Source organism: Podarcis erhardii (assembly GCF_964252035.2).
Source record: "Podarcis erhardii genome assembly, chromosome: 17".
Lineage (NCBI taxonomy): Eukaryota > Metazoa > Chordata > Lepidosauria > Squamata > Lacertidae > Podarcis > Podarcis erhardii.
Window position 1 is genome coordinate 6512263 of NC_138515.1, and position 566693 is coordinate 7078955.

The 566693-nt window shown below is 45.8% G+C and overlaps 9 protein-coding genes and 4 long non-coding RNA genes across 25 annotated transcripts; 7 read left to right on the top strand and 6 right to left on the bottom strand.

Moving 5' to 3' along the window:
* Positions 1-10306: 10306 nt before the first annotated feature.
* On the bottom strand, positions 10307-43995 carry LOC309332351 (phospholipid phosphatase 3-like). Its single transcript, XM_081845509.1, has 6 exons — positions 43222-43995; positions 28412-28569; positions 26381-26661; positions 21318-21375; positions 14088-14264; positions 10307-11239 (listed from the first exon to the last, which is right to left on the bottom strand). The coding sequence occupies exons 1-6, from the start codon at positions 43418-43420 to the stop codon at positions 11138-11140; spliced, it is 975 nt and encodes a 324-aa protein (XP_081701635.1). The 5' UTR covers positions 43421-43995; the 3' UTR covers positions 10307-11137.
* TNFSF14 (TNF superfamily member 14) lies at positions 32364-167322 on the bottom strand. Of its 2 annotated transcripts, XR_014152076.1 has the most exons (5): positions 167060-167322; positions 164733-164769; positions 154978-155022; positions 151499-153858; positions 32364-32756 (listed from the first exon to the last, which is right to left on the bottom strand). XR_014152076.1 is itself a non-coding variant. In XM_081845625.1 (4 exons), the coding sequence occupies exons 1-4, from the start codon at positions 167270-167272 to the stop codon at positions 153437-153439; spliced, it is 717 nt and encodes a 238-aa protein (XP_081701751.1). In that variant the 5' UTR covers positions 167273-167322; the 3' UTR covers positions 150658-153436. The 2 variants fall into 2 exon arrangements, 1 of the variants encoding a protein (XP_081701751.1); XM_081845625.1 differs by lacking the exon at positions 32364-32756 and having other exon boundaries at positions 150658-153858.
* Positions 58140-72827, top strand: LOC309332523. 3 transcript variants are annotated; one of them, XR_014152102.1, is made up of 4 exons: positions 58140-59620; positions 71119-71418; positions 71982-72044; positions 72655-72827. It is a non-coding gene; the product is annotated as an uncharacterized lncRNA (long non-coding RNA). The 3 variants fall into 3 exon arrangements; XR_014152103.1 differs by lacking the exon at positions 72655-72827 and having other exon boundaries at positions 58141-59647; positions 71146-71418; positions 71982-72163; XR_014152104.1 differs by lacking the exon at positions 72655-72827 and having other exon boundaries at positions 58141-59620; positions 71982-72163.
* LOC309332774 lies at positions 109790-113999 on the top strand. The gene is made up of 3 exons (XR_014152328.1): positions 109790-109873; positions 109983-110022; positions 111180-113999. It is a non-coding gene; the product is annotated as an uncharacterized lncRNA (long non-coding RNA).
* A 9283-nt stretch (positions 167323-176605) lies between the features above and the next one.
* On the top strand, positions 176606-251239 carry LOC309332529. The gene is made up of 2 exons (XR_014152119.1): positions 176606-176902; positions 251163-251239. It is a non-coding gene; the product is annotated as an uncharacterized lncRNA (long non-coding RNA).
* C3 (complement C3) lies at positions 176813-240192 on the bottom strand. The gene is made up of 40 exons (XM_081845744.1): positions 240107-240192; positions 235975-236167; positions 232928-233090; positions 232003-232073; positions 230656-230741; positions 228623-228705; positions 228149-228239; positions 225495-225597; positions 225287-225407; positions 224226-224341; positions 223897-224043; positions 222194-222406; positions 220715-220909; positions 217134-217295; positions 216885-217014; positions 215937-216008; positions 214711-214911; positions 213604-213715; positions 211030-211115; positions 210751-210890; positions 209278-209490; positions 206757-206823; positions 205349-205435; positions 204730-204933; positions 203415-203490; positions 201865-202027; positions 200961-201056; positions 196372-196522; positions 195865-196028; positions 194500-194658; positions 194158-194308; positions 190894-190948; positions 189321-189408; positions 188180-188269; positions 187143-187248; positions 185460-185549; positions 183371-183457; positions 181772-181855; positions 179340-179475; positions 176813-177111 (listed from the first exon to the last, which is right to left on the bottom strand). The coding sequence occupies exons 1-40, from the start codon at positions 240175-240177 to the stop codon at positions 176970-176972; spliced, it is 4965 nt and encodes a 1654-aa protein (XP_081701870.1). The 5' UTR covers positions 240178-240192; the 3' UTR covers positions 176813-176969.
* LOC309332577 lies at positions 241769-247622 on the bottom strand. The gene is made up of 3 exons (XR_014152195.1): positions 247478-247622; positions 246491-246648; positions 241769-243734 (listed from the first exon to the last, which is right to left on the bottom strand). It is a non-coding gene; the product is annotated as an uncharacterized lncRNA (long non-coding RNA).
* Positions 251065-315795, bottom strand: LOC309332512 (A.superbus venom factor 1-like). Its single transcript, XM_081845745.1, has 40 exons — positions 315667-315795; positions 314824-315016; positions 310047-310209; positions 307297-307367; positions 306525-306610; positions 305417-305499; positions 304795-304885; positions 304061-304163; positions 303846-303966; positions 302754-302869; positions 297465-297611; positions 296381-296593; positions 295446-295640; positions 292695-292856; positions 292298-292427; positions 291622-291693; positions 290127-290327; positions 287586-287697; positions 283131-283216; positions 282851-282990; positions 278054-278263; positions 276064-276130; positions 274781-274867; positions 272861-273064; positions 270836-270911; positions 267970-268132; positions 266701-266796; positions 266073-266223; positions 265007-265170; positions 262325-262483; positions 260843-260993; positions 260307-260361; positions 256926-257013; positions 256037-256126; positions 255243-255348; positions 254018-254107; positions 253476-253562; positions 252927-253010; positions 251900-252035; positions 251065-251362 (listed from the first exon to the last, which is right to left on the bottom strand). The coding sequence occupies exons 1-40, from the start codon at positions 315735-315737 to the stop codon at positions 251221-251223; spliced, it is 4962 nt and encodes a 1653-aa protein (XP_081701871.1). The 5' UTR covers positions 315738-315795; the 3' UTR covers positions 251065-251220.
* Positions 310300-314349, top strand: LOC309332677 (myb/SANT-like DNA-binding domain-containing protein 4; the record flags this gene model as incomplete). Its single annotated transcript, XM_081845795.1, is given in 4 exon segments — positions 310300-310309; positions 313720-313886; positions 313890-314180; positions 314182-314349. Coding segments are annotated over 4 exon segments (636 nt in total).
* Positions 315796-321513: 5718 nt separating the features above from the next.
* On the top strand, positions 321514-349477 carry LOC309332357 (retinol dehydrogenase 8-like). 2 transcript variants are annotated; one of them, XM_081845520.1, is made up of 8 exons: positions 321514-321805; positions 326379-326483; positions 327733-327894; positions 330918-331097; positions 335082-335175; positions 341979-342162; positions 347218-349300; positions 349445-349477. In XM_081845520.1, the coding sequence occupies exons 2-7, from the start codon at positions 326387-326389 to the stop codon at positions 347446-347448; spliced, it is 948 nt and encodes a 315-aa protein (XP_081701646.1). In that variant the 5' UTR covers positions 321514-321805; positions 326379-326386; the 3' UTR covers positions 347449-349300; positions 349445-349477. The 2 variants fall into 2 exon arrangements, with proteins under 2 accessions (XP_081701646.1, XP_081701645.1); XM_081845519.1 differs by having other exon boundaries at positions 321515-321718.
* A 9533-nt stretch (positions 349478-359010) lies between these two features.
* TRIP10 (thyroid hormone receptor interactor 10) lies at positions 359011-443835 on the top strand. Of its 2 annotated transcripts, XM_081845166.1 has the most exons (15): positions 359011-359326; positions 408992-409107; positions 413380-413436; positions 414272-414419; positions 416243-416305; positions 418349-418453; positions 419644-419772; positions 423271-423417; positions 425029-425232; positions 429333-429515; positions 432679-432788; positions 435401-435533; positions 437433-437557; positions 439688-439818; positions 442237-443835. In XM_081845166.1, the coding sequence occupies exons 1-15, from the start codon at positions 359303-359305 to the stop codon at positions 442383-442385; spliced, it is 1824 nt and encodes a 607-aa protein (XP_081701292.1). In that variant the 5' UTR covers positions 359011-359302; the 3' UTR covers positions 442386-443835. The 2 variants fall into 2 exon arrangements, with proteins under 2 accessions (XP_081701292.1, XP_081701293.1); XM_081845167.1 differs by lacking the exon at positions 429333-429515 and having other exon boundaries at positions 359015-359326.
* Positions 443545-476068, bottom strand: SH2D3A (SH2 domain containing 3A). 2 transcript variants are annotated; one of them, XM_081845137.1, is made up of 11 exons: positions 475700-475828; positions 468185-468352; positions 465133-465246; positions 463251-463666; positions 461612-461709; positions 456517-457079; positions 452130-452245; positions 449713-449884; positions 448302-448413; positions 446641-446832; positions 443545-444977 (listed from the first exon to the last, which is right to left on the bottom strand). In XM_081845137.1, the coding sequence occupies exons 2-11, from the start codon at positions 468188-468190 to the stop codon at positions 444826-444828; spliced, it is 1941 nt and encodes a 646-aa protein (XP_081701263.1). In that variant the 5' UTR covers positions 468191-468352; positions 475700-475828; the 3' UTR covers positions 443545-444825. The 2 variants fall into 2 exon arrangements, with proteins under 2 accessions (XP_081701263.1, XP_081701264.1); XM_081845138.1 differs by lacking the exon at positions 468185-468352 and having other exon boundaries at positions 475700-476068.
* Positions 476069-484472: 8404 nt separating this feature from the next.
* On the top strand, positions 484473-558407 carry VAV1 (vav guanine nucleotide exchange factor 1). 7 transcript variants are annotated; one of them, XM_081844979.1, is made up of 28 exons: positions 484473-484777; positions 505242-505358; positions 511073-511131; positions 514097-514162; positions 514558-514666; positions 515786-515881; positions 517158-517226; positions 528340-528443; positions 529133-529232; positions 531837-531932; positions 532456-532524; positions 533277-533363; positions 534491-534576; positions 536715-536847; positions 537070-537179; positions 537577-537678; positions 539861-539964; positions 540661-540683; positions 542191-542236; positions 543087-543223; positions 544345-544410; positions 545682-545780; positions 547684-547715; positions 548810-548926; positions 550928-551015; positions 552603-552717; positions 555887-556038; positions 558098-558407. In XM_081844979.1, the coding sequence occupies exons 1-28, from the start codon at positions 484745-484747 to the stop codon at positions 558149-558151; spliced, it is 2469 nt and encodes an 822-aa protein (XP_081701105.1). In that variant the 5' UTR covers positions 484473-484744; the 3' UTR covers positions 558152-558407. The 7 variants fall into 7 exon arrangements, with proteins under 7 accessions (XP_081701105.1, XP_081701106.1, XP_081701102.1 ...); XM_081844976.1 differs by lacking the exon at positions 484473-484777 and adding an exon at positions 485754-486086 and having other exon boundaries at positions 539861-539958; XM_081844975.1 differs by lacking the exon at positions 484473-484777 and adding an exon at positions 485755-486086.
* Positions 558408-566693: the final 8286 nt, after the last annotated feature.

Sequence of the window (566693 nt, forward strand, 5' to 3'; positions counted from 1 at the left end):
TGGAGGACTGAGTTTGAGGAAGCTGCTATAGGGTGTAAAGTAAATCTCAGGAGGGCATTTTAAAGTGAGGTGCAAAACAGGGCTGCATAATAAAAGAGAGATGTGGCTTCAAAAATATGGTTGGGAAGTGAGCAGTAGCAGTTGCCTGGGGTGGGAAGGGGAAACTGCAGGGGGCAGGAGTGCTAGCTTGGCCATTCGACTGTGGGTGCCAGGGGTCTTGGGTGCCATGCAGCGTGCATTGCCCTGGCACTGAAATTTGTGGTTGCCCAGCCCCTTCATGGGGAATTTTGTGGGTGCTCAGGCCCCCAGGCCCCCAGGCCCCCAGGGAGTTGGCACCTATGGCAGGGGATCGATATGGGGGTGGGGTGGAATTGGTGAGTGGAGCATGCAGGTGGTCTGATATACACAAACCCCCGCTTTGTTTTTTAAAAAAACAAATTGAAGATGATAGGCTTGAAAACCATATGTCAGGAGTGCTCTGATGGTGTTTCCTGCTTGGCAGGGGGTTGGACTCGATGGCCCTTGTGGTCTCTTCCAACTCTAGGATTCTATGATTCTATGATCTGACAGAGTCTGTGCCCATTGTAGCATGTACCCTCAGCCCACTGCTCATATCTGGCCCCACAGTATGGCAAGTTTTTGAATCACTACCACCAGCTCTCTATAAAAGCTGTACAAACTGTGTGTACCTCAAAGCTTGCCTGTATATCATGCTTCAATCACCTGGGATTCATTTTTGTATATATATATATAATGGAAGATTTCCACATTCTTTATTGGAATAACTCAGGTGAATCATCAGGGCTGTTAACCATCAGGGCTGTGTGATATTGAGGAAAACACAGGAAAACCTCAGAATATGTTTGTCTTGTTAGAATTCACCTTTAAGGAATTCTAACACCTTTCCTGGTAATTTGTGGCGCTGTGGGTTAAACCACAGAGCCTAGGACTTGCCAATCAGAAGGTCAGTGGTTCACAGTTCACAACGGTTCATGGTTCACGACGGAGTGAGCTCCCGTTGCTCGGTCCCTGCTCCTGCCAACCTAGCAGTTTGAAAGCACATCAAAAGTGCAAGTAGATAAATAGGTACCGCTTTGGCGGGAAGGTAAACGGCATTTCCGTGCACTGCTCTGGTTTGCCAGAAGCGGCTTAGTCATGCTGGCCACATGACCCGGAAGCTGTACGCCGGCTCCCTTGGCCAATAAAGTGCTGCAACCCCAGAGTCGGTTGGACCTAATGGTCAGGGGTCCCTTTACCTTTACCTTTTTAACTAAGCTACTTTCTACCTCTTGTGGTTTCACAATTCTGTTATGAGGTTCTAAACAACTTCAGCCTCTGAACGTTGTTACCTGGGATTCATATTTGAACTTCCTGTGAATTCTGGCATCAGGGAGCCACAGTTTAGTCAAATCCCTCCTGCCCCAACTTGCTGCGACTGTTGGCACTCGCACAACATCTGTTGGCCATGAGTTCCACTTGCTTGCCCTGCGTGGAAAAAGAAACGAGGAGAAAAAAGGGATGCAGACTCTGTCCAAGCCCAGTTAGAAAGATCTCCCCCCTCTCCCCCAGATCCTTTCCCCTCATACATTGGCAACCTCAGCCAAGCTCTGCTGACTGACTGGGAAGACACTCCCCTCTCTGCCCTGGAGCTGGAGGCAAAAGTGAGGGTGGTGTCAGGAAGAACTCAAAGCATCAATTGTTCCTGCAGTATCACCTGAAACTCATTCTGAGAAGGGGGGGGGGGGGAGAGATCCAGCACAAATCAAGGCGGAAAAGAGGAATTCACCAGGCTGCCAAAATCCCACCCGCCCCTCTGGTGACATCTCTTGAAAGCTTAGATGAGTAGGGCTAAGATATGAATATGTGAGTAATGTTCCCACAGTACAGTTCTGTAAGGCAGGCTCCAATGGATCTGCCCAATACCTTTCCCTGGAAGCGTTACGTTCAGATACAATGTCAAGGTGGCAGTGGCGTAGCGTGGGTTGTCAGCACCCGGGGCAAGGCAAGTAATTTGCGCCCCCTAACCCATGGATTTGCGTCCCCTAACCCGTGGATTTGCGCCCCCTAACCCTAACCCCCAGATGTTGCGCCCGGTGCGGCCGGTCCCCCCTGCACCCCCCACGCTACGCCACTGCAAGGTGGATGTTTATGCGGAAAAGAAGTTGTCTTGGATGTTGCATGGACTTGTTTCAAGGTGAAAGGAAACCACACATTTCCACCAGCTTTTAAGTTCATATTTGTAATAAAAAATTTTAAGGTCTCATATGTATAATAAATGTTCATAAATGTACCAAGCAAACACGTACATAAATATATAAACCACATGTCTGGAGCAGCACGGGAAGACAGTCCTGACACCATTTTGACTCCTCAAACTGACCAAATGTTTCTCTGCAAGAAGGGAGGGGGTGGGGGAACCTTCCTATTGTTTCAGGTATTAAGTGATTACCATCTCAAAGGAATGGCCAGACTACCAGGAAAGGCAATCAGATAAGGCATTATCAGATTACCTGGCAGACAGGAAAAACAACAACATTCAAATTTCTGTTGTAGACCACCTTTTCTGTGATGTAGGTATGATGTATCCGGGGGGTGGTCTTGGGCTACACCCCTTCTGTGATGTATGTATGAGGTTTCTGGGGGTGGTCTTGGACTCCAGGGTGGGCAATGGTTCCTTTACCTTTATATAAGGGCGGACACACCTTTGTTCTGGGTCCTCCTCCTTTCTCCCGTGTGTGAGGGGAGCACCCTGTTGCAACAGTTCAATAAAGATCAGGCTTACTAGCTGCTTTGCTTCTCAATATTCTCAGGTTGGCCTCTATTATTTTCTCCTACCGATGGAGACTACAAAGGACTCTATAAGGGCTCTTGTGTCCGCCATACGGGAATAAGGGCAGATTTTGTTTACAACAATATTCCTCAGTGGTGGATACCACTAAAGTAAACCCATGCACCCTACTTGTTCATGTCATGTCTTGTAAAGAAAGTGCATTTACCCCTGATAAAAACAGAGCATATGCAAGTTGGTGCTAGTGCATTGGATGTGCGTGGCACTGTGGTCTAAACCACTGAGCCTTTTGGGCTTGCTGATCAGGAGGTTGGCGGTTCAAATCCGCACAACGGGGTGAGCTCCCGTTGCTCTGTCCCAGATCCTGCCAACCTAGCAGTTCGAAAGCATGGCAGTGCAAGTAGATAAATAAGTACTGCAGCAGTGGGAAGGTAAACAGCTTTCTGTACACTCTGGCTTCCGTCATGGTGTCCCATTGTGCCAGAAGTGGTTTAGTCCTGCTGTCCATAAGACCCAGAAAGCTGTCTGCGGACAAACGCCGGCTCCCTCAGCCTGAAAGCGAGATGAGCGCCACAACCCTAGTCGCCTTTGACGGACTTAACTGTCCAGGGATCCTTTACCTTTTACCTTTTTAGTGCACTTGGCACGGAGGGGTGTCTGTAATCATTTTCAAAACAAATAAACAATCCTAAAATTCTGCACCCAGGTAACCCAAATTCTGTGACAAAAAGAGCTGAATACTGCAGCCAGTATAATTTATGCAAATTCAACATATTTACATGATTTTGCATAATTCCTTGTGCTGTTTTATGGCTTGCACATTGTACTTTTTTCTGCTTCTGCCACTTAAGGGGATGGGTAAATACAGTACCCGGAAGCCCTGCTCCAACCAGTGACACTGGAGATCTTATTCAGCACCTGCTCCAGCTTCTGGGATTTCAACAGGCTTCTCCCATATGCTTTGAAGTATGTCTTCACCACAATCAGGCTCTGAACTTTGCTTCTTTGAGAAGCGGAGATTCTTAGGAAATCAAACCCTGTAACTTGAGACCGTATTCTGAATATGGCATATTCAGCAACTCTCATAGCACATAGTTTGGGAATCACTGCTTTACGATAATGTGAGAAAAGAGGCTAACTGAAGTATGAAATAAAAGCTGCTTCACCTCTCCATCACACCACATTTGTAGGCATCTGCTTTGGGAGCATTGAATGCTTGTGTACTTCCTGTTGTGTCTCCTCCCCAGAAATAGCACACAAACATTTCTTGTGAGATTAGTGCTCCTTGTACATGCAATCTTTTTCACAGCATCTACACAACGTCACTGACATCGAAATGCCACTCCATATTCTCTCCCCCCATTTAATCCAGATTTAATCCCCTCTCTGGAGAAAAATGCAATAAAGTGGTACCTTGGCTTGCATACGTCTTGGTTTGCATATGCTTTGGATTACAAACACGTCAAACCTGGAAGTGTGTGTCCCGGTTTGCAACCTTTTTTTGGATTACAACCCATTTATTTTGGATTATGAACAAAAAAATTTGGGAGGCCCCATTGGCGAAAGCACACCTTGGGTTATAACCTGTTTTGGTTTACAAACGGACCCCCAGAACATATTATGGTTGCAATTGTAACCACCAGTGGCGTAGTGCGGGGGGTGCAGCGGGGGCCCGGCCGCACCGGGCGCAACATCTGGGGGGGGCACGCTCGCACTCGCAGTGCTAAAATCAGTGCTAAAATCCACGGGTTAGGGGGCGCAAATTACTTGCCTTGCCCCGGGTGCTAACAACCCACGCTACGCCACTGGTAACCACAGTAATTAAAACCACAGTAATTCTTTTTTTAAATGGTTACCAATGACTTGTTGCTTCAATGACCCATTTGCAAATTAAACCACCATCTATAATCATCTTTGGTCTAGCGCAGTGACTCCCTCACCACAAGTGGAAAATAAGCTCCTGTCTGAAAGTTCCTCAAGGGGAGCTTGCAGCCAGGACACCTGGGTCGCATGTATTTTTTTAAAAAAAGTTTTTATTTATACTTTTCAAATTTACACATTCCATTATTTTTACAATCATTTTAACATTTCAAAGCCTGACTTCCTTTCCCCTCTTTCTGTGGTTCCTTAACTTTATTTCTTAACATCTTCTGCATATCCAAATTCATTTAATTTGCTCATTTGATTATCTACATTAAATATAAACTCTTATGAAACTGCAGGTTACTACAATAATCCTACCAATGTTTTTCACCTGTTTGCAATTTATCTGTAAATATTCAATAAACCATTAACCTGGGTTGCATGTCTTTTGGTTTTAAGCAGAGTGAGGGATCCAGTGATTTACGACAGCGAGTCTTAGGGACTGCAGGATTTTCAGGTGAATTCCAGACTTGTAATTCTATACTCAAGTCCTGTTTGTGACTTTGTAGAATCCCCTGGCAAGCTGCTTCTGCTCTGTGTGCTGCTGGACACAGGCCAACTATGCGAGCGGGTGTTGGACTTTGCTTTGGGGCCGTTAAGTGCTTTACGCAATTGTGTACTTCCTTCTGCGTGTCCAGAATTTACTGTCAACCCACTTCACTGGACAGCCTCCCAGAGCTCCAGCTCTAGCTCTGTAGCGTCTATTTCAGCTCCAATTCTCCCGCTGTAAAAAAGGGAATTACATTGACCTGGCAGGAATGCTGTGAGACTCAGATAACTATTAAAAGTCACATTGCCAAGGCCAACCCAAGATATTTTGGTGCCCGAGGTGGAAAATCCACATTCCATTCCCTCCCCCCTTTTACAGAGGGCACAAGCCTTATCAAAAGGGATGAGGCCTGCACATGATGGGCTGGTGCAGGAGAGCTAACTAGTGGGTGTTGCCTGCTTCCTATTCTGGCTAAAGAAAGGCAACTGATTTAAATCAGAGTTTCAAAATGTCTGAGATAAGCATTACACCCCATATTATACACATAGATGCACACACATGTCTCTCCCCCCCCCCCCGCCTGCCACTGGTCAAGCAAGTTTTGCAGGTTGCTGAAACCATACAAAAACCCCACCCTCAGAAGCTGTTGACTAGAGGTGAAAGTGAGACGTACGCTGCAAGCAGCAAGCCCCTTTTCAAAGAGCCTCCATTGCTCTGCCTCCAGATTCTGCTGCCCTTCAGCATGCCACCCCCCTTGCGCTTTGCACATGAAGTAAAAGAGTAAAGGGACCCCTGACCATTAGGTCCAGTTGACTCTGGGGTTGCGGCGCTCATCTCGCTTTATTGGCTGAGGGAGCCGGCGTACAGCTTCCGGGTCATGTAGCCAGCATGACTAAGCCACTTCTGGTGAACCAGAGCAGCGCACGGAAACGCCGTTTACCTTCCCGCCGGAGCGGTACCTATTTATCTACTTGCACTTTGACGTGCTTTCAAACTGCTAGGTGGGCAGGAGCAGGGACCGAGCAACGGGAGCTCACCCTGTCGGGGGAATTCAAATCGCTGACCTTCTGATCGGCAAGTCCTAGGCTCTGTGGTTTAACCCACAGCGCCACCCGTGTCCCTGTTGCACATGAAGAGACCTGTGCAAATGACCAGCAAGAAAATGTTAAGAAAATGTTTGTCCCTGCCTCGAACAGAGGCTGTGCAGGATGCCAGGAAGGACTCGGTGGTGCCAGCTTGGGACTATTCCCACCCCCAGTCTTGGCCCTGGAAGTCACATGCCTCCAGCAAACCCCGGACACTGCATAAAGGAGCCATTGAGAATGGCCTTGAATGGATTCAGCAGCCCTCCTGGGAGAGGCTGTTGTGAAGAACAGACTGGGGGATGGTGCAGCCAATTGAGTGGGAGAGAAGGGCTGGGAAACCTCACTCTGTGTTGCTGAAAGTTGATATCAGATTGTCTTCTGATGAAAGCACAGGTGGCTGTGCCCTGCTTGGAAATGCAGCCTCTTCTGGGCCTGCTGTGCGTTGATCTGGCAATCTGGAGCCGTAGCTGGCCAGGAAAGTGCCTGAGGTACAGAAGGGGGGAGAAGAAGCAGAAGAGTTTGTATTTGATATACCGCTTTATCACTACCCAAAGGAGTCTCAAAGCGGCTAACTCCTTTCCCCTTTCTCCCCCACAACAAACACTCTGTGAGGTGAGTGGGGCTGAGAGACTTCAGAGAAGTATGACTAGCCCAAGGTCACCCAGCAGCTGCATGTGGAGGAGCAGAGAAGAGAACCTGGTTCACCAGATTACGAGTCCACTGCTCTTAACCACTACACCACACTGGCTCACTGGGAGGAGAACACTTGCTAATAAACAGCTGAGTTGCAGAGGGCCAGAACACACACTCCTTCCTTCTGGCGGACGCATATACAGTTGTTTACCACAGCCGCTTTACATGTTTAAGTAGCTAGCAAAATGCCTGACCTCACGGCCAAGCGTGCTAAGTCCGGGGGGGTGGCAGTTTTGGCTGCCCAGATGCTGAACTACAGCTGCCGTAATCCCTGGCCATTGGCCATGCATGCTGGGGCTGATGGGGGTTGTAGTTCAGCGACATTTGGATGGTGGGCCAAAGCTTCCCCACCCCTTCGCTAGGTGATAGACCTGCTCCAGGGTGGCAGCACTTCAGATTGCAGCCTGGCATCTCTCTGAATGCTACTTCCCAAACAGGCTCCCCACCTCCTCCTTTGGATGAGGGATGAGTTGAGAATGAACGTGAAGCTCAGCGGCAGGAATGCCAAAGTTGGGTTCTGGTCACATGGAGCCAGAGTGCTCCTGGCTGCTCTGAGAAAAAGAAAACAAGCTCATTTCCCCTCTGTTTGTGGAACAATCCTGATAGTTACGGTTGCCCAGTGTCTCTCGTTTTTTTTATTTCCCTCCTCACCTTTAGGGCTGAACATTATTTGCAGTTGGCACAGGACTGCTGAGAAATGGCAGCACTGCCGCTCTTTCAGACCGGCCAACTTTACTAAGCCTCTGAGCAAGCTGCTGTCTCAAAGACTTAAGGTCCATAAATAGCAACACCCTAGAGATCCCGGGCTCTATGGAAGTCAGATTAGCCTCAACCAGAGTCAGGGCCTTCTCAACACTGGCTCCGACCTGGTGGAACGCTCTGTCTCATGAGACCAGGGCCCTGCGGGATCTGATTTCTTTCCGCAGGGCGTGTAAGACAGAGTTGTTCCACCTGGCCTTTGGCTTGGAATCAACTTGATCCCCTCCCGCTCTTTCCTTTTTCCTTCTGTTATGGAACTCCTATTTGGGGACTCCCCTGGCTTTTTTCTAGCCCACGTAGGACCAGTCTGGATAGTTGGCCTTGGTGAAGATTTGACGTTTTCATCCCCAAAAAGTTTTTGATTTGAGTTTCTATTGAAATGAGGCTGCATTTTAATACTGTATTTTAATATTGTTTTTAAGTTGTATTTTAATCAATTGTTTTTATACGTGGTGTTAGCCGCCCTGGTGTTAGTCTTGGCTGGGGAATAAATAAAATGTATTATTATTATTAATTATTATTATTATTATTATTATTATTATTATTATTATTATTAAATGAGCCTACTTGCATCCCTTACTCTACCCAGTTTTGTCTCTGGCTCCTGCCCTCCACTGGCATTTTACCCTCAGGAGCCTCCTCAGATGGAATGGGGCCCTTGGACCAGGAACATTCCCTACCCATGATTTACGATGAATTTGTCAGTCCCAAATGAGCAGCAGAAAAGAGGCCCATCTACTCCCACCAACCCATGAGCTGCATTTGGCTTTGATAGGCCTCAACCCTTTGGAGCACTCCCCACCACAGCCATCCAGAACAGCTGCTTCACTTGGCTCCCAAGAGATCTTTCCTCTGTTCTGCACTAGGTTTACAGAAGACCAAGGCAAGACAAAGGACTCACATCCCAGGTCCACAACAGTGTCTCCTGCTTTTCTCTTCTATAGTCATTGAGGGGTCAGGGTTCCAGAAACAAGGCTCTACTAGGTCAGGTTTCCAAAAGTCATGATTTGAGGACTTCCTGCCCCCAAACACCTTGCACCATGTGACTTTGACAATGGTGCCTGGGCCAGTTGCTGCCTCTCAGCCTAGCTTACACCGCAGGATTGTTTTGGAAAATTTAATGGGGGATGGATGGAGAACCCATGTACACCACCTTGAGCTCCTTCAGGGGTGGATTTTGATCTTTCAGATTTCAACAGTATCCTAGGCAGGCTCAAAATTTGGCTCCCTCGGCCTTTTGCCTTCTATTCTGTTCAATTCACTGAATCGGTGGTTCCCAATTGGTGGGCTGCGGACCCCAGGGGTCCCAGCAGTGGGATCTGTGGCACCATTCACATAAGGAAAACTCCCAGAGTGATATCAAAATGATCAAAAGTAGGGGGTCCATGGCTTGGCTTTTGAAAAACAGGCGGGCCACAGTATTTAGCTAATTAGGAACCACTGAACTAGACCAGCGGCAAGTCAGCCTTTGAGAGAAGTTTGCCTGAAGCAAAGTCCAAAAATCTGAAGCAGTGGACACACACAAATGGCGCTTCAGTACAAGCAGGCAAACATTGGTAATGGTGGACAAACGGTCTTCGAGGGAAACTGATCTGCCATTTTCCTTCTCACTCGGGAACCCCAGACAAATTGCTGAAGAGTCCTGGGGATCCCCCAGAACACATGAGAGGCAACAGCAACCCAGTGACCCATTCCACTTTTTCCAACAATGCATGTGAACAGAAGCAAACCAGTTGAGCTTGAACTGTATCCAGCACTTAAAAGATTGCTACAATCCTGTGTCTGGTTATGCAAGTTTCAGGCTGCTGATTTCAGTGGAACCAAGCCTCTAAAACTGAGTTCAACATCACAGCCTATAAGAGGTAGCTGCAAACTTTTTTTGTTTAGCATCACAGTGATCCCCCATTATACAATTCTATGTGTAAGGTTTCACTGCTTGCCTTAGCAGCAAGGAAGATCATGCACAGATACTGCTCTGTTTCCTCCTTATTTCTCAGCCCTTTTTAAACCATGTCTCCCGCTTTCAGCTAACATATAAACCCCACAGAACCCTTCAAACCTGACTCCTGTAATTCTTTCATTTGAAATTTCACAAATTTTAGTTTTTTACTCACATTGTAACATATATATTTTTGGAAACACTCACCCCCCCCCCATCATAGCCCCTCAGGAGGGGATGCCTCGCTGGTTGAGAAACACACTTATTTCCTCATCGCTCTTTAGGACCCAATCCGGTTTTATACTGTAATCCTGCCTATAGCATTTATCCTCAAAACAATTGCATTATTGGCATGATGTCAAAGAAAGGTGTGACTGGATAGGAAAGAACATCTGGAGGGAAAGGGTTTGACTCTTCACAACCATGAGGACTAGATGACCACTTTTTGTTTTGAGTGAAAGGTAAGTATCTCAGGGACTCATTCTGTATCAGGTACCAAGTCCTGTGCCAGCGGAATCGCAGGACCCAAACGGCGCCGCCAGTGCTTTTGGAACCTCGTGCTCAGCTATGAGGGATGTTCTGAGGTCCATATGCAGTCTACCCTCCCGTAAGTCAGTTATTAATCTAGGTGATTGTCAGTACCATTTATTACAAAAAAACACAACACATTTCACATTATGGGGAGCGGAAGCGTTGGGTGGGGTGGAGGGTGGGAGGTATCTGGCAGCACCAGGGTGCCCTGGTATGAACTTGCAGGTCCTCCACGATTTTCCAGACACTTTCCTCCCAACTCCACCTCCCAAGCCTGTGGTTCATTCCTTCATGAATATGCTTCTGCAAGACACATCGCTTGGCCTTTCCAGCAGCTGAGAGACATCACTAGCACAGCAGAGACTGGATTCTCAAGGAGCCACCAGCCTTTCTCCTAGCAACGCAGCCCGAGTGCATAATGTTTCAAGGGTGAGATCATCCCAGTACTACTGAGGAGGAAGGGCAGAACTTCCTGCGTCGAAAAAAATAAGATGATGGGGGATTTCCTTCTCTTGAGAATATCATCTAAAAGGAAACCCAAAGTGGCAGCGATGATGTGACCACTGGATTCTTTGATAGAGGGAAAGCTCATAAAGGAGTGGTCTCATGTGTACAAACCCAAAGGGAAAACAAGAGTGCCCTGTCCATCATTGTGAAGACAGAGGGATCTCTGGCACAGAGGTGCCCTAACAGCCAGGAGAACACTGCTCCCTTTTCCCTCTTCTTGGTGCTTCCAGCAGCTGGTGCAGCAGTGGATGTTGGCATGGCAGTGAGCAAAAGCTCCCTTGTGGCCCCTAGCAGGTGGCAAGGCAGTGGCTGCCCCGACTGGCGCCGATGTGGGCAGTGAGTGCCAAGCAACTGGCGCAACAGTTCAAGGCTCCTGTAGTCAGCCAGACAAGAGTGTGTCTCTGACCCCCAGCGAACATGCCCTAGCAATCGGTGTGGCAGTCTGAGCTGGGAGTGTCCAAGGCGACTGGCGGCAGGTGGCGAGGCTGGTGCTTGCAGTGAAACATGCTGGATACATGGAAGGCCTGAAAATGGAGAGAAGAGAAAGAGGACGTCAGACATAGCCAGGCCCACCCAATACCCTCTCAAGAGGCAGCAGCTCAGGTAGCTGCAGAAGGAGCAGGCACAGCACACAACTTTGCCAGTCCTGACTGAACACAGAATCTCATGAAGGCAGCCTCCCCCAACCTGGTGAGCTGGAGATAATTTTGACTTCCGTCCCGCTTGACCAAAGGCCATGCTGGCTGGGGCTGTTGGAAGTTGTGGCCAGGGCCAGTTTTAGGTTTTATGAGGCCCTCAGCTACTGAAGGTAATGGGGCCCTTTATATGTCCAGATGTCCTTTGTCAACAACAAATTGTCTCTGTTTTTTTGTGTTGAATATGTGCTATATGGTCATTTATGGATCAACTAGGTATCTAAAGCCATTTGCACATGTTGTCATGCAACCTGTCCATGCAGAATGCAGGCACCCTAAATTTAGAAGACATATGAAGGCAGCCCTGTTCAGGGAAGTTTTTAATGTGTGACATTTTAATGCATTTTTAATCTTTGTTGGAAGCCGCCCAGAGTGGCTGGAGAAACCCAGACAGATGGGCAGGGTACAAATAATAATAATAATAATAATAATAATTATTATTATTATTATTATTATTATTATTGAAATGAGTGATATTGTAAGTTGCAGGCAGGACCCATTACTTACATCGTAGGAGCCAACACAACACAAAACACTGTTGCTGTATGTAGTTTTATTTTATTTGTTTTTTATCTTATATTTTGGAAATGAACATCCAGGTTCCCCCCCCCCTTAAATATTTTGGGGGCCCCCAAGAGAGTGGGGCCCTAAGCTATAGGTTGTTTAGCTTATACATAAAGCTGGCACTGGTCACAGACCACTTCACTACAGAACCTGGTTGTTTTTCAAAGGATATCCTCACTGCTGAGCTCATGGAAGACCTGGCTAGGAGTCTTCAATGAAGTGATCATAATAATGAACTGTTTTACAGGCCTGTCCACAACACACATGGCGTTAAGGAACTGGGCGTCCTTCCACGGCTCTCTACTTTTCCTTTTCAAAATTAAACATTGCCCCTACATTGCCCCTCCCTTGACATCAGTTTAGGCACAAAAAACATTTCAAAGGTTTATGTCATCAATCCCATCACACTAATGAGCCTTGTACATGTACAGTGGTGCCCCGCAAGACGAACGCCTCGCAAGACGGAAAACCCGCTAGACGAAAGGGTTTTCTGTTTTGGAGGCGCTTCGCTAAACGAATTTCTCTATGGGGTTGCTTCGCAAGACGAAAAAATCTTGCGAGTTCCCGCGGGTTTTTTCCACTCCCCCTCCTTTCCTAAGCCGCTAAGCCGCTTATCAGCTGTTCCGCTGATAAGCCGCTTAACAGCTGATCGCTAAAAGCCGCTAGACCGCTAATAGCGCTAATCCGCTAAGCTGTCAATGGGCTTGCTTCGCAAGATGAAAAAACCGCTAGACAAAGAGAATCGCGGAACGGATTCTTTTCGTCTTGCAAGGCACCACTGTACTGTGTGCATAATTCTTCGCTGCTCACTATCAACATTAAGAACCCATTCCTCCTTCACAGCGAGGGATAAGATTACTAAGCTAAGATTCCTTGATTCTATTCCCAGCTCCTAGGAATCTCAACTCCAGGGTTCAACATACTTCCTTGACTGGAGGCTGATGGGTGGAGCTGGGATCCCAATAGCCAGGGTAGGAAATTGAAGGATTTCCTCCCGGCCGCCTGCACACAATGCTAGCAAGGGTGTGCCCATCCTTAGTTATTTCCTGGCGGCTCACACCAAACCCCTGCTCCCTTCATCCAAGTGGATTTTTCTGCATCACTTAGTACAACACGCAACACAACCTGCCAAGCATTGCAACCACAGAGCTTCTTGCAACTTTATAGAAAAAGGGGGAAAGCAAAGGAAAGCCAGAATAATCAGAGATTAAGGGCATTTTCCCTGCAAGAAAAAAGGCTAATGTGTTTGGGGCACTATAGTTTAGAAAAAAGCAGAAGACAGAAGGTGACAGCATATTGAAATTTATGAAATGATGGATTAGAGCTTCTCTCTTCTCAATACTAGAACTCATTCAGGGTCACTCAAAGAAGCTAGCAGGTTAGCAGCAAGGAAGCTTCATTCCTGGGTTGTGCATAAACATTTCGGCACAAGCCATATCTGACTCAATTTGCTGCCACAAGATGTGGACATGGCTCCTGGCTTGTCCAGCTTTAAAAAGGGAATAAACAAATCCCTCTTGGTCATGTCTGTTGCTGGCTATCTGCCATCATAGCTAAATCAACCCTCCATGTTCAGAGGCAGTCTATCCCTGAATATGAGTTTCTGGTGGACAAATCGAGGAGAGGCCTTGTTGCCTTCAGGCTTTTATTGTGGGGTTCCTGGAGGTATGTGGTTGCCCTTTCCACTCCTGTAAACAGGCGGCTTTTTCTTAACGTTTCCTAACAGAAATGCAACGTAAGTGTTCTTAATGCATAAACAAATACAGTTTGCGAGAAACACCGACCCCACAGCGAGAACTAGAAGCAGGCTTGGTTAGGAATGCTTTGCCTTCCTACAGTCACACAGAACTGAACTTCGGTTGCAGAATTTCACTCCCAAAGAACCTCAGCTCGCTTGCTTGAAACTGTTTTCTCCCCTCTGATGAGCTTGGAAGAGGAGGAGCTGCTAAGTAAGATTTGCAGAGCAGTCAAAAGGTTGGAATTCTGCATCCAGATCTCTCTCTCTCTCTCTCTCTCTCTCTCTCTCTCTCTCTCTCACCTCAACAGGGAGCGACACTCTCCTCCCCCCAAAAGACAAGAGAAAGGGTCAACTAAGGGCAGAATCAGAACTCACCACCCAGCAAGCCACAAGTGCCCCCTGCAGCAGCCCCACAACCACATCTGACGGATGGTGCCGGTAGTCAGAGATGCGGGTCAGTCCGGTGTACAATGCAAGCATCAGCAGCACAAACTGGACCAATGGACGCAGCAGTCGAGCTCCCCGCCAAGTGAAGCGGGCCTGCAAGTAAAACTGGGGGAAGAAGAGGCAGAAAAAGGCTGTTAGCACAGAGAACGTCTGAGGGAAGTTTTGCCAATCTGTTTAGATCAGGGGTCAGCAAACTTTTTCAGCAGGGGGCCGGTCCACTGTCCCTCAGAACTTGCGGGGAGGCCAGAATATATTTTGGAAAAAACACACACAAACGAATTCCTATGCCCCACAAATAATCCAGAGATGCATTTTAAATAAAAGTACACATTCTACTCATGTAAAAACACCAGGCAGGCTCCACAAATAACCCAGAGATTCATTTTAAATAAAAGGACACATTCTACTCATGTAAGAACACGCTGATTCCTGGACCGTCCGTGGGCTGGATTTAGAAGGCAATTGGGCCGGATCTGGCACCCGGGCCTTAGTTTGCCTACCCATGGTTTAGACACATCTTGAACCTTGAGACATCAGCCAGGGATCTACAAGGACCACAGTCTATTGGAAACAACAGGCCAAGTAAATTGGGGAAAATGTATAAATCTAAATCAAAAAAGTGCTGGAAATGTATAGAGAAAGAAGGTTCTTTTTATCATATGTGGTGGTCTTCTAGAAAGGTTAAAGCTTACTGGGAAATGATATATCATGAATTGAAAAGGATGTTCAAAGTAACATTTGTAAAAAAAACCCCAGCAGCTTTTATTTTGGGAATTATAGGGACAGAACTACCTAAACTGTATAGAAACCTACTCATGTATGCTCCTACAGTGGCAAGAATGTTACTCGCCCCAAAATGGAAAGAAGCAGAAGTCCCAGCAAAGGAATAATGGATACAAAAACTTATGGAATATGCAGAAATTGTGGAACTTACTGGAAGAATAAGAAATCAAGATAACAAACTTTTTATAAAAGAATGGAAGTGGTTTATTGAATATTTACAGATAAATTATAAACAGAAAAGAACATTGGCAGAATTATTGTAACAACCTACAGTTTTATAAGAGTATATATTTAAAGTAGATTAATAACTGAGCAAATTAAGTTAATTAGGATATGCAGAAGATATTAAAAAGAAATTTAAGGAACCGCAGAAAGAGGGGGAAGGAAGTCAAGTTCTGAAATGTTAAAATGATTGTGAATTAAGTGAAATGTATAAACCTGAAAAGCATTTTTTTTAAAAGGAAAACAACAGAAGCATGCAAAGGGAAGGATCAGACTCCCAAATACAGAAGGGGAATGGGACATTAGGGGGTTTAGAAAGGGAAGGTGGAGATATTCAACCTACAATGTATGGGTAAATTACAGAGCAGCAGCCCCACTAAGTCTGCTGCAGCAAAGCCAGCAAAGAATTTGGTGGCCCCTTGAAGGATAACAAGCTTATGGTGGCTTAAGCTTCCCTAGGTAAAGAGAGCAAAAGGCACGGAGGGAGCGCTGCAACGTAGGGAGAGTGTAGATTTGGACTGGGGAGGCCCCAGTTCAGATCCCCACTCAGCCATGAATCTCACTGGATGACCTTGGGCTGGTCAGTACCTCTCTGCCAAACCTAGCTCCCAGGGCTGCAGCACAGATAAATAGAGGCAGCCCACGCATATGCTGTCCTGAGCTGTCAGAAGGAAGGCAAGAGAGACAACTGCCTGCTTCGTTGTTTTCCTGGTGTGTTCCTTTGACTCTCACCTTGCAAAACTGATCTCCTACTCAACTTTGTGTGCACACATGTATAGATGTGCATATATTCCGGTATACAATGGAACCTTGATTTTCAAGCGTCTCAGAAGCTGAACAATTCAGAAGATTAACACTGAAAACCTGGAAGTACAGTGGTACCTGGGGTTAAGAACTTAATTCGTTCCTTAACCTGAAACTGTTCTTAACCTGAGGTACCACTTTAGCTAATGGAGCCTCATCCTGAAGCAAAGTTCTTAACCCGAAGTACTATTTCTGGGTTAGCAGAGTCTGTAAACTAAAGTGTCTGTAAACTGAAGCGTCTGTAACCTGAGGTACTACTGTAATTGCTTCTGTTTTCAAACGCGCCTCGGAAGTCAAATGGCTTCCACTGCGTGTTTTTCCATTTTTTAAATGGATTTTGCCGATCGCCCACTGAACCTCGGTTTTCTGACGTTTCGGAAGACAAATGGTCTTCCGGAACGGATTACATTCGAAAACCGAGCTTCCACTGTACTAGAATAGTTAAGAGACACTGAGCAGTGAACCAGGAGGCCCCACCCCAAGTCTTGCCTTTGCTATGAGCTGCCTAGTTAAGCTGCTCAGAGAAAGCTCTCCTGGAGACCCTCTGCTTTCCCCCCAGGATCTGTTTCACAAACATGGGTGGCTGGAGATATTTCATCGGACAGGGGAGGGATACCTATAGCTCTTCAGATTTTGCTGAACTACAGTTCCCTTTATCTCTGATAACTAGCTATTAAGGCTGGGGCTGTTGTGAGTTATAGTCCAACAAGATTTGTTTCTCTTTTGTTATTATATATATTTTGGGGTTTTTATATTGTAAACCACCCTGTGATTGTCAGATGAAGGGCAGTATAGAAATAGAATACCGTACTTTTCCGTCTATAAGACGCCCCCTATTTTTGGGCTATTGTTGAGCTTTTTTTAGGGGGGAATGCCAAAAATCGCTCACCTACACAAATTGCTAAATCTGCCTCCTGTCTGTCCCCTCACTGGCAGAAGCTACCATTCGCCTGCCCAATTACCGCCACATCGGCCAATCAACACCACCCATTGACAAAGCAACCAATAACACACATAATAACCACTGACAGACATGGCAGCAAGCAATCTAACATCCACCCTATGCACTACCCATGTATAAGACGACTCCTACTTTTCAGCATGATTTTTAAGGGGGAAAACCTAGTCTTATACACCGAAAGGGGACGCGGGTGGCACTGTGGGTTAAACCACAGAGCCTAGGACTTGCCGATCAGAAGGTTGGCGGTTCAAATCCCCGTGACGGGGTGAGCTCCCGTTGCTTGGTCCCTGCTCCTGCCAACCTAGCAGTTCGAAAGCACGTCAAAGTGCAAGTAGATAAATAGGTACCGCTCTGGCGGGAAGGTAAATGGTGTTCGCCAGAAGCGGCTTAGTCATGCTGCCCACATGACCTGGAAGTTGTACGCCGGCTGCCTCAACCAATAAAACGAGATGAGAGCCGCAACCCCAGAGTCGGCCATGACTGGACCTAATGGTCAGGGGTCCCTTTACCTTTTATACACCGAAAAGTACGGTAAGTTTTTGCACCCTGTCATAGGGCAGCAATTTTGTTTTTTCTGTTGAGGACTGCATTCCCTTGCAGGTAATCTTGTCCTAGCTGCATGCTGGTGAGGAGCATGGTCAGAATCAAAGTTGTGCAGGACCATTTCTTCCCCGCTCCTCTTCCCCTCTAACAACACCTACATGAAAACAGGCCACGGGCTAGATTAAATTAGGCCAAAGACCACGCGTGGCCCAGGAGCCGCAGGCTGCCCCCATCTGTTTCAGGGAAACCAGACAGCCAGACAGGTCCTGTGTCTCCATCTCCATCTCGCTTCCTCCTCTCAGCCACTCCCTGTTTCCAGACTGATCTCTCACAGGGGAAGAGTCCCTGTTAGGTTGCCAGGCAAATCCCTCTTCTAAATATAGGAGAGTAAAGCATGACAGATTCTCAGAAGCCACAATAACAACAAAAATAATAATAAACAAACAAAATAAAAATAGCCAAACTGGGAGTAGGAGGCACAAACCAAAGCCCCAAAGACTCTGGAGTCCCATTTTGGTCTTGCGTGGTCTTTCTGAAGCCCTATTGGCAGTTTCTCACAAGTCACTGAGGCTGCATTGTGCCCTCTTTTACTTTGCAACCGACAAGCTCACAGGAGCCTGCAAATCCACATCTGCTAAGCCTTTAAGCCCAAGCCCTCAAGGAGGAGATAATAATCTACGTCTTCCGCATTTCATAACAGGAAATGGCCGTAGAGAAAGGTATGTCTGCTGACTCCAATAACTTCACCTGGAGCCAAAATTCCTGGTTCCCATCCACTTCCATCTAAATCCTGCACATTCCACTTTCTTCCCAGGGCCTAGTATAAATGTGCACATCCTCCAGCATTTCACAGAAGAAAAGAGGGATCCAATTGTGTTTGTGTAAGATAATTTATACAAGGTCTACTCTCAAACACCACTGCATGAGCCCTCCCCCTGCCTGGTGCAAACGAAACCATAGACATCCCTGGAGGCTCTCTCCCATTGCTGTACTAATTTACTCTCTGGTAGACAGCCCTGTACCAATTCAAAAGCAAAGAGGGTGCTTGGTTTTTTAATTAAGGATATGCCAGACTAACATCATTTTAAGGCAATTAGGTTTTCAACAGCTCAAATTGAACCAGGCACATGTAATGGCATGGTATAACAGTGCTTTGGTGTTAACATGCACATGGATTTCCTTATTCAAGCACTAGAAACGACTCCAGTATCAATTAGTTTATTTATATGCAAAGAACAACCAAAGACTGCACATACCCTTTCCATGGCTCCCAGTACGTTTCCGAGCACAATTCAAAATGTTGGTGCTGACTTTTAAAGCTCTAAACAGCCTCGGCCCAGTATACCTGAAGGAGCGCCTCCACCCCCATTGTTCTGCCCGGACACTGAGGTCCAGTGCCGAGGGCCTTCTGGCGGTTCCCTCTCTGTGAGAAGCCAATTACAGGGAACAAGGCAGAGGGCCTTTTCGGTAGTGGCACCCACCCTGTCAAAGCGCCCTCCCACCATATGTCAAAGAGAAAAACAACTACCAGACTTTTAGAAGACATCTGAAGGCAGCCCTGTTTAGGGAAGTTTTAAATGTTTGATGTTTTATCGCTTTTTAATTATTACAGTAATACCTCTGCGAATGTCCACTTCGTCTAGCGTCCATTCCAGCGAGCGTTTGCAGCAAACCTGGAAGTACCGGAATGGGTTACTTCCGGGTTTGCTGCTCGCGCATGCGAAGCACAAACCATTCTGCGCAGGTGCGCAGACGTAGCACTTTGCCCTGTGTCCTTTTCGGATAGTGGCTGGGGCTCCTGAATAGATCCTGGTCGCAAAACAAGGCACCACTGAAACCCAGTTAGATGGCTATGTATGTATGTATGTATGTATGTATGTATGTATAAATAAATAGTACTTCACAGATTGAAAACAGTTCAAAAGCCTAAGTGGATAAAAAGGTGCTGAAAAGACCATAGAGAAGACGCCTTGAAAGTCTCTTGGTTTTCCCTTCTCTATGGAGCCGCTACAGAAAACCCACCTCACTTCCCTTGATGGAGTCACGCAGAGCAAGATCTGAAGGTTTGGGCAGGTAAAAGCAGGTTTTAGAAACCCAAGAGACAGGTCTAAAACCGAACAAACCTAACATCAGCCACTAATACGTAATTGAAGAGGTATCTCCAAAATACCCTCAAAAGGGGCAGTGACTCACCAGGACCAGCCAGGTACCAGATTTGGGGGGTGGGGGCAGTCCCTGGTCAACAAGTGGAACGTGTTAGTATAAAATGTTTCTATTTTCACTTCCAACCTCTTTATCTGCTTACAAGCCCTCTCATTCCATCTAATCAATATGAAGACCGTTTCATTATAATTTCAATAGCAGCAGACCCCCCCCCGGGCAATATTTAGGAACAAAACACAGCTGTAATGTAAGAAAACATGGCTGTTAAAAGCAACACTTCTCCTGTTCAACTTGGGGGGCGGGGCGGACCTGTGACCCTCCAGCTGTTGTGGGAAAACAACTCCCATCATCCCTAAAGCACCAGTCAGGCTGGCAGGGGATGGTGGGAACCCAAATCCGTCTGGAGGTCCACAGTTTCCCCATTTCTGTCTTAATGCTTCTACTTCTTTAACATTCAATTTTAGATTGGTCAGCCGTGGAAATTAACCGCCCCAGCCAGACACCTTTTCCTTCCTCAGTGGAAAAGCTCTAGAGTTCCTGGCTTGGTGCCAGACTCTTCCATCCATGGATTTTTCTCATCCCAACTATATTTACCCTGCAAACTTAATCAGAGTTTTATATCAGTTTTTGCTGGAATGGTCTCCCTGTAGCACCTTAGGAGTTGTAGCTTGGTGAGGATGCAAAGTTTTGTGTTCGAGATCCCCCTTCAAACTATAATTCCTGATGTTGTCTGGGTGGAGGGAATAACTCTTAAACCAATTTAAGTTTGGGGTTGGGAGGTGCCCCATAAACCAAGGATAATTGGGTATACTTGAAGAGCACCCTCCTTCTGCTCCTCCTCTGGGAAGGAGTGGAAAGCCCCTGCAAGATATCTAGGCAATGTAAGTCCAGGAGCAAAGTTAAATTTATTTCTTTTTATATTGATGTGACCACATTGGTAGCTTCTTACTTAAAGACGGTATATAAACAATTTTAATAAACAAATACAAATAACATGTAAATTCACAGTTAAGGGAATGCAGAAAAGGGCCTTCAAAAAGATGCTTTGGAGAACGAAGACTTCTCCAAGAGTCTATTTCCAAATTATTTCCTCACCAGTCTGTGGAATTTTCTGGTACAGTGGTACCTTGGTTCTTGAACGGCTTAGTTGTCGAACAAACAAACCCAGAAGTACGTAAGTGTTCTGGGGTGCGAACATTTTTCAGAAGCCAAACGTCCAAGTGCAGGAAGCTCTTGCAGCTAATCGGAAGCTGCGCCCTGGTTTTTGAACAGTTTTGGGAGTTGAACAGACTCCCGGAACAGATTAAGTTTGCAAACCAAGGTACCACTGTGCCCAGAATGGGTTGCTAGGTAGAGCTCTCAGGTCTCATTCGCTCACCTGTGAGCATCCGAAACAAAACTTGGCGGAGGCTGCTCCACATGACAAACTATCCACACGAAGCAGCTCCTCATATGCATCACCTATTTTCACCACACCGTGTAAATATTTCCTGGAATTATGCAGGAAGCAGCTCAGACCTATGGCACGAAGCTGCTGCTCTGAACAGCTGTATTTCCAGTGGACAGCGACGCAGCTGCTTGCAAGGTGAATCAGGCCCCCTTTTACCCTGTGGCTCACAAGGTGGCCCGCAACACAACCACCCGAAGACCTTCCCCACGTAAAACTGCGCATAGGGACTTACCACCAGGTACATCATGGTATACATGGCAAAGGAGGCATGGCCGGAGTAGAATGACTTCCTGGAAGAGAAAATGATTGCTTTGTTAGATAAGAACAGAGCATGCAGTCTGCTAGATTATTACGGCAGAGGATTTCTGCTCACAGATCATGACAATGCAGTCTCTGTAACCTATTTACAACACTGTTCCTTCAGACACTTCTCACACCACCTATGCAAAGCAGCTTCCCTCTGTTCGATTCCTACTTCCTAGCAGTAGGGTTCAACTGAGAAAATGTTGGGCAACAGCTTGGGTAAGTCCCACTGAGTTAAATGCAATCTAACCCATTCATTTCAACAAGACCAAGATATCCCGGATATTAACTGTGTGGTGACCCAGGTTCAATGAAGTGGTTAAAGTGTTGGACAAGGGAAGGAGAGCCCCTCCCCCCTTCCAAATCTGTACTCAGCCATGATGCTCACTGCATGAGTTTGGGCCAGGGGCTCTCCTTTTTGCAAGGAAGACCACCTTGAGCTCCTTGGCGGAAAGGCGCGATATACAGTAGTACCTTGGTTCTCAAACGCCTTGGCAGCTAAATAACTTGGAACCCAAACACTGCAAACCCAGAAGTAAGTGTTCCAGTTTGCAAACCTTTTTCAGATGCCAAACGTGATCCGTTTTGAGAGCCACACTTCCATTTAGAGTGTTATGTTGAGGTCTGTCTGTTTTTACTATTTATTTTGCGTTTTTGTTTTTGTGGCTCTTTTTGTGTGTGTGACTGTGTGGAACCCAGTTCAGCTCCTGATTGATTGATTGATTGTGTGACTGCAGTACATTGTTTAATGCTTTCATTTTATGGTCTCGTTAGATAGTAAAATTCATGTTAAATTGCTGTTTTAGGGGTTATTTTTAAAAGTCTGGAACAGATTAATCCATTTTGCATTATTTTCTATGGGAAAGCGCGCCGTGGTTTTGGAATGCTTTGGTTTAGGAACAGACTTCCAGAATGGATTACATTTGAGAACCAAAGTACTACTGTACTTGTAACAAAATAAAATAAAATAAAATAGTCTTTGGTTAAGGTGTGAAAGCTAGACACCTAGGTCTTTGGGTTTTAGATCAATGATGACTAGCGACAAGATTCTATGTTACAATGTGCACATTGTTCTTTTAAGGGATGCCGAACTTTGACCCAGCTTCTCTTCCCAACATGTCTCTGTTCCTTTGAGGGTGAATGACCTCAGCCAGCTGATAACAAACCACATAAAATCTCTATTGGAGCCTTGGCAGGGAGAAAAGGGGCTGGGAAGGAGGTGAGTTGCAGGCGAGGGAGGGTTTTACACTCCCAACTGCTTGTGTCTCTTTAGCTTTTAAAATCAAAACCCTCATCTCACCTTCTAAGCATTCAAGGCAGCCCAGGCTTCAACACACACAGGCCTGCTCCCATCAAGTCTACTCTGGACTGGATAAGCTCTCCCTATCCCACTTGTACCTGTTGCCTCTTCAGCCAAGATGCATCCATCTCACTTGAGTCCCTCCAGAACTAAGAGAATAAACGTACACACCGGGCCTTGCCATTTCGGGGGGGGGGGGGGGTTCAGTTGCTTCAGCTCTATCCAAAGCAGGCCAGTGTTGTTCAGTGATGGCTCAAACCCCTTTCCACAGAAGAAATGTCAAATATACTACAGGATGGCCTGAGCCCACCTGTCCCTAGAAGTAAGCCTACATTAGGAAGGAGCCACTGTCTAGTTATATTTTATTGACAACACTCTGAATACTAGAATCCACGTCATCCAGTGAAGTTGAACAGTGAGAGATTCAGGAATCAATGGAAATGTTTTTTTCCACAGTGTTAAAAGTACAGCTGTACCCTGGAAGTCGAATGGAATCTGTTCCGGAAGTCCTTTCGACTTTCAAAACATTTGGAAACCAAAGCGGAGCTTCCTGCAGCCAACCAGAAGCCCTGTAAGCCCCGTCAGACGTTCGGCATCCAAAAAATAGTTCGTAAACTGGAACAGTCACTTCTGGGTTTGCGGCGTTTGGGAGCCAAAATGTTCAGGAACTAAGCTGTTCGAAAACCAAGGTACAGTCATACCTTGGGTTACGAACGCTGCGGGTTGCGCGTTTTTGGGTTGCGGACCACGCCGATCCTGGAAGTACCAGAATGGGTTACTTCTGGGTTTCGGCACTCGCGCATGTGCAGAAACACAAAATGACATCACACGCATGTGCAGAAGCGCTGAATCACATCACGCGTGTGCAGACGCGGCGCTTCAGGCTGCGAACGCTGCGGGTTGCGAACATGCCTCCCACACGGATCACGTTTGCAACCCGAGGTATGACTGTATATGACTGTATATGATTTTGCTACCACAAATGGCAATGATGGCTGCCAACCTGGACAACTTTGAAAGGGGATTAGACAAATCCTTGGAGGAAAGAGCTATAAATGTTGGCTATATACCTGTCTACAGGATGAGAGTAGCGGGGATCAGTGCCAGTGGAAATGACAGGGAGCGAATTGTGTGATCCGAGATTTCCCTACCCCTTTGGTTCAAAATGACTGCATGAGGCATACCTGCCAGAGTTCACCTGCTACTTCACAGCACTTCTGATGCACCCCAAAATCTTGCTGCCCCCGTGACTGCTTGGATTACATGCACTGCCAGGCTGGCTCTGGTCCCAGGAGAGCATGAGAGCAGCACAGGTAGGTCAAAGTCAAGGCCCAACTTGTTCAGCTTCCAAACTCAGTTTCCAAACACCGACTTAGATATCTCCGAGTAGATAACAAATAGGGCATGAAAGTGACAGCCCTTCTCTCACATTTGTCTCCTGCACCTGGCACTCAGAGGTGATAGTTTCTGCACGTAGCTGCCAGGTTTCCTATTTCTCATTGTCCAGATTATCCTGTCTAATGCAACAGAATCTTTCCCAGATCTTGAGATGGTAGCCAGATATTCTGGCACCAAGTGTCCCTGTGTGCCAAATCTCATGACCTCAACTCCCCCCCCCCCTTAACTGAGACCTGCAAAGGATAACTTGTGCTAAATTCCATTGAGTTCCTCAGTAACTTCCCCTAGGTTGGAATTGACATTTAAAATCCTCAATTGACTTTTAAAATCCAGGTAGTTTGAAAAGACACCTATATGAAGCTGCCTGGATCAGCTTCGGAGGCCCTTCTCACGGGCCCACCATATGACTCAATTAGATTGGGAGGCAGTAGAGACAGGGCCTTTTCAGTGGTTGCCCCATTTCTGTGGAACTCTTTCTCATGGGATACACACTTGACTCAATCATCACTGGCTTTTCAGTGGGCCTTGAAAATCTACTTATTTTAATCTGCTTTTAACTAAGATGCTGGGCCATTAAAAAAACAATAATAATTGTTGAAGCCACTGCTGATTTCACTTCATTTTAAACTGGCTTCATTAGATAGCTACTGTGCTATATAATATTTCAGACTGCTGTTTTAAGTTTATTAACAGAATATATTTTTTATCTTTTGTTTTTTCTATAGGAGCCGCCTTTGGAGGGCCCTGCCCTGGAAGAAGGCACAGAAATATTTGAAATAAATAAATAGAACTAGCTGTCTCAGCTGTAGCAGAGAGGTCATGATGAACATATCCCAGTCCCTGGAATGTATGCTATAGACTTATGCTAGCTTCTAGACATCTCCTTGAAAGTCCCAACCTTGCTCCTCCCATCTCCTTTGCCTTTCAGAATCTGGTAACCTCTTACTTAGATTACTGTTATGTGTTATACATGGGGCTGCCCATCAAGTTGGTTCAGAAATTTCAGCTGGTGCAGAATTCAGCAGTCCGGATAAGACAATTTGAGCATATTACACCAATCCTGGCCCAACTGCCCTGTCTGCAAATTAGTTTCTGCGCCCAATTCAAAGAAATAGCAGGCTTTCAGCTTTCAATTTTTTGTGGCGCCAAAATCTGGCACCCCCACCTTTTGCCTTCTGTTCTAAGTCACTGTTGCAGGGGGCCCTGTGGCACCCAGTGTGGGTGAACCGGTTGCGCTCCCCTAAATCCGCCTCTGATTCAAAGTGCTGGCTTTAACCTACAAAGCCTTAAATGGCTGAGGAGGTGCTGTGGTTTAAGCCAGTGTTCCCCAACCTTGGGCCTCCAGCTGTTTTTGGACTACAACTCCCATCATCCTTGACCACTGGTCTTGCTAGCGAGGGATGATGGGAGTTGTAGTCCAAAAACAGCTGGAGGCCCAAGGTTGGGGAACACTGGTTTAAACCACTGAGACTCTGGGGCTTGTTGATCAGAAGGTCGGCAGTTTGAATCCCTGTGACGGGGTGAGCTCCTGTTGCTCTGTCCCAGTTCCTGCCAACCTAGCAGATCGAAAGCATGGCAGTGAAAGTAGATAAATAGGTGCTGCTGCTGCAGGAAGGTAAACGGTGTTTCCGTGCACTCCGATTTCCGTCACGGTGTCCCGTTGCGCCAGAAGTGGTTTAGTCATGCTGGCCACATGACCTGGAAAGCGGTCTGTGGGCAAATGCCGGCTCCCTTGGCCTGAAAGCCAAATGACTGGACTTAACCATCCAGGGGTCCTTTACCTTTACTGCCTCTTCCCAGCTGAACTGACCCAGACCCTACAATCATCATCAGAAGGACATCCCTCTTTGAGAGAGAGGAGACGTCACCATACACACTGTCAGGGAACTGACATCTGAGCGAGAGGTGGAGGCTAGGCTCCAAAGCGATGCAGGAGAGGGGACCAGCAGGGGGGAAGGAATTCAGCGTAACACCAGTAGAGAAGGGAGGAAGATGGAGGATTCAGAGAGAGGGCTCCAAGACTCTTCACCTGAGACCAGTGGAGAGAGCATGGGCACGCCTCTGCCCACTCCTTCATTGCGCAGAAGAGTCCCGCGCAGGGAGAGTAGGCGGAGACTTGGCGTCAAACAGCTTCTATGTTGGAAGCGGTTCAAGAAACGCCCACTGACGGATTCTGCAAGCGACTGAACGGCCACGGAGTGAAGGCTGTCAGCCAAGGCATGGTTAGCCAGGCGATCTAGCCAAAAGTAACAGCAACTTACTTACAAGTAACCCTTTATAACCATTACACACACCTAGCTTCTTTCTCCTCTGAGGGGCCACCAGTGCAGATGTAGTCCTCCAGGTATCCAGCAGAGCAGTTGATGTGAGCAAAGTCAGGCCTGCAGGCGGCCAGGAAGTGTGGACGGAGGCGGCCCACAGCAACCTTGGCCATGTTGGTTAGTGACTGGCCCACGGTGCAGCCAAAGAGGAAGGCCCCAATCTCCTTGTAGAGGGCAGCCACGTAACGGTTGGAGACTATGGAGCGTGAGCTGTGGGGCAGGCTGTACACACGGCAGCTTTCGCCCAGGGTGATCTGCGTTGGAAAGAATGAAAGAAAAAGAAGAGTTTGGATTTGATATCCCGCTTTATCACTACCCGAAGGAGTCTCAAAGCAGCTAACATTCTCCTTTCCCTTCCTCCCCCACAACAAACACTCTGTGAGGTGAGTGGGGCTGAGAGACTTCAGAGAAGTATGACTAGCCCAAGGTCACCCAGCAGCTGCATGTGGAGGAGCGGGGAAGCGAACCCGGTTCACCAGATTACGAGACTACCGCTCTTAACCACTACACCACACTGGCTCAGAACAGAGAAGGTGGTCCGGCTACAATTCCAGCGCTGGCAGCGGGGCACATTTCTTAATGGCAAGCAGCGATTCGCACTGTCCCAGCCATCAAGAAGCTGCCCTTGGGCTAGCCAATCAGAACCAAAGGAAAGGAAATTTTTTTTACTGAACCTAGCAAACGGGTTACATGGGCGTCCACAGAGAACAGCTTCCACACTAGCCAAATCAACAATGAATATGGCTGGAAAGAAACTTTCCTCTTTGAACTAAGTTTGGCTACAGCACTGGAGAAAAGGGTGCATGTGTCAGGTTTCAGGGGCTCAGCTTCCTGTCCCCCCCCTTTGGCAGTAGATAAGCAGAACACAGTAAAAGGAGTCTCTTACCAGTTAGAAATTTTAATGATCATAAAGGTAAAGGGACCCCTGACCATTAGGTCCAGTCGTGGCCGACTCTGGGGTTGCGGCGCTCATCTCGCTTTATTGGCCAAGGGAGCCAGAGTACAGCTTCCGGTTTGTGTGGCCAGCATGACTAAGCCGCTTCTGGCAAATCAGAGCAGTGCACGGAAATGCTGTTTACCTTCCTGCCAGAGTGGTACCTATTTATCTACTTGCACTTTGACGTGCTTTTGAACTGCTAGGTTGGCAGGAGCAGGGACCGAGCAACGGGAGCTCACCCCATCGTGGGGATTCGAACCGCCAACCTTCTGATCAGCAAGTCCTAGGCTCTGTGGTTTAACCCACAGCACCACCCGCATCTTTTTAATGATCATAGCGAGAGAACAAATAATCCATTTCCTAGGAATGAAGGTGCTCCCAATTAAGGGTTACACCCACTTTCTCCCTAGTCACCCACGTCACTACCACACCTTGTAACCTGATCTCGCAACCACTGCGCTTCCTGAGCAGCCGCCTTATCTGCTCTCCTTGACCTTGGGCTGAGTGGACGGACGCTTTCCAGAAAAGTGAGTCTGTTAACTCTCTCTCTCCCAGTGCTGCTTCTCCTAGCTGTTCCCCATCCAGTACTTCCCAGCTTCTGCCTTCTGAACTATCCCTCTGCCAACCACTGTTCCAAATCTATACTGTCCCACTGCTGCTGGGAAGATTCAGGATACATTCCTCCTCAAGTGCAGCCTCCTCAGCATGGCCCCTGACAGCATGCTGCATGAAATGGAGATGGAGAGTCATCTGTGCTGGAGGAAAACAGAAGAAGGGCTCCTGCAAGGAACCGTAAGGGAATATTGTGTGGCATCAGGATACAGGTGATGTGATGTTCTAGAAGGGGGTCTGGTGGGGAGAGGGGAGAGGGGAGAGGGTCTTGTATACCCTGAGCTCTTCAGAGGAACCTGGGGTGGAAAGGCATGCAATAAATGCATGCAAGAAGACAAATAAGCAGAATACTATGGTCGGGTGGGTGGTGTTTTGCTGCCAGGAACAAGGCACGGCACAGGATGTTAAAGGACAAAAGGGCACGGTTCCCTCCCTCATTCCCCTGAAAGACTCACCACTAGACAGGCAATGAGGATTCCCACGGAGATGAGCACAGAGTCGCTGACGGTCTCAGCACGCTGCAGGGGGTACCTGATGCTGCTGTCATTGCAGAAGAAGCCGCGGCGCATAGGGGAAACGAGGCCAACCTCGCAGATGAAGAACGGAATGGATGCTGCAGCCAAGGAAGCGGGCAAGAGAAAGAGCAAGTCAGGGAGAAGGAAGGGTTCTGAGATCCACAGCTGTGGTGGCCAAGGCTGGAGGCTGAGGGCTGAGCTGGGACCGCAAAGCCCAGCGTTTTGTAGATTACAGATCTCCCTACCTACCTATGTAATGCTAGTCCCCAGCATCCCATCTGTCTTGCCAGAGCAGTTATCTCCTGCTTGGACTCTGCAATGCGCTCTACGTGGGGCTACCTTTGAAGGTGACCCGGAAACTACAACTGATCCAGAATGCGGCAGCTAGACTGGTGACTGGGAGTGGCCGCCGAGACCACATAACACCAGTCTTGAAAGACCTACATTGGCTCCCAGTACGTTTCCGAGCACAATTCCAAGTGTTGGTGCTGACCTTTAAAGCCCTAAATGACCTCGGCCCAGTATACCTGAAGGAGAATCTTCAACCCCATCATTCAGCTCAAACACTGAGGTCCAGCTCTGAGGGCCTTCTTGGTATTGGCGCCCTCCCTTCAGATGTCAAGGAAATAAACAACTATCTGACTTGTAGAAGACATCTGAAGGCAGCTCTGTTTAGGGAAGTTTATAATGTTTGATTTTTATTGATTTTTATTATTATTATTATTATTATGATGATGTTGGGAGCTGCCCAGATGGGCGGGGTATAAATAATAAATTATTATAACATTATTATTATCCTACTGTAAAGGTAAAGGGACCCTAGACCATTAGGTCCAGACGCGGACGACTCTGGGGTTATGGCACTCATCTCGCTTTACTGGCCGAGGGAGCCGGCGTTTGTCGACAGCTTCCGGGTAATGTGGCAAGCATGACTAAGCTGCTTCTGGCAAACCAGAGCAGCGCACGGAAATGCCGTTTACCTTACTGCCAGAGTGGTACCTATTTATCTACTTGCATGTTGACATGCTTTCGAACTGCTAGGTTGGCAGGAGCAGGGACCGAGCAACGGGAGCTCACCCCGTCATGGGGATTTGAACTGCCGACCTTCTGATCAGCAAGCCCAAGAGGCTCAGTGGTTTAGACCATAGCGCCACCCGCATTCCACGATTATCCTACTGTAGTATGAGCAAAAAAAACAACAAAACAGAACCCAGGATGGAGCTATGCAAACCGGGGACTTGCTTGATTCTCAGTGGCTGGGGTCTCCAGGGAATCACAGAGTTGAAGCAGACCACAAGGATCATCTAGTGGCTTCTAGCCCAACCATCTGCAATGCAGGGATCTCTTTTAACCCACAACCCTGAGATAAAGGGTCTCATGCTCTTCCAACAAAGCAGATTTAGCCCCAGTGGTTTGCAACTAGGAAGACTTCTGGGAGACAGCTGTGGGAAGGAAGCAGATTTGACTGACAGGAGAGAAATGGTCCACAAAAATAGGTTCTTCCATCCATTCCATCAAATCCCCTGGTAAGAAACAACTGATGTCTGCCACACACTGGGGACTGGAATGTGAAACCAGGCATGTTAGAAGCCCTGGGGCAAACATGGAACAAGGTGTTTCAGCCGCAGCTCTTTCTGCCCAAGAGCTTGGCCCATGGGACACAATGTGTGTCATTTGTCCTAATTAACACTAGGGCTTTGGCATAACGAACTCCCCACTGCACCCTGAGGGATCACCAGTTACCACACCCAGGGCTAGTATTGGTGCAACACTTAAGAACCCAGGAAGAACTGTTAGAAATGACCCCATTGGCTCATATACATGGCAAAAGCTTTCTCAATGCCAAACACCTACTTGACGTTTCCACATACACTGAAGATGACAGGCAACATTTGCTAGGACTTTCCAATCAGAAGGTCAGTGGTTCGAATCCCCGCAACGGGGTAAGCTCCCGTTGCTCGGTCCCTGCTCCTGCCAACCTAGCAGTAGATAAATAGGTACCACTCCGATGGGAAGGTAAACGGCGTTTGCCAAAAGCGGCTTAGTCATGCTGGCCACATGACCCAGAAGCTGTACGCCAGCTCCCTCAGCCAATAAAGCGAGATGAGCGCCGCAACCCCAGAGTCGGTCACGAGTGGACCTAATGGTCAGGGGTCCCTTTACCTCCCTCATCTGGGATTCAGGGGTATACTGCCTATACTGTGGAGGTTCCATGCTGCTTTCATGGCAACAGACTCCTCCATGGATCTGCCTGGTGTAATGCTTGGTTTTCATAAGGCAACATTTGCAAGGGGAGCCCAAGTCTGCTTCTCTGCGGCACTTTCCATATCCCTCTGCAGTCTTGTGAATAAGCACACAAAATAACTAGCCTGCACAAAATATTTACAAGCCTTTTAAGAGGTTAGCAGCCAGCAGGGAACAGCAGAAGCCCCCTTCCCTCCATGGTCGGCAAGGAATCAAGAGGCCGGAAGTGGGAAATGCCTTTCAACAAGACGGAGATGGGGAGATGGTGGAAGAGCAATCTGTTTCTCCTCCATCAGCTTCCTTGATTATCATGCTAGCTGTGGGGGAAGAGGTTTTGCTTCCTCTGCAACTAGCATGGAAACCAAATGGACTGGCAGAGCAGGGACCTGCCCCACCTGCGGGAACACACTCCCACCCTGCCATCAGTTGTCTGTCGCTGGAACTGTTAATTGGAAGTATAACCTCTGCTTGTGCATTTCAGTGGGTTATTGTAAAAAGAAGAAGAAGAGGAGTTTGGATTTGATATCCCGCTTTATCACTACCCGAAGGAGTCTCAAAGCGGCTAATATTCTCCTTTCCCTTCCTCCCCCACAACAAACACTCTGTGAGGTGAGGCTGAGAGACTTCAGAGAAGTGTGACTGGCCCAAGGTCACCCAGCAGCTGAAGGTGGAGGAGCGGAGATGCGAACCTGGTTCTCCAGATTACGAGTCTAACGCTCTTTCAGTCTGACTGGATTCAGGATTCTTTTCTGAGAAAAAAGGAAGGAAGGAAGGAAGGAAGGAAGGAAGGAAGGAAGGAAGGAAGGTGCAGCCCAACACATTTTGGGTCAAACCGTTCTTTGGGGACAATTCACATTCTTTATTCCTGTCACCAAGTAATGCTACTTTTTTTTTGGTTTCCTACGTGGGGGACTTGGTAGCCCTTCAAGCTATTGTTGGGCCTGAACTCCCATCAGCCTCAGCCCATGCTCAAGGACATGGGTAGGCAAACTAAGGCCCAGGGGCCAAATTCGGCCCAATCGCCTTCTAAATCCAGCCCGCGGATGGTCCAGGAATCAGCGTGTTTTTACATGAGTAGAATGTGTCCTTTTATTTAAAATGCATCTCTGGGTTATTTGTGGGACATAGGAATTCGTTCTTTTTTTTTTCTCCTTTCCAAAATATAGTCCGGCCCCCCACAAGGTCTGAGGGACAGTGAACCGGCCCCCTGCTGAAAAAGTTTGCTGACCCCTGCTCAAGGATGATGGCAGTTGTAGTCCAGCTACATCTGGAAGGCCCAAAGGCTCCCCAGCCATGCCCTAGTAACTGACTCTGGCTCCACCTGCCAGATGGGTGGGAGAGGATCAGCATGGGTGGAAAGGACTTGCTTGGACCCCCCACCTTCCAACATACAAGGCATGCAGACCCAACTCCCTTCTCAGCTACTGCATGGATGCTACAGATGAAAGAACAACACAACAGGAAGCAGTCATGAAACTGAGTCACTAGAGCAGTGGTTTTCAACCAGCGTGCCATGACACACTGGGGTGCCTTGAATGATGGTCAAGGGTGCCGCGGGCAACACTGGCCTCTGTCCCTCTTTTCTTCCCTCCCTCTCTCCTTTGATGTCCTCTTGCATCTCTGCATCCCAAAGGCTGGGTTGGCTGTTTGTTGATATAAACTCTCCAGTGTGATGTAGTGGTTAAGAGCGGTGGACTCGTAATCTAGTGAGCCAGGTTCACTTCCCTGCTCCTCCACATGCATGGAGGAGCGGGGAAGTGAACCATTCATCACATGCATGGTGAATGGTGCCTCTGGGGCTGGCCAGGGGGTGCTTCCCAGGCCCCTGTGGAGCAGTGTGAGGAGGCACCTCTCTTTGGGGTGTGGGGGGTGGCAGCAGCTGCCCTGAGGACTCCCAAGGAGAGGGGAGAGGAGTGGAGGCTGAGGGAACTCTCCACAAGGAAGGGTGTTTGAAAAAGGGTGAGAGGCTGCTAGCTCTGTAGGCAAGGGGTGACAGAACTGGGCTCCTGAGCCCCACAGGGGTGCTGCAGAAAGAATGGAGCTGGTCAAGGGAGCTGTGGACTCAGAAAGGTTGAAAACCTTTGCACTAGAGTATGGGAGTGGGAAACGTTGGCCAAATTCCCATGTGTGATCAAGAAGTTGAGTGGATGGGCCTTGAGCAAGTTGCTCTCTCTACTTTAGCCTCCCTAGAAGTGCTCCCTGGAAGAGGAGGAGACAAACGAAAGGTTTTTAAAAAGCAAGAAGGTCCCTGTAGGGTGTGAGTGGTCCAGCAAGGGTCAAGTTGCACAGACAGCTGTGCCGCAGGAGACACCAAGGCGAAGACACCCATAGCCCAAAACAATCAGGGTTCTCTGTCAAACAGCCAAGCCTTTTGGCATCTGCTGAGCTCGGCACATGCAAAGAGCTCTTTGAGAAGGCTCTGGTTTTCCAGCGGAATCCGTTGGACTCCTGCCATTCTGTCCTTCTCAGGGGCAGTGAGATGGATGTGAAGGTTTGCAGCGGGGAGAAGGAAGAGGGCTAAATTTAGTTGGGCAAAGCAACCAACACAAAGAGCTCAAGGACCTGAGCCACAGATCTGGGGTGGATCAGTGTCTGCTCCAGCCAGAGACACCAGAGAAACATGGGCCTTGCCTCCTTGGAGTAGTCCGCTTACCAGAGCACGTCTCTTCAGATAAAGCCATGGAGTGAATGAGCTCTCAACCCAGATGGAACTACCGTATTTTTCGCTCCATAAGACGCACTTTTCCCCTCCTAAAAATAAGGGGAAATGTGTGTGCATCTTACGGAGCAAATGAAAGCGGGAAGCAGGCGGGAAAAGCCCCCAAGAGCCACACATACGCTCCGCGCGGCTCTTGGGGACTATTCCCCGAGGAGGGAGAAGGGACTGACTGGCTTTTAGAGGGAGAAAGCAGAGGGGGGGGAGTTTTTAAAGGGAGCGCTGAGCAGAGCCTGGGATGCATACAGGCTCTGCTCAGTGCTCCCTTAAAATATATATTTTTTCTTGCATTCTCCCTCTAAAAACTAGGTGTGTCTTATGGTCAGGTGCGTCATGGAGCGAAAAATATGGTATATTTATGGCAGGGCCAGCAATGGCCATTTGGCTGCTAGTGGCCAAACAGAAAATGCCCTTATCTCCTCTGCTGTATACCATACCTCTGCACCCACCTTTGCGCACCTGCCCACTGCCACCCAGCAGCAACGGTGGGCACACAAGGGGGGTGGGCACAGTGGAAGATGCAGCAGAAGAATGGCACCAGTGGGCATGAGGAGGAGGCAGCGGCGGCCAATAAGCTCACGAGACAAATCTGCCACCTCTTCCAGGTATTGAGAGCCTGCTGCCCTAATGCAACTGCCTCACTTTGCCTGGTGGGCAGATCAGCCCTGGAGGGACAAGAGAACCACATCCATTTGCTTATGAGCTTGCAGCTGGGAGATCTGTGGACTGACTAAAGATCACCACACTTTCTTTTAGAATGGAGGGGGGAGTACCTGTGGCTCTCCAGATGTAGCTTAGACGAGAAATCTGAAAAAACGTTAAAGAAGGATACAAATTTTTTTATGTACGCAACAGCAGCAGCAAGAATTCTTATAGCAAAGCATTGGAAGACACAAGATGTACCCACTCTGGAAGACTGGCAGATGCAAGTAATGGAATATATGGAGATGGCGGAAATGACTGGCAGAATCCGAGACCAGGGAGAAGAGTTGGTGGAAGAAGACTGGAAGAAATTTAAAATCTATTTACAGAAACACTGCAAAATTTTTGAATGTTAATGACGTTGGAATGAAACGAAGTGGTTCTAGCAATATGGTTAGAAGTTATAATATGTGAGGATAAATAATTAAGGGTAAATTAAGAGGGTATGAATTTGCTGAACAAATTTTTAAATGGAATACAAAAAAGGGAGGTGCAAGGAAGTCATGAAAATAAGTAAATGAGTGGTACGATAGTTGAGATTTTTATTTTTTCCTTTTAAATTTTGGTTTTTGTCTTTTTGTTGGTGTGTGTGTTTTTGTTTTGTAAATTTCTTTTTGTAAAACTTAATAAATATTATTTTTTTAAAAAAGAGAGAAATCTGAAAAAACGTATCTCAGCGCAAGACCCAAGAATGCAAGTACAGTGGTACCTCGGGTTAAGAACTTAATTTGTTCCGGAGGTTCATTCTTAACCTGAAACTGTTCTTAACCTGAGGTACCACTTTAGCTAATGAGGCCCCCCACTGCCGCCATGCCGCGATTTTTATTCTCATCCTGAAGCAAAGTTCTTAACCCAAGGTACTATTTCTGGGTTAGCGGAGTCTGTAACCTGAAGCATCTACCTGAAGCATCTGTAACCTGTACAATCATACCTTGGATCCGGAATGCCTTGGTACTCATGATGTTTTGGCTCCCAAACGCCGCAACCCCAGAAGTAACTGTTGCGGTTTGCAAATGTTCTTTGGAATCCGAAAGTCCGACACAGCTTCCGATTGGCTGCAGGAGTTTCCTGCAGCCAATCGGAAGCCGCGCTTTGGTTTCTGAATGATTTGGAAGTACAATGGACTTCCGGAACGGCTTCCGTTCGACTTCCAAGGTACGACTGTAGGCTGTACTCGTCTTCCATTTATTTATTATGATTAATTCTTACAAATATATCTCCCCCGCCCTTATAAAAATAAAAAAGGCCTTGCTCGTCATCTCACAATAAACTTTCCAGCTTCCCACAATAGCCCTCTTGCTTGAAATAATCACTACCCATCTCACCTTATATGGTGCCTCGGCCCTCTCAATGCATGCAGAGATTCCCTGGCACTAGGAGAGGGCTATTAATATACAGGGCTCTTGGCTGCACTGAGACAGTCACACTGCCTTGCTTGGTCAGCTGCCCAGAGCAAAGGGCTCAGGTGTTGCGGTCCAGAGAGGGAGAGGCCCAGTGACTGGGTGCCAGGGCTCCCGGAGGATATATCTAAAGAGAGAGAGGACTTTCTTGCGACCACAAGGCACGAAGCACCCAGTTGGCCCTGCGAGCTGCGGATCTGGAACTGCCGTCCTTTGACTTCTTTCACTGTTGCTCTGCGTGACTGCAAACCTTCACGCTAGAGTTCCAATTCCCTGTTATGCAGCTGCCCGTTACACCTCAGTCTCCTAGATGGAGCTGCTTCGTGCCAAAGGGACCTGCTCTGTGCCCTCGGCGACATTCCTCTGGCGTTCTTCTGCTGGGTGTTGCTCCGGATCTGTTGGGAACAAGTGGCAGCCTGCCTGGCCCCCTCCCACAGCAACGCCCAGGCGAGCAAGACGCAACCTGTGGTGCTTCCTCAGTGCAAGGGGGGGGGATAGAAAAAGAGGGCTGGGCCTGGAAGGAGGCGAGGGGACACCCGCAGGGGTTGGGAACACTGCCAGGCAGGGGGCAAAGCAGGTGTGCTGGACCACCAGGACTAAAAAACCAGGAGCCTCTTATTCTGTGACCCATTGGGGAGAGACACTTGATGGAAACTTTGTTTGTCCAACAGTCTACTTCCCACCAACCAAAATTCCAGCTCCACCATGGCTTTATTCCCCAGTGGCCCACTCTCAGAACGAGGAGGAAGTACTGGATACCAGCCTCGCTTGGCTAGCACTCTACAGTGGTACCTTGGCTCCCGAACAAATCGGCTCCCAAACGCCGCAAACCCAGAAGTGTTCTGGTTTGCGAATGGTTTTTGGAAGCCGAACGTCCGTTTTGGCGTTCAGCATTGTTTCTGGGGCCAATCAGAAGCTGAGCCTTGGTTTGCAAATGTTTTGGAAGCCAAACGGACCTCCAGAGCAGATTGAGTTCGGGAACCAAGGTACCACTGCACTCTCTTCCTCAAGTGGGGAAAGGGGGCAAATGAGGACAAGATTAACAGCAATGTGAAAACGCAATCCATGCTTTGGAACTCCCTGCCTGGTTCACTGTACTCATTTCCGGCACATGCTAAAAACATTCCTGTTTAGGCAAGCCTGCCTAGATGTTTAGAAATGCTGGTGTGGATTTTAAACTCTTTTACCATTTTAACTTTTTGTATTTTTTAAAAAAAGTATTGCTGTCATTTTTTCCTGGATTTTCTAGTTTTGTATACTGCTTTGAAGTTTTGTTTTGTTTGTTTTCAAACAATCGAACAGTATATAAATTTCATGTAATCAATAAATAAATTACTTTTCTACAGTATCACACATTTCAACTCTCAAAATGTCAAGGCCTACTCCCCAATTCGTACTAGTCTGATTTCCCCATTACTTCATACGTACAGGACAATTTTACACCTCTCTGCTGCTCTCGGATACCAATCTTGCTGCAACGTACAGTGGTGCCTCGCAAGACGAAATTAATTCGTTCCGCGAGTTTTTTTGTCTTGCGATTTTTTCGTCTTGCGAAGCACAGACTTTGGAAAAGCTTCAAAAATACCAAAGTCTTCAAAAACCTCAAAAAAGGCTACCACACTGCGTGCTATGAGTTGCTCCTCGAAGTGAATGCACGGTTTTAAGAAAAAGGAAACAAACTTGCAAGACAAAGGAAACAAACTTGCAAGACGTTTTCATCTTGCGAAGCAAGCCCATAGGGAAATCCGTCTTGTGAAGCAACTCAAAAAATGAATAACTCTTTCGTTTTGCGAGTTTTTCATCTTACGAGGCATTCGTCTTGCGAGGTACCACTGTATAGTGTTGCTAGGGACGCAGATGGTGCTGTGGGTTAAACCACAGAGCCTAGGACTTGCCGATCAGAAGGTCGGTGGTTCGAATCTCTGCGACGGGGTGAGCTCCCGTTGCTCGGTCCCAGCTCCTGCCAACCTAGCAGTTCGAAAGCACGTTAAAGTGCAAGTAGATAAATAGGTACCGCTCCAGCGGGAAGGTAAACGGCGTTTCTGTGCGCTGCTCCGGTTCGCCAGAAGCGGCTTAGTCATGCTGGCCACATGACCCGGAAGCTGTACCCCGGCTCCCTCGGCCAATAAAGCGAGATGAGTGCCGCAACCCCAGCGTCGGTCACGACTGGACCTAATGGTCAGCAGTGCTCGAGATTCATAGGATGTCCTGGGCCACAAATCACTTTTTTTAACATGAATTGTTAATACATGTTTAATTTGGTGTTTACAATAAAAATATTGGTACCATACTTCAGTTTTCAAAACACTCTACCCTTTATTGTTAAACTCCTTAACATATTGCTTATCCTTAGAATGTACTTTGAGGCTTCAAAGTACATACATTTCAATAATCCTTGTGTGTCAACCGGATACAAAAAATGGCACCCAGACTTGCAAATGGAGAATCTTTAAGCGCAAAATGCACCTGCTAATTTCAAACCCTGGTTAACAACACTTGTACTATTGTTATGGCACTAGAATGAGGTGAACCCTCTGCCCATAAACATCTACAGCCAGCAATTAAGGATCTTACTTCCTCCGCCATGAACTAATAGGATACCCTTAGGCAATCTACTCTCTCAGCCTCAGTTGCCATATCTGCAAATTGGGTATAACACAGCTGATCTAATTTACAGGTTTGTTAAAAGTTTTTTTTTTAAAAAAAAAATCTAGTGGACGTTAAGCCATTTGAACACCCTAAAGCACTATATAAATACTTGCCTTTATAGACAGAAGCCCACTGAGACACAGGCTTCCTTGAACTTTATGGAAACAGATAACCTTACCATGGCAGTGATGGTATAAGCAGTTCCTCTCCTTTCTTCCCTTCTCTCCCTTTCCCTCTGCTACAACTACAGCTTACAATGCAACAGACCAACTGTTTTTTCAGGTGTTTTTACCTCAAAATAATGTGTTTTTAAACACAAAAACAAACAACAAAAAACCATCAAATGCATTCTATGCCTTGCTCATGATCTTCTCTTAGGCCTCTGGTTGGCCACTGTGGAAAACAGGATGCTGGGCTGGAGAGGATGTCCTTTTGAGATATCCAGTAAAGGGACATTTTTCCACATGTGGTGGGACTGTAAAATCATAAAGAAATACTGGGAAATGATTTATAATCAAATGAAGATGTTTAAAATAAACTTTGTTTAAAAAAACCAGAAGCCTTCCTATTAGGTATTATAGGAGTGGATCTACCAAAATCACAAAAGAATTTATTTATGTATGCAACTACGGCTGCACGGACATTATTAGCACAATGCTGGAAAGAAGAAGGAGTCCCAGCTAAAGAAGATTGGCAAGTTAAATTAATGGAATATGCTGAAATGGCAGAATTGACAATGAAACTAAGAGGAAGAGATGACAATGAACTTAAGGAAGAGTGGAAGGTGTTTATTGCATATATACAGAAGCATTGTGCACAGGTTAATACATTAGCAGGGTTTTAAAGTTACTTGTAATTTTGTTATGAATGGATAATAAGTAATTTAAATAAGGTCTCAAACTGAACAATGGACATGCAGTATATTGATAAATTATGGAACCAAGGAAGGGACTAGAGGGAAGTCAATTTGCTTTGTTTGCTTTGTTTTTGTACAGTCATATCTTGGGTTGACGTAGCTTCAGGATAAGTATTTTTGGATTGCGCGCTGCAGTGACTCAGAAGTAATGGAGCGCGTTACTCCCGGGTTTCGCCGCTCGCACATGCGCAGATGGTCAAAATGACGTCACACACACGCGCAGAAGCGATGAATTGCGACCCGCGCAGACGTGGATTGCGTTTGCTTCTGGATGCGAACGGGGCTACGGAATGGATCCCGTTCGCATCCAGAGGTACCACTGTATTGTTTTTTGTTAAATCAATAAATTGTTATATAAAAAAAGGAGAGATATCCAGTAAATATTTCAGGTGACTCACGTTTCCCTCTTTTGGGGCCCATGGGCCCATTTGCAAACTGCAAAAACTGCTATGGGTACCACACCAAACACCTCACACCCAACCTATTGCATTAGCCCCTGAAAGGCCTGATTTCATCAGAGGGAAGGGCAAGGAACCCTATGGACAATGGGGAAGGCCTCTGTAGGCACACGCAGAGTGGCATATTGGTGACATCCGGGCCAGAATAACCAGGGAAGCATGAAAGAAGACAGACGTTGGTTCTTGCACGACACACTGCCTCAGCTTTCTTTGTTCTACAGCGGAAGACTCTTGCCCTTGCTGCAGCAGAGAGGTGGGGATTGAACGGGGCCACCCTGTCCCCTGTCCCGCTAGCAGCTAGAGCAGCGATAGGCAACCTACTGCCCGGGGGCCAGATCCAGCCCAATCGCCTTCTAAATCTGACCTGCTGACAGTCCGGGAATCTGCATGTTTTTACATGAGTAGACTGTGTCCTTTTATTTAAAATGTGGGGCCTGCCTGGTGTTTTTACATGAGCAGAATGTGTGCTTTAATTTAAAATGCATCTCTGGGTTATTTGTGGGGCATAGGAATTTGTTCATTCCCCCCTACAAAATGTAGTCCGGCCCCCCACAAGGTCTGAGGGACAGTGGACCGGCCCCCTGCTGAAAAAGTATGCTGACCCCTGTGCTAGAGCTATGGTTTCCAAACCCCAGTGGCTTCCACTTCCCATCAGTCTCAATTCTCAAATGCTTCTCTCCTGACACCTCCTCCCTCCTCTACTTCCAAGCTACTTCCAGTTGGGAAGCTGGCCAGAAAACAATTTAAAGAGACGGGAGCAAGAGTTCTCTGGCTGAGCTGGGATTCGAACTTGCGTTTCCTGCTTCTGAGCCCAGCCCCTTGATCAAGGTGCCTTCCCAAGTTTCCCCTCAACTCCCTTATGTATTCATCAACACCATCCAGCAGGTAATAAAGGGGTTGTGTAAACCCCAAATCTGGTATTGGGGGACAGAATTGAGTTCTCTGGGAAAATCAGTATTAATTAAACTGCAACCAAGTAAGTTTCTAGCCCTGAGGTTTTGGAGCAATGCTTTGGGAGCAAATGGGCTGTGCCTGGGGGAATGGCATAAGCCAGAAGTGTTGCTGGATTAGGTTTCTAGGGGTTGAGTTTTGAACCCCCAAAGCTTCTTGCCTTTCTCCATACTTTGCTGAATCAGAAACCAACATTTGCATTAAACCACGCAGAGCAAGCTAAAAGTAAGATAGGGTGGCTGGGTGCCCTAGGGCAATCACTCCACCATGACATTTCATTAAACTCTGACCATAGGTTTATTACCTGCCCGCAGACTGTCTCGCCAGAGTGGTGCACGCTCTAGTTATCTCCTGCTTGGACTACTACAATGTTCTCTATGTGGGGCTACCTTTGAAGGTGACCCAGAAACTACAATTAATCCAGAATGCAGCAGCTAGACTGGTGACTTGGAGTGGCTGAGACCATATAACACCGGTCCTGAAAGACCTACATTGGCTCCCAGTACGTTTCCAAGCACAATTCCAAGTGTTGGTGCTGACCTTTAAAGCCCTAAATGGCCTCGGCCCAGTATACCTGAAGGAGAGTCTCCACCCCCATCGTTCAGCCCGGACACTGAGGTCCAGCGCCGAGGGCCTTCTGGCAGTTCCCTCACTGGGAGAAGTGAGGTTACAGGGAACCAGACAGAGGGCCTTCTCGGTAGTGGCACCTGCCCTGTGGAACGCCCTCCCATCAGATGTCAAGGAAATAAACAACTACCTGACTTTTAGAAGACATCTGAAGGCAGCTCTGTTTAGGGAAACTTTTAATGTTTGATGTTTTATCGTGTTTTTAATATTCTGTTCGGAGCTGCCTTGAGTAGCTGGGGAGGACCATCCAGATAGGCGGGGTATAAGTAATGCATTATTTATTATTATTATTACTGATTACACCAGGGCTTAATCGAGCAACTGTGCCCCATGGGCCAGGCATCTGAAAATCTAACACCTAAGGGAGAAACTAGATGTTATCACAACCCTGTGATTCCTTACAAAAGCACAGATTTCAGGGGTAATTAACCCTTCTCCACTCACCAGTTCTCCCCCATGACCCATGACCAGAAATATGCCTGACTGGGGAAAGAAGGGGAGGGGTGGTTTGGGAAAAGCCCTGCCCTTCCACCCACCAGATCTCCTCTGAAGATGACCCCTCCTCTGTATTATCATTAACCAGGAAAGCTGTATGGGCTCCTTCTCATGCGTAGTTCTGCCCTGAAGGCAGCCTCCTCACCTTGACTCAAGGCAAGGTCACCTCTGATCACAAACCGGGTGCCTTGGGTACTTCCATGTGCACACCTTTGCAATGTGTTGCTAAAAGTCGTCCAGGGAGGAACAGGGCCAAAAGTCAGGAATAAAAGCTGAAGTACTTCCAATACAAAGATGTGTGTGTGTGTGTGTGTGTATCAGGATGTTTTAATCATAGCAGTTGCCCATCAGGAATCATGCAATGGCATCTGGAACTAAAGAGCCAGACAAGAAATGCCACTGCTACAATACCTCAAATCCTCCACATGGCTTCCAGGTATCCAGCATGGTCCCTGAGTGGCTGGAGGAAACACAGCCAGATGGGCGGGGTATAATATATTATTATTATTATTATTATTATTATTATTATTATTATTACTACTACTACTACTTCTTAGCTGGGATCTCAACAGCAGCCTCTGGCCCAACAACTCAAAGCACTGGTCAAAAGGGTAAAGAAAGAACTATGCTTCTGTTAGTGTCTTAAACTTGATTCTCAGTGGGAAAGAGATTAAGGTATTCCTGTACTAGCTGGGCTGAATATATGGAGGCTTAATGTCCCTTGCAGGTGGCGCTGTGGGTTAAACCACAGAGCCTAGGACTTGCCGATCAGAAGGTCAGTGGTTCGAATCCCCGTGACGGGGTGAGCTCCTGTTGCTCAGTCCCTGCTCCTGCCCACCAAAGCACATCAAAGTACAAGTAGATAAATAGGTACCGCTCCAGCGGGAAGGTAAACAGTGTTTCCGTGCGCTGCTCTGGTTTGCCAGAAGTGGCTTAGTCATGCTGGCCACACGACCCAGAAGCTGTACGCCAGCTCCCTCGGCCAACAAAGCGAGATGAGCGTCGCAACCCCAGAGTCGGCCACGACTGGACCTAATGGTCAGGGGTCCCTTTACCTTTACCTAATGTCCCTTGCAGTGGTTGCCAAGGATCAAAGCAAAGTGCTCCATTAACTACAATAATATTTGGGCAGAGTGTTGGGCTGCACATGTTCCGATTTAGATAGACCCTTCTAGCTTGCAGAATTGGCATCAGTCAGACTCTTAATATCAGGGTTGTAGGTTCGAGTCCCAGGTTGGGCAAAAGATTCCTGCATTGGAGGGGGTTGGACTAAATAACCTTCAGGGTGCCTTCTAGCTCTATGATTCTGTGAAAAGCTGGAGAAATGAGCACTGGCTGCCTGGTGATCTTAATACTGTACCAAGCTCCATGCTGCATTACCAGATGTGCAAATAACCAGAAGGTGAAATGAGCTACACGCCATAAGACGCCAACACAAACAGAAAAATTAAGCAATTGCAAATCACTAATTAGGGGGATTAAGAGAAACCTTTGCCTGGATTCAGGATTCATCTCGAGAAAGCTAATTGGCAAATTCCCACTTTCCTGGTTACCTGGCCAGTAAAATCCCAGCCCCTCCGCGCCCCACTCACCCACGAGCAGGCACACGACATCCACAGCCACCAAGGTCTTCCTCAGCGCAGCTCTGGGAGCAGCGAAGTCCCCAGCTCGGGATCTGGGCCTCCGCACCGTCACCTGGACGTCGCCCTGGTGGCGAGGCCAAGCCAGAGGCTCCGCGCTGAGCGGCTGCCGGGACAGGGCGTGGAGGAGCGCGTCGGGATCTTTTTGCATGATCTTTGCAGAGCAACCTGCCGCTGCGGGATCGGGCGGGATCCAGCTCCTTAGTCCATGCGGTTCAAACCCAGTCCGGAGCCTCGGGTCCCTGGGGGAGGAGAGCAGAGCCGCGCTGGGGTTCAGTCACCGGGGAGGAAGACGCCAAGTCTTCTAGTCCCTGGTGAGAGCGGCTGGAGAGGGCAGAAAGCAGGACTTGGAGCGCCAGGGTGGGGCAGGGGCTCCCGTCGGCTCCTGGAAGTCCTCTGCAATCCGGATCTTCTCAGAGATCGAGGGAGGGGGGGAGGGGAGGGCCGCCTGGCAAGGAGCGCAAACAAACAAACAAACAAAGTTTCCTCGCCTCTGCATCAGCCCTGGAACAAAGAGCAGCTCCGGTGGCGCTCAGGGCGCACGAGAGCGCACGAGAGCGCAGCAGCCTCGGGCCGGGGCCACTTGGGAAGGACCCCTGGCGCCTCTCCCCACGAGGCGGGGCCAAGGAGCGGGGCCAAAGTCCGGCACGACGGGGCGGACGGGCGGCGGAGGGAGAGCCAACCCCGCGCTCGCCGGCCCCGAAGGCGCTGGGCGAAGCTTTCCTCCGGGTCCCCCCGCCCCCGAAATGCTCGGGCAACCCGATGGGGCGGAGCGAGCGCGTCCCGTCGAGGGGCGGAGCGTGTTCGGGGGCGGTGGCTGCAGCGGCAGCAGCTGCCTCGGGGCAGAGACCCACCTGGGCGTCGCTCCTCCAGGCCCGGAGCGAGAAGCGAAGCGGGTCTCGCCCACCGCCCCTTTTCCAGCTTGGCCTGGTCCACTCTGGTCGCTCCTCCCGGCGCAGCCCCGCTCCGTCCAGGGAAAAGGAAGCCGGATGGGATCCAAGCCGCATCGACTTGGAAGCGAGCTCCCCGGGTTCAATCGGAGCTGCTCCCGACGAAAGCCAGCCGAGCCGTTGGCTCTCAGTTGTGCTGCCACGTCCGAGGCCGGAGGGAGAAGGCGCTGCGTAAAAGCCAGGGGAATCCCAGCCATTTCTCGCTGCCTTGGGAAAACTGTGTTGGTAGGGTAGAAGGGAGAAGTTGCAACTGGCGAAGTTCTCCCCCCGTCCCCCCCCAAGGACAAAAGTGCTGTCCTAGTCTGGGCCTCCGCACAGTCCATCCTGTGGACATGAGGTGTAGCGCGCTAAACCTCATCAGTGGGTCCCAAAAGTGGGTTACAAGTTAAAATTCAGTATTAAGAACAGTTAAAACAAATTGCAGTCATGAGATTTGTGTGTGTGTGTGTGTGTGTGTGTGTGTGTCCTGAGAGCACATGTCTCATGTGTCAAAGGCCGGGGGAAAGAGGCGGGAATTCTGGACTTTTTGACTCTGGTGCATATTTCTGTTGCCATGGGTATTAGAAAAAGGCACTAAATTTTAAAAGCGCCCAGTTTAAGCGACAGCTGTAACGAAAGAATAAAGAATGCACTCTTTGGATTTAGAAGGGGGTCCTGGAGCTTTCCCACATGTGACATGTTTGAAGTCAGTTGGCGTTAACCTGTGGCCCCGATTTGATGTGTCAATTGCTTGATTTGGGGTGGTGGTGGCACAAAACGGGTTTGTGGCACAAAACTAGCACCAAACTTTGGTATCAGTTGGGTGGGGTCCGGAATTTTGGGGTCACACATTAATGAAGCTACATCAGCTGAATTCCAGCTTGAGAAAGGTGAATGTTTTTTTACCAAAAATGGCCAAATACGGAGGCTGGTAGTAAGACCAAATGATGGCAGTTCATCACCAGTATGATGATAGTATGAAGCCCCTTTCCTTCCCCAGCTTTCTTCATTCTGGCGGCTTAATTTTGTGTGTGTGTGTGTTGCTGCTGTTTAACAAGAGGATAGAAATCCTTGCCAATCTACCGCAAGCTGCAGAGTTCTGAAAGTAATTCCAAGCTACGTACCTTCTGCCTATCACTGTTCTAGAGCAGGGTGCATCCTGTGTAAGGATCTCGTTCCCACTTTGGGGTGCTTGTTGATCTAGTCCTGTCGTTACAGGACCAAGTGGCCTTTGTAGATCAGAGCACCTTTTATCACCTTAGGCTTATACTGTATACCAGGGGTCAGCAAACTTTTTCCACTGTCCCTCGGACCTTGTGGGGGCCGGACTATATTTTTTCTTGGGGGGATGAACGAATTCCTATGCCCCACAAGTAACCCAGAGATGCATTTTAAATAAAAGCACACATTCTACTCATGTAAATACACCAGGCAGGCCCCACAAGTAACCCAGAGATGCTTTTTAAATAAAAGGACACATTCTACTCATGTAAAAACACGCTGATTCCCAGACCGTCCACGGGCCAGATGGAGAAGGCAATTGGGCCGGATTCGGCCCCCGGGCCTTAGTTTGGCTACCGATGCTGTATACCATTGATTGAGTTTACTTATATGTCACTTTCCCAAACTGGCTCACAGCAAACCTTCCAAAAATGCAAATATATGAAATACAGAGCAAATTATATATATATATATGGCCAGAAACCAACAATTTCTAAATAGGGAAGCTTTTTAATGTGTAATGTTCTATTATGGTTTTGTATATGTTGGAAGGAATCCAGAGCGGCTGGAGCAACCCAGTCAGGTGGGCAGGGTTCAAATAATAAAATTATATTATAAATAATATAATTATTTTTAAGAAAACTGGTCTAGGTTTATGTACGTAAATGCAAAGCAAAATACAAGTTAACTGACAATAAAGTTTCTGGTACTGGTCTTCCTACATTCCAAGGAGCCTGACTTGAATGCAGTCCATTTAAAAAAAACCACATTTTAATTGACTCTTAAAAAAAATTATTTTATTTTAACAAAGTAATAATCAAATAAATAAGAATAAAAATGTACACCCCACCACTGACACCATTCCTTTGTAACTATCCAACCTCCCAAAATTTCAATACCTCTTGCAATGGTCTGACCCCTTTCCGTTTTAACAGTACAAATTCTACAAACACCCTCCATATCTCCTCAAAATCATTTCTCCTGCATATTCCTCATCTTACCTTAATGGCACATGTTAATTTATCATTAATAGCTATATCCCACACCTCCCCACACCACTGAATGCAGTTTAGAGGGGAGAGGTCCTCTCATCAGGCTAGATGATGTACAGCTGGCTGCTACATCCTTACTCCAGAGTAGAACGCAGGTGGAACTGTGGTCTAAACTACTGAGCCTCTTGGGCTTGCCGATCAGAAGGTCAGCGGTTCGAATCCCTGTGACTGGGTGAGCTCCCGTTGCTCTGTTCCAGCTCCTGCCAACCTAGCAGTTCGAAAACACGCCAGTGCGAGTAGATAAATAGGTACCACTGCGGTGGGAAGGTAAACGTGCCAGAGAGATGGCCTTCTAAGTGATGGCACCACTGTGGAATAGCCTCCCTGCAGAGGCTTGCCTGGTGCTCTCTTTATGGTCATTCCTGCACCAAGGCTTCATTAAAAACAGTCCCAGTTAGTAACATTTTACTTTTTATTGTTTCCTGTGGCTGTACATTTATTTATTTATTTACTTTGATCTTATTCTCTCTACTGGAGTTTCTTTGCTGCAAGTTTTTATCTTAGGATACCGGGGTACCTTGGTTCTCGAACGACTTAGTTGAACAAATCAGCTCCCGAACACCAAAAACCCGGAAGTAAGTGTTCCGGTTTTCAAATGTTTTTCAGAAGCCGAATGTCTGACGCGGCTTCCGCTTGTGTGCAGGAAGCTCCTGCAGCCAATCGGAAGCCACACCTTAGTTTTCAAACAGTTTGGGGAGTCGAACGGACTTCCAGAACGGATTAAGTTCGAGAACCAAAGTACCACTGTATTGTTATTTTAATTGCATGTTAGCATTTTATGCATGTGAGCTGCATAGAAAACAAACTATGTATGTAAGTATAGTTTAACAACAAAAATGACAACACTTTTATGTTACCTGGGAGGGTAATTTGAATTTGCTAATGATACCCAAATGCCTTTTGCTCTGTAGCATTCTGTTTCTTTAGAGATGGATCAGGAGAGAGAGCACAACTTCACGAGTAATGATTTTATGGTTGTTATCTCTACAACATGGGAGAATTCTGATCCACATGATTTACTTTAACGTGAATTTTCCAGGAGGAAGGTCTGATAGCTATTTGGCAGACCAGTGTTTCTGCATTGAGGAAGAAATCACATATCCATGTTGCTTCCCTGGTAGGTAGAATTACAAATGAATTTGAAAACTGATTTTGGGTATTTTTGTCGGCATAGAATAATGACTGAGATCGCCCAGATGGGCTCAAAAGGCTGACTCAGGACACTTAATTCACTTAATTCTATGGAATTCAAAATGAAATGCAACAATATACAGTGGTACCTTGGTTTACAAACAATCTGTTCTGGAAGTCCGTTCTTAAACCAAGGTGCGCTTTCCCTAATGAGTCCTCCCACCGCCAGTGCCCTTCCACCATTCGGCTTCCGTTCTTAGACCAAGGTAAAGTTCACAAACCAGGACACTATTTCCGGTTTTGTGGAGTTTGTAAACTGAATACCGTAGTTCATAAACAGGGCTGTTCTTAAACCGAGGTACCACTGTATAAGAAATGAAAGAAGAAATAAAAAACCCACACAGCATTTAGCATGCATTACAATTATAACAGGTGGGGAAATCATTAAGCGAGTCACCAAGACTCTCAGTTTTCAGGTGGTCCATAGAATCATAGAATCAATTGTAGAATTGGGACCCTTATATTAAATAACTAACAGTTACTGCCCAAAATCTGCAGCCTGGTGCAGCTGTCTCATTCTGCCCTGTTGGGGGTGATGTTGAGTCAGGCTGAGGAAAGGACTGGAATTCTACATCCAGCCATCCACCCTCCTTCCTGCACAGAGAATCAAACAGGATGCAAAACAGTGCCAGCTTGTGGACAGAGAAGAAACTCGTGCATTTTGCAGGAATTTCAAAGGAATGTTTTGGCAGTATGTGCAACGAGGAAGAAATTGAAGCAGAATATTTTTATTTTGGAAAATGTGCCATTGTAATATGTTGCCCTATCCTCCTGCTTGTTGTTGTTGTTGTTTAGTCGCTTAGTCATGTCCGACTCTTTGTGACCCCCTGGACCAGAGCACGCCAGGCACTTCTGTCTTCCACTGCCTCCCGCAGTTTGGTCAAACTCATGCTGGTAACCTCGAGAACACTATCCAACCATCTCATCCTCTGTCGTCCCCTTCTCCTTGTGCCCTCCATCTTTCCCAACATCAGGGTCTTTTCCAGGGAGTCTTCTCTTCTCATGAGGTGGCCAAAGTATTAGAGCCTCAGCTTCAGGATCTGTTCTTCCAGTGAGCACTCAGGGCTAATTTCCTTAAGAATGGATAGGTTTGATCTACTTGCAGTCCATGGGACTCTCAAGAGTCTCCTCCAGCACCATAATTCAAAAGTATCAATTCTTTGGCAATCAGCTTCTTTATGGTCCAGCTCTCACTTCCATACATCACTACTGGGAAAACCATAACTTTTACTATACGGACCTTTGTTGGAAGGTGATGTCTCTACTTTTTAAGATGCTGTCTAGGTTTGTCATCGCTTTTCTCCCAAGAAGCAGGCGTCTTTTAATTTCGTGACTGCTGTCACCATCTGCAGTGATCATGGAGCCCAAGAAAGTAAAATCTCTCACTGCCTCCATTTCTTCCCCTTCTATTTGCCAGGAGGTGATGGGACCAGTGGCCATGATCTTCGTTTTTTTGATGTTGAGCTTCAAACCATATTTTGCGCTCTCCTCTTGCTGTACGCAACCAAAAACAGTGCTTGTAGGGTTTGTGGGCAACCCCTACAATAACAGTCTGGTTTGTGCGGATGGTGTAGTAGTGGAACAATTCTTCCCAAGGGAACCAAGTTGAGCTGGAACTTCCAAACCACAGGACAACTATTATACAGTAGCAGAAACAGATTGAAAATAAACACAAGGGCACCCAGTGGTTTCCTGAATGAATGAGTTTCATTGCTGCCAAAGGAGAAAACTTTGGCTATTCAGATCAACAGCAGAGGTGCAGCTCATTTTGGAAAAGTTCAGACTTGGAACTTAGACAGTTTGATGCCTGAGGCATGAAATATGAAAGATACATATTCTACCTAATAATAATAATATTTCATTTATACCCAGTCATCTGGCTGGGTTGCCCAAGCCACTCTGTTGTTGTTTTTTTATATATAAATATTTATTGGGTTTTTCCAAATTAATACAAAAAAAACAGACAAAAAACAAAAATGCACAAAAAATAACAAAAATACAAAAAAACCCCCAAGACAATTGTAATTTTCATTACTTATTTCCATTAACTTATTTCCCAGACCTCCTCTCACCTCCCCCTTTTGTATTCCAGTTCGGGTTCTTAACTCAGCAAATCCTTATTGTAACTTGTTATGACTTATTTTAACTTATTACTCAACCTTTACATTACAGCTGGTAACCACTTAATTTCTGTCCAACATCAATCTAACATTCATTAATTTTACAATATTTCTGCAGATAGTCTTTAAATTTCTGCCCAAGCCACTCTGAGCAGCTTCCAAGACATAAAAACATAATAAAACATCAAACATTAATAGTAACAATCTGATCCAATATAAAAGTCACAATAACTTTAGAATAAACAACTTATATCAAATTTACATCACTTTCACTACTTGGGCCGACCTTGATGCCGAAATCTAGCATCGCCTGAGCTCTGCAAGTGCAGCTTTCTGCCAATTGAAGTGCAGAGTGTTTGAGGACCGGGACATTCGCAGGGAAACCAAAATACTTGTTTACAAAGCTATTGTACTACCAACCTTACTGTATGCTTGTAAAGCATGGACCACTTATAAACACCATCTCCAACTCCTTGAAAGATTCCATCAAAGGTGTCTCTGAAAATTTTTACACATCACTTGGGAAGACAGACGAACTAACGCCAGTGTACTGAAAGAAGCAAAGATAACCTGTGTCAAAGCAATGGTTCTTCAACATCTACTTCGTTGGACTGGTCATGTTGTGCGGATGCCTGATTGTCATCTTCCAAAGCAACTACTCTATTCCGAACTTAAAAATGGAAAGCGGAATGTTGGTGGTCAACAAAAGAGGTTTAAAGACTCTCTCAAGGCAAATCTAAAGAAATGTAGTATAAACACCGGCAACTGGGAAACACTGGCCTGCGAGCGCTCCAGCTGAAGAACAGCCTTTACCAAAGGTGTCATGGGCTTTGAAGACACTCAAACTCAGGACACAAGGGAGAAATGTGCTAAGAGGAAGGCACGCTTGGCAAACCCTCAATGCGATTAACTCCCACCCGGAAACCTAGGTCCCGCTGCGGAAGGACATGTGGATTCAGAATTGGTCTCCACAGTCACTTATGGACTCACTGCTAAAACCCCGTTTTGGAAGACAATATTACTTGGCTATGAGTGATCGCCAAAGAAGAAGATACTTGAAAAGCTGTGGGTAATGCCTGGGAGAACCCCAGATGCAAGGGATGTAACTAAGTAAGTTTTCCAGTGGCTAGCCTGGTGGTGGTGGGAGCTCTGGTGCCCTGAATCGCTCCTTTCCTCTTCCTGGAAGAAATGGAGGCAGAATAAACCATGCAGACAATAAACAATGCAAGTTATGCAAAACTGGAAAACATGCTCGATGTGTACAATACAGTGGTACCTCAGGTTACATACGCTTCAGGTTACAGACTCTGCTAACCCAGAAATAGTGCTTCAGGTTAAGAACTTTGCTTCAGGATGAAAACAGAAATTGTGTTCTGGCGCCGCGGCAGCAGCAGGAGGCCCCATTAGCTAAAGTGGTGCTTCAGGTTAAGAACAGTTTCAGGTTAAGTACGGACCTCCGGAATGAATTAAATACTTAACCCGAGGTACCACTGTATATGCCGGATGCAGAATTCAGTATTTCCTGATGCAGAATTTGGGTTACCTTGGCACAGAATTTGTCCTTTTGAGCACAGAGTGCTCCCAGTCCTGTAGGAAGCTCCTGGCTGCATTAAGTTATTTCATTTCAGTGGTTTTAATCACAATCAACTCCTACCTTGCAATCTCCTGTGAGTTGTATTTTTGCCGCATCATGGGTCACCTTTGATCTGGAGACTGTGCCGCCCTCTGTCCCCCCCCCCCGAAAAAGCTTTGCCTCAGGCAGTAGTTAATTTTAAATGGATACATTTAAAATAGTTAACATCAGTTAACAATAATTGAGTATAATTAACAGCAATTGAAAACTTTCCTGTTCCAGCAGAGTTTTATGGGATTTAATTACCTGGCTGGGGTTTGCCTGCTCCCGATGTATTTAATTGCTGTGATTTATTTAATCTCCTCCTCTTACTTGCATTCTGCATTGCTGATGGTCCTTTTCTGGTTTTGAAGTTTTATTGGCTCCCTTTGTGGCCGAAGGGTTTCAAATAAGCAAACAAAGCGTTATGGAGTTTGGCATCTCTGCCTGTTAGAAAAAGTCCTGGGGCACCTTTAACAGAAGAATATTTCTTGTGGCATTTGTAGACTTTGTAAGTGACGGGCATTGCAGTCTTGCCCAAAACAACATGTGAAAGAAGCCATTGCCTCGTCCCATCAACCTTAAGCAGCGAAAACAGCTGCTTCAGAGTCTTTCTCGATGTTGGAGTTGAGCTCACCTTGCTTCAACTTAGGGCCAGATTTAGGTTTGATGAGGCCCTAAGCTACTGAAGTTAATGGGGCGCTTTATATGTCCAGCTGTCCTTTGTCAACAACAAATCATCGCTGATTTTTTGTGTTGAATATATGCTGTTATGTTAAAACTATGGTTTTCCCAGTAGTGATGTATGGAAGTGAGAGCTGGACCATAAAGAAGGCTGATCGCCGAAGAATGGATGCTTTTGAATTAGGTGCTGGAGGAGACTCTTGAGAGTCCCATGGACTGCAAGAAGATCAAACCTCTCCATTCTGAAGGAAATCCGCTCTGAGTGCTCACTGGAAGGACAGATCCTGAAGCTGAGGCTCCAATACTTTGGCCACCTCATGAGAAGAGAAGACTCCCTGGAAAAGACCCTGATGTTGGGAAAGATGGAGGGCACAAGGAGAAGGGGATGACAGAGGACGAGATGGTTGGACAGTGTTCTCGAAGCTACCAGCATGAGTTTGACCAAACTGCAGGAGGCAGTGGAAGACAGGAGTGCCTGGCGTGCTCTGGTCCATGGGGTCACGAAGAGTCAGACACGACTAAACGACTAAATGACTAAACATATGCTGTTATGGTAATTTATGAACCTAATAGGTATCTAAAGTCATTTGCACATAACAAAATAGGATAGGCACTCTATATATAGGAATGAGCAAACCAGTGATATTTTAGGGAGCAGGCTAGCAGGTGGGGCCCATTACTTACATCATAGGAGCCTATGCAACACAAAACACTGTTGTTGTATGTAGGTTTTATTTTATTTGTTTTTTATCTTATATTTCGGAAATGTACATTAAGGTTTTTTTCCCTTTAATTTTTTTTGGGGGGCCCAAGAGAGCTATAGCTTGTTTAAAGGTAAAGGGACCCCTGACCATTAGGTGCAGTCGTGTCTGACTCTGGGGTTGCAGCGCTCATCTCGCTTTATTGGCCTAGGGAGCCGGCGTACAGCTTCCAGGTCATGTGGCCAGCATGACTAAGCCGCTTTTGGCAAACGCCGTTTACCTTCCCATCGGAGTGGTACCTATTTATCTACTTGCACTTTGACGTGCTTTCGAACTGCTAGGTTGGCAGGAGCTGGAACCGAACCCCCGTCGCAGGGATTCGAACCGCCGACCTTCTGATCAGCAAGTCCTAGGCTCTGTGGTTTAACCCACAGAGCCACCCATGTCCCCATAGCTTGTTTAGTTTATGTGTAAATCTGGCACTGCTTCAACTAATAATACCTTAAAACTCTGACAATCCAGCTACTGGGGAAAAGATTTTCCTTAAGGAAGGCATGAGCCTTCTGATCACTTCAGAACTTAACATGAGTCTAGCCCATCTTCATGTTCTCTTCCAGACTCTTGCCTGCCGGTACGTTTCAATTGCTGCACAGGTGCTCAATGTACCACTTTTTGCCCTCTGTTGCCTGATGTGACTACTTAATTCCATTTTTGAAGCTCGTGGGAAATTCTCCAGACTGGCCAACCTAAAAGCAGAGAGCATTTTACATGGGGCAAAAAGGAATGTTGTCTTACTTATTTTTCTTTGCCAAACCTTTATTAGGCATTACAAATATAGGCCATCATAAAAACGTCCATGTATAAAATTTTAAAATATTTACAAATAACCAGCCATGTAAAAATATGTAATAACAAGGATTTTCATTGGGGTTTCCTCCCACTAAATAGTGCCATTCACCACTCTAAGAGATGCTATTGATAAAAACTCTTGCAAGCCACCCTTGCAGTTACTTCTGGGTTAATGTCAGACAGATAGAAACTGATATTTTCATTATGCCATGATGTTAGACTACCCAGAAAAGGGGATAGCACGTGTTTGTGTAGCTGGTTGTACAATGGACAGTAGAAAAGAATATGTTCTACTGTGCCTGGCACATTCAAAAAACATCTGCAATGTCTATCATTTCTGGGGATGCTTAAATATCTGCCCTTGACAAAAGCTGAGGGGGGAAATATTCAGTTGGGCTAATGTAAAGGCCCTGCATTGGACTGCAATTATTAATTTTGAAATATAAGTGACCCTGTTATCTATCGGATTTAAACCATAAAATTTGGGGCAGCAAATTTTATTTACAGTTGACTGAATGTTTTGTTTTTCAATGTCCCTTAATCTGATTTGAGTATTATAATAAATATACTGAACACTTGAATTATACAAGAGTTCCAAGTCAATACCAATAGTTCTGATTTTGCTAGGTAAGCATTGGAACTATCTGGATTTATAAGAGTTTGACATTATAAAATGTCAGAAATAAAGTCCATGCTTGTGTGCTCTGCACCCAGGATGAACCTGTGACCAATCTCACTAAATTAAATCATACCTGACTTTAAGGATTTAAAAAATAGACCAGGTGGACGCTGAGTGCCCTCTGCTGCCTGTTTGTTTAACATGCCTTTCTCTTAGCTTATAAACTGGAGCAGGCTGTAATTCCGCTGTCTCTTATCTATGTTAAATGTAGTGTTATAAGAAAAAATAACCCCTCTATCTCCCTTATGGGGTTTCTAGAGCCCCATATAGACTCCCTCAGGAAAGTCTCTATTGGTTGGAGAGAAGAAACAGAGGCCAAGAAGAGTATCTGGAAGCTAGGCAGCTAATAAGCCTAATCTTTATTAATAGAAAATAAAAGGTAAATGGTAAAGGACCCCTGGACGGTTAAGTCCAGTCAAAGGCAACTATGGGGTTGTGGCGCTCATCTCGCTTTCAGGCCGAGAGAGCTGGTGTTTGTCCATAGACAGCTTTCTGGGTCATGTGGCCAGCAGGATTAAACCGCTACTGGTGCACAGAGGACTGTGACAAGTGCCAGAGCGCACAAAAATGCCATTTACCTTCCTGCTGCAGCAGTACCTATTTATCTACTTGCACTGGTGTGCTTTCAAACTGCTAGGTTGGTAGGAGCTGGGACAGAGCAACGGGAGCTCACCCTGTCGTGGGGACTTGAACCACCAACCTTCCAATCGGCAAGCCCAGTAGGCTCAGTGGTTTAGACCACAGCGCCACCCGCATCCTAACAGAAAATAAGCTGTTGCAACAGGGTCCCCACACACAGAAGGGAGAACCCAGAACAAAAGGAAACCAGAATTTTTATACCTTTTGAGTCGGATCTCCCCGCAGCCTGGCTTGTAAGAACATCAGTCATACATCAGAAATACATCATAGAAAGGAGGGACATTGGATAGAGTTACAGGTAAGTTTTACAGGTAAGTCATTGACACCTCAGGTGTCTCTGGGTTTTTATTTAGCATTTATACAACCCTTAAAATGGAGAGATGGGCATGGATGGGTTTCAGTCTGTTGCCTCAAAAATGTCTTCCACCCAGTTCCTGGTTTTTTTTTGCTTACATCCTAATATCGATAACATGCTAACAATTACTTGTTATTGTCTTTTGCAGGAACAAACAGTGGGGAACACATCCTTAGGAATGTGAAATGGAAGTATCAAAGGAGCATCTCAAGAGAGTCCAAGACTTGGGGGGGGTTGTAGCTTAACAACGTATAAAATATATAGACTTAAATCATCACCTTATTCCTTATCTAAATAATAAACTTTATTGTTTTATCTACAGTGGGTTCTTTGGTTTATAGACATACAGTGGTACCTTGGTTCTCAAACGCCTTGGTACTCAAACAACTTGGAACCCAAACACTGCAAATTCAGAAGTAAGTGTTCCAATTTGTGAACGTGCTCTGTTTTGAGTGTTATGCTTCCAATTTGAGGTCTGTCAGTTTTTGCGGCTTTTTTTTTGTTTTTGTGACTGTGTGGAAACCAGTTCAGCTACTGATTGTGTGACTGCAGTACGTTGTTCACTGCTTTCATTTTATGGATCAACGGTCTTGTTAGATAGCAAAATTCATGTTAAATTGCTGTTTTAGGGGTTGTTTTTAAAAGTCTGGAACGGATGAATCCATTTTGAATTACTTTCTATGGGAAAGTGCGCCTTGGTTTTGGAACGTTTTGGTTTTGGAATGGACTTCTAGAATGGATTAAGTTTGAGAACCAAGGTACCACTGTACTATGTAGAGATGATGCAAGGGCATCATTCAATGTGTGTGTGGGAACACCACTTGACAGCTTATGAATGGAGTGGATTGACATTGTGAATTGGTGTTATTCATTATCGACACAGTAGATGGTGCTGTGGAGCTGATCAGAGCTTTCATCTCTTGTAAAAGGAAAAAAAACCGTTACCTTTTGAGTGACACCAGTTCACGTCAATCCACTCCCTTCAGTGGATGGCGAGGGCTCATTCATGAGCCGTCAAGTGGTGTTTCCCCACACACATTGCATGAGGCCCTTCCGTGATTTACATAATATGTATATATTAGTGTGTTTGAGCATATAAACTATGCAGACTGGGGTGCTTGTCTTGAGAAGAGCTTGGAATAATTTTTTTTGGGGGGGGAGCATATTTGCCTCAATCTTCAAGCCCCCCCCCCATGCTCTGAGTGGCTTACAAAGGTCAAAAGCAAGACAGCCCTTGTCTTCAGGTTTGCACTCTAAAAAGCATGGCACAAAAGGAAAAGGGGTTGGGAGGGGTGAGGGGGAGAGCAGTGCACCAGCTAAAGTTGGCAATGGACACTGAGCCACTGAGATCACGGAGAATGGCTGCTGTTAGATGACTGTTGATAGGAGAGAGGACTCTGATGGAGCTGGTTTCTTGGAAAAGCGGATGGGAGCCCAGCTTCCCTTCGTTCCCTCTGCTGCAGCTATATGTGGCTATATTTGGAAAGATCATCTCAGTAAGTGATGAGGCAATGGTAGTTAACCACTAAAGGGAAAACACACAATTAACCTTGGTCAAATGTCAAACAATGAGTGAAAAATCTTATCATCTTATCTGTGCCAGTTCTGCCTTCTCTTAAGGCAAGCTTAGGGGAGCAAGAACACCTCTTTCAAATTGCCATTGTGGTCATTAAGAACCAGAGAAAAGCTGCTGGCTGGTGAGCATAGATGTGCTGCTTTAAGTCTGAGCCATACCTTTTATTTTCAGATGCCAAGGAGCTGCTTCAAGGGCAGATTTAAGCTGGTTGATCCATGCTGGAGCAAAGGCTTCATCCCTTCCAGGACCAGCAAAATAAGGTGAAGGCCTCTCGTGACATGTGCTGGGGCAGTGCCTCCTAAACCCCTGGCTGTTCCCCTCTAAGAAAACGCCATTGCATAGATTTGGCCTGTTCTTCTGTCTCTTCCACATAACAAAAATGGTGCATTGCTGTTGATCGTGGGGAAATGTGTATTTTGAAATGGAATATCTTCAGGCAGGGGAGAAGAAGTTGATAGGGTGTGTATTTATTTTATTTGAAATATTGTCATTTTAGCTTTCTGCCTGATGACAAACCTTCAAGGTGCCTGACAGTAACGTGTTGGGGGGGAGCACAAGGAACATAATAAAGGCAGTAGAGGCTACAATGCACAATGTCTTCATTTGTTGGCCTATTAAAGAATTTATTCTGTGGTTACAATTTGAAATCTCAGCTAAGTAAACACATGTCTATTGGGAGCTGCGGGTCAAAAAGACACTGGGATGGGGAAATAGTGGCCGTACAGATGTTGTTGGCAGTTGCTCAACAGTCCCAGCCAGAGTGCCCGAAGGTCAGAAGAGGAGGGGAAGATCACTTAAACTGGCCAATTTTGTTTTGAAAAATAAACATCCATAAACCTAATATATCCGCAGACTGGTGAAAAATCACCCCTCCATGGCTGCTGTATTCTACAAAAGAAAAATGTTTCGTCTATGCACACTTCTTTTTTAAAGTATGTGAATAACATACTATGTAAGGTAAAGGGACCCCTGACCATTAGGTCCAGTCATGGCCAACTCTGGGGTTGTGGCGCTCATCTCGCTTCCGGGTCATGTGGCCAGCATGACTAAGCCGCTTCTGGCGAACCAGAGCATGAAATAATGAGGGGGACCATTATACCACTTGTGCAGAAAATTATGCAAAATATGGGAAATGGACCTCAAAAGGTAATGATGCAAACAGGGCAGGCAAAACTATCACCAGTACACAATGTGGCTGTGACTGAAATAACTCAATAACTCTCATTACAGCCTACAGTTTCACTGAAAAATTCATACGCTGCAACCATGTTTTTGGATTTTAAAAATTGTTTTATTTTTGCTAAGCAACTTCTAGGAAAAGCTATTTAGTTCATAGCTCACACAGCATTGACTCTATAATATGAAACCTTGGATCATCTCCAGTACTTGTTTTCAAGGTGATACTTTTAAAATAACGATTTAAAAACTAGATCTAACTAATTGCTTGTTTTGCCTTTAACATCTCACTTGTTGAAGGAAGGTAACTATCAAATACTCTTGACTTTTCAGAGGTGGCAACACACACAAATACCTAACAAGTGATGTCTCAATGCTAGATCATAATGATAGTAACAATACAGATGCATTCTGAATTAATGGCATCTAGGCGAGCATCTCTTGCTTCCCTGAAAAGAAAGTTTATATTGTGTTCCATCTGCAGCTCTTTCTGCTAAGGCTCTTTTTGGTCACGATACAACCATCACACCACCTTCAGCTCATTGGATGAAAGGTAGGATATAAATGTAGTAACATATAAAATACAAATGAAGGTTCCCAAGGGGCCTGTACTGAGCAATCCTGTTCATTCAATCTTTTTTTTTTCAGAAGAGAACTTGAAAAACCAATGTGGTCATCATCTGTGCTTCCAATCGAAGGAACTTCTGCCATCAGGGTGCCACTACAGAGTAGGTCCCATTCTGTGTGACCACAATGAGGTTCACCTGCTGGTAGGACAAACTAGTGTTTCTGGATCTCAGGCTAGAGAGGAAATCTCTATTGTGTTCCATCTGCAACTCTTTGTGCTAAGACTCTTTCAGGTTGCGGTGACTGAATCGTCAGAAGAAGCCCTATTCTGTGTCACCACGAGGCTCACCTGCAGGTAGAACACTCCTTTTGCTCCAGCTCCTCTTTCCTTCACACTTCCCAGAGTTCACTGTACCTGAAGTGAGAGTCACCTGCATTTGGGCTGTGCTGCTTTAGGTAAGTTCACATTCTACCACTCAGTGGCCTTTTCTCAAGACAATTTTTTCTGTATCGGTCTCTCCTTTTCCCCATTTTTGTTTGTGGTGGTGTCTTCAAAGGTCTCTCCAAATAGCTCGCAACCCTCAAATGAAGCCAGCTCCTCCAGCAGAGTCCCAGAAGTCATGGTGGTAAGAAAAGTTATTTGTTTTTTGAAATTCATTTTCTGTAGGATTGGTGGAAGGTGGCTGGGGAGAAACTAGCGACTCTAGATCGCAGACCACAAATGGGATCCGCAGGACACAATGTCACCCTCAGATGGACAAACAAAAGGGTGAACAGTCTTCCTTCTTTCATACCAATCTTAATGGCAGAGATTTAAGTCTGAATCTCATCTCTCTGTTGTGCCCCTCTAGATCAAAGGCTCATCCAGCTTCAAACAAAAATGGCAGTCAAAATGGCATTCCATGACTGAAGGACATTTAGGTGAGTATGCCTTCCTAGGCTAGGCAGAAAGTCTCTGATTGTGTTCTGTCTGCAACACATTGTGCAAAGACTCTTTCAGGTTGCGGTGACCGAGTTTTCAGAAGAAGCCCTTCTTTTGTTCCATCTCTTCTTTCCTTCAGGCTTCCCAGAGTTCACTGTACCTGAAGGGAGAGCCACCTGCATTTGGACTCTTCTGCTTTAGGTAAGTTCACATTCCACCACTCAGTGGCCTTTTCCCCCAAGAACATGTTTTTATATTGGGCTCTCCTTTTCCCCGTTTTCTTTTCTGGTGGTCTCTTCACAGGTATCTCCAAAGAGCTCCCAACCCTCAAATGAAGCCAGCTCTTCCAGCTGCATCCCAAAAGTCATGGTGGTAAGAAAAGGATCACCTGCAGGTAGGAGAACACTTCTTCTATTGTTCCATCTCTTCTTTCCTTGAGGCTTCCCAGAGTATGCCTTTCTTGGCTAGGGAGAAAATCTCTACTGTGTTCTGTCTGCAACTCATTGTGCCAAAACTCTTATCGGGTTGTGGTGACTGAGTTGTCAGAAGAGGCCCTATTCCATGTTACCACAAGGAGGCTCACCTGCAGGTGAGAGAACACTTCTTTTGTTCCAGCTCCTCTTTCCTTCAAGTTTTCAAGAGTTTACTGTACCTGAAGTGAGAGTCACCTGCATTTGGGCTGTGCTGCTTTAAGTAAGTTCACATTCCACCACTCAGTGGTCTTTTTTCAAGACAATGTTTTTTTGTATTGGTGTCTCCTTTTTGCCATTTTCTTTTCTGTTGCTCTCTCCACAGTTCTCTCCAAAGAGCTCTTCTTAACATTTTAAGGTTTTCTTTTTCCCTGTGAATGTTCTCTCAGGTTTTGCTTTTCCCCTCGTTGCATTGCTCAAAAAAAGCAAGACACTGGTGGTTGGTACTCCTGGTTCCCAGGACGGAGTTCAAGCCCCTGCGGTGTCCATGCTTTCTTCCAATGCAACTGCTATCCCTCTCTGTCTCGCTATCCCTCTCTATCCCACATTGCCCAAATAACGACTGGCTCCCTTTTTCTTAAGCCAAAGTATTAGCATGGGAGGGGGGTGACTTCAGTGACTGAGCTTGAATTTTAACTCCACCATTGCACCAAAGGACCATTTCAAGCACCACGGCAACGTGCTGTTGCTGGGAAGATGCTCACTTGATGCATCACTGGTGTGTGTCTAAGTCGGCTGGATTCAGTACCTACTTCCCCTCCTAGCGTTCCGACTCACTGGTGTGAGAAGTCTCTCTATGCATCTTGTCTGCCTGCATTCCAGACACTACTGGAGGAGCAATTCTTCCTGCAAAGGTAACCTTATGGGGGAAACATGCTGTGGAGCTTGCAATGTAGGGTGGTGTTTATGTTTTTTAACAATTCATGATCAATTGCTTACCAATCTTCTGTCAGCAAATGGTGGATCATGAGGCAAGGAGAATTGGGGAGAGACCTTGGCAGATGCAACTTTGTTGACAACTTTGTGTGATGCAGGTGCAGATGCAACTTTGATGACAGATGTTCTGGCAACTTAGAAAGTTCAGTGTCTATGTTTGCTTGCTTTCAGATTGGCAGGTACAACCAAACTATTGTGCAAGGAGGCCTCTGTTTCAAGGCTAGATTTGATGTGCTTTCTCATAACGGTGAGTCTGTTTTTGGAGGTCACGTGGCAAGCCTGCAAATTAAAAAAATATTTTTGAAACAAAAAGTGTCAACAGAGGGATTTCCAGTGCAACTCTATGCTTATCTACTCTGGAGTAAACCCAAATTGGTTCAAAGGGACCTATTCCCAGCTAAGTGTGTGTAGGATGGTAGCCTTTATGATGCATCAGACTTGGTCTACATCTGCTGAAGGGGACTTAAAAATTCTTGAGTAGATATAGGATGCAAAGATTTTTAATAAACTTGAGGCACGAGCCACAAGTTAAGTGCAGTCATACCTCGGGTTGAAGTTGCTTCAGGCTGAGTGCTTTTGGGTTGCGCTCTGCGGCGACACAGAAATAACGAAATGTTCGCCGCGGGCAGCACCCCCTTGGGACGCTAACTGCTCACTTCTGGCAGTGCCCTCGCAGGCGGCTAGCCCCACCCCCTGGTGCACAGCACCTCTGGAAACACGATAAATAGGTATTCCTATTTTTCTGTAGGGTGAGCCCAGTCCTGGACTTCGTACAAGGTCCACACCCCCGGATTCCTTTAACAGAATACCCTTAAGATTGGAGGGGCAGGTGATGGCCACACCTCCCCTCCTCCATCATAATATCAACCAGTGCCTAACCGTCAAACCTTACAAAGTTGTGACAATTACTACAAGGTAGGCGAAAACCAAATGGCCCAATGTCAATTTGCCAAGTGGAAAAATTCCTACCAGGCCCCTCAAAGGCGACCAGCCGAGGTCCATAGCAAGGCCAAATTTGAAATCTGAAAATAGGGAGGGAAAGAGATTGAGGAAATGAGTCAAGAGTGATGTTAAAGAGGGTTGCCGTCCAGAGGACGATTGGGAAGGAGGAGAAGCCGTCTTGTCTGCGGATCAGGTGACCCTAGCACCTGTGCGTCATGACTACGCTGCCGCCCCCTAAGCATTGGAAGACACTCTCGTGCAACGCGGGCGCGATGTAGTGGAGGGCCTGTTGCTCCAGGGCTTGGGTGCAGAAGACGTAGGCCAAGATGCCGAGCTGGAAAGCTGCACATCACTAAATGGAGAGAGCCTGGGATGTACCAGGCAGCTCCTCAGACTCATCATGGGTCTGAGACCCACTGGAAGCAGTGGCTGCAGTGTCAGGAATAAAATCAGGGGTAGACTCAGGGTCTGCATCTTGGCTCACGTCCTCAGGCCTAAACTGCTGCATCAAGGTATCCAATTCAGCAAAAAAACTGGCGCATCGCCCATGGGTCTTTTGCCATATCTGCCAATGCTGACTCCAGTGGCCCTACTGCCTGCCCTGCAAGTGAGGAACCCCTTCCTTACTGGGCTGACTGGGACCGGGTCCTGGTAGCTGGAGCACATTTCGAACCAGTGCCGGCAGCAGTGGATGCCTGGTTCTTCTTGGGAGCCATGAGACAACCCCAATCACAGTTCTAGAACTACCACAGAAAAAACCTGTTGCCCTTATTGGTTCAGAACCAGATGCGCAGGCAAGCTCGGCTCAGAATTATAGACCAGGCAGTTACAATATGAACTGAAGCAATCTTCAAATGATTCGACTGCCAAATATCCTGAGTGCCTGTAACAGTGATTAGTGCTAGACCAAATTAAGCAATACAAATTCTAAGTGATTTAACTAAGCTGAGGCGTTTTGATCCACTAAACTCTTCTTAAACACACCGCAGCCTGATAAAGTGAACCCACCCAAGGAACTCAAGTGATAAAATGAACCAGCTGTTGTATAGTTAACCTTCAATTAAGGTAAAGGTAAATGGACCCCTGACCATTAGGTCCAGTCATGACCAACTGTGGGGTTGTGGTGCTCATCTCGCTCTATAGGCCATGGGAACCTTCAATTACATCCTCTAAATCAGGTCTGAAGACCAAATGTGGTGCCCCATCCAACTTGAAACCATCCAGGGCGCTGCTTAGCTTTGCTAGTGTGCCAGCAGTTTTCTTGCTGCACCACTAAAAAGGATTCCTCTGTACTGAATGCAAAACACCCAAACAAAACAGCAACCCACAACGTGATTGGTGCTAATCACATAAGCAAAGTAACCAGATTCAAATAGAGGGACAATGCAGTGAAGCGCAGACTTACCGGTACATGTATTTGTTTCTTTTATTTTTATTTCAAATTTATTATTTATATTATTATTAATTATGCTTTAAAGCTTCACTTAGCCACAACAGCAGCAAGAATACTCATCACAAAGTATTGGAAGACACAAGATCTACCCACCGGGGAAGAATGGCAGATGAAGGTGACGGAGTACATGGAACTGGCGGAAATGACTGGCAGAATCCGAGACCTGGGAGAAGAGTCGGTAGAAGATTGGAAGAAATTTAAAGACTATTTACAGAAATATTGTAAAATTAAGGAATGTTAGAAGGATGTTGGAATGAAGTTATGTGGTTTTAGCAGTAATGTTATAAAGGAGTATTTAAAGATGGATTGTTAACAGGTTAGAATGTAAAGTTATAATATATTAAGATAAATTATTAAGATAAAAGCAAAAATGGAAAGGATTTGCTGAAATAACTAATTGAACTAGAATACAAAAAAAGGGGTGAGGAGGTCAGGGAAACAAGCAAATGAAAGTCAGGATATGGAAAGGTTGATTTGCTTTTAACTGTTTTTTGTGTTTTGTATTTTTTTCTTCTTTTTCTTCTTGTAACTTTTTTGAAATTTTAATAAATATCATTTTTTTAAAAAATAAAGCTTCTGGAAATCAATTTTAAATGTGTAAAAATAAAAAAACAAGTGATATTTAATCAAAAATAAGGAAATAAATCAACTTCAGCACACATTTACTTATAATGGAGGCGGCTCACTAGGGGCCAATGCAGCGAGAAGACCTGAGAACCCCGCACAGCGGCGCAAAATTTACCCGGAGCCATTTACCCCAAAGCCTTGAGCACAAGAAAACCGAGCCAAAAGGCAGTTTTAACACGCCTGCTACTATTGCTGCAGCTAAATGCGACTACGTGTATAACATTCTGATGGGTCGCCCTCGAATCAGGAGTGCGACCAAATGGCGGCCCACAGCCAAGCTTCGCAGAACTGTAGAATATAGGTGGTTTGCCCACTTCAAAAATGGCCGCCGTAACCGTTAACCGTCAACGGTAAACCGTAAACAGAACTTGGTGGCCAAAAACAACACGGACGCCTCAGGGGAGCAAAAGCAGGTGGGCGAATAATAATAGTAATAATAATAATTAAAAAAATTATGCCTCACCCAGAGCGGCTAACACCAATGGGTTAACTGCCAGGAAAGGAAGGGAAGCTCGCTATGAGGAAGCCCCGCAGCCGGCTGCACAACACCGCAAGAGCCGGTGGGCGAAGAAAGGGTTAACTGTCAGGAAAAGAAATCAACTCCCCCCCCCCCCCAAAAAAAAGAAAGCTCCGTGAAATTAACCCACTTCGCTCTCCCAAAGCAAGCAAAGACCGACCGGCGCCCAGCAGGCAAAGCGAGCTCCGTGGAGGGAGGAGGAAATGGAGCAAAGGGACTGGATGGGATGCAGGGGAGGCGGGACACACACACACACACACACACACACACACACACACACACACCAGCCCCTTCCTCACTCACCCACACAGCTGCTGGGCAACCTAAGAGTAGGGCGAGGTGTAATGGGCGCCCCCAGATCTGCTCTCCGCTGCAGCTCGGGGGTTGGGGCAGCAGCTCTCCCCGCAGCGGCCGAGGGAGCCAAGCCCCCGCGAGGGAGACCGAGGAAGGCAGAAGCCGGCAGTTGGAGGAAGCTCTCCGCCTCGCGCCTCGGTTTAAATGGGGCCCGGCCACGCCCCCCAGCCAGCGGATTGGCTGGCAGGCGAAGGAGGGGGGCCGGGAAGCGGAGTTCAGGTTCAGAGCTGCCAAGAGAAAAGAAGAAACTCTTTAGGTTTGCCACGACTACGGCTCGGATGTTACCTGCTCAAAGGTGGAAAAGGGAAGAAATACCAGCTGAGGAAGAAGGGCTACAAAAAAGGAAGGAATATGCTGAAAAGGCGAAATTAACAGAAAAACTATGAGACAAAGACAAAAGAGAATTAAAAAAAAGAAAGACTGGGAACCATTTCAGAAACAATGTAAAGAAAAGGACTCGGGAGTAGGGTTTGAGAAAACACTTGCAGTTAACAGAAATAAATATAAAAACTATAAAGATGATGTTAAAACGATAATATACAGAATCCATATGATGACAGAAGCAAATAGGGGAAGTCAATATGGGGGAAAAACCAGAAGAAAATAAATATAAAAACTATATATACTATCAAAAACTATGAAAATAAATATAAAAACTATAAAGATAACAATAACCTGTGAGAATCCATACGAAGATAGAAGCAAGCAAGCAGGGGAAGTCAATATGGGGGGAAAACAGAAGAGAGGTTGAGGGAAGTCGGGGGGAGGGGGGAAACTGGGGAAATGTACGCCTTTTATTATGATGATTTGATATGTTGTAATATGATAAAAATGTAAAACTCAATAAAAACTTTTTTTAAAAAAGGAATGCCTAGAATCATTCACCGCTTGGAGATTGCAGTGGCATGCAACAACATGCTCCAACAGACACGGTCCTTTTCTGGCACTTGTTCTGGCAAAGATACAGTAGTATCTTGGGTTACAGACGCTTCTGGTTACAGACTCCGATAACCCAGCAATAGTCCCTCGGGTTAAGAACTTTGCTGCAGGATGAGGCCCCATTAGCTAAAGTGCTACCACAGGTTAAGAACAGTTTCAGGTTAAGAACGGACCTCCATAACAAATCACCGTATTTTTCGCTCTATAGGATGCACCCGACCATAGGACGCACCTTGTTTTAGAGGGGGAGAACAAGAAAAAAAAAATCCTCCCTCTCTGCGCAGTGCCCCTTCAGCGAAGCAGCAGGAGAAATGGAGCCCCTTCCATTTCTCCTCCCGCTTCGCTGAAGGGGTTATGCGCAGAGAGGGAAAGCTGCGCAGCGCCTCTCCAGCGAAGCAAACCAGCGGTGCGCACCGACCCCTCTTGCTCTCCAGGCTTCAGCGAAAGCAACGCAAAGCCTCCAGAGCGCGGCCGGAGTGCTCCCACTGCGCTTCGGAGGCTTTGCATTTCAATCGCTGAAGCCATGGAGCCTGCATTCGCTCCATAAGACGCACACACATTTCCCCTTAATTTTTTTTGGGGGGGGGAGTTGAGGAGATTTCACCCCTCCCATATCCAAGAATCTCCTGAGGAGCCTGCTGATTCTACAGAGAGGAGGAGCAATGTTCTGCTTTCTACTTATTGAGTCAGCCAGCGAGTGAGTCAATCAGTGTATCGGAGAGAGAGAGAGTGTTAGAGATCGTGTCTAGAGATAAGGTTGCTGCTAAGAGCAGCTGCAGACTCTCAGTGTAGCATTGATTTATGCTTAGATCTTTTAGCTCTGTATATAGTTTTGTATCATAGTTGTAGTTATAGAATAAAAGGAAGATATTCTACAGAGCTGCTCTCCGAGTGGTTTATACTCTGCAAGACTCTGCAAAACTCTGCTGCGCAACGACTGTATTATTGCGCAAGTGAATCCGGTGCTCTCAGCTCTAAGCTGTGAGTCCACAGCACGGTGACCTGTCCCTGTGAGAAAGGTGGTCGCTGGCAGTGCTACCCAGCTCGCCTAGCCCAGTCGGGGTTGAAGTGCATGAGTCCAGTTGGTGCACTGGCTCAAGGGCGATGCTGACAAAAGTGTGTCTTATAGAGCAGAAAATACGGTAAGTTATTAACCCGAGGTACCCCGAGGGCTTCTGGATAGATGTTAGGGGGGTTCCTTTTTCATGTCCCCTCAGTGTGCACACACATATCATACATGAACTAGAGTCCTTCAGGTTCAGTCCCCTCTCTGGTCTTCAGAAGTTAAATCTACATTCAACTAACACACCCCATCTGCAGAAGGGCTTCAGTGAAACAGGTCCCTCATGTTTTTGGAGGGGCAGCCTTCTCTATGCTTGTCAGTGATGGGAAAAGTCCATCTTCCTTGGCAGCAAGGCGCCGCAGGTCGCTGTGGAGCAGGACTGAGGGAACAGCTCCCTGCCTGCAGGACTGATTTCTGAGTAAACACACATCTCTTTGAAGGCCCCCGGGGATCGTCCTCACCCCCAAGTGCATGGCATGGGTGCCGCTCCGGGTACCAGAGTACCCAGCTCTGCCACTGCTGCCACCTTAGCTAGGCCCAAGGTCCCAAGCCAGCCCCTCTTCCCATAGCTTTTCCCTTAGCCCTTTTTCACGGTGGTCACGCAAGAGTGTGATGGGTTAATAAGTGGCAAGAAGTAATGAGAATTCACTCCCCAATCCAACATCTGCAATCCTAAAAACATGAAGGGGTAAGGCCAATAGAATATACCAGCACCAACATCTGTTTGAAGGTTTATTCCAGTGTGGGTCAAGATGAAATGGTGAGGGAGTCACCTTAAGATGATGAAAGGAGCAGTGTGAAGCACACTTCTTTATTTCCAGAATGTATTAATGTGGGAAGAAAATACTAATTCTTCACCCAAGCCCTGCAATGATTGCATGCTGAAAATGAAGACATTTGCACCCACTGGATTAATGCTGCAAGGGACTTTTTTATGTGTCATTATGACCAACAGGTGGTGGAGGGAGCGAGTCACAGTCCAGTGAGTGAGCCTGTCCCTGGCTATGCTACTGGTGTCGGCCCTCTCACTGGTCAAAGCTGAAGGAGTTAAGGGGCAGAGGGATTAGGAAAGAGACCCAGCTGGGGAAAGTGAAACAGGTTTGTAAACAGGACTGACACCAGTTTAGGTTAGATTTATAAAGTAAACAAAGGGATTTTACTCTTCTGAAAAAGTACTGTTTATAACTTTAAAAGGAGGTACAATTAAATTTCACCTGTGAGCTTATACACACACACACACACACACACACACACACACACACACACGGTATCTGTCTAAAAAGTATTAGGAGAGGCAATAATTTTTAAATCAAAGGGAAACGGAAAGGAAATAGAAGACCAAAAAATTAATCCTAATCAAAGAGGGATAGTCAATTGTGGAGCAGTGGCGAGCAAGGTCAGGTGGTAGCCGGTGTGGACTTTTTTTGTCTCAACCCCCCCCCCCCCATTTGAAATTGAAATCTGTCAAAGAGAGCCATCCAGGTGATCTTGATCTTGGGTGCAGATCCTGCCTTCTCGCCCTCCCTCCCTCCACCCCCCTCTGCCAGAGAGAGAGCTGGAAGATCTGGAGGGTGGCAATGTGAGAATGGACCTTTTAGTGGTGACTCCCTGTTTGTGGAATGTTCTGGCACCATCATTATATAAAAATAATTTTTAAGCAGGCCTTTGCCTCTCAGTTATCTTTGGCCTTGAGTGGGTGGAATGTTTTAATCCTGCCTTTTAGAAATAGGATTTCCCTTTATTTTTTCTTTTATGCTGCTTTCAATGTATGTGTTTGTAGGTACATATATTGAAAGTTGCTTTGAATTACCATAGTAAAAAAGACCAATAAATTTAAATAATAATAATAATTCACTATGTCCTTTTGAACAGAATGCTACAGAGCACACTTAAATACTGTGCTAAGCTAACTGTCCCAGAACCATGCACTCCCTCAAACTGGGTTGTATGAAAATAAACTCTGAACATAACCTCATATAGGCCCTGTTCTAAGAGCTGCATTGACTGCCAGTTCATTTCTGGGTCCAATTTCTCGTACTCACTTGAGTGTTTTAAGCCCTAAATAACTTAGGCCCCACGTTTAGCTGAAAGACCTCCTCCTTCCCTGCAGAACCTCACAGGTGTTAAGATCAGCAGAGGGGAAGCTCTTGGGAGTTTCACAGCCCTTGCGATTCGGGGGTGGGGGTGGCCCAGAAGATGGTATTCTCTGTGGAATCCCCTAAATTGTGGAATTCCATCCTCACAGATATGCGTGTGGCTTTGGGCAAAAGATGGAGATGAACCTTGGGGATGTGGGTTTTCAGGGCCCACTCTGTTCCGTTGATTGTTAACTGTTTTAACTGTTTAAAAATTTGAATTTTAAATTGCAACCAACCCTGGGACCTGTTGGTAAAGGCTGTGTAATTAATGACGATGAGTATAACAACAGCAATGTGAAATAGTAGAAATTGCTTTAGGAATGTGCTTTTTTGGGTCACAAACACTAGTAATCAAGAGGAAAGGAGAGCAAAATTTTCAGGTTCAGAAGTCATCATGATTTCCAGCACTTATTCAGCTCTGATACCTATAGTTGTTGGTTTAGGTGGGGGGGAGAAGGCGGGTGGTAGTTTATTCCCATGAAAGTAGACTTGCTTCAAGAGTTAAACAGCAAACTGCTGACATATTTCTTTTCATTTCCACCATACTTTTCTGCCAGAAAGGCTCTCAAAGCAGTTTACAACAAAAACGCAATCCATACAAACAGTGGATTATTTTGATTAAGCTGGTTATTTGGATATTGTGTTCTTAGAACCAATTCCTTGTTGGTGGCCAAGCTCCCCTCCTGCAATTTCCAGCATCTGACCTTCAGAAGCATAATACCAAGAAATAGCACTCCAGGGAGGGTGACTTTACCCTATATAAGAGTGCAAAGTTTTATGAAACAATTCGGTATTCTTTCTTTCCTTCTCTCTTTTTTTAAAAAGTACTCTTTGGGTCAGACATATTTTATCAAATAAAAACAAAGGAACAAAATTTTAGGGGAGTTAAAGGGTTAAAACAGGCTAGAAATCCAATTGGTTGGGAAGTTGTTTTGGTCTCCTTCTCCCTACCCCAGCCCTCCATTCATCCTATTAGTGACTGGATTAACTTTAAAGTATTCCATTCTAGATTAAAAATGTGCATGTTCATTCAAACATCCTTAAGAATAATACTTGTGAGTTTCTGCTTGGCATTCCTACTTATGCTGCTGAGTAAGATTTACTAAAACCTAGTTAGCAATTATATAGTTAAATCAATAGGCATCTATGATGAAATACTACGTTTTCTCCCCCACACACACACACACATTGCAGGAGGCTGGGCTAGATGACCCTCAGGATTCCTCCCAACTCTACCATTCTATGATTCTATAGGACAAGATACTATCCTACATATGCTTGTTTGAGTTTATTTATTTTATCAAATTACACACCGCTTGATGGTAAAAACTCCCAAAGTGGTTTACAAGAGATAAGCCAGTAAAAGCAAGCAAAAATTACCATCGTACTTTAAAACACACAAAAGTTAAAATAATAAAACAGATTAAAATGAACGCAACTTTCTAAGCATCTGGGTAGGTTTGTCTAAATAAGGAAGGTTTTTTTAACAGGTTCAGAAAAGAGAACTGTGAATGTGTGCTTGTGTGCACGCGCGCTTGCGCTTATACAGATGGTGTGCCTTTCTCAAACTCGAATCTCCAGTTGTTGTTGCACTACAACTTCCATCATTCCATCATCATGGGAGTTGTAGCTCAACAACACCTGAAGGCTGAAGTGTGGGGCTGGTGTGTATATATATATACACACTCACCCACCCCAGGTTTCTGTGCCCCTTTTAGCCACTGGGAGCCAGCTAAGAGTGTCCATCTCTCACACACTCAGACACTCAAGTAGAGGAAATCCTTCCCTATAAAGGACCAATATTTGAAGTGGGGCAGAATGGTGGGTGCTCCTAGCTGGCTCCCAGTGGCTCAAAGAGGCAGGGGGTAAACCCCTCTGTCGATGGAACCCAGTGGCAAGAAGCAGGGGGTGGGGGTGGGGGGTTGGCTAGAGCTTTAAAATAAAGAGGCATGTCTTCTCCATCCAAGATGAGGGTCCCTATTCCACACAGAGGTGGTTTTGGGGGTGTTACAATCTGAAGGTGGGGGTGGGGGGAGTGGCGGAAGGAGAGGAATCCAATGCAAGCATGAAAATGATGGCCTTGGAGTGACCTGTGTGTTTGTGTGTTTAGAGGAGGCATGGGCTAAGACTCTTTCAGGTTGCAGTGACTGAGTTGTCAGAAGAGGCCCTATTCTGTGTCACCATAATGAGGCTCACCTGCAGGTAGGAGAACACTTCTTTTATTCCAGCTTTTCTTTTCTTCAAATTTCCAAGAGTTCAGTGTACAGTGAAGGGAGAGTCACCTGCATTTGGGCTGTGCTGCTTTAGGTAAGTTCACATTCCACCACTCAGAGTCTTTTTTTCCAAGACCATGTGTTTTGTATTGGTCTCTCTTTTTTCCTATTTTCTTTTCTGGTGGTGTCTCCACAGGTATCTCCAAAGAGTTCCCAACGCTCAGGTGAAGCCAGCTCTTCCAGCAGAGTCCCAGAGGTCATGGAAAGAAAAGGCTCACCTGCAGGTAGGAGAACACTTCTTTTCTTCCAGCCCTCCTTTCCTTTTGTTCCAGCTCTTCTTCCCTTCAGGTTTCCCAGAGTTCACTGTACCTAACGTGAGAGTCACCTGCATTTGGACTGTTCTGCTTTAGGTAAGTTCACATTCCGCCACTCAGTGGTCTTTTTTCAAGACCATGTTTTTGTATTGGTTCCGTCTGCAACTCATTGTGCTAAGTCTCTTTCAGGTTGCGGTGACTTGAGTTGTCAGAAGAGGCCCTATTCTGCGTCACCACAATGAGGCTCACCTGCAGGTAGGAGAAGACTTCTTCTTTTGTCGCAGCTCTTCAAGTTTTCAAGAGTTCACTGTACCTGAAGTGAGAGTCACCTACATTTGGGCTGTGCTGCTTTAGGTAAGTTCACATTCCACCACTCAGTGGTCTTTTTTTTCAAGACCATGTTTTTTGTATTGGTCTCTCCTTTTTCCCATTTTCTTTTCTGCTGGTCTCTCCACAGGTCTCCCATCACTCAGATGAAGCCAGCTCTTCCAGCAGCGTCCCAGAAGTCATGGTGGTAAGAAAAGGCTCACCTGCAGGTATGACAACACTTCTTCTTTTGTTCCAGCTCTTCTTCTGATCAGGTTTCCCAGAGCATGCCTTGCTTGGCTAGGGAGAAAATCTCCATTCTGTTTTCCCATTTTCTTTTCTGCTCTCTCCACAGGTCTCTCCACAGAGCTCTACTTAACATCTTAAGGTTTTCTTTTTCCCTGAGAGAACATTCTGTGAAGGTTTGCTTTTCCCCTCGTTGCATTGCTCAAAAAAAAGCAAAAGACACTGGTGGTTGGTACTCCTGGTTCCCAGGACGGGGTTCAAGCCCCTGCGGTGTATATGCTTACTTCCAATGCAACTGCTATCCCTCTCTATCCCTCTCTGTCTCTCTATCCCACACTGCCCAAATAACAACTGGCTCCCTTTTTTATCCCTGAGGGAGGGTGACATAGCTACACCGTGCCCCCCCCCGGGCCGCTCACTGCTCGCCGTGGGCAGCACCCCCGGAACAATTGCCGCTTGCTGCGGGCGGCACCCCCTGGGACGCTCACGGCAGGGGGCTCCCCTCTGGGATGCGCCCCGCGGTCGGCTAGCCCCACCCCTGGGTGCACACCACCTCTGGAAACATGGATAAATGGGTCTTCCCCATTTCTGTAGGGTGGGATGTGAACTTTGAAGCCTGCTCATCACTTCGCTGCCCTGTGTATCAGCAGGAATTGCAGCCTGCTGAATTGAGGAAATGGAAAAAAGCTGAGGGGATCCTTGGTGGGCCCAGCCCGGGCCCGGTACACACCTTCGACAGCTGGAGGAACTACGCCAAGCGCATTGACCGGCTGCACCAGCAGCCCCAAAAGAAGAAGCGCCCCGCTTGGGAGGGGGGGAAGGCAGGCATGGCCAGGCTGCAGCAGAGCTACTCCCAGATCATTGCAAATGAGGTGGTTGATGAGCGCAATCATAGAAAACCTTTCTCAGATGCGCCAGACTCTGTTTTTCTCAGCCACGCAAACAAAATCAGTGAAGGACCTGGCCCGGCTGAGCTTGAAGGATCCAGAATATATCTGCGTACACGAGAAGGCTAAGTTCAGTACTCCAGCAACTTTGGAACAGAACTACGTTGTTTGTGAACTGCATTGGGTCATTTAGTTTGACTGTCTGGAAGATGCAAATACTTGGCCAAATTGGCACATGGCCAATTTGGTTGCCAATAAATAAATTTTGCTGCATATTTCTGAGATTGTGGTCTTTCCAGCTAATGGCTCTCGTGCAGGTTTGTTAATTGTCTTACTTTAAATGTTGTGTGGATCTTAGGGCCTTTTCAAATGTGTTTTTTTGGGTGGGGGGTTATTGGGTTGTTTTTATTCTGATTATGTATTTTGTGGTTTTATATTTTGGTTTTATTCTGTGAACCACCCTGATACCTCCAGTTGTAGGGCAGTATATAAATTCAATTAATAATAATCATCATCATCTCAGCATATTGGGGAGACTGTGACCAGGTGATATGGCCCATCAACAGTTAGCAGACTGAATAAGCTGTATCTTTAAGAAGACTGGAATGCTAAGAGCAATTTGAATACAGTCAAACTTTCCCTTTTTAAACAGTGTCCCTCCTTTTACTCAACAGAAATTTGAGTAGAGCAGGGGTGGAAACACTGAGATGAAAATTGTGGTTGTAAACAATGGCAGAGGGTTGGAGGAAAAAGAAAAAGAAAAAAGGATAAACCAAAGCACTTTTAACAAGGAGATGAGTTCAACACAGCAGTTCTTTAGAAGCCCAGAGTACAAAAAATGGCATCACTATTTCAGCAAAATAACTTTAAAAAAAATACCTGGATTTCACTGATGATGACAGTTTATGATAAAAATTGCTCATGCAGTTTTTAAGGTCCTCAGCTACAAAATTGTTTTGAAAAACAATGTCACAACAACTCCATAATAACATTTGAATGAATTAGCTGGAGGAATTCCCCGAAGTTTATTTCTGGAGAAGGGGTAAATCGGTTTTTATAGTGTCTCTCACTCTCCTCTTTCTGACTGGCGAGTCATGTGTGTGTATTTGTGTGTGCGCGCAAAAATTATTATGAAATTTTTCCATCCCTCGATGCTTTGAAAGGAGCAGTGCACCTACTATATCCGTTACTGCGCTTAGTTGTACAGTATTTGGCAAGTCCCTTTAGTTTCTGAGCAGGTGGATGAAAACCCCTGATTCAGAATTTGGTAGCTCCTGCGGTTGGCAAGTCTGGACAAATTCCTCACCCATACATAGATTCTACTTTGAGGTAACTGGAGCAGACCAGAAGTGAAGAAAGTGGAGATTTAGGTGCTCTTTTCACCGTTGTCAGAAGGAAACTCCATCCTGTGTGACTCAGAGGAATTTCTGCTTTCTTTGAAAATGCCCATGAAATTTCTTTGCTTTCTGGTTCCTCTTTTCCACCTGCTGCTCTGTGTTCACTACCAAAAATGCCAGAAAAGCTTGCAATCACATTCAGGGAGGGATATAGATTTTATCTGGCATACTGTAATTGCTTTTATTATTCAAAGTAGAAAAGACTGCTTGATGTAGCTTGACTTAGAGTATTTTCCCTGCTCTGGAGGGAAAGAGTCGGAGGGGAGAGGGTTGGGTGGAGCGGTTCTTGCCCAGCCCCTGGGACAGGGCCCAAACCGTTGGCATTTTTGCCATCCCTCCTCTGAAATTGAGGTAAAGGGGCGGGGGGAGGGAGTTTTATTTTTCTTCTGTCGCAAAACTCGGGTGAGAAAAATTCATGCAGGGCCCAGTGTTTCTCCTTTGCAGAGATGGATGTGAGAAAAAAGTGGACATTTGCTTGCGTAAGGAACCTACTTTTCTGACGAGGCGAGAGAGCTCTGGAGGCTTCTGTCGAAACTGTTGGATTAAACATATGGAAAAAACTTTCTGACAATAGGAGCTGACAGTGGAACAGACTCCCTCAAGAGGTTGTGGACCCTCCTTCCTTGGAGCTTTTAAAGCAGAGGTTGGGTGGCCATCTGTCAGAAGAAGAGTTTGGATTTGATATCCCGCTTTATCACTACTCAAAGGAGTCTCAAAGCAGCTAACATTCTCCTTTCCCTTCCTCCCCCACAACAAACACTCTGTGAGGTGAGTGGGGCTGCGAGACTTCAAAGAAGTGTGACTAGCCCAAGGTCGCTGCATGTGGAGGAGCAGGGACGCGAACCTGGTTCACCAGATTACGAGTCTACTGCTCTTAACCACCACACCACACTGGCTCCTTTAGCTTTAGCTGAGATTCCTAAATTGCAGGGGATTGGACAAGAGGAGCCTCGGCGGCCCCTTCCCTTCCAACTCTAAAATTCTAAGATTCTGCTTCTATGAAACTGCAAGCTTATCCTATGCCGTTTTCCTTACCATTTTTTGAGCATTTCATTTAGGTTTGGATTATTTAACTTAGTATTCAACTAAGGCCCTCTCAGAGAAAACCCACTGAAATTAATGAACTTAAGTGGATCATGTATAATAACTTCAGTGGATCTGAACAGAACTAGCACTGAAAACCACCCATTTATGCCAGAAGACATGTGTGTTGATAGGGGGTGAGGGTGGGGAATAATTTCTGTTGAAAGGAAATTCCAGGCACTTGGAGGGAGATGACAATAACAACAACACCTGTGAGATTGGCGGATTTTGCTGAAATTTGAGTGAGGAGTGCCAGCACAATGCTATATAATTTATACTAGCAGCGGTGTAGCGTGGGTTGTCAGCACCCGGGGCAAGGCAAGTAATTTGCGCCCCCTAACCCGGGGCAAGGCAAGTAATTTGCGCCCTTAACCCCTAATCTGCCGCCGCTGCCAGCTTCTTCTTGCTGCTGCCTGGGCTGGTCGGGTGTTGTTCTCTCCCGCGCTGAGCGCTGCGCTGGGCGGCCACTGCACTGTCCCTCCCCCAGATAGTCCCTCCCTCGCTCTCTCTCCGCTCCGCACCGCAACGCATACCTGGCACCCTCCCCCTCCACAGTGGGTGACGACCCGGCAGCTCGGATCGATTCGCACAGCCAGCACTGCAGTGAGAGAGAGTGAGTGAGCCAGGTAGGGGCAGAGAGCTGCGAGTGCGAGCGCCCCCCCCCAAATGTTGCGCCCGGTGCGGCTGGCCCCCCCTGCACCCCCCACGCTACGCCACTGTATACTAGATGTAATCCCTGTAGGGTTTAATGGGACTTACTCCTAGATAGAACTATATAACTAAAGCTCCAACCATACTAAATATTTTATATATGAAAATATTTGAGGGGATGTCCTATTTGGCAATGTTTTGAAGAGCCTTACCTGTCACCATGGTTTTATTCTTACTATGTAAAAAGGTAAAGGTAAAGGACCCCTGGATGGTTAAGTCCAGTCAAAGGTGACTATGGGGTTGTGGTGCTCATCTCGCTTTCAAGCCAAGGGAGGCGGCGTTTATCCACAGACAGCTTTCCGGGTCATGTGGCCAGCATGACTAAACCCTTTCTGGCGCAATAGAACACTGTGACGGAAACCAGAGTGCATGGAAACGCCAGTTACCTTCCCAATGCAGTGGTACCTATTTATCTACTTGCACTGGTATGCTTTTGAACTGCTAGGTTGGCAGGAGCTGGGACAGAGCAACGGGAGCTCACTCACTGAGAGGCAGTGTGGTGTAGTGGTTAAGAGCGGTGGACTTGTAATCTGGGGAACCGGGTTCGTGTCTCCGCTCCTCCACATGCAGCTGCTGGGTGACCTTGGGCTAGTCACACTTCTGTGAAGTCTCTCAGCCCCACTCACCTCACAGAGTGTTTGTTGTGGGGGAGGAAGGGAAAGGAGATTGTCAGCCGCTTTGAGACTCCTTCGGGTAGTGATAAAGCGGGATACCAAATCCAAACACTTCTTCTTCTTCTTCCATCGCCGGGATTCGAACCGCTGACCTTCTGAACGGCAAGCCCAAGAGGCTCAGTGGCTTAGACCACAGTGCTACCTACGTCCTATCCACTTATTCTTATTACAACAACCTTGGCAGAAGGTAGATTTGAATCTATTGGCATATCTCTTGATGATGTGTAATCATTTTGCAAGAGTTTCTGACTTCCAGTTATCGAACAATAGCAAAATGAAGCACATCTGTTGGAAATTTGGCAACTGAAACAAAGAGAACTTGAGGAAACCATGAACAGCTCAATGTGTCGAAAGACCGTGAGTTCATCTAAGTTCTGATGCTGTAAAACACAACAACCAACCCTGGGCTCAGGAATTCTTCAGAGAATCATGTTCTTTCATACTAAATCAGTTTCACAGAATTGTAGCATTGGAAGGGATTCCAAGCATCATCTAGCCCAACCCCTTGCAATGCAGGAATCATAGCTTACGAATCCCTGACTGATGACCACCCAACCTCTGCTTAAAAACCTCCAGTGAACGAGTACAAGACCTTCCGAGGGGGCCTGTCCCACTGTCCAGAAGCTCTTACCATCAGAAAGAGCTTCCTAATGTTTACTCAGAATCTCATTTCGTGAAATTTGAATCCATTGGCTCGGCTTGCTCCTTCTTCCATGTGACAGCTCTTTAGAAATTTGAAGATGGGTCTCATATGCCTCTTATCCAGGTTAAACATATCAAACTCCCTCAATCATTCCTCGTAAGGCTTGGTTACCTTACCCTTATCATCTTGGTTGCCCTCTTCTGAGAATGATGGTGAGCCATTAATGAGCACTCTTTGGGTTCAGTTAGTCAACCAGCTACAAATCCATCTAACTGTTACCTCATCCAGCCCACATTATCCAGCTTCTCCATAAGAATAAAAGGTAAAGGGACCCCTGACCCTTAGGTCCAGTCGTGGCCGACTCTGGGGTTGCGGGGCTCATCTTGCTTTATTGGCCGAGGGAGCTGGCAAACAGCTTCCGGGTCATGTGGCCAGCATGACTAAGCCGCTTTTGGCGAACCAGAGCAGTGCACGGAAACGCCGTTTACCTTCCCGCCGGAGCAGTACCTATTTATCTATTTGCACTTTGATGTGCTTTCAAACTGCTAGGTTGGCAGGAGCAGGGACCGAGCAACAGGAGCTCACCCCGTCGCGGGGATTCGAACTGCCAACCTTCTGATCGGCGAGTCCTAGGCTCTGTGGTTTAACCCACAGCGCCACCCGCGTCCCCTCCATAAGAATACCAAGGGGTAATTCTTCAAAAGCCTTACTGAAATTAAGATACACTACATCCATAGCAGCCCCCTGATCCACCAAACTTGTAACTATGTTTTGTGTTTTTTTAAAGGAATGAGATTCATCTGACACAACTTGTTTTTGAGAAACCCATGCTGGGTCTTAGTAATCACAACATCCTTTTCTAAGTTCTAACTCATTTTAGTCTATTCTATTGTAGTTTTAACTTTCTGTATACTTTAAAAGATATATTTTTTTTGTAAAGGTACATATTTTTGTAAACACTTTGGGGTTTTTTAGACAATCAAGTGGTACCGGTGTGTGTGTGTGTACACACACACACAAACACACACAAACATTTATATTAGTGTTTTCTGTTTTGTCCCATGGTTTTCCAAACCCAGTTTTTACTTTCCCCCACAATAAAATTCAGTCGCTGAACCAACAGGTGCAGTGTGGGGTTGAAGGTTTGGGAGTTTTTATTGATTCCTGCACTTTTACTCAAAAGCTTTCTATTTTCATGTCCTGTCCAATATTTTCTTTTTCTTTTCCTATTGAATAATGCAGGATTAGAATTTCCCCATAATTGCATCCCATATGCAATCTATGTAAATGTAAATGTCTAGAATAAATTTAACTGATAATAATGGTAAGATGGAAGTAACTGTAGATTTTCCCATTTTTTATGTATCTCTGCAATTCCATCCACTGATACATTGAGGGAGAAAAGTAATGGGATTAGTTTCTCTAGATGTCATATTCTTCACTGATCTTTTAATCTATCCTAATTCCATATATATATATGGGGGCAGCTTGTGAATTCTGCACATGCTCAAAGGCATTCTAAGATGCAGGAATATTTATTAGCTTCAGGAAATTATAAAGCAAACCATAATGCAAGCAGAATGACACTTCCCCCTTCATCATCTGTCTCTACACATACACTCCCCACTCTACTAGAGAAGACAGGACTTTATTTGAGTTTAAAATGTTCTTTCGTTATGAGTGCCAGAAAATCAGTCTCTCATAAGTAGAAATAACAGTGTGTATTTGTCTGGTCCACCCATGATCTCACTGAAAATCTAAGCAAACAGCTGATCTTTGTAAAAAAAAGAATTCCTTGCCAGATGAAAGGCAAAATGAAAGAAACTAAGAACTATTTTATAAATGCCCTGGGGTAGGGAGATATTTGGCACCTACAGTTAGACGCCTTCACTTCTTTTGCCTGTCCTGACTTTCCCACAATTCAGCTTCATTGGATAGCTCCTGTTTCTAGTAGAGTCATACCTTGGTTTTCAAACAGCTTAGTTCTCAAACATTTTGGCTCCCGAACGCCGCAAACCCAGAAGTGACTGTTCTGGTTTGCAAGCTATTTTTGGAAGCCGAATGTCTGACGGGGCTTCCTGCAGCCAATCAGAAGCCGTGCTTTCATTTTTGAATATTATGGAAGTCGAAAGGACTTCCGGAATGGATTCTGTTAGACTTCCAAGGTATGGCTTTACTATGAAGGAGGGAGAAAAACTCCTGAACAAAGAACTGCATACAGTTTGTAGATTGCAGAAGAGTAAGCAAGGCAGCTATTATGATCAGTCTAGGTGTATCCAGACTCTGCTTCAACAAATTTAAGGGCAAATGGAAGGACTTTATTGCATATATACAGAAGCAATGTACACAGCTTAATACTCTGGCAGGGTTTTAAGAATACTTGTAATTTTATTATGAATGGACAATAAGTAATTCAAATGGTTAAAACTTTATAATGGACATGTAGCACATTGATATACAATGGAACCAAGGAAGGGAATAGGAGGAAGTCAATCTATTTTGTTTTGTTTTTGTTTTTATTGTTTGTTTTGTTTTTGTTATTGCTGAAATTAATAAAATGTTATGGGGGGAAATTCTCTTTTAAATCACAACACAATGTGTATTTTAACTCTTTAGCCCACATATGTTCCATCTGTATATTATATTATATTGCCCATTTAATCATGCATTCTTTAACACGTTCCTCTTCCATTTCAAATTTCAACAAAACTTTATAATTTTTTTGATATAACGTGTTCACCATTACACAATTTTATTTCGAAATCCATCTTACTTTATTCCGTGCCCCCAATGCTTTTTATACAACTTGAATTTATCTACTGATTGTAAATGAGAAAACCGCTGGAAGTTATAACTTTCCATTATTAGCTATTCCCTTATTTTAATTTTACAGTCTCCTTGGTTCCACTCTAACAACTCTTGATAGGTTAGCAAATTTTCTTTATCTGTCACCTCTCTTCTAGAAAAAGCTTCTTGTGGTGAACCAATAATGGTGCCTTTGTGCATAACCTAAGTTAATATCTATTCCACATTCATAATATAGCACACCTAATAAAGTCCACATTGCTGTGCCTTCTGAACAAAGCACGCTGAAAGCTGCAGGTGGCAAGGGGTCGTACCAAGCAGGTGTGGTACTTGGTAGTGTCTCTGCACAAAAGTTGCTGTCTCAGGTCCTGGAGCTGAGCCTTCAACAACTTCATGGAGAGACATGGCTGTTTGTCTTCTCCCTTGGTTCTAAGACAGATAGAGGGAGGGGAGTTAAAGGGAAAGAGCAAAGACTAACATGGAGATTGGGCCCACAGCAAGACAGGTAAGAGGATGACTCCACAGAATGTAAGGAAGAGCAACTCAAAGCCAAAAGTGTTGTGGACAACCTACCAAGAATCCCTCCTTTCCAGACCAAGGGGCCATCCGTCCTCTTCTGAAGTGCTCCTTTGTTTTTATAAAGCCAAGCATTAATAATAATAATAAATTTTATTTATACCCCACCCTCCCCAGCCAAGACCGGGCTCAGGGCAGCTAACACCAGATATAAAAACAATTGATTAAAATACAACTTAAAAACAAGATTAAAATACAACATTAAAATGCAGCCTCATTTCAGTAGAAACTCAAATCAAAAACTTATAAAGCCAAACATCCTTTATCCAGTTCTGCTTTGAAGAGGGCATTACAAGGGGAAGCTGCCTTGAGGGCAACATTAATGCATGCCAATGGAGGAGAGGAGAGATGCTTTCTTGCACTAGGAGGCATGGAGTGGCCAGCTGGCACCATTTGCATGCTGTGGGCTGGAGCCTCTGGCTCTGTGCAAGTGACATGGCTAAGCAACCTGTTTCCTCATAAATGTTAACAGTGTTATACATGATCAGGGTGGATAAAAATCAATGCTTCTTTTATTTAAATCAGATTTTTGGGGGTTTAAATCGGATTTTTTTTTTACAGTGGTACCTCGGGTTACATACACTTCAGGTTACATATACTTCAGCATCTTCCTTGAAGGATATATGCTTCAGAGTCATAGTCAGACACCTGGTTAGGTAAGCATGAAGGAAAATATAACGTTTCAGTGCTACCTGCCCTCTCTTCATTTCCTGCCAAATAACTTCAGCATCTGTCAAAATATATTAAAAAAATTAAAAATTTGTCCAGTAGCACCTTAGAGACCAACTAAGTTTGTTCTTGGTATAAGCTTTCAGCATCTGTATGAAGGATCAGAGGAAACATACCAAAGGTTTTGATTCAGGATTACCAAATAATAAACATTTATTTGCTGCCATTATTTGCATGATCCCTAACAAAAGATTTTGCAATAAATAAAACAATTTGGATTAAAAATAAGATATAAAACTGTAAAATCAAGGCAGGTGTCAAACGCTGATGGCATTCTCCTCTGACTGCCGGAAACCATGGCCAATTGACGCCCATTTTGGCCTAAAGTTGCCTGCTATTTTATTCCTTCTGCTTCCATAATTTCTTGCACCCAGGTCCCACACTTAAATTTGAAACACAGTGATATGGAAAGATACTTTAGTTTGGCAGGCACTAGTAAAAAGCGAAACAGGGAAATTCCTACTCGCGCACTATCAGAACATGTGTTCCACTTGCTGTGATGGCCTGGGAATCCGATTCAGAGGCTGAACCGGAGGAACCCCAGCCTGCACAGGAGTCCCCGCCTCCAGGGCTGGCTGAGCTGGGGCAGGGCCTTGCATATGAAGCGCCTGCACCTGTGCCGGATCCTCAGGAGCAGACACCAGGTGAATCCACTCTGGCTCCGGAGGTCATTGAGGACCCATTGCCTACAGGTGCGCCTCTCCCAGCCCTGTCAGGGGAAGGTGAGCCTCCCCCTGGGTCCAGTAACCCTCCAGCCTCTCCTGAGCTGCAGAGGCTCAGGGCAGAGAGGCGGAGGGAACTGGTTTCTCCCAGGAGGAGTGCTCGCCTTAAGGCCAGGAGAGGCGGGTCTCCTGGGGGCCAGGACCACCCCTGGCCTCAGAGAAGATAAAGGCCAGTCAGCCCAGTCCCAGGTTGCGGGAGCAATGTCGTTGAAGACCTGTTTCGGCCAGCACCCAGACCTGTTCTTCCAGAGTTCCCGTCCTTGCCCGGCTCCTCGCTTTGGACCTCGCTTCGCCCTTGGAGGACAGTCTACAGACCCTCGACCCAGGCCCCTGACCACGCCTCACGGTAACCTTCCCCCCGGGACCAGCCCAGCACACTTGCACACATACTGAAAACCTGGGTGGGGATGGAATTAGGCAATACGGGGGGAGTCCCCACTTACATGCATGCTGGTGATGCACATGGTCACCTGGAAGGGAATCCCCACGTAAGTATCCCACGGGGGGGGGGGGCACAGAAAGAATGTGGTTGGTCAAGGGAGCCAAGGATTCAGAAAGGTTGAAAACCTCTGCTCTAACTAGCTGCCTCTTTGGGAAGGAATTTCAAATCCACATAGCAGCTGTGCCACACCTGTTCTTCCCCTTGCCGGTCCTGGTGGCTACCCTGTTCTAGGAGCTTTATATTATCTTTCTCGTCAACATCAATCGCAGCACCAGCATCAGAGCAAGTGGCACACATGGACCTTTCTAATTTCTTTTCTTCTTTGGCAGTCACTCATAGCCGAGTAAGATTGTCTTCCATGAGTATGGTCTTAACAGTGTGTCCATAGGTGTCTGTGGAGGCCGAGGATACCTTTCCTGAATCCCAAAATGGTTTCCGACCTTCTAGTGGGACAGTGGACATGATTTTCACTGCTCAACAGCTTCAAGAAAAAAGCAGAGAGTAAAACCAACCCCTGTATACGGCATTTATTGATCTGACCAAGGCCTTCAACACGAAATCGTACTGCCCTGCGGACTGTCCTTCTAAAAATCAGCTGCCCAGATAAATTTGTGAACATCCTTTGGCTCCTCCACGAGAATATGAAGGCAACAATGGCGGATAACCATGGCTCTCAAAGTGGGCCTTTCAGTAGCACTGCCTTCATGCCTTGCGGGCCTTTTGTCACGACCAGGACTGGAAGACTCCTAGCCTTTTTTTACCTCAGCAGAGGCCACTTTCCCACTCTTTTTAAAATAATTTTTATTAAATTTTCTGTGGTACATTTTAGAATATCCGTTTAAACAACCTTAAGATATCAGTGACTTCCCTTCTTCTCTTTCCGTGGTTCATTTTGCATAACATAAATCCCTGCATATTTTACATAACTAAACCATTCAGTATTCCATTGTTACTTCCATCAAAACTTATTTACACTATTGAGTTTATCTTAATGCTGCCAATGTTTTCAAGTGTACACAATCCCCCCCCATATATTCAATAAACATTTTCCAATCTTCTCTAAACACATGTTCTTCTTGTTCTCTTATTCTATATGTTAGGTCTGCAAGCTGCACATATTCCATCAGTTTAAGTTGCCATTCTTCTTTATAGTTGGGACCTCGCTCGTTTTCCATTTTTGGGCTAACAAAACATGGGCCGCAGTAGTGGCATACATAAATAAACTTTTTTGACACCTGGGAATTTCCATCTGAATTATCCCTGACAAAAAGGACTCGGGGTTGTTATTTTTCGAAAAGTGCTTTTAAACACTTTTTCAATTCATTATGAATTATTTCCCAATATTCTTTTACCCTTTTACAGGTCCACCACGTATGAAAGAATGTACACTCTTTCCCACTCTCTCTGGGATGAGAAGGAGAAGCAGCACCAGCAGAAGATTGCCTCTCCCCAGGAATGGTTTCCTTAGGGTTTAGTATGGCCTGAGATGACATCTCTCTCCCGCAGCTGAAATAAGCCCCTGATGTAGAATTCCAACAGGAGTCTCAGGCAATAGCTCAGATGAGAGCAATGCCAGTAACTGGCTGGGAACGGAAGGCAAACCCTCTTTCCCCTAATGTCATTCTTCCTAGAAAGTACTTCTCAGAATTAAATCCTTTCTCGCACTGGAATCCCAGGAGAATGGAGGGTACATTGTGATTCTTAGAGTAATATTACTACTACTACTACTGCTGCTACTAATACACCCCACCCATCTGGCTGGGCTTCCCCAGCCACTCTGGGTGGCTTCCAACAAAATATTAAAAGACAGTAATGCATCTGTAGTAATGTTCACCCCCAACCACTTGCCCCTCCCTTCTCCTGCCTCTGCTCTCCGGCCAGGCTAGGACGCCCAGGGCAAGGTTGGCAGGCTAATTACTTTTTGCAAAACAGAACAAACACGACCCGGTAGGGCTGCCACCACTCCCTCTTGTCCAGTGGACCCAGAATCACAACCCAGGGAGAAGGCTGTGACCCGTTTAACCTGGCTGTCCCCCTATTCCACAAGCTGCATCCACAGACTTGCAGGCAGAAGTTCTACGGTAGAGCGTAACCAAGCGTAAGGCTAGGACTTAGCTATTCCCTCCGGAAAGGCACACAAACTAAAACAGTTTAATTCTTAAAAGGTTTATTTTAAAATAACATAAGAAACATGCTAGAATAGCAGGCACTCTTTTGAACGTTACAGATAAAAAAAATAACAAAGGTACATAGTGTAACTAACTGTACATACTCACAAGCTCTAACACACAATAGGATAGCTGAGGTTTTTAGGACTCTGCAAGTTGAAGGCTTTTGAAGATCTCCATTTCAAAAGACGAAACGACGGCTATTAGGATGGAACAATAGAGCCGGGCATCTTTGCGGATTGCAGAGCAATGGCATAGAGCAAAAGCAAAGAGCAAAGCAAAGAGCAGGACAATTCCCCGATCTTTTATTCACAATTCGCACTTGGCGTCGTAACTTTCAAGCCAATCATAAGACTCAAATTATTCTTGAATACACCAATGACCGGCTTGCTGGTCAATCAATTTACTTCTTGACAGCTGGGCCAATTTGGCATCCAAACTTTAAATCAAAGGGTTCAATAAAGCTTTCACGCCAAGGAGCCAGCTAGTCTGGGTTTTAAAGATACACAACTTCTTTCCCAGGGTCCTTGTGGCTGATGAAACTCCCACAAGGCCTCACTCCCCTTACTTGACCAAAGAATAATTTTCTAAATAATACTAACTTTACTACAGCATCAAACATTAAAAGCTTCCCTAAACTATTGCAATAGACCAGGGGTCGGAAAAGTTTTTGTGGCTTGTGCCGGTTCATGGTCCTGCAGATGCTGCAGTGGGCTGGAGTGTGTGTGTGTGCGCGCGCATGCATGTGCAAACGCTATTTCCAGCACTCCTTCCAGCGCAAAGGAGGCATGCGCAGCTTCCCATGGGCTTCAGGAGCTTCCTGCAGCCTATGGGAAGCCAGCCAGCATCACAGAAGGTGGTCCCTACTCTGCTCCGCGCCGGTTTAGTGCAGCACACGGGAGCCGACTGAGTGGGCAGCGGGGGTCCATGGGCCTTAGGTTGCCCACCCCTGCAATACACGGAGCTCGTGTGTGAAGGCAATCCCACTCCCTGCTGCTTTCAACTACTAGATAGAGCATGGGTAGGCAACCTAAGGCCCGGGGCCAGATCCGGCCCAATTGCCTTCTAAATCCGGCCCACAGACGTTCCAGGAATCAGTGTGTTTTCACATGAGTAGAATGTGTCCTTTTATTAAAAATGCATCTCTGGGTTATTTGTGGGACATAGGAATTTGTTCATTTCCCCCACAAAATATAGTCCGGCCCCCCACAAGGTCTGAGGGACAGTGGACCAGCCCCCTGCTGAAAAAGTTTGCTGACCCCTGAGATAGAGGGAGCCAGCGCACCAAGTCCCACTAGCACAACAGAACATTCCCTTCTTCTCACCCTACCTCCAAAATCAGCTGTGCCGGGGGGTTCGGATCTGCAGAACACCCAGAACAGAACACAGGGGAAGGAGTCGCAAGCCATTCCATCACACAAACTGAAACGCTTACATTGACAGAACTATTGCGATATTGAATTTGACATAAGAATGCAGCTTTCCCCAGAGAGGATAAAAACAAAGAAGGCGGCTGGAACGCAAAGCAATTGCGCAATGAAACCTTTGCGTTTATGCATACGGGATATCCACTGACCACAAGCGATGATAGTGGGAATGAACTTATCAGAAAGACAAAACCGCATTCATCGTGGGATGCAAGTTTACGAAAGCCTTTTCTCAAATCTCGTTCTTAGACAGGGGACTGAGCCAAATCTGGATCTTGCAACGGGTTACATCAGTTTGCATCACCCTTCTGGGTGGGTTTGTGACTTAAATACAGCAGTAAAATATGAATGGCGTTCATAGCAATGGCAGTCCTCCACATGTTTTTCTCAAAAGCAAGTCCCGTTCAGTTTAATGAGAATTGCTATCCTGAAACCAAAATAAATTGTGTGTGTAACAAACTTTGCTAAATTCACTTGCTCAGCCACATAGTATAAAATATTTAAAATTACTTGAATTGTTAAAAAATTTAATACTGTTGGTTAGGTGATAATTTATTAATTACCGGTACCTTATTACCAAGATAGTAGTAGACAAGGGTACAGACAATTTCCAGAGGTGAAGCCATGTTAGCCTTTTGCAGCAAAAAAATAAATTGCATTTATTGCCATAAGATTTAATTCAACATTGTCAATCACACTACACTTTCTTGTAAGTCCGCTCATCTTTTCCTGGCAGGCAGCGTTGCGGCTGGGCAGCCGGGTCTCAACAGTTTACCAGCCAAAGGGACGGAGCCTCTCCCCTGCATCACGCCGGCTGCATCGTCATCCATCATCGCTGGGGTTCTGCCCTCTGTAGGAAAGTCCCAGCCAATCAGCGGTCAGGGTGGGTGTGGCCACGGGCAATTTAACTGTGGCACGGCCAGCCGTTACCCTCTCTCTCACCCCATTGCCAGATCACCCAACCCACCCACCCTCTTTCCATACTTTGCTCTGATATGGCCTTGCAATGGACACTTGTTGGTCGCCATATTGTTGAGGCCGGGTAGAAATTGGCACCTGCCATTTGGTTTTCGCCTACCTTGTGCAATCGTCATAACTTTTGTGAGGTTAGGTCTTTGTTTGGATGGAGGGGAGGTTGTAGCCTTCGCCTGCCCCTCCTCAGTAAGGGTATCCTGTTAAAGCTGTGATGGCCAAACCTGGCCCTCCACCTGTTTTGGGACTACAACTCCCATCACCCCGACCACTGGTAAGCTAGGGATGATGGGAGTTGTAGTCCCAAAACAGCTGGAGGGCCAAGTTTGGCCATCACTGTGTTAAAGGGTTCCGGGGTGTGACTCCTGTCCGAAGCCTGGACGTGGGCTACGGCCATGTCACAGCCCCTACGGGGACCTCTTGGGGTGCCCCTATTTGATGTATGTCATAGGGCAACCCCTATTGGTGGTTTACCCTTAGGTGGACTCCCTGAAGACAAGAAGGAGTCAAGATACAGTGGTACCTCGGGTTACATGCACTTCATGTTACATACGCTTCAGGTTAGAGACTCCGCTAACCCAGAAATAGTGCTTCAGGTTAATAACTTTGCTTGAGGATGAGAACAGAAATCGTGCTCTGGCGGCGCAGCAACAGTAGAAGGCCCCATTAGCTAAAGTGGTGCTTCAGGTTAAGAACAGTTTCAGGTTAAGTACAGTACGGACCTCCAGAACGAATTAAGTACTTAACCTGAGGTACCACTGTATAGCCTGGCTTCACCCCAATGCCTAAGCCAAACCGCTCACATCTGTAACCAATAAAGTTGTGGCCTATTTGAACCCATAAACCAAAATACTTTGAGTCAGTGTGTTTCGTTGTTCTGCTTGACACTTTGTGGCTCGGGTGCCCTGGCATGCAATAGTTTTTCCATTTTTTATGCTTAAAATGGCAAGCAGAAACACAGGTGGTTTCAGATTGGAGGAGCTCTTTTCTGCCTGTGTTTCTCTGCTCAAAATCTCCCACCATTTTGCTTCCCCACTGATGAGGGAAACTGGTTTGGGATCTCTGTATCTCTTTCCCATGAGAGAGAAAAACAGCTTGAGCGGGGCAACTCTAAGCAGGGAAATAGTTGTCAATATCCCCTTCCTTTTTGAATTATGGTGCTGGAGGAGACTCTTGAGAGTCCCATGGACTGCAAGAAGAACAAACCTCTCCATTCTTAAGGAAATCAGCCCTGAGTGCTCACTGGAAGGACAGATCGTGAAGCTGAGGCTGCAATACTTTGGCCACCTCATGAGAAGAGAAGACTCCCTGGATAAGACCCTGATGTTGAGAAAGATGGAGGGCACAAGGAGAAGGGGACGACAGAGGACGAGATGGTTGGATGGTGTTCTCGAAGCTACCAGCATGAGTTTGACCAAACTGTGGGAGGCAGTGGAGGACAGAAATGCCTGGTGTGCTCTGGTCCATGGGGTCACGAAGAGTCGGACATGACTAAACAACTAAACAACAATCCCCTTCCTTCCCTTCTCCTTCCACTGTTTCTCTGCACCGCCTGAAATCACCCACAGCTGCTTTGCATCAAAATAAATGATCAGTCATCAATCTTATCGGAATACGTAGTCCCGAGACAGCAACTTTTCTGTCATTACAGCTGTGATAGATGACAATGTAAGCGGCGTTAGCAAAGGCAGTTCTGGAACAGAAAAAACAGAGGAGGGGCAGAGACACCTCCAAACTTGATTCATAAGAATCAAGGCCAGAGTGTGGCTCACCACTCTTAATTACTGGCTGAGACTAGCCTTCCTTCCGAGCAGCCTTGCTTCCCTGACAACTGAAGACGAATTTCAGTTGACATGGAAACGAGCAGTGGAAATATAATAACAACTCTAGGATTCAGTCCACAGATCTTACTTAGCATCGGGCACCAACAAGCAAAAAACAACAACATTAAACAGCATGCGGTAGATACAGAGCGACATGCAGACCTAGCCAAAAAATTTTAATTAGCGAAACTAGAAGATACCTGACTTCCCAAATGCCATACACAGCTAACCTCAAAATACCAAAACAACGAAGGGCTTCCACTTTGGCCCGTTGTCAGGCCCTCCCTTCAGCCATTCAGGAAGCCAATATGGCAAGATACCTTAAGACGAGAGGAAATGCCCTTGTGGCTCTGGGCACCAGGAAACAACGGAGCATGCCCTTCTTCACTGCAAGTATTATATAGACATTCGAACTAGGTTTATCCAACGCATCTTATATATCGTATTTTTCGCTCTATAAGACGCACCAGTCCATAAGACGCGCCTAGTTTTTGGAGGAGGAAAACAAGAAGAAAAATATTCTGAATCCCAGAAGCCAGAACAGCAAGAGGGATCTGGCTTCTGGGATAGCTTCTTGCTGTTCTGGCTCCTGAGATAGCCATCTGAAGCCTCTCTCGGGCAGCGGGATGAAGGCTCCCTCTGCCCGGAAGAGGCTGCGTGCGGCTAAGCTGCCCTCTGTCCCTTCCCCTACCTCCCGTAAAAGCCAGACAAGAGCCACGCTCCCTTTAAAGAGCGCGCGGAGCGTGTTTGTGGCTCTTGGGGGCTTTTCCCCCAGGAGGGAGAAGGGACTGACGGGCCGCTATCCACAAAAGCCAGCCAAGAGCCATGCGCTCTTTAAAGGGAGCGCAGCTCTCAGGGGCTTTTCTGGGAGGGTGGGGAAGGGACAGAGCTGTGTGCTCTGTCCCTTCCTCCATCTCCCGCAAAAGCCAGGGATAGCGGTGCGAAGCCTCCGCAGGGCAGTGGGATGAAGGCTCCCCACTGCCCTGCGGAGGCTTTGAGTGGCTAAGCCAGAAGCTAGAACAGCGAGAGGGTGCACTGTGCACTGGCTTCTGGCTTAGCCACGCAGCCTGCATTCGCGCCATAAGAAGCACACACATTTCCCCTTACTTTTTAGGAGGGGAAAAGTGCGTCTTATAGAGCGAAAAATACACATTCAGAACAACACAACATCTCCCTGTTACTACAGGACGAAAGCTAGAAGTCACATATTCAGTCGCCAGATTTTGCGTTGCCATGATTGATATTTGTCGAAGGATGGTCTATGCTACAATTCAGTCCTAAACTGAAGGCCGATATTGTTAGATCCACACCCCATATAGCTGTTTTAACTGATGTTTTTAAATTTTCTTATCAGTTTTTATCCATCCTTTATTTATGCTTAATTAAGTATTCTATGTATATGCTTTTAGCTACGTTTGGTTCTTGCTCCCATTTATTTAGTAATTATTCGCTTAGACTCATACTGTTATGCTATTTATTTAGATGCTTTGCTTATGCTGGTCCGTGACCGTAATAAAGTAAATTCATTCATTCATTCATTCACTAGATATGAAGACACGTGCAGAGACACAAGAGGGAGGAAAGGGGGTCCGTTGGAAATTACCAACCACCATTCACTGCACCCAAAGCATTAGGGAAGAAATGGCAGCCTTGCTTGTCTTTTAAAAAAATGTAACACTTTTTTTATATAATGTCCATTGCCTCCCCACATGTCACCCATATTCTGAAATAATTCCCCCAGCAACCTTTCATCTACATGAAGCTCATTAGATGGGGGCTCCAGGATTCATTTTCCCTCCATTGATGCCTTCTGTAGATTTCAACACCGTCGGCTAAGCCCATTTTGCAGTCTCTGTAAAGAAAGTCCTCTACCTGCATGGAGTTGGGGAGCAGAAAGAAAGGCACCACTGGTTAGATATTTATAAGTTAGGAATGCAGGAGCGGGAGATGTGAGGGAGTCCAAAGAAGTTAAGAAAATATGTTACGATATGTGTTACTTTGTTTCTTTATTTGTATGGTAATTAAAAAAAAACTTTCAATAAATATTTATAAAAAAGAAAAGAAAAGAAAGAAAGGCACCACGAGGACAATACTGTACAGGCAGCTCTGGGTATGCAATTTGCAGTATTAATTCCGCTGTGTTTTACTCCTAGAAGGCAAACATTTTGGGAGAGATTGTTTCAATTTGGACAAAAGTATGGAAGGATTCTTGACAGTGAGCACTGTCATTATTGCTAAGTACAGTAATACCTCATGTTTGCTTCGTGTTATGTTTTTTCAGGTTGCGTCGCATGGCGACCCGGAAGTACCAGAAAGGGTTACTTCTGGGTTTCGCCGCTTGCGCATGCGCAGTAGCACTAGATCACACATGCGTAGAAACACCGAATCACACCGCGCACCTGTGCAGATACGGTGCTTCAGGTTGCAGAACGGATCCCGTTCGCAACCAGAGGTACAACTGTATAATTGTTTAATCAACACTGAAATGAAAAATCCCTAAATGTGTACTGCTGAGAGGGTTTAACTGGAAGATTCCATTGAAGCTTTAGAAAACCAAGAAGAGCCTTCTGAGCTCTAGCGGAGTTGAAATTATCGATTGTTATTCTCTGGTAGCTCTGATGTGAGTGAATCACTTAATCACCTTAGATTAGGTGATTAAAGCAATGAATTGCAAATCGCCATTTTGAAGGCAGTTGCCTTTGAGTCTTTGTTCTCAGGCTCTATGAGAAATATATTGTGAAATCCCATAAAATGCCCATTTGCCATTCATCCATCTAAACAGCATAAGACATCAGAATACCAGGACATAATAAGCAGAAGACTAAATACCCTACCTCACAAATTAGGGGGAAGAAACCTGAACAGGCAATGAGAAATAGGTGCCCTTATTCGCTTCACACACACAAAGGGGGGTTGGGGCTTTACCTTGGGGGGGGGGGGAGAGAATGAGCTATGCTGACTGAAGCCCCAAACACAGATGCTTAGCGCAGTCTCTCCAAACCTGACCTTCATGCTCAGTAAGATCCTTTTGATCCAGCCTGCTCTGGCTGCAAGCGGAAGGACGGAGGAAGAAGCCTGCAAGCCTTTGTGCCCCCTTATACTGGCTCACAAGAACTTGGTCTTCCACTATGTTACACCATATAGATAAGTGTGGGTGAGCCCATAGATACGTTAAAGTCAGGAAAATTGGCACCTGCCTCTTGCATATTGTCTTGTTTGGCCCTCTGAGTCACATCCATGTCAAGAAATTAATTGTTTGGCTGCAACCCACATAAATCAGGGAACAGAGAGCACATTTCTTAGAGATAGTTGGATATTGGTTTGTGAGCAGTTTCTTATTTATTTATTTACTTGGCCTGTAGTCTGAGGAAAGTCTTGGCTGCCTTCTTGTTACTCTTTTTGCCCTCTTTCTGCTACCTCAAAAGCTGCTTCTGCTGGATGCTCAGCCCTGGGAAACTGGCAGGATTTTCCCAATCCCTCCTCACTGTCTCTTTGATTCCTCTTGCCTGAAAGCCTTGCATCCTAATTCATGAGGTCTATCGATTGTTTGTTATTCGCCATCACAGGAAAGACAAACTGCATCTTCCATAATGCAACCTTCCTTTTAGTGGCTGCTTTGAATTCCCTGACATCGAAGAAAAATGTCCTTGCCAGAAAACCCAAAACGCCATTGTTTTTACCCCGGGCTTCCAGCATTGTAGGGTAGCCAAGGTGATTACACCCCCCCCCGCCTACCCATACCATTTGTAGCAACGGAAAGGTGCCCCTGCTGCCCCACTCAGCCAAAGCCTTGTTTACTGGGTGGCAGCAGCTTCAGTGAGATATCGCAAAATTTCCAGAAGACCTCACTGGAATCTGCTGCCATTACTGCTTCCCACTTCTCCAGCAGGGACGGGGTGGGGAGTGGTTAGGGGTGTAGCGTGGGGGGTGGGACTGCCAGGTCTATGACCCAGGGCACATTTTTCTGGGAGCCACTGGCAAGGTGCCAGTCAGGAGGATGCAACAGGTATGAGTACTTTGATCTCCCAGCCTTGCTGGGAGGAAAAGGCTGGGATTGTGGCTATTGCGTGTCATAGAATCATAGAATCATAGAATCATATAGTTGGAAGAGACCACAAGGGCCATCGAGCCCAACCCCCTGCCAAGCAGGAAACACCATCAGAGCACTCCTGACATATGGTTGTCAAGCCTCTGCTTAAAGACCTCCAAAGAAGGAGACTCCACCACACCCCTTGGCAGCAAATTCCACTGTCGAGGGCCCCCAGGACACCCCCAAATAAAGACAGAGTTTACACAACATTTTTGTTTTGGTTTTTGGCATAATTTTGGCCACAACTTTATTGAATTATAGTATGTGAGTGGTTAGGCACTGGTTAGCGACTATCTGTTCCCACATAGAGGTAGGAACAGAACTGACAACCGCAAGCCTGCGGAAGTCAGTAAGTGTAAACATTTTTGGGGAGAGAATTGAGCTGGGCGCCAGGCTCTCACCGCTCCCCAAATGCTCCCAGAGGCTCTTGCGTGGCCCTAGCCCCTTGTCAAGGGTTTGGACAAGAGCATGGCGAGCCCCTGGATTCCTTTACTGGAATACCCTTGCAACAGCAGCATTGGAGGGGCAGGCACAGCCAACCACATCCCCTCCACCAAACAAAATTGACCAATGTGGGTTAAACCAAAGAGCCTAGGGCTTGCCGATCAGAAGGTCGGCGGTTTGAATCCCCGTGATGGGGTGAGCTCCCGTTGTTCGGTCCCAGCTCCTGCCAACCTAGCAGTTCGAAAGCACACCAGTGCAAGTAGATAAATAGGTACCGCTCCGGCGGGAAGGTAAACGGTGTTTCCGTGTGCTGCTCTGGTTTGCCAGAAGCGGCTTAGTCATGCTGGCCACATGACTTGGAAGCTGTACGCGGGCTCCCCCGGCCAATAAAGCGAGATGAGCGCCGCAACCCCAGAGTAGGTCACGACTGGACCTAATGGTCAGGGGTCCCTTTACCTTTACCTTTAACTGCAACCTTACAAGTTGTGACGATTTGTTACGTAGTAGGCAAAAACCAAATGGCACCAGCCAATCAGCCAAATGGTAAAAATTTCTACCAGGCCCCTGCTCCAAAGCAGATGACCCCATGACAGGCATAGCAAAGTCAGCACAAACAAACCCTAAATATAGGGTGGGCGGGTAATCCGATGTGTGCAGTGAAAAGAGGAAGTTCAACACAGGGAATAAATAGCACCCCATCAATCAAAAAATTTTGCAACATTAAATTCTCCCCAGCAATAATTGGAGGTGCCCTACCAAATTTGTGGCCATCCATACTAACCCATCCAACAACAGGGGGTGTCATGGTTGCCCCCACCACAACACGTGCTCTCCATGAAGGAGAACCCGCTTTGCTTCCTTCTCACGCCACCTGCCCCAAGCTGCTCTGCAAGGCTGGGATCATTGCAGCATCACAAAGTGGCGTCACATGAAGACACGCTCCACTGCTGGGTAGGGGAATTCACCCCACTGAATTCCACTGCCTCAATCCACCTCAGGGTGGGCTGCTCCTGTTTGTGAGTAGACTGAAATCTTGTTACATACTCAGCATTTTAGATCATGAGTAATAAGCTGGAGTGTTTTGACTTGAATACAGGAAGCAGCACAGTTCATATAAACAAAACTTAATCTTTGATTTCCATCTAGGGAGGCTCTGCCCCGCCCCCGGCCCCCAATCATAGCTGTCAATGTTTCCCTTTTTTAAAGGGAAATTCCCTTATTCCGAATAGGATTCCTTGCAAGAAAAGGGAAATGTTGACAGCTATGCCCCCATTTGCTCTGCTAACCAACCTGCCTACTGTCACTGATAATTCTCTCGTTGCCATGTTAGTTGCTTTAAAGCACTTTGAAAACTCACAGTGAGACAGATTAGCATGCACTTAACTTCACCGAAGAAAGGGACGAGGGTGGCGCTGTGGGTTAAACCACAAAGTCTAGGACTTGTCGATCAGAAGGTCAGCAGTTCGAATCCCCACGACGGGGTGAGCTCCCGTTGCTCAGTCCCTGCTCCTGCCAACCTAGCAGTTCGAAAGTACATCAAAGTGCAAGTAGATAAATAGGTACCGCTCCGGCGGGAAGGTAAACGGCGTTTCTGTGAGCTGGTCTGGTTCTCCAGAAGCGGCTTAGTCATGCTGGCCACATGACTTGGAAACTGTACGCCGGCTCCCTCGGCCAATAAAGCGAGATGAGCGCCGCAACCCCACAGTCGGTAACGACTGGACTTAATGGTCAGGGGTCCCTTTACCTTTACTAACTTCACCGAAACCAACAAAACTTCAAAGCAGAGGTGGCCTGTCCATGGCCCTGATGTCAAAGTTGGGGTTTAGCTTTTGCTGCCCAACTCCCCATGGGACTCTGAGTCCCCCTAAGTCCATGATCAGTCAGAGAAGAATGGATGGAGGCAAAATAAATAGCAAAAACAGGCAGACCTCAATGTAACACTCAAAACAGAAGTGTAGCATTCAAACCGGAAGCGTAACAGTCGAAACGGAGCACATTTGGCTTCCAAAAAAAGTTTGCAAATCGGAACACTTACTTCTGGGTTTGCAGTATTTGGGTTCCAAGTTGTTTGAGAATCAAAGTATCACTGTACATCCATTCCATACTATAATAGGATTCCTCGCTTGCTGCCTCTCCTCTGTTTTCTGTGCATCTTCAGAAATCTGTTGTGGTGAGATCTTAGGAGATTCAGAGACAACATGACTCTAAAAAGGAAGCCCCAAAAGGAAGTTAGTTCCCAGCAAAGATTAGGAGGGTAGAAGATACAGAAAAAGTCTCTATATCAGTGATTCCCAAACTGTGCTGCTGAGGCGTCCTTTGAAAAATTAGCAAGAAAAGGAAGGCTGTCTTGTCATCCACAAGTACTGGGATGGCTGTGCAAGAGCTGCAGTGATAGCACAGTAATATAGCCTAAAGGGGGTAAAAGACTGAACTATAAATCAGGAAGTTCCTGGTAGAAATCTCACCACTAACAGGAATTCAATAGGTGGCCTTAATCACTGAATTATTATTCCTTATTCTCAGTTCATCTCACATTGGAAATAGTAATACTGAGCTGCCTTGCAGGATTGATGCAAGGACTGCAAGGTAGTGGGTGCGAAACACTGTGAACGCCCTAAAAGTTCAAAGGCTAAGTATTACGATTATTTATTACTATAATACTTTATGGTGAAACCAGGTGCAGTTTGCATGTTGAGCTCAGGCTCTTGGTGACAATAAAATACAAGTGCAGACAGAGACGTGGGTTGCATTCAAGTTGTTTGCTAATGCTGACATTAGTGCTTTAAATTATTAAGCTATGCAGCAAGTTTTTTTAAAAAAGCTCTGTGGCTATATAAGCTTCATATTCAAAGAAACATTGGAAATATCTGAAGTGCAATATAGCAAAATGCAAAGCTCATACTTGAAAAGTATAGTAGGAGATATTATCTCTGTTGTTTGATCTATGCTTGTGGGTAGATTGAAGTTACAGTCTTACTTTGAATCGTAATTCCAACAAAGAAGGAAGTTGTTCGGCTTGAGCTTCTTGTTTTGCATACAGGAAGCAGCACAGTTCATCTAAACACAAGCTCGATCATTGATTTGTAAATCAAGCATATATATCTTTCTAACTCTGCAAACCTTGCATCAGATGGATAGTCAACATTCCCCCCCCCCAAAAAAAGTGTCACTATTTTTTTATTGCACTTTAGGCATGGCTTCATCTTTCTTGCAGATCTCCCTATAAATTATTGTCACATCCAGTGAATACAGCGGCGTAGCGTGGGTTGTCAGCACCCGGGGCAAGGCAAGTAATTTGTGCCCCCTAACCCGGAGCAAGGCAAGTAATTTGCGCCCCTAACCCCTAACCTGCCGCCGCTGCCAGCTTCTTCTTGCTGCTGCCTGGGCTGGGGTATTTACGGTAAGGTAGCCACGGCGGCGGCGGGTCCATGTCAGGTGATCTGAGGCGAGTTGCCGCTGGCGCTGCCGCCCAAACGACGCCGCTTGGCCGGAGGAGGAGGAGGAGGAGGAGGGCAGAGAGGCGAGGAAAATGCAACATGGCCCAGCAGCTGCAGCAGCAGCAGTGGCGGTGGCGGCGGGGCTGTGAGGAGGGGCTGCCTGGCGCGCCCTCCACGGCCCTGATGCGCGGGGACCGTGGCGAGCGCTGAGAGCCTCTGCCTGCCGGACGCCTTTAGCCCGGACGCACGCACAGCTCGTCGGTTCCGCGAGACGTGGGGCTCTGCTACAGCCTGCGCCCGAGGCTCTTCGGCGACTCTGGAGGCGGCGAGTGCGCCCCCCCCAGATGTTGCGCCCGGTGCGGCCGGCCCCCCTGCACCCCCCACGCTACGCCACCGAGTGAATATATGCCAAGCTGATATTACCTCCGCAAACTTTGCATGAGATGGATATAAATCAGAATGCACCTTTCCTGTGGTAGATTCATCTGAGATCAGGTATTGCTTAGAAGTTATTTTCTGCAAATACTACTACAAGGTGACTGCCAATCTGATTTTTTTGTGGTTTACTTCTGTAGTTCATGGGATAAGTAAAGCTGGAATAACTTGGAATAAAATAGAGCCCCTCAATGAACTCTCTTGACCCTGGTGCTAGCCCTGATCTTAAATATATTCTGGAAGACACGAATTAAAAACTCAGTACTTAAAGATCAGAAGAGTAATCCAATGTTATATGCAAACTTTAATTACCACACCCTGTAGAGCAGGCATAGGCAAACTCGGCCCTCCAGATGTTTTGGGACTACAGCTCCCATCATCCCTGACCACTGGTCCTGTTAGCTAGGGATGATGGGAGTTGCAGTCCCAAAAAATCTGGAGGGCCAAGTTTGCCTATGCCTGCTGTAGAGGGTCTGTATAGACAATAAAATCTTCCTCTAAAGGTAAACTCAGAACATGGGTAAACATGCAAACTGGGTAAGGTAAATAAAATAGCAAACAGATAAGAACTTGTAGAAAATAAACAATTAAATAAAGGTGCTATGCCACTTATTCATTCAAAAAGAACTTCTCCCCTTTCCCCAAGGCAAAGGGGATTCATAATATTGATTCATAACAGTTATTGAACTATTAAACCCTGTAGCTCTCAAAGCTCCAACAATGGATCTCTTTTCACTCGAATAAGAAGAAGAAGAAGAAGAAGAATAGGAAAAAGAATAAGAATAAGAATAAGAATAATTGTTACTTATTTATTTATAGCCCACCCATCTGACTGGGTTTCCCTAGCCACTCTGGGAGGCTTCCAACAAAATATTAAAAATACAATAAAACATCAGACATTAAAAACTTCCCTAAACAGGGCTGCCTTCAGATGTCTTCTAAAAGTCAGATAGTTGTTTATTTCCTTGACACTCTATACCTGCAAGGATGCTGTGTCACTGTTTGCTTCAGGACAGGTATACCAGTGCTATTTTTGTCTAGAAAAACTGGTGCCTGAACTCACCATGAACACCTCCCTTGTTCTCTTCTAATGGCAATGGTGCCCACTTGAGAGGTGCTGGAACTGAATTCGGGTGAGTTCTGACTGAAAGAAGGCCCTGGGTATACCATTCTTCCCCTCGCTCTCTCAATTGTCTTTTAGTGTGGGTCTGTGGCAAACTGTCATGCTCAACTGTCTCTTTTGGGCAAGATAGGGATCCTTTTTACTCTTTTGATCAAGGGGTGTATACTGTGTAATTTGCTGCCTGCTTGGATTATAACTTGACTGACTAAAAGCATCATCGCTATGCTCTGCCACCTTTATTTCTTGCAATAAACCAACCTTTCTTTATTCCTCTGCTGTGAGTACTTCTTGTAGGCTGAGGGTAAACCATAGCTGTCAACTTTTCCCTTTTCTTGCAAGGAATCCTATTAGGAATAAGGGAATTTCCCTTAAAAAAAGGGAAAGGTTGACAGCTATGGGGTAAACGCATATTCATAACAGACACATCTTCGAATGCAGCCAATGCTTTAGTTTAGGGTTGGCATTGGGGGAAACAGGGTACTTCTGCCATTAACAGCTGTATCCCCGCCATCAGGACTGGCAAGACACAGCCAGCTTCCCATGTTAACTTTCCCGGAAGTTGTCTCCAGGTGTGGGAAGGAGATGCAGCAATGTGAGCATTCTCTCCAATGTTGTGTTATACTATGCCGCCAGGACAGCCATTTTGTGACAGGTGCCCACAACGCTCTCTCAAAATCTGAAGTGTGTTGGTTTCTGTTTGTACCACTGTGCAGCGCTTGGAGTCACAAGACTCTGTTTTGCATTCCAGAGATTCCAGGCTGTTGGAAGTCTCACGGAAGACGGGAGACGGATGTGATGTTTTACTGGTTTCCTGTTCCTCTGTTTTCAGTTGCTCTCTGCTTTCACAGAGAGAGCACGTATATTTCTTTTCTGTCTGCGTAGTTAGAAATAAAACGTAGCAATGTAGCTCATACATTTCTCGTCCTTCCCTGATGCTGGATACTCTGTGTAATGAGGGAATGTGCCTGGAGCCTTATCAGAGGCTCAGGTCGTTAATCATCGTCGGAGGTGATGCCGAAGGACTCGACCGGAGGATGAGCTTTTCCAGCTGGGTCATAGCAGAGATTCCGACAAAGTGTGCCCACTGGTCCAAAATGGTTGGTGAAGCTTGCTATGCACCAAGGATTTCTGTCCCTCCACAATACACCTCCTTTTTCTTCAAATCTTCTGCGACAGCACCTGAAAGACCATACCGCTCTTTGAACTGCAATTCCCATCGGACCCAGCCAGCATTGCCAATGGTCAGGAGGAATGGGCACCTGTGAAGGGCCACAATCTCCCCACCCCTGCTCTGTGGTGAATTCCTTATCTGTCTGGCCAGAAAAGAGTCTCACTACTTTCCTCAGCTTCCTACGTTAAGAGATGGTGGAAACCTGGCAACGGGTCCCAAGATGTAACCTCACCTTAGCTGTGCTCTGGCTTCCCTCTGGAGAATTTGTGGCTTTCCTGTTAAGAGAAAAATGGTTGGGGGGGAGTGATGGGTGTAGGTTGCAAACCTCTTGTTCTTTTGGATAGCTTCCCCCCGTCATTATCATTTACTGACCCTTTCCAATTGAAATCTGTATGCAGAGGAGCTCCAGGTGTACACATTTTAAAGGGAGGGTTCTGGATGAGGAACTTGAAGTGAAGGTGGGTTCCCACAAGGCAAGAACCTTTACTGAACTAACAGAATTAGAAAACAGGGGCAAAACAACTGCATATATATATATATATATATATATATATATATATATATATATATGCAGGTTTTGGTGTCCTCGGGTGTCTTCCCGTGTAAAAGTTGGGGTGTCTAGGCGACGTTTCGACGAGGTCTCACTCGTCATCTTCAGGCTGGTGCTTTCGGCTTCTTGTTACTGGAACAGAGCAGGATCTCAGTGTTTGAGTTCCTATAAATACTGTAGAGGGGGTGTGGTGTATAGCCTCCAATGTTCTGGGCAGAGAGGAAGTTCCCAGGCTAGTGTGCCTTTTCTTCTTTTGTTCCTTAATTACTTGAGAGATATCTTGAGTGATTTCTTGAGTGATATCCTGAGTACCACTTAGGTGGGTCATTAGGTGTGGATTAGTTGTTAAAGTCTTTGTGTCTTGACCTCTTGAACTTTGTGAAGAGTTTTCCTGAGAAGATGGCTGTACTGTACTTAGTTGTGCTCTGGCTTGGCTTCGTGTATAGGGGCGAGCTGTGGTTTTGTGGCTTGTGTCAGCCAGGTCTGTGTAGGGATTGCAGGGGGGTGCAGCATCCGGAGGTGCCACCATGGATTGGCTACTGGATGGTGTCTGTAATTCATCTGTGGAGAGGGTCTGGGTTTGGGTCTGGTGTGGTTGATTGGTGTTGGCGTTCTGTGTGCCTCTGGATCTGGTGTCAGTTTTTGTGGGGAGGGCTAATTTCCAGATGTCTGGCAAGCGGGATGTGTCGTCACGCTTGTTCATGTTGTGAGGGTGTTTCTCTATCTCGATGGCTTCCATGATTATTCTCTTGTGGTGATGTACCCGTGAAAATCTACGAAAGCAAATATCTTACCTCTACGGGGAGGAAACCTTCCAGCTGACAAGAACCTACGAGAAACTAGAAGTCCGAAGAGCCACCATCTTATGTGATCTCTTGTTCCTACGCAACTGCCGAGACAACAACTTAATTCCCACATGCTTCCAACTTAAATTCCATTCTAAAACCCCAGCCACCGAAAGGATCCTGAAACGAACTGAACTATCCCTAATCAGAAACGAACTACACAAGAAAAGATACCTACTAGACCAAACCAACAAAGATCTACTCACTCTTCACCTCAAACTCTGTAACAAAATCCACCCTGCACTCTGGGACAAATGCAAACAACTAGCCGTCTGGAGAGCTGAAACGGAGACCTCACATAAGACAGACACACACACCAACAAACTCCACAAACTAGAGAAACGCCAGAAGCTCAGCCACCCTCCACAGCAACCCATGAAACAAACAGTACATAACATATCAGACAGGATCCTCACCACAACTGAAACCAAAGTACTCTCCAAAGGTTTCAACTTTGCAGTCGCCCCGAGACGCATCCCCACGGAAAACATCATATGCGGAGTCGAAGCTAGCCTAACCAAAATCAACCCAGATGAAGCCAATAAAATCAGACTTGAAGTCACCAACATCCTCTGCTCCAGCAAACCACCCAGAAGCAATTTACACAAAGAAGAACAGAAAGCACTCACCAACCTGAGGAAAGACAACAACATAATCATTCTCCCAGCAGACAAAGGTAATGCCACAGTGGTGATGAACACATCGGACTACCAAGCAAAACTATCAAATCTACTCCAAGATCCTGCCTACAAACCTATAAAAACAGATCCCACCACCTACCTGGAAAAAACCACCAAATCCAAAATAAAAGCCTCTCCTATCAGTGAAGAAATCCAGCTAAGAATCATCCCCAGAGAAAAATCATCCAGATGCCCCAAACTCTACGGCCTCCCCAAGATACACAAAGAAGGAACACCACTCAGACCAATAGTCAGCTCCATAGGCTCACCTCTACAAAATCTCGCTAAATTTCTCGCCAAGCAACTTCAGCCCTATGCAGAATCCATCTCTTCACACGTACCAAACTCCTTCCAGTTCATAGAAACAATCAAGAAGCAAAACCTACATCCTAATGACCTACTTGTGAGCTTCGATGTTGTATCTCTCTTCACACAAGTGCCCATTAATGAAGCCTTGACAGCTATTCAAAACAAATACAATCCCCCCGAATACATCTTGGACCTGACCAACCACTGCCTAACCAACACGTACTTCATCCACAATGGACAAAGATACAAACAGATAGAAGGAGCACCTATGGGATCACCCCTCTCACCGGTCATCGCAAACCTGTACATGGAACACTTTGAAACCAATGCTTTAGACAAGTCAGAACACAAACCCAAACTTTGGCTCAGATATGTTGACGACACCTTTGTAATTTGGCCACACGGGAAGGAAAAACTGGATAGCTTCCTCACACATCTCAACAACTTACACCCCAAAATACAATTCACTATGGAAATAGAAGCCAACAACCAACTTCCCTTCCTTGACGTCCTAATCTACAAAAAACCTGATGGCTCCCTAGGACACACTATCTACCGGAAAAAAACACACACCAACCGCTACTTACATGCACAATCACACCACCACCCTGCACAAATAAACTCCGTAGCCAAGACTCTCGTCTCCAGAACCAAACGCCTGGCTGACAAAGACCACTTGACAACTGAGTTACAGAATCTCTCAAACGTGTTAATTGCCAATGGATACCAGCAAAACAGGATTACGAAGCTAATCCAAAAGGAAACACCCCCCAAAAACCAAGACACAGAAGAAAACAATGGCATGGCCCTCCTTCCTTATATCAAGGGCACTACAGATAAAATTAGCAAAATCCTCCATAAACACAATATCAAAACAGCCTTTTGCACCAACCAAAAAATAGCCAATATCCTCAGAAACCCCAAGGATAAAATCCAGTTGGAAAACCAAGGGATCTATGAAATACCCTGCAAAGTCTGCCCAGCCACGTACATTGGACAAACAAACAGACGAATAAATGCACGTATCGCAGAACACAAGAATGCCGTCAAAAAAGAAGAAAAAACTTCCTCTCTTTTCCAACACATGAAAGAAACAGGACACGAAATTAATTTTGCAGATTCCAAATTGCTCTTTAACACGGAACATCACCACAAGAGAATAATCATGGAAGCCATCGAGATAGAGAAACACCCTCACAACATGAACAAGCGTGACGACACATCCCGCTTGCCAGACATCTGGAAATTAGCCCTCCCCACAAAAACTGACACCAGATCCAGAGGCACACAGAACGCCAACACCAATCAACCACACCAGACCCAAACCCAGACCCTCTCCACAGATGAATTACAGACACCATCCAGTAGCCAATCCATGGTGGCACCTCCGGATGCTGCACCCCCCTGCAATCCCTACACAGACCTGGCTGACACAAGCCACAAAACCACAGCTCGCCCCTATACACGAAGCCAAGCCAGAGCACAACTAAGTACAGTACAGCCATCTTCTCAGGAAAACTCTTCACAAAGTTCAAGAGGTCAAGACACAAAGACTTTAACAACTAATCCACACCTAATGACCCACCTAAGTGGTACTCAGGATATCACTCAAGAAATCACTCAAGATATCTCTCAAGTAATTAAGGAACAAAAGAAGAAAAGGCACACTAGCCTGGGAACTTCCTCTCTGCCCAGAACATTGGAGGCTATACACCACACCCCCTCTACAGTATTTATAGGAACTCAAACACTGAGATCCTGCTCTGTTCCAGTAACAAGAAGCCGAAAGCACCAGCCTGAAGATGACGAGTGAGACCTCGTCGAAACGTCGCCTAGACACCCCAACTTTTACACGGGAAGACACCCGAGGACACCAAAACCTGCATTCCTGTACCCGTGAAAATCTACGAAAGCATATATATATATATATATATATATTCCTAAAGGCCTGGGCCACTCCCACTCCCAACGTGATTGGCTGTCTAAACTTCCAAGCTGCGAATCATGACTCATAGTTTAAGGGCCAATGGCAGAGGCCCAAACCCTGAAATGTTCTGTGATTGGATATCATGTATCAGAATCCTTAGTCCAGACTCAATTTCTGGCAAACACAGACCACTGAATACATAACAAAACTCCCTGGAAGTCTGGCAACCACCCTGCCCAACAAAGCCATGGGCATGCCGCAGAACTGTTCCAAGCAAAGTTATGGGGTGGGGGGCACTATCTACCACTGCCTTTTGACATTCCCCTTCTCTCTCCTTTCCTCGGTGGCTGCCAATTCCACTTTCTCAGCAAACCAAGAGGAGGAAGGCTTAATGAGTTCCAGACCAGCATATGGTGTGCTTGCGGTGGGGAAGGCACGGAGCAGTTTTTAAGCATCAGCTTGTGCTTATGCCTGTTTCCCATGAGACCAGCTCTGCTTCATTAGCAGGGGCTTTCAGCTCTGATCCGTGGAGTGACAGCACGACTCTTTGGTCAAGACTAGATCAGTGCACAACTATTTGTGGGTGAGGTGGTTGATGTATCAACTGATCCATCACAAATAAGTTCCTGAGCATTCTCTGAGTCATTATCTTATGATAACTGAATGATAAATACATAACCTTCTGTATGATGAACCTGTATGCTGTCTAATTGTGTGTCTAGACTCCGTAAACACTCCCTCACTGAAATGAAACACACAGGATACCAATATTAGGTTAATGTTATTGGGCAAGTTTTGGCCACAGCTTTATTGATTACAGAATGTGAGCGGTATTGGCTTAGGTATTGAATGGACCCAACTATATCTGACTCGTGGCTGGTAAGGGTAAACCACCAGAAGGGGGAGCCCCGTCAATGCAGACCAACTCGAACTCCCCCAGGTGTTCCCGTTGGGATCGTGCCATGGCCCTAGCCCCGGGCTTCGGACAAGGTCCACACCCTCGGATTCCTTTAACGGAATACCCTTAAGCTTGGAGGGGCAGGTGATGGCCACACCTCCCCTCACCCATCATAAGATCAACCAATGCCTAACCGCTAAACCTTACAAAGTTGTGATGATGGCTACGAAAACCAAATGGCGAAAACCAAATGGCCCATGCCAATTTGCCAAGTGGAAAAATTCCTACCAGGCCCCTCAACGGCGAACAACCGAGGTCCATAGCAAGGCCAAATTTGAAACCTGAAAATAGGGAGGGATGGCGGAAGATCGAGGAAGTGAGCCAAGAGGAAGCTCTCTGGCTTGTGTCTCAGTTTAAATGGGGCCCAGCCACACACCCTAGCCAGCGGATTGGCTGGCAGGCAAATGACACGGCTGGGACCTCCAGGGGATGCAGAACTTTGTCCCCTGCCCCCGGAGGGGAGTGGGTAGCCACATGGTCCACCGCAACTCCTCACTACCAGGAAGTGGAGTGGATTTGCTGTGTTGTGCTCCTTACTAGAGCTAAGATGAGTGCTCCCGACTGATGGATAGATCACTGATTAATACGCTCCATGATGGCTATCAAGATTAAACCTCAACAGAGGCTTCAAGGAACGAAACCAAGGCACAAAATGAACACTCAAGCCCTTCAAGATCCTATTAAGCGGAATTGCTTCCAAACAACTCTTAAGGACCATCTGCTTCCGGAATTTCCTGATAACGTCAGAGAACACTGGACCGAGCTAAAAACATCCATTATTGCAGCCTGTGAACAAACTATTGGCTATCAAACCAAGAAATACCAGGACTGGTTTGATGAGAATGACAGTGAGACTGCATACATTATTAACAAGAAAAGGAAGGCCTTTCAGATCTGGCAAAACTGCGCCACTAAGAAAAAAACCTATGCCAACCTGAGGTTCAAAAAAGAACCAAAGAACTAAAGAACACCTGATGGATAGAAAAAAGCTCAAGATATCCAGCACTTAGCCACTGGCCACTGACACTATCCAAGGGTTTATGTCATAGTATTTATATAGTATGAGGATAAGTACCTCTGGTGGTGGCATGGACTTTGGAAATCTTTTGAGCTTTAAGTCCACAGCACAGATATAACAAAAACAATTCTGTATAAAACTGTGCCCCTCAAAGATCAGTACTGCACCCCTCTGAGGTCTGCAGCCAAGGTAGCTATCTAGTTGACCTCATGAAAGCACCAGTCCTGGTTTTACTTGGTCAGGACTGTGCTTCTGCGAACCCTGAACTGCTACAACGCCTGCCATTCTTCTTCCCGCATTAACCTCCTGCAGTTCCCCTTCCCACCCCATGCAACCACTAAGCTCACTCCTGACCTTGCCAACACTACTTCTTTCTGTTCTCCAGTCCTGCTCTGTCCCGTTTTCACTTCTGCATCCAGGCCTCCCCACTCCTTTTGTGCCACTCTCGCTCCCTCAAACCACACTCCTGATAACTTCTTGCATCTTCTCCCACACACTGCAACTAGTAAGCACCCTTTCCAGTTTCTGTGCAACTCTGAAGATGCCATTCCCTCTTCTTCAGATCCTTTCATGCCCTTGCTTTCATCTGTGCCCCACATTCCCATGCTTCCTACTCCCTCCTTTTCTGCAACCCTCTTTTCACCTTCACTCTATCCTCCTCTGAACCTTGCTCAACTCTCCCTTGCACACAGACCACCCCTGCATTTTCACGCCACCTCCTGTCCTATACTGCAGCCCCCACCCCTTTGCTTACCTTCTTCTCTGGCGATCACTCATAGACAAGTAAGAGTGTCTTTCATGAACACGGTTTTAACAGTGAGTCCATAAGTGACAGTGAAGACCAGTTCTGGATCCACACGTCCTTCCACAGTGGGGACATAGGTTTCCTGGTAGGAGTTGATCATGGTGAGGGTTTGCCAAATGTGCCTTCTTCTTAGCACGTTCTCCCTTTCATCCTGAGTTTGAGAGTCTTCAAAGTCCATGACCCCTTTGGTAAAGGCTGTTCTCCAATTGGTGTGCTCGCAGGCCAGTGTTTCCCAGTTGTCAGGGTTTATACTACATTTTTAAAGATTTGCATTGAAAGAGCCTTAAAACCTCTTTTGTTGACCACCAGCATTACACTCTCCATTTTTAAGTTCAGAATAGAGTAGTTGCTTTGGAAGGCAATAATCGGGCATCTGAACAACATGGCCAGTCCAACGAAGTTGATGTTGAAGAATCACTGCTTTGACACTGGTGATCTTTGCTTCTTCCAATACACTGGCATTAGTTTGCCTGTCTTCCCAAGTGATGTGTAATTTTTTTTCGGAGAAACCATTGATGGAATCTTTCAAGAAGTTGGAGATGGTGTTTATAAGTGATCCATGTTTCGCAAGCATACAGTAAGGTTGGTAGTACAATAGCTTTGTAAACAAGCATTTTGGTTTCCCTGTGAATGTCCCGGTCCTCAAACACTCTGTACTTCATTTGGGAGAAAACTGCACTTGCAGAGCTCAGACAATGCTGGATTTCGACATCCATGTTGGCCCTTGTGGAAAGATAATTGTCCAGGTAGGAGACGTTGTGTACATTTTCCAACGTTACACTGTTGAGTTGGATTTGTGGCACTGCAGAGGGGTTATTTTGTACTTGTTGGTGCAGCACTTTGGGGGTTTTTTGGATGTTGAGTGATAGGTCAAGTTTTTCATAAGTTTCTGTGAAGCTATTTAGGATGGTTTGGAGGTCATCCTCTGAGCGTGCACACATTACGCTGTCATCAGCATACTGAAGCTCTATGACAGAATTACGGTAACCTTACTCTTTGCTTTCAGCCTGCTCAGATTAAAGAGCTTTCCATCTGTTTGATATGTGACTTCTACTCCAGTGGGGAGCTTCCCTTCAACAAAGTGTAGGATCATGGCAATGAAAATAATGAATAGAGTTGGGGTGATAACACAGCCTTGTTTAACACCTGATCCCCCTGTGAATAGTTCATTTTGAGAGCCATTGTTATCTGCGATGGTTGCTGTCATATTATCATGGAGGATCCAAATGATGTTCACAAATTTATCTGGGCAGCCAATTTTCAGAAGAACAGTTCACAGGGCATTATGATTTACAGTGTCGAAGACCTTAGTAAATGCCATATACAGGGGTTGGTATTGCTCTCTGCATTTTTCTTGAAGCTGTCGAGCGGTGAAAATCATGTCCACTGTGCCCCAGAAGGTCTAAAACCATTTTGGAATTCAGGAAGGGTCACCTCGGATATTGTTAAGAGATGGTTTGCTAAGATTCTTACAATAATTTTGGTGGTCGTAGCTAATAGAGAGATGCCTCAATAGTTTACACAATCCATTCTGTCACCTTTTAAAAACTGAAGTTAGCGGGGGTTGGGGGGTATGTATGCAAGTAGGTAGCCATGCCTAATGCACAAACTAGACACCACAATCTCCACTGACCTTCTTTGCAAGGAAACCAAACCCCTGGGGAGTGGGCAACAATATATCCCGCTGGCTGTATCGTGCTTCAACCAGGGAAGATAAAAGTGATCCTTTGTGAATTAACAGGGTGTCCCACTCTAGCGGCAGGTGGGTTTGAATCAGGCGAGTAACCAGGGCCGGATTTAGGTTTGATGAGGCCCTAAGCTACTGAAGGTAATGAGGCCCTTTATATGTCCAGCTGTCCTTTGTCAACAACAAATTGTTGCTGTTTTCTGTGTTGAATATATGCTACATGGTAATTTATGGACCTAATAGGTATCTAAAGCCATTTGCACATAACAAATAGAAGCCTACACAATACAAAAAACTATTGCTGTATGTAAGTTTTATTTTATTTGTTTTTTATCTTATATTTTGGAAATGTACAGTCATATCTCATGTTAAGTCTGCTTCATGTTATGTTTTTTCAGGTTGCGTCCCGTGGTGACCCAGAAGTACCAGAAAGGTTTACTTCCGGGTTTCGCCGCTTGCGCATGTGCACAAGCGCCAAATCGTGCCGCACACATGCGCAGATATTGCGCTTCAGGTTGCAGACTTTTCACGTTGCGAACAGATCCCTTTCGCAACTGGAGGTATCACTGTACATCCAATTCTTTTCCCTTAATTTTTTTTTTGGGGGGCCCAAGAGAGTGGGGCCCTAAGCTATAGCTTGTTCAGCTTATATGTAAATCCGGCACGGAGAGTAACCAACATTTTACAAACAATGGGGCGAGGAGGGGGCGGAGAGAAAGAGCCAGGAAAGGAGAGAAACAAAATGCGAAAAAATCTTAGCATCCTAATCGTTGGAGGAACCCTCAGGGTTCTCTAGTCCAACCCCCGACAACTAAACTAAACTAAAAGAGTACCCCCCAAAAAATAGTACCAAAAAAAGAGCACAAAGCTCTTTCGCTCTTAATAGCTGAGGGAATTCCAGCAGGAACAGGTTTTCTCCCCGTCGCCTGCTGACAAGCTGTGCCGGCCCCTTTTCAGGGATGTCCCGTCGACGGCGCTGGGCGGAGCGGGCAGGCGGCTATACTTAAACAGAGCCCGGCCGGCGGGCGAGGGAGTTGGGCGGCGGACAGCGCGATGGATCTCCCCGGCGAGAGCGAGAGCTGTCGGCGCGGCGTGTGGCGCGCTTCGCTCGCCGTGCGGTGCGCTCTGCTGCTGGCCGGGTGCGCCCTGGTTGCCTCGCTGGCGGCGCTCGCCACGGTCCTGGCGCGTCGGGCGCAAGAGCCGCCGCGGGCGCTGCAGCCCCCGATGCCGCCGACGCCAGTGCCTTCGGGCTCTGAGAAATCGCAACATGGGAAGGTACCCATCTAGTCCAACCCCGCGCGAGGCGGCCAGCGCCAAAACATGCCTTTCCCCATTTCTGCTTCTCCGACGCCTCTAACGCCAGACTTCTCTTTTCTTTTTTCAGAATTGCACTCGCCTCGTCTTTAAGATTAGCGAAGGTACCAGTAAGTATCCCTTCCCCGAACACGTGTGCTCACTTGGAGTCCAGAAAGAAGCCCTTGTGGGATAGGGGGTCACACACTAGGACTGTGGAGAAGGTGGTTCAAAACGCAGGGGCCAGGGGTCTCTTTGGAGCGCATAGAATAACCCCTGTTTTAGAACAGCTACACTGGTTGCCAGTTTTGCTTCCAGGCCTGATTTAATGTGTCCACACGAGTGTTCGAAGCCCTTGATTATTTGGGGCTCCAAACATCTGAAAGACTGCCTCCATTCCTACCAAACTTCTTAGCTATAAAGATCTGCAGAGGGGGCTCTGCCACCCTCAGAAGTACAGAGAATGGCAGCCTGGGAGAGAGTTTTCTCTGTGGCAGCCCCTAAATGGTGGACTCCCTCCACACAGAGGTGTTCCTAGCACCTTTATTCAGGGCCGGATTTCGGTTTGATGAGGCCCTAAGCTACTGAAGATAATGGGGCCCTTTATATGTCCAGCTGTCCTTTGTCAACTACAAATTGCTGCTGTTTTTTGTGTTGAATATATGCTATATGGTCATTTATGGACCTAATTATCTAAAGTTGCACATAACAACTATATGCTATATGTTGCACATAACAACTATATGCTATATGCTAAAGTTGCACATAACAACTATATGCTATATGGTCATTTATGGACCTAATTATCTAAAGTTGCACATAACAAATCAGAGCCTACACAACACAAAACACTGTTGCTGTATGTAGGTTTTATTTTATTTGTTTTTAATCTTATATTTTGGAAGTGTAGATCCAATTTTTGGAGGGCCCCCAAGAGAGTGGGGCCCTAAGCTATAGTGTGTTTAGCTTATACGTAAATCTGGCATTGCCTTCATTGTACAGCGTTGAATGTGTACATTGTACAGCTCCATAAGGTATTTTGTGTTGAGGGAATCGCCTCTTCTGCTGAATTTATACTATTCTGGTTACTGCATTCATGTAACTTGCCCAGGAAGCTTTGTACAGGTGAAAGGTTGATAAAGAATCTTATAAATACAAGAAATAAGTCTTCTATGAGACTCCAAGGAAACTGGTGGGTGGCTCTGTTGGGTTCCTGCTGGGATGATGCAAAGGAACTGGGTTGTTGTGGTGTGACAGATGTTCCCACTTGATTCCTCTCTTTTTACAGCACACTTAAAGAACAGGCAACTGAACTGGTGGGATTGTAAAGTTGACGGAACAATATGTAGCCCAATATTTGAATATAATTCTTCAAGACTGGGAATTAAGTATGATGGCCTTTACAGCATCTATGCCCAGATGAATATTTCACACCAGTTATCTAATGTTAAAGAGAAGGTGAATATCAGCCTCATCATCCATGGCCATCGCGATGGACACTCTTTCCGTATTCTGACCCTCCCGTTGAGTTACCCTGCTACAGCGCATACAAAGGAAACTGCAGTCACAGTTTTCATGGATGTCTCATCTTATCAACTGAAAGAGAATGATAAACTTTCCGTGGAATTAATGGCAAGTAACATATACACTAGCTGGACCCTTAGTCCCAAGGGTAACTTTTTTGGTATCTCCCAGATTCCTGCAGAGCCTATTTCAGAAGTAACTGGAATCAAATGCCGTTCTTCGGTGTGTGGAATGGAGAGGGTGCTCAAGAACCTTCAGACAACGCTTGAGACAATTCCTCTGGATCAAAAATGACAGCTGTAATTGTGTGCAGGCTCATGCAGATTACAGGGTCTGGAGAGAACCAGGACCGGAACTTCTGTGGGAAACTTGACATTCAAGACTGTTCCAAGTGCTGCTGTGAAATGCATGGATCTGTGTGGCAACTGGGACAATGTGTGGATGATTGGCACGTGTCGTGCCTGTGTTTCACTGTGGGGCAATCACTTTGTGTGATTGGGAAGAAAAGGGGGCAAGCTTTGCTGCTAGCACTGGTTTTGGGAATCCGCTCCTGAGAATGGGGTTGGGCTTGCTGACCTTTGAAGATCCTTTCATTCTTATTAGATTTATATCTTAATCTACTGTACGAAGTAGGTAAAATCAAGTTGGATATGTGACAGATTTCAGTCAGGCAGCAATTCCGGAATAATATTATGCAACTCATGAGATCTACACCAGCAGATGTGTGCCTGTCCCTATCCTGACATTGCTGTCCAGAGTGACATGTCTTTAGCTGTGATTCTTGCAGGGGGTGGGACTAGATGACCTTTGGGGGACCCCTTCCAGCTCTACAGTTCTGCGATTCTTCTCCTTTGGAGGTTCCGGCAGTCCTGGTTGCCTCTGGTGCTGGTCACTCAGTCACTCAGTTTGTTGCATGCTGGCTTCCAGGAGATCCCAAACAAACCATTCCCTTTCCTTCTGCCTCAGACGGTCTGGGTGGATCTCTGACAAGTTGCTCCTGAAAACACTATCAAAACCTTTATACATCCGTTTGATTGGGTGGCTGGTTCCACTCCCTCTGCTTAGTCTATGTCGAGCTTCCAAAGAGATGCTGAGGTTCATGAAGACCCTTGCTGTCTGCATGTTAATCACTGCGCTTTCTGTTCCAGTCCATTTTGCCCATTTCTTCCCAGTTAGTGACTTAGATCTCTGCTTTCTTGAATTTTTGCATTCACCTGTGTTCTGGGCAGGGAAAGCACTGATAACAAAAGTACTAAAGGAGCACATTAGTGATTTGCTTTCTCTTCCATCCCACAAAACACCCTGAAAATATCCAGCACTAATTAATAGCCCAGATCCAGTCTAGAAAATGGGGGTGGGGGTGGGAAACATACCTAATTTATATTTTAACTTATTTATGTTTCTTGATATTGCAACAGTGTATTTTATTGACATATTTAATCTTTGTATTTTATTCTGAATTGTATTTAATATATGACAAAGTGGTTGTATACACCAGTGTCTTAAGCCTACACACCTGTAAGAGTGTATCTGGATATACCTCTGCATTCTTGAAGGCTTGCTTTCCTGCCTTTCTATTTGCTCAATACTCTTCTCTCCAAAGCATCTTTGCTTACCCGTCTCCAGAGGCCACAGGCAACTAGATGTTTCAGGTAAGCAAGTACACAGAATTCCTCTCAAGCAGCTGAGCGGGCTGTCAGGGGAGAGAGAGATCAGGGCAGCACCATGCTTTCTGTGCTAGACCATGGGAGGAGGGAGGAGAGTAGATTTCTTCATGGCCGGCTTGAAAATGCAGGATACATGCGTTTTAGCTGGCTAGTTTAGAAAGAAAAATCACAACTATTGTGTGTGTGTGTTTTCAAGGCTGCTGTGGATAAACACCCACATCTCAGTTACATGAGTCAAATGTGCTGCCAGTTGTAATTCTAAAAAAAATCCTGTTATAAAAATTTTTTAGGAAACTCTGTTGAAGGGATATAATCTGTCTGTCTTGATCCTATATTAGGATCAAGGGTTGTAGCCTTGAGCAAAATGCACCAAGAATTTGGGGTCCCATAGCGTCTAGAGGGCCATAGGTTTCTCATTTCTCATTTTATCCTGTGAATCGCCCTGAGACCTGCAGGTATAGGGTGGTATACAAATTAAATAAATAAATAAAATTAATAAATTCCTGCACTTAACAGTCAGAGCCTGGCTTATATGAGACTATTGAATGTTAACATTTCATTTCTGCTGAGGTATGTTTGATGTTGCTGCTGTATATTTTGTTTTTTTGTTTTCCTTGAGCTGGTTCAAGTGTTTTTTATTTCTGGTAGCTTTTTTTTAGGGCCAGTTGGGCAGCCTTTTCTTTTTAATAGGATTTTTTTGCCTGTTTTAGTGAATTTTTTTTTTATTTAAAAAGAGGGCTATCTTTTTCATAGAGAAGTTAGCTGTGCATTTTGTAAATACGTAAATAAATGGTGAAGTTTAGAGGTTCAAGGTGCTATTTTTAAAGCCCCTCGTTTCTTTGCATATCAAATAAACTCTGATTATTATTGTTATTGCTACCGTTCAAATGTATATTAAGGGACATAGAGAAAAAGGTTGTATTTTTAAATTTTATTTATCCCTTGGGTATGGAATAAATAAAAACTGGTTAATTTATCATTTTTGTCTTTTTCTTTACATCTTACATAGTTTTCTCAGTTTCATTGTTGTACCTATATATTTTCATTAATATGGCTAGTATTTCATTCATTAAATGACCATTTTGTGACAATACTTTTTGGACCAGCTGGTAATATTCAAAATTCCAGGTCACGGGTTTCCTGTAAAAATCGCTAACACTAGATTTTGATCTAATGCTATTTCATAGCCACCCATTTCCCTTGGTATATCTAAAATATTAATGCAAAATTTTCTTGTGCCTGAGCAGTTCCAGAATATGGCCTCACAAGTATTCTGAAAACCACTGATTTCAAGAGTGCTTAACTGCTTCTGAAGTTCATATGGTATTAACTCCAAAAGAAAAAAACACATACAATGGATCAGAGGGTGTATTCTTCTATCTCCCCAGCATACGCTGGTACTTCATGTTCCATCAGCCCCATGGCCAGCTTTGATGCAAGCCAGTTCGGCAACACCTGGAGGGCCACTGGTTCCCCATCTCTGCACTAGAGGGACTATTCATGCACACATGGGCACAGTTGTGTGCATTCAAAGGGATGTGTAATGGTTCTAAGGGGGTTGCTCGTGCGTAAGTTGCCGTCACTCCTGGCTAGGTTGCCTGGTTGAACCCTTTCTCTCTGGACAGCCTTGCACTCGTGGTTGTCTCAGTCGCTGGCAGAATCCGTCAGTGGGCGTTTCTTAAACTTCTTCCAGCAAAGAAGTTCTTTGACGCCAACTCTCCTCCTACTCTCCCTGCGCGGAAGTCTTCTGTGCAGGGAGGGTGTGGGCAGCGGAGTACCCGTGCTCTCCCCACTGGTCTCCGGTGAAGAGACCTGGAGCCTTCTCTCCGATTCCCCCATCTGCCCCCCCTTCACCCCTGGTGTTACGCTGATTTCCTTCCCCAGCAGCTGGGCTGCCTCTCTCCCTCCTGGGACCCTCTCCGGCATCGCTCTGGAGCCTTCCCTCCGCCTCTGGCTCCAATGGCAGTTCCTTGACAGGATGTAAGGCTCAACAGAGCTCTTCACCTTTCTAGGTGCAACAGGGAAGCGTATACACAAAATTTCACTGGGCCACGGCATGCTTCCTGAAGTTTCACCCAGTTTATGTCTAATAAGGTGACACCAATCTGTTGAGTTTTCACACATTACATGACTTATCCCCAAGTTGGGGAGGCCCATTTGAAAAGAGAAGAAATTTAGAAACCTGCAGAACTTAAAATCTCATTAATTTAAAATCTCTGCAACTCTGCAACGTGTAACTCATCGGGAGATGTTGACATTTTTGATTGTTACCGCTCATTTAGAAAAGGCTAAATGCTGGCATTATGCAATAGGCCTGTCCATCGATTCACGCTGTGCTCAGATGTGGTCCAAGAAATTGACACCAGAGGCAAGATGAGTCCTTCATCCTTTTACAATTCCTGGCATCCATTCATCTCCTACAGGAGACGTAACAATCAGTCAAGGCAACGTCCCCAGACCCACGGAAACATCTGGGGAGACGTGTTGGGTTCATAGCTGTCAACTTTCAGATTTGAAAATAAGGAATCAACAGCCTCGAAAATAAGGGATCAGCAGTCTCACCTGTCCCAGGAACAGTCTACAGGATATCTAACAATCCGGGATAGCAGCGGGAAACGGCGCTGGAATAAGGGAATTTCCCGCAAAAAAAGGGAAGGTTGACAGCTATGGTTGGGTTAGAGGTGTTAATAATCACCATCAGAGATAACAGCTTGCGAGGGTGATTTGGGGGCTTTGAAAATGTCCCTTGTGTGTATTTAGTTTTACTGAGTCCCTAATCTAAACCACTTTTCCCCTTACCAAGTGCTGACAATAGCATTTCCTACTCTCAACTCTTACTCAGTTTGATTACCCAAAACCATAGATCCAAACCTCAGTCTGTTTCACAATTAGTCACCCTCTTCTTTTGCTTCACATATCATCTCAATGTCAAGCTTAGAGCACTGGAAACCCTTGGACAAGATGCCCAGAATGGGCACCCTTAAACTATGAGGATACACAGGTGAACAAATGGACAGCTCCTCCTCCTCCTGTTTGACAACCTTGCCAACTACACACTCCTGGAGGAGGGAGAGTGAGGATGTGCTCACATTGCTGCCTTAGAGTGCTGGTGAATTTGTTTTTGTATATATTTCACAGTGCCCCCCATCTGCTCAAATCCGCATGGCTTCATTAGTGTCAGATTCACACCAGGGGGAACTGATGGGGTGAAATTGTCTTCACCCTTTGCAAAAGTGTCCATACCTTGGCTAGAGATGAATTAGGAATGGCTTAAGGACTCCATTTGATGTGAAGCTGGTTTAAGAAACAACACACCAAACAGTACAGTGTATGCATGCATTTTGGATAACTTCCCGGGGGGGCATGGATTAAAAACCCCACACCAGAAATGCAGTGGGTACACAATAAACGGTAGTGTGAGCTCAGCCTGAGTCGGTGGCAGTGGCAGAAGAATTACCTAGCATTATCTAACAAAAATGAAACCCTCATCTAGTATTGTTTCTCATTGCTCATCTGCTCTGTCATGTGTGGGCCGGATAAAGGATTAGACCTCAGCCTGTTTGCTGCAGCTGTAGCAGAATCTGCATCCTGCTAAGGCCTCAAATCAATACTTTGCTGCCAGTATTAAAGTCATGTTTGGCATAAACTGATTTTCTCATTGAACTTGGAAATAACAGAACAGCTAGCAGATGCATCAGCTTTACCTGAAGAAGCAAGCAATTTTAGAGCAACATCAGCACCCCTGTATTCCTGCCCTGATAGCACACGGCGGAGAAATGCTAAAATGAAAGAACCACTGCGATCGCCACAACCACAGAAGTATCAAAGATACAAGGCTGCTTCTGTTAGTACTTACCTGGCTTTCTCAAAGACTCAATGCAAAGGAACCTTTACTGATGTGCTATGAATCAAGTGTTTGGAGCCGCTTTCCTTATTTTATGATAAATTCCTAACTTTGCATGCCATCACTGCCTTTGTGTTTATAAAGCCGTCTGCTAGAAATAGCTATTTTTTATTTTAAAAATGTGTGTGAAAAGCTGCAATCTGTCACAGAAAATGGATGGTCAAGGTTGTATGTAAGAGAGGTACAGTGTGGCCAATATATTTATTCCAAGGACCACTCTATTCTCCAGAGTCCATTCAGTGGGGGCCCAAAGAATTTGGTGTCATGGGGCTACCGTTTTAGAGAACATGTGTTCAGGCAAAGTGTTACACACACACATATTATGTCAAAAATCCAATAGAGAACAAGCATTGAAGTGTGAACATTAAAGTAGAATCTCTACACTGCAAAATATTTTTGGTAGGAATGCCAGAGGCTGGATAAAATGGGTTTGGGGGCTTCCTTCAGCCTGTCAGCCACCAGGTTGCACAAATGTGCAATAATGTGCATAAATGTGCTTTTATACTGTATTTTATGCTGTTTTTTGTTGTATCATAATTAAGTGTTTTAAATTTGTTGGTTTTTTTATAATAATTTTTATTCAGTTTTTAAAACACATAATTAAAAGACAAACACATCACAAAATACAAACAAACATAAACAAATCAAACATAAATAAATTCATAATCTTATTTTCTTGTAACTTCTTTCAATCGACTTCCCCTTACCTCTCTTTCGCTGCATCCTTATTTTAAATTTTTTTAGCAACCCTTTAATCAATTTATCCATTTAGTTCCCTTCATTAAATTCCCATAAATTTGTTAATTACAGCTGTAGTTCTCTGCTTCTTACCCCTTGACATCTTAACACTCCTCAATTTTACAACAGTTTTTAAGATATATTTTAAATTTCTTCCAGTCTTCTTCCACTGCCTCTTTCCCCTGGTCACGAATTCTGCCGGTCATCTCTGCCAGTCCCATGAAGTCAATCACCTTTGTCTGCCATTCTTCAAGAGTAGGTAGTTCTTGCATCTTCCAATACTTTGCCAGAAGAATTCTTGCTGCAGTAGTAGCATACATAAAGAAAGTCCTATCCTTCTTTGGCACCAATTGGCCAACCATGCCCAGGAGAAAAGCCTCTGGTTTCTTAGTAAATGTCCATTTAAGGACTTTCTTAATTTCATTATAGATCATTTCCCAGAATGCTTTCACCCTCGGGCAGGTACACCATAGGTGATAAAAGGTACCTTCATTCTCATTACATTTCCAACATTTATTATTGGGCAAATGGTAAATTTTTGCAAGCTTGACTGGGGTCATGTACCACCTGTAGATCATTTTCATTATATTTTCTTTTAAGGCATTACATGCCGTAAACTTAACACCAGTGGTCCATAACTGTTCCCAGTCAGCAAACATAATGTCATGACCGATATCCTGTGCCCATTTAATCATAGCTGATTTCACCGTTTCCTCCTGTGTATTCCATTTAAGCAGCAAATTATACATTCTTGACAGATTCTTAGTATTGGGTTCTAACAGTCCCGTTTCTAACTTTGACCTCTCCTTCTGAAATCCTATTTTCCTGTCCTCTTTAAATGTCTCATTTATCTGATAGTAATGCAGCCAATCTCGAACTTTGGACTTTAGTTTTTCGTAACTCTGAAGCTTTACCCTTTCACCTTCATATTCTAAGATTTCACAATATTTTGGCCATTTAGAATCCATATTAAGTTTTTTCACCCCCTTGGCTTCCATTGGTGACAACCACCTGGGAGTTTTAGTTTCCAGTAGATCTTTGTATCTGCTCCAAACATTATATAATGCTTTTCTAACAGTATGGTTTTTAAAACCTTTGTACACCATTGCCTTGTTATACCATAAGTATGCATGCCAACCAAAACAATTATCATATCCTTCCAAATCTAAGATGTCTGTGTTCTCAAGAAGTAGCCAGTCTTTCAGCCAGCAGAAAGCTGCTGCTTCGTAGTATAATCTTAAGTCCGGCAGGGCAAATCCCCCTCTATCCTTTGCATCAGTTAAAATCTTAAACTTAATTCTGGGCTTTTTGCCCTGCCAGACAAATTTTGATATATCTTTCTGCCACCTCTTGAAACAATCCATCTTGTCCAGAATTTGTAAGTTCTGAAACAAAAAAAGCATTCTAGGCAATACATTCATCTTAATAGTAGCAATTCGACCTAACAAGGACAATTTCAACCTTGACCATGTTTCTAAATCTTTCTTTACTTCTGACCAACATTTTTCATAATTGTCTTTAAATAAATTCAGATTCTTAGATGTTAAATTTACCCCCAGGTATTTCACTTTTTTCGTTATTTCCAAACCTGTTTCACTCTAAAACCTCTCTCTTTCTTCCATTGTTAAATTTTTCTCCAAAACCTTTGTTTTCTGTTTATTCAATTTAAATCCTGCTACTTGACCAAATATTTCAATTAATTCCAACACACTTTTAGTACTAATGTCTGGCTGTTGTAAAGTCAAAACTAGGTCATCTGCAAATGCTCTTAGTTTATAATGTCTGGCTCCGACCTGAACTCCTTTAACCAACTGGTCCTTTCTAATCATATTTAACAAAACCTCCAGGACTGATATAAAAAGTAGAGGAGATATTGGGCAACCCTGTCGTATACCTTTTTCTATAGGTATTTCTTCCGTTACCACATTATTTACAATTAACTTTGCTTTTTGTTCCGAATATATTGCACCTATACCGTTTTCAAAACCTTGGCCTACCCCCATCCCTTGGAGATTCTTTTTCATAAAGCTCCAACAAATGTTGTCAAAGGCTTTCTCCGCATCCACAAAAATCAAAACAGCCTTTCTATTAATGTCAACTTCTAACAGCTCCAAAATATCGATAATGTTCCTCACATTGTCTGACATATGTCTCCCTGGGAGAAAGCCAGTTTGGTCCTTATGAATCTCCCCTAGTAACACTCGCTTCAATCTTTTTGCCAGAATGTCTGCAAAAATTTTATAATCCACATTGAGTAAAGATATAGGGCGGTAGTTTTTAACCTGGTTTTTTTCAGTCTCTGATTTCGGTATAAGTGAGATGAAAGCCTCTTTCCACGATTCAGGTGCCTTTTTCCCCTCCATAATTTCATTGCAAACTTCCTTTAGAGGTTGTATTAACCAATCCGTCAGCTTCTTGTAGTAATTGGCGGTCAAGCCGTCTGGTCCTGGTGATTTTCCCAGTTGCATATTCTGGATGGCACCCTCTATCTCTTGTTCTGTTATTTTCTCATTCAGGATCCTTTTATTCTGTCTGAAATTTTTGGTAATCCGTAGTTTCTAAGGAATTCTTCAATTTCCTGTTCGTTTACTGGCCCTTGTGCATATAATTTCCTAAAAAAGCTTTGAAAACAATTACTTATCTCATTGGGTTTGTAGATGGTCTTTCCCTCCATCTCTAAGCTGGTCACTGTATTCAGTTTCTGCCTCTTTTTTAATTGCCATGACAAAAGTTTCCCACATTTATCTGCAGATTCAAATGTTTTTTGTCTCATTTGCTTTATTTTCCATTCTATTTCTTGATTCATCAATTCCATGTATTGCGTCTGATAATACTTTATCTCTCTCAAGATCTCTTGGGACTTTGGTTTGGACCTCAATTTCTTTTCTCCTTCTTTCATTTTTCCTAAAAAATTTTCTTTCCTCTCATTTTGTCTTTTCCTTTTTATAGAGTTCTGTTGAATTAGGAAACCTCGCATCACGGCTTTGCTAGCGTCCCAAATTGTTCTTTTCTCCACGTCTGTTCTCAAATTTATCTCAAAATAATCTTTCAATGTTTTTTGGGCCTTTTTATAAATCTCTTCATCTTTAAATAGGGTGTCATTCATTCTCCATCTGAAGGATCCAGTTGTTGTTAATTTCATCTCCATCTTTACAGCGTTATGGTCGGAGCAGGTTTTTGGGCAGATTTCTATTTTTTTGGTTCTTGGCGCCAGGCTGCTAGTAATCCAAATTTGGTCAATTCTTGTCCATGTCATTTTTGCTTCAGAAAAGAAGGTTCCCTCTCTTTCAAGAGGGTTCCTTGTTCTCCAAATATCAATCAAGTCCATAGTTTCAGTCATTTCAAAAAAAGTCTTTGGTAGTCTCCCCTCCTTTGAAATCACTTGTCTCTGTGCTTTATCCATGTTTGTGGAGACGACTCCATTCATATGTCCCATCAATACGATTTTATAATCCAGAAAGTCCATTAAGGTCTCATGCAACTTCTTAAAAAATTCAGCCTTCCCTTCATTTGGTGCATAAACTCCGACTATCAGAATTTTTTCTCCTTGAATTTGTATTTCAATTGCCAGGTATCTTCCTTGTTCATCTTTAAATATCATTTTTGGAGCCAATTTTTCTTTTGCATAGATCACCACTCCTCTTTTCTTCACTTTGTCTGATGAGATAAATTCCTGTCCCAATCTCTTATTTATCAATAATTTCCTGTGTGTCCTGACAATATGGGTTTCTTGCAAGCATATTAAGTCTAACTGCTCTCTCTTCAAAATATGAAAGACTTGGCGTCTTTTTCGGGGAAGGTTCAAACCATTACAGTTCCAGCTAAGAAGTTGCAAAGACATTTTGTTACTAAGTACCTGTTCCTCCAACTGTTCCAAGTTTCTGTTCTTCTTCTGATGGTGGTAGCAAAAGTCCAAATGACAGATTAGCAATGTCAGTTGGTTCTTCCTCGTCTACAGTTCCTTTCTGCAAGTCTTCCCGGTATCTCCCCAAAAACTGTTCTTTATCTTGGATTGTTCTTATTTTGATCTTCTTTCCTTTGAAGTTAAAGGACAAACCCTGTGGAAATTCCCATCTAAAAGGAATGGCGTTTTTCTTGAGCAGATCAGCCAATTCTTTAAAGAGGGTTCTCACCTCCAAAATGTATTTAGGGATATCTTTAAAAATCTGTACCTGAGAATTTTGGATCACCAAGGCTTTTTGGTAGTGTAGATTCAATATTTTATCTCTCTGTTCCTTGGATCCCAATGTGATTAAACAGTCCCTTGGTTTCTTTGTCTGCCTCCTACCTAGCCGAAAGGCTGTTGTTATTTCAATCTCAACTCCTTCTCCTTCTCCCCATTCCTCATGCCAAAATTCTGCAAAGTTGTTTTTAAGGAATCCCACAAGGTTGTCGCCCTCACTCTCAGGAACCAATCTAAGTTTTAAATTCTTCTCCTTTCTCTGTAGTTCCCATAAAGAGAGGGTTGCATCATGTTCATTTACTTTTTTTCGATCAGCTCAAATCTTCCCCTTGTTTCCTCTGCAGTTTTTTTTGCACTTTCAGCAATCCTTCGTGTTTCAGAACTTTCTTGAATTAATTTATTTATAGAATCTGTATTAGATGACATGCTTGCCGTGTTCAAGTCCAATCTTGCTGTCAATTCTGTCAATTTTTTAGAATTTTCTGTGGACTGCTTTGTCAGTTCTATAGATTGCTTTGTCAGAGCTTCCAAAGATTGATTTATTTTGACCAGTGCCTGAGTCATAGATTCCATAGAAGCTGTTACTGTCTTTTCCTGTGCAGCTGGTGTTATATCTGGTATTGAGCTCCTTTTCTTCTGTGCTTGTGCTTGCGCTTGTTTTGATTTATGTCTAGTTACTATCTCATCCACAGGGCCACTCATGGCCTCAAGGTCGTTCTCACAGAGTAGACTTGCAAGTGGAAAATCCCACTGTTTCTTTTTTCAATGTACAAAGTTTCTCTTTAAACCCTCTAGAGGGAGCTTTCAATTGTGTCCAAAAGGAAATGAGTAACAAAGAAGCAAGGGAAACATAGAGCAATGAGCCAAAAGTTCAAGAGTCGATACTGTAAATCCACAAATGTTTCAGTTTAACCATAAGTTCAACAGCTTTATTAAAGTCCAACAGCTAAGTTTCCAAAAAAAACCTACTTTGTATCCAATTTAGACTGACAGTTCTCCTTTCCCGGTGCCTTGCTCAGGCAGCTCGATCTGGGGGAGTTTGGCAGTGAAAAGTCTTTTTTTGCGATTATTTCCGCGCAGGAACAATATCCAATTTTATCTTCCCCCCCTTCTCCTGCCAATTGGGGGGAATATTAAGTCCAATGTCAGGTTTGACAGTTTGCGAAAGGTTTTTCCTTCAAATACAGCTTGCTATTTTTGTTGCTTCGCTAATCATGCAGTTCGGGGGGGCAGACTTCCTTGTTTAATGCCTTCCCCGTTTTCAGCCAATTTTCAAATTTAGTGTCCCGTTCAGTCCCTCAATCTTACTCACGGGTGTTGCAGTCAAATCTTTATTTCAGGAAGGAATCGGCGCTCTCCGTTCATGGCGACGCGGCTTCACTCCACAAGCTGGGTACCGACTCTCAGCACCGCGCTCTCCCCGATGCCGCTCCGGAGCCTTTAAAAAGGTGCCCGCCGAGTCTCCTTGTTTACAGGCTTCCGCGCCTGTAATTTTAGGGGTCCCCCGCTCGCCGTAGCGGGTTGGACCCGAACTTGCGGAGCAGTCCTGCCTCGGAGCTCGAGGCTAGAACCGCCATTAAACGATGGCGCCGACCGGAAGTCTGTTTTAAATTTGTTGTTAGCTGCCCTGAGCCCAGTTTTCTGAACCGGGAAAGGCGGGATATTATTATTATTATTATTAATTATTATTATTATTATTATTATTATTATTATTATTATTTAAGGCCAAGACACTTGGCTGGTTTCATCCCTCAGTAAGATTATCCAGACACTTTGCTAATAAAGATAAAACAATGCATAGATAAAAATCATAATCAAGGCTGGATCTAGACACATCAGAAAAATGTTTCAGGAAAACGCGTTGGGAAATCACGTTGCTGAAAGACAAAACACTACAGCACCACCTGGTTTCACTTAAAGCAGTTTTTGGGTGTTTTTTTGGGTTGTTTTTTTTACTGGTGTAGCTGAGTCCCAAGACGGACACACAAAACAGATCAATGGGCATTTTAAAAAAAGAATACTACCATCATAACAATGTATGGGGGTGCATTTTAATGCCTCACATTGTGATCCTTTGTACTTACTTGATAGCAAGCCTTATTCGACTCAGAGGAATTTACTTCCAAGTAAGCATTCACAGGAATGGGCTGCCTATCTGAAAATGTGCACTCAGCAATATTTCTGAAGCATTTAACAGTAAATGTACGGCACGGTTGCTTAATTGCCTCAGTATAATTCACAATAGATGCCTTTGGAAGGTTTGCCGCGTAAGTCATTACAGCTTGTGCACCACCAAGTCTGAGATCATCGCTTGGCGATTTGTTTCTTCATTTAGTGGCAACTGTTTGGAAAAAGCCGCTGCGTTTGCTCCTCTGCAGGTGCAAACTTGCACAGAGAGGGTGGAAGGATTAGGCCAGTGCTTCCATCCACTACAGTGGAAATTGATGCTACAGTTTGCATCACTGCTGCCAACTCCCCGCTCACAAACAATAGGGAGGAAAGTCGGTGTAGCATAATGAAACTGAGAAAACCACATCGCTGCTGGGGATCATTTTGAAAAAGCATCTTGGCTACCTTATCATTCAGCAGCTGCTGTTTTTTTCTCGAGCTTAGAGGCCTATTATTATTTCCTCTGCGTTGCTGCAGCCAGCAGTGATGCTTGGAAGGTTGTTCACATGTTAAAGGCCCTGAGCTGCCACCACACAGTGCAGCTCTCTGCCTAGCCACCGACTCCATTTCCGTTCATCTCTGCATCTGTTTGGAAAGTGAATTTCATTATTTTTCCTTGCCGACCAATGTAGAAGCTTGAGTCTTATGTGTCAGTTACTTGCACGATTGAAAGCCGGAAATGAAAATTTAGAGTTTCCATTTTAAACATTCCAAGACTTACCCAGGGTGTCTTTGTGATAGATGGTTTATTTTCACATATAAAAAAGGTAAAGGACCCCTGGAAGGTTAAGTCCAGTCAAAGGCAACTATGGGGTGCAGCGCTCATCTCGCTTTTCAGGCCGAGGGAGCTGGTGTTTGTCCACAGAAAGCATTCCGGGCCATGTGGTCAGCATGACTAAATTGCTTCTGGTGCAATGGAACATCAGGACAGAAACCAGAGTGCATGGAAATCCTGTTTACGTTCCCAGAAGCTGGGACAGAGCAACAGGAGCTCACCCCGTCACAGGGATTCAAACCACTGACCTTCTGATTAGCAAGCCCAAGAGGCTCAGTGGTTTAGACCACAGCGCCACTGGGGTCCCCTTGCAAGATTGAAAACCATAAATGAAAATTCAGAGTTTCCATTTTAAACACCCCAAGACTTTCCCGGGATGTCTTTATGATACAGTGGTACCTCAGGTTAAGTACTTAATTCTTTCCGGAGGTCCGTACTTAACCTGAAACTGTTCTTAACTTGAAGCACCACTTTAGCTAATGGGGCCTCCTGTTGCTGCCGTGCTGCCGGAGCACCATCTTTGTTCTCATCCTGAAGCAAAGTTCTTAACCTGAAGCACTATTTCTGGGTTAGCAGTCTGTAACCTGAAGCGTATGTAACCTGAAGCGTATGTAACCCGAGGTACCACTGTATATGGTTTATTTTCACATATATACCACCTGAGCCTATGACGGAGGGAGGTCCCACCATTAACACCTCAAGAAGGTCTTGCTTCTTCCATAGCCACAGCCTTGGATTCCAGCAGAAATCAGGCATCACTCTGCCTCCCAGCTACCCAGCCTGCAAGCTTCTAGCTCACATAACTCAACTCTCAGCTTTGGCCTTTGTCTTTCTAACTACCAGAGAGGGAGAGGGGGCTCACCCATTTGTAGTCTGCCACAGAGCCACTTCCTTTCTTACCTTAATGGCCCAAACTTTGAGGGCCATTACTGCACTAAGAAGCTAGCCTGGCTGTTCCAGGCATTGATTCTGTGCTGTAGCCAGGAATTAGAAGGGGGCTCAGGCATGCAGGCTAACCCCCACCAAATTAGGAACAATATATTCAGCCACACACCCAATTCCTTGTCATGTCTCTGTAAATGCAGGAAAGGAAATGGAGAGAAGGGAAAAGAGAGAACCAAAAAAACCAAATATGCAATGTTTTAAGTTATCAGTTATCAAATGCCCAGTGCCACAGCATGTTATCAAATGCTGTCAGATATTAAATACAGTCCCAGAAGGCTGCTACATACCAGTTGCATATAGATCCCCAAATACTGAAGTCAAATATCAGATACTCTGCAATATTTGGGAAATGGTTATGGGGGGGAAACCCCTTGAGTATATTTGACTTCAGAATTGAGAGAAGCGAATTTGGAAGTGACTTATTGGAAGCAAATCAATTTTCAGCTCCAATTGAGGTTTACTCCCTCGAGGCCAAACCAGATGTGATGGCTGCAGACATATTGGTCCTGCTTCATGATAGGTCAATAAAGATGTCAATCTGGTGTGTGGAAGCTGTGGGGAAAGACCTATTTCATGATAGGAATCATTCGGAAAGGAAGTGAAAGTGAAACCGCTGATATCATAATGCCGTTGCACAAATCTATAATGCAACCACATACATTTCTGGTCACCTCACCTCAAAAAGGATATTGCAGAGTTGGAAAAGGTTTGGAAAAGAGGAACAAAAATGATCAAGGACTTCCCTATGAGGAAAGATTACAGCGCCTGGGGCTTTTTAGTTTAGAGAAAAAGAAAGAGGTGATGTGATAAACAGATAGGGCTTGCCGATAGGAAGGTTGGCGGTTCAAATCCCTGTGACGGGGTGAGCTCCCGTTGCTTGGTCCCTGCTCCTGCCAACCTTGCAGTTCGAAAGCATGCCAGCGCAAGTAGATAAACAGGTACCACTCCGGCGGGAAGGTAAATGGCGTTTCCGTGCACTCTGGTTTCTGTCACAGTGTCCCGTTGTGCCAGAAGCAGTTTAGTCATGCTGGCCACATGACCTGGAAAGCTGTCTGTGGACAAACGCAGGCTCCCTCAGCCTGAAAGCAAGATGAGTGCCGCAACACCATAGTCTCCTTTGACTGGACTTAACCATCCAGGGGTCCTTTACCTTTTTAGACAGAACTAGACAAAGAGAAGCTTTTCTCCCTCTCTCATAACACCAGAGCTTGGAGACACACAAGGAAGTTGAAGGTTGGAAGATTCAGGCCAGACCAAAGAAAGAGCTTCTTCACATAGTGCCTAGTGAAACTATGTGTGCTGGTCCTGGGGGTTAAACAAGAGGCAAGGTCCAAGTCCAGTCCGTGGTTGATGAAGCAATATGAAGGCAGTCCGTAAAGTCAAAGCTGGGTGCAGGGCAGAGTGCAGGCAGGAACTTACAACCACCAACGTTGCTCCCGCAACTTGGGACTGGGGCTGGCTGGCTTTTACCTGCCCCGAGGCATAGGGCGGCCCCGATCCTCAGGTGACTCACCTCTCCTGGCCTGGAGGCGAGCACTCCTTCTGCGGGAACTTAGTTCCCTCCGCCTCTCTGTCCTGAGCCTCGGCAGCTCAGGAGAGGCTGGAGGGTTACCAGACCCAGAGGCAACCTCAGCTTCCCCTGACGGGACTGAGAGTGGAGCACCTGCAGGCAATGGGTCCTCCATCACCTCAGGAGCCCGAGCAGACTCAGCTGATGCCTGCACCTGAGGATCCAGCACAGGCGAGGGCCCTTCAGGCTCATGCCCCAACCCCGGCTCAGCTGGTTCTGGAGGCGGGGGATCCTGCGCAGGCTGGGATTCCTCAGGTTCAGCATCTGAATCCGAATCCCAGGCCATCACACTATGAAACTCACTGTTGCAGGAGGCACCAACGGGCAGCAATTTGGGTGGCTTTAAAAGAAGTTTAGACAAAGCAAGAATACTTATCGCAAAGTATTGGAAGACACAAGATTTGCCCACCCTGGAAGAATGGCAGATGCAAGTGATAGACTATATGGAGATGGCAGAAATGACTGGCAGAATCCGAGACCTGGGAGAAGAGTCGGTGGAAGAGGACTGGAAGAAATTTAAAGACTACCTGCAGAAACATTGTAAAATATCTGAATGTTAAAATGATGTTTGGACTTAAAGAGAATATGGCATTACTGATCTAGTTAAAAGGAGTATGCAAAAATTCTTAAAAAGAAAAGGGGGGAAAAGATCGGAGTAATATTATGTCAAATATAAACAAAATGGCATAAGGGTTTAAGTTATTAAGAATAGTTAAAATTTGAGAATGAGAAGAGAAAGAAAATTGGAGACATAATAGGTTGAAATATATAACTATAAATGAGGTTTGAAAGAGGGTTAGAATCTGCTGAACCTGAATGTGTAAAGGGGAACACAAAGAAGGGAGATGTGAGGAAGTCAAGAAAGAAGGTTATATAGATAATAAGTTAAAAAATGGATTTTATCTTCTTTATATTTTTATTGTTTCTTGTTTCTTGTCTCTGTTTCTTTATGATGTATTCTTTCTTTTTGTTGTTTCTATTATATAAAATCTTAATAAATATCTTTTAAAAAATAAATAAAAGAAAAGAAGTTTAGACAAAATCATGGAGGACAAGGCATGGCGACTGCCTTCAGAGCCAGAGGTGCTAGATGTCTGAATTCCAGTTTCTGGAAACACAGAAGGGGAGACTGCTGTTGCCCTTGGCTCCTGCTTGCAGGCTTCCCAAGAACGTCTGACTGGTAACTGTGAGAATAAGAGGCTGCTGGACTAGATGGGCCACTGGTCTGATCCAGCAGAACTATCCTTATGCCCTTATGAAAGGTGGGAATTACAAATGGTTGTCATAAATAATATTGCTACGGGTGTGCAGCTGCCCTGACTTCCCTCGGTTGCAGGCGCCCTGCTCCTCTCTAGATTCTTGGGTGCCAGGGTTTGATAAGTGCTGTGAGCATTAAGATGACGGGCATTGGGTCCTGCAGTGTAAAGAAAGCAGGCTCACCTTTTTCTGCATCAGGGCATTGCCAGGAGATAAGCCATTAGAGATAAACCATAGTTAAAGCTATGGTTCTCCCAGTAGTGATGTATGGAAGTGAGAGCTGGGCCATAAAGAAGGCTGATCGCCAAAGAATTGATGCTTTTGAATTATGGTGCTGGTGGAGACTCTTGAGAGTCCCATGGACTGCAAGAAGATTTAACTTATCCTTTCTGAAGGAAATCAGCCCTTAGGGCTCACTGGAAGGACAGATCGTGAAGCTGAGGCTCCAATACTTTGGCCACCTCATGAGAAGAGAAGACTCCCTGGAAAAGACCCTGATGTTGGGAAAGATGGAGGGCACAAGGAGAAGGGGACAACAGAGGACAAGATGGTTGGACAGTGTTCTCGAAGCTACCAGCATGAGTTTGACCAAACTGTGGGAGGCAGTGGAAGACAGGAGTGCCTGGCGTGCTCTGGTCCGTGGGGTCACGAAGAGTTGGATGCGACTAAACAACAAGCTGTTAAGGGGAACCAAGGCTGGTGATGGCCAATCACCAACTCATCCGGGAAGCCATTCATAGGGCAAGCCTGTGCAAGACAGGGAGGGGTAAGCTTCTCCTCCAGCTCTGTGTTGGTGGGCAAGGAAAGAAAAAGTTTAGGGTTTCAGCTTGGATGACAGTGAGCCGAACCAAAAACTCTAGTTTTTGCTGGTGCTTTCTATTTGGAGCTTATCTAGGGGGAGTCCCCCTACTTTCTGGTTTCAATCTGTTATAAAACAGTGTCATTATTTTGTCCCTATTTTGCCTTGTGGGGAAATGCTGGGGATTTCACACACACACACACACACACACACACACACACACACACACACACAAACACTTTTTGCAACGTGTTAACACGCAACAGTCGTGCCCTGAAGTGTGTCAGGTTTCAGCCCCTTGTCTCTAAAAGTTAAGGCTGGCACACCTGCATAGTGGGCTGCTTCTGGACAAATAAATAGTCGTTCTTCTGCTATAAGCTGCAAGTGGAGTTGCAACGAACTTTCCACATGATCAGGGCTATTTCTGCAGGGCCACCTCGCTATATTTCGCGTGACAGAGCTGCTGTGGGTGGGGGAGGTCCCATTAATCTGAGCTACCCTTTGAAAAGAAAAGGGAGCTTGGATTAATGAGATCATTTTTTAAAAATCATTTCTTGTGTGCTATGCATTTATTCATTTAAGTGTGACTGCCAAACGCTACCCACAAAATGTGAAAAACAGGGGGGAGTCCACATGACACTGTTTAATGTTTCGCCTGTAGAAGCGTTTTGGCTTACCTGACTGTATGATCTCTTCTCCCACTGCAAACTTTTCTAGGGCTTCTCCAAGACACCCCCTGGCCCACCATTGATTAGCTGGGACTTGGGGGAAGAGAGGGAGGGAAATCTCTGGCCCCTACTGTTATGTATTCAGTGGTCTGTGTTTGCCTGAGCTTGAGTCTGGACTAAGAATTTTGAGCTCCTATGTTCTGATTCAATACATGAGATCCAATCACAGAACATTTCAGGATTTGGGCCCATGATTCACAGTTTGGAAGTTTAGACAGCCAATTACGTTGGGAGTGGGAATGGCCCAGGCTTGCAGAAATGTATATAAGCAGTTGCTTTGCCCCTGTTGTCCAGTTCTGTTAGTTCAACAAAAGTTATTGCTGTTATCACTGTGTCTTGCCTCGTGGGAACCCACTGACACTTCACCTACTAGCACAGCTCCTTAGTTAAATCCAGTCCGGAATGTTTAATGTTTGCTTTGGATCAGAATTGCAGGTTGAAACTTCTTGTAGGAGCAGGGCAAACATTGGATAGTGCCTAACAAGTGTTCTTGCTTTTGTTTTTAAAAATCAGCATTTCACTTATGTACTATTTTGTCAAAATTTTAGTATTAGAAATATGTAGCAATGTGTTTTAGCACCAATGAAAACATCATTTTTTTATTTTTTATTTTAAAAAAACAGGTGCCCACCATAAAGGTTCTAGTGAATCCGTGCTGAGCCGTGATAAGTTCATTCCCCACTTTGTTCACTGCCCATATCAAAACCATGCCTCTTCAAAAAGATGGACATGAAGAACTAAGAGTGTTTACATCTGTTGAGATTGTGCTGCTCTTTCATCTTTCTCTTACCTACAATTAAAAAAAATACAAATAAGCAGTGGCAGATCATGGGAGGGTTACAAATGGATGAAGTTATCATATGGGCCATGGTGGTGGTGAGTTTATGTGCAGGAGGTTTTTTAGTGCTTTGTGTTACTGTGGGAAAAAATCCATTTCATCAAGCCATTAGTGACAATGAATAGATGCTTATTGCAAATACAATATTAAGCAAGCTTGGCAGCTTTCTTGTCAAGAATAAACAAGCAGAATAAGCATGCTAAATTAGATCATTGTCTAGAGCACCAGAAAAATGTTCCAATGTAAACTGAAAACTTACTAGCGCATTAGTTGCATATATTTTTTTAAAAAAACTGATATTGTTTTCCAGTTCAAAATTTTCCAGAAACCCCGCCCCCCAAAGAGAATTACGGTATGTGGACTGAAAGATGCATAGCATGGCAGTTCCATAATAACTGCCTAGTTCACGTGTAAACTGACAGAAAAGATCAATGTACCACTTTTGCTCTGTCGTCCCCAAACTCAGATGGTGAATGCCAACAGGATTGTAGCCAAAATGGGGCTGCTGAAAAACAGGAGTGAGAGATGCTCAGATTGCCCAGTGCCTGTAGCACTCCCACCATAATATCCAGGCAGAGATAGCTTGCAAGGGAGGTAAGCAAATCTGGGGGAAATCCCACCTTGGTTAACACCCACCTCCCAACCATAGCTGTCAAGCGTCCCTTATTTGGCGGGACTGTCCCTTATACCAGAGCCATGTCCCGCTGCTGTCCCTTATTGATGATGTCCCTTAAATAAACTCCTGAAGGTAATGGGGCCCTTTCTATGTCCAGCTGTCCTTTGTCAACAACAAATTGTTGCTGTTTTTTTGTACCATATATGCTATATGGTAATTTATGGACCTAATAGGTATCTAAAGCCATTTGCACGCAACAAAATATGTATTTTATCCAAGTAATTGTTGATCCCTTATTCTGGCTGCTGATCCCTTATTTTCGAGGCTGCTGGTCCCTTATTTTCAAATCTGTAAGTTGACAGCTATGCTCCCAACATTCTGGAAAGGTGTTGAGAACCATTCCCTAAAACAGGCATGTCCAACAGGTCGATTGCGATCTACTGGTTGTGATCTACTGGGGGACCAGGGTTGCGATCTACTGGTTGTGATCTACTGTGGGGACTGGTTGTGATCTACTAGGGGACCCAGTCGCTCCTGGTCGATTGCGTGATCCTGATCGATCTCTCAAAAACAAACTAACAAAAAAAATACCTCAACAAGTTTGGCTTCCCCCCAAAAGCTCAATAACTTTGGTCAATCCAATGGGTAGATCACTGCCAGTTTTTTCATAGTGGGAGTAGATCACATTCTCTCAGGAACTGGACATGCCTGATCTAAAACACATGGCTTTAAACTTTAGCAACCTGTCACTCAAAAATAAAAAGTAATTATATTATTTATTTATTATTATTTATTGAATTTGTATGCCAACCTATACCCGGAGGTCTCATGATGGCTCACAGAACACAATCAAAATATAAAATCATATATAAATACATAATTAAAATGAAAACAACAACCCAATAACACCCCCCCCCAAAAAAACCCACATTTTAAAAGGGCATAGGAACCCCAGGAAACAATGGCTTCAAGTTATGCAATAAAGAAATAAAGAAAGATGAGCTCTTCATTTAACTAATTTGTTTAAATGCTTGACCATCTGTTGTAAATTGATTGTTTTTAGTACAGTACTTCACTGGAAATGGGTGGACTGAAAAATGTGAGGAATCGGCTTGGTATTTGTGGTGGGGGATCTCAGCAAAGATTTTCAATCATTCTGATGGGTTTTTCCTTCCAAGACATTTCCAGATTCATAAGTGGTCAAATGCCAACAACAACAACAACAACAGGATAAACTAATCTGGTCAAAAACAGTTGCAGAGATAGGCGTGTTCCCCCCCCCCCAGCGCATGGATTCTGTTCAGCAGCACGGCATGTGTGCATATGTGCGCTTCTCTCGTCTACTTGCATAGATGTTTGGAAAGCATTTGACAAGCAGACCATATAGCAAAACTCAAAACATCAAACACATGGAAGATCGCAAATGCAAGATTATAAATGATCCACAGAGACTTTTCCCACACCTAGAAAGCATGAGGCCAAGATGTTTTCTGCTTATCTCATGTTTCCTAGGCATGGCTCCCTGAGCGGTTCAGTCATACCTCATGTTGCGTCCGCTACAGCTTGCGTTTTTTCGGGTTGCGGACAGCCGAAACCCAGAAGTACCAGAACAGGTTACTTCTGGGTTTCGGCAGTCGTGCATGCACAGAAATGCTAAATCGCGCTATGCGCATGTGCAGAATCACGACCCGTGCATGTGCAGACGCGGGTTGCGAGCGCTGTGGGTTACGAACGTGCATCCCGCTCGGATCACGTTCGCAACCCAAGCGTCCACTGTTTTATGTTTGGCTGCTGCTTTCCCCCAGAAAACCACTGAATCAGAACAAACATCAGTCCACTGAAAACTTGACTGATATTTGCTCCAATTCAGCACATGTTTTGGATCACCGTGAGCAATATCTGAAATGCCACCTCGGGCTCAAGCAAAACAGTGGCAACGCACCACATCTGATCCAGTTTGTGGCGCTAGAATGCAATGCACCAGCATTTTGGCGCTAACAGTCAGAACCGGCCATGTGAGGAGGCTCACTGCCTCTAAATGCACACCACGGACTCTGTTATATGGCTTCAGCAGCCAATTGGATTTTCTGGGGCCATCTTATGAGGAGTGAGAATAGCTCACCTAAATCCCAGTTGCTGAGAGGTCCTGGAGCTCACTTCCCTGGTGGGCAGGGGCGAAGAAAATCACCCAGCCCAACAGCAGCAAGAATACTTATTGCAAAGTACTGGAAGACACAAGATTTACCCACCCGGGAAGAATGGCAGATGAAGGCGATGGACAATATGGAACTGGCGGAAATGACTGGCAGAATCCGAGACCAAGGAGAAGAGTTGGTGGAAGAAGATTGGAAGAAATTTAAAGTTTATCTACAGAAACATTGTAAAATTAAGGAATGTTAGAAGGATGTTGGAATGAAGTAATGTGGTTTTAGCAGAAATGATATAAAGGATTAAGTAAAAATGGATTGTTAATTGGTGAAAGAACAGAATGTAAAATTATAGTATATTAAGATAAATCATTAGGATAGAAATAAAGATGGAAAGGATTTGCTGAAATATCTAATTGAATTAGAATACAAAAAAGGGAGGTGTGAGGAGGTCAAGGAAATAAGCAAAGGAAAGAAAGTTATGTAAAGGATTGTTTTGTTTTGTTTTCTTTAATTATCTGCATCTTTTTTCTGTTTTTTCCCCTTTGTTCTTGTATTGTTTTGTATTTTTTTCTGTTTAAATATGTTTTTTATTTTTTATTTTTGTAACCTTTAAAATCACAATAAAAATCTATTGAAAAAAAGAAAGAAAGAAAATCGCCGAGCCCTTTGGTTTGCATGGATGGGGCTGTTGTGTATTGAGTCAAAGGATTTTATATCTGTATTATTATTGTCTGTATTTGCATTAGGGTAAAGTAACTGCCTTTTGGTTCCAGAGGGTACAGCTACTATTGGTTCATTTAAGCTGCTGTATTTGGATCCTCTGTCTTATTGGTTGCCTCCAAAAGGCAGGACTGTGATTACCTGATATTGTTCCCTCCAAAATGTATCCTTTCTAGCTAGTTCCCTGTCCCTATAAATGTAGCTCTCCCCTCCTCAAGTTTCAGTCTTGTTGCGTTAATAAAGAAGTGTTACTAGAGAACTGTCTCCAGCATATTATGTCAAGAGAGCTGAAATCACAAACCCCACGTCACAACAGGGGCATCATCCAGGACAAAAGAGGCTTTGCTGTTTCTCCATCTAAATCCAGGATGCACTCAAGGGTCCTCTGTTGTGCATCCGAGTTCAGTCCATCCTGCCAGAAAGCCACTTAGGGACCAAGAGGCTAAATCCTTATTCTCATTCTTAATTGAATTTATATGCCACCCTATACCCGGAGGTCTCAGGGCGGTTCACAGAAAAGATCACAATACAGTGGTACCTCGGGTAAAGTACTTAATTCGTTCCGGAGGTCCGTTCTTAACCTGAAACTGTTCTTAACCTGAAGCACCACTTTAGCTAATGGGGCCTCCTGCTGCTGCTGCGCCGCCGGAGCACAATTTCTGTTCTCATCCTGAAGCAAAGTTCTTAACCCAAGGTACTATTTCTGGGTTAGTGGAGTCTGTAACCTGAAGCGTATGTAACCCGAGGTACCACTGTATATAAAATAAAAATAAAAACAGTAACACAACACAACAACAGCTTTTGTGTTCATCATTTGGCAGTGTGTATGTGTATCAGAGTGGTCTGACTTGCCTCTTCTTTTCTGCTGCTCTGGTTTCCACCAGCAGGCAATGTATTTAGTCTCTGGTTGTGTCAAAGAATAGAAAGAGGATGTGGAGAGGCCAGCGACTTTCAGCCGGTCCCTTCTTACCATTAGACACCCACTGAGTTTAGGAAAAGAAAAAGCACTGAGGTTTTTCTTTCCCAGCACGTGGTGTGGTGCAAAATTATTATTATTGCATCACAGGTCCACAGACTGGGGGAAAGAAAAAACGCCTACTTTAATAATTATAAAGTAGTTTGGGGAGAGGGGAGAACAATAGTCTCTGAGAGAGATGAATTATTCTCCCGTAAAATTTCCTTAGCATTCAGTGACAAAGAGAACAATATGGATATCAAACATTTGGACATTTGAAAACCCTCATATATATTTTACAGAGGGCTAGCTGTGCTAGCCTCTTAAATAAACATGCATACCAGTGATGGCCAAACTTGGCCCTCCAGCTGTTTTGGGATTATAACTCCCATCATCCCTAGCCAACGGGACCCGTGGTCAGGGATGATGGGACTTGTAGTCCCAAAACAGCTGGAGGGCCAAGTTTGGCCATCACTGAGCATACACTCACAAAGACAAGCATATTTATTGTAGCATGTGCTTTTGCGAACTAGTACCCACTTCATCTGGTGCATGAACTGCTCTCCCCAGGTAGCAGACAACTCTCTCTCTCTCTCTCTCTCTCTCTCTCTCTGTGTGTGTGTGTGTGTGTGTGTGTGTGTCTTTGAAGCACCACAAGATTCTTTTATGAATATTTGTATTTCAGTATTCGGGAGGAGTGATTTGTAAAATGAAAATTTCCTGTTGTTATAACAATTCTAAGGTCTTATACAGGGGTACCTCGGGTTACATACCCTTCAGGTTACATACGCTTCAGGTTACAGACTCCACTAACCCAGAAATACTACCTTGGGTTAAGAACTTTGCTTCAGGATGAGAACAGAAATCATGCTCCAGCGGCACAGCGGCAGCAGGAGGCCCCATTAGCTAAAGTGGTGCTTCAGGTTAAGAACAGTTTCAGGTTAAGAATGGACCTCCGGAACGAATTAAGTACGTAACCCGAGGTACCAATGTATATATAAAATAAATGTTCATAAATGTACAAGGCAAACACATACAGAAGTATATAAACCACGTGTCTGAAACAGTACAGGAGAACAATCCTGAAGCCATTTTGATTCTCCCAAATTGACCTCAAATATTTCTCTGCAAGGAGGAAGGAAATGGGAAAAGCTTTCCAATTGTCTTTGGGCTGTAGGGGCTCACGCCTCCCTGTAAACAGTCTGGCAAGTATCTGTTAAGCTGAGCACACTACAGTGGTGCCTCGCAAGACGAAAATAATCCGTTCCGCGAGTCTCTTCGTCTAGCGGTTTTTTCGTCTTGCAAAGCAACCCTATTAGCGGCTTAGCGGATTAGCGCTATTAGCGGCTTAGCGGCTATTAAAGGCTTAGCGGCTTAGCGGCTAAGAGGCTATTAGCGGCTTAGCGGCTTAGAAAAGGGGGGGGGGAGCGAAAGAAATCGCAAGACGTTTTCGTCTTGCGAAGCAAGCCCATAGGGAAATTCGTCTTGCGAAGTGCATCAAAAAACGGAAAACCCTTTCGTCTAGCGGGTTTTTCATCTTGCGAGGCATTCGTCTTGCGGGGCACCACTGTATCAATATGCAGAGATTCAGGAACTATTTACCATCTCAAAGGAACGGCCAGGCTACCCAGAAAAGGCAATCAAATAAGGCGTTATCAGGTATCCTGGCAGACAGGAGAGAAGCAACACACTCAGACTTCTGCTGGGGACCACCTCTTTCTGTGATATATGTATGATATTTTGGGGGGTGGTCTTGAGCTACAAGGTAGGCAAATTCAAAAGAGCTTACACACCAATGTTCTGGGTTCCTTTCCTCCCTCCCTGCGTGGGGGGAGTGGGAGCCCTGTTGCAACAGTTTAATAAAGATCAGGCTTTTGCATGTTCAGACCCTGAAACCTCCCCCCTAAATAAATTCACACATGACTCAAAATTTTGGTTTGATTTTTGGCAGAATTTAGGCCACAACTTTATTGATTACAGAAAGTGACAGGTTGCATAGGCTCTGGTTCGACTAGCTCCCTACCATGCAGGTAGCGCTGACCAAGGGTTCCAGCATAGGTCAGCCAAGGGGGAACACCTGGAATAGTGGAACTCCGCCAACCAAATGTCCCCCTGGACTCAGGCACGGGCACAACCCCTTCTCAGGGGTTGACCAAACCACTGAGTCCCTGGATTCCTTTAACGGAATACCCTTCACAAAAGGATGGCGAGAGCGTTCTCCCATCCCTATCACCTGAACCAGAGCCTATCCACAACCTTACAAGTGATGATTTGTTACGTGGCAGGTGAAACCCAAATGGCAACAGCCAATCAGCCAAGTGAGGAAAATTCCTGCCGTGCCCCTGTCCCAATGACAGACGACGCACGATGGCATAGCAAGGTCAAGTGCAAAGCCCTAAAAGTAGGGAGAGGTGGGCGGGTGTTCTGAATGCAAGCGCCGAAAGAGGAAGTTCTGGGTCACGTGCATGGGCATAAATAGGTCCCTCGAACCATTTGGACTGCGTCCCATTGGCCAGATTGTACCCAGCGTTGAGGGACCTACCACTCAGGTGTTGTGGCTGACCAATCGTACCCACCCACAACACAGGCTGTCAGTTTGCCAGGTCTCATCGCAATACGTGCCCTCTTTAAGGGAGGACCCGATTTGTCATTTAGTTGTTTAGTCATGTCCAACTCTTTGTGACCCCATGGACCAGAGCACGCCAGGCACTCCTGTCTTCCACTGCCTCCCACAGTTTGGTCAGACTCATGTTTGTGGCTTCGAGAACACTGTCCAACCATCTCGTCCTCTGTCATCCCTTTCTTCTTGTTCCCTCAATCTTTCCCAACATCAGGGTCTTTTCCAGGGAGTCTTCTTTTCCCATGAGGTGGCCAAAGATCAAGCTTACTAGATGCTTTGCTTCTCAATATTTTCTGGTTGGCCTCTGTTGTTTCCTCCTACCAATAGCAAACCTACATAAGGAATCTATAAGGCTCTTGGATACCCCATAAGGGATAAAGGAGCAGGGGTTTTTTCTTATAACACTGTTCTCCCATAACTGTTTAGATAGGGTTTTGGACCCAGTAAATCCCATTGCAGCCCAAGGGGAGATCCATTTGCACTGGTGGAGGAAGAGGGGGGGCGGGGGAGCATACCGCCCCCGGCTGCCCCCCCCCCCGTGCTGGGTGCCACGCCCCGGGACACATGCCAGCCACACCCCTGCCTGCTCTCTGCCCCCAGTGTCAGAGCATGAAGCTCCGCCACTGTCCATTTGGAGTGGATTTCTTAGCCTTGGGTTACCTATCTGTGCCAAACTCCTATGGCTGCTGTGCAGCTAAGAGCCCCTCTAGTGTCTTGTTGCAGAATTGCACTTAAAATAAACTGCTGGTTTCATATGAATCCTACCACAAACTATAAGTGTGCACGTGGTACTTACTGCTTTTGATTTAGCACTTGGGCAAGGCATGTTAGCCACAAGGAAAGGAGGAATTGGTTCCAATAGTGATGTTCACAATACATTGCACTAAACCTGCAAACACACCTGTGCCACAACGTAAAAGTGAATCACTTTATGGCGGCTGTGCTACTTTTGTTTTGCAAATTCAATACAGTGGTACCTTGGTTCTCAAACGCCTTGATACTCAAATGCCTTGGTTTTCAAATGCCAAAAACCCGGAAGTAAGTGTTCCGGTTTTCGAATGTTTTTCAGAAGCCGAATGCCCGATGCGGCTATCATCGATTGTTTCCAGGGCGCCTGCACCAATCAGAATCTCCGCCTTGGTTTTCAAACATTTCGGAAGTCAAACAGACTTCCAGAATGGATTAAGTTTGGCGCTTTTGTTTTTGCTATTTATTTTACTTTTCTGTTTTTGAGGCTTTTTCGGTTCATTCGTTTTTGTGACTGTGTGGAACCCAGTTTAGCTACTGATTGATTGACTGTGTGACTGTGGAAATGGATAAAAGGCCCCCATCCAGACAATGACTATCATCAGCGCTGGAAAGGAAAAAAAATAATTTTAATTTTTATTATCTTCGATACTGTCTTATTTATTTTCTAGTACAGTAAACTGATTATTGCTTTCATTTTATCAATCAGTGGTCTTGTTAGATAGTAAAATTCATGTTAAATTGCTGTTTTAAGGGTTGTTTTTAAAAGTCTGGAATAGATTAATCTGTTTTGTACTTTCTATGGGAAAGCGTGCCTTGGTTCTGGAACGCTTTGGTTTTGGAACAGACTTCCGGAACAGATTAAATTTGAGAACCAAGGTATTTAGCTTCGAGTTAGAGAAAACCCGAACCCACCTGGCTCATTTTGTGGAGACCACAGTGTACCGAGCTACCACCTAAAGGGTTAAAGCCACCTATTGCCACTTTGCCCCACCCATTTCAGGGACTGAGTTTTTGTGTTTTTTGTTTTTAAAGAAATTGGGGCTCCAGAACCCGTGAACCTCTGGCATCTTTTGCTTCAGAAAACCCTAGCCTTGAATTTGGTGGGATAAGTGGCATGTCTCAGACTGGCCCTATGTGAGGGGTGGTATAATGGGGACAGGATGGGTGAGCTGACCCCATCTGCCTCAAATGCTGATGTTGACCATGGCATGCCTGAGGACACAGCCTTTGGTCATAATGTGTTAAACGTGGGGCTGCCTTTAAAAAGTGACCAGGAACTCCAGCAGGCCCTCCAAATGTCCTGATTTTCCAGGGATAGTCTCAGATTTACAGAAGCAGCCCCAGTTTCTGACTTGATCCCAGAATGCCCCGCTTTTTCTTAGGTAAAGGTAAAAGGACCCCTGACAGTTAAGTCCAGTCGTGACCGACTCTGGGGTTGCGGCGCTCATCTCGCTCTATAGGCTGAGGGAGCCGGCGTTTGTCCACAGACAGCTTCCGGGTCATGTGGCCAGCATGACTAAGCCACTTCTGGCAAACCAGAGCAGCACACGGAAACGCCGTTTACCTTCCCGCCGGAGCGGTACCTATTAATCTACTTGCACTTTGACAAGCTTTCGAACTGCTAGGTTGGCAGGAGTTGGGACCGAGTAACGGGAGCTCACCCCGTCGCGGGGATTCGAACCGCCAACCTTTTTATCGGCAAGCCCAAGGCTCAGTGGTTTAGACCACAGTGCCACCTGCATCCCTATTTTTATCAGAGAAATGTTGGAGGGTATGGAGTTATCTAACCCTCATGCCATCTGAAGGCAGCCCTGTATAGGGAAGTTTTCTAATGTTTAATATTTTATTATTTTCTTTATAATATGTTGAGATCCACCCAGAGTGGCTGGGGCAACCCAGTTAGATGAGCAGGGTATAAATAGTAAAATTATTATTATTATTATTATTATTATTATTATTGAATAGGACACCCCTATTTTCATCAGAGAAATGTTGGAGGGCATGCTCCAATACGTTCAAAATGCAATGACCAGACTGCTAAGCAATAAGGTAAAAGGTAAAAAAAAAAAAAAAAGTAAAAGCAATAACCCTGTTGGGTCAGTTCCATGTTGTTCAGCCTCCTCTTGCCCACAGTTCCCAAGCGGATGTTTCCAAGAAGTGGAGCATTAAGGCAATATAGCAGCCACCCGCAGTTACCTCTCCCCAACAGATGTTATTTAGTGGCTTACTGCCATTGATGCTGGAGATTTCATATAGCCCTCGTGACACTTAGCCATGAGTCATGGATCCACAAATCTGTCTAATCAGCTTGAAAAGACATCTAAGCTGATGACCATCACTGTATCATGCAGGAGTGAACGCCACAAGTTATCTGCTATTCGAAGAAACCCTTTTGTTTGTCTGTGGTGAGTCAGTTGCCTGTCACTGATGTCGATGGCCATGTGTTCTGCTCTCAGTACTGTAGACCTTTTTGGGGGGGTTGTTGTTCCAGGAGGCATTTCAATCAAATACAGTCATACCTTGGAAGTTAAACGTATGTGACGAGAGCAGCAAAAATGTTGTATACCCAGGGATGGAAAGAAGAAAGAACCCCATCGAAAGAAGAATGGGTATTGAAACTGATGCTGAAATGGCAAAATTGACCGGGAAGATTAAATGCCAAGAGGACAATAAATTTAAAAAAGAATGGATTAACTTTATAGAATATATGAAGGAGCACTACAAACATCTAAAAACATTAGCAGGATTGGACTGGCACTTTTAATATAATATGACAAAGGATATTCAAAAGGAAATTTAATAAACCGGGGAGACAGGTGGGGGGAAGTCCGAGGGTTGGAAGAACCCCCATAAAGATACAGTGGTACCTCGGGTTGCAGACACTTCAGGTTACAGACTCCGCAAACCCAGAATTAGTACCTCGGGTTAAGAACTTTGCTTCAGGATGAGAACAGAAATCGTGTGGTGGCGATGCAGCGGGAGGCCCCATTAGCTAAAGTGGTACCTCAGGTTAAGAACAGTTTCAGGTTAAGAACGGACCTCCAGAACGAATTAAGTTCTTAACCCGAGGTACCACTGTACTGACATTGTTTGTGGACTAATGCAAATAATAATGTATGTAAAAACTTTTAAAATAAAATTTATTTAAAAAAGAACAGAATCCCACCTGGCCAACTGCTGCCACAGGGTCTGCACTAGTAACAGTAATACTGATCATTGCTATCATTATAATACCTAATATAGCTTTCATGAATGCAAGTAAAACATTAATGTCTACACAGGGATAAACTCACCACCACTGCTGCTAGCCTGATGGAGCCTCTCAAGGCTGCTTCCTAGTATTTTAAACTTTCAAAACTGGAGGACTTTCAAAAGTCAATCTCAAGACCAGAATCACCATCGTGGCAACTGTAGATCTCTGGCTTACCTGCTGTGAACTCAGGATTAGTTCCATAATTTCTATACTATCCACACCTGCCCTGCTAGGAGACAAGAGGCCCAGCTTTGTGACAGGACCGTACCACTTCAGATTGCCGGCAGAAGCTCACATAAGGAAATGTTCCTCCAGAGACAAGAAGTTCACTGCAAGTAGAAAACCAGCTTGTCAAGAAAAAGCTTAGGCTAAAACTGCGCTATCTCTGATATGCACATTCTTTTGCAAGGGGGTGGCAGAAATATTACTTATTTTTTATTTGGAAGGAACATTTAGTTATATGAACCTGCACCTGTAGCATCAAACAATATAGCCCAGATTCAACTTTATCATCTCATTTGTTTTATTTTATTTGGTCACAGGAATTATTTGCAGGAATATTCTGGTGACAAGCCCCCCCCCCAAAAAAACCCAACAATCTCATGAGGAACGTGACTGACCCATCTTTGGTTAATGGAACTTCCCAGCTACTCTAAATCAAGAAAAGAATCCGTCTTTAGTAAATCCCATGACAAAGAAGAGGAACAAAGTTTTCTGTGCTCAAACCGCACCGTTTTCTTTTCTTTTCTTTTTCTTTCCTAAACTTAGTGGGTGTATGATGGTGAAAGGAGACGGGCTGAAAGTTAGTGGCTTTCCCCACATCCTCCTGCTCTTCTTTGCTGTGACCACTAATCTATCACCTGCTGGTGGAAACTGGAGCGGCAGCCCCCAAATTCGGAGAGGGAAACTTGTCTCGCATTGCAAAGGATTCCAGGAGGCAGTCTTGGTTTTGGTGACTAGTTTCTGCCCTGGCTTGCTGCCTGCTGCAAACTATGAGCTGTGATCGCTGAAGAGATCTTTCATGATGATTTGTTCTGCTCAGCCCAGCAGGGATGTGAGCCCCAGGACCTACTGGTGGCTTTTGTACCCTAGCTGGTCCTCCTCCAGTTTAAGCTCCAGGTGAAGAACGGACTCTTAGCATTATGATGCCCATTGTTTGGATAATAATAATAATAATAATAATAATAATAATAATAATAATAATAATAATAATTTATTTATACCCCACCCATCTGGCTGGGTTTCCCCAGCCACTCTGGGCAGCTTCCAAAAGAACACTAAAATACAATAAGTTATTAAACATTAAAAGCTTCCCTAAACAGGGCTGCCTTCAGATGTCTTCTAAAAGTTTGGTAGTTATTTTTCTCTTTGACATCTGGTGAGAGGGAATTCCACAGAGTGGGTGCCACTACCGAGAAGGCCCTTTGCCTGGTTCCCTGTAACTTGGCTTCTCGTAGCAAGGGAACCGCCAGAAGGCCCTCAGCACTGGACCTCAGTGTCCGGGCAGAACAACGGAGGTGGAGACGCTCCTCCAGCTCCAAATCCTTGGACTCAGCTGTCTCTGCCGGGAGAAGCAGTTCAGCAGCAATAGCAGAAATGTCCTCCACCTCTGCTTTCTAAGTAGAATCCATATTGGAAAGATCTATCTTTCTCTAACAGTGAACTCAGTTGCTGTGTGCTGGCAGGACTGTAATCAAACAGCAGCCTGTGAAACAAGAAGTTGTTGTTAGTAGGTTCAGAAGAAGCTCAATGTTTACAGTACAGTGGTACCTCGGGTTATGGACTTAATTCGTTCCAGAGGTCTGTTCTTAACCCGAAACCATTCTAAACCTGAAGCACACTTTCGCTAATGAGGATTCCCACTGCCGCCGTGCCACTGGCACCCGGTTTTCATTCTCATCCTGGGGCAAAGTTTGTAATCCAAGGTAATACTTCCGGGTTAGCGGAGTTTGTAACCCGAAGCATTTGTAACCTAAGGTGTTTGTAACCCAAGGTACCGCTGTGGGTTAAACCACAGAGCCTAGGACTTGCCGATCAGAAGGTCGGCGGTTCGAATCCCCGCGACAGGGTGAGCTCCTGTTGTTCGGTCCCAGTTCCTGCCAACCTAGCAGTTCGAAAGCACATCAAAGTGCAAGTAGATAAATAGGTACCGCTCCGGCGGGAAGGTAAACGGCGTTTCCATGCGCTGCTCTGGTTCGCCAGAAGCGGCTTAGTCATGCTGGCCACATGACTCGGAAGCTGTACGCCTGCTCCCTCAACCAATAAAGCGAGATGAGCGCTGCAACCCCAGAGTCGGTCACGACTGGACCTAATGGTCAAGGGTCCCTTTACCTTTACCTACCACTGTACCAAGAAATGGTTAGAAGAGGAAGAAAAACTAAGGGGAAAAACTCTCTCCCCAAAAAACACTGCTTAGGGAAGACTGAGGGTTTATCCACATTTCCTCTTTTCCCTCTGCTTTCCCCCAGAGAAAAGAGCTCTTTAGCACTCAATCGGAGCAAACAGCAATCAGTTTTTCCGCAGACTATATTGCTGTGCTATCACTGCAGCTCTTGCACAGCCATCCCAGTACTTGTGGATGCCAAGACAGCCTTCCTTTTCTTGCTAATTTTTCAAAGGATGCCTCAGCAGCACCGTTTGGGAATCACTGATATACAGACTTTTTCTGTATCTTCTACCCTCCTAATCTTTGCTGGGAATTAACTTCCTTTTGGGACGCTGGTGGTGCTGTGGGTTAAACCACAGAGCCTAGGGCCTGCCAATCAGAAGGTTGGCGGTTCGAATCCCCGCAAAGGGGTGAGCTCCTGTTGCTCGGTCCCTGCTCCTGCCCACCTAGCAGTTCAAAAGCACATCAAGTGCAAGTAGATAAATAGGTACCACTCCGGTGGAAAGGTAAACGGCGTTTCCGTGCACTGCTCTGGTTCGCCAGAAGCAGCTTAGTCATGCTGGCCACATGACCCGGAAGCTGTACACTGGCTCCCTTGGCCAATAAAGCGAGATGAGCGCCGCAACCCCAGAGTCATCCATGACTAGACCTAATGGTCAGGGGTCCCTTTACCTTTACCTTACAAGAATTTTTGAGTTTTGGAGCTCTTTTTACAGCACAATTTAGCCCCAGTTTTCGCCATTTCCGTCATTTCCGGATCCCTTCCAACTCTATGATTCTAATATTTTTAGGCCATAAGCAATCCTGTGCATGTCTAGTCAGAAGCTGGTCCTGCTGAATTCAATCGGTCTTGCTCTCATGCGTACAGGTAAGTGTGTTTAGGAATGAGGCCTTAACTTATAACTCCTAAGCAAATTTCCTTGGAAGTGGGTCACATGGAGTTAAAGGGGGTTTGCCCCAGATAAGGATTACATCCCAGGTCACTTTCCAGGATGACTGAAAATGCACATGAATAGCACCCCTTGTTTGGCTCAGCCCTGGTTGTCACTCTGAGTTAAGTTGGCCTCAGGCACTCTAATGGTTTGTGGCTGTTCCTACTGCATGCAACTCTGAGCAAACTTCATGCAAACCCTGACCTATATTGAGGTTTGCTAGTAGCACCATTTGCAGTGGGCAATGATAAAAACACACTCCTCTCTGAAATGCTCAGGTTCCCAAACCTCCAAAAGAAACAAGTGTAAACCTTTTTTGACCTTTAAAGCCCTATGTGGCCTAGGCCCCTCGTACCTACGGGACCACCTCTCCTGGTATGCCCCACAGAGGACCTTAAGGTCCATAAATAAAAATACTTTGGAGGTCCCAAGCCTCAAGGAGGTTGGATTAGTTTCAACTAGGGCCAGGGCCTTTTCAGCACTGGCCCCGAAGTGGTGGAACGCTCTGTCACACGAGACTAGGGCCTTGCAGGATTTGACATCTTTCCTCAGGGCCTGCAAGATGGAGCTGTTCCGCCTGGCCTTCAGCTTAAACTCACTTATATGGGATTTGGTGTATAAATCTTCCCTTGGCTTTTTTTGCTGGCCAATGTAGGACCAGCATGGATAGCTGGCTCGGGTGAATATCTGATGTTTCCTCCCTTTATGGTCTTGATTTATGGGCTACTGCTAAAATGAGGCTGCATTTTAAGCTGTATTTTAAGCCGTATTTTAATTAACTGTTCGTTTGTTGTTGTTGTTGTTGCTATTACGTTTTATTGTAATTTATATTTGGTGTTAGCTGCCCTGAGACCAGCCCTGGCCGTGGAGGGCGGGGATATAAATAAAATTGTTGTTGTTGTAATTGTTGTTGTTGTTGTTGTTGTTGTTGTTGTAATTCATGCAGTAAAGGGCAGTAAAGTCTCGAAGAAAACTTAATTTTGACCCAGCATAAGGGCAAATTCCATGTTAGGAACCATGCTGTATTCTGCCTTGGTCAGACCCCATCTGGGATATTGTTTCCTGCTCTGTGCACCATAGTTTAAGAAGGATATTGACAAGCTCAAACATGTGCAGAGGAGGGCGACCAAGATGACCAAAGGCTTTGAAACCAAGCCTTATGAGGAATAATTGAAGAAGGTGTGTATGTTTAGTCAGAAAAAGAGGAGATATTGTTACAAAAGTTGGGCACCCCTTCCCACAATCTGTCATACTGTGGCCAGATTCCAGGGGGTTCTAGGTGCTTACCCAAGGTCTGTGTTCCTTTGAGAATCAAGACACAGTGGAGATTGTTGTAGCTTTAAGAAATCTGAAATATTCACATAATTACACCTGAGTTTGGATTTTTTTAAAAAAATTATGATTTTCAATCTTATACATTTCAATAATTTGACAATCATCTTAACATTTCAAAACTCGACTTCCTTTCCTGCTCTTTCTGCAGTTCCTTAAATTTATTTTTTTATATTTTCTGCATATTCCAAATTAACTTAACTTAAACATTCATTCATCTACTTTAAATGTATACTCTTATAAAACTGCAGGTTATTACAGTAATCCTGCCAATGTTCTTATCTGTTTACAGTTTGCTTGTAAATATTCAACAAACCCTATCCATTCTTTTATAAAAAGTCTGTTATCTTGATTTCATATTTTTCTGGTAAGTTTCGCCATTACGGCGTATTCCATCGGGTTTTGTATCCATTCTTCTTTCGCTGGGACTTCTTCTTTCCATTTTTCGGCAAATAACATTCTTTCCATTGTAGTCGCATACATGAATAAATTTCTATACAGTTTAGGTAGTTCTGTCCCTATAATTACCAAAAGGAAAGCTTCTGGGTTGTTGTTTTTTACAAATGTTATTTTAAACATCTTTTTCAATTCATTGTATATCATTTCCCCGTAAACTCTGAGTTTGGATTAAGGGAATTGCAGCATGGTCATCTCAAGGGCTTTATTCCCCACAGCAGTGCAGTGTTGGAGTCCAAGGTGTTATGTACTGAAGTTCTCACCCAGGGCCAGCAGGGGGATACTGTAGATAGTTTTCCCTCAGGTCCGCATATGCAAATAAGGAATTGAAAGTGACATTCTGTGATTGGATAGTTACAGAAAGTTGTTACTGTTGCTTTGTAGTTGAGCTCTATATAAGCAGGTTGGCTGAACCCTTCAGTTCAGTTCTGTTCTGGCCTGTGAATAAACAAGAGCTGTCTGAAGAATTGCTGTCATCTGATATGTTCACCCACAACTTAACACAAGGCATCTTTCCCAACCTGTCTTCAGCCAGCCTGTCTTCCCCCTATTTTCTTGTCACCTCACACCCAGTTACCCTGTGTCAGGGATTATGCTCAGGATTATGCACTGAGGAGGAATGGTGGGAGCCACCCCCCCCCCCCCAATTCTGAATCTTCCCAGGAGCAGGAGGACAGTATAGATTTGGAACAGTGGTTTGCAGAGGGGCATAGTTCAGGAGGCAGAAGCTGGGAAATACTGGATGGGGAATAGCTAGCAGAAGAAACACTGGAAGAGAGAGAGTTTACAGATTCACAGCCTCTTGATAGTATTCACCCCCCCTTCTCCAAAGTCTCTGGATAGTCTTCAGCCCCGTTCTCCACTCTGGGCGGCTTCCAACATATATAAAAACATAATAAAACATTAAACATTTTTTTAAAAAACCTTCCCTATACAGGATTGCCTTTAGACAGCTCAGGGGTCAGGTAACTCCATACCTTCCAACATTTCTCCGATGAAAATAGGGATACTTAAGGAAAAGCAAGACATTTTGGGGTCAAATCAGAAACCGGGACGGCTTCTCTAAATCAGGGACATTCCTGGAAAATAGGGACACTTGGAGGATCTGTGAACTATCTAGTCTGTAGGACTATCTAATTTTGACTCAAAAGAGACAAGGTTTTGTGGGAAGTTTTCTTGGGGGGAAGGTTGTCCCCTTGCCCTTAATATGAAAAAAGATGATATGCAGCTGTTAGCGCTTCAAGAGAGCAGGCAGAGCAGCTGCTGTAGGATCGGAAAGTAAGAATAAATGAGCATGGAGGACTTATGGGGACTTTTCTCTCTAAATTACGCAAAGATTAGAAAGTTGCTTTAGAAACCTCTTTCCCCAACACATGTATGCACATGGTAGTAATTAGTGCTTCATTGCCCTAAAATACACATATTCTCATCAGGCTGATGATGTGGGGATTACTTGGCCTTACCCTGAGTAAACTTTGTGGGTTTTCTCAGAGCTCTTGGATGAGGCCTCTGACTGTGATATGATGAGGGGAGGTTGCCATTGACAAAAGGGAGTGAAAACAGCCTGTGATATGGAAGAGAATTGGGCTTTTCCAAATAAGTAAAATATATACAAAAGTGAGAAAAGCAGCTCTGTTACCACTGGAAACAAAAGTTGAGTCTTAAACAACCTAGATCTCAGACATTTCTCAGATGGCAAATGAGGCCCTAAATCAGGGCCGTCTTAGGCATATCCAGCGCCGTGGTGCAAAGATCCTTCTGGCGCCCCAACCCCCATTTCCCAGAGTTGTCGACCTTTTCCCAAGCCTCTGTGGGGATCGCTATCCTCCCGTGGAGGCTTGGGAGGCAAGCTGCATGCCCGCCAGGCATATGGTTGACGGGACGCAGCTGGTGGGGGTGCAGGAAGGAAAGGGGAGGCCACCGGCAAAGCCGCGCAGCTCCCCCACTCGCTGGGGCGCCCCTGAGAGGCCGGCGCCCTGGCGCAACGCACCACTAAGCCCAATGGGAAAGACGGCTGTGCCCTAAATGTAAGCCCAAGTGATCAGTCAGAGAGACAACTCCTGCAAATGGCAGCTGATGACCTGGAACTGAAATGGGATGAGTTTTCTGAGAATTTCCGCTTGAGAAGCCTTCTGGAGAAAGTAGAGGGAGGGACCATTGTGGTGTAGTGGTTAAGAGCGGTAGACTCGTAATCTGGTGAACCGGGTTCGCGTCTCTGCTCCTCCGCATGCAGCTGCTGGGTGACCTTGGGCCAGTCACACTTCTCTGAAGTCTCTCAGCCCCACTCACCTCCCAGAGTGTTTGTTGTGGGGGAGGAAGGGAAAGGAGACGGTTAGCCGCTTTGAGACTCCTTAGGGTAGTGATAAAGCGGGATATCAAATCCAAACACTTCTTCTTCTATGTCCCAATTCATTGCAGATTGGTTAGCCACTTTGGATATAGGCATCCCCTCACCACTGTACAGCTCATAGGGTCTTGGGTCCAAGAGCCAACATAGAAGATGCTCCCAGGGCTATAGTGCTTAAGTCTGAATGCTACCAACAAAAAGAGCTGATTTTTAAGGCACCACACAACCGGCAGGAGCTAAAATATGGCAAAACTACTCTGGATGTTTTCCAAGATATTTGCCCAGAGACTCTGGGTAAAAGGTGTCCTTTATGCCTATACAGCAGCAATGGAGGCAGTTGGATTCCCTTACTAGTGGGAATTTAAATGAATAGGACAGGATAACGGCAAATCTGAGACAGCAGGTGACAACAGGCAGCCAGATCAGCTGCCTCCGTGGATCCTGCTGCGCAAGGTGGTCGTTTCACCTTGCCTCTGCAAGACCTGCTTGGGAACCAGCACCAATATTGACTACTAAGAACTGTCAATCTCTTCTTCCAGGGATCTGTGCAGCTTCACAGGAAGTCATGCTCCAGCTGAGGTTGCCTTCTACCACATGTCTCCATGCGTCGGATGGTGCTGCTTCAGTGCTACAGGATGCCTAATTTCGGCACAGCTTCCAAGAATGCAAGCAGCTCTTCACCTACCCAGCAGCCCCCGCTTGAAGCATCTCCAGCCAAGTGTTGCTTACAGGCCACAGGAAATCCTCTTCGTGATGCTAACAAGCCCCCTCCAGTGCGGTTTGGCTGAGAGGAAGCCTGCACGAGGCACAGCAGAAGCGACATGAGCTGGGCTGTTAGCACCCAAGGTATCTAGAGCTTTCTGTGCCGCAGAGTTTCGTACAACTCCTCAAGTGACCCAAATGTTCCTTTCTGCTTTCTATACAACCCGTAGCTGTACAGATGCCCCACAAAGCCCTTACTGTTTATGGAGTGTCCATAACAATGTAATACAGAAAGCAAAATAAAAAAATTCCTTCCAGTAGCACCTTAAAGACCAACTGAGTTAGTTCTAGGTATGAGCTTTCGTGTGCATGCACACTTCTTCAGATACCAATAGATTCTTCAGTAAGCCACACTGCTTTCTGTATTACGAGAGCTGCCCGAAGGACAGAACTGAACTGAAGGGTTCAGTCAGCCTGCTTATATAGAGCTCCAGTACAATGTAACTGTAACAATTTTCTAAAACTATCCAATCACTGAACGTCACTTTCGATCCCTTATTTGCATAACTATCTACAGTATCCCCCTGCTGGCCCAGGGTGAGAACTTCAGTACATAACAGGAACGATTCCAAGAGAGGGGGGGAGGCAGGCAAAGAAGACATTGGGCTCTCTGTGTCGGCTTAAATGTCCCCCTCTGACAAAACCTGTCCTGTAGGAAGGATCCCAGTGGCTTGCTATGTTTTTGATATTGTTTATTGCTACATTATTATGGCATTTAAGCTGTGTTGGAAGCACTTGCATCTGGAGAGGTGGAACATAATGTGTAAAATTGTAGGTACCTGATTGTCGTTGTTGTCGCTGTTATATCATAGCTATTCTGATTAGGCAGAAACTTCCACACCAGAGTAGTGATACTGTGAGGCAAGGCTTTTGTACCCACACATAGAGACCTAGCTCTCAAATGCAAATGGCAGTGGAACATGTGGCAGGTATGTTCAGAGGTGGGTGAGATAACAGTACCAGGCAGACTATAATGAGGTACTCTTACTGGGAAATCCATTGTGGTATTGTGGTTAGTGTGGATCACAGGTTCAAATCTCCACTCCAGGCATGGGCAAACTCGGCCTTCCAGATGTTTTGGGACTACAACTCCCATCATCCCTAGCTAACAGGACCAGTGGTCAGGGATGATGGGGATTGTAGTCTCAAAACATCTGGAGGGCCAAGTTTGCCCATGCCTACTCTACTCAATCAGGAATCTCACCGGGTGACTTTGAGTCAGTCACTATACAGTGGTACCTCGGGTTACATACGCTTCAGGTTACATATGCTTCAGGTTACAGACTCCGCTAACCCAGAAATAGTGCTTCAGGTTAAGAACTTTGCTTCAGGATGAGAACAGAAATCGTGCTCCGGCGGTGCAGCAGCCGCAGGAGGCCCCATTAGCTAAAGTGATGCTTCAGGTTAAGAACAGTTTCAGGTTAAGTACGGACCTCCGGAATGAATTAAGTTCTTAACCCGAGGTACTACTGTATCTCAGCCTAACTTTATGAGGATAAAACTTTTTGAGGTCTCTGGAGGAAAAACAAGATATAAAACATTGAAAGTGAAGTCTTCATTGAAGTCAGTGGGAGTTGTCTTCTGAGTTAACATGCAGAGTAACCCCATTAAAATTGTTTGTGAGTTGTTCGAGGCTTATGCTTAATCTCGCTCAGAAATTCTCCAGTATCAACGTAATGATTTTTCCTCAGAAAAGAAAAACATTCTCTCCCAGTATAGCAAAGGGCATTTCCTTTGTCAATTCCCTTCCTATCCCAAACACATGGGCAAACAGACCATTTGTTGGCAAATATTTTAATTTCATTTCATATGTAGTAGGGCAGTTTTTAATGAGTATTTTTAGCCATGACACACTGCCTCCGTTTCACTAGGATTTTTCAGCACTTCCTACGAAAACAGTGACCCATTCATGAATGTTGCCTTCTCTTGCCCTCAGTGACTTCACACAGACAAATCTTGTTGTTTACTTTGTACTGTCTTGTGAGATTGCTCTTCTCACTGCTTGATTGATCCCTGATTGGCAGGAATAACTAATCTTGGAAGCAATGCCCTAAGCCTCAGTTGCCCTTACTGACACCATCCCATTGTCAAATCTCATTCTACAGTCGTGTCTTATAGGAAAAGCAGATACTTGCACATGGAGGAGAGTTCATAAAGTGATGTTTTTTTAACAAAATAATAATAATAGTAATATGCACAATCCCTTCTGGGGTACTTGGAGAAGGTGGTTGGTTGCGGGAGGAGACGCTGAAAATAAACAAGGTATAAAGGCGCAAAGCACAGAAGGGTCAGATTGTTTTTTGGTTCTCCAAGAGTTCACAATGCGGTGTCTTGATAGCTGACTACGGATCTCATGTCTTAGCAAGAAGGCTTCACTTTTTACCTCAGAGGTCAAATATGGTCTCCAGCACAGGATCTTCCTTAGCTGAGCAACAAGCTGAAATTGTAAAGCAGCGTTCTGGATTGTGCTAGGAATCCCATTTAAGACATATGCGTTCAGTGGCAAGCAAACAAAATAAAAATAAAACCATCCTATTCTGTCGCCAGTGCTGAGGCTATGTACAAAGATATCCAATTTGTAGAGACTCTGAGGTGGCACCTTACATTTTCATATTCTGTGTCCCACCATAGTTCCTGGTCAAAGTGGATTTTTGTAGAATTTTAATGTGTAACCAGGAAAAGGCAAAACTAGCCCTGGAAAAACAACCAGCACTGCTCCAACATATTTGTGGTATGGCAGTCGTGGGCACCTGTTGGCTAGTGCCTATGGTGACAAATACCACTCTTGTTTTTCTTCTTATCTTTTGGCAGTCTGGGGAAGTATGAGGGCTTATCCACAAAAGCGGATAAGTACAAAGCTACCCTCCCTCTCACAGCAGTGTCCCAGCAACCCCCCTGCCCACCACCAAAATGTTTTCAAACGTTTGGTCAGTGTGATGTTATCCAGCACAAGGGACCATCTTTTTCTATCCAAAAGGAGTGAACAGGCCTCTTCCCTTCAGCAAGGTGGACCCAGCTCCCCAGTAAGGCTCCCCTTCACCTTCATAATATTTGAGAAGTTATCAAGCTATTGAAGCAGGATTGAGGCTAATTCTGCCACAGCAGTATAAGAAGGAAGCCATCTGGTTGTTCCACAGATTCAATTGTCTGTACACAACTCTAATAGCTCTCAGATCATGAAGGCTCCAAAATATGATCTTGAATCATCCTTCACCCACACCAGCTGCTGCTGAGACACCTTGATGAACACCTCATCCTTCTCCTCCAGCTGCACCATTCCAGCGAGGAAGCTATTATGCCTCCAATCTTTGCTGTTCTTCCAGTTGCAGTAAGGAATGCTGTTGGTTAACAGCACCATGTGATCAGGATACTGAGAAGTCCTCTTGTAAACGGAGTGAGTGACAAACTGGCTGTTCTGCTGCATGTCTGGGCAGTTTGAATGCCCCAAGTAGAGCTTGGAATAGATGTAATAGTGTCCAGGCTTGCTGCAAATCAGGGAACCACCACTGTAGTTCATGTCCTGTAGGAAGGCCAAGCCATTTGTGGGTTCCCACTGCAGAGATCCATTCGGAGCCACAGTGACAGAGGAACCTGCAAAACACAACACCCTGTATCTTCATTTGTGGTGGAGGTCAGGGTAAACAAACAGATCCTGTCCCTTTCAACAGTGAAATGATAATGAAATCAAACTAGGCCTGGGGGAGAACTTCATTTGGTTCATGTTTTAGTGCAAACCTGTCAAGTCCACACTTTCCAAGCAAAGAAGCGAAGCAAACACAGCTCTCCTTCAAAATTTACCCAGATTTTGCAATGCAGCTCTCCAGAGTAAACACAAGATGCATATATTTGTGAAGAGGGCGCACAAGAATGCACATATTGTTGAAAATAATATACAACAGTGCATTCTCCAGGGAGCGGGGTGCGTGTTACTTGCAAAAATGCATATAATAGACAAAATTTCATGGAAAAATGCATACATGAAGAGAAATGCACATGAGGATGTAGCAAATTCACATGGGGACATTTATTTTAAAATTGCAGAAATTTTCTGCTATGGGGCAGACCAAATGTAAGACTAGACAAATGCAAAACCGAAAGAAACTGAAAGAGGCAGTCTCATCCACCCCTAAATCAAACCTAAAAATTATGGTTTGAATACTCATCCACCCCGCCTTCCTGGATACCTTCTAGCTTGGGGGCCAAGGTTGAAGAAAGAGTAGGCCCATGATACAGCCCAGGTTCCCTTCACCTGGCTGCCTTGCAGGCCATGAAGTCCTGAGCTGCCTTGGAATCAGGATCAATGGCATTGACACGGAAATCTCCAGGAGAATCTCAATGCCACGTCTGCCAGCTCAGGCAGGAAGACTGCTGGGCAGCGAGGTGGGCAGTACATCAACAGGATCCCTAATCTGCCCCGCTTGCCCAAAGCCAATGTCTACTCTCCCACTGCCCTGCTGGCCATTGGTTCTGATCCACCATCTTATATATCCACCTAATATGGTTCTGATCCACCATCTTATATATCCATCTTATATACCCCACAAGCCTGACTATAGGCTCCAGGTGGCCTGGCTGCAAGGTTAGCTACTCTAAACCTTTAGACCCTTCACCCCTCCAGTCAACTGGTTCTGGATCGCGCCCACAGCACTCAGCCTCTTGGAAAAGCTTGGCAAATGGTGTAATTGTAATTCACTTAGAGAGTTTTCTTACCTAGTGTCAGATGAGCAGCTGGCTTTTCAACGGTAGGTTTGTGACCTGTGGAAATGAATAAAGCAAAAATGAGTTTTGCTGGTTCCTTTTGTCTGCAGGCAGCTGTGCGCAGCAGAGGCACTTGTGAAGCAACTTATCTGAGCAGCAGGTAACTGTGATCAGGGATTTGTAAGTGCTGCAATTCTGTGGGAGTGAGGAACAAGTAAAGAAATGTACTGCTGGGTGCAAAGAATCTCAGATAATCCTTTGGTGGGGATTTATCTGGCTGGGTTTCCCCAGCCACTCTGGGCAGCTTCCAAACAAGTATTAAAATACAATAGTCTGTCAAACATTAAAAGCTTCCCTAAACAGGGCTGCCTTCAGATGTCTTCTAAAAGTCTGAGAGTTGTTTTGCTCTGACATCTGTTGGGAGGGCGTTCCACAGGATGGACGCCACTACCAAGAAGGCCCTCCGTCTGCCTGGTTCCCTGTAACTTGGCTTCTCACAGTAAGGGAACCACCAGAAGGCCCTCGGCGCCGGACTTCAGTGTCCGGGCAGAATGATGGGGGTGGAGACGCTCCTTCAGGTATACTGGGCTGAGGCCATTTAGGGCTTTAAAGGTCAGCACCAACACTTTGAATTGCGCTCGGAAATGTACTCGGAACCAATGTAGGTCTTTCAAGACCAGTGTTAGGTGGTCTTGGCGGCCGCTCCCTGTCACCAGTCTGGCTGCTGCGTTCTGGATTAGTTGTAGTTTCCGGGTCACCTTCAAAGGTAGCCCCACGTAGAGTGCTTAGGGATGCAAAGAAATGTTGGAAAGTGTGTGGGCAACGCTGGCTAAAATCTCAGAACCCTAAAAGGTTGCTGGAGGCTTCGGTATCTTGCATGACTTTTTGTTCTTCTCTCTAGCAAAGCCAGAATAAATAACACAAAAGAGTGAACATAGCAGAATAGATTCTGCAACACAAGAAAAACTATGCACATTTGCCCAGTTTACGTAACTGATACAGGCATCAGGACCCTACTTTTCTCATCACAGAAATTGGATACGTGCGCACAAAAAAATTAAAAGATTATCACATCATTAAAAAGGTAACATTTTATTCAATTATTGTCACCATCTCAAGCTGTTGGGCTTCCCTGTAGCCCACAATGGACCAGGGGTGTGTAGCGTGAGAGCAAGAACATATTTGACCTCCCTGAGAAGAAAGAGAAGGAGGAGAAAAAGAAGAGTTTGGATGTTGTTAGCCACTCTGAGCCCGGCTTTGGCTGGGGAGGGCGGGAGATAAATATATTATTATTATTATTATTATTATTATTATTATTATTATTATTATTATTATTTGATATCCCGCTTTCTGCAGCCACTCCCTTGCTGCTCACCATTTCACTTGCCCGCTTAGTTTCTCCCTCCCTCCAGTCCAGACCCAGTTCTGCCAGCAGGGACATGGGAATTTGGAGAGGGTTCTCTGCCCCTTGTGCCATGTGACATGCCCTGGGTGGCCAAATGGCAGAAAAACAAAGGCATGGTAGCTTCCGGGCATGGAGAGTCTGGAGGGGAAAGTGCTTCCTATTATATAGCAGACAAGCCTTAACTTCTATTGCCTCTTAGATGCTTGGTGAAGACGTTCCTCTTTCAACAAGCCTTTGAAGTAGAGATTGTTACCCCAATTGGTATCTGCAGGGCCGGCCCTATGATGAGGCAGTTGCCTCAGGTGGCACATGCCAAAGTTCAGGGAGGGGCCAAACTGTGAGTGCCATGTGGCCAGCCCAGTACTCTAGCCCTCAAGTGCTGTGAAGGATGCTATCCTTACACAAGTATTGAACTAAGATTCAACTACCAGTCTAGTTGGTTTCTGTATGTGCCAGGGAAACATTCTTCGCCTCAGGCAGCAAAATGCTTTGCGTCAACCCTGGGTATCTGAATTGGCTTTGAAACTGTTTTTATATTTGGAATTCCTTTTCATTCTTTTTAATTGTTTTATGTGTGATTGTTTTATATGTGCAATTGTTGTGTGTGTGTGTGTGTGTGTGGGGAGAGAGAGAGAGAGAGAGAGAGAGAGAGAGAGAGAAATTATTTGTAGAACTTCAGTGGGACATGTGCAGAAAATTTCCCAGTGGCTTGCGTTTCTTGGAATCAGACCTTGTCTGTCACATCCATTCTGCTGCTCTTAAGGGAAGTAACACACCATCTGTCATCCGAAAAGGTTCCCTCACATAGCCACATCTCAGGCCCGATCACGAGGTGAAAAAGATGGATACTCAGCACAGCTCTGTGCTATTTACAGCTGAGATTAATTGTGTGCTTTCTTGCTCTAAAGTGTTAGCTAGTGTGGTTTTCATTCTAAAAGACATTTCCTGGTTTCCATTCGATTTATAGACATCCACACGCACCTAGAGCCACTGACCCACAAGATTCCTCTGTGCCTATAGGCGATGGCGATTAATTCTACTAATGCATTGTGCAATATTTCCTTACCACACGGAAGGGTTGATGCAGCATGTAACCAGAGGAAATGATGTGTAGTCTGAGGGGGTGGGGAATGGAGGGTGGTGTGGGCGTCATTAAAAGGAACAGTCCAAGGTTTTTTGGGGGGGGTTTCTTAGAGGAACAAAACGTTGCTACTCCCTTGTGTCTAATCATAGAATTGTAGAATTGCACGGGACCCATCCAACCCGTCTAGTCCAACCCCCGGCAATGCAGAAATCTCAGCTAAAGCATCCATGACAGATGGCCACCCAACCTCTGCTTAAAAACCTCTGAGGAAGGAGAGCCCACCATCTTCTGAGGGAGTGAGAAGCATTGTAATAGCCACGTTACATCATCCAGAATTGACTAGGGCTTCTGTTATGTACTGAGAACAATAGGATTCAGAATGCAGCAGTCTGATTGGTCCTAGAACAATAGGACCCAGAATGCAGCAGTTTGATTGGTCCACAGGAGCCACCCAATCCAGCTCCAGGTGGAAGCGAATCCGCAACCTGATTGGCCTGCAGGAGAATCCTGGAATTAGCCAATCACTTAGGGCCCATTGTGTAAATAATGTATATAAAGCAGACATTCTGTGGGAACTTCCATTCCTCCTCACCACTATGAGCTGAATAAAGAGCATGAAATCCACTCTCGACTCTGAGTCTATTTCAGCGTCATACACACACCGTACATTTAAAGCACACTTAATGCATTGCCCGCCCGCCCCCCTGCAACGAATCCTGTGGTTTGTTAGGAGTGCTGGGAACGGTGGCTCTGTAAAGGGTAAACTTCAGGTCCCAGGAGTCTTTAAATGTATGTATGGTGTGTGCACAGCCAAATATGCTATTTTTTGTTATTTTCACTTGTTTACGTTCTTCCCTTGCGCAGCTGGGGCAATGGTGTAGGCAGCAGGTGGATATCGGAAGGTTCTCAGTGGAACACCCGAGGAGATGCTAAGCTAAGCTTCTCCTATGCACCTCCTCCAAAAGTGAGCCCCATGGAATTTGGAAGTCACCCACTTTGCCCCAGTTGGCTCTGGTCACCAGATGTCTTCACTCTCAAGAAGAGTTCTATATAGCCCCCTACCCAGTGGGGCTTCTGTACTCGGGGCCAACCCAAGTCAACTTGCTGCTTGAGGCAAACAACAAGATGGCACCTGCTCCGTTCCACAGACAGAGTGGCGGTTGAATCTTTCTTCTGCACTTGTGATAATATAACATCTTCCTCCACACCTTGGAGTGTCTAGAAGAGACTGTGTAGCATTTACAGTTCTATCCTCCAACACCTCGATGGATGTTGCCACACCTGCAAAGGAAGAAATGACTCTTTCCTTTGAAGTTGAGTTACCTGGCATTAAGGTGACATCTGGTAATGGATACGTCAGTGGCCCCACCCATAAACTGTCCCTACGGTGGTGGTGGGAGTTCAGGATCCAGCCCACCAGTCAGCTCCTGTTCCTCAGCCTGTGCTTGCATCTGGCTTCAGACAGGCCAGGCAAGGCCAGCAACCTTTCCTTTGCACTCAAGCCAGGCAGTAAATCATAGAATCATAGAATCATAGAATCATAGAATCATAGAATCATAGAATCATAGAATCATAGAATCATAGAATCATAGAGTTGGAAGAGACCACAAGGGCCATCGAGTCCAACCCCCTGCCAAGCAGGAAACACCATCAGAGCACTCCTGACATATGGTTGTCAAGCCTCTGCTTAAAGACCTCCAAAGAAGGAGACTCCACCACACTCCTTGGCAGCAAATTCCACTGTCGAACAGCTCTTACTGTCAGGAAGTTCTTCCTAATGTTTAGGTGGAATCTTTTTTCTTGTAGTTTGGATCCATTGCTCTGTGTCCGCTTCTCTGGAGCATCAGAAAACAACCTTTCTCCCTCCTCTATGTGACATCCTTTTATATATTTGAACATGGCTATCATATCACCCCTTAACCTCCTCTTCTCCAGGCTAAACATGCCCAGCTCCCTTAGCCGTTCTTCATAAGGCATCGTTTCCAGGCCTTTGACCATTTTGGTTGCCCTCCTCTGGACACGTTCCAGTTTGTCAGTGTCCTTCTTGAACTGTGGTGCCCAGAGCTGGACACAGTACTCCAGATGAGGTCTGACCAGAGCAGAATACAGTGGCACTATTACTTCCCTTGATCTAGATGCTATACTCCTATTGATGCAGCCCAGAATTGCATTGGCTTTTTTAGCTGCCGCGTCACATTGTGAAAGAGAGAGGCCTGCTGAAAGTGTGGCTTCCATCAGCGCTGACTAAAAGTTTCACATTCAGGAGGGAAAGGCTATACAGTACAGTGGTACCTCGGGTTACATACGCTTCAGGTTACAGACTCCGCTAACCCAGAAATATTACCTCAGGTTAAGAACGGTGCACCGTTCTGCACCGTTTCCAGACAGCGGGTCTCAAGGTAAAGCGGGAAAAATGTCTACTAGGAGTGCCCCAGGTGGACTTTCTGGGATTCATGGTGGACGCAGAAGGGGTCCACCCGACTGGGGACAAGGTACGGGCCATTTGTGATGCCCCAGCGCCCAGGAACAAGACTGAACTTCAGGCCTTCTTGGGACTATTGAACTTTTACCATTCCTTCCTTCCCCACAAGGCGGCGGTAGCGGAGCCCCTACACAGACTCCTGGACAAGCGGGCCCCTTGGGTGTGGGGCCATCGCCAGGAGGCCGCATTCCAGGCAGTCAAGGACTTGCTTGTCTCAAACTCGGTCTTGGCACACTTCGACGAGAGGCTGCCGGTGGTGCTAGCATGTGACGCCTCACCCTATGGCATTGGCGCTGTCCTGGGACACCAACTCCCAGATGGAAGAGAGGTACCGGTGGCATACTTTTCCCAGACACTCAACGCAACCGAGCGGAACTACTCACAAATCGACAAGGAGGGCCTGGCAATCGTGAAGGGAGTAAAAAAATTCCATGATTTCTTGTATGGGCGGCCCTTCACTGTGGTGACTGACCACAAACCGTTGCTTGGCTTGTTTGCCCCCGAAAAGCAGACCCCCCAAGTGCTGTCTCCTCGTGTCCTCAGGTGGTCAATTTTCCTTGCCAGCTACCAGTATGCACTGATTCACCGCCCTGGGAAGGCGATGGGCCATGCGGACGCCCTCAGCAGGCTACCACTACCAGAAACAGGCCCCGACCCGGCACCTGCACAAGAGGTTATGAGCCTGGAGCTGCTTCCCGACCGCCCCATTCAGGCACAAGAAGTTGCACACCATTCCAAGAAAGATAGGGTCATCTCCCGGGTCCTGGACTGGGTGTGGAGGGGATGGCCCAGCAGCAGCCCCGGGCCAGAATTCGCCAGCTACACAACCCGCAAACATGAACTGTCGGCCCACAAGGGGTGCCTGTTATGGGGAAGCAGGGTCGTTGTTCCCCAGCCCCTCCGCAAAAGGGTCCTCACAGCCCTACACGAGACACACCCAGGGGTAGTAAGAATGAAGGCCCTTGCCAGGAGTTATGTGTGGTGGCCGGGGATCGACGGAGAGATAGAGGCCTGGGTCAAACACTGCCAGGCCTGCCAAGAATCCTGCCCAGATCCCCCAAGGGCCCCAGTCCAGTCCTGGGAGTCTGCCCGAGCACCATGGTCACGCCTGCATGTGGACTTCGCTGGCCCCTTTCAGGGGAAAACATTCTTCATAGTGGTGGACTCCTACACCAAATGGCTGGAAGTCGCACTGGTACCATCCACTTCTACATCCGCAGCCATCCGGGTACTACGCAGGCTGTTTGCAACGCACGGACTCCCTGACACTCTCGTCTCAGACAACGGGACTGCATTTACGTCAGGAGAATTCCAAACCTTCACAGCGCAGAACGCCATCCGCCACATCCGTTCGGCGCCATTCCACCCTGCCACCAATGGCCAAGCAGAACGCATGGTGCGGACCACCAAGGACACCCTTCGCCGCATGACGCAAGGGGATTGGGAGTACCGCCTTGCCACATTCCTTCTAGCACAGCACAGCACCCCCAGCTCAACGACTGGCCGGAGCCCCGCTGAACTACTAATGGGTCGGCGCCTTGCAATCAGATTGGACCGCCTTCACCCCGATAGAGCTCAGGATGAGGTAGGGGTGGGGGAAGGCAGGAACCCCCGGACCTTCGAGGCCCAGGACCCAGTGTACGCAAAGAATTTTGGGGCAGGCCCTGCATGGGTACCCGCCACAGTCACCAGGGTCACTGGCCCCGTGTCGTACGAGGTGCTAACGGATGGGGGGCAATGCTGGCGCCGCCACTGTGACCAGATACGGCGACGATTCCCGGGAGAAAACCAGGAGGAGGAGGACAGGTCAGAGGAGTCCCAGGGGAACAGTGGGGCAGTGAGGCCCATAGAGCAGCAGGGGCCAGCAGGAGAGGCAGAACCAGTAAATACAGAGAGGTCCCGGGAGGCCGAAAGGACACCGGAACCAGAACCACGACTGAGCGAGCCGGTTGCGCCAGACCAAACAGCCCCATCACAGCCAGCATCCTTGGAACACGAGCCAGAACCAGAACCCCGGACCAGGGAACACCCCAGGCCGCAACGCACACGTAGGCCGCCAGCGTACCTTGAGGACTATGAATGCGACCTCCCGGGCAGGACTGGAACTTAGAGGGGAGGGGTGTTATGTACTGAGTCGAATAGGATCCAAACTGCAGCAGTCTGATTGGTCCTAGAACAATAGGATCCAAAAGGCAGCAGTCTGATTGGTCCTAGAACAATAGGATTCAGAATGCAGCAGTCTGATTGGTCCTAGAACAATGCAGCAGTATGATTGGTTGGCAGGAACCACCCAATCATGCTCCAGATTGAAGTGAATCCACAACCTGATTGGTTTACAGTACAATTCCGGAATTAGCCAATCATGTGCAGCCCATTGTGTAAATAATGTATATAAGGCAGATACTTTGAGGGGACTTCCATTCATTCCTCCTCACCACTATGAGCTGAATAAAGAGCATGAAATCACTTTGCGACTCCGAGTATATTTCAGTAACCAATAAAGTTGTGGCCTGTTTTAGCCCATAATTCTAAATACTGGTGTCTCTGTGTTATTAATGAATGGAGAACTGTAGGGCACGGGGCCTTAGCACGCAAGAGATTTGCAAAGCCAAACATCCATCTCAGGTGCAAAACAGTCAAGGGGAAAGACCCCCACAAATGCCCAGGAGCTTTATCGAAGGGCCCACGACCTATCACTAAGGAAGCTACCTCACACTTTTAATTTATTCAGGTTATTTATGGTTTTATTTAGGTTTGTGTACATTTTATTTATTTTAACATATGTTAGGGTCCAGATTTTTAAAGGGGAAGGTTGTGATTTGCCAGGGAAATTCAATGTTTGACATTTGTTTAAAGGTAAAGGGACCCCTGACCATTAGGTCCAGTCGTGACCGACTCTGGGGTTGCGGCACTCATCTGCTTTATTGGCCGAGGGAGCTGGCGTACAGCTTCCAGGTCATGTGGCCAGCATGACTAAGCCGCTTCTGGCAAACCAGAGCAGTGCACGGAAACGCCGTTTACCTTCCCGTCGGAGCGGTACCTATTTATCTACTTGCACTTTGACGCGCTTTCGAACTGCTAGGTTGGCAGGAGCAGGGACCGAGCAACAGGAGCTCACCCCGTCGCAGGGATTCGAACCCCTGACCTTCTGATTGTCAAGCCCTAGGCTCTGTGGTTTAGACCACAGCGCCACCCGCATCCTTGACATTTGTTTAGGTTGTATGTAATTTCATTTGGACTTGTGGCCCTCTAATGTGAGCTGGAACACTGTCAAAGTCTTACTTTATGATAGTCTGATGACCAGGTTCAAATAAACAAATCTGAATCTTACATTTCTTCATGTGAGAGAAACCTCTGCATGACCACACAACAGTTTTAAAATCCAATGCTATTTATAGCTGGAATTAAATGTGTATTGTGGTTTAAGTTAGTCGAAAGCAGGGAATGAGGTACCTGTGGACACTTCCAAGTTCCAATGTTTCCTTCATCTTTGATTTACAGACCTTGATACACACACCAACACTACATTTATCTGTGGCTATAATTAAGCTATTGTAATTAATTCCACAAATGGGTTATGCAACATTCCCTTATAGTATGGAAGGGGTAAAATCAGGGCCGGATTTAGGTTGGATGAGGCCCTAAGCTACTGAAGGTAACGGGGCCCTTTATATGTCCAGCTGTCCTTTGTCAACAACAAATTGCCGCTGTTTCTTGTGTTGAATATATGCTATATGGTCTTTTATGAACCAAATAGGTACCTAAAGCCATTTGCACATAACAAAATATGTAACTTGTTTAGCTTATATGGAAATCGGGCACTGGGTGAAATAGCATATAATCAAAGAAAGTACAGTAGTGACTGAGGGGAGAGGGAATGTTAGTAGGTACCCACAGGTTGTTGTTGTTTTGCTACCCTAGTGAACTGCTGGTGAACAAGGTCAGTTGAATCTTATTTAGTTTCTTTTTGTTGCAAAATCACACTAAAAGAGAAAGGAAGGAAGGAAATAATGGAAAGAAACTGGTAATCTGAATCTGAATCGCGCACACTGCAAATCTGAATCTGAACAAAATCAGATAAGGGACAATTCAGCATTCTTTCCTCTGCCTCACTAAGCAGAGATACAATAAAATGGGTTACACTCGCAAATTAGCATTGGAAATTAATTTTGTTGCATGGAAATTACTTGTGAGCAGGGATGAGGGAGGAGCATATTTGGTCCACTTTTCACAGCACACCATCCTGACTCAATAATGTTGCCTGTGGAATGCAACTCCCAGTTGAATTAAATACTTCCTCAGATTTTGCAATGTGGTTTCAGTTTGGAAAAGCACAAACAAGATACATGTTTTATATTTAAGTTGCATATTTTATGAACGAGTGCTTCGCAAAGCATTTGGAAGTACACATTTTGAGAGGTGTATATCTTAATTTTGAGAACTGCATGTTTTATGTTTGAGAAGTAGTGCTTTGTGTAAAAAGTGTATCGAAAAAGTGTACAATATAATTGCACACTTATTGTGCATTTTTAAAAAATCAGTTCAAAATGAGATAGAATAGACATATGTTTGAGTGCCAGTTTGACTGAAATGGGACAGAATTAGTTGCTGATCTCATATCTACTTGTGAGAAGACACTATTGTATCATTATGACCACAGGGAAGGGATTTGCTGGATAATATGCCGCTAGGTTAAAATACAGTGTTAAACTTTTAAGTCCACTTCTAGCTAACTGCAGAAAAGCAATGCCTCAGGAGCAGCAAAAGGCTCTAGATAAAGGGCAAGACAAACTTACCTTGTACAAATTTCTCAAAAGTTGCATCTGCAGATCCCTTTAAAAAAGGAAAAAATAAAATCCAGAAGTCAATTTCCAGTCAAGCTGTCTGAAAAAGCACCCCACTCACGTCTGAACAACTATAGTGCTGACAGAGGTCCCATCTCTGAAATATTTCTTACGGAATTATTTGTTTTTCATCAGTATACGGGAAACCAATGCTAGATAGACATAGTAAGCGGATGAATCACAGTTTGGACCTCACATCTTCCTACCTTCTCCCACTGCTTCTCTAACATACACCCGGAATCTATTAAAAAATAATAATTCGGGAATGGCTGTTCTTCAGTTTCTGTGAAAAGTCTGTAATATCAACAATATATGAATGTAGGGCCACTTCAGATATTGCAGACATCCTTCCTGGAAAACATATTTGGCATGAAAAAGAGCAGAAACCACAGATGGATCATCTTGAAGAAATTACGCTGCCTGAGGCTAACGACAAGATGGCTGTCATATCTCTTTGGACAGTTATGGCTTCCCTCAAATAATTCTGGGAGCTGTGATGTGTGAAGTGTGTTAAGAGTTGCTAGGAAACCCCTATTCTCTCCTGCGGCTAGAAATCCCAGAGTTCCCTGTGAAGAGGGATTGATGGTTAAAATCACAGTGGGAATTGTAGCTCTGTGATGGGAATGTGGGTCTCCTAAGAACTCTCCACACCCCTAACAAACTACAGCTCCCTGAATTCTTGGGGGTAGCCATGACTGCTCAAAGTGGTGTCATAGTGCTTTAAATGTATGGTGTGAATGTGGCCTAGCTTAGGGGGTCATACAAAGCTCTGCTCATTCCCTGTGTCTCAGTATCTACCGCCTGAGGCAGCAACCTCATTCTGCCTCATGGCAGGGACGGCCCCAGCTGCACCTATGGGAAGTTTGCTTCATATGCATCCAGTCTATATGCACTTAGAAGCTAGGAGCAAGTTGCAGCTTTCTAGGGTGGAAATAATGCTTTCTAGGATGGAAATAATGAATTAACAACGTTGTTAGTATATTTATTTTAGTGGATACAGTCCAGTCTCACTCACCCAAGGGGAAGAGAGAATTCTGGCAGTGCTCAGAGTTTTGCACCTGAGGTCTCCATGTGGGGAGCACTCTTAAAGCTCAATTTACAACATCCCTCCTTATTGCCACAGGTATTAGTTGCTTCCCTGTTTCCAGAGAATTTAGTATACCAAAATAAGCACAATAAAATCTGTGCCATTCTCTCTTGGCACAGAGCATCCAAGCACATCAGATGAAGTGTGAGAGAATTATTAGTTTCCACACTCCATGTACATCCCCACGCCTTCTAAGTTAGGAGATCCCTTTGTCTTTATGCATAAGGTATCATTAAAGGAAGGAAGGTTCATATGCTATTTAGTCTGGTAAGTTGGAAGAAAGTGAAATTCATTTTTAAGAGCAGCTGCATGTTCTTAAATGAAACCACAATCAACTTTCAACTCTAAATCCTTCAGATGAACTGGTCTGAGGTTCAGCTGGTTATTTATACTGTATCTATAGCTACCTGACATTCTGTGCAATGCAAAGCATTTCAGATCTTAAAAGCTAACTTTTGCATTGTCTCATAGAAACTGTTCCTGAAAAACCTAATTGCACCCATAGTACCTGAGCATGCATCCTTCCTCTCTCTCTCTCTCTCTCTCTCTCTCTCACACGCACACACACACAACCTGAACTGAACTCTAAGTACATAATCCACACAAACAAAAGAGCATAGGAATAGCAATACTGGATCACACCAAAGGATAATCTAGCCCCGCATCCTGATTCCTAACCATAACCCTAACACTAATCCTACATAAAACCTGGGCTGACTCTACATACACAATACCCTCACTAGAGATCTTTACATTACTCTGCTCTGTGTCAATATTTGCCATGTGTTTATTCATAAGCCTGTTCCATCTCATTTCTGGATTAATTGGCATATCTTTTAAAGATGGAATCTGAGATCCGTATCACAAAACTCAGAGAAGAGAAAAATCCAAAGCATAATTTACATTCTGATTCATATATTTCTCCAGGAGGTGGTGAATTAGGTCAGTGCTTAAAATGTCACCCAGACAAAATTCTCTACCATCTCAACCAATGAGAAACAAACAAACAAACAAACAAACAAACAAACAAACAAACAAACAAACAAAGTGCATCTAACCATCCAATGCACAAGTCCTGGCATCCTTGCAGCTTCTATTCATTCTTACTATTCAACATCCACACCCAGAGCCACCCTCCACGTTCTTCTTCCCACTCCCCATCGCCCCTTGCGCTCTGTGCACTTGATATGACCTGTGATGTGGCTTTGTCCAGTTCCTTGCGGAAGCAGAGAAGGAAATAAGCTTCTATGGCTAGACCAGCCAACACCAGCAGCACCAGGATTCCCATCAGCAGCTGGCCATACGGCCGTTTCTTCTGGGTCTTCCGCACGGGTGGCACAAAGGGGACATCCCTCTGTGGCACGTCCACGACAAAAACAGATGGGCAGCCCACTCTGTCCTCCATAACTCTTGTCTCTCAATAGATTGGCAGCAGGATGATTGTGGCACGAGGGGGATGTGTTGCCGAGCAGATAGGCTTGTTCCTTCTCTGTGGCCCGAGTTATGTACATGAGAGAGTGCAACGCCCACATCCCTGGAGAGGAAACCACAATCTTACCCAACTGGCCTCTACACACTAGGTTTCTACGCTTGCTTCGGTGGGCTGGGACTTCCTCGAGGGAAGCCACTCCCCTCCTGGTCCTTTCCTGAGTGGGTGTACACAACTTTCTGTTTGATCACCCACACATATTGCCATGGAGGGGGAAGGGGAAGGGGAAGGGTGTAGGGAGGCTGGCCCCAATTCTTCCCCCAGTCAGGAGCGTTACCTGTTCATACTGCCAGCCGTCAGTGGGAACTGAGTTCATGACCATGGACAGAGAAGCATTTTTGACTTGCAGGTAAGTGGAAGGTGGGGTCCCTATCAGACATTTTAGGGAACAAAAATCGCTCATTTTTCAAATACAGTGGTACCTCAGGTTAAGTACTTAATTCATTCTGGAGGTCCATTCTTAACCTGAAACTGTTCTTAACCTGAAGCACCACTTTAGCTAATGGGGCCTCCTGCTGCCACCGCGCTGCCAGAGCACGATTTCCGTTCTCATCCTGAAGCAAAGTTCTTAACCCGAGGTACTATTTCTGGGTTAGCGGAGTCTGCAACCTGAAGCGTCTGTAACCTGAAGCGTATGTAACCCGAGGTACCACTGTACTCCTTTTGCCCCGGAAACACTTTTGGGGTATCTGCTAACTGTGATTTTGGTTTCTGCAGAAATTATAAATATCTAGAGACTTCCTGGAAGTGGCCCTTTCTGCCTACAGTGACATTTATGTTTCTGCATCCAACTTCCCTGTCTCTCCTTATGGTCTCTCGTGGAAGAGGAAGATCAGGTTAGCTTTCAAAAATAATAATCTGGTTTTGGCTTCAGATTGAAAGACTCACTCCGTACGGGTGTGGGAGATTCCCTCTGTCCTTTTTGTGTGCTTCAGTGGGAGGTATGGGATATCCCCTTGTCCTTTTCCAGACTTCTGCATTTTTAAAAACCAAAAAAACCAAAAACCAAACCGAAAGACTGGTTCAGAAGAGCAGAATTGTGCTTGAGGGAGAATGCATTTTTGCTTGCTTGTTTGTTTAAAGGAAAAGAATAAGAAATCTGGCCAGAATAACTCTGAGAGGGATAGGAAAGGGTGGATGAAGAAGAAGGGCCCAAATCTTGCAGGATAAGGATACTCATACGACCCTGAAAGTGGCAAGGTTCCTGGTCGCTGTCCTTACCCAAAAGCGACGCCAAGGAGCACTACAAGCTAACTAAGGCGTAGTATGCCATTCTATTCTATAGTATTTTATTGTTATAGTGGTGCTTTAGTGGCTGTTTTCCCCACGTGCACAAGTTGTTATTTATGTGTCGTTTTTACCTGTATGGGCCTATGGCCGTAAATAAAATTACTTACTTAAGGGCGTCAAGACATTTTGAAAGCATAATTTGGGTTCTTTTTTAAACAAAAAAAACCATGGCACGTACATTCCCTGCATCCTCTCTCATTGGCTTTCTTATTCTCTACCATGAGAGGAACTTCCCTCACTCTCAAGAGAGCCACTCCACCCTTCAGAAATTCTAGAACAGCAAACCATTGTTTAAGTCTTGTTATAGTGCACAGTGCTGACCTTTAAAGCCCTAAACGGCCTCGGTCCTGTATACCTGGAAGGAGCATCTCCACCCCCATTGTTCAGCCCGGACACTGAGATCCAGCACCGAGGGCCTTCTGGCGGTTCCGTCATTGCGAGAAGTGAGGTTACAGGGAACCAGGCAGAGGGCCTTCTCGGTAGTGGCACCCGCCCTGTGGAACGCTCACCCATCAGAAGTCAAGGAAATAAGCAGCTATCTTATTTTTAAAAGACATCTGAAGGCAGCCCTGTTTAGGGAAGTTTTTAATATTTAATGCTGTATTGTTTTTAACGCTCGATTGGGAGCCACCCAGAGCCTGGGGAAACTCAGCCAGATGGGCAGGGTATAAATAAAATTATTATTATTATTATTATTATTATTATTATTATTATTATTATTACAGTGGTACCTCAGGTTACATATGCTTCAGGTTACATACACTTCAGGTTACAGACTCCGCTAACCCAGAAATAGTACCTCAGGTTAAGAACTTTGCTTCAGGATGAGAACAGAAATTGTGCAGTGGTGGCACGGTGGCGGCAGCAGGAGGCCCCATTAGCTAAGGTGGTGCTTCAGGTTAAGAACAGTTTCAGGTTAAGAACAGATCTCCGGAACGAATTAAGTACTTAACCCAAGGTACCACTGTATTAATCTTCCTGCATAAAATAAATATGTGGGAAGTCCTGATCAATATTAATGTGATTGGTATTCCTTTCATGGTTACGATTAGACACATGAGGGGAACCGACTGCATTCATGTGTGTCTAGAATCCTCTTCAGATATTGAAATCACTTGAATGGAGCCAGCAAGGGTAAACAGGCTAGGTCTGCTCCCCTCAATCTTCATTTTGTTACCCGCAGCTGGTGGTGTGAGAGAAACAGAGCATCTCTTGTATCTGTGGAGGCCACCCATGTTCTAAAACCTAGAAACCAGGAAAGAGGGGTATGAGGGTTTTTTGGGGTTTTCCCCCCCCCTCACATGGTCACCCTCTGCAATTTGAGGGTGGCAGAAATAAAGGTTGGTGGCAGAAAGCCCTGAAACAAACAAAAAAAGGGGGGGGGGCTCCCAGACATGGAGCTTTAAATTGCAGACCAGACTGTGCCTGGAAAGAGCAGAGGAAAGCTACCTTATTTTTCGCCCTATAAGACACACTTTTCCCCTCCTAAAAAGCAAGGGGAAATGTGTGTGCGTCTTATGGAGCGAATGCAGGCGGGAGGCTCTGGTCAGCGCTCCCTTTTAAGAGCCGCAAGGAGTGTGTGTGCGGCTCTTGGGGGCTTTTCCCTGAGGAGGGAGAAGGGCTGCCCTTTTTTCGGGGGAAAGCCCCCAAGAGCTGCACACATGCTCCGCGCACTCTTTAAAGGGAGCACGGCTCTTGGGGGAGCCTTAGCTATGCGCAGCCCCTCCCGGGCAGGGGGATGAAGGCATAGCTGTCCTGGGATTCAGAATATTTTTTTTCTTGTTTTCCTCCTCCAAAAACTATGGTCTGGTGCGTCTTATAGAGCAAAAAATACGGTGTTGATAAGCTCAAAGAGGGGCCATACCATGGAGAAAGTGACTAGAGAGAAGTTGTTCTCCCTGACTCATGAAGCAAGAACCCAATGAAGTTTAAGGTTGGAAGAAAGTACTTCTTCAGACAGGAGCACATGATTTAACTATGGAATTTGCTTCCACCAGGTGTAGCCCATGGCATGGCTTTAAAGGGGGTTAGATATATTCATGGAGGATCAATGTCAGGAGTCCAGGCTCCCAGCTGGATAACACAGTAAAGCATGGGTAATTAAAAAAGGAGGATTTGTTGCAAAAACAAACAGAGAGCTCCGGACGGCTCTAACAAAGCCTCTGGCATCATTACTCAAGATGACCCTTCTGAAGATTCCTTCCTGTGTCTACAGAGTATATTGAACGTTTGCATCTTACATCTCTTGTTTTGCGTCCTGTCTAACAGCCCTCCCATTCACCAACTATGTGGACTTATTGGATCAGCTCCTACCTCTTCCTGTTCTGAGAGGCTGTCTCTGAGTCTGTTCACTTATGTTTGTGCTTCCGGCCAGCTTTGGCTGTGTTCTAGCTTGCTCCCAGTTACTGCCTTATCAGCTTGCGCATCAAGGTCAGGAAGAGCCAAAGGCTGCAGCTGCTGGCTCTTCCCTGTCTGACTAACATCTAAGCCTCTCTGTTCCTGGCTGCTTTCTGCCGTTGGCTGCAAACTTTCACTTGGAGCTGGCTCATTCCTGACAATCAATGGCCCACTAGCCACAATGGCTGTGTATTACTTCCAGTCTCAGAGGTGGAGTAGAAGGCATTTGGTGTGATCCAGGGAGCTCTTCTTAGGTTGATAGAGAGAGAGAGAGAGAATCAGAACATAATCAAGCTCCAAAGACTGAAGGGACTCCACATGTGACATTAACAATCAATGAGCAGATGGTACCTTGTGGCAGAAGCAGACCCTCCAAGTGTCCCTGTTTTCCAGGGGCAGTCCCAGTTACAAAGTAGGCAAGTTTGCAGTTAAAAATGCATGAAATGGACAGCTACTGAAGCCCATAAGCTTCAAAATTCATTCTGCAATAGAGTGATGGGTCAGCACAGCAAGTAAATTTGGACCTGTGGGTTACCATCCCAAAAACGTTTGGCAACCATTGATATGTATTGCAGTGGTACCTCGGGTTAAGGACTTAATTCGTTCTGGAGGTCCGTTCTTAACCCGAAACTGTTCTTAACCTGAAGCACCACTTTAGCTAATGGGGCCTCCTGCTACTGCTGCGCCGCCGGAGCACGATTTCTGTTCTCATCCTGAAGCAAAGTTCTTAACACGAAGTAATATTTCTGCATTAGCGGAGTCTGTAACCTGAAGAGTATGTAACCTGAGGCACCACTGTATATTACAGCCCCCAAAGGACTGATAGGACATAGACATTCACTGGGTTTTTTTTAAAAAAATACAATCTTTATTAAACATATTTCACAAAATTATACAGCAATATACTATAGACTATACAGTCATACTTTGTTTTGCAATCAGGATCCATTCTGGAGCCCTGGCTGCTAGCCAAAAAGGACACAGGGCAAAGCGTCGCATCTGTGCATGCGCACAGAGCGGTTTGTGCTTCTGTGCATGTGCAAGTGGCAGACCCAGAAGTAACCTGTTCCTGTATTTCCGGGTTTGATGCAGATGTTCGCCGGAATGGATGCTAGACGAGGCGGACGTTAGCGGAGGTATTACTGTATTACAATTTGTATCCCATCCCATACAGCAAAACAATTTAAAATAAAAGAAATTTAAAAAGACCTAAAATAGATTTCTGATTTTTCTAAAAAATACCCAAACCCATAAATTACATTTGTTATATTTTACACAGTATCATATTATTATATTATTTTCTTAAGTCTTTTGGAAAAAGAAAAGAAAAAGAAAAAAAGAGAAATTATATAGAAGCATTAGATTTACATATATTATCTATACATTGCAAGACTCTTTCAAGATCTGCCAGGAGCCTTTTGCTGTCACAGTAATTTTTCAGATATTCCTTGAATATAATCCATTCTTGATTTACTTTTTGTGTCGAATACCCTCATGGCCTCCCTGCCGTTTTTGCCATTTGCAGATATTCTAACAGTTTAACTTGCCATTCTGATTTTGTAGGTGTAATTTCATTGCTCCAATACGTTGCAATTAAAATTCTGGCTGTGGCAGTGGCGTAGCGTGGGGGTGCAGGGGGGGCCGGCCGCACCGGGCGCAACATCTGGGGGGGCGCTCGCCGCCTCCGGAGTCGCCGAAGAGCCTCGGGTGCAGGTTGTAGCAGAGCCCCATGTCTCGCGGAACCGACGAGCTGTGCACGCGTCCGGGCTGAAGGCGTCCGGCAGGCAGCGGCTCTCAGCGCTTGCCGCGGTCCCCGCGCGTCAGGGCCGCAGAGGGCGCGCCAGGTAGCCCCTCCTCACAGCCCCACCGCTGCCGCTGCTGCAGCTGCTGGGCCATGTTGCATTTTCCTCGTCTCTCTGCCCTCCTCCTCCGGGCAAGCGGCGTCGTTTGGGCGGCAGCGCCAGCGGCAACTCGCCTCAGATCACCTGACACGGATCCGCCGCTGCCGCCGTGGCTACCTTACCGTAAATACCCCAGCCCAGGCAGCAGCAAGAAGAAGCTGGCAGCGGCGGCAGGTTAGGGGTTAGGGGCGAAAATTACTTGCCTTGCCCCGGGTTAGGGGGCGCAAATTACTTGCCTTGCCCCGGGTGCTGACAACCCACGCTACGCTGCTGGGCTGTGGACATAGACATTCACTGTTAGGTGGTTGTGCGCAGAGCATGTTAAGTTCCGGAAGGTGGGGAGACCTATTGATTGCAGTTTCCTGGAAGGAAATTTTCCATTTTATAATTAGTATTTGCTCAAATATCTCCACTGATCAACTGTTGCTTTCAGCTGGTCTTGAGGTCTGGTGGGTGAGACTTGATTCATACTGGTAGCCACAATGTGGGGGCTTTTTGGAACGGAATTACACGTGAAGCCGAGGTGTGGGTGTGGGTGAGAGGGGCCCAACACCCTCATGGATCTTCCAGACAGCTTCCCACACCCCCGCACCCCGTTATTTAGAGAGGTGGAGTGAAAAAAGCTTATTCTTATGCGTTGATGTTTTTAAACATCTTAAAAGCCACTCCAGAAGGACGACATTTCCAAAAAAGAAGTAAAAACAAATAAACTTCAGATTTAAAGTGTTGTTGTTGTTTAGTTGTGTCCGACTCTTCGTGACCCATGGACCAGAGCACACCAGGCACTCCTGTCTTGCACTGCCTCCCACAGTTTGGTCAAACTCATGCTGGTAGCTTCAAGAACACTGTCCAACCATCTCGTCCTCTGTCATCCCCTTCTCCTTGTGCCCTAATCTTCCCCAACATCAGGGTCTTTTCCAGGGAGTCTTCTCTTCTCATGAGGTGGCCAAAGTCTTGGAGCCTCAGCTTCACGATCTGTCCTTCCAGTGAGCACTCAGGGCTGATTTCCTTAAGAATGGATAGGTTTGATCTTCTTGCAGTCCATGGGACTCTCAAGAGTCTCCTCCAGCACCATAATTCAAAAGCATCAATTCTTCAGTGATCAGCCTTCTTTATGGTCCAGCTCTCACTTCCATACATCACTACTGGGAAAACCATAGCTTTTACTATACGGACCTTTGTTGGCAAGGTCCCCTTCATGGATCACTGCCTTGCCATGGTGAAGGGGCTTGAATCACTCAGAGAAGCTATGAGCTATGCCGTGCAGGGCCCCCCAAGATGGATAGGTCATAGTGGAGAGTTTTGATCAAACGTGGTCCACCTGGAGCAGGAACCGGCAAGCTACTCCAGTATCCCTGCCAAGAAAACTCCATGGACAAAGACAACAGGCATTTAAAGTATACACTCTATTTATTACTCAACTGCTGCCAAGATGCAGGCAGAAGAACCAGTATAAGTTTGTCCCAACCTCAATCCCAACCTACTCCAAAAACCTACTCCCACTGTCTCTCCAAATCAGGCATAGGCAAACTCGGCCTTCCAGATGTTTTGAGATTACAATTCCCATCATCCCTGACCACTGGTCCTTCTAGCTAGGGATGATGGGAGTTGTAGTCCCAAAACATCTGGTGGGCTGAGTTTGCCTATGCCTGCTCCAAATCCTCTCCTTTTCAACTCCCCTTCCTGGAACCCTGGCCAATCATAAGCTGCTGTTCATTAACCATTTGCTGGCAGGGAAAAATAAAATAACACACTTGGTGAACCAACCTGCCCAGCTTCAACAGGTAGGGAGCACTGCCGAGACACAACCCACAGTGGCTCCTGCCTGCTCTGGAAACTTCTGCAGTGTATCCCACACAGGATCCCTTTCCTCCCTGCAGAAGAAATGAATATTGGTACTTATCGTGATTAATTTACTTCTCTGTAGGGAGGAAAGGTGGGTATCTGCCTGAATTTTGTGGTTTACTTAGCAGTTGGTACTACTTTTTAGTTCTGAATGCGTTTAATGTTTTGCTTGAACACGTATTGAATCTGGGAGGGGGTTACCCAACCCACTTGGATAACCCTCTCAAAAGTTATCAAGTGGAAAAGTGGGAAGGAGAGACCAACTCCAAGCCTCAGCTTTCAAGATCAGTGGCTGTCTCTCTTTCAGAAAGTCAGGGCTCTGGAGATGACTTGCCCTGGAGAGGTCCTGCAAACTGTGAGGACTAAGCCCGTAAGCTCCAAATCAAGCATTTCCACTTCAAGAAAACGTTGTTCGTTTGCCCCCAAGGGCTGCGGACCTCTTGGGGGTTCCTTTGGCAGATGCTGTAGTTTTTCCGACTGTAATCCAAAGATAGAGGGACGAGGTTTCGAAACATCCAGATGATGAGGAATAGGACTTGTCACTTCCAGGTTGCCTTGTTTGTTGATCATTCATTCTGATTCGTGGCGCAGGGAGATTACATGACATTGTGTCAAGCAAGTGCTCTCCCACTCTTCCAATGCAGTTCTCCATAACCCTTATTGCAAGAAGTCTGATATTTCGAGAAACAGCTTAGATGTGCAAGAACTCCATATCAGCTTTAACTGGGCAACCTGAATTTGCCAGCATGGGATTGAAACTCATATGAAAAAGAGGACTGAAGTCCCGTCTTCCCCGCAAAAGGAGGGCCTCTCTTCCTTCCCTCTCTCCAACAAATCAGGGACTAGTGCAACAGCCTGCAATGCTCTCCCTATACATAAGTGCCTCTCACCCCTGAGCCCGCAAATATACAAACAAGAATATCAGTGGTGCTTCCAGGCCATTCACTGGTCCTTTTTAGTAGTAATAAGCTGTAACCAAGCCTAAGGATACTGAAACCATGCCATATATTCTTTCCAAGCACAATTCAAAGTGTTGGTGCTGACCTCTAAAGCCCTAAACGGCCTTGGTCCAGTATACCTAAAGGAGGATCTCCACCCCCATTGTTCTGCCCGGACACTGAGGTCCAGCGCCGAGGGCCTTCTGGTGGTTCTCTCACTGCAAGAAGCCAAGTTACAGGGAACCAGGCAGAGGTAGTGGCGCCCGCCCTGTGGAACGCCCTCCCACCAGATGTCAAAGAGAAGAACAACTACCAGACTTTTAGAAGACATCTGAAAGCAGCCCTGTTTAGGGAAGCTTTTGATGTTTAACAGACCACTGTGTTTTAATACTTTGTTGGAAGCTGCCCAGGGTGGCTGGTGAGACCCAGCCAGATGGGCGGGGTATAAATAATAAATTATTATTATTATTATTATTATTATTACAGTGATAACTCAGGTTAAGTACTTAATTCATTCCGGAGGTCCGTACTTAACCTGAAACTGTTCTTAACCTGAAGCACCACTTTAGCTAATGGGGCCTCCCGCTGCCGCCGCGCTGCCGGAGCCCGATTTCTGTTCTCATCCTGAAGCAAAGTTCTTAACCTGAAGCACTATTTCTGGGTTAGCGGTGTCTGTAACCTGAAGCGTATGTAACCTGAAGCGTATGTAACCTGAGGTACTACTGTATCATCATTATTATTATTATTATTATTATTATTATTCCTTATGCCCTGTTTTGGACCATTTGATTGCCAGATACGCATCTGGAGTCAGTATCTTTATGTCACACTTATGGATGTATCCTGTATATTTGTATTGTTAAAATGTATCTCTCAGTTTGATTGTTTTCATTTTTGATTACCCATGGGTTTTAGCAAATAATGTTTGACTGATAGATGGACTGACTCCCCTGTGCTAAATTTTAGACTGCTCTTCCCCTGCCCTCTGTGAAGGGTCACTTGCACTGATGGCACTATAGAAACAAACACCGCAACAGCCTTAACAACCTGAGGTTTGTATGAAAATAATTAACTTGACCCAGCAGTAAGAAATCGGTTCTTTATTTTCAATATAAACAATTTGAAGAGGAACTTGGAGACCAAAAAGAATAGGAAGCAGAACTTCAGGAGGGAAGGTGTCTTCGAAGTCCTGATTCAAACCCATCTCATGGGAATCATTCGCTGCTGCCGATGCCTCTGCCATTAGACCTGGCAGCCCAAAATGATCAGTGAGTTGGAAAACTCAGTGAAGTCATTGCACAAGTCCTGGAATTCTTCATCCTGGCATTCGTCCTCATTTGGCCATCTCTCTATCCAGGTGTCCTTGCTAATGAGGTAGTTGACCCTGGAAAGGAAGGAAAGCTTTGAATCTTTGCTCCACAGGAAAACCGGCTGGCCTAAGTGCTGCAGGTGAGTCTAGAGACATCGTAGATCAGCAGGTAAAGGTAAAGGGACCCCTGACCATTAGGTCCAGTCGTGGCCGACTCTGGGGTTGCGGTGTTCATCTCGCTTTATTGGCCGAGGGAGCCGGCATATAGCTTCCAGGTCATGTGGCCAGCATGACTAAGCCATTTTTGGTGAACCAGAGCAGAGCATGGAAACGCCGTTTACCTTCCCACCAGAGTGGTACCTATTTATCTACTTGCACTTTGATGTGCTTTTGAACTGCTAGGTTGGCAGGAGCTCACCCCGTCATGGGGATTCGAACCGCCAACCTTCCTAGGCTTTGTGGTTTAACCCACAGTGCCACCCACTTCTCTAGATCAGCAGGTAGAGGTGGAGAAATAGGAAGGCACTGCCTGCCTATGAAGGGCTTACCTGGGTCATGCAGCTTCAGCTTCCGGGAAGATCTCACAAGAGCCCCACAAGATTACAAGGAGGCCTCCAGAGGCCTTGCACGACCTTCCCGAGACCCCAGTAAGGAAGGAGCTCTCGACGTGAACTCGCGGGGCTCTTACAAGATCTCACTGGAACCCAGAAGCTGCCGCAGCTGCTTCTCCTCACTGCCCCTTATATTCTGCTGTCTGAAGCAGCTGCCTCAGTCTGCCTCATGGATGGACCGGCCCTGTCAGCAGGCATGCTCAATGGCCTTAACACCTCTTGCGATCTTACAAAGGTACAACACAAAAGGAAAAAAGGTACAACACAAAAGGAAAAATGGAATCATAGCCAAGATGGGCCTTGTTAGTCATGGGGACCAAATTTCAGGCTTGTTCTAACTAAGGCAACTGTAGCTTCCAACCAATAAACATTTCCATTTCCATTAGAGGGCTGAAACCCAGGAGCATTCTCCAAGAAGATGCAGGTTGAGAGAGGAAATTTTAGAATACAAACAGCTTTACGCTTGAATTTTGTATATGCAGTGGTGCTACATTGGTGCGTCCCAAAGCAAACATGTGAAGTGGCAGGTGCATGTTCTTACAGTGTACAGTACAGTACAGTATATCCAGAGAAACCTGCAACAGTCGAGCAAGTCTACCTGGTATGTAATGTAATACAAACAGCTTTACGCTTGAATTTTGTATATGCAGTGGTGCTACATTGGTGCGTCCCAAAGCAAACATGTGAAGTGGCAGGTGCATGTTCTTACAGTGTACAGTACAGTACAGTATATCCAGAGAAACCTGCAACAGTCGAGCAAGTCTACCTGGTATGTAATGTTAAGGTAGGAACAACTATTTGCAATTCACACTTCATGCTTTTGCTGTGGGAGCAAAGGTGTAAATAATAATTTAGGAGATAGGGATAAGGTAAAAGGTAAAGGTAAAGGGCCCCTGGACGAATTTGAGTAAGGGGTGCAACTCTCATCTCTGCTTTCAGGCCGAGGGAGTTGGCGTTTGTCCACAGACAGCTTTCCGGGTTATGTGGCCAGCATGACTAAACCGCTTCTGGCGCAACAGAACACTGTGACAAAAACCAGAGCGCACGGAAACGCTGCTTACCTTCCTGCCGCAGTGGTACCTATTTATATACTTGCACTGGCATGCTTTTGAACTGTTAGGTTGGCAGGAACAGGGACAGAGCAACGGAAACCTCCCCCCTTCACAGGGATTCGAACTGCCGACTTTCTAATCAGCAAGCCTAAGAGGCTCAGTGGTTTAGACCACAGCGCCACCTGTGTCCTTACTAGGAGATAAGGATATGGGACCTGAGGCCCCTGGGAGAAGACACAGCTCCTGAGTTTCATATAAGCTCTGCAATGTGGGAGCACATGAGTGAAAGCTTTCTATATTTCCAGATATCTAGCGAAATGGTGTGGAAGCAACCATGATGAGGGTGTGAATACAAGTCTGGTATATATAAAGGGTTCTTAGCAGCAGCATGGTTAAGGTGACTTTAACAATCCCATCTATGTACCAAGAAAATGTCAGTTGTGATCACAAAGTGTTTTCTATGGAAGTGGCCTCCCAAAAAACCTTTTCTTCTTTTTTCTTGCTTGTTTCATTGGCTGAATGCTGTTTTTAAAAGCTGCAGCATAACTGTTACTGAATCTTCAGTTCTTAGGCACTCTGTGGACCTGATGGTAGAGAAGCAGGCTATGGATATAATGAATAAATGAAATTAAATACATACTCAGTTTTGGTTTGCCACATGTCAGTGCTGAGACCCCAGATCAGATACTCATTGTTCACCCCCAGATGCAGAGATTCCTGGCATCTCTTGTGGCTGATAAACTTGCGGGGCTTGAGTTGTGGATTTGCATCACTCCCTGGAGGAACCAGACAGAACATGGAGAAATATTTGAATCAGGTCCATGAGCAGAAATTGGATCCAATACACATTTAAAGATGAATGCATCAAATCTATATTATTATTATTATTATTATTATTATTATTATTATTATTATTAATACCCCGCCCATCTGGCTAGGTTTCTCCAGTCACTCTGGGCGGCTTCCAGCAGAATATAAAAACATAATAAAATGTCAAACGTTAAAAACTTCCCAATGAAGTTTAAAATTTCAGATGTCTTCTAAAAGTTGTGTAGTTCTTAATCTCCTTGACATCTGATGGGAGGGTGTTTCACAGAGACGGTGCTATCACTGAGAAGGCCCTCTGCCTGGTTCCCTGTGAGGGAACTGCCAGAAGACCCTCAGAGTTGAGAAACTCATATACCATCAGCTTAATATCTGAGACACCAACTGCAATGTTAGGGTCAGGATCTGGGGGTTAGGGGTTAAAGGTTAGGGTTCAAGGGTCAGGGTTCAGGTTAGATTTAGAGGTCAGGAACAAGCTTAGGGTTTATGAGGTGGACCTCAGTGTCTGGGCTTATTGATGCGGGTGGAGACACACCTACTCAGTAGGTCATTAGCATTGCTATTCTCATATGCAAAGGATCAAGGCTCAAGGAGTGGCTTGTCTAAGGGGCCTCCCATATGTCCTTCTAATTTTTGGTTCATGATTAGTCAGAAACAATATGCAAACCACTATCCTTCAGATTCTCACATATCTGGCTTTGGGGGCAAGATCCACTGGAATGAGCAACTGGATCTCAATCAACATGAAATCCCTGGCTCAGCCAAAGATACGCTGATGTAACTTGCTATTGTTGGCTCAAGTGGGGCTCGGTCAGCTGAGCTAAAGTTGACTGAGCTGACATAGGTGTAAGTCCAAAAAGGGGGCAATCTGGAGGTGTGCCAAAGGTGGATCTCAACTCTCTTCAGCTCAGCCACGTGACCTGGCAACCTGGTGCAGAATACTATTTTAAAGTTTAAAGTTTTCCCTGTGCTGGGCTTAGGCAGAACAACTTCAACAGCCTCCCTGCTGAACAGAATTTGGATCTGGTGTAACTTTACTCCAGCTTAATTTATAGTAGCTTGCTTTATACTAGTTTCTTATGCGTAGAATTTCTCCCTTAACCCTTTATTAAATTATCAGGGAAGAAAATAGATGATGGTCTTTAAGTTGCACAAGTGGTGTTACATTGGTCACAGTAAATGTTGCATGTAAAACACATTTCAGGTAATAGCTCACTACATTTTCTTAATGCTAAGAACTTCAAAGACGGGAATAAAATTGAACACGCCTACTTTTCTTTTCATTTGTTGAGGAGGGAAAAAGGGTGTGTGTTTTTGTAACTAATGTAACATGTTTAAGCAATGTAAGTTTTCTCAACCTAAGCGCCTCTAATTTTGTTCCTAAAATTTATTGTCATTTCACCAAATGAAAAAAACCACACAAAAGCATCAGAACAATAAAGGGTCATTAATCTGTTCTCTAATCTGTCACTTGTAGAGCTAAGTGTTTAAAAATAAAAATATTTTTTTTTTTTTAAGAAATCATTTATGGAACAGCAGAATAGAGTAAATTTAGTCCCCTACTTTCCTCTTCGAAATAGAGGACCAGTGTTATTGGCAATGCCAATGATCTGATCTGAGCTACGTATGCCTAGGTTTATTTTCTGGATTGGACCTCTTTAAACCCTCAGCCCTTCATCCAGTAAGAGACATAAACAAAAACACATTTCCATCAACATTTGATCCTAGGTGAATCAAGGTGTGCATTACTAAAAATTTAATATAAAGAATAGTTGTTAGTAAGTTAGGCCCATGGTTTTCAGAGTTTCTAGCTATCAAAAACCCTTTCCTCGTGGTCTGCATGATGCAGAACATGTACCGTACATTCTGAAACAACCTGGGAAGAAAATACAAGCAGTGATGGGGAAGTGGGCACAGTTCAATGGTAGAGCACTTGCTTTGAATGTAGAAGACACCCCTTTCTCCCCCCCCCTCCGCCTGAAACCCTGCAGAGCTGTTGCCAGTCAGTGTAGACAATATTGAACTAGATGGGCCAATGGTCTCAATGGCTACTAGAAGTTTCCTTTGTTCCTAGTGCTGGGCATGGCATCTTTCAGGGAAGCTTCTGAGCAGACCCAGGGTTGCCTGTTGGACTGACTGAAAATCAATGGCCTAGAGACTTAACGTGAGATTTTTAACAGTTCTTTGAAGTAAATGTTGCTACTTTTTGATCCACGGCAAGTTTCTCTTCAGGATGCAAATTCTTACCTGATTTAATGATTTCCAGAACTTCCATGATATAGTTGTTATAATCGCCTTCCTCTTCTATTAGAATCAGCTTGGTCTTGTACACTTAAAAACGAAGACAGAGAAAGATTTTAATTAAGATGGCTGCATGTTTTCCTCATGTATGCCTTAACATTGCTAGTGAACTTGCATGATTCTGCATAATTTGTATGATTCCTCACAAAAAACCCCTTAACTCCAATTAATAATAATAATAATAATAATAATAATAATAATAATAATAATTTATTATTTATATCCCGGTCATCTGGCTGGGATTCCCAAACCACTCTGGGCAACTCCCAGCAGAATATTAAAAACATGATAAAACATCAGACATTAAAAACTTCCCTAAACAGGGCTGCCTTCAGATGTCTTCTAAAGTCTTCTTTAAGTCTAAAAGTCAGATAGTTGTTTATTTCCTTGACATCTGATGGGAGAGCTGTTCCGCAGGGGGGACGCCACCAAGAAGGCCTTCTGCCTGGTTCCCTGTAACCTCACTTCTTGCAGGGAGGGAACCCCCAGAAGGCCCTCGGAGCTGGACCTCAGTGTCCGGGCTGAACAATGGGGGTGGAGATGCTTCTTCAGGTATACTGGGCCGAGGCCACTTAGGGCTTTAAAGGTCAGCACCAACACTATGAATTGTGCTCCGATACATACTGGGATAATCTGATAATCACTGATGCTAAAGACACTGCATTTTGGCACCAGTAAATCCAGAGCCTTCTCAAATATCCAGGTCCAGTTCTTGTTGTTGTTTAGTCATTTAGTCATGTCCGACTCTTCATGACCCCATGGACCAGAGCATGCCAGGCACTCCTGTCTTCCATTGCCTCCCACAGTTTGGTCAAACTCATGCTGGTAGCTTCGAAAACACTATCCAACCATCTCGTCCTCTGTCGTCCCCTTCTCCTTGTGCCCTCAATCTTTCCCAACTTCAGGGTCTTTTCCAGGGAGTCTTCTCTTCTCATGAGACTTGCCCCTCAGTTCCCTCTACAGCACGTGCAAAAACCATCTTCTTGACTACTCTCTCTACTCTGACTACATTGCCTACTCTGAAGTAATCCCACTGAGTTCAGTAGGTTTTACTCCCAGGTAAGTGGGTACAGATTTGAAGGAGAAATTCTTGAATTTAATCTTCTCCCTTTGCTGCGCAACTCTCTATACATGGCTACACAGAAGTAATCCCTATTGAGTTCACCAAGACTAAGACTCTTACAAGTGGGTATGGGATCTGAATCTCCTCATAGTCTTTAAAAATCTTAAATAAATAATAGGGCATGATGCAGTCATAATTTCAGCACCCTTAAAGCCCACATGCTTCAATAAGAAAAACAGGTATGCTTTTAATTCTTCAGCTGAAACCTATGAGGAATTTGAAGCAGAGGGGGCTGACCTCCAGGTGTTGCTGAACTACAACTCCCATCATTTCTGAACTTTGACCATACAGGCTCATGGGAGTGATAGCTCAGTCACTTCCTTAGGCACATCACTCCACAATGTCCAGGGTTTACCAGATGCAGCTGCTATTAACATCAAAGCACAGCCATTGCTTCATCTAGCAGAGTAAACTTTAGTTACCATAATCCACTCCTGGCTTGCAGGCTTCTGCAATTCTTAGCTGCAGATCCACAGGTTTCGTAGCCGTGTTGTAAATGGTGCAAGTTTCTTTGGGAGAAAGGCAGAGAGAGAGAAAATGAATGAAGAGATGGAAGATTTCTGGGAGTATGATTAAACGGATGTGATAATTGTGGCTGCCGGGTTTTCAAATTAGGGCTGAGCTCCAGCAGCAGCCCTAACAATTATTCACCATTGTAATCATCTTTGCATAGTCATGAGTCTACCCCAGGAGATTTTAAGATACTGCAGAGAGAATTCAGTGAGGAGACATCACCTCTTTGATTGCAAATGTTGGCTCTGCTCACCTACCCACCAACCCCATTTCTAGTGCCATCAGTGCCAGATTTACGTATAAGCTAAACAAGCTATAGCTTAGGGCCCAACTCTCTTGGGGGCCCCAAAAAAAATTAATGGAAAAAAGAACTGGATGTACACTTCCAAAATATAAGATAAAAAACAAATAAAATAAAACCTACATAACAGCAACAGTGTTTTGTGTTGTGTAGGCTTCAGTGATATAAGTAATGGGCTCCCAATCATTTTAAGTTAGAGCTTAATAATTATTTCACTATTAATATACCGGTACTTCTTCTTAATTGTATTTCACTATTAATATACTTCTTCTTAATTGCATTTTAGTTCAACAATTGCTTTGATAAAATACATACTTGGTTATGTGCAAATGGCTTTAGATACCTATTAGCTCCATAAATTACCATATAGCATATATTCAACACAAAAAACAGCGACAATTTGTTGTTGACAAAGGACAGCTGGACATATAAAGGTCCCCATTACCTTCAGTAGCTCAGGGCCACATCAAACCTAAATCCAGCCCTGAGTCCAAACCTAAACCCCACCTCACCCACCTCTCCCTGCAGTGGCAGACTTCGGGCTCCCAAATTTCAGCGATGCCCTGTGCACCACTAAAATCTGGAACCCCCTGCTTGCTGTACCCCATACTATAGCATTGTTTTGGCGCCCCCTGCAGTGTGACGGACGGTGCAACCACAATGGTCACATCACTCTAAAACCGCCTCTGCTCACCCAAATATCCCTTCATGGCTCGTCCCACCCTCTCCTCTCGTAGCTTGCCCAAAACTGCCCCCTCCTTCCTCAGCCTTGTCCAAGTGTATCCCTCGTCCTTCACAGCTCATCCTACCTTTTAAAGGTGGGCATGTGCTTCTGAGAGCGGTTTTCTTAAACACCAGCCCTCCTCCGTCAAACCTTGCCGCAGTCGCATTTTACAGGCCGCGGCAGGTGTTTCTCGCCTGAGTCACCAGCCACCCATGCTTCCCACTCGCCTGACTGCCATCATACTGGAGTTGGAGCAGATGCCTGTTTTCATCCACTCAAACTGCACCCTGATGACAGCCCTACAATTTTATGTATATATATAACTGTGAGGCTAGTGACGTCTTTGCCTGTTGAAAAGAATTTTCAGCTTTGAAAAATCCCTCTTTTACATTTATCAAACGAAAGTTTAAAATGGAACTATTTGACACCTTCTTGCCACTGAGATGAAATTGTTGGGAGGGTTGTCATATTTCAGGAGATGGTATGTAGAGACTTGAAGTTAATTATAACTTCAAGTAAAAAAGAATATATTCAATATTATTGTGGCATCTGACTGTATTTTAGATTATTTTTATTGTGCATCACCTGTTAGTATTATAAATATACTATACACTGAAATATATATTTGATAAATGTAAAAGAATGGAACCTGCCGCTCCCTCGAGCTGAAAATTTTGCTATAGATAATATAGCAATATAGCATCAGATAATATAAAGTGCTAGAGCTCAAACCAAGTCCAAACCCATCATTCGTGATTTTGCCAAACCTTGTAAAGACCTGATTCTTTTAATAGCAACCCCACCCCTCGCTATGGCACCTTAGATAATAGATACACCCTAGATTAATTCCTGTAGTTCAGAAACCACAAATGTCTACAGGACCTTTGTTTCCACGCTGACCAACCTTCCCCGCATCCCCAGAGCTGTGTTTGGGTGACTGGAAGCAGCATCTCTGCTTCGCTCTGTGCCTTACCTTCTGCACACCGGCAAACATCGCCATGGCATATCTTATCGAGGAGGCCACTCCCTTTGGAGGGATGGTAGAACTTGGTGCATTGCTCATCTAAAAGGAGGAATGAAAAGAGAGGTCCTTACTTCCACACTGACATGCCTGTGTGGCTCACCGATTTGATTCCCTGGTGGGGTGTTGATTCCAAAAGATAAGCCTTAGGAAATGCACAAAGCAGGAGTGGGTGACCTGTTTTCACCCTGACTTAATGCAGGGAAACCCATCAAGAGGGTTTCTTTAAACGGTCACTTGTAAAGGAGAGAGCAGTACCCCAGCATTCCCTTCAAGTTCTGTACTCTATTCTTCAAGCAACGGTCTGAGGCTGGAAGTGTATTTTGCTGCACAAATTGATCTGGCCAGGCTCCTCAGTACAGACAGTGCTGCCACGAAGGGCCCCCGAGTTCCTGTGCTTAAGCATGGCTAGGGAACCGCGGATATAATTCACATGGAAAATGTGGTTTATTGTTCTTTCTGACAATTGCAATACAGGGGAGACTGTGGGCAAATATTTTCAGCAGATGTTGATCTGAGTTTGGTGGAGCCACCAGTGCTCAGTTAAAAGGGCTTGGCAGCCCAGGTCAAACCTGTCAGTGGCCAGCTCACCCTCCCTGGCCCTATAACACTGCAAGAGACCTTAAAGAGAGAACAGGTATCCCGTCAAGCAGGTCAGCTCTTTGGCATGGCAAAATACCTTGGGACTGCCCCGTCCTGCCCAAGAAGCCACCAAAAAACCCACTCTTGCGTGCTGCAGCAAAGCTGATTAGGACAATTACTCACGTTTCTATAGTATTCTGTCTTTCCTATGTGCCCACACACCCTGGGTGGGTTAGTGCTAGAGGAGGAAACCAGGAGCCAAGCCACCCTGGTTTTGTTCACTGCCCTTGGAAGGAAATTACCGTATTTTTCAGTCTATAAGATGCCTCCATGTATAAGACCCCCCTCTATTTGGGGGGACCCAGATTTAAGAAAATGGCCTCAGCATTATCTGCGTATAAGACACCCCCTAATTTTTGACACAATTTAGGAAGGGGGAAAACCTTGTTTTATACATGGAAAAATATGGTATACATTGGTACCTCTGGTTACGTACTTAATTCGTTCTGGAGGTCCGTTCTTAACCTGAAACCGTTCTTAACCTGAGGTACCACTTTAGCTAATGGGGCCTCTGTGCCATGCCGCCACCATACGATTTACCATCCTAAGGTAAAATTCTTATCCCGAGAGACTACTTCCAGGTTAGAAGACTCTGTAACCCGAAGTGTTTGTAACCTTAGGTACCACTGTATCTGGCTGCTTAGAGCAGGGATGTGTCTAGGGCTTAGTTGCTGAGCTAAGTGTTGCTTGTGGGTCTCTGCTCTCTAGTCATTACCATTTGATGATTTTATGTGATATATTGCTCAGTTCTGGATTCACAAAATGGGGCCAAAAAGACTTTCAGAAAAGTTATGTGCATGCACTTTGGTCAATACGCCTATTTAGCTGGGTCCAAGAGGAGAGGTGTATGTAATGTTAAGAGAATCCAGCTTGTATTTTATGTCCTCAAGTTCACCAGAGCCTAAAGTCCCAGTTTTACACAAAGTTGTAGGGATCAGGCCCTAAGATACACAACTGAGGGCAGCTTTCAACTTATGCTGAGTTTGCCATTACCTAGATTATAATAGCTGTACACCTTGACAGATCCAGGCTGAATAAGACCAGCTTCAAAATACTTGTAAGCTTTAAATTGAAAACATTCATCATCTTCATGAGAAACCTAGGATGGGAAGAGAAAAGAAAGAACAAGTCTTTGGGTGCCAGTCTTCCACCAGAGAAGAAAATCCATACAAGCTCCATACATTCATGATTCCTAAACCCTAAGACTGTGCACCTAAACTGAACCTGAGAGTGCTCCTATAATTTTAAGAGTTGTGTGTAGAAAAGAAAAAAACTACCAACTGTAGCTTCCTCCTACACTACACAGGTCTAAGACAGGAAAAGCCACATAGTGAAATTCTAAGTCCTAGGTAATGGTAAAGGGACCCCTGACCGTTAGGTCCAGTCGTGGACGACTCTGGGGTTACGGCACTCATCTCACTTTACTGGCCGAGGGAGCTGGCATACAGCTTCCGGGTCATGTGGCCAGCATGACTAAGCTGCTTCTGGCGAACCAGAGCACCACAAGGAAACACCGTTTACCTTCCTGCCGGAGCGGTACCTATTTATCTACTTGCACTTTGACATGCTTTTGAACTGCTAGGTTGGCAGGACCTGGGACTGAGAAATGGGAGCTCACCCCACTGCGGGGATTCAAAACGCCAACCTTCCAATCGGCAAGCCCTAGGCTCTGTGGTTTAGACCACAGCGCCACCCGTGTCTAAGTCCTAAGCTATTCTTAAAAGATACACAATGGCTGGGAAGACCTGTGTTTAAGGCTTGCCTGAAGCAGGAAGCATTTCAAAACAAATAATTTACCTCATGATTCAAAATACAGAAAGATAACACCTTCTCAAATTACATGGGGGACTAGAGTGTATGCCCATGAAGACAAAATGCTTCTTGTGCCAGCTCAAGAAAATAAAAGAAATCCTGTAAAATGTATACACATAACCCACCCTCTAATTCACAGATGCACACCAGTGCTAGTCTAGCTACAGTTACATTTAGTTATGCCAGTTATTCCCAGAACCTCTCCAGCAAGTATTTACCTTGTCCAGATAGATGATGAGGTTCCCTTTTTCAGACATGGCGTCGTTGATGTCAAACTTGGAGATGTATCTGTCGACTCCCTCAGAGAGCTGAACACAGAATGAGAACAATTGACATCATTGGCACCAAGGGTTGGAGTTAACCCAAGCATGCAACCCCTCAGGGGTAGAGCATTTCATCTAGAGGAAATTTGGAGGCTCAATATACCGTAATTTTCTGTCTATTAGACGCCCCCCATATATAAGACTCCCCCCTATTTTGGGGGACTCAGTTTTAAGAAAATGAGGGGAGATGGACCAAAGTTGTTGAGCCTCTCCCCCCCCCCCACAGCTGCAGGAGGGAAACACTCCCTAGATCATTTCCCATTGAGCATTTCCCATTGAGCATTGAGCATTGAGGGAAGTTGCGCTCCAGCCAGCTGGTTGGCTGGTGGGCACCTTCCCCTATGCTGCTGCGAGCGGGAAACGATCCAGGGAGTGCTTCTCGCGCACAGCGGCATTGGGGGAAGTTGCACACCGCCAACCAGTGCCCCCAGATCGCTCCCCACACGCAGCAGCATCTCCCCCCCCCCAACACCACTATCTGTGTATTGGACGACCCCAGTTCTTTGACATTTTTGTGTCAAAAAACCTCATCCAGTACACAGAAAAATACGGTATGTATCTGAGGGATTTCAAGAGAGGTAGGATGGATTTTCATAAGCTTAGAGAAATTTCTTAGGGAAATTCCACAGAACCCTCAGTCATTTCTCCCAAGGCAGGAGGAATGTTGAAATTTCTGCATGGAACAGACTCCCAGGAGAGGTGGTGGACTCTCCTTCCTTGGAGGTTTTTAAACAGATGTTGGATGGCCACCTGTCATGGATGCTCTAGCTGAGATTCCTGCATTGCAGGGGGTTGGACTAGATGGCCCTTGGGTCCCCTCCAACTCTATGATTCTATGATCCTCTGTTGCACCCAGTCTAGTAAGCTGCTGCCTCATAGCAGGAGAACTGGTGGCACATTTATGACAAACCCTAATCCATTCTTCCTGTGGATCTAATTTCAAGGTTTTTTTGCTGACCACAGTGAATTTTCTAGTGCAATATTCTCAAAGAACAACTGAAGCAGTCATCTCCAGCGCCAAGGAAAGCTCACCTACCCTCTTAAGATCTCCAGTGTCAGGTGCAAAGCCAGTAAGCATGGAGACATCAATGATTGACATTGCAGCATCTGCCTTTCCAAGATACCTAGAATGAGGGACAGGGAAAATGATGCCGGAATGGATTTCATTGCCATTAACAATAGCATTAACATCAGAATTAACAGCAACAATTTAAAACAATACGTCAACCAGCATGCTAAAGTCGATTGCAATTGCAGAACAGGCAGCAGAAAATGAAAATATAGCATCGCTGTCCATTTCATCGGGACAAAAAAGTGTGCCTCTCCCTCCCATCTAAATGAAAATAATGCAAAGGCAAGGTGTGCCTCGCAAGGCCATTCTGTGGGCTACTGTATGTGAACCTCACTCCACCAAGCAGATCTTAACAAACAGGCAGGCTGGCGTGGGAGGAGGTGTTCTTTCTGTTATTTGGGGCAAAAGTCATTGAACACTTCGTGTTTGTGCTCATTTTTTCCTTTTAAAAAATTTGGACAGCTTCAGAGCCGTCTTTCCCATTGGTGTTAGTGGTTTGTTGCACCAGGGCGCCGGCCTCTCAGGGGCACCCTAGCGAGTGGGGAAGCTGTGCGGCTCTGCTGGCGGCCTCCCCTTCCCCTGCACACCCGCCAGCTGTGCCCCGCCAACTATATGCCTGGCAGGCATGCAGCTTCCTTCCCAAGCCTCCGCAGGAGCAGATCAATCCCCGCAGAAGCTTAGCCTCTGCACCTGCTGAAGACGGCCCTGCTCCTGGTCATTGTCCTCCTCCTGCTTCCTGGTGAAAGGCGGCATGCAGCCTTCCCAGGCTGCCTTAACCAGTGCCCCGGCGCCGGAGAGCATGTCCGCCAGCACATTTTCCTGCTTGATTGCCGCCACCACCCTGGGGATCAGGGCAGTGGGGGAGGCAGAGGACACTTTCTACCGCCCCCTCCCTTGTTTTCGAGTTGCCGGGGGGAGGCACAGGAGGGATCTTTGCACCACGGTGCCAGATATACTTAAGATATGCCCTGGACAGCTTGCTTGATGCACAGTGGTTATGTAGGTGTGCAATACAAACTGCAAAACCACAATTGAGCAACCTATCGTGGCTTAAAATCTCGATTGTTTAGGTATTTCAATAGACTCTCTGGTGTTCAAAATTGGAACCATTCCTTTATCTTGTGTTCCTTTTGCAGGCTGAGGGTTTATCCATACTTTCCTTTTGCCCCACACTTTCCAGGCACAGGCCAATGCTTCAAAGCTCCGTGTCCAAGTGTTCCCCAGAGCTTTGTGGTTTTGCTCCAATTCAGTGGTAAAAGTGGGTTTTCACGGAGCAATCTCCAGGGGGGTGGGGAGAGCACTTGAATATGAAGCTATAAAGTTCAAGCCATGCCTGGGAAGCATGAAGGAAAGGTAACTGAAGATAAGCCCAGAGAGTATGGTGCAGTCAACCGCCCTACAAATCCAAATCCAAATATCTCAAACTCCTGAAACCAGAGAAGCCTTTGGTTGTTAAGCAACCATTTCTGCTTCTCCCAGTCGTTGGAATGTTCAGTGATGGTGACCCAGGTCTATCTTGAAAGCCCCAAATGCTCACCTGGTGCAGATGTTGATTTTGACTGCTCCTTTGGCTCCCTTTTCCTGCCCTTTAACTTGTAATTGGGGGGAAAGCACAAAGAATTAGTCACTTTGTGGAAATTCCTTGCTGTGTGACTCAAAAAAGAGTAACATAGGCTTGATTGTCCAACTAAGAACCATACTTGCCATTGCTGGCCTATCCAACTAATAGGCCCCTTCCCAAAGAATGTTGTGGCCATGACTGGGGATGTGTGGCTCTCCAGATGTTGTTGGACCACGGACTTCCGGGTCGGCGCCATCGCCGAATGGCGGACTCCCTCCGAGCTCCGGAGGGAGCCTGCACGGCAGGGGCTGGGTCCTACCGCACCGGCGATGCGGGGACCCTTAAAAACCACGGCCACGGGGGCCGTGGACATGGAGACTCGGCTGACACCGTTAGCGCCCTCCCGACTCGTGAAGGAGCCTTTTTAAAGGCTACGGATCGGGTGCCGGGGAGAAGCGTGGTGTTTTGAGTCCTCTGCTATCCCTGCCGTGCGAAGCCGCATGCCATTCGGCGGAGAGCGCTGGCTTTTTCCTTTGAAAATTCGGACCTAAAAGAACAACCCGTAAGTAATTGGAACTTGGATTAAAAAGAGGGACAAAAATTTTAAAAATTTCGGAGCGAGCGGGGGAGGCGCAAAAAAGGAAGTCAGCCACCCCCTCCATTGTAGAAGGGTCAAAGCAAAGGATCTGATAACTAAGATCGGAGTAACATCATTTTGGCAAGTTTTTAACCTCACGAGTGAAGAATATGAGATTGAGCTGGAGGAGGAAAGTAGAATTTGGACTTAAAAACAACCCCCCCTGGAACCCCGGGAGCGATCGATGACGGAGTTTGGAGAGGAGAAAGGCAAGTTTTGACAGCTGTCAAAGAGCTGTCAAAGCGGAAAATAAGATAGAGACTATGTTACAAAGACTTTGCTGGTTATATTTGTTATAAATTGGATACAAATTGTTTTAAATAAGGATTATAAAGTTACTAGGGCTAATGGACGTGATCTGGAAGAGAACTCAGTTTTTGCAATCCACCTAGAGGAGCCGAGGGATATTACAAGTGGTTTTAGCTGGAAATTGGAACTGAACGGTTTATCTCCTGGGAAACTGCAGAAATGGAACATTATTATGACTACAGAGGCCACTACACCGAAGAAGACAATGGAATCATCTGTTGTGGAATGAAAGGAACTTGACGTAATGTTTTGTTTCTGAATAACAAGCCTCTGTAAAGGAACTAACTTTTGGAATTAGGACATTTGTGCAGGAAAACAGGGACAGAAAGAAATAGAAGGAGGAGTGTGATCAATAAGAACAACAAAACAACAAGAATTGGACCAAGTCAAAAGTGGGGACATTTGGGACATCCAGATTTGACAAGCTTAAGGATTATAATTTGGAGTTTTTCACTCCTGGATATAAAAATCTGGATGGAAAAAATGGGCCTCTCTTTGAGACAGAATCCTTCCATGATTGGACATTCGAAACTAAAGAGGACTGGCAAAGGACTATGACTTAGAGAGACGTGGAAATATCGGACATTGAGGAACATTGGGAACGCAACCGGGAGAAGGGGGGGTGGGAAATGTGGAATCCAAAGGGCGTAAACTATGTTTTATTTAGGCTATATACATCTACATGGTATTCTAAAGTGGGGAACTCGTGGTGGGAATAAGCCGATTTTAGGGGAATGGAAAATAATGTTTCTTTTTAAAAAAAAAAATTTGGGTTAAGGATAACAAGTTTGAATTGAGGAGAAGAACTTGTTGAGATCATTTGAGAGATTTGGAATACAAGGGGGGGAGGGAAGGGGAAGTCCTGAAAGGATGTAATTGGAAAAAGATTTGAAATTGGATGTTTTATTAATTTGTAATTAATTGGAAAATTTTAATAAATATTATTCAGATGTTGTTGGACCACAACCCTTCATCCCTGACCACTTGCCATGCTGCCTGCGGCTGATGAGACTTGGAGTCCAACAACCTCTCTGGTCTAAAGCTTGCTTCCTGTATCACAACTGGACTGGGGTCAGGGAAAAGGAGGTGGGGCAAATGAGTGCAATGAGGGTAGGGGAAGGAGGGGGTCCATGCAGCTTCCTTTACCCACATGTCCCTACTTATTTTAACACCAGACCCACCCATCCCAGACACACAATTAGACAAACATTTGCTGCTGTCACATCTAACTTGGCCCTTGCAATTGCTGTTCAATTTGGACATTTTAACATCTGAAGTCTGCAGTGCTCTCTTCCCTGGAGGTGTTTTGTGATGTTGTTTGGAGGACTTGTTCAAAGTTCATTTTCTGGGATCATTACAGTGAGTGGTATTGAACAAGCCAAGCAGTGTCTCAGTTCAGACTGGCAGATTATACAGGGCACACTACGATTCATCACTGTCTGAATTCTTTTTTGTTTGTTTGTTTGTTTTGTTCTAGCTAATATTTTAAAAAGATGCAACTATTTATAGGATTGTTCTTGGGTAAATCTTGCACTATCCCTCCTTCTGGCATTGTCTCACCTTCCTTTTCCAAGCCCTTTGGCCTTTTTCTTCTCTCTGTATCCTGACCTAGTTTTCAAATGTTTTGGGGTTTTTTGCACCATTCTACCCATATTCATCTGGTTAATTTTATATGAATTTCTTTAAGCAGTAGATAAACAAGCAAGACCATTCTTTGTACAGGTACACCTGGAGTACCGTGCCCAGTTCAGGGTCCCGTAGTTTAAGAAGGATATTGACAAGCTAGAATGTGTGCAGAGGAGGGAGAACAAGATGATCAGGGGTCTGGACACCACGCCTTATGAGGAATGGTTGAAGGAGCTGGGTATGTTTAGCCTGAAGAAAAGAAGACTGAGGGATGATCTGATAGCCATCTTCAAGTATCTGAAGTGTGGCCACATGGAAGACAAAGCAAGCTTGTTTTCTCCTCCTCCAGAGGGTTTCAAATTACAATAAAGGGAATTCTAAAAATTACGAAAAACTTTCTGATGGTGATAGCTGTTTGACAGCGTAATAGACTTCCTTAGAAGGTGATGGATTCTCCTTCATTTGAGGTTTCTAAAGAGAGGTTGGTATCTGTCACAGATTCTTTAGCTGTGATTCCTGCATTCAGTTAAACTGAATGACCCTTGTTGTACCTTCCAACTCTACAATTCTATTAGTCTACTGATTTCAGAAAACAACCCCCTAGCCCATCAGTCTTCTGGGGAAGCACATGTAGTTCTAGAAAATCTAAGCCCACCACTCAAACTTACACAGTGGGACGTCTTCAACAGAAACTCGCAGAGAAAAATTCTTGCACTGCTCTGCCTCCTCCCGTATCTTTGCATTATATACCGTCACAACAGTCATAGTTGCTTTTCCTGTGCCGGTTGCTTTCACAGTGAAATCTTGATTGAGCTTGGTCTAAAGAAACAAAGAGGGTTAGTATGCCTTTGGATTGTGTTCTCTACTGACTGATGTCATTATACTGATTATTGTTACTCTTGTTCTCCCCCCTGTTGTAGTATGGCTTGAACTAGAGGTGAGATACAAATAAATAAACATTTAATGTGTATGTGTCTTAGGAGACAATGGAAGTAAATACAATGTTGTACCTCTGTTGACCGGGTAACGAGGGCATTCGCATACTCAATCCTGACAGTAAATGGATTTTGACGTTCTGGCAGTTTAATAGAAACATCCAAGTTCAGGTCCTTATGGGTAGGGACGTCGATCTCATACTGGGCAAGAGCTTGGAATACCATGATGGTTGCCTGAAATGGGAGGAAGAAGATGGGAGTTCAGTGAGTTCAGCTTGTGGTGCCCACCTAGACATAGAGGAAATGACAGTTTGCTAATGGAGGTTACCAGGAAACTGGAGCACACTCAGGGACAAATCTGTCAATTTTGGTCTCTCTCAAGTTTCTCAATTCACCAAACTTAAATTCACTTCTTCACATTTCCACAACAACTTATAAGTTGGTGAAAATTTCTCCTAATTTTGTGTGTGTTCTGAAACATTTTTACAAATAGGTTCTCCTAATATAGTGTGCTTTTGTGTATTATTTTTACTAATATATGCATTCCTGTTCACTTTCCCCTAATATATGAATTTCTGTACACAGGGTAGAATTCAATGAAGCTCTAAGTGACTACACAGAACCATTTGTACTGGTATAATGGGACTCCCCCTCACCTGTTCCCCCTAAACCTGCTCTGTGAGTTCCCCGAATCCTCTAGAAAAGCCCCACTGCACAAATAAACCTTGTTACACACATGCAGCATCTTAGATGAATCCAGGCCATATTGTTTGGCTGGAGAACCAAAATTAATAGGCATGTCTAATTTAGGGCTCCTCCACACTTTCTTATGTCCTTGTTCCTAGAAAGCATGGGTCTGAGCAATCTTTCCCTTGCCCCAGTCCTTTCCCAGGGAAAAAATGCTCTTTAGTGCTAAATCAGAGCAAATAGGCAGGGAATTGTTTTGTATTCTGCAGGTAAAGGTAAAAAGGGAAAGGACCCCTGGACGGTTAAGTCTTTGGGGTATAGCGCTCATCTTGCTTTCAGGCGTTTGTCCACAGACAGCTTTCCGGGTCGTGTGGCCAGCATGACTAAACAGCTTCTGGAGCAACAGGACACCTTGACAAGTGCCAGAGTACACAGAAACACCGTTTACCTTCCCACCACAGTGGTACCTATTTATCTACTCACACTGCTAGGTTGGCGGGAGCTGGGACAGAGCAATGGGAGCTCACCCCGTTGTGTGGATTCGAACTGCCAACCTTCTGATCAGCAAGCCCAAGAGGCTCAGTGGTTTAGACCACAGCTCCACCTGCATCCCTTTTATTCTGCAGGTAAAGCATTCTATCATAAGACCAGGCTGAGCACTAAGAACTAGGTGCAAATGCAGACTACAGTTCAGTGTTTAAGCAGTCCAACTGCTGTTGGCAGCAGTAGAAGGAGAATAAAGCAAACAATCACCTGGGTTTGTCCATATGTCCCTCCATAATATTTCTGCTCTGTCAGCCACTTGACTATGGGACCAACAGCATCAAATTTTCCCATTTTCAGCAAGGCCAGCAGAGCATAGGATGTGCCTTCGATGTTGTAGGTGCGAGCATTATATTCCTCCCAGCGATTCTTATCTATATACCAGCAATGAAACAGATCCTCATTAAACAGATCCTGATGGGCGGATGAGCTCAATGTCCTAAGGACCCACCCAATTCCCACCAGTTTCCATTCAGAGATTATCAATGTACTATATAATACATTATAAATTAAAAACTGCCTGTCACTTGCCTGCAAGCGTCCTCACCACCCACCAGCCATTGGCCAAGCTGCTGTGATGCTATGGTATGTTTATGAACAAATTTACAACAGCTATGGAAGAGGATTAATGGGTCACAGAATTTGAAAACCAGTGCAGCTCATCTTCAAAACCTGACCATGTTTTTACTTGCATTGAGTGTGCTGCCGCCAACGTACCTCTTGATGCTGCCATGAGTACCTTGTCATCATTAAGCCTTCCTGCCAGGGCTAAAGCATAAGCTGTGAGGGCCACGGTGTAAGGTCTTTGCAATGTCCCATATTGCTTTAATAAATACTCAGAAGCTTTGCTGATGCTGCTCTCTAGAATCTGGATAAAGAGAAGACAAGAGAAGTAGATACGTTAGGAGTGTTTGGGGGAGGAAACACATTGTTATGTGCTCCTGCGCTTCTGAGCAGTGAGAAGTTCCAGGGGAAGCACTACTGAGATCAGTCTCCTTTGGTTTAGAAATATACAAACAATATACAAGCAAAGCATAATGGGAACAAACGGGCACTCCTACGGCAGGCAGCAGATCCTCAGGGACCAGCTTATGCAGCTATCTCAGCCATAATCTTCCTCGCTTATAGATTAATACCCCAACTTTCCAATTTCAAAACCTATAGAAATGCCCAAGACAACTTCCATAAGCAAAAGCCAATTAAGTCACATCTAACCAGATGTAAAACACACAAATATCTGCAGCTATCATAATTGTATGGTGCTTTGGGCTTGAAGAAAGGTGAGGCCAAAATGCCCTCTCCTCTCTCGCAACCCCATTTGTGGCTGGTGAAATATGGGGCGGCCCATTGGGGAGAGAGGAGTGGCGCTTCCACTGCCTCCCAGAGACAGTGTCGGCCCCAGGCAAAGGAGGGGGAAGGGATTCATTTCTGCTGCAAAAGTGGTCATCAATGGAGATAACCATTCTTATCTGGAATGATGCTAAATTCTGAAGGGAAATGAGGAGTTCCATCACCAAAACTAAACAGAAAACCATGCTGCCACCCATCAGTTAGAAACACACATATACACTGAACCTTTTTGGTGATTTTCACCACCACCATCGGCAAGCAGCAGCCTGTGTCACTGTCACTGCAGCTTACCTGGATAGAGTTCAAGTAGGGAGGTGACAGCATCTGGGCTGCCACCAGCTCACTGGTGGAAGCACAGGATTGGCTCAAGTGGCATGCCTGAGCAACCTCAACCTCGATGCTGCCCTGACTAACCCCATCCAGCTAAACTGCAGTGATGCTGGAGTTGGAAAGACGGTTCTACCTCACCATAAAAGTAAAGGTAAAGGGACCCCTGATCATTAGGTCCAGTCGTGGCCGACTCTGGGGTTGTGGCGCTCATCTTGTTTTATTGGCCGAGGGAGCCGGCGTACAGCTTCCAGGTCATGTGGCCAGCATGACTAAGCCGCTTCTGGCGAACCAGAACAGTGCACAAAAACGCAGTTTACCTTCCCGCCGGAGTGGTACCTATGTATCTACTTGCACTTTGACATGCTTTTGAACTGCTAGGTTGGCAGGAGCAGGGACCGAGCAACGGGAGTTCACCCCATCGTGGGGATTCGAACCGCCGACCTTCTGATCGGCAAGCCCTAGGCTCTGGGGTTTAACCCACAGTGCCACCTCACCATATTGGCTGCTTATTGACCACTACATCACTGCAAGTGGTCTACAATTTCTGCTCTCCTTTCAGCTCCCCATCCCCTAAACTGTGAGCTAGTGCTACATTGGGGGGGGGGGGGAGAGCAATTATGCAACTCATTAAAAGGCACCCAAAGCCTTACTGAAATGAAGGCATGATGCAGCACAGGCGTGCTAGCTGAGTCGCTCCCTTGGGTGCCAAAGGCTTTTAAGGTTGTGCTTCTGCTTATGACTAGGTTAACAGGGAGGAAGTAGCAAAAAGGGGACAACGTGAGAAAGAACCGAGAATGTGATTATGTTGTAAAAGAGTATTGGGAAATGATATATAATAAATTGGAAAAAAAATGTTTAAAAGTACCTTTCCAAAAAACCCAGAGTCCTTTGTGTTGGGGATAATTTAGAGGGAAATTTCCATGTGTCAAAGAAGACTATTTGTGTATGCTACTACTGTGGCCCATGTTTTGTTAGCCCCAAAATGGAAAACAAGCAAGGGCCCAACTAAAGAAGAATGGCAACTTAAACTGATGGAATACGCGCAGTTTGCAGATTTAATTTATAGATTAAGAGAACAAGAAGAATGTATGTTTAAAGAAGATTGGAAAATGTTTATTAAATACCATATTTTTCGCTCTATTGGACGCACCGGACCGCAGGACGCACCTAGTTTTAAGAGGGGGAAATCAAGGGAAAAAAATTATCCCCCCCCAGCCCCAAAGAGCAATGGACAGGCTGCGTGCAGCCTGTCTGCTTCTCCCAGAGCTTCTCGGGGCTGCGGGGGAGGCCCGGGTTCCACCCCCCCCAGCCCCAAAGAGCAAAGAAGCCAAGACAGCGAGCGGGATCCATAGCTGCGCAACCTCTCCAGCCAGGAGCTAAACCTCTCCAGCGCGGCTAAAGAAGAAGACAAGGCAGCAAGCGCGATCCATCCCGCTCGCTGCCTTGGCCTCCTCTTTAGCCTTGCGCAGCATCTTTAGCCTTGCGCCACGGGATGGATCGGGGCTGGACTAGATGACTCCTGGGGTTCCCTTCCAACCCTGCAATTCTATGACCTCAGAAGGTGTTGGGGGTCTCCACCACTGGAGGCTTTTAAGCAACGGTTGGGGGACCATCTGCCTGGCGTTCTTTAGCTGTGATTCCTACATTGTGAGGGGGCTGGGCTAGATGACCCTCGGGTGGCCCTCCCAACTCTATACAGTCCTATAGTTCTGCGGCAGGAGATCCAAGCCACTTCACACAATGCCCACTCCCAATTTTCATCAGAGAGACACTGGCTTCAGTGTCTAGGTAGGTACCCCCCTACCTGCCACACTTCCCCCACCCCATTTAAGCTGAGGGAATTTCTGCCCAGAGAAGCTCCTAGGTGAGGCAAGGGTTAAGATCTACCTCTGGTGGATCACGGAGAGGCGAGCAAGGCTAAAGAGGAAACCAGGGCAGCAAACGGGATGGATCACGCTCGCTTCCCTGGCTTCCTCTTTAGCCTTTACGCAGCCTCCCCCGCCCGGCTGGAGAGGCGCGCAAGGCTAAAGAGGAAGCCAGGGCAGCGAACGGGATGGATCGCGCTCGCTCCCCCGGCTTCCTCTTTAGCCTTGCGCAGCCTCCCCCGCCCGGCTGGAGGGGCACGCAAGGCTAAAGAGGAAACCAGGGCAGCGAACGGGATGGATGGCGCTCGCTCCCCCGGCTTCCTCTTTAGCCTTGCGCAGCCTCCCCCGCCCGGCTGGAGGGGCACGCAAGGCTAAAGAGGAAACCAGGGCAGCGAACGGGATGGATCGCGCTCGCTCCCCCGGCTTCCTCTTTAGCCTTGCGCAGCCTCCCCCGCCCGGCTGGAGGGGCACGCAAGGCTAAAGAGGAAACCAGGGCAGCGAACGGGATGGATGGCGCTCGCTGCCCGGCTTCCTCTTTAGCCTTGCGCAGCCTCCCCCGCCCGGCTGGAGGGGCGCGCAAGGCTAAAGAGGAAACCAGGGCAGCGAACGGGATGGATGGCGCTCGCTGCCCGGCTTCCTCTTTAGCCTTGCGCAGCCTCCCCCGCCCGGCTGGAGAGGCGCGCAAGGCTAAAGAGGAAGCCAGGGCAGCGAATGGGATGGATCGCGCTCGCTGCCCCGGCTTCCTCTTTAGCCTTGCGCAGCCTCCCCCGCCCGGCTGGAGGGGCGCGCAAGGCTAAAGAGGAAACCAGGGCAGCGAACGGGATGGATGGCGCTCGCTGCCCGGCTTCCTCTTTAGCCTTGCGCAGCCTCCCCCGCCCGGCTGGAGAGGCGCGCAAGGCTAAAGAGGAAGCCAGGGCAGCGAATGGGATGGATCGCGCTCGCTGCCCCGGCTTCCTCTTTAGCCTTGCGCAGCCTCCCCCGCCCGGCTGGAGGGGCGCGCAAGGCTAAAGAGGAAGCCAGGGCAGCGAATGGGATGGATCGCGCTCGCTGCCCGGCTTCCTCTTTAGCCTTGCGCAGCCTCCCCCGCCCGGCTGGAGGGGCGCGCAAGGCTAAAGAGGAAACCAGGGCAGCGAACGGGATGGATGGCGCTCGCTGCCCGGCTTCCTCTTTAGCCTTGCGCAGCCTCCCCCGCCCGACTGGAGGGGCCCGCAAGGCTAAAGAGGAAACCAGGGCAGCGAACGGGATGGATCGCGCTCGCTGCCCGGCTTCCTCTTTAGCCTTGCGCAGCTTCCCCCCGGCTGCAGAGGTTGCGCAAGCCTTTTCTAGAGGAGGGAGAAGGGACTGACTGGCGGTGTCTGTCCCTTCTCCCTCCTGGGGAAAAGCGCGCAAGAGCCGCGTGAAGCTTGTGTGGGGCTCTTGGGGGCTTTTCCTGCCTGCCTCCCCCCTGCATTCGCTCCATAGGACGGACAGACTTTCCCCCTTAGTTTTTAAGACGGAAAAAGTGCGTCCTATGGTGCGAAAAGTACGGTATATGGGTGAAAACTGTGTTGATTTAAAAACGCTGGTAGCATTAAGATAAATTCAACAGTGTAAATCAGTTTTGATGGATATAACAATGGATTACCAAATTGGTTTAGTTCATGTGAAATATGCAGGGATGTATGGTATGCAAAATGAACCACGGAAAGAGAAGAAGGGAAGTCATTGCTTTTCAAGGTGACCATATCTTATAATGTCTCTTGCCACTTCAAGGATACTTACATTGACTTGATCCTTGCAGGTGTCTTTGGACTCCAGCAATGCAATCAGGACGAAAGCAGTTAATGATGCATCTGGTTCAGCACCCTTATAACCTCCCTAGAAGGAAGCAAAGGGGGGGGGGGCAAGAACAATTGAATGTGTTTGGTTCACACAAACAGATCTCCCACCAAAAACATAGCTCAGAAGTACAGGCAGTTGTGGGTGGTGTGGAGGCAGGGGAAGCAAGCCTGAACATACCAGAAATTTGACCACCTTAGAAAATTAAGAACCCAAAGTATTTTAAAAGATGCATATCCCCTGGGAAGCTATTTGCCTTTGTGGTTTCCACAACGATACCACTGCAGAAAAGTAACGCAGTGGCAGCGGTAGGTAGGGGTGTGTCTCACCACCATGTCCTCTTTGTGAACCCCTCCATAAAGTACCTGGCCTGCAGGAAACTGTCATCGGACAAAAGGCTTGAAGGACCACCTGCCTGCAAGACAGTCTATCAACTGATTCTTCTGAATGAGGAACCAGAAAATACATGGATTTACAGTGGTACCTCGCAAGACGAAAAGAATCCGTTCCGCGATTCTCTTCGTCTAGCGGTTTTTTCGTCTTGCGAAGCAAGCCCATTGACGGCTTAGCAGATTAGTGCTATTAGCGGCTTAGCGGCTTTTAGCGGCTTAGCGGATCAGCTGATAAGCGGCTTAGTGGCTTAGAAAAAGGGGGGGAGGGAAAAAAAGTCGGAAAAACTCGCAAGACATTTCGTCTTGCGAAGCAAGCCCACAGGGAAATTCGTTTTGCGAAGCGCCTCCAAAACAGAAAACCCTTTCGTCTAGCGGGTTTTCCGTCTTGCGAGGCGTTTGTCTTGCGGGGCACCACTGTATTATCAGAAAGGACAAGAGGCAGAAAGAAAGCGTACCACCATCTCTCCATGGACCACAGGGGCATCTTCATGAAAAATTCCATCTGGTTTCTGCCTCTCCAGAATTAGCCATTTCACACCTCCACAGACCACTTCATTGTTAATAGTGTTCACTATTTTGGAAGCCATGGCAAAGACCTTTACAACGTACGCTGTTAGCCTGCAAAGAATAAGATGCCTCAGCTCAACCATCTGAACATGAACAGCATAGAGCCTTTTAGCACTGTAAAGACTAGCAAATGTATTGTGGCATAAGCTTTTGTGAATTAGAGTCTACTTTGTCAGATGCTGGGTGTCCTATCCTGCAGTGTAGGTTTAAATTCACATGGTATGGGCGGGGGGGGGGGTATTGTAAACAGTGAGGTCAAAAGGAAATGAAACGCATAAAATCCAGACTGTAATAATTACATTACTATTTTAGTTTTCAAAGGATTGTTGCTAACACAGAGATCCAATCTGCTCTAGGAAAATAGAAATAGTTATTTCTTAAAACATTTCTAGACCACTTTCCAGATGACATATTGACATAATATAGAGTGATCTAGTTTTCCTGCAGTGCAGGAATCACAGCTACTAACTGCATCTAGAAGTTTAAAATAGTATACATTTTGGTGAGAACTTTGCCTAGCATGTGCTTTTTGCAAGCCATTTCCCCTGGATAGAATGCATCTTTGTAAGTAGTAAAGGTAAAGGGACCCCTGACCATTAGGTCCAGTCGTGACCGACTCTGGGGTTGCGGCGCTCATCTCGCTTTATTGGCCAAGGGAGCCGGTTTGCAGCTTCCGGGTCATGTGGCCAGCATGACTAAGCCGCTTCTGGCGAACCAGAGCAGCGCATGGAAACGCCGTTTACCTTCCCGACGGAGCAGTACCTATTTATCTACTTGCCCTGGTGTGCTTTCAAACTGCTAGGTTGGCAGGAGCAGGGACCGAGCAACAGGAGCTCACTCCGTCACAGGGATTCGAACCGCCGACCTTCTGATCGGCAAGTCCTAGGCTCTGTGGTTTAACCCACAGTGCCACCCGTGTCCCTTTTGTAAGTAGTACCCTAACCCAATTCATCGTTACATGCACTTTTCAGCAAGGTTCTTTTTTACTCATTCCTTGGTTGGGGAACAATAGCAAAACTTGGAAAAGCATGAAGAGCTTTTGTTTCAATGCATACTGGAATGGGAAGTGAAAATTTGGTAGGTTCACATTAAAATTCAAACTGGACAAATATGTCCCCTACCTCTAGCATTGGGGCAGGGCTTTGGAACACTGAGTAGCTGGAAATATGGATGCTGTATTAGGTATTTTGGTCTGAAATATTTGATTGTTCCAATGGTAGGGAGCAGCGAGACAAAAAATGGCAAAGTTGGGGGAAAGGGAATTGGCATTTTGGACAAAGCATGCCAAAAGGAGTGAAGAGAAGGAAAAGACGAAGAGTTAGCTAGTGGGAGCAAGAGAATGAAAATATTAGATGGTCAATAGTATGCAAGGGGGGAAAGCTGTTGCAAAGTCTACTGGAGATCTGAAAGTATACAGCCATACGAATACTGCCCTTACCAAGTGCTAGCCTTGCGGTCTTTAAAAGCAGCGTAGGAGTGGTCTGCTTTCTTGTACACCATCTGCTGGGCGTAACCTAGAAAGAGAGGAGAAACAGAACTCTGTAATGCTGCTCCAGCTGCTTAGAGGGGTCAGCAAACTTTTTCAGCAGGGGGCCGGTCCACTGTCCCTCAGACCTTGTAGGGGGCCGGACTATACTTTGGGGGGAAAATATATGAATGAATTCCTACGCCCCACAAATAACCCAGAGATGCATTTAAAATAAAAGGACACATTCTACTCATGTAAAAACACGCCGATTCCCAGACCATCCGCAGGCCAGATTTAGAAGGCGATTGGGCCAGATCCGTCCCCCCGGCCTTAGGTTGCCTACCCATGGTTAGACCAGTTGTGTCCAAACTTTTTTCAAAGAGAGCCAGATTTGATGAAGTGAAGGGCAGACCAAAGGGCCGACCAAAGTTGTTGACCTTTTTTTTTTTAGGATTTTTTTTAAGGATTGCAGTTGTTGAGCTTTTTCATGATTTTACCCCCAAACTTTTTTTAGGACTGAAGTTGTTGAGTTTTTTAGCCCAGGACATAAACTGCCACAGGGGCCGGATTAAACTGACTGGCGGGCCAGATTAGGCCCCCGAAATGGACTTTGGACATGCCTGGCTTAGACAAATGTATCCAGACAGGCAACTGGCACTCACCCTACACAGAAATAAAGTTTGCTCCATCCCCCTTTTACAGTGGTACCTCAGGTTAAGAACTTAATTCATTCTGGAGGTCCATTCTTAACAGAAACTGTTCTTAACCTGAAGCACCACTTTAGCTAATGGGGCCTCCTGCTGCCGCCGTGCCGCCACTGCACGATTTCTGTTCTTATCCTGAAGCAAAGTTCTTAACCCGAGGTACTATTTCAGGGTTAGCAAAGTCTGTAACCTGAAGCGTCTGTAACCTGAAGTGTCTGTAACCCGAGGTACCACTGTATTTAATTGCTGCACTGCCTCATCTGCTCTTCCTTTGCATATGCCTTTTTCCTTGTGTCCTTTTCAGCTTTCCCTAAGAACTTTTCCAAAGTTCTTAACCCGAGGTACTTGTGGTCTCTTTGTAGCTTCAGCAGAACACCAGTTGAGGAACAGAGCTGCTTTGCCCCATCAAGATCTTAACAAAGAGCAGAACAGGCATCGCCACTATGAGGCATAGGCAGTTCTGTGGCATTCTTGAGGATTCTGAACTCAGTGTTTCTATGGATGAACAACTCAAGAAGCCATGGACAGACCTTTGCACAAGCTGGAGGAAGAACAGCTCTGGAGACACCCGATTGTCTTACCTTGCATGATCTGATTGACTGCAACGGAGCGGCGATCCACCCCAAGCTTCTCCCACTGCCCTGTGGTGTCGAGGTAGTGGGTGGCAATAACCGATGGCGTCATGGTGATCATGTTCTGCTCCCCACAGCCAGAGGGCGTTACAATGAGGTGGTTCAGTTTGGTCCCATCAATTGAGTCTTCAATAATCTGAGCCACGGGGTCTCCTGGCCACAAAAAGAACAGCAGCAAATATGTGAACCCAAGCATGCAGAAAGCCAGTAGAGACCTTGTAGGGGTTGCAATCTTAGCCTAGCTGGATCCTAAGCACAGACAGCTCTTGCCTCCTTCTTCCAGCTAGTTTTCTTCTCTGTCACCCTTGTCCCTTTGCACCAGGAGCTTGGTACAGTTAGCTTCCAGGACGAATTCAAGGGTTATTCCCTTGAAAGCCTTTAAACTTGTCCACCTGCCACACTCACTGAGATCAGCAGAGGAGGCCCTGCCTGGTGTATGGTTCAATTCAGGCACCGAGGGTATTCCTCGTGCCGGTGGGCTGCTGGCAAAGGTAGAGCAGGGTGGGGTTGTGATCATTCTCAGTTCTACAAGCCTAGTCTTCTGCATGTTAAAATAACTGGTTCTTGCCTTGGAGACTAATTTTGGTCTCAGGCTCTGTGCCGGGAACGATATCACTTAAATCCTTGGCTTGGACCTGTTGTTCCTGGACTCCATCTGAAGAAAGGGAGGAAAAGAAGGAAAATTACGAGATAGAAACATTACAATCATACCTCTTGTTATGCGTTTCAGGTTGCGTCCTGCGGCGACCCGGAAGTAACGGAATGGGTTACTTCTGGGTTTCGCCGCTCGCACATGTGCATACACTCAGAATGATGTCACGCGCATGCGCAGACACAGCGAATTATGACCTGCAGATGCGTGTTGCCTTCTGCTCATGTTGCGAATGGGGCTCCGGAATGGATCCCGTTCGCAACCAGAGGTACCATTGTAGTTGCTTTTGCAGTGGGGAGCCTATTGCATCTGTGGAGGCTACCCATGTGATCAGGAATCCTCACCTTCCCATGTTCCCTCTTATTTTTTCCAAGAATTAGATTGATTGATTGATTGATTGATTGATCTGTTTGTGCATGTGCAGTTATTAACACTCAATGGTTCTACGGAGATTGACATCCTCAATGAGCATTCCTTCATCCAGAGGAATATGGGACCAGATACTGTAACCCCTAGGTTGCTATGACAGAATTCAAGCTTTTTCATTAACAAACAGCAGATATAAGGAATTTTTGGATCTAGAGTCAATTTTGTTTTCTTGTTTTAATAAATTGGGCAATTGCCCATCATAGTAATACTCATTCTGGGCCACACAGAAATAAGTCCCAGGGTGTTCAGTGTGGCTTGTATACTCTTTGGAAAAGTTACCGGTACTAGTTTTGGTTAAAGGTAAAGGGACCCCTGACCATTAGGTCGAGTCGTGACCGACTCTGGGGTTGTGGCACTCATCTCGCTTTATTGGCCAAGGGAGCCGGCGTACAGCTTCCGGTCATGTAGCCAGCATGACTAAGCCGCTTCTGGCCAACCAGAGCAGTGCATGGAAATGCCGTTCACCTTCCCGCCAGAGCAGTACCTATTTATCTACTTGCACTTTGACGTGCTTTTGAACTGCTAGGTTGGCATGAACTAGTTTTGGTTAAGCTATTACAAATATAAGTAGTCTAACTAAAAAGAAACATTTTTTGTTACTTTCATTTTAAAAGTAGTTAGACTACTTGTCTAACTATGTATAAATATTTAAGTTTTTAAAATACATTGGCACTAACTTAAAACTTTAAGAGTTGGGTTAAAATGAAAGTAAAAAAAAATGTTTAGAAATGTTAATGAATAAAGATTTATTTAAAAAGGGGGAAACAGGGGAGGAAGCAGCAGCAGAAAAATATACAATTTAAGGTAAGTCTAGGATTGACTTGGGTTCCAGTCAATCCAGTTTTCCAAGGATGAAGAAAGAGAAGGAACAGGGAAGCTGAAGAATGAGTGTTACCGCTATTCCCTTGCGTAGCAGGATCCAGCTCAATGACGCTCACAAGTTTTCTCTGCATCCCTTCAGGCTGGGGCAAGAAGAAAGAACAGAACGAGTCTCACTGCAAATATTACTTAACATAGCAGCAAAGAGCAATTCAAAAAGGCAGCAGGACAGGGCAAACATATGCATCATATCTAACTTCTGTTGCAAATGCAGTACGACTCAGCCACATGTTTGTGCCTGAATGTAACACAGGAATAGGTTCAGGTCAGCCGCATAAATCCCCTGTAGCTAAGGCACTGTAGCAATCCTGGGTTGGGGTCCATAGTCCCTCATCCATATAGGCAGCACCAACCTGTCCTTAATGGTGCTTTGCCACCACAGCTGGATAGTCACAGATTCCATTCCGTCAACTCTTAGGTCAGCCCTGATGCCCTAGGAAGCCCACCTGTGTCCTAGCAAGCTGACAGAGCCCACCGGGAGAAGGGAGAGCTCTTTTCAGTCCCTGAGGTACTTGTGAAAAGCATCCTCCTCTACAGCAGTAATCTAATTTGGGAAATCCAAATGGCATGCTCTGCAAAATACCCACCCACTCACCAATTAACAGTGCATTCAGTGCAGCAGAATTTCATCCTGAGCAAACCCCACAGAAAGTCATAGGATCTGCTTTGTTTTGCAAACATTTTCCCACCCCTAGCTATTCAAGTAGAGGTTGCAGTTATCATTAAATACCCTGAATAGCTAAAGTTGTTCCCATTTATTTTCTTAATTAAGTTTATATACCACCCCAAAGGCTCAGAGCAAGTAAAAACTGTCTTAGGTATGCACAGTGTCCAAGTACAGTGCACACATTCTGGGCTTATCCAGGTCTCAAAACGTGCCTTGTAGGTTGCCTGTTCCTGTGTTTTTAGGGTATGAACCATACTCAGTGCTATTCTTCTAGAAAAAGAGGTGCCGGAACTCGCCATGACCGCCTCCCTTGTTCTCTTAAAATGGCAATGGTGCCCACCTGAGAGAACTGTGTTCCGGTGAGTTATGGATGATAAAAAAGCCCTACATACAATGTTTGCACCATCGTTCTGCCAGGACACTGAGGTCCAGCGCCGAGGGCCTTCTGGGGGTTCCCTCGCTACGAGAAGCCAAGTTACAGGGAACCAGGCAGAGGTCCTTCTCGGTAGTGGCACCTGCCCTGTGGAACGCCCTCCCACCACATGTCAAAGAGAAAAATAACTACCAAACTTTTAGAAGACATCTGAAGACAGCCCTATTTAGGGAAGCTTTTAATGTTTAATAGGTTATTGTATTTTAGTGTTCTGTTGGAAGCCACCCAGAGTGGCTGGGGAAACCCAGCCAGATGGGTGGGGTATAAATAATAAATTCTTCTTCTTCTTCTTCTTCTTCTTCTTCTTCTTCTTCTTCTTCTTCTTCTTCCACTTTGCTACTGAAATTTCGGTTTTCCTAGAGCTACGGCCTGCCACCGATAGCAGTGCAAAAAGTCCAATTACATTCCACTGCGCCATGCAGTGTACATTTGGCATATCCTAGTTTCGGATTATATCAGGTTTCAGGGCTTTCATGCCCCCACCTCCTTGTGCCCACCACGATTCTACATAGTGCTTGCCCCATCCCATTTCATTTTTATTGTTGCTACTCTTTATTCCCAGATGGAACTCACTCTCCTCTCTGGGTAGATGTACCTGGAAGGAAGCTCCTTTGCACTTAGTGATGCCTACTTCTGAGCTATACATGGAAACAACGTTTAGTCAAAGTGCAGCAGTAATCAAATTATGCCAGGGAAATATGTGGGGGGAAAGAGAAGCAAGCGGATCACATGTGTTTTTCTTATTTTTGCTGGAAGCAGTGACAGAACAGAGTGTCCTCAGGTTTATGGGCTGATGACAAAGGTTCCATGGGCAGTGAGGTAAGTGTGTTAAATTAGGGGCATGGCACTGAAAAAAGCTAATAACAGAATGTGACAACGGTGAGGAAGCACCATTGATATGGAATTATGTAGGGCTACAAAGAACAAAAACAGGATTTCTCTCCAAAATATCCAGTTAAACTTAAACTGCCCTAGCCAGCCGTACTTCCTTGGATTAAAAAAGAAAAATGCAGATGTGCCCTCGTGTGGTCAACTGACAGACGACAGGCATTGGAAAATAGGCGATGGCTTGAATGTACTGCCTAGAACTAAAGAAGCTCATAGGCTCATGCACTATGGTGCAAACCAGAGTTCTACTGAATTTCCATGGTGTTCAGATACTTTTGTAAAGGTGCAAAAAAGTCTGTAATCACTATCTATGTTTCCCCAATTAGTTTCACATGTTTAAAGCCATTGTTTCCCATCCTACTGCCTCCCTAAGATAATCCCCGTTGGCTCAGTCCACAGGCCCATCTGGTCCCAGTAGCCAAACAGATGCATATGAAAAAAAGAAAGGAGGATATGAACACAACAGCACTCGCCCCACTTGTGATTCTCAACAGCTGGTATTCAGAAGCATAGTGCCTCTGGCTCTTTTTCCCTGGACGTATTACATACCACAACTTTCAGCTTCTTCTTCACACCATCAGACACAAACTGTCCCCTGACAGCTGCTTTGACCTCAATGTCATGCAGTCCCAGATGCAGCGGAACAACCACAAATGGCACCGCCCTGGAGGACTGGCCTTTAACAGTGACCTGATGTCGGTATCTTTCCTTGGCAGTGGAGGCGCTGCAGAAGGCTGGGTTGTGTATCAGCTCCACCCGCACCTGAGGAGAAAGAGAAAGGACGGTGATCCATTACTAGGTCCATTGCCAAGGCAGTGTTCCCTCTTGGATCAGTTCTGTGTCTCCTTTGCTTTCCCCTTAGTGAACCACATTGTTTTCATTATAGGTTCTTTTGTTGCACCATGAATCACCACGTTTGTAAAAGGTAAAGGGCCCCTGGATGGTTAAGTCCCCTGGGTGGTTAAGCCCAGTCAAAGGCAACTATGGGGTTGCCGTGCTCATCTCGCTTTCAGGCCAAGGGAGCCGGCGTTTGTCCACAGACAGCTTTCCGGGTCATGTGGCCAGCAGGACTAAACCGCTTCTGGCGCAAGGAACACCATGACGGAAGCCAGAGCACACAGAAACACCGTTTACCTTCCCGCTGCAGCGGTGCCTATTTATCTACTCGCACTGGGATGCTTTCGAACTGCTAGTTTGGCAGGATCTGGGACAGAGCAATGAGAGCCCCCATTATGGGGATTCGAACCGCCAACCTTCTGATCGGCAAGCCCAAGAGGCTCCGTGGTTTAGACCACAGTGCCACCCACATCTGCTCTACCATGTTTGTACCACCACTTCACAGCTGGTGCTACAAACACACTCGCCACCAAACTGAATGCTGGATCAGTAAGTGAGTCAGTCCTCCGAGGTCTTGCCAGGAGCGCTGCCTGATGTACAGACACACCACATAAGTGTGATTTTGCATAAGTGCTCATCTTACTTTTTGCATTTTTAACCTTCTTTAGGGATTGGCAGGAGGTGGGATAGTGTATGTACTATTAACATCCTCACCACTGGCGGAGGAAAAATGGGCTTTTCCACATTTTGTGCTTAAAGCTAGCTAGATCATTTACTTCAGTTCATATTCTATAGGATCTTAACTGAATTCCTCAAATGCTTGGGGGAATAAAGTAAAAAAAGGAGAAGTTACAGAACAGGCTCTGATTGGAAATGAATCAGTGTGACCGCCCTGAAATCTTTGCAGGCACAAACAGTACTTTTTAACATATGATTGCTGTGATAGCATCATGAACACAAATCATGAATGTACAATAAAAAAGAACATTTAGATGGGGCACTACCACAAATATCAGTAGTAGTACAAACTTACCTATTAGAGTATATCTAAGCCACTTTTCATTAAGAACCCAACAGTGTAAAAATAAACACACAATACACCACAAAACAAACTGCACAAAACAAAACAAAACAAAACATAAAATCATCACTATCAAATAACCCTGTTGAAAGGTAATCACTTACTACGATATCTTCATGCCTATAGTTGTAGAGAACAGCTCGGATCTCCACCTGTTCATTCCTCACTACTGAATAAGGTAGCCGTAGATCCATGAAGAAGTCCTTCATGACAGTTATCTCGTAAGGGTCAGCCACGCAGATCCCTGCAAGGAGAGCCAATGGGAAAGGAAGGAGGCTGAGAATCAAAAGAAGCTGAACAACACCTACCTAAGGTGTTTACTGAGGTGGACATAGCCTGCTTTCATCTCCCCAGCCTTCCACCTGCTGTCAAGAATTCCTCACCTTTTGTGTTTGAAACGCTCACAGCCACCACCTCCCAAGTCGTGATGGAATCCTTCAGGAAAAGAGACACTGTCTTGGATGAGACCCTGGATTCAGAGAGAAAGGTGCCATGTTATATTTCTGTGTAGCTGAAGACTAAGATGGAAGAAGAACACAGGAAGCTGCCTGGGCAGGGGGGCACACCACGTTGTGGGACAGGGGGCGACTGCATCCTTCTCAGGCGCCCTCCAGCTGGAAGGGACATGGTGGCTCAGGTGCCCTGTGATCCCAGGGGCTTTTAACCAGCAAGCAGAAGCTAGGGATGGGCAAATCGACCAGTTTCAGTATCTCTCAGTTGCCCACATTTCCACACCATCCTTTGTTGTTGTTGCTTTTAAGTCACCAGATAATTTATTACAATTAAAGACCAGCTCGCATAACACAATAAAAACAGTGTTCATAAAGATAAAATATATAATCAGAGCAGATTGCAGCAATAGCTCATGAGTTAAAATTGAGATATATACACACACCCGTACAACTGAGATTTGGGCTACCATAAAATTTGACCCTGAGGCACCCCAAAGGGCGACTTCAGCATTTCCCTAGTAAGCTATTTTATTCTAGAGGATGATCTGTGCCTACAAATCTGGGCGCAGAATCTGACTACCAGCCAGGTGGTCTTGTGATCTTTGCCTAAGAGGAGAGAATTAAGTTTAGACTTGTCTGAAAGATCGGCAAGCCTCTTCAGCAAAGGATCAATGGTGTCTCTAAGAATCTCAACATAAAAAGGACATCTAAAAATATATATGTTCGGGACTTCCTATTTCCCCGAATGGGCAGGCGTAAAGTCACCGTGCGTATGGGACTCTTCTATAGGAGCCTTCCAGAACCGGTGAGGGCAAGGCCGAGCTTCTAGCAAGAGTGAAAGCTCTTCTTGCGTTTCTGGATGTGAGGAAATAGAGATATGTTGCTGGAGTGGCTACGTATTTCCCGTTTTCTATGATTTTATAATCGGGGACCCTTGTACAGTCCTGTTGTTAAGTCACCATAAAAACTCACCAGTATTTTAATGCAAACTTCTCCTAATATACACATTTTTGCAACCATTTTTCCCTCGTAAAGGGATTTTTATGCATACTTCACCTAGCATGTGCATCGTGTACACATTACTTGTTTAGAGAACCGCAAGCACAATTTGGAGAAGTGTGAATCGCTAAGGAAGGCTGTTCTTTGTTTTCCATATTGTTTCAGGAAGTGTGAATTAGGGAGAGTTGTCATATACCTGGGAATTCCCAGACATGTCCTCTTGGGGGGGGGTCCTACATTCCCATTTGGGGGGAATTTTAAAGGAAATGTCCTGGTTTCAATTTCTTGCGTGTGGTTCTGGTGTGGTTCTTTTTGTGTCTGGATTAGTACCTCTTGAAATATGGCAGGTAGGTTTTAATTTGAAACTGAACCAAATTTCTTCCTCACACCTAACTGAAATCCACCCTTTCCGAAGCTTGGTGTTCAAACTAGCAGGCAAGAGCTCAGATGCAATACTTTCGGCAACTTCCCTTCCCTTTCACGTAGTCAGGGAGGAGGATCTTTCCTTTTCATTCCATTTCTAGGATGAGGAACCTGGAAGCAGAGCCATCTCTAGAGACAAGACTGATTTCCCATCCATGCTTGCATTGTGTGAGACAGGCAAATTTGCCTCAAAAGCAGAGCAATTAAGTTTTGCATCATGCTTGCTTTTGCTCTTTGATAAACTGAAAGCTAAATTTACATGATGCGTTTACATAAGCTTTATCCCATCTTAGCCCTTATGTTGTTGTTGTTGTTTAGTCGTTTAGTCGTGTCCGACTCTTCGTGACCCCATGGACCAGAGCACGCCAGGCACTCCTGTCTTCCACTGCCTCCCACAGTTTGGTCAGACTCATGCTGGTAGCTTCGAGAACACTATCCAGTCATCTCGTCCTCTGTCGTCCCCTTCTCATTGTGCCCTCCATCTTTCCCAACATCAGGGTCTTTTCTAGGGAGTCTTCTCTTCTCATGAGGTGGCCAAAGTCTTGGAGCCTCAGCTTCACGATCTGTCCTTCCAGTGAGCACTCAGGGCTGATTTCCTTCAGAATGGAGAGGTTTGATCTTCTTGCAGTCCATGGGACTCTCAAGAGTCTCCTCCAGCACCATAATTCAAAAGCATCAATTCTTCAGTGATCAGCCTTCTTTATGGTCCAGCTCTCACTTCCATACATCGCTACTGGGAAAACCATAGCTTTAACTATACGGACCTTTGTTGGCAAGGTAATGTCTCTGCTCTTTAAGATGCTGTCTAGGTTCTTAGCCCTTATAGCATTCTCTAAAGGATCCTGGGAATTGTAGTTTGGTGAAGGCACTGATGATTATTCCTTTCAAGATTCCTAGTCTTTGGGAAGAAGGAATTATTTTCAAACTAGATATACAGCACAATCCTGTACATGTCCACCCAGAAGCAATTCCCATTGTGCTAAATGGAATTTACTTCCTGTAAGGGAGTATAGGAATGCTGCCTAAGTCTATAGAGCAGACAGTGTTCTCCAAAGGAGAATGCAGCCATAAAAAACTTTATACCCATGATCGTTAGGAGGTGCAGTCAGAATTTCTGTTTGCCACAACCAGCTCTCTGGGAACTCAGTCCTAGAGACAATCTCTTCATCCGATAAGAACTCATCGTCAATGTCACCTGGGGAAACAGGAGACACAGATTTATCAATGGTAAAGGTAAAGGTAAAGGTAAAGGGAAGATGCGGGTGGCACTGTGGTCTAAACCACTGAGCCTAGGGCTTGCCGATCAGAAGGTCAGCGGTTCGAATCCCCACGATGGGGTGAGCTCTCATTGCTCGGTCCCTGCTCCTGCCAACCTAGCAGTTCAAAAGCACACCAGTGCAAGTAGATAAATAGGTACCGTTCCAGCGGGAAGGTAAACGGTGTTTAGTTAGCCAGAAGCGGCTTAGTCATGCTGGCCACATGACCTGGAAAATCTGTGTGCGGACAAACGCTGGCTCCATCAGCCAGTAAAGTGAGATGAGCTCTGCAACCCCAGAGTCATTTGCAACTGGACTTAACTGTCAGGGGTCCTTTACCTTTTTAAAGGTAAAGGTCCCCTGGACGGTTAAGCACAGTCAAAGGCGATGATGGGGTTGCAGCGCTCATCTCGCTTTCAGGCCGAGGGAGCCGGCGTTTGTCCGCAGACAGCTTTCCAGGTCATGTGGCCAGCATGACTAAACCACTTCTGGCGCAACAGAACACCGTGACAGAAACCAGAGCGCACGGAAATGCTGTTTACCTTCCTGCTGAAGCCTATTTATCTACTTGCACTGGCATGCTTTTGAACTGCTAGGTTGGCAGGAGCAGGGACAGAGCAACGGGAGCTCACTCCGTTGCAGGGATTCGAACCACTGACCTTCCAATTGGCAAGCCCAAGAGGCTCGGTGGTTTAGACCACAGTGCCACCCGTGTCCCTATGACAAGCTATGTCTCTTGAAGAGGTGACAAAAATGGACCCAGAACTTGAATTCTGGTGGGCGCAGGTGGGTCAGCTCAACATTGCCCAGGTCTCAGTTCTGCAAGCCAGATTGGCACCCTCGTAGGAAAGGATTTTGCAGCTCGCTAACCAAGTTGTCCATCTCCCCAATATTGCGCCCCTGAATTTTTATTATTCACAAAAATTCTACTTGCTTCTTGCCAACTGCAGTTCATCTTCCCGTCTGTTTGCATCCTTTATGGTTCTGATGTAGCGACAACATTCCAGGAAGACATTCTGGCACTCAGTCTGATCTACAACGTATTGTGCCCGCTTCTCACAGCTGTGGCCCATGGGGTTGTCGTGCATTCCATCTTCACAGCACTTTCTTAGCACCCGATCCTGATATTGGCCGGCTGCAACATGCAAACATCATGAAATATCAAAGAATGTCTGTTCCCCACACCAGTGTTGTTCTACTACTCATAACAGGAGCCAGAAGAAAGCTAAAATACAGATAAATGCTATGAATGAGCTCCTAATTGCCACGTCCTATTCTGGTCTGCTTCCAGGGAGATACGAAATGTGCTTCGAATTTTTGCTAGTTTGTATAGATTGCCATTTTATGATACTGCTTTATTGTTTACATCAGGGCCCTTGGCAGGCTAATTCCCTTCCCTTCTTTTCCACAAGCTCTTTCTCTCAACTCCAACAGCCTCCCAATTTCCATAAGTCCTGAATGTTACTACATATATGTCCTTAATAGGCCATCTTGCAGGTAGGAATTAAAACTTCCATTTCCATTTCAAATGCCAACTATTATACTCCTACATACCTAGGGAGTCCCCCGAGTAAGCAGAAATTACTACCACTGAGGGGTGTGGGTGTTGCCCAATTCACTTCCAAACCGATAGGCAGTGGATTGCTTAGTGTGATATTAGAGAGAATGAGAGTCAGGCCACTGGTACAGCACTGTCAACTCTGACTGGCAGCTCCTCTTCAAGGTCTTTCCCAGCCTTACTGAGATATTTTTAAACTGGGGTAAGTGGGGATTGAGCCTGATTCCTTCTGCATGCAGAGTGTGTGCTTCTTCACTACACAATGAGGTCTTCCACAATAATTTCTACAAGAGAGCTTGGCTTTTCCTCTTGTTGTTGATACTGAGGTACAATGAGATCCTTGCTTAATGGACAGTGATCTTTCTCTGTCAGACACTAGCCTGTTCCTTGAGAGAGCAGGAACTGGAAGCCACCTCAAAGGGAGAAGAAAATCTATCCACAGTGGGGACCATGCATGAGTATCAACAATCAATCCCCAGTGCTAAAGCTGAACAGGCACAATATTCTTCCACTCTTCTGCCCATTAGATGTTATCTTTTCAATCTGGCTCAAATTATTTTGATTTCCCGTGGCAAATGGAGCCTTTGCCATGCATCACATACCTTTGCTTGCTTTAGATTCAATGAGCTGTACAGAGCGGCGTCGGCGTCTTGCAGGCTGAGGGCACTTTGAATCTGGAGTAGAAAAGGGAGGAACAGGAAATAATTGTTTGGAACTGAAATAAGCGCCACTGTATTCTAATTCTTGTGGAGACTGACTTTATGCGTGTAGACGTAAAAGTGGCTCCCACCGAGTCCAACGGTGCTTACTCCCATGTAAGGCTTAACTACATGTTACACATGTGACAATGAACTCCTGATAGCTGCCATTTCTCATTAAGAAATCTTACGGGGGGTGCAATGTGTAGCATTGCCGATTGTCCTGGTTGTTGAAGCTCTTTCTTAGAAATAGCAGTCTTCTGAGATTCGTCACATGTGTTTGCATATCACACAGTGGGGAGTAGTGGGACAGTTCAGTCCAAGAACCTGCACCCCAACCCACCCCCTGCCTGGCATCCTGGGGCATAACCTGCAGACAATGCCATGCTAGTGCTTGAGCCAGAAGAGAGTCTAAGCCATAATAATAATAATAATAATAATAATAATAATAATAATAATAATTTATTTATACCCCACCCTTCCCGGTTCAAAAACCAGACTCAGGGCGGCTAACAACAAATTTAAAACACTTAATTATAAAAACAGCATAAAACACAGTATAAAAACATGAATAACAATAAAATTCAAAAATCAAAAATCAATTTAGGGGAAATAAGCTTTAGCTAATCCCCAGGGCTAGCTGGCTGAATTGGTCCTACTTGGGCCAGCGAGGAGACCAGGGGAGAATTAGCTGTGGGGTCTCAGAGCGGGTGATCTTCATAAAAGGGAAGGGGGGGGGGGAAGAGAAGGGAAATAAAAGATCAGGCTGAATTCAAATTAAAGGTGAAAGGTCTTCCTCACACTGGAACTCCATTGCCATCTCACCAGCGCCAACACCCTCCCCAATAATACCTGCTCTCTGTGGCGTGGAAAGCTTATTGCTGGTCACCAGGGCAAGTCCAGCGTCTTCAAACACACCCAGATTGTTCCTGCCACTGCCGGCTGTACATCCAATGTCACTCTTTTCCACTGAGTCCCATATCTGGTATGGAGGAGGCACAAGGTGATAGAAAAAATAAATGTATATGCCCAGCATGTTTCCAGTTGTAGGGGGAGGATCAAAATCCCACTGCTCCCACCCCAAGGAATTTCTCGCCTCACCTTCGTTTGGGTAAGTTTGTGCTTCCTGTTTAGCACATAGACGCCTTTGTCCACGGCCACAAGACCAACCCGAGCATTTGGATCGCCTTCCAGTTTGATTTTCATTTGAGTTCCTGGCTGGTGAATCCGGTTGTCTGCCTCAGTTGCACCTTTCACAACCAGCTGTTTGAACAAAGGAAACCAGGTGGTTTAGTTTCATACATATCCATTCAGATATTCATTCCCATTTCCATCTGGGATTTTCCACTCAGCTGCAATTAGTATATTTTGCACAAATCTGTGTTCTGTTTTGTATTCTGCTGATGTAGAAATATACATACTTTGAACTATTTCATATGTAGCACACAATAAACATGCATATCTCAGTCATCAACAGTTATTTACAAAACTTTATCCACACCCCTCGCATAGCTGATTACCGTTGTCCTTTACTTCTCTACGCAGATGATGCGGTACTACTCTCTTACTCCAGAGGGGGTTTAAGGAGGGCACTAAAGATTTTTGCGACATATTGCCATTCTAATCATCTGTCCATCAACCACACCAAGTCTAAAGTACTGATATTTTCAAGGAGTCGAAAACTTTATTCATGGAAGCTGGAGGGCACGAAAATCGAACAAGTACATAAATTTAAATACTTAGGAATTTATTTTCAATATAATTTAGGGTGGAAAGCGCACATTGAGTATCTTCAAAACAAGACAAAAGCCCTATCACACTCCCTCCTCCGTTTTTTCTACTCTGAGGGGGCCCTATTCATCCCTGCGGCCTTGAAAGTGTATAGCATCAAAGTGATGGCCACAATGGCCTATGCTGCACCTTTATGGGCTGCCTTTGCAAACCTCTCACCTTTAGAGACACTTCAAAGCCAATTCTTACGCCGACTTTTAAAATTACCAACATGCGTAAGTAATGCGGCTATTCGCTTAGAAATGAAGATCCCCTCAGTGGAGTTAGTTATATGGAGGAGAGTTTTGATCTATTGGATATCCCTATGGCATAAACTCCCGAACCACTATCTAATTCAATGCATGTGGCGGGATGTCTTCACAAATTTGTGGTCAGGAAAAATCCATGCCAAATTGCTGTCCTATGAGATCTCGCCCACTGAATTGCTCAAACTGGATCTAAATGTGGCAAAAAGGTGTATAAATCAAAGGCTGGATGATGCGGAGCTATACCAAAATTTCGTAGCTGGTGGTGGAGCCTGCTCACCGTTAAATTTCGGCATAACCCCTATCTACCGCGCTCCGTCCTACTTAACATCGCTTATGGCCACGTCTCACCGATATGCCTTCATTAGAGCTAGGTTCAATGTCTTTCCAACAAACGTGCTAAGACATAGATTCACTAAGGGCCAAGTCTCTTCAATGTGTGCTTGTGAAATGAAAACATCTGAATCTCTACATCATGTTATGTTTATCTGCCCTTTGTACAGTTCAGCCCGTGCTAGCATACTAAACTCCATAACCCAGCCTATGGCTGACAAACCAGTAGACCTACAGCTTGCTTGGGTTCTTCAAGATGTGGATCCTTATATTACCCTACAGGTTGCTAAATTCCTAACAGCCGTCCTCTCGTACAAGAGACGAAACGGAATGTTAGCTGATTATTGATAGTTATAAGAATTATCTATAATGACATCAGATATTGATTTTAGTGTAGTGCCAAAATTTTTTAATCTTAAACTTTTTATGAATGGCTACTATCCATCCTTGTGAGTTGCGAACTGTGTTATACTTCTTGTGGTTTGTACGAGTCCGTTGTTTTATTTGTTTTGTTTTGTTGTGTTGTGTTCCATGATGGGCGTAAAGCCGAATAAACATTTGTTTGTTTGTTTGTTTGTATTTACAAATCAACTAACATATTTTTTTGCTCTATAAGACTCACCTTTTCCCTCCTAAAAAGTAAGGGGAAATGTGTGTGCATCTTAAGGAGTGAATGCAGGCTGCGCAGCTATCCCAGAAGCCAGAACAGCAAGAGGGATTTCTGCTTTCACTGCGCCAAAATTTTCCTCCTCCAAAAACTAGGTGCGTCTTGTGGTTTGGTGCGTCTTATAGAGCGAAAAATACGGTACTTTCCCTGTACATCTCAAAATAAATGAATTCCCAAAGGAATAGCCGTTTTAGTATTTTCCCAACAACAAGAGCCTTGCACACCACAGACAAAGTTTATTTAGTGGCTATGGGCCCAATCGCAAAGCCATATATGGCGGCAAACCTAACAATGTCTACTCGGAAGTAAGTCCTATTGCATTTAGCGAGACTTACTCCAACTTAAGTGAGGCTAGGATTGCTGCCACTCTTGCTACCTGGATTCTACAGTTCAGTATGAACTTGTCATTCTACCTCATTTCCCTTACCCAGGCATTGGGGAGGGACAGTTAAGTAATAAGTCAAGAAAACTTGGGATGCTTTTTTGCTACTTCTGCCCCCGGGTCAGGCCTGACTCGGGAGTGGAACTGAGGCTGGCTGGCAGCGTTGGGCTGCCACATGAGAAAGCTGCTTCTGCAGCTCCCCTGTGTGCCAGATATTAGGATACTGATGTTCCGTTTCACCTAAACAGATGTGTGGAGCTGTCGTATGTCACATGTCTGTTTACATTCCAGCACAGCTTGCTGGGAACTTCCGTTGTGTACAGCTTTTCCTTATGCTTTTTGCTCTTAGACATGAAGGAGAGCAGACATGTTTTCTTTGTCTTGGTTATGCTGAATAAACTGCTCGTAAATATGTTTTACACATGCGTCTGTCCGCCCTTCTGTCGCAAAGAGTTAATTACTCTGCTGATTAGAGCGTGCTCCAGCTTCTGAAGAGTTTTGAAGCTGCAGGTTGCTGTTTGATGCTGTTTCAAGGACCGGAGTTCTCCCGGCTACTGGCCGGTGGGCTGGAGCCAACTAGGGGCCTGCCAAATGCCCCTGTTCCCTTGGATAAATCCCAACACCAGAGACAGGCCCTGAAGGCCCGACTTGGGCACAGCTTCCCTCCCCACAGCTCTGGCCTTGATGAAGGAGCCAGTCATGGGGGCGCCTCATTGCGCCCCCTCAAAAAAATGTGCCTGGGGCCACAGCCCCTCCAACCACCCACGCTACGCCACTGCTTCCTCTATCTCTCTTGTCTTTTTGCCCCTGGATTAATGTTTTAGTTTGGACCCAAAAAAGATATTTGACAATAATCTTTCTATTTTTCTTTATAAACTCTAATGAAAATTATGTTTCTAAAAAGAAAACTCCCTCACAAAATTCAGAGAAATGTGCATTTCCAAGGATAGCTGCATTTTGGTTCTCATATCGTATTAGGAAGTGCAAATTCAGTAAGTTTGCATTAAAATAAGAACTGAATTCATCTCCCTTCCCTAGTGTCAGGTTATTTACAAGTTATTAAAGGTGAATATATTTGCATGCATGTTGTTAGGTTCTACTCATTTTCCAACTAGAAACCAAACAGTTTTGTGGTGGAAACTCTCAAGTCATATGCTCTGAAAAGCTTTGAGTAGGGGAAGAGTTACTTTACACCTTTGATATGGCTGTAGGAAGAAGAAGGCTTGCACTGATGTTGTAGGAATCGATGAGAAGAGCGACCTACCGTTCCCATGCAGGTATCCTTTACATCCACCCAGACGGAGTCGGCCACAATCTCATTGTTCGCCACTTGGTAGTAAGCCACAATCCGGAAGGAAGGGATGAGATCCGGGGTGATGGGCATGGAAATGGTCACCAGATTTTGTCCTGGTGCTTTGGGCTGCCTTCCAACCCTGAACACCTTCCCCTTAGTCAAGATCTGATGGTTGAAGAAGCCATTATTGTTTAACATGAAGGGAGCTAAGAAGCACTGATTTGTTTAAAGACTATTTATTCAAATATGCTAAGATAAATTAAATAGAAATACTTGCGAAATAACAGATAGGCTATGGATTTAAATATGTGAAATTATAAAACAATATGTTTAAAGTTAAGATGAAAATAGATAAAGATGTTAAGAGGATTAAGTAAATTTTATGAGATAGTAGTTTGGAAAACGGTTACAATCATATACAATGAAATTCAGTCAAGGGAATTTGAGGAAGTCATTTAATCATGATATTAACATTGGACCAAGTTCAGTTATGATGTGTGTTGGTTTGTTTGTTTAAAAATGTGGAAAATTAATTTTAAAAATTGGGGGGGGGGGGAGAAACACTGATTTGTTTGAACAATGTAATGCTGTCAAGGAGAAGCTCCATTCAACAATACGGGTCATACAAATCTTTTTCTCCTCCTCATGCAGAACTGTGACATGGAAGAGTTTACTTATTTTTGTGGGCTCCGTATAAGTGCCACAATAACATGCATGAAACTGTCCTCAACCCACAAAGGGGCAGTGCTGTAGGAAAGATTGCTGAACCCTGCTTATCCTTTATTTATTTAAAATATATTTTTTTCTGTTACAGATTTTCCACATTCATACATTAACCAATACAACAATACATTGATCATTGACTTCCTTTCACCCCCTCAACATGGTTCATTTTAGTTATCAATTACTACCAAATATTCTAATTACTCCCATTTTTCTTTCTTCTCCTTATTTCTCTACTTCATTTATACTGCTGAATTTACTCTAATCCCATTAATGTCTTAACCTGCTTAACGATGATTCTTCAGATATGCTACAAACACTTTCCAATCTTCCTTAAAACTCTTTTCTTCCCGGTCTCTTATTAGTTAAAGCTTGCTAATTCTACATACTCCACAAATTTCAGCTGCCTCTTCTCCCTCGTTGGTACTGTTCCCTCCCTCCATTTCTGAGCATATATCATTCAGGCTGCCATAGTTGCATAGTTCAAAGTTCTTTTGATCTCTGGGTACATCTGACCCTATTATTCCTAAAAGAAAGGCTTCCAGTCTTTTTACAAAATACCTTTTAAATACCTCCCCTCATTTCATTATATAACACCTTCCTGCTTCTCCATGAGGACTAGGCGCATGGCTGAAGACTTCCCTCTTCCCTCTCTCACCAACACCTTCAGTATTAACAGGTGTATGGAGACTTGGCCCTAAGGCTTCCATTCTGCCCAGTACTTACCATATAGGTGAAATATTGGATCTGATTCAGTACTTGTTGGTTGTTGCTCTTCACGTTGAAATTGATAGGCAAGTTGTCTCCAGCCTTGAGCTCCGTAGCTGTGACTGCCAAATGGAGAAAGTTTCCAGATCCTCCTTGGGTCTGGTACGCTGTAGCTATCATGGTCTTGCTTGCCTGACGTTCATTTAAAAGTTGGGGATCTCTGGTTTTTACCTACAGAAAATTGGACGTGTTGATCAGATCTCAGACATGAATCCATTAGTCCTTTTACATCCAACATTGTGAGAGAGGGTCCACACGGAGCACAGTTGAGTGTTTATTTATTATTATATTCATATTTATATCCTGCCCAGGGTGGCAATGTCCTAGTGGGGAGGAATTGGATAGAATCTTGGACCTATGAAGATCTATGAAACACCTCTGTTACGTAACCTGTATCTTCAGAAATAACTCCACTTTAATATGAATATTTGAAATAACTGAAATTCAGAACACCCTTCCTCAAATATAGGATGTAGCAGTTATGGAGAAATTATATATATACAGTATATATATATATCACTGCGTTCCCAGCTACCAGGCCCCACACAAGCTCAGGTCGGGTCCTGCACTGTGCCTGGAATCAATGGGTGGGTCTTTTCAGTACCTCAGGATAAAAAGAGAACAGTGTGGTCTCTCAACCCTATTCAGACCAATGAAGATTCACATTATAGATTCCTTTAAAGCACAAGTTATCTTGGCTCTTGGGGGAAAGCCATCTTAAGTAACTTGTGAACTCCAGTCTGCAGTGTGAATGAAGGCTGAACAACACGTCAAAGGTGCAGGTGAGATGGAATTGGTGAACTGCCATCAAAAGAAAGAAGAAAATTAGAATATAGTTTATTGGGATCTAAAGTTTAAAGAGTAAACACTGCGACTGAAGTCCCAATAAACCACATGAACCAAGTCAGACTGTTGCTCTCAAGGGGAACATAAGAAGAGCCTGCTGAATCAAGTCCACCATTTAATCCACAATCCTGTTCACACAGTGGCCAATCAGATGCCTGTGGGAAGTTCACAAGCAGGTAAAGGTAAAGGACCCCTGGACAGTTAAGTCCAGTCAAAGGCGACTATGGGGTTGTGGCACTCATCTCGTTTTCAGGCTGAGGGAGCCAGCATTTGTCCACAGACAGCTTTCCAGGTCATGTGGCCAGCATGACTAAACCACTTCTGGAGCAACAGAACACCGTGACAGAAACCAGAGCACACAGAAACATCGTTTACCATCCCACCACAGCAGTACCTATTTATCTACTTGCACTGGCATGCTTTCAAACTGCTAGGATGGCAGGAACTGGGCCAGAGGAACAGGAGCTCACTCTGTTGCGGGGATTCGAACCGCCAACCTTCTGATCGGTGGTTTAGACCACAGCGCCACCCACGTAAGACTCAAACACAAGAGCACTCGCCTCTCCTGCAGTTTCCAGCAACTGGTATTCAGAAGCATATAGCATTTGACCATGGAAGCAGAGTATATCCATCAAAAATAGACTGAAACTGGGACCTCTATGCAAAGCATGCTCTCTCCCACTGAGCTACAGATCCCTACTCCCTAAAAAAAATTCAGTTGCTTTGGTTATGTGTGCAGAAGATACACACAGGAACTGCCAATAGCACAATTCATGCATTTGAAGGGAACTTGGCACGGCCTCAGGGGGACTCACTGTGATTCTGAGCTCTTGGCTGTTTGCTGGCGTGTTCAGAATCAGCTTGGCCGTCCCATCATCCTGGGTGGTTCCATCAGCTGCAATTGGCTCTGTCACCACAGGTACACGGGAAGCCGGGGAGCCATCAGGATTGGTGACAAACACCTAAGCAATTGAGAAGAGGTGAATGAGTGTGAGATGTAGCCATCTCTGCAGAGCCAACACCACTTTTCCCAAGACATCCATGGATTTAAGAGATTTCCCACAGCTCCTTATGTTTACTTCTGTGGATTTCCAAGAGCCTGGGACTGGGCCATGAAAGGAAGAGAGACTCAGGTGAACATTACCATCAGTTCAAAGGGCATCCCCGGCTTGAAGTACTTGGGGGTTTTCGTGAAGTGGATCTGATAGGGTGACGTCACAAGGCTGATGCCAGATCGCTCAGTCACCACCATGTCGCTGCCTGCAGAAAGGAGAAGAAGGGACTCAGAGAAGGAATGAAGCCAAGCGAGGAGAGAGAAATCTTCACAGTGTTTCAGAGCCAGGCTCTCAGCATTTGCTCCAAATGGAATAGCTCCAGTACACAAATGTCCTGCCCTCCAGCTGATCCTTTACACACCTGCTTGACTGCCGAAGAATCCCTGTGCATCGGATTGGCCATTGGATCCTTGCCAAAGAACAGGTCAGCCCCTCCATACACAATGCTCTATGTACTGGCAGTAGAGTTGCCACCTGTCCCGTGTAATACAGGATCATCCAGTATTTCAATACAGAATGCAACGTCCTGTGTTAATTCAATACAGGACACAGTTTGTCCTGTATTTCTATTCTGCTGCATGCTCTCTCTCTCTCTGTTTCGTTCTTGTTTGGGATTCTCTCCAAATACCTGCCCCTGCTCCTACAGGGAAGGGATTGCTAACTTGGCTGGAGAAACTGTCTCACTTCTTTCTTTTCCTTTTTCCCCTCCTTGCTCCCTTTCCTTTATTTTACATATAAGCTAAACAAGCTATAGCTTGGGGGCCCCCAAAAATGTAAAGGAAAAAAACCAGGATGCACATTTCCAAAATATAAGATAAAAAACAAATAAAATAAAACCTACATACAGCAACAGTGTTTTGTGTTGTGTAGGCTCCTGTGATCCTAGCCTGCTCCCTAAAATATCATTGGTTTGCTCATTTCTATATATAGGGTGCCTACATTCTGCATGGACTGGTTGTGTGACAACATGTGCAAATGGCTTTAGACACCTATTAGCTCCATAAATTACCATATAGCATATATTCAACACAAAAAACAGCAACAATTTGTTGTTGACAAAGGACAGCTGGACATATAAAGGGCCCCATTACCTTCAGTAGCTGAGGGCCTCATCAAACCTAAATCTGGCCCTGTTTGCATCATAGCTCACCTGAGTCAGTCATCACTGTCACAGAGACATAGAGGGAGTGCCCAACCAGCTCGTTGAGGTTCTGAAATCGCTTCTGCAGCATTGCTCTTGTCAGCACAGCTTCCCCTTCCCCGTCGGTAATCTGGAAAGAAAGGAAAGCAAGAGTGTGACCAATGTGGCACATATGCATGTGTGCACAACAGAACACACCCACAGGCACCTATCTTACTTCAATTCTCTTGAGTGAATCTGGAATACTGTGTTTGACATCATCTGTTTTCACTCCAAAGAGGACAAAGGCCACACCCTCCACATTCTTCCCATAGAGAAACCTAAAAGAACAAAAATGAATTGCAGGGGTCAATTTACAGAGGACATGGCTCTCAACAGGTACTAGCCATGAAAGCTGTGTTCTACCTCCACTTTCTGGGGGCAGCATAAGGATGACTACCAGTTTCAGAGAATCACAACTGGGGAGACTGCCCTTGGGTCATTCTGTAGTGACCAATATAACTCTTGTAAGCTTTTTTACTTAACGTTTTGTGTTTTAGCTGATATTATTTAACTTCAGTTAACATTACAGTCGTACCTTGGATCCCAAACGCCTTGGTACTCAGACGTTTTGGCTCCCGAACACAGCAAACCCGGAAGTGAGCATTCCGGTTTGCAAATATTGTTTGGAACCCGAACATCCAAAGGGCTTCCACAGCTTCCGATTGGCTGCAGGAGCTTCCTGCAGCCAATCAGAAGCTGCGCTTTGGTTTCCGAACATTTTGGAAGTTGGACAGACTTCCGGAATGGATTCCATTCGAGTTCCAGGTACAACTGTATACTGTTTTGATAACTGCCCTGATCTTCCCCTTAAAAAAAAAAAAAGAAAAAAAATTACTGACAGTTTAGATGCTTTCCTGTACAGTGGTACTTCCAGTTGCAGACGGGATCCATTCCAGAGCTCCGGTCAGATCCCGAGGTTTCCGCACCCGGGGTGCCACTTCTGCGCATGTGCGCCATGCAGAGCACTTCTGTGCATGCGTAAGCGGTGAAAACCGAAAGAATACTTCCAGGTTTGCCGTTTTCACAACCCGAAGTTTACATTATCCAAGGGTAATGTAAGCTGAGGTTCCACTGTAATTGCATTTTAAAAGCTGAGAAAAATGTAACTGTTTTGCAGACTCCAAAATTTCTCTGCAACTTGCATGTTCAGCTCAGTCACGGGATCGGGCAGCCTAGGCTTGTTTCCCCTTTTCCAGGCTATGTCGGTCGCACCCTGGTGGTGTTATATCAGTCACAATGCATGTAAAACACATTTCTGTTAATACCACATTTCCTTAATGCTCAGAACCTCAAAGCAGAGAATAAAGTTAAAACATACTGAATTTCTCTTTCATTTGTTGGGAGAGATGGAGTATGTGTTTTTTGTGACAAATGTAAGACACCCAACATATATTTTATAGTCCTAAGTTCATCTGCTTTTCTTCCTAACATAAAATTTCTGGTTAGTTCACCAAATGAGAAAGCAAAACTATCAATATCAATATCAGTGTCATTAACCTATTATCTTATTTTCTTGGGAAATTAAAGATCTGTTTTCAACGTCAAATGGGGGTAAGTGTGTGAGGGATCAGAGGACTGCAAAAAGCAGGAGACCGGTGCCAGAACCATAGGCAGATGTATGTTTAGATATATCAAAGGAACTGCAATTGCTGGTTATTATTATTTTTAGCATTATGTTGCAGTGATATTATGTGTCTTATGTGTGGTTATTCTGATACAGTGGTACCTCCGGTTGCTAACAGGATCCGTTCCAGAGCTCCGGACGTATCCCAAAGTATCTGCAACCAAGGGTGCCTGTTCTGCACATGTGCGTGGTGCCATAGAGTGCTTTTGCTCATGTGCGAGCACGTAGAGAACTTCCAGGTTTGCCATGTTCGCAGCCCGAAGTTTACGTATCCAGAGGGATACGTAAGCAGAGGTACGACTGTACTGTACTTAGAATGTTGTTTTTTGTATGTACCACTTTGAATACAGATTTACCTGTGGAAAACATAGTCTATTTATAACAGCAATGACAAGAATGACAATGAGATCAACTTGCGGAAGGGGAAGGGTTCAATTCCCTTACCTATCTGCCTCTTATGATGTTTTAATAGAATTTCCTACTTCTTCCCTTTATAAAAGAACGGGATAGATTTGTACACGAACAAATGTGTCTGTCCCTCTCGCATCTATTTTTGCCCTAAGGGCCAAACTACATGTGACACTACACACATCACTTGTAGCTGTGACCCCATGAATCTTTAAAAAATTGTAAATAGCAGTTCCTGGGCAGCCTGATCAGGACAGGCACCATGGAGGGTTTTTACTCTTAGCCTTTGTCCTGTGATCCCAGGAGATCTTTCCTCTCCCCTCTCCAGCTGTTCTAAACTCTAAGAGGGAAGTTCCTAGTGAGGTAAAAACAACTGGATGGGGCCCCCCAGTGGCTGCTATTTACAGTTTTTAAAAGGTTTACATAGCAACCCAACTACATGTGACATGTATTCTAGCAGCCAAAGCAGGAAAATTATAGGTTCCTTTTAGCCAAGCAAATCTACTGAAATATAGCTATTGATTGTTACAATCTGGAATAATAAGTTTCAGGATAGTATAAAATCGTATATTTTCTTTTCTGTAATATAATGAAAACATGATCTTATTCTCTCCCCCTTTACAATATCTTCTCTTTTGCTTCTTTGTATTTTGCATTCTAATGTTTCTAAACATTCAAAATGTTCCAAATAAACGTGTTTAAAATCATACTGTGAATTCTTGTTTTTCTGGACGTGATAATTTCATTTTATGCAGGTAATACCTCGTCTTTACCTTTCCATAGTTGCAGACACCCACCTTGCAGTGATATCCACTCTGAAATCCTTGTCGCTGTCAATGTAATAAAACTTATCTGATGGCTCCACTATTACTTCAAAGCTTGGCAGTACTAGAGGGAAAAACAGGGGAAGAACATATAAACATTCATGGAAAGATGAGAATATATAATTGTAGTGAGCTTTCAGGTCAGTGCCAGCAATTTCAATAGTATGAGCAATTCCAAGTGTCATGGTGGAAGACCAATGGGAGTATTCCCTGGGAAACAGTCAAGGGGAGCAATTCAACAATCCCTCTCAGTGCACTGTTCTGGGGGTTCTCGCGACCCCTTCACAAGCCAACTTCAGGAGCAGAGAGAGGGGGGAAGCCCAGTTGCACAAGTGGGCGGGGCTTTCACTGGGAAGATTCATCTGTTGAATCCAACCAAGGGATTAAAGAGGAAACAATGCCTGTAATGGGCCAGGGGAAATGCTAAGCAGAGGTGGTCCTCCTTACCATATTCCTTGACATCAAATTGCGTGGTGAAGGTCTCCTGTGGGGAGTCTTGATACTTTGCCACAATCTTCCAGGTCCCCAAACTAGAGAAGGGAAAGGAAGGAATGTTCACTGCTTCTGCTTAGTCAACTCATGATATTAAAGGTGAAATCAGAATGGGCTGCAGGGCCTCTTCTCCCTATGGGTGAGGTTAGAATATAGTCTATGTCCCTTAATGCTCATTCCCCCCAATGGTGGTCAGAATTAAATTGGTGCTTAGGGTCCTCTCTGGAAGACAGCAGATAAAAGCACCATGGCTGATGGAGGGGGATGATTATGATACAGTGGAGGGCTCAGCCTTGCCAAAGTGCCAATTTGCTCTACGTGGGGCTCCCTTTGAAGGTGACCTGGAAACTACAACTAATCCAGAATGCAGCAGCTAGACTGGTGACTGGGAGCGGCCACCGAGACCACATAACACCGGTCTTAAAAGACCTACATTGGCTCCCATTACATTTCCGAGAACAATTCAAAGTGTTGGTGCTGACCTTTAAAGCCCTAAACGGCCTTGGTTCAGTATACCTGAAGGAGCGTCTCTACCCTGATAGTTCAGCCCAGACACTGAGGTCCAGCTAAGAGGGCCTTCTGGCAGTTCCCTCACTACAAGAAGTGAGGTTACAGGAAACCAGGGAGAGGGCCTTTTTGGTAGTGGCGCCCGCCCTGTGGAACGCCCACCCATCAGATATCACTGATATAAACAACGATCTGACTTTTAGAAGACAACTGAAGGCAGCCCTGTTTAGGGAAGTTTTTAATGTTTGATGTTTTATCGTGTTTTTAATATTCTGTTGGAAGCCACACAGAGTGGCTGGGGAAACCCAGTAAGATGGGCAGGGTATAAATATATTATTATTATTATTATTGAATTGACTTCCCCCTTCTTGTTCCCGATATAGAGCTCTCCTCCCATGCTTGTTCCAGTCAGATGGGTGGGGTAGAAATAATAAATTATTATTATTACTGTATTATTAAAGCTGGCAGCAAGATCCCATCAGCAATTCTCTTTGCTGGCAGTACTCTGTGAAGAACCACAAAGTGCCATTTTGGGGCACGGTGGAGCAGTGATGACTTCGGGCCTATTGGACCCAGAGCCCCAAGGACCACCCAAGGGGTCCTATCCTCAAGTCTCTCAGCTGCACCTCAGCAAAATATGTGTAGAAACCCACTCCCCATCCTCCGCCCTGGCCAGGGTGAGTGACAGGCCTTTGGGTGCAGTGTTGGATCTGCCACATGACTGCTTCCTGATCAGGGTTGAGCTTACTCTGCCCAGCCACATTCCTAGTCATACACACCTGAGATAAGCCATATTGGGCTCAATGGGGAATATATGCAAAGGACTGTGCTGTTTAGCTTGGAGCAGAATGCCTGTCCCCAAAATCTTAAAATGTGGATATGTGGAGGATGAGATCACACTCTGACACCCCATCTACGTGTATGTCACAGGGTGGTTGTGGGTGGTAAAGGCAAAGGGACCCCTGACCATTAGGTCCAGTTGTGACCGACTTTGGAGTTGCGGCGCTCATCTCGCTTAATTGGCCGAGGGAGCCGGCGTACAGCTTCCGGGTCATGTGGCCAGCATGACTAAGCCGCTTCTGGTGAACCAGAGCCGCACACGGAAACGCCGTTTACCTTCCCACCTGAGCGGTACCTATTTATCTACTTGCACTTTGAAGTGCTTTTGAACTGCTAGGTTGGCAGGAGCAGGGACCGAGGAACGGGAGCTCACCCTGTTGTGGGGATTCGAACCGCCGACCTTCTGATTGGCAAGTCCTAGGCTCTGTGGTTTAGCCCACAGTGCCACCCGTGTCCCCTGGTTGTGGGTGGTAAATATATACTAATATTGATGAGAGCTTGGAGTATATTTTTGTTTCATATGAAACCCCCAAAAGAAGGATAAACGGCACTTTGCACATTGATGAGCTTTCTTCTCCGGCTGCTGTTTCAGCTCACTTTCTGTACAAATATGCTGCATGGTAGTATTCATGGTCAAATACCTGACAATCTCAGGTAAGTTGTAAGGCCGGATGTTTGTTGAAGTGGGGCTGATGGAACTCTGGCTGACAATAATGCCATCTGGTGTCTGTGAAGGAGAAAAACACGTTTCAATGGTTGCTGAAGGAATGAAAAATGATTGCACTCAGTATTCATAATGTGGAAAAACAAATTCTCTAGATAGGTAGAGCTTTAGTTGTACACTACCAAGTCCTTGACCTCGGCTTAGCCACAAAGCTTCCAGGATGGCTCTGGCCTAAACCGTTGTGATGATAGTTAATTTAATTAATTGGCTTAGGAGATTCACACACTGTTTTTTGCGGAACTCCTCCACAAAGTGGCTTTCCGTATTTAAAAATACCTATCTTTGAAAACACAAAACCAGTAACAATAAGCAAAAGTACATTTAAGAATCTCCAGCCTTGCCTCAATTAGCTATCCTTGTAGTACAAGAGATGGGGCCAACCTAATCTCTACAGCAATCATATTCCAGCACGGCTGAAAAACAATACAGGGCCAGCCCATGAGACAAGGTGAGGTGATTGCCTCAGGAGGCAGGATCTATCGGACCAGCAGATCCAGTCTCCAAGGAATGTATTGCCTGTTGCCACAGAGGCAGTTACAGCTGTGGGATGCTCCTTGGAGGCCAGATCTACCCCTGTACAGTGATCTCTTGGCAAATAGGACTTCCCTTATTCCCGCTGTAAATATTTCTTTTCTCCTCCTTGTTTCTGATGCAGATCTTCTCTCACCCCTTCTTCCCTGGTGGAGGGGCGCCATTTTGTGGTTGACCTCAGGTGCCAAAATGTCTTCAGCCAGACCTGTTATTGTGTGTGCGCTCACACCAGTCCAATTGCCTTTACTAGCAAACACTGAAGCAGGTACTCTGAACTAGCACTTAAGATACAGGCAGGAGGACAGAAGAGGATAACCCCATCTTGCCACTTTGGGCTCCTTAAAGGAGGAGCAGGAGAAATAAAAGGTTGTGTGCAGGAGGAGCAGGAGAAATAAAAGGTTGTGTGACTGAGAGGAAAAAAGTAAACATTCCCTTCTCCCACTGATTCCCTTCTCCCACCTCATCCCAGTATAGTTCTTTCCCCAAGGTCTTGGGGTGAGATAGTTTCCCATGATACCACTGCTGGGATGAGCCAGCACTGCCAAGGTCTGAAATGGCATTTAAGGAGTTATGAAAAATGCCCATGCAATATGCTTCCTAAGAAAAGCTACACAGAATGGCCATCACTCTTTCTGTGAAATCGCTGCAGAATGTTTAGTGAAGCACCAACCATCACTGCAATTTCAGGCGGCCAATGCTGTACTCAACACACACACAAATATATGCCTCTCACCTCAAACTCAACAATCACAGGCTTATCCAAAAGCTCCATGTTGTGGCCCACAGAAAAGACACGGTAGCGCACTGAGAAATAAAAGAGAGGTATTTGAGTTTGAAAAGAAATAGGAAAAAAAAACATCAACTACATCCATCCTACACATTTTGACTGAGTGTGTGTGTGTGCGCGCGCACTAACGCTCACATCCCTATTTTGAGATGTACAAATCTTACAGGTTTTTCCTTCTTATTGTTTAAAGATAAAAAATAAAAAAATGTGTGTGTGCGTGTGTGCATGTGGGCTCACATCCATATTTTGAGATGTACAAATCTTGCAGGGTTTTTTTCCTTATTGCTTAAAGATAAAAAATACCAGAAGATAAATCCATTTCTGGTAGTGGACTATGGCATGGTGAAGGTGCACTGCTCACCTGACCTCCCTCTGGCTGAGTCACTGCCACATAGCAGCAGAGAGAGGGAGGTGCAAAGCCAATCAAGTGCTCCTTCTTGTAGTCTGCACTGTGTCAGCCTCTCCTCTCCTCCTCTTTGGGGCAGTATGCAGCTACAACTCAGCTGGAGGGAGGTCAGGTGAGTGCCACAGTCCCAACAAGCTGTCTGTTACTCTCACATCCCATGGTGTGCACATCCATTTGCTTTGTCCCACGGTTGCCTCTTGCAGGAGAGAGGCTGCTGGTTTTTTAAAGAACACAAAAACCTACAATACCTGAGTGATGATACACAGAACCTTTTCAGACCAACTTGAGTTGTCAGGTGTGTGTAGTGGGGGTGTTAATATTTGTCTAGCTCTAGTTGTACCCAGGGATGCATCTAATAATAGTAAAGTTCTGAAAGATAAATCAAAGGCCGATCCCAAGCTGGTCATCCATTCTGTACCCCCTTCCTGTGGTCCCAGATAAGGTGGGGCTAGCAGAAGGCATCACCTGCAGATCCCGGGGTGTAGATGGTTTTATCTGTCTGGATGAAGAGATATCCACTGTGGAAGGAGACCAGAACTGTCTTCTCCAATGTGAACTGAGGACAGCTGGCCTGGACAACCACATACTGGTTTTGCTTGGAATCCTTTTTCATGTCTTTGGCAGGAACCTGTGTGAGGGAATCAGGAAAACTTGTTTAGGTCAAAGGGCTGGAGGGGGGCAGAATAGAATGCCCTGACCTCCTTGCCCTGCAGCTAAACTCATTCAGATGTTTAACTCTCCTGTTTGCTTGACACTTTGTCATGTAGGACGTAATCCATTGGTACGGTCAAATGCAACATTCCTTATTTCCTTAAAGTGGGCACATGCAGAGGGACATCCAGTCAGACCATCCACTGGTCTGGAGCTTCCTCTCCCTGCATGTGACCCGGGAGATGGGCATCGCTCTGGCTGACTCCACAAAAGAGCCCAACCATGCAGCCACTTTCTCAGTTCGTCTTGTCTCTTATTGCTCTCTTGCTGATCTTTTGCTACCATGCTGCTCTCCTGCAGCCATTTTGTTATCTAAATGTAATGTTGCTGTCTGCTGGCTCTCAGCCAGCAGCACATGAGTTCAGTCTCCATAAGAGATGAATTCACAGTTTCTTTGTATAACTACCAAGTAAAGTCTGCCTTTCAGGGATCAAACCGTGAACTGAAATGTGAGTAAAATTTTTGTTACTTTACTCAGAAAGACTCTCGTGCCTTTATTGTTTTAAGAGGGATTAAAGGGGACACCAGGAAATAATCTTAACTAAGAGATTCAAATGAATCTGCAAACTAGCTTCCAGCTATATTGAGGGGAATTTGCTCTGCTACATCACTTACTAGCGTGAGTGAAGGAAGGATAATACTTATTCAATCTATCCTTCCCTACTATCCTTAACATTCCCACATGTCACTGGGTCAGAGACACCCTGTCAGCTGCAGCTTCCTCTACCTTGTACTTACATAAGTAATTTCAATGCATTTCAGTGGAAGGGACATGCCAAAAAAACAACATAGTTATTTACAAAATGTTTACGCACTAAAAAAACACACCACAATAGTGAATACTACTCGTATGATTGCATGATATTCATTCCTGACCTCGGACAAACGTGAAAATAGTGGGAATTTCTGCTCCCATTTCTGTGTCTGACAGAATTCTATAACATCCCTAAGCTCAGCCCAATTGAAGTGTAACTCCTTCCTCTGACAAGGTAAATGCAGATCATTCAGGAAACAGTTGGCACAGCATCAAATATAGCTGCTGACTGGCAAGTAAAACTGAAGTGTGCAAGAGATATAACTAAGGAGCGCATAAGTAAGCTGGATGACCTTAAGAAAATAAGTTTTTACTATAATTTATGATTCAGATGATTCCCAGAGCATGTGGAGGATGGCAGCTCAGAGTGGTTCTTGCATGACAGGCCCACGAACACTTCAAATAAATGCCTGTGGATGTGCTGACAACAGAGTTTGTCTTCTGCTCATAATGCAAACAAGCCAAGAGACATGACCGCACACTTCATTAACTCCAGACTAAAGAGACAATACATAAACTTGCCAAAGGCACGTTAAAAATAGAATTCATATATTTCAGGTTCCCTCAGCTGAAACCGTAAGGCAGAGCCAAACTGTGACTAATCATAGAAGAAGGCCTAAAATATGTATTCATAAAAGACCAAGATACATGCTGCTCACCATGCCAACCAGAGCTGGATTCAGGTTTGATGAGGGCCTAAGCTACTGAAGGTAATGGGGCTCTTTATATGTCCAGATCTCCTTTGTCAACAACAAATTGTCGCTGTTTTTTGTGTTGAATATATGCTATATGGTAATTTATGGACCTAATAGGCATCTAAAGCCATTTGCCACTGTTGCTGTATGTAGGCTTAATTTTATTTGTTTTTTATCTTATATTTAGGAAATGTACATCCAGTTTTCCCCCCTTTAATTTTTGGGGGGCCAATCCCCTGGCTCTGAGCCTTCTTACCTTGGGGGTTCCCCAGCTGGTGCTTTTCCCCACTCCTCTGCATCCAGCCACTAGCAAAGTCAAATCCATTAAGATGAAACATCAAAATGGTAAACCACTATTCTTAGAATCCTTCCTTAAGTATTAGGAATAACACCCTATAAAAGTGTTTCTCAAACTTGACTCTCCAGCTGTTGTTGGACTACAAATCCCATCATTCCTGGTCCTTCCAGGTAGAGATTATAGTAGTTGTAGTCCAACAACAGCTGGAGACTCAAGTTTGAGAAACACTGCCCTACAATCGGCTATAGGGCAACCCTATACATTCCAGTCATTCAAAAGAATCTTGCAGTTCTGACTTTTAACAGCAGTTTGATCATCTGCAATGGGCAAATTATGTTTAGACCTTGTGCGAAGAATGAGTTTCATGGGTGAGTTTCTGCAGATCAAGGCACAAAGGTGGGCGAGACTGGTATTTATCTGGGTTGTCAACCTTGACATTTTTCAGGCCAAATTTACTGCTGACCCTGCCAGAAAGCAGATACTGAAATATGACCATTGCATACGATCACACAAATCCTCACAAATATATTTTACTAACCTCTAAAGCTGGTCTGGGAACTAACAATCTGGATCTTCTGATGTGTTATATCAGGCTTCCTCAACCTCGGCCCTCCAGATGTTTTGAGACTACAATTCCCATCATCCCTGACCTGCTAGCTAGGGATCATGGGAGTTGTAGGCCAAAAACATCTGGAGGGCCAAGGTTGAGGAAGCCTATGTTATATTCAGGTCTGATCAGACAGCATTGTACTTTCTTTAAATTTCCCATCGTCAGGCTTGATAGCACAGATGATTTGCCCTTCCCTTACCCCTCCCGGAGTTTCTCTTTTTATATGCTAACCCGCCTACCTCAAACATAATGGACAAACTGCACAATCGTATGCATGCCCTACTGCATTCAATGGGACTTGCTCCTAGGTTGAGTGTGCACAAGTGTGGAGCTTGATTTTTGCATACATTATGGCACCGTCCCTAACCATCACTCTGCACTCACCTTTATGGCTGGCGTCACCATCATGCCATTTGCTGGGTTCATGGGAACTTTGACCATATACAAGGTGTTTTTCTTCTGTGGGAAGTCATAGACAGAGACGGTGACCTCGGTGTCAAAGTTGCTTCCATGAGCCTCCACCACAATCGTCTCATCCGTCTCTACTCGCAGGACACTTGGGGTGATGAGGGAGTAGCTACAGAGGAGAAAAAGTTCATTGCAGTGAGTCTGTTTGTTGCATCTAAATACCTTACCGCAGCTCCTCCATGCTGCATTTGCTGCCTCCTCTTGCTTGGGGAAATTCAAGAAACAAATGGTTTAAGAGGCCCTCACTTATAGGCAGGGTGGGAGGGGCATCACTCTGTCAAGATTCTGAATCCCCCCCCCAAACCTCCAAAGCCATGGTCCAGTCTTTGTCCTGTCACCTAGAATAATAGCAATACATTTCCAGTGACAGAGAGGCTTCCATCCATCGCCTCTGCTTAGCCAGTCATAAAAACCACTAGCAGAATATCCCCCCTCTGTCCCCATCAAGAGAAAACAGTTCCAGAAAGAATGAGGAGGAAGGATTTTTGTCCAGGCACATTTCTTGATGGAGGTAAGAATGAGGAAAAGGGTTTGTTTTTTCCTTCTGTTGTTTTTGCTTTTGTTGTAAAACTAGGGTGAGAAAACTGCATAATGGAAGTTCATACAGAAGCCCAGTTTTTCTTCCTTTGCTTAGGAGGTTGTGAGAAATGGTGGCATGTGGGGGAGATGAGAGAATTGTGGAGGCTTCTGTTGAAATTGCAAACTGTCGTATGTGCAGGTCTAGAGATAAGATTGTTGGGCTAGCGCCTGGGAGTCCAGTCCTCGCTTCAAAACCTCACACAGCCATGAAGCTCATATTACTCTGGGGTAATTGCTGTAGTTTTATATTGGTGAATGATATATGTTGCCTGCAATCCTCTGTCCACTTGCATTGAATCGGAAAACAAGCCTGGTTGAATTAGTATTACAACAAAATTACTCACAACAGAAAAGGATGGAGACTTATGTAGGTGCTGTACATGTGACCTCTTAGGAAATGTATACAATGTGTTTTAAAGATTCCAAGGAATCGGGGTGCCAACTTGAATAAAATACTTGGGGGGGGGGTAAGCCCCACCCCACATAATCGATCACATACCATTTGAATGGCAATGCCCAACAACTTGGGTGGCGGGCGAAGGGACCTTGGCCTTTAAGAGTTGGCTCCTATGCAAGGAAGACTGTAGGGCCCTCATCAATCATTACTTTCTAACCTCAGCCATAATGTGAAGTGAACATCTTACTTCCTCCTATGAGATCACACCACAATTTGTTCCGGAATCGCACAACAGTAATCTGGATGTGAACACCAGCTGACATTCGATGCATAAGTCTTGACATTAGATATTGCACTTTGTTTTTTCCTCTTATGTTTGAAATTTGTAACCACCAATAGGGTTACTACTTACCAGCACTCTGGATAATGCTGTTGTTTTAGCTGATTGTATATGATGCATATTTTATTGTTTTATGCTTTGTAAATTGCTTTGAGAAGGTTTTGCCTCTAAGCACTGTATAAAAACATAAGGTTGGGGTCCCTTCATGAAATCCCTGACTCCTTCCAATCTTAGCCAAACATAAGAAGGTCAGCAAAAAAAGGGGGGAAAGGGTCTGGCTCCCTAATGTGTGTGCTCTCGTGTACCTTTTTTTTAGAATTAGAGGTTGGGTTCCTATTCAGTCTAAGGCAACAAAAAGATTTTAGGTTTGGATTCAATTCTACTTCACTTTCAAGAAACCCTCTCTAAACCAATAAATTTGAGTCCAGGTCAGGTTCAGCGACTTTTTGATTGTAACTTTTCCCTTTTTGGATGTACTAACTTTTGATTTATGCCTGATGAAGAGATTTCCACATTTACTCCATACCCTCCCCACATCCCATCACAACAGACACGGAGTGGTGGCATCTGACAAAAGTCAGCTCACCTAACTGCTGAGTTAATCACATTTGGCATCAATGATATATAGCTGTGCATACAACAGAATTATAGAATTGCAGAGTTGGGACCACAAGTCTCCTCTAGCCCAAGGTCCCTGCAATGTAGCAATGAAGGAATCTTTTTGCCCAACAAAAGGATTGAACCCCCAACCGTGAGATTAAGAGTCTCATGTTCTATCATAGGGTGTCAGTGTGCCAAGGACACTTCTCTGTTTGAAGGGCTGTTGGAGGACAACCCTCTATTATTTGAATGAGTTCTCTATACAAAGAGCTATCTGTTCAAAGTTTGACTTAATGATAATGAACCTAACAAGGGAGAGCAAGGACCTTGCAGAAATCACCCATTAATAGCATAGTAAACAGGCACACAAGGGACACGGGTGGCACTGTGGGTTAAACCACAGAGCCTAGGACTTGCCAATCAGAAGGTCACGGTTTGAATCCCCGCAAAGGGGTGAGCTCCCGTTGCTTGGTCCCTGCTCCTGCCAACCTAGCAGTTTGAAAGCATGAAGTGCAAGTAGATAAATAGGTATCGCTCTGGCAGGAAGGTAAACAGTGTTTCCGTGCACTGCTCTGGTTCGCCAGAAGCGGCTTAGTCATTCTAGCCACATGACCCGGAAGTTGTATGCCGGCTCCCTCAGCCAATAAAGCGAGATGAGTGCTGCAATCCCAAAGTCGGCCACAAGTGGACCTAATGGTTGGGGGTCCCTTTACCTTTAAACAGGCGCACAGTTCACCTGGTCACACTTTCCTTTCCCACCTTATGGTGAGAGGTATTTCATTCCTATATAAATTGTAGTAATCACTGCTAAATATATAGACAGCAGCATATACAGATTTTATGAATTTTTTAATGAAAAATCTATGTCCTCTTTTAAGGTGATGAGTTTTCTCTTTTTTGATAGTGCATAAATGCAGGACTGGTCCTATCGTTAGGCAGAGTAAAGTGGCTGTCTCTAGAGACAGATGGCAGGGGGCAAGTGCCAATGGCAAAGTGTTGGAGGATGGAGCTGTGTGTAACCCCTAAACTAGCCTGCTGCCCCTCGGCGCAATGGAGGTCCAGTCACTAGTATAAAAATAAGATTAACCCTGGCAATTTGGCAAGCTTCTCTACACAGAACTAGAGGGGATGTCACCTTGCCCTTTGCCTCAGGTAGAATTATTATTATTACAGTGACACCTTGGGTTAAGAACTTAATTCTTTCTGGAGGTCCGTTCTTAACCTGAAACTGTTTTTAATCTGAGGTACCACTTTAGCTAACGGGGCCTCCCGCTGCCGCCGCGCCACCACTACGCGATTTCTGTTCTCATCCTGAAGCAAAGTTCTTAACCCGATTTACTATTTCTGGGTCAGTGGAGTCTGTAACTTGAAGTGTCTGTAACCTGAAGTGTCTGTAACCTGAGGTACCACTGTATTATTTATTATATTTATACCCTGTCCACTATGGGCGGCTTCCAACACATATAAAAACATAATAAACATCTTGGTAAATAAAATGTCTTGGTAATTAGTCATTTTACACCACAACTGACTACCATTCCAACACATGTACATGCAGCAGAACAAACACACGTGTAATTGTCAGACATACCATGAAGCCTAAATCAGGATGGCTAAATGGAAATGTCATGCTCTGAGGTTATCAGAAACTGGAGACGAGCAACAGGGCAGGGCTGTTGCCTTCATGCCCCGATGGAGAGCTTTCCAAAGGTGGGCCACTCCAGGGAGGCAAAATGCGAGATCAGATGGGCCCAGAGACACAGTTTGCTAAAGCAGGATTCTTCTGTCCTTCCATGGCTTCTACACTTCTTGTACAAGGAACATTTCTGCATGTCAGAAATTCAGAGCCGGCCCTGCTAGTAGGCAGTGAAGTGGCTTGCTTCAGGCAGCAGACTTAGGAGTATGGTTGGAAGCATCCAGTTCGTGATTATTTTAAATGATATTTCCATCACTATGGTGGTGAGGGGCCGGGGGGAGAGTGATATTTGGATTTTCTGCTGCAGGCAATCCCCCCCCTCACAAAAAAACCTCTTCACACTACATCTGAAGCAATTTTAAATCACCACATAAAACTCCCCTTGCTTAAGAAATGCGGTGCTGCTGTGAACTGCTGACATCTGACATGTACTTACAGTTGGCTGTGAGAAGAAGTCGGGAAAGAGACCAAGAGGGCAGCCACCAGGTAGAGAGCAGTCCCCTCCATGGTGATCTGGAGGAACAAGAGAGGCAGGTTACCGTCTCAGTTTTTATCCTCTGAGCCCCTGTCCAAGCCCTTTTGCAATCTCTCTGTGTTTAATCAGTAAATGGGGAGGAGTTTGAGCAACCTGGGAATTTCAAAATAAATTAGCAAAGCTGTCAAAAATGACCACGATTTGTCTTTTTCCTCCCCCCTTTTTTTTACAGCAACAGCTAAACAGTATGTTTGTGCAACCTGCTCTCGATAATCCTGGTGGGGGTTGGCATACTATGCAAACATGATCTGGGCCAATCCTAGGTTCAAAAGGCCGACTGAAAACTTTCTCTTTCTGACACACGCATGCACACACCACTGAAGAGTCCAGTCCTGGGGCGCAGCTTCCCAACCAGTATCTATCCCCGAAGAAGGAAGTCTTGCATGGTCAATAGCAACAAGAGGTCTTTCCAATTGCTTTGAACTTCTTGGCATCTTGGCATCTTGGCTTGAGACACTTGTATTACAAGAGCCCTATGCAAATGTGTTTTTTTTTTTTTTTACTTATTACACACAATTATTTATTTACCTGGGAGAGTGGGCCTTGGGCTCACCCATTGCCTCCCCTCTCCTCCCCCACTTATCTCACTACTGGGAAGGAGAAAAGTTAAGTGTGTGGAAGGGACAAGAGGTCTACCAGATGATACAAACATCATCATCATTGTAGCCCATCCATCAGACTGGATTGCCCCAGCCTCTCTGGGTGCATACCCTCCAACATACCTCCAAAGAAAATAAGGACTTCCCATTCCATAGTGATAATTTTACTATTTATACCCCACACATCTTTCTGGGTTGCTCAGCCACTCTGGCCGTCTTCCAACATATATAAAAACATAAGAAAACTTTTTTAAAAAACCTAAAAAAAAACCCTTCCCCGGCAGCAAGGATACTCATCGCAAAAAACTGGAAAACTCAAGATCTACCCACACTGGAAGAGTGGCAGATGCAGCTGATGGACTATATGCAACTGGCCGAGATGACTGGCAGAATCCGTGATCTGGGAGAAGAGAAGATGGAGGAAGACTGGGAGAAATTCAAGATGTATCTACAAAAACATTGTAATTTGGTTGAATGTTAAGAAGGATGCTAGATTATAAAAAATTGGCCACCACTAAATTAGATTTAAATTTGATGATAAGTAAGACTAAAAGAAAATATAAATTTTTTTTAGAAGAAGTGCTAGATTATATTTGAATGAGTGGACATGAGATTGTAAACAAGTTGATAATTTGTTTGGAAAAAACTTTTAACGATGTAAATGGGAGCGGGAGACGCGAGGGAGTCCAAAGAAGTGATGAAATTATGTTTGTGACAGAAGTAAGATTGTTTAGTATTTGTGCATTTATATTTAAAAACTTTAATAAATATTTATAAAAAAATAAAAAATAAAAAAACCCCTTCCCTATATAGGATTGCCTTCTGATGGCTTGGGGATCGGATAACTCCATTCCCTCCAACATTTCTCCAATGAAAATAGGGACACCTTAAGGAAAAGTGGGACACTCCAGGATCAAATCAGAAACCGGGATGGCTTCTCTAAATCAGGGTCTGTGGGTATAAAAGCATAATGAAACATCAAGCATTTAAAACTTCCCTATACAGGGCTGCTTTCAGATGTCTTCTGAAAGTCATATAGTTGTTTATCTCCTTGACATCTGACAGGTGGGTGTCCCACAGGGTGGGTGCCACTACCCTGAAGGCCCTCCGTCTGGTGACTTCACTTCTCGCTGTGAGGGAACCGCCAGGAGGCCCTCGGAGCTAGAATACATTAAACCATACAAACATATGATTAAAGATTATGCCATTTCAGTAACTCACCTACAGATATCAACATATAATAACACGGTAAGCGACTTCCGTTTCCCTAAAGTCAGTCCTATATGACATAGAACAATCTTTCCCAGCCAATATGAACAAAATGTTTGCTTAAAGGAGAGTTTTCACTAATCCCAGCAACAAGGGGCTCAAGATATCAGGTCCTCAGATGTTCATGCAGAGGGCATTCCAACAAAAACTGTACCAGGTCCTCTACTTTGAGGACAATGTCTAGTCACTGCATTGGAAATTTCTGAGAGACCAGTTGCACACAGCTGTGGAGATGGCAATCTCTTTAATAGGGTTTTCTCGTACATGGCCAGGGAATATTCTGCTTTTAATTGTTAATTATTATTTTTAATGGTGAGCATGGAAACTCCAGGGAGTTGGAGATGCAGTATGTAAAGCTATTAAATAAATAACCTGGAAGGGATTGCACAAATGTCCTGCAAGTCCAAAGCGAGTCCCCAAATTGGCCCTAAATGCAATCTCATATGGAAAATCATGTCTGCAAAGAGCCACGGCTAGGGAACAATTTGGGTGGGGGGAGCCCCAAAAATCCCATGTACATCCATTTCCTTAAAAGTGCAAATGGGAACTGCATAATCACAATTTGTGAATGGTCAGGTGTGTTTTTCAAACACATTTTGGCCCTTCTGCTGAAGCGAAAGACTTGCAGCTGGCTCTTTGCAAGTTACAAAGACCAGCATCTTCTGACATGCTCTAACTGCTTCTTCATGCCTTTTCTTAAGAATGTTTGGAGGCCAAAGGAATAAATGGAATGGGTTATGATGACTCTTAGCAGATAAAAGTTCCTGGATAAAAAAGATGTCAAACAAACAGCAATATACAAATTATCCATGCAAATCAATCAAGAGTTAATCAGGAAATTCTAGTCATCAGCTGGATTCCAGTAACAGGTTTATTTTCTTGGCAACGGTATTTGGACAGAAACGGAGCTTGGACAATCTCCAAAGACATTCTTTCGCAACATGTCTGCGTGTTTACTTCAGCCAAACATTCAGTACGGCTTGCTCAAAAGCAAGTGTCCTAATATGGGGAGTGAGAAGTGATCTATGGCTCTAGGTGCTGCAGGTGAGAGGCAGGAGGCCCCAAGGGCATTTCAAGAGGGCTCTAATTCCCCAAAGGAGGTGCAGCATTCAATGAATTCAGATCCAGCTCCATCACTTTACTGCATTGTGGTTTTTTAATTGGTGGAGACAGCAATGTAAAAATACCTTTATCAAGATCCGTCATTCTTCACAGAAGAGGATGAGTGTTTTCACGGTGCACAAATGCTGGACTCCTACTCCAGATGAGCCAAAAACATTTAAAGGGAAATATGTATGCAATGTGAATCCCCATCAATTTTGTTATAATGAACCGACACAGAAGGGTGTGACAAAATTATATTTTAGTGTGCTTTTACACAGGGCTTTTTTTCGCCCCAGCCGGAACTCTCTGGAAACTCAGTTTCAGCACCTCTTTTTCTTTTACATGTGCCAGTGTCATTAGAGGTTTAAATTCCTTCCGTATAGGTACTTCTCTTGAGGAGCTGTAGTTGAAGGCATCTTATGGAGCTAACCAAGGGTTTATCCACCTTACCTTTTGCACTGTATTTCTAAGCACAGGTCCAAGTGTTTGGGGCTCTATGCACGGGACAAGCGGGAGTGTGGATGAGACCCAAGTAAAAGAGATTCTGTGGCAAAAGTCTGGAAGAGACAGAACCTTAAGAGCACAAAAAGTACTTGTATATGGCTATATCATTAAAAAACAACAACAACAAAGCAGATTGCAGCAATAAAGCCACACAATAAAACTATAAAAAGTTAAAAACAGACATCTTTGATGGTAAGGTAAAGGGACCCCTGACCATTAGGTCCAGTAACGACCAACTCTGGGGTTGCGGTGCTCATCTCACTTTATTGGCCGAGGGAGACGGCGTACAGCTTCCAGGTCATGTGGCCAGCATGACTAAGCCGCTTCTGGCGAACCAGAGCAGCACATGGAAACGCTGTTTACCTTCCCGCTGGAGCGGTACCTATTTATCTACTTGCACTCTGACGTGCTTTCAAACTGCTAGGTTGGCAGGAGCAGGGACCGAGCAACAGGAGCTCACCCCGTTGTGGGGATTCGAATCGCCAACCTTCTGATCGGCAAGTCCTAGGCTCTGTAGTTTAACCCAGAGCACCACCCACGTCCCTTAATATCCACATACATTTGTATAATCAAGGCAGGTTATTGACTGATCATAGAACCACTAAATTGCAGAGTTGGAAGGGACCCTTTGGGTCATCTAGTCCAACCCCCTGCTGTTGTGTATTGAGTCAAAGGATTTTATATCTGTATTATTATTGTCTGTATTTGCATTAGGGTAAAGTAACTGCCTTTTGGTTCCAGAGGGTACAGCTACTATTGGTTCATTTAAGCTGCTGTATTTGGATCCTCTGTCTTATTGGTTTCCTCCAAAAGGCAGGACTGTGATTGCCTGATATTGTTCCCTCCAAAATGTATCCTTTCTAGCTAGTTCCCTGTCCATATAAATGTAGCTCTCCCCTCCTCAGGTCTTAGTCTTGTTGCTTTAATAAAGAAGTGTTACTAGAGAACTGTCTCCAGCATATTATGTCAAGAGAGCTGAAATCACAAACCCCACGTCACAACACCTGCAATGCAGGAATATGCAGCTGTCCCACATAGGGATCAAACCTGCAACCAGGGCATTATCAGCAGGACTCTCTAACCAGCCGAGCAATCCAGGTTGTGTGATTGTTACATGCTATTTGCCTTTGCACCAGTTCTTGGCTGCGAGTTCCACTGGAGGCCCTGACTTAAACAAAACCCAGCACCTCAACTGAACATGTATAAAAGCATGTAACATAAAAGCATACAACATAAAATGTTCTAACAGGTTACACCATAGCACTCATGGTTGGATTCACCTGTTAGCAGAGGCCCACACAAGGATTACTGATAGCCCAGGGGTTTTCCCCCATCCCCATCCCTCCCCTGGCACCCTCCAACAGGCTGGGGGAAGGCAGGTTTGGGAGAAGAGGACAGTTGTTCTGTCTGGGAAGCTGAAATGTTTGCACTGATGGAACAATTGCCATAAGGCTACACTGAATTCCCTGCAAAGACACTGTTTGTTGACATGAGGTGGCCCTGGAGTTGTTTATGCAGCTTGCACAATATTGCAGTGGGTATCCTAGCTTCAAGATTCCCGGAACCGGGTCATGGACTGGGAGCATTAACCCGTCCTTTGTTAGCCTTCCCACTATGGGACAGGGAAAGAGATATTTCTAAAGCAGATGCAGATCAGAGTGTCATAGCAAATAATGCGCTGACATCGTGATAAAGTCCCGAGCAAGTGACCTTTGATTGCTAAAAGGGGATGGCTGTGCTTTTGATTAGAGCTGGAGAAAGGAGAGGGGACATCAGAGAACAGCTTATTGCATTTTGCAAAAAAAAAAAAATAGCAGAGGAATTTGCACCTTTTAGAAAAAGAGAAGCAGTCCAGGACAGCACCCTTCATGTGACTGGTGTTGGCATATCTATATTTACGGGATTGCCTCCCCTGGTATGCCCCGCAGAGGACCTTAAGGTCCATGAATAACCATAGTTTAGAGGTCCCGGGCCCTAAGGAAATCAGATTATCCTCCACCAGGGCCAGGGCCTTTTCAGTGATGGCTCCGACCTGGTGGAATGCTCTGTCCCATGAGACCAGGGCCCTTCATGATTTAACCTCCTTCCGTCGGGCCTGTAAGACAGAGCTATTCCGCCTGGCCTTTAATTTGAATTCAGCCTGATCTTTTATTTCCCTTCTCTTCCCTCCCCCTCCCCTTTTATGAAGATCATCCTCTCTGAGACTCCACAGCTAATTCTCCCCTGGCCTCCTCGCCGGCCCAAGTAGGACTAATTCAGCCAGCTAGCCCTGGTGACTATCTAATGCTTATTAGATGGATTTCCCCCAAATTGATTTCTGAACTTTGAATTTTATTGTTATTCATGTTTTTATACTGTATTTTATGCTGCTTCTACAATTACGTGTTTTAAATTTGTTGTTAGCCGCTCTAAGCCTGGTTTTCTGAACCAGGAAGGGTGGGGTATGAATAAAAAATTATTATTATTATTAATTTATTATATCTGCATGTTTATGAACTGCGTGTAGACCAGGGGTCAGCAACCTTTTTCAGCACGGGACCGGTTCACTGTCCCCCAGACCTTGTGGGGAGCCAGACTATATTTTTGGGGGGGAAATGAACGAATTCCTATGCCCCACAAATAACCCAGAGATGCATTTTAAATAAAAAAACACATTCTACTCATGTAAAAACACGCTGATTCCCGGACCATCTGCAGTCCGGATTTAGACGGCGATTGGGCAGGATCCGGCCCCCAGGCCTTAGTTTGCCTACCCATGGTGTATTTGCTTCAGGTTAGTTTATTCATACATGAATTTCTCTACATTTACCACCATGCCTAGCTATCGCTTCACATGCCCTCTGCATCTCCTCTGGTCATTTGCAAAGTAGGTCCCTCATTTGCATATGGAGTTGGTCACTTTTCCTTCTCTTTTAAGAAAAATGCTTTTTCTTATCCCTCAATCACAGGGAAGGGAAATGCCAGCTTCTGAAATTCCAGAGAACAAGGCCAAGAGTGTTTCCACAGAAAAACTAAACAAACAGTTCTAATCAACAGCAGGGGGTGGGTGGGAACGGTGAGCCCATACAGATTACAGGGAAATCCCCTCATAAATTACCAAACGGGGAAAACACAACATTTCCTTCTCATGCTCTGAAACCTTTTGGACTTGAGCCTTCGTTGACAGCAGCGTCCATTCTTGCAAACCCCGTGACACAGATTAGTCACTATGAAAAGACTGTACTCAGTTGTGCAGTTATGTATTTTCAAACTCTGGGTGTAAGAGTCTTATTGTGGGGGTGGTTTGGCTCTCTTGAGGTGATAATGCATTCCTTCCTTTTATTTGCATGCCACTTTTCTACCACAGTAACAAAAAAGATCTCAGCCCAAAGTGGCTTCCAACAAAGGAAACAGGAATGCATTTCAAAACCAAACAGTGCAAAACCTATTTCAGAAAAACATAGCGAAACAACACAGCAGCAAATATAATAACATAAAGAACACATTTCAGTTTTATAAATATAGCAGTGTTATAAACAACATCCGACAGCAAAAATAACAAGGGAGCTCTACAGTTCCACCTCGTTCCTAGAAAAATCCCTCGCAATCCCACTCCTGCGACATTTTATAAGCCTTCTCAGGGTGGGGTGGAGGGGGGGTGTTGTACCAGAAAACATCCCGCCCCCATGATGTTGCTCTCTTCTGGAGTTATATTACAGACCTATACTTAAAAAGGCTTTGTAAACTTTCTGAAGGATCAGCCTGGGCCTGTGTATTACTTTACAAAAGGACCCTCTGATCTTGTCAATAGACTAACCCATTCATGTGAGTAGGGCCTTGCCCTGTCAGAACAACCTGGATGCAGTTTATGGCATTAATATACACACAGCCCATGTGTTGCCTTTGTTAAGAACTTAACAGGGAAGAGGAGGAGAAAACTGGCTGCCCATGTCATTGCTTTTGGCTCCATCGGAAGGTCGGCAGTTCGAATCCCCGCGACGGGGTGAGCTCCTGTTGCTCGGTCCCTGCTCCTGCCAACCTAGCATTTCGAAAGCACATCAAAGTGCAAGTAGATAAATAGGTACCGCTCTGGCGGGAAAGTAAATGGCGTTTCCGTGATCTGCTCTGGTTTGCCAGAAGCGGCTTCGTCATGCTGTCCACATGACCTGGAAGCTGTACGCCACCTCCCTTGGCCAATAAAGCGAGATGAGCACCGCAACCCCAGAGTTGGCCACAGAGTTGGGGTCCCTTTACCTTTACCTTTTATACCAGTCCAACCCTGTTGACATTATTGCTCTCTATCACACACACACACACACACCCCGCCCCACAATCTTTCCCACAGGCATTTTATGACATGATTGACACCTCTGAATCAGTTTTCTTCTTCTTCCTTTTCCTGGTATACCCAGCCAAGTTCCTTGCATAGCTCAAAGTCTCTAAGCTGAGGCCGCCGCCACCTTTTATTTCAATTTATATGGCCCCAAATGATTAGGTTCTCTTGGCGGTTTAGAAACTTCAAATGTATACAATCACATCTAAAACTCTACACAACAAAACGGCAAAACTAGTTATAAAAATCAAAGTAGCAAGAACCATCTAAAATCAGTGTAAGTACTCAGATAGCTCTGTGGGTGGAGCATGAGGCTCTTAATTTCAGAGTTGCGGGTTCGAGCATTTCAGGGGTTGGGCTAGATGACCCTCAAGGTCCCTTCCAACTCTACAATTCTGTGGTTCCAAGGTACAACAATTGAAAATCAACGTAAAAGTAGCAAAGGGAAAACTGGTTCTGTTTAGACATAACACCACAAACCATAGCATACCCTCCAACATTTCTCTGAGGAAAATAGAGACATCCCTTTCCTTAATGATAATTTTGATATTTATATCCCACACATCTTACTGAGTTGCCCCAGCCACTGTGGGCAGCTTCCAAGATATATAAAAACATTTAAAAAACAACAACCCTTCCCTATACAGGATTGCCTTCAGACAGATAACTTCATACCCTCCCACCTTTCTCCAATGAAAATAGGGACATCCTAAAGAAAAGTGGGACATTCCAGGATCAAATCAGAAACCAGGACGGCTTCTCTAAATCAGGGATGTCCCAGGGAAAATAAGGACACTTGGAGGGTCTGCCATAGTGAATCTTTGGCCTGCATACTCACTTTTCCTCTAGCACAACCATAAGGAGGATACTGGAAATCTTTGCTTCCACTTTGAATTGACAAAACAGTTGCTGATATGTCACACACACAAACAAACTGTGGTTAGCCTTATCTGTGGTTTAGAAAAACAAACCAACTTTTGCTTATGATTTTTGCTGGTTTCCCTAAACCTTACGTAACAAAAAGCACATTTCTCGGTTTGGGCAAAACTGGTATCTGTGGTTAGCTGAAAACAGAAGATGAAACTCCAGTCTTCTGCATGCAGGAGAAGAAACCCAGAAGCCCACAAGCCCCAGCCTTTATACACATAATCAAAACCATCGCTTTACATGACATACAAGTCAGGTCAGGGTAAACTCTAACTGCAACATGCCGTACATTGTCAAACATTGACTCCACTTGTATGTCACGCTGCCCATTAGTACATACCAGATGCAAATCAGATACTGTCAAAATATATAATTTTCAAATGGTCTATAAATATCAGAGTCACCAGCTTCTGTAGAGCATTAACACCTGCAGTTGGATTTTGCAGATTTTGGGGAGCAATCTGGTTGCAGCTCTAATTTGGGTGAAGAGAATATTACAATCATAGAACTGTAGAGTGGACAGGTCATCAGTCCAACCCCTGCAATGCAGGGATCTCAACGAAAACATCCAAGACAGATGGCCAAAAGTCTGCATATTTAGCAACGCAGTTGTTGAACCTTTCCCTTCCAAATTATTTGGACCATGTGCACAAACTACTTGCTTAGCTTAGAGCCATAAATTCAAATTCTTATCTCACCACTGGTCCTGGGCCATTTAATTGAGCAAGCTCCCATGTTTTCCTTAAGAAAACATTTCTAATAAAGAGGCACCTTCTTCCACACCTTGACTGCTGCCTGCTCCCAGCCTAAAGGTTGTTCAGGGTTGCTAAAGAATTTTTAATTTAAATATTGCATTTATAAACTGCAATTTCTTATAAAATAATAGTGGAAGAAGCTCCAAAGCAGAGGACTTGAAGAGAGCAATATTGGCCTGAATATAAGCCTCACTTTTTCCCAAATTCTGACCATGAAAATTTAAAGTGCAGCTTAAATTCATGACCTTACAAAAATTGGCTTTTACGATATTACTATAGGATTTTCTTCTATATTTGCCATTTACAGGTGTGAGTGCCTGTGGAATTTTAAGGGAGCTGCTTATATTAGGGTATTGTCTTTTTTTCTCTCCCCCCTCCCTGAATTTTAAAGGTGTGGCTTATTTGCAGGTGCGGCTTATATTCTGGCCAATACGGTAGTTGTTTCTTGGGAAGAAGCAGACATTGAGGAATACGGGGAAGGATAGGAACAGAGTCTTATTGAAGGGTATACAATTATTTAGATTTGATCTTGAATGCACACTGACACAGTCTAATGTGTCCTTCCCAAACTGTTGTATCAAATCTTTTAACACATGTTAGATCCCAGAATAAAGTCTCTCTCTATAAAAAAAACAGTGGTAAGAAACTCTGGATTCACATACATTTTCTCTCCTTCACAGAACCTTGGTTTCCTTTTATTCTACCAGAAGCGGGCAGAATAAAATAGCTTCCTTGCTTGTAGACGCATCTCCTGTTCTTTTCCCCTGCCATCTGTGAGAAAGCAAAACAAAATGTTCCAACTACTGTCTTGCTCCACCGCTGCTTACCGGCTCCATTCAATTCTCTCTCTTTCCCCTGCATTTCCTTGTAAGTGCACCATCTGTTCTAGCTCAGTTTTAAGTTTATCCCTGAAAGCAAATGGGCACTTTCCTACATGTCTACACATTTGTGGCCAGGGGGAGAAGGAGGATATTGTTGATTATGTATTACATTGCATCCTGTATACTTCCCCCTTTTGAAAGAGATTCTTCAGTGAGTTTCCTTTAAACAACAGGGTATCAATTTATAGAGATAAATATGTTGCCTGTAAGGTTTCTATGTTTGCTGTAGCTGCCCAAGAGATCAGGAAAAAAAGTTATTGAACCAAACAGGTCCAATGTAGGAATCATCTATATTACAATGCATCTGTCAACTTTGTCGCTTATTTTTTTTTTTTAGCAACCATCAGAAATTTGCAATTACATTTGACTATCTACCCCTGCCTCCCCTGTTTTCCTGTGTCAAGTTATTAGACCCATGTTCCCATTCATGCACACTGCTGAATGAATAAAAACTGAAAGAGCATTAGAAACATAAGGTGATTGGCAAAGAATTAACATGACACAACAGTAAGAAATCAATTCTTTATTTGGTACATGTACACTCCACCCCACCCCCCTTTAAGGAGAAATTGAGCAAAAAACCTAAGATGAACTTCAGGAGGGAAGGTGTCTTTCAAACACTGACTCAAACCCATCTCATGGGCTCCAGTTGACATCTCCATCGTTAAGTGTTACAACCGAAAGTCATCAGTGTGTTAGAAAATTGAGTTAAGTCATTGCACAGGTCGTAGAATTCTTCGTCCTGGCATTCATCTTCATTTGGCCATTTCTCAATCCAGGTATCCTTGCTAATCATGTAGTTGAAACTGGAAAGGGGAGAAGGGGAGATTTGAATTGGTACTCCGCAGGTAAACTGGCTGACCTGAATGGAGTGGATGAATCCAGACATCAGCTATCAGCTGATGCAGATTGGTGACAAGAGCAAGCCAGCAGTTAAAGCTGGAGTTAACTCTTTACATGCAAGAACACAATATGCACAGACATGGTAGGGTGTCAGGTCTAATGAGCGCAGCAGCTCACCCCTAGTAGGTCTTGCCCCATGGATCAGTTGTCAAGATTGTCTCAGTGTCAATCTCACACCTATGCTGCCTATACTAAGCTGACAGGAGGTTCTGAAAGCTTTCTAAGGGAATCGGTGGCAGTGGGAAAGGGTCACAACAATGAACTCTGAGTTATAGTGGCATGAAGTTCCACCAGAAAGTTAAAAATCAAAGAAGCACAAATGCTTATAAACATGTTTATAATAAGTGGAACTGAAGGAATTGTTTCCCTATAAACAGATGTTCTCCATGGACCTGATAGTGGAAGAAGCAGAGGATACGTTAAATAAATGAAATACATACTCAGTTTTAGTTTGCCACAGGTCACTGTTGAGGCTCCAGATTAGATAGTCCTTGGTCACCACCAGATTCAGAGATTCATTGCATCTCTTGTGGCTGATAAACCTGCGGGGCTTGGCTTCTGGGTTTGCATCACTCCCTAGGAATCAGACAAAACAGGCACACGTCTGCGCTTAAATGCTCTGTGTGTAAGGTTTTCTTTTTGCCTCTGAGCTTTCCCTGCAAAAACATGCTCTCTGGTGCTCAAATGGATTCAACATCAATTTGGGTTTTTCCAAATTGTCTGGAAAAAGTGGAGGAAAGATAAGTGTGGACACACCCCTATTGTGATCTGAGCCAAGATCCTATCTGAATGTTAAGTTTGGCTTATAAATATACCTATATAAGGTCTTGTGGTAGTGTTACATTTTAATGTCAAAATTATTTATAGTAATGTATGGGGGAGGTTTCTAAGTGGTGATGTCCCAACTTTGGACCTCCTTCACCCCAAGATACAACTGGTACCGATGCTGTTCAGCATTGGGTATCAAGTAAAGACCAAGTTATTACTCATCAAGTGTGCATGCACACGAAAGCTCATACCAAGAACTGACTTAGTTGGTCTTTAAGGTGCTACTGGAAGGAATTTGTTTTGTTTTCAGAAAAAGGTTTGTTATTCATAATCAGGGTGGATTGCATTTAATTTAAATCAATTTAAATCACTAGTCAGTAAGGCTTGATTTAAATCTTTTTTTTTTTTTACAAAAAGACATTGTTGCTGGTATAATCTTAATATTTACAACCAGATGTAGGTTTCATTTTTGGAATAATAAATTTTCAGAGTAGTTTTTACTGTTATATTAAAAAAATACTGATTTGGTTATAGTGCAAGGACTGCTGCCTTTGAGGGAAGTTTCTGAGGAACCTTGGGGTCCCATAACAGACTGAATATCACTGGCCGAAAGCGAGTGTTTAAATCAATAAATATTTTTATAAACAGTCCCTGCTTTTGTATCCAAGGCATGTTTTTCTTCAGGAGGGAAATTCTTACCTGCTTTAATAATTTCCAGAACTTCCATGAAGTAGTTGTTATAATCATTTTCTTCTTCTATACGACTCAGCTTGGTTTTGTACACTTCAAAACAAAGACAGAGAAAAGTCATTATTTGATGGTTGCATGTTTTCCACATAAAAGCATTAAGAAGTCATTCAGCTTGTATTGTGTTTTTCATGAAGGTCTAAGCTCCCATCAGTGGCACCTCATCAACAGGGCTGCTAACATTTCTGGAGAGACCAAAATCTGTTTGCATTTTGGCCCCTGTATATACAGAGCCTCCTCATCGGTTCAGGTCTGATTCTAGAATACATAAGTTCTTTTGTGATAGATTGGAGACTCTACATACACCAAGAAACTGTAATACAGTGTCCACAGTGCCTGTTTTCTGTGTTGCAGCTACTCACTATGTGGAGGGAAGCAGCCCGACCATGAGAAAATGCAAGGCAGCCACCCCCCAAGGGTTGCTAAGGTGCTGGTGGTCATTAACATGGAAACACATCCACTCCTGAATTTACAGGGCTCAGCAATCTAAACCTCAGTTACCATAATCCACTCCTGGCTTGCAGGCTGCTTCCATTCGTGCATGAACATCAACAGGGTTATCTGCATCGTTCTGCAAGAAGCAGTTGTCTTCGGGAGAAGAGGAGAGAGACAAATAATTACAATAAAAATAGCCCTTTCATTAAAAGTAGTCAGATCTCAAAAGCCTACTGGAAGAAAAAGATCTTCACCTGCTGCCAAAAAGACATGAAGGAGAGAGCCTGTCTGGCTTCTCCAGAGAGGGAGTTCCAAAGTCCGGAAGCAGCCACCAAGAAGGCCCTTCATCAAACGACTGAAGCATCACCAAGTCCAAACCCATCATTCGTGATTTTGCCAAACCTTGTAAAGACCTGATTCTTTTAATAGCAACCCCATCCCTCACTATGCCACCTTAGATAATAGATACACCCTAGATTAATTCCTGTAATTCAGAAACCCCAAACATCGACAGGACCTTTGTTTCCATGCTGACCAACCTTCCCCGCATCCCCAGTGCTGTGTTTGGGTGACTGGAATCAGTATCTCTGCTTCGCGCTGTGCCTTACCTTCAGCACACCGGCAAACTTCACCATGGCATATTTTATCGAGGAGGCCACTCCCTTTGGAGGGATGGTAGAACTTGGTGCATTGCTCATCTGAAAGCAGGAATGAAAAGAGAGGTCCTTACTTCCACACTGACACGCCTATGTGGCTCACTGATTTAATTCCCTGGTGGGGGATTCATTCCATAAGATAAGCCTTAGGAAATGCACAGAGCAGGAGTGGGTGACCCGTTTCTCCCAGGCAAAATATTAGTGATACATTACCCTGACTTAATTGAGGGAAACCCATCAAGAGGGCTTCTTTTCTACTGTCCTGTGTACAACCAGCTACGTAAACGCGTGTTATCCCCCTTTTGGGTAGTTTTAACATCAGGACACAATGAAAATATCAGATTCTACCTGTCTGATATTAAGCTGGAAGTAACTGCAAGGGTGGCTGAGTTTCTGTCAATAGTATCTCTTAAGAGTGGTGAATGACAAGGTTTAGCAGGTTTAGCAAGGTTTAGCAGGAAGACACTCCAATGAAAATTTCTCTTACTATATATCTTATATGGCTGCTTGTGTGTGTGTGTGTGTGTGTGTGTGTGTGTGTGTGTGTACAGTGGTACCTCTGGTTAAGAACTTAATTCGTTCCGGAGGTCCGGTCTAAACCTGAAACTGTTCTTAACCTGGGATACCACTTTAGCTAATGGGGCCTCCCGCTGCCGCTGCCACGCGATTTCTGTCCTCATCCTGAAGCAAAATTCTTAACCCGAGGTACTACTTCAGGGTTGGTGGAGTCTGTAACCTGAAGCATTTGTAACCCGAAGCGTTTGTAACCTGAGGTACCAATACAGTGGTACCTCTAGATGCGAACGGGATCCGTTCCGGAGCCCCGTTCACATCTAGAAGCGAACGTAACCAGCGACGGCACGTCTGCGCACACACGCGTCGCTTTTCGCCACTTCTGCGCATGCGCGTTTGTCCAGAGACAGCTTTCTGGGTCATGTGGCCAGCACAACTAAACCGCTTCTGGCACAATGGAGTACCGTGATGGAAACCAGAGCACACAGAAACACCGTTTAGCTTCCCCCTGCGGCGGTGCCTATTTATCTACTTGCACTGTGTGCTTTCGAACTGCTAGGTTGGCAGGAGCTGGGACAGAGCAACGGGAGCTCACCCCATCACTTGGATTCAAACCGCCGACCTTCTGGTCGGCAAGCCCATTTTACACTACAGTAGCCATTACCTAGATTATAATAGCTGTACACCTTGACAGATCCTGGCTGAATGAGACCTACTTCAAAATATTTGTAAGCTTTAAATTGCAAACATTCCTCCTCCGTGTGAGAAACCTAGGATGGGAAAACAAAAGAGAAAACAAGTCTTTGGGTGCCAGCCTTTAAATGGTTACTCCCAGTTATGCCAGTTATCCCCAGAACTTCTCCCGCAAGTATTTACCGTATTTTTTGCCCTATAGGACACACTTTTTCCCCTCCAAAAATGAAGGGGAAATCTGTGTGCGTCCTATGGGGTGAATACAGGCTTTCGCTGAAGCTTGGAGAGCGAGAGGGGTCGCTGCGCACCGACCCCTCTTGCTCTCCAGGCTTCAGGAAGCTATAAGCAAGCCTGGGGAGCCCGCGGGAGTTCCCGCAGGGCTCCCTAGGCTGTGGATAGCAGCCTGCCGCCTGATGCACGGGGCGCCCTGAAGCAAAGTTCCCCGCACTTTGGGCAGACATCAGCCAGCCCCACAAGCTCGGGGGACAGCGGGGAGGCGCAGCGCCACCATCCCGCTGTTCCTCGACTTGGTTTGGAGGCTGGCACTGGGAAGAAGCGTGCTTCTCGACAGCGCCAGCCCCACAAGCTCGGGGGATAGCGGGGAGGCGCAGTACCACCATCCTGCTGTTCCCCGACCTGGTTTGGTTTCCCCGACCTGGTTTTGGGGGGAAAATAAAGGGGGGGAAATTCCTTTATTCCCCCCCCCCAAAAAAACTAGGTGCATCCTATGGGCCAGTGCATCCTATGGGACGAAAAATACGGTACCTTGTCCAGATAGATGATGAGGTTCCCTCTTTCAGACACGGCGTCGTTGATGTCAAACTTGGAGATGTATCTGTCGACTCCCTCAGAAAGCTGAACACAGAATGAGAACAATTGAATCATTGGCACCAAGGGTTGGAGTTAACCCAAGCATGCAACCCCTCAGGGGTAGAGCATTTCATCTAGAGGAAATTTGGAGGTGCCAGGCTTCAGATAGGCATCTGAAGGATTTCAAGAGAGGCAGAATGAATTTTCACACAGCTAGAGAAATTTGTCGGGGAAATTCCACAGAACTCTCAGTCATGCTTGCCAGGGCAGGGGCAATATCGAAGTTCCTGTATCTGTGATTGATAAGGTTCCCAACATCCCTCAGGAAGCTTTTGCCCATCCTTGAGCCATTTCCCCTTGATCTCTTGCAGCCCATGGCTGCTAAATTTAACTGTGCCCCTTTAAATGAAGGAACTGCTCTCAGCAAAGGTAAGACTTGCTAGGAACAGAGGCAGAACTGCAGCTCCTATTTGAGCCTCAGTCTCAGGATAACTCCTGCTAAAGTAACCTCTGAGCTCTGCTCTAGTAAGGATCCAGACTGAACTGTACAAGGACACTAATACAAATCATAAAGAATAACAGATAATAAAAAGATGCCAATTTTGGCCAGGGTCACATTTGCGCAGACCCCTGTCTTCAAGGAACTGGTAGGAAACAGGCATCCTCTGTTGCATCTAGCCTAGTAAGCTGCTGTTTCATAGCAGGAGAATTGGTGGCACACAGATGATAAATTCTATTCCATTCTCTCTGGATATCTGTTTAAAGTTTTTCACTGACTGTAGTGAATTTTCCAGTGCAATATCCTCAAAGAACAACTTGAGCAGTTGGTTTCAGCATCACTTACCCTCTTGAGATCTTCAGTGTCAGGTGCAAAACCAGTAAGCATGGAGACATCAATGATCGACATTGTGGCATCAACTTTACCAAGGTATCTAGAATCAGTGACAGAGGAAAAATGACACAGGAATGAATTTCATAGTTTAAAAATAGGTATGGCTTCAGTTCTGTCGGCTTCCCATATTAATGTCATTGCAATAAGCCAATTCTCAGGGTTTTAGGTTTCAACACTGAGAACCAGAGAGGATGAAGGGAAGTACAATGTGATCAACTTGGTTAATGCACAACACCTTGAAAGGATTTAGAATGACAGCTTCCCACAACCTCCCAAACAATAAATCAGTTGGCATCCTAACAGTTTAAAACTGAATACAGGCAGCAGAAGTGAAAATATACCATCACCATGAATCATAGAATCATAGAATCATAGAGTTGGAAGAGACCACAAGGGCCATCAAGTCCAACCCCCTGCCAAGCAGGAAACGAACTTAACCCCTGTCCAGAAGTCTGGGCAAAGAGGTGTGCCTTTACCTCCTGTCTAAATGAAAATACAGTGGTACCTCAGTTTTCAAACATACCGTATTTTTCGCTCTATAACACGCACCTGACCATAACACGCACATAGTTTTTAGAGGAGGAAAACAAGAAAAAAATATTCTAAATGAAACAGTGGATATATGATTTTTGTGGTTCATGCTGTGGTCACAGACATGTGATCTGACGGTGAGTTTGGGGTAGCCCAATGCAAAAATCCTGAGGATCCATGTGGATCCATGCTTTGTAACCACGTTTTTGCGCCATTGCGACCCCATGAAACAGTGGGTGCGTGTGTGTTTTGGTGCAGGCTGTAGCCATGGATATGCTATGTGATCTGATGGTGAATTTGGGGTGACCTAGTGCAAAAATCCTGAGGATCCATGTGGATCCGTGCTTTGTAACCACGTTTTAAGTGGGGAGGGAAGGAAAAGAACTCAAGGGACAAGGAGCTCGCGTGGGGGGTGTGGAGAAGGATGCTGCTGATAATGCAGGAGAGGCTCCTCTCCAGCTTTGCTCCTTTAGAACAAGCAGGCTCTGCGTCTCTCCCTCCTCCCCGGCAAGGAAACCATGATAGTAACCACTCTGAGACAAATCAAGAAAAATTGCGACCAACACTCCCCCAACAAGCGCAGTGAGGTCAAAACACACACACACGCAGAGAGGGAACTGGCCCTAAAGTCGCAGGGCGCTGGGGGAGTGAACGGGAAGCAAGAGAAGGAGAAGGAGCCCTCACACACACACACACAGACACAGAGTGTCAATTCTAAAGTCGGAGGGACAGCGCAGGGAGAGTGAAGGGAAGCAGGAGGAGGAGAAGGAGCCCTCTCTCTCACACACACACACACACACAGAGTGTCAATTCTAAAGTCGGAGGGACAGCGCAGGGAGAGTGAAGGGAAGCAGGAGGAGGAGAAGGAGCCCTCTCTCTCTCACACACAGACACACAGAGTGTCAATTCTAAAGTCGGAGGGACAGCGCAGGGAGAGTGAAGGGAAGCAGGAGGAGGAGAAGGAGCCCTCTCTCTCTCACACACACACAGACACAGAGTGTCAATTCTAAAGTCGGAGGGACAGCGCAGGGAGAGTGAAGGGAAGCAGGAGGAGGAGAAGGAGCCCTCTCTCTCACACACACACACAGACACAGAGTGTCAATTCTAAAGTCGGAGGGACAGCGCAGGGAGAGTGAAGGGAAGCAGGAGGAGGAGAAGGAGCCCTCTCTCTCACACACACAGACACAGAGTGTCAATTCTAAAGTCGGAGGGACAGCGCAGGGAGAGTGAAGGGAAGCAGGAGGAGGAGAAGGAGCCCTCTCTCTCACACACACAGACACAGAGTGTCAATTCTAAAGTCGGAGGGAGAGTGCAGGGGCGCAGGGAGAGCGAAGGGGAAGCAGGAGGAGGAGAACTATAGCTCAAGCACACACACACACAGCCCCTACAGTGGCTAATCCAAAATCGGACAGCAAAAAACTGCAGGCAGGGACAGAGAGTACGGTTTTTTTTAAAAGCAGCCAACCCCGCTCTGCTTCTCTCCCTCCTCCCGGCTAGGCTGGCTGAAAAGCTTCGCTGCTACTTAGCAGCTCTGTGGGGAGGAGAGAGGAACATAGAGGACGGGTTTTTTTAAAGCAGCCAAGCCCGCTCTGCTTCTCTCCCTCCTCCCGGCTCGGCTCGCTGACAGGAGCCGCTTACACCTGCTTTGCTGTTTCAAAGCAAGCCACGGACTGCTCACAACTGCAGCAGATTCCCCCGCCATCTGTAGGCATTCGCTCCATAACACGCACAGACATTTCCCCTTACTTTCTAGGAGGAAAAATCTGCGTGTTATGGAGCGAAATTTACGGTAATCCATTCCGGAAGGCCGTTTGAGTTCTGAAACGTTCAAAAACCGAAAACTCAACACGGAAGCTTCAGTACGGAAAAATCAATATGGAAGACTCACTACAGAAGCCGCATGGCATGTTCGACTTCTGAGGCATGTTCAAAAACCGAAGTGTTCACTTCTGGGTTTACGCCATTTGAAAACTGAAATGTTTGTCAACGTAGACGTTAAAAAACCGAGGTACCACTGTATTGTAAAAGCAAGGTGTGCCTCACAAGGAAGGCTTTTCCACTGCTGCAGGGCCACTGCAGAGAGTCTACTGAAGTATCTAAATAATAAGATTTTAAGTCACAGTAGGTTATTCATCAACTTTTTGAAATAGGGCAGCCCTACATTACACAGCTACATAAGAACAAGCCTCACTCCTCGTCCCTCAGTCATTATACATCTGACAAGCTGTCCACCTTTTTTAAAAAAAGAAGAAGAAAGGGCACACATAACTGAAAGAACACCTCCTCCCATATCAGTGTGTATGTGTTTGTCATGGGTAGGCAAACTGAGGCCCAGGGGCCTAATCCGGCCCAATCGCCTTCTAAATCCAGCCCTCAGATGGTCCGAGAATCAGCGTGTTTTTACATGAGTAGAATGTGTGCTTTTATTTAAAATGCATCTCTGGGTTCTTTGTGGGGCATAGGAATGTGTTCATTTGTTTTTTTTCCAAAATATAGTCTGGCCCCCCACAAGGTTTGAGGGATAGTGGACCAGCCCCCTGCTGTAAAAGTTTGCTGACCCCTGCCCTGGTTTAGCTCTCCAAAGGAAGTCCACTTGGAGGTAGATTTGTGGAGTGAGGTTTGCAGTGCAGTGGCCCAGAGGGAGACTTTAAGAGTCAAAATATCCCCAACTCCTGAAGCGTTCAGACAAAGCTGAGTAAGCTATTTTTCATGCTAAGCCACCTTTGATGTTTCTCCTGGTTGTTCCTCTGAATGTTCAGTGATGACAACGTATGTCTATATTGAAAGTCCCCCAATGCTCACCTGGTGCAGATTTTGATCCTGACTGCACCCTTGGCTCCCTTTTCCTGCCTGCTACCTTGAAATTGGGGGAAAGAGAAAAGAATTAGTCACTTTGTAAAATTCCATGCAGTGTCAATCTTAGGTGTTTTGCAGAAGAGCTAACAGGCTGGGTTGTCCATTTATGAAAAAGGGATTCATCCATACCTGCCATTGCTGGCCTGCCCACCAACAGGCCCCTTCCTGAAGGATGTCATGCCCATGTTTAAACCAGGTGTGGGGACCTGTAGCATTCCAGATGTTGTTGGACCACAACCCTTCACCCCTGAGCCCTGGCCGTGCTTCCTGGGACTGATGAGACATGGAGTCCAACAACTTGCCTCATCTAAATTCCCAGCCCGCCTAATAGATCATAAGACATGGTGTATGCACAGCATTTGAATGGCAATGGCCAGAAATATTTTGGGGGGGGGCTGGCCTCCTCAAATATTTTATGGCGGGTATGGCGGGTGGTGGAATACCTTAGCTCTAGCAAACCTAAGCCCACCATTCATACTTACTCAGCTGGACATTTTCAACAGAAACTTGCAGAGAGAAACTTTTGCACTGCTCTGCGCTCTCCTGTAGCTTTGCATTATACACTGTCACAACGGTCATAATTGCTTTTCCTTGACCAGATGCTTTCACAATGAAATCTTTATTGAGCTTGGTCTGAAAAAACAAAAACAGTCAGTGTGCCTTTAGTTTGATTCTCTCTTGACACATTCAATTTTATTGATTACTATTTTATTAAGTTGTAGTAGAGGTGAGATATAACACTATGACGCAAGCAAACAGATGGCAAATCCACATTTTTTGTGATTATAAAGTCCTCATAAAAATTATTCACCATTCACCAGTGGCTAAACACTGCAAGGCAGCATACCAAAGCATTATTTTGTCAGTTTGCATTTCTTAGTACAGAAAGTATTGATCTGATGTGTAGAAGTCTTTCCTATTCCAATTAATTCAAGAGGATTCTGGAAGCTTCTGTGTGTAGAAGAAACAAGCAGAAGGTTCATGATGTTTGGGATATTCCTTCAGAGAAGCTCAGTACATCTGGTTTAAACTGGTTATGTTATCTCTTTCTGTCAAGGTCATGCTGACTATAATAAGAGGCCAGAAGGAGCCTGGGTTTCACTTTCTCTTTCTATCTCTCCTTTCCTTCTGGTGTGGTGTTCTGTAGATGGTGTTAAGGTTTAGTTTTATTATAAGTTATTGTAAGTTTAAGTTAAGTCTGCTGCAACTGGATTTCTTATGGGCAGAGCCAGTCCTGAACGTATTGGGATTTGTGACCATTGTGCTCATTTGCCTTCAGTAGCAGTAAAGATCTGCTGGATGAAATACAATTGCCTCTGGTCTATTTTTTGGGAATTCTGCATTGTGTTTAAGTTTTTACTCTGCTAACTATACAGTGGTATCTGCTCTGGATCAACAGTGAGTAGAATTCCATGACATATTTAGCGATGGGTGTCCATTTTTTAAAAGCTGGCATTAAGTCAGTTATGTTGCTGAGGGCACTTCAACATGACATTGTAGAAAGTAGTTTCGGGCCTACCCTGGCGTCTTATATCGTTGTGTTTGTGTTTCATTGACATTTTTTGTTGGGTTGCACTCCTCCCCTCAGCTCTTGCAACAAGCCAAGTTCAAAATCTAGCCACAGAGTAATAAATAATGATTTCCAGAGGGGGAAATAATAAATAAAATATCATTCATTCAGATCGTGAAGCTGAGGCTCCAATACTTTGGCCACCTCATGAGAAGAGAAGACTCCCTGGAAAAGACCCTGATGTTGGGAAAGATGGAGGGCACAAGGAGAAGGGGACGACAGAGGACGAGATGGTTGGGCAGTGTTCTCGAAGCTACAAACATGAGTCTGACCAAACTGCGGGAGGCAGTGGAAGACAGGAGTGCCTGGCGTGCTCTGGTCCATGGGGTCACAAAGAGTCGGACACGACTAAACACCTAAACAACAACATCATTCATTCAAAGGAAAGCTGTACCTCTGCTGATCGTACTAAGAGTGCGCTGTCGTAGTCAATAGGGAAAGTAATCATCTCTCGACGTTCTGGCAGTTTAATAGAAACTGCCAGCTGTATCTCCTTATGGGTAGGGATGTCGATCTCATACTGGGCAAGAGCTTGGAATACCATGACGGTTGCCTGAAATGGGAGGAAGAAGATGGAGTTCAATGAGTTCAGCTTGCAGTCAGCCCCAGCCCAACCATGAGCTGGGATGAGGCAGCCACCTCAGGCAGCAGAACCCCAAGAGGTTCCTCACCTGCCCTGCCATCTCCACTGGCAGCAGAGAAGCAGTGGCAGCATTGGCGGCTTCGGGTGAGATGTTGCCAAGATTTCGCAAGATCTCTGCCTTTGCCCCTGTGACCAAGATAAGGGAGGCTTCAGCAGCAGCAGGGCAGTGGTGTTGGGTCAGCATCTGCTTGTAGTGGCTATCTAGACAGGGACCTTAGCATAAAGGAAATGAGAGCAGAGAGGACTTCCGGTTGGTCACCCAATAGACCGATGGGAGCTCTTTCAGCTGAAAGAGCCCTGGCGCTTTGAAGATTGGGGTGACCGCGAGAGCATTGCGGAACCCTGAAAAAACCCTCAGATTGAGCATTCTGAGGACCTGGTGTTCTGGCGGGTACCCTGAGCGACTCCCCTGCTCCCCGGTAAACTCTAATAAGAGCCCCGAGAGTGAGCAGGGTTGGAGATGTGGCCACTGTGAAATCGACTCGCTTTCTTCACACTGCGAAGCTCCGAGTCCGGCGATCGTGAGCGACCAATTTCTCCAACTAAATTAAGATTCAAAAATTGTGAGTAAAAAAAAGGACTGAAATTTTGACTTTTAAATTGGATTGAAAGGGATTTAAATACGGAGGTCGATCCCTTTCCGCTGAAACAAAAGTGAAAGCAGTGACAGCTGACCGAAGCCATAACTTTAAAAGACTTGCTAAAAACTTTCAAGAAACAATTTTAAGCCCCTCTTTCTGCAGATTAGATATATGACACAGAAGGTCTGTGAACAGGTTCTCCTACAAAGTTATTAATATCCGTTATGAGAGGCCCTGATTCAGTTTGGAGCCATTCCTTAACTGCACCATTTTTCAGATAAAAATCACCCCCTGTAAACTATTATTTGCCCTGCTGATCAAAACATGTGGGTAGCTCTACGATAAAGGGGATAAGGAGGAAGCATCATCTTACCCCTGCTCCTCCTCTGCTGTAAAGCATTGTCTCCTAAGTAGTGGGGTAGTAGAGATGGGGGGCGGGAATCACCTCTGGCAACCAATGCACACCTTTGGTTTCAGATAGTACAGGGGCAGAAAAGTCTAAAAAGCCTGGAACAAAAAAATTCATGGCCCTCTAGTGGCTATGGTGGCTCCTTTACCAGAAGTAATGGATTTAGCGTTAACTCTGGAAATGCATACTCAATTCTGACCAAACTAAGCCCCCTAGAGCAAAATCTACATTAGGGTAATGTCAGGGGACTGCCATCGGAACAGGGGAGGGAGGCAGGGGGGCCGTTGGAATACAGGGAGCCTCCGAAGCTCCTGAGAAGCAGTTCCTCTTCCAGCAGTGGGAAAAGCCACACCTCCAGTGGAGGAGAACAGAGGGAAGGGGCCAGCCAAGCGAGAAGAGGGCTCAAGGATGCTGCTGAGAGCCCCAGCGCCTCACCTCGTTGTGCTGGGCAGGAAGGACGTACGCCCCTTCTGTCACCCAGCTTGTGCAGAGGGGTGAAACGCAAGGAGGGTAGGAGGAGGTTTGGGGTGCCAAAGTTCTTATGTTGGGGGAGAAGCCGGAAGGGGCCACTCCCGGATTCTGCAAGTGACTAAGACGGACATGAACTTTGTTGATCTGCACTGTAAATAGTTTGCACAATAAAACCTGTAAAAGCCAGGTCGGAGTCCTGTCTGGTTACTCACGAGCAACCACCAACAGCATCTGACAGGTAAGTAAAAAGGTAAAGGGACCCTTGACCATTAGGTCCAGTCATGACCGACTCTGGGGTTGCAGTGCTCATCTCGCTTTATTTGCCGAGGGAGCCGGCGTACAGCTTCTGGGTCATGTGGCCAGCATGACTAAGCCGCTTCTGGCAAACCAGAGCAGCGCACAGAAACGCCATTTACCTTCCCGCCGGAGTGGTACCTATTTATCTACTTGCACTTTGACGTGCTTTCGAAATGCTAGGTTGGCAGAAGCAGGGACCGAGCAACAGGAGCTCACCCCGTCGCGGGGATTCGAACTGCCGACCTTCCGATGGAGCCAAAAGCAATGACTAGGTTGGCAGGAAGCAGCAAAAACAAACATGGAAAGTAGCTGCAGTTGAACATGCAATTTGGCCATCAGCCATACCTAGTTTTCCCTGAAGTGATTAAGCAGTGTCTGAACTGTAGCACCATCTGAGTCTACTGATTGGGGTGGGTACGGGGGTACATGACTATAAGTGGAGCCCTCCCCTCCCCACATTTAAGATATTAACATGCCAAACTTAAAGGCTATGGTAGAAGCTGGACACATTAGTTTTCAAAGTGTCGGGAATTGTTTTGTATGAAGGTCACCCCACCAGCAGTCTAAAGTGGCGTAGCCCAGACACAGGCTGATCACTTCATTCAAAACTAGGTGCAAATGCAGGCAGGCTACACTTCAGTTTTTGAGCAGAAGGGGAATAAAGGAAACAATCACCTGGGTTTGTCCATATGTCCCGCCATAAAACTTCTGCTTTGTCAGCCATTTGACTATGGGACCAACAGCATCAAACTTCCTCATTTTCAGCAAGGCCAGCAGAGCATACGATGTGCCTTCGATGTTGTAGGTGTGAGCCTTATATTCTTCCCAACGATTCTTACCTAAATACCAGCAATGAAACAGATCCTCATTAAACAGATCCTGATGGGCAGATGAGCTCAATGTCTTAAGCACCCAGACAGTTCCCACCAGTTTCCATTCAGAGATTATCAATGTACTGCATAATACATTATAAATCAAAAACTGCCAGTCACTGCAAGCATCCTCCCTCCCCCAGCCATTGGGCCAAGCTGCTGCGATGAAGCATTTGTTTATGAACAAATTTACAACAGCTATGGAAGCCCAGAATTTTGAAAACCAGTGCAGGAAACAAAATATCTGTTTGTCATAGAATGGTAGAATTGGAAGGGATCCCAAGTGTCATCTAGACCACCCCCCTTGTTTAAAGGAAGAATCCAGCAACCATTAAAAGACAGCCCTGAGGCTCATCCACACAGGCACAACCACCCACAACCACACAGCATTTCAGCCATTCCTTTTCAGGCTTCACACACTGATTCCATAAACTTAGAGTCTGGGACTCAAACATTGCTTCTGCTCCTCGTCGGCTCATGCATCCCCTTCCAACAAGTAAAGCAAATGCAAAAAGTCCCTTTCCCCTCCACTGTTGTATTTGGCTTCATTTGGCACCCACAACCACCATGGGGTCCTTTCCTTCTCTTGCTGCTCTGCAGACACAACCTTTCCATTTCTCCCCAACAGCAGAAGGAACAAGGCAGCCAGGAGGGAGAGGGAAGGGTGCATGGAGTCAGGATATACTTCCTTGGTACTCTGGAAAGCATTCCCAGTTCCCACAGGGCAGCCGCTAGCAGGCTGCTTTTGGCCTGGCTGCTACCACTGTCCTTCTTCCTAGAAGTCTTCCAAGCTGCTCCTTACAGGAGCAGCTCATCTTCAAAACCTGACCATGTTTTTTCTTGTATTGAGTGTGCTGCCGCAAACGTACCTCTTGATGCTTCCATGAGTACCTTGTCATCATTAAGCCTTCCTGCTAGGGCTAAAGCATAAGCTGTGAGGGCCACAGTGTAAGGTCTTTGCAACTTCCCATATTGTCTTAATAAATACTCAGAAGCTTTGGTGATGCTGCTGTCTAGAATCTGGGTAAAAAGGACAAAATATACACTGTAGGAGTGTTTGGGAGAACAACTGCAGACATTATGTATTTCATGCAAACGTAATGGAATAAAGCACCAGGGGCCGCACTACTGAGCCCAGTCTCCTTTGGTTGAGAAAGCAAATTAGATTCAGGGAGCCTTTCTAAAATCTGTGTTATTTATAAATATACAAGCAGAGCAGAGCAGGAGCAAACGGTCACTTCTACAAGCAGGCATCAGATCCTGATAGAGCGCTCCTGCCAGAACCTTATTTACAAATTTATCTTCCTACCATTCTTACTACCAAAGAAATGGAAAAAGTCAAGGCTGCTTACAAAAGTTAAAAGAAAAAACACCATTAAATAAAAAATATAAATAACACACAAACAGCAGCAACAATGAAAACCTCTCTCACCTCCCTGCCAGCCAAAACTCAGAGGGATGGGCAAAAGGGACTGTGAGGGGTGGACAGGTACTTACATTGACTTGATCCTTGCAGATGTCTTTGGACTCCAGCAATGCAATCAGGACGAAAGCTGTTAATGACACTTCTGGTTCAGCGCCCTTATAACCTCCCTGGAAGAAAGCAGAGGGGGGTGGGCAAGAACAACTGAATGTGTTTGGTTCACACAAACAGATCTCCCACCAAAAATATAGCTCAGAAGTACAGGCAGTTGGGGGTGGTGTGGAGGCAGGGGAAGCAAGCCTGAACATACCAGAAATTTGACAAGCTTAGAAAATTAAGAACCCAAAGGATTTTAAAGACATATATGTCTTCCACTTTCCCCCATCTTTTGCAGATTGCATATCCCCTGGGAAGCTATTTGCCTTTGTGGTTTGCACAATGACAGCACTACAGAAAAGTAACACAGCAGCCACAGTGGTAGGTAGGGGTATGTCTCACCACCATGTCCTCTTTGTGAACCCCTCCATAAAGAACCTGGCCTGCAGGAAACTGTCATCGGACAAAAGGCTTGAGGGACCACCTGCCTGCAATACAGTCTATTGTTATTTTTTTACTGTTGTTAGCCGCTCTGAGCCTGGGTTCAGCTGGGAAGGGCGGGATATAAATTAAAAATTATTATTATTATTATTATTATTATTATTATTATTATTATTATTATTGACTGATTCTTCTGAATTAGGAACCAGAAAATACATGGATTTATTGTCAGAAAGGACAAGCAGCAGAAAGAAAGCATACCACCATCTCTCTGTGCGCAAACACAGATTATGTATCTAAGCCAGGGGTGCCCAAACTTTTTTCAAAGAGGGCCAAATTTGATGAAGTGACCATTTGTGAGGGCCGACCAAAACTGTTGACCATTTTTTTAGGATTGAAGCTGTGGAGCTTTTTTAAGGGTTGAACTTGTTGAGCTTGCTTGACCCCAAGAAATAAACTGCCACAGGGGCTGCATAAACAGACTTTAGACATGCCTGATCTAAGCAATGTGGATCAACAAAGATCAGGTTTTAGCTCCCTACAGAGGCTATCGGAGGCTGCTCCATATGGTTGTGATTATAATGGCCTTTTGTCCATCGCAACCTCAGTTTCGTGCTAATAAAGACATTCCTCCTTCACTGGAGGCTTTTAAGCAGAGGCTGGATGATCAGCTGTGATGGATGCTTTAGTTGATATTCCTGCATTGCTGTGGGTTGGGCTAAATGACCCTTAGGATCCCCCTTCAGCTTTACAGTTTTATGATTCTATTCAAGTCAAGCACCATTAGTAGAAGAAAGAAAGCACACCTGCATTTCTCCATGGATCATAGGGGCATCTTCATGGAAAATTCCATCTGGTTTCTGCTTCTCCAGAATCAGCCACTTCACACCTCCACAGAGGATATCGTTGTTAATAGAAGATACTATTCCTGAAGCCATGGCAAAGATTTTTATGACATAAGCTGTTAACCTGCAGACAATACGATGCATCAGCTCCACCATTAAACAGGAGTAACATGTTGGGCACCTTAAAGGCTAACAAATTAATTATGGGGCAAGTTTTTGAATTACAATGTACTTTATCAGATGCATGAAGCACTGTCCTGCACTGAAGTTATACATATGTTAAAGGGAATGCAAGTTGAGTGGATATGTGCTTAACAACCAGCGATTGTGCACATTCCCCAGACTTCATTGAGAATGTTCACAATATCTACCCATGAAGAGCTAACTTGTGCACACCATCGTACGTACGGGACCACTTCTCCTAGTAATCCCCCACGGAGGACCTTAAGGTCTGCAAATAATAACACCCTGAAGATCCTGGGTCCCAGGGAGATTAGACTGGCCCTAACCAGAGCCAGGGCCTTTTTGGCTGTGGCCCCGGCCTGGTGGAACACACTCTTACAAGAAACCAGGGCCCTGCGGGATTTGACATCTTTCTGCAGGGCCTGCAAGATGGAGCTGTTCCACCAGGCCTTTGGTCGGGGTTCAGTCTGATTCTTTTCTTTCTGTATAAGAACAAGCATTAAAGAAGCCTCCTAGCTCACTCGCAGGTCCTTTATAAGACCAGTAGTAACAGCTGACCCTGGAGAATATTAACTACTCTAAATTTTACCCATGGACTGCCCTCTGTCCAGATTTTAATTTGCTCTGAACTAATTTTAAGACGTATTTTAATTAATTGATTGCCTGTTTTTATGTTCTTTGTATACTGTATTAGTTTTATGATTCCTTCCAGTAGCACCTTAAAGACCAACTAAGTCAGTTCTTGGTATGAGCTTTCGTGTGCATGCACACTTCTTCAGATACACGTGTATCTGAAGAAGTGTGCACACTTCTTCAGATATTCGTGTATCTGAAGAAGTGTGCATGCACACGAAAGCTCATACCAAGAACTGACTTAGTTGGTCTTTAAGGTGCTACTGGAAGGAATTTGTTTTGTTTTGACTATGGCAGACCAACACGGCTACCTATCTGTAACTAGTTTTATGATGTTAGCCCAGCTCTAGCCAGGGAGGGCGGGGTACAAATAAAAATTTATTATTAAACTATTATTATTTCCCAATCAATACGTATAAACTCCAAAAGTCCTTGGGCAACGTTTATATAGCAACTGAATTTTGTATATTCTGTAGTCATAATGCATACTCTCCAACAGGCCTCTGAGTTGCCACATTTTGCACTTGTTTGCAGACCAACCTCAAGGGCAGCCCCACATAGAGTGCATTGCAGTAATCCAACCTGGAGGTTACCAGCACATGGACAACAGCGATCAAGTTATCCCAGTCCAGAAATGGCTGTATCTATCTTACAAGCCTGAAGCTGATAACAGGCACACCTAGCCACTGTGAGATGGATACAGCAATGGACCTGTTATCTGGACCCTCAAACAACCCACCCGCAGCACCTCCATCTTCCCAAGATTCATTGCCAGTTTGTTGGCCCTCATCCAACCTACCATTTTATCCAGGCAGCAGTCCGAGACTTACACGGCCTTTCCTGATTCAAATATTACAGAGAAGTAGAGCTGGGTATGATCTGCATTCTGATTTCCTAATCTCCCAACCGCTTCACATACATGTTAAAATGGTGGCTGAACTATTGGAGCATTGCAATGTGCTTTACATGGGGGCTGTCTCTGAAAATGGTTCAGAAACTTCAGTTAAGTGCAAATTATGGCTGTTTGCCAGTTGCCAGGTTCTACATCAACATATCATATAACCCCACTTAAATTCCAGCCACACTATATGTTTCCTTTCTCCCAGTGTACTCAGCCCTTGGAAATTCACCTGAGACCCTTCTCTCTCTGGGCCCTTCTTCTAAGGGAGGCTCAGAGGTTAATGACAGAGAGGGCCTTCTCAGTGGTGGCTCCCCATCAGTGGAACATCTTTTTGGCATCAGGTAAAAGCTTACTTTCCCCCCCCCCCCCAAGGCTTTTTATGGACTGAGCTGATTTTGTCTGTTCTCAAATGTGCTGTTATATCTTCTTCTGGCTGTAGTGTATTCGTTGGTAAAAGATCCATAACTAGGCCTGAATCCAGATTGTAATGGGGAGAAATAATCAGTTTCATTTTTTGTTGCACTTTTTTCATCACAGCCTTTACAGTCACTTTCCCTCCAACATTTCTCCGAAGAAAATAGGGACGTCCTATTCTATTATTAATAATTATTGATTTGTTGCTGTTTTTGTTGTTGTTGTTGTTAATGCCCCACCCATCTGACTGGGATGCCCTGGCAACTCTGAGCAGCTGCCAACATACATTAAAAGATAACAAGACATTAAACATTAAAAAAAAAAAAAATCCCATACAGGCCTGCCTAGATGTCTTCTCAAGGTTGCATAGTTACTTAACTCCATACCCTCCAACATTTCTCCAATGAAAATAGGGACATCCTAAGGAAAATTGGGACATTCCAGGATCAAATCAGAAACTGGGATGCCTTCTGTAAATCTGGACTGTCCCTGGAAAATAGGGACATCGGGAGGGCCTGCTCCCTCGATCCACCAGGTCATATCCAATTAGGAAGTTTTAATAAGCCAAGAGGGGCAACAATTGAGGAGACATTATCGGCCGCATTGCTGAAAGGCCCTTGTCCATGTCATCAGGCCATTATCAACATCTGGAAAGCCCATCCGGGATATATACTGCCATATGAGTACTGCCTTTACCAAGTGCTGCTTTTGAGGTTTTTAAAGGCAGCATAGGAGTGGTCTTCTTTCTTGTACGTCATCTGCTGGGTATAACCTAGAAAGGAAGGAAGAGAAACAGAACTCTGAAATGCTGCTTCAGCAGCTTAGACTAGGGGTCAGCAAGGCTTAAGCAGCCTGGTCTGCTTCACTCCCCCGGAGGTCTCTCCGCAGGCTGGATCACGCGCATGCATTCCTGTTAAGTTGTGGGTGGACATATCAGACAACACAGCGATCCTTCAGACAGCTCTTGTTTATTCACAGGCCAGAACAGAACTGAACTGAAGGGTTCAGCCAACCTACTTAGATAGAGCTCAACTGCAAAGCAATAGTAACAACTTTCTGTAACTATCCAATCACTGAACGTTGCTTTCAATTCCTTATTTGCATATGCGGACCTGAGTGAAAACTATCTACAGTATCCCCCTGCTGGCCCAGGGTGAGAACTTCAGTACATAACCATTCCGGTGCAGAGGAGGCGTCTGCATGTGCGCGCGCATGCGTAGACGCTATTTCCAGCACGGAGGAGGCGCCTGTAGCTTCCTATTGGTTGCAGGAGCTTCCTGCAGCTGATAGGAAGCCCCGCCAGCAGCAGGGTTTGGGGGCAGCTCGGGGGGCCGGTTAAACGACCCCCGCGGGCCGTATTTGGCCCCCGGGCCTTAGGTTGCCGACCTCTGGCTTAGACTAATGCATCTAGACAGGCAACTGGCACTCGCCCTGTGCAGAAAGAAACTTTGCTCCACAACCCTTTAATTGCTGCACTGCCTCATCTGCTCTTCCTTTGCATATGCCTTTTTCCTTGTGTCCCTTTCAGCTTTCCCTTCTGGTCTCTTTGTAGCTTCGGCAGAACACCAGTTGAGGAACAGGGTTGCTTTGCCCCATCAAGATCTTAACACAGAGCAGAATAGGCACCGCCACTATGAGGCATAGGCAGTTGAGAAATGGGCAGTTTCCTTCTTGTTATCTTAAGATTCTCCAGATGAGAAAAAAGGGAGATGGAAATTCCTAACCTTATAAATGGGTGTGGAGGCAACTCAAGTAGCCCTTAGAAATTTCTCAGAGGCCATTACCAGTGGGTACCCATTCTTCAATAAAATTTTATCAGTGCTTTTTTTCTGGGGGGATGCAGGGGGGCGCGTACCCCTAAACATTTTGTGAATCTAAGGGAGAAGAAACTAAAAAAAATAGTTTCTTCTCTATCACAGTGAGTCGTCAGTTCTGTTGCTACCGCCGATGGTGGCCTCATTTCCTGTCACAGTGTTTCCTGAGTCTCAGACGAAAGCAAGCATTTAATGTGTGAATTAGAAGTTGGAATCTAGCAGAGGAATCGGGAAGATGTTAGTGCACACAACCTCATGCCAATGTGGAAGTTAGTGTGAGCTGTTAGCTGTGCAATATGAGGTAAAACATGTACTTTTATCCATTTACTGTATTTATTCTTCCCAATTTGAACTATAAAATGAGTCAAAATGAGAGTCAAAATGAGAGTATCTCTAAACAATTTTTTAGAAAAAAGCACTGATGATGATGATTCAGCCCTTCATCTGAAGCACAAAATAAATAGTTAAAACGGAAACAAAACAATAACCTTCCCTCCCACAAACATATTTCAAAGGCTTTAGAATATTAATCAGCCCAAGGCCTGGTTGAAGAGCAACATTTTCGCCTGGCACCTAAAGATGTATAATTAAGGCGCCAGACAAACCTCCCTGGGGAGAACATTCCACAAATGGGGAGCCACTGCAGAAAAGGCCTCTTCTCATGTTGCTGCCCTCTGGACCTCACATGAAGGAGGCACACAAAGGAAGGCCTCACATGATGATTACAGGGTCTGGGGTGGTTTTTATGGGGAGAGGCTGCCTGAAACCTGTTGCAAGTTCTGTGGGACTCTTGATCTAGGAGGGTCCTGAACTCAATGTTTCTATGGATGGACAACTCAAGAAACCATGGACAGACCTATGCACGAGCTGGAGGAGGAACAGCTCTGGAGACACACAATTGTCTTACCTTGCATGATCTGATTGACTGCATCAGAGCGGCGATCCATCCCAAGCTTCTCCCACTGCCCTGTGGTGTCGAGGTAGTGGGTGGCAATAACCGATGGTGTCACGGTGATCATGTTCTGCTCCCCACAGCCAAAGGGCGTTACAATGAGGTGGTTCAGTTTGGTCCCATCAATTGAGTCTTCAACAATATGAGCCACAGGGTCTCCTGGCCACAAAAAGAATGGTAGCAGACATGTGAGCCCAAGCATGCAGTAGGGACTTGTTGTCGGAACCTGCGTCCGACTGAGCAACTCCTCCGGAATCGCCCTCTGACATGATTAACGACCTGAGCCTTTGATGAGACTCCAAGCACGTTCCCCATTATGCAGAGTTTCAAAGCAGCAGAGGTGACGAGAAGTTTGAGCTACATTGCTAGGTTTTATTGCTAACTACGCAGACAGAAAAGAAAATACATCCTCCCTCTGTAAGAGCAGAGAGCAACTGGAAAAACAAAGAAACAGGAAACCAGTAACGTCACATCCGTCTCCTGTCTCCCGTGAGACTTCCAACAGTATGGAATCTTTGGAATGTAAACAGAGTCTTGTGACTCCAAGGACTTCACAGTGGCAACAAACAGAAACCAACACTTGTGTGGGTTGCAATCTTAGCCTTGCTGGATTGTAAGTGTGGGAGATAAGCAGTCAAATCTAACCATGCATTTTCTTGCTAGTTAGCATGTGAATGGGTTATGACCACAGAGCTCCGTTGCTGATAGGCAGACTCGGACCATAGAAAGGCAAGTAGTAGAGAAGGCTCTGTGTGATATCATTTCCCCCTCCTCTCCTGGAAGGAAAGAAAAAACAATGAAGTATTTCCTGCTCCCCTCTCTCTATTCAATCAGCAACGGAGACAGACGTCTTCCCACTTGCTCCAGCATTAGGCCCATACCTGAAGCTGTTATTGCTGTAAACACAAGTATTTTACCTGCATTTATTTTTACTGTGGCTGTTTCTAAGGACGAATGCTGGACTGTGAGTAAACTGTAAGCTTTAAACTTACATTTCAGTCTGTAGCCTGTTTCTTTGACATTTGGGGAAACATAGTGGGTGATTAGCCCAGCGGCTAATTCCTATGCTTTCAATTAAACCACAGGAGATGGGATTTAACCTCTGCTCAGCCTCGTGCTCTTAAATACAAGTGGTAAGCTGATCCTTTCTGTCTGCTAACACACACACACACACACACGGGTCTGTAGAGGAATAAAATATTGTTAATTATATTCCCTCACCTACCTAATAAAACCCACCCGTAAGTACAGACAGCTCTTTTCAGACTTGCCTCCTTCTTCCAGCTAGTTTTCTTTTGTGCCGGCCTTGTCCGCTTTGCATCAAGTGCTGGTATAATTAGCTTCCAAGCCTAATTCAAGGTTTATTCCCTTGAAAGCCTTAAAGCTTTTTTTCCACCTGCCACATTCACTGAGATCAGCAGAGGAGGCTCTGCCTGCTATATGGTCTATCACTTCAGAAATTCTCAGAGGGCTTGGCCCGGGAGCATATTCCTGGGGCTGGTGGGTTGCTGCAGGGGGCAAGTCAGGGTGGGGTTTTAATTATTTTCAGTTCTGCAAGCCTAGACTTCTGCATGTCGAAGCACGCTAATGGTCAAAAAGTGTATTTCTGAGGTTTAAATGAAGGGAAACTACTGCAGATCAACCTAAGCAAGTTGTGCTTCCTCTTTCTGGTTACTTGGCTATAATCTTTGATAGAATACAGATAACTGAACACACTTTGTTGCATTACATTCTTCATTAAATTATCTTTCCATTGATATATAATTTTAGGGTATTCCTCCAAAAGAAAGTGGTGTTATGAGCCATCAAACCTCAGAAATACACTTTTCCCAAAAGGTTTCCACAATTTTGGCCACTACTGTAACTAGTGCTTACCTTGAACAGTAATTTTGGTCTCAGGGTCTGTACCAGGAATGATATCTTCTAAATTCCTAGCTTTGACCTGATGTTCCTGGACTCCATCTGAAAAAAGGGAGGAAAAAGAGGAAAATTACAAGGAGGCAGAAACATGAGTGTTTCAGAAACTGTTTTAGTTTTGCTTTTCCACATCCATTTCTAAAAGTGGCGTTAAACCAGAAGTTCTACGCAGGAACTTCATAGAAAACTAGGAGGGTGTTCATATATTATATTCTGTGTACCTACTATACGTGTACAACAAAGCCCTGTCAGGGCATTATCAAGCTAAGAGGGAACATGGGTATAGAAGGGCAATGGATTTAGTCAAACTATCTGTCCATCCAGCCCAATGTTGCCACCTTCTCTGGCACAAGTCTTTCCCTATCACCTGCTACCTGATCCTTTTAACTGGGAACTCTATGGACAGTTCCTGGAACGTTCTGCGTACAAAATATGCCCTGGACAGTTAAATCCAGTCAAAGGCGACTGTGGGGTTGCGGCGCTCATCATACTTTCAAGTCCACAGACAGCTTTCCAGGTCATGTGGCCAGCAGGACTAAACCGCTTCTGGCACAATGGGACACCGTGAAGGAAGTCAGAGCACACGAAAACACCATTTACCTTCCCGCCGGAGTGGTGCCTGTTTATCTACTCGCACTGGGATGCTTTCGAACTGCTAGTTTGGCAGGATCTGGGACAGAGCAATGAGACCCCTCATTATGGGGATTTGAACCGCCAACCTTCTGATCAGCAAGCCCAAGAGGCTCCGTGGTTTAGACCACAGCGCCACCCACATCTGCTCTACCATGTTTGTACCACCACTTCACAGCTGGTGCTACAAACACACTCGCCACCAAACTGAATGCTGGATCAGTAAGTGAGTCAGCCCTCCGAGGTCTAGCCAGGAGCGCTGCCTGATGTACAGACACACCACATGTGTGATTTTGCATAAGTGCTCATCTTACTTTTTGTGTTTTTAACCTTCTTTAGAGATTGGCAGGAGGTGGGATAGTGTATGTACTATTACCTTCCATCACAGTGGTACCTATTAATCTGCCAGCGAGCTCCTCCCCTTACATAGAGATGCCTTCCTCTGTGCTCAGAACAATCTCCACAAGAGAAATGAACTCCCGTCTGAAATCTTCTAGACAAAATGATACCCGTTTTCCCTTGAAAGCAAATGAAAGAGCTGGGCAACAGAGAGGTGGTTTTCCAAGGGTGAAGAAAGAGAAGGAAAAGGGAAGCTGAAGAATGAGTGTTACCGCTGTTCCCTTGCGTAGCAGGATCCAGCTCAATGACAGTCACAAGTTTTCTCTGTATCCCTTCAGGCTGGGGCAAGAAGAAAGAACAGAACGAGTCTTACTGCAAATATTACTTAACATAGCAGCAAAGAGCAATTCAAAAAGGCAGCAGGACAGGGCAAACATATGCATCAGATCCATAGCTGTCAATTTTCAGATTTGAAAATAAGGGATTAGCAGCCTCGCCTGTCCCGGAGACAGTCTATGGGATATCTAACAATTCAGGATAGCAGCGAGAAGCAGCGGGAAACGGTGCTGGAATAAGGGAATTTCCCGCAAAAAAAGGGAAGGTTGACAGCTATGATCGGATCTAGCTTCTGTTGCAATATGACTCAGCTACATGTTTGTGCCTGAATATAACACAGGAATAGGTTCAGGTCAGCCCCATAAATCCCCAGTAGCTAAGGCACTGTAGCAATCCTGGGTTGGGGTCCATAGTCCCTCATCCATAGGCAAAACCAACCTGTCCTTAATGGTGCTTTGCCACCACAGCTGGATAGTCACAGATTCCATTCCGTCAACTCTTAGGTCAGCCCTGATGCCCTAGGAAGCCCACCTGTGTCCTAGCAAGCTGACAGCAGTGGCAGAGGAAGGGGGCAGGGGGGCAGTCCACCCTGGGTGCCATCTCTGAGGGGGGTGACAAGAAGGCACCCTGTGGGGGGCTCTTCCTCCTCCCATCGCTCCGCCGCAGTCGCATGTGGAGGATCCTCCGCTCACAGATGCACCCTCCGCCGCCGTTCCCATGGCACTCAAGCGGCACCGTCGGCAAACTGCCTGGCGGTGCATGCACAACAGTGCTACATATGGCACATGCATGCACCCTACTTAAGGCGCACATGCATGCAGCACCGGGTGGTTTGCCCCGCCCCCAATACCCGGCACTGGGTGCCGGTTCTCCTTGCTTTGCCCCTGGCTGACAGAGCCCATCAGGAGAAGGGGGAGAGCTCTTTTCAGACCCTGTGGTACTTGTGAAAAGCATCCTCCTCTACGGGAGTAATCTAAATTTAGGAAATACAAATGGCACACCCTGCAATGCACTCTTTCTATCTCTCTCTCCAAGATTGCTCCTGTTTATTTACAACTCATTTTCTATACCTCGGCCTCGGCCCAGTATAGCTGAAGGAGCGTCTCCACCACGATTGTTCTGCCCGGACACTGAGGTCCAGCGCCGAGGGCCTTCTGGCGGTTCCCTCATTGCGAGAAGCAAAGCTACAGGGAACCAGGCAGAGGGCCTTCTCGGTAGTGGCGCCCGCCCTGTGGAACGCCCTCCCATCAGATGTCAAAGAGATAAACAACTACCTGACATTTAGAAGACATCTGAAGACAGTCCTGTTCAGGGAAGTTTTTAATGTGTGACATTTTAATGTATTTTTAATCTTTGTTGGAAGCCGCCCAGAGTGGCGGGGTACAAATAAATTATTATTATTATTATTATTATTATTATTATTATTATTATTATTACTATTATTACACCACCCCTTCCCAAAGGCTAAGAGTGAGTAAAAACCTCCTCAGTCTCCAAACTAAATGCCCAGTTAAACTGAAACTCTTCCATGCCTACTCTACCCCTAGCTGCAACCGGCCATGAGAGAAATAGAAGCCATGGATTGTGGGAACATGGTGCCTAGCTTAGAAGGAATCTATCTCATTTCCTCACTCCTTCTCTCAAGGAGGAGTGACTCTAGGTGCCCTCAGTTCTAGAGAGCAAACCCCCTTGAGTGTAACTTGAAGCCATTGGTCCTACCGGCCAGAGCAGCAGAAAACGAGCTTCCTCCATCCTCCGTGTGACAGCCCTTGAGATATTTGAAGTTGGCTATCATATCTCCTCTCGGTTTCCTATTTTCCAGGCTAAACAGACCCAACTCCCAGAACCATTCCACACAAATAAGGCTTGCTTTCCAGACCCTTTAACCTCCTTGTGGCCCTTCCTCTGCAACAACTTGTCACGTACCACAACCTTCAGCTTCTTCTTCACGCCGTCCGCAGCGCCTCCCAAGGCAGCAGCTTTGACCTCAATGTCATGTTGTCCCAGCTTTAGTGGAATGACCACAAATGGCACCGCCCTGGAGGACTGGCCTTTAATAGTGAGCATCTGTTGGTATTTTTCCTTGGCAGTGGAGGCGCTGCAGAAGGCTGGGTTGTGTATCAGCTCCACCCGCACCTGAGGAGAAAAGAGAGAATGAAGTGATTCGTTATAATGAGGGGGTGGGGATCATTCAGCCTGTGATTGGGTGGGGGGACAGTATGTGTGCTTTAATGACAGGAAAGGTCCTTGCAAACAGCCTCTGCTACCCTTCAAACCAGGGGTCAGCAAACTTTTTCAGCAGGGGGCCGGTCCACTGCCCCTCAGACCTTGTGGGGGGCCAGACTATATTTTTTGGGGGGGGGGAATGAACAAATTCCTGTGCCCCACAAATAACCCAGAGATGAATTTTAAATAAAAACACGCATTCTACTCATGTGAAAACACGCTTATTCCCGGACCGTCCGGGGGCCAGATTTAGAAGGTGATTGGGCCGGATCCAGCCCCTGGGCCTTAGTTTGCCTACCCATTCTTCAAAGGCTACATCTATGCCAGTAGAGAACAACGGGTAATTTACCAGCACACAGCCATCTCCAAAATCTTGATTGGGCTGCTTCCTCTCGTATACAGAAAGCAGCTGGAACAGGGCATTTGACAAACTCCTCTCCAGCAGCAGAGGTCCCTCGCTTTGGCTAGCTGTTTGAGCTCAAGTTTGAGCACAATCCAGATAAGTCTGTTCAGAGAAGATTCTCCCTCTGAATGGCTGGTGTACGTGTAACTCTGCTATGGAAGCTGGAATAATTTTATTTTCTTATCCCCTGTCTCGGATACATGCTTTTCTGTTCCAGGCCGATTGCAGAGGCGTGTTTAAGCTCCGCTTTCCCCAAGACTTCCCCTCCTGCTATTTTGTTTGCCAACTCCCTGATCAAAGGACCATCCAGTGGGAACGTCTCCTTCATGAAGCAGGGTCATGCTTTAGCTTCCAACTAGGAGGCACCCGAAGGCTCCAGCTGCCAGATCCTTCACACCAGGAGTGAGTGAGGGACCTTTCCCTTGTGGGAGATGGAGCGAGGATTAAACCTGTAGATTTAGATCTAAACATCCTATCCCAAGTGTGGGGGAGAAATACAAAAGTAATTTGGTTGTGAAGCCTTCTTAGCAGAGTAAAACACTTATAAGTTATTAAAACTTTGGTAAGAGGCAATTGGGGACATGGGGGTTATGTGGTCTAAACCACAGAGCCTAAGGCTTGCAGATCAGAAGGTCGGTGGTTCGAATCCCAGCGATGGGATGAGCTCCCATTGCTCGGTCCCAGCTCCTGCCAACCTAGCACTTCGAAACCACATCAAAGTGCAAGTAGATAAATAGGTACCACTCTGGCAGGAAGGTAAACAGCGTTTCCGTGTGCTGCTTTGGTTCGCCAGAAGCGGCTTAGTCATGCTGGCCACATGACCCAGAAAAACTGTCTGCAGACAAATGTCGGCTCCCTCGGCCAGTAAAGCGAGATGAGCGCCACAACCCCAGAGTCGTTCGTGACAACTTAACTGTCAGGGGTCCTTTACCTTTTATTAATAGGCAATTACACCTTTTTATCCCTTCTGTTTGCAGTCTATTGACATCCGCTTCTTCATAATAATAATAATAATAATAATAATTTATTATTTGTACCCCGCCCATCTGGCTGGGTTTCCCCAGCCACTCTGGGCGGCTTCCAACAAAGATGAAAAGTACACTAAAATGTCACATATTAAAAACTTCCCTGAACAGGGCTGCCTTCAGATGTCTTCTGAATGTCAGGTAGTTGTCCATCGCCTTGACATCCGATGGGAGGGCATTCCACAGGGCGGGCGCCACCACCGAGAAGGCCCTCTGCCTGGTTCCCTGCAACTTGGCCTCTCGCAGTGAGGGAACCGCCAGAAGGCCCTCGGAGCTGGACCTCAGTGTCCGGGCAGAATGATGGGGGAGGAGACGCTCCTTCAGATATACTGGACCGAGGCCATTTAGGGCTTTAAAGGTCAGCACCAACACTGTGAATTGTGCTCGGAAACGTACTGGGAGCCAATGTAGGTCTTTCAAGACCGGTGTTATATGGTCTCGGCGGCCGCTCCCAGTCACCAGTCTAGCTGCCGCATTCTGGATTAGTTGTAGTTTCCGGGTCACCTTCAAAGGTAGCCCCACGTAGAGCGCATTACAGTAGTCCAAGCGGGAGATAACCAGAGCATGTACCACTCTGGCGAGACAGACCGCAGGCAGATAGGGTCTCAGCCTACGTACCAGATGGAGCTGGTAAACAGCTGCCCTGGATACAGATTTGACCTGTGCCTCCATGGACAGCTGTGAGTCCAAAATGACTCCCAGGCTGCGCACCTGGTCCTTCAGGGGCACAGTTACCCCATTCAGGACCAGGGAATCCTCCACACCTGCCCGCCTCTTGTCCCCCAAAAACAGTACTTCTGTCTTGTCAGGATTCAGCCTCAATCTGTTAGCCGCCATCCATCCTCCAACCGCTTCCAGACACTCACACAGGACCTTTACCGCCTTCACTGGTTCTGATTTAAAAGAGAGGTAGAGCTGGGTATCATCTGCATACTGATGAACACCCAGCCCAAACCTCCTGATGATCCCTCCCAGCGGCTGCATGTAGATGTTGAAAAGCATGGGGAGAGGACAGAACCCTGAGGCACCCCACAAGTGAGCGGCCAGGGGTCTGAACACTCATCCCCCACCACCACTTTCTGAACACGGCCCAGGAGGAAGGAGCGGAACCACTGTATGACAGTGCCCCCAGCTCCCAGCCCCTCAAGACGGTCCAGAAGGATGTCATGGTCGATGGTATCAAACGCCGCTGAGAGATCCAGCAGAACTAGGAAACAGCTCTCACCTTTGTCCCTAGCCCGCCGGAGATCATCAACCAGTGCGACCAAGGCAGTTTCAGTCCCATGATGAGGCCTGAATCCCGACTGGAAGGGATCCAAATGGTCCGCTTCTTCCAGGTGTGCCTCAATTGCTTCACCTCCATTGCAGAGAATGAACCACACATTTTTTTGGCAACGTCAAAGGAAAGCAGGGTTTACTTACATTTCAATGCAGGCAGCACATACAGTAAAGTAATGTGCCAAAAAAATACTTGTTATAGTAAAATAAAAGCAGGAGCTTTAGCCATGGACGTCTGGTCAGCTTGGAAGCATGGTGGAAAGAGCATCTCATAAAAGGCAGAAGGAAATACAAAGGATTGTCTCCTTTGCTGCAGAATTCCTGACCAGAGGAAGCAAAGGAAGTGACCACACACAGGAGGAAGCTCAAGAACTCTCTGTGTGCTTGTCCTTTGCATGACTAGCAAAACATGCATTTGTGATTTTGGCTGCGTACCCCACATCCCCTGCTGATGGCTCTTTGGTAGCTGCATGTCAAGGATGTGCAAGGCCAAAGCCAACAATAAGCTCTGCCAAAGCAAAGTGGGGGGGTTGCCCCTTTTCTCTCTCTCTCCACTGTTCCCTTTTCTGCTTTCTCTTCTGTCATCCCGTTTTCTTTCTTTCTTTCTCTGCCAGCCACTTCCCCCCTCCTCATAACCCAAATGAAAGTAAGCTGACAGCTGTGTGAAATTAGATGGACACAAGTAACACATGGGGACACGGGCTATCCACACTTTCTTTATATTTATAACATGTTTCCTGAACCCAAAGAGTGCTCAGTTCTTTTGCACAGATGTGTGTGCACTTCGTTCCAGCAGCAATGCCTCATTGCAATGCAAATCCACGCTTGCAATGAGACACTGCTGCTAAACCCACTGAAGGCCATAATCACTGGCTCAGCAGGTTTAGGAGCAATGCCTCATTGCAACTGTGCGCCAAAGTCTGGGTCGTAGGCGGCAGGAGTCCAGGCCTGACCCGCCGGGACCAGGGTGCGGGTGGTAACAATGATACCATACAACAATCTTTATTGTCATTCTCCCATACAGAACAACGAAATTGAAAATCTACATCAGACATTCAGAAACCAACAAGCCTGCTATGCCAGCTATCCCAGCCTGGTTAGCCCCCTAAAAATTCTGATACCCCATAATTAAATACAATATACCCTGATAGAGACTACCTTACACTGCATTTAAAACCAAAATCGCATTTGAATAGAAACTGTTTCTCAGGCGGCTAGTCCTAGTCTTTATAACCCTGTACCTTCTTCCAGAAGGCAGAAGCTGAAAGAGATCATGATAGCAGTTCAATGGAGAATGGAAAGTCGATAAGGCTGGAACACAGAAACAGAAATAGGATCAGGAATTGGAACAAGGACAGGAGTGCTGGAGCAAGATCAAGAGCCAAAGCAGGAACTGGTAACAGCAGAGTATGAACCACATTGCTGTGGCAATGAACCAGGGGAAAATGCTGTCCTTATATACTCCTTTTAGGCCTGCCTCCAGATGCTACACATCTCCTGATCTGGCCACACCTGCCAGGCCGCACCCGACTCCCCCAAGACAAGCACAGCAAGGAGTCCTGCAACTTCCCACTGCGCTCAGGGCCTGGCCCCTGCAAATACTTACAGTACTCCTTACAGTGTGGATTTGCAATGCAATTTCCCTGCAGCTGGACTGAAGTGTGCACACATAACAAACAATGCCAGAGCAAGTTACAGTGTAAAAATAAACAGGCAACGCACAATTTGCGTAAAACCAATTAAGCATGAAATCATCAACATCAAATGCTTCTGCCAAAAGCTTACACTTACTCTGAGATCCCGCCTCCTATAGTTGTAGAGAACAGCTCGGATCTCCACCTGTTCATTCCTCACTACTGAATAGGGTAGCCGTAGGTCGATGAAGAAGTTCTTCCTGACAGTTATCTCGTAAGGGTCAGCCACGCAGATCCCTGCAAGGTGAGCCAACAGGGAAGGAAGCAGGTTGAAAAATCAAAAGAACTTGAACATTGCCCATCCTAGATTTTTGTCAAGGCAGAGTGTGGCCTGGTATCATCTCCCCAGCCCCTGTCTCCCACCTGCTCTTCTTCACCTTTTGTGTCTGAAATGCTCACAGCCAGCACCTCCCAGGTGGTGATTGAATCCTTCAGGTAAACAGGTATTGTTTTGGATGAGATCCTAGGAACAACGAGAAAGGTTACCATGTCATACCTGAGTGCAGCTACTACACAGGGAACATAATGGATAAGCAAATATCTGTTGGTGGCTAAGATAATGCATGTGTATTGGGTGCTATGTAAAAAATTTTTTTTAAATAAATTACATATATTATCATATCAGTAGACATCAGAATGGAATGTAAACTTGTGCAAAATAAATCAGTTGATGTGGAATAGAAAATACCCAATGAAAATGTGAATAGATATTGGAATGGATTGGACTTCCGGGTTAGCGCCAATGTCTAATGGCGGATTCCCTCCGAGCTCCGGAGGGAATCGGCTCTGCAGGGATCGGGTTCTACCGCGCCGGCGACGCGGGGACCCTTAGAAACCACAGGTGTGGAAGCCTGTGGACTTGGTGACTCGGTGGGCACCATTTGCGCCCCCCCCCAACCTGCGAAGGAGCCTTTTTAAAGGCTTCGGAACGGGGGACGGGAGCGGCACGGTGCTGAGAGTCCTCTGCTTCCCCCGCTGAGTGAAGCCGCATGCCATGGACGGAGAGCGCTGACTTTTTCCTGAGAACATTCGGACTAAAAAGCAACAACCCGTGAGTAATATAGAAATTGGACTTAAAAAGAAAATGTCTTTTTGGAATTTGGCACGACCGGGGAAGATACAAAAAGGAAGTCCGTCTCCCCGTCTTGTAGACAACTTAAAGCAAGGACTAAATAACTAAGGTCGAGAGAACATTCTTTATTGTGATTGAACAAAGTTATTAATTTCACGATTGGACAGTATAAGTAATTTTGCTGGAGGATAAGAGTGGATTTTGAGAGCTGCGCAACCCCCCGGGACCCGGGAGTGATCAGCGAGAGAGCCTGTTGGAAAGATACAGAAGACTTTGACAGCTGTCAAAATTAGCTGTCAAAGTTAAGGAATACAAAGTAACATTGTTTTTGCTGCCTTTGCCAGTTGGATTTGTTACATTTTGGTTATAAATTGTCGAAAAATAAGCTATTTTGTTTTGGGGACTGGAATTAGAAGGATAGTAAATATCCACAATCCCTCTAGAGGGGGTTTTGGGACACTGCAAGAATGGCTGGAAGTGGAAAAATACTCACTGAGTTGAACAAGACTTTTTATCTCTTGGGAAAGCTTCAAGAACAAAGTAATATTTTGGCTACAGGGGTCATGGGACTGAATGAAACAGTAAACAACTTTACTGGAAATGGAAGGGACTTGATTCAAGTCTTTGTTTATGAACCAAAAGCCCCTGTAGCGGAAATAAAAGACTGCAGCTGAGCAGGGGGGGAAATTTGACAAATCTGAGAAAGTGGAACAAGTGGAAGCGAAATATGAGGATCTGGAGGGAAAGGAAGGAGGAGTTATAATGTTGCAGAAGGCTAAGGAAGGCCAGAGGCCTGGCAGGAAGGTCACAAAGGAAAATAAGAACTGGATGATGAAGATTTGGCTTGAATTGGAGAAGCAAGAATGGAGAGACTCATCTAGATGGAGACCTGAAGACTTGTGGATTACAAATTTGATTAAGATGGATGTTCGAGCGTTTGGGACATTTAAATTCATGAATCTTTCCAAACAAGGAGGCCCAGCCGGAAGAAATATGGACTTTTTTGGGACTGTGCTCCTTCGAGACTCGGGCCTTAATATGAAGGACTATCCAAAGAACCGGCAAAGAGGAACTGAGAGAGACTTAAAAGCCTCTGATGTGAGATCGCCAGGCTGATAGCATATGGACTGATGGACATTGGTTTGGGGATCGAAACCGGGAAAGGGAGGGTGGGGTTTGATTAATCCAAAGGTTGTATAAATACTTTTTTTAATATATATATATATTTCTTATTTTGCATTTTTGGCTTGGTATTAATATAAAATTGGGAAATTCGTGGAAGGGAATCTGGGTCGACCTGGGAAAAAGGGTTTAAGTAGAAGGACTGATATAATAATGAAATAAGGTAAAAATTTAAGAACTTGTTGAACTAACATTTGGAATTGGAATACAAGAAGGGGAGGCGAGAGGAAGTCGGGGGAAATAAGGTATAAGAAAATAAGGACTGAAAGTATACTTGTTTAGTGTTTTCTGTCTTTTTGTGTATCTGTCTTATTTGAAACTTCAATAAATATTATATTTTTTAAAAAAAAGATATTGGAATGGATTGAGGCATGTTCGGTCATCTCTGTTCTTACATATGTTGCGGTGATCAATCCATGTTTTATTTGTTCCAACTGACCAGAGTTTGGAGGAGTTCCATCCAGGTTTCACCTAAAGCTCTAGGGACCAAGCAGGGGTGGAGGAAGGGGGGTGCAGTGGGTGCGGTCCGCCCCGGGTGTCACCACTGAGGGGGGGTGACAAAATGCCAGGCAGAACTCACCGTCGTGCCTTCAGCGTGCCCAAGAATTGTGGTGGCTTGGGCGTGCGCAGGCTCCAGGCTCCGTGCTGTCCAAACGGTCCGCCCGCTGCCTCCCCCCAGCTGTAGGGTGGCTGAGTAGGAGGAGGCAGGCACTCTGGAGGCCGCGTGGTGCGCCCCACCCCATATGTGACTCGCCCTGCTCCTGGGTGTGCCACCCCACACGCCCAAACGGCTTCCTCCTCCGCTGGGACCAAGCTCTGAGACAGCTAAGACCATACCAGTACAATTCTGGTGGGCTTTCCTCATGCCTCATGTGTGTTTGCTCTGAACCAAGTGTTTTAGCCACCATCCTTCATATAAAAACTACATCTTACACCCTGCTCTTCCTCTTTGACAAATTGTGTGATGGATAGATATCGGCTCCATACAAGCTTAGCATTCAAAGTAGGGCTAGCTCACATGGTGCCATGCAGATGTTTTGGAGTACAACTCCCTTCATTCCTAACTATTGGCAGTGCTGGCTGAGGCTAATGGGAGTTGGAGTCCTGCAACATCTAGAGGTAACCGCATTGGTTACCCCTACTCTAAAGAATCCTGGGAACTGTAGTTTTGGTGAAGGTGTCGAAGAGTCTCTTGTCGAGATACCTAGCCTTTGGGAAGAAGGAATTATTGTCAAGTTAGCTATATAGCATAATCCTCTCTCTTGCACTGTGTGTGTGTGTGTACTTGAGTTAAATGGTTCTTGCTACAAGTAAGTGGATATACAAGGTGTGGCTAGATAGTTCAGTGAATGGTCACAGAAATCGGACAGTGATAAATATTCAAACATACGATTGGCATCAGAAACCCACGAAATGCTCACAATTGTGTATGGAGATGAAGCTGTAATTCAAAAGACAGTGTATGAGTGGTTTGAGAGATTCCATGAAGGGCAGCAAACCATCGAAGATGACCCTAGGTCTGGCAGACCATCAATGAGCAGAACGGTGGCAAATGTCAACAGAGTTTGTGAGTTATTGATGCGGGATTGGCATTTGTTCATCCAAATGATGGCGGAAGAATTGCCACTGTATTCTGCTCTGGTCAGACCTCACCTGGAGTACTGTGTCCAGTTCTGGGCACCACAGTTCAAGAAGGACACTGACAAACTGGAACGTGTCCAGAGGAGGGCAACCAAAATGGTCAAAGGCCTGGAAACGATGCCTTATGAGGAACGGCTAAGGGAGCTGGGCATATTTAGCCTGGAGAAGAGGAGGTTAAGGGGTGATATGATAGCCATGTTCAAATATATAAAAGGATATCACATAGAGGAGGGAGAAAGGTTGTTTTCTGCTGCTCCAGAGAAGCAGACACGGAGCAATGGATCCAAACTACAAGAAAGAAGATTCCACCTAAACATTAGGAAGAACTTCCTGACAGTAAGAGCTGTTCGACAGTGGAATTTGCTGCCAAGGAGTGTGGTGGAGTCTCCTTCTTTGGAGGTCTTTAAGCAGAGGCTTGACAACCATATGTCAGGAGTGCTCTGATGGTGTTTCCTGCTTGGCAGGGGGTTGGACTCGATGGCCCTTGTGGTCTCTTCCAACTCTATGATTCTATGAATTGCATATTCCACAGGAAATTGTTACTGAGGTTACTGAGTTGTCCCACCCTCCATATTCTCCGATCTGGCCCCACCGGATTTCTTTCTTTTTCCAAAACTTAAATCTGCACTGAAAGGACACTGATTTTCCAACATTTCACATGTCCAAGCTGCTATGACGAGGGAACTGAAAGCAGTATGAAAAGAGGACTTCTCCAGAAGTTTCCAACAGTTATATGAATGTTGTCAATGGTGCATTGTATCAGAGGGGGCCTACTTTGAAAGCATGTAAGGTATGTACGTATGTTCACATTTTTCTCGCTGTCCGATTTCTGTGACCAGTCACAAAACTTTCTGATCACACCTTGTAGAATTGCAGCCTAAGTCTGGAGAGCAGACACTAGGCTGCAAAGGAGAACATAGCCATAACAGCTTTTTACCCTTGATCATTAGGACGTGCAGTCAGCTGTTCTGTTCGCCATAACCAGCTCTCTGGAAACTGAGTCCTAGAAGTGATGTCTTCATCAGCTAAGAAATCATCTTCAAAGTCACCTGGGAAAACAGGAGACAAAGACTTAGGTGCAATGGCCTTTGTTACTGTGAAGTCACTGCAATAAGTGACCAACAGACTCAAAATTTGACTTCTGGGTTCGTTCTCATTAAGAGCAGCAGCTTCAGGAAAGAACACATCAGGCCACCATCTCAACATGCTTGGCAGGCTAATGCTTATGGCCTCGGCAGCATTCATATTGTTGAACACCACAGTCCTGCTGTGGAAGGGCAGCTACAAAGGCCCCACTATGGTCCCTGCCACTGATATAAGGAAAACCCTCCTGGATCAGGCCCCACTAGTCCAGCATTCTGTTCACAGTGACCAAGCGGAAGCCTGTGTGAAACCCACTAGCAGGATTCAAGCACAAAACCCTCCTGTGGTTTTCAGCAACAGGTGTTCAGAAGCAGGGCCGGATTTAGGTTTGATGAGGCCCTAAGCTACTGAAGGTAATGGGGCCCTTTATATGTCCAGCTGTCCTTTGCCAACAACAAATTGCCGCTGTTTTTTGTGTTGAATATATGCTATATGGTCATTTATGGACCTAAAGGTAAAGGTAAAGGGACCCCTGACCATTAGGTCAAGTCGTAGCCGACTCTGGGGTTGCGGCACTCATCTCGCTTTATTGGCCGAGGGAGCCGGCGTACAGCTGCCGGGTCATGTGGCCAGCATGACTAAGCCACTTCTAGCGAACCAGAGCAGCACACCGGAGCGGTACCTATTTATCTACTTGCACTTTGACGTGCTTTCGAACTGGTAGGTTGGCAGGAACAGGGACCGAGCAATGGGAGCTCACCCCGTTGCGGGGATTCGAACTGCCGACCTTCCAATCGGCAAGTCCTAGGCTCTGTGGTTTACCCCACAGTGCCACCCGCATCCCTGTTGCTGGATGTAGGTTTTATTTTATTTGTTTTTTATGTTATATTTTGGAAATGTGCATCCAGTTTATTTTTTCCTTTAATTTTGTTGCCCCCCCCCCAAGAGAGTGGGGCCCTAAGCTATAGCTTATTTAGCTTATACGTAAATCTGGCACTGTTCAGAAGCATTGCTGCCACCATCTGTGGAGGCAGAGCTTAACCTTTAAGGCTAGTAGCCACTGATAGCCCTCTCATCCATGAATTTGCCCTATCCTCTGTTGAAGCTATCTAGGTTGGTGGCCAGAACTCCATCCCTGCAGAAGAAAGTGCCAAAGTTTAACCATGTGTTGTGTGGAGAAATACTTTATTTTATCTGTCTTGACACCTCCCGCATTCCATGGTTTGCACAGCATTCGGGGCTGCGCAACAGAGGCAGGCGTTAGAGGTGACAGTTTTAACTTAATCCCGCGGCATTGGGTTGAGCAGGCGAACAAGAGAAGTGCTCCCCCCTAAAAAAAACCTCAACAGCCTTGGGTTCCGGCACCTCTTTTTCTAGAAAAAAAGCCCTGAGCAAAACTATAAGAGATTATTGAGGCGACAGAATGGGCTAGATCTCTGCAGACTGCAGGAGGTTTTGTACATTCTTTAATACTCCTTGGCTTGAGTTTTGTTTTGTTTTTTAAGAACACTTTGCCTGTAGAAAATGTTGTACAGTCGTACCTTAGAAGTCGAATGGTAATCCATTCCGGAAGTCTGTTCAACTTCCAAAATGTTTGAAAACCAAAGTGTGGCTTCTGATTGCCTGCAGGAAGCTCCTGCAGCCAATCGGAAGCCGCGGAAGCTGCGCAGGACATTCGGCTTCTGAAAATCGTTCGAAAACCGGAACACTCAATTCCGGGTTTCAATCATTCGGGAGCCGATTTGTTCAGGAGCCAAGTCATTTGAGATCCAAGTTCCGACTGTACTTGCAGGGAGTTATTGTAACGGGAAGACATTCAAAAATGGCACACACACACCCTCTTGAGGTAAAAAATAGTAGTCTATTCTACCACCTCAGGAGTTCTACTAATTTTTCTGCATGTATAGACCAGGCTTAAATCAAGATTATATTAAACTCTAAGCCATCACACACCTTGAATTCCTTCCCAGAACACCTATGTAGCACCTCCTTTCCATCAAACACCTAATGTCCACTGTTTCTATGAGGCTTTTGGTTTAATCTAAAGATGCTCCTCTCTACCTGAAACAATGTCCAAAAGGGTGCAACTGTGTTTGTGCATGCCCTTGTGTCTTCTCTTCTCATATCCTTCTGCTTTCTCTTCACTCCTTTCACCCCTCTCTCATTCCCTTCCCTTCTGTCAAATCTGCAGTTTTCTCAGACCAGGGCCCAGTCTTTCTGCTTATGTAAAGTGTCAGATAGGGCAATGGGATCACATAAGTAACAAAGGGTTTTGCAGCCCTTCCATAGTGTTCTGAGAGACTTACTTACCATCTCCCCAATAGTGTGCCTCTGAATTAATAATAATAATAATAATAATAATAATAATAATAATAATAATAATAAATCTACTTGCTTCTTGCCAATATCAGTTCTTCATCCCGCTCATTCTCATTCAATATGTCTCTGATGAAGCGGCAACATTCAAGGAAAACAGTCTGGCACTCAATCTGATCGACAATGTATTGTATACGCTTTTCACAGCTGTAGCCCATGGGGTTCTCATGCATGCCATCTTCACAGCACTTCCTTAGTGTCCGATTCTGAAATTGGCCAGCTGAAATATGCAAACAACATGTGAAATATCAAAGAATGTTTCCCATACCACTGTTGTTCTGCTACTCACAACAGGCATCAGAAGAAAGCTGTTATCTTATTCTATAGTAAGAATATAAGGATGTTGTCATGCTGTAGTTTGCATGGCTGCCAATAGGAGGCAGGCAGTCCAAGGAGGCATACAAGCAGGCCAAGTGAGCAGTCGGGTTGGCCAGGCAGTGAGAAGCCCAAGAAGGTGTTATCATGCTCTCCTTGTCATCACTGCTACCACTGGCAAAAGCAATGGAGGGGTTTCTTTCGGTGTCTCCCCCCTCCAGTAGTGGCAGCAACTGGAGATCGTGGGTATGAGGGGGTAAGGTAAACTGTGAGGAGATGGGGGTTGAGTGAGGTGTAAAGGAAGTGGGAGAGTTGGCAAGTGGGGGTGGGGGGTAGGTGGGGCTGGTAAGCAAGATAAGCAGATGTGCAGCCCCTAGTGCAAATAAATGCTATGAATGTTATTGTTTTGGATTCTCCTGGTGGTGGTGAGATGGTGGAGCATATAAGGCAGCGTTTCTCAGCCTTGGGTCCCCAGATGTTTATGGACTACAACTCCCATCATCCCTAGCTAGCACAACCAGCGGTCAGGGATTATGGAAGTTGTAGTCCAACAACATCTAAGGCCCAAAAGTTGAGAAAGGGTGGCATATGCCAGGAATGCCTGAAAGAGTGAAGCTGTTGGATGGGGAATAAAACTTTGCCAAGAGGGATTGCATTTTAGGAAGCCTCAAGGCTAAGTATTGATTTGTTAGCCATTGTAGAGTGAATTGATTCTGACCAAGTGGCTCAGCAGAATCAGGAAGCTGTTTTGACACCACTCCAACCCACCATCCCTTCTGAGGAAACAGGCACTGAATCGCTTTCTGAAACCTCTGAGGTCAGGTCAGTTAAAATCACATCTCCAAGTTACAATATTTCTGAAAGTTTCCCCCCCTCTTCTGGAACTCAGCAGTATCTAGGACTAGTGCATCACAATAAATGTGAATGCCTACCATCACTCCAAAACAAAGACAATGAACGGAGCAATGTTAGTATAAGAAATCATTGTTAAATATGTTCTGGGTTCAGAAAGAGTGTCATTAATTTTATTGGATTTATTTAACAAGTTGGCATTGATAAGGTTCATTAATACTCATGTGGAAATCAATGGGCTCATTTGGCAGCTGAATGAGAGATTTTGGAGAAGAGCTGGAATTCATGTTCAGTGATTGCAAAATTCTCCATTTTTGCAGATAAAGCCTTTGCCATGCATCACATACCTTTACTTGCTTTAGATTCAATGAGTTGTACAGAGCGGCGGCGGCGTCTTGCAGGCTGAGGGCACTTTGGATCTGGAGTAGAAAAGGGAGGAACAGGAACTAATTGTTTGGAACTGAAATAAGCTGTTAGTACCGCTGAATTCTAATACCTATGGAGATTGACCTTATGCATGTTTACGTAAAAGCAGTTCCCACCGAGTCCAATGATGTAAGGCTTAACTACATGTTACACATGTGACAATGAACTCCTGATAGCTACCATTTCTCATTAAGACATCTTACAGGGGATGCAATGTGGAGTATTGCTGATTGTCCTGGTTGTTGAAGCTGTTTCTTAGAAATAGCAGTCTTTTGAGATTTGGCACGTGTATTTGCATATCACACAGTGGGGGGTAGTGGGACAGTTCAGTCCAAGAACCTGCACCCCAACCCACCCCCTGCCTGGCCAGAAAAGAGTCAGTGTTTCTCAACCTGTGGGTCCCCAGATGTTTGTTGGACTACAACTCCCATCATTCCTAGCCAGCATGACCAGTGGTCAGGGATGATGGGAGTTGTAGTCCAACAACATCTGGGGACCCACAGGTTGAGAACCGCTGGTCTAGGCCCTGCTCTTAGGTGAAAGGTCTTTCTCACTCCTTTGCCATCTCACCGGCACCAACACCCTCCCCAATAATACCTGATCTCTGTTGCGTGGAAAGCTTATTGCTGGTCACCAGAGCAAGTCCAGCATCTTCAAACACACCCAGATTGTTCCTGCCACTGCCGGCTGTACATCCAATATCCCTCTTTTCCACTGAGTCCCATATCTGACATGGAGCAGGCACAGTATGAGAGGGGGAAATCAATCAATAAACGTTAAGGGGAAATGTAAGATGAATGGTTAATGTACATCACAATCCACCATTGTGCACATTCATCCTGGCCTCATGGAGAACGTGCACATAATTCTTACATGAAGAAGTAATTGTGTACATTTCCCAATCAATCTCCAACAGCCCCTGTCCTGGTGAATGTGCCTTTACCAACTGAATTTTGTACATTCTTGTGTCATCATGCATCGTTCCTGGCCTCACCTTGCTTTGTGTAAGCTTGTACTTCTTGTTAAGCACATAGACTCCTTTGTCCACAGCCACAAGACCAACCCAAGCATTTGCATCTCCTTCGAGTTTGATAGAAACTTGATCTCCTGGCTCGTGAATCTGGTCATCTTCCCGATGTTCTCCTTTCACAACCAGCTGCTTGAACAAGGGAACAAAGAAGTTCAGTTCTGTGGCAGGGAAAGTGCTTGAATGACTGTCTTGGGAGTGAAGAAGAATCGCTATTATATATAATATATTATATGTTATATATGTTATATACAATATACAATATACAATATATATAATATAATATATATAATATAATATATAATATATTATTATATATTAAATATTTGTAAAGATACTTTGCCAATCTCTCCTACGTTTCCTTCTCCGAGAGCTGAACAAGGGGACAAGCAAAGGGTAGCTTCCTGATCAGACAGTCAATCAACACTGTGCAACCTGGTAAACAGTGACATTTGGAGGACATAAATTGGATATGCGTAAGATGAATGTACTGTAATCTTAAAAGCAAGCCTGTCAGTTAGCCTGTTCATTTAGAGAAGGTTCAGTTCAGTTTTATATCTATGGATGTTTGCCTGTTAATAAAATACCTGTTCTAAATTACTTGATTGAATCTGGAACGTCATGTTGAAGACAGCATATGATGCCAGGAAATACATTCTGTGAAAGGACTATGGAATATTTGAGGGCTCTGAATCCTTTATTTCTCACACACATGGCAGCTGAGGAAAGGAAGAAGAGGCAGGGATGGAGACACGCTGACAGGAAAAGGTTGGTTTTCAACAATGGCCAAGGTTGAGTAGAGATAGCAGCAGCGGTGTGGGGGGGGGGATGACCCACTGAGGTGGAAAAGTGGCAGTTTAAAGCAAGAAGAGAGCTGAGGAAAACTTTGTTATGTTAGCATTTTAGTGTTAGCTTCTGTTTTGTACCCATCTCTGCTATTTCTCCTTGTTGACATTTAAAAGAGTAGAAACAAACTCTCAGTTTGAATTTCTTGGTGTAGAAAGTATTGATCTGATGTGCAGGGATCTTTCCTATTCTAATAAATTCAAGAGAATTCTGCAAGCTTCTCTGTGTGAAAGAAGCAAGCAGAAGATTACTAATATTTGGGTTATTCCTTCTGAGAAGGCTTAAACTGGTTCTGTTATCTCTTTTTGTCAAGGTCATGCTGACTATAATAGTGAGGCAAGAAGGAGCCTGGGTTTCATTCTCTCATTCCATCTCTTTTCCTTCTGGTGTGGTGTTCCGTACATAGTGTTAAAGTTTATAATTATAAGTAGTTGTAGGTTTAAGTTAAGTCTGCTGCAACTGGATTTCTTATGGACAGTGCCAATCCTGAATGTACTGGATTTGTGACCATTATGCTCATTCGCCTTCAGTAGCAGTATAGCTCTACTGGATGAAATACAATTGCCTCTGGTCTATTTTTTGAGAATCCTGCAATGTGTTTAAGTTTTTACTCTGCTAACTATACGTTGAAATCCACTCTGGATCAATATTGGGTAGAATTTCAATGACACAAACTTCCCTTCCCAATCGGTTCGGACCTCTTCCACTTCTTTCCATTTTTCAGTGTCTTTCCTTTCCAACAGCCCTGCCATTGTCACTACTGTTGTGCAACCTGCTTTCTCTTCAGCTCCCCTACCTGACCTCGTCTTCATGAAAATCCAGGATTGTAATATGGCAGTAAAGGTAAAGGGACCCCTGACCATTAAGTCTAGTCACGGACGACTCTGGGGTTGAGGCGCTCATCTCGCTTTACTGGCTGAGGGAGCCGACGTACAGTCATGTGGCCAGCATGACTAAGCCACTTCTGGCGAACCAAAGCAGCGCACGGAAACACCGTTTACCTTCCCACCAGAGTAGTACCTATTTATCTACTTGCACTTTGACGTGCTTTCGAATTGCTAGGTTGGCAGGAGCTGGCACCGAGCAACGGGAGCTCACCCCGTCACGGGGATTCGAACCACCAGCCTTCTGATCGGCAAGCCCTAAGCTCTGTGGTTTAGACCACAGTACAAATCCTCCAATGAAGGGGGCTGTATGATGACAGGTGTTCTTTTTTTATGTATGTGTGAAGAAACACATTATTTGGTAGGATGGAAGAATTTGTCTATTTTTGTTTCTCCGAGTTTATCATTTTTCTAATATTAAATTTAATTTTCTGTAATTGTACCTTATAAAATACCTCATGACAATTCATAATTCCTCCTAATATGTGCATACATACATGTGCACATTTTTATATGCAATTTTTCCTAAAATGCACATTTTTTGCAGGAATACAACAAATTTAATATGCTGATTTTTTATATATTATGTCCTTTCCCACAAATATCTGTATCATATGCACACATTCCTCTAATATAACACCTCTGTGGATGCATTATTTGGTTGGAGAAGTGCCTGAGAACATTCAGAGAAATGCAAATTTCATAGAATAGCTGCGTTTTTGGACAGATTCAGTGGTTTTGCATTGAAATATGAGCTGAATTTCTTTTCCCCCTCCCATTTTAGTTATTATGGGTTAAAACATTTGCACGTACATTGTAAGGTTCTACTCATTTTCTAACCCAAAGTGAAACAAAACTGTGAGAGGACTCTCATTCCAAATGCTCTTAAAAACAGTGAGTGATGGAGTGGGGTTGGGGGGAAGTGAATTTATTGCACTTCTGCAATAGCTTGCACTGTTACAGGAAATCCATGAGAAGATTGACCTACCGTTCCCATGCAGGTGTCCTTCACATCCATCCAGACAGAGTCGGCCACAATCTCACTGTTCCCCACTTGATAGTAAGCCACAATCCGGAAGGAAGGAATGAGCTCTGGGGTGATGGGCAAGGAAAAGGTCACCAAATTCTGTCCTGCTTCTCTGCGCTGCCTCCCAACCTTGAACATTTTCCCCTTCGTCAAGATCTGGTGATGAACAAGACATCCTGTTTAACATGAAGCAGGTTAGCAAGCATAGATTGGTTTGAACAAAACTCCATGCAATTGGGCTAACTCACATAACAAGTGTAATGCAAATGTTTTTCACCTCATGGAGCACAGCGACATGGAAAAGTTTATTTTGGGGGATACCTTTCTTCTTCTTTTTACATTTTTTATTGGTTTTCACAATTTACACATAGGATTCCATGAATCCTTGGACTTCCCTCTGCCCCTCTGTGGGTTCCGTCTGCATTCTTTTCTTTTCTTTTAACTGCATCATTTAAAATTCTCCATTTTCTTAAAAATCCCTGTTTTCCCATAGTTCTTGTTACATTACAAGTGTTGTTACGGTCCTGCCAAAGTTTTTAGTTGCTTACAGTGTTCTCTGAGGTAAATTATAAATTTGTCCCATTCTTTAGTAAAATTTCTATCTTCTTGATTTCTGATCTTCCCAGTCTTTTTTGCCATTTTGGCATAATCCACCATCTTTATCAGCCATTCTTCTCAGGGTCAGGACTTTGCCTCCCTTCCATCTCTGGGGAATGCCTTTCTAAGTGCCATTGTAATGTGAAGCTTAACCCAAAGCAACCAAAGAAGGCAGGTGCTGTAGGAAAGACTGCTGAAACCTGTTTTTCCATGAGGACTAGACACCTTTCTCACCACCTTCAGTATTAACAGGCGTATAGAGACTTGGCCCTCAGGCTTCCATTCTGCCCAGTACTTACCATATAGGTGAAATATTGGATCTGATCCAGCACTTCTTGGTTGTTGCTCTTCAGATTGAAATTGATAGGCAAGTTGTCTCCAGCCTTCAGCTCCGTAGCTGTGACTGCCAAATGGAGATAATTTCCAGATCCTCCTTGGGTCTGGTATGCTGTAGCTATCATGGTCTTGGTTGCCTGGCGTTCATTTAAAAGTTGGGGATCTTTGGTTTTTACCTACAGAAAGTGGAAAGTGGAAAAAGTTATCTAGGGGCTTATCCACACTTTTGCCCTGTGCTTTCTAGGTACAGGTCCACACTTTCCCGGTCTGTTTCCCAGCACTTTTTATTTTAATAATTTTTATTAAATTTTCAATTTTACAATTTCAAATAAACATTTTACAAACTTTAAAATATCCAATGGTTCCCTTCTTCTCTTCCCATGGTTCATTTTACATATCATACATCCCTGCATATTTTACTACAGTGGTACCTCGGGTTAAGAACTTAATTCATTCTGGAGGTCCATTCTTAAACTGAAACTGTTCTTAACCTGAGGTACCACTTTAGCTAATGGGGCCTCATCCTGAAAGCGAAGTTCTTAACCCGAGGTACTATTTCTGGGTTAGTGGAGTCTGTAACCTGAAGCATCTAACCTGAAGCGTCTGTAACCCGAGGTACCAATGTATAACCATTCAAATCAGTTTTCCACTTTTACATCCATCAAAAATTATTTACTCTGTTGAATTCATCTTAATGCTGCCAGCATTTTCAGCTGTATAGTTATTTTCCATATACTGAATACATGTTTTGCAGTCTTCTTTAAACGTATCTTCTCCTTGCTCTCTTATTCTATATGTTAAATCTGTAAGTTGTGCATATTCTGTCAACTTAAGTTGTCAATCCTCTTTGGTTGGGACCTTGCTCACTTCCCATTTTTGGGCTAACAAAACACTCTATGCACTGAGCTATGGACCCTCCCTTAAAAATTCCTAAGTACCCCCGTGAACAGCTGCTTTGATTCTGTGTGCAGAAGATACACACAGGAACTGCCAATAGCACAATTCATGCATTTGAAGGGAACTTGGCATGGCCTCAGGGGGACTCACTGTGATTCTGAGCTCTTGGCTGTTTGCTGGGGTGTTCAGAATCAGCTTGGCTGTCCCATCATTCTGGGTGGTTCCATCAGCTGCAATTGGCTCTGTCACCACAGGTACACGGGAAGCTGGGGAGCCATCAGGGTTGGTGACAAACACCTAAGCAATTGAGAAGAGGTGAATGAACGTGAGATGCAGCCATCTCTGCAGAGCCAACACCACTTTTCCCAAGACATCCATGGATTTAAGAGATTTCCCAAGGCTCCTTATGTTCGCTTCTGTGGATTTCCAAGAGCCTAGGTGAAATATACTCGGAGTCGCAAAGTGATTTCATGCTCTTTATTCAGCTCATAGTGGTGAGGAGGAGTGAATGAAAGTCCCCTCAAAGTATCTGCCTTATATACATTATTTACACAATGGGCTGCACATGATTGGCTAATTCCGGAATTGTACTGTAAACCAATCAGGTTGTGGATTCACTTCAATCTGGAGCATGATTGGGTGGTTCCTGCCAACCAATCATACTGCTGCATTGTTCTAGGACCAATCAGACTGCTGCATTCTGAATCCTATTGTTCTAGGACCAATCAGACTGCTGCCTTTTGGATCCTATTGTTCTAGGACCAATCAGACTGCTGCAGTTTGGATCCTATTCGACTCAGTACATAACACCCCTCCCCTCTAAGTTCCAGTCCTGCCCGGGAGGTCGCATTCATAGTCCTCAAGGTACGCTGGCGGCCTACGTGTGCGTTGCGGCCTGGGGTGTTCCCTGGTCCGGGGTTCTGGTTCTGGCTCGTGTTCCAAGGATGCTGGCTGTGATGGGGCTGTTTGGTCTGGCGCAACCGGCTCGCTCAGTCATGGTTCTGGTTCCGGTGTCCTTTCGGCCTCCCGGGACCTCTCTGTATTTACTGGTTCTGCCTCTCCTGCTGGCCCCTGCTGCTCTATGGGCCTCACTGCCCCACTGTTCCCCTGGGACTCCTCTGACCTGTCCTCCTCCTCCTGGTTTTCTCCCGGGAATCGTTGCCGTATCTGGTCACAGTGGCGGCGCCAGCATTGCCCCCCATCCGTTAGCACCTCGTACGACACGGGGCCAGTGACCCTGGTGACTGTGGCGGGTACCCATGCAGGGCCTGCCCCAAAATTCTTTGCGTACACTGGGTCCTGGGCCTCGAAGGTCCGGGGGTTCCTGCCTTCCCCCACCCCTACCTCATCCTGAGCTCTATCGGGGTGAAGGCGGTCCAATCTGATTGCAAGGCGCCGACCCATTAGTAGTTCAGCGGGGCTCCGGCCAGTCGTTGAGCTGGGGGTGCTGTGCTGTGCTAGAAGGAATGTGGCAAGGCGGTACTCCCAATCCCCTTGCGTCATGCGGCGAAGGGTGTCCTTGGTGGTCCGCACCATGCGTTCTGCTTGGCCATTGGTGGCAGGGTGGAATGGCGCCGAACGGATGTGGCGGATGGCGTTCTGCGCTGTGAAGGTTTGGAATTCTCCTGACGTAAATGCAGTCCCGTTGTCTGAGACGAGAGTGTCAGGGAGCCCGTGCGTTGCAAACAGCCTGCGTAGTACCCGGATGGCTGCGGATGTAGAAGTGGATGGTACCAGTGCGACTTCCAGCCATTTGGTGTAGGAGTCCACCACTATGAAGAATGTTTTCCCCTGAAAGGGGCCAGCGAAGTCCACATGCAGGCGTGACCATGGTGCTCGGGCAGACTCCCAGGACTGGACTGGGGCCCTTGGGGGATCTGGGCGGGATTCTTGGCAGGCCTGGCAGTGTTTGACCCAGGCCTCTATCTCTCCGTCGATCCCCGGCCACCACACATAACTCCTGGCAAGGGCCTTCATTCTTACTACCCCTGGGTGTGTCTCGTGTAGGGCTGTGAGGACCCTTTTGCGGAGGGGCTGGGGAACAACGACCCTGCTTCCCCATAACAGGCACCCCTTGTGGGCCGACAGTTCATGTTTGCGGGTTGTGTAGCTGGCGAATTCTGGCCCGGGGCTGCTGCTGGGCCATCCCCTCCACACCCAGTCCAGGACCCGGGAGATGACCCTATCTTTCTTGGAATGGTGTGCAACTTCTTGTGCCTGAATGGGGCGGTCGGGAAGCAGCTCCAGGCTCATAACCTCTTGTGCAGGTGCCGGGTCGGGGCCTGTTTCTGGTAGTGGTAGCCTGCTGAGGGCGTCCGCATGGCCCATCGCCTTCCCAGGGCGGTGAATCAGTGCATACTGGTAGCTGGCAAGGAAAATTGACCACCTGAGGACACGAGGAGACAGCACTTGGGGGGTCTGCTTTTCGGGGGCAAACAAGCCAAGCAACGGTTTGTGGTCAGTCACCATGGTGAAGGGCCGCCCATACAAGAAATCATGGAATTTTTTTACTCCCTTCACGATTGCCAGGCCCTCCTTGTCGATTTGTGAGTAGTTCCGCTCGGTTGCGTTGAGTGTCTGGGAAAAGTATGCCACCGGTACCTCTCTTCCATCTGGGAGTTGGTGTCCCAGGACAGCGCCAATGCCATAGGGTGAGGCGTCGCATGCTAGCACCACCGGCAGCCTCTCGTCGAAGTGTGCCAAGACCGAGTTTGAGACAAGCAAGTCCTTGACTGCCTGGAATGCGGCCTCCTGGCGATGGCCCCACACCCAAGGGGCCCGCTTGTCCAGGAGTCTGTGTAGGGGCTCCGCTACCGCCGCCTTGTGGGGAAGGAAGGAATGGTAAAAGTTCAATAGTCCCAAGAAGGCCTGAAGTTCAGTCTTGTTCCTGGGCGCTGGGGCATCACAAATGGCCCGTACCTTGTCCCCAGTCGGGTGGACCCCTTCTGCGTCCACCATGAATCCCAGAAAGTCCACCTGGGGCACTCCTAGTAGACATTTTTCCCGCTTTACCTTGAGACCCGCTGTCTGGAAACGGTGCAGAACGGTGCGGAGGCGGTCCTCAAACTCCTCTGGTGTGGGCCCGGCAATCAACACATCATCGAAGAAGGGGGTGACGCCAGGAATCCCTTTAAGGAGAGAGTCCATTAGATTCTGGAATATGCCTGGTGCCACGCTGACACCGAATTGCAGCCGCTTTACCCTGAATGCTCCTCTGTGCGTCACAATCGTCTGTGCCTCTGCTGTTGCCTCATCTACTGGCAGCTGTTGATATGCTTGGGCCAAGACCAGCTTGCCAAAAATTTTCGACCCAGCCAGGGTGGCAAGGACATGGCTGACCACTGGCACTGGGTATGCATGGGCCGTGAGGGCCTTGTTTATGGTACATTTGTAGTCTGCGCAGATGCGGACTGAGCCATTAGGCTTGACAGGTGTGACGATTGGGGTTTCCCAGGGGGCATTAGGTACCGGTTCCAGCACTCCTTGCTCCACGAGCCGGTCCAATTCCTCGTCTATACGGGGTTTCAGAGCGAACGGGACCCGGCGGGCCTTGAGCCTGACTGGTCGTACTGCGGGGTCAAGCTGTAGAGCAATGGGGGGGCCCGTATACTGTCCCAATTTCCCATCGAAAACCCCCGGAAATTCCTTGCATATGGCGTCCACGTCCACTTGTAAGCTAGTGTGGTTCACCCCGGTGACAGCTAGCCCCAGTGGTCCAAACCATGCCAATCCCAGTAAGCTAATGTAGGGGCCCTTGACCACAAGCAAGTCCAGTTGCCGCGTCCGCCCTCGGTATTGCACCCTGAAGGTCCCCACCCCCATTGTGGGGACCTTACGTTTCTGGAAGTCCCGGAGGGTGAATGGGGCCGGCCTGAGTTTGGGACCCCCAGTAGGACACAGTTTCCTTAAGGTCCTTGCCGAGATTATGGATAGAGTTGAACCCGTGTCAAGCTCCATGCGGCATGGGGCCCCCTCTATCTGTACCTCTACATAAATTTTCTCTATGTTGGGGTGGGGCAACTGGTATACCTGGAAGTCCGTGAGCTCTGTCGAGTTGCCTTGGTGCGTTGGGCCCCGGGACCTGGGGTTCTTGGATTGGTCGTCTGATGCCTGGTGTCGGGTGGGCCGAGCCCGACACACCCGGGCGATGTGTCCCGATTTTCTGCACTGTCTGCACTCTGCATTGCGGAAACGGCAGGTCCTCCTCTCATGACTTTCTCCACAGCTTGCGCAGTTCCCTCCTTCTCGTCGAGGCAGCTGTGGTATGTGGGCTGCTTGAGTGCACTGCTGTACTCGGTGCACCTCCTCCCTGTCAGATCCTGAGTCGTCGGTGAGGTCTTCATGGTGGACCCTCGGTTGGGACGGCTGGCTCGGCCGTGCCTCTTGTGTCGACCTCTCGGCAGCTTCCGTTGCCAGGGCCTCCTCCAGAGCGACCTGGAACGATAGGTTCTTCTTAGCGTAGAGGCGTCGTTGCAGCTTCTCATTCCTCAGGCCACCGACGAGGCGGTCACGAAGCATGTTCTCCAGCTCTGAGAAGTTGCAGAACCGGGCGGCTTGGCGGAGAGAGGTCACAAACCCAGTTATGGTTTCCCCAGGGGCTTGCCGCTTTGCGTAGAAGGCATTTCGACGAGCCACCACTGAGGGCTGTGGCGAAAAGTGCCCCTTCAGCTGTTCCATTATTGTTTTGTATGGAACAGTAGCAACGTCTTCAGGCGCAAGGAGAGCCCGGGCGATTTCAAATGTCTCCTCTCCGCAGACGCTGAAGAATATTGCCCTCTTCTTGGCGTCTTCATCATCGGTGACCCCTTTGGCTTCTAGGAGGAAGGTGAAACGGGAGGCGTACGCTTCCCAGTCTCCAGATGCTGGGTTGAACGGCGAGAAGTTGCTGTCAGTTGCCATTCTGAGTTCCTTGTGTCCCGGAGCTGAAGCCTGGATACACGGTGCGAGGCAGCGGTGCGGCAGGTGGCGGTGCTGCGGTGCTGTGTGTGGCAGTCAGCTCAGCGGGATCCCATCCTCGTCGCCAGTGAAATATACTCGGAGTCGCAAAGTGATTTCATGCTCTTTATTCAGCTCATAGTGGTGAGGAGGAGTGAATGAAAGTCCCCTCAAAGTATCTGCCTTATATACATTATTTACACAATGGGCTGCACATGATTGGCTAATTCCGGAATTGTACTGTAAACCAATCAGGTTGTGGATTCACTTCAATCTGGAGCATGATTGGGTGGTTCCTGCCAACCAATCATACTGCTGCATTGTTCTAGGACCAATCAGACTGCTGCATTCTGAATCCTATTGTTCTAGGACCAATCAGACTGCTGCCTTTTGGATCCTATTGTTCTAGGACCAATCAGACTGCTGCAGTTTGGATCCTATTCGACTCAGTACATAACACTAGGACTGGGCCATGAAAGGAAGAGAGACTCAGGTGAACATTACCATCAGTTCAAAGGGCATCCCCGGCTTGAAGTACTTGGGGGTTTTCGTGAAGTGGATCTGATAGGGCGATGTCACAAGGCTGATGCCAGATCGCTCAGTCACCACCATGTCGCTGCCTGCAGGAAGGAGAAGAAGGGACTCAGAGAAGGAATGAAGCCAAGCTGCTTGACAGGGAGAGAGAAATCTTCCAATTGTTTCAGAGCCTTTCAGCAGGCATTTAAAGGAGGTTTTCTGTTTTTACGATGAATTTTAATTACGGTAGTTTTATCCACTGCATGCTTTTTTGTCGTTTTTATGTACAGTACACCACTTGAAAATTTCAGTAACTAAATAATTAAAATCATTAAAAATAATAAGATACCTTGGAGAAGCCAATGTAGGTCTACTCAGAAGTAAATTCCACTGAGTTCAATGGGACCTACTGTCAGAAAAGCATGACTAAGGATTGCAGCCTTGTAAAGGGATAAATGAAGGCAGGAATTGGTGTCTAAATGATACAGCAAGGCTCTTTAAAATGCCAACCCTAATGGCAAGGTAGAGAGCATCATTTGACTTTCTTCATCGCAGGCAGCAAAATACAGGTCTAATATATTTTTCTTTCCAGAAGTTGGGTGAAGATTATTTCTTTGCAAGATTAAATATTTTGGCTTCATAATGTTACATAATAAAATGTCTGGCTGTAAAAATCCAAATCAGAAGGGCTGAATAGTCTCAAAGCAACATTATGAACTGCGGCAGGTTAGTCAGACTCCAACATTCACAAGAGGTCTGGACGGTGACACACGAGAGTTCTGCACTCGCTGCCTGCTTGTGAATCGCTCTCCCTAGACAGGCTCGCCTGGTGCCTTCAACACATATCTTTAGGTGCCCGGCGAAAATATTCCTCTCCTCACAAGCCTTCAGCTAATTAAACAATCTATGGCCTTTTAAACTGCAGGGGCAGGGACAGGTATTTTGTTTGTTACTATGTTGTGTATTTTTGTCTATCTATATTGCAAACCGCCCTGTGATCCTCAGAAGGAGGGCGGTATAAAAATTTAATGAATAATAAAATTCCATCCTATTCCATCTGGTTTTCAGACTGACACTCACCTGACTCTGTCATCACTGTCACAGAGACATAGAGGGAGTGCCCAATAAGATTGTTGAGGTTGTGAAATCGAGTCTGAAGGATGTCTCTCCTTAGGATTCCTTCCCCTTCTCCATTACTCATCTGAAAATGAAAATGGGAGGTAAGCCAAGTTTTACATGTGTTTGTGCATGTGTGTGTGTAAGAGAGAGAGTACACACACATAAACACACCCTACCTGAATTCTCTGGAGTGAGTCTGGAATGCTGTGTTTGACGCCATCCACTTTCACTCCAAAGAGGACAAAGGCCATACCCTCCACACTCTTCCCATAGAGGAACCTAAAACAACAAAATCCAGCGTCAAAGAAGGGCCAAATTCAAAAAGGATAGGGCTATCTGTTAGAGGCACCATACTTCTCAGTAACAATTGCTGGGAATAACAAGGAGAGAAAGGGCTTTTGCGCTCACATCATGCCGAAAAACTTTCCTCCTGTGCTGGGGTCCCAACATAAACTATGCACAAACACACACACACACACACACACACAGAGAGAGAGAGAGAGAGAGAGAGAGAGAGAGAGAGAGAGAGATGCTATTAACACCCTTCCAGAGGTGCTACCCTGAGGCAAAGATTGGTATGTGCCTGTGACATCACACACCCAATGTGGGACGCGACACACGCACATCGTTGGGAGGATGCGTTGCCCAGAGTCACGCAGCTTCAATGGCTTTGATTGCTGCACAGTGCCTTTGATGCTGCACTGTGTTTGGCTCTGTGGTTCAACCACCCCCGCCCCTCACTAATGGGATGGCTGAACCCCCTGGTAAGGAATATTGAGGGGGTGACGACACCTCTGCTACCTGCAGTTGGCACAGCTGCTCCCTGCTATGCTATTAATTCTAGATATGTTAATTTTATTTCACACAGGTAATACCTCGTCTTTACCTTCCCACAGTTGCAGACACACACCTTGCAGTGATAGACACTCTGAAATCCCTGTTGCTGTCAATGTAATAAAATTTAGCCGATGGCTCCACTATGACTTCGAAGCTTGGCAATACTAAAGAAAAAAATAGGGGAAGAAGAACATATAAATATTTGAGGAGAGATGTGACTTTTTAGGATAGTGTCTGCAATTTGAAAAGTATGAGTGTTATGTACTGAGTTGAATAGGATCCAAATTGCAGCAGTCTGATTGGTCCTAGAACAATAGGATCCAGAAGGCAGCAGTCTGATTGGTCCGCAGGAGCCACCCAATCCAACTCCAGGTGGAAGTGAATCCGCAACCTGATTGGCCTACAGGAGAATCCCGGAACTAGCCAATCACATGGGGCCCATTGTGTAAATAACGTATATAAAGCAGACATTTCGGGGGAAGTTCCATTCCTCACTACTATGAGCTGAATAAAGAGCATGAAATCCACACTGGACTCCGAATATATTTCAATGAGCAATCCCAAAGCAGAGCTGAAGAACCAAAGGGCGTCTTCCAAGGGATTAAAGAGGAAACAGTGCCTGTGATGAACCAGGAAAAGTGCTACTTAATTTCGTCTTGCGAGGCACCACTGTAAGCAGAGATGGTCCTCCTTACCATATTCTTTGACGTCAAATTGCGTGCTGAAGGTCTCCTGTGGGGAGTCTTGATACTTGGCCACAATCTTCCAGGTCCCCAAACTAGAGAAGGGAAAGGAAGGAATCTTCACTGCTTCTGCTTTGTCAACTCATGATATTAAAGGTGAAATCAGAATGGGCTGCAGGGCCTCTTCTCCCCATGGGTGAGGTTAGGATGTAGTCTATGTCCCTTGATGCTCATTCCCCCCCAATGGTGGTTGGAATTAAAATGGTGCTTAGGGTCCTGTCTGGAGGCCAGTAGAGAAACGCACCGTGGCTGAGGGAGGGGGATGATTCTGCTACAGTGGGGGGGGGGGCTCAGTTTGCCAAAGTGGGCAGGAACATACATCCGCAAGCTCCTTTTAGTACCCTTGGTTGCAGCTTATCAGGCCCTGGAGATTTGAATTCATTTAAAGTAGCTAGATGTTCCCTTATTACCTCTTTTCCTATCTTGGGCTGCAGCTCCCTCCTTACATCATTAATTCATCATTGATGTGCTTTCTTTGCCAATTGCTGTTTCAGCTCACTTTCTGTGCAAACAGTGCTATTTTTTCCTAGAAAAATAGGTGCTAGAACCCACCATGAACACCTCCCTCATTCTCTTAGAATGGCAATGGCGCCAACCTAAGAGGGGCCGGAACTGAGTTCAGGCACGTTCTGGCTGAAAAAAACAGTCCTGTGTACAAATTTGGTTTGAGGTAATAAAGGTAAAGGGACCCCTGACCGCTAGGTCCAGTCGCAGACGACTCTGGGGTTGCAGTGCTCACCTCGCTTTATTGGCCGAGGGAGCTGGCGTACAGTTTTCGGATCATGTGGCCAGCATGACTAAGCCACTTCTGGTGAACCAGAGCAGCGCACAGAAACGCCATTTACCTTCCTGCCAGAGCGGTACCTATTTATCTACTTGCACCTTTTTGGCGTGCTTTCAAATTGCTAGGTTGGCAGGAGCAGGGACCCAGGAACGGGAGCTCACCCCTCGCGAGGATTCAAACCGCTAACCTTCTGATCAGCAAGCCCTAGGCTCTGTGGTTTAGACCACAGCAGCACCTGTGTCCCTTAGGTTTGAGGAAATATTCATGGCCAAATACCTGACAATCTCTGGTAAGGGGTGAGGTTGGAAGTTTCTTGAAGTAGGATTGATGAATGACTGCCTGACAACAATTCCTTCAGGTGTCTGAAAGAGGGAAAGTATATTTAAAGGGATGTTGGAAAAGTAATAATAAAAACGCTGGCACTTAATATTTGTATTCCATAGTGCAGTGCCGGATTTATGTATAAGCTAAACAAGCTATAGCTTAGGGCCCCACTCTCTTGGGGGCCCCAAAAAAATTTAAAGGAAAAAAACTGGATGTACATTTCAAAAATATAACATAAAAAACAAATAAAATAAAACCTACATACATTTAGAGCTTAATAATTATTTCATTATTAATATACTTCTTCTTAATTGTATTTCAGTTCAACAATTACTTTGATAAAATACATGTTTTGTTATGTGCAAATGGCTTTAGACACCTATTAGGTCCATAAATTACTATATAGCATATATTCAACACAAAAAACAGCAACAATTTGTTGTTAACAAAGGACAGCTGGACATATAAAGGGCCCCATTACCTTCAGTAACTTAGGGCATCATCAAACTTAAATCCAGCCCTGCCATAGTGCAAGAGTTCTTACGGAGCACAAGAGCTTGTGTCCACACAAGTTGTGCACCATCGAGATGAGGAGACCAGATATGATGCGCTGGATCGAGACCAGCAAATCTTTGCTCAGCCATAAAGCATACTCTCCAACATTTCTCCAATGAAAATGGCTCTGACTGTACCAACCACAAGGACACATACACGAACCACTTACCTCAAACTCGACAATCACAGGCTTATCCAAAATCTGCATTTTGTGATTCACAGAAAAGATACGGTAGTGCACTGAGAAAGAAGAGAAGATGTTTGTCATATACCCTATACATTTGGTTTGACAAAGTTTCATGTCTTCCCTCAAAGCACTCATTGAACAGCAATATTTTAAGAATGCTGATAATTACTGTATTTTTTCATCTATAAGACTATTTTGGGGGACTCCAAATTAAGAAAACATCCCTCAGCACTACCTGTGTATAAGATCAGCCCCAATTTTAAACCTAAATTTTGGTTAAAAAAAACCTAGTCTTATACACGGGAAAATACAGTATTTGCTGGAGATCTCTAAATCCTACACAGGAGAACTATGGGAGGTGGGCTTACTTGATCAGGATAAGTTAAACTGACTAGAACACGGTTTATATTTCTAATGTAAAGTGTCACCAGTCAGGAAACAAACACTCTTTGCAACATAAACTCTCTCAAGTGTTTTTTTTACAAATAGTTAAGCAAATGTGAAGTTGTTGTAAGTGGTTCCAACGTATTTCGCCCAGTTGCTCTTGGAAATGTACTGGCAGGGCCGTAGCTAAGGGGTGGTGAGGTGGGCCCCTGCAGGAGTGCAGGCGATGGGGGGGGGGGCGCAAAATCAGCTAAAAATATTTCCATAAATATGTCTGTAAATAAAAAAATATCCATTATTGCCTCATAAGAAAAGGTTTTAAATAGAGGGTGATTTGAATGGGTGGAGCGGGGACGGGGTTGGAGGAGAGGCAGAAAGAAAAGCTAATTTGTCCATGGCTAGGGGGCGCAATCTGAACGGTTCTGCCAGGGGCACAAGATCACCTAGCTATGGCTCTGCGTACTGGGAGTCAATGTAGGTCTTTTAGGACCAGTGTTAAATGGTCTCAGCAGCCACTCCCAGTCACCAGTCTAGCTGCCACATTCTGGATTAGTTGTAGTTTCTGGGTCACCTTCAAAGGTAGCCCCACGTAGAGCTCATTGCAGTAGTTCAAGCGGGAGATAACTAGAGCCAGTCCATGGGCAGATAGGGTGAACACAGATGCAGCTGAACACAGAATTGACCTGTGCCTCCATGGACAGCTGTGAGTCCAAAATGACTCCCAGGCTGCACACCTGGTCCTTCAGGGGCACAGTTAACTCATTCAGGACCAGGGCGTCCCCCACACCTGCCCTTCCCTGTCCCCCCAAAACAGTACTTCTGTCTTGCCATGATTGTCTTGGTAGAAGAGAGTCTGCTGGTTCTTTAACAAGTGCAAAACCTGTTTACCAGTGGTAAAAGAGTTGTGATGTGTATGTCTCTCTCAGACGAACTTCAACTTGATCCATGCGACGGTCACCTCCAGGCTTGACTGTTGTAATTTGCTCTACGCGGGGCTGCCCTTGAAGCTGTCCCAGAAACTCCAGTGGGTGCAGAATGCTGCAGCGAGGCTCCTCACGGGGTCCCTGCCATGGGAGCATATTCACCCAGTGCTTTTCCAGCTGCACTGGCTCCCAGTGGAGTACAGGGTCAGATTTAAGGTGCTGGTTTTGACCTTTAAAGCCCTTCACGGCCTAGGACCCTCGTACCTACGGGACCGCCTCTCCTGGTATGCCCCACGGAGAGCCTCAAGGTCCATAAATAGCAACACCCTAATGGTCCTGGGCCCTAAGGAAGTCAGATTAGCTTCAACCAGAGCCAGGGCCTTTTCAACTCTGGCTCCAGCCTGGTGGAACGCTCTGCCTCATGAGACCAAGGCCCTGCAGGATCTGATTTCTTTCCACAGGGCCTGTAAGACAGAGTTGTTCCACCTGGCCTTTGGCTTGGAGTCAGTTTGATTCCCTCCCCCTCTTTCTTTTTCCTTTCTCCTCCTATGAAGAGATTGCACCCTAATGTTTTAATGTTGTATCTTAATCTTTTAAATTGGATTTTAATCAACTTGTTTTTATCATTGGTTATTAGCCGCCCTGAGCCCAGCGGGGTATAAATAAAATATTATTATTATTATTATTATTATTATTATTATTATTATTATCATTATTACCGTATTTTTCACCCTATAGGATGCACTTTTTCCCCTCCAAAAATGAAGGGGAAATGTGTGTGCATCCTATGGGACAAATGCAGGCTTTCGCTGAAGCCTGGAGAGCGAGAGGGGTCGGTGCGCACCAACCAGGCTTCGCGGACCTCTCCTCAAGCAGCAGGAGCGCTCCCGCTGCTTGCGGAGAGTTGCCTGCATGCCAAAGCCTGCGCGCGCTGAGATCAGCGCGTCCAGGCTTCGCAGACCTCTCCGCAAGCAGCGGGAGCGCTCCCACTGCTTGCGGAGAGTTGCCTGCATGCTGAAGCCTGCGCCCACTGAGCTCAGCGCTCCAGGCTTCGCGGACCTCTCAGCGAGCAGCGGGAGCCAGCGCTGGGCTCCCACGGCTTGCAGAGAGCTGCCTGTTTGGGGACTGGGGTCGGGGGAAGCTTGGGCCTCCCCCGCCCCAGCCCCGCGCCTGGGGGAAAATATTTTTTTTCCCTTTATTTCCCCCCCAAAAAACTAGGTGCGCCTTATGGGACGGTGTGTCCTATAGGGCGAAAAATATGGTAACTGTCAGTTGTGTGAGGTGGGGGTCATCCGTTCCTAGCTCTGATGGCAAGGGAAGGATCTATGAACAGCAGAGATCTGCAGATTGCAAGTAGGTTATCCACTCCAGACCCCTCCTGCAGTTCCAGATAATGTTATGGGAGGGACTAGCAGAAGGCTTTACCTTTGGACCCAGGTGTGTAGATGGTTTTATCTGTCTGGATGAAGAGATATCCACTGTGGAAGGAGACCAGAACCATCCTCTCCAATGTGAACTGAGGACACTTGGCCACAACAATCACATACTGCTTTTGCTTGGAATCCTTCTTCATATCATTGGCAGAAACCTGCAGGGGCAAATCAGGAGCTAAAAATCGGATATCTCCTGGTTTCTGCTTACAAGGCAAATAGTAGCAAACTCAAATCCCTGCTCAGTAATGGAGCTCAGTAGGTGACCAGTTGCTAATTCTCAGCCTAGTAAAACTTCACAGAATTCTTATAAGACTGGGGTGGGGGAAACAGCACATTCAGGTTGCGAAAGTGCACTGTTTTTTGTAATGTTGGTTTAAAAAAATAAGATGTGGATTTAAAAGAAATAATTATTCTTCAATGGTGTACCAGTGGTGTTTAACCCCCTGCCTGAAGTCGTCAACTATTGTTCCTCTGCCTAAAAAACCCACTATCAGTAGTTTGAATGACTACAGACCAGTTGCACTGACTCCAATCATCATGAAGTGTTTTGAGAAACTGGTGCGCCGTCACATTATTTCCTGTCTTCCACCAATTTTTGACAACTACCAGTTTGCATACAGGGCAAATAGATCCACAGAAGACGCTATCACCACCACTCTCCATGCTGCTCTGTCCCATCTGGAGCAGCCGGGGAGTTATGTGAGGCTGCTGTTTGTGGATTTTAGCTCTGCTTTTAACACTATCCTCCCCCATAGACTGGTGTCCAAGCTAGAGGCGATTGGACTCTCCAACTCCACCTGTCTCTGGGTTTTGGATTTTTTGTCAGAACGTTCTCAGAGGGTTAGAGTAGGGTCACATATGTCCAAAGCCCTTAGCCTTAACACCGGCTCACCACAGGGTTGTGTGTTGAGTCCCCTGCTCTTTACTCTCTACACGTATGACTGTACAGCCATCTATTCCAGCAACAAAATCATCAAGTTTGCTGATGACACTACGGTGGTGGGGCTCATTTCAGGAGGGGATGAGTCCGCCTATCGGGACGAGGTGGAGCGGCTCTGTGTTTGGTGTGGAGAGAACAATCTGGCTCTTAATACAGCTAAGACCAAGGAATTGGTGGTGGATTACAGGACAAAAAAGGCGGTCATTCAGCCCTTGTATATCAACGGGGAACGGGTGGAGAGGGTGGCGGAATTCAGGTTTTTGGGAGTGACTATCGATCAGGGCATGACTTGGAGCGCAAATACCACTGCTCTGGTGAAGAAGGCTCAGCAGAGAATTTATTTCCTCAGACTTTTAAAGAAGAACAATCTGAGTGAGAAACTGCTGGTGTCCTTCTACCGAGGCTCCATAGAGAGCATTCTCACATACTGTATTTGTGCTTGGTTCTCCAGTTGTACAGCTAGGGAGAAGAAGGTGCTCCAGAAGGTCATAACCACAGCCCAAAGGATTATTGGTCATCCTCTCCCATCTTTGGAAGAACTGTACGGTTCCCGTTGTCTTAGGAAAGCAAACAACATCCTGCAGGATTCATCTCACCCGGGATACAGTCTGTTTGCACTACTGCCTTCTGGCAGGAGATATAGAAACATCAAGTCAAGGACAAATAGACTGAAAAATAGTTTCTATCCAAGAGCTGTGGCCTTTTTGAATGCTGTAACTCGATAGTGTGACCTGGAAGTTTGATGGGTGTGGGTGTGGGTGTGGCTGGAATGTGGTTTGTTTGGTTGTTGTTGCTGTTTTGCTTTTGTTGTTTTTTTAAGGGATGGCATCCAATTTCGTTGCACTGTGCAATGTTGCACTTGTGTAATGACAATAAAGAATCTATCTTTAGGTTAGGCTGGCCTCAACTAGAGCCAGGGCCTTCTCGGCTGCGGCTCCAATCTGGTGGAACGCTCTGTCACAAGAGACTAGGGCCCTGCGGGACCTGACAGCCTTCCGCAGGGCCTGCAAGACAGAGTTGTTCCACCAGGCCTTTGGTCAGGGCGCAGCCTGACTCCCTCCTCTGGCAACCTGCTTAGAATCTTGCTTAATTAGTTGCCATTAATTTGATTTTAATTGATTTTTATAATGTAATATTTTTAGAATGTGTGAATATCTGATTGTTTGATTGTTGATTGTTGTTAGCCGCCCTGAGCCCGGCTTCGGCTGGGGAGGGCGGGATATAAATAAAATTTATTATTATTATTATTATTATTATCTATCTAAGTTGGCAAAAATGTATAGGACAAGTAACAAACAAAAATAAATTTCAGCAAACCAAAGAAAAGTTTACCTCAGAAACCGATGAGAGAAGCAGCCCTCATCAAAATGCCCACATGAGAAGGCACACACCCATACAGAGTTTTCTGAGGGAAAAGTCAATAAAACAAGTTATGCAGGACCTAAAGACATTTCATGTTGGAGATGTGGAAAGTTAGGGCATAAAAGTTTTGATTGTAAACCAGGAAAAGAAACATCTAGTTATAGCACCACACAGAAACAGACATATTGTACAGTATCCAGTGTGTGGAGCAGGGCCCAACTAGTCAGGTTGTCAAGGAAACAGAAATGCCAACTAGGCCCGAGCCTGCTGAGGAAGTAGAGGCCGAAGTCGTGCATTGTTATGTGATACAACAAGATAATCTCTTGTTAAAGAACGCTGGAGAGTATATCTGGATAGACGGGAAAAGATATCTCGGGTTAAAGGACACGGGATCGCAAGTCACCATAGTCCACCCGGAAATAATCAGGGATGAGGCCATAATCCCAGGAAAAGTAATGAAATTAAAAGGAATTTCGAAACAAGCAGAGATCCTAAAGGTGGCAGAAATAGATGTCAGGTTCAAAAATTGGGCAGCAGGTAGCCCTTTCGGAAGAAATTCCCGCCCCTGTGCTCATTGGTTGGGACATTTTAGAACATGTGCAGAGTGCTTTCCTAGTTACCAGAGCAAAAGGGAGTCCACAGTCACCCAAGCCTGAGGGGGTGGATACAGTAGCAGAGTCAGACAATGCTGAAGGACAGCAAGGGAATGATCAGTGTGAGGAAAGAAAAGACACCTTTTTATTTCCTTTGACTAAAAGTCAAACCCCAAGTTTTGCCAAAAAGCAAAAAGAAGACACTGAGTTACAAATGTACTTTGAGGCAGCCGAGTCGGAGAGGCCGTTAACTCCTGAGTGCCCAGAACGGTTTTGTTTGAACAAGGACCTTTTATATCGAGAAATCCTTGACCCACCATGCAGGGGGGGTGAAGAAGTGAAAAGACAATTAGTAATCCCACATGAATACCGAGGCAAAATCCTGCAGCATGCTCACAACAGTGTATTTGGAGCGCATATGGTATTACACGTACAAAACGGAGAGTGGCTCAAAATTTTTATTGGCCAGGAATGGGGAAGCAAATAAAACAATACTGTCAAGCCAGTGACATATGTCAGAGAAAAGGCACCAGGCAAGACAAAACAAAAGCCAAATTGTGCCCCTTGCCTATCATATCAACCCCTTTTCAACGGTTAGGACTGGACCTGATAGGGCCCTTGCCTAGAGCAGTGTTTCCCAACCTTGGGCCTCCAGCTGTTTTTGAACTACAATTCCCATCATCCCTGACCACTAGTCTTGCTAGCTAGGGATGATGGGAGTTGTAGTCCAAAAACAGCTGGAGGCCCAAGGTTGGGAAACACTGGCCTAGAGCCAGCAAGTGGGGAAACAGTTACAGAAGCAACCATTAATGAGATGAAGCGGAAGGCTTGGGAGGAGATAGCAGAATGTGTTAATGCTGTTGGTGAAGGAGAGCAAAGGACGGGAACAGAAGTCAAAAGACGATACCTCGATTGGAGGGCCCTTAAGAAACGGAAGTGACTTAAGACCAACATAAAGCTTGTGGGTGCTGGCTTTCACCTTCCATCATCTGATTTGGATGATTCTCTCAACGAAGATATTGATGAGAAAATTGGGTTTCCAACTGAAGCTGGTTTTGAATGGCAGAATATTACAGACTTCGGAGAAGCAGGTGCATCATTAACAGAAATAAAAGTGGAAGAAGGGGAGGAGGATCCACAGAGTTTTGAATTTCCTATTGAGGAAGAAGAAGAGATTCTGTCCTCAGTGTTGCCAGATTCTAAAAAGGAAAGTGACTTTCCTGATTTCACTCTATATCGAAGGGTTTGGCAATCTAAGCTCTGATCAAGCTAGGCTGGCCTATGAAGATTCTCATCTGTTGATTAGCCTTGAAAAACAGAAGCTGGAGTTAGAGAAACAGCAACTGGGTTGGCTGGTTGGGAAAAGGCAGTTGGTAATAGACAGGGCAGTTGGTCCGTGAATGTGGGGTGGTAGCAGAGATAGAGAGAGGAACATAAGACTAAGAAAGTAAAGAGGAACACTGTTTGGAAGGCTGTAATAGTTAAAACAAAACTATTACAGCCTCCAAGTCTGAAATAAAATACACTCTTCTTTATGAATTGAATAGCTGACTGAGACTGAAGTGATTTTACCAGGGAGGACCTGGTTGGTGGCAACGGATTAGTGGTGTACGGGTCAATAGTCCGTGAGATGACCGGGGGCTCCGTACTAATGCCACACCTAGGCTCTGTGGTTTAGACCACAGCACCACCCGTGTCCCTTATAAGCACACACAGACACCCCCAAAATAACTGACACACAGTGCAGTCCTATGCTGGTAGTACTGTGTTCTACCAGGTTCAGTGTGTATAGGACTGCAGCATGATTTGTGCATGTATAGGACTGAAGCGCACAAAATGTCATCATCCCTCCCTAATCGTCGCTCTGCACCCACCTTTATGGTTGGGGTCACCATCATGCCACTTGCTGGCTCTATGCGAGTTTTGACCATGTACAGGGTGTTTCTCTTCTGTGGGAAGTCATGGACAGAGACGGTGACCTCTGCGTCAAAGTTGGCCCCATGAGCCTCCACCACAATCGTCTCTTCGGTCTCTACCCGCAGGACGCTTGGGGTGATGAGGGAGTAGCTACAGAGGAGAAAAAGCTCACAGTAGTGAGTTTGTTTGGTGCATTTAAATGTCATATGACAGCCTCTCCATGCTGCATCTGCCAGGATGTGTTGTGGGCACTCCTTGCGCAATGGATTTCACCGTTTGCAGTTGTTTGCAGTTCTGCTACTGTTAATCATTGCCCACCACTTCTGAGGACCCATTTGCATGGCCCCCCATAGGAGCCAACTCCTAGGGGCCGAGGGGGCTTCACCTCTCCATAAGATATTTGAGGGTGCCAGGACCCCCAAGTTAATGGGCATTGGCCTTCAAATGGTGTGTGTTCACCATGTCATGTGGGGCCTCCCCAATATTCTATTCAAGTTGGCACCCCTGGTGCCCCCCATGGGTGTTGAAATATGTTTGTCTTGTGGCATCTTTGTCCCTTTTAAAGCACACTCCTCCCCCCCCCCCGTTACTTTAGTCAGAGGCCTTATTTTGTAGCAAAAACAAAGTTTTGCGGCACCTTAAAGACAGAATGAATGAAGTGGCTATTGACCCATCACCAAGACATTGATTCTAACTGTGTCTACATGGAAATGAGCACCATTGAAAGAAGTGGGGCTTGTACCCCACTTCTTAAGAAATGTGGTGCTGGTGTGAACTGCTGAAATCTAACCTGTACTTACATTTGGCTGTGAGAAGAAGTCGGGAAAGAGACCAAGAGGGCAGCCACCAGGTAGAGAGCAGTCCCCTCCATGGTGATCTGGAGGAACAGGAGGGGCAAGCTACCGTCTCAGTATTTATCCTCTGAGCCCCCTTCCAAGCCATTGCCCTTTTGCAATCTCTCCATGTTTAATCAGTAAATGGGGAGGAGTTGGAGCAACCTGGCAATTTCAAAATAAACTAGCAAGCCTGTCAAAAACCACAAGGATTTATCTGTGTGTTTTTAAAAACCTGTGCCTCTCCCGAAACAGGTCATTCATGATGGCAGTCAAGGGGAAGCAGCAATAATTGCATTCTCTCTCATTTTGTGTTATGCCAGGCCTCCCCAGGGCAGCTGTTTTGTGAATGCCATCTGCAGTATGCTCTCAAAATTCAAATTTTGTCCCCTGGTCTAAGAAGGTTGGCAATCCCTCCCTCTTTTCTGGCTTTGTGACCAGTTATCAGTCAATTATTTTACTGAGGTTTTCTTTACTAGATGTCACATTGTTATCTGTGTTCTAAAAATGCTTTTCGCTGCTTTCCACTATCCACATTGTACCGACACATCTAGGAGGGAAAATCAATGGGGATGGTGCCCACCCGATTACCCCTGACCATTGGCTATTGTCATGCTTAACCCTGAACTGGTGCCAGACACACAGTCCTCAGAGGCCTCCTAAAGAACCCCTCAGCCCACCAGAATGCTGGTGACATAATGTCTAGTTCCAGGCTGGACAGTGACACAGCAGGCCTCTGTGTCAGGTGTGAGGAACCCCTGACCCTCCTGATACTACTGAAATACAGTTTCTATCACCTCTTGCCAATGGCTATGCATGCTGAGATGGATAGGAATTGTAGTTCAACATCTGTCATGGTCCAGTTTATGGGCGGTTGAAGCCCCAGCTGAGGATGTCGGGACCGGGGGCAAGATGGCGGGGTGGGAGCAGGAACGGGAGTCCGGAAACCAGGAGTCAAGAAGCCAAAAGTCCGAGGGTCAGGAAACCAGGAGTCAAGGGTTCGAGGATCAGGAAGCAAGGAGTCAAGAAGCCAAATGCTGCAAAGCAGGAAGCCGAAGGGAATTGCTGACCTTATATCCCTTCCCTGCTCTTGCCACCAGGTCCAGTGAGTTACCTAGTGGCCTCACCTGTGCAGCCGCACCTTGCCTCTCCAGTCCTGCGAAGCCCTACTGGTCACAGGGTCTGGCTCCTGCACACACTCTTGACAACATCTGGTGGGCTAAAGATTTCCCATACCTCCTCTGTCACCCCAGGGTCGTTGTGAGGGTCATGGTTAAGTGGCCTCTACTCATGGGTACGCAACCCATGAAACTCTACCAGCAGCTTTCTTGAGCCCTCCAGTTGCGGGAAATAGTACAAGCGTCTGTTTCCTGATTTGTGATCTTCCTTGCTGAGCCCCCTGTGATAATGACCTTGGACTGTTGTCTGCTCTGGTCTCTAGGTCATATTTTGTACCTGATTCTCTGTGCCTGGTCTTGGTTTGTTCGGTGTGCTGCGCACTGCAACTCTACCCTTGTTGGTGAGGATGTTGGTGAGAGACTTATACCTCCTGGGTCTGAGCCCCTAAGCTCTGTGGAGATCCACTTGGAATATGACAGTTATGTTGCCTGGGGCCAATGAGAGTTGTATAAGGGAGTCCTTGGAGCACCCCACAATTGCCTAACCTTGGCTCCCCTAGGTTCAGGTCAAGGGTCACAAGCAAAAGACTTCAGCCAGGAGATAGAAGCAAAACAGCCACCTGTAGACCTGATCTTTATTGCTGTGACAAGACTTCTTGCTACCACAAAGAGAAGCCCGAAGCCCTGAACAATGGTTACATCAGTATTTTAAAGTTTCCCAAAGTTTCCCATAATACATTTCCAGAAGCATCATCAAGACACCATAGATATGTCACAGAAAAGGTGTGGTCCCATGCATGCCACTGTCACTCAAATATACCATATTTTTCTGTGTATATGACTTCCCCAGGTATAAGACGCCCCCTATTTTCTGGGACTCAAAATTAAGAAACTGCACTACAGTGTTACCTTGGGTTACATACGCTTCAGGTTACATACTCAACTAACCCAGAAATATTACCTCGGGTTAAAAACTTTGCTTCATGATGAGAACAGCGGCAACAGGAGGCCCCGTTAGCTAAAGTGGTGCTTCAGGTTAAGAACAGTTTCAGGTTAACAACGGACCTCCGGAATGAATTAAGTTCTTAACCTGAGGTACCACTGTATTCACTATCCGTGTATAAGACGACCCCTTATTTTAAACTTCAAAAATTGAAGGAAAAATATAGTCTTATACACGGAAAAATACGGTAGTCTTTCACGCGTGCTCCATCACAGTACAACCGAAAGCATTTACAGTTCCCTGTTCCCTGAGTCCAACAACATCTGAAGTGTCACATTATCTCTATCCCTGAACAGAGAAAGAAACTTGAGGAGGAGGTAATTCAGAGTAGAGAAATACGGGTATGGTTATGATGACTTTTGCTCAATAAAATGGGCATAAACAACCAAATAAAGAGTTAATTGGGAAAGCCTGGTTATCAGCTGGCTTCCAGTAACAGGTCTGGATAGAAATGGAACCTGGACAATCTCCAAAGACATTGTCGCAACATGTCTGCATGTTTACTAGGTCAAATATGCAGTTTAGTTAACTCAAAAGCAAATGCCCTAATACAGTGGTACCTCGGATTATATACGCTTCAGGTTACAGACTCCGCTAACCCAGAAATAGTGCTTCGGGTTAAGAACTTTGCTTCAGGATGAGAACAGAAATCGTGCTCCGGCAGCGCGGTAGCAGCAGGAGGCCCCATTAGCTACAGTGGTGCTTCAGGTTAAGAGCAGTTTCAGGTTAAGAACAGACCTCCAGAACAAATTACAGTAAGTTCTTAACCTGAGGTACCACTGTACTGGGTGAGAAATGACTGGTGGTGATAGGGGCTGCAAGTGAGAGTCAGAAAGCATCACAGGTATTTTGAAGAAACCAGTGGCAGGGGTGCCAGGAAGGGCAACAAGGCCCCTCCAAAATTTTTGAGGAGGCTCAAAATTCCACAGTGGCCATGTGCACACACTGCAGGGGGTACTGATGTCACTTGTGCAAGCTGTGTGGCATGCACACGACACATAGCATGCCCTGAGGGATGCGTAAGTGATGTCAGCACTGACACTGGGTGTTGTCATAGAATCATAGAGTTGGAAGGGACCCCAAAGGTCCTCTAGTGCAATGCAAGAATCTCAGCGAAAGCATCCATGACAGATGACTGTCCAACCTCCATTTGAAAACCTCCAAGGAAGGAGAATCCACAACCTGCCAAGGGAGACCGTTTCACTGTCGATCAGCCCTTACTGTCAGAACGTTTCCCCCTCGTATGTTTAGTTGGAATCTCTGAATCCTACCCTCCAGAGCCAGAGGAAACAAGCTTGCTCCATCTTGCGTGTGGCAGTTTTATTACTGACCTCCTGTCTCCAGCTTCTGACTGATTGTTTGGCTGTGACGCTTGCTGAGAAATCTTGGGCCATTCACAGTTTCTCAGCCTCATCTGTCATGGAAAATGGTTGTGAGAATGACATTTTAATGTATTTTTAATCTTTGTTGGAAGCCGCCCAGAGTGGCTGGGGAGACCCAGCCAGATGGGCAGGGTACAAAAAATAAATTATTATTATTATTATTATTATTATTATTATTATTATTATGGGGTACCATGTAAACTGCCCTTAGCTCATTGGAGGAAAGGAAGTGTATAAATTAAATAAAGGCACTCCCCTATTTTGCAGAACTAGAACCTATCTGCATCTAGCAGCAGTAGCATCTTGTGTTCACAAGACGCATTTCCTTCTCCTGATCTTCTGTTTCTGGATCCCTCAGATGAATCCTAAATGCAGCTTTATCACAGCAAGAATCTCCACGACACTCGGTGATGTTGTGGATGTAGTATTAGGACTCAAAAGCAAGAAAGTCATATTATAACAAATCTTTTAAGCAGAACTCTTTCCCAGTCTGCATCTGCATTGAAATTATTATTTTTGCTTGTGCGTCTGCTGCCCTGGGCTATTTTGGGAGGAAAGATAATAATAGCAATAACAATTTTGTTATCCCTGGAAAGTGGCACCTGTTCAGTTCCTGCCTGTGATGCACCTTTTAAAGGCACAAGAGCACTGCCAGAGAAAAAATGAGTGATAATTTTACAATGGTTCTAAGGCAGGGGTGGGTCTTTCTAGCTGGCTCTCACAAGCTCTCCCTAGGTCACATTCCTAGTTGTCTCTACTAGAAAAGTCATACAAAAATGTATCATCAAAATAACTACTCCAGATTAAGGAGTAAAAAAAATATCATATGAACTGATAAGATCCTTTTCCTTGTGTCTCCTCCACCATAGGTCCCGAGGTCAGCAACACAAGAAGGGGCCTTTTTTGCTGTGGCTCCATTTGTGGAATGCCCTCCCCAGGGATGTTTGACTGGCACCTTCATTATACACCTTTAGGCACCAGGCAAAAACACTCTGATTAAACATCTATGGCATTTAAAATGGGGGGGGGCATTGTTTTGTCTGCAATTATGCTATGTATTGTTGTGTTTTTATACTGTTAGGCACCCTGTGATCCTCGGATGAAGAGCAGTGTTGTTGTTGTTGTTGTTTAGTCGTTTAGTTGTGTCCGACTCTTTGTGACCCCATGGACCAGAGCACGCAAGGCACTCCTGTCTTCCACTGCCTCCCGCAGTTTGCTCAAACTCATGCTGGTAGCTTCAAGAACACTATCCAACCATCTCGTCCTCTGTCGTCCTCTTCTCCTTGTGCCCTCAAACTTTCCCAACATCAGGATCTTTTCCAGGGAGTCTTCTCTTCTCATGAGGTGGCCAAGGTATTGGAGCCTCAGCTTCCGGATCTGTCCTTCCAGTGAGCACTCAGGGCTGATTTCCTTCAGAAAGGATAGGTTTGATCTTCTTGCAGTCCATGGGACTCTCAAGAATCTCCTCCAGCACCATAATTCAAAAGCATCAATTCTTTGGCGATCAGCCTTTTTTATGGTCCAGCTCTCACTTCCATACATCGCTACTGGGGAAACCATAGCTTTAACTTATACGGACCTTTGTTGGCAATGTGATGTCTCTGCTTTTTAAAATGCTGTCTAGGTTTGCCATCGCCTTTCTCCCAAGAAGCAGGCGTCTCTTAATTTCGTGGCTGCTGTCACCATCTGCAGTGATCATGGAGCCCAAGAAAGTAAAATCTATCACTGCCTCCATTTCTTCCCCTTCTATTTGCCAGGAGGTGATGGGCCCAGTGGCCATGATCTTCGTTTTTTTGATGTTGAGCTTCAGACCATATTTTGCGCTCTCCTCTTTCACCCTCATTAAAAGGTTCTTTAATTCCTCCTCACTTTCTGCCATCAAGGTTGTGTCATCTGCATATCTGAGGTTGTTGATATTTCTTCCGACAATCTTAATTCCGGTTTGGGATTCATCCAGCCCAGCCTTTCGCATGATGAATTCTGCATATAAGTTAAATAAGCAGGGAGACAATATACATTTAATTAATGAAACTGTTGTTGTTGTTAAGTATAACAACAACAAGCTAGCGCAGGATCCTGTTTCCCCAGCGCCAACCAAATAATCCGGGAACCCTCCCAAGCAAGGCATGAAGCCTATAGCGCCCCACTCTGGCGCGCAGCTGTCTCTAGGCGCGGAGCATCCGCGGAGCTCTCGGGCTCGTCCGCTCCTCCTCCGCGATTTCGCTCTCTAATCGCCTTCCTAAGTTACCAACAGGCTGCGCTCCGAGCGCGGCGCGGCCTCCCTTTCCTCGCCCGGGGAAGGCGGGGCGGCGACAGGGAGGAGAAGGAGGAGCCGGACCTCGCCGGGGAGGACGGGACTACAACGCCCGGCGTCCTCCGGCTCGGGGCGGGCTCGCTTGTCCTTCGATCGCCGGGTTGAGGCTGAATTTGGGGAAGTGAGCGAGGGGCGGCTGACTCCGGAGGCGAAAGGCTTGGCTGGTGCGAGGGCGAGCGCCCGCTTCTGCGCTTTTGGAGAGGTGGGCGCTGGGGTCATATTTGTTGTTGTTGTGTCTCTCTCCTCACCTTTCTCAACGAGGGATCGTGCGTAAAGAGGGGCGCGAGAGGTAGGTAGGTGCCCGGCGGCGGGGTGGGCAGCAGCATGGCGCAGGAAATCTCCCAGCCAGGAGGTGCCCCCCGCCTTCTCCAAGGCACGACCGGGCTGCAGCCGGCTGGGGCTTGCATAGCCTCGGGCTGCGTGCGCGCCTTGGAGAGGTGGCAGATAAAGAGCTTGCGGCTGTTGCGTCCGCGCCCCAGCGTGGATTTATCCGGGGTGACCGCTAGGCTGGAAGGTTCCCCCCCCCCCACCTTTTTTCCTCGGCCTTTTCCGCTCGGTGAGGACACCCTGTAATCCCCCATGACGTGGCCAGTAATCGCCCTGCCGCCGCCTGCTGCTCGCCGGCTGGCTGGCGCGGCGCTGGGTTGCCAGGTGGCGGGGCTCCTCCGGTGTCTTCTGAGCTGCTGTTTGCAGGAGCTTTCTCCATCACTCTCCTTGCCCGGGCCTGGAAAAGAGAACCTGTAGCTGCACAGGAGCCCCTGGAGAACGAGGCAGGCCGAGGCCGGTTTCCGATTTCCACTTGCTTATCTGCCTACACAGTTTCCACAGACGGGTAGCAACGGAAAGAACAAAGGGCAATGCGGCACCTTTCCGTTTATTACGGCGTGAACTTTCATAGACTGCTGGGGTCCCTTCTGCACAGGGATGCACGAGCTGCTTGAGAGGGGATCTTAAGCATTTGTGCTGCTGCACCCCAAAATAAGTTTTGGGCTGCATCACACCATGCATCCTGTGACTGGGAGGCTCCTCACTGCATGATCCCTAACTCGTGGCACACACTTTTAACAGTGCACCTCCATGCTGCACTTTGGAATAAGGGTCTGGATATTTTTTACTCCCAAGTAAACAGGGCACCCCGCATGATGCACCCACAACACTGGGAGACCATCCCCTACTGTGCTCTAGCTAGCATTTCTTTGGGGGGACAAGTCACTCTTCAGCATGCTACCCAATGCCAGTAATTACCAGTATTAATAAAGTATGGGTGTGCATCAAAATAAGCATTGATATATCTGTACCACCAGGAGCCTACAAAGTGCCACAGTCCAGGCCACTTTTTGTGGGCATGTTTTGCAAGGACAGTCTTCTGAGTCTCCGTTGACCATTTTATTGGAGAACTCATGTTTTGCTTTAAATTGCTAAGCAAGTTGCAACATTTCTAAATGTTTTAATTTCCTTCAGACAAGCCCCGATTGCTTACCCAGGTCTCCCTCCTTTTAACAATCTTATGTATTTCATGTTCTGTAACTTTCTACTGACAGTCAATGGGCTGTAAATAAAGCCTATATTCATTCAAATTATAAAGAATGTGAATCTTAGGTTGTGTACTCCTACATCCAAGCTTTGAATCGCAGCAGATGGCATATCCACAGCAGTTGATGTCCGTGTAATTAAGAAATTGTGAGTTAGCAAGCCTGAATATAATTTGGGCTGTCTCAAGGGACATCAAGATGCCTCCACATTTTCTCCAGGCCAAGGCTTTGTTTTGTACAAGTAGCTCTAAGGCATGATGACACAAAGCCTGTTTTCTTTTCTTTGCAATACATACACCAACAAATATGCAATACCCAATTGCAGTCTTGGACCACCCCTCATCATACATTTCTGTTTGCTGGGTGCTGTTTCTCCCCTGAGCACTTGTGCCTTAGCATCTTGTTTTTGCCCAGATCTCATAGATTTGAAGAATAGAACTGCAGGGTTGGAAGGGACCCCATGGGTCATCTAGTCCAACCCCCTGCAGTTCAGGAATCACTGCTAAAGAATCCCTGGCCATCCAATCTCTGTTTAAAGAGCCAGTGTGGTGTAGTGGTTAAGAGTGGTAGACTCGTAATCTGGGGAACCAGGTTCGTGTCTCTGCTCCTCCACCTGCAGCTGCTGGGTGACCTTGGGCCAGTCACACTTCTCTGAAGTCTCTCAGCCTCACTCACCCCACAGAGTGTTTGTTGTGGGGGAGGAAGGGAAAGGAGAATGTTAGCCACTTTGAGACTCCTTTGGGTAGTGATCAAGCAGGATATCAAATCCAAACTCTTCTTCTTCTCCTCTTTAAAAACTTCTTAATGAAGGAGAATGCCCCACCTTCCCAGGGAGCTTATTCCACTGTCAAACAGCTCTTACCCTCTTATTCTATATGATTCGTACAATTTGAATCCATTGGTTTGGGTCTTACCCTATAGCAGTGTTTCCCAACCTTTGGTCTCCAGCTGTTTTTGGACTACAACTCCCATCATCCCTAGCTAGCAAGACCAGTGGTCAGGGATGATGGGAATTGTAGTCCAAAAACAGCTGGAGACCAAAGGTTGGGAAACACTGCCCTATAGAGCAGCAGAAAACTAAGCTTGTTCCACCTTCTGTGTGACAGCCCTTCAGATATTTGAAGATGGCTATCATACAGCTCTCAGTCTTCTTCAGGCTAAACAGTACCCAAGTCCCTCAACTGTTCCTCATAAAGCTTGACCAGTGGTTAGGTGTGATGTGAATTGTAGTCCAGCAGGTATCTGGAGGACAATCACATCAGGAGGTCCTGTGGAAAAGACCCCGTGGTACCCAGCTAGATTGGAGAAGACCACACAGACTCCTCCCACCCAGCGAGCCTCACCTGTTGAACCAGGCTATGTGCAAAGAGACCGGTCCTGGTCCTTGATCTGGCAGCTTTATTTCCAAACCCTCTTCTGTAATGCTGAAGGATGAAGCAGGGGAATGTGTCTTGAGTGGTAACAGCACACCATATGCTGCATGTCACCGGTGCAGGCAGCTAAAGCGCTCTGGAGATATTTCCGATGACCACTGACCCGATCTGCAATGGAAAACTAGCTCAGACACATCTCAGGTTAGTCTGAAACTCCATGTGGGAGCTTGAAGAAGTCACAGCAGCATTTTAGGCCTTGGAACTCTGACTCAGCATGTAATATATATAATAGCCCCCTGTTTTCTTATTTAAGGGGTACTGTTTAAATACAGCATTAATAATCCCAGCTGAAAATGTGCGCTATTAGGATAGTGAGTGGTGGGAAAATGGACTGGGTAAGGGTGACGAAGGAGCAGCCAGACTGGGTGGCGTGAGATGCAGGCTCCAGGGACGACCCAAAGCTGTGTTTGGTTTAGTTCAGCACTTGTCTTTTATGCTGTATGGAATATAGGCAGGGTCGTTTTACTAAGAGCAATGCACACCGTTTGTAAATGGATTATAGAGCTCTCTGAAGTAATGTTAGAGTAATAATCTGATTTCCACTTTGAAGAAGGAGAGAAGAGGCTCACAAGCAGAGGAGGAATCTATTGGTTATGTTAAAAGGGTAAAATGGGAAGAAAGCTGGTGTGCTCTGGCTTCTACACCCTCAATCCACCAGCTGTGGAAAGTGAGTCTCTGGGAGTGTCAAAAGTTACCAGTCTCTCTCCCTGGTTCTGCGCAGGCTGCTCTGTTGGCAAATCAGACAGAGCAAGGGTTATGACTAGTGGCCACCCATTCCCAGTTTGGCGCAGAAAGTGGTACCTAGTGACAGTAGACTAAGAACTGTTTGCAGTAAACAGCTCCAGAAGTCACACTTTGTTCAGTGGGGCTTCCTTTCAGGAAAATGTGCAGCCTACATATTTAAAGCCCTTGTTTGCAGGGCCTCTCTTTCTGTGGTAGATTCCTGCTTGTGGAACACTCTCCCCTGGAAGGCTCACCTGGCACCTTCATCACATATCTTTATGTGCCAGCAAAAGCAATGCTCTTCTCCCAGGCCTTTGGCAAATTAAACAATCTATGGCCTTTTAAATTGGAGGGGGGCAGGGGTTATTGTTTCCGTTTGTCGTGATGTTATGAGTTTGTTGTGTATTTAATATTGTAAACCGCCTCGTGATCTTGAGGTGAAGGGCTGTGTATAAATTTAATAAATAATAAGTAATTCAGATACCGAATTGCAATATATTTTGCATGCCTTTCTGCTCCGTAAAATGGGTGTGGGGAGGGAGTTAGTGTTTGAAGCCTTAAAGGATTATTGTGCCCTAAATGTATGTACCAATTTTCATGGTGATATCTGTTACACAGGGTTCTGTGGCTTTGCAAGGCGTCTTGAAAACAAGTTTAGGGGGGTTAGGGGGGAGAAAACGCTGCCTCTCTTATTCAAATATCTCCCTGTCAAATCCTGGATAGTATATAATCCAGCAACAGCTGAAGGGCACCGTGTTGGCTTCCCCTGTTTTAAGGGGAATGACCTTGAGCCAGTCATTGACACCAGAAACATAAAAGTTACTCTGTCGTCTTTTCACCTAGTCACAAGTGTTGTGATTTCCTCTCTATCCCGTGGTCCAGTATTTGGTGTTGTAGGTCAGATTGTGGCTGGCAGGTCATCAGAAGTGTATTGCTTCCAGCCCAGCCCACAATAATACTTAGCACGGACCTGTCTTTTAAGTATTCAGAGCACTTAAAACATTCCTAGCAGAGGTGGCATTTGAGTTGGGACAGCTTGATCTCTCTCCACCACAGAGCTTCCAGAAACTGTCAGAGTGAAGAGATCCAATCCTAGCATCCTTTGAACCGTATCCCATGGTTCTCCCCGCACTTCCTCAGGATTTCCTCTGATTTTCTCCTCTCCCTTCCGCAGGCAGTAAGATGGCCGTTCGAAATGTACTCGTGACAGGCTGCTCTTCCGGCATTGGCCTTGCCCTGGCGGTGCGTCTGGCCAGAGACGAGCTGAAGCGATTCCGAGGTGAGGAGCTGCCCGGATCCAGGGACCAGGTGATAGGGAGCAGGGAGGGAACAGTGCAGCTCCTTGGAAGAATCAGAGCAATGGATTACGTTCTTCATTCCTGAGCCTACTGCTGCATTCAGTCCCCGCCAGGCTTTGCACCCCAGAGGTGCTTTTCGGGTTCTACACTGAGGTGTGGATGTCTCAGAGGCAACTGCAGTTTAAACATGCAAAACTTTGGCACTGGTGTAAGAGTATATAAAGTGGGTGGGTTAAAAAGCCATTTCCCTGTCAAGTCCTAGTCTTGTTTTCTTCCTGACAAGTTACCAGATTTTTCGCTCTATAGGACGCACCCGAGCAAAGGACGCACCTAGTTTTTAGAGGAGGAAAACAAGTAAAAAATATTCTGAATCAAATCAGTGTCGGGGCTGAAGGGGGAAGCCCGGGGTTTCCCCATAAAGCTCCAACATCCCCAAGCTAGAACAGTGAGACGCTACGCAGCGCTCCGTGTCTCTGTTCTGGCTTTGGGGACAGCCTTTCAAGCCTCTGCAGGGCAGTGGGGTGCCTTCAGCCCGCTGCCCTGCGGATGCTTTGCGCAGCTAACCCCGAAGCCTTTGGAGCGCAGCGCGAGGTCCCGCTGCGCTCCAAAGGCTTCAGGGATAGCCACCTGAAGCCTTTGGAGTGCAGCGGGACCTCGTGTTGCGCTCCAAAGGCTTCAGGCGGCTATCCCTGAAGCCTGGAGAGTGAGGGGTTGGCTCCTTGGCTTCAGCGAAAGCAACGCGTAGCCTCCGGAGCGCAGAGGGAACGCTCCCTCTGCACTTTGGAGGCTTTGTGTTGCTTTCGCTGAAGCCAAGGAGCCTGCATTCGCTCCATAGGACGCACAAACATTTCCCCTTCATTTTTGGAGGGGGGAAAGTGCGTCCTATAGAGCGAAAAATGCGGTAGTTTTCCTATATGCAGTGAGGAAAACTCACGTGTGCAGATCTCTGGCTTCTGCCCCTTCCACTTTTGTGGAGACATTAGGCATTCAGTCTTGCACCTGCAGCCTGAAGTGGAACATGGCCTTGGTTGCTACAGTTATTGTTTGGTATCCTGAACACCTTTGAGCGTCGTTAGATGCCTTCCCTAACAGAGGAGTATCTTGGAGTACTAACTCTAGTTGGTGCATGCCCCCTGCCAAACCCCACAGCCTTGAGTATTCCTGAAAGAACTCACCCCTCACCCTCTATATCCCAGTGGTGTCATGTAACCCTTTCCCCTCGCTCCCTAGTTATTGCCACCATGAGGAATTTGGAGAAGAGTCAAGAACTGGTGAAGCATGCAGGGCCTGTGCTGGAGAAGACTCTGGAAATCAAGGAGATGGATGTGACCAGCGAGGAATCGATCCGACGCTGTGTGGACACCATCCCCCAGCGCAGGGTGGATGTGCTTGGTAGGAAAACTGTTCCCCTGCAGCCTCAGTATTGGTTTTGAGGACTTTTTAAAGAAGGAATTCAACCCTCAGAGGCGCACCTAATTGTGGGTGGTGCTGTGGTCTAAACCACTGAGCCTCTTGGGCTTGCCGATTGGAAGGTGAGTGGTTCGAATCCCCACTAAGGGGTGAGCTCCCATTGCTCTGTGCCAGCTCCTGCCAACCTAGCAGTTCGAAAGCACGCCAGTGCAAGTAGATAAATAGGTACCGCTGCAGCGGGAAAGTAAAAGGCATTTCCGTGCACTCTGGTTTCCATCATGCTGTTCTGTTGCGCCAGAAGCAGTTTAGTCATGCTGGCCAATTGACCTGGAAAGCTGTCTGTGGACAAATGCCGGCTCCCTCGGCCTGAAAGCGAGATGAGCATCGCAACCCCATAATCGCCTTTGCCTGGACCTTTTACCTACCTTAATGTGTTGCTATTGATATTCTTAATTTAGAAGCTGGCCTCATTAAGTAGCACGGCATGGATAAGTTTTGTTATTTATTAGTTCCAAATTTGCTCCTTTGCCTCCTTCAGGTCTTTGGCCCATCAGGTGCTAGTTAACCCTCTTGGCCTTTGTGGAAAAGTGAGCTTAATGGAGAGAAATTACATTGTTGGCTTTTCTCCTCTTATCTGCTGACACTGGAAGTAGAGCAAGCCAAATCTTTGGGTAAACAGAGAATAAAGGATATGAGAGTGTGGCAGCTACATGCATTAGCTAGCATTAGCTAGCGGACCACGTAAGCCATGCTGTTTAAGCATGACTTGGTCTGCTTTTAACAATTATATGCCTTTATTTGAATGCTTCATCAAGACCTAAATACAGTAGAGCTGTTTTATTGGGCCATTTGAACATTTGGCTTTCAAAGAGATTAGATGGCGAATCTCTTAAAAGTTTGTTTTATAGCTAGATATAATTCCTATGAGATGGGAAACATCTCCTGTGTGTTCTTTTTCTAAATCATGTTATCAGAGAATCATTATGCATTTTTTTTAATGAGATTGATTCCTGGTTGGTATCTAGAAATTATTTTAAGTATCTTCTCAGTAAATTTATTTCTGAGGTGTTGAATATCGTTGTCTCTTGGATCTGCTATGACCGTTTGACCTTACCTTGTCATTTTTTATAATTTGGTTTTCTTGAGGCCTTGGTTTTGTATTTTACACTTTGCGTTTTCTTTTATTGGTCAGTGTGCTGTAATAAATGCCTGTGTAACAGACCACAGGTAGCTGCCTCCTGCTGCGAAATGGGCAGTGTCTGTTTTCTCACAAGACCTGCTAGGCTATACAATCGTGATTTTGTTTCGGCACAGATGGGCCTGTGTAATGCTGGGCCCAGCCGGCCGTGGCTAAATAGTCATCCTCACTCTGGATTGGACTTGGATCCCACAAGTATCTCATATTGTCAACTGTGGATTAAGCCACTTCATTAAACCACTGAGATTAGGCCAATTCTCACAGCTCATTTGACAGGCACAGTCTGGAGCTGAAGCAATCCAGGGTGCCTTTTTTCCTCACGCAAAAATCACTTGCATGAGTGCTTCATTAAACGTACAGGTTGTGGGGCTCCACCCCATTGTGAAAGCCTTCGCAAGCAGGTTGAATGCGGATGGGGCAAGATGTAATCTGTGCTCACGGTGAAGCAGGCAAGCCCGTGAGCATAAACCCTGTGAGCGCAACATTGCAACAGGCCCAGACGGTCACAGGAATTCTCAGCTGGAAGTGGTGTGTTTCAGCAGGAGCCTTGTAGCTCAAACTGTGGGACATTAGCCCTTCAAGGAGCAACTGGTTGCTAAACCAGGTATCCAGCTGTACAGTATCTAGAGGCTGGTAGAAGGTAAATGGCAGAATGAATGCCATCCTTTCATTATCTCTGCTGATGGAAGACACCTCCAGCAAGGATATCCTCGGCCCAGTATACCTGAAGGAGCGTCTCCACCCCCATCGTTCAGCCCGGACACTGAAGTCCAGCACTGAGGGCCTTCTGGCGGTTCCCTCCCTGTGAGAAGTGAGGTTACAGGGAACCAGGCAGAGGGCCTTCTCAGTAGTGGCACCCGCCCTGTGGAACCCCTCCCATCAGATGTCAAGGAATAATAATAATAATAATAATAATAATAATAATAATAATAATAATAATAATATATTATTTATACCCCGCCCATCTGGCCGGGTCTCCCCAGCCACTCTGGGCGGCTTCCAACAGAACACTAAAAACAGAATAAAACTTCAAACATTAAAAACTTCCCTAAAGAGGGCTGCCTGCAGATGTCTTCTAAAAGTCTTCTAAAAGTCTGGTACTTGTTTTTCTCTTTGACATCTAGTGGGAGGGCGTTCCACAGGGCGGGTGCCACTACCGAGAAGGCCCTCTGCCTGGTTCCCTGTATAACTTGGCTTCTTACAGCAAGGGAACCGCCAGAAGGCCCTCGGCACTGGACCTCAGTGTCAGGGCAGAATGATGGGGGTGGAGACGCTCCTTCAGGTATACTGGAAGGAGGCCATTTAGGGCTTTAAAGGTCAGCACCAGCACAAGGAAATAAAGAACAATCTGACTTTTAGAAACAGATAGGTAGCCGTGTTGGTCTGCCATAGTCAAAACAAAAAAATTCCTTCCAGTAGCACCTTAAAGACCAACTAAGTCAGTTCTTGGTATGAGCTTTCGTGTGCATGCACACTTCTTCAGATACACTTCAGTGTATCTGAAGAAGTGTGCATGCACACGAAAGCTCATACCAAGAACTGACTTAGTTGGTCTTTAAGGTGCTACTGGAAGGAATTTTTTTGTTTTGACTTTTAGAAGACATCTGAATGCAGGCCTGTTTAGGGAAGTTTTTAATGTTTGATGGTTTATCATGTTTTTAATATTTTGTTGGGAGCCGCCCAGAGTGGTTGGGGAAACACAGCCAGATGGGTGGGGTATAAATTATTATTATTATTATTATTATTAATCTCTGAAAAGCACCACTTTGCCTGTTCTCTGTTGCTAACTGACTGCTTCCCCTTGCAGTGAACAACGCTGGTTTAGGCATGATTGGACCGGTCGAAAGCCAGAGCATGGCCTCAATGCAGCAGCTCTTTGATACCAATTTCTTTGGCTTGGTGCGCCTTATCCAAGAAGTCTTCCCTGGCATGAAGCGCCGACGACAGGGACATGTTGTTGTGATGAGCAGCGTCCTGGGCTTGCAAGGTGAGGCTCAGCCAGAAGGTGGGGGGGGCGCAACTCTAATGCGGAGCATTTGGGTAGCAAATGTTGTTTGACCAACAGGATGATGGTGAGGTGAGCTCTGGAGGAAGGAAGACACAGGGCAGTTGTAGATTCCTTCTGTTTCGAAAGCCTTCTAAATAAGAGTTCATTTCTCCCCTTTGGAGCATAAGACACTTGTCTGCTCTGACTGAGAGTGGCCCTTGGGTCTTTCTCAGTCCCCTTGATTTTTTTATGGTGTTGCCAGGATGAATATACCTGGAACCTTCTGCGGACAAAGCACACGGTCTGTCAACTGCTCCTTGGCCTTTCCTCCGATCTCTCCCTACTTCGATATTTCTCACTCCAATTATGCAATGAACCCCAAGCAGATCAGGTGACCACTAATTAAAGTATCTAACAGAGGTCATGGAACCAGAGATGGCCACATTCTGTGCTGCTATAAAACTAAGGAGACGAGCTCTGAATGAATCTAATGGCCAATTTTTTAATATGCATATTTTAAATTAGCAGCTAAGGTCTTAACCTACATATTTTAATTGTTTTATATCTGTATTATTTACCACACACTAGCTTATAGTCCCCGTTCAGCCCAGACACCTGAGGTCCTCCTCTGAGGGTCTTCTGCTGGTTCCCTCACTGTGAGAAGCGAGGTTACAGGGAACCAGGCAGAGGGCCTTCTCGGTAGTGGCACCCGCCCTGTGGAACACTCTCTCTTCAGATGTCAAGGAAATAAACAACTATCTGGCTTTTAGAAGACATCTGAAGGCATCCCTGTTTAGGGAAGTTTTAAGGTTTGATGTTTTAGTATGTTCTGATATATGCTGTGAGCCACCCAGCATGGCTGGGGAAACCCAGCCAGATGGGTGGGGAATAATAATAATAATAATAATAATAATAATAATAATAATAATAATACATGTATGTATATATGTTCTCTATTGCTGTATATGTCCATATTTCTGGTCTGTGACCATAATAAATTCATTCATTCCCTACCTCAAGCCATTTTTAAATAACCTCCTACAGCCTTTGAATGGTATTCCGCATAATGCCCAGCCTGCCACCCTTCTGTTCTCTCTCTTTCACTTTAGGAGAATACAAACATCTGCCTAACAGTACAGTGGTACCCCTGGTTACGTACTTAATTCGTTCCGGAGGTCTATTCTTAACCTGAAACTGTTCTTAATCTGAAGCACCACTTTAGCTAATAGGGCCTCCTGCTGCTGCTGCACCGCCAGAGCACGATTTCTGTTCACATCCTGAAGCAAAGTTCTTAACCCAAGGTACTATTTCTGGGTTAGCGGAGTCTGTAACCTGAAGTGTATGTAACCCGAGGTACCACTGCAATCTTTAGGTGAGCTGGTTGTCCTGTACAGTGGTACCTCGGGTTACATATGCTTCAGGTAACATACGCTTCAGGTTACAGACTCTGCTAACCCAGAAATAGTACCTCGGGTTAAGAACTTTGCTTCAGGATGAGGCCCCATTAACTAAAGTGGTGCTTCAGGTTAAGAACAGTTTCAGGTTAAGAACGGACCTCCGGAACAAATTAAGTACGTAACCAGAGGTACCACTGTATTGTTCTGCCAAATCAACCTCCATTCCTCTCCTGTTGGGACCACAGTGAATGCCACAGGCAGAACACAAAAAGTCCATCAGAGCTAACTCCCGCCTATGAACTGAGGCCAGTTTCTTGCCCCCACACTGATCACCTTATCATCCCACCACAATAGTGTGACACAGTATGGACCTGGAACATGGCCCAAAGGGGCCTGTGCAGGAAGCATCTAGCTCATTTGCCTGCACTGGCCGGCAGCATCTCTCCAGATCAGGACCTTTCTCAGCCCTACCTGCGGATGTTGTGGGTTGAATCTGGCGTCATCTGCATGCAAAGCATATTCTCTGCCCACTGAGCTATGGGCCTTTGTTGCTATAGGGCAGACATGTCCAACCAGTCAACTGCGATCGACAGGTAGATCCCCAGGTGATCTTAGTTGATCATGGGATCCTTATGGATCGTGGCCTTAAAAGAACTGGGGAATGAATGTCTCTGCCCCCACCCCTGTTCCTCTGTCGCGTCCAGTGGGCGGTGTTTGGGGGTTTTCAGTTGGCAATTGGGAATATATGACAATTGATTTTAGCACAGTGTGAATTTGTTAGCGACGGAGTTTCAGTTGAGCAATTTATGTTATTCCCCCTTAAAAAAAGCTCAACAACTCTGCTCAATCCCCCCCCCCCAAAGGGTCAACAACTCTGGTCAATCCTCAATGACAATGGGTAGATCACAGACAGTTTATTAATACAGTGGTACCTCGGCTTAAGTACTTAATTTGTTCCGGAGGTCCGTTCTTAACCTGAAACTGTTCTTAATCTGAAGCACCACTTTAGCTAATGGGGCCTCCTGCTGCTGCCAGAGCATGATTTCTGTTCTCATCCTGAAGCAAAGTTCTTAACCTGAAGCACTATTTTTGGGTTAGCGGAGTCTGTAACCTGAAGCGTATGTTACCTGAAGCGTATGTAACCCGAGGTACCACTGTACTGGGAGTAGATCACAGTCTCTTGGGAGTTGGATGGACCTGCTATAGGGCAAAGAGGTGAAGGCAAATTCTGCAAATAAAATTTGTGCACAGGAGGAAAAAGGGACCACAACGAAGGGGGAGTGGGCCTAAGATTGCATACATGGTGAGGGGGCAGGTCTTTTCTGAGCCCAAGGAGGTACCAAGAAAGAAATTTAACACATCCTTCATAGATTTATCCAACAGTTCTGTCACACAGTGAAGCCCCTTTCGCTGATGACTACTGCTGAGTAGGATATATCTTATTGTAAAATCACATTTAAAAGATTTATAATACGTGCATAGGAGCCTTTAGCTCTTTTCCCAAAAGCCTTTTTTTGAACCCTTTAAAAGGCCACCCTTCTTTTCCGTGTTGTTCTCTCAGATGGTATCATGGAATACCTTGCAAAAGTGATGTCTGCTTTGCCGTTGTTTCCTATTGCCTGAACAAGCTAATTTCTTTTTAATTGCTGCTCATAAAATAAATTGCCTATTCCTGCTGTTTTACTTAATCGGCCTAATGAATGAGGTGGGACTTTTATGCTAGCAAGAGTATTTCCTCCCTCCCCTGGGTGTGGAATGGGTGTGATGGGCAAACTCCCACATTCTGACCATGGGCATAGCCACAGTGGCCTAGCGTGGGGGGTGCAGGGGGGGCCAGCCGCACCGGGCGCAACATCTCGGGGGGGGGGGCGCGCTCGCACTCGCAGCTCTCTAGTGGAAGAGACTCGAGTGCTAAAATCCATGGGTTAGGGGGCGCAAATTACTTTCCTTGCCCCGGGTGCTGACAACCCACCCTACGCCACTGCATAGCCAAGATTTATTGGAGGGGCAGAACTGAGTTATCAGTGACACAGTTGATCAGTTAGTTAAGTATTTTTATTTATTTACTTGATGGGGGGTAGCTGCCCCTCTGGCTATGCCCATGATTTCTGACTAGGGTTGCCACCTATTTCACCAACCCTGATCCTGTGCTTTTAAAAGCAATCTGTAATGAATAAATAAAAAATACAAGTAAATGTTGGATTCCCATCACTATTTCCATGCCGGAAAGAACTTTCCCTGCTTTACTTCTGTGTGTTGTCACTATTGTTAAAGGCACAGGAGCTGGGGCAGTAAAAATGTTGGCAGCTCTGCTCCCGACTGGCAAATGGTTTGCATTTGTTGTGGTGTTTCTTAGAATTGTTCCCCCATGCCCAGAACAGGGATGGGGAACCTGCGACCATCCAGAAGTTTCATCAGCCCCAGGCAGTATAGCCCAATGGTCAGCGATGATGGGAGCTGCAGCTCAGCAACACCTGGAAGGCCCACAGTTCCCCCATCCCAACTCTGGAGCAAGAGGACATGCAGAGGAACCATCAATCTCCACAGTTATTTTACACCTCTCACGCCAACACTCCATTCCCTTTAGGTCTCCTCTTCAACGACATCTACTCCGCTTCCAAATTTGCTGTGGAAGGTTTCTGCGAGAGCTTGGCCCTGCAGGCCCTGAAATTTGGGGTCAAGTGAGTATTATGGGATTGTGAGACATCATGACTGGGGTTCTCCTCCCACTGAGCTAGACTCCTGCAAGCCAGGTTAGTGTAGCGTGGTAGGAAGCAGCCCTGGTGAATCTGTTCATTGGTCTGCCTAGCTCATGGTTGTCTGCGCCCTTTTGCCCCCTCAGATGTACACTAGTGGCCAAAATTGTGGAAACCTTTTGGGAAAAGTGTATTTCCAAGGTTTGGTGGCTCCTAACAACACTTATTTTGGAGTAATGCCATAAAATTATATATCAGTGGAAAGATAATTTAATGAAGAATGTAATGCAACAAAGTTTGTTCAATTATCTGTATTCTATCAAAAGTTGTAGCCAAATAACCAGAAAAAGGAAGCACAACTTGCTTAGGTTGATATGCAGTGGATTTCATTCATTTGAATGTGGCCAATGAGCATGCGTGTTTAGAGAGCCAATCAGGTGAATTACATTCTTCATTAAATTATCTTTCCGTTGATATATAATTTTATGGCATTACTCCAAAAAAGTGGTGTTATGAGCCATCAAACCTTGGAAGTACAATGTTTCCAAAAGGTTTCTATTTTGGAAATTTTTAATTATTTAATTATTTAATTTTGGCCATTAGTGTAGTTGGACTCCAACTCTCATCTCCAGTCAGCATCAAGGATTATGGGAATCGTAGTCCAAAAAGATCTAGAGGGCATCAGGTGGTAGGAACCTGATTTACACACACACACACACACACACACACACACACAGAGTATAAATTTAAACACACAGGACAGTAATTAACTAATGAGTCCCGTGTTTCCCTCTCCTCCTCCCACCGAAAAAGAATTGGCTTCTCTGATAGTTTGCTCTCTGATTCCCATACTGCATAAAATTTTAGCAGAGTTTTTGTTTTATTTTACAACTCTTTCAAAGATTCTTATAATAACTTGACCTCGTCCATAAATATTCTGTCCCGTGTACTTCTTTTGCAGGCCTTTAATGGCAAAGCGCAGTGATTCTTCACAGTTCTGTCCCTTATGTTTGTGCAGAAGTCAAAATGCCACTTTTTGAAATGGTTGTTCGCAATCCATTCTCCAGTCCTGTTAGGTTTCCAAAGCAAGGTTTGATCTCCCACTGGAGATAATTTAACAGCACAAATTCTGCACAGAAAGGCAAAACCAAGACCAAGAGTTAGCATTAAAAGGGATCACCACTACTCATTAAAGGCCTATCCAAAAAGCAAGTCTACATAAATGGTTCAGATACCTAGATCTGCCCTGCAGTGACAGGAAGCTTAAAAGGAACGGAAAAGGCTTGATCAGCAGGAGCCCACCAGCCTTGCAGGGGGCGTCTGATCCAACAGTTCTTAAATTTATTAGAGGAATTCCTAAAAGGTCTTAGAATATAGAGGAGATGTTTTAACAAACTACAGGTGCTAGGGAGCATGGGACATTATTTAAATGCTGGAAGCTTCTGGTTAGTGGTTAAAAAAAATGCTTTAATGCCCAAACCTACACACATCTGGTTGGAAGAAAATCCCACTGAGTTCATTGGGACTTGTTTCCATGTGTATCCAGCCCATAACAGGCAAAGAGCGGGCACATAGAGAGGTCTCTTTCTTCCTCTCTATCCTTAGGTTAGGAGGTCTGTCTGTGTGTACACATCCCTTATGCCAGTCCTCCCTTTTGCCCAGATGCAAGTTATTCATGTTCCCAGTGGAACTAAGATCAGCACATTTGCAGCATTCTTTTTCCACAGTGAGAGGCTTTATATAACAAATAACAGAGGCATCTATACTAGACATGCGTAGGGGAGGGGAGTAATAAAAGGTCACACCATGAATTGTTTTTTTGTAAGGGGTAGATGCTGGCTGCGTATGACGCTTAAGCAAAGGGGGATTTTTTTTTACTGAGATGCGTTATATTAATAATAATTTATTATTTATACCCCGCCCATCTGGCTGGGTCTCCCCAGCCACTCTGGGCGGCTTCCAACAAAACACTAAAATACAATAACCTATTAAACATTAAAAGCTTCCCTAAAGAGGGCTGCCTTCAGATGTCTTCCAAAAGTTTGGTAGTTATTTTTCTCTTTGACATCTGGTGGGAGGGTGTTCCACACGGCGGGTGCCACTACCGAGAAGGCCCTCTGCCTGGTTCCTTGTAACTTGGCTTCATGCAGCGAGGGAACTGCCAGAAGGCCCTTGGCGCTGGACCTCAGCATCCGGGCAGAACGATGGGGGTGGAGACGCTCCTTCAGGTATACTGGGCCGAGGCCATTTAGGGCTTTAAAGGTCAGCACCAACACTTTGAATTGTGCTCGGAAATGTAGAATAACGGGGGATACCTGCAATCAAATGTTGTTGGGTACCCCTAACAGGAGCGTTTGTCTTCTGGGCTCTAGCCAGCCTGGTTGCCTCCACTCGAGAATGATATTGTCAGGCTGGGAAAAAGTTAAGAAAATGGCAACCAGGATGCACAAGGGAATGGAGCGAATCCCCTATGAGAAACAGTTGCAGAGTTGGAGACTTGTTTGTCATGTTAGAAGTGTGTAAAACTGTTCATGGCACGGCGAAACTGAATAGAGTAAAGATGGTCCCCCCCCCCTTTTCTCATGAATATCCAACAAAACTGAATGTTGGAAGATTCAGGACGGATAACTCCATGAAGCGCATAGCTGAACTATGGCACTTTCTCCAACAGGAGGCAGTGCTGGCCACTAACTAAATGCCTTTAAAAGAGACAAATTATCAGAGGATAAGCTATCAATGGCTTGTACAGTGGTGCCTCAGGTTAAGTACTTAATTCGTTCCAGAGGTCTGTACTTAACCTGAAACTGTTCCTAACCTGAAGCACCACTTTAGCTAATGGGGCCTCCTGCCGCTGCCGTGCCGGTGGAGCCCGATTTCTGTTCTCATCCTGAAGCAAAGTTCTTAACCTGAATCACTATTTCTGGGTTAGTGCAGTCTGTAACCCAAAGCGTATGTAACCTGAGGTACCACTGTAGTTGTTAAGGCTGTGCTCTGCCTTGAGAGTTCGAGGCAGCCATGCTTCTGAATACTAGTTGCTAGAAGCGACAAGGGGGTCCTGTTGTGGGAGGGGCGTGGGTGGCGCTGTGGTCTAAACCACTGAGCCTCTTGGGCTTGCCGATTGGAAGGTTGGCGGTTCAAATCCCCACGACAGAGCGAGCTCCCATTGCTTTGTCCCAGCTCCTACCAACCTAGCAAGCAGCTAAATAGGTACCACAGTGACAGGAAGGTAAACGGTGTTTCCATGCGCTCTGGTTTCTGTCACGGTGTTCTGTTGTGCCAGAAGCAGTTTAGTCATGCTGGCCAAATGATCCGGAAAGCTGTCTGTGTGGACAAACGCTGGCTCCCTCGGCTTGAAAGCGAGATGAGCGCTGCAACCCTATAGTCACCTTTAGTTAACCATCCAGGGGTCCTTTACCTTTTGCCTTTACCTCTTGTGGGTTTCGCACAGGCATCTGGTTGGCCACTGTGAGAACAGGATGCTGGACTGATCCTGCAGGCCCTTCTTATATTCTTCTCTTCGTCCTTACATTTCTTACTTTCTTATGTTTGGCCCCCTTGGGAGGAGGGCAAACAGCTTTTCAGCAAGGACACTTCTGTTTGGTCTTTGCTGCCTGGAAACAACTTCCTGCTGCATTATTATATCTGAGCTAAAGTGCTCAGGTTGAGCACTAAACTGAAACACTTACTTGCTATATATTTGTAGGGGAGGCACCTGGATGTTTGCAAAGGGGAAATTGTCCTTTTTCTTTTCCCTCCCCTTCCTGAAATCTGCCCACGCAGTGCAAGAAGGGGGGATTTTTTTCTTTTATTCGTTTACTAAATAAACCTTTCCCTATACAATGCCCAAGGCAGCTGGCAATAAAGTATGTAGTTAAAAAGTAACCAGTACACTCAACAATTAACATAATAACCCGTAACATGGTAAACTGCTTAGAGAATTTTGCAGTTAAGTGCACTACCAGTCTTTCTAAACAAACAAACAATAAAAGAGCAAAAACTCAGTATAATAAAATAAGAGTAGATAAAAGATAAGATAGCAGGAGCAGCAAGTTGAAAACGTGTTTAAGTTTAAATAACAGAACAGCAAAACCAAACAAATCAGTTCAGTAAGGGCAATGCCTGCTTAAATAGAAGAAGGTTATATTATCATCATCGCCATTATTACTTATACCGCCCATCCAAAGATCGTGTTCACAACATTAAAATACAAAATGAGAACACAAAATACAGAATAAAACCAAAACAAACCTATAACCCCCTTCCTACAAACACATTTAAAAGGCCACAGCATGTTAATCGGCCAAAGGCCTGGTCAAGAGAAATGTTTTCACCCAGTACCTAGAGAGCCACCCTGGGGAGTAAAGGTCCATTCGTGGCCGACTCTGGGGTTGCAGCGCTCATCTTGCTTTATTGGCTGAGGGAGCCGGCGTACAGCTTCCGGGTCATGTGGCCAGCATGGCGAACCAGAGCAGTGCACAGAAATGCTGTTTACCTTCCCGCTGGAGCGGTACCTATTTATCTACTTGCACTTTGACGTGCTTTGGAACTGCTAGGTGGGCAGGAGCAGGGACCAAGCAACAGGAGCTCACCCCATCGTGGGGATTCAAACTGCTGACCTTCTGATCGGCAAGTCCTAGGCTCTGTGGTTTAACCCACAGCGCCACCCGCATCCCTACCCTGGGGAGAGCATTCCACAAATGGGGAGCCACTGCAGAAAAGGGCTGTTGTTGTGTTGCCACCCTCTGGACCTCTCATGGAGGAGGCCCATGAAGAAGGGCCCCCAGAGGATGATTGCAGGGTCAGGGTTGGTTTGTACGGGGAGAGGCGGTCTTTGACATACTGCAGTCCTCCTGTGCCGTTTAAAGTTTTAGAGGTCAAAACCAACACTTTGAATTGGTTCTGGAAGCCAATTGGCAGCCAGTGCAGTTGGGCTGGGTTTTGTGTGATATGCTCAGACGGTCTTGCCCTGGTGAGCAACCTATTGATGAATAGGTTAGATAGGTTCCAAAGTCAGGGTACAGCCGCCACTGAGAAGCCGTTTCTTGAGTTCCGCCAAACACAATTCACATACCATGATGCTCACGGAGTCTGAAATCCCACAAGAGTTCTGTAAGCTGTTAAAAACACAAGCAGGCCAATTCTATGCCTTGCCCTGATTTTCTTTTTACACACATACTGTAGGTCCTGGACGCCTACTGGCTATTCCCTCCCCCACCCCAAAAATAATAATTTACCAACTCATATTCTTCTCTGTAGCTGGCGATTTGCCCAAGAAGACTGAAACCCTCACCTTATTTTTGGGTAACCCTTCCACCCAAAAATATGAGTTCACTTCTGAACTGATATGTGCAGGACCACCCAAGTTCAATATTGAGCATGGAGGATGATGAATGAAACTTTTCCTTTCATGTGCCTGAGGCTTCAAGGTTGAAGGAAGGCATGAGAGATATGTCCCAATTAAATTCACATTCCTTGTGGCAGTGTTTTGGTTTGAGTTCATTTTGCCTCTGCTCGCTCTGAATATCTGTACAATTTTTTCTGGTTTTAGCACTCTGTTTTATTAGTTGTTTTTTTTGTGGACTGAAAGGCAGGATGTAAGTATTTTCATTTATCTACAGAACTTGCGCAGAATCTTTAATATAGCCCACATAGACTCCCTGGTGGCAGATAAAATTTTGAAAATTGAGGGGGAAGAGTTAATATAAAAGGACTCCCTGGTTAACCAAAATTATACAGCCTTAACTCCACAGTGTGTTTTCTCTCAGGCGAGTTTGGTCAGTCTTGCTTACCAGGTGTTATAAGAAAAAACTGCTCCTTTTTCTCTTATGGGGTATCCAAGAGCCCGTATAGAGTCCTTAAGTAGGTTCTCTGTTGATAGGAGAAAATAACAGAGGCCAACCAGAGAATATTGAGAAGCAAAGCAGCTAGGAAGCCTGATCTTTATTAAACTGTTGCAACAGGGTCTCCCACTCCCCCCCCCCCAGGGAAGGAGGAGAGGAACCCAGAACATTGGTGTGCAATCTCCTATATAGACTTTTGAAATTGCCTACCCTGTAGCTCAAGACCACCCCCCAAAACATCATACATAACATCACAGCAAGAGGTAGTTCCCAGCAGAAATTTGAGTGGTTGTTGCTTCTCTCCTGTCTGCCAGGATACCTGATAATGCCTTATTATCTGATTTCTTTGAAGCCTGGCCATTCCTTTGAGATGCTAAATACTTAGTTCCTGAATCTCTTACGCATATTGATAGTGTGCTCAGCTTAACAGATACTTGTCAGACTGTATTTACAGGGAGGTGTGAGCCCCTACAGTTCAAAGAAACCTTTCCCCATTTCCTTCCTCCTTGCAGAGAAATATTTGAGGCCAATTTGGGAGAATCAAAATGGCTTCAGGATTGTTCTCCTGTACTGTTTCAGACACGTGGTTTATATACTTATGTATGTGTTTGCCTTGTACATTTATGAACATTTATTTTATATACATATAAGACCTTAGAATTCCTATAACACAGGTATCGTGTTTTGTGCAGACAGCCCATTCTTTAGGTCATTATCGGCGCAAGACTGAACGGGACAGAAAATGCTAAACACAGATAGTAGTCTACTAAAGCAGAGGTGAAGTGATTGGCCTGAATGCCAGAGGGCTATAGGCAAAATCCATGCTGGCTGGTGAAGCTCAGTCATGTGAAGGCAGGCAGTCTTCCCACCCCCCCACCCCACCGGGTTTCTCAGCTCAGCAGACTGTGAAGTTCATTAGTTCCGATTACTGCTTGTTTCATTCTGCAGCATCAGTTTAATTGAGCCTGGGCCAGTGATAACAGAATTCGAGAGGAAGCTCTACGAAGAAGCAGCCAATATGGACCTCTCTCAGGTGGATAAAGAAACGCTGGATTTATTTCAGGGCTTCTACATGGCCTATTCCAAGGAAGTCTTCACTGCGCTGGGGCAATCTCCAGAAGAGGTGGCTGAGGTAGGCTTATAAGCTTTCTCCTTTATTGCTCTCAAGCCCACAGGAAATCTAGCTGGGATCTGCTTCTGGGGGGGAAGGGAACGGGCTGCCCAGCCTTGCTCATTATTATGGCAGAGCTTTCCAGACTTTTCATGTTGGTGACACACTTTTTAGACACGCATCATTTCGTGATGCAGCTATTCGGTTTTACTAGCAAACTGGAGGTTAAACTAACCCCTTATAAGAGTGCGGGGAGCGTTTGCGTGACACACCTGCACGCTGCAGCCAACACAGAATTATTATTATTATTATTATTATTATTATTATTATTATACCCCGCCCATCTGGCTGGGTTTCTCCAGCCACTCTGGGCAGCTCCCAACAGAATATTAAGCAGAATAAAACTTCAAACATTGAAAACTTCCCTAAACCAGGCTGCCTACAGGTGTCTTCTGAAAGTCAGGTAGTTGTCACAACACACAGTTTGGAAAGCTCTGGCTTATGGCATTGGCCCATTGTTCCTTCTAACAGCAACCTCAGGTGCTGAGTGCCGCTAGGCTTGTAGCTCGAACAGAGCCACTGAGGAATAAGATGGAGGTGCCCCAAGGTGTGCAGAAGTGCAATGCTTTAAAAGTGGTGCTGGTGCTGGTAAGAACCACAAAACTTCCCAGTGAGGCCTGAGAACACTCAGTAGCCATTAATGTAGAGGGAAAGAAAAGAGAAACTATTAAAATGGGGCAGGGGGGCGTGGGAGAAGTAGAATGCCTTGTTTGAAGGTAACAGCTGACTAGAATCCTGAATAAGGAGGGAAGTTGTGCTACAATATTTTGTTGCAGGCAGCACTTGCTAGGTTTAAAATTGCTGCCACTTTGATCTGTGGTTCAGCTGCAAGAAGCATCAGCACCCTCGCAGCAGTGTCCCTAAGTTCATCATCATCATCATCTTAATTCTCTGGTTATCTCCTGCTTGGACTACTGCAATGCGCTCTACGTGGGGCTACCTTTGAAGGTGACCCGGAAACTACAACTAATCCAGAATGCGGCAGCTAAACTGGTGACTGGGAGTGGCCACCGAGACCACATAACACCGGTCTTGAAAGACCTACATTGGCTCCCAATACGTTTCCAGGCACAATTCAAAGTGTTGGTACTGACCTATAAAGCCCTAAAGGGCCTCGGTCCAGTATATCTGAAGGAGCGTCTACACCCACATCGTTCTACTTGGACACTAAGGTCCAGCGCCGAGGGCCTTCTGGCAGTTCCCTCGCTGTGAGAAGTGAGGTTACAGGGAACCAGGCAGAGGGCCTTCTCGGTAGCGGCACCTGTCCTGGTGAACGCCCTCCCACCAGATGTCAAAGAGAACAACAACTACCAGACTTTTAGAAGACATCTGAAGGTTCAGGGGAGCTTTTAATGTTTGATGCATTACTGTATTTTAATATTTTGTTGGAAGCCGCTCAGAGTGGCTGGGGTATAAATAATAAATTATTATTATTATTATTATTATTATTATTTATACCCCACCCATTGGCTGGGTTTCCCCAGCCACTCTGGGCAGCTTCCAACAAAAGATTAAAAATACATTAAAACATCAGTCATTAAAAACTTCCCTAAACAGGGCTGCCTTCAGATGTCTTTGAAACGTCAGGTGGTTGTTTTGAAAAAATAGTCATGCCACTGTCTCCTAGTGGTGCAGCAATAAAACTGCTAGCACATATGCAAAGCTAAGCAGGGTCTGATATGGTTTCAAATTGGATGGGAGATTGTGTGTTGAGATTCTTGCATGGCAGAGGGTTGGACTAGATGGCCCTTGGGGTCCCTTCAACTCTGTGATTCTATGATGCAGCATAATTTCCAGTTCTTGGTTTGAAAACAGATAGCTGCCTCCACTGGCCAATGTAGCTGAGTAACAATTAATGAAGGAATTCAACCCTTTGGTCAGACTCTATGGCAGACCATCATCCCACTGAGAGGTTGTGGGTGATGATTTCTTGAAACAAATGTCCAAGAGGCAGGAAAGGGATAGTAATGTTTTAGGGAAGTAAAAAGTGATAAGCTAAGAGAAGTGCTTTGCTGATATTCAGCAAAGTAGATCTAAGGAGCCAGAACAATTGTTTGCTGTGAAGCCTGTAGTATTTATACCCTCATAAACAAAAGCTTCAGACAAACTGAACAATTGATTGCCATTCCTCACTTCCGACTATATTTAGATGCTTTCTGGAGAGTCAGGATGAAGTGAGTCCTAACTCAGATAGCGTTTTCTTTTGTGGAGACATGCAGTGATAGTCACTGATTACGTTTGGACTGGAACAATAGGCTCATCTCCTATTTTTGTATCTCCTTGATTAAATTGCCAAAGGTCGCGTTCCATGCATATATGTGACTTCCAGTCTTGGGCACAATGAGGTGATTGGTTTAACTCCTCCAGCCAGTTTTGCCATCAGGTCTCAAGCTGCCTCCTTGCAGACTGAATCAAACGGAAAACATGATTAAAGCCATATTGTATGCAAAAGTGCAAGACTGCTGCCGTGGTGCCGATTGCGGTGGCCACACCGACTCCAGTGTGGTGCCAGAACAGCAGGGAGGCAAGGGGGGGGAAGCAGCCCAGGTTGCAGGCAGCCCCCCAGGTGAGCTGCTTAAAGGAGGGCGAAAGGCATTATTTTAAAGGCTACAGCGGGGTTTGTGGTGGGGTTCAGAGAGCAGTTTGGAGTTAAAGGTGTTATGTACTGAAGTTTTCACCCTGGGCCAGCAGGGGGATACTGTAGATAGTTATGCAAATAAGGGATCGAAAGTGACGCTCAGTGATTGGATAGTTTTAGAAAATTGTTACAGTTACGTTGTACTGGAGCTCTATATAAGCAGGCTGACTGAACCCTTCAGTTCTGTTCTGGCCTGTGAATAAACAAGAGCTGTTTGAAGAATCGCTGTGTCGTCTGATATGTTCACCCACAACTTAACAAAAAAGGGCTTGAGCTTAGGGGCAAACCCGGAGGAGAGGAGAGGTTTGGGCGAGTTATAAGGAGATAGGCAAGGAGGTGGGTGGCATCTAAAGGGGGAGGGCTTGGCCAGGTGTGGGGGGAGTGGGGGTGGCAAAAGGGTGCCAGCGAGCAGAGCAAACAGGGGTGGCAACCCCTAGTGATAACCAGCGGCGTAGCGTGTGTTGTCAGCACCCGGGGCAAGGCAAGTAATTTGCGCCCCTAACCCCTAACCTGCCGCCGCTGCCAGCTTCTTCTTGCTGCTGCCTGGGCTGAGGTATTTACGGTAAGGTAGCCACAGCGGCGGCGGCGGGTCCGTGTCAGGTGATCTGAGGCGAGTTGCCGCTGGCGCTGGCGCCCAAACGACGCCACTTGCCCGGAGGAGGAGGGCAGAGAGGTGAGGAAAATGCAGCATGGCCCAGCCGCTGCTGCAGCAGCAGCGGCGGCGGGGCTGCCTGGCACACCCTCCGTGGCCCTGATGCGCAGGGACCGCGGCGAGCACTGAGAGCCGCTGCCTGCCGGACGCGCGCACAGCTCGTTGGTTCCGCGAGACATGGGGCTCTGCTACAGCCTGTGCCCGAGGCTCTTCGGCGACTCCGGAGGCGGCGAGCGCGCACCCCCAGATGTTGCACCCGGTGCGGCTGGCCCCCCCTGCACCCCCCACGCTACACCACTGGTGATAACATACAGGAATATTGGGATTGGGTGCTTTCTAGTCTGCCCACAGTATAACAGATCTGTGTACAAGGTACTGTACTTTTCCGTGTATAAGACGCCCCCTATTTTGAGGGACTCAAATTTAAGAAAATGGGAGGAGATGGCAGAGCTTTTTTTGTCGGGGGGGGGCGTTTGCTGAAAATCTCTCACCCGCACGCATCACAAAATCTGCCTCTCATGTGTCCCCTCGCTGGCACAAGCTGCCAATTGCCCGCCCAACTGCTGCAGCATCAGCCAGTCAACACTACCCATTGACGCAGCAACCAATAACACACACAATGGCTGCTCACAGCCACGGCAGCAACCCATCGAACGTCCACCCTATGCGCTACCCATGTATAAAACGACCCCCATTTTTTAGCATGCTTTCAAAAGGAAAAAACCTAGTCCTATACATGGAGAAGTACGGTATTTTATTTACTTATTCCTGAATTGGGCCAAAGGCACCATTTCCCTTGTATAATAGGTGACGGTCTGAAATTGGTTATCAAAAATACTGGCACAGGACATATGGTTGCCTATTATTAAATCCTGATGAAAAGTTCCTAAAATTTTATTTATTTATAAGTGTGTGTGTGTGTGTGTGTGTGTGTGTGTGTGTATTATTTTGACAAAGTAATAATCATAAATAAATAAGAATAAAAACGTGCTCCCCACCATGAGACCATTCCATTGTAACTATCCAACCTCCCAAAATTTCAACACCTCTTTCAATGGTTCGGCCCCTTTCCATTTTAACAGTACAAATTCTACAAACACCTTCCATATCTCCTCAGAATAATTTCTCCTGCCTATTCCCCATCTTACTTTAATAAAGGTAAAGGTACCCCTGCCCGTACGGGCCAGTCTTGACAGACTCTGGGGTTGGTGCGCCCATCTCACTCAAGAGGCCGGGGGCCAGCGCTGTCCGGAGACACTTCCGGGTCACGTGGCCAGCGTGACAAAGCTGCATCTGGCGAGCCAGCGCAGCACACGGAAACGCCGTTTACCTTCCCGCCAGTAAGCGGTCCCTATTTATCTACTTGCACTTTGATGTGCTTTCGAACTGCTAGGTTGGCAGGCGCTGGGACCGAGCAGTGGGAGCGCACCCCGCCGCGGGGATTCGAACCGCCGACCTTTCGATCGGCAAGCCCTAGGCGCTGAGGCTTTTACCCACAGCGCCACCCACGCTTACTTTAATAGCACGTGTCAATTTATCATTAGTGTGTTTCATCTTAACCATGCTGAAGTGCAGGCTTTCAAAATGAATTCTGCCTTTCCTGCAGCAATTTCTTTGCACCCCCTGCTGAATTCTGAAATGGTGATCCTGGCTGGTGGTGGTTGTTGTGGCGGTTGTTGTGGTTGTTGTTGTTTTCTAACCTTCCGCTTTGCACTCCTCCTGGCAGCATACTATGAAAGTGATCACCTCAGAGAAGCCTCCATTTCGGTACCAAACCAACAGCCTCTACACGCCCATCACCACCCTCAAGCACGCTGACCCCAGTGGGAACTTGCCCCTCAACGCCTTCCATCAGATGATCTTCCAGCACGACCGGCTCTTCAAAGCCAGCCTCAGCCTCCTCAAAATGCTCCAGTGGAGGAAGAGGCGGGACATGGAGCACAGCAGGTCCCCCTGAGAGGAAGTGGCTGACCCGCCTCGGAGCCTCTCACTTCCACAGCCCACTCGCAGGCTTTCTAGAGAGTTTAGCATTGAATCCTGGGCGGCATTATACTCCCTAGATGCCGGGGCAGCCCTACTATGAGGCAAAGTGAGGCAGCCCTTGCCTCGGGCGGCAGATTCTGGATGTCTCATGGAGGCAAAGTCTGATCCACTGGGGAGGTGATATGCTCTGATAGTTCATGTTCTTTTCAGTTTCGATTCTGCTGCATTCCTGTCAGTTAACAAGAGGAAGGTGCCATTACGTTCTGTAGGGTTTGTTGTCGTCTTTGCCCTTGAGCACCAGAATTCCTGAGATGAGACATTATTGGCTGCCACTGAGGTCTTGCAAGTCTCCTCACAGAAGCGGGCAAGGAAACCCAGCCTTCTCCTGCAGAAGAGCGTCCCAACATCCAGCACAGGACCTGCCTCAGCATCATATCCTCTCTGAACATTTAAGAATCTCATTACCAGAAGTAGCCTGAAATGTCACCTAGTCTAACCGAGGCAAGCAGCAGGATTTGGTTAGATTATTCATTTTATTTATGCTTTTTCACAGGCTTGAATTTTAAGGATCAAAGAGAAAGGAGGCACCAAGCCCTCATAGGCCATCAAATAACGTGGGAAAGGGCCAATTCCTCCACTTTCTATGTTCCAGTAGCCTATGCTTTGTTCTTCACCAGGATAGACAACATGTCGCCCATGTTGTTGGTCTCCCACCAGCCTCTGCAAGCATAACCAGTAGTTGCTGATGATGGGAGTTGTAGTACAACCACATCCACAGGGCACAACATTGGCTGACCCTGTTTTTCACACTATGTAAAGCAGTCTTCCCCAAACTGATGTTCTCCAGATGTTTTGATTACAACTCCCAGCACCAACAGAGGCTGGTGAGGGTTGCAAGCAAAACATCTGGAGAACACCAGGTTGGGGGCGTCTGCTTTAGAGCTGGGGAAGCTGTCGGCCTCCAGATGTTGTAGAATTGCCAGCTCCCCACCATCCCTAAGCCTTGGCAAAGCTGGCTGGGTCTCAGGAGTTGGAACTGCTTGGCCTCAGGTTCTCCTGCCCTGGCATTCTGGAGCCAGGTAGCATTCTGGAGCCCATACCACTTTAGCCCTGCAAGTAGGATTGCCATATATTTTTTCCATCTTCCTTTATGTAAAAATAAGAAAATTAATACTCTGCACGTAGTAAACTAGCACGTCAGTCAAGGGTTTTAGCAGAGCAGTCTCTGCTGATATGCTAGCTTACTGTATTCAGGGAGAGAATTATAGGAGGGAGAGAATTACCAGGGCTATACAAAGCCAGACTATCTGGTCGTCTAGCCCACTACTCTGATAGCTTCCTCTGGCTTATGCTGACTTCCCACCACCTACTACCTGATCCTTTTAACTGGAGATGCCAGAAACTGGGGACCTTTTCCGTGCAAAACAAGTGCTTCGCTTCTGAGCTTTGCCACCTCCCCTTCATTAAATACATAGCCTTTACCACATCTGTCATCCAAAGTGGATTTGTCCAGAATGCAATCACACCTGTCTTATCTCATTCTGCCTAATGGAGGGACCAGCTTGAGGACAAGCAGGAATATAACCAGGAATCTGGACTTCTACCTGACTGACCTCCCCTTAGGATTGCTGCTGGAGATGTCAAGCGACTCTTGGCAGTCTTGGACCAGCTCTCAAGTCAGGGCTGGGGGGAGCTGTGGCCTTCCAGATGTTGGTGAACCACATCTCCTGCCCTTGGCCATTGGCCATGGTGACTGGGGCTGATGGAAGTCGAAGACCAACGAAACCTGGAGCGCCACAGTCTCTCCATCACTGATCTAGAGCAGTGTTTCCCAACCTTGGGCCTCCAGCTGTTTTTGGACTACAATTCCCATCATCCCTTGCCACTGGTCTTGCTAGTCAGGGATGATGGGAGTTGTAGTTCAAAAACATCTGGAGGCCCAAGATTGGGAAACACTGATCTAGAGCAAGCCTTAGAATGGAGAAGCCGTCATAAGAACAAGTACAGTGGTGCCTCGCAAGACGAAATTAATCCGTTCCGCGATTTTCTTTGTCTAGCGGTTTTTTCGTCTTGCGAAGCAAGCCCATTGACAGCTTAGCGGATTAGCGCTATTAGCGGTCTAGCGGCTTTTAGCGATCAGCTGAGAAGCGGCTTATCAGCGGAACAGCTGATAAGCGGCTTAGCGCTTAGGGAAAGGGCGGAAAAAAGCAGAAAAAAACACGGGAACTCGCAAGATTTTTTCGTCTTGCGAAGCAACCCCATAGAGAAATTCGTTTAGCGAAGCGCCTCCAAAAACGGAAAACCCTTTCGTCTAGCGGGTTTTTCGTCTTGCGAGGCGTTCGTCTTGCGGGGCACCACTGTATATGAAGCAGCTGTTAAGGCTGAAAAAGAAATTGCAATTCCAGTTTTATTTTCTTTCTTAACGTAACCAGGAGGAGGAGGAGAACTGAGGGAGGCATTGGGGTGAAAGCAGAGATAGGAATCCTTTTTAAAAAAAAAAAAAAAAGGATGAGGAAGGGAAAATGCTCTTGCTTCTTGGACCAACCATGACTGAATACAGGGGGACAGGAGAACAACGATAGGAAAAGATGCTGACATTCCACTAGCTTAAATAGACCAAGCGGTTGTTCGGGCAGCACTACATCTTAGAAAACACCAACAGGAGAGCATTTTCTGCAACGTTGCAAAGAACGGCAAAGCACACTTCTCAGATTGTCTGGCTTGGCTCGTCTAGTATGGGGATCGTTGAGAGTGCTAGATTTGGGTCAGAGGGCCCTGGGTTCAAACCTTTTCTCTGCCATGGAATTAACTGGGTCTCCTTCAGCCAGTCACTGTCAGTCAAACCTACCTTGAAGGCTTTATTGTGAGGACAAAATAGGAGAGAGTTACCTCTCTGGTCTGAGTCTCGTGGATGAAGAGTAGGATTAAAATATAATAATTAAAATATCCTAAGTAGAACTGCCCCTTTTCTGTGTCTTTTTTACATACATCCTATATCCAAATCTCTATCATTGTGGGTGGAACAGGGGTTTCCAACCAACAAGGGAGTGGACCAGTTAGGTAATTTAGGTATATTCTCAAGGCGGGGTTTGTGTGAGAGAGAGATTCAGGAGAGAATCCTGTTACCAAATCGAAATGATCTTCCAGTTTAGGGACACTGACTGGTTTTATTGAGAAACTGTCTAATAGCACCATCTTGTGCACCTTTACTCAGAATTAAGTCCCATTAAGTTATTTGGGGCTTACTTCCTAGTAAGTGTCTAGGATTGGTGCCTGAGTTGTGCACATTCCACCATGCAGTAGTCTGTTAAATAAATACTTTTGTACAGGAATTGGCTGCTTTGATACCTATTTGTGTCTTGGTCGATTAGTAGTCATTATTTATTGGTTTGCTATATTTCCTGTAAATTCCACCAAAGAACTTAATGGGGGAGGGGGCTTGACTGGGGGGTGGGAAGAGAAATGTTAATTGTGTGCTTCACAACTAAAGCAACACATTTTTTGTTGTTTAGTCGTGTCCGACTCTTTGTGACCCCCTGGACCAGAGCATGCCAGGCACTCCTGTCTTCCACTGCCTCCTGCAGTTTGGTCAAACTCATGTTTGCAGCTTCGAGAACACTGTCCAACCATCTCGTCCTCTGTTGTCCCCTTCTCCTTGTGCCCTCAATCTTTCCCAGCATCAGGGTCTTTTCCAGGGAGTCTTCTCTTCCCATGAGGTGGCCAAAGTATTGGAGCCTCAGCTTCAGGATCTGTCCTTCCAGTGAGCACTCAGGGCTGATTTCCTTAAGGATGGAGAGGTTTGATCTTCTTGCAGTCCATGGGACTCTCAAGAGTCTCCTCCAACACCATAATTCAAAAAGCAAGACATATGGCAGTCTAAAGTGTGTGGATCGGGGAGAGACCATTACTTTCTGAATCCATGTGTGGAAGACTCACAGCTGGCAGGTCATTCTGCCAACTCCTGTTATTTTGGAGTTTTGCAAGAGTGACCAACAGAGTATGAGAACAATCACAGATTATTGTGGCACCTGAAGGCACTAACACATTGATTAGGGCAGAAGCTTTCACAGGCCCACCTTGTTAGAAGATGTATCCATTAAAGATCTTTAGCACATTCAAGAAATTGAATCCCTCCTGCAAAACATCTGGAGGCAGCAAACTGCAGCCTGGAGACCAGACAACCATTTTTCTTTGCCATCCCATTCCTCCCCAGGTCTTCCTGCCCTGCTGTCACACTAAGAACCTTCCAATCTAGCCTTTTGTTTTAAAGAGGCATTTTGGGTGGCTGGAGTTGAGAAAGTAGCAATGTAAGGGTCCCATTTTTGAATTTTTATTTTGCATATCCACTTGCTAAGCTGCTGGGGTAAAGGGAGGACACAAATTCTAAAGATGCTTTGAGTGATAAAATTATTTATTATTATTATTTATTTAATTTCTATACTGCCCTATACCTGAAGGTCTCAGTGCGGTTCACATAAAATATTAAATACATAAAATTAAAACAAAAACAACAACCCAATTAACCCCCCCCCCCAAAAGAGCCAGCATTTTAAAAAGGTTATAGGATGTAGATCAAGTCGGGCAAAGGCCTGGTTAAAAAGGAACTATGGCCAAACTATCACAGGAAAGCTTTTTAATAGACATTTGTTTTGTATTGGGGTGGCCTGTACTTCATCCAATAGGCCATAGCAATATGTAGCAGTAATACTGGGCTCACTTGTTTTACCTGTAATTAAATGGGCTAGAGAAGCGGGGATGTTTTAATGAAAATGTTCTGGGACGGGGCCTGGTGTGGTGCAGCCTAGGAAGTCCCTGGGTTCAAATGTTGCCTCCAGCATTAGGTCACTAGATGATCTTAGTCAAGTTCCTTAGCCTCAGCCTGCCCCCATCTGCAATACAGGGATACTACATAAGGTTATAAGAATCACAACAAATTATAGCATACTTTAAATACTATATAAATGCTAGATATTATTAACCGTGTACTTGTAGCAGGTTGTTGTTGTTGTTTAGTCATTTGGTCGTATCTGACTCTTTGTGACCCCATGGACCAGAGCACGCCAGGCACTCCTGTCTTCCACTGCCTTGCGCAGTTTGGTCAAACTCATGCTGGTAGCTTCGAGAACACTGTCCAACCATCTCGTCCTCTGTCGTCCCCTTCTCCTTGTGCCCTCCATCTTTCCCAACATCAGGGTCTTTTCCAGGGAGTCTTCTCTTCTCATGAGGTGGCCAAAGTATTGGAGCCTCATCTTCACGATCTGTCCTTCCAGTGAGCACTCAGGGTTGATTTCCTTAAGAATGGATATGTTTGATATTCTTGCAGTCCATGGGCTAGAGTTCTGTGAGGATTGCCAAAGGGGGGGGGGGTCAGGCTGAATTGATCACCATGTGCAAGCTCTGGAATTAATCTCTGCGAGACAAAGGTGTAGGGGTTTTGCTGAAACTAATGTTATTTCAATCGTTTTGGTAAGAGATGAGGGAATCAGCACTGTTGCGCAGTAGGCAACAGCTGTTCCTTGTGGCAGAGTCTTGCTTCAATAAACCAAGAGGGTTACCATTTTAATGCCACCTATCTGACGTCCCATCTATGTCTCTACATTAATCAATCTGGCATAACTTATCACCTCGTTAGAATTATTGATGGAGAGAAGAGCCATCAAGTTGCGTCCAGTCAGCATTGAAAGGATGGGAAGATGAGCCACTCTTGATTGAGCCGACTGCCATTAGGACTGGGTTTTCAATGACTATGTATTCTTGGAACACACAGGAAGAAAACAAAACTTCCTGACTCAGCATAGTTTTTGCTCTTGAGTCACTGGCTCCCCCAGCCGTCGCCACTACCCCTCCTGGTCACCAAGGCAACACGATAGGATTCTATGTGCAACCCTGCATGAATTTCACAGCATTTTTGTAGATAGTCCTTCCACATTCCTTCTGATACTGGTTCATTCCGAAGGTTATGAGGAAGTTAAATTTCCTGAGGTCAGCGACATGGGAAACTGGTGTGACGCTCATTGCCATTGGGGTTGAGGAAGGTTTTGCTGACAGCAAGGTTTTCTAGTTCTTGTGGAGAGACAGCTTTGTCTTGCTTATTCCACTGAAGGATGCCTTGGTAATCTCAACAGTCCATTGTTTTTCTGCTGAGTGAGAAGTTTATAAGAAACAATGGTGTGTACAGTATATAAGGGCACATTTATGCCATACAGTTGCATTAATTCAGAATAACTGCTTCCTTCACTTGTTACTTATTTTATACAATAAAATGGGATGCAATTTCAATACAACAATTAACATACAACAGTAAAAAAACAACACACAGTTCAGATTAAATCAACAATTCAAGATTATTGCAGTAGTCAAAGTATTCATTTAGTACAGAGACCCTCTGAACATTGCAGACTGCAACACCCATCACCCCAGGGCATGCTGGTTGGGGCAGCTGCGAGTTCGAATCCAACAGCAGTGGGTCACAGACTCCACCATCTGGAAGTCCCTGCTTCTAGTGGCCATGAGTTTGATGCCCAGTTGTATGGAAATAAGAAGCAGACCCTTTCCTGAAGACTGTACCTCCCCGGAAGATTCATACGAGTCATAATGTTCTCTGAGAGGTCCTGGACCCAGGCTATTTAGGATTTTATAACTTCCATCCTATGCATTGTTACTACATTGAGCACAGTGGCTCTTACTCCTCAGTAAACGTGTATTGGATTGGGTCACATGGGCAGTACCATAAGCTAAGCCCAGAAACCTACTAGCAATCAGTGGCGCCCCTTCAGAGGGGAATAAAATATTCCATACGATGGCTAACTCCCACCAATTGCTGGGCAACTGTGTTCAAGGGTAGAACCATGCAGAGCTCACTGTAGTAATCAAACCAGAAAGTTGCTACCCTCTGAAGAGTGGGCAGCAGGGACACTTGTCCACCAGGAGAGGGCACAGTTGGCATACCATCTGAAGCTGGCAAAGAGGACCCAATCCAACTATGAAATTGAACCTGATCCTTAAGAAATCAATGGTTTGCTTTTCATGTTTCTAGAACTTGTTGTTTTTATCTCATTTTTAGCTTGCTGTATACCACTTTAATCGCTTCATGCTGCAATGTACCAATTTGTTAAATAATAAAATAATATAAGGTCAAGACACAGGTGGCGCTGTGGGTTAAACCACAGAGCCTAGGACTTGCCGATCAGAAGGTTGGTGGTTCGAATCCCTGCAACGGGGTGAGCTCCCATTGCTCAGTCCCTGCTCCTGCCAACCTAGTAGTTCGAAAGCACGTCAAAGAGCAAGTAGATAAATAGGTACCGCTCCGGCGGGAAGGTAAATGGCGTTTCCGTGCGCTGCTCTGGTTCGCCAGAAGTGGCTTAGTCATGCTGGCCACATGACCCGGAAGCTGTACGCCAGCTCCGTCGGCCAATAAAGCAAGTTGAGCACCGCAACCCCAGAGACAGTCATGACTGGACCTAATGGTCAGGGGTCCCTTTACCTTTACTTTAAAATAATATAAGAGGAACGCGGGTGGCACTGTGATCTAAACCAGAGAGCCTAGGGCTTGCCGATCAGAAGGTCGGCGGTTCAAATCCCTGTGACTGGGTGAGCTCCCATTGCTTAGTCCCAGCTCCTGCCAACTAGCAGTTCGAAAACACATCAAAGTGCAAGTAGATAAATAGGTACCGCTCTGGCTGGAAGGTAAACAGAAGCGGCTTAGTCATGCTGGCCACATGACCCGGAAGCTGTCTGCGGACAAACGTCAGCTCCCTCGGCCAGTAAAGCGAGATGAGCGCCACAACCCCAGAGTCGTCCACGACTGGACTTAATGGTCAGGGGTCTCTTTAGCTTTACCTAAAATAATAGAAGAATCCATTCCCATCCAGAACAGCTAAACCACTGACTTGGTCCTCCTTTAAACTGCATGGTGCTTGTGACATCTGCCTCTGACTGGTTCATTCGCTGTGATGGTTCACCTATGTTCAGTTTATTAGAGCATTAAGCAGCTTGCAGTCAACTTCTGTAAGGAGTGGGAAAGCTGTCTATCTATCTGAGATCAAAACCTCACACAGTGCAGAATAGGGCAAGAACAGAAGTCCCAGAATGTAAGGAAGTTAAGTCAACAGGCAAGGAAGGAAGTAGTGAACGGGCTGAGAAAGAGAAATTGTGTAGGAAGGTAAAAAAAAAAAAATGTGTGAGGAAAAGGAAAGAAAAGGCAGAGGTTTTTGTGGTGCCTTAAGGGTGGCAAATGACTAACCTTTGCTTGCTATCTGGGGGCACTGCTTAGTGCTTAAAAGAAGCAATAGACACATCTGCATAAAATTTGCAAATGCTATCGTACACACATATATGCAAATAAACAAGAATGGACATTCCAAAGAATGGAACTGTTTGGTGTTCAGCAGTTAAATGAAGCTAAACAAAGCCTAGCTGTCCTCTTGCATTTGTTAAAAGGGAAGAAATGGAGGTGCCTTTGATGTACAGTTGACAAGTGACAGTAGGCCTCCCCCCCCCATCTCTACCACAGTAGTTGGCGGCAGACCCCAAAAGACTTTGTCTCCAGCCAGTGGCCACCCCCTAAGGAAGAGGTTCCCAAACTGGTCTGCAGACCAACACTGGCCTGCAAGCTTCATTCAGGTCATCCCTGGTGTGTCTGCAAAGAACACCCATACATTTGCGCTTCTTATTGAAGGTACTTTTGCTGCCCTTAAATTGTTGTGGATACAGTGGTACCTTGGGTTAATAACTTAATTTGTTCCAGAGGTCCGTTCTTAACCTGAAGCGTGCTTTCGCTAATGGGGCCTCCTGCTGCCGCTCGATTTCCGTTCTTAACCTGGAACAACCACTTCCTGGTTAGCGGAGTTTGTAACCCGAAGCGTCTGTAACCCGAGGTACCACTGTACCTGCTTTGTAATATTACCCCCCACCCCCAAAAAGAACAGAGAGGCATTTAACAGACCATTTGTGTTTTGAGTTGGCGTTATTGGTCCCAAGCCGCAGGTGGCGCTGTGGTCTAAACCACTGAGCCTCTTGGGCATGCCGATCAGAAGGTTGACGGCTCGAATCTCCACGATAGGGTGAGTTCCCGTTCCTCTGTCCCAGCTCCTGCCAACCTAGCAGTTTGAAAGCACACCAGTGCAAGTAGATAAATAGGTACTGCTGCGGCAGGAAGGTAAACGGCGTTTCTGTGTGTTCTGGTTTCTGTCACGGTGTTCCCGTTGCGCCAGAAGCGTTTTAGTCATGCTGGCCACATGACCCGGAAAGCTGTCTGTGGACTTCTCGGCCTGAAAGTGAGATGAGTGCCGCAACCCCCTTGTCGCCTTTGACTGGACTTAACCATCCAGGGGTCATTTACCTTTACTTTATTGGTCCCAAGGAACATGTGAGGGTTTGGTCAGGTGGTGGTGGTGCCACGGCTGGCCCACCCATGAGGCAAAGTGAAGTGTGTGCCTCAGGCAAGATACATAGGGGCAGCAGATCCAGCCTGCAGTGGCGTAGTGTGGGGGGCCGGCCGCACCGGGCGCAACATCTGGGGGGGGCACGCTCGCCGCCTCCGGAGTCGCCAAAGAGCCTCGGGCGCAGGCTGTAGCAGAGCCCCATGTCTCGCGCAACCGACGAGCTGTGCGCGCGTCCGGGCTGAAGGCGTCCGGCAGGCAGCGGCTCTCAGCACTCCCCGCGCGTCAGGACCACAGAGGGCGCGCCAGGCAGCCCCTCCTCACAGCCCCGCCGCCGCTGCTGCTGCTGCTGCTGCAGCTGCTGGGTCATGTTGCATTTTCCTCGCCTCTCTGCCCTCCTCCTCCAGGCAAGCGGCGTCGTTTGCACAGCAGCGTCAGCGGCAACTCACCTCAGATCACCTGACACGGACCTGCTGCCGCTGCCGTGGCTACCTTACCGTAAATACCCCCAGCCCAGGCAGCAGCAAGAAGAAGCTGGCAGCGGCGGCAGTTTAGGGGTTAGGGGCACAAATTACTTGCCTTGCCCCGGGTGCTGACAACCCACGCTACGCCACTGCCGGCCTGCAAGGAATGCATTGCCTGCCGCTGCTGTTGCGTGGTTGCGGCACACTCCTTGGAGACTGGATCTGCCTTCCTCCTCCGCAGTCCCTCCCCAGTGCAACCTCTCAGTGAATAGGAGGTGCTGCTGGTTTCCTCCCACCCTTAGGGTGGCAATGGCAGAGGCTCCCCTCTGGGATCTCCCGGATTCTGCGCCTGCCCAGTGTGATTTACAGCAAGCCCCTTTCCCCACCATGACAACCTTTGATTCCCACTTCAACCTTTGGGTAAGGTTGAGTATACCGGAAGGAGTGTCTCCACCCCCATCGTCCAGCCCTGACACTGAGGTCCAGCTCCGAGGGCCTTCTGGCGGTTCCCTCGCTGCGAGAAGCAAAGTTACAGGGAACCATGCGGAGGGCCTTCTCGGTAGTGGCGCCCGCCCTGTGGAACACCCTCCCATAAGATGTCATGCAAATAAACAACTACTGTATCTGACTTTTAGAAGACATCTGAATGCAGCCCTGTTAAGGGGAGTTTTTAATATTTGCTGTTTTATCGTGTTTTTAATATTCTGTTGGGAGCCGTCTGGAGTGGCTGGGGAAACACAGCCAGATGGGTGGGGTATAAATAATAATAATAATAATAATAATAATAATAATAATAATAATAATAATTATTATTATTATTATTGAGTTGATTTTTCCCTTTTTGTTGCCGATCTAGATCTTTCCTCCCATGCTTGTTCCTTATGATAATAATGATGTTATTATTTATTCCCTGCTCATCTGGCTGGGTTTCCCCAGTCTCTCTTGGCTGGTGGAGGCATTTTGTGGTTCACCTTAGCTGAGATTCCTGCATTACAGGATATGGGACTAGCTGAGCCTTGTAGTCCCTTCCAACTCTCCAATTCTATGCTTCTGTGTCTTGGGCCGGCCTCGGGGTTGCTCTTCTCAGGGTGAATGGGACTGGAATCGTTTCATACCACACGTCAGTGGCTTACGGAGCACTTCTATGGGAGCCGTGAGGCTTCACGTGACTGCTTGTCACGTCTGGTAAGGGGCCACCGTACAGATTGGCGCAGCCACGTGGGACTGGAAATAGCCTTCTCCTGCGAACGCTGCCCGGGCTCCCTTAGCAACCACGCGGGGGCCGCAGCCACATGGACTCCATCCTTGGAGGCGAAGCAAAGTCCGGCGTGGAGCCGAGACGCTGAGCGCGCCCTCCGTCCCACCCGAGATCGAGACGCGTTTTCCTGTCTTGGGTCAAAGCTAGAGAAGATCCGCCCCAGCGCCGCCCACGTTCACCGGCGGCGCATCCCCGACCGAGTCCAGCGGGCCGGATCCCGAGCGCCCGCGCCGCGAGATTCCCCGCGCGGCGAGCTCAGCCCGGCTCCAAGGAAGCGCGCGCGCGAGAGAGATCGCCGAGCCTGACGCGAGAGGAACCCCTTCGCCCATTGCGCGGGGGAAGGAGGGCGGCGGCGGCGGCGGCGGCTTCCTGGGAAGAGCGGCGCGCCTCGGCTCCGCCTGTTGATCCCTTTTCGGGGGAGGGGGAAGACGGGCGGGCGGGCGAGCGGGCGGCCTTCGCCTCGGCATCAATCAAACCCTTGGAAGCCAGAGGGAGACGCGCCCGTGCCAAGCCGGGGAATGCCGGCGCTCGTCGGGCTGCGCTGAGCCCTGCCTGCGCCTTTAAGGGCCGGGGCCGGAGCGGGGAGTGTCCCGGGCAGGCGCTGGAGGCTGGACGGGCGGGAGGAGCGGGACTCCCCGGGACGGGAGCGGCGGCGGCGGCGGCGGATCGGGCTCCGGGTGGGCCTTGGCGCGCGGAGCGAGGGCGCACGGCGACGGCGCTGCCAGCATGGACTGGGGCACGGAGCTCTGGGTAAGGAAGCGCGCGGCCGCCGCCCCCCCCCCTTGGGTTTTGCTCAGAGGCACCCCATATTCTCCCCCCTCCAGTCCTTATCTCCCTCTCTCCCCTCCCTCCATGTCCGATCACTTCGTCTCTCCACTCAAGGGTTGGGCTTCTCCATGATTCCCCAGACTTGATTTAAAGCGCGTTTCTCCGCCCTCTTCTCCAGCTCCCACCCGAAACTCAGAGTTTTCTCCCTCGTGTCAGAGTTCAGTCTCTCTCGTGTGTGTGTGTGTGTGTGTGTGTGTGTGTTTTTTTTCCCCGCTTCATTGCCTGCCTCCCCCTCTTTTCCTGATGGCTGCTAATACTACTGTATTCTGGCTGCTACTTGTCCTGGGCTCTCTCCTTTTCTCTGCCGCCTTGTTCCGTTCCGTTTTCTTCTCTTTCGGTGACCCTGTTGCTTTCCTCCCTCCCTTTGCCCCTTGGCTGAGAAAAGGGATGTTATTCTGTGTGTGTGTGTGTGTGTGTGTGTGTGAGAGAGAGAGAGAGAGAGAGAGAGAGAGAGAGAGAGAAACCAGTCTTTTCCCTGGCACTGAGCTTGTAGGAAGACTGCATGTATTAACACAGACTAACTTTAATTTGGCCAGGTAGATAAGACCACCTGAAAGTAAGAGGAGGCACTTTCACATTAATGATCTTCAATATTTAAAGCTGTAGCTGTACCCATAGCAGACTTGCCACTGCTCCCCCAAGTATATATTTTTTCCTGGTTCTGGCTTCTTACGCTTGATAATTAGATGTGCAAGAAACCCTTTGTCTACCACTTTATCATGAGTAAGTGAGCTGTATGTTTTACTGTGCTAGCCTATCATATTTTGGCTCTGCTGTTGCACTTTTGCATATTGGGGTGCAGCTCTCAGATTGGGAACACCCGAGTTGTGATTTAAGAGCTGGATGTCCTAATATCCTCTGGTGATATTGTCCTCATTCACACATAACAAGCAAGCATGTTAAGTTTAAGTTAAATTTAAGCTGTAGTTTGGCTTAGTGTGTTACCTGAACCTGGGCTTGTGGTTTAGCTCTTTCCCAGGGACGAAACTAGGCTTTATTTCACCCAAGACAAAGACCCCGTTTAGTACCCCACCCATGCATATTTGCATACACACACACAGGCTTATGGGAGCCTCAATGGCGCCCCTTTGGAGGCTTCACCTGGGGCAAAAACCAGACAAGCTGCAAACCAGGGTTGTCCTAATGGTCACTGGGCCTCTGTATCTCATTTGAAGGCATACATCTTCCATTATGTTCCGCTTTACTGCTTGTGAGAAGATGCCTCTAACTCAGTGGGTCCCAAACTTTTCCCCTCATGGACCATTTAAAAATTGCTGAGGGTCTTGGCGGACCACTTAATGTTATTTTTTCTGCCTGTTGTCCCAGTTGTAATATGCTGTGCTAGATGCTTTGTTGTTTTTAATTGTATATTTATTTATTTATTTATTTATTCCTTCCTTCTTTTATTTGTTGCATTTTGTACTACAATACAATATAAGAAATGGATGTGCCGTATCTGGTGTTCAACCAGTGTGGTGTAGTGGTTAAGGGACCCAGTGTGGTGTAGTGGTTAAGAGCAGTAGATTCGTAATCTGGTGAACCAGGTTTGCTTCCCCGCTCCTCCACATGCAGCTGCTGGGTGACCTTGGGCTAGTCACACTTCTCTGAAGTCTCTCAGCCCCACTCACCTTACAGAGCGGTTGTTGTGGGGGAGGAAGGGAAAGGAGAATGTTAGCCGCTTTGAGACTCCTTAGGGGTATCAAATCCAAAGGCCTGGAAACAATGCATTATGAGGAACAGCTAAGGGAGCTGGGCATGTTTAGCCTGGAGAAGAGGAGGTTAAGGGGTGATATGATAGCCATGTTCAAATATATAAAAGGATGTCACATAGAGGAGGGAGAAAGGTTGTTTTCTGCTGCTCCAGAGAAGCGGACACGGAGCAATGGTTCCAAACTACAAGAAAGAAGATTCCACCTAAACTTTAGGAAGAACTTTCTGACAGTAAGAGCTGTTCGACAGCGGAATTTGCTGCCAAGGAGTGTGGTGGAGTCTCCTTCTTTGGAGGTCTTTAAGCAGAGGCTTGACAACCATATGTCAGGAGTGCTCTGATGGTGTTTCCTGCTTGGCAGGGGGTTGGACTCGATGGCCCTTGTGGTCTCTTCCAATTCTATGATTCTATGATTCTTCAACAACCGTAAAAACACAAACACATTGCAAACCACCTGAATGAAGCTCATAGGTCACTAGTGGTCTGCCAACCACAGTTTGGGGACCTTTGCCCTAAACAGCCACTTGGAGTGCATGGGCTATATGTATATGCAAAACGCTCATGTATACACATCCCTCAATACCTTTTAACTGTCCTGCTGTACTTAAAATCAGGGAGGCCAAATAATGTAATTTGTGGGTAAAGTATGAATTCTAATCCTGGCCCATTTTAATGAATGCAAAACCCAAAGAGTGTTAATTTTGCCAGACTGTACCATTTTGTGCTTCGAATTAATCTGGAATAAAGGTGGCCTGACTTTAGTCTTACGTGGTCTGTTTTAATCATTATGTGGTCCACCAATACGGGTTAAATGTATGAAGCAAGGCAGACTGCGTACTCTGGGTCTGTTAGCAGCTGAAAGCCTAATTGATATATATCAAGTGATGCTGAGGAGGCTCTCCTGCTAAGAACATGAGACGTGCAATACTTACTGTAGGGAGTGAGCAAACTTTCAGAATTTACTTTGTTTTTACCAGACTTCTGACATTCACCCCCTGGAGTCTGGTACAAAAGACAGATACATAAAAGAACTAAAGGATTCTGAGCCCAGGAATTTATTTTGAGTACCAGAACTGAACTGAGTGTACAGTCCTTGCACACACTAACCCTCTCCTGGCTTCCCTGAATTTCTTCATTTTGGCAATATGAGGGAATGAGGATTCATTTTGTTACTGCTGCTGTTTGTCGTGGTGCCAATTGTTTAATCTACTGCAAATCTGCCAGTAGATCAAGACCGTCCTTTTACTCACCCTTGATGTAGTGAACCAATGTCTACATAGTCCAGTATTCTTTGATAGGTAAAGGGACCCCTGACCGTTAGGTCCAGCCGTGGACAACTCTGGGTTGCGGTGCTCATCTCACTTTATTGGCCGAGGGAGCCGGCGTACAGCTTCTGGGTCATGTGGCCAGTATGACTAAGCCGCTTCTGGCGAACCAGAGCAGCGCACGGAAACACCATTTACTTTCCCGCCAGAGCGGTACCTATTTATCTACTTGCACTTTGTGCTTTCGAACTGCTAGGTTGGCAGGAACGGGGACCGAGCAACTGGAGCTCACCCCGCCGTGGGGATTCGAACCGCCGAGTTTCTGATCAGCAAGCCCTAGGAAATTAGCCTTTGGTCAATTGGACTGTGGTCTTCATTTTGCCTTCTTCTGATCTAGAATATGCGTTGGCTCATGAAAACTTATTTGGGAGCAAATTCAGCTTCTCACAATGAGGCCCTTAAGGCACCATCAACTTCTATGTACATGTGATTTAATCTCCACTTCATCTTCCCAGGTAAGCTATGGTGAAGGATAGCCAAAGGTGGGCAGAATGTGTAGCTATTGCATAAAGAAAAACAGGGTAGAGACTTCAATCAGGAGCTGAGGAAGGGGGGAAAACAAACACTGTTGCTTTAAACAGGCAGCAGCAGAAATGTCCCTTAATCTGCTTTGGGGTAGAACAGGAATATAGTAATGATTTTAACTAGCAGTGGAAGAGAATTTCATGTAAGGCAAAATTGCTGGTGGTGGAAAGTGAGCTGGAGAAAAGAGTTTGGGAGAATTTTATTTGTAGCTTGCTCTGTTCTAGAGCCTCACAGAGGGTAAGACCTTTGTACCCAGTTCAAAACATAGTTTCCCAAGAAGGAAAAGTGTTGGGTATATGCACTTTATACTTAATAGGTTTGGAGAGTATATTTGGTAGAAGGCCCTTCCCTGATTACTTTTTCATGGATTAAAGGTGATGATTGATCCTGAACACACCCAAGAGAGGTTGGGAGTATTAATAATGTCAGGCCTCTTATTTTTGGTCTGTATTTCGACTTTTCTGTTTCTCTTGCTTTTGCTTCTCTCTCGCAGCCCTTATTTTATGTGCTGTGAAGCACGTTCTAGGTTTTTGGAAGGACCCGTGCTTTCTCTTGCACCTGGTTTAGGTTTTTGCTTGTGTGCATGTGGAAGATACAGGATCCGAAGGTGTCTTTCTCACCCCTTCAGCAAAGCTTCTGTGTGTAATCTAGTTAGTTCAGAGATTAACTTTAGCCTGGTTGCAAGAGCAGAGGAGGCTATTTATGGATTCTGCCCTTGCATGGGCAACAGTTGAGTGCCCTCGACAGGGGAAGGAATATTTAAATACCCTCAAAATTCAATCTAACCATTTCCACCGGTAAAATTGATCTGCATACTTCTACATCTGCATAGCATAACTTGGCCAATTTTCTGGGTCTCTGGGTTCTCTACCATGTGTAGGGTCAAAAGGGGCAATGTACAACCTGGAATCGTGCAGTCTATGGTTGCTAGCCCACAATTAATTCAGAATGTGAAACCTTCTACTGGGTGCCTGAGTTTGTTGTCTCTTAATCCGTAGATTTAGTTGGGTGCTGCTTATTCTTTGCCTAGAGTCTGATTCTCATTTATTGAATTACCTGTGCAGGTAGCACTTGCATGTCAGAAACAGCATGCAAAACTGTGTGTGTAGAACATGCTGCTGTACAAACTGCTGGGAAGCTACAGATTGGCCATGTCTTTTCATATTAATGTACACCATCTGTACGCGCAGCAAAATAGCGATGGTCTATACTCATTTGACTGTAGCAGTTGGCAATCCGATCGCCCTGATTTTTCCCACGTGGTCATGCTCTCTACTTGTGGCAGATTCATGGAACCAATTCCCCCTCACCTTCCAATGTTGCAGGATGTGTCATATTTTGTACTCTGCCCAAAAAGGGGGGGGGCACAAGCATCGGTTGATTCCTATGCTCTTTTATGTACATCTTGACTGGACATAAAAGTCTCTACTTTGTATCTGAAGGGATAATTCCCTTTTGTTTAATGGGGATGCTGATGTTTAATCATTGGGATGAGCTGTGTGATAGAAGTACAGTGGTACCTCAGGTTAAGTACTTAATTCGTTCCGGAGATCCATACTTAACCTGAAACTGTTCTTAACCTGAAGCACCACTTTAGCTAATGGGGCCTCCTGCTGCCGCTGTGCCGCCGGAGCCCAATTTCTGTTCTCATCCTGAAGCAAAGTTCTTAACCTGAAGCACTATTTCTGGGTTAGCAGAGTCTGTAACCTGAAGCGTATGTAACCTGAAGCGTATGTAACCCGAGGTACCACTGTATTATTTATTGTTTATTTATTAAATTTATATACCACCCTTCATCCAAAGATCACAGGGTGGTTTACAGTATGAAAACATAAAATACAGAACAACAACAACAACAACAAGCAAGCAATAAACATCCATGTACTGAAAACTGCATCGCCCTCAACACTAATCTGAAGGAGATGGAGGGGTTTTTTTTGGAAAGAAGAATTAATAGATAGGATGGGGTGTTTAACCAGATTCTCCTCTGCAAGTTGCCCCACGTGGCTGTTTACTGTTTGTCCCACAGTCTTGTTTGACTCAAAGATCAGAAGAAGCTTGCTTGGAGGGGAGGGAAACCAGCAAAAGCAGGCGGAGGGTGGAGGGGACTTTTAGGGGAGATCTGGCAGCCGTGCAAAGTTTTAAGCACCTTTCTGCACATTGAGCCTCCCCTCTGCCCTTTCATTAACATTAACTGGCAAGTACATGTTTACCAGCATAACATGTAGTTTTGTCCTTTGTTGCAGGATGGATTGGAACTTGTCTTTGAAATGGTGTGTGTGTGTGTGTGTGTGTGTGTGTGTGTGTGTGTGTAGAAGCCTATACTGATTGCCGAGTTGCTTCTGTGCAGATATATTTAACGTGTTGTCCGTTGTTCAGGCTATTCCGCCCGATGTCTCTGGGTGTGGTCCAGGGTATTTTTTGTTAACCTTTAGCTAAGGACTTGCAAGGCTTTGGAGCTTAAAAGGGACGGTGTTTAGATTGGTGAATTGGGTAGGATCAAACAGTTCCACTGTTTGCAAATCTAGCCAGGGCTGTTTATGTTGGGTGAGGTGGTGTCTGTTTTCTTTAGCATGTTCTTCTGCTATCTCTGCACCTCCCATTTCATCTCTCTTGAAGGAACCTCTTGTAGCTTCTCTGAAGTGGGTATTGCCTAAAGCAGGGGTAGGCAACCTAAAGCCCATGGGCCGGATGCGGCCCAATCACCTTCTAAATCCGGCCTGTGGATGGTCCGGGAATCAGCATGTAGAATGTTCCTTTTATTTAAAATGCATCTCTGGGTTTTTTGTGGGACATAGGAATTTGTTCATCCCCCCCCCCCCAAAAAAAAAAAGTCCAGCCCATGACATGGTTTGAGGGACGGTGGACTGGCCCACAGCTGAAAAAAAGGTTGCTGACCCCTGGCCTAAATGGTTCCCTCAAAATGATTTTTAATAAATATTTATGTAACGCAAATTAAGAATTCATATTGATATTGCTAAAATCTACCTAAACAATACCTAGCGTTCTGTTTATGATGGATGCTGAACCTGTACCTTGTTTTGGATTCTATTTAACTGGAAAACCCATTCTTCATCATCACCACCATCATCATTTTATTATTTATAACCCACCCATCTGCCTGGGTTTCCCCAGCCACTCTGGGCGGCTCCCAACAGAACACTAAAAACAGAAAAAAACTTCAAACATTAAAAACTTCCCTAAACAGGGTTGCCTTCAGATGTCTTCTAAAAGTCAGATACCTGTTTATTTCCTTGACATCTGATGGGAGGGTGTTCTACAGGGCGGGCGCCACTACCGAGAAGGCCCTCTTCCTGGTCATTAACAAACATTAATGGTTAGTATTTGGAAGTTTCCTGGGTATACGGAAAGAAGGTGGGGGCACACTGAACTTTTTTGGGGGTGGGGGGGGTAAATGATGCTCAGTTCACATTTCAGAAAAAGGTGGATCATGTCAAAATGTATGTCAGTTTTTTCACATAAACATTTGAATTTGTACCAAGTCATTTTTATCCACGCACTCTGTGATCTTTTTTTTTTTTAATGTAATGCTAGCAAAATTGTGTTCATCAAGTTATTCTGAATTGCATAGCTTTTTAAATGAGTCACAAGGTACAGCGTTGGCACATAAGAAATTCAGAAATCATAGTTTGGTAATGTCACAAGACAGGTAAAGGGACCCCTGACCATTAGGTCCAGTTGTGGCCGACTCTGGGGTTGCGGCGCTCATCTCGCTTTACTGGCCGAGGGAGCCGGCGTACAGCTGGTCATGTGGCCAGCATGACTAAGCCGCTTCTAGCGAACCAGAGCAGCGCACGGAAACGCCGTTTACCTTCCCACCGGAGTGGTACCTATTTATCTACTTGCACTTTGACGTGCTTTCGAACTGCTGGGTTGGCAGGAGCAGGGACCGAGCAACGGGAGCTCACCCCGTCGCGGGGATTCGAACTGCCGACCTTCTGATCATCAAGTCCTTGGCTCTGTGGTTTAACCTACAACGCCACTCGCGTCCCTTCTAGGTTCTACAGAACTCTTTATCAAGCTAGATGCTAAATACAGGGGTCGCAGAGAAGCCACTCATATGCAGAGCGTTCAAGTCACTATACAATGGTACCTTGGTTTACGAACTTAATCCGTTCCGGAAGTCCGTTCTTAAACCAAAGCATTCTTAAACCGAGGCGTGCTTTCCCATAGAAAGTAATGGTAAATGGATTAATCCGTTCCAGACGATGAAAAACAACCCCTAAAACAGAAATTTAACATGAATTTTGCTCTCTAACGAGACCATTGATCCATAAAATGAAAGCAGTCATCAGTGTACTGTACTATAAAATAAATAAGACAGTATTGATGTGTGTTTTTTTTAAAAAAAGAAAATACGATTTTTTTTTTTTACCTGCACTGATGATAGTCTTCCACGCCTTCGGGGGTGGGATGGGGGCTGTGGTGAGGCCTCTCACGGCCAGAGCCCTTCCACCGGCAGTGGAGCACGTTCGGCTTCTGAGGCAAAGTTCGGTAACTGGAACACCAACTTCCGGTTTTGTGGAGTTAGTTTCCCAAATAGTTCATTAACAGGACTGTTCGTAGACCAAGGTGCTACCATATTACACCCAGGGTATTGTGAGATTAGGATTAAGTTCCCTATCTGAGGGGGTATTTGGCCTCTTTGGGCCCGGTTCTTCTGCCTCAGTTTGAACTGGTGGGCCCAATCTGGCTTCAAGGCAGAATATAAGAAAAAAGGTGGCATAGTCTGAGTCATGCTCAGTCGTATATATGAGAGAGTCTCATTTAACACACAACATGCTAGGATTGGGCTGCACTTCACCAAGCGGCAGCTGGTGGGCAGGAATAATGTATGTGGCGGGGTCTCTATTCCTTTGTTAGCGGAAGGAGAGTTCAGAGTCGTACTGGAATGTGGGGTTGCCTAATCCGCTCCCAATTTCTTCACTGCTAATGCAATGCGCTCTATGTGGGGCTACCTTTGAAGGTGACCCGGAAACTACAACTAATGCAGAATGTGGCAGCTAGACTGGTGACTGGGAGCGGCCGCCGAGACCATATAACAACTGTCTTGAAAGACCTACACTGGTTCCCAGTACGTTTCCGAGCACAATTCAAAGTGTTGGTGCTGACCTTTAAAGCCCTAAACAGCCTTGGTCCAGTATACCTGAAGGAGAATCTCCACCTCCATCATTCTGCCCGGACACTGAGGTCCAGCTCTGAGGGCCTTCTGGCGGTTCCCTCGCTGCAAGAAGCCAAGTTACAGGGAACCAGGCAGAGGGCCTTCTCGGTAGTGGCACCAGCCCTGTGGAACGCCCTCCCACCAGATGTCAAAGAGAAAAATAACAACCAAACTTTTGGAAGACATCTGAAGGCAGCCCTGTTTAGGGAAGCTTTTAATGTTTAACAGGTCATTGTATTTTAGTGTTTTGTTGGAAGCCGCCCAGAGTGGCTGGGGAAACCCAGCCAGATGGGCGGGGTATAAATAATAAATTATTATTATTATTTTTACTACTACTAAGTTTGATGCCATAAAGCAAGTGATTCACTTAGGGAGATTCTTCCTGGTAGCTCACACCCAAGAAGCTGGGAGTATTTGTCTCGATTACCAAAAAATGCAAACCATCTCTAGACATGAAAGCGTTTCCTCCCTGCATGATGGCATTTCTTATAAATGCAGCTGACTTCCTGGCAGTAGTTGCTGTTCCTTTATTTTGTTTGTGTTGACACTTGGGTAAAGGTGTGTGTGTGTGTGTGTGTGTGTGTGTGTGTGTGTGTGTGTTTTAATTTCAGACTTTCTTCCTCATACCTGACCTAACACATGGTTAAAATGTAGGGGAGAAATGGGGCTGTGCCAAATGGTACTGAAAGCAGTTTTGTCTCAAACAAGGGTGTCTATAGCAATGCCTCATGTAAGCAAGAAAAACTGGATCTTTTAATTCCAATTTCTAGAGTGCTGTCTAGCTGTAATTTTCACAAGTGTCTCTCTGCGCTGAAGATAATGCGCTATCTAAAGTTTTCCCTGCCTTTGACCACATTTCTTTCTTTCTTTCTTTCTTTCTTTCTTTCTTTCTTTCTTTCTTTTACTAGTCTAGTGTGTAAGTTATTTTTTTGATTGTGGTTTGTGTTTTTTTTGTGTTTTTTTTGCTAGAGATAGGGAGGGGAGTTCCATTTTTTCTGATGGAAAATAATTGGTTCAGAGAGAGGAGTTTCAAATAGCTGTTCCTTAGCGAGTTCCTGTGGGAGACAGCTTCAGCTCTGTAGCCAAGGAAGGGAATTGAGAGAGACGGAGCACCTATTAGTCATAATATTTATTATCCATATGTTAGGTTGTCTTGCTTTCTTTTGGGGTCTCTTCACATGACAGTCTTAAAAACTGGGATAGAAAAGCTAAGAACCAAATGGCTCCTGGGACCTGGGTTGCGGGTGCCAAAACAGAATGTCTAGTCGCCTTTGGGGGGGGGGTCTGCAACACTTTTAATTATTTTGATAAGCATGAACTAATATGCAATTCACGTATGTGACACATTGTTAATATCACATTTTTAACAGAAATTGTTAATACATCTTTAATTTGGTGTTGACAATAAAAATATTGGTACCGTACTCAAAGCACTCTATTCTTTATTGTTAAACTCCTTAACATATTGCCTATCCTGAAATATACTTTGAGGCTTCAAAGCACATTCATTTCAGTAATCCTTGAGTGTTAACCAGGCGCAAAAAAAATGGCAACCAGACTTTTTGAGGTGCTTGCAAATGGAGAATCTTTCGGTGCAAAATGCAATCGGCGCCCTGCTAATTTCGAACCCTGCACCTGTACAGCTTAAAAGGTTAACATGTTATCTGCTTTGTTGCATTTGTATCCCATGTTTCCTCTAATGCCTGCTGTTCAGTTTAATCCGGCCCCTGTGGCGGTTTATTTCCTGGGGTAAAACTTTGGTCTGCCTTCACACATGTTCACTTCATCAAATCTGGCTCTCTTTGAAAAAAGTTTGGACACCCCTGCTCTAATGAGTTCGTACGTCGCCGTCATCATCACCATCATCTGTGATAGGACTCAAGGCGGCTTACAAGAATTGCTAAAAGCATAGGAACAAATCATTAAAAAGAAATTAAACATAAAATTATGTACATTATTATATATCTTTCTCCCGCCCCCTCCGCTTCCCTTTTCATCCTCGTGACAGCCCTCGTTAAGTTTGGTTAGGCAGAGAGATGACAGTTGGCCCTGAGAGATGGGGACTAGCCCAAGGGAATCAAGTGAGATTCTCAGCTGAGGGGTGATCCCACACTGGATCTTCCCAGTCTTAATCCAGCATTCTGTAGTCACTGCACCACACCTCTTTCAGCTGTATAGCTTTGTAGATTTAGCACATCAAATGTGCTTGTGCAGATGCAGACTTGCCACTGGTAACCCTGACTTTGCCCCCTGTAATGTGTGAAATGGCATCCTGTGTCATTTGCACGTTATTCTGATGAGCATTCCAGTTTCTGCAGCAGAGGTGACTAACCTTCCCCCATAGTTGTCAACGTTTCCCCCTTTTTAAAGGGAAATTCCCTTATTCTGAATAGGATTCCTCGCAAGAAAAGGGAAAAGTTGACAGTTATGCTTCGCCCCCCCCCCCACCGCGAGGACTGCATTCGCCCTTGGCCAACTCAATGTGGACAATATGGAAGTGTGACCACCCTACTACACTCTTCCATAAGTCTGAGCATGGTGATGCACGCTGGCACACAGCCCTCCCTCCTCCACTGATCCATGCAGATCAGCTGAGGGGGCGAGGGAATCACCACTTTTCTGCTCATTAAATGTTTGACCTGGTTACAGAGGAGGAATTTATGTCACTCTGAGGGCATAGGTCTCTGGGCACCCCACTGCTGTGTCTACTCTACCTGGGGCAGTTGTTGGGTTTTTTTTTTATTTTGCCACTGCTGCCAAAATGGCAGGGAGGGAGTTGTGGGGTGGGAATCGGGCCCCGAATCTGGAGGACAGCCTCTCCTGCTCTAAAGAATACGGAGTACACTTTTGTTCTGTTCCACCGGGTTCCATCTCCATGCCGCAAATGTTGGCTCAAAGTTTGTGCAGTCTTTGAGTCTTGCCAGTCTGAATGCAACTGTAAGAGACGAGGGTACAAATCAATGATTGCTTGTGTCTGCATGCCTTGGTGTGTTGAGAGCCTTTTCAGCTGACATTACTGCTCCTTCCATCTACACACACACACACACACGTGTTTTTCACAGCCAAAGCTGGCATAGTCTGTTGGGGTGAAGCCTTGGTTGCCATGGAGACTGTCTTGCATCCAGGAGGGGTGAGGGAAGAGGAGAGAGAAAGGAGGAGACGCTGGTGTGTGTTTTGACTGTGAAGTGGAGGAAATGAGATTCTCTTGGCATGTGGGGGTAAAGGATGCCAAAGATCCGAGTAATTTAAAATAGAGTGGGAGGGGTAGGACCATGGAAAGGAAGCCAGTTGCTTACTTGGCAGAGGTGAGATTCCACTATTTCCAGAATCCTTGTACAGTCATACTTCATGTTACTTTTGCTTCAGGTTGAGCGTTTTCAGGTTGCGTCCCGCAGTGACCCAGAAGTACCAGAAAGGCTTACTTCTGGGTTTCGCCGCATGAGCAGACACGCAAAATTACATCACGCGCAGACGCAGCGAATCACAGCCCGCGCACACGCAGATGTGCAGACATGGATTGCGTTCTTCTCATGTTGCAAATGGGTTTCTGGAACGGATCCCGTTCGCAATCAGAGGTACCACTGTACTTGCAGGAACCTGGCCTTCCACTTCAGAGTTTGTCTTAGGGACCAACTCAAAGCATTTTGGTGTCGGAGGCAGGAAATCAAAATGGCAACCCCCAGCTCTAATTCACGTGGGGAATAATCTACTGGGCACTTCTCCCAAGCAAGTCTCATTGGCACCAATGGGAGATGGGCAGAGAATGAAATCACCACAAGGCTTCCTCTGTGCTCACCTTAACCAGGAGACTGGAAAAATGACTTGTGAATATGTTTGCCATTTTACTTAAAAGATTCTTTGTGAACCTCCTGCTGCAAAGGTGGAGAAGTAGGCTCTATCCCATCGCTGTCAAATGCCGGTCGGAGTGTGCCTTGATTGGCTAGCTTTTTAAATGGGGAGGCAAAGCACACTGATCCCGTCTATTAAATATTCAGTAGAAAAGCAAGAGGCGTCCCTGCATGGGAAATATCTTGGCTGCTGCACAAATAAGCTAAGGATAGGACAATTGCTGTCGGTCATTGGCCTGGTCCTCTTGTGACAATGAGATGCCGTAGTAGCTGCAGAGTCAAGGTACGTATTTGGCAACCTTGCTGCTCCATCGTTTGTGCTCAATAATGATTTGATGTTAAGGAAAAGCTGGGTGTAGTTATTGATGGTGGCTGGTCATTAGGTCCCAGTGAGAACTGTAAAATGACACCTTGTCTTCTGGAGTTGTTGGCTCAGCGTGCTTCTATCTTTGTTCAGGAATTCTTGCCTGCATAATCAAAAGCTTGGAGTCCTCATCAGGGTAATACTGCCTTCTTTCATATGCTGGAAACAAATCTGATTTGCCTGGTTACCTGGGTTCAGTTCATACGTAGTATCAAGCCATGACCCCTTCCCCCTGGGCTGTGTTCAGAAAGTGGTGTTGGGGGATGAGTGTTCTGACCCCTTGGCTCTCACTTGTGGGGTGCCTTGGGGCTCCGTCCTCTCTCCCATGCTTTTTTCTACATCAAGCCGCTGGGAGAGATCACCAGTATGGGCTTGGTGTTCACCAGTATGCGGATGATACCCAGCTCTACTTCTCTTTTAAATCAGAACCAGTGAAGGCGGTGAATATCCTATTTGAGTGTCTGGAGGCTGTTGGAAGATGGATGGCATTTAATGGATTGAGGTTGAATCCCAACAATATAGAAGTGCTGTTTTGGGGAGACAGGGGGCGGTTGGGTGTGAGGGACTCTCTGGTCCTGGATGGAGTAATGGTGCCTCTGAAGGACCAAGTGTGCAGCCTGGGAGTCATTTTGGACTCACAGCTGTCCATGGAGGCGGAAGGTCAATTCTATGTCCAGGGCAGCTATCTACCAGCTTCATCTGGTACGCCGGCTGAAACCCTTCTTGCCAGAGTGCCCTGGTTATCTCCTGCTTGGACTACTGCAATGCGCTCTACGTGGGGCTACCTTTGAAGGTGACTCAGAAACTACAACTAATCCAGAATGCAGCAGCTGGAGTGTTGACTGATATTACAATGGTCCTAAAGGATCTACACTGGCTTCTGGTAGGTTTCCAAGCACAATTCAAAGTGTTGGTGCTGACCTAAATGTCCTTGGCCCTATGTACCTGAAGGAGCGTCTCACCTCATCTTTCAGTCCAACCAAGGTCCAACTCCGAGGGCCTCCTGACGGTTCTCTCACAGCGAGAAGTGAAGTCACCAGACAGGGGACCTTCTCTGTAGTGGCACCCACCCTGTGGAAGGCCCTCCTGTCAGATGTCAAGGAAAAAATAACTATACAACTTTTAGAAGACATCTGAAGTCAGCCCTGTATCAGAAAGTTTTTAATGTTCAGTGTTTTATTATGTTTTTATATGTTGGAAGCTGCCTCAGTGTGGCTGTGGCAACCCAGCCAGATGGGTGGGGTTTTATTAATAATAATAATAATATTGTTGTTGTTATTATAACTATGGAAGCTTTATATTTGTTTTGTTATCTCATCCACCTTCCAAGGAACTCCTGGAGACCTACCTCTTTCTCTTTCTCCTCCATTTTATCCTCTCAACAATTCTGTGAGGCAGGTTAGGCTAAGAAATAAGGAGTGACCAAAGATTGTATACTGGCATAATGTCATCTTAAAAAGCAATGGCTTGTTTTCAGCCAGCAAACCGGAATATGGAAACATGGTTTGAAATGTATTTGCAATGAAATGTATTTGCAAGCCATGGTTTGATGTGGTATCTGAATAATAATAGTCATTGCTCCACCTCTAGAGGAACAGAAATACTGAGCAGATGGAAGAAGAAAGCTGACCATCATTGTACCTGCTGCATGTTTGGATGCTGTGGTTTGAGTTTTAAAATACAACTGTGTGAATCTTAGTTTGACATGCTGCTCAAGTTGAACCCTATGGGCTTTGACACATTTTTTTTTTTTAAAAAAGGCTGTATTGTTGGTTCCAAGGAATTTGAGATTGTTTTTCCAGCCCTTTTGGGTTGCTTATCTATTTACCTTTCCGGTCTTGCTGTGCTAGATTGCCCAAAGCGTGAGCTTTCCTTCATTTTATAGTGGGGCGGGTAAGATCCCATTCATAGTCCCTTGCAATACTTGTTCCAATTAAGATGATGATGAAAGATGCTCCTGTATTTGAGTGTGTGTGTAAGCAAATGTGGAGTGGAAAACAAGGAACTGCAACTGGCCAATAATCACCATATTTCTTCCACGTTTATATGAGTCAAGGGTGGGGAACTTTTCTTTCTCTCAAGGGGTGCATTCCTGGACGGTGGGATAATTTGGCACCAGTGGGCAGGAGCAAAGCCAGTGATAGGTGGTGCCAGAGCCAAAAGTGGATGGGCCCACCAGCTTGTCTCTCTTTCTTCCATCCCCTTTTCTGCCTCTATGCACACCCTCATATGTCTGTCTTATTCCTCTGCCCAGCAGGCTGCCAGAAGGAGGACAGATTGCTCTTGCCAGAGGTCTGAAGTGATCTCTTACAGAGGGCTTCCTTCCTGCCCTCGCCACCGCCCCATTCCTTCCCGTGTTCCCTCTGTTTTTGTCTTTCCTTCTGCCTTTCCTGAAAATAGACTGAGGGCCACACAGAGCCCTTGGGCTGTAATTTTCCTGTCCCTGGTATTACTGCTGAAAGATCCGGTTAATTCTCCCCACCCCAGTCTAGCAGAGAAATTGACTTTTTCGTTGATTGAGATCTAGTGTTGCAGCAGGAACCCATGAAGTAATATACTGGTGAAATAATAGGAAAACTGATCTAGCAAGTTGCCCACCTGTAGACCTGTCATTTAAATGCACCTGTTGCTGCTAATTATAGTTTGGAGAGTGTGTGTGATGGAAGAGAGAGAGGCCTCGTGCAGTGGTCCCCAAATTTCAACAGGAACACAGTGTTTGAAGAGCTCAGGTGCTATTTATAACTCGGTTGGGACCTTAGCACTCTTTCAGAAAGCACCAGCCTTCTTTCTTCGCTGCTACTCATTTAGCACTGTCAAGGCCCTTGCTTCAGCCCAAAGCTCACCTGAGCTGAAAAGGTGGTCTTGTAACTGAGACCTCCAAGTGACCTATGTATGTAATAGGAGGTTGCCTTGTCTTGCTTCTACCACTACCCCAGATCTGCTGGGGTTCAGTGGCAACTTAGCCAAAGGGAGGGCAAGGTGACAAAATTGTGGGATCCTCTCTAGTCATGTTAGCATGCCGCTTCTGTAGACATCAGCGTCCTGTGCTCCATTCTTTCCAACAGCCTCATTTGTATGAAGATCTTTGCCTTGTGGCCGCAGTGTTTGTGCTTTGCTTAACATTTTGTATGAAGCCCTAGGGGGTCCATCTCACAGTAGTCCGTATGGCTTGCGCCTTGGTTTCTGTGAGGTGGTGGACGCTCGACTTCCTGCGTAGGGGAACATAAACAATGATCTTTGTTTCAGAAATACAAATACAACCATGGTTTCCCAAGTGTACACCGAGACTGTTGTGGGATCCTTGGAGTAAGGTCTTGAGTTTCTGAGAGCCCTAGTCCTGGTTAGTGTAGCTGAAGTAGAACAGAACAAGGATTGGTATGGAGAAGCTGGCTTCAGGAAGCTTTCTCAAACTGCCGCTCAGGTATGCAGCCGCCTCACAGATGTGAGTACAGTGGTACCTCAGGTTACAGACGCTTCAGGTTACAGACTCCGCTAACCCAGAAATAGTACCTCGGGTTAAGAACTTTGCCTCAGGATGAGAACAGAAATTGCGCAGCGGTGGCGAGACAGCAGTGGGAGGCCCATTAGCTAAAGTGGTGCTTCAGATTAGAACAGTTTCAAGAAAGGATCTCCAGAATGAATTAAGTTCTTAACCCAAGGTACCACTTTTACTATGAGAATTTTTTATAAAGCAGCATATAAGCATAACAAATCCAGGAATATAACCCTGTCCAAGAGTAAAGAGGTGGGTGTTTGGTGGGGATGGGGAAATTGTGGCCTTCCAGATGTTGCCAGACTCCAACTCTGTCAGTACCACTTGGGGTCCAACAAGAGCTGGAGGGTGACTGCTTTCTCATCCCTGGTGTAGAGGATGGCTCTGTATCCGAAAGTCATACTCCTGATACCAACTGCTACCGTATTTTTCGCCCTATAGGACGCACCGGCCCATAGGACGCACCTAGTTTTTTTTTGGGGGGGGGGGAAATCAAGGGGAAAAAATTTATTCCCCCCCCCCAGGTTTATGCAGCCATCCCCAAGCTAGAAGAGGGAGATAGAGCGCTCCGTCTCCCTCTTCTGTCTTCAGGGACAGCCTCTCTAGCCTCCGTGGGGCAGCGGCTTGCCCCGCTGTCCCCCAAGTTCGTGGGGCTGGCGGGGGGGGGGGGAGAAGCAAGCTTGCTTCTCTCCCCCGCCAGCCTCCAGACCAGGTCGGGGAATAGTGGGGTGGCAGCGCTGCACCTCCCCGCTGTCCCCCGAGCTTGTGGGCTGCAGGCTGCTGCCCGCAAGCCTTGCGAGCCCACGGGTCATCCCGCCGGGCTTGCAAGACTTGCGGATAGCTTCCTGAAGCCTGCATTCGCCCCATAGGACATACACACATTTCCCCTTCATTTTTGGAGGGGAAAAGGTGTGTCCTATAGGGCGAAAAATACGGTATGTCCTGAGCAAAATCCACCTCCAAAATTGTATAAGGACTGCCTTTCACCTACCCAGGCCCTGTCCCACTGCCTGTCCTCTCAAAGCTGAGCAAGGTAGCCCTGGTGCACTTTAGGTCTGTCTGAGACAGGGTGGATTTGATTTAAATCAAATCAATTTAAATCACTACTCAGTAAAACTATCTATTTAAATCTATCTTCTTCTTCTTCTTTTAACAGAAAGTCATTCCTGCTGGTATAATCTTAATATTTACAACCAGATGAAGGTTTCATTTTTGGAATAATAAATTTCAGAGCAGTTTTTACAGTTATAACAAAAATTACTGATTTGGTTATACTATTAGAAATACATAGACATATAATTATGAAATTATATTATGAGGTTTAATAAGTTAACTGTTTATATTTGGACAACTTTTCTGCTGTATTTTATTGGAAGGAGAAAAACAATCATTTCCTTAATAACAATTTTAACAATTTATTTAACTAAAACAATAACATTATACCATATGTATCCGTGTTTGTTAACTGATGTGGTTAAACATTTTTTTTAAAAAAAACAACAACACCTTAGAATTATTTTCAGCACACATGAAAAACTTAAAACAAATCCTTATTTCCTGATGGCCTTTGGACTATAATGAAACGTAAATAGAAAACTATCTTTAGAAAGATATTTTCCTCCAAAAGCATTTTATTTTAAAAATCCAATTAAAATTTTAAAAAATGATTTTTTAAAAAATCAATTTTAAAAAATCCTATTTCTTTGATATATATATATATTTTAAATCATTGATTTTTATCCACCCTGGTCTGAGAAAGTCTTCCTGAATCAGCTGCTCATGATAGTGCCAGGCCTTGGGGCAGAGAAAGAATGGATGTTCGTCATGGCCATTTGGTAAATGGATCCTATGACTATGGGCTCATCTCTTCCCAACCCCCTCAGTCAATAAGTATGCTGTATAATATACAGTGTATATCCATGCAGTGTTGGAGCAAGAGTCGTCAATGAGAACTACTTGTGCTAAATGCTCCTGATCAGAATCTGTTGCTTCTGTTTCCACTATCATTATCAGCTACTTCTACTGTCATTCCCAGAAAATACCCTAGGAGGAGATGACTTACCGTATTTTTCGCTCTATAGGACGCACCAGACCATAGGACGCACCTTGTTTTAGAGGGGGAGAACAAGGGAAAAAAATTCTCCCCCTCTCTGCTCAGCGCCCCTTCAGCGAAGCGGCAGGAGAAACGGAGCCCCTTCCATTTCTCCTCCCGCTTGGCTGAAGGGGCGCTGCGCAGCTCTCCCTCTCTGCTGAAGCCAGGAGAGTCTTGCTCATCCGGCTTCAGCAAAAGGAACCCAAAGCCTTCAGAGCGCAGCGCGAGTTCCCGCTGCGCTCCAAAGGCTTCAGGCGCACCGACCCCTCTCACTCTCCGGGCTTAAGCGAAAGCAATGTGAAGCCTATGGAGTGCGGAGGGATCGCTTCCTCTGCTCTTTGGAGGCTTTGCGTCGCTATCGCTGAAGCCAAGGAGCCTACATTTGCTCCATAGGACGCACACACATTTGCCCTTCATTTTTGGAGGGTAAAAAGTGTGTCCTATAGAGCGAAAAATACAGTAAGTGAATTTTTGAGAAGAGCCTTTGATCTTGAAATTTTTGAAAGAAACTTTTAAGTGCCCCAGAAAAAGCTGGTGTGGACTTGCTCCCTGGTCCGTCCTTCCATCTTCTTGATGGCTTCTCCAGCCATTTTTATCAACAGTGGTGTGAAATGCCCAGGTCCTAGGGTTCTGCATCTAGGCTCTAGATGTTTTGTTTTCTAAGTGAGATTCTAATTAGAAGCATAAGAGGCTGCCTTATGCTGAATCAGACCCTTGGCCTATCAAACTTGCCCCAGTATTGTCTACCACTGATTGGCTAGAGATGTGTAGGGTTTCAGATGAAGAGTCTCTCCCAGCTGTACTGGGACCTTCAGAAGCAGAGGCCACTGAGCTATAGCCCCAAGAAAAACCACAATTCTTCATCTTACTGTTTATGTAGTGTCATGGATACTACATAAGAGTGATAAAGAAAGAGGTTCCTGCCTTGAGGAGTTTGCAGTCCAAATTTCAAAACAGGGGAAAGCTACAGAAGGCGAGAAGGAAGAGGAGTTCATTAAAAGTTAACTAGTTTGGTTTAGGTAGGGTTGCCTTATTCCCCGAACTTTTTACCGATTTCGCGAAAATCTGCCCGAATGCCAAAATGCTGCCCAATTCCAGGACATGTCCGAGAAAATCTTGGACATATGGCAGCCCTAGTTAGGGCCAAAGAAGGTGATGGAAATTCTTGGGACTGGATCTCCCATGCAATAATTCTTTTAAGTTTCAAAGAACTAGTTTGGGGAGGAGGGTTAGCAACATGAGTTTTCCTGATCTAAATCAACCTTCAGCTGCTTTGAACTGTAAAGCAAAGCAAAGCTGGATCTCTCCTCACAGTTAGAAGGCGATGCAGACTTGGTTTGGGGGAAGGAGGTTGTGCAAAAAGATTCATGGGAGCAGTGCGTTTTTTGGCGGGATTTATAGGGGGAGATGGGGTCACCCTCGCAAAGGACATATGGGAGGGAAAGCTTCTTTGAGTTCCATCAGGGAAAATAATAATAATAATAATAATAATAATAATAATAATAATAATAATATTGGTGGCTGGAGGATGGATGGCGGCTAACAGATTACAAGACAGAAGTACCATTTTGGGGGGACAGGAGGTGGGCAGGTGTGGAGGATTCCCTGGTCCTGAATGGGGTAACTGTGCCCCTGAAGGACCAGGTGCGCAGCCTGGGAGTCATTTTGGACTCACAGCTGTCCATGGAGGCACCGGTCAAATATGTGTCCAGGGCAGCTGATTACCAGCTCCATCTGGTACGTAGGCTGAGACCCTATCTGTCAGTGGACTGCCTCGCCAGAGTGGTGCATGCTCTGGTTATCTCCCGCTTGGACTACTGCAATGCACTCTATGTGGGGCTACCTTTGAAGGTGACCCGGAAACTACAACTAATCCAGAACGTGGCAGCTAGACTGGTGACTGGGAGCAGCCGCCGAGACCATATAAGACCGGTCTTGAAAGACCTACATTGGCTCCCAGTACGTTTCTGAGCACAATTCGAAGTGCTGGTGCTGACCTTGAAAGCCCTAAATGGCCTCAAAGGCCCAGTATCCCTGAAGGAGCATCTCCACCCCCATCGTTCTGCCTGGACACTGAGGTCCAGCTCCGAGGGCCTTCTAGCGGTTCCCTCACTGCAAGAAGCCAAGTTACAGGGAACCAGGCAGAGGGCCTTCTCGGTAGTGGCGCCCTCCCTGTGGAACTCCCTCCCACCAGATGTCAAAGAGAACAACAACTACCAGACTTTTAGAAGACATCTGAAGGCAGCCCTGTTTAGGGAAGCTTTTAATGTTTGATGTATTACAGTATTTTAATATTTTGTTGGAGGCCGCCCAGAGTGGCTGGGGAAGACCAGCCAGATGGGCGGGTGGTGGTGGTTGTTGTTGTTGTTGTTGTTATTTTATAATAATGGTTTAAAGCAGAAAAGAAAGCAAATGCTGACTCACAAAGAAATGTTGCTTTCTTTCCCCTTTTCCTTGGTTTTGAGAAGTATATAATCCGTACCCACTCCCAAACATTGGTCTGCACGATGCTCCCAGTTCCATGGCTGATATACCAGTATGTAATCTGAGGGTTTTGCTGTAATCTGGTCATTGTCTGTAGCTCTTGTTGATAAGATTTAGTGCCATTGTTCTTGGCATTTGCTGTTTCTATTGAGCAACTTTATTGATGATGTAGTAGAGCTTTTATCTTGGCGATAAAAGCCTTGGCATGACTTCAGTGCAAAGAATCAAGACTTTTCTGAAGCCTTTGGTCTTGATTGGCTAAATAAAAGCAGCGCCCTGGCGAGTCTCTGTGGAATGGCTACAAATGACCAAAACCTGCTTTATTGGGTGCCCTGTTTTGTGAGCAAGCCTGAAAGCAAATCTTTGTGAAAACAGAGATGCGATGCTGTGTTTTCCTGATCTTTAAGTCAATATATCTACTTCAGGACCGAACAATTCATCCAGCAAAAGAAGTTCCCCCTGAAACTATATTGTGAGCTGGAGGTCAGAAGGTAACCTGTGCATTCTGATAAGGTGTCAATGGCACAGCCATATTTGAAATTCTGTACAGTTTTGGTCACTTCCAATTCAATTCAATTTGGGTGACCCAAATGATCAAGAAGTTGAGCACCTTCTTCCACAAGTAAGAGATAAATCATTTGGAGCTTCTTAGCTTGGGGTGGGGAATAGCCAAAGTGGTGTGTGTGTGTGTGTGTGTGTGTGTGTGTGTGTGTGTAAAGGTAAAGGGACCCCCTGACCATTAGGTCCAGTCATGACCAACTCTGGGGTTCATCTTGCTTTATTGGCTCATCTCGCTTTATTGGCCGAGGGAGCCGGCGTACAGCTTGTGGGTCATGTGGCCAGCAGGACTAAGCCACTTCTGGCAAACCAGAGCAGCGCATGGAAATGCCATTTACCTTCCCGCTGGAGTGGTACCTATTTCTCTACTTGCACTTTGATGTGCTTTCAAACTGCTAGGTTGGCAGGAGCAGGGACCGAGCAACGGGAGCTTACCTCGTCGCGGGGATTCGAACCGCCAACCTTCTGATCAGCAAGTCCTAGGCTCTGTGGTCTAACCCACAGCGCCACCCGCGTCCATGTGTGTGTGTAGCATTGTACAAAGCATTATACCTCTTGCAAAGGAAAGAGTTGCATCCGATGCTCTGCCCACTCTTCCTTCTCGCCCTGTCCACCGCTAGAATTAGAATGTGGACCCTGGTAGGTTGTCCACAGCAGAACATGGCCCACAGTCTGGAAAATGTTCTCCACTCCTGATTTAGTACATTTATATGACACCCGTCTTCATGAAACTCGAGCAAGTTTGCAGGGGGGTTTCCAGACCCCCTCCTATGAGCACTGACCAGACCTAGGCCTTCTTGGCTTCAACAGGGTTTATGTCCCATCCATGTGTCTCAAGACCACCACCACTGCAACAACAAAATACATCATGTGGAGAATATCAGCATAACACTTTCTCTCTCTGTCGAACTTCTAGCCTTGAAGGCCACCCAGTAAAACCAACAGGTAGTAGCAGATTCAGGACACACAAAGTACAGTATTACTTCGCACAATGCCTCCAGATGGAATGATGTCTACAGGTTTAAATGATACTGCAATGGAATTTGACAGTTTCAAGAAGGATAAGCCCATTCATTTCAATGGGGCTTGTTCGGGAGAACTTTTCCAGTGGATTGGATTGGACAGAAATCTTGTTATTCACATAGGCTTTTAAATATTGCTATCTGGCCTTTTATCCGCTGGCCTCATGTTTTATTTGTGGTTTTATATATATGGATTTCAACAATGTTTTAGATTAATGCATTTTGCTCTGTAACTGACAGATCTGGACTTTATGCCTTATTGCAGTCATTTTAAAAAGATTTAAATGGTTTGTTGAACGCTTGTTCTGTAGCCATGGAGAATAGGTATTTCTGCTTATGCTCTGATTTTTCAATAATCTTCCCAGACTGCACAATGGGTACTTGTTCCAGGACTAAGCACTTCCTCCTTCCAACTTAGTTCCAAGGTGAATCTCAATAAAAAAAAGTAGGCTGCATCTGAATAGATATTGGATTAGATCAAGACCCTGAGTCTCTTAGTTTGCCTGTTGTCTAGAATGCAAAGGAATTAGCTTGCAGAAACTGGACTGCTCCTTATAATGAAGGCATCAATCACGTCAGCTGCTGCTACTGTCAAAATCTTCACCAGTTCTGGTGCTGTAGCCATAGAGCAGTCATGTCCAACCAGTAGATCGCTGGGTGTCCCTGGTCGATCATGGGATCCTGATCGATCACCCCCTACCCAAAAGTTCAACAACTCTGGGTGGATCACTGCCAGTGTTGTCTAGTGGTTAAGAGCGGTAGTCTTGTAATCTGGGGAACCGGGTTCGCATCTCCGCTCCTCCACCTGCAGCTGCCGGGTGACCTTGGGCCAGTCACACTTCTCTGAAGTCTCTCAGCCCCACTCACCTCACAGAGTGTTTGTTGTGGGGGAGGAAGGGAAAGGAGAATGTTAGCCGCTTTGAGACTCCTTAGGGTAGTGATAAAGCGGGATATCAAATCCAAACTCGTGTGTGTGTGTGTGTGTGTGTGTGTGTGTGTGTAGTGGGAGTAGATCGCAGTCTCTTGGAAGTTGGACGTGCCTGCTATAGAGGAATCAATGCACGGTTCATAACATTTCATAGACTTTTCTTAAACATAGGGTTGGAATGGCCCACAAGGGTAATCTAGCCCAATCCCTAGCAATGCAGGAATCTTTTGCCCCAAGTGAGGCTCAAACCCATGACCCTAAGAGTTCCTCTGATACTATTCAGGTGGAAGAGGTGGTGATGGCTGCATTGTTTGCCCTTTGTATATGCTGTGCCCTTGTGTCATCGTATCCTAGCTGGCATGTAGAAACTCTTGTTGATACCTGGGACTGGGGGGGGGGGCAGCCAGACCTGGTGTGCATGTTCCTGCAGCAACTTTACTACAGTTGGGTGAGATCCAGCTAGGCTGGCTGTGTTTCTTGGATTGCAAGATGAGGGCCGGCCAAAGGGCTGGCCTTGCAACATGAACAAAAAGGTTTAGCAGGTCCATTCTTTCCCTTTAAGTCCCCTTCACTTTTGCAGCAGCTGCCTTGCCTTGGATTGACGCCTGAACTTCTCGCCTTTCTGTGCCACTCCAACCTACTTGCCTCCTAAAAATAATACATGGTGGCAGCGGTGGCTTGGCAAGGGCACCGCACAGCAAATGCCAGCTTCCAAGGGTGACTCTGAATGTCCTTCTGTTTTGATGCCCCTTGCAAATGAGCAGCGTCTTCAAACAGAAAAGCTGGGGATTTCTGGATGGCCAACTTGCCAAGCAGCTTTCAAAGAAGGTAGGGCTCTGCAGAGCCCTTCAGAGGAGAGGCATGCATAATATGAGGATGCGTGCCTCACTGGTGTCCCTTCTCTCTTTCTGTAAAACCCTCCCACATGACATGGCCTGGCTCCAAAAGCCCTCTAGAAAAACAAGCTTTGCAAAGGCACAAACGAACCGAGGCAGCCAGCCCTGTGCTTGTGACGCTGTGTCCTGCGCCTCCTTCGTTCTGCTAAAAGTCCAGGCATTTCAAGTTTCTGCAGATAAAATGGGTTATGACTTCATCAGGGCTGGGATAAAATATTCTTAGGAGCTGGCATCGAATCTAGTGTGGGTGGCTGCAGTTCTTCCAGCCCTGGGCTTTCACGATTTAGGTCTCTGTGTAGGAAGCTGGATTCTAGAGTCATCATTTGACAGGTTTCTGGAATTCCTGGTTTCAACCTTTAATTTTAGTTTTTGGTGGCTTAGATGCATTTAACTGCAAGGTGTGTGTGTGTGTGTGTGTGTGTGTGCTTTGTTTTGTTTTGTTTTTGCCAACCTCCTCAATGGAAGCATTTCCTTTTGTATTTTGCTGTGTTGTCCCCTACTTGGCCTCCCCACTCTAAATACCGTATTTTTCGCCCTATAGGACGCACTTTTTCCCCTCCAAAAATGAAGGGGAAATGTGTGTGCGTCCTATGGGGCGAATGCAGGCTTTCGCTGAAGCCTGGAGAGCGAGAGGGGTCGGTGCACACCGGGCTCCCAAGTTCCCGCCGGGCTCCCAAGGCTTGTGGAGAGCAGCCTGCAGCCCGAAACCCAGAGAGCGCAGCGGAGCGCGCCCTGGGCTTCGGGCAGATATCCGCAAGCCTGGGGAGCCTGGCGGGAGTTCCTGCTGGGCTCCCAAGGCTTGTGGATAGCAGCCTGTTCTGGGAGCTGAGGTCAGGGGAAGCTCGGGCTTCCTCTGCCCCAGCCCCACGCCTGGGGGGGGGGGGATAAATTTTTTTCTTGATTCCCCCCCCAGAAAAACCAACTAGGTGCGCCCTATGGGCTGGTGCGCCCTATAGGGCAAAAAATATGGTACTTTAATTTGAGGCTCTCCTTCATCTACGCTGCTTGATTTTTACATTTTACATTCCATTAGGTCAAATGCAGGTTTGTTTCATTCAACATTTTAAAAAGTGTACACACCGCATTTGCTCTTCCTTCCTACTCAATAAAACAGCCAGTATATAATTTATTCCTTAGATTTGGACCTTTCCCTTCTCCCATTGGCTGAGTTGGGGTGGGTGGGCAGTTCCCAGAGTTTTCTAAGCACTGTTCAGAAGACCTACTTTGCTCTCAATCTTAGATTTTCTCCTTGTCATATTTCGTTGTCATTCTCCAAATAGCAGAATATCTGCTGAGTATTAGATATTTTTGTGAGTTATATGTCGGGTTATCTGGTAATTGGCATTATTTATTTATTAGTCATTACATTTATTAGTCACTTTTAGTTGTACAAAATGTAACCCAGAATGACTTACAGAATAATGCAGACGTAAAAACCAAATATGCAATTAGCATTTAGCATTTGATAAGTGGAAGGTGCTAGCAGATTTAAACTGAGCTTTCGTAACTCCAGTGTCAAAGTGCGTCTTATGGAGCGAAAAATACGGTACTTGCTCTTACTGTGGCTGGAAATGTTTTTAACAAGGCAAAGTGATATTTAACGTGATGGTTTGTCATGCTCTTGTTTAGTTGCTTTTAATAAAACATGTCTGAGATACCAGAATGAAATGTGGTACGTTAAGTGTCAAATACCAGCTCAGTCTCTGCATTGGTTTTCAAGGGAGCCAGGAAACGCACAAAATACGCTGTAACGTGGAGTCTTCTTTGTCATTGAACAGACAGTATGAAACTTGATTGCATGTTTTACAAGTCAGGGAGAAAAAATGCAGATACATTGTAATGTGATATACGAGGTGAGACCTCTTGAACTCCGTGTTTGACTTGGTGTCTTTCATTTTCTGGGTTGACTTTTGTGTGAGACTTAAAGATTCCTACTTCATGGAGAGGCAGGTGACAAATTCTGTTTGCTTTTTAAAAAGAGGCTTCAATGTGATATGGGGATCCTCAGGTTTTCCTGAGGTAGACCTAGTCTTGGCAATGATTAGTTTGAGGTTGCCCCAAAAAAGAAGAAAAATGAGAGAGACTTGCAAGTTATCAAACTGTTCTATGTGACCATGGCTGCACAGATGTTATTGGCCCAGAGATGGGAAGAAGATTAAGTCCCTACCAGAGAAGAATGGCAGATGAAGTTGATGGACTATGCTGAAATGGCTAAAATGACAGGAAGAATCAGAAATCAGGAAGACCAAAATTTTAATAAGGAATGGGGGGAATTTATAACCTATCTTAAAGACCATTGTAAACAGTTGAAATCGTTAGTAGGAATAGAATATCACTTGTCGTTTAAGAGTGAATTCTGGTTACAATGGAGAGGTAAAAGATTTGGATTATTATAAAAGATGCAGGAGGAAATGATTAAATTAGGACCCACAAAGGGGAGGATGGAATCTTGTTTTTCTGATATATGTTTGATATATATATATCTGTAAAATTTCAATTTGAAAAACTAAATAAATAAATTTATATATTTAAAAAATGTTATCAAACTCTTCAGTTTCTCATGCAGAAATAGATGCGTGTTTGTTCTGCACCAGGAAACAAACATTTGGAGAATGGTGGGTGTGAGGTTGTATGCAGTTACCCTGACTGCATGCAGGTATCAGAGCCTACCTGTTTCCTTCCAGCTCTTATCTTTGCATACCACCTTCAGCTTTTGAGGGGATGGGCAGCTGTTATGTACGCCGCATTTGTGCCACTCCTCATGCCAAGAACGAATCTCTCATTAAAAATCTACTTTGCTCGGCTCTCTGCGCAAAAGTGGTTTTAGATATAGCCCTTGAATACTTCGTAGCCCTTTCTGGTAGCTTTCCAGCAACATGCAACTGTTCTTTGAAAGACCAGCCCACTCATCAGACCTTTTGGGTGAGGGACAAGAGAGCTGATTAGTCTTGGGGTTGCTGGAACAATGCAGTCCCATGACTCAGTTGAGGCTGGCCTCATTAGAATTCCTGCTCTGTTTATCCAGCCTGGCGAAGTGCATTCCAGGCCTCGCTGCCTCAACAATGCTTGTAGGTTCATCTCCAAATTGCACCATGCCAACTCTGGCCCCAAGGCACAGAAACGTGTTGACTCGCAGTTGGATCTTAATGTGCAACCCTTTGGAAGGACACTTTGGGCTCTGTCGCTGTAGTGCATCTGTACTGTACCTGATTCTGTGGTTGCCTAGGTTGTTTACGTGCTTCTTCAAAAGTTGATGTGGCATAGTGGCTAATAGGTAAAGGTAAAGGGACCCCTGACCATTAGGTCCAGTCGTTACCGACTCTGCGGTTGCGGCGCTCATCTCGCTTTATTGGCCGAGGGAGCCAGCGTTCAGCTTCCGGGTCATGTGGGCAACATGACTAAGCCGCTTCTGGTGAACCAGAGCAGCGCACAGAAACGCTGTTTACCTTCCCAACGGAGTGGTACCTATTTATCTACTTGCACTTTGACCTACTTTCGAACTGCTAGGTTGGCAGGAGCTGGAACCGAGCAATGGGAGCTCACCCCGTTGCGGGGATTCGAACTGCCAACCTTCTGATCGGCAAGCCCTTGGCTCTGTGGTTTCACCCACAGCGCCACCCGCGTCCCACATAGTGGCTAATAGATGGAGCCAAATACTGGGAAACTCCACCTTTAAACTTCGCCTTTGCCACTAGGTGGCCTTAGGCAAGTCACTCCTTTCACCTCACTCCCATCCCAGCTCCAATGCGGGAATAATACTGACCTCTTTTTAACAAAGCCCTTGGGAGGATAACAAGGAGGAGAGCAGCTTTGGACACACTAAACTGCTGCACAAATATTTATCATCATTATCTTGATCATAGGTTTAGCATTGTTACCTTTGTATAGCTCTGGGCTGAAGCTGAAGCCAGTTCTGACTTGAAAATGGTCACCTATGAACTGTAACAAATCCTCTTCCATATTGCACTAAGATAGTTCTGTGAACTGAAGTTAAATTTTTGAAAAGTTGGCCAGGTTTAGGCATTAGCTGTAGCTTGGTAGAATACACACTTTGAGAGCCTCAGTCCACGGCATCTTGGGTAGTAGGCCTCCAAATAACTACAGAATTGCAATGGAGAAATTAATTCAGTTAAGGCTTTCAGCAGGGAGGTTCACTTGAGTACAGTGGTACCTCGGGTTAAGAACTTAATTTGTTCTGGAGGTGCGTTCTTAACCTGAAACTGTTCTTAACCTGAGGTACCACTTTAGCTAAGGCGGCTTCCTGCTGCCACCGTGCGATTTCTGTTCTCATCCTGAAGCAAACTTCTTAACCTGAGGTACTTTTTCTGAGATAGCGGAGTCTGTAACCTGAAGCCTTTGTGACCTGAAGCGTCTGTAACCCGAGGTATACCACTGTACCCAGAAGTGCTGAAAACATTGTGAGGGGGTCCTAGGATTTTCCTCCTCTAGGCCAGCAACACATTAAGCAGCGCAATGAAGGAATCCTTATATGTGTAAAAGTGTGTGCTCAACAGGGTCTGGAACTGGCAGGCATGTTGCACACTTTCACATGTTTTTTCAGTGTTTGAAAGACTTCACAGTACAGTAATACCTCTGCGAACCTTGTATAGCGTCCATTCCAGTGAACGTCCACAGCAAACCCGGAAGTACCAGAACGGGTTACTTCCAGGTTTGCCACTCACGCGTGCGCAGAAGTGCAAACCGCTCCATGCAGACGCGGCGCTTTGCCCTGCATTCTTTTCGGCTAGCGGCTGGGGCTCCAGAACGGATCCTGGCCACAAAACAAGGTACAGTGGTACCTCGGGTTAAGTACTTAATTTGTTCTGAGGGTCCGTTCTTGACCTGAAACTGTTCTTAACCTGAAGCGCCACTTTAGCTAATGGGGCCTCCTGCTGCCGCCGCGCCACCGTGTTCTCATCCTGAAGCAAAGTTCTTAACCTGAAGCACTATTTCTGGGTTAGCGGAGTGTGTAACCTGAAGCGTATGTAACCTGAAGCGTATGTAACCCGAGGTACCACTGTACGACTGTATCTTTATAATTTGGACAGGTTGTTGTTCAAACTCATTAGAAGTCTGTCCCATTTGTTGTGTGATCTACCACTTTAGTAATCATTTTTTGGTGTACAGAAAGGAATTGGAAAGGTGGCCAACAGTTTCCATCTGCAGTAGCCCCTTTGTTTCCATTTGTGTGATTTGATGATTGACAGCCTTGTGATTTTTATGCTCTTGTTTGCAGCATGGGTCGATGCTTTGAGGCTGTGGCGGGTGGAGGCGATCCTCTGTTTTGCTGTGTGTGGTGAAATTCAGGCTTGCTTTGAACTTCTCCCACCCTGTTCCCAAGAAAGCATAATGAGTCACACTGTCCTGGCTAATGCGTCCTGACACAATCTGGGAAAATCTCTATCCTCTCGTGTATGTTGATTTAAAAGCTCAGCGCTGACCCCCTAAGATCCTGCAGAGGCCTGATGCCCTCCAGCCGTTGGACTCCAACTCCCATGTCGGCACTTACTTTCAGGCAGACCCTGCAGTCCCGTCTGAGCATAGGAGAGCGAGGAATGAGCACTCTTTGCAGCAGTCTCTCCCCAACCCATTTAGAGATCACCTGTTTCTTCAGCACTGTGTGATAGAGCATGAAACAGACACCAGCTCAGGCAGGGACTACTCCATCATGCAGCAATGAAGGTGAGGGAAATGGTTCTACAGTGGTACCTCGGTTTAAGAACAGCCCTTTTTATGAACGATTCGGGATACAAACTTCCGCAAAACCAGAAGTTTACCTCGGTCTATGAACGTTACCTCCGTCTAAGAACGGAAAGTGAACGGTGGAAGGGCACTGGCGGCAGGAGGCCTCATTAGGGGAAGCGCATTTCAGTTTCAGAACGGACTTCCGGAATGGATTAAGTTAGTAAACCGTGGTACCACTGTACAGTGGTACCTCTGGATGCGAACAGGATCCGTTCCGGAGCCCCGATCGCATCCTAAAGCGAACGTAAGGTGCGACTGCACATCTACGTGGGTCGTGTTTTGCCGCTTCTGCACATGCGCATGGTGTCATTTTGAGCATCTGCGCATGCGTGAGCGGCAAAACCCGGAAATAACACACTCTGTTACTTCCGGGTCGCCACGGAGCGCAACCCGAAAATATTTAAGCTGAAGCGTATTCATCCCGAGGTATGACTGTACTAGCTTTTAGTTTTTTTTTAGAAAGACCCAAGGTGGCGGTTATTTTTTGAAAGGCTTCCCCACCCTCATCTTTTTCAGAAGTTGAAGGGGTCAGTGTGGGGTGGGCTCCCCAAAAAGGCCTCACCCACCAACTGATGTTACCAGTTGATAAAAGGGTGAGCGTAGTTTGGGGGAAATGGCCTCAGCAGCCAAACTGGACCCCCCCCCCAAACTGGCTTGCCTCCCAGGGGTTCCCTACATGTGCTTTAAAGTACCCCAGTTGCAAGCTTCAAGAAAGCCAGCCAGCCACATTCCGCAATGAGGAAGAGTTTGTTCCATTGCCCATGTGTGTCATCCGACAGTGAAGTGTGTAGGCAGACAGGCAGACACATACACACACACACACACACACACACACACACACACACACAGAGCAAGCTCTCACTCTGCCTCCTTGCCCAGGAAAAGTTTTGTTTTTTTAACTGCCTTTTAATGATACTGCACATTTAGCTTTCTAAGGCAGACTGCCTCACCCTGCTTAATTGTAAGGCTGGCCTTGTGACAGAGGCTAAGGGAATAGTGGCTTGCTTAAGGTTGTTTAGTGAGTTAAATAGTTGAAATGAACCTTGAATGGGGAGCTTGCAGAGGAGGGAAAGCTGTTGCTGCATCTCTTTGTAGGTAACATACAGGTTGCATTTGATTGTCGGGATAAGTCATGTTTTATCATGATGGCAACAGACCTAGGTAGGCCTCTGGTTTGCGTAGGCTGGATCAGAAAAGCTTTTCAGGAAAACGAGTTGTAAACCTCACAGTGGGAAATCACGTTGGCGAAAGACGGAACTCCACAGTGCCATCTGGTGCCACAGTGTTGTAACACATATAAAACACTTTTTCTTTACTATTGTAGTTGAGTCCATGGTCTGCCCGCCCTAGTTTGACTATGAGCAGGAGATTGGAAGCTTTCACTGCTGTTTTTGACAATTTAGCATTTACACCTAACCCTAAACCATGCTTATTTAAAAATACCATTTGGTTGAAATAAGTAAACTTTATTTCCCATTGTTTGATTTGTTTCAAATGAACGGCAGTTAAAAGGAACCACTGTTTTCTGGGTTTGCATGAAATTGCAAGCTGCACTTAGCATTTGCTTCCATTCTTTTTTATTTTTTACTTTCAAGCTACTCCTTGGAGCCACACCACAGAAGGAAAGGGGAGTGGAGGAATGCGTAAACCCAGGGATCATTCTTGTCACAATAAACCAGGGTTTATCATGACACCTGAATACAGTCATTGAACCAGTTCACTTGGATAGATCTCTTTTCTCTGAACCCCTATTTTTGATGATGAATGGACAATTTTCAAACTTGTGTGATCAGTTACATCTACTTTTCATTGAAATGGTCAACTTGTTTGTTAATTTCCCCTGAGCCCCACCTGCAGTCTGAATTAGGGTGGCCTAAACACAGGTTTGCCCGTACCACCTCAGTGAGGCCACAATCTAGTACAGTGGTACCTCGGGTTAAGTACTTAATTCGTTCTTAACCTGAAAGTGTTCTTAACCTGAAGCACCACTTTAGCTAATGGGGCCTCCTGCTGTCGCTGCGCTGCCAGAGCCCGATTTCTGTTCTTATCCTGAAGCAAAGTTCTTAACCTGAAGCACCATTTCTGGGTTAGCAAGGTGTATGTAACCTGAAGCGTATGTAACCTGAAGCGTATGTAACCCGAGGTACCACTGTAATAGGTATAGTTTTCTTGCTTTGTGCTGTGAGGCCACAATGGCAACTCCGGCCCTGGTCTTCTCAGTGTGCCTTTCCAAATGCTTGACATGGCTTGGTTTTTAATTTTTATTTATTTATTGGGGAATGAGTACGTTCCCAACCTCACCCTGCAGCCAGGCATATATATCTGCCATCTTTGTCGTGGGAGTTGTCAAATTGGCCTTTTCTTCTCTTAACTGGGAAAACCTGGCTGGCTGCATTCTCCACAGCCTGCACTCAAAGAGGAAGGAAAAGGGATGCATGTTTGTCCCTGCAAACGCTGTCGGCTAAAGCAAATCCAATTTGGGTCTCTGGTGTGGCTACTTGCACACTTCTAGAGGGTAATGGAGAAACAAGGATTCATGGCTTTGCTAGAACCACATAACCCACACAGGGTGGGGGAAATACAACCCCCTGAAGCTGCAGCTAGTGTGCTAGTCGTCATCTCCACAATCCAGAGGGAATGACTGCAGGTGGGACTGAGCATTATGCTCAGCTATGATGAGCTCATGAAGCCACAAACCTGACATATCTGAAGCACCGAGACCTCCATCATGTTGCATGCTTGATTAATAAAGTAGCTTTCATACAGGTGAAACTCGGAAAAATACAATACCATGGAAAAGTTCATTTATTTCAGTAATTCAACTTAAAAGGTGAAACTAATGTATGAGATAGACACATGACATGCAAAGTGAGATATGTCAAGCCTTTATTTGTTATAATTGTGATGATCATGCCCTACAGCTGATGAAAACCCCAAATTAACAATCTCAGAAAATTAGAATATTAAATGAAATCATCAAAACAAGGATTGCAAATAGAGCAATATTGGACCTCGGAGAAGTAGAAGCATGCATATGTACTCAGTGCTTGGTTTGGGCCCCTTTTGCATCAATTACTGCCTCAATGCGGCGTGGCATGGATGCTATCAGCCTGTGGCACTGCTGAGGTGTTATGGAAGGGCCAGGATGTTTCAATAGCAGCCTTCAGCTCTTCTGCATTGCTCGGTCTCATGTCTCTCATCTTTCTCTTGGCAATGCCCCATAGATTCTCTATGGGGTTCAGGTCAGGCAAGTTTGCTGGCCAATCAAGCACAGTAATCCCATGGGCATTGAACCAGGTTTTGGTACTTTTGGCAGTGTGGGCAGGTGCCAAAGTCCTGCTGGAAAATGAAGTCAGCATCCCCATGAAGCTCGTCTGCGGAAGGAAGCATGAAGTGCTCCAAAATCTCCTGGTGGACGGCTGCGTTGACCCTGGACTTAATGAAGCACAGTGGACCAACACCAGCTGATGACATGGCTCCCCAAATCAACACAGACTGTGGAAACTTCACACTGGAGTTCAAGCATCTGGCATTGTGTGCCTCCCCCATTCTTCCTCCAGACTCTCGGTCCTTGGTTTCCAAATGAGATGCAAAAGCTGCTCTCATCGGAAAAGAGATTTGGGGAGCCATGTCATCAGCTGGTTTTGGTCCACTGTCGCCTACCCCTGTTCTATTCTTTCATCCAAGAAGATGTAAGAGAGAGTAGCTTTCCTCAACCATCTGCTGCATTCACAACCAAGGTAAGACTTGAACTGAGGACTTTCTGCCGCCAGCTCAAATGCTTAAGCATGCTGCTCTCTTTCCACCACTCTCAGCAGCGTACGTGGGGATTAGGTTGCTGCATTTGTGACGGTGGGTAATGGAGGTTTATAGGCACAAGCAAGGAGAAGATTAAGGCTGCAGGAACTTGCACAGATTACTAAGATTTGTTTAGGACAGTGCATGAAGGACAGGCAGCCTGTGTTGAAGGTGATCAGTACAGGGTTAGGTGGTCTGTAAACTGCTGGGGTCACTAGGAAGCTGTTGGAACCGTGCTATGTCCGAAAACTTTGCCTGTAGCTGTCTTTGCTATGTTTATTAATCAGTTGCTTTTATTTATTTTTTTTAAATGATATTTATTAAGTTTTACAAAAGGTAAAAAACTCCGAAACAACAAACAACAGACATCAGAAATACAAACAACATCAAGAATCATAAAAAGAAAAAAGAAGAAAACATAAAAAAGATTCAACATAGTAATAAAAAAATTAAAAAGAAAACTCTGGTTCATTTTAGTAGTCTTCAAAACCTTATTTTCCTTACTTCTTCCCGCCTTCCCTTCTTGTATTCCACTTTAAAAGTTTTTTCAGCAAGCTCATTCATATTCGTTTTCATCCTTTATCTTTCCCTTTATACTCTTACTTATCTTAATCACTAGAACCCCATCATTTCATTTACACTGCCCTTAGCACTCATAGATTTTACAATGATTTTGTAGATAAACTTTAAACTTCTTCCAATCTTCTTCCACCAACTCTTCTCCTTGATCTCGGATTCTGCCGGTCATTTCTGCCAGTTCCATATAGTCTATTACTTGTATCTCCCATTCTTCCAGGGTGGGTAGATCTTGTGTCTTCCAGTGTTTTGCGATGAGTATTCTTGCTGCTGCTGTAGCATACATAAAAAAGGTTCTATCCTTCTTTGACACCAGTTGGCCAACCATACCCAGGAGAAAGGCCTCTGGTTTCTTTAGAAAAGTGTATTTAAATACTTTTTTCAGTTCATTGTATATCATTTCCCAGAAAGCCTTAATCCTCGGGCAGGCCCACCAAAGGTGAAAGAAAGTTCCTTCCGTTTCTTTACATTTCCAGCATTTGTTATCAGGCAGGTGATAGATTTTTGCTAGCTTGACTGGGGTCATGTACCACCTGTAAATCATTTTCATAATATTCTCTCTTATGGCACTACATGCCGTAAATTTCAAACCGGTAGTCCACAACCGTTCCCAGTCAGTTGCTTTTACTGCAACAGAGGAGAATTGTGGGTGAGGGTAATGAAAGCTTAATTATCTGAGTGGGATCTAAGCCAGAAAAATCTGTACCACAGCGATTTCTTGAGACCACTGTGGTGGAAAAGAAAAGAAAAATCCAGGCATGTGATTGGGATGTACCTGTTCTTAAATATGTTGTAGATTATCTATTTTTAATGCTTTTTCCTGCTTTTAAATGTTTCAGTTTTTATTTTATGATATATGCATGCTTCCTAGAGAGAGTCATTAGGGAGGAAAAAATGGCACTGATCTGAAACCACCCAATTTGTTTTTGTTGATTATCTTGATAATTCCATTTTATAAACAAATGTGTTTTCAGAAATGGACATTGGGGGGGGGGGCGTATAGCAGTTGAAAATTTTGTGCCCCGGGTCACCAGTTATAGTACAGTAACCTCATTTCTAAGGCTTTCTGTCTGGGGTTGAGTAAGCAGTGACTTGTAGAATGTGATAATTGGGTGGGGTAGGAGAGTTTAACCCATGGGTAGGCAAACTAAGGCCTGTGGGCCGAATTCGGCCCAATTGCCTTCTAAATCCGGCCTGCGGACGGTCCGGGATCCAGCGTGTTTTTACATGAGTAGAATGTGTCCTTTTATTTAAAATGCATCTCTGGGTTATTTGTGGGATATAGGGATTTGTTCATATTTTTTTTCAAAATATAGTCCGGCCCCCCACAAGGTCTGAGGGACAGTGGACCGGCCCCCTGCTGAAAAGTTTTGCTGACCCCTGGTTTAACCATTAACTAGACATTGGATCTGAAGTGTTGCCTTAGTTACCTGCAAGCATCGCTGAGGACAGAGGACCCACCCTCAGTGTCAGGAGTGGAGAAGGTGAGAATCGGCCTTTGTCTTTGCTTTGTCTTTGCTTCTTGCCGAGTTCTGTTCTGTTGCCTCGTGCTCATTTTTGTGCGAGGCTTGACAAGGGTGTGTGACAAGTTTCAAGCATGTATTCTTCGTATGCATTATACCTCACCAACTTTGCGTGGAAGGCCAGTCATTATTTCAGGGTTGTAGTTGGGCGGTTGAGGAAATGCTGGCTCGCCTGAGTTGAAACTTGAGCTGAAAGTCTGACTGGCTTGTTTTCCGTCAAACGGTCCCCTCAGCCTCATGGATGGTCCAGAGCTTAGAGTTAGAATGTGCACATGAGGTCCTTCGCTCATTCCCTATTGTAGAATTGTAGAGTTGGAAGGGACCACAAAGCCCTCTAGCCCGACCCCCTGCAATGCAGGACTCAAGCCCCAAACCCTGATGTCTACAGACTGAGCCCCATGATTTCTGGTCATGTCCACTTAAAAGTTCTCAGTCAGCAGGTCTAGGGAAGAGTTCTGCCTGAAGGATGAGAGCCCTCATGCCAGCCACTGCCAATGGTCTGGATGGGCTAGTTAGGTAAGGTAAAGGTAAAGGACCCCTAGACGGTTAAGTCCAGTCAAAGGCAACTATGGGGTTGCAAGCATTCATCTCGCTTTCAGGCCAAGGGAGCCAGCATTTGTCCATAGACAGCTTTCCGGGTCATGTGGCCAGCATGACTAAACCGCTTCTGGCACAATGGGACACCGTGGCAAAATCCAGAGCACACAGAAACGCCATTTACCTTCCCGCTGCAGCGGTACCTATTTATCTACTTGTACTGGCATGTTTTTGAACTGCTAGGTTGGCAGGAGCTGGGACAGAGCAACGGGAGCTCACCCCATCGCAGGGATTCGAACCGGCAACCTTCTGATCTGCAAGCCCAAGAGGCTCAATGGTTTAGACCTTGGGCCTCCAGCTGTTTTTGGACTACAATTCCCATCATCCTTGACCACTGGTCTTGCTAGCGAGGTATGATGGGAGTTGTAGTCCAAAAACAGCTGGGGGCCCAAGGTTGGGGAACACTGGTTTAGACCACAGCGCCACCTCATCCCATTCCCTGTGTAAGGGAGTGTCATGCTTTCAGATACACATGTTCTTACCCCATAAAGTTCAAACTGCTGGTGGCCAGTGAGCATCTGTGCCTTGATTTCCTGGGCAGTGGGGCTCCAGCTCTCTCGATCCATATGTTCTCTATCTATCCCCAGAACAAGCTCCAAGGCTGGTTGCAGTCCATTTACAAGGCCTCCGTGATAGGGTTTATTCTTGGTAAACATCCTCCGAGCTGTTTTCCCTCCTAATGTTGCTGTGAGTGGGAGGATCGGCATTTCCTCTTGTAATCCCCCCATAGGATCTGAGCTCTGGGAGGATCCCAGTCTGAAACTTGGTCTCAGCCAAACTCCCATTCGTTGGCCAGCCAGCCAGCCATTCTTCCTGCCAGATGTCCTGTTCCCTGGAAGCAACAGCTTGTTCTCGGCATCGAGATTTTGTGCTGTTGGCCAGTGGCTCCGACACTTTTAAGTTTGCGTAAGCTGGTGGGCTCCTGGGCCTCTATCAGGTTTAGATCACTGCTTTGCTGTTTCAACAGTGATCCTCAATTCTTCCTGTCCACTTACAGTCTTTCCCCACCTCTGCAAATATAATTCTGGGCAATGGGTAGCTGTGATGGACCATTATATTATATTATATCCTGCTAATGAGACTTTGCATACTGTTGCAGCTAACAGTGTGACCTGGGAAGGACTTAGTTGAAATCTCTTTTCAGCAACAAACTTTCAGGTGATTTTGAGGAAACGACATTTCTTTCCCCTGGCTCCTTCATATGCAATATGGACAAAAAATACTGACCTGCTTTAAAAGGATGTCTTAAGGGTTATTTGGATAAAATGTGGATAGCCGTTTATTGCCTAGTATAATTATACTGATGACATATTTAAAGTACCGGTTTCTTCTACTGTACTTGAATGATCAAAGTGGAAGTATATCTTGAGAAACCATCTTTCATTTTAGCAAGGCTGTGGAATGAAGGAGTGCAAGGCATTGCCCCTTGAGAACCTCTGTGAAGTACCTGGAGAGAAATGGCTCACTGCACTCCCAGTATGTTGCAGAAATGTTTTTTTAGACAGAAGATCTGCTCAGTAGAAGCCTTTGTTGTTGTTTAGTCGCTTAGTCGTGTCCGACTCTTCGTGACCCCATGGACCAGAGCATGCCAGGCCCTCCTGTCTTCCACTGCCTCCCGCAGTTTGGTCAAACTCATGCTGGTAGCTTCGAGCACACTATCCAACCATCTCGTCCTCTGTTGTCCCCTTCTCCTTGTGCCCTCCATCTTTCCCAACATCAGGGTCTTTTCCAGGGAGTCTTCTCTTCTCATGAGGCGGCCAAAGTATTGGAGCCTCAGCTTCAGGATCTGTCCTTCCAGTGAGCACTCAGGGCTGATTTCCTTCAGAATGGATAGGTCTGATCTTCCTGCAGTCCATGGGACTCTTGAGAGTCTCCTCCAGCACCATAGAAGCCTTAGGTAGTTATATTCCTTTGCTTTCATCTCTGTTGCTTGGGGAGTTCTTGCAAGTGTAGAGATAGACACTTCGTTCTCCTGACTTTTAGCCCTGCAGTTGAGTACTTAGGAGACCACGTAGGAAGTGGTTCCACGTAGGATGCCAGAGTAGGTGTACTGCCTCAAAGAAAAGAGGACATTTCCAAACCGTTCTGCCTCCTTAGGGGGAGCTCTTTCCATGCTGACTTACTAGCAGTGTCTTCGACTGAACTGCCTAGACTGGTAACTGCTTGGACTGCCCAGTTCGTTTCATAGTCATAGTAATCTGTATTTTAGAAAGCCTAGCTGGTGAGATGACGCAAAAGAACTCTCCTGCTGCTTGACAAACTTCCATCTGGTTTCCATCTGATAACGGCAAGGGAGAAGAGTATCTGTCATGATATGAGTCTCCTTCCCGAGTCTGTTGAAGTCTCTTTGCTTTATTGTCCTGGGAAGGTGGTCATGGACATTAAGGAGGGTGGACTTCCTTGGCATTGACTGGAAGTGCAGTGAGCAAGTTCTCTCCGGGTGGAGGTTCCAACTTACGTACTTGTGAGGCTGAGAGCACTGGGAGAACTGCTTGGCTGTCGAGGACGATAAGTCATTTGTTAGGAAAGGGCAATCCTTCTGTGCATTGGGATGTTGCAATAGCAAGTTCTGCAACACAGGAATCTCTGTGGTGCAGAAGCTGCTTCCATGGCTTATGCAACTTCTTAAATGTAATAATAATATTTTTTTTTTTTAATACCCTGCCCTTCCCGGTTCAAAAACCGGGCTCAAGGCGGCTAACAACAAATTTAAAACACAATTATAAAAGCAGCATAAAATACAGTATAAAAACATGAATAACAATAAAATTCAAAAATCAATTTAGGAGAAATAAGCATTAGATAATCCCCAGGGCTAGCTGGCTGAATTAGTCCTATTTGGGTCAGCGAGACCAGGGGAAAATTAGCTGTGGTGTCTCAGAGCGGGTAGCATTTTTCTCCTACATGACTGCAAGGCACGCAGAAGTAAAATATACCCTGGATGCCCTCTAGGCTGCGTTTTCGGAAGCAGAACTTTTTTTCTGGAGACCTGCACTAGCCGCAGACATTGTGGAGCTGCTACTTCTAGTGGCAGTGAGGGGTTTTTGGTCAGAGTCTGCTTAATTTCTCAAGGGTTCCCTTGCTCTCTGTAATGTGTTTCGTTTGAAATTGACGTTCAGCCATCCCTCACTAACTTTGCAAAGCTCCTGGTTCCCGTGGTGTGTTTCTTCCCATCTCAACCAAGGCTGCCAGCTTCTAAGGTGTCTTCTAAGTTTATCTCCCACATTGCACAGAGACAGCAGCATGACTTGGTTCAGAAACTTCCAAAATTTAATAATCGCTGCAGTAGCTTACACCTGAAGACCAAACTAGATGTGACATTTTTGTTCAGGCAAGCCTTCCCAAGATATGTGGGTTTATGAAATAAATAAAAATAAACCTCCTTTCCCCCCATAATGCACCTGGGCCCTTACGTAGTGTTGTAAAGGGATGTTGACATTTTTGCTGACTCCAAAACTGTTCTTCACTCTATCTCTTGCCTGCTGCATTTTGACGAAGAAGCCACGTCAGGAATGTTTTTGTTTGTTTCACAGTTCATGCTAAGGTTTTTTTCCTGCGTAAATCCACCAAATCTAAGCAGAGTTTTTCCTGCTTCATGAAAACGTGGAGAAATTCTGAGCCTATGCGTATGTAATGTAGGGACTTTTGGGGAAATCTCAGCTTCAAGAACTTTTCCCTTTGTCTGCAGCAGAATGAAGTCTGAAGGGACAAAGTCCATTCTAAGGCAGATTAGCTTTTCTGCTTGCCCCCTTTAAGAGTGAATATTAGCAAGCCCTTTGCTGCTTTGGGAATGATTATCATTATTATATATTTATAACCGGCCTTTATCCCTGAGAAGACTCAAGGGGGCATACAGGGGAAAAACAAGGATCGCTAAAAACATAGGAGGGAGAAATCATTGGAAAGCAATTAAACGTTAATAGAATCAAAACTGTATGCATATATGAGATCTGTTTAAAACATACATATAATTACAATAGAAACACAGCACCGGCCCTTTCATTAAAAGCAGCCAGTTCCCCAAAACCAGCTGCTAGACGGCTCACAATTATACCGCCCCCTGGAGTTTGGAAGGCTGTGCTTCGCAATACATTGCCAGCTCAATTATTTTGAAATGGTTCTTACGCCATGGCCCACAAACTGGTGTTGGGTGTGTCTACTCACACTTGCAAACATATTATAAGCAGAAATCCTTCCTCGGGGCCTTCAGCAAAGAGACATTGACCATGCTTTCTTGAAATTTCCTACTGCAACAGTGAGGACTAGAAATATACTTTATATTTGAAGTGTAATCTGGCATCCTATGAAAGCTCAGTTCCTTACGTCATGACATATAGATTTGAAAGGGAGCAGTATGTACTCTGCAATTCTTACTTCCAAACTTGCTGGCTCTCTCTATCTATCTCTTTCCCCATCCATCTGGCTTGGAGAGTGGAGATGAGAAAACCGCAGTCTCCAGAGTACGCACACAGAAATCTCAGTTACAGTGGTACCTCGGGTTACATACACTTCAGGTTACAGACTCCGCTAACCCAGAAATATTACCTTGGGTTAAGAACTTTGCTTCAGGGTGAGAACAGAAATCGTGTGGCAGCAGCAGCGGGAGGCCCCATTAGCTAAAGTGGTGCTTCAGGTTAAGAACAGTTTCAGGTTAAGAACGGACCTCCAGAACGAATTAAGTACTTAACCCGAGGTACCACTGTAGTTAGTTAGTTAGTTAGTTAGTCAGTTAGTTTCTCTCTCTCTCTCTCTCTCTCTCTCTCTCTTGTGTGTAAGTGGAACCCATTGAATACCACTTGCTTGGTAAGGCTCATGAGTTCTTTTAACTTTCCCACTGTGTTGTGACCTTGAACAAGACCACATCCCCACTCCTGTGATTATAGCATCTTCCTGGAGTCTTTCCTGGAGACTTCATGGGCCAAAAAGCTTGCAAAGTATTTTTGAGTGCTTTGGGACGGAAGAGATCTAAGAGCCAAGTATTGACTTGCTGTCTGTCCACTGTGTGGCCTTATATCAGCTCTGTTAAGGCTAGGATGTGGGCTGATAAACAAGGCAGAGACATTATCTCTGTCTCCTTGTACTCCGACCTTGATATCTGCATAGCACCAAACCAGGCTTGTTTTCTTCCTGGAAAATGTTATTGCATCATAGAATTGTAGAGTTGGAAGGAACTCTGAAGATCATTTAGTCCAACCCCCTGAAATGCAGGAATCTCAGCTAAAACATCTATGGCACCCTCTGCCTTAAGATACACTTAACCACCACACACATTTGTGTGATGTTTTAATTCCGAGAATCATTCCTGATTCTGATCCTACCTGTGAGATTCGGATGTTGGATGGCTTTGTTTGACCCAACAGCAGAAAGATTAAAAGAGAAGGCAAAATAATTATTTCTATTTTACAGTATCTGACATGCAGTCAGAACCTTAGCTACAGAGTCTTGAGGTGGGTCTAGTCTCCTTCAGGGTATTTTGGGCTCTTCCCTTAATGTTAGATTTACATTATTATTAATATTAAGATTTTTTTAAAAAATGCATGCCTTTGTATCCAAAGACATCTCTTATGCGAAGAGAGATGGCAAAATATGCAGGCAGTGTTCTGCTTGTGCAGTCGGAAGCAAATCTGTCTGGCCAATGCATGTAATGCCTGACAGACACAATAAAAAATATGTCGTTAGAATAATGTAATTAACTTACAGCACACAATCCTTTTAAAAAAATTAACATTTTTATTTACATTTTTAATACAGAAACAAAACACACATCCCTTTCCCTCCACCCACCAATTATACAACTTTCGTACCAGTAACGACATACAGTACAACTAAATACCTAGCGACTCCCCTTCTACCCTTTTCATAATTTCTTTACTTTTCTACTAAATCGCATATTCCAGATTTTTAACCTTCAAATTTCTTCCTCTGTTAATTTCTATTTGCTCCTGTTCCGCTGGATTTACTCAAGAAAGACCTGCTAGGTTATTTACTTGTTTATACCGGTTCTTAAAATATTCATTGAACTTTTTCCAGTCCTCCTTATATTCTTTTTGCATCCTTTTCTCTTATCCTATTCACTATACCTGCCAATTCAGCATATTCAAGCATTCTAAACTGCCATTCTTCCTTAGTGGATACCATACTCATTCTCCACCTTTGTACGGCACACAATCCTAGGTGTGTTTAGTAAGTGTGGTTTGGATTGCAATGTTAGACCGTTTGTGTTAAGTTGTGGGTGAACATATCAGCAGTGGTGTAGCGTGGGTTATCAGCACCCGGGGCAAGGCAAGTAATTTGCGCCCCCTAACCCATGGATTTGCGCCCCCTAACCCGTGGATTTGCGCCCCCTAACCCTAACCCTCAGATGTTGCGCCTGGTGCGGCCGGCCCCCCCTGCACCCCCCACGCTACGCCACTGCATATCAGACGACACGGCGATTCTTCAAACAGCTCTTGTTTATTCACAAGCCAGAACTGAACTGAACTGAAGGGTTCAGTCAGCCTGCTTATATAGAGCTCCAGTACAACGTAACTGTAACAATTTTCTAAAACTATCCAATCACTGAATGTCACTTTCGATCCCTTATTTGCATAACTATCTACAGTATCCCCCTACTGGCCCAGGGTGAGAACTTCAGTACATAACAGTTTGTATTTAGCACCTTCCAGTTCGGGGTAGATTTGAGACATCTTGCTGCAAAATTTGTGCCTAAAGGTCCGCTTGCAATTTGTATACAGATCAGCAGAGGACTTTGCTGAAGCTCTTTTGAGTTCCTGCTTAGCATTTCTAAACCTTAGAGCATGCAGGGCTGGCCTTCCCAATAACATGGCTTGCTTGGAGTGCAGAATTCAGCAGTTGCCAATTTTCTCCTGCCAACCTCCATCTCTTCTGAAGTTAAGCCTGTTATTTGAATCTGCCTTTTGCTTGGGACTTTTCCCCTCTCTTTTCAGTAGGCAGAGCCAAGGTCTGAGTGGTTGACTCAAGGAATCAGCATGAAAGTTGTTAAAATGATTTGCTTTGGCCCTTGCTGGGATTGTTTTTTCTTTTCCATTGGCCAAAATATTATTTTGCAGTTGACCTATTCTCTTGACATAGAAGATGTCATTGCATGACAGCCCGTTGCTTTTTGGCGTTTGGCATATTCAGCGCTCATGTGTTTGGGTCAAACATGGAGCTGCCTCAGAAAATAGCATCCCTGAATTGAGTTCTTCCCTGTTGTCACTTTTACCTTGTGTTATGACATCTGCTTGTGTGTTTCCCCACTGGAAATGCGCAATGTAACCAGGTAAATTGTTCCCTATACAGTGGACGCTCAGGTTGTGAACGTGATCCATGTGGGATGCACGTTTGCAACCCGCAGTGTTCGCAACCTGCAGCGGCGCCTCTGTGCACGCGTGGGTTGCGATTCGGCAGTTATGCGCATGCGCAAAGCACGATTTAGCGCTTCTGTGCATGTGCAACTGCCAAAACCCGGAAGTAACCCATTCGGGTTTCGGCGGTCCGTAACCTGAAAAAACGCAACTTGAAGCATCTGTAACTTGAGGTATGACTATATTGTGGAGGAAAAGAAAGAAAACTCAACACAGAGTTTCTCTTTTCAGTAGTAGCCTTGTGTCAATCTGAATCTAGTCCTATGCTTAGAATACTTGTAGTCTTTTCGGTAAGAAAGAGAGGGTAGGACTCAGCGAATACTGTTGAGGCTCTCCTAAAATGTTTGTGGGAATTAATGTTTTGTGGTTTCGTTTATCCGATTGCTTTGTGTGGTTTATTTTGAGCACTCGGAGAGAGGGGAGGAAGACAGCAAACCACACAAAGCATTTCCCTCCCCAGTTGGCAAAGCTCATTTGACATTAGCATGAAACCCAGTAAGGTGGAAGGCTAGCCCAACAGATGCAGCAGGTGTCTTCTCTAATAACCTTTAAACACTTGCCGAAAAGTTTTCTATTCAGGGAAATTAAGAAAATCAGTTTCTGTGGTAGCTGGTTTGTAATTTTAAATCTTTATGTGGTTTTTATTGTGCATGGATAAAAACTGCTTTGATATTTTGTTTTATGAGATTACAGCATACAGGTATTTTTATAAATAAAGAAATACACTGAGTAGAGATGGCGGGAATGGCCCAATTTACACTTCCCAAGACCATAAACAGCTATTCTTTGAAATTTGCACTTCTCCAAATTTTGGGATGCAGTTCTCCAACCAAAATGCATGTATTAAAATGCTTATATTGGGGGAAAGTGCACAAAAATGAAAATGTGCTTTGGTGACAGTAACATGCAAAATGCACTCTATTAGAGAAAATGGATTGAAAAATTGACTGTTAGGGGAAATGTACACTAAAATGCTGGCAAATTTTGTGAGGGCTTTAAAAAAAAATATCACAAACTGTAATTAAAATTGCAAACTGATGCGGAAATTTGTTGACGTGAATTTAAGATTGTGAAAATGAGAAACTGAGGGATTTACAGATCCATCTATTCCTAACACTAATAACAGACTACACGGAACATCTGTGAGGACTGGAATAAACTCAGAATCTAGCCTGTTGCCCCTGTGTTTGTGGCCCGCTGTGGATTTAAAGCAGGCTACACTAGATAATGTGATGTAATTAAACTTTTGGAAGCAGAACACCAGGTAGTTTAGTTACATAAGCAGTATATTCAGAGAGGTTTTCAGACAGTATTAACTTTCTTTTCATCCCCCAGCATGCATGCATGCATAAAAATAAAAGTTGCTTAGCTACGGTGCTGGAAAACTTCCTCAAATCTACAGCAACTGCAAGTAGGATTTTAAAACAGGATTCCACGTTGAAGAAGTGATAAATGGCTAACTGGCTTTGCTGGGGTCTGGGCTGAAGAAAAACCCCAAATGCTTGCTTCAGCATTGGTAAATTAATGAAATGGAAATTAAGGTACAAGAAGTTAAAGGTGGAATAATGAAATAACTTTATTATGTTTAAGTTAAAACATATAAGATTTGGGTTACAATAGTTTTGAAATTAGGCAACATGATAAAATGAAAGATACAATAAGTCTGGAAATAAATTAACAAATTGCTGATACTTTGTACTACAGAGAATGCAGGGTTTGGAGGTTGTGGGAAAGTCCAATAGATGGAAAAAAGGATTATGGAAATTTGTAATCTCTCTATTGTATTTTTCTATCTATGTCTTTATTTCTTTTTTCTGTACTTCATAAATTTAATAAAAATATTATAAAAAAAAAGAAAAAAGAAAAAAGAAAAACCCCAAATGCTTTTAAACCCTGCTGAAAAGTTTTCTATTCAGGAAAATTAAGAAAATCAGTTTTCGTAGTAGCTTGTCTGTAATTTTAAATGTTTATGTGGTTTTCACTGTGCATAGATAAAAACTGCTTTGATATTTTGTTTTATGAGATTGCGGCATACAATTTTTTAAATAAATAAATAAATACACTGAGTAGAGATGGCGGGGAAGGCCCAATTTACTCATCCCAAGACCATAAACATCTATTCTTTGAAATTTGCACTATGTGTTATTCGACAACCTTATGCAAAGAAGCTTCCCTTTTAAAAAACACGTTATTGATGCTTATAAATTTAAAATTTTTACTTCAAGCCCTGGCAGCTGAATGGTGGTATAAAAGCTTCCAATGGACGGGCATAGCTCTACCCTAATTCACAAAATAGCAGTACTCAGATATGAGTCACGTGTAATATAGACAGCTTGTTCAAAGGTAGTAGAAAAATCCTGCTTTCTGCTTGTACAGTCCTACAGCGGTACCTCAGGTTACAGACACTTCAGGTTAACCTGAAGCGGTACCTCAGGTTACAGACACTTCTGCTAACACGGAAGTAGTACCTTAGGTTAAGAACTTTAACTCAGGATGAGAACAGAAATTGTGCGCTGGCAGCGTGGCAACGGGAGGCCCCATTAGCTTAAGTGGTACCTCAGGTTAAGAACGGAACACCGGAACGAATTAAATTCGTAACCAGAGGTACCACTGTACGTTTGTTTTTGAACAGCTTAGTTCTCGAACGTTTTGGCTCCCAAACGCCGCAAACCCGGAAGTGAGTGTTCCAGTTCGGGAACTATTTTTGGAAGCCGAACATCTGACAGGGCTTCCGATTGGCTGCAGGAGCTAATCAGAAGGCGCGCTTTGGTTTTGAACGTTTTGGAAGTGAAACAGACTTCTGGAACAGATTCCGTTCGACTTCCAAGGTACGACTGTACTGCTCCAGCCCTCACACGCCACCCATTGTCTCTGCACCATTCTCAGCACTGTGGCTCATGTCGGAGTGTTGCTGTGTGCAGCGCATGTCCAAGCTAACTTGGGGCAAGCAAGCCCATTATGATTTGCCAAACAGGCTCAAACTAGGCTTATTAAGAATATGATTAGAAGCTGCCTTTTTTGAGAAAAGCAGAGGATTACCCTTCTCCATGTCTTTTCTCCTGTGTAATACCTTCCTGTACCTTTTGTTTTGTGAACTCAGCCACATGTCCTTGGGTGGCCCCTTGCTCCCACTGTTATGGAGATTGTTGTGTCAAGGGGAGTGTACTGCCCTGACTCATTTGTTTCCCTTCTTGCATTCAGACAAAGTTCTCATATTTGTTGCGAACATAAAGAAATACTGGCAAGGATCCAAGAGGTCGATATTCTCAGTAGATCTGGTGGTTAGTAGTTGCACGTTGAGTGAGGAGACAGACTCTGCTTATCAGGGTTCGAAATTAGCATGGCACCAGGCACATTTCACGCCTGAAGATTCTCCATTTGCGAGCACCTCAAAAATCTGGGTGCCATTTTTTGTGCCTGGCTGACACTCAAGATTCACTGAAATGTATGTGCTTTGAAGCCTCGAAGTACAGTTGTACCTTGATTCTTGAATGCCTTGGTACTTGTGCATTTTGACTCCCAAACGCCCCAAACCCGGAAGTAAGTGTTCCAGTTTTCGAATGTTTTTCGGATGCCGCACCTTGGTTTTCGAACGTTTTGGAAATCAAATGGACTTCCAGAACAGATTACGTTCGAGAACCAAGGTACGACTGTATATGTTAAGGATAGACAATACCTTCAGGAGTTTAACAATAAAGAATAGAATGTTTTGAAAACTGAAGTACGGTACCAATACAGTGGTACCTCGGGTTACATACGCTTCAGGTTACAGACTCCACTAACCCAGAAATAGTGCTTCAGGTTAAGAACTTTGCTTCAGGATGAGAACAGAAATCGTGCTACGGCGGCACGGCAGCAGCAGGAGGCCCCATTAGCTAAAGTGGTGCTTCAGGTTAAGAACAGTTTCAGGTTAAGAACAGACCTCCAGAACGAATTAAGTACTTAACCCGAGGTACCACTGTATTTTTATTTTCCACACCAAATTAAACATGTATTAACATTTTCTGTTAAAAATGTGATATTAACAATGTGTCACTTAAGTGAATTGCGTATTAGTTCCTGCTTATCAAAATAATAAATAAAAAGTGTTGCCGATCACCCCGCCCCCCCAAAAAATGGCGACAAGACATTCTGTTTTGGTGCCCACAGGTCCCAAAAGCCATTTGGCTCCTAGCTTTTCTATCACAGTTTCTATCACTAACTCCATAACTATGCAGAACCCAGGGCATTTGGAAATAGAACGATGTGCTCCAGTTCTCTTTCTTTGTCTGCTTTCAATGGGTCTTGTACAGGGGAGATTCCTGGTGGATTTTGCCTTGTGTTAGTGTGGGGAAGGGGGCAGTTTCTACTTCCAGACTCCAAAATGTTATGGGTTAGACCAGGCACTGGCAAACGCGGCCCTCTATATGTTTTGGGACTACAACTCCCATCATCCCTAGCTAACAGGACCAGTGGTCAGGTTTGATGGGAGTTGTAGTCCCAGAACATCTGGAGGGCCGAGTTTGCCTATGCCTGGGTTAGACCTATGAGTAAGGCTGGCAAGGGGACACACTCATGTGGGCATCTGGGCAGAGCTACATGACTGGCACCTCATAACGGACAGGCCTACACCTGCAAGCTCACTTACCTGGTGAAATTTAGGCAGGGAGCCAAATGGATAGATCAGCGTATGGCAAATAAGCCTTGTTGCTGTTATGCAATCCCTAAGTACACATCTCTTCCTTCCTGCCCTGACAGGCTCTGCACTGTTTAACCTAGCGCTTTCTGAGTTGGTTAGTGTGTGTCTGGGCTGCGTCATTTCAGACAGTGGGTAGGGGCTTGCATGGCAGATATTTTCCCCCTTCTATACCAAAAAAAATATAAAATTAATTTGCATAGAAAGCTACCTTGTTGTTACCTTTATACAATGGACCCTCCGGATACGAATTAAATTCATTCCAGGGGTCCGTACTTAACCTGAAAAGTCCGTAACTGGAGGTGCTGATTCTGCACACGCATGTGCTACGATAGAGCGCTTCTGTTCACACATGTGATGCACAGAGCACTTCTGCGCATGAGCGCATGGCAAAACCCGTGGGTTTGCCACATTCGCCACCCGAAAGTCATGTATCCAGAGCGTTACATAACTCGAGGGTCCACTGTACCTCGCTTTTTACTCCAAGGAGCTCAAGGTGGTAGACGTGGTTCCCACTTGCGCCCTGCAGCGTTGCAACAAACTGATGAAGTCTGGTAGGTGGAAAAATGATGAAAGACCCAAAGCCACTCAGTCAGCATCATGTCTGAGTAGAGATTTGAAACCTGGACTCACAGCTCCTAGTCTGACACAGGAGCCAACACACCTCAGTGGCTCTGTTGGGAAAGGTTCTATCCTTGACCTGCTAGTTTTCCAGCTGCAGAGAACTTTGCGTGCAAATGCTCAGCTGTTGCCGAAAGTGGTTCAACCCGGACACGTTTTTTACCATCTAAATGCGTGTTCGGTTCCGCCTATTGGGGCCAGCACTTACACTTGCTTTCGGTGTTGTTTGGTAATGTTTCGCCTGCTCTCTTCCCCTTTAGGATCAATTTGACACAATTGAGCGCCACACTCAATGGGGCCTGGACCTGATGGACAAATACGTCAAGTTTGTGAAAGAGCGGACCGAGATCGAGCAGGCGTATGCAAAGCAGCTGAGGTAGGTATTATGCCTGGGTTATTACGAGGACGGCTGAGCCTGGCAGGGAATGGCAAAGCTTGGGACGGGCCATGGGGAGGGGAAGGGGAAGGGATACATCGCCAACTGGTCATTATGCTTGGCATTGGAGAATAGCAGTTTGTCAGGGAGAGCGAGGTTTAAAAACTTGCTCCTGAGGTGCTTCATAGATTCTAGAATAGTGTAGAGATAGTGGATGGAGTGACTTTTTTCTCCCCTTCTCAAGATACTTGGCTAGAATCAAGTTGATTTTTCATTCGGTTTATGATGGACAGAACAATGAAGTTCTTCACACTGTGAATAATTGTGGAATTGCCACAGGATGTAGTGATGGCCACTATTTTAGATTCAATAAAACAACGACACAGTGACACCTTGTGTGGCGTTTGCCCTCCTCTGTGTGTGACATCATACTGGGTCATAAGGAAAGGGAAATGATTAACCAATAGGAACCCAAGGGGAGGAGTTAGAGATAGAGTTGTTAAGAAGTCAGTCGGGAGGGAGGATAAGTCTGTGGGTTGGGCCAGTTTGATGTGAGAGAGTGAGAGAATCTGTTAAGAGGAGTCAGTTAAACAGTTGGGATAATCATTTAGAAGGTATTAGGAAGGTATAGGCCGGTAAAGAAACTAAGGTTAAGAAACTGACAAGAAAAAATATCTGAAACCATAAACTTGTTAATGCTTATAAAATAAACTTGAGAAACGGGTTGGTGGCAGCGGGGAAGCGAACACAGTGGTGGCCCAGGGATCAATAGACCGTCAAACGTCCGGGGACCCTGTGTGATCACCACACCTTGGTTCTTGAACAACAACAACACAATGACAACTTGGTTCTCAAACCCAATCCATTCCTGGAGTCCATTCGACTCCTGAAACCATTTGAAAACCAAGGCATGGTTTCTGATTGGCTGCAAGAGCTTCCTGCACTCAAGCGGAAGCCATGTCGGATGTTTGGCTTCTGAAAAACATTTGCAAACCGGAACACCTACTTCCGGGTTTGTGGCATTCAGGAGCCGATTTGTTCGGGAGCCAAGCCATTCGAGAACCAAGGTACCACTGTAATTGCCATCATCTCTTATTAAACCCATCCTTGTGAATTGATCTAATTCTTCTCCCCCCATCCTGCCCCCCAATGCTTGGAGGCACTGCTCCTCCAAATACTAAATGTCGGGGATAAACAGAAAAGGGCTTCTCCTTTCATCTCCCACTTGTGAGCATCCACTGGATGCAGGATGTTGGATTAAATGGACCTTTTGGTCAGAGCCAGCAAACCAGTTCTTAATTGAGGCTTACAGTTTCATTTCCAGCATCTGCTCCCAGGTCTGTTTTTATTCATTCTCTCTCTCTCCTCCCCTACCCCTATCCCCATGATTCATTGGTCCAGCCGAGTTCCCAAGCAGCTTTGTCCAACCTTTGAGACACAGTCTCTTTTCTCTCTCACCCTCTGTCCCCGCGCTTCTTAAAGCTGTCTCCTTCCCAGCCACTTGTTCCAGCTGTCCCTGAAGCAGAGCCAAAGACTCGCTTTGGACAGAGCCGTTTGTCCGGGAAGACCCAAAAGAGTGTTGAATTTCTGGCTGACTCAGTACTTCAGGGGCCATCCAAGTCCCTTTGCTCTTTGGTTGGATCCTGCGACACTCATTCCTACCACCACCACCACCACCCAGTCTGCCGGTCTGGATGACCAGGCAAACTTGGAATTGGGAGCAGAGTCCTCCGAGGTGATTGAACTGGACAGCAGCAGCACAAAAGTTGGCTGCTTTGCTTTCCCCTCCTCGTCGTCCTCCAATAACTGAGTTGGTTAGTCTGTTCTCGTCCCACCACTGCTCCCCACCTCCCACCCATCCTTTTCCACGAGTTTTACTCCTTTTAGAGTCAAGAATTACTCATTTGGCTCCTTTCCCTTAAAAGGGTTTCTCCTCTCCTCTTGAGCCCTAGAATTGCAAAAAATTCAGAAGGACACAAGTCCATCAACTGCGGGCTCCTTTATACCTCAGCCTCCTGCCACCACTTCATGCACCGTTTGCCAAAACCACAGGAAATAACTAAACAAAGCGTCCGCAGAGCAAGTACAGTTCTTGCTGTCCTCCTGTTGCTCCTCTTCTGAAGCTCACTTGAAAGCTACAGCTGAGCCTAGCGAAGCCTGTTTCCTTGGCTGAGCCGTATAATGAAGCTACGAGGCGCACCTCTGTGGGGAAGCAGCTTAGGGGCTGCCAGAGAGAATGCCCTCTCCCTGGCCACCCCATGCCAGGGCCTTTGAGTGCAGAGGAACTACCAAGAGGGAGGCCCCTGCTGATCTGACCATCTGAGAGGCTCTGTGGGACAGGAGGCAGCCTTTCATTGGCTCCCAGTACGTTTCCGAGCACAATTCAAAGTGTTGGTCTTTAAAGCCCTGAATGGCCTCGGCCCACTGTACCTGAGGGAGCATCTCCACCCTCATCGTTCTGCCCGGACACTGAGGTCCAGCGCTGAGGGCCTTCTGGTGGTTCCCTCATTGCGAGAAGCAAAGCTACAGGGAACCAGGCAGGGGGCCTTCTCGGTGGTGGGGCCCGTCCTGTGGAACGCCCTGCCAGCAGATGTCAAAGAGATAAACAACTACCTGACATTTAGAAGACAGCTGAAGGCAGCCCTGTTCAGGGAAGTTTTTAATGTGTGACATTTTAATGTATTTTTAATCTTTGTTGGAAGCCGCCCAGAGTGGCTGGGGAAGCCCAGCCAGATGGGCAGGGTACAAATAATAAATTATTATTATTATTATTATTATTATTATTATTATTATTATTATTATTATTTTATTTCAGGTATTTGGAGTCTGAGTTATTTAGGGCTTTAAACACTAAGGTGAGCACCTTCAGTTGGGCTCAGAAATGAACTGGCAACCAGTGCATTTGTTTCAGAACAGGGGTTGTATGAGATCTCAATGGAACCCCAGCCGGTTCATCTGGCTGCAGCTGCTTTTTGGACCAACCGAGGTTTCTGAATCATCTTCAAGGGCAGCCCCATGTACAGCACATAGTGAAAATCCACTCTGGAAGTTACCTGGCTAAATCAGGTGGTCCTTGTTTGGTCCTGCAGACATTAGAAAAGAGTTTACTTGTCTTATGGAACAACATGGACACTGCTCCAAAGGGAGTGTTTCCCTGTTAGAGCCAGAGAGGTCCTTTCCGTCCTTTTGGTACAGCATATATATCTTTTTTCGCAGGCTGGAGGTTAATTATTATTTACTTCAGTCTTCTGTCTAGCTTTGTAAGAAAATCCTGTTCCACATAAAAGCGGCTCATCTTTCCTTATTTTAAAATGCATCCCAACTTCTTCTTCATCATCATTTTAGTTGTATGCCGTCTTTCCATAGTTAAAACAATACTCAAGGCTGCTTACAACATTGACAAGATTTACATAATTACCAGCGTAACAAAAGTCACAAGCAATAAATAAAACACATCAAAAAGTACCCAACCAAATGGAAAACAATTTCCACATAAATCATAAAATCTAAAACTAAGAATATGGCATTAGTATCAATCACAATTTAAAATGACATAGATAAAAAATAAAAGCTATTTAAAAAACAAAAACGGAGCCCTCTCTGCTTAGCAGCAGCGGCAGCAGGCCTTTATGGAGCCTGTCAGGCCTTGCCCCAAGCCTGGTGGAGAGAGGCAGGGCAGGGCCCTTCAGGTTCCCAGCAGGTTAGTCCTCGGCAGCAGGCTTGATTTTCTCCCTCTTTCAAGCTCCTGTTGTGGGTCTTGCCAGTTCTGCTGTGTATTTCTAATATTTGAAGAAAAATGAATTGGAATTAGGGGGGGGGGGAGCCTACTTTTGAAAACAAAAGATTGATGTGACCAAACATCCCACATGCACACTTTAGAAAAGATAAGAAAGATAAAATATTCGCTCAGTATCCAGCATTCATGGGAAATTGTTGTATAAAACATTACCAGCTTATTTAAACCTGTCACATTTGATAAGAATTATCTCTGGGATGTTCACCTGTGCCAATTATCAACACTTCCATCTACACATGACTGGAGCTGCTTCTTATAGGCCTGCTGTCCAATTTTTTACCTGGCTCCTGTTTGATTTGTCAGCCCTACGGTGCAGCAAAATGAAACAAGGTGACAGGATGTCAGCCAATACATGAAGGCAGGAGTTTGATGTCTGAATGATATAAGGAGGCATTGGGAGGGTGGGGGGCACAACGGGAGCTCATCTTCAGGCAGCAAAATGCCTTTGGCTAGCTCATTTTCACTCTCATTTATAGGAATCTCGTGAAGAAGCATCTTCCCAAGAGGACTACGCGAGAAGACCCAGAATCAAAGTATGTCAAGTGCATGTTTAGCTGCAGCGATGCATGCGATATTTCTACTCAGTGCTACACATTTTTGAGGCAAAAGTACTCTGACCACAAAAACTTAGCTCAGTGGTTCACAGACTTTTGTGCTAGCAAGCCTTGGGCTCTTTGCAGGGCCGACCACCCAAGCAGTCATTCAGTAAAAAAAGGTAAAGGACCCCTGGACAGTTTAGTCCAGTCAAAGGTGACTATGGGGTTGCAGCCCTCATCTTGCTTTCAGGCGAAGGGAGCCGGTGTTTGTCCACAGACAGCTTTCCGGGTCATGTGGCCAGCAGGACTAAACCGCTTCTGGTGCAATGGGGCACCGTGACGGTAGCCAGAGTGCACAGAAACGCCATTTACCTTTCTGCCACAGCAGTACCCATTTATCTACTTGCACTGGCGTGCTTTCGAACTGAAAAACACTTATGTCCCTGTGGAGATGGCAGTCCCGAATTGGTGGTGCATGCCCTTCTGACTTGCACTGTTTATAAAGACTTGAGGAATGAGATTATCACCCCTCTTTTATTGTCCATTCTGGGTCGCCCAACCACTGCCACTGCTTGATCTTGGCAGATCAAGATGAGCAGGTGACAACAAAGGTTGCAAGGTTTTTGCTGGGGCAATCAGAATAAGATCCACCATTTGACTATTGATTCAAAACCCCAAAATGTATTTTATGTAATTGACTTTTATTTCTATTCTTTGTATATTGCATTGTTGTTTTATTGCTATGGCTGATGGCCGACACAAATAAAGATTTATTCATTCATTCATTCTCTGCTGCTGGGCACAACCTTCCTGCCTTTCCTCTCCTTTTCAGGTTCTGCCAATATCAGGCCTTCCTTCAGGTGGTGAAGGAGCTGAACGACTTTGCAGGCCAGCGTGAGCTGGTAGCTGAGAACCTTCTAACGCGGATCTGTGTGGAGGTTGCCAAGTACTCGCAGGAGCTCAAACAGGAGAGGAAGTCGGTAAAGTGCTCCCCTGCCTTTGTAGGGTCAAGAAACTCTGCATAGTGGTCAATCGGGGGACCAAATCAGGTTCTGATTCTGCTGCCCAGGGGTCCTGAAGAACAAAACCATTCAGGTTTACCTCTCTGCAGCAGCGTAGTATGGGTTGTCAGCACCCGGGGCAAGGCAAGTAATTTGCGACCCCTAACCCGGGGCAAGGCAAGTAATTTGCGCCCCCTAACCCGGGCAAGGCAAGTAATTTGCGCCCATAACCCCTAACCTGCCGCCGCTGCCAGCTTCTTCTTGCTGCTGCCTGGGCTGGGGTATTTACGGTAAGGTAGCCACGGCAGCAGCGGCAGGTCCGTGTCAGGTGATCTGAGGCGAAAAATGCAACATGGCCCAGCAGCTGCAGCAGCATCAGCGGCGGTGGGGCTGTGAGGAGGGGCTGCCTGGCGCGCCCACCGCGGCCAGCGCTGAGAGCCGCTGCCTGCCGGACGCCTTCAGCCCGGACGCGTGCACAGCTCGTCTGTTCCGCGAGACATGGGGCTCTGCTACAGCCTGCGCCCGAGGCTCTTCGGCAACTCCGGAGGCGGCGAGCACGCCCCCCCAGATGTTGCAGCCGGTGCGGCCGGCCCCCCCTGCACCCCCCACGCTACGCCACTGCCTCTCTGTGAGGGGCTCTTCATATTTTGTGCTCTCCTGGCTCTCTTGCTGCTTGTTCAGCAGGAGTTGAAGGCATATCGTCCCTGGCCTTTTTGCCTTTGTGCATACAGAGTGGAATGCTTGGTCATCTGCATCATCTGTGGGGAGAGCTTCCATGCTACTTCCAGATGTTCCTGGTGGCTGCTGGCATTGGCGTAGAGATTTTTTATGTACTTACTTATGATGGCCAAGATCCAGAGAACTGTGAAACTCAGTTCTGTAAGCCCAAGAGGACTGTAGATCTGTTCTTAGTTTGAGCAGCAGCCACTGCATGCTGTGTGGCAAACTGCTTTCAAAAACTGTTTTTGACTGCTGAGTCCACCATGCCTTCTTGTAAAGTACCCCCCCTTAAAAAAGCAAAACAACCACACCCAATTTTGGTCCATCTGTCACTCTTCCATCAGGAGAGTGTTTGTTAACAGTAAAAGCACAATAAAATAAAATAAAACAACAACAAAATCAATTTGAACAACATAACAAAAAGGGGACACTAAAAATATCACCTTGTTGTTGCTAAATTCTCCATCAGCAGTGTTGACTTTTGAGTCACTGAGGGTTGGGAACTAGGATAATGTTAAAATTAGGCAGGTTTTGGAGAAGAGGGCTAGCAATTAGATTCAGGATTTGAAAATAGCGTAGCCACTATGCTGTCCACATAGTGTTTTAATCTGTATTTATTTATTGCAGTATTTCTGTATGACTTTTCAAAATTAAGTTCTGTGGAGCAGTCTGCATGACTTCAGCACAGTGGGACTAGAGTACCTGATTAGGAAGTAACCTTGAATTATGAGTACTTCTGGTTTTTCAAGCTGAGGTATCTCCTTTGAAGCCCACCCCACTATGTCCCAAACTCTCTTTTTCAGATTGTAGACAGTAGGGACTTGGACCTGTTTGGGGGCCCATTTCTTCAGTAAGTTTTCTTAGGGTTGTAGTGTTCTGGTGAAAAGATGGGAAGAATTGGGTAGATCAGGTAGCAGGTAGGTGCCGGAAGACTCTCTTGGTAGTAGCAGGTGGCCTTTTGCTCTTTCTGAGGTACTTTAGTCATCATTTGAAAATGATTGACAGAACTGTTTGGGTTCTGGCAGAAGCACCATGACACTTCTAACAAAGGCTTTCATTCTGTAAACTTTCTCCTTCTCCAGCACTTGCAAGAAGGCCGAAGGGCTCAGCAGCAGCTGGAGAACTCCTTCAAGCAACTTGAAAATGTGAGTTGTTTTTATCTTCAGCCTAGCTCTACAAGAGTCCGAGGCTCATATGCTCGGAAGACCTAAAACAACTTCTGTGGATTTGGCCAATGTTCGGAGCAGGAACACAGCTGTGGAAGGGTCATTGATCCCTTTAGAATTCTCCAAACATTTAGTGAATGGAAACATAGGCTTTTTTTCACCAAGAATGTTTCCTCTGTCCTTTTTTCAAAATTAAATTTGGGGATGACAGATGGAGGAAAGCAAGGAAGAGGACAGAATCCAATGCACATGGAAAGAGAGAGGGGAATGCACAAGCTGTAGCACTGGCTTTATTATGGCATCAACCATAGAATCTCCTGTGTTACCTTTGGAAGTCTCCAAGAACTTCTCAACTTTTGTAAATCATCCGGGGGGGGGGGAGAGACCCCAGCTTGGGCTATGCAAGAACAAGCCTTTATGAACAGCAGGGGCGCAAGCTTGCCAGAAACATCTCTGGCGTTGTTGCTAGTGCTTTGTTCTTGTTGCATAAAGGGTTTTAAGAGAAGATTTCAAAGAAGGTGCAATAGAATGATGTGCAAATAAGCCAAGACTGAAACCTTGGAAGACCACAAGGATCTCTTGTCAACTTGTAAATGTTTTTCTTTGTAGGGGTGTGCATGCATTAGATGTAGACTCAAAAAGAAATAGTACACTTGCTCAAGTTTCCCTTAAAGCAGAAAAAAGTCATATTATAAAACCTTGCATACATTGAATTTCCTTCCTGCATACATTCACACGCAGGTACAGTGGTGCCTCGCAAGACGAAATTAATTCGTTCCGCGAGTTTTTTCGTCTTGCGATTTTTTCGTCTTGCGAAGCACGGACTTTGGAAAAGCTTCAAAAATCACCAAAGTCTTCAAAAACCTCAAAAAAGGCTACCACACTGCGTGCTATGAGTTGCTCCTTGAAGTGAATGCACGGTTTTAAGAAAAAGGAAACAAACTTGCAAGACGTTTTCGTCTTGCGAAGCAAGCCCATAGGGAAATCCGTCTTGCGAAGCAACTAAAAAAACGAAAAACCCTTTCGTTTTGCGAGTTTTTCGTCTTCCGAGGCATTCGTCTTGCGAAGTACCACTGTACACTCAGTTTTTACATGTGAGTGTGCATGCACTTGCCAAAGCCAGTTCCTGCCTTCCCCATTTTGGCTGTGCAGTGCCTCCATTGTGATTCACCTTCCTACGTTCTACAAGGCACAAACACACTGTTGTGTTTACTTTTCCCCACATGAATTAATGGGGGGAATTGTTTGTGGGCTTTGTTTTACTTTAGAGCCCAGTTTAGAATATTCACTGGGCTGAATTTTAAGCCCTGCCTTAAGCGTAACCTTGAACGTGGAGACAATCTGGAAAGATGAATTAAGTAGCCTTCCAGTTGGTGAACTTCAGTGAAGCTCTTACTGTCTAAACTGGGAAAGGTCACCTGTCCTTCTCCACCTCTCCTCTCCCTGTCCACTGGGGTACAATCAATTGTACCTGAATTATTCCCACCCCAATAAATTATGCCCTCTGCCCCCCCACCCCTAAATAAAAGGTGAGATCACTTGGTTTAGTAGCTTCTTTCAAAGCCTCAGCAAGCTTTGAAAGTAGCTCCATAGACCGTGTACACAAACAGCCTTTCCACCCACTCCTTTTCCAGTAAATGTTTGCATGTGTCACTTAATTGTAAGCCTGCAGCCAGAGTCTTTTTTAGTGTTATTGATTGTACTGCACCTTGTTTTGAAAGCCCGTTATACATAACAATCTGTTAACCCCTCCTCCCATTTCCAGCTTTTATTTGAAAGCCCAGAACGGGGCAAACAAAATGGGAGCACTTAACAGGTGGTGTGATTTAATCCTGCCTGTGAAACCAAGAGATCTCATCGCCTAAGTGCGAGTGATGCTCATGTCTGTATCCTTGCAAGAGAGATATGGCAGCATCTAACGCTTTGCGTCCAAATGAGTGTAGCCTTTTGTTAGGCTTGCTGTTGTGGGCCTCACTGTTGTGGGCATCCCTCACTCTCAAAGGCTCTCTCTCTTAACTGCAGAGCAAACGCAAGTTTGAGCGAGACTGCCGAGAGGCTGAGAAAGCTGTGCTGACTGCTGAGAAACTGGACCAGGACATCAATGCTACCAAGGCAGATGTGGAGAAGGTCAGTGCTTTTGAATAGGATGGTACCACTATCCCTAATAGTGTTTAGGAGGGTAACAGAGTCCTTCTGCAATGGAAGTCATGACGGATATTCTGAGTCCCTTGTTTGCTTGTGCCCCGTAACTGACCACCTACCCCTTGGTTTTGCTTATGAAAGCTTTCTAAGCAAACCACAGCTTCTTTCTCCAGTTAGCCATTAAAGCCAAGACGACATCTTTTTGGGGGACAGGGGGCGGGTGGGTATGGAGGACTCCCTGGTCCTGAATAGGGTAACTGTGCCTCTGAATGACCAGGTGTGCAGCCTGGGAGTCATTTTGGACTCACAGCCATCCATGGAGGCACAGGTCAATTCTGTGTCCAGGGCAGCTGTCCACCAGCTCCATCTGGTACACCAGCTGAGACCCTACCTGCCTGCAGACTGTCTCACCAGAGTGGTGCATGTTCTAGTTATCTCCCGCTTGGACTCCTGCAATGCACTCTATGTGGGGCTATCTTTGAAGGTGACCCAGAAACTACAACTGATCCAGAATGCGGTAGCTAGACTGGTGACTGGGAGTGGCTGCTGAGACAAAATAACACTGGTCCTGAGAGATCTGCATTGGCTCCCAGTACGTTTCCGAGCACCATTCAAAATGTTGGTGCTGACCTTTAAAGCCCTGAATGGCCTCGGTCCTGTATACCTGAAGGAGTGTCTCCACCCCCATCGTTCAGCCCAGACACTGAGGTCCAGTGCCAAGGGCCTTCTGGCCGTTCCCTCACTGCGAGAAGCAAAGTTACGGGAAACCAGTCAGATAGTTGTTTATTTCCTTGACATCTGGTGGGAGGGCATTCCACAGGGTGGGTGCCACTACTGAAAAGGCCCTCTGCCTGGTTCCCTGAAACAAGAGCATGCACCACTCTGGCGAGACAGTCTGCAAGACAGTCCTACGGTTTACATCTTGTGGGTTTTTTGGGAGAGCTAAACCCACAAGCCTAAGTTTGGATGACTTACTAAGCCCAGGGGCGGGGAACCTTGGTTCCCCCCAGATTTTGCTGGGTTCCCTTGATCCCTGATCACTGGCCATGTTAGCTGGGGCTGGTAGGAACTGGATTCCCTCAGTGCCTGGAAGGGTCACAGATTCCCCACCTCTGCTGTAGAGCTGACTGTAACCAAAGTATTTCTGCTGATCCATTCCCCCTTACCTTCTCCAGGCAAAGCAGCAGGCAAACCTGAGGAGTCATATGGCTGAGGAGAGCAAGAATGAATATGCTTCATATCTGCAGAAGTTTAACCACAATCAGAGCCAGTTCTACTTTTTGGAGATGCCACAAATCTTCAATGCAAGTCTCTCTAAGCAACTTCCTAACATTTTAGTTTAGAGTTTTCTGCAACTCCCTTTAGCCTAAGCCATCCTTCAAAGTAGCCCTCAACAAACAAAGTAGCCCTCAACAAAAAGCCTTAGAACAGCATTTTAAAATAAACCTTGCTCTATAAAAATCAACCATCTAGCGATTCTTCTACGTGAACCAACCTGACTTGCAATTCCACACTAATACACAGATCAGAATGCAATCATCCTTCTGCCCTTCTCAAAATTTTGGAATACAGTTCTCTGCTCAAAGAAACGTAACAAAACACATGTATAAGTTTTAAATGCACCCACAAAGCATATTTGTGGCATGTTGTGGGGAAAATAACAAAATGCAAATTTTAATGCAGGGTTTTGTTGTTTTTTAATCACATACTGATGTGGTAACAGGGCAGAACATACTTAAGAACAAATGTGTGTGAAACTAGCATGAACCAGAAACATACTCTGATCTTTCCATCCCTGCAACAAGGGGAAAGAGCAACAGCTCTAAAAACTAGCTGTCCAGCAGCAGCAGATTGGGACCAGCGAACATCAAGGATTGCTAAAAGCTGGAGGAAAAGATAGGCCTGCCTCAGATGACCTAAAATGAAGCAAGCACCATGGAACTTCAGAAAAGGGAGTTCCATAAAACTAGAGCTTCTTCTAGAGCAGCTCTTTTTGTGGCTCCTCCTTGTAGAATATTTTCTCTCTCTCTGACTTCAGATATTAGATAGGCTCTCAGCCTTCCCCCAGAAGAAAATAACTTGGCAGTGGAAGTCATTGGAGACCTATAACACATGTCTTCGTCAGGAAGTTCAGCTTGGGCCACTGCAGCCTTGTTAATCTCTGCTCTGTGGGGAAGGCTTCTAGCATTTGTGGGGAAAGGTGCTGGTTGAGAATGTGGAAAGATCCCACAACAAAGAAAGTAGGAACCTCCTCTCTGGGAGTAATGGAGGAAGGTGGGAGGGTTAATAACCTTTCCTAACTTCACAACTGCCATTCCTGGGGTGGGCTTTAAAAAATAATAATCCTTGAACATTATTAGGGCTGTCACACAATTAAAGTGTTCAGGCTGCAATTATGTGCATACCTACTGAGAGTAAATTCCAAATTGAGCTGAATGGGACTATTGTCTGAGTAAGGCATGCATGGGATCCTTTTGTTACTGTATTTTTTGGTTATGGCATAGGCCCAAGATCTGCTTCAGCAAGCCCTCACATTTCTAGCTAGTTTTCTCCAGAGGCTCCTTTATAACCTGTGCACAGGCTGTTCTTTCGCAAAAAGCTCATTTTAGCAAGGCCTTCCTTCCTTCCTTCCTTCCTTCCTTCCTTCCTTCCTTCCTTCTCCCACCTGAACAACTTCCTCGGGTGCTGTGAAGGTTCCTTTCTCCTGCTTTCCTCTTTAGCTGCCCTTCGTTTCGCTCCCTAACTCTTCTGCTGCCAGATCTGGGCTGTGGACTCTCCTCAGCCACATCTGTCCTGTAATTCTCGCAGTGCAGATGTTACAGGAGAGCCAGACTCTGCTGCCTTGGCTCACATCTGTTGCTGGCCTCTCCGTTGCCTTGCATCCCTTTTTTTAAAAATAAAAATAAAAATACTGTGTAATTTCTTCCATGTCCTGTGTGCTGCCTTGCTCCTTGCTTCCTGTTGCTTCCTGTTTTCTCCTTGCGTAGCCACAAGTGTCTTCTAGTTGGGGAGGAAATAAGAGCACTAACTCTGCTGACCTTGGGTCTTTGGTTGTTGTTGGGCTACAACCCCCACCCCACCCCCTCACTATCTGCTATGCTGGCTGAGGAAGATGGGAGCTGTGGTCAAGGATCCAATGTTTGTCTAAGAGAACTTGCCAGGCCCCTTTTTAGCTCATGTGGGACACCCAAAAGATCTTCAGTGATAGTCCCTACTTCTTTTGCTTCCTGCATCCGGGAGGTGAGGGGGCAAAGGCTGTTCATAATCTCAGCGAAGCCTTGTTTTCCTTCCGTCATGCATCCCACACCAGTCTGATAGTTCTTGCCTCTCACTTACCGCCCACCTCCCAGCAACACTGCTTTGAGATGCTGACTTCTGAGCCAAGTGAGGGTGTGCATGCCAAAATCCCAGCATTCACTTGATCGATAAAGTCTCTTAGATTCTGGCTTGCTGCCTTTAAGCCCCACTGCCCGGTGCCGATGCTTTTCACAGCATATACCGTGTTGGTTTTTTTTGCTCTATAAGGCTCACTTTTCCCCTCCTAAAAAGTAAGGGGAAATGTGTGTGCGTCTTATGGAGCGAATTCAGGCTGCGCAGCTATCCCAGAAGCCAGAACAGCAAGAGGGATTGCTGCTTTCGCTGCACAGCAATCCCTCTTGCTGTTCTGGCTTCTGGGATTCAGATTTTTTTTTTTCTTGTTTTCCCCCTCCAAAAACTAGGTGCGTCTTGTGTTCCGGTGCGTCTTATAGAGCGAAAAATACGGTAATTGATTAACCGTCTGCTTTAAAACTAAAAATTTTAAATTTGCATTTGTGTACTACCAGAACCTCAGTAATAAGGGCCTCTTTGAGATAACCTGACAGCATACCATAGCTACCCCTCTTAAAAAGGAAAGGTGGTTTTAAAAGGGTTTCTCATTCATTTCCCACTGCCTTATCAGAAAAACTTGAAAAACATAGCTTAGAAAATAAATAAGGCAGTTTATTGCTTCATCGATTAAAATTGATCCATGCCTGTTTGCAATCTACTGATGGCAGCCCTGGAAATGCTAGAAAACACACCCACACCCTTGTTGTCCCGTTCCCTGAAATCTTTGTATCTGGAGACAACTGGGAAGTTGAGCTTGGATGCTATCGCATTAGAACACACCCAGATGCAAAAAAACAGACAAGGAAAACTGATGAGTTATGTGGAGTTGGTGAAGCTGACAGACAGACTTCGGGAAAAGGACAATAGGGATTTTGAAAAAAGAGTGGGAACCTTTTATATCATATTTGCAGAAACAAAGAAAGAATATTGACCTGATGGTAGGATTTAAATAAACATTCACAACTTTATGGATAGGGAACAAATAATGTAACAAAAGGAAAAATATGATATTTGTAGAAAATAGCAGAATATGCTAATGAGATTAATAAATCAGAAATGGAAGCTGAGGGAAGTCCAAAAGGGGGGAGGGAGAGATGTTATGTAAGTTGTGTGTTATATTTGTAATGAGAGAAAAGAAAATTAATTAATTCTTTTTTTAAAAAAAGAGCAAACCTAAATGCAGCTATTATAACAGGCGTTTTTAAATGGCATTGTGCCATTTTAAACTTTGCACCAGCCTTCCCAGTGCTGACTGCAAGGAACAGAGGCTTGATAACCAGACGGGCCTATTCGTTTTGTGGGTGATGAGGGTTATGGTAGGACGGGGGTGCTGAGGGGATCCTAGCTCCCTGTGAGGAACCTTCCCTCTCTAATTCTCAAGTTCTGATTGTCCCTTTTGTGTGTGTTGCTCCCTTCCTTCCCCCCGTTCCTAGAAGCTGCAAGAGATGGACGAGCGGCGGACACTGCGCCTCAAGGAAGGCTACAGCATTTTTTCAGAGACGGAGCAGCAAGTTATGCCCATTATTGGGAAGTGCCTGGAGGGCATGAAGGCGGCAGCAGATGTGGTGGATGAGAAGAACGTAAGTGCCTCCCGGATATCTTAAGGCAGCCCTGTTCAGGGAAGTTTTTAACATGTGATATTTTACTGTATTTTTGGTTTTTATGGAAGCCGCCCAGAGTGGCTGGGGAGGCCAGATGGGCGGGGTATAAATAATAAATTGTTGTTGTTGTTGTTGTTGTTGTTGTTGTTGTAAATTGTTGTTGTTGTTGTTGTTGTTGTTGTTGTAACATTTCCCCTGTGTACTGCAGAAAAGTTGGTGTGCTGTCAAATAACCGCTGTAGTCCATGCAAGTTAATAATAATAATAATATATATTTTTTTAATTTATTTATACCCCGCCCTTCTGGCTGGGTTTCCCCAGTTGCTCTGGCTTACAAAATAGATAAAACATAATAAAGCACAGTGGTGCCTCGCAAGACGAAATTAATTCGTTCCGCAAGTTTTTTCTTCTTGCGAGTTTTTCGTCTTGCGAAGCACGGTTTGACATAGGAATGCATTGAAAATCAATCAATGCGTTCCTATGGAGACTGTCCGGGGACAGAGGGGAAGGCAATCTTCTCCCCGCCGCCCCTTGCTTCCCCTCTGTCCCCGGAGATTGCGGGGCTGGCAACGGGGAGAAGCGATCTTCTCCCCGCCGCCCCTTGCTTCAAAAGAGGTCCGGGGACAGCGGGGAAGACGCGCTGCGCTTCCCCGCTATCCCCGGAGCTTGCGGGGCAAGCTTCGTTTTGTGAAGCAAGCCCATAGGGAGATGCGTCTTGCGAAGCGGCTAAGAAAACTAAAAACTCCTTCGTCTAGCGAGTTTTTCGTCTTCCGAGGCGTTCGTCTTGCGGGGCACCACTGCATCAAACATTAAAAACTTCCCAATACAGGGCTGCCTTCAGATGTCTTCTTAAAGTTGGATAGTTCATTATCTCCTTGACATCTGAAGGAAGGGTGTTCCACAGGGCGGGCGCCACTACCAAAAAGGCCCTCTGCCTGGTTCCCTGTAACTTCACTTTTCACAGTGAGGGAACCAGCAGAAGACCCTCAGAGCTGGACCTCAGTGTCCGGGCTGAGTGATGGGGGTGAAGACGTTCCTTCAAGTATACCTTGGATCTCAAACAACTTGGAACCCAAACACTGCAAACCCTGAAGTAAGTGTTCCGGTTTGCGAACTCTTTTTTTACTCACATTTCAGTTCACAATATGATCTCTGAAAGGCAGGATTTACTTGGTAGTTACATAAGGAAAGAGTAAGTTTATCTCATAAAAAGACTGAACTCATGTGCTGCTGGCTGAGAGCCAGCAGACAGCAAAATTACATTAATAGAACAAAATGACTGCAGGAGAGCAGTGTGGCAGCAAAAGATCATCAGGAGAGCAATAAGAGACAAGACAGAGAAAATAGCTGCATGGCTCTTTTGTGGAGTCAGCCAGAGCCACATGCAGGGAGAGGAAGCTCCATACCACAAACTCAGTGTACTCTCAAACTACCACAAAATTTCTGCCATATCCTCCTCTGGTCCTCAGCAGGACTGATAATGGGTGTCCCCAACTCCTGCTCGTTTGTACTGTGTTGGCTCAGCAGCGCAACTGGGCTGGAGGTGGTTCTGTTCCTCAAGGTCACTCAGAAGGATGTTCTTCTCCTGCAGGATTCCCAGATGCTGATTGAACTGCACAAATCGGGCTTTGAGAGGCCAGGAGACATGGATTTTGAAGACTTCAGCCAACCCATCAATCGTACCTCATCAGACAGCAGCCTTGGCAACCCCCGTGGCACCCTCGATGGTCGCCTGGACCCCCGCCTGCTGGGCAAGAGCAAGGGGAAGCGCTGGCCCTTCAGCAGGAAGAGCAAGGTGAGGACTGGCATGGAGGGCCTGGGACAGCCTGGAAAAGGGTGGCCGGGAAGCAGGCTGGATAAAAATCAATGATTTAAAAATAAATTTTAAAAATTCAGATTTTTAAATTGGAATTTTTAAAAAATTTAAATTGGGTTTTTAAAATAAAATGCTTTTGGAGGAAAAATCTTTCTAAAGATAGTTTTCTATTTAAGTTACATTATAGTCCAAAGGCTGTTCATCAGGAAATAAGGATTTGTTTTAAGTTTTTCATGTGTGCTAAAACTCAGTCTAAGCTTCTTCTTTTAAAGAAAGAAAGAAAGAAAGAAAGAAAGAAAGAAAGAAAGAGAATTTGTTTAACTACATCAGTTAACATGGATACATATGCTATAATGTTATTGTTTTAGCTAAATAAATTGTTTAAATTGTTATTAAGGAAACGATTATTTTTCTCCTTCCAATAAAGTACAGCAGAAAAGTTGTCCAAATATAAACAGTTAACTTATTAAACCTCACAATAATTTCATAATTATCTGTCTATGTATTTCTGATAGCAGAACCAAATCAGTAATTTTTGATATAACTGTAAAAACTACTCTGAAAATTGATTATTCCAAAAATGAAACCTTCATCTGGTTGTAAATATTAAATGATTTAAATCAAGTCTTACTGACTAGCGCAGGCTTCCTCAAACTCGGTCCTCCAGATGTTTTTGGCCTACAACTCCCATGATCCCTAGCTGGCAGGACCAGCGGTCAGGGATGATGGGAATTATAGTCTCAAAACATCTGGAGGGCCGAGTTTGAGGAAGCCTGGACTAGTGATTTAAATCATGATTTAAATAGTGATTTAAATCAATTTGATTTAAATCAAATCCACCCTGCCAGGAAGTATTCTCCTTCTGCCCTCAACCCATTGGCCCTCAGGCTTGTGGGATTCCCATAGCTACCAGGTTCTGTTCACAGATCAGGTTGTGAAGTGTGATTGAGTAAAATTGGGGGAAGGGATTGGGGAGAAGAAGGGTGATCACCACAGTGTTCATCTCCTGGGTTCCTCTCCAGAGTGCTGGATCTGCAGCAGGTTGTCCCATTTGACCTCATTCCTTCCTCCCTGCCTCTGCCACTTTGCTCGTCTGCCAGGTGGCAGCACAACAGGCAAGCTAGCAAATGCCATGATTTTGCACCTCCCTCCATGTCATTCCACTTTCTGGCTGCCCTCTCCCGTCTCCTTTCCGGCTGCTTGTACTAGCCCTTAACAAAGAGGTTTCTCCTCTAACTTTCTGGGCCTGACCAATGCTTCCCCAAAAGTGGTTTTCTTGCAATAACTAATGGTAGTCACCTCTGCTGTTGGAAGGTCGTAACTTGGCTATCCCTTCCTTCCTGTTATTCAGCCACTGGCCAGGTCAGCCTCCTGCCCTTCGTGTCACCCGGGCTCTCTGCTATGGAAGCCTTGGACCTCTGCCTCTGGAACCTGCTATTCTCGCTTCCAGCTGCCCCTGTCACTCAGAGGAGGGCGTTCCTCTTCCCTACAGTCCCTAGCTGACCCCTGTGTTTGTATTATGGAGATGGTTATGGCATAGGCCCAAGATCTGCTTCAGCAAGCCCTCACATTTCTAGCTAGTTTTCTCCAGAGGCTCCTTTATAACTTGTGCACAGGCTGTTCTTTCGCAAAAAGCTCATTTTAGCAAGACCTTCCTTCCTTCCTTCCTTCCTTCCTTCCTTCCTTCCTTCCTTCCTTCCCCCACCTGAACAACTTCCTCGGGTGCTGTGAAGGTTCCTTTCTCCTGCTTTCCTCTTTAGCTGCCCTTCGTTTCGCTCCCTAACTCTTCTGCTGCCAGATCTGGGCTGTGGACTCTCCTCAGCCACATCTGTCCTGTAATTCTCGCAGTGCAGATGTTACAGGAGAGCCAGACTCTGCTGCCTTGGCTCACATCTGTTGCTGGCCTCTCCGTTGCCTTGCATCCCTTTTTTAAAAAATAAAAATAAAAATACTGTGTAATTTCTTCCATGTCCTGTGTGCTGCCTTGCTCCTTGCTTCCTGTTGCTTCCTGTTTTCTCCTTGCGTGGCCACAAGTGTCTTCTAGTTGGGGAGGAAATAAGAGCACTAACTCTGCTGACCTTGGGTCTTTGGTTGTTGTTGGGCTACAACCCCCACCCCACCCCCTCACTATCTGCTATGCTGGCTGAGGAAGATGGGAGCTTTTTTTTTTTTTGCTCTATAAGGCTGGGAAGATGGGAGTGGTTTTTTTTTTTTTGCTCTATAAGGCTCACTTTTCCCCTCCTAAAAAGTAAGGGGAAATGTGTGTGCGTCTTATGGAGCGAATTCAGGCTGCGCAGCTATCCCAGAAGCCAGAACAGCAAGAGGGATTGCTGCTTTCATTTCACAGCAATCCCTCTTGCTGTTCTGGCTTCTGAGATTCAGAATTTTTCTTCTTCTTGTTTTGCTCCTCCAAAAACAAGGTGCGTCTTGTGGTCTGGTGTGTCTTATAGAGCAAAAAATACGGTATATTGCCTTTATTCCCCATCTTTCTTCTGCTGTGGAACCTAAGGCAGCAAACGGGGTTTTTTCCAGGCGGTCTCTCATCCAGTCCCTGACCAGACTCTCCCTCGCTGAGCTTCATCGGCAAGGTGCCTGACGCAATTCCTCAGCCGCAACTCTTCCAGCTGTTGCAAACCAAGTGCCAATTTTGCGCAGCTCCACAGGAAGATGCTGTCGGGGTGGGGTGCTCCCCTGGAGCGACCGCATGCTGCTTTCTCAACTTGATTGGCAGCGTGGCCTTCAGAGGCGCAGGGAATTTGGGTCCAGCTCCGAGGAATCCCTTGACCCGCCATGTGACTCATTCCAAGAGAGACAAAGGTTGTGTGTTTTCGTCAGGGTGCTCTCAGTAAAGCAAGGCTGATTCCACTCTGTGATGGGGTAGTCAGGAACACAAAGCAGCATTTCAAGGGGGAAGGGTCCATTGGGAGGAGGGGTGAGTTGCACGAGCTCTGAAGGCTTAATTTGAAACAGGGAGAGCATGGGGTGGGGAGTGGAAATGGTGGCTCCCTCAAAGTATTCAGTGCTACTGAATTCCCTGGCCTTCAAAAATGGCTTCTGAAGGCTGATCGCCGAAGAATTGATGCTTTTGAATTATGGTGCTGGAGGAGACTCTTGAGAGTCCCATGGACTGCAAGAAGATCAAACCTATCCATTCTGAAGGAAATCAGCCCTGAATGCTCACTGGAAGGACAGATCCTGAAGCTGGATCCTGAAGCTCACTGGAAGGACAGATCCTGAAGTTGAGGCTCTAATACTTTGGCCACCTCATGAGAAGAAAAGACTCCCTGGAAAAGACCCTGATGTTGGGAAAGATGGAGGGCACAATGAGAAGGGGACGACAGAGGATGAGATGGTTGGACAGTGTTCTTGAAGCTACCAGCATGAGTTTGACCAAACTGCGGGAGGCAGTGGAAGCCTGGCGTGCTCTGGTCCATGGGGTCATGAAGAGTCGGACACAACTAAACAACAACAATATTGTGCCCCATTCCTTCAAAACTCATCCTCCCTTGGTATTGCAGTTTAGGACCAGCCCTTAAATCATGGGATCGGTGACCAGGAATTTCAGGATGGGGGGGGGGGCAATATCTAAGAACATGTTTGAATGAGATGCCTACACAGAAAGCCAGCTTTGCATCTTGGCATGACTCTGCAACTCCCTCTCTCTTTTTCATACTGTCCGTGGTGGTGAAGTGTTGCTCTACATCTTGTGCTGTTGCCTCCTGCCTCTCCCCCCCCCCTTCCCCATGTATTCTTGGTGGTGGGGTTTTATTACAGTGCATTCCTGTTATATTGGGCACACTGGATTGCTATTTGTTGTCTTGTCAGGTGGTTGAGGTAGGCGAACTTAGCCATTGCTTCTCAGGGCAAATGGTTTCTAAAAACGTTTGGCCAATGGGTTGCTCTCCATTGTAAGAATGTACCGTATAGATGGAATGTACTGTAATTTTTGTTGTTGTTGTGTTTTGGGGGGTGGTTTTTTTTTGTGTGTGTGTGTCTCCGTGTGCCTTTTTATTTTCTTACAGAGTTTTCTCCATTCTTTTGTGTTTCGTTTCTTGTTCACGACCCTTGTCTGTCGCTAGCTTCCACCCCCTCCCCTCTCTCCCTTAAGTTGCCCTTCCTCCTCCACTTCTTCCCCTTCCTCATCTGCCATCAATGGACCTCCATCCCCCAAATTCACCCGTGACCCCCTGTCTTACTGTTTGAACGAGATCAATAAGACAGTCAAACCCCGCATCACGTCCTTCCGCAGCCTCAAACGGGGGGTAAGTGGACAATTGCTCTTTGCTAAACCAGCATCGCGTGCCTCCTGCTTCCAAAGGCACCTGCCTGCCAGTCGTAGTTTTGGTGCTGAGAAGACACTTTTTAAAAAGCCAGAATCCTAGATCACCTATTCGTTTCAAAGCAGCCACTGTTTGCCAGTACACTGAATATGGAAAAAAGACATTTCATATTTGAATATCCATTGTCTGTTTCTGGTGCAGCTGGTTATCCTGCTTTCTTGACCTCAGGTCTGACATATACCTATAAAATGTCTTAAAGACAGATATTGCCCCTCCCTCTTCCATTCTGACCTATAGGGCTCCTGATACATGGATGCTTGCAAGGGCAATGAGGTCCATTGAGCTCAGATACTAGCACAAGTGACTTCAGGCGATAGCTTAGAGTGTCTGCCTGAGATTTGGGTTATTGACTTTTTAGCTGTGCCTTATTATTATTATTATTATATTTTATTTGCACAGACCCAAACAAGAACTAGTTTTAGCTCCAATGAACTGGCAGTCGTAGTCCACGCATGAATGTAGTTTCAAAGACTTGCACTTTCCAATCTTACACACCTAAAGCATTCTTATGCACGCTTCCACGAAATCATGCCAAAGCAGTAAAAGCTGGAGGAAGAGAAGGGTGTAGTTGCTGCATTTCTTAGGTACTGTGGGTTCAGGTCTCAGATAAGGTGGCTTTTACTTGAGAACTTGTTACAAGCTTAGGTGGTGGGAGAAATCGGAAGGCACCCTTCTTCCCAAAGCAAAGCCCATCAGTTCTTATCAGTCAGTTTGCACAATTCAGGCCACATTTATGCCACAAAAGCAGATGAGCAAGTGTGCTGGAAGATGACGCTTATGGAACAAATAACTCTGGTGATTTGTGCAGTTGAGTCGCATTACACTCTGTAGAAGGGAGGCAAACACACTCCCTGCCTTGCCTCTGTCACTGCCAAGCAGCCCTAGGGTAGATTGTCTTTCAGCCTTGGTGCGACTTCTTTTGTGGTCCCTTGTTTTAGAAAGACCTACGGATCATGGAATTGGAAAGGGCTCACAGCCTGCTGTGATAATCTGTAGTTGTCTAACAAGGTCATAGATGCCTTGGCTTGCTTTTCTGGCTAGATCTGATGAGGGTGCCTGTTGCCCCTCTGTTCTGACCCTTACAGTGCACAGTAGAAAATGAATGACACAAGGGTGGAAAAGAAGGCTGCTGCATTTTCACCCTGGCTGTGTGCTAAGAAGTCCCCAGTCAGGATCTAACCCTGGCCTTCACTAATTGGTCTTATGCAATCCATGCACCACTCATGCTCAAACTACACGTGTTGCTTAGTGGCGTGAGGTTTTCCCCTCCCAATTTATTTATTTGCCCTCCAAAGCTGTGTTGTAAGACGGGAGTTTGGAGTGGAAGATCATGCAGGTGGGGGAGGTGTTTGCTTGTTCCTTTCCACTTTTCCTGTCCCCAGTCACTTTCACCCCACAGGTGGTCTAGCTTACAGGTTTGCCATAAGAACTGCTGAAATAATGCTATGAAGTTCTTTGAATGCTCAAAAGCACTGTTGATTATTTCTGGTGGACCTGCCCTAGTGCCCTATACGTAGAGCTGGGTGTTGGGATGCAGTGGCAATTGGCAGGCCCCCAGCTGGCTCCAGCTCACTGGCCAGCAGCCGGGCGAACCCCGGTCCTTGGATCAGCGTATAACTGCAACTCAAGTTTCATGAAAACTTCAGAAACTGAGCACGCAAGCCAGCCGAGATAAGAACTCTTTGCAACAAAAGGGCAGATTAGAGGCTGTGTAAAGCGTATTTAGGGACGCAGGTGGTGCTGTGGGTTAAACCACAGAGCCTAGGACTTGCCGATTGGAATGTCAGCGGTTCGAATTCTCACGACGGGGTGAGCTCCCTGCTCCTGCCCACCTAGCAGTTCGAAAGCACATCAGAGTGCAAATAGGTACCGCTCTGGCGGGAAGGTAAACGGTGTTTCCGTGCGCTGCTCTGGTTCGCCAGAAGCGGCTTAGTCATGCTGGCCACATGGCCCGGAAGCTGTATGCCAGCTCCCTCGGCCAGTAAAGCGAGATGAGCTCCACAACCCCAGAGTCGGCCACGGCTGGACCTAACGGTCAGGGGTCCCTTTACCTTTTTAAAACATATTTACAGGCATTTTATTCAGCAACAGGACAAAGGAAAAACATGTCTGCTCCCCTTCGTTTCCAAGCAAACAGCATAAGCAAAAGCTATACAGAAACGCAAGTTCCCAGCAAGCTGTGCTGTGCTGGTGTGTAAACAGGCATGTGACACACAACAATCCACACATCTGTTTTAAGGTGGAATGGAATATCAATATCCGAACACTGGGTAGGGCAAGCAAGATCTGCTGCAGCAGGGCCTGTGAGGCTTTAGGGTAGGGGCCGGCAAAAATTTTTAGCCACGGGCCCGTCCACTGTCCTTCAGACCTTGTGGTGGGCCAGAGAAACGGCACTGGGGGGCTGGAAGAAGAGGCGAGGGGGTCAAGTAGTCCTCCCCACTCCCAGCTTCTGCGCTTACCTTCTCAGGGACTGCCGCTGCTGCCACCACTACTGCCGCTGCTGCTTCTCATGGGTGGGCAGAGCGAACTCATGCACTCCACTCCACTCTCTGGCCCACAGGAGTACCAGGGCAGTGGCAGCGGCACTGGAGGGAAGATGAGCAGCGCGAAAGAGCTGGCTCTGGAGATGGGCTGCTTAAAATGGCACTCATCTAGCTCAGCCCAGCCCCCTTCCTCCTCTAGGCAGGGCGGGGAGAAGCCTGGAGGTGGCGCCGAGGTGTGTGAGGGAGAGAGGGGAAAATGGAATGGCGCAGGGGGGAAATGGCGCAGCCCGAAGGAACAGAATCCCCATGCTGATCCATGGACAGTCCGCAGGCCGGATCCTGAAGGCAATTGGGCCTGATCTGACCTGCGACCTTAGTTTGCCGACTCCTGCTTTAGGCCCTGGGATCATTGCTGCCTGCAAGCTGTCTGTGGTCCTTTCTGTGCCTGGGGCTGTGCTAAATGATGTGCCCTAACCACAGATGGGCTGGACAAATTAGGTGGACAAGAGAAGAGGCAGGGGTTGGGGTCAGTAGGGCAATGCGCATAGAGGCGCCTTAAGGGCACCAATCCCATTCATGTGTGTTTCTTTTCCTGCTGCCAGACTGTGATCACGGAGGACTTTAGCCATCTGCCTCCAGAACAGAGGAGAAAAAAGCTCCAGCAGAAGATTGAAGAAAGGAATCGGGAGCTGCAGAAAGAACTCGATCAGAGGTCAGAAACCGAAAACCACCATCCTCTTCGCTTGTTAGGCTCTTAAGATGGGATTTGTGTGGTCTAAGCAGTGCTTAAAATTAGCTCTTGGCAGTTTTTAAAATATATATATATATTGAGATTTCAGTATTTGAATCTTTTCAAAATCTGTAGTTAAACTTGATAGTTAATAATGGTTTATAATATCCACGAACAATCTAGCCTTCAGTGTTACCGACACCAAGCTTAGCCCAAGCAGTTTTACTCCCTGTCTTATTGTAGTGCTTAGAATTCAGCCCTCTATATGCCTGCTCAGAAGTAAGCCCCGTTGAGTTCAAAGGGACTTACTCCCAAGTAAATACCTATAGCCTTTAATACAAAAAGGCCACTATCTCGTCGGTCTTTTCCAAACAGCCAGGCTGAAAGCACTTGACTTGGTAAAAGGCCAAAAAGTTCATTGCTTGTCGGTTGCTATCTGTCATAGGGCAGGATCCTGGCCTGACTGCATTGGCTGCCCATCAGTTTCCAGGCCCTATTCAGAGTTCTGGTTTTGACCTACAAAGCTTTAAAAGGCTCAGGGTCTCAAAGACTGCCTCTCCCCATATGAACCTAGCTGGACCCTGAGACCATCCTCTGAGGCCCTTCTTTGCGTGCCTCCCCCACGATAAGTCTGAAGGGTGGCAACATGAGAGCAGAGCCTTTTCCGCAGTGGCTCCCCATTTGTGGGATGCTCTCCCCAGGGAGGCTCGCCTAGCCGGATGAAACATTCCTTTTCTCCCATGCCTTTGGCTCATCAAACAATCCAAGGCCTTTCAAACGGCTTACTTTTGGTTAGTTTGTTACTATCAGTGCCTTTCCCCCTAGAAAAATAGGTGTCGGTACTCACCATGAAGTTGTTACAGTAAGTGCAACACTTTTAAGAGAGAGAGGGAGAGAGAGATGTGTGTGCTGGTACTGTGTACCCTTGAATAACCCCTGAAAAATAGCACTGGTTACTAGGATAATTTTTGTGTGTGTTTTTATATTGTAAACCCCCCTGTGATCCTCAGATGAAGGGTGACATAGAAAATAAATAAATAATCGTAGGGATTTTAGGGCTGTGCAAAATTTGTCGTCATTTTGCTTTTGCGTAGAAATCCTTAATCGTATGAAAGGTGATATCATGGATGCTTTTGTGGAGGGCCTTCTCGGTGGTGGCGCCTGCCCTGTGGAAGGCCCTCCCACCAGATGTCAAGGAAATAAACAACTACCTGGCTTTTAGAAGACATCTGAAGGCAGCCCTGTTTAGAGAAGTTTTTAATGTTTGATGTTTTATTGTATTTTTAATATTCAAAATTAGGAGCCGCTTAGAGTGGCTGCGGAATAAATAAATTATCATCATCATCATCATCATCATCATCATTAGATTCCTGCATTGCAGGGGATTGGACTGGATGACCCTCGGGGTCCCTCCCAACTCTACAGTTCTACGAACCATGAAAATTAATGCCGTCATAAATTTGTTTAGTCTTTTACGGTGCTGCAAGATACCGTTGTAGTTTTTTCTGCCATTTGCTGGGTCAGACTCTAGAGATCATTGTTTGAGCTTAAGCTTCCTCTGTAGATTATGCCCTTCATTTCCTTCTGACCTCGCTGCCCTGGTTTGCATGTCATGATAAGCCACAGTCTAGTGTCTTAAACAATTGTTGAATCGTGAGCCTGCCTCTCCCTTGCCATGTGGTTTCTCCCCCTGCCTGGCCCCACCCCAACCGCTCGCTGCGTCATCCAAACCCAGGCCATAGTTTGTATGTTGCAAGAAAACCATGAACAGAAAGTCAGAAATGAACCAGGGTTTGTTCTTAGCATGTTTCTGTTTTTTTGTTTGTTTGTTTTAAAAAAAAAATTATTGGTTTTCACAACATTACAAACAAACAAACAAACACATAAGACAAACAAACATAAATCATAGCCTTATTGAAAATTACACTTATTAACATTGTTAAGTGACTTCCTCACTTCCCCTTGGTTGGATTTCATTGCATATCCTTTTAACGGTTTTCCAAATTTAACTTAAACATTAACATCCTTAGATCTTCACATTATGAAATTAAACATACTAATTCATCACTTAACATAAATAAAATCCTAGGCCAATTAAGTATCTGCAAGCTGTTTTCAGTTAATTTAACTTAACATATTTAACTAAGTAATCATTAAATTTAATCCACTCTTAGTGTGTTTCTGGCTTACCGTCCATAGTTTCTTTGAAACAAACAAGCCACTGTCTAGAATCAGGTGATCCAGAAAGTCTCAGTGTGGCTTGTTTGTGCCATGCAAACTAGAGGGAAGGGGTGTGCCATGTTTGCAGGAAAAGGCATGTTCACAGTTTAAAGCATGGTGGCTTATCATGATATGCAAATGAGGACGCTGCCTATATTTAGGATTACAATCATGCACCTGATGGTGGACTCTAGCCCAGGAAAGCTATAATAGTTGTAATGCATTTGTCTTTGTGGTGCGGAAGGTTAAGAATACCTAACTGGCCCTGTTGGGTAATGCAAGGCGGCCAACCCCATGGATTCCTGATTTTATGAACCTGCTTTTTTAGAGTATCTTCACAACGCAGAACATTTTGCCCTCCTCCTTTCTTTCAGAGATGCCTTAAATAAGATGAAGGATGTTTACCAGAAGACGCCGCAGATGGGAGACCCTAATAGCCTTGAGCCAAAGATCTCTGAGACTCTGGGCAACATTGAGAGGTTGCGACTAGAAGTCCAGAAATGTGAAGTAAGGGACTGGCAGGCAAAGCGGGGGGGTTCCTTACTTGCAGGTTCCTTACTGGCACTTATATAAATCATTACCATCATCACATGTATGGCTCAGGCACGGCTGACCCGGAACTGTGTCCCAAATGTTAAGGTTTAGGCGTAATTCTATTTTTGTAGATCTGAACCGGGCAGCAATTTATTTGTCATTTATATCAGTAATCCAAGGTTAGGGAACCTCCTCATTGGGCCTACAGGGCCATTTCAAGCAAGTCACGGCCATCTGGAGCAGGTGAGAGACCTGTTTCCACCAAAAGAGGTTTGCAATTGTTCATCAGGTCTAGTGGGGCACTTCTGCAAGCTGCGCATTTGCCCTCACCATTTGATTTCAACTGTGAGGGCAAAAAAGTGTCACTCCAGCGATGGGCAGATGAGCCGTCCTGCCCACCTGCTGTATTTGGCCTACTGGAAGGGGTGGAGATATGGGCTGCCGGCCAGATCCAGTTGCCCACTTCTTCAGTAGCCCTGTAAACTGCTTCCACACCATATCCGATGTGATTCTTCTAGAGAAAGAGGCGCCGGAACTCACTGTGAACACCTCCCTTGTTCTCTTATAACAGCAATGGCGCCCATAAACAAAAGACCTGACCTTTTAACAGATTGGGGTGTGCCTAGCAAGTGTGAGACGGAGGTGATTTTGTGATTGGCTCCAGACAGTGGTAGGGTCAGGCATTTGCCCAGATTCACTGCCTGAATCCACTCTCTGCACAGAAGCCACCCAGACCAGGCCAGAGACAAAATGGGAGGGTTCTTCGCTGGTTGAATCTTCCAGGTTGAAGGGGCCAGCTGAGAGTGCCTTGACTGCGATCCCCAATTTATTGGATCTGAACTAGAGACTTCCTAGTTCAGGTTCTTCACCATCTTACAAATAGCTGCTGATATACAGCCGTACCTTGGTTTTCGAACAGAATGCGTTCCAAAAGTCCGTTGGGCTTCCAAAACATTCAGAAACCAAGATGCGGCTTCCGATTGGCTGCAGTAGCGTCTTGCAGCCAATCGGAAGCCGCATCAGATGTTCAGGTTTGCGGCGTTTGAGTTCCAAGTTGTTCATGAACTAAGCTTTTCGAAAACCGATGTACGGCTGTACATTACTGCTCATTAGATGGGACAAAAGCTGCAGCCTTGCTGTTATTCATTCCCATGACATTTGCACAGAGCAGCTTCCTGACAAGTTACACTGAGGGAGGAGGAGGAGCAATCTGTCCTTTTTTCTCCACTATTTTCTACCCTGAGCATCACAGCATCTTCAGGTAGCCCTGAGTGTTGTGTGTGGAAAGCCTGATTAGAACAGGGATGGATGAAACATTGGGGTCGGGGGGAGAGGGTCTTGTTTTCTTCAGTGGATCATTGTGGCCATCCACACGTTTTTATTCTTCAAGAAGCCACAGCAGACAGGACAGCTGTGCAAGCAGCCCAGGCACCACTGTGGGGAAGATTAGGGACGCGGGTGGCGCTGTGGTCTAAACCACTGAGCCTCTTGGGCTTGCTGATCAGAAGGTTGACAGTTCGAATCCCCACGATGGGGTGAGCTCCCATTGCTCTATCCCATCTCCTGCCAACCTAGCAGTTAGAAAGCATGCCAGTGTGAGTAGATAAATAGGTACCACTGCGACTGGAAGATAAATGGTGTTTCCATGTGCTCTGGCTTCCGTCACAGTGTTCCATTGCACCAGAAGAGGTTTAGTCATGCTGGCCACATGACCCAGAAAGCTGTCTGTGAACAAATGCTGGCTCCCTCAGCCTGAAAACAAGATGAGTGCCACAACCCCAGAGTTGCCTTTGGCTGGACTTAACCATCCAGGGGTCCTTTACCTTTTATCTGTGCAGTGAAATCCTAACTGTGTCCCTTCTTCTTCTATAGGCTTGGTTGGCAGATGCAGAGAGCAGGATGTTGAGTAACCGACCCGATAGCGTCACACGCTACAACCGCCACTTGGATCATGCAAGCGCCCTGAACAACAATAACTGCTCGCATGACAAAGACAGGTGAGAGCTGGGTTTGCAGAGCAAGGTACAGGACGTCCGGCTGCCCCCATAGCAGGTGTGGCAGGAGCCCTCTTTGTTTATGAACAGAAGATGAGCCAAGTCTCTCCAAGTCCCTGGAAGGGCTGCTTTGCTGCAGTGGCACAACTTGCTGCTTGGCAGCAAGTTGGCATGAGCTACATGGGCTGAGTTGCTCGTTGGAACGGAGCCAAGGCCTCAAAACTTCCTTGAGCTTCAAATTCATTTTTAATTACTTAATTAAGTTTCTCTACTGCCCTGTACCCGCAGGTCTCAGAGCAGTTTACAAGAGAAAATCACAATATGTAACAACACAAAATACATAATCGAAAACAGAAGCAAACCAATAACCCCCCAGGCACATTGGCTTATTATTTTTTACATTAGTTAAGGGTTCATGTGTCATGTGTTTTTCAAGTCTTTAAAAGTTGTTACACACTGCGAGTTACAATTCCCATTAATATCAGGAATTGTAAGTAACATGGTTAAAGCAGAGATCCGAATCTGAAAAAGCCAGTACAGTACAGTGGTACCTTGGTACTCAAATGGCTTGGCTCCCAAACAAATTGGCTCCCGAACGCTGCAAACCTGGAAGTGAATGTTCCGGGTTGTAAACATTTTTGGGAAGCCGAACTTCCGACGCGGCTTCCGCTTGAGTGCAGAAAGCTCCTGCAGCCAACTGGAAGCTGTGCCTTGTTTTCTTTTTGATCGGTTTCAGGAGTCAAACGGACTCCCGGAACAGATTAACTTTGAGATCCAAGGTACCACTGTACACATATTTGCAACAACCTTATCACAGGTTCTCATTAACTCTTCCACTGAAACCTAGTTTTGGGTGTATTCAGTTTGTTGCTTGACCCTCCCCACCTCCATCTAAAGAGTTAACTTCGGGGACATGAAATTGTCCCTAAGCCCTGGATGTTACAGGCTGGAGAGAGAAGCAGCAGAAAAATCAAGACACATTGTCCAGTTGCTTCTGTTCCTAGAAGCAGTGGAGACCTGGCCTGTGGCTGTGGCTGATGTCAGCTGCTTTTCTGAGGGTACTGTCCCCTTGCACCAGGCCCCGGAGTCTCTTCCTAGTCTGAGGCCTGCTGCTTTTTCCAGTGTACAGTGCAGTGCTTTTACTGGAAAGCAACCTGGAGCTCACAAAGATCAGTAGAAGAAGACAAGAACTACAGAATAAAAAATAATAAAAACCCCAGTCCTGTCCAGTCCCCAGCAGGGTGGTTGCCTGGACTCAAAATAACCCATGTTGTCAGAAGAAAGCAGCAAAGCCCTCTGCACATGCAGGAAAATGGTTTAAAATAGTGGGGCCATGAGAACAAAAGGTGAATGGGTCACACTTCTATGCAAAACATGAGTGCCACTGCATTTCAGGGGGTTGGACTAGATCAGTGTTTCCCAGCCTTGGGTCTCCAGCTGTTTTTGGACTCCCATCATACTTAGCGAGCAAGACCAGTGGTCAGGGATGATGGGAAGTGTAGTCCAAAAACAGCTAGAGACCAAAGGTTGGGAAACACTGGACTAGATGACCCTTGGTATCCCTTCCAATTCTACGATTCCATGACCCATTCACAGAAGTCAGTTGGTGGTTACTTGCAAATATAACCATCTCCTATTTGATGTTCATTTAAGATACAAATTTTCTCAGAGCTTAAATGGACAATGACCCCTTGGGGAAAGTGGCTTGGCTCACTTGCGTGAGCTGCACATTATCCTCTGTAGAGTGCATCTGCTTTATTGGTGCATTGTGAGCCCGAATTGAATAGGTAGATTTGTGTAGGTTAGCAGCTGGATCGTCCTCTACCTTTTGGGCCAGGGAAGGGATTGTTTGCTTTTTGGTAAGGAGAACATTTCTTTTTCTCTCCCTTCCGATTCTTTTGTTTTTCTCCCACCTCCATCCCATTAACTGGTACTGACCCTCCTGGCTCTTGATCAGATTCAGTAATTGCCGCTTGCGGTGCAGCATAAATACGGAGGTCCTGAATATCAGAGGGAAGCATTTGTCTAAGGAAAGCTTTGCAGGAGAGCCCAGCAGCCCTGGTTCCTTGACTTGCTTTGATCCCAGTGCTGGAGAGAGAACCAGCTTCACTCTTTTCTCCCTTCCCCTTGCAGCCTCAACACCACGCACTCCGATGAGAACCAGGACACACTCAACCAGCCCATCTACACCGAGTTTGATGACGACTTTGAGGAGGAGTTGACGTCTCCCATAGGCACCTGTGTGGCTCTCTATCAGTTTGAAGGTACCTACTCAGCAATATTGCCCAGTTACTATATTTGCAAAGGGACGCGGGTGGCACTGTGGGTTAAACCACAGAGCCTAGGGCTTGCCGATCAGAAGGTCGGCGGTTCGAATCCCCGCAACGGGGTGAGCTCCCGTTGCTCAGTCCCTGCTCCTGCCAACCTAGCAGTTCGAAAGCATGTCAAAGTGCAAGTAGATAAATAGGCACCACTCCGGTGGGAAGGTAAACGGCGTTTCCGTGCGCTGCTCTGGTTTCCCAGGAGTGGCTTAGTCATGCTGGCCACATGACCCGGAAGCTGTATGCCGGCTCATTCGGCCAATAAAGCAAGATGAGCGCCGCAACCCCAGAGTCGGTCACGACTGGACCTAATGGTCAGGGGTCCCTTTACCTTTACCTTACTATATTTGCAAGCAACAGACCTGCTTTTGGACTGTGCTGTTTGGAATGTGCTATTTCACCCTGCTAACTTGGCAGTGCCAACTTGTGAAGGATGCAGTGGCCAGGCCAGGCTCCTTTTGGCCTATATGACTTCGCCTAAGAAAGAGACCCAGTCTTATTCTCTTCCTGCCCTGCCAACAGTTTTCTAACAAAAAGTAGTGTCCTGTATCTGGAAAATGTGATTCCTCATCATATAAGTTACAGATAAAGCAAAGGTAGGCATGGTGCCTTGAAGTGGGGGAGGAACCCAAGAGCCACAAAATTTACACTGCACAAATCCCCGCAAATTGTTTTATTTGTAAAGCAGGCGCAAAATGGTCCAGTTTGCACAATTGTTTCATTGGGGCTTCTACCACTGCGCACTTTCACTCCTCAAAATAATAATAATAATAATAATTTATTATTTATACCCCGCCCATCTAGCTGGGTTTCCCCAGCCGCTCTGGGCGGCTCCCAACAGAATATTAAAAACACGATAAAACATCAAACATTAAAATCTTCCCTAAAGAGGGCTGCCTTCTGGTGTCCTCCAAAAGTCAGATAGTTGTTTATTTCCTTGACATCTGCTGGGAGGGCGATCCACAGGGTGGGTGCCACCACCAAGAAGGCCCTCTGCCTGGTTCCCTGTAACCTCACTTCTTGCAGTGAGGGAACCGCCAGAAGGTCCTTGGGGCTGGACTTCAGTGTCCAGGCTGAACAATGGGGGGTGGAGACGCTCCTTCAGGTATACTTCCATTTGGCAACTGCTCTGGCTTCTTGCAATTTCAGATGGCATTGCCCACACTTAAAACATACACATCTCGCTCAGATAGGAGGCCACTGGGAGCCTCGAGGCAAAGGGGCTGCTCAGGCCTTTATCTGCTTAGCTCCAGCAGTACTGCAGTCTCAGAAGCCCCCCAGACAGGGGAACCTGTGCTTCTCCGGATGTTGCTCAACTCCAGCCACAGCTAGGGATGATGGTCCTTGCAGACAGGCAAGGTCTGGAGGGCCACAGGATCCCTTCTCTTGCAATGAATTCTTCCCCTACACTTCCTTAGCTTATTTCTGTAGCAAGTTGGATGGTGGCATAGGCAACTTGGCTATGGGAACAGGATGCCTCTGGTCTGATCCAGCAGGGACCGGCTGTACATTCCTATGGGGAACATTTTTTAAAGTGCAGTAGTCCTGTCACAGGACGCTAATGACTCATCCAAGATGGCAAAGCTCACCCCATACAGTCTTTCTGGGGCTATGGAGGGGTTGCTACAGCTGTTTCCCTGCTGATGTCCTGGCTGGGGACACCGGTCAAGTATCCCAGCCGCATGGGCTAAGTAGGCGAAGGTAAACCAACCTAAATAAAGTCAATCTTAACTTATATAAGGGCTGTGGAAACCACTGCTGCTTTTAATTTGTCTCGGACAGAGGTTGGTAAAGTCCTGGCTTCTTCTTTTCACATCCACCCCATGTTCCAAGCTTGCTGTGGTTGTCACTGGGTTGTACATCTCCTGCTACAGTTCTACTTTTGAGTGCAGGTGGCGCTGTGATCTAAACCACTGAGCCTCTTGAGCTTGCCGATCAGAAGGTCGGCGGTTCAAATCCCCATGATGGAGTGAGTTCTCATTGCTCTGTCCCAGCTCCTGCCAACCTAGCAGTCTGAAAGCACACCAGTGCAAGTAGATAAATAGGTACTGCTGTGGCGGGAAGGTAAACAGCGTTTCCGTGCACTCTGGTTTCCGTCACGGTGTCCTGTTGCGCCAGATGCGGTTTAGTCATGCTGGCCACATGACCCGGAAAGCTGTCTGTGGACAAACACTGGCTCCCTCAGCCTGAAAGCGAGTTGAGCGCCACAACCCCATAGTCGCCTTTGACTGGACTTAACCATCCAGGGGTCCTTTACCTTTTCTTTTCTTTTTACTTTTGGGTTATTTCTTAGGTTTCTGCTCACTTGCCGGCTTGCTTGCTCTCCCCCCACCCCACCCCACCCCACCCCCTCCACTCCAGGTTCCAGTGAAGGTACGATCTCCATGCTGGAGGGCGAAGAGCTTGGCTTGATGGAGGAGGACAAGGGTGACGGGTGGACCCGTGTGCGGCGAAGCAAAGGGGGCGAGGGGTACGTCCCCACTTCCTACCTGCGGGTCAACCTCAACTGAGTGCCGAGTTGGCCGTGGTACGAGGCCTGCGGCTTGGAGACTTCCGAGTCAACAGCAGGGCGCGTGTGGAAGAGAGGTGCAGTGTTTCAGCTGACTGAGGGGAAGGACGGTGCAATGCCTGCTGCGGGTGACCCCGTCCGGGAAGGAAGGTCACACCAAATCACCACTGCAGAAACTGGGGGAGGCGACTTTGCTTGCCTGAAGAGAAGAAATGATGGCTGCAGCCCGCTCAAAATTTTGGATAAGAGCCATGGGGGAGAGGGGTGGAATTGGTCTCCATGCTAATAATGTGCCCCCAACCAGTAATTTCCCTTTCCCTCCCTCCCCGCCATGCCTTTGGAGGCAAGCCTAGCTACACTACATCCCTTGAAAAACATTCTCTAGAAGGAACGGATCGAAACGTACCGCTTGCTTGCTCCTCTAGCAATGTTGAGGTTTTGCATAAAGGATGCGGATGCCTCGCTTCCCGCCTGTAGCCCTGGGTGGGTCTCCCATCGTGTAAGCGCAATTGGTGTGGCATGCGCGCGGGGGGGGGGGGGGGGCGTTGCTTCCTCTCTCCCAGCTGCCCTGGGCAAAATGGGCCCGCCTTCTCATGGGGGCGAGGTGGCAGCCATCCCCCTCAGTAGGGCTGGTCGGAGCAGAGCTCTCTCTAAGGAATCAGTAGCTGCTTTGCACTGCAAGTCATTAGACTCTGTGTGTTTGTTTGTGTGTATGTATGTGTGTGTACCAGTGAGAAGGGAGCCGGATTGAAAGGAAGCCTTTAACTTGCACCCTCATGCCACTGTGCCTGCCATTGGCTTTCTGGGGTAGGGTGGAGGGAGAACCGGGTTGTGAATAGCTGCTTGGCAAGGCAGTCGGCTGCTATCGCTGCGTAAGGTGTGAGCACCGCCACCTCTGCTCGGAAGGCAGGCCAAATGCCACAGCTGCATCAAACCACACCCAGCTCCTCTTTCCTTGAAATGCACTTTATTTTTCCTGGATTGATTGGCCTGGCCCCTTCAGCCATTCAGAAGTGCCTGCTCCCTGGAGTCACTACCCTGAACCCTGAACTTTGCCATTGGGGACAGCCACCAATTACTTCCTGCCCCCCAGATCTGTGGACTTTCGTGTGGCTTTGTTTTTAGGAAACAAAACAAAAAGAGGACTCTTAACATATTAGCCTTTTTATACAGTGACCAATTTATTTTACCACTCAGTTTAGCTTCTTACTCACATAATCGGAAAAATGTCCCTGGCTCTTAACCCTGGTTCCCCCATAAAGCATGGAGGGGTAAGGGGATTTGGGGGGGGGGCGAGCCACACTCTCTCTTGAGATGTAGAATGTATTTGCTGGTGCCTTTTTACACTTTATGTAAATAGCAGACAAAATTTAGCCTGTGCAGTTGACTGTTGGTTTCTCTGGCCTCCCAAGTGCGGGTTTTTTAAGAAGTTTATAAAAATGCTAGATGGCTGTGTATGTCGATCATTTGGGAGCGGACTACCCCCTGTCCCTATTTATCACAAAGACCCCCTGCCAACCAAACTTTCTGTCCCCTCTTTATCATAAGCTGCCTCTATGGCTTGTAAGCAAAGCATACATGACATAGATGGCAGCAAAATATGAAACGGCACTTGGCAAAGCGAGGGTGTTAGGAGACCCGGGGCCCTTCAGCCCTCAGCCGGCAGCCCCCCAGGATTAGGTTATGGGGGTTACTGGAAGACCACCGTTTCCCAATTTCTACAGCAGAGCTGAGGTGAGATGGAGGAGTTTTATAAGTTGAGGGTTTGGGGGCATGCTCAACTGCTTAAGATTAATTACATCTAATTCTAGAAAGAACAGTGCCTCCTTTAATTTTGGAGTGGGGAGACACCTTCCAGCATCAGTATTGGGCAAATGCCACTAATCAGGCGCAGTTAGCTTAGAGAGCTTAAATACATCTGCAGTTAAGTTTCAACAGCCTCGGTCCAAACAACAACACAGATACCTATAAGCATGTGCTGAAACAGAAGGGGTGTGTAAAATGTAACTTCCTGGGTTCTAAAACCACGCCAGTAATCCCAGATTTCCCCATCTGTAGCATTCTTAATCGGCATTCAAACTTAGAGTAGGATGGGAACAGAATGCTTCCACCACCACATCGTAACAAAGGCCTTTGACTGCTTTCTACCTGTTCGGTCCCCAGCAGAGGCTGCCTGTATTCTCAAAGACCGGGAGAGACACCAGTGGCCTCGGGCAGCATAGAAAGACGACCATTTGTTTCCTAGAAGGAACATCTATCTCACCGAAAAGTCTCGGCTCCTTGCAAACGCTGCTGTCTGCGCCTTCCAGTCCCGGAAGTTTCTCATAGCAGCAGCAGCAGCAGCAGATGCTTCTTCCTTTGGCTTCTTGACCAATTGCTCTTTGCCGTTCCCTGCGTGCATCCCAGCTGGTGTGTCAGGAGTGCAAAACTCTTAGTCCCGTTCATTCCAATTTCTGGGAAAGGACAGTCAGGATCTGTTCAAATTTCTTGTGCCTCTCCACCCGGTCCACATCGGCTCCTCTGCTGCCCCAGAATAAGCGGAGGGAAAACTCAGTCTGGAATGCTTCCAGGAGTTCTGGAGTACCTTGGAACCCTGGAGAAGGGATAAAAAACAGCCGTGAGGCTCCAGCAGTTCTCTGTGGGGAGTGAAAGAGTTACACGTACGTCAGACACCAGGCTTGCCCACAATAGAGGTGGCTCAAGGTGTGAAGTTGCACATTATAAGCTTAGAGAGAAGCAGTTCCAGGACATAACAAAACAGCCGTTTGAGCAGTGCTGGCTTAACGGAAAGGCTCAGCACAAAATTCTTTAGATGCCACAATGCCAGGTAGAAGAAAGGGCAGCCCCTCTGGGCCACAGTGGCGCTCTTGTGGATCAGCTTAAACACACATGCATGAAAACATTAAGGCAGCATGAAAAGGAATGCCTCTCTGCAAGCCTCTGCTTGAGGCACCAGGTGTTGTCTGTGCAGAATTCAGATCCTGAGCAAAGCAGATTATGGTGTTATCACAAGCAACACAAGCCACAGTGGACATATGCGGCATGTCCCAAATTTAACCCCCCCGGGCTTCAGGGAAAGGAACTAACAGGCTACTCAAGTAGTTCTACAAGACATGATCTCCTGTGGGTTGGTTCTTGCTATCTAGCTTTTTTATTGGAAAGGCAGCAGAAAAGCTGGCTGGAGAGAGTGTTTGCCCGGGGCTAAGACAAGCTGACACAGAAGAAAATAATGGATGTGCAGAAGCCTTCGCTGCCTGGAATAAAATGTAGGCTAGGGAAGGTCTTGGCACAAGTTGCATATGCGCCTGAGAGGCCTCGCTTTGAGGATCCCCTTGCGTGTTTTTGTGATGTGCAAACTAAACCTCTAGACAGACTTCCAAAAAAATCTCGCTGCACATTTTCAGCACCAACGTGGCTACAGGACTTGACTGAGGACACCCAACAGTCTCTTGCTTGAATGGGGGGGGGTGTCAAACAGGGCATGCATCTGCACATGAACACATGGCATTTACGGAGGGAACGGCAATGTTTCAGCCACTCCGTAGGACAGAAGGAGGCGCCGCCCATGGCAAGAGCAAGGCTGGACCTAGGAATCCATGCTGCAGAACTTGGCTGGCAGGCAAAACACAGTCCAGCAACAGTAGCAGCAGCAGCCCCTTTTGCTGTGGCAAAAGTCAGCGATGGAACGGCTGCCCGCCAGATTTCGATTTAGAAAGCCCAGGTTCCAACCCCTACACAGCCACGACACTCACATTGCCCCTGGATGCATCTGTCTATTTCTGCAGCCCAGCCAACTTCGTTTCCTTAACTTTTATTTTTCGGCTTCTGAAAATCTCTACAACAAACAATCCCCATGTACTCCACCCGCCAAGAAACGTTCCATGCATATGCAGTTGTAAATGTTTGAGAGAATAAAATGTAAGTCTCTCATATACAGTTGTACCTCGGGTTACATATGCTTCAGGTTACAGACCCCGCTAACCCAGAAATAGTGTTTCAGGTTAAGAACTTTGCTTCAGGATGAGAACAGAAATCATGCTCCGGCGGCGCGGCAGCAGCAGGAGGCCCCATTAGCTAAAGTGGTGCTTCAGGTTAAGAACAGTTTCAGGTTAAGTACGGACCTCCGGAACGAATTAAGTACTTAACCCAAGGTACCACTGTACCCTCACCTGAGCACAAAATGAGACTGTAAAGGGATGAAGCAGCCAACCTCTGGCCAGGCTTGGGCTCATCAGTACTGTCAAGAGCTACCCTACCTTGGAGCTTTGCTTCAGCACTGATTCGGTAGGCACTGGCATTGGTGGCCATGAACCGAGCTGCTTCCAGTGTCCGCAGAAGAGCATCACAGGTCTCCTCATTGCTACCCCAGACTTCTTCTCCTTCCATAAGGCAGAGGAGGGGCAGGATGTGGGGAACTGCAACCTCCTTCAGGGTGGGGACTGAATTCCCTGTGGGGGAGAAGCACAAATCACTTTGTAATTAAATTATTTTTTTAAAAAAAAGAAAAATGGAAGGGGCCACAACTAGAAGAGCCCATGCCTTGCAGGCAAAAGTCCTGTGTTCGATTCCTGACATCTCTAGTTAAAAGGACCCCAGGAGCCTTTTTCTAATGGGAAAGACCTTAAGGAGTTGCCATCAGTCATAGCAGTCAGCGCTGGCTAAAAGGCTGACTTGTGCAAATTCTCAAAAATGCTGCTTCAATTGAGGGCTCAATAAATTAATAATGCTTTTTTAAAAACAAAAAATGGGAGCTTCAAGGAGACAGTAGGAGAGCAACAGTATATTAGATGCAAGTATATAGGAAGGATGAATTTTTTCTCCAAGAGTCTGTGCGCCTATTCATCTGGGTGTCATCCAACTGCAAGAGGAGCCTATAGAGTGGTCCCCAGCCAGAGGCAAGGTACCATATTTTTCGCTCTATAGGACGCACCTTGTTTTAGAGGGGGAGAACAAGGGGGAAAAAAATTCTCCCCCTCTCTGCTCAGCGCCCCTTCAGCGAAGCGGCAGGAGAAACGGAGCCCCTTCCATTTCTCCTCCCGCTTGGCTGAAGGGGCGCTGCGCAGCTCTCCCTCTCTGCTGAAGCCAGGAGAGCAAGACTCTCCTGGCTTCAGCGAAAGGAACCTGAAGCCTGTGGAGCACAGCTGCGCTCCGAAGGCTTCAGGCGGCTATCCCTGAAGCCTGGAGAGCGAGAGGGGTCGGAAAGCGAAAGCAATGCGAAGCCTCCGGAGCGCGGAGGGAGCACTCCCTCTGCCCTTCGGAGGCTTCGCATTGCTATCGCTGAAGCCAAGGAGCCTGCATTCGCTCCATAGGACGCACACACATTTCCCCTTCATTTTTAGAGGGGAAAAGTGCGTCCTATAAAGCGAAAAATACGGTAGTTGCCTCCATCCACACCTACTTCCAAGATGAGGAGGCGGCAATGGGTTCACATCGCCCCCAGCTCACCCTGCACAGGCTTTTTCTTCCTGGGCCGCCATGTAAATGGGGCTGTAGCCAAACACCGCCTTCTGCATTTTGAGAAGCGGGTACAAAAGTGACCTGACCTTGAGATGGGGGGCAGGGGGGGCTGCAATGACAAGCCAAGAGCTGCCATAGTGTTTAGTACCAAAGCATGGAAACGGAAGGTTCCAGAAGGGTACCAAATGGTTTTTAATAGGTCCCTTCCAACTCTACAATTCTATGGTTCTAGCAAAGCCCTTCCTGTGAACTGTGGCACAGGCAGAAGATCCAAACATCATAGCCTCCCATGTGGAGGCCACAAAAATAAACGTCTGTGGGGCTGTACACCGTGCGACAGCTGCAAACTGCAACTAGGTTCAAGCATGTGGAAAGGGAGCCATAGAACAATGTCATCATGTAGACACCATGTTCTGCATCCTCAAGGCCTGCCTCCGTCAAAATGGCTAAGAGGCCTCACCTTCAGCCCGGTTCAGGCACCCCATGAGAGGCTTCAACATCTTCTCAAAAGTGATGGCGCTCTGCGTGTGGTTCTGGCGCAGGTGCCTCCATGTTTGTTCCAGTCGTGTGATCTGTAGAGGGAGAAGCAGAGTCAAGCTTACTGGACCAGCTACCAGCACAGACTTCTGTGTCACAAAAGACCTGGGCGATTGGCCTGGTAAGGTTTTAAAAAAACCCCACAGAGCTCTGTTGAGGATATACAGCGGGGGTCAGCAACCTTTTTCAGCCGTGGGCCAGTCCACCATCCCTCAGACCATGTGTGGGGGGCGGACTATATTTTTGGGGGGGATGAACGAATTCCTATGCCCCACAAATAACCCAGAGATGCATTTTAAATAAAAACACATATTCTACTCATGTAAAAGCACGCTGATTCCCGGACTGTCCGTGGGCCGGATTGAGAAGGCGATTGGGCCGCATCCAGCCCAAGGGCCTTACGTTGCCTACCCCTGATATACAGGATGGAAATGTGTTAAATCCACACAAGGGGGTTAATAAGTCTGTATGCAAGCTTCTGCATAACACCCAGGGCTGCTTTTATATTCACACCCCGTGGTTGGGCAAATTCAAATTCAATCCCTTTCACTGGCATTAATCTGCACATTTTTTTCTGAGCCCGAAACCTCTTGGCCTTGAATGGCAAGTTCAGGACCAAAATAAGGGCCGGCATTATCAGCACGTGCAGACTTACTGAGGTATAAATTTGTACATGCCACGAGCAGGGACTTTTTAATGAAACGTCAGAAGAATTCAAGAAGGATGTTGACAACTGGGATGAAGTCTCCCAATTCTGAGGAAACATGGCTCAGTTAAAATACCCACACACTCATCATGTTCTAAAGCACATTACAGTGGTACCTCTGGTTACGTACTTAATTCGTTCCAGAGGTCCGTTCTTAACCTGAAACTGTTCTTAACCAGAAGCACCACTTTAGCTAATGGGGCTTCCTGCTGCTGCCGCGCCGCAAGAGCACGATTTCTGTTCTCATCCTGAAGCAAAGTTCTTAACCCAAGGTATTATTTCTGGGTTAGTGGAGTCTGTATTAACCTGAAGCGCATGTAACCCGAGATACCACTGTACACCCTTCAGTCAGGCCCAGAAACTTGATACTTGTTTTTCAGATGAAAGTGGTTTGAGGGGAGGAGAGATCACGACAGCCATCTAACAGCAAGTCAGGCCCCCACAACACACAAAGTGCGAGCAGGGCTGGCTTTTCTGAAGGGTCACGCTTGTCTGTGGCCCACTACACAATCCTTCTGGGCAAACAGCTGCTCCACAGCCTTGGCTTTCCATCCCCTGCAGCAGATCTCGTGACCAGAGTGTTGGCAAATGCCTTACTGTTCATTTCACTCCCCTACTCATCTCTCACCTGTGGCAGCTGCAAGGCTTTCATCACAGCAGAGAGGGCAAAGAGGTCCCCCGCTGACTTCCACAGCTCCACCGCCAGCTGAATGATCTTCTGCAGAATGGCCGCCCGCTCAGCTGGGGACCCTGTGCAGCCTAGGATGTCCACAGCGATGCCCAGAGCGATGAGGTGGTGCCTGAGGGTTGGCAAAGGGGGAATCTTGAGTGGACAGACAGGGGTCGCTGCTGCCCTCAAAACAAACACAGTCCTAGAGTACCATTTTCTATGGCATCTGGGCTCTCGCCCAGAAGCAATGACAGATTAATTAGTGTTTTATTTTGTCCTTCCATGACATCACCACGAGAGGGTGCTGCGCCACAGAAAATGGATATGGAAAATCACTGAAAGGGTCCTCCCATCTTAAAGGTAAAGGTACCCCTAACCGCTAGGTCCAGTCACGGACGACTCTGAGGTTGCACACTCATCTCGCTCTATAGGCCAAGGGAGCCAGCGTTTGTCCGCAGACAGCTTCCAAGTCATGTGGCCAGCATGACTAAGCCACTTCTGGCGAACCAGAGCAGCGCACGGAAACGCCGTTTACCTTCCCGCCGGAGTGGTACCTATTTATCTACTTGCACTTTGACATGCTTTCGAACTGCTAGGTGGGCAGGAGCAGGAATCGAGCAACGGGAACTCACCCCATCACAGGGATTCGAACCGCCAACCTACCAATCGGCAAGCCCTAGGCTCAGTGGTTTAGACCACAGCGCCACCCGCGTCCCTTACTCCCATCTTAGCCAATACTAAATGTGTTTGAATATACCCATAATTCAGGAAATTCTTAATCCCATCACCTACCAGCAGAAGAGCAGAATTTTATGCTACTGCTGAGTGATCAAGTAACATCACAATCACATTATATCACAAACCCTTGCAAACACAGGAGCGAATTCTTGGGGGCTGAGGTCCCTTTGACCCCCCCCCATAAAATATTTGAGGAGGTTGCCCCCCACCAATGTTGATGGGCATTGCCACTCAAATGGTGTGTGTGCACATCATGTGATTATGTGGGGTGGGGCTTACCTCCCCCCCCCAAAAAAATATTTTATTCAAGTTGGCACCCCTGCTTGCAAGGTAGGCAAGTAGGATTATTCCCCTATTGCAGCTGTGGGGCTGACATTGAGAGAGTCTGCCTAAGACACTGCGTGAACTCAGAACAGGCACACCCCCAAATCCTTAGCCTCTTAGCCACTCCACCGTATCAAAAAGCTGTAGCATAAATTTTAATAAGTAAACATTCCAAACTCAGGAGCACAGCAGCAGTTTTGTGGTAGGGAGAGGGCTTGAGGCCTTTCTGACAACCGCTCCAATTTCAATACCACACCTTGAGTCTCCCACCACAAATGTTTCAACTCTCAAGGCTTTGAATTTTGCAGGTGTGATTTCTAGTCTTGGGGGAAACACTCAGGTTTTCAGATTAGCCAGAATCTCATCACAGCCCAGGTGTGAAACTCAACATGGTGCATACAGAGGTTTGGGCTGCTGTTTGCTGCTCAGACTATTAAAGTGAATACAGTCAACCAGTTGCCAAGCGGTAACCTCTCACCGAGTAGTTACAAGATCACAGTGCTAAGTTAGCTATTTATTTGGAGCTCTGTCTGGCCAGAGGCTGGGTGACTCCCCGTAAAAACCCTCCTGTTGGATTTTCCCTTGCTGGATTTCACACTCGAACATGTTTCCACTTGGCAAACAGCTCTGCATACTCATCTCAAGCCCTAGAAGGAGGAAAAATGCAGCCAACACACACAAAAGTATTTCAGGGCCCCATGAACACTCAGCCGAGGAAAATTCTTTTCCGCCTCCCAATACATTCATTAGCAAAGTTTACAATTTCCATACTGACTTGGTTGCCCCCTCCGCACCCGCGCTCTCTCTCTCTCTCTCATACACACAAACACACAGAGCAATTGCATGAGCCACAAGCAACCAACTCCTGGGGGAGCTGTGGTCATCTTAGGAATGCCACCCTCCCCTCTTGTAGGGTCTGTCCCATTAAAGGTAAAGGGTAAAGGGACCCCTGACCATTAGGTCCAGTCATGGACGACTCTGGGGTTGCAGCGCTCATCTCGCTTTACTGGCCGAGGGAGCCGGCATACAGCTTCCGGGTCATGTGGCCAGCATGACTAAGCTGCTTCAAGCGAACCAGAGCATCGCACGGAAACTCCGTTTACCTTCCCACCAGAGTGGTACCTATTTATCTACTTCCACTTTGACGTGCTTTCGAACTGCTAGGTTGGCAGGAGTAGGGACCAAGCAACGGGAGCTCACCCTGTCACGGGGATTCGAACTACTGACCTTCTGATCGGCAAGCCCTAGGCTCTGTGGTTTAGCCCACAGCGCCACCCGCGTCTGCTCCATTGCCCACTCCCAAATGTCAATACCTTTCCAGCAGGTCTTTCCGCAGCTGATGCCCTTGAGGGAGGGTTATAAGTTCCAGACCTGAGCTGACCCCCATCGCCCGCCGCTGCTCCTTGGACACTCCAATGATTCTGGCAACCTGAAGAATAGAGGAGCACATTTTGGGAAAAGGGTGAGGAACTTGAGGCAGCCAATGGCCTCCCTCCCTCCATTCCGCTCCCCAGGCCGGTTTCCCTTGTGGGCTGCCACAGATATTGTGCTTCCCACCTGAGGTAAGCAAGCACAAAAATCCGCTTTCTGTGACTGGAGTTGCACAAAGAGAAGTGTTCAGGTGGGCACCCAAGAACTAAACGCGAACACAATGTGGTAGTAAAATCATCATTTTTGGGACCCAGCGTGTGAGAACCTTCCCTGGTACATTAGAGTGAGGAGGGATCAGGCATTTTAGGAATCAGAACATTTCTTTGAGTGTTGCACTATGTAGGAATGCAAAAATGCAACCCACATGCATTTTTTTTCCCATTTAAAAACGAGTCAGCCTTCCCCACATTACTTCCACACAGCTCCAATCTCATGACTCTCCATTGCCTTCATAAGGCTTTTAAAAACTTCACAATGAATCTCTGGCTTAAAAGCAAACCTATCTCTTCTGACTGAGGCAGCTTTATTTTGTTAAACAAAATTAAAACAGTGCCTTAAATAGCATGTGTGCGAGAATAAGCAAGAGGGCTGAAGGAAGGGAAATCTTTGCTCCAAAGCTTTCTGCTCCGAGATTTATTCATTGATTTTTAAAGAAAAGTAAAACTCCACCTTGTCCTGTTTAGTTCTCAGGGCAACACCATGCATCTCTCTCTCTCTGTCTTGAGATGTACTAAAGACAAAGGTTACCTACCTTTTAGCCAAGGCAGGTCTCATCCTTAATTATTTAGTTTATTTTACTTTTACCATCTAGGATGGACTGTGAGTGGGTTTCAGAAGGATAGCAGTGTGTCAGTCTGTTACACTAAAAACAACAGTGTATTCGGGCATTTTGTAGGCCAACAAAGATATCAGCTTTTGTGAGCCACAGAGCAGTTGGTCACATAAACGATGGTCTAGCCAGTTGTCAGGGAACTGCCATCGGAAAGGCAGGCGGTGGAAGGGCTCTCGGACGCTAAGAGAGACTCAGCAGCAGAGGAAGGTACCAGCAGGGGGAGGGAAGGAGCTCAGAGAGAAAGTGAGTCGGAGGGAGGGCTCCGAGAGACTTCTGGTGAAAACAGTGGAGAAGTCTCAGGACCCCCCATAGGTACAACCACTCCTCGCCGGAAACTGTCGCGCCGAGAATCCCGAAGACGCGTTTCCGTTAAGGAACTTTTATGTTGGAGCAGATTCCGCAAACGCCCACTGTCGGATTCTGCCAGCGATTAAGGGAGTCATGTTTAAGGGGCTCCGCTTAAGACAGAGTTTTGAGAACCATGCCCAAGCTCTGAGGGACTAAGCTTTTACGCACAAGCAGCTCATCATCCCATCACAGCAATCCGATAGACCCTGAAAGCCGCTTGTGCAAAGAGAGGCATCATGAGCAACCCAACCGGAGCCGGAGACGCAGGAGGAGCTGGAGCGGGTCCAAGCCTGGAAGAAAGGTACAGGGTGTTGGAGCTCCAGCTAGCGCTGCAAACGGCGAGGCTCAAAGAGAGGCGGGCTCAGGATGCAGACAAGGGAAAAACCACCCCGCTCGCAAGAAATGTGCCAGGCGGTCACAGCGGAAGAAACCGCCAAGTTGTTTGTAAAACATATTTTTAGGTTGCATGGCGCCCCCTTGAGGGTGGTCTCAGACCGAGGGAAACAATTTACTTCCAGGTTCTGGAGGAAGCTCATGAGCTTACTGCACGTAGAGGTCAATTTTTCGACTGCCCGACACCCAGAAACAAATGGGCAGGCAGAAAGGGCAAACGGTATTCTACAACCATACCTGAGGTGTTATGTTAATGACAGAGAAAATGATTGGGTAGATAAGTTGGCTCTGGCAGAATTTGCCTACAACAACGCGGAGCATGTGTCCACAGGGATGAGTCCCTTCCTGGCAAATTATGGGTGTCATCCCAGGGCATTTCCAGGAGAAGGAGGGGAAAGATGGAGTGTCCCGGCAGCAGAACACTTTGTAGAAGAGATGGAAGCGATTCACCGGCAGCTCCAACTTAATTTAGAGAGGGCCAAAGAAGAGTACAAGAAGCAAGCACACAGAAACAGACGAGAAGGTGAAACCATAAGGGTGGGGGACCGGGTGTGGTTATCCACCCAAGGGCTGCTGTTCAAGGGCAGGTGTAAGAAATTGAAACCTAAACGGCTGGGACCATTTGAGGTGATACAACAGGTCAACCCAGTGGCATTCAAACTCAGGTGCCCAACCACATGAAACTGCACCCAGTATTTCACAGGTCCTTACTGTCGCCGTATCGAGAGGGGCGGGAGTGGGGGGGACGTGAGAGGGAGGTTACTCAAACACCAGTCATAGAAGAAAGGGAACGCAACAATCATGTGGCAGAAATCGTCGATTCCAAGTGGAAGGGGAATCAGGTGGAGTATTTGGTAGAATGGGAAGGAGAACCGGAGTCAGAGAACACATGGGTACCGGCAGAAGAGGTCAATGACAAGGTTTTAATAGAAACGTTTCATCAACGGTTCCCAAGGAAACCTCAGCCGGTGACACGGTTCGGGAGGGAACACTTCGGCACCACCGATGAGGAAGAGGAGTTCGAAGGGCTCCCAGAATCAGGGCTAGAAGAGGGAATAGACTCCAATGAGGAGGAGTACTCGGGAAGAAGAGACGGGAGTCAGTGGAGAGAAGTGTTCGAGTCCTCTGACGATGAGGGAGGTTCTTTCCGGGGGTTTCCGTCCTCACCGCCCGCAGATGAGGGGGCGGGAGGGGGTGAAGGGGGCCCTGGAGGGGAGGTGGATGTCAGGGAACTGCCATCGGAAAGGCAGGCGGTGGAAGGGCTCTCGGACGCTAAGAGAGACTCGGCAGCAGAGGAAGGTACCAGCAGGGGGAGGGAAGGAGCTCAGAGAGAAAGTGAGTCGGAGGGAGGGCTCCGAGAGACTTCTAGTGAAAACAGTGGAGAAGTCTCAGGACCCCCCATAGGTACACCCACTCCTCGCCGGAAACTGTCGCGCCGAGAATCCCGAAGACGCGTTTCCGTTAAGGAACTTTTATGTTGGAGCAGATTCCACAAACGCCCACTGTCGGATTCTGCCAGCAATTAAGGGAGTCATGTTTAAGGGGCTCCGCTTAAGACAGAGTTTTGAGAACCATGTCCAAGCTCTGAGGGACTAAGCTTTTACGCACAAGCAGCTCATCATCCCATCACACCAGTCGACAAAAGCTCTTGGCACAGTCCATCTGTCAGTTTTTGCATCATCTTAAAAAGAGCGAAAGCGTTCCAATTTATGCTTATGGGCAGAGAAGAGATTCTATTCTGCATTTCGCTGAAATGTCCGGGAAAATCCTGATGTATAGCAACCCATGTCGAAAGTGTAGATTTTGATGGGGGGTGGAGGGGAGCTCAACAACTTTGGGCAAAAATAGAACCACCCCAACCCCCCAGCTTAGAATAGGGCTGGGTGATATATGGATATATCACCCAAAACTGGTTTGAAGTTCATATCATGATATCATTTTCATAATTTTTGACCTGGCAATATATTGCAAATCATGGTGTGTGTGTTTGTGTGTATGCGCTATTGTACAAATCACAATGTGGGGAAAACTGCGAAGCCAGCCAATGCCTCTCCATAGTTCCATTCTCATTTCAGATATTATAATGCACAGTGGTATCTCTGGTTACGCACTTAATTCGTTCTGGAGGTTCGTTCTTAACCTGAAACTGTTCTTAACCTGAAGCACCACTTTAGCTAATGGGGCCTCCCGCTGCTGCTGCGCGATTTCTGTTCTCATCCTGAAGCAAAGTTCTTAACCCGAGGTACTATTTCTGAGTTAGTGGAGTCTGTAACCTGAAGCGTCTGTAACCTGAAGTGTCTGTAACCCGAGGTACCACTGTATCAGTATATTGAGATGTTTAACTGGTGATATACTGCAATACTGAAAACCAGATATTGCCCAGCCATGATATTGAGCTGGAAGCCAGGTCTCCCGCCTAGATTTAGCCCCTACCCGATTGTGAGAAGGGGAATCCACCCCCCTACCAAAAAAACCCACCTCCACAGTGGTGGTGCGGCAGAGAACATACTACAGATCAGCATTCAAGTCCCATCTCAGCAGTGAGCTCTCAGGACATGTTTGGACAAAACCAATCATCTATAAAAGGCCCAAAATGTGCTGTACTTGAGGTGGGGGCAGGAGATCACAGGGACGAAAGGTAAAGTGAAAAGTTGTTGTTGTGTGTCCCCCACCCACCTGCTGCTGGCCTCTCTCACCTGGCAGTCTACCTGGAGAATGTGAAGGGCAGTTGCCCGGCAGTCATGCTGGGCAAACAGGTCCTTGAGACGTTTTAGGGCGCTGGGCTCCAGGGGTTTGTTGTCAGGGGCCAAGAGCAGCGACTTGAAGTGGCGGGGCTGGAAGGAGGAGGTGGTCTCTACCAGGGGCCATTCGAATTCTGGCTCCTCGGCAGCCTCCGCCGTGTTGGGGAGGGTAGAAGGCACCCCGTCCGCGTCCAGGAACCCAAAGGAGGTCTCTGTGATGTAGGCCTGGCCCCGCCACCGTTCTTCCTTCCGTAGACGTTCCACGTGGCTCCCGGGGCCTTCAGGAGCCTTGGGAACCAGTTCGCAGTAGTCGCTCACCAGCATGGACGGGGCCCTCAAAGGTTTGGGTGGAGCCTTGGAATGGAGGCGCCCCTCAGAGCCGCTCAATGGTGGACCTCCCAGTGGGCGAGGCTTCAGGGCGTTGGGCCGCAGGACAGGGTCGCTGCCTGTGCGGAAGGCAGGAGACAGGGGAGGGAGCTGGCACCGGTCCTGGGCTCCAGGTGATGTTTCTGGGCTACCTGTGGGTCAGAAGAAAGAAGAGGCGCTAAGTCCACGCAGTGTCAGGGACTGGGCAGAGGAGGAATGGTGGGGACCGCCTCCCCAGCCTGAACCTTCCAGAGAAGAAGACAGTTCAGAATTACAACAGGGGTTTGAGGGGATCACAGCTCAGAGGAAGATGAGGGGGAAAGTAGGGAAATAATGGGAGAGGATGAGGCAGAGACGGAGCAGCTGGCTGACACGTTATCACTAGAAAGCATTCCAGACCATAGCTGTCAACTTACAGATTTGAAAATAAGGGACCAGCAGCCTCGAAAATAAGGGATCAGCAGCCAAAATAAGGGATTTTGGCTTAGCTTATACAGAAATCTGGCACTGATGGAGCCATGCTGCTTTTGCTGCGACTGACTTGTGTTTTGCAGGGGGTTGGACTAGATGATCCTAAGGGTCCACAACTCCCACCAAAGAAGATTGGCAGACAAAACTGATGAACAACGTCGTGATGGCAAAGCTTACAGGCAGAATTAGAAACCAGGAAGAGGACCTCTTTAATAAAGAATGGGGAAAGTTTATAATTTATTTGAAAAGCTAAAGAGTTACATAATTGGTAGGATTGACAGAAAACTTGTAGTAAAAATTTGAACTATGGATGGACAAATGATTTATAAAAATAGAGTTATGAAAGGGATGCAGAGGGGGAAATCACTACATTAAGATGCTGCACTGGTTGGAGGGTATGCTAAGCAGCACGTCGGGGCTGCCGTCGTCCTGGCGCGAGGAGTTCCATCGGCCCTTCCCTGCCCGAGAGAGAGGGAGGGAGGGAGACTCTTGCCCACGCCGCCCACAAGTCCGGCATGAGGCGGTTGCGGCACCACGGCAGCCGCTGAAGCGCCACCCTTCTGAGACTTCCGGGTTAGCGCCAACGTCTAATGGCGGATTCCCTCCGAGCTCCGGAGGGAATCGGCTCAGTAGGGATCGGGTTCTACCGTGCCGGCGACGCGGGGACCCTTAAAAACCACAGGTGCGAATGCCTGTGGACGTGGTGACTCGGTGGGCACCATTAACGCTCTCCCCGACCCGCAAAGGAGCCTTTTTAAAGGATGCGGAACGGGGGACGGGGGTGGCGCGGTGCTGAGAGTCTTCTGCTTCCCCTGCTGAGTGAAGCCGCAAGCCATGGACGGAGAGCGCTGACTTTTTCCTTTAAACATTCGGACTAAAAGCAACAACCCGTGAGTAATACGGAAATCGGACTTTAAAAGAAAAAAAAATTAAATTTGGTACGAACGGGGGAGAGGTAAAAAGGAAGTCTGCCCCCCCCCCCACTTTGTAGATATCTTAAAGCAAAGATCGGATAACTAAAGTCGAGAGAACCATCTTTTCCTTTTTGGAAGAAAAATTAATATTTTCGCGATTGGACTGTACAATTGATTTTGCTGGAGGATAAGAAATGACTTAAATTAAAGTACAACCCCCCCGGGAACCGGGAGTGATCTGCGAGAGAGCCTGTTGAAAAGATACAGACTTTGACAGCTGTCAAACTAGCTGTCAAAGTTGGGAAATAAAAGGAAACGTTGTTTCTGGTGACTCTGCTGGCTAGATCTTTTTTAAAATTTGGATACAATTTGTCAGGAGTAAAGGAAAATAAGCTACATTTGGACTTTTGGAGTAATTGGAAAGATACTAAGTAAACAGAGTCCCCCTAGAGGGGACTTTTGAGATACTGTAAGAAATGGCTCTCAGTGGAAAAATACTGGAAGAACTGAATAGGACTTTTTATCTCCTGGGAAAGCTTCATGACCAAAGTGGTATCTTAGCAACAACGACAACAGCACTGAATAATACTGTCAACAATCTGATGGGAACAGGAAGTGAATTGATACAAGTTTTTGTCTCCGAACCAAAAGCCTTGGAAGGTGAAATAGAGGCTGCTACAGCTGAGGAAATGAACTTTGGCAAATCCCAAGAGACACATGAGGACTTGTTGGAAATTGAAGGAGAAGCCATAAGGTTGCAGAAGATTAAGTTTGACCAGAGGCCTGGCAGCATAAATTTATCCAAGATGGAAATTGGAGCTTCAGGGCCATATAGATTCAAAAGATCTAAGAAACAGAATTTGAGCTCCACTTCTAAATACACAGGCCTGCTGGCAAGAAAAAAGAATACTATGGTGATAAGGCTTCTTCGAGAGTCGGTGTTGAAAATAAAGGACTGTCAAGAAGACTGGCAGAGAGAAACTAAGAGAGGGCCAAATGCCTCAGGCGTTGGGGACACAGGCTAGAATAGCTGTACTGATGGACATTGGGTTTAGAGACCACAACCGGGAAAGGGAGGGGGGGGACTTGGGAATCCAAAGGGTGTTCAAATATAATTTGTTCAGATCTTGTTCACATGTTTATTTTTTGTAACCTTTATGGAAGGTGGGAAAATCACGGAAGGGAGATTTGGGTCGACTTTAGGAATAAGGTTTAAAATTAACTCAAAAGTGGTTCTTCTTTTTAGATTAAATAGATATAAGATGTTAAATAAGTATTTGTTGAGCGGATAAAAATGAAGTTGTAATACAGAAGGGGGAGGTGTGAGGAGGTCGGGGAAATAAGGTTCAAGAAAGAAAGGATTAGAATTATACTTGTTTGTTTGTTTGTGTTGGTTTGTATGTTGGTTTGTGTTTATGTGTTTATATTTGGAAACCTCAATATATATATTTTTTAAATAGGATATATTTTTTTATTTAAATGGATTTTTAAAATTTAAATTGTATTTTTAAAATAAACCGCTTTTGGATGAAAAATCTTTCTAAAGATAGTTTTCTATTTAAGTTACATTAAGGTCCAAAGGTTATTCATCAGGAAATAAGGATTTGTTTTAGATTAGATTAGATAAATTTATTGTCATTGTCCGTATATACACAGTATACACAACAACGAAAATCAAACACCCAAGACCGGATTCACATACACATTTACACGTATCTCCAACACTCTCATCCTATTCAGACATAATCTATTAAAACATACATAATCCAGAATATAACACAACCTATTAGAAGCATTTAAGTTTTTCATCTGTGCTAAAACTCAGTCGAAGTTTGTTTGTTTGTTTGTTTGTTTTTAAAAAAGCCAAACCGTTTAACCACATCAATTAACAAACATGGATGCATATGCTATAAGTTTTAGTGTTTTAGTTAAATAAATTGTTTAAATTGTTATTAAGGAAATGGTTGTTTTTCTCCTTCCAATAAAGTACAGCAGAAAAGTTGTCCAAATATCAACAGTTAACTTATTAAATCTCACGATAATTTCATAATTATCTGTCTATGTATTTTGAAGTCTTACTGACTAGTGATTTAAATCGATTTGATTTAAATCAAATCCAACCTGGATCCTGGCAACCGGCTGTGGGGGTTGGTTCCTCTGCAGCCTGACAGGCAGTAAGCTCCAACTCTCAAATTATGCCCATCAAACCCAGGTCATCGTATTAGTCGTTGGCCAATGATGCTGATATTCAAATATCCAAATCTGGGTTATCGTAGAGCTGAAACGGTGCCCACTGCTTTACCCAGTCAGTAGAGCATGAGACTCTTAATCTTAGGGTTGTTGGGCAAAAGATTCCTGCATTTCAGGGGGTTGGACTAGATGACCCCGGGGTGCCTTCCAACTCTAAAATTCTATGATTCTGTGACCCAGCTGTCCTTCTTGATTGGCACCCATTCCAACAGCAACAATTGCTGTCCTCATATACCTCTTCTAAATAAGTAAGCCAAACAGCTCAAGGAGGGCTGTTCTTCAAAATCCCAAGATTTACAACCTAGGAGAAACAATCCATGATTTACTCTGGTTCTGAAGTGTGGTTTGGATTTTTTGTTGTTGTTGTTACTGCTCTCAACCCATTAAAGTAGGACCTTTTTGGGTTGTTGTTTTTTCATTGGTAAATTCCATGATTTTTGAACAGAATAAAAATCTCTCCTTTCGCATGAAAAAAATAAAAAGTGAAATATCATGTATATTTTCAAGCTGGATGACAGAAGGTAAAGATAAAGAGGTTAAGGACCCCTGGACAGATAAGTCCAGTCAAAGGTGACTACGGGGTTACGGCGTGCATCTCACTTCAGGCTGAGGGAGCTGGTGTTTGTCCACAGACAGCTTTCCAGGTCGTGTGGCCAGCATGACTAAACCGCTTCTGGCACAACGGGACACCATGACAGAAGCCAGAGTGCACAGAAACGCTATTTACCTTCCCGCCACAGCAGTACCTATTTATCTACTTGCACTGGTGTGCTTTCAAACTACTAGGTTGTCAGGAGCTGGGACAGAACAACAGGAGCTCACCCTATCAAGTGGATTCGAACCACCGACCTTCTGATCAGCAAGCCCAAGAACAACTGGACACGAAAAACATCCCAGTAAGCTGATGAAAACTTAACAGCTTGCCTCTTTCAAGTCTAGTAATAACTGCACTGAACTTTTACCATTGCTTACCCACCTCCAGCATTAAGAACAGAAGCTGCCTTGTGCTAAGTTGCTGATCTTCAGCCTATCATCTCCACGTCACTCACCTGTCAGCAAATTGCTGTCCGACTGGGCACCATGCAAGGACGGCTTCCAGTCCAACTGGTCTAGACTACTGGGGTCGCTTCCACTTCGATCTTTTGTCCTGGGGTGGGGGACAGATAAGAGGGAAATGACTGGCTGACCAACCCATTCGAGCCCACCAACGCCACCTTTCAAAAACCTGCAGAAAATCCACTTGAATGTGTGGACCAGCTGCCAGATAATGCTTAAGACTCACATACAAATGGAAATTATTATTATTATTATTATTATTATTATTTATACCCCGCCCACCCCAGCCAAGGCCGGGCTCAGGGCAGCTAACAAGCAATAATAAAAATAAGTTGAATGAATACAACTTAAAAACAAGATTAAAATACAACATTAAAATATTGAAACATTAAAACATTAAAATGCAGCCTCATCACAGGAGGAGAAAGGAAAAAAGAGGGGGAGGGAATCAAATTGACTCCAAGCCAAAGGCCAGGTGGAACAACTCTGTCTTACAGGCCCTGCGGAAAGAAATCAGATCCTGCAGGGCCCTGGTCTCATGAGGCAGAACGTTCCACCAGACTGGAGCCAGAGTTGAAAAGGCCCTGGCTCTGGTTGAGGCTAATCTGACTTCCTTAGGGCCCGGGACCTCTAGGGTGTTGCTATTTATGGACCTTGAGGCTCTCCGTGGGGCATATCGGGAGAGGCGGTCCTGTAGGTACGAGGGTCCTAGGCTGTGAAGGGCTTTAAAGATCAAAACCAGCACCTTAAACCTGACCCTGTACTCCACTGGGAGCCACTGCAGCTGGAAAAGCACTGGGTGAATATGCTCCCATGGCAGGGACCGCGTGAGGAGCCTCGCTGCAGCATTCTGCACCCTCTGGAGTTTCTGGGTCAGCTTCAAGGGCAGCCCCCCGTAGAGCAAATTACAGTAGTCAAGCCTGGAGATTACCGTTGCCTGCATCACTGTGGCCAGGTCGGGGCAGGAAAGGTAAGGGACCAACTGCTTGATGCGGCGAAGGTGGAAAAATGTCGCCTTGGCTGTTGCTGTAACTTGCGCCTCCATGGAAAGGGAGGCGTCAAAATCACACTGACGAGGCTTCAAGAGCCACGACCCAAGGCACATTTTTCTCAAACTTGGACATGAGGGAGAGGAGGAGGGAGCGTGCGTGCCCAAGGCCCTCTGAAGCACTGAACCATGGTTTGGCATTACGTCTGAACGAGACCAGGGAATTGCTCGCAGCTATTTAGACGTAGGTCTAAAAGTGGTGCTTCCTCCAAGTTGGCCTGCTTAAATCACGGGAACTTGTGGCTCTCCAGATGTTGTTGAACTACAACACCTATCATTCACCCCTAGCCAGTACTATTTTTCTAGAAAAAGAGGTGCCGGAACTCACCATGAACAACTCCTTCGTTCCCTTAGAATGGCAATGGTGCCCACTTGAGAGGTGCCAGAACTCACCTGAGAGATGCTGGAACTGAGTACCAGCTGGAAGGGAAAGCCCTGCCCGTAATCATTGGCCATGCTGGCTGAGAATGGGATTTGGGAGTCCCATTAGGCACTGGCTTAGATTCGCACCACAAGAAAGCCATGCCATGCCCACCGTCGCAACCTCCCCCAAGACAAAGCTCCCACAGCAATGGTTTGCTCACCGAAGCAAGCTCCCGTCTCCCGTGTCCTCCACATCTGTGGCTCCACGGAAGCTGAAGCGCCGAAGGGGCACCCTGCCCGGCCCCGGGGGTTGGCCAGTGTCACTGTACCGCTCCTTCAGCCAGCGGAGGGGCACGCTCCTGTTGACAGGCCGGGACACCACGGCTCCCGAGGCATCCGAGATGGCCTTCTGGTTGCCCACGTAGAAGCGCACCAGGGCGGGCACGTTGTCAAACTGGTCCTGCTCAAACTGGAAGAGGGTGCGGGAATAGCCCTTCCGGGGGCGCAGCACCACGCGGATGATCTTGAAGTGCAGGGCCTGGCCGCCCCAGCGGCACGACAGGACGTAGTCGTCGGAGCTGGACCGTGAGTCGCGAATGAGGAACTCTCCATCGTCCTGCAGCAGAGACTCTGCCTCCTAAGGCCAGATAGGAAAACGAGGGAGAGAGAGATAGAGGAACTTAGTTTGCGGTTGGAGGTGGCCGAGGACATCAGGAGCAAAAACAGTGTACAGTGGTACCTCGGGTTAAGAACTTAATTTGTTCCGGAGGTCCATTCTTAACCTGAAACTGTTCTTAACCTGAGGTACCACTTTAGCTAATGGGGCCTCCCACCACCGCGCAATTTCTGTTCTCATCCTAAAGCAAAGTTCTTAACCCGAGGTACTATTTCTGGGTTAGCGGCGTCTGTAACCTGAAGCGTCTGTAACCCGAGGTACCACTGTAGCAAGAAAGGAGGGTTGTCTAGCAGGATCCAAGGAGTCAGTGTGGAGAGGTACTGCAAGTCCATTGGCAGGAGACCAAATCCGCTATAGGACACTCATGCCTTTGACAGCTACATCAATCTCCCTTCTGGGCCAGATACAATATGCACCCATCAAAGCTATTCCCTTCCGGACAACTATTAAAGGAGAGAACCTTGTAGCTACTGAACGCAATAACTCCATAGGGCAGTGGTTTTCAACCAGCGTGCCGTGGCACCTGAGGTGCCTTGAATGATGGTCAGGGGTGCCATGGGCAACACTGGCCTCTATCCCTCTTTCTTTCCCTCCCTCCTCTGATGCCCTCTCGTGTCTCTGCCTCCCAAAGGCTTGCACAGCTGTTTGCTGCAGCAGCCCTGGCTACAAGCTCCACAGGTGGATGGTGCCTCTGGAGCTGGCCAGGGGGCAGTTCAGAGACCAGGGGCGGCAGCAGTTGCTGCCCAGAGGACTCCTAAGGAAAGGAGAGTGGAGAGAAGAGGAGGCTGGAGGAACCCTCCACAAGGGAGGGTGTCTGAAAGAGGGAGAGAGGCTGCCAAAGATTGAAAACCTCTGCCATAGGGAATCCACAGTGGGGAGAGATTTTATAGGGCATTGTACTAGGTGGCTGTTTGGGTCCCTTCTAACTCTACAATTCTATGATCTCCCCCCCCCCCCCCCACTTTGAGAGGACATGGCATTTTCAGCTTCCGCACACTTTGGAGGCACAGAACTATCTTCATCTATGATTTCACCGCCACTGTTCCTGCTCTCTGTGCTGAAACAGCTCCTCCTCTTTGTCCAAACTTCCGAAAGAGGCAAAGAGGATTAAGATAGCTTTGTAAAGGGCTTTGCGTTGAGCAGGACAAGCTTTACGAGTAATACCATCGTGCTGAATTCCACTACATTTTCTACTGCATTTTATTGTTTCGTTCAGCTGTGAACCATGCAGAGGACTTAATTGATGGACAGGAGAGAAATGGCACAAGTAATCACGAATACATCGGGAGAAGCAGAGCTTCACCATTCAGAACAGTTTGGGGCACTACCAGCAGATTTCTACACTTTCCAAGAGTTAAGAGACGGTCCCAGGAAAGCATTGTTAAGTTCTTCTCCTGCTCACCGCCACAGTACCTGTGGGCTATTACCTGGCGTGGCAGACAGCCGTGGTACCAGGCGTGGCTGCGAAGTTGCTCGGGGTCCAGTTTCAACTCCTCTTCCAGCTCCTTCCTCAGTTTCTCACCAGCCAGTTCCATATTCTTCTGCTCAGTTGTGGAGCAAGAAAGAAGGAGAAGGCGTTAACCAGGCAAGGGGCACAAGACATAAAACAGCTGCTAAGCTGCGTATAAGAAAATATTGATGTAGAGTACAACGTAAACAGTCCGCAATGTTAGTCCAGGTAACTCGTAGCTTACGTGCATTTAAAACTTGTGCGCATTCAGCTTTACATGCTTGGCAAAAAAATATTTAAAAGGGGGTCAAAAGTGGGTAATAAAGACTTTGGCAATCTCACCACCCTTGAACACAAATGTGTTTTGACTATACACAATTTTGGCTTTGCCTGCCAACCCCTGCCTAAGTTGAGAGTTGCCTGCATAAGTAGATTCCAGCAGTGCATATTGGTTCAAATGCCCAAACTAGGACTGGCAAGATCCACTCAGCCTCGGAGCTCAGTGCCTTGGGCCAGTAACTTTCTTATGTCTCTGTCGAGCCTACCTCACAGGGTTGATGTGGGGATTAAATGAGGGGGAGAATCAGCTGCACCATCTTGAACTCTTGTGGGATATAAATGGGGGAAAAGCATTACAGAAGACAGTGGACTGCTGTAAACAAAAATTGCCCTTTTCCCTTATGGGGTATCCAAGAGCCCATATAGAGTCCTTACATAGGTTCCCTATTGGTAGGAGAGAATAACAGAGGCCAACCAGAGAATATTGAGAAGCAAAGCAGTTAGCAAGCTTGATCTTTATTGATCTGTTGCAACAGGGTGCTCCCCTCACCCGCAGGAGAGGAGGAGGAACCCAGAAAAATGGCGTGCAAGGCCTTATACAGTGGTACCTTGCAAGACGAATGCCTCGCAAGACGAAAAACGTGCAAGACGAAAGAGTTTTCCGTTTTTTGAGTCGTTCTGCAAGACGAATTTCCCTACGGGCTTGCTTCGCAAGACGAAACGTCTTGCGAGTTCTTGCGAGTTTGTTTCCTTTTTCTTAAAGCCGCTAAGCCGCTAATAGCCGCTAAGCCACTAATAGCCGTGCTTCGCAAGACAAAAAAACCACAAGACGAAGAGACTCCCGGAACGGATTAATTTCGTCTTGCGAGGCACCACTGTAAAAACTTTTGAAATTGCCACCCTGTAGATCAAGACCACCCCAAGAAACATCATACATACATCACAGAAAGGGTGTAACCTAAGACCACCCCTCAGATACATCATACCTACATCACAGAAAAGGCGGTCTTAAAACAGAAATTTGAATGTTGTTTTTCGCCTGTCATTGTTTATCTCCTGTCTGGCAGGTTACTTGATTGGATTGCCTGGGGAGCCTGGCCAGTCTTTTGTAATGATAAATACTTAGTTCCTGGGCCAGGTCACAGGCTCACACCCTATTCAAACACAGACATACCCTTAAGACAGGATTTGTGAAGGAAAAGACAATGGGGAGGCTTTGCCACTTTGCAGAGAAAACATTTGCTCAGTTTAGGAATCAAAATGGCTTCAGGTCGGTCTTCCTGTGCTGATCTATGTACATGCTTGGTTGGTACACTTATGAACATTTTAACACATATCTAAGACCTCAAAATTCCTATTCATAGTTGTGATGCCAACATGCTCTGCAATGTTGCAAGAAGTAAAAGAGGTGCACTCCTAACCCCTCCATTTCACAGGGTACCTGCTTGGGACAGGTAAACTGATTGGGTTGGCCCTGCTGAGCAGGTGGGGGGGGGGGAGAGATAACAGTCAGCAGCAGCTTGGAGCCATGACAACCTACCAGAAAGAAATAAGCACTTTCTCCTTCTGGAGTTGTTTGCCTAGGGATGGAATTAACCATTAACAGGAAAGGAGTGTTGGAAAATAAAAGCAGTGCTGTCTTCAGAAGCAGGCTCAGTGCAGGTGAAGAAACGGAAGCCAAAAGAGCATGACATGAATCCCTTGCCCAACAAGCTGGTCAACATTTTCCAACTAAAATCGCCTCTCAATCTTAAGGCTGCACGGCCATGATCAGTAGCGCCATTGTTCATAGGAATCTGAAAGACCGTTCCGTTCTGACCGGAATAAAAGAGTTGCCAACCCAGCCAGAAAGTGCATTTTCAAAAGTCTCCTAAACATTTCCACTCCGAGCAACATTCTAGCTGGGTGCCCCCATTGTACCACCTGAATTAGAAGCTCAATTAGAGTGTTTCTGCTTCCAAGAATGCAACAGTGCGGGGGGGGGGGACTCTGATGCTACCCCACCCTCAAACCCGATTACATGGGCTTCGTTGTAGCTGCACTCTCTCTTACTTGGAAGTAAAGGACTGGGATTTGCAGGCACTGACAGCCTCTTCCCCACCCTTGACCAGTGTTAGAAACTCAGGTATATAAGCTAATCGCCAAATGGCACCTCTTAAACCTGGGTTATGATCGCCACAACAGAATCTCTAGGCAGGTTTTTTGTGTTTTTTGCAATGGAACTTACTGTTGTTATTATTATTAATTTTATTTCTATACTGCTTTATATTTTAAAGGGAAAAAAATCTCAAAGCCATTTTCAACACATTAAAACAGGGGTCAGCAAACCTTTTCAGCAGGGGGCCAGTCCACTGTCCCTCAGACCTTACGGGGGGCCAGACTATATTGAGGGGGGGGAATGAATGAACTCTTATGTTCCACAAATAATCCAGAGATGCATTTTAAATAAAAGGACACATTCTACTCATGTAAAAACATGCTGATTCCCGGACCGTCCGCGGGCCGGATTTAGAAGGCGATTGGGCCGGATCCGGCCCCCGGGCCTTAGGTTGCCTACCCATGCTCTATTCTCCCTATTCAGATACAGAAGCTCATAGCCGAACAGTTTTGAGTCCCACATTTTCTAGCAGAAAGGGAGCTGAACTCACACTCAAAGGCACCATCCAAACACTTTCCCTGGATTTTTCTTGGAGAATATAAGACCGTTATGCATTTAAAAAGGAAATAAATAAGTAGAAGGTGTAACATACCATCATCTCCTAATAAATGACTTGTTGAGGAAACAACTTCTCCTGTGGTAGATGTGTCTCTATCTCCTCCAGAAACATTGACAATTCGCATGGAAAATGACTTCTGGCCGGTTCCCCATTTGCCAGCTTCTGAACTGCCTTCCAGCCTACCGCCACTGACTCTACAGCCTGAATAAAAAAAACACTTCCTTTTAAAGGGGCAGGAAAGGTGATGACAAGATTGAGGTTACAAACTCACTGAGGGGGAGGAAACCGATGTCACAAATGTGTCACATACAACCAGAAGTCCCCTCTGAACTCATCCACCTGGGGGGGGGGGGGAGGAGAAAGAGATTAATACACTGACTTAAAAGGTGATAATAATAAAAAAAGAAATTCCAGAGGATCGGTACAATTTCACCTCATGCAATGAAGTCTTCAGTTGGTGGGGTAAAGAGAATGAAGAAAACGGAAGCAAGAAGTATTACTGACAAAAGAAGAATGGCAAATGAAATTAATGGACTATGCAGAATTAGATAAATTAACAGGAAGGATTCGAAACCTACGGGACCAGAGATTCTTAGAAGACTGGAGTAAATATTTGAACTATCTGAAAAGCAAGTGTAATAAACAGATCACGCTAGTAGGACTGAAAGAAGTTCTGTAAGGAGAACTATGTGAAATATTGCAAGGAAGACTATGAAGAGAATTATTAGTTAATGATAATTAAAAGTAATAGAGCAATTAAGAAATGCAGAACAAGTGATAAAGAACAGAAAATCTTCAGAGGTTGTTGACGGAAGTCTAAAATATTGTATAAGATAATAAGTTATGTTAAATGATTGTTGGAAATGATATGTTAAAAAAACTAATAAAAATGTATATTAAAAAAATGAGAATGAGGAAAAAACATAGGAGGCTTGCAGCAGATAATGGGAATGGTTTTTTTGCTTCAACAGACATGGTGAAGGTGGCAGAATCGATTCTTTCAGTCTAATTTGATTCAGCAAGAATGGCCCCAGCCAAAATAAACTCACAAGCAAGCCTGAGGCATCAACCTGGAATGCTAGAGAGATCTCAAAAGACACTGCCCTCTATGCCTGGCACGACCTCCCAGAACACCTACACAACAAATCCACCTCTCTTCCTTCTTTCTAATCCCTAAGCAAAGCACAATTTCTCCGTGAAGCCTTTGGCACAGCCCCCTAATGTCACATTTATCTAAAGCATTTTAAAGCATTTTACTCTGCTCTTCCGATTGACACTAAGCCTATGTAACTAAGCCTGTGTAACTGCATATTCCTCCACAGTTTCCTTTCCCTTTCATCCTCCCAGTGTCGCATTTAAATGAGAATCCTTTTAAGGCAGGGGCCTGACCATAGATAGCAAATAGCTAATTATACCTCTAAACAGCAGCCACCTCAACTGGAGGGCCTTGCAGAGGCGAAAACAGTGGTTCCCAAAGTGGAGAGAGAGTGTTGGGGGGGGCAAAGAGGGAAGTAAGAGGCAGGGGGCCCTGGAGGTGCCATTGCCCATCAGCCTCTGAAAAGCTGGCACTACTGGATCAAGTTCATTAACATTGCTGAATTAATCAAACTAAGTAGTTTAAATTGAATTTTGAATAAATGTGCAACTGATTGTCACTGTTTTGAATTTTACTGCGTTATTATCTTCCTTAGTGGGTTGTGAAAACTTTCATTCTGAAATATTGTTTTTATATGTTAAGGAGCACTGCGTGCAGATGAGTTTTTGGAAGCAAGGGGGGGGGTGGCCTGAAAAAGCTTGGGATTCTATGATTCTAAGTTCCCGCACCTCATAACAGGAGGGCCTGGGGGGTCATCGTCTTAAGAGCACCATGAGTCATTTCTTCTTCTTGACAAGGCAGAAGTACGAAAGAGAAGGCACTTCCCCAATTTCGTTATTTATTATCTCAGTCGTTCTACGGTTCATTGCGGTCACGGCCCTGATTGCGGCTAGCTGAATAAGGTTCCCAACACAAACTGTGCCACTTCACTGATATGAATTAACATGGGTGGCGCTGTGGATTAAACCACAGAGCCTAGCAGTTCCAAAGCACGTCATAGTGCAAGTAGATAAATAGGTACCACTCCGGCGGGAAGGTAAACGGCGTTTCCGTGCACTGCTCTGGTTCGCCAGAAGCAGCTTAGTCATGCTGGCCACATGCATAGCTGTCAAGTATCCCTTATTTGAAGGGACAGTCCCTTATTCCAGCGCCATGTCCCGCTGCTGTCCCTTATTGATAGATGTCCCTTAAATGATGTCCCTTAAATTTCAAAGGAAGCAGCTCCTCTCCCTCCCTCCCTGCCAGCCAGGGAGGAGGGAGGCTCCAACTGTGTTGCTTGGCTGTGTTGCTCACCCAATAAGAAGTCTAAGAACAACTGGGGGGTGGAGCTTGCATGCCTTGTGTGTGGCTAGTTAATGCAAGCTGAGGGGGGTTTTGAATGCTGGACGCCATTTTGTTGCACGTGCTGCTGCAAACTTTGCAGTGCAAAGCCAGACCAGGGAGCCATCTTAAGTTGAGGCTGCATAGGCCTTGTGGTGCATGTGATTCAGATTCTATTCAGTTGAACCTCTGGTTACAAAGTTGGTTGGACAGTGTTCTCGAAGCTACCAGCGTGAGTTTGACCAGACTGCAGGAGGACAGGAAGACTGGAGTGCCTGGAACAGGTGAGGCTGCAGGCCCCTTATTTTGGCTGCTGGTCCCTTATTTTCAAGGCTGCTGGTCCCTTATTTTCAAATCTGTAAGTTGACAGCTATGCACATGACCCGTGAGCTGTACGCTGGCTCCCTCAGCCAATAAAGCGAGATGAGCACCACAACCCCAGAGTCAGCCACGACTGGACCTAATGGTCAGGGGTCCCTTTACCTTTACCCACTGGCCACAAATATTCTTCCTTGGAATCATAGAACTGCAGAGTTGAAAGGGACTCCAAGGGACATCTAGTCCAACCCCCTGCAATGCAGGAAGCTCAACTCAAGCATTCATGAAGATGGCCATCCAAGGAAGGGGAGTCCACAACTTCCCGACTCCCGGATTAGTCTGTTCCACTGTCGAACAGCTCTTTCCGTCAGAAAGTTCTTCCTGATGTTTAGTCAGAATCTCCTTTCTTGTAACTTGAGGCCATTAGTTTGTCTCCTACCCTCCAGGGCAGGAGAAAACAAGCTTGTTCACTCTTCTTCCCTCTAGATATTTGAAGATGGCTGTCATATCTCCTCTCAGTCTCATCTTCTTCAGGCTAAACATATCTAACTTCCTCAACCGTTCCTCATAAGGCTTGGTTTCCACACCCTTGAACATTTTGATCAATCTCCTCCAAGTCATCCATAAAGACATTGACCAACCATGGGCCCAGGACAGAACCCTGCGGCACCTCACTTGTCACTTTTTTCCAGGAGGATGAGGATCTTGTTCAGCTTTAGCTCTCAGCTTCCTCTTAAAAACTGAGAGCCACTCCAGTCAGACCAGAGTCATGCCCTTGATTCCTAGAAGGGAAGGAGTCACCAAAGACTAAGAGTCTGTCTGCAAATCACTCTCAGACCTAGAAAGGCCTCGGGCCCCAGACTCAACTGGTTGGGATTTCTTGCAAATGAGGGAAAGGCGTTTCACACATGCTCAGAGGCACTTACTCGATTATTATTTCATCATGATAATTTAGTTATACCCTGCCCATCTGGTTGTGTTTCCCCAGCCACTTTGGGTGGCTCCCAACAGAACATTAAAAACACGATAAAACATCAAACATTAAAAACTTCCCGATACAGGGCTGCCTTCAGATGTCTTCTGAAAGTCAGATAGTTGTTTATTTCCTTGACAACTGGTGGGAGGTGCCACAGGGCGGGTGCCACTACCGAGAAGGCCCACTGCCTAGTTCCCTGTAACCTCACTTCTCACAGTGAGGGAACCGCCAGTGGAAGCTGGCCAACCACCACCGATTCAATGAACTTGGCCACGCCTTCCGAAATGTTTTTTTACATCTCTAGGTCCTTGTAAGTGTCTATAATTCATGTACAGTGAATGCATTTGATAACCAACAGCCAGTTCATTTTTTGTAGTTATGGGGAAGGTTCCATGTGATTAGGAAGTATCCTGGCAATACTATGAGTTACTATGACTTTAGTGAATTGTATGGATTGTGTTGATGAATGGGATGTTGTTGTTGTTTGCTTTACATATGCGGGTGGCACTGTAGTCTACACCACTGAGCCTCTTGGGCTTGCTGATTGGAAGACTGGCGGTTTGAATCCCCGTGATGGAGAGAGCTCCTGTTGCCCTGTCCCAGCTCCTGCCAACCTAGCAGTTTGAAAGCCCGCCAGTGCAAGTAGATAAATAGGTACCACTGCGGCAGGAAGGTAAATGGCATTTCCGTGTGCTCTGGCTTCCATCACAGTGTTCCGCTGTGCCAGAAGCAGTTTAGTCATGCTGGCCACGTGACCCGGAAAACTATCTGCAGATAAACGCCAGCTCCCTCGGCCTGAAAGTGAGATGAGCACCACAAACCCCATAGTCACCTTTGACTAGGCTTAACCATCCAGGACTCCATTACCTTTTACCTTGACCTATTGTGTTTGATATTACAGTGTTTGCAGTGTTCTTCCAGCTTTACAATTCTCAGATCCCTGTGTGCCACTTTTGAGCTCAGCGTTTCATAGAATCATAGAATCATAGAGTTGGAAGAGACCACAAGGGCCATCGAGTCCAACCCCCTGCCAAGCAGGAAACACCATCAGAGCACTCCTGACATATGGTTGTCAAGCCTCTGCATAAAGACCTCCAAAGAAGGAGACTCCACCACACTCCTTGGCAGCAAATTCCACTGTCGAACAGCTCTTACTGTCAGGAAGTTCTTCCTAATGTTTAGGTGGAATCTTTTTTCTTGTAGTTTGGAACCATTGCTCCGTGTCCGCTTTTCTGGAGCAGCAGAAAACAACCTTTCTCCCTCCTCTATGTGACATCCTTTTATATATTTGAACATGGCTATCATATCACCCCTTAACCTCCTCTTCTCCAGGCTAAACATGCCCAGCTCCCTTAGCCGTTCCTCATAAGGCATTATTTCCAGGCCTTTGACCATTTTGGTTGCCCTCCTCTGGACACGTTCCAGTTTGTCAGTGTCCTTCTTGAACTGTGGTGCCCAGAACTCAACACAGTACTCCAGGTGAGGTCTGACCAGAGCAGAATACAGTGGCACTATTACTTCCCTTGATCTAGATGCTATACTCCTATTGATGCAGCCCAGAATTGCATTGGCTTTTTTAGCTGCCGCGTCACACTGTTGGCTCATGTCAAGTTTGTGGTCAACCAAGACTTCTAGATCCTTTTCACATGTACTGCTCTCAAGCCAGGTGTTACTGAACAAGTGGAATGCCAATTTAAAATGCACTCTACTCAACTATGCCATGGGACGAACTCGGGGCCATATCATTACTAGCAGTTTCTGAATGTTGTCCAATTCCCTTCAATCTGCAAAAGTTGTGCAGCTCTTGGGTGGTGATCACTTTGTATGTGGCGTTCGACTTGGTGTTGTGTTGTGGGGGGGGGAGGGGACAGAGGAAAACACATACACACACAAACACGCCCACCTTGCAATGCCAGGTAAGGATACCACTCCACAACTCTGACCAAAAACTAAAGCTGGAATTTGGCACACGGAAACCCCACGGCGGCAGGGCCGGATTGAGGTTTGATGAGGCCCTAAGCTACTGTAGGTAATGGGGCCCTTTATATGTCCAGCTCTCCTTTGTCAACAACAAATTGTCGCTGTTTTTTGTGTGGAATATATGCTATATGGTAATTTATGGTCTGGACAAAATATAAAGACTTACTGGAAAATAAAACTCCAAGGTGGCTTTCACCTCTGGAGGCTAAGGCCCGAAAAAGACCCAATATGGAGGCCAAATGGCCAAAATATTGGGAAATATTAGAAAAAGATGGAGACAATTGGAAATTGCAGAGTTTGGAGAAAATGAAGGACAAGGTGCGAGACTGGTTACATTATGCTCAGATTAAAGAAGTTTTTAAAAATGACAAAAAGTTAGGGTTCCAGGTGGAGAAATCGAAGTTAGAAACAGAATTGTTAGAACCAAAGACTAAGGTATTATCTAGAATGTATAACTTGCTGCTAAAATGGAATACACAAGACGAAATGGTTAAATCGGCTATGATAAAATGGGCACAGGACATTGGGCATAACATTATGTTTGAGGACTGGGAAAGGTTGTGGACCACTGGGCTGAACTTCACTGCATGTAATGCTCTGAAGGAAAATGTAATGAAAATGATATATAGATGGTACATGACCCCAGTTAAACTTGCCAAAATATACCATTCGTCTGACAATAAATGTTGGAAATGTAAAGAAAATGAAGGAACATTCTTTCACCTCTGGTGGACATGCCCTAAGGTGAAGGCCTTCTGGGAAATGATATATAATGAGTTGAAAAAGGTATTTAAGTATACCTTCACTAAGAAACCAGAGGCCTTCCTTCTGGGTATTGTCGGCCAGAGGGTGTTAAAGAAGGATTGAACATTTTTCATGTATGCAACAACGGCAGCAAGGATTCTCATCGCAAAAAATTGGAAAACTCAAGATTTACCCACACTGGAAGAGTGGCAGATGCAGCTGATGGACTATATGCAACTGGCCGAGATGACTGGCAGAATCCGAGATCTGGGAGAAGAAAAGATGGAGGAAGACTGGGAGAAATTCAAGATGTATCTACAAAAACATTGTAATTTGTTTGAATATTAAGAAGGATGCTAGATTATAAAAAATTGGCCACCACTAAACTAGATTTAAATTTGATGCTAAGTGAGATTAAAGAAAATATAAAAATTTTATTGGAAAAAGTGCTAGATTATATTTGAATGTGTGGACATGAGACTGTAAACAAGTTGATAATTTGTTTGGAAAATTTTTTTTTAACGACGTAAATGGGAGAGGGGGACGTGAGGGAGTCCAAAGAAGCGAAGAATTTGTTGTGATAGAAGCAAGATTGTTTTATGTGTGCATTTTATATCTAAAAAAACCTTAATAAATATTTTTTTTAAAAAATATATATGGTAATTTATGGACCTAATAGGTATCTAAAGCCAACTATGTATTTCATCAAAGCAATTGTTGAACTGAAATACAATTAAGAAGTATATTAAAACACTGTTGCTGTATGTAGGTTTTATTTTATTTGTGTTTATCTTATATTTTGAAAATGTACACCCAGAATTTTTTTTTTCCTTTAATTTTTGGGGGGGCCCTAAGCTATAGCTTGTTTAGCTTATATGTAAATCCGGCACTGCACGGCGGCGAAAAATGCGCGCCGCGAAGTTCTCCTCCCAAGTCCAGAGAGCAGGAAACGGCGCGCTCGGTGGGAAAGGAAACGCGGCCACGCGCAGCTCCGCCGAAGCCCATCTATGGTAGCCGAGAGCCAGCTCCGTTTTCCGCGCCTGGAAAAGGGCAGGCGGCCCAGAAGCCTAATCCTCCGACCCTTCACTAAACAGAAAGAAACCCAGAGACGTACCTTTCCTCCTTCGGGTGGGTGAGGCCGGGGCGAGGAGGAGTAAGGCGCCACCGAAGGAGCGTGGCTCCCAGGCAAGCCCCACCTTTTCAAAGGTGGGGACCGCGGAACTCCCCGCCCCGAGGGAGCCCGCGGCGGCTTCCCGAGTCCCGCCGAGCTCTCTTGGAAGCGACCGCGACCGCGCAGCGCCTCCAGGCGAGGCCCGGCCGCCGCGCTCGTCGTGCCTGCCCGCCGTCGAGCCGCGCCTGCTGCCTCCTCCCCGCGGCTACCTGCAGCCGGGGAGGGGCTTCCCCGGGCGCGCCTCGCCTTCCGACCTCGCCACCTGCTGAACCCGGGCGGCGGCTCTCCTCCAGAGCTCGCCGGACCCGTCCGAAGCTGCAAACGCGCGGGCGACTCCCCGGCGCGCGCAGTTTGCGCTGCGCTTCTGGGCGCAATAGGAAGGCGCGGAGCCGCGGAAGAGGGCCGGGAATGTCCCTCCGCCCGGGGGGGGGGCACCTCCTAGTTATGCTTCACAATTATGGAATGAACTTGAGTAAAATAGTGCCGGGGGGGGGGGCCTGCATAATCGATCGCAAGACGCAGCGCGCGCGCGCACTATTGGAATGGCAATGCCAATCAACTTTTGGGGGGGACCCGCACCCGAAGGGACCTCAGCCCCTAGGCAGGGCCGGATTGAGGTTTGATGAGGCCCTAAGCTACTGAAGGTAATGGGGCCCTTTATATGTCCAGCTCTCCTTTGTCAACAACAAATTGCGGTTTTTTTTTGTGTTGAATATATGCTATATGGTCATTTATGGACCTAATAGGTATCTAAAGCCATTTGCACATAACAAAATATGTATTTTATCAAAGTAATTGTTGAACTGAAATACAATTAAGAAGTATATTAATAGTGAAATACAATTAAGAAATATATTAATAGTGAAATAATTATGAAGCTCTGACTTAAAATGATTTTTTATTCATAACATACTTAATAATGCAACCACATTGGCAATAACAAAAGTTCCTTTGGAAACACAATTTACAATGACTCATAATCTAGTTTCTAGAAACTTGCTATAACATGAAATAATAATTGTAGGTTTTATTTTATTTGTCTTTTATCCTATATTTTGGAAATGTACAGCCAGGTTTTGTTTTCTTTAAATTTTTTTGGGGAGTCCAAGAGAGTGGGGCCCTAAGCTATAGCTTGTTTAGCTTATACAGTACGTAAATCTGGCACTGCCCCTAGGAGTTGGCTCCTATGCTTCACATACCTGTATTTGTCAGCATCCTTCCTAAATTGTGGTTCCCAGAACTGGACACAGGATTTCAGGTGTGGTCTGACCAAGGCAGAAGAGAGTGGTACTATTACCTCCCTTGATCTGAATTTAGGAAGGATGCTGACAAGCTGGAACGTGTGCAGAGGAGGGCTATCAAGATGACCAAGGGTCTGGAAACCAAGGAGAATAAAATAAATACAAATGCAATGGGTCTTATTCCCAGGTAAGTGTACATACTGCATAGCAGCCATCCCCAATCTGATGCCTTCCAGGTGTTTTAGAATATACCTCTAGATGATACCAGGCTGGGGGGTGGGTGCTGCATAGGATTGCAGCCTAACTGCAATCCTATACATGTCTATGCAGACTTCTCAGACTACTGGATTCAATGGGACTTACTCCCAGGTCACTGTGTAGAGAATTGCAGCCTAAGAACTTCCTTGGGCCTTAAAGGTAAAGGTAAAGGGACCCCTGAACATTAGGTCCAGTCGTGACCGACTCTGGGGTTGCGGTGCTCATCTCGCTTTATTGGCCGAGGGAGCCGGCGTACAACTTCCGGGTCATGTGGCCAGCATGACAAAGCCGCTTCTGGCAAACCAGAGCAGTGCACGGAAATGCTGTTTACCTTCCCACTGGAGCGGTACCTATTTATCTACTTGCACTTTGACGTACTTTTGAACTGCTAGGTTGGCAGGAGCAGGGACCGAGCAACGGGAGCTCACCCCGTCTCAGGGAATTGAACCACCAACCTTCTGATCGGCAAGTCTTAGGCTCTGTGGTTTAACCCACAGCGCCATCCGCGTCCTTGGGCCTTACTCCCTAGCAAGTATGTTTCAGATCACAGAATTAAAAGGTGTTTTTTTAAAAATTAAAAAACCACACACGATTGCTTATAGTTTATATCCAATACTAATAGCTAGTTTCCAGGGTGAAACTGCTGTGATTCCCCGACCATGACTACCTATAAGAAGCACTTGCCACTGAGACAGACCACCATTCAAGGCACCCCAGGGTGTCATGGCCAGGGCCGTCTTAAGCATATCTGTGGCCACGGCAGGCAGAGGCTCTGGGTGTGGCACTGTTTTGGTGCGGCATGGCGGAAGCGGGCGAGGGCAGCCTCCGCCTCTTCCTTGGCACCCTCCAGAACTTGGCACCCTGGTGCCCCGTGCCACTTGCCTCTATGGGCAAGACACCCCTGGTCATGGCACACTGGTTGAAAACCCCTGTTCTAAGGCCTGGGGTGCCTTGAATGATGATCAGGAGTGCCATGGGTAACACTGGCCTCTGTCCCTCTTTCGTTCCCTCCCTCCTGTGATGCCCTCTCCCATCTCGGCCTCCCAAAGGCTTGCACAGCTGTTTGTTGCAGCAGCCCTGGCTACAAGCTCCACAGGTGGATGGTGCCTCTGGGGCTGGCCAGGGGGTGCTGGTTGACAGGAGCTGAGGTGGCCGCAGAGTAAGCAAGAAGGCGAGGGAGCCCAGCCAGCCAGTCCACCAGCCCTTGCTGTTGGGAATGGGCAGACAAGTGGGAGGCCAGGCAGAAAGGTGCCGCACTGGCCTTGTGAACCCTGCCTGGGAGCTGAGTGCCCAGTGTTGAAAAGGAGCCTTTCCGCCATGCAGGCCCGACAGCGCCCGCTGCTGCCTCCCCAGGTAAGTGCTGGCCTCATGTTCACCTTTGGCCAGTCTTCGTTGGGCCACTAAGGCTGGTGGCATCCTCTTCCCAGGTGCCTGTGGGGCAGTTGGAGGAAGCATCTCTCTTTGGGGCAGGAGGGGCAGCTCAGAGAGCAGAAGCGGTTGCCCGGAGGACTCCCAAAGAGAGGAGACTGCCAGGCTGCCAAGGGAGGGTTTTCGAAAAGGGGTGAGAAGCTGCCAGCTCTGCAGGTAATGGGTGGCATAACTGGGCTCCTGAGCCTCACAGGGGTGCCGCAGGAAGAATGGACTTGGTCAAGGGAGCCTTGGACTCAGAAAGGTTGAAAACCCCTGCTGTGTATAATAATATATTCCTCAAACTGATGAAAAAGTAAATATTAAAGATTGACCACCTTACAAGGATATGAAGTATTCCCCAGCTCTTCAAAGCTGAGATCTGCTCAAACGGGCCACTGCATGCCTAGTGTTTGAACCTAGAAACACAGCAGTAGTTCTTATTGGTCCTGGTTCTGCTTGAACCCAGCCCACTTTCACATATGCCAGTGCTATCACAAATACTGATTCACTCCCACCTTGCCCTTTCAAGCTATTGCATCGTCTTGTGTTTTGAATACTTCGCTCTGATGACTCAGTCCTGGAGAATGTCTTCGTCTGAATACTTAGAATATTTTTCTTAAACTCTGGTATGCATTGCTGTATTGAAGGCTTCAGTAAGATCTTGCTTCTTTATAAGGAACTACCAAAAGGAAGGTACTCTTTTGATCTCACCCATTGCAAGTCAGATTTGAATAATTCTTGAACATGAGGTACACATTCACGTTAAGCGCAGCTCACATTTCCGCTGAGGCTCTTTTTCAAAAGGAGAAATCCTGCTAAATCAGCTGTTTGGTATGGAGTGGGGAGGTAGAACTGAACCCAGTCTCTTGGTAAGCTGAGCAGCTAATTGCAATATTTTATCTTTTTTACTTATTTTCAATACATTTTTTATCAACTGGGGGCGCCTACGTCTTTTATTATTTGTTTTAAATATTCACAGAGTGCTTTTCTATTTAAAGCAATACCCAAAAGCAGTTCACAGCCAAAGCAACTAATTTTTTTTAAAAAAAGCTGCCACAATCAATCAATCAAGGAGATCAATAAATCAGACTAACAACTAAAAGACTATTCAGCAATATTGTGTGCTATAAAGAGCCACCTATAAACCACCGCAGTCCAGAGCCTCATAGCTGTACTTGACCATTGTCCATTGTTAATTTCCACCTTTTCTTCTTAAAATACCAAGAGGCTCCTTCTCAGCTCAGAAACTGGATGCTTAAGGCAATATCCAATTAAAACCAAATCTCAAAGAACACTTAAGTATGCAGATTTTGGCAATAAAAGGGAAAAGTAGTTTAGGAAGGCAGAAAGCTCACAAAGGAGTGGAGAAATTGATAACTTGATAGTTTTGACAGGAGAGTCTGAGGGAGACTTAACTTCCATGTTAAGCAGTATATTAATTGTCTAAAATGAATAATCAATAATTTGGACGCTTAGGGGATTTCTGTTCCCATGGACTTATTGTAGGGCCTTACACAATTCACCTTGCTTCAGTTTCCATCCTATAAATGTAGTGGAAGTAAGGGTAAGCAATAAAATATTATAAATTGCATTTGCATATTTGCCAGGCTTATTCCACAGGTGGCTGGGTGGGAACACAGCAGAAAGTTGTTTTTTTCTGGAAAAGGTTAGGATTGGTTTAGATGGCACAAAAGCTCTTTTCAAACTCCTGGACCACTCTTCTGAGTTTGACTTATGAGCAACAAATTATGCATTTGTTCTGTGAAATGTGGCAAGAACACAGGACAGCCTCAGAGGTTGGGGGGGGGGCGAGGTTGCTACCCAAAACAATTGCACTGCACCATCCAGAATGCTGGCTGGAGCCCCCACATTAAGCCCCTCCTCCAGTGCCCCTGAAAATACCGCTGTTCCAAGTAGCGACATTGGTTGCCCAGCTGTGTCCTGTAAGCAGAAAAATGTGAATGTCAGCTGAAGTTACAGGCTATTTGCAGATCACAGATTAAGTGGATGAAGCTGGTTTATTGCAAGCTGCCAAGACTGCATTTTATGGAGCAAAACGACCTCTTGTGGGTGCATTTGGTAAAAGGGGGAAGTTTGGTTCGAGAGGAATGCTCCAGTTCTGACACTCTAGGGCAGGGGTCAGCAAACTTTTTCAGTAAGGGGCAGGTCCACTGTCCCTCAGACCTTGGGGGGGGGGGTGGACTATATTTTGGAAAAATAATAATGAATGAATTTCTGTGCCCCACAAATAACCCAGAGATGCAGTTTAAATAAAAGCACACATTCTACTCATGTAAAAACACACTGACTCCCGGACCGTCCACGGGCCAGATTTAAAAGGTGATTAGGCCGGATCCAGCCCCCGGGCCTTAGTTTACCTACCCATGCTCTAGGCTCTGAGGTCTTGCTGTTTTCTTTTCTTTTTCTTTCTTTTTTATTGAATTATGTTGCATACACAAACAATTAGAACAAAACTTATAGTCGTCAAACAGATTAAGTAAATAAATAAAAAAGGAAAAAGGAAAAGGAAAATTATAGAAGAAAAAAAAGTATAAAAGTGAAGGAGGGGGAAAGAATATATATGGATATATAACTAGGATAACAGTAAATCACTCATTGTTAGACTAATATTTTACAAACAAATTGTTAAATTAAAACACAGAGAACTACATACAAAACTACCTACAAAACAACAAATAAGACTTCCGCCAATACCACAGCAGTTCATTGTTCTTAGTAAAGATACTTTTCTGTATTTCAGTTGGTTCCTCATCTTGGTATCAGGACACTATTGCTTTCGCAGTGCTATTCTAGGCACAACCAGATCTTAGGTGCTGAACCTTGATTTATCAGGTAGTTGTTTAAATGATCCCATTCTTTCTTAACTATAGCATTAGATTTGTTTCTTCGTGAGTTCAAAGTACAGTGGTACCTTGGGTTACATATGCTTCAGGTTACATACGCTTCAGGTTACAGACTCCACTAACCCAGAAATAGTACCTTGGGTTAAGAACTTTGCTTCAGAATGAGAACAGAAATCGTGCAGCAGCGGCAGCAGGAGGGCCCCATTAGCTAAAGTGGTGCTTCTGGTTAAGAACAGACCTCAAGAACGAATTAAGTTCTGAACCCAAGGTACCATTGTACTCGGGTCAGCTTGCATAACCATTCTTTGGTGGGTATATGATTTGCTTTCCAATATTTAGCCACCAACACTTTACCACCAGGTAAAGGACCCCTGACAGTTAAGTCCAGTCGTGAATGACTCTGGGGTTGCGGCGCTCATCACGCTTTACTGGCCGAGGGAGCCGACGTTTGTCCGCGGACAGTTTTTCCATGTCATGTGGCCAGCATGACTAAGCTGCTTCTGGCTAAACCAGAGCAGTGCATGGAAATGCTGTTTACCTTCCTGCTGGAGTGGTACCTATTTATCTACTTGCACAGGCATGCTTTCGAACTGCTAGGTTGGTAGAAGCTGGGACCGAACAATGGGAGCTCACCCCGTCGTGGGGATTCGAACCGCCGGCCTTCCAATTGGCAAGCCCTAGGCTCAGTGGTTTAGACCGCAGCGCCACCCACATCCCTCTTAGCACCTACTCCCTGCTTAATTGTGTCGCTCTGTGAGCACTGATTATAAATTTCATGAAATTTATTTACTGTTTGTTGTTGAAAACGTCTGAAGAACTCTGGCTAGATTGCAGCATTACTTTGCTCCTCTGGGGGCAATTGTGGCAGGTGCTGTTCTGACCTTAATTAATTTCCCGCTCAAGGATACTGAGGCAATGCAAACTACAAAGATGTGCCATGCTCTTAATAATTCCCAATTTATGCAGTTTTCTATAGATGGTTGTCGTTTAGTCGTTTAGTCGCGTCCGACTCTTCGTGACCCCATGAACCAGAGCACGCCAGGCACTTCTGTCTTCCACTGCCTCCCGCAGTTTGGTCAAACTCATGCTGGTAGCTTCAAGAACACTGTCCAACCATCTCATCCTCTGTCGTCCCTTCTCCTTGTGCCCTCAATCTTTCCCAACATCAGCTTCAGGATCTGTCCTTCCAGTGAGCACTCAGGGCTGATTTCCTTCAGAATGGATAGGTTTGATCTTCTTGCAGTCCACGGGACTCTCAAAAGCATCAATTCTTCAGCGATCAGCCTTCTTTATGGTCCAGCTTTCACTTCCATACATCACTACTGGGAAAACCATAGCTTTTACTATATGGACCTTTGTTGGCAAGGTGATGTCTCTACTTTTTAAGATACTGTCTAGGTTTGTCATTGTTTTTCTCCCAAGAAGCAGGCGTCTTTTAATTTCGTGGCTGCTGTCACCATCTGCAGTGATCATGGAGCCCAAGAAAGTATGGGTTATGTTAATGTTAATCATGGAGCCCAAGAAAGTATAGGTTATGTTAATGTTATTTATTGTGTTACAGGTTTGCATGCATGCCACAATGGACATGCCCTTCTTATGATTGTTCTCTCTGTTTTATAAGCATTAAAAAATGAAATAATACAAAGCTTTACAAAGAATAAAAACTTTGTACATTCTCTGTGCTAGATGCGATCTAAGACAGCAGAAAATAAATTAGCTGCTGAAGCAGAGAAACTGAATGAGGATGTTGAAAATTTGTCACTGAAAATTAAACAGGAAACATGAAAGTGCTACCACACACAGAATGACCTCAAGAACAGTGTGCCGGTGTGTTGTAAGTGACAGAAAGGCAGCTAAAATAGAATAAGCATCATGTTGAAATAAAGTCTTAAGTTTGGAAAAGCAAAATAATGAGATCTGCAAAGAACATGGGGTTTTGGAAAAAGAAAAGGCCCTGGAAGTGTTGGAGATGATAGAAATGATGGCTAGACATACACAAGAACTTGTGGGGAAAGAGAATGAAAAATAAGAGCCTGAAGAACAAATTGCTTGTATGAACAAGAAGCTGTAAGTGAGCTATGACAAGCATCAACATTTCCCAGAGACAATTTTTGTTCCCTACAGCTGCAGAGCTCAGCATAACATCCCAAAAAAGCCATCTGATCATTCATTTGGCTGGAGTCTGGGCAGTGAGACTTCTTCCTGTAAGTTGCTCTCTGTAGGCTGCCACACTAGAGCAAATGAAAGGTTTATGTCTGCAAAGTTTATTCAGATGTCACATTGGTTTACAACAACTAGCAAGAGTTTCCTATCGTATTATGATATTGTTAAATTGCAAACTTTTTCCAAAAGGGATTTGTTTCCCGTTGCAAATAACCCTTTCAATCATTGCCATCTTTTGAACCAGGGGTCTTGCAACTTTGCAGCCCTGTTTAGGGAAGCTTTTAATGTTTAATAGACTATTGTATTTTTTTTTTATTATTATTATTATTATTATTATTATTATCCACTAACAACTGTCTGATCTCTTGAAATGAATTGGTGATGATGTTTAGGTCCATCATGCCAAGATTCCCTCCTTTTCGATATGCACAAAAGCATAGTCAGGTTGGTTTATTTGTGGCCACTTGGCAAATCCATGATCTTTTAAGGGTTAGAAAGCAGAACCAGGGTCATTTTTTAAATCTAAAACCTTTTTAGGCTACAATTTCTGCTTAACCTCACAATAAACAGCGATTGATATATCACAGGAGATAACTCTGAGTTACTTTCGCCAACCCAATAAAATATTTGAGGGGGCCAGGCCCTCCCAAAGTTGATGAGCATTGCCATTCAAATGGTGTGAGTGTGCCGTGTCATTTGATCAGTTATGCAAGGTGGGGCTTACCTGGGCCCCCTCAATATTTAATTCAAGTTGGCACCCCTGTGATCATATCAAGGTTGTGCAAGGACCCTTTTAAACAGCTCAGCCAACCACCTTTCCCTTCTGCCTGTCCTCTGTGATGTCATGTGTGCTCAACAATGAAGGCCATGACATATAGCTGCTCAGATGTTCTCATTTCCAACTGACTGTTTTAGAGAGCTCAGAGGAAAGATCTGTGGTTTTCTTGACTTGTTCGTGTTGCTTTTCTTATTTGGTTCTTTTTAAAAATATTTAGAATTTGAGTTAGCTAGCTAGCCAATTATGTCGTTTGTTGAGTTTTTCATACACACTCATGGAGATTTTAGGATGGGTAAGGATGATAAGGGTAGGGTTATTCATTTACTATGTCTGGGCAGAGCCCTTTTTGAAGTCAGAGACCAGGTGTAATGATATTTGTAGTATATTTTCTCCATACCAATGGTATGAAGATGCTAGTTTGGTGGGGGGGTAGTACAAGAAATGTTGGGACCGCTTGGTATGGGGAAGGAATGAGCCCTCTCCTTAAGATCTGAAGAGGATCAGGAGAGGATCTTCACCGGGACCAGCCCACCCATGAGGCGGCCTGAAGCAATTGCCTCAGGCACAGAAGCCCAAGAAGCCGTCCCCATGCAGGAACCCTGGCAAGAGTTTGCCGAAACCTCGCAAGAGCTCACCAGAACCTGCTGCGGTCACGTCTGCTTTGCCGCCACACAACCAGGTAAGAAGGGATGCTTTGGCGGGAGGGGGGTGGCATGGCAGCAGAGTGGGGTAGCACCTGAGGTAAAATGGGATGCCATGCCCTTGCTCTTCACCATGTTCCCGCGGTAGTGGAAAGCGCAGCTGCAGAGCCGTCCTTCCCATAGGGCTTAGTGGTGCGTCGCGCCATGGTGCTGGCCTCTCAGGGGCACCCCAGCAAGCGGGGCAGCTGTGCGGCTTTGTACCCCATTTAAATAAAATGAATGTTACTTGCCCCCAAGCACCTCATGGCTTCAAGATCCAGACTTTGTATTTTTTTAAAAAAAAATGTGTACGCTGCCAAGATAGGCAACCTGAAATATATTGGTTCCTGGCTTTGTACCCCAAAATTTGTCTACTAAGGCACACCACCTTAGCTGGGCCTTGTCAGAAAACAGCTCTACCCATGACTGCTGCTAGAAAAGAGAGGCCTTTATAGCACCCTGAACTCCTGGCAAAGAATTGAGCAAAGTTGAGTGAAGGCTGGGCTTTTTTGCTTCTTCTTTGGCACCTCCTCCTCCAGGATGGGGTGAGGAAGTTCCCCAGCCCCCACACCGGCCCTTTTTTTTTTCTCTTTGTGGTCTGATGTCAGTTGCAAAAGAGGAAGCTGTCGCCTGTTGCAGTTTCGCAGCCGCCAGGAAGGGTGCTGCTGGTGGCAGTGGAAAGCGGCCCCAGCACAGCACCCAGGAGCAGCAGCCCCTTGGGTGTTGGTGAGAATGGAGCTGTGGAAGCAGTGCGCCCGTTGGCTTATCCAGTGCCGGGTGCTGCCGCCCAACCACAGAGTGACCTGGGAGGGTGCCCAGGTCTGCGACTTGGCCCAAGCCTTGCGCGATGGCGTCCTACTCTGCCAGCTCCTCAACAACCTCACGGCTCACGCTGTCAACTTGCGAGAGATCAACTTGCGCCCCCAAATGTCCCAGGTAAGCAACGAGGCAAGGGAAAGAGGGTCATGTCATTTGAGCCAGCAAGGTCTCTGTGTCCGCGTTGCTCTGAAGAAAGAGCAGGGTGGAAGCACAGTCTCTCGCAACCCCCAATTCTTCAGTGGAGCTTGTGAAGCTAGCACTGGTCGCTGAGGGGATGTACAGCTTTTGGACATCCCTATGGACATTTGTGTGTTGGGATTTGGGATTTTAGCCTCTGAATAATTGGGGGTAGAGAGAGGCAGGTGTCAGAGGATCTAGGCAGCAAGAACAAGAGCAAAGAGCAAGGGAATCGAGTGTGGTATTTATGATTTATGCCACCAACATATGCGAGCTGTGATAGCAGGAAGGGAGAGCATGTGATTAAGCGTACCACCCATCAGCGGGAGCATGAAACCCACCTCGTATTTGTAAGCCGAATCTGGTGGGGAAAGGGTTAAGCTACCTCTGAGGAAGTAATTGCTGTGTGATCTTCTTGCATGTGTGGGTGGGGAAGTATTGGTCTGCCTGTAGGTGCTGTGCAAAGCAAGGATGGGGAGGGGTTTCAAGGTGCACAGTGGTGTGGGACAGATGTGTAGATTTCGCTTTGACTGTGAGACAGGAGGGCTGGTGCCTCTGCTGGTGTATGTGCATGCGTAGAGATGAGGTGAAATCGGCTGGTGGAAATAAGGAGGAAGCACGGAAAGGGGTTATGCAAGAGTGATGTGGGACATATACATATGGAAAGACACAGGCCTAACCTAAGACGAGGTTGCCTGACCAGCATGTGAGCAGCCATGGCTGCAGGCAGCTGATATGGTCTGAGAGAGGCTCTGTGGCCACTCAAGTCAAGATGTAAGAAGGGAATGTATACAGACCTGTGTGTAGATCGTATACGAAACTAAATTGAGCGTGGTTCCTTTGAATGTTAGGCCCTTCCTGGTGAATTTTTCATCATAAAATGCAAACTCTGGAATCAGAAACCTTGATGAGAATAAGGGATGCTCATTTTGACCATGACGATTAACTTCTTGTTCAGTTAGGTGTTGTTGTTTTTCAAAAAAGGAAAACGTCTGCAATTGATAAGACATACCAAAATGACAGCAGGTGATATGTGGCAGGATGGAAATTGAGGGAGAATCCTTTGTGGGCTTAGGTCTTCAAAGTATGAGGTCTCACCTGTAGAAGCACACCCAGACCTTATTCGATTTAGCAGATGCTGCCTTCACCTTCTGAAGCATTTCCCAAGCACAACAGGTTGAAACTTGCTGTTTGTTTAGAAATGAAGAGAGCTCATATTTCTGAGAACTCTGTAAACTTTGTGGGCAAGTGGCAATTGTAGTGGTTGGGGTGGGGGAGACATTTTGTGTCAAGCAAGAAAGCTTGGTTTTGCTTAGGCAAATTTCTCTTTTGTGTATAGGAGCACAGTCTCATATCTCATATCACGGCAGTGTAGCCTACAGGGAAGAGAATTTTCCTACAGCCATTTCCTCTTGGCTCTCATTGTACATGGCCTGACTTGCCTGGCATTTAGCGAGTTGTATTTGTCTGACGTTGTTTCTCAAACTGTTTGAATTCAAGCTGCACACCATACATTTACAGCGCATGACTTCCTGCAAAGAATTGTGGGAACTGTAGTTTCCCTCTCACAGAGGTACAAATCCCAGCACCCCTCACAATCAACATTTCTCAGGATTCTTGGGGGTGAGGGGAGCCCATGTACTTTAAATGTGCATTTGGATGAGTTTTAAATGTACATTGTGGAACTGCCCATATTCTGCTCTCTCCCCAACAAGTATATGAACCCGGCTGTTCAGTGAGATCTGCGAGTCGAGTGTGGCCACTTGCACATCACGCACACACAAAAAACCCAGGGGAAGAAGCACTGGTCAAAAAGAGGGCAGATTTACATAATTCTTTGCATATGTTAACTTGGATGTGCATAGGCAGAAGTAGAACTAATTACTGTACAGTGGTGCCTCGCAAGACGAAATTAATCCGTTCCGTGAGGCTCTTCGTATAGCGGTTTTTTCGTCCTGCGAAGCAAGCCCATTGACAGCTTAGCGGATTAGCGGCTTTTAGTGGATCAGCTGTTAAGCGGCTTATCAGCGGATCAGCTGATAAGCAGCTTAGCGGCTTAGGAAAAGGGGGGGGAAGGGGGAAAAAACCCGCAGGAACTTGCAAGACATTTCGTCTTGCGAAGCAAGCCCATAGGGAAATTCGTTTTGCGAAGCGCCTCCAGAACGGAAAACCCTTTCGTCTAGCGGGTTTTCCGTCTTGCGAGGCGTTCGTCTTGCGGGGCACCACTGTAAATTTAAATACAATGCATCTAACTAAAGTAGAGAAGACTGTGACCAGGTGACCTGGTTAGCCCAGGTGCTAACAGCTGATGGGCTATTTCTTTTTTTCTTTTTTCTTTTCAAATAATCTTTATTAGTTTTTCAATTAGATACTCCACATACACATACTGTATTACATTTATACTTGCTCTTCAGAGCTGACTTCCCTCCTTCCTTCTTCTGGTTTTTATATCACATATAATTTTATTCTTCCATTTTATATATTTTCATTCATTTTCCATATTTGTCCATAGTGTATCCATAAACAAATAAGTCCTCATGTTTATACAGTTATTGTTGTCTGTCTGTATTCATTTACCACTACTGTTAGTTATATTAGTTTCCTTATACATTTTGCTTCTTATTATTTTCATTATCCATCACTTTTCTTAAACTTTCCCGTTATGAGGTTTGTTTCCAACTCTACTGGTTTTACCATTTCATCTTATCTTTCCTACATACAACATAATTTTTTTGCTGATGGGTTATTTCAAGGCACCTGCTCTCCCGCCTTATGTCCTCTGTGGAGTAAGGCAGATGTCCACCCTAGGAAAGTCTAGCTTGTTGATTAGGGCTGGGCCGGCCCTACCATTAGCAGAGTGGGAAAGTATACCCTGTGTGTGCCACATGGCCTACCCTACACACCTTGAGCTACTCTGCCGCCCTCTGGAGTGGTGGACGCTATTTCATTGCCAGCATGGAGATAATATTCAGTTGCCAGCCCAGACAGCTTCTGTGCAAGGAGCGAGAGTGTGCCACCTTGTCCTCCTACAGGCAGCAAAATGTCTTGGGCTGGCCTTGGGGAAAGGAATATTAGCAGTGCTAATATATTTCTAGTAAAAGGGGTGCCAGAACTCAGCTGCCTTGTTCTCTTATACAGTGGTACCTCAGAGGTTAAGTACTTAATTTGTTGCGGAGGTTCATTCTTAACCTGAAACTGTTCTTAACTTGAAGCACCACTTTAGCTAATGGGACCTCCTGCTGCCACCGCGCCGCCGGAGCACGATTTCTGTTCTCATCCTGAAGCAAAGTTCTTAACCTGAAGCACTATTTCTGGGTTAGCGGAGGCTGTAACCTAAAGCTTATGTAACCTGAAGCGTATGTAACCCGAGGTACCACTGTAATAGCAATGGCGCCCACCTGAGAGGTGCCGGAACTGAGTTCCTGTGAGTTCTAGCTGAAAAAAGCCCTGAATGTTAGGGTTTTATTAGGACACATGCAGCTCCCCACTCTCTGGATTGGCTACAGTATTATTGACTCAATCCATCTTAGGAGGAAGCAAGGAAACCTGGCAATGAGACAACATGGCAGATTAGTGTTGCCCACGCAACTGAAGTGTTTGGTGGGAAGTCCTGGCTGTTTTGTTTGTTTGGTGTCTGAGGCAGCTGTAAGGTATTTTTTGTGCTGGCACCATCATCAGCGTTGTTATCACTTGGACAACTGCTTGCTTTCTGTACAGTGGTACCTCAGGTTACATACACTTCAGGTTACATACGCTTCAGGTTACACACTCCGCTAACCCAGAAATAGTGCTTCAGGTTAAGAACTTTGCTTCAGGATAAGAACAGAAATCGGGCTTTGGTGACGTGGTGGCAGCAGAAGGCCCCATTAGCTAAAGTGGTGCTTCAGGTTAAGAACAGTTTCAGGTTAAGAACGCACCTCCGGAACAAATTAAGTACTTAACCCGAGGTAACACTGTAATGCACAACCAAGGTACAGTGGTACCTCGGGTTACATACGCTTCAGGTTACAGACTCCTCTAACCCAGAAATAGTACCTTGGGTTAAGAACTTTGCTTCAGGATGAAAACAGAAATTGTGCTCCGGCTGCGCGGCGGCAGCAGGAGGCCCCATTAACTAAAATGGTGCTTCAGGTAAATAACAGTTTCAGGTTAAGAACGGACCTCCGGAATGAATTAAGCACTTAACCCGAGGTACCACTGTACTAAGGGAGCCAGGCTTCTGGGCTCAGCCCACCACCCCATTTAACACACTGCCATGCAAAGCTGCAGCATGCATGGCGGTGCATTTTCTTTTTAGCCACAGCTTCTGTTGAGGCAAGATGGATGCCGCCCAAGCAACGTGGCACATCAGAAGAGTCACCTGCAAAAGAGTGGAATATGTGTGCTGCCTTCACATCTTGTTTCCCGCTCTAGGATCCAGGCACATGCTCAGCCCACTATATTAAAAATTAGGCAGTGCTTCCAACAGATTCTATCAGGTTCTCCCCCAGATACCAGTTTTTTTCACATCATAAGTTGGCACCCAGGGTTGCTGTAGCAGCTCTTCGACATTCTTCTCCATGCTACCCTCTTATAATCTGTTGCAGAATGGATCTGATTCTTAGGACTAGAATGAGATTAATACTTGTTGGGGGTGCCAGTTCCCTGCTTGAATGGCTTGCCAGTGAGGTAGGGACTTGCACCAAAACAGCTCAAAAACAGCTTGAGTCCAGTTGCCATTGACTTTGCATCATCTAGCAGTGGTTATTCCTCTAGGCTGCAGCAGAGGGAGAGAAAGGACGCAGGGATATTCCATGGGCTATGCTGAAATGCCAACTGCCTTTGGCTCTTATTTTGCATCATCTGTCACCTAACAGTAATCATTCTGGCAACCTGGATTTCTGCTGTCTTAATTGGACTTTATAAAAACTGTAAGAACTGCTGCCTGAATTTGCTTTTTTTCTTTTCCCTTCCCCTCTTCTACCTTTTCTGTCATGTCTTTTAAATTGAGCACCAAAGGGCATTGTTATTGCCTTGTTATTGATCGGTAGCTACTCTGGGAACCTTTTTGACTGAAGAGTGAAAATGCTTTAAACAAATTATAGAAGGACAAACCATGGTTTGATGTACCCTGAAGTACTTATGATGAAAGTACACATTACCTGACTGCTTTCTGTTACTGTGAGGGCATTTGAATCCAAGCTTAGCCCAACAGAAAAATAAATGCTTGATGTGCACTAGGAAGTATGTCAATGAAAGCAGAACATTTCCTTCCAGTATTTCCCTTGCTTGTTGTTTCCCTTGTAATGCTTTTAGATCAGAATACAGATATTTGCCAGAGTTTGTTGTACCCACAAAACTCATCTCTGGACTGATCTGAAAAAAGCTTGCAGTTCTGCAGTAGCCACCCTAGGCATCTAGTCATGCTGTTGGTGGAAGCAGAAGTTCCTTCCCAGGCAGCCCAGTCTTATGAGCGGCAAGATATAATAATTACAGGCCTATCCAGAGGGATGTAAGAAAGCATCCCTTGTATTTTTTGCAAGCATCTCTGTTTCTATTCTGCTGCAGTTCAGCTTTCGACAAAAACTACATTAGTCTCAATGGTCTGCAATGGTGAATTTTTACGCAATAAATTATGTCCTTAAATTATCATTATGTTATTCCACACCATTCATTTCAGTGCAAAGGAAACCCAGTGCAAGTTGGGGGAGGGTTGTCATCAATTTCAGATTGTTACACATTGTTTGCAGGCTGAAAATCACAACAACAGGGAATACCGATCGTACGCACTGGAACGATTTCCATTCTGGACATGGGACAAATAAGGGAACATTGGTGATTTCGGCTACCATTTCTATCTGTAGCTGCTCCAGGAACCATTTTGGCTGAAGAGCCACCAAGTCTAAATTTGTGGGAAATGTTACGAAGCCTGGAATTATGATCATCACTCCTTCTAATAGCAAATTCATGCGCCGAGTGGTGCAAGGATTGTTGCTAAGCTGAGGCCACTGAGAAACAAGAGGGAAGTATCAGCAGACTTGGGGAAACCCAGGGCTTGCAGAAGTACAGGAAAATGTTTTTTAAAAATACCCCAGAGAGCACAAAGGTGACTTACAATAGACGTTAAAACAATGAAAAACTGTCCAGCTATGATTCTGCTAAGAAGCTGTGAGCTTACAAAATGCTGATGACAGTTGAACCAAGAGGGAGAGAGAGGCAGCCAGCCAGAAAAGGGTCCAAAGAAACCAGAAGTCAGACAGACTGTGAACCTACACTTTACTATAAGTGCATTTGTTACAGTAATACAGTGGTACCTCGGGTTACATACACTTCAAGTTACATACGCTTCAGGTTACAGACTCCATTAACCCAGAAATAGTACCTCAGGTTAAGAACTTTGCTTCAGGATGAGAACAGAAATCGTGCTCTGGCGGCGCAGCATCTTCAGGTGGTGCTTCAGGTTAAGAACAGTTTCAGGTTAAGTACGGACCTCCGGAACAAATTAAGTACTTAATCTGAGGTACCACTTTATCAGGATCTGTTTTCTTTTAAAAAAACAACCATCAAATGTGCTTCCCTCCTCAACTAGATCAGGATCTGTGTGGTGTGAGCAATCTGTGAACATAATACAGATTGATTGTATACTGTGGTCCTGAGAGCTGGATCCCATGCTTGGTTTTTAATAATATTAAAACCTGTGGTTGCTGCAAGCATAAAATTTAAAATATCATGTAGTTAGGCTCTACATGAGTCTATTAATTGATTCTACAAATGCATGTGTGTGGCATTTATCCCTTTACTACTGAAGCTATTCCCTCTCAAAGCCTTGACAGCTCTTCTTCCAGGCTGTTAGGATCCCTGAACAAAAATGATCTGCTCCACGATAAAAAGTAGGGAAACATTGCAATATTCTGTTGCTTGTACCTATAAGTTCATCCGAGGGAGATTCAGCACAGCTTCTGCAAAAGGAAGTACCCCAGCTTCACAACCTTTTTTTTAGAATTTGTGGAGAGTGTTTGAGAAACAACGTCTTGACAAATACTCTCTCTAAGACTTGGAAGGAATTGCAGCTGTCATGGGATAAGGTGGCAGGTCATGATCTGAATCAGTAATAGTCCAAAAGACTAGCAAGGAATAAATGGACAGTGCTCACAATGAAGGAACCAGGAAGCAAAACTGTACAGGGCTTTGTAATTTTTTATTCATAAGCGATTTGGAGTCAAGGGCGAGTCACAAGGCAGCCAAGTTTGCAGGCGAACTATTTAGGAAGTTGTTGTTTTTTTAAATAACCGAACTAGTAGGAGCTCCAAAAGTAGGGTATTCAAATTCTCCAAATCCCAACATTCTAGTTCCCCAAATCCCAACAGCCTAATCTGCATAGGATGCAAATTATTTCCCAGTTACACAAACTAAATGGTTAGTCGAGGAAGATTTAAGCAACGTTGCTTCTTTTATTCTGAACGGTCCCCTGCCAATGCTGTTTTATCTGGGCTAGTTTCCCTGTCCTTGAAGTCCCGCTTCTCAAGAGCTCCTCCAGACAACACTTTTAGTCTGCATTCCAGGCGATCTGTACTGGGATGGACTTACACGCTCCTGCATTCAGGGCTCCTTGCACCCTCAATAATTTCTGAATGGTGACATGGCATTTGCTGCAAACTGTGTGGTATCCATTGCTCCCCCCCCCCCAAAGAAAAAGTTACTTTTCATACTAAAATTTTCCATTTTAAAAATACACCTCTGGTGCGCTACAGCCCTAGGGTGCTCTTGCAGTATACTGTACTGACTTGAATTTGCTTCTTGCTGATGTGGCCACTCCCACATACTTCCTATTCATGATGCATCAGTGGAAATGAGTGAAGCTTTAGCACGTCCATAACCACAGATCCCCCGGACTCGGGGGAGATAGTTATGCTGCGGTGGGATAACCTGCTTCTGTGTGGCGCAGTGGTTAAGAGCAGTGGACTCATAATCTGGTGAACCAGGTTCGATTCTCCGCTCCTCCACATGCAGCTGCTGGGTGACCTTGGGCCAGTCACACTTCTCTGAGTCTCTCAGCTCCACTCACCTCACAGAGTGTTTGTTGTGGGAGAGGAAGGGAAAGGAGAATGTTAGCTGCTTTGGGACTCCTTAGCGTCGTGATAAAGCGGGATATCAAATTCAAACTCTTCTCCTTCTCCTCCTCCTCCTCCTCCTCCTCCTCCTCCTTCTCCTCCTCCTTCTTGGAGAGCTGCTGGTCTGCTCTGCTTTGCTGCTACCTTTGTGGCCAGGAAGGCATACCCTCCAAGTCTCCCGATTTTCCAGGACAGTCCTGGAATTACGAAAGCGATCCCAGCTTCGGATTTGATCCCTGAACCTCTCCACAGTGGTACCTTGGGTTACAGACACTTAAGGTTACAGATACTTCAGGTTACAGACTCCGCTAACCCAGAAATAGTACCTCGGGTTAAGAACTTTGCTTCAGGATGAGAACAGAAATCTCATGGCAGCAGCAGGAGACCCCATTAGCTAAAGTGGTACCTCAGGTTAAGAACAGTGTCAAGTTAAGAATGGATCTCCAGAACGAATTAAGATCTTAACCCAAGGTACCACTGTATTTCCCCCGCCAGCGCCACTGCTACCAACTTCAGAGAAGAGGATGAGCCAGCGCTTGTCCCGAGCAACATTGGTGGCTGCAGCTGCTGCGAGGGAGCGTCTCGCTGCCTCCCCATGGCTGCAGTTGTTGACCTTTTTGAGTTTTGCCCAAATGGGCTGCCATACGTCTGGATTTTCACGGACATTTGCCCGATTACCGCCCGGACACTGCTGCCGACTGCAGTATTCTGGAGGTGTCCAGGAAAATACGGACGTATGACAACTCTAGCCAAGGACCAGCCCTGTGTGATACACTGTCTCTGAGAGGCAGGTAGAGGACAGGGCTGCTCTGGATGGGAAGAAAGGGCCACAGAGTGGAGTGCAAGGAGTTTTGATTTTAAAATATGCTTTGTGCATCCATTGGCGGAGGAAGAGGGGGGTAGGGGGAGCACAGCACCCCCGGCACCACGATCCCAGTGGGGTGCCATCGTGGCTGCCCCCCCACGCTGGGGCCATGCCCCCAGAACGCGTGCCACGCCCCCAGGACACGCCCCTGCCACGCCCCTGCCTGCTCTCCTCCTCCCGGTGCCATAGCATGAAGCTCCGCCCCTGTGTGCGTCTGCATCTAATCTTTCTCTTTACTTAAAATTTATTCATTGGTGTGTGTTGTGTGTTTTCCTTTCTGTAAATCTTTGTTGTTGTTGTTTAGTCGTGTCCGGCTCTTCATGACCCCATGGACCAGAGCACGCCAGGCCTCCCGCAGTTTGGTCAAACTCATGCGGGTAGCTTCGAGAACACTGTCCAACCATCTCGTCCTCTGTCGTCCCCTTCTCCTTGTGCCCTCCATCTTTCCCAGCATCAGGGTCTTTTCCAGGGAGTCTTCTCTTCTCATGAGGTGGCCAAAGTATTGGAGTCTCAGCTTCACAATCTGTCCTTCCAGTGAGCACTCAGGGCTGATTTCCTTAAGAATGGAGAGGTTTGATCTTCTTGCAGTCCATGGGACTCTCAAGAGTCTCCTCCAGCACCATAATTCAAAAGCATCAATTCTTCGGGGATCTGCCTTCTTTATGGTCCAGCTCTCACTTCCATACATCACTACTGGGAAAACCATAGCTTTAACTATATGTCTGTAAATCTACAAAAGATTAAAATCAGGACTAATGGGTTTTCTCAGGACAGTGGGGGGCATATGTACTGTGTCCCATTGGTGTCATGTGGGTGGCACTCGCCCTTCTTCTGATAGGCTATGTTTTGCGGGGGTGCAAAAAAGGAGGGTTGAGGAGGGTTAGTTGAAGGAGAGTGAGAAATGTCCCTAGTTTCATCTGAAGAAGGTTGAAGGATATGGGGAGGGGAGGTGCATCAGTGGGATCAGGAGTCAGGTGAGAAGTAAGGACCTTGTTGCTTTCCTTTCCTCCCTTTGCTCTTGGGGCTGTGACTTATTTCTTTGCCCAGCTGTGGGGTGCAGGGAGCTGGGAGAGGACCATAGCTGTCAACCGTCCCTTATTTGGCAGGAAACTCCCTTATCCAGCGCCGCGTCCCGCTGCTGTCCCTTATTGATGATGTCCCTTAAATTTCCTGGGTTTCAAAGAAAGCAGCTCCTCTCCCTCCCTCCCTCCCTGCCGGCCAGGGAAGAGGGAGGCTCCAACTGTGTTGCTTGGCTGTGTTGCTCACCCAATAAGGAGTCTAAGAACTAGGGGGGTGGAGCTTGTGTGACTTGTGCTGATCAAATCGGCCGCGTTGCCTGGGGACTTGCCTTTGCTCAGCGCTTCCCAGCGGAGAGGTGACGGTGGTTTTCCTTGCTGCATCCCCTTTGCCGGGTTGCTGCGCTGTGGGAACCACCACTTGAGGCTTCGTTTGGCTGCTGGCTGGGCTTTCTGCCTTTGGCTCGGAGGGACTCAGAAGTTGAACATACCTGTGTCCAGAAAATCCTTTATTTTGGCTGCTGATCCCTTATTTTTGAGGCTGCTGGTCCCTTATTTTCAAATCTGTAAGTTGACAGCTATGGAGAGGACTAGGGAATGGTGGCAGGTGAAGGGGCAAGAGAAGGGCTTTCCCTGCATTCCCATGCATAAAATCCAAGCTCTGCATACACAGCACTTATATATGCTTGGGGGGGGGGGTCCTCTGCAAAAGATGATAACATGGGTTTCCACTCAAGCACAATTGCTCAGAGGATCTTTCCCCTGTCTGGAGCCACCGCTGGGAGGTGGAAGAGAGAAGTTAGGCTTGCAAATACTTACAGCTGCTCAAGTCTCTGTCTGAGCGTTTCCCAGACTCTGAGTCACCCACTGGAAACTCAGTTCTCTTTCCTTGGTCATTGGTTCACATGAAGTGCTTGGCTTGTGCATTTGGCCATGAGAATCCTAGGCTGGAATGGACCAAAAGGGGCATCAGGCCAGCAAATGCTCACCTTTGAGTTTGGGATTTCAGTGGTCAGTCCCTGCCTCAGGAAATAATCAGAATGCCATAAGCATCCGCATAACAAATCAGAAAATTCCAAGAAAGCCCCCCAAATACATTTCTATGATGGAAGGGCCAGTCTGAAGGAACAAGCAACCCAGTGTGGTTATATTTTGGGGGTACTGATCAGGTGTGTGCCCCTAATCCCTTGCAATGTTGGCCAAGGACACATGGTTGGGATGTGCATGGCCATCTGTGATCTGAATGCTAATAATAATAATAATAATAATAATAATAATAATAATAATAATAAAAAATTATTTGTACCCCGCCCATCTGTCTGGGTTTCCCCAGCCACTCTGGGCGGCTTCCAACAAAGACCCAAAATACACTAAGATGTCACACATTAAAAACTTCCCAGATGTCTTCTGAATGTCAGGTAGTTGTTTATCTCTTTGACATCTGATGGGAGCGCGTTCCACAGGGCGGGCACCACTACCAAGAAGGCCCTCTGCCTGGTTCCCTGTAGCTTTGCTTCTCGCAATGAGGGAACCGCCAGAAGGCCCTCGGCGCTGGACCTCAGCATCCAGGCAGAACAATGGGGGTGGAGATGCTCCTTCAGGTATACTGGGCCAAAGCCGTTTAGGACTTTAAAGGTCAACACCAACCCTTTGAATTGTGCTTGGAAATGTACTGGGAGCCAATGTAGATCTTTCAAGACCGGTGTTATGTGGTCTCGGCGGCCGCCCCCAATCACCAGTCTATATGGTAGCACTGCAAGGATTCCTGGAATGGCAGGGTGGCCTGTTTTGCAGAGGGCAGTCCTTTGTTTGAAGGTGTGCTCTGTTAGTAGAACGGCTGCCTGGTCCAAGTGTGACTGAAAGATAAGGCATCCCCACTGTGGACAGATGTATTGTGATTTAAATTATCATGGTTATTTCTGTATTTGCATCTATGCTGATAAATTACCACCTGCTAATCTGTGTCCCTTTTTGGGCTGAAGTGCAAGTGGCCATCCTGTGGGGTAGACAAGTTGTGGCACACCTATTTCAGGTGACAATATTTCCTTGGGAGAACCACAGAGTCATTACTAGACAGAACGATATGGCAGAACCCCTTTCAGTTCTTGTAAAAACTAAATCTGTATAGAGCATCTTTTCCAAGGAAATGTTATACAGTGGTACCTCGGGTTAAGTACTTAATTAGTTCCGGAGGGCTGTACTTAACCTGAAACTGTTCTTAACCTGAAGCACCACTTTAGCTAATGGGGTCTCCCGCTGCTGCCGTGTCGCCGGAGCACGATTTCTGTTCTCATCCTGAAGCAAAGTTCTTAACTTGAAGCACTATTTCTGGGTTAGTGGAGTCTGTAACCTGAAGCGTATGTAACCCGAGGTACCACTGTACGTGGAAAGTCCATGTCTCGGAGGCCTGTTCTCTGAGGATGCAAGGAAGAAAAGAAAACCTGGAAATGTTAAGAGTGGGGTGTGAATTGTGCTGAATTGCATGGGGTGGGAGAGAAGGCTTTTATTTGTTTGTTGTTTAGGATGGTGAAGTACCTGTGGCAAAGTTTTAATGAAAAATAGTATGGGGAAGAGGATAGTGGTCTCTAAAACATATCTGAATCACTGTATCCTTCTTTTGGAACAGCCTTTGGAACCAGGTAACCTGTGACCCTGAAGATGTTGTTGAACTCCAAGTCCCATCAGCTGTAGGCAGCATGGCCAGTGGGGTCAGGGGTGATGGGATGTCTAGAAACATCTGGAGAATTGAAGTCCCACCCCCACCCCACTTTCAGAGGGTGTCAAGGGAGCCATGTGTCTTGAGGGGAGGGCCTGAATATTAGAACAACTTAGAAGGCCTTTAGCATTCCAGATGCTTTGGCAGGTTATAAACATATAAACAAACATGCACACCCAGTTGTTGTTGCTATTGTTGTTGAATGGGGCCAGGTGTTAATTAGAGGGAAACCAATCAAGGACTGGGTTTGTAAGGTAGTTGGTGTAACTGCTCTAGGAGAGAAGGAGCCATCAGAGATTATAAAAAAAACAAAAAATAAAACCAAAGCTATGCGTGTCTTAGTAACAGGCAGATTGTGATAGTGTAGATGGAGAGGAAGCCTTGAGAGGGAAGATAATTTTGAGCACTGGGGAAGAAAAGATTGCCATCGTTGTGTAAATGAGTGGAGATTAGGCCTTTCTCGGAAACGTCATAACTAGCAGTTCATGATGCAGCGATAGAGCTTGTGCTTTGCTTGCCGAAGGTCCCAAGACAGAGAGTTGCCATGGAGTCAACCAAAAATCCCCTAGTGCAGTGGTTTCCAATTAGCTAAGTACTGTGGGTCTCCAGTTTTTCAAAAGCCAAGCCACAGACCCCCTACTTTCGAAAATGCTGATATCTCTATGGTGCCACAGACCCACTGGGAACACCAATTGGGAACTGCTGCCCTAGTGCTACTCTCTGGTAATGACTCTATAAGTAGGAGTGGAGCCACTGCAGTACAATGCCTCTCACTCTCAACTCTCAGAGCCACTCCAGAAGGATACTGTGGTCAGGTGTATTGAATGCCTGTGCAAATCTGTGGGCCTGTGCCCTCCTTAAGTCCCTTAAGTACTGGAACACACCTCTAGTGTTGTGATAGTACAGACATTTCAGAATGGCATCTTTTCCCCATCCCTTTCACTTTCCTTTTTTGGCACAGAGACTCCTTTAGAAGTGCTGATAAGCAATCTTTACCAAGAGACAAAAAAGAGAAACACAACTCTCTTGATTTTGTTGGATCCTCTTGGAAGTTTCCAGCACATACACACACACACAAAATTTTTTTTTAATTGGACTGCATACAAAATTTGGCAGGAATCTGAGGAGATAGGCCAAGAGCGAGTCAGACTTTTCAGATCCAGGTTTAGATCTCAGATCATGAAAATGTGGACACCAGCAGTGTCCGACCTATGGTGTGCTTCAAGGCTTTCATCACTGCTCGGTTTTTATTGTAAACTGTTAGAAGAAACCCTCTAGACTTGAGCTGATAGTTTGATTCTGGTTCTAATTTTTTTTAATCAATCTGAAAGCAGAGGTATTCACAGCTGTTGCCAAGGGGATGTGGTTAAAGAGACTGAATCAGAAAAACACACAGCTGGAGTGTGAGCCAGGAGCTGCGTCCAAGCACCTCCTGCAGCTTTGCTAAGGATCCTGGGGCACAACATCACAGCCCTTGAAACACAGTCTCTTGAACCCTCCCTGTCTTCAACATAAACCTCAGCCATCCTCTGCCTCAGATTTATTTGTAGAATGTGCACTTCTGTGGTCTGTTGTGCTTTGCACATGCACACTAAGTTCAATGCACCTTACTTCCTGGTAAGGGACTGCAGCCTCATCTTCTAAGCAGACCCTGTGTGTTCCACTTCTTGTTGTAAGTTCTCTATTTGGGTAGTTATTTTAGTTCTTCTCCTTTGCACCTGTTCCAGTTCAAATACCTCAGGGTGGCCACAGATGATCAAAACAAGACCATATTGTAGTTGTCTTTGATGAGGGCTTGCCTGATTTTATGAGTACTTCTTGTTCTCCACTGAATATTCCGCTCCACATATTTTGTCCCCCAAATGGCCTTTGCTTTGTACCTAGATAACAGTTTAGTGGTTTCATAGTTTTCCATTGGTCGAGATCCCCAGGCCTCTTTGCTTCAACGTAAGTTCCAGCAAGAGTTGCCAACCAACCCCATGCTTGGATAGTTCACTTGGTAGAGCATAAGACTCTTAATCTCAGGTTCATGGGTTTGAGCCCCACATTGTGCAAAAGATTCCATGCGTTGCAGGGAGTTGGACTAGATTACCCTTGTGGTCATCTCTGATTCTTTGATAGCTCAATGATAACCAGAAGACTCCATCTTGGCCTGCTCTAGTGCCTTTAATCAGCAGGGCTTGATCAGCAGGGCTGCTCCCCAAAGGGTGGCTTTAAGCTTTCAGAGGCAGATTTAGGGGAGCATGACCAGTTCAGTCACACTGGGCACCAGCGGTCATTTGCAAGCACCCTCCTGAGTGTTGCTGGAGGGCGCTGAGGGGAAGGCAGCGGAGGGGGACGCAGCAGCCCAGCGTGCTGGGAGCCGAGCCCTGGGCTGTGCTGATTTTGGGAGCGGCATACCGGGGCATCTGGACTTGGGCGTCACTTTGTGCTCCAGAGCGCTGCCCCCAAAATAAGCACCACCCAGGGCACCCCACCCTCCCCGTCCCCCATTGGCTACGCTACTGCTGGGCACAGAGCCTCGGGGGTGCTGCCAGGGATGCCACAACTATTATTTAGAATGCAGCGCAAGGCAGAGGGGAGCTGAATTTTGGTATCGCACAAGGCACTGCTGAAATTTGTGACCCTAAGATCAGCCACTCTTCTTTTGTAAGGATTGACATTTGTTCTGATTCAGCAGTAAACAGCAGGTTTTCTTGAGGGAAGAGGCAGGGGAAAAGAAATGCCTTTTGGACCTGTGCTTAGAAATCACAGGACAAGTGTGGAAGAGCACTCAAGACTAAATGTCAGGAAGAAATTTCTGATGGTGAGAGCTGTTTGGCAGTGGAACGGACTCCCTTGGGAGATGGTGGTCTTGCCTTCATTGGAAGTTTTTAAACAGGTTGGGTGACCATCTGTCAGGGATGCAGGGATGCCTGAGTTGTGATTCTTGCATTATAGGGGGTTGAACTAGAATCATAGAATCATAGAGTTGGAAGAGACCACAAGGGCCATCGAGTCCAACCCCCCGCCAAGCAGGAAACACCATCAGAGCACTCCTGACATATGGTTGTCAAGCCTCTGCTTAAAGACCTCCAAAGAAGGAGACTCCACCACACTCCTTGGCAGCAAATTCCACTGTCAAACAGCTCTTACTGTCAGGAAGTTCTTCCTAATGTTTAGGTGGAATCTTCTTTCTTGTAGTTTGGATCCATTGCTCTGTGTCCGCTTCTCTGGAGCAGCAGAAAACAACCTTTCTCCCTCCTCTATGTGACATCCTTTTATATATTTGAACATGGCTATCATATCACCCCTTAACCTCCTCTTCTCCAGGCTAAACATGCCCAGCTCCCTTAGCTGTTCCTCATAAGTTATCGTTTCCAGGCCTTTGACCATTTTGGTTGCCCTCCTCTGGACACGTTCCAGTTTGTTTTGTCCTTCTTGAACTGTGGTGCCCAGAACTGGACACAGTACTCCAGGTGAGGTCTGACCAGAGCAGAATACAGTGGCACTATTACTTCCCTTGATCTAGATGCTATACTCCTATTGATGCAGCCCAGAATTGCATTGGCTTTTTTAGCTGCCGCGTCACACTGTTGGCTCATGTCAAGTTTGCGGTCAACCAAGACTCCTAGATCCTTTTCACATGTACTGCTCTCAAGCCAGGTGTCACCCATCTTGTATTTGTGCCTCTCATTTTTTTTGCCCAAGTGCAATACTTTACATTTCTCCCTGCTAAAATTCATCTTGTTTGTTTTGGCCCAGTTCTCTAATCTGTCAAGGTCGTTTTGAAGTGTGATCCTGTCCTCTGGGGTGTTAGCCACCCCTCCCAGTTTGGTGTCATCTGCAAATTTGATCAGGATGAACTAGATGACTCCTGGCATCCCCTCCAACTCTACAGTTCTAAAATTCTTCTACTGCAAAAACCAAAAAACCAACCTTTGTGAAAGATCTAGGTGGGTGGTCAATATTTGCATCTGTGTGGCATGTGTGCCAGTGTCCCCGCACTTTCCATGAGCTGAATCAGAACAAATGTCAGTCCTTACAACACAAAAGTGGCGGATACAACAACTTCAATGGCCGATCTTGGGGTCTCAATTTTCAGCGGTGCCCTGTGCGATGCCAAAATTCAGCTCCCCTCCATCTTGCACTGCATTCTAAGTAATGGAAGCTGGTGCACGTGGTTTCGTTGGCACCTGTTTCATGCCACGTCTGCTTGCGCAGTGGGAGCTGTCCATTTTGGCTTGGTGCTGTTCTCTTGTTCTGAGGAGAAAATGGCCTGTGACAATGATATTTATCTGCAGCCTGAAGATAAAATTTGATCTTCATAACTAGGTTCACCATAGTTTAGGGAGACACATAGTTTCTCTTCTTATCTCTTCTATATCTCAACTTAGTCCCCTCCCCCTCTTTCCTTTTTCCTTCTGTGATGGAACTCCTATTTGGGGACTTCCCTGGCTTTTTTCTGGCCCTGGATAGTTGGCCTTGGTGAAGATTTGACGTTTTCATCCCCAAAAAGTTTTTGATTTGAGTTTCTACTGAAATGAGGCTGCATTTTAATGTTGTACTTTAATCTTGTTTTTAAGTTGTATTTTAATCAACTGTTTTATACTCGGTGTTAGCCGCCCTGAGCCCGGTCTTGGTTGGGGAGGGTGGGGTATAAATTATTATTATTATTATTATTATTATTATTATTATTATTATTATACTCCCATAAGATTAGAATTCTGAAATACTAGGCATTAAATGCCCCCTCCAAGAAAAGGCTGTGAAAGGACTAAACCCATACAAGGAATGTAATCTGGTTCTTGGTACCAGTTCAGATTATAATGCAGCAAGACTCATCACTCATAATAATTTGCTTGTGTTTTTATTTCATTTTTTTAAAAAGTGGGGAGTCCAAAGCCGCTTTGCTCTGCCCACAAATTCCCCCAGGATGTGGGTTCAAGATGGGAGAGGAGGGCAAGGATTGCTTGAGGTGTGGAGAGACATGTACTTTACCTCATAATCTGTGTGGGGAAACAGGAGGTAGGGCCTTGTTTACTCTACCATAGATGCAATAGTGTCTCTGATGGAAGTGTGGAAGAACTCTGCAGCTCCTTGCCACCCCTGATGCCACTTCCCCTTTCACGGAAGGTACATGGGGCAGAGTTACCTCAAGCTGTCTGTGCTGGTACAGTTGGGGCAGCAAGTGGTTGCAAGGGGTGTGTTGAGTGGGGCTGGTGGAAAGGACTGGAATTTTCCACTCTGACCTTTATGGGTCTTTTGCTAGCTGGCCATATTTAAGGGATGATGAGCCATCTCACTGCGGTTGAAAAATGTGATGAACACGTAGCCATCCCAGCCAGCCATGCCACTCAGCACTTTTTGGCAGGAAGTAAACGTGTTGGGGAAACATGGTCGTATGTCCCCATCCACATGGGATGGGGAAGTCAATTGTGCAACTCAAACGGGGCTTGCTCCTTTCAACTTTCTGAGTTCATGTATGCGCTTGTTGGCATCTGTCTGTCTTGGGAGACAACAGAGGAGTGTGCCTTTCGGAGCGAAGTCAAACCATTGGAGAGTTATAGCACCTGTTGTGAGTGTGGAGACTGATGGAGAGACATGTTTTGTTGCAGCTGGGGCGTCTGGTTGTACTGCTGCAAGGTCATTCCTCCTCAACCCATCTCTTCTGCTAAATTTTGCTCCATGGCTCCACCTAGGAATTCACAAGTGTTAATTGCCACTGGCTTTAAATTTTGTGTCTCAGGGTTATAATTTGAAATATGCGGCTCCCTTCTACGAATAGATTGAAGACTTACACAAACTTGCAACATATGAACAACTTGCATATAAGCGCAGACTTGCCATGGACAAATTCAGTGAAATTTGGAATCCATTCTTACAAATACAGTAATAGGTTAAGATCTGGTGAAATACAATAATAACCTTGTAAAATATACAGTTTTGTGTTTTTTCCCCTCCCCCCTTTATTTTCTTTTCTACACGGGTTCTGTTTCTCTTTTTCTTTTTCTCTCTTTTATTTACATATCACCATGTTTGGTGCACATACCGGTATAATTATATACTTTTTGAACTTTCAATAAAGATGTTTAAAACAAAACAAAATAAAATATATGTTTTTTAAATATGTAGCAGATGAATGTACATGCAAAGTGCTAGAAGGAAACCTGTTGGTACAGCTTACATCATAGTAAGAATAAGAATAAAAATAGGGCAGGGGGAATCCCTTAGAGCAGGTAGATCTGCTGTTGGTCACACCTTGGCAGCTTTGCTTAGAGTTACGGATAACCTGGCAGAATCCAGGGGGAACTAGAAGGCAGTGATAGAACTGAATGTGCTGCATGTTTTGCACTACGTTTAGCCATGGTGGTCGTGTTGCTGAGTCTCATTCTCAGCTTATGTTCCTTCTCTGTGCTCTCCTTCCAGTTCCTGTGCCTCAAGAACATCCGAACCTTCCTCGCTGCATGCTGTGAGAAGTTTGGTCTGCGCAAGAGCGAGTTGTTTGAGGTCTTTGACTTGTTTGACGTCAGGGATTTTGCAAAGGTCTGATTGCTTCATCTGCCTTCTTCACAAAAAATACAGTTTTCATAGGCACTTTGTTATTGCCATCAAAGGAGTCCAGGTAGCCTGTGAATGTGATACAAATCTGTTTCATACATAAAATATAGCTTTGTAATATATATATATATATATATATATATATATATATATATATATATATATATATATATATTACATACATACATATATATATATATATATATTACATATACATATACATATACATATACATATATATATATATATATATATATATATATATATATATATTACATACATACATATATATATATATATATATTACATATACATATACATATACATATATATATATATATATATATATATATATATATATATATTACATATATATATATATTATATATATATATATATATATATATATATAGCTTTGTAAAATAAGTGTCATTGCCACAATAGCCAATAGTCTCCATGTGCAATACATGCTAGCAAACTGATACATGTAAATATAATACTCAGCTGTAACATGACACATAAAATGTGCATGCTCTAAACAGATCACATGCTTGCACAGAAAAGCTATGGATATGCAAGCTGCCCAAAACTCATGTGCTTTTTTGTGGTTCTTTAAGAAAACACCAAAATATTCCATGCCTCTTAAAACACTTGTATGTACAGGAGTCCTTAGGAAATGCAGACACCCCCATTCCCAAGCCAAGCCCCACTTCCGACTCTGTCAAAAATCCCTTAGCAGCTGGTGCTGCAGTGCTCAGTGAGTGCAACTGTCAGGAAACAGCCAAAATAATGGAAACATGCTATTTATCCATATTTATCAATAATGATCGTTTGCCATACTTCGTGATTTTGATAACAAATAAGTGATTTATATTAGGGAACAAATTATCTTTAAGAATAAGCCCAAGTTCAGAGGTCATGACCGCTTCCTTGTTTGCAATAACACCTGCAGTCACATCTGCATTGGGTCTCGGTCCTGTATACCTGAAGGAGCGTCTCCACCCCTATCATCCAGCCCGGACACTGAGGTCCAGCGCTGAGGGCCTTCTGGCGGTTAATTCACTGCGAGAAGTGAGATTACAGGGAACCAGGCAGAGGGCCTTCTCGGTGGTGGCGCCTGCCCTGTGGAATGCCCTCCCAGCAGATGTCAAGGCAATAAATAACTATGTTACTTTTAAGAGACAACTAAAGGCGGCCATGTTTAGGGAAGTTTTTCATGTCTGATGCTGTATGGTTTTTAATATTCGGTTGGAAGCTGCCGAGAGTGGCTGTGGAAACCCAGCCAGATGGGCGGGGTATAAATAATAAGTTGTTGTTGTTATAAATTATTATTAACTAGAGTTTCGACGTCACTTGAAGCTTTGACCTCAAGACAAGAATGTTCTATGGGGCAGAAGATGGCCGTTTGGCCAGCCAGGGGGCAGGTGTTGGCCATGTCTGATGCCTCAAGGATGGAGCCAGAAGAGAAAAAGGGAGGTGGCGTCCCCCAAGTGTTGTGGGAATGAGTTCTAAGCACCTTTTTACAAAAGGGAACATACATAAGGAAGAAGGAACTTGTGGTTTAAACCACTGCTTGAGTCTTCCGTACAGGTGTGTCTACCAGACCTTCCAGGCAGGCAGCATGTATTCTCATTTACTGGATCTGCTGCCCACATTTTATCATTCCAAGCAGCTGCGTGATCATTCACAATCTCTGAGGCAGCAAAATGTCTTGAGTTAGCCTCAGTGCAAAATCACCCTGAGCGCAGCATTGCCTTTGAAGGAGGGAGATACTGTATTCACACCAAAGCTTTGGGAGCTGCCTGACAGCATGTAAACAACATTCCCTGACCTCCCGCTCTCTGCTCAGTAGGCCAGAAAGCAAGCAGACGCTTGCCCTCAACAGGATATGAAATTCAGCAGCCAAACCACGCAGGCGAGTTGCAGTGGGCATGTTCTAGAGGAGGAAGCCTGTAACACGTGCAATCTTGCTGCAGAGGGTTTCCTTTAAGCCAAAGGTTTATTTTAAAATGCTAGCGCAAGGTTTCCATTCTTAGCTAAATGTTTGCCTGGCTGCAGAGAAAAGCGTGGAAAGATTGAGTGAAACGAGTGGAAGGATCATAGAAGGAGAAGTATAGGCAGGTATGATGGTCATCCAATTTAGATATCCTAATGTAGCTTATCTTATGCCAGGGCCGCCCCTACAATGAGACAGAGGGAAGCAGCTGCCTCAGGTGGCAGATGCTGAGGTAGGGGGAGCAGCCAAAGCTTGAGTGTCACTTGGCCTGCCCTGTACCAGCTACACTAGCTTGAGGCCCTCAAGTGCACTGCGAGACATTGTCCTTTCACCAGTGTTGAAGTAAGAGGAAACTAACAGTCCTGCTGGCTTCTGTGGACAAGATGGTGCCCTGGGGGGCCTCAAGCAGCAAAACGTCTTGAGCCAGCCCTGTCTTCCATCTGGAACTCAATCCAAACTTGGTCTGCTTGCGTACAAAATGAAGGAAGCAGGCAAAGGTCTAATTTTAACGTTAAAAGGGACACATTGAAAAGGGGAGTTGAATCCTCTCTCCTCGCAGCACGGAGATGAGTATGGAGAAAAATGCCAGAAGCAAGGCAGGGGAGAGTTCAGCATCCCTCAGCCACAAAAACCTTTTTTGTTAAAATAACAGAACAACAACTGTCAAACACATAAGGAATTACTATAGGGTGTGAAGGGGTCTTACATCTCTACTGTCATGGCATCTGCAGATTGCTGGCCAGCTGAATTTTTCTGAGTGGAGAAAAACCAAGTTGTCTCCTCCTTCAATGAGTTTGGGCTGGCATACAAAGAACGCCCCGACCACATATTTATCAATAGCCCTGTGAGGTAGGCCCAAAGTCATCTAAGGAGCTTCATGGCCAAGTATGGGTTTGAACCTGGATGCCCAGTCTTAACTGATGTTTCTAGTCTTAACTAATGTTTATGGAAGTTTTTAATGTTTTAATGTTTAATGCTTTATTACATTATTATGATGATGATGATGATGATGATGATGATGTTGGGAGCCTCCCAGAGTGGCTGGGGAAACCCAGCCAGATGGGGGGCATATAAATAAATTATTTTATTATTATTATTATTATTATTATTATTATTATTATTATTAGCATTTTAATCACTGCACCACACTGCTTTTTGGAGCCTGCCTACTTTCTGTTTTAAATGTGACGGGGGCAATTCTGTTAGTAGACAAATTTGGCAATCCCATCATGCCTAATTTGACCTAAAACAGATTCCTGCTCAACCTTTTCCTGATTGCTTTTGAGAAAGAAGTTTTTGTAACAGAAGCCAGCAAGGTACAGAGTGCTGGGTTTGATGACAGGCAGTTGAGACTAAGATGCGCTGCTTACATCATCTCTTTTGATGCCCGCTGTCTTAGCCAACTCCTTGGATCGCTGATGCTGCAAGTCTGGCCCTATTCTTGCAGTTCTTCCAGAATCCTTGTCGCAGCTGGATTTCAGCCCCACAGTTGCAACAACTTTTTAAGAGCAAGGGGCACTGTAGAGCCATAGATACATGAAGTACCAAAATAATGAACTAATATAGGAATAACAATACAATCCAGCCAGAATCGAGCATTCTTCATATCTAAATGAGATTTAATAATAATAATAATAATAATAATAATAATAATAATAATAATTTATTATTTATTATTTATTATTTATACCCTGCCCATCTGGCTGGGTCCCCCCAGCCACTCTAAGCGGCTTCCAACAAAACACTAAAATACAATAACCTATTAAACATTAAAAGCTTCCCTAAAAAGGGCTGCCTTTAGATGTCTTCTAAAAGTTTGGTAGTTGTTTTTCTCTTTGACATCTGGTGGGAGGGCATTCCACAGCGGGTGCCACTACCGAGAAGGCCCTCTGCCTGGTTCCCTGTAACTTGGCTTCTCACAGCGAGGGAACCGCCAGAAGGCCCTCAGCGCTGGACCTCAGTGTCCAGTTTAACAGGACTTAAAAGTGGTTAATTTTGCCTGGATTGTGCCCCTTTATATAGTGATTTTCTTAAACATTTTAAGCACTCCACACACATTATCTTAGCAATTCTTTAAACAGCCCTGTAAGACTTGTCAATAGTGTTGAGAGCTGAGGCTGATCGCTTGCCCTGTGAATTCATGGCTGAGTCAGAGGTAAAATTTGAAGCGGGGGATTCCCTTCTCACACACTGAGTCACTGTGCTGCATCAGTTCTCAGTAGCAATAATGGAAACAACAGAGGCCCCAAATGCTTTTAAAAGTATCAAACCACTTTAATAAGTCATGGCTTCCCCCAAAGACTCCTGGAAACTGTAGTTTGTTAAGGGTGCTGAGAGGGTGCTTATTCCCCTCACAGAACTACAATTCTCAAAGTGGTTTAACAGTCAATCCCTCTCCCCAGGGAACAGTTTGCTACTATTCTGGAAATTATTATTTAAGGGGCGTCGAGAAACTGAGGAAACCGGCGTTGTCCTTCATCTTCATAGTCTCTGAGTGGATTTACAGTATATGCGTGCAGATTAGAGTTGCCATATTTTGAAGAGCAACAAAGAGGACACATCTGCCAGCTTCTGCTTTTAACTATGGATCTCTATGATGATTCTCATCATGAAAAAGAGGGCATGTCTTGGAAAAAGAGGACCCTTGAATTAAACCCTTGAATTAAAGCAGCTCTTACTTCCACCCCACCCCAAATACAGCAAGCATGACATCGGAATGTTTTCTGTTAAATTAAAATGGAACAATTGTACCTCAAGTAATTATAGTCAAGGTAACAGGAAAGGCTTAATTTATATGCAAACATTCTGGAAACATAAACTAATTTCATTGGTGTTTATGCAACATGTCAGCTAAACAAAGTTAACAGTACAATGTGATACATTACAGCAATTAACAATTAGATCGTGTTCTTCCTTTTAGTTATTTTCTACATTGTAAAGACTTTAGAAGGGACACGGGTGGTGCTGTGGGTTAAACCACAGAGCCTAGGACTTGCCGATCAGAAGGTCGGCGGTTCGAATCCCCGCGACGGGGTGAGCTCCCGTTACTCGGTCCCTGCTCCTGCCAACCTAGCAGTTCAAAAGCACGTCAAAGTGCAAGTAGATAAAGAGGTACCACTCGGGTGGGAAGGTAAACGGTGTTTCCATGTGCTGCTCTGGTTCGCCAGAAGCGGCTTAGTCATACTGGCCACATGACCTGGAAGCTGTACGCCGGCTCCCTCGGCCAATAAAGCGAGATGAGTGCCACAACCCCAGAGTTGGTCACAACTGGACCTAATGGTCAGGGGTCCCTTTACCTTTACTAAAGACTTTAGAAGTGTTTCTAAAAAAAAAATCCAGAACTGGACAACCAGCTGCAAAGTAGCATTCCCTGAGCCCAGGCTACTTAGTAAAGCTCTCTTCATCTTATGCCATTTTCCCCATCTCCTCTGGCTGGCTCTGCATGCCCTGGCTGGGCACTGGGGACTGTCTCTGGGATGGACTTGAATTTCTGTTTATTTCATCAGGTTTTATTGTTTTGCTGTATGTTGTTATTACTGGCTCTGCTTTTTGACATTTCAACAAAAGCTGCCTTGGCTCTACAAAACATGGTGGAATATTAATGTTTTAAAGTCAATAATCAAGTACCTATGGATTAAGTCCAATGTTGCTGACCACACACCTCTCTTTCTCTCTCTCTCCCTCTCTCCCTTCTTCCACGTAGGTGATTGACACCTTATCAATACTTTCGTGGACACAGGTTGCTCAGAACAAAGGGTTTGTGTAAGTGCAGTTGGTTTTCATGCGTGTCTCACACGGATGTGGCATTTTGTGAAACTATTGTAAAACTAGGGGCTGCGCCTTAGCTCACTCTACTCCCCTGCCATCTCTGCTCACACTAACACGCCCCCCCCGAGTTTCTCCTTCCCACCCCATGCAACTGCGAAGCTCATGTCACCTTCCAGTGTGGTGTAGTGGTTGAGAGCTGTAGACTTGTAATCTGGTGAACCGGGTTCGCGTCTCTGCTCCTCCACCTGCAGCTGCTGGGTGACCTTGGGCTAGTCACACTTCTCTGAAGTCTCTCAGCCCCACTCACCTCACAGAGTGTTTGTTATGGGGCAGGAAGGGAAAGAATGTTAGCTGCTTTGAGACTCCTTCGGGTAGTGATAAAGTGGGATATCAAATCCAAACTCCTCCTCCTCCTCTTCTTCTCAACCTAGTTTCTGAAGCCACTTCTCTCTTGTATTCTGCAGTGCTGCTTTGCACCCTAGTTTTCACCTGCACCACATGTCCATGCCTTCTTTTGTGCGACCCCCCCTTCACACAGAAGTCACCCCCACATGGTAACCTCATGCATCTTCCTCCTCCCACAAAGTACATCTAGTAAGTTCAATTTTTAAGCCACCATCCCCTTCAGGCCCTTTCGTGCCCCAGCTTTCCTCTTCAACCCCATACAGTTACTTCCTTCTTTTCTCAACAATCCCTTTCACACAGATCACCCCCAATTCCATGCCATCTCCTCTCCTCTTCTCCTGTATTGCAACCCCCTTTGTGACTGTGTGCGCACCCACACCCACTGGCCCTATTGTCATCTCCAACCCCTTTTTCCTATCTCTTTTTTTTTTTAAAAAAAAAAACCTCCCTTGCGCACAGACCACTGTTTTGATTGTTCCTCCCTTCTCTCTGTTCTCAAACAACAGCAGAAGTTTGAGTAGGTGTGGAGGAACATTGAGGTGAAAATTGTGGTTTCTAACAATGGCAAAAGTTTCAGTAAATCGGGGTGGAGGGACAATAAAGGTTGTTTTTTTAAAATATATATATATAAAAAGATAACCAACAAATTTTAACAAGGAGAAATAGCAGAAATGGGTATGACAGAAACTAACACCAAAAAGCCTAACATACACAGCCCGTCCCAACTTTCTTCTTGCTGCAGGCAAGCTTGTTTTAATCTGCCACTTCCTCTCATCCCTTTCGTTATAAGAAAAAGTCAGCTCCAGTTCCCTTATGGGGTATCCAAGGGCCCGTATAGAGTCCTTACATAGGTTTCCTATCGGAAGGAGAAAATAACAGAGGCCAACCAGAGAATATTGAGAGAAGCAAGGCAGCTAGTAAGCCTGATCTTTATTAATTGTTGCAACAGGGTCCCCACTCACCACATGCAAGAGGCAGGAGGGACCCAGAACAATGGTGAGCAAGCCCTTATATAGACTTTGGAAGTTGCTCACCCTGTAGCCAGAGACCACCCCCCCAAAACATCATACATACATCACAGAAAGAGGCGGTCTACAGCAGAAATTTTGTCTGCCAGGATACCTGATAATGGTGACTGGTTGCATTACCTGGACAGCCCGCCAATTCTTTTGTGATGGTAAATACTTTAATTCCTGAATCCAGGTCACAGGCTCATCCTATTCATACACACATACGCCCTTAAGACAGGTAAGCAAAACACAATGGAGAGGCTTTTTCATTTCTTTCCTCCTTGCAGAGAAATATTTGAGGTCACTAGGAGAGTCAAAATAGTTTGGGAGAGTCAAAATAACTTCAGGATTGTTCTCCTGTACTATTTCAGACATGTGGTTTATATACTTATGTATAATAATAATAATAATAATAATAATAATTATTATTATTATTTATATCCTGCCCTCCCCAGGCAAAGCCGGGCTCAGAGCGGCTAACATTTGCCTTGTAGATTTATGCATTTATGCATAAGCATTTGCCTTGTAGATTTATGAACATATGATTTTTATATATGAGACCTTGGAATTCCTGTAACACTTTCTTAATCTACTCATACCTCTGCTGCTGTTTAAAATAACTTTTTCCTCTCTAGCGTATTTCCATTCCTGCTTTACTGCTGTTGTTTAAAACCACCAATTTCCTCTGTGTCTCTCCATCCCTGCTTTATTCAAAACTCTGCTGTTGTTTTAAACCACCATTTCCCTCTCGGTTTTCCCCATCCCTGCCTTGCTCAAAGTGCCAGTTTGGCTTCACCAAAGAGGGGAGCCATGAACCTTTTCGTGATCTACTCCAGCCCAACTGGGCCAGAAAGAGAAGATATGTTCACAGCTATCTGTATGCCAAATAATCTTACGGCACTCAGTACATTTATTGTACCTTAAATTTTCCTTGACTAGAGACCAACCACTGAAGTTGCAAATAATAAATATTATTGATAAGTCTGCAATAAATCTTAGGCAGTGGCTACTTTGCCGAAAATGTGTTGGCCTTAGATGACAGATAAGTTCATCCAAAAGAAGGTTGGTGGTTCGAATCCCCACAACGGGGTGAGCTCCCATTGCTCAGTCCCTGCTCCTGCCAACCTAGCAGTTTGAAAGCACGTCAAAATGCAAGTAGATAAATAGGTACTGCTCTGGTTTTGCCAGAAGCAGCTTAGTCATGCTAGCCACATGACCTGGAAAAACTGTCTGCGGACAAACACCGGCTCCCTCAACCAGTAAACCAAGATGAGCGCCGCAACCCCAGAGTCATTCGCGACTGAACATAACTGTCAGGGGTCCTTTAGCTTTACCTTTTTACTTTGCCAACAATCTGTAGCCCTTAGGTGACAGATAGGTTCATCCAAAAGAAGTTACCAAGCAAGGGGCTGCAGCATCTGAAATAAGCATCCTCTGATACCACTATAAATGCAGTATCTATATAGGCATATATATAGTTGCAGTTACTTGAGTAGCTTGTGGATATTACATTCTGATCTTAAACCATCTTTGTTATTTTATAGGCCGTTCCCTACAGAGGACAGCATCGCTGATGATGATATATACAGTGGCTTATCGGATCAGATTGAGTAAGGAGCAAGACCATTCTGGGAGGGGAGGGGTAAATCATTCATGCCAAATGTTGCTGCTTTTCCCTTGAAAGAATGCATGACATCAGAAAAGGATCAAGAGGATCTTTTTCCTATCACTGTACGCTGGCAGAACCTTCCCCTCCTGAATTCCTGCTGCTTCTACGATTGCTAAAGGTGCAGAAGTATTCATGGGGAAATGATCATCATTGTGCCAATAAGCTTCTCTCAGGCATACAGGTCTTTGAAAGTAGTTACTAGAGGGTGGTCTAGATGAGGCGGACTCCCATGACCCATGGCAACTGAAGCCACATGGGTCTCATTCCAACAAAATCTACCTTCTCTCATGTCAGGGGTGGGAGGGCTAAAGTTCTTTCTCTCTCCCTTTCCACCAGTGACACCATGGAGGAAGATGATGACCTCTATGACTGTGTGGAAAATGAGGAGGCCGAAGGAGATGACATCTACGAGGATCTGATGAGGTCAGAGCCAAATGTCATGCCGGTAAGTGGCCAGGAGGCGGTAATCTATCCATTCCTTGCAAGGTGCAATTACTGCTGCCGGATCCACCCACCATCAGAAGAAAGTCATTGTGCAGTCCGTCAAAGGAAGACACTGCATGATTTACGTGGGTATAAAAGGTAAAGGACCCCTGGACAGTTAAGTCCAGTCGAATTCGACTATGGCAGACATCCCCAAACTCGGCCCTCCAGCTGTTTTGGGACTACAGTTCCCATCATCCCTGACCACTGGTTCTGTTAGCTAGGGATGATGGGAGTTGTAGTTGCGAAACAGCTGGAGGGCCGAGTTTGGGGGTGCCTGGACTATGGGGTGCCGCGCTCATCTCTGCTTTCAGGCCGATTTATCTATCAGATTTATCTCTCAGACACGGCAAGCATTTTACAACCTGCAACTTGTTCATCTTCACAGCAGCTCTGTAGAGAAGTCCCTAGTCGCCATTTTAGAAAGATTAAATAGAAGCAAACGAGTCATTCCTGTTTTATTTATTTCTTATTGATTTATTAAATTTATCATGAAAAGATCTAGGGCAGTTCACAGAATATAAAATACAAGATAATTAAGCCAAAATAACAAAACAATAACCACAACTGTTATGTACTGAAGTTCTCACCCTGGGCCAGCAAGGGGATACTGTAGATAGTTATGCAAATGAAGGATCGAAAAGTGACATTCAGTGATTGGATAGTTTTAGAAAATGACAACAGTTACATTGTTCTGGAGCTCTATATAAGCATGCTGACTGAGCTCCTCAGCTCAGTTCTGTTCCAGCTTACAAAATAAAGAGCTGCTTTGGAGAAATCGCTGTGTCGTCTGCTATGTCAACCCACAACTTAACAACAACCCTTCCCATAGAAACATTTAAAAGTCTATCAGTCTAAGGCCTGGTCGAAGAGGAACGTTTTACCTGGCACCTAAAAGTATATAATGAAGGCACCAAGCGAACCTCCCTTTTTAACACCTGACCCATTAACATCGTTAACATCATTAGGGCGGCCTAGTGAGTGATGCATTTGAACCCGAGTCCAGGGCCCAGGCTTCATCCACTGACCCACAGCAACTCATCTCATAACATGGTTCCCCACTGTGTTGTATGTTTTGCAGCAGCGGATGACTGAACTGGACAAGAGGAAATGTTGCCTTCAGGAGATCCAACAGACGGAGGAGAAATACACAAGCACACTAGAATCTATCCACCAGGTACTTATGCCACTTCCGCCTCATCCCTTCTCACAGCAGTTCAGGTGGCCGAATTTCTCTTTGCCCCACATTCAGGCCTTATTCGAGGCCACAGAAGCAGCACCTCACTGTCTGGTTGTCTTCCTCTTTCTTGCTTTTTGCAATCAGCCAGGCGATGTCATCGTGCTGTGAGTTTCCTCGCTCCTGCCAGCAGTTGTGGGTGATGTGGAGCAGGGCCAGAGAAACTCACACAGCCAGATGGCGTCAGGTCACAAATTGAGTTGCACCAGTGATTATGGAAGGAGATGTTAAAATGGGCCTGAGGTTTTTGGTGGTAGCTGCTCACCATATCTTCATTACTTACTGTATTTTTCGGCCCATAGGACACACCGGCCCATAGGACGCACCTAGTTTTTTTTGGGGGGGGGAATAAAGGAATTTTTTTTCCTTTATTCCCCCCCCAAAAAAACCAGGTCGGGGAATCCAAACCAGGTCGGGGAAGAGTGGGATGGCGGTGCTGCACCTCCCTGCTGTCCCCCGAGCTTGTGGGGCTGCGGATGTTTTCCCGAAGCGCCGGGCGCTCTGCTTTCAGCGCGCCCCGCGCTCCGGGAAGCAGGCTGCTATCCGCAGCCGAGCTCCCTCAGCTCCCTCGGCTGCGGATATCTGCCCAGCGGCGAGGCGCTCTGTTTCAGGGCGCCCCGCGCGCCGGGCAGCAGGCTGCTATCCGCAGCTGAGGGAGCCCTGCAGGACCTCCCACGGGGCTCCCTCGGCTGCGGATATCTGCCCAGCGGCGAGGCGCTCTGCTTCAGGGCGCCCCGCACGCCGGGCAGCAGCCTGCTATCTGCAGCCTAGGGAGCCCTGCGGGAACTCCCGCAGGCTCCCCAGGCTTGCTGATAGCTTGCTGAAGCCTGGAGAGCGAGAGGGGTCGGTGCGCACCGACCCCTCTCGCTCTCCAAGCTTCAGCGCAAGCCTGCATTCGCCCCATAGGACGCACCCAGATTTCCCCTTCATTTTGGAGGGGGAAAAGTGCATCCTATAGGGCGAAAAATGCGATAGTTCTAGCCTTTGTTTGTAGCGACAAAGAAGGGGGAGCGTGGCCCTCAGCCCGATAGATTGAGAGAAGGATCCCTCCCCACAGTGGCATCTTCCTCTGCTCACAGCATGTATAGTGCTTAACTGGGCATGCAGAAATTTCTCCCCAGCATGGTATATTCATCCCCCATCAGCCAATGTGCATCTTGCTGCCTTGAATTGTGCTTGTTACTGGATCGTTTCAACCTGGTTGTGTTCTTTCCAGCATTTCATGAAACCTCTGCAGCTGTTTCTGCAACCACAGGACCTGGAGAATATCTTTATTAACATTGAGGTAAGAATCTAATCTTTCAGGCACATTGCGTTTTTTAAGTACTCCTCCAGCCGCTCTAGATATATTAAGTGCCCCACATTACTGTTGTCCATTGTCGAAGCGCTAAAATTACCGTATTGGCCTGAATATAAGCCTCACTTTTTTTCCAAATTCTGACCGTGAAAAGTTATAGTGCGGCTTCAATTAACGACCTTACAAAAATCAGCTTTTACGATATCGCTGCTGACAAAGACATACGGTAAAACAGAATGGGTGTGAGTGCCTGCAGAATTTTAAGGGAGCGGCTTATATTCAAGGGTTGTCTTTTTTTCTCCCCCCCCCCTTGAATTTTAAAGGTGTGGCTTATATTTGAGGCAATACAGTAGGTTGGTTTAACATAGCAACCAGCTTGTGACAAAAGCCTTGGTGGCTTTTAGTAGTGATGCTGCCAAAGTCACAATACCCTGGCTCAGGATGTGAAGCTCTGTGACTTATGTGAGGTCTGGGACACTACAGTTCTTCTCTGGCTCAGATTGTAAAAAACAAGTTTCCTTTTTTCCCAGTTTTTTTAATTCATTTTCCAAATTTGTAACAGAAATAACATACAAAACACACTAAAGAAAACACATTATATTACAAAAAAGACAAATAAAAACACTTATTACTTATAACCTAATTTAAATTTCATTGTTAACTGACTTCCTCAAATCCCCCCTAACTGAATTTCATTGTATCACCTTGTAACAGTTCTCCAAAATCATATTTCTTATAAAATTAACTCCTTCAATTTACTACCCTCTTCTCTTTTATTGGTATTCTTATCCTTAATTCTTTGCAATTCATTCTTAATCTAATCCTAAGCCTATTTGATACTTCCAAGTGATTTCTAATTATCTTATATTACAACATTTGGCTAAATATTCTTTGAATTTCTTCCAATCTTCTTGATATTCCTCTTCCTTGTGGTCGCGGATTCTTCCAGTCAGGTCAGCCAGCTCCAAAAAGTCCACCATCTTCATCTGCCATTCTTCTATTGTTGGTATCTCTTGCGATTTCCAATTTTTGGCTAGTAAAAGTCTTGCTGCTGTAGTAGCATACAAAAACAATCTAACATCTTTTGGGGGGGCATAAAAAACAAGTTTCTTAATTCCCTCCTAACTCCCCAGACACTTGCCCTTCCCTTCACTGGTCTTAACCACATTTTCCTTTTGCCCCATGCTTCCTAGGCACAGGTCCATGCTTTAAAGCTCTTTGTCTGTGTTCTCCCCCCCCCCTTCTTCCTCTTTTTTGCCCTGGTTCTTTCCACACACAGAAAATGTTCCTAATTCTGAATTGGAACAAAAGGCAATTTGGGTTTTCAGAGGATTGACGTTTGCTCGCAGTAAAGAGTGGGTTTTCATGGGGAAAGTGCTGAGGGAAAAGAAAAAGTGCTTAGACAGAGTGCTATAAAGCACAGGCCTGTGCCTAGAAACGTGGCAAGAAAGGAAGTCTAGATGAGCCCATGGTTACCTTGTTGTTGCTGTCGTTTAGTCGTGTCCGACTCTTCATGACCCCATGGACCAGAGCACGCCAGGCACTCCTGTCTTCCACTGCCTCCCGCAGTTTGGTCAAACTCATGCTGGTAGCTTCGAGCACACTCTCCAACCATCTCGTCTTCTGTGGTCCCCTTCTCCTTGTGCCCTCAATCTTTCCCAACATCAGGGTCTTTTCCAGGGAGTCTTCTCTTCTCATGAGGTAGCCAAAGTATTGGAGCCTCAGTTTCAGGATCTGTCCTTCCAGTGAGCACTCAGGGCTGATTTCCTTCAGAATGGATAGGTTTGATCTTCTTGCAGTCCATGGGACTCTCAAGAGTCTCCTCCAGCACCATAATACAAAAGCATAAATTCTTCGGCGATCAGCCTTCTTTATGATCCAGCTCTCACTTCCATACATCACTACTGGGAAAACCATAGCTTTAACTATACGGACCTTTGTTGGCAAGGTGATGTCTCTGCTTTTTAAGATGCTGTCTAGGTTTGTCCTCGCTTTTCTCCCAAGAAGCAGGCATCTTTTAATTTCGTGGCTGCTGTCACCATCTGCAGAAGTGGGTATATCTTTCTCTTTTCATCCTATGTAATTTTTGCATGTTTTTACTCATAGTTCCATTCATTAACACACAGGGGGAGCGGGTGGCACTGTGGTCTAAACCACTAAGCCTCTTGGGCTTGCCAGTCGGAAGGTTGTCAATTCGAATCTGTGAGCTCCCATTGCTCTGTCCCAGCTCCTGCCAACCTAGCAGTTCGAAAGCACACCAGTGTAAGTAAATAAAAAGGTACCGCAATGGCAGGAAGGTATATGGCATTTCTGTGTGCTCTGCTTTCCGTCACGGTGTTCCACTGCGCCAGAAGCAGTTTAGTCATGCTGGCCACATGACCCAGAAAGCTGTCTGTAGACAAACACCGGCTCCCTTGGCCTGAAGCAAAATAAGTGCCACACCACATAATGTTGAGGTTCAGAGAATCCTATCCCTCCCCAGCGGGCAGCCAAAAAAGCAGGTAAACAAGAAGAGTTCTTACCACACAATTTATTCAGTATTCACAGAGAGAGACAAAGGAATGTAGTCCCTATTCAATAATGACATTGCTCCGAGTAAAGCCCAACCCCCTCATTCTCTTTTATCCTCCGTCATCCCTGTGCCGGCTGATCTGGGCTTTCTGCCTCTGAGCTTTCTGTCCTACTCTCCTAGTCCTGGGAGAGGGGGGCTCAGGAATGCTGTCCAAAGACACCGAGTCTGTCAGTTGTCTCCTCACTAGTGCTTCTTCCTGCTGTTCCTCTCCCAATATTTCCCAGCTTCTCCCCTCTGCAGCCTTTGAACTATGCCCTTCTGCAAACCACCGTTCTAAATCTATACAGTCCTCCTATTCTTGGGAAGGTTCAGGAGAAGGGGCGCGCAGTCCCCACCATTCCTCCTCAGTCCAGCCCGACACATAGTCACCTTTGAGTGGACTTAACCATACTTTTTACCTTACCTTTCCCACATAACTTTGTACTTTTTAATCAAAATTCTTAGGTAATTTTGTATTTTAATATGCATATTTTCTCTTGAAATATCTATTTAAATGGAGGTGGGTGTTATACATTTGCTGAGGACTGTGTAATAACATTTAGAGGAGCATAAGGTCTGTGGGATAGCTAAGTTCTCATCCAAAGCTTCTGAAAGGTCCAGGTCAGGTCATTTCACAGAAGATTTTGCAAAGAACTAAATCAGCCCAGCAGTGGTGGCTGCTATGATGATGGGAGACAGACTCTAGTATTTTTAGAAGTGCTAAGGTAGGAGCATGTAATCTGAGACAGGACCCCTTACATATCACAGAGGATACTTTAATGTGGTTTCTGGATATATAGTGAAGATTTTAGTTCCACCGCACATGCATTCCAATAGCACATCTGCTTGTACAAAGATTTGTCATTATGAATATTCTGAGACAAGGGATCATTCAAATAAAGAGCGCAGGATGACACTAAAAAAGGTGCTTTAAGTAACCAACCACAAAAAAGAGAACAGTAAAGTTTTTAAAATCGATTTTAATAAGGTGTTCTTATAAACACACACATCCCGCTAATTAAACAAAGTAAAATTGTTTTGTGACTGGATACTAGACCATTTCACTTTGAACCAATGCAGCCCCTCTCCCACTTCTACCTTGTCTGCCAGACTTGTGCAAATGCATTGGTTTTCCTGAAACGCCCTGGAACTGAAAAACACCCACCTAGCATGGTGTGATGGGATAGTGAGCTGCTTGTGCGTAAAAGCTTGATCCCTCTGGGGTTTGGCTGGTCATCCAAACCGATGCACTAACGGAGCCCCCAAAGCATGACTCCGTCAGTCGCTGGTAGAATCTGACAGTGGGCGTCTACGGAATTTACGCCAACATAAAAGCTCTTTGACAGACATGCGCTTTCGAGACTCTCTGCGTGACAGTTTCCGGCGAAGGGTGGGCGTTCCCAACGGGGGTCCCGTTACCTCTCCACTACTCTCACTGGAAGCATCCCAGAGCCTCCCCTCCGCTGTGACTCCTGCACTCCCCCTGCTGGTTCCCTCTTCTACTGCAGATTCTCTCCTATTCTCCTGTAGCCTGTCCACCACCTGTCTCTCCGATGGCAGTTCCCTGACATCCACCTCCCCCCCAGGGCCCCCTTCACCCCCTCCCGCCTCCTCTCCCACTGGCGGTGAGGGCGGAAAGCCCCTGAAGGAACTCTCCTCGTCGTCCGAGGATTCTAACACTTCCAGCCACGGCGTACCGTCTCTCTCCCCGTCTTCCTCTTCTTCGTCGGAGTCGGCTTCTTCACCCACCCCTGACTCTGGGAACCCTTCAAACTCTCCTTCCTCATCGGTGGTCCCAAAGTGTTCCCTTCTAAATCGAGCCACGGGTTGCGGTTTTCTTGGGAAACGCTGATGAAATGTTTCTATTAAAACCTCGTCATTGACTACCTCTGCTGGTACCCAAGTGTTTTCCGACTCTGCTTCCCCCTCCCATTCTACCAGATATTCCACCTGATTCCCCTTCCACCTGGAATCAATGATTCCTGCCACGTTCATGTCGCGCTCTCTCTCTTCTATCACGGGCGTTTGGGTGGCCTCTCTCTCACGCTCCCCCCACTCGCGTCCCTCTCGGTACGGCGACAGTAATGACCTGTGAAATACTGGGTGTAATTTCATGTGACTGGGCAGCCTGAGTTTGAATGCCACTGGGTTGACCTGCTGTATGACCTCAAAGGGTCCCAATCTTTTGGGCCTCAATTTCTTACTCCCGCCCTTGAACGGTAGCCCTTGGGTGGACAACCACACCCGGTCCCCCACCCTTATAGTTTCACCTTCCCTCCTATTTCTGTCTGCTTGCTTCTTATATTCTTCCTTGGCTTTCTCTAAGTTAAGTTGAAGCTGACGGTGGATCGCCTCCATCTCTTCAAAAAAATATTCCGCCGCCGGCACGCTCCACCTCTCCCCTCCCTCTCCTGGGAATGCCCGGGGGTGACACCCATAATTTGCCAGGAAGGGACTCATCCCTGTGGACACGTTCTCCGCGTTGTTGTAGGCAAATTCTGCTAGAGGTAACTTATCCACCCAATCATTTTCTCTGTCTTTTACATAACACCTCAGGTATTGTTGTAAAACCCCATTTGCCCTTTCCGCTTGCCCATTGGTTTCTGGGTGCCGGGCAGTTGAGAAATTGAGTTCTACGTGCAGTAAGCTCATAAGTTTCCTCCAGAACCTGGAAGTAAATTGTTTCCCTCTGTCGCTGACCACCCTCAAGGGGGCGCCATGCAACTTGAAAATATGTTCTACAAACAACTTGGCGGTTTCCTCCGCTGTGACTGCATGTGAACAAGCTATAAAATGACACATCTTGGTTAATTGATCTACCACCACCATGACAGCTGTTTTGCCTTTGGATTTTGGCAGGTCCGTCATAAAATCTATGGATACTGCCTCCCATGGCCTTTCGGGCGTGGGTAAGGGTTGTAATAGCCCCGCTGGCGCCACCCTCTCTCCTTTCGCTCGCTGGCACCTGTCGCAACCCCTGACATATTCCCGTACGTCCTCCCTCACCTTGGGCCACCAAAACTCCCTGGTAACCAACCACATGGTTTTGTGCTGTCCAAAATGTCCCGCTGTGGGGCTGTCATGCAACTGCTTGAGTACTCTCCCCCTCAGTTCCCCGTCGGGTATGTACAGTGCCCCTTTGTAATACAACGCCCCGTTCTTTTCTTCGAACCCCCCTGTGTTCTCCTCTGTCCTCCGGAGCTCTCTGAGTTTCTCTTGGGCGTATTCATCTTTCTCCGTACCCTCTATCAGTTCCCTCTGCCCCACCAATGCCGCCCCACACACCCAGCGGTCTTCAGAGATTACATGCCTTGCCTCAGGCGCTCCCTCCCCCTCTAAGTACTCAGGTTTCCTGGAAAGAGCGTCCGCCCTCACGTTCTCGGAGCCGGGCACGTAACGAATCTCAAAGTGGAATTTGGAGAACTCCTGGGCCCATCTCGCTTGTCTCTGGTTCAGCACTCGGGCTGTTCTCCAGTATTCCAGATTTTTGTGGTCAGTTCGGACTTGAACCTTGTGCTGCGCCCCAATCAGCAAGTGCCGCCATTTCCGGAATGCTTCATGAATGGCGAGCAGTTCTCGGTCGTACACTGTGTAGTTCCTCTCTGATTTGTTCAACTTCCGCGAGAAGAATGCACACGGTCTCCATTCAGACGTATCTTTTCCCGGCTGGAGAAGAACGGCCCCCACCGCTCGGTCTGACGCGTCAGTCTCCACTCTCATTGGTTGTTGTAGATCCACGTGCAAGAGTTGCTCTTCCGACGCAAACGCCTGCTTTAAGCGTTCGAACGCTTGTTGCGCTTCTCCCGTCCAAACAAATTTCTTTTTGCTACTAAGACAATCCGTGATGGGCGCTGTTAAATGGGCAAAGTTTTTGATGAACTTCCTATAGAAGTTTCCGAAGCCCAGGAACCTTTGCACGTCCTTCTTGGTCTTTGGTGTTTTCCATTCCAGTACCGCTTGAACCTTGCTGGGATCCATGGCCAATCCCTTGTCAGACAACCGGTACCCCAGGAATTCCACCTCCTTGGTATGAAACTGACACTTCTCCAGTTTCACCCACAGCCGGTTTTCTCGCAGCTTGCTCAGTACCTCTCTTACATCTCGCACATGCTGCTCCTCATTGTCTGAGTACACCAGAACGTCATCTAAGAACGCTACGCAGTTCTTGTAGAGCAGTGGCCCCAGGACGTGATTCATGAATGATTGAAAACAGGCGGAGCCCCCTTGTAATCCGAAAGGCATAACGGTGTACTCAAAGGCCCCCAAGGGGGTGAACATAGTGGTCTTCCACTCATCCCCCTTTCTCACACGTATCAAGTTATATGCCCCCCTAAGGTCCAGCTTGGTAAAAATTTTCCCTTTTCTCACCCGTGTTAGAATGTCATCAATTCTGGGCATAGGGAAAGTCACTGGTTCTGACACTGCATTTAGGGCCCTGAAATCACATACAAGCCTGGGCTTGCCTGTGTTTTTTTTGTCCACAAAGAACACTGGGCTGCCCCCCACCGCTCGTGACTCTCTGATGAAACCTCGCTTGAGATTCTTGTCAATGAACTCCCTTAACTCCTGCATCTCACTGTCTGACATTGCATACAGCTTGCCCACTGGCAATTGTGCTCCTGGGAGTAAGGTAATTTGACAATCAAAGGGTCTGTGCGGGGGCAGTTTATCTGCTTCTTTTTCGCTGAATACGTCAAGCAAGTCAGCGTATTGTGGTGGCACCCTCCCTTTGTCCATCACTTCCATCACTGCTAGAGTGCCCCTGGTGCCTGCCTGAGCCTCTCCCTCCTTGCAGTGTTCTAGGCAATGTGCTGATCCAAAGGAAACCACTCTCTGATGCCAGCCTACTAGCGGATCGTGTAGCGCCAGCCAGCTCATACCCAAGATAATAGGAGCTCCTCCCAAGGTGGCTACGTTAAACGCTATCAGTTCGGTGTGTCGTGCCACCCTCATTATCATTGGTACAGTCTGTTGGCTCACTTCTCCTCCCAACAGCTCCCTCCCATCAATCGTGGTAACCTGCAAAGGCTTACTCAATGGGATAGTCTGTATTTGGTGTGCAGCTGCAAACTCTTTGCTCATGAAATTACATGAGCTACCTGAATCCAATAGCGCCTTTATCTTCAGTGGGTGTCCGTTTGCCAGTTCCAGCAACACCTCTATCACAAGCGCTGGTCTTGGAGGTTCCGGCGTGGGCACATTCATTACTCCCTGGCCTGGCTGCTGTGCCCTGATGTTGGCAACCAGGCGTTGGCTTTTACTGGCTCCGTGATTTCTTCTTCCTCCTTCCCCCCAACAGTTCCCGCCATCCCTTGCCATTCCTTCCTTTGCGGACAGACTCTGGCAAAGTGACCTGGCTGTTGGCAGAGATAGCATCGCTTGCCGCTCTTTCCCTCCTTCTTCCGCCCTTCACTGGTGTTTGAAACTGCGCGCGCGCGCGCTGTTCCAAGTTCCATCGGCTCTGCTGGCGGGAAAGGCTGCTCCGGAATCTCTGGAATGCGGAAGTCCTTCCAACGTTCCCCCTTTCCTTCCCGCTTTTCCATAGCTCTAGCTTCCTGGCGTGCCCCAATGGACAGCGCTGATTTAGTCAGCTGATCCATAGACTCCGCCCTAGGCGCCCGGGAAAGTTCATCTTTCACTGCCGGAGAGAGACCTTCTTCAAACAGCATTTGAATAGGTTCACTAGCAAGGTCCCACCCAAGTCTATGAATCAGCATGGTGAACTCAGTCCAGTACTCACGTACAGATCGGCTCCCCTGTTTACACGCCATTAACTGCCTGCGCACCACTCCCTGCTCGATCTCGCTGGAAAACATCAAGTCCATGGCGCGGAAAAACTTCATTGTGTCCTTTAAGATTTCATTATTGGCTGCCATCAGGGGCCGAACCCAGTCCCTCGCCCCTCCCTCTAGATGGCCAATCACGTACGCCACTCTAGAGTTCTCGTCGGGGAAGTCATCAAACAGTAGATTGAGAGCATATTGCATCTCTGTCCTAAAGGCTTGATAGTTCCGGGGATCCCCCCCAAATTTCTGCACCAGTCCAGGCACCCGTCTGGCAAGTGGGGTGGTCTTCCCCTTATCTGCATCTTGAGCCCTCCTCTCCTCGAGCCTCGCCGTTTGCAGTGCCAGCTGGACCTCCAACGCCCTGTACCTTTGTTCCAGGCTTGGATCTGCGCCAGCTCCCGCTCCTGCTCCTCCGGTTCCGGATGGTTCGCTCATGATGCCTTCTGCTTGCACAAGCTGCTTTCAAGGACTGTCAGATTGCTGTGATGGGATAGTGAGCTGCTTGTGCGTAAAAGCTTGATCCCTCTGGGGTTTGGCTGGTCATCCAAACCGATGCACTAACGGAGCCCCCAAAGCATGACTCCGTCAGTCGCTGGTAGTATCTGACAGTGGGCGTCTACGGAATTTACGCCAACATAAAAGCTCTTTGACAGACATGCGCTTTCGAGACTCTCTGCGTGACAGTTTCCGGCGAAGGGTGGGCGTTCCCAACGGGGGTCCCGTTACCTCTCCACTACTCTCACTGGAAGCATCCCAGAGCCTCCCCTCCGCTGTGACTCCTGCACTCCCCCTGCTGGTTCCCTCTTCTACTGCAGATTCTCTCCTATTCTCCTGTAGCCTGTCCACCACCTGTCTCTCCGATGGCAGTTCCCTGACACATGGATATTTGTGAACAGTCCCACTGTAAGCCAGGTAGCCTCAGGACAGATTGTTTATTTCACTGCAGTCATCTCCATCTTGCAAGGCTACATATTTGAGTTCACTTGTGGCCTAGACTTCCTTCCTCTGCTAGGTCCTCTGTAATATTTCATGCAAAAAGGTATGTGCATATACGTGCCGTTTCTTCTCCAGCCAGAATGACTCACTTGTAAAGTTAAGTCACTCATTCCGGCAAGAGTTTTTCTGCTTGATCATCATTTCTGAACGCAGTAGAGACTGAAGCCATGATGTTGGGATCCCACCCAAGTTACAGTTGCCTCTGGTTTCCTTGTCCTTTCACAGGCAACTGCTCCCCAACCTTTTCTACAAAGGCACAGCCAGGCATGCATGAGGTAGCCAATAGCTTGGTTCCAGTTTGTTGATGACACAGGGTTTGGGGGGACTGCATAGCCTAGGGGACAAGCAGAGTTTTGTTTTGTTTTGGCTTTTAAAAACACCTCCATCTCCGCACACAGTCTGTTTCTCCGAAAGTAAATGTAGAAAATCTTCAGACGGGTGAGCGTGCCCTGCACGTAAAGACGTGAGTGAGGGCAGCATGGGAATAGTTCAGAATTTGTTTTAATCTTTCTAACGTTTTAATCTTCAAGAGTTTAATCTTTCTAGAGTTTTGAAAGTTATTTATGGTATTATATTTTAAGATGAACATAGTTTTGAAAAGGTAAACAAGAAGCTAAAATAGGATTTACAGTTGCCATCTGTGAGAAACTCAGTTTGATCTGATGAAGCACGAAACAGGTTGCAATCCAGGAAACCTCGCTGAAAGTGCTTGCAGAAATTGTTGTCGTTGTTGCAATTGTTACATAACTGTGACCATCACTTATAATTGCATATATGTGTTCATTTTCATTTTACATTGTGAAAGTTTGTCAACTTATCAATCTCTTTCATACTGTTTTCATTGTTTTTGGAGTTCCTCTGATTTTGTCTCGGGTGCCTTTTTCCTCCCAAAAACCCATAACTGCAGACTGCCCACTAATAATCAGCAGTGTGTGTGTGTGTGTGTGTGTGCGTGAGAGAGAGAGAGAGACAGACAGACAGACAGACAGACAGAAATATATAAAGCTGTTGAGGGATGGAGCCTACCTAATTTCACACAGAATGGAGTTCTGTAAATCTGGGGCCAGCACCAAAAAGGTAAACCTATATAATAACAACTGGAATCTTCTCTTTACAAAGTTTCACACAAAACTTTTCCATAGCAATTGCTGGTGTTAGCAACAGACTATATAACTTTCACATGGATCATAGTGGGATCAGCTCTATAAGAAATATTTATCAGTAAGAATGGAAACAGCAACCCTTTCCTTAATTATTTTGCAGTTTCCCCATGAACCTGAATAAATGTAATGTTTGCACAAAGTTCCAAAAAACCCCAGAGTGGCCCCAATCAGTGTCCTCTTAGAGTCGTACCTTGGTTGTCGAACGGAATCTGCTCCGGAAGTCTGTTCAACTTCCAAAAACATTCAACAACGAAGGTGTGTCTTCCGATTGGCTGCAGGAGCCAATTGGAAGCCGCTTAAGCCACGTCGGACGTTTGGCTTCCAAAGAACGTTTGCAAACCAGAACTCTCACTTTCAGGTTTGTGGCATTTGGGAGCCAGAATGTTCGACTCACAAGGCGTTTGGGTTCCAAGGTACGACTGTATTCCCTCGTTCAGTCCTCCTACAACTGTGGTGTTGGAGGCTGCATTGTTCCCTGGGTGTCTGCAGTGATTCTACGGAGCTCTGAAAACCATGACCACTGTTTTGAGTATAGATTCTCCTACAGAGTCCTTGTTCTTTAGTTAGCTCATTCTTCTCTGTGCTCTGTTTTCCTTCTGCATCAGGAACTTTTGAAAGTTCATCGGTGCTTTCTGGTGGATCTGAAGAACGCCCTATCTTTTAGCAACTCTCAGAACCTCTACCAGGTGTTCATCAAGTACAAGGAGAGGTGAGTCCCCCTACCAGCATGATTGCGTGTGTCCGATAATATTGTGGCCTCAGGCAGAACCCTGGTTAAAGGTAAGTCCTGGATTCTTCAACCTAAACCCATGCAGCACCTCCCCTGAACAATGTTTGGATGCAGTTCATGCCCAGGTGAAGAAGTGGAGGTGGAGGAATGGTGGAGATCACCCAACCCCTTCTCCTGAAGCTTCCAGAGAAGAGGAAGGCAGTGTTGAATTACAGCAGTGGTTTGAGGAAGGTCACAGCTCAGAGACAGGTGAACAGAAGAGCTGGGAGGTGTTGGGAGAAGAGAAGGGGGAGACAGAGACAGACACGTTCTCACTGGAGAGTATTTCTGACCCCCCTTCTTCCAGAACGCGGCGTTCATTGAGGGTGCAAGAGCAAAGGACTCAAGAGACAATTAGCCCCAAGCGGCCACCATAAGGGGAACTGCAGTTGCTAGGAAGGGAAGGGGGAGGAGCTCAGTTGGAGCAACGCCATTAACGGGAGACAAACTGCATTCCTGGTCTCTTGCCGTGTTGATTGAATAAACTCATTAGTAAGAACTCTTCCTTGTTTTTCTCTGCTTCTTGCTGCCACCAGGGGAGGGATAGACTTCCCCGAAGCCTGACACCAGGTGTCTGTCCAAAGCTCACTGGACCTACATTCACACCAGCTTCTTCTGCTTGCCTGCAGGTTCTTGCTCTATGGTCGGTACTGCAGCCAGGTGGAATCCGCCACAAAGCACTTAGACCAGGTGGCCAATACCAGTGTGGATGTACGCATGAGACTGGAGGTGAGGAAACTGCTCTTTGACATTCATGTGCTGGACTCCCACCATATACCAGCTTGCTGCTAAACTTTCTTATCCATGGATCCCAGCAGTAGAGATTACTGTTTTCCTCAGCCTGTTCCAATTGTATTATGACGTGATGTATTCTGTGTTTGGGACCTCACATTATAGGACACATGCCACAACTGGGCAGCGCAATGGTATTAAAATGTAGTGCTGTAAATCACCTGGCTTAAAACTGAAGCCCTAATAATAAAACAGCCAATCCAATCCAGGGCAGAGTTAGGCACAGGGGCACCAACTATATATTTTTTTCTTTTCAAATAATTTTTATTAACAGGCCAATCAAATCACATTAATTCCAAATTACACAGCCAATTTTTTAAATTTTGTTGGGGGTACCCATATTTCGAGCTCAGAAAGGGATCCAAACATCTCTCTTGCTGCTGCTTTAATGTACACAGTTCTGTCAAAATAGTATTCACAGTTCTATTCAATCTTCTCTTTGTTATTTTCCTCATCTTCTTGTTGTTATCATATATTCCTTTCTTTGTGATCTCTGGTAGTCTCCACAAGCGGGTTGAAAACAAATGTTATATCTTGTGTGGATTTTACACTCCTCTAAGAGCCATATCAAAATAGACAGACACAATTTCCATACCTCCATACAAAACATTCCCAAAGTCTGTCCGTTAATTTCCCAGGGGCATCAACTATAGGGGGGCCCGAGCACCCATAAAAATTTCGTTGTGGGTGCTCAGCACCCACATTGCAGTGCCCCCGCCTCAACTTCCGGTGCCTCACAAAGCACCGGAAGTGATGTCTGAGTCCTCAGAGATGCTGTCCAAAGCCTTGCAAGACCTCAGAACCTGACTTCTGGTGCCATCATGGTGTCGCAACATGACATCATGACGATGTCGCAATGTGACATCATGATGATGTCACGGCATGACATCATGTCATCATGGTGCAACCTGGGGCCACAGTCGGTGCCCCTGGTTAAGTACACCTAAGCCCATTGGTTTCAGTAGTTCTAGATGCTCCTAGCTTTGCAATGGATGAAAACAAAAGTATTATGCAATGACAATATTTACGTTTTAACATTTGATTTGCTATGGTAGCAAACTGGAAGCTGGGCTCTAGACCCTTCTTTGTAAGCCACATTTAACCTATTGAACTGAAAAGCAGACCTAAAATCAGTGGCTTGTTACGGATGCTGGCTGTTGACCCCTTGCTAAAGAAAAGGCCTGGAAGTGAGTACGGACGTTAAGAAGGCATCCTTTTCTGTTCCACCCCATGTTTGTCACACTCAGTGCAGTCTCTGTCCTGCATCCCCTCATCTTCTGCCAAAACTACATTGTACATCCCACGGTCCACTGTGACAAAATTGAGACTTCCGTAATTTATGTGAATTACGTTTTCATTTCATTATTCCACCCCACTCATTTCAATGTAAAGGAAACACAATGCTAATAAGGGCCAGGAGGGGGGAAGTGATCTGCTTTGACAGTTCGTGGACTGAAGCAACAACAGTGAATACCAGTTGCATGGTTTTCCACTCCGGGACAGAAAAGCCATTTCCGCTCCATTCCCATCTTTCTCAGAATCCTCCGTCCACTCTAGTAGCAGGTCAGCCAGGATTTAATAACAACAAAAAATTTAAATGGACATTGACAGTGAAGTAATCCCTTCAGGTAACACTTTTGAGTGGAAAGGGGCAAGGAAATTGCTTAGGGCTTGTCTACACTTCAGTTTGTCCTGTCTCTTTCCCCCCGGGGTTTTCTGCAGATGGACATGTGTTCCAATTCAGTGGTAAAGAGTGGGTTTTCCTGGGGAAAGCAATGGAACAAGCCGAAAACCTCTTGGACGCCTGCTTTCTAGGGACAAGCATAAGTGTGGATGAGCCCTAAGTCACATTCAGCAGTTTGAATGTGAAAGAGAGGGATGGAAATTCCCAGGTGTCAAAAATGGTTATTTATGTACGCCACTACGGCGGCCCTTTTTTTGTTAGCCCAAAAATGGAAAATGAATGAGGTCCCAACCAAAGAAGAATGGCAGCTTAAACTGTTGGAATATGTGCAGCTTGCTGATCTAACTTACAGAATAAGAGAACAAGAAGAAAATTTGTTTGAAGAAGATTGGAAAATGTTCATTGAATATATGGGGGGTAATTGTGTACACTTGAAAACATTGGCAGCATTATGATAAATTCAACAGTCTAAATAAGTTTTGATGGAAGTAACAATGGAATACTGAATGGTTTAGTTTATATAAAATATGCAGGGATTTATGCTATGCAAAATGAAGCATGGAAAGAGAAGAAGGGAAATCACTGATATTTTAAGGTTGTCTAAATGAATATTCTAAATTGTAAAACAGAAATATATATATATATGAGAGAAAAAGAGAGAACTGGAGTTAGCTGAACCTGGGATCCCACTTTTGGAGGCTCATAACTCACCCTCAGTGGATTCAGTGTAGGATGAGTCGATCCCTGTTTTTAGGAATCTCCTTATTTCCAATAGTCGGCTTGTATATATGTAAACAAAGCAAGCGTTATGAACAGTGCTGTTTTCTAGAACTTCACTCCAATTTTCTGGCTTTTAGGAATGTTCGCAACGAGCCAATAATGGCCGCTTCAGCCTGCGAGACCTCCTCATGGTACCCATGCAACGGGTACTGAAATATCATCTGCTTCTGCAGGTAACAAACATTGATCAGATTATGGAACACCAGGGAGAAGAAAAAGGAAGGGGAGTATTGCTCTGAAGGTTTATGGCACAATTGTCTTCTGTGCAGCCTCCATTCATTTTGACCAAGTTCATGCTGGATAAATTCCAGTTAGAGTGAGCCAATTCTAGGGTTCTTTCTGCCTCTAGATCAGGAAGGTGTTTAAAGCATAGTGAGTGAAAGAAGGCAAGCTGGGAGCCAAGAACCCTATTGTTTGTTTGTTTGGGCAAGACATCCCTATCTCTGGGACTCCTATTTATAGGCTCCAGCTGTAGGAAAAGTGAGCTTCCTGGAACGTGAGCTTCCTCTTTATGCTGATGTAATTCGAAATTCTGCACTGGACTCAGCAACTCTTTACTGGCAAAAAGTATTGGTTTCAGCTCTCAGTAGTGATGCTGACATACGAATGTTAGCATGTAGTGAAGGTTACTTTGGCTATTTTATCTCCCAAATGCAGAAGTTTGCTCATTTTTCTCTGCCTCCTCTCTCCCGCCAGGAGCTGACCAAATACACAGTGGACCCAACAGAAAAGGAGAATCTGCGGCTTGCGCTAGATGCTATGCGGGTGAGACATATTCTAGGGCTAGGCAGATTCTAGGGAATGTATCGTGTTTGCAGCCTTAGAATTTCTGGGGTCCCGTGACAAAGGGAGGCTGTACACCCATCTAGGCCACCTGAGGATATTTGCTTGTGTATTTGTCAGTTGGGTGGGGGAATGGTCCCATGGCCATAATCTGAATTCCGTGAGAGAATCTTTCTCAACCCTGATGCTTGAGATAGTATTTGAAATGTTGAGCATTAAAGCTGAGTATTTTTATTTTATTTTATCTGCATACAAAGCATGTACTCTAGGTCTAGTACAGCTCTTTCCCATGGTTCCATCTCTTATTCCAGTTTATAGCAAGCAACAGAAGATATGGAACCTAGACCTGGTGGGGCACTAGGGAGTCACGTGGGGGGTGCCTAGGTTCTCAAACTCCTCCCTTGTGAGTAATGTTGTTGTAGTACTAAGTAAACAACTCTGCTGCTTATTTCAATTAAGCGAGGTTCTTGATGCGACTTACTCTCATGTCAGTGGACAGAAGACTGCAGGCAGCATGCATCACTAAAATCAACAAAAGCCACAATAACAAATGTTGGAGATGTAAATCACAAGTGGGAACCTTCTTTCATATGTGGCGGTCATGCCCAGGAATTTGTTGCATTGTTGTTGTTGTTGTTGTTTAACTCTCACTTAACCTCTTTGATCTTTGGCAAGTACTCCAACCGATCATTTATTTTCGAATATCAGATCTCATTCATTATTTCCTGCATTAGGATCTGGCTCAATGTGTGAATGAAGTCAAGAGGGACAATGAAACACTGAAACAAATCACTAATTTCCAGCTCTCCATTGAGAACTTGGTGAGTGTTGCGGCAAGAGATTTTGCCTACCTTCTCTTGTTTTTGATAAGGTCTTTCGACTCCAGCATGTACGTTCATATCGACTGAAAAATATAAATTTTCACTTTGTTGATTTTCAGTTACAAATAAATTAGATACAATAAAAGGAGAGAAAAAAGAGAAATAATACTATCAACAATCATATCCCATTCTTATCTTGATTATTGGAATTCCTTTTGTTCCCACTTTTGCAAAGCTGCCATTCTTAACAGCTTTAAGTAAACAAATCAAAAATTATTCCTGCTAATGCCCCATTCTCCCTGTTTGCTTCCAGAACTCTCCCCACCCCCAAAAAAATATGTAATATGTTTTCTCCTACGCTCCTACCATCTCCAAAATTTGTAATCTTATCGGGGACATATACAGTGGTGCCTCACAAGACGAAAATAATCCATTCCGCGAGTCTCTTCGTCTAGCAGTTTTTTCGTCTTGCGAAGCAACCCAATTAGCGGATTAGCGGCTAAGAGGCTATTAGTGGCTTAGCGGCTTAGAAAAAGGGGAGGGAAAGCGGAAAAAAATCACAAGACTCACAAGACGTTTTCGTCTTGCGAAGCAAGCCCATAGGGAAATCTGTCTTGCGAAGCACATCGAAAAACGGAAAACCCTTTCGTCTAGCGGGTTTTTCGTCTTGCGAGGCATTCGTCTTGCAGGGCACCACTGTATAGTTTTGGAATGAACTATTGTCTGAACAAAAGGTTGTAAAAGCTTTCCTTAACATGAAGGCACATAATTCTTAAAGGAACTGCCTGCCATATCCAGCACCTGCCTTTGGAGGATCATGAGGTCTTGCAAAGTGCTCACATGGGATTTTCCAAGCTTCAAGGATCAGCTGATGAGCTGATGGTTGGCTCTTGTGCAGTGCTATGCTGTGGGCTTGGCAAGAAACGTGCTATGCAGGTTGTGACTTTGCCCACATGGTTTAGTTTCAAACAATGCAGGTGAAAATAGGTCGCTTGATGGCTCCATCCACCTGTCAAAGTTGCCTGGCAAGGGTGGGGGTGATAACAGTTTGGTCCAATTCTAAATAAGCATCTTCAGAATGCAGCCAGTTGATCTCCTGTAAAGGAACACATTCTCCTTCTCCCTAGACACAATCCCTGGCTCACTTTGGCAGGCCGAAGATTGACGGGGAGCTCAAGATCATCAGCGGGGAGAAGCGCTCAAAAATAGACAGGTGATGGCATGCACATCCTCTAGAGAGGAGGTTCTCAAACTCTGGTCTGTTGAATGCTGATTGTCTATGAGCTTCATTCAGGTGGTCCATTGAAAAGTTTAATAAGTATCCACACTTGGCCCTGTACTTGGTTTGGTTATTTATTTTCCAGCAGTGGAAACAGAGGCTGTTCTGAACAGGGCCAGATTATCAAACAGGCTAACAAGGTTGGTGGGGGCTAGGGTTGGTGCTTTTCATGATATGGCTATGGTGTAGTCTGCTAATATTTCCCTAGGAATTTATTACTTAGACACTTCTTGGTTTGCCTAGTGTGGGGCCCAGGATTTTCATAACACAGCACAGGTTTTAAATAGGGTGTCAGCAGTGAAGAAAAGACAATATTAAGTGGTTGGATAAGACCCCTAGCAAACTTCAAGATCTTTTTTTCACCCCACAGCTTTCCCCATGAAAACCTGCTCTTTAAACACAACAAACCTGCTCTGAAGCGCAACAAACAGCATTTCGGATTTTTTTGTGGATTGCTGTTTGCTCCAATTCAGTGCTAAATGGCAGGTTCTCGCGAGGAAAGCTCTGGAACAAACGAAATAGTGCTCAGACACAGGACTTTAAAGCACAGGCTGTCTGGTAAGTGTGGAGGAAAAATAAGTGTGGATAAGCCCTTTGTTGAAGCAGCCCAATGTTTTCTTGGCCCACAAACTCCCTAATTGTACATGGTTTGGTTTTTGCAACTACTTTCACATTCACTGTCTGCTGCTGTTTCCTCGTCTGAGCTATGTCCAGCTTCAGCATGCACCAAGATGCATGTCTGCATTCACCCATAATTATAATAGTTCATCTCATTTGTGGTTTTCAATGGCAGATTTATCAGTGGCATCCTAGTCTTATGTGCTCAAGTAGAGACGACATTCAGTGCACAGTAGAGCCAGAGGTTTGCCTCAAAAAGAAAACTGCAGCTTTGGATAGCACCCAAAAATATTACCAAGGGAAGCCTAAACAAAGCAAGGTTGTTTGTTAACTGCATTCAGTGCAGGAGACTGCATAATAAGATTATAAAATGCATGCTTTTTATGGGCTCTTCCACACTTTCTCTTGTTGCACCACTTTCCTCCAGGGAAAATTCACTGTTTACCACTGAATCAGAACAAAAGGAAATTGGAGGTTTTTTTGCAGGTTTGTTCTAATTGAGGTTTGTTCTAATTCAGCAGTAAACAGTGGGTATTTTGCCAGGGAAAGTGGCAGGGCAAACGTAAAACCACTTGGCCCCCTTGCCTAGAAAGCATGGAACAAGTGGGAAACCTATTCAACTTGTGCTTTCTATTTTTTAAAAAATATATTTTTATTAAGTTTACATTTTATAATATTTAAACACATCATTATTGTACATTTAACTTCTTTTGCTCTCAAGATCTTATCGACTCCCCTCCCTCCCGCTTGTTGGTTTTCAAAGTTAATCTTTATATCATAGCATTTATACATTTTCCAGTTTACACGTCACTCATTCTGAATGTAACAGTTTTTAAATAAAGGTAAAAAGGTAAAAACAATTATCATTATAAGTCCTCTTACAATCCTGCTAGTGTTGTTAATTGCTTACAATAGTCCTTCAAATATTGTATAAATTTACTCCAGTCTTTTTGGAATGCTTGATCGTGCTGGTTTTGGATTTTCCCTGTCATTTTTGCCAATTCTGCAAAGTCCATCATCTTAATCTGCCACTCTTCTTTTGTTGGTATTTCTTTTTCTTTCCCTTTTTGGGCTAAAACAATTCTTGCTGCAGTTGTTGCATACAAAAAAATTTTTTTATCTCCCTTTGGTATTTCATCCCCCACTATTCCTGGTAAAAAGGCTTCCAGGTTTTTAACAAAAGTATTTTTATACATTTTCTTCAACTCATTATATATCATTTCCCAGTAAATGATGTATAGGTGGTATTCAACACCAACCAAACTTGCTAAAATGTATAGGACAAGAAATAAAGAGTGTTGGAAATGTAAAGAAAAGGAAGGGAATTTTTATCACATGTGATGGACCTGTAAAGAGGTAAAAGCTTCCTTTTCTAGACATGGGACAAACAGAAGTGGGTATGATACCTTTATCTCACCCTTGTTGGAAGGTCTCAAGTTAAAACTGTCTTGCAGGTATGCTTTCCTCCTGGACAAAGCCCTGCTAATCTGCAAGCGGAAAGGAGATTCATACGATATGAAGAAATTTGTCGATCTGTCCAGCTACCAGATCCGAGATGACTCTTCTGTAGAGAAAGACAACAAGAAGGTAGTGTTTGGGTATGCATTTGGGGGCTAGGCTGGGGGGGCTGAGAAGGGAATGGGAGTTGCGGCCTTAATTCTTCAGACATCTCCACCCCAGAACAGAACTGTGTTCTTCCCATTCTTCCCAAATGGGACTAAGAGGGAACAAAGGAGTCCATGTCAATAAATATGGCCCAGCCAAGATTTTATGCTAATCTGTTATTCCCCTTTTCTTTCTTCTTGACAGTGGACTCACATGTTTGTCCTAATCGAGCTTAATGGTTCCTCGGGCTTCGAACTGTACTTTAAAACGCGGGAGCTGAAGAAGAAATGGATGGAGCAATTTGAAATGGCCCTGTAGGTCTACACTTCTACTCCTGCCCCTGTTGTATGCTATCCTTTACAATCCCAAGACTGTTGCGGTCTGGCTGCAGTTCCATTCTAGTCACTGGAACATTTCCATGACAGTACCATGATTCTGCAGCACTGGAGCTTGACCATAATATTACCAGAAAAAATCTGCAAAATTGGCAGATTTGATGTAAGAATCTGAATCTTTCGAATGGGCTGGGATGGACACCCAGGGCCCATCCAGGGTGGTGTTTTGTTGTGGGTGTTTTCTGCAACCTGTTCTTGACACAATGATGTCTTTATTCTGTGTTGCCTCCAAACAAACAGTCCATAAGCCTGTGAACTTGATGTAGCCACCATTGTTGTAACCTGCTGACTCCCTCTTTCTCAATTTCTGGTGCAGCTCCAATATTTACCCTGAAAATGCTACAGCAAATAGACACGAGTTCCAGATGTATTCCTTTGAGGATACCACCTCCTGCAAAGCCTGCCAGATGCTGCTGAGGTACATATCCCATCCCACTCTACCCAAGCCATACAGGAGGGACAACTACCGTATTGGCCCAAATATAAGCCACACTTTCCCCCCAAATTCTGACAGTGAAAAGTGTGGCTTATATTTGCGACCTTACAAAAAATGGCTTGGAGCAGGATTGTCCCTGGATGGTGGCTGGTTTGGGCTGGGCTGGCTTTCAAGATGGCGGCGCGGTGAGGGGGTTCCTGAGAGGGAGCCAGAAGGCGGCGAGGAGGAGGAAGGGAGGGAGGAGTGTGGACGAGAGAGCGAGAAGGTCTGCTAGGAGGAGGAACAAGAGATGCAGTTAGTGTGCTGGGACTGGCGCTAGTCCGAGGTGCTGCCTGGCTTTATCCCGCTGAGGGCTGCATGAGTCCCACCAGCAGCCGCCTCTCTCTGCCCATCCCGTTGGGGGGCCATGTGGTGCTGACCCTCTAGAACAGCGTTTCCCAACCTTGGGCCTCCAGCTGTTTTTGAACTACAACTCCCATCATCCCTGACTAGCAAGACCAGTGGCAAGGGATGATGGGAATTGTAGTCCAAAAACAGCTGGAGGCCCAAGGTTGGGAAACACTGCTCTAGAACAGCGGTTCTCAACCTGTGCATCCCCAGATGTTGTTGGACTTCAACTCCCATCATCCCTGAGCTCTGGCCTTGCTAGCTAGGGGTGATGGGGACCCACATCAACTGGGGACCCACAGGTTGAGTAAGGCTGCTCTAGAAGCACTGCTGCCTACCATCACTGCCGCTGGACGGAAGGCACTGCCTCTTTGGCCCCCCTCGGCCCCCACTCCTCCGTGGGTATTGTCTTTTTTTTCTTTCCTCCCCATTAATTGTAAAGTTGCGGCTTATATTCATGTAAGGCTTATATTCGGGCCAATACGGTATCTCTTTTGTTGCATAGTAATTTTTATTTGGTTTTTCAAATATTAATTTATAACAATTCAAATTGCATATCCATATTTAGAGATTTCTCCAAATCTCTGGACTTCCCACCTTCCCCTCCATGAGTCCTATCGTACACCCTCTTAACTGCATATTTTTCCACAATCCATATTTTGTATATTTCCATCTTGTCCATAATATTCGTTACATTACAAATGTTATTAAAATCCTGCTAGTGTGTTCATCTCTTTACAGTGATCTCCTAGATAAATTATAAATTTTCCCCATTCTTTATTGAAGTTTAGGTCTTCTTGGTTCCTGAGTCTTCCAGTCAGTTTTGCCATTTCGGCATAGTCCAACAGCTTGATCTGGCATTCCTTTCTGGTAGAAGGGACAACTATCTTAATAATACAGCTGCCAGTTTTATGTAATCCCACCTTTAGAAGTGAAATTAAATGCTTTTTTTAAAAAAAAAACCACTTTATTTAACAGTCAACAATAACTTACACAACAATTCACCATTCACTACAATCTACCATACCTAACAATGCACAACACTACGTGACATTACAATACAATACATATATCAACATTCAAAATGTTTATCTATATCTATTTTAAATGCTAATGGAGTTATTAATGTTAGGATAGCCCATGTAAAGGTTTTCTCACTGTGGAACATGGAGATTTGGATCACATCAGGCATTATTTGGAACCACAACACCTGAGCTTCAGTGCCTAGTGGCAGGAAACCCTGTAAGACCTCAGGCTTGCAAGAGACTGGCACTTTGGACCCAGAAATATTTTTGGAGTGCTAAAACTGAACAGAGCTCCAAGTTCTCTCAAGCAGAAAAATCCACTCATACTTATCGCCTCAAGCGTCCTTCATTGTAGTCACAGGAGCCAGCTCCTAGGGGCCAAGTTCCCTTCAGCCCCCCAATAAAATATTTGGGGGGTCCAGCCCCTCCCACAATCAATGGGCATTGCCATTCAAAAGGTGTGCATGGAATTGATTATGCGAGGCAGGGCTGCTTACCTGCCCCACCTATTTTATTCAAGCTGGCACTCCTGATTTCAGCAGTATATTTTAGGGTGGGGCTGTCATTTTGTTGATGCTCTTGTCGAACAATTGAGAGTCAGAAAACCTGATATACTGCAAATTACCCAGAGATCTGATCTACCAGTAGATCTCCAAACCTCTCTTCTACCCAGCACTTATGTAAGGCAACTAAGCAAGACTTCACTTTATTATACATAAGCCCCCTCCCTCCTCTTCCCCATCTGCACACAGAGGAACCTTCTATCAGGGCTATCGCTGCAGCAGATGCCGGGCACCTGCTCACAAGGAATGTCTGGGGCGGGTGTCACCGTGTGGAAAGTCCAGCTCAGGTAAAGGTAAGGTTTCAGACTCTTCTAAATTGGTGGACGAGTCTCTAGAGCAGCCTTTTCAAACTTGGGCCAGGTCCTCAGATGTTGCTCGACTGCAGCTCCCATCATCCCTGACCACTGGTCCTGCTAGCTAGAGGGTATGCAGAGAATGATTATCGATAATGAAATGGGAAGCAATAAGATGGTGATACACAGTTTCACCTTATTTTTAAAAGGGTGTGTGTGAATCAGAGCTCTGTTCCTATAGTAGGTAAGGTAAAGGTAAAGGGACCCCTGACCATTAGGTTCAGTCGTGGCCGACTCTGGGCTTGCGGCGCTCATCTCGCTTTACTGGCCGAGGGAGCTGGCGTACAGCTTCCGGGTCATGTGGCCAGCATGACTAAGCCGCTTCTGGTGAACCAGAGCAGCGCACGGAAATGCCGATTACCTTCCCGCCGGAGTGGTACCTATTTATCTCTCACTTTGACGTGCTTTCGAACTGCTGGTTTGGCAGGAGCAGGGACTGAGCAACGGGAGCTCACCCCATCGCGGGGATTTGAACCGCCAACCTTCTGATCGGCAAGTCCTAGGCTCTGTGGTTTAACCCACAGCGCCACCCGTGTCCCTTCCTATAGTAGGTGGTGATATACTATTATGTATATTCATTTTAAGCTTTTCTCTCCATGCCTATTGTAATCTTTCCTTATTTTCTGTTTAATGCAGAGTCTGGATCTACCATGAAAAAGGTAAAAGAAAAAGATTAAAAGTTGGAGTTAATAACAATAATAGGTGGGGTAGGGTGGAAGGACATGTGCAAGAGAGCCTAGCAGGAAGCGGGGTTTAACCCTTACCCTAACAGCTCTCACCCTCTGCCTTTCTGCTCAGACCTCCCCTCCCCAAAAGAGTCCTATTTTTAGCCTTGGGACCAAGTTTTGGAGGAGTGGGAAGGGCTTTTGCAGAGAAGAATTGGCAGGAGGGAGGAAGGTAAACAGTCCCTTCTTCCTGCCAATCCTCCCTTCCCTTGTGCTCATAAGACAAACATGGGGCCCCAGGGACCTGTTTTTGCAGAGAAGTATTGTGTGGTTCTGCCCAAAGGTTGCTTTTTTAAGCAGAAGCCAATGGCAGCTGTCTTTCCTTGGTGGCTGAAAGACACCACACTTGTTTCCTCCCGAAAGAGCCAGATTAAGTGCAGGCATGCACAGCAAATAATACATAGAAATTGAAAGAACTGGAATTTTAGAACAAAATTCTGGGTATCTCCAGTTTGGGTTAATGTGGATATGAATTATAAAATATAGATGGTGTTGTGTTCTTTCCCATTCATCGCTCAGTTAGAGACAAGCAGTTATCGATTTGACTGGATTGTTCAATTCATTTGTAAATTGTTTGCATGCTGCCGCTTTTGTCCCCATAGCCACAGAGCCCTGCCCCCCAAAATATCTCCTCCCTTTTCTCCTTGGCCCCCTTTTATTCCTTCAGCCCTTGCCTCCTTTACTTCTCAACATCAGGTATTTTTGCTGCTCCCCTCCCCTGCTATTTCCATCCCCCCACTCCATCCCCACCTCTTCAAACCCACTGCTTCGTAAATCCTCTTCTCACTCATCTTCCCAATCCTCAGTCTGCTTAGCACCAAATCTTTCTGCTTGCTTCCACCAGCATGTAGATCCTTCTGTCTGTATACTTTGTGTGGGTTTTTACTTTCTGAAAACTGACCCTTTACTGAGGGCTTGTCCACACTTCCACTAGTTCCATGCCTAGAAAGCATTTGGGGTCCAAGAGATTTCCCCATACTTTCAAGGCATGAGTCTGAGCTGTTTTTCTTTCGCTCTGCCACTTTTCCCGGGAGAACCACAGAAAAACCGTTTGACGTTTGTTCCGATTCAACAGTAACCAGCAGGCTTTCCTGGGGAGAAGCGGCAAGACAAGGGGAAGTGTGGATGAGCCCTGTGAGGGAAGTTTGTCAGCATGCAATGGGCTGAACCTGTCTCCTCGTGAATGTGAATAATTGTGAATGTTCTGTGACATCACAGCAACTCAGCCAGTGGTGTGGAAATGGTTCATAATCCACAGTCAACCAATTTTTAGCTTAAGATGTGTACATTGTGCATAATGAATAAAATACTCCATACAGGTTGAATATGATATATCCTTCCAGAAACTTGGATGTGTACCTTGGTCATTATAATTTTCTATATCCTGTTAACCTCTCACCTCATTCCCGTTACCTGAACCAAAATCCATTTTTCTGTGCAGAATAAATCCAATCGACATACGCTGGAGAGCGATAAAGCTGCTCTAGGTGAGTTGTAGTTACCTGATAGCTCACTTTGTATGTTTCCGCAAGGACACCAATGATGGCAGGTGACCGATGAAGGATTGAGGCTGGCAGCCCCCCAAGACTAGCAGCAGAGCATCTGGAGAACTCACTGCTTGCATTCACCTACATGGCCCCACCCATCACTTGGACACAGAATAGTGTGGTTGTTCCTAGCTATTTAAAAAGCTCACTCCCATAGCATGTGGTTGAAATAAAAGCAATAATAATAATAATAATTTTATTAGTCATACTCAGCCCATCTGGCTGGGTTTCCCCAGCCACTCTGGGCAGCTTCCAGCAGAGTATAAAAACATAACAAAACGTCAAATGTTAAAAGCTTCCTTATACAGCGGTACCTCGGGTTAAAAACGCTTCAGGTTAAAGACGCTTCAGGTTACAGACTCTGCTAAGCCAGAAATAGTACTTTGGGTTAAGAACTTTGCTTCAGGATGAGAACAGAAATTGTGCTGTGGAGGCACGGCAGCAGCAGGAGGCCCCATTAGCTAAAATGGTACCTCAGGTTAAGAACAGTTTCAGGTTAAGAATGGACCTCCAGAATGAATTAAGTTCTTAACCTGAGGTACCACTGTACAAGGCTGCCTTCAGATGTCTTCTCAAAGTTGGGTAGTTCATCTCTTTGACAGAGTGGGTGCCACTACCCAGAAGGCCCTCTGCCTGGTTCCCTGTAACTTCACTTCTTGCAGTGAGGAAACCACCAGAAGAGCCTCGGAGTTGGACCTCAGTGTCAGGTCTGAATGATGGGGTGACGGGGTGTGAAGATGCAAGGAAACTGATTCGTCTAATCACTGCAATTCTCTTCTTTGCTCTTAAGGGCTGCCCAAATTGGAGGTCTGCCAGGAGTATTATGGTATTCCTCCACCTCCTGTGGCATTTGGTCCACCACTGAAGCTCAACGTGGGGGATATTGTGGAGCTAAACAGAGCTGAGGCCGAGCAGCTGTGGTGGCAGGTAGGCATAGTCAACATTGCTGTCCAACAGTAGCTCTTCGGTCTTGAGGTGACATCAGGATAACATGGTGATGAATAACTGGGATGATGAATGAGCTATTGCATAGGTAAAGGTAAAGGACCCCTGAGAGTTAAGTCCAGTCACGGACGACTCTGGGGTTGCAGTGCTCATCTCGCTTTACAGGCCGAGGGAGCTGGCGTTTGTCCGAAGACAGCTTCCAGGTCGTGCAGCTAGCATGACTAAGCCGCTTCTGGCGAAACCAGAGCAGCGCACAGAAATGCCGTTTACCTTCCCACCGGAGTGGTACCTATTTATTTACTTTCACTTGGACGTGCTTTCAAACCACTAAGTTGGCAGGAGCTGGGACCGGCAAGCCCAAGAGGCTTAGTGATTTAGACCACAACGCCACCTGCGTCCCATTGCATGCCTTCTCAGAATACAAATAAAGGAACTACTGAATCTTTTAAGTGCAAGTCTGCCAGTGTGATTTGAAGAACCAAGGGGGAACATAGGTAAAGGATGCTGAACTCTTCTCCTTCCCTCACCCTCTTACTCCTTCAGTCTGCCTTGTTTGCCCACTGACGTGGCCTTTTAAATGGCCCCTGTCCTAACAGGCAGCAGCAGAGGAGGAGTTCTGCTGCCAATCAAATTGCTGCCCAGAGCTCAGCATTACTCTTGCAGGAGGAGTCTTTGCGGCCCATGCAGCATGTCTTCCGAAGTTCATGGACCATTTCCAGAGATTAATTTAGCATTCATCAGGCTACCTATTCCCCCAGAAGATCCTCTGCTCTTTCTCACAGTCTAGAGGTAGGCTAGTTCCAAGTCACTTAAATGTGCTAAATTTGGGACTGAAACTGAAAAGGGTGGCTTCTCGCTTCGAGTTCACAGCACACTTAGATGCAAGGGCTGTTTTTTTGGCAGCAGTTTGCGAGGCATTCTGTGAAGCAGGGGAAACTATGGCCAAAAAAAAACCTCCAGGTCATTTCAGGTCAGTGCTTGTAACCAACTTAAAGTCAACCACTGGAACGTTCCCCTCATCATCTAAAGTTCTTTTCAAAAATGTTCAACTACAGATTGACCATACTTTTCATGAGTTCTTTGCTTTCGTTCATTGTTTTCAGGGAAGGAACACATCCAGCAATGACATTGGCTGGTTTCCTTGCAAGAAAGTGAAGCCTTATGTCTGTGTAAGTAGCACATATCTGGGGGGGGGGTGATTTCTTTGTGTGTTTTAGTTGATTAGAGGATTATTGAAACTGGCTTGGTGTGTTGTAAACCACTGGTCATCACACACACACAAAATAGAATTAGGTTGAGGTACAGTTTAGCACAAGTGGTTCCCAACACACTGGACACCACAGAATCATAGAATTGTAGTGTTGGAAGGGATCCCAAGGGTCATCTAGTCCAAGCCCTTGCAATGCGTGTTTTGCAATTTATTTATTTTTTGTCTAATCTGTTGGGCTCCTAGAGCAAACACAGAAATCTTATCAGCAAGTACTGTAATGCTTTTTCTCCCTATTATTAAAAAATGAAACTTTCTGAATAATTCCTTTGAAAATGTTTTCCCTAGAAGAGGTATACAGGGAGTAGTACAGTACATAACATACAATATATTTCACTTCTCCCTGGCTGCAAATACATAAACAACAACAACAAACAAACAAATAAATAAATAAATAATTTATTATTTGTACCCCGCCCACTCTGGGCATCTTCCAACAAAGATTAAAAATACATTAAAATATTACACATTAAAAACTTCCCTGATGTCTTCTAAAAGTCAAATAGTTGTTTTTCTCTTTGACATCTGGTGGGAGGGTGTTCCACAGGGCGGGTGCCACTGCCAAGAAGGCCCTCTGCCTGGTTCCCTGTAGCTTTGCTTCTCGCAATGAGGGAACCACCAGAAGGCCCTCGGCACTGGACCTCAGTGTCCAGGCAGAACGATGGGGTTTTAACAAATACTCCAGGGTCATAGATTTGTAGAGTTGGAAGGGACCCTGAGGGTCATCTAGTCCAACCCCCTGCAATGCGGGAATATTTTGCCCAACGTTGGACTCAGACCCATGACCCTGAAATTAAAAGTCCCATGCTCTACCAACTAAGCTATCCCTGCGTTTTCCCTCATCTAAATATACTATGGACATGCTTTGATATATCAATATCATATCGGCAAATAATTCAAGGAAGTAATCTGGAAGTCCATAATCAAATTTCACAGAGTACTAAAATGGTGAAGGCAACAAGATGTGATCTCCAACTAAACAAAAGTTTCCACTCTTTATTTTTAATACACTGCTTTGTAGCTACAGGTGTATCTTCAGAACATCAAGGATTAGTCCATACTTGTTTAAAAGGGTTTCACATTTGTTATCCCAATTCCGAGAAAATCTATTGGAGATTTTCTCCAATTAGCATTTTTAGGCAACTTTGTGTCAGGCATATGCTGTGATTTCAGGCAATACAGAAGCAGGGCGGTATGAGCTGTGGACAATATAGAAAAGAACCCAACCTCAAATCTCATCTTGACAATAGGAATGCTACATGGGAGATTCAAGTATGTGCTCTATTGAGATGTTGAATGAGTGTTGGTGGATGTCATAGATATTGCCAGTGCTTTTTTTCTGGGGGGACGCATACCCCTAAACATCACAGCTCCAACTATGGGGGCAGCTATGTTCCTCTGGGCCCTGGCTCTATTCTCACTCACAGGTCCAGTCATTTCAGACCCGTAAGATGTTTATTTTATTTTTCATTTCTATTTCCTGGACAGATTTTTAAGTGGGATGTGAGTATTCCTCTAAATACCAGTTGCTGGGGATCACAACTGGAGAAAATGCTATTGTGCTCAGGTCCTTCTTCCAGGCATCTAGTTGGCTCCTGTGAGAACAGGGTGCTGGTCTGGAGGGGCTTTTGATTTGCTACAGTAGGGCTCTTCTTAATAATAATAATAATAATAATAATAATAATAATCTTATTACTTATACCCTGCCCATGTGGGTGGGTTTCCCCAGCCACTCTAGGCAGCTTCCAGCACATATGAAAACATAATTATTGTGGTTTGGGGTGGTTATTATGAAATATGCTACTCTTTGTTTTCATTTTTATTCTGGGGAATGTCATCATCAAATTGTTCCCCTGGGCTTTTTCCATTACTTTTTGGAGCAGGGCTGGTGCCAGACTTCAGAGGTGCCTCAGCACCTTGCCTCTTACGGGTGCCTCACCCTCACAGACAAGGCAGAGCTCTTGCCCGCTACCACATGCAAAGGCAGCAAGCCCCCCCCCCCCCGGCCACCCCACCTACCAACACCCATGGCAAGAAAATTGAGATGGCTGCTGCTGTGCACCATTCAGTCCTCCTGCTGGGATGACAGATCCAGTGCTTTTTTCAGGAGGGGGACGGATGGACGCAGGGGGATGCATAGCCCTAAACATTTTGTGAATCTAAGTTTGGCCTCCTTGAGAGGCAGTACTTCAATATGAGTAGGAAAATGACAGTACCCCTAAACATTTTTTTAAGAAAAAAAGCACTTAACTCTGTGCTGTTTAGTTACCCATCTTGGATGCTGGATGCTTCCAGATAGGTGTTTATTGTGGGATCAGTATGTCTCATGCATTCAACTGTTTTGCAGCATCCATACAATGCCATTATCACCAAAATGCTAGCTCATATTTTTTGCAATTTAATCCAGGTTTAAAGGGTAAAGGGACCCCTGACCATTAGGTCCAGTCATGGCCGACTCTGGGGTTGCGGCGCTTATCTCGCTTTTCTGGCTGAGGGAGCCGGCGTACAGCTTCCGGGTCATGTGGCCAGCATGACTAAGCCTCTGGCAAACTAGATCAGTGCACGGAAATGCCATTTACCTTCGCGCCAGAGTGGTACCTATTTATCTACTTGCACTTTGACATGCTTTCGAACTGCTAGGTTGGCAGGAGCTGGGACTGAATAACGGGAGCTCGCTCCATTGCGGGGATTCGAACTGCCAACCTTCTGATCGGCAAGTCCTAGGCTCTGTGGTTTAACGCACAGCACCCTTTCGATTAAAAGTCCAATTTTTAAAAAAAAAACCTGCTGCCAGGTTATTCATTACTGATATTTCAATAACCCAGTTAACAATATTAAGCCCCCATCTGGAAGAACCCAAAAAAGAGAGAAAGTGTTTTTACTTTTCAACCCAATGCTATAACACTGCATTTGCTGAATTAGAAGGAAACCAGCTGGGGGAAAAATATGCTACAGGAAATAATTGATAAAATATGCCTTTGGATTTATGCAGCATAACTGCACAGTGTTGCATATCATCTTCTGGGTGATGTCTTTGCCTCATTTGTCAAAACATTCCCACCAAAATGAATGAGGAAAGGATTTCCCCCTCTGCTGTTTTTTCAAAAACTTTCCACAATAGAAATCCTACCCCAATTCACAGAAAATAAATACTGTATTACCTTTTCTTTCCCAGATTCCTCCTCCAGATCTGTCAGTCTTTCACTGGTAAGTAACACCACAGAATGAAACCATTTCAGTAGCTTGTTATCCAAAACTCCTTATTCTGTGATGTCTAGCATGAGGTTAATGAACCTTGCATCCTACATAGGCCTAGGGATTCTGCTGGTAGTAGCCCACTTGTAAATCTACACAGTATGCAAGTACAATGAGACATCACATGCACATACAAGGTTTGCTGTGAGGTTTTCCAGTGCTATTGATTTTTAAATGTGTTTATCCCATATCATAAGTTCAGAGCTGTTACACCAAGCTGAGAGTAGGGTCTTCTTCTTTTTTGGCAATCACTCATAGCCAAGTAAGATTGTCTTCCATAAACACAGTTTTAACAGTGAGTTCGTAAGTGACTGTGGAGGCCAATTCAGGATCCACACATCCTTCCATAGTGGGGACATAGGTTTCTGGGCAGGGAGTTGATCGTGGTGATGGTTCACCAAGCGTACCTTCCTCTCAGCACACTTCTCCCTTTCATACTGAGTTTGAGCATCTTCAAAGCCCATGACACCTTTGGTAAAGGCTGTTCTCCAATTGGAGCGCTCTCAGGCCAGTATTTCCCATTTATCGGTGTTTATACTGCATTTTTAAAGATTTGCCTTGAGAGAGTCTTTAAACCTCTTTTGGTGACCACCAGCATTACGCTTTCCATTTTTAAGTTTGGAATAGAGTAGCTGCTTTAGAAGACGATAATTAGGCATCCGAACAACATGACCAGTCCAACGAAGTTGGTATCGAAGTATCATTGCTTTGATACTGGTGATCTTTGCTTCTTCCAGTACACTGGCATTAGTTCGCCTGTCTTCCCAAGTGATGTGTAAAAATTTTCACAGACACCATTGATTAACAGGGAGAGGACAGTATTCTCCCTTGCTCTTCATTTCATTGTTGCAATAGAGTAGGCACTCATCTAAAGACTTTATGAGAACACTGATAGTTATATTGAATAAAAATAAGGCACATGGGATTTCTCATGCTGCTTCCATCTCCCACCTTCTGTCTTTTGTGGTGGTGGTAAACTGTGGGATACAGAGACACCCAGTGACCAAATGCTGTACTGCAATTAACAAACACCCCTCATTGTACAGGTATGCAGGGCCCATGGAGCGGGCAGAAGCAGAACAGACCCTTGCCAGTCGTTCAGATGGGACTTTCCTGGTGCGGCAGAGAATCAAGGATGCAACTGAATTTGCCATCAGCATCAAGTAATGTTATTGCTCCCCACGCTAGAAAATCAGGGTAGAGAAGGAGATTTGTATGTGCAGTACAGTAGTACCTCGGTTTTCAAATGTCTCCGTTGACATTCCGTTTGGAACTCGAATGCTGTAAACCCGGAAGTAAATGCTTCGGTTTTCGAACACGCCTCTGAAGTTGAACCGGAAACACGGCTTCCGTACTGAGGCTTCCATTTTGAGTTTTCGGTTTTTGAACGTTTCAGAATACGAATGGTCTTCCAAAGAATTGATTACGTTCGAAAACCAAGGTACCACTGCATAATAAAAGGAAAGGAAGGAAGAAAACCTTGAAGTTGGCAAAGTTTAGAAAATCATACCTTTTTTAAAAAAATGCACATCCAGACTAGAATCCATTGATTCAGGTTTCTTTGGAAGTTGATGCTTAAAACTTCATCTTCATCATCATCATCATCATCATTTTTTTATTTGTACTCCTCCCACCTGACTGGGTCGCCCCAGCCACTCTGGGCAGCTTCCAGCATATATAAAAACATAACAAATATTTAACATTTAAAAACTTACCTGTACAGGCTTGCTTTCAGATGTCTTGTAAAAGTTGTATAGTACCTTATCTGCCTGACATCTGATGGGAGGGTGTTCCACAGGGCGGGTGCCACTACTGAGAAGGCCCTCTGCCTGGTTCCCTGTAACTTCATTTCTCACAGCGAGGGAACTACCAGAAGGCCCTTGGAGCTGGACCTCAGTGTCTGAGCTAAATGACAGTGGCGGAGATGCTCCTTCAGGTATACAGGGCTGAGCCAAGTACTCTTTGGTGAGAGAGCCCCAGCAGAGATTTAAATACAGCATGGATATATAGGATGTTAAGACCTTTAAACTACCCCCTTCTAAGTTGCTTCCAAAATTTCCCACTTCCCTTAGCACAGAAAGAGATCACCAGTTCAGTAAGGTAAGGAGAGTTTACTTACAAACTCTTCAGCGGTCAGATTCATGTGCTTTTCCACACAGCAGCGAGAAAATACAGGCGGTACAACTTAGTTTCAAAATTGGTAAGAGTTTCTAAATTATTTGTATAGAGAGAGAAAAATGGCTTTCTAAAGCCACACAGTCTAAGTTGGATGCTCTAGCATAGACATCCTTATATGGTGGAAGGAAAAAGAACAAAGAGTTTGGTAGCCCTTCCTCTCAGGTAAGGCGTGTGACCTAGCTAAGCCTGGCAGGACAGCTTACTCTAGGATCCTAACCCCTTCAAGCATTAATTCAATTTAAGCATGTTGGTTATACAAGGCTGATTTATCCCAAATTATCGTGTCAATTTTTGTCCCAACCTCTCATTAAGAAGGATTCTACAGCACACCAACAGTTGTAAATATATATGTACCATCCTTGGTTTCTTCTTCACAGTTGAAGCACTGCCTTATTTCAAATGCCTAAACAAACAAACAAACCCCTGTGTTGCAAAATATGAGTCAGCAATATCAAAAGCAACACGATGGCCAGAAACAATAACAATGTGAAAAACTTTATAGAATAATTCAAAACATCAAAACTAACGAACTGAAGTCTCTGAAAGTCCTTAAATGAATCACGGTGCCAGACTTTACCCAGTGGAGAGCAAGCTGTGAAGTGACTACATAATCACATGAGCACTGTTCCAGAGTATTTTTCATTATATCTATTCGTAAAAAGATTGGTTAATGAAGAAATTACATATCTTTTCTACTTACAAGTGTTGAACTAATTGACTGATGAAGAATTCAACAAAACAGTAGTTGTTATCTGGAAACACTGTTCAGCAGAGTTCAGAGTTGGACATCAGAATTGGACATTTGTTGATTATTTCAAATGCCAGCATTAATTTTGACTTTGAATGAGGCAGGCACCTTAGTTCTATCTCTTAGGTTAGAGCTCTTCTAAATGAGGTTACGTGACCTGTTGTTGCCAATTGTCAACAATGCTGTGCAGAAATGGGAAACCATTAACCCAACTGTCATGTGGATTTGTGTCCCTCAGGTTCAACGCTGAAGTCAAGCACATCAAAATACAGACCAAGGAGGGATTGTATCGCATCACAGAGAAGAAAGCCTTCAAAGGACTTATAGTAAGAATCGGTTTTCCCTTCTGTCTTCATGGTGACTGTTACAACTGAGGAGAAGAATGGGGGTCAGGGGAACAAAATGAGAGGAAGTTGGAGGGAGAGTGAAGGCAAACATATCTTTATTTCAGTTCCAGTCAAGGCAGAAGGGAGATCTTTGGCAAGCACCATCACAATAGTGATGATGGCAAAGGGCCAAACCAGGCAATGCATAGGATGCCCAGTGCATAGGATTAAGAAGGTGCATGTCTCTCTACAGTCGGGGCTGTTTTATTTAAGTGAAAAGCAATCACCCAAGCTGGGATCAGAAGCAAAAGACCACAATGCAGAGGAGCTGCTTAACCCTTCCCTTTAGGGCACATCGCCCCACCCCTTTCCCAAAGAAATCTCATGGTTTAGCACTGAATTGGAACAAGTGGCAATTGGGTTTCCTGCAGATTGCTTTTTGTTCCAATTCAGCACCAAAGAGGGGTTTCCTGGGGAAAGCGGTGGGACAAAGGCAAAATCCCTCAGACCCATGCCTAGAAAGCATGAGACAAGGGAGAAACATCTTAGACCCTTAGGGCTCATCCACACTTACCAAAATTTCCTCCACCATTTCCAGGCATGGTTAACGCTTTAAAGTTCTAACAGCTTTGACCCTAATAAACCTGAAGGGGCGTCTCTATCCCCTTCATTCAGCCCAGACACTGAGGTTTAGCTCCGAGGGCCTTCTGGCTCATTACGGGAACTAGGCAGAGGCCTTCTCGGCAGTGGCACCTGCTGTGTTTTTGTATATTCTGTTGGAAGCTGCCCAAAGTGGCTGGGGCAATGCAGTCAGATGGACAGGATTAAAAAAAAATGTTGTTGTTGTTGTTGTAAGTGTCTGAGCACCCTTTTGTTTTTTTGCTCTGGAGCTCTCCCCATGAAAACCAACTCTTTAAAGCTCAATTGGAGCAAATGGCAATCCATGGGAAACCCAAATTGACATTTGCTCCAACTGTGTGCGAAAGGGCAGGTTTCCATGGGATGGCTCGGGGGGGGGGAATACACTCATGCATGGAGTTTTCCTATGCCTGGAAAAAGTGGGGCAAAAGGTAAGTGTGAATAAGCCATTAGTCTGCTTAATATCAGCTTCCCCGAGGTAAGTTTTCTAGAAAGGGCAAGATAGGGTGAGAAAATATGGGGTGACTAGAATGTATCATCTAGTGAGTGGACAAATGAAGGGAACATGTTAAATATCCCCACCTCTGCACTCAAAATGGCAGCCACCAGACTGCTGAGAGGCTGTTCATACATCTTCTATGTCATCTGTAGTTGAGCCCTGGGAATCAGTTTATGGCATGTCTCGCATGTTACACAGAAGCCAAAGATTCTGAAAAGGGGAATTAGAGTTTGGGGTTCAAAGAAACAGCTTAGATGTATTTCAGTTGTATTCCTTTTTTTCCTAATATTGTTCTGATATGTGCCTTGCATGTCACGTCTTTCTTTCACAAGTGAATGGGTTAGATATGCCTTACCAGCTACACATGCTGCCTTCCTCCTCTCCAGGGGGCATATTGTGCAAGCTTTAGGATGTTGCCTTTATGAAGAAACTCTTCTTTCTCTCTCTAGGAGCTAGTGCAGTTTTACCAAGAGAACTCCCTGAAGGATTGCTTCAAGACCCTCGATACCGTGCTACAGTTCTCCTTCAAAGAGCCTGGGAACAGAACAGTGCCCAGGGCCTCTGGTGTGTGTGATCTGTGTCTCATCTCTACAGTTTCAATTAAAAGCAAGATATAGGACGCGGGTGGCGCTGTGGGTTAAACCACAGAGCCTAGGACTTGCTGATCGGAAGGTCAGCGGTTCGAATCCCCGTGACGGGGTGAGCTCCCATTGCTCGGTCCCTGCTCCTGCCAACCTAGCAGTTCGAAAGCACCTCAAAGTGCAAGTAGATAGATACCGTATTTTTCGCCCTTTAGGACGCACTTTTTCCCCTCCAAAAATGAAGGGGAAATCTGGGTGCATCCTATGGGGCGAATGCAGGCTTTCGCTGAAGCTTGGAGAGCGAGAGGGGTCGGTGCGCACCAACCCCTCTCACTCTCCAGGCTTCAGGAAGACATCCGCAGCCTAGGCAGCCCTGCGGGAACTCCCGCAGGGCTGTCTAGGCTGCGGATAGCAGCCTGTTTCCTGGAGCGCCGGGCGTGCTGAAAGCAGAGCGCCCGGCGCTTCGAGAACACATCCGCAGCCTAGGCAGCCCTGCGGGAGTTCCCGCAGGGCTGTCTAGGCTGCGGATAGCAGCCTGCAGCCCGGCGCGAGGAGCACCCTGAAGCAGAGCGCCCCTCGCGCTGGGCAGACATCCGCAGTGTGGGGAGCCCTGCAGGAGTTCCCCCGCAGGGCTCCCCTCGCTGCGGATAGCAGCCTGTCGCCCGGCACGAGGGGCACCCTGAAGCAGAGCGCCCCTCGTGCCGGGCAGACATCCGCAGTGTGGGAGCCCTGCGGGGAACTCCCGCAGGGCTCCCCACGCTGCGGATAGCAGCCTGCCGCCCGGCGCAAGATGCGCCCTGCGCGCCGGGCAGACATTGGCCAGCCCCACAAGCTCGGGGGACAGCAGGGAGGCACAGCGCCGCCATCCTGCTGTTCCTCGACCTGGTTCGGTTTCCCCGACCTGGTTTTGGGGGGGAAATAAAGGAAAAAAAGTTTTCCTTTATTTTCCCCAAAAAAACTAGGTGCGTCCTATGGGACGAAAAATACGGTAGGTACTGCTCCGGCGGAAAGGTCAACAGCGCTTTCGTGCGCTACTCTGGTTCGCCAGAAGCGGCTTAGTCATGCTGGCCACATGACCCGGAAGAACTGTCTGCAGACAAAGGCCGGCTCCCTCGGCCAGTAAAGCGAGATGTGCGCTGCAACCCCAGAGTCATCTGTGACTGGACCTAATGGTCAGGGGTCCCTTTACCCTTTACCTTTATAGGAAAGCAATGGAGGCTTGCTGTGCTTCTCTGGGGTTATTCTGTGGCAAGAGACCCAGAGGTACAAGGTCTTCCAGACAGAGAATGCAGTCAGAGCTGTCCATGAGTGCAAGTTTTTTGCACCATGTACACAACACCATTATGTGCCCCCCCCCCCCTTTTACATTTAATCTGGATTTCTGGTTGCAGTGGCACTCTATTATTGTTATTAACCTGCCCTTCCACCCAAAGATCCCAGTGGATTACAATATTAAAACACAGCTTGTTAACACAATTTGGTGGGGGGGGGGTTGTCACATTTAATATGGCTTTCAATGAATGGTCTTGCCACATCCGTGCCTCCATTTCCTCCTCAGCAGAGCATGGCCCGGCCACTGTTTTTGGCAGCACAAACTACAGTGGTACCTTGGTTCTCAAACTTAATCCATTCTGGAAGTCGGTTCCAAAACCAAAGCGTTTCAAAAGCATTCCAAAACCAAGCTGCACTTTCCCATAGAAAGTAATGCAAAATGGATTACTCTGTTCCAGACTTTTAAAAACAACCCCTAAAACAGCAATTTAACATGAATTCTACTATCTAACCATTGATCCATAAAATAAAAGCAATAATCAATTTACTGTAATAAATAAGACAGTATTGTAGATGATAAAAATATTTATTTTTCTTACCTGCACTGTTGATAGTCATTGTTTGGATGGGGGGCTTTTATCCATTTCCACAGTCACACAATCAATAAGTAGCTGAACTGGGTTCCACACACAAAACAAATTATGGTAACTGAAAAAGCCTCAAAAACAGAAATGCAAAATAAATAACAAAAACAAAAGCACCAAATTTCACCCACCCCGGAAATCTGCTTGACTTCTGAAATGTTCAAAAACCAAGGCACAGCTTCTGATTGGTGCAGGCGCCCTGGAAACAGTAGCCGACAGCCGCATCGGACATTTGGCTTCCGAAAAACGTTCAAAAACCATAACACCTACTTCCGGGTTTTCGGCGTTTGGGAACTAAGGTATTTGAGTACCAAGGCGTTTGAGAGCCAAGGTACCACTGTTTACAAATGTGTCTTTTCTCCAGTTGCCAGATGCAGAAGTGACATCAGAATTTCAACAATCTGGTTCAGAGGAGCTATTCTCTTAACACGTTTTCAACACAAGGTCCAAACTCCATGGTCCAACCTGTGTCAACTAGCGTGTGATGAACAATCGAGTACTATTCTTTAATAGACTAGGCAATTTCCTACCTTTCTTCAGTGGTTGCCTGGCTTTCTCTGTGTTTAAATCCACCTGTCTGTCTATTGCATCTTATGGAGATGGAGGCTGAAGAGCAGACATAACATTGAGGTCAGCTGCCTGTGGCCTATGCAAAATACAAAGACTGGATCATAGAACTTGTATTATTTTGTATACAGTAGTAGTGCAGTGTAGATCAGGCCTCCCATGCCTTCTCAATCCTCCTTGGCTTACATGCACATAAGGAAGCTCTTATCTAGCCAGAGCCCAAAAGGGAAATCTTCTAGATCTCTCCAAATTCTGCATAGAGAAAGGGTTGGTGCATGCAGACTATTAAGGCCTGGAATTGATAGTGTCATGCCTGTTCAAATCCTATAGGCCAGAGCTTTCCAAACTGTGTGTCGTGACACGTTAGTGTGTCGGCTGCAGCGTGTCTCGCACAAATGCTCCCCGCGCTCTTCCCGGGGCTGGAAAGGGGTTAATTTAACCTCCAGTTTGCTAGTAAACCTGAATTGCTGTGTCGCGAAGTGATGCTTGTCTAAAAAGTATGTCACCCACATGGAAAGTTTGGAAAGCTCTGCTGTGTGCATTTGTTGACCACAATCACTTTTAACTTCTACATCATGCTCACTGCCTTCCAAGTGATGTGCAGTTCCAGGGATGTGATAAGCACCCCCTTATTGTTTCCATGCCTAACTCTTTATTATTCCTTGACAGGCAAAAGCTGCAAGTACTTTGGTTCAGCTAAGGCTCGCTACAATTTCTGTGCAAGAGACCGGACGGAACTGTCCCTCACAGAGGGAGACATCATAAAGATTCTCAACAAGAAAGGGCAGCCAGGATGGTGGAAGGGAGAGGTCTATGGCCGGGTGAGCACCTTTGTAGCCATTACCACTCTGAGCTGCTTGCCTTGAAGAATGTGGTACATTTGGAACAAACTGAGACCGATATACACCCCTCACCTCTGAAGTGAATGAATTTTGGAGCCAAGAGAAATACTGGAGACCTGTCAGGACTTTTTGCACTATTCCAATAGCACTAATGCAACTGTATAGATCATAGCTGTCAACGTTTCCCTTTTTTTAAGGGAAATTCCCTTATTCCGAATAGGATTCCTCGCAAGAAATGGGAAAAGTTGACAGCTATGGTGTAGAGGTGGCCTTCAGCCACACACACCAACACAAACACACTTTGGCCATTTTTAAGCAAGGCAATGTGCAGCTAGCTACATGGGCTCTTTGTCAGCTGGGAGCTGATGTGTGTGCCCCAGTGGAATTGGGACCAGAACTGGGTTCATCTCTGGGGCAAGGGTTACAGAAGGGTCAAAATGGAAGCAGATTCTGGGTCTGGAACAAGGTAATTGTCCAACAAGCACTAGACAGAACAACAGCCAAGGCAAGGAGCAGCTAAAGTTGCAGGCAGGGAGATGATCCAAACACAGCAACCACTACGACTGGAAGAAGTTTAAAGACTACTTGCAGAAACATTGTAAAATGTTTGAATGTTAAAATGATGTTGGATTTAAAGAGAATATGGCATCAGTGATATAGTTAAAAGGAGTATGCAAAAATTCTTAAAAAGAAAAGGGGGAAAAGACCAGAGTAATATTATGTCAAACTTAAACAAAATGGCACAAGGGTTTAAGTTACAAAGAATAGGTAAAAATTGATTTTGAAAAGAGAAGAAAAATTGGAGACATAATAGGTTGAAATATATAATTATAAATGAGGTCTGGAAGAGGGTTAGAATTTGCTGAACTTGATTGTGTAAAGGGGAACACAAAAAAGGGAGATGTGAGGAAGTCAAGAAAGAAGGTTATATAGATAATAAGTTAAAAATTGGATTTTTTCTTGTTTATGTTTTTATTGTCTTTTTCTGTTTCTTTGTGATGTATTTTTTCTTTTTGATGTATCCTTTCTTTTGTTGTATGTTTGTTCTATTATATAAAATCTTAATAAATATCTTTTTTAAAAAAAAAAAACACAGCAACCACTACAAGGGACAACTAGAGCCAGAGCAGGGGCACAAGCTCCTGGGGGTTGAGCCCTTTTTGCCCCATGGGCACTCACCCTGCTCGTCCTGCTCCCACCGGTGCGTGCAGCACCCCAGGCACCCATGCGGCTAGCTACGTCACTGGGTTCATCCAAGAAGTCAGCAGTAGGAACTGGGAAGTGGGGAGCACAGACTGGGAACCATAGACCTACTCAAAGCCAGAAGCAAAGGTGCAGGTCTGATGTAGATATGGTCATGGCCAAGCTGGGTCTGGATAATCCAACAAATTATTTAGGGAAGTGTAGCTGTGGTGGACTCAAGAGAACAATTCTGCTCCTTATTCCTCTTTTCTGTATCCCTGCATGGTTCACCAGGGCACCAATACAGAAACTAGGAATCTGCCGGTTCAAATACCAAGTTGATTCCAGCACTGATTGAATGTATATTAACTGGGCTGCTGATGTCTACTGGGAGAGCTTTGAGAGCCCGAGGTATGATAGGAGGAAGAGACCTCTTATCTATCTGCAGTTCTCTTCCCCCATCTCCCACATAAACGCATCCTTGCCACATCACCAGGAAACAATAATTACATAGTTCCCAGAATATGTTGAACTAAGAAAGATGGCAGAACACTAGCCTACATTGTTGTCAGTCCATGAAATGATGTCACAGTTGCTATTGGGGTAGCTGCTAAAAATTAAATGCCTTCAATGAGGTTACACTGTGTATGTCAACTCAAAGCTGCTAGAACCTCATTTGAATGGTTAATCCCTAGCATCTACCAGTAGCTGAGAGTTTGCTAGACTGGACTTGCACCAACATCAGAAAAAAAATATTGTTGGGATCTTGGAAGTCTGTGGCTCTCGCCTTGGGAGCATTCTCATTGCCTGATAGGGCTCTCCAATCATTCCTTATATTTATGTTCTTTCTCTACAGGTTGGCTGGTTCCCAGCAAACTATGTGGAAGAAGATTATTCAGAGTATTGCTGATGGCACACCCAGTTGGGTGCATTGAAGGATTCTTTTGCAGCACATCCTGGGACAACCACAGAATCATTTTCCTGTAGCCACTGCTGTGCAAAAACTATTATTTATGAACTGTCTTTAATTCCCCTCACATTGGTTTCTGACCTTCACTGTGTGTTCTTAATGTCAAATAAACTGGGTGAGAACCTGGTTGTAACTACCAAAGAGCAAACCTCATCATCAAAATCATGTGTGAAAAAATAAAACTACAACATAAAAAGCTGCTCTTTTTTTTAACACCACAATTGCTCATAGCCACAAAGATATTGTGAACCAAGTTTCCTTTGAGTGTGCATAATAGCTGCATAACCCAGCATGCAATTTCCACGTTTTCTGCATGGTATCCTTGATCTGGAACAAATGTGTTTGGAAACTGCCAACATTCAAATGTAGTCTCCCTAGACCCTTTTTCACTATTGTTATTCTTCATTCTTTTAATACTGCCCACAAAAAAACCCATGTAATTTTTCAGGCAGATGCCTTGGTGGTAGTAGCAGCTTCTACCTGAGGCTCTGGATCACTGCTCTGCTCCTTGGTCCTTCTAGACTCTGTGGTCTTTCTAGATTACTCCTTCTAGACTCTCTGGTCTTTCTCTAGAACACGGGTTAGCAAACTTACCGTGCCTTGGGCTGGTGTCTCCAGCGCCGATCGCCCAGAGGGCGGGAGAGTGTGTGCCCATGTGCATGAGCACACACTATTTCCGGTGCACTTCCGGGTCGGAGGAGAACCGGAAATAGCTTGTGTGCATGTGCACGGGCCTCCTCCGACCCGGATGTGCACCAGAAATAACGCTTGTGCTTGCGCAAATAACGCTTACGCATGCGCAAATAATGCTTGTGCATGCGCACAAGCTATTACCGGTGCTGCTCTGACCCGGACGTGGGCAGCCGCGCAATGCAGCACCGGTAAGAGCGGGCAGTGGGCAAAGGGGGTCGCTGCGGGCTAGGTAAATGAGCCCCTCGGGCCTTATCCGGCCCACAGGCCTTAGTTTGGGGACGCCTGCTCTAGAAGGTATTAGTGAGACCACAGAGAAAGACCAGAGAGTCTAAAGTCTTTGGACCGCCAGGCTTCTCCTTCTAATGGGAAACCAGTTGCCTGGGTGAAGGCAATTTGCTGAACCTGGGCTAAGACAAAAAGGGTCTGCATATACATTCAAAGTTGTCAAAAGCATGTCAACACATACCACTTGAGCCACAGAACTTAGGTTGAGATTTTTGACTATAATATTCAACACCGACAGGGTAAATTCGGAAATACAGTGGTACCTTGGTTTCTGAACATCTCCATTGATGAACATTTCAGTTTAGAAATGGCATTAACCTGGAAGTAAATGCTTCGGTTTTCGAACATGCCTCAGAAGACGAACGTGCCATGCGGCTTCCACTGAGTGCAAGATCCTGAGGCCTAGCTGTCGGCTATCGAGTTTTCGGTTTTCAAACGTTTCAGAACTTGAATGGTCTTCCAGTACGGATTACGTTCAAAAACTGAGGTACCACTGTAACTGTTAAAAACAAATTGTTTCAGAAAGACAAATTTCCTTCTGTTTTTTCCTGCCTGTACTAACTAGCCATAGTCAACCAGCTGATGGTTCTTTGAAAACTTAATAGGCTGCCCAAATTTTTTTTGGGGGGGGGTGGTTTTCCCTAGAGCTGGGTGATATCTGGCTGGAAGCTGCCCAGAGTGGCTGGGGCAACCCAGTCAGATGGGCAGAGTACCAATAAATTATTATTATGCATCATAATGTATCACCAGCTAAATATCGTGATATACCGATATATCATGATGTCTGAAGTACAGATGGAGCTATGTAGAGGCACTGGCTGGCTTCACAGTTTTCCCCACATTGTGAGTTTTGTGTAGGAAGTACACACACTCACACTAGGGTTAGCAACGTATCAATACATTGTTAGAAATCAGTTTGTAGTCCAAATTGTGGTCACTGTTTCATAATATTCAACATGGTGATACATTGTGAATCACAGTGTGTGCGTGTGCTATGTAAAAATTTGCAATATGGGAAAAACCATGAAGCCAGTTATTGCGTCTCATGATTCCTTCTGTCCCTGTTGCTCTGTACTATAAAATGGCAGTTGTAACAATATGTTAAAGGTACGTAAAAATGTATCAGCTTTAGACCCCTAAGTAGTAGCGGTTTCCAGGATATTACCCTGTTTACACAGTTACGTCTTTATTTCAGACATCATGATACAGTGGTACTTTGGTTCTCAAACAGCTTAGTTGTTGAACAAATCAGCTCTCGAACGCCGCAAACCCGGAAGTAAGTATTCCAGTTTGCAAACATTTTTCAGAAGCCGAACATCCGCTGTGGCTTCCACTTGAGTGAAGGAAGCTCCTGCACCCAATCAGAAGCCGCACTGTGGTTTTCGAATGGTTTCGGGAGTCGAACAGACGATCGAAACAGATTAAGTTTGAGAACCAAGGTTCCACTGTATATTGGTGATGTTTAGCTGGTGATATATCACAGTGTTGAAAGAAAAAGAAGAGGAGTTTGGATTTGATATCCCGCTTTATCACTACCCGAAGGAGTCTCAAAGCGGCTAACATTCTCCTTTCCCTTCCTCCCCCACAACAAACACTCTGTGAGGTGAGTGGGGCTGAGAGACTTCAGAGAAGTGTGACTAGCCCAAGGTCACCCAGGAGCTGCATGTGGAGGAGTGGAGATGCGAACCCAGTTCACCAGATTACGAGTCTACCATTCTTAACCACTACACCACACTGGCTCTCAAAGCCAGACATTGCTCAGCCCTAATACACATCATGATTCGTGATATACTGCCAGGTCAAAAATTATGAAACTGATATCATAATACAGACTTCAAACTGGTTTTGGATGATATATCAATATATTGGCCTGTCCTTGTTTTTCCGCAGACCAGCATTTATATACCATTAAGACAAATAAAAAAAATACATTAGTTATCATTAGATCTGATCTCTCGGGGCTCGTTCACACTTCTGTTTGCCCTGCTGCTTCCCCCTGAGATTCAACTCTTTACTGCTGAATTGGAGCAAACATCAGCTGGGGAAAAGTGCTCAGGCCCCTGCCTAGAAAACACGGGACAAGCAGAAAACCTCTCAGACCTGTGCTTTGTACACACAGGGCAAGCGAAGTGTGGATGAGCCCTTGCCTAATAAAGGGTTTTGCTCCTATGGTAAAGGAATGGTGCTACCTAAAATGCCCTCTCTAAAGTATCAAGTATTAAGATTTTTGAATATTTGGAATCAGATTTTGGAAGACTATTCAGCCTCAGCATCCTATTTAAATTAAACTGATTAAGCCATTTAATTTATATCCACACAACAAGTAACTAAAGGCAACTTAGTTCTAACTCTAAAAACTAAATATAAATATATACCGTATATTTTAAATATTTAGGAACAAGGAAATGAAAAACTCAAGGAAACCATTAAATACCTTCTTCCAGCTCCATCTGTCAGCTAGAAATGAGCAGATTCAGTTACTGTGATGACCTCATTTACCAACCAGCATTGTTGTGTAATCATGACATCATAGAGAAAAGAGAAAAGAAATATGACTGGCTGAGTAGATGCTGCTGCTTCTGAAATATGGTCTTCAGACCATATTTTGCGCTCTCCTCTTTCACCCTCATTAAAAGGTTCTTTAATTCCTCCTCACTTTCTGCCATCAAGGTTGTGTCATCTGCATATCTGAGGTTGTTGATATTTCTTCCGACGATCTTAATTCCTGCTTGGGATTCATCCAGCTCAGCCTTTCGCATGATGAATTCTGCATATAAGTTAAATAAGCAGGGAGACAATATACAGCCTTGCCGTACTCCTTTCCCAATTTTGAACCAGTCAGTTGTTCCATATCCAGTTCTAACTGTCGCTTCTTGTCCCACATAGAGATTTATCAGGAGACAGATGAGGTGATCAGGCACTCCCATTTCTTTAAGAACTTGCCATAGCTTGCTGTGGTCAACACAGTCAAAGACTTTTGCATAGTCAATGAAGCAGAAGTAGATGTCTTTCTGGAACTCTCTAGCTTTCTCCATAATCCAGCGCATGTTTGCAATTTGGTCTCTGGTTCCTCTGCCTCTTCGAAATCCAGCTTGCACTTCTGGGAGTTCTCAGTCCACATACTGCATAAGCCTGCCTTGTAGAATTTTAAGCATAATCTTGCTAGAAGAAGAACAAGAAGAAGAGTTTGGATTTTATATCCCGCCTTTCACTCCCTTTAAGGAGTCGCAAAGCGGCTAACATTCTCCTTTCCCTTCCTCCCCCACAACAAACACTCTGTGAGGTGAGTGGGGCTGAGACACTTCAGAGAAGTGTGACTAGCCCAAGGTCACCCAGCAGCTGCATGTGGAGGAGCGGAGACGCAAACCCAGTTCCCCAGATTACGAGACTACCGCTCTTAACCACTACACCACACTGGCTAGCGTGTGAAATTAGTGCAATTGTGCGGTAGTTGGAGCATTATTTGGCACTGCCCTTTGGGATTGGGATGTAGACTGATCTCCAATCCTCTGGCCACTGCTGAGTTTTCAAAATTTGCTGGCAGATTGAGTGTAGCACCTTAACAGCATCATCTTTTAAAATTTTAAATAGTTCAGCTGGAATACCATATTAGCAGTGCTTTCTAAGACCCATTTGATTTCACTCTCCAGTATGTCTGGCTCAAGGTCAGCAACCACACTACCTGGGGTGTACGAGACATCCATATCTTTCTGGTATAATTCCTCTGCATTCTCACCACCTCTTCTTGATGTCTTCTGCTTCTGTTAGGTCCTTTCCACTTTTGTCTTTTATTATGGTGATCTTTGTATGAAATGTTCCTTTCATATCTCCAATTTTCTTGAACAGATCTCTGGTTTTTCCCATTCTGTTGTTTTCCTCTATTTCTTTGCATTGCTCGTTTAAGAAGGCCTTCTTGTCTCTCCTTGCTATTTTTTGCCCACATAGTAACAGAATAAACTCCCTGCAGCATCCTGTCTAATCTAAACTTTAAAAATCCTAAATAATTGGAAAAACTCTAAACCTAAATGCAATACATAAATATTTTTAAAATAGTAACTTCAGGACAATCAAAAATGAACAAATCAAGAAAACTACTAACTTCTCCTTCCAGCTGTGACAGAAATTAGCACATTCATTTACAGTGCCTTTCTCATCTACCTACTAGCATTGTTTAGCAAGCATGACCTCACAGAAGACAGACAGTGGAGAAAGGTGATTGGCTGAGCAGATGCAGCTGTTTAGAGAGGCTTTGCACAACCTTTATATGATCATATCTCAATATTAGCCTCTTAGGAGGCTCAGCAGAAATTTCAATCTGGAAAAAAAGAGAAAAGATTGGCAACTGACCAGATAAAACCTGCCTGGCCTGCTTTTGTACCCTGAAAATAAATGGATCTGCAGAAATATTCAAGTGAAGCTTCTTCCTGGCATGGATCTGTTCACAGGTGGAGCTTATTCTTCTGTTCAGTGCAAAGCTACAAGATTCACGAAGTGGCAATTCTAAGCAAAGTTTTGTGAAAGTGAAAACTGATCACTTTTCATGTTAGTTTTTAATGTAACCAATACACTCCTTAAAGGATTTCCTTATAGAAATTGTAGCTATTCATTGGAAATGTGGCATTGCCACACTACCTCCCTAAGCTCCAGTTACAGATAGGTAGCCGTGTTGGTCTGCCATAGTCAAAACAAAACAAATTCCTTCCAGTAGCACCTTAAAGACCAACTAAGTCAGTTCTTGGTATGAGCTTTCGTGTGCATGCACACTTCTTCTTCGTATCTGAAGAAGTGTGCATGCACACGAAAGCTCATACCAAGAACTGACTTAGTTGGTCTTTAAGGTGCTACTGGAAGGAATTTGTTTTGTTTTACCTCCCTAAGGTCTGCTATACAGTGGTACCTCAGGTTAAGTACTTAATTAATTCCGGAAGTCCGTTCTTAACCTGAAACTGTTCTTAACCTGAAGCCCCACTTTAGCTAGTGGGGCCTCTTGCTGCTGCTACGCCGCCGAAGCACGATTTCTGTTCTCATCCTGAAGCAAAGTTCTTAACCTGAAGCACTATTTCTGGGTTAATGGAGTCTGTAACCTGAAGCATATGTAACCTGAAGCGTAGGTAACCTGAGGTACCGCTGTAGAGTACTTTTCTGCATTCTTCCAACAATTTGCTGTAATAGATTATCAGTTTCTTCCAAATAATTTGAAAATAAGGCATAACGGAAGTAATCGAGTAGCTCTGGGTATACCACCTTTGATGCCAATATTTATTACCCAAATTTTATAAGGCAATGGTTTGTCTACCAGACTCTTTTTATTTTATTTTTTCCCTAGTGCAAGGAAAGATCCTTTGATTTGGGTGCTCAACCCTTTCCCCACCCAGAACTGCCCTGATCAAACCTGGAATTTTTCTGTAATAATACTAAGGGCAAGAAGGGGTTGGTGGGATTTGGAGTACATATCTCCAGTGTATTGTTTGGTGCTATCTGAACACTTGCCTTATTAACACGATTTTATTATACGTAGCTGCCCTGTCCTCCTGGCCTGGGCACTGTCGCCAGCCCTGCTTCTAATAATAATAATAATAATAATTTTATTATTCATACACCGCCCATCTGGCTGGGTTTCCCCAGCCACTCTGGCGGTTTACAGCACCTAAAAAAAATGTAAAACATTAGACATTAAAAAAACCTGATACAGGGTTGCCTTCAGATGTCTTCTAAAAGTCAGATAGTTTCCTTGACATCTGATGGGAGGGCATCCCACAGGGCGGGCGCCACCACCGAGAAGGCCCTCTGCCTGGTTCCCTGTAACCTCACTTCTCGCAGTGAGGGAACCGCCAGAAGGCCCTCAGAGCTGGACCTCAGGGTCCGGGATGAACGATGGGGGTGGAGATGCTCCTTCAGGTATACTGGTCCGAGGCCGTTTAGGCCTTTAAAGGTCAGCACCAGAAATGGTGTTCTAACTGTAGTAGCTTTAACAACTATTGGACTAGCGCCCAGGAGGACAGGGTTCGAGTTCCCACTCAACCATGAAGTCTACTGGGTGACCTTGGGGCCAGTTGTCTTCTCAGCTTAGCTCACCTCGCTGGGTTGTTGCTGTGAGGATAAAATAAGGATGGGAACAGTGTACTCCACCTTGAGCTCCTCGGAGGAAAAAAAAGTGGGAACTCCCTGCCTATTGATATCAAGCAGGTAATACCTTAACAGTATTACCACTATTTATTAAATTTGTATTTAATAAACCACCCCACGGGGGGTGGTTCACAGCAGTATGCTTTTCTGGTGCCTTCTATTTTTCTTTAAAATATAAGGCGGTATAGAAATGCAAAATAAAATAATTCCTTCCAGTAGCACCTTAAAGGTAAAGGGAATCCTGACCATTAGGTCCAGTCGTGACCGACTCTCGGGTTGCGGTGCTCATCTTGCTTTATTTGCCAAGGGAACCAGTGTACAGCTTCCGGGTCATGTGGCCAGCATGACTAAGCCGCTTCTGGTGAGCCAGAGCAGCGCATGGAAGTGCCGTTTACCTTCCCGCTGGAGCGGTACCTACCGTATTTTTCGCCCTATAGGATGCACTTTTTCCCCTCCAAAAATGAAGGGGAAATGTGTGTGCGTCCTATGGGGTGAATGCAGGCTTTCATTGAAGCCTGGAGAGCGAGAGGGGTCGGTGCGCACCGACCCCTCTCGCTCTCCAGGCTTCAGGAAGCTATCCGCAAGCCGTGGGAGAGCTGCACTAATAGTAATAATAATAATAATAATAATAATAATAATAACGTTCTTGTTTGGGCAAGCCTAAACATGTGCTTAATAAATGTTGTGGGGGTTTGGTTTTTTTAGTATTTTAACTATTTTGTTACATTTTGAAGTGTAGATTTTAATTTATCAAGTGGCACATCAATTTTAATGGAATGATGAAATGAAACTGCTTTTTGTGGGCTGCTCTTTTTTTGTAGGCTAAAAGGCGGGGTACAAATACTGCTAAACAAAAAAACTAAATATTTAAAAGCGCCTCCCCCACCCCTTCTCCTGTATGTGTGTGTGTGTAAAGCCGCCCTGTTGCTTCTCACGGGGTTTACGTGTGCTTGAAAATAATGTGACATGTGTAAAGGAGCTAAAGGAGAACGTGGGAAAACATACTCCCCCCTCCCCCCGCCTCAAACAATCTCAGCCGCAGTGGCGGCACTATTGCGCACGCGCACCATCAACCCGACGCCGGCTACTGTGCGCGTGTTGGGGGAAGGGAAGAAAGAGCCGCGCGCGCCCGTCGCTTCGCCTTGCCTCTCCCCTCCCTCTGACAAAGGAGCGCGAAACCTTCTCCTTCCGCCGCTTACATTGGCTGAAGCTGGCATGAAGGGGCGGGGTTTCCCCCCCCCGAGTCAGAAAGCCCGCCTTCCGAAAGATGCTCGGCTGTGATACGATGCCAAAGCTGTCCCTTGTATCCCTCCCACCCACCCCCCGCTCCGCTCCGCCGCCGCTCTCTAGTCCTTATTCAACTGGAGGAGGGGCCCCA

Excerpts from the sequence above, each read along its gene's own strand:
- SH2D3A (XM_081845137.1), bottom strand. Across the intron at positions 463,667-465,132 it reads ACGGCTGTCTGCCACGCCAG|GAGGCAGAGTCTCTGCTGCA; the intron begins GTAATAGCCCAC and ends ATCTGGCCTTAG. Across the intron at positions 452,246-456,516 it reads TTCTCCAGGTAGACTGCCAG|GTTGCCAGAATCATTGGAGT; the intron begins GTGAGAGAGGCC and ends TCTATTCTTCAG.
- LOC309332512 (XM_081845745.1), bottom strand. The coding sequence starts at position 315,737 with ATGGAGGGGACTGCTCTCTACCTGGTGGCTGCCCTCTTGGTCTCTTTC. Across the intron at positions 276,131-278,053 it reads AGAAGAAGCTGAAGGTTGTG|CCTGAAGGGATACAGAGAAA; the intron begins GTACGTGACAAG and ends TTCTTGCCCCAG. Across the intron at positions 251,363-251,899 it reads CTGTGGCAAACTAAAACTGA|TTTCAACTACATGATTAGCA; the intron begins GTATGTATTTCA and ends TCCCCTTTCCAG.
- VAV1 (XM_081844975.1), top strand. The coding sequence starts at position 485,883 with ATGGAGCTGTGGAAGCAGTGCGCCCGTTGGCTTATCCAGTGCCGGGTG. Across the intron at positions 540,684-542,190 it reads CTGGATCTACCATGAAAAAG|AATAAATCCAATCGACATAC; the intron begins GTAAAAGAAAAA and ends TTTTCTGTGCAG. Across the intron at positions 551,016-552,602 it reads AAGCCTTCAAAGGACTTATA|GAGCTAGTGCAGTTTTACCA; the intron begins GTAAGAATCGGT and ends TTCTCTCTCTAG.
- TRIP10 (XM_081845166.1), top strand. The coding sequence starts at position 359,303 with ATGGACTGGGGCACGGAGCTCTGG. Across the intron at positions 429,516-432,678 it reads TCCGCAGCCTCAAACGGGGG|ACTGTGATCACGGAGGACTT; the intron begins GTAAGTGGACAA and ends TCCTGCTGCCAG. Across the intron at positions 437,558-439,687 it reads TGCTCGCATGACAAAGACAG|CCTCAACACCACGCACTCCG; the intron begins GTGAGAGCTGGG and ends TTCCCCTTGCAG.
- LOC309332357 (XM_081845520.1), top strand. The coding sequence starts at position 326,387 with ATGGCCGTTCGAAATGTACTCGTGACAGGCTGCTCTTCCGGCATTGGC. Across the intron at positions 326,484-327,732 it reads CGAGCTGAAGCGATTCCGAG|TTATTGCCACCATGAGGAAT; the intron begins GTGAGGAGCTGC and ends CTCGCTCCCTAG. Across the intron at positions 342,163-347,217 it reads CTCCAGAAGAGGTGGCTGAG|CATACTATGAAAGTGATCAC; the intron begins GTAGGCTTATAA and ends TCCTCCTGGCAG.
- TNFSF14 (XM_081845625.1), bottom strand. The coding sequence starts at position 167,272 with ATGGAGGACAGAGTGGGCTGCCCATCTGTTTTTGTCGTGGACGTGCCA. Across the intron at positions 164,770-167,059 it reads TGGACAAAGCCACATCACAG|GGATCTGCAGATGCAACTTT; the intron begins GTCATATCAAGT and ends CCTTTTTTAAAG. Across the intron at positions 153,859-154,977 it reads AGCTGCTCATCTGACACTAG|GTTCCTCTGTCACTGTGGCT; the intron begins GTAAGAAAACTC and ends TGTGTTTTGCAG.
- LOC309332351 (XM_081845509.1), bottom strand. The coding sequence starts at position 43,420 with ATGCAAAAAGATCCCGACGCGCTCCTCCACGCCCTGTCCCGGCAGCCG. Across the intron at positions 26,662-28,411 it reads TCCTCATTGCCTGTCTAGTG|ATCACCCTGGGCGAAAGCTG; the intron begins GTGAGTCTTTCA and ends TTTCCAACGCAG. Across the intron at positions 14,265-21,317 it reads ATACCATGATGTACCTGGTG|TTTTACTTGCAGGCCCGCTT; the intron begins GTAAGTCCCTAT and ends TTCTTCCCCCAG.
- C3 (XM_081845744.1), bottom strand. The coding sequence starts at position 240,177 with ATGGAGGGGACTGCTCTCTACCTGGTGGCTGCCCTCTTGGTCTCTTTC. Across the intron at positions 224,342-225,286 it reads GACAGTGATGACTGACTCAG|GCAGCGACATGGTGGTGACT; the intron begins GTGAGCTATGAT and ends TCCTTTCTGCAG. Across the intron at positions 224,044-224,225 it reads GGATGCCCTTTGAACTGATG|GTGTTTGTCACCAATCCTGA; the intron begins GTAATGTTCACC and ends TCAATTGCTTAG.